General features: G+C 40.6%; 1 protein-coding gene, 2 non-coding genes and 1 pseudogene across 26 annotated transcripts; 2 read left to right on the forward strand and 2 right to left on the reverse strand.

The window, feature by feature from the left end:
- Positions 1 to 53118: 53118 nt before the first annotated feature.
- Positions 53119 to 481428, reverse strand: LTBP1 (latent transforming growth factor beta binding protein 1). Of its 24 annotated transcripts, none has more exons than XM_065891713.1 (34): positions 480959 to 481428; positions 479822 to 479892; positions 426011 to 426308; positions 332268 to 332437; positions 309073 to 309240; positions 262978 to 263202; positions 258788 to 259062; positions 234010 to 234112; positions 229663 to 229734; positions 207219 to 207341; positions 197963 to 198130; positions 194979 to 195047; positions 192788 to 192810; positions 188034 to 188133; positions 187119 to 187217; positions 178448 to 178573; positions 177113 to 177238; positions 176587 to 176709; positions 173010 to 173129; positions 153520 to 153642; positions 147318 to 147440; positions 144699 to 144821; positions 138150 to 138272; positions 132262 to 132387; positions 105177 to 105302; positions 101653 to 101796; positions 89489 to 89665; positions 88706 to 88792; positions 86455 to 86583; positions 85640 to 85780; positions 84475 to 84645; positions 61238 to 61360; positions 54806 to 54955; positions 53119 to 53651 (listed from the first exon to the last, which is right to left on the reverse strand). In XM_065891713.1, exons 1-34 carry the CDS (start codon positions 481426 to 481428, stop codon positions 53470 to 53472), a joined length of 4977 nt encoding a protein of 1658 aa, XP_065747785.1. In that variant the 3' UTR covers positions 53119 to 53469. The 24 variants fall into 24 exon arrangements, with proteins under 24 accessions (XP_065747785.1, XP_065747784.1, XP_065747794.1 ...); XM_065891712.1 differs by having other exon boundaries at positions 194979 to 195206; XM_065891722.1 differs by lacking the exons at positions 332268 to 332437; positions 426011 to 426308; positions 479822 to 479892; positions 480959 to 481428 and having other exon boundaries at positions 187119 to 187214; positions 309073 to 309295.
- LOC136134238 (GA-binding protein alpha chain pseudogene) lies at positions 189569 to 190928 on the reverse strand (annotated as a pseudogene).
- On the forward strand, positions 473769 to 473875 carry LOC136134275 (U6 spliceosomal RNA). The gene has a single exon (XR_010656556.1). It is a non-coding gene; the product is annotated as a U6 spliceosomal RNA (small nuclear RNA).
- A 4282-nt stretch (positions 481429 to 485710) lies between the features above and the next one.
- LOC136134305 (U5 spliceosomal RNA) lies at positions 485711 to 485826 on the forward strand. The gene has a single exon (XR_010656578.1). It is a non-coding gene; the product is annotated as a U5 spliceosomal RNA (small nuclear RNA).
- The last annotated feature ends 90890 nt before the right edge of the window (positions 485827 to 576716 follow it).

The raw sequence follows: 576716 nt of genomic DNA on the forward strand, positions 1-576716 counted from the left end.
TATTTTCCATTGTGGTTTATCATAGGAAACTGAATATTGTTCTCTGTGCTATACAGTAGGACCTTGTTTATTCATTCCATAGATAATAGCTTACATCTGCTAACCCCGACCTCCCACTCCACCCCTCCCCTAGCCCCCTCCCCCTTGTCAACCACAAGTCTGTTCTCTATGTCCATGAGTCTGTTTCTATTTCATAGATAGGTTCATTTGTGTCATATTTTAGAGTCCACATATAAGTGATATCACATGGTTTTTGTCTTTCTCTTTCTGACCTACTTCACGTAGTATGATAATCTCTAGTTGCATCCATGTTGCTGCAAATGGCATTATTTCATTCCTTTTTATGGCTGAGTAGTATTCCATTGTATATATGTAGCACATCTTCTTTATCCATTCCTCTGTTGATGGACATTTAGGTTGTTTCCATGTCTTGGCTATTGTTAATAGTGCTGCTATAAACATATGGCTGCATGTATCTTTTTGGATTGGAGTTTTGTCTGGATATATGCCCAGGAGTGGGATGGCTGGATCATATGGTAATTCTGTTTTTAGTTTTCTGAGGAACCTCCCTACTGTTTTCCATAGTGGCTGTACCAACTAACATTCCCACCAATGGTGTAGGAGGGTTCCCTTTTCTCCATATCCTCTCCAGCATTTGCTATTTATAGATTTTTTAAATGGTGGCCATTCTGACCAGTGTGGGTGGTACCTCATTGTAGTTTTGATTTGCATTTCTCTAATAATTAGTGATGTTGAGCATCTTTTCATGTGCCTATTGGCCATTTGCATTTCTTCTTTGGAGAAATGTCTACTTAGGTCTTCTGCCCATTTTTCAGTTGGGTTGTTTGTTTTCTTGTTGTTGAGTTGTATGGGTTGTTTGTATATTTCAGAGATTAAGCCCTTGTTGGGATCATCGTTTGCAAATATTTTCTCCCATTCTTTAGGTTGTCTTTTCATTTTGTTTATGGTTTCCTTTGCTGTGCAAAAGATTCTAAGTTTGATTAGGTCCCATTTGTTTCTATTTCTATTGCCTTGGGAGACTGACCTATGAAAACATTGATAGGATTTATGTCAGAGAGTGTTTTGCCTTATGTTCTCTTCTAGGAGTTTTATGGTGTCATGTCTTACGTTTAAGTCTTTAAGCCATTTTGAGTTTATTTTTGTGTATGTGTTCTAACTTCATTGATTTACATGTGGCTGTTCAGCTTTTCCAACACCACTTGCTGAAGAGACTGTCTTTTCTCCATTGTATATTCTTGCCTCCTTTGCTGAAGATTAATTGACCATAGGTGTTTGGGTTTATTTCTGGGCTCTCTATTCTGTTCCATTGATCCATATGTCTGTTTTTGTGCCAGTACCACTCTGTTTTGATTACTGTGGTTTTGTAGTATTGTCTGAAGTCTGGGAGGGTTATGCCTCCTGCTTTGTTCTTTTTCTTCAGAATTGCCACAATTCTGGGTCTTTAATGGTTCCATATGAATTTTAGGATTATTTTTTCTACTGTGAAAAATGTTATGGGTAATTTGTTAGAAATCACATTAAATCTGTAGATTGCTTTGGGTAGTATTGCCATTTTAACAATATTCATACTTCCAATCCAAGAGCATGGGATATCTTTCCATTTCTTTGAATCATCTTCAGTTTCCTTTATTAATGTTTTATAGTTCTCAGTGTATAAGTCTTTCACCTCTTTGGTCAGGTTTATTCCTACGTATTTTATTTTTGGGGGTGTGGTTTTGAAAGGTATTGTGTTTTTACACTCGTTTTCTGATATTTCATTGTTAGTGTAAAGAAATGAAACTGATTTCTGTATGTTAATCTTGTATCCTGCTACCTTGCTGAATTCGTTTATGAGTTCTAGTTTTTGTGTGGAGTCTTTAGGGTTTTCTATATAGAGTATCATGTCATCTGCATATAATGACAGTTTTACCTCTTTCATTCCAATTTGGATACCTTTTATTTTTCTCATCTGATTGCTGTGCTAGGGCTTCCAATACTATGTTAAATACAAGAAGTGAGAGTGGGTATCCTTGTCTTATTCCAGATTTTAGCAGGAAGGCTTTCAGCTTTTCACCATTGAATATTACATTGGCTGTGGGTTTGTCATAAATAGCTTTTATTATGTTGAGATGTGTTCCATCTATACCCACTTTGGTAAGAGTTTTTATCATGAATGGATGTTGAATTTTATCAAATGCTTTTTCTGCATCTATTGAGATGATCATGTGGTTTTTGTCTTTCATTTATGTGGTGTATCACATTGATTGATTGCATATGTTGAACCATCCTTGTGAATTTAGGATGAATCCCACTTGGTCATGGTGTACGATGTGTTTTACGTGTTGTTGGATTTGGTTTGCTAATACTTTGTTAAGAATTTTTGCATCTATATTCCTCAAAGATATTGGCCTGTAATTTTCTTTTTTGGTGGTGTCTTTGTCTGGTTTTGGTATAAGGGTTATTGTGGCTTCATAGAATGTCTTTGGGAGTGTTGCCTCCTCTTCAATTTTTTGGAAGAGTTTGAGAAGGATTGGTATTAGATGCTCCTATACTGGGTGCTCCTATATGTTAACGAGTGTGATATCTTCTTCTTGTATTGATCCTTTTATCATCATACTGTCCTTCTTTGTCTTTGTTTATGGACTTTGTTTTAAAGTCTGTTTTGTACTGCTACCCCCACTTTCTTGCCATTTCTAGAATGACAAGAAATATCTTTTTCCATTTCCTCACTTTCAATCTGTCTATGACTTTTGCCCTAATGTGGCTGTCTTGTAGGTAGCAGCATACTGTATGTTCTTTTCTGCCCATTTTTAAAATCGGGTTTCTTTTTTTCTTTTTTCTTTGATGTTGAGTTGTAGGACCTGTTTATGTATTTTATGTCTTTTGGATATTAACCCCTTATCGGTCATATAATTTATAAATATTTTCTCCCATTCAGGTTGTCTTTTCATTTTGTCAGTGGTTTCCTTTGCTGTGGAATTAAGTTTAATTTGGTCCCATTTATTTCTTTTGCCTTTATTTCCTTTGATTTAGGAGACAGATCCAAAAAATTTTGCTACTATTTATGTCAGAGTGTTCTATGTTTCCCTCTAGGAATGTTATGGTTTCTGATCTTCCATTTAGGTCTTTAATTCATTTTGAGTTTTTCGTTTTTTTTGAGAGATATTGGTATAATTTTTTTTTTATTGAGGTATAGTTGATTTACAATGTTGTATTAGTTTCAGGTGTACAGCAAAGTGGTTTATATATATATATATACACACACACACACACACACACACATACATATACACACATACGTATACACACACACACGTTCTGTTTTCAGATTCTTTTCCCATATAGGTTATTACAAAATACTGAGTATAGTTCCCTGTGCTATACAGTAGGTCCTTGTTGTTTATCTATTTTATATATAGTAATGTGTATATGTTACTCCCAAATCCTAATTTTTCCCTCCCAACCCACCTTTCCCCTTTGGTGACCAAAAGTTTGTTTTCTATGTCTGTGAGTATGTTTTTGTTTTGAAAATAAATTCATTTGTATCATTTTTTAGATTCCACATATAAGTGATATCATATATTTCTCTTTCTCTGTCTGACTTACTTAGTATGATAATTTCTAGGTCCATCCATATTGCTGCAAGTGGCATTATTTCATACTTCTTTATGGATGAGTAATATTCCATTGTGTATGTGTATGTGTGTATATATATATATATATATATATACACACCACATCTTCTTTACTAATTCATCTGTCAGTGGACATTTAGATTGCTTCCATGTCTTGGCTATTGTAAGTAGTGCTGCAGTGAACACTGAGGTGCATGTATCTGTTCAAAGTATGGGTTTCTGTGGATATATACCCAGGAGTGGAATTGCTGGGTCATATGGTAGCTCTATTTTTAGTTTTTTAAGGAACCTCTATACTGTTCTCCATAGTGGCTGTACCAATTTACATTCCCACCAACAGTGCAGGAAGATCCCCTTTTCTCCAGACTTTGTTTGGAGAAATCTGTGGTCTCCAGACTTTATTATCTGTAGATTTTGGATGATGGCCATTCTGACCAGTGTGAAGTGATACCTCACTGTAGTTTTGATTTGCATTTCTCTGATAATTAGCAACGTTGAGCATCTTTCATGTGCCTTTTGGCCATCTGTATGTCTTCTTTGGATAAATATCTATTCATATCTTCTGCCCTTTTTTTTTCTTTTTTGCGGTACACGGGCCTCTCACTGCTGTGGCCTCTCCTGTTGTGGAGCACAGGCTCCGGACGCGCAGGCTCAGCGGCCATGGCCCACGGACCCAGCCGTTCCTCGGCATGTGGGAACCTCCCAGACCGGGGCACGAACCCGCGTCCCCTGCATCGGCAGGCGGACTCAACCACTGCGCCACCAGGGAAGCCCTGCCCATTCTTTGATTGGGTTGTTTGTGCTTTTCTTTGATAATGAGCTGTATGAGATGTTTGTATACTTCAGGGATTAATCCCTTGTCAGTTGCATCATTTGCAAATCATATTTTCTCCCATTCTGAGTGTTGTCTTTTCATTTTCTTTATGGTTTCCTTTGCTATGTCAAAGCTTTTAAGTTTAATTAGGTCCCATTTGTTTATTTTTTATTTCCATTACTCTAGGAGACAGATCCAAAAAGATATTGCTGTGATTTATGTCAAAGGGTGTCTTGACTATGTTTTCTTCTAGGAGTTTTATAGTATCCAGCCTTACATTTAAGTTTTTAATCCATTTTGAGTTTATTTTTGTATATGGTGTTAGAGAATGTTCTAATTTCATTCTTTTACATGTAACTGTCCAGTTTTCCCAGCACCACTTACTGAAGAGACTGTCTTTTCTCTATTGTAAATTTTTTAAAACTTTATTTATTTCTGTTTTTCTGTCTTAATTACCAGCAGTATAGTGGTATTTAAAAAATAAAACAGCTTTATGGAGATATAATTCATATACTATAAAATTCACCCATTTAATGTGTACAATTCAGTGTTTTTTAGTATATTCACAGAGTTGTGCAATCAATTTTAGAACATTTTCATCATCCCCAGAAGAAACCCTAGACCCATTAGCAGTACTCCCTATTCCTACTTGCCCCCAGCCCCTGGTTCTACTTTTCTCCCTATGGATTTGCCTATTATAGATGTTTCATAAAAATGATATCATATAATGTATGACATTTTGTGACTTTTTTTTCCTTAGCATAATGTTTTCAAAATTCTCCCATGTTGTAGTATGTATTAGTACCTCATTTCTTTTTACTGCCTAAAATATCCCATTATTCCATTGTGTATTCTTGCCTCCATTGTCATAGATTAATTGACCATAAGTGAGTAGATTTATTTCTGGGCTCTCTATTTGGTTCCATTGATCTGTGTGTCTATTTTTGTGCCATGAACATACTGTTTTGATTACTGTAGCTTTGTACTATAGTCTGAAGTCAGGGAGCATGATTCCTCCAGCTCTGATTTTTCTCAAGATTGTTTTGGGTATTCAGGTTCTTTTGTGTTTCCATACAAATTTTAAAATTGTTTGTTCTAATTCTGTGAAAAATGCCATTGTTATTTTGATAGGGATTGCATTGAATCTGTAGATTGCTTTGGGTAGTATGTCATTTTAACAATATTGATTCTTGCAAGAACATGGTATATCTTTCCATCTGTTTGTGTTGTCTTCAATTTCCTTCATCAGTGTCTTATAGTTTTCCAAGTACAGATCTTTTGCCTCCTTAGGTAGGTTTATTCCTAGGTTATTTATTCTTTTTTGATGTGATGGTAAATGGGATTGTTTCCTTAATTTCTCTTTCGGATAGATTGTTGGTGGTGTATATAAATGCAGCAGTATATTAATTTTATATCCTGTAACTTTAGCAAATTCATTGAGCTCTAGTAGTTTTCTGGTGGTATTTCTAGGATTTTCTGTGTATAGAGTCATGTCATCTACAAACAGTTTTACTTCTTCCTTTCCAATTTGGCTTCCTTTTATTTCTTGTCTGATTGCTGTGGCTAGGACTTCCAATATTATATTAAATAAAAATGGCAGGAATGTACATCCTTGTCTTTTTCTTAATCTTAGAGGAAATGATTTCAGTTTTTCACTTTTGAGTATGATGTTTGCTGTGGGTTTGTCGTATATGGCCTTTATTTTTAAGTATGTTCCCTCTATGCTCACTTTCTGGAAAGTTATTTTATCATAAATGGATGTTGAATTTTGTCAAAAGCTTTTCCTGAATCTATTGAGATTATCATATGGTTTTTATTCTTTAATTTGTTTATTTGGTAAATCACATTGAGTTGCAAATATTGAAAAATCCTTGCATCACTGGGGTATATCCCACTTGATTATGGTGTATGATTCTTTTAATATATTGTTGGATTCAGTTTGCTAATATTCTTTTGAGGATTTTTGCATCTATGTTCATCAGTGTTCTTGGCCCATAATTTTGTTTCTGTGATATCCATCTGGTTTTGCTATCAGGGTAATGCTGACCTCATAGAATGAGTTTGGAAATGTTCCTGCTCTGCAGTTTGAGAAGGATAGATGTTAACTCTCCTCTAAGTGTTTGGTAGAATTCAAACATTTAGAAGCCATCTGGTCCGGGACTTTTGTTTGTTGGGAATTTTTAAATTATTGATTCAGTTTCATTACTGGTAATTTGTTCATATTTTCTGTTTCTTCCTATTTCAGTCTTGGGAGAGTGTACTTTTTAAAAATTTGTCCCCTTTTAAAGGTTGTCCATTTTATCAGCATGTAGTTGTTCATAGTAGTCTCTTATCCCTTGTATTTCTGTGGTGTCAGTTGTAACGTCTCCTTTTTAATTTCTTATTTCATTGATTTAGGCCTTCTCCCTTTTTTTTGTTTTTGATGAGTCTGGCTAAAGGTTTATCAATATTATCTTTTCAAAGAAACAGCTTTTATTTTCATTGATCTTTTCTATTGTTTTCTTTAGTCTCTATATTATTTATTTATGCACTGATCTTTATGATTTCTTTCTTCTACTAACTTTGGGTTTGTTTATTCTCCTCTAGTTCCTTTTAGGTGTAAGCTTAGGTTGTTTGAGATTTTTCTTGTTTCCTGAGGTAAGCTTATATTGCTATAAATTTCCCTCTTAGAACTACTGCTTTTGCTGCATTCTATAGGTTTTAGATTGTCCTGTTTCATTTTCATTTGTCTCTAGGTAATTTTTAATTTCCTCTTTGATTTCTTCAGTGATCCATTGGTTGTTTAGTGTCATATAGTTTAGCCTCCACATGTTTGGTTTTTTTGCAGTTTTTTTTCTCGTATTTGATTTCTAGTCTGATAGCGTTGTGGTTGGAAGAGATGGTTATGATTTCAAATTTACTGAGGCTTGTTTTGTGGCCTAGCATGTAAGCTATCCTGGAGAATGTTCCATGTGCCCTTGAAAAGAATGTGTAGTCTTCTGCTTTTGGATGGAATGCCCTGTATATATAGATATCAAGTATGTGTAGTCCAATCTGTCATTTAACACCAGTGATTCCTTATTTTTTTCCATCTGGATGATCTGTCCATTGATGTAAGTGGGGGGCTTAAAGTCCCCTAGTACTATTGTGTTACTGTCAATTTCTCCTTTTATGCCCATTAATATTTGACTTACATATTTAGGTGCTCCTGTATTGAGTGCACATATATTTGCAATTGTTATTTTTTCTTGGATTGAATCCTTGATCATTATGTAGTGTCTTTGTCTCTTGTAACAGTATTTATTTTAAAGTCAATTTTTGTATAAGTATTGCTACTCTGACTTTCTTTTGATTTCCATTTCCATGAAATACCTTTTTCCATCCCCTCACTTTCTTTTTTTTTTTTTTAAACATCTTTATTGGGGTATAATTGCTTTACAATGGCGTGTTAGTTTCTGCTTTATAACAAAGTGAATCAGCTATACATATACATATGTTCCCATATGTCTTCTCTCTTGCGTCTCCCTCCCTCCCACTCTCCCCATCCCACCCCTCCAGGCTGTCACAAAGCACCGAGCTAATATCCCTGTGCCTTGCGGCTGCTTCCCCCTAGCTATCTACCTTACTACGTTTGTTAGTGTGTATATGTCCATGACTCTCTCGCCCTGTCAAAACTCACCCTTCCCCCTCCCCATATCCTCAAGTCCGTTCTCCAGTAGGTCTGCGTCTTTATTCCTGTCTTACCCCAGGTTCTTCATGACAATTTTTTCCCTTAAATTCCATATATATGTGTTAGCATACGGTATTTGTCTTTTTCTTTCTGACTTACTTCACTCTGTATGACAGACTCTAGGTCTATCCATCTCATTACAAATAGCTCAATTTCATTTCTTTTTAAGGCTGAGTAATATTCCATTGTGTATATGTGCCACATCTTCTTTATCCATTTATCCGATGATGGGTGCTTAGGTTGTTTCCATCTCCGGGCTATTGTAAATAGAGCTGCAATGAACATTTTGGTACATGACTCTTTTTGAATTTTGGTTTTCTCAGGGTATATGCCCAGTAGTGGGATTGCTGGGTCATATGGTAATTCTATTTGTAGCTTTTTAAGGAACCTCCATACTGTTCTCCATAGTGGCTGAACCAATTCACATTCCCACCAGCAGTGCAAGAGTGTCCCCTTTTCTCCACACCCTCTCCAGCATTTATTGTTTCTAGATTTTTTGATGATGGCCATTCTGACTGGTGTGAGATGATATCTCATTGTAGTTTTGATTTGCATTTCTCTAATGATTAATGATGTTGAGCATTCTTTCATGTGTTTGTTGGCATTCTGTATATCTTCTTTGGAGAAATGTCTATTTAGCTCTTCTGCCCATTTTTGGATGGGGTTTTTTGTTTTTTTGTTATTGAGCTGCATGAGCTGCTTGTAAATTTTTGAGATTAATCCTTTGTCAGTTGCTTCATTTGCAAATGTTTTCTCCCATTCTGAGGGTTGTCTTTTGGTCTTGATTATGGTTTCCTTTGCTGTGCAAAAGCTTTGAAGTTTCATTAGGTCCCATTTGTTTATTTTTGTTTTTATTTCCATTACTCTAGGAGGTGGGTCAAAAAGGATCTTGCTGTGATTTATGTCATAGAGTGTTCTTCCTATGTTTTCCTCTAAGAGTTTGATAGTTTCTGGCCTTACATTTAGGTCTTTAATCCATTTTGAGCTTTTTTTTTTTTTTTTTTTTTTTGCTGTACGCGGGCCTCTCACCGTCGTGGCCTCTCCCACCGCGGAGCACAGGCTCCGGACGCGCAGGCCCAGCGGCCACGGCTCACGGGCCCAGCCGCTCCGCGGCACGCGGGATTCTCCCAGACCGGGGCACGAACCCGCGCCCCCCGCATCAGCAGGCGGACCCCCAACCACTGCACCACCAGGGAAGCCCTTGAGCTTATTTTTGTGTATGGTGTTAGGGAGTGATGTAATCTCATACTTTTACATGTACCTGTCCAGTTTTCCCAGCACCATTTATTGAAGAGGCTGTCCTTTCTCCACTGTACATTCCTGCCTCCTTTATCAAAGATAAGGTGTCCATATGTGCGTGGGTTTATCTCTGGGCTTTCTATCCTGTTCCACTGATCTATCTTTCTGTTTTTGTGCCAGTACCATACTGTCTTGATTACTGTTGCTTTGTAGTATAGTCTGAAGTCAGGGAGCCTGATTCCTCCAGCTCCTTTTTTCGTTCTCAAGATTGCTTTGGCTATTCGGGGTCTTTTGTGTTTCCATACAAATTGTGAAATTTTTTGTTCTAGTTCCGTGAAAAATGCCAGTGGTAGTTTGATAGGGATTGCATTGAATCTGTAGATTGCTTTGCATCCCCTCACTTTCAACCCCTGTGTGTCTTTTCATCTGAAATGAGTCTCTTGTAGGCAGAATAAATATGGGTCTTGTTTTTGTATCCATTCTGTCATTCTATTTCTTTTGATTGGAGCATGTAGTCCATTTACATTTAAGGTAATTATTGATATGTATGTTCTTATTTCCATTTTGTTAATCGTTTTGTGGTTGTTTTTGTTTTGTCTTTTATTGTCCTTCTTTTGTTCTCTTTTGATTTGATGACTATCTTCAGTGTTATGTTTGGATTCCTTTGTGTGTGTGTGTGTGTGTGTGTGTGTGTGTGTGTGTATACTACAGATTTTTGGTTTCTGGTTACCATGAGGTGTGTATATATGTATGTGTGTGTGTGTATATATACACACACACGATTGTTTTAAGTTGCTGATCTCTTAATTTCAAATGTAGTTTTTAAAACCCTGCATTCATACACTCCTCCACTCATGATTACTGTTTGTGATATGATCTTTTACAGCTAATTTTTTTGTGTATCCGTTAACTGCTTATTGTGGATATAAATGATTTTACTACTTTTGTCTTCTAACCTTCCTACTAGCTTTGTGCATGGATGATTTCCTACCTTTACTGTAGGTTTGCCTTTACCAGTGAGCTTTTTCATTTTGTAACTTTGTTTCTAGTTATGGTCTTTTTTTTTCCCCAACTAGAGAGGTTCCTTTTAACACTCTTTGTAAAGCTGGTTTAGTGGTGCTGAACTCTTTTAGCTTTTGCTTGTCTGTAAAGCTTTTGATTTCTCCACCAAATCTGCATGACAGCCTTGCTGGGTAGAGTATTCTTTGTTGTAGGTTTTTCCCTTTCATCACTTTAAATATATCATGTTACTCCCTTCTGACCTGCAGAATTTCTGCTGAAAAATCAGCTGATAGCCTTATGGGAGTTAACTTGTACGTTACTTTCCCTTGCTGCTTGTAGTATCCTCTCCTTATCTTTAATTTTTGTCATTTTAATTACAGTGTGCCTTGGTGTGTTCCTCTTTGGGTTAATGCTGTGTGGGACTCTCCGTGCTTCTTGGACTTGGATGATTTTTTTTCCTTTCCCAGGTTAGGGATATTTTCAGCCATTATGTCTTCAAATAGGTTCTCAGGCCCTTTCTCTCTCTCTTCTCCTCTGGGACCCCATAATGCAAATATTAGTGTGCTTGATGTTTTAATTTGCTAACTTTTGTTAAAAATTCTAATTCCTTGTTCTGTGCCTCCATTCTTCTCCTCTTTACAATCATTACCCTGAACTCTTTCTTGGGTAGATTGCTTATCTCCACTTCACTTAGTTCTTCTGGGGTTTTATCTTGTTCCTTTGTCTGAAACATGCTCCTCTGCTGCTTTGTTTTGTCTGAGTTGCCGTTTGTAGTTTTATGTATCTGTAGGTTAGTTACATTTCCTGACCTTGGAGAAGTGGCCTTCTGTAGGAGGTGTCCCATGTATCCCAGCAGCACACTCCCCTTTTGTCACTCAAGCTATATGTTATAGGGGTTCCCGCTCTGAGGGCTGCGTTGGTCCTTCTGTTGTGGTGGGCTGACTATGTGGGTGGTCTGGTAGGCTTGGTTTGTCCCTAGTCCATTTGGTTGCCAGGCCCTGCCTTCTGCAGAGGCTGCCAGCTGCAGGTTGTAGGTCCTGGTCATTAGGTGGCTGACTACAGAACCCTAGGAGGCCCTGGGGCTAGTGCTGGCTCACTGATGGGTAGAGTCAGGGTCCAGAAGACTCAGGGGCCATTGCCCTCCCACTGGTGGGTGAAGCCAGGTCCTGGGATTAATGACAGGCTACTGGCAGGCAGAGCTGTGTCCTGGGTTCTGGCTGCAGGGCACAGGGATCCCAGAGCTGGTGTCAGATTGCAGGTGAGTGAGGTTTATTTATGGCACAGTTGGATATGGGGTCCAGAGTGTCCCAAGTCCTGTGCTGGCCTGCTGGTGGGCAGGGCCGGGGTCTAGCTGGTCCTGGGGCAGGGTCTGGCCTTCTGTGGGCAGGCTGGGTTGGTAGGCTGCAAGATTGTGATTTTGTTGTATCCGGTGTCTGCTCCCTGGTGGGTGAGCCTTGTCCAGAAGCTAAGGCAGGCTTCCTGGAAGACGGGGCCAGTGCCTGCCTGTTGTTGGGTGGAACTGTGTCCTGGACCTCTGGGCAGGGCTGCATCTAGACGTGCCTGTGGGTTCAGGAAGCTTTTAGGCAGCCGGTCTGCTAATGGGCAAGGCTGTGTCCCCACCCAGTTAGTTGCTTGGCCTGAGGTATCCAGCATTGGTGCCTACCTACAGGCTATTGGGTGGGGCCAGGTCTTGGCACTAATGAGTTAGAGGGAGGATTTTGCATGTGGCACCTGCCAGTGCTAGGGTCCACATGGTAGAAGGAGCTCCTAAGAATGGCTGTGGCCAGGGTCTATACACCCAGGGTGAGCCACAGCCATGCCCCATTTCTCAGAGACTCTCCAAGACCAGCAGGTAGGTCTGGCCCAGGCTTCTATCAAATTACTGCTTTTGCCCTTGGTCCAGAGCATCTGAGGTTTTGTGTGTGCTTTTAAGAGTGAAGTCTCTATTTCCCCCAGCCCTTTGGGACTCCCGAAATTAAGCCCCCTTGGTCTTCAAAGCCAAACGCTCTTGGGGTTCATCTTCCTGGTGCAGGACTCTCAGGCTGGGGAGCCCAACGTTGAGCTTGGAATTCTCACTCCTGTTGGAGAACCTCTGCAATATAATTATTCTCCAGTCTGTGGGTCACCCAGCTGGGAGTATGAGACTTGATTATATTGCAAGTCCATCCCTCCTACCCTTGTTGTGGTTTCTTCTTTATGTCTTCAGCTGTAGAAAATCTCTTCTAGTAGCTTCCAGTCTTTTGCATTGATGGTTGTTCTGCACATAGTTGTAATTCTGGTGAGCTCAGGGGCTGTCTACAACACCTTGGCCTGAGCTCCCCCCTCTGCTTTTCTTATTAAAGAAAAGGGTGTATTGACCAGAAGTAAAGAATGTTCATGTTTTAAAATAAAGATTAAATGCCTCTCTTCCTGGGATGTCAGTGCTGGGACTCCTTTGATGAGACTCCTTTCCCAGGTGCCAAGGCCGTACTGACTCACTGTGTACATGCTGGGTTTTTCTGTTTTGTTTTTTTAAATCTTGACTGTATCCCTGACTTATTTGTTCTTTGTTCTGACAAGATACAAAACTGCTGAAATCATACTACTCCAGAGCAGTTTCTCAGAGTTAACAGAAGAGACAAGGCCTCAGGGGAAGCTCTGAGTGAACTGGGTTGGCTGACATTTTTTTTTTTAATGTGGCTTAAAGTTGGAAAGATTTGTACCATGTAATAAAACAAAACTGAAAGAAAGTGGGAAATTGTGTTTCTAAAGCTTACCAGCTCCCGGATAGGCAGCCACCCACTGAAATTCCAGCTGGTTTCTATAATTGTTATGGAGCCAATACTTGAAAATACTTTTCTAACCCTAAAACAGCTGGAGTAGAGCTCTTCTGACATTCCAAAACTCATTTTTGCCTGCACATTTAATGAAAGCTGGCTTGATGAAACACACTTTCAAAATTCTGTTCCTGAGAGAACAAAAGTATTCCAGAGAAAGCTTGAAATCGTAACTCTTAAGTCTTTGAAATGTAAACACAGACCACATTGCCTGAGACTATAACCTTGACTCAACTAGTAGAACCTAAAACTGAAGGGGAAAAAAATGAAAAGAGGCCTTTTAAAATTCAAGCAGGAAAACTGAGATCTCTCTCTCTGGATTTATGTATATCTGTTATAAATGTTTTTACCTCTGGATGATACGAAAGAGCTCTATTGAATTGACTTAAAAGTAAGCACTTACAAATCAAGTATTTCTAAATATAACAAAAACTAACCCAAAATTTTAAGGGATCATGTGATCTAGGATTATCTTTAATGAAAAACAATTTCAAGTTGTTTAATACAAACATGTCTTTAGAGTCATCAACATTAAGTACTTTTATTGTACCTAGGTTTACTAAAATGTCTATAAGCTCGTAAATTTGTCAACAAGAAATTGGTATGATATTTTTATAAGTAATAGAGTTAAATGGGATAAAAGTTCTTAGGTGAACTCTTTAAGAATGGTTATGTTTTATGGTATGCCTAGTTAAAAATTGTTTCTCCAGACTTTTGGTAACTTGAAACTTTAGTGTTTGCTAAATTAAGCTAGATGATAGGAATTCACTGAAGATTCAGATCATTTCTAATTAAGATAAAATACTGACAAATCAATGGCTAAGCAAGTCTAAGTTGTCCTACTTTGTCTTATTGGAGAGAAACTAAAGATGTTTGGGCTCATGTCTTGTACCACACTGAGAAAAGAAATTCTGTTCTGAGAAAATGTATGTTTCTGGAGGTTATGGAATATGTTCATAAGTTTGCCAATCAGGAAATGCTAGTATGAAAAACAATTTACAATTTCTTGCTTCTTGGGTTTTGCTAGAGATTAAGGTTTTTTTTTTTAAGGGTTAACAATTACATGTAGGGCTTCCCTGGTGGCGCAGTGGTTGAGAGTCCGCCTGCCAGTGCAGGGGACACGGGTTCCTGCCCCGGTCCAGGACGATCCTACATGCTGCGGAGCGGCTAGGCTTGTGAGCCATGGCCGCTGAGCCTGCGCGTCTGGAGCCTGTGCTCCGCAACGGGAGAGGCCACAACAGTGAGAGGCCCACGTACCGCAAAAAAAAAAAAAAATCACATGTAATTTTAAGCTACTAGAAATAATAAGGGAAATATTTCCATTTACTAGGAAAATAAGATGTGTGTTTTCAACAAAGGGTATGAAGAATGGAAATGCACTTTAAGGGAAAAGAAAGTGACTTTTTTTTTTTTTTGGTCCTGAAGCATCTCAGAGATTAATGAGTCTTCTTTGGTATGTTAAATTACATGGGAAGCATTGTCAAAAGGTAATATTAAGCCTTTCAATGCCAGTACAGTATGTACTATAAGTGCTCTAGAAATTATGTGAAATTCCTGGAAGTCTTATGTGTCCTGATATAAAGTGTTACCTGGTATCAAAACTGACGGTCACACTAAAGGGCCTGAACACAAGTATCAGGGAAATGCCCAGCTGACTTACATGCAAAGGCAACAACAACAGAATCTGTCAAGATTATGGCATGTATAAAGTTCATTCTGCTCCTGCAAAAAATTAACCCCTCATTGTCGGACTTTTCCTATCTTAATGTCCCTGTAACATGGCAACAGTCTGCTCCTAAATCAGAGAAACTAAGATGGGAAATCAGTAGCTGTGAATTAAACAATCAGTGTGCTACAGGAAACCCAAGGCAGCCACATAGCTCTTTCTAGCTCCCTGGCAAACCCCATTTTTTTGTATGATGGGTTAAAGCCTTCCCTTGCTGCAAGGCTGATGCCCTCACAATGACAAACTGTTAGATGTGTTTTCCACTTGGGGTATGTTACTCAGTCTCCGGTGATCAAGGCACCCAGTTCACTGGACAAATCATACAAGCCTTAACAAAAACCTCACAAACTTCTTGAAATTATCACTGTCACTATCACCCTCAGTCATCAGGCAAGGTCGACAGAACTAATGGAGAAACTGGACTCAAGCAGAAAAAGAATTAGTTTCATGGAATTGAATGAATTGATAAATAGGATAATTTTTATGACTTTTTTCTAAAATATTACTGGCCTTTAATCTTTGCCTTACAGATATAAGGGAACCTTTCCCTTTAAGCTAATTATGACTTACAGCAATTTAATAAGTTATACATTTATAAATAGAATTGAAGCATTTATCTTTATACCTGATCCTTCCAGAATTTGGAAACTCTTAGCTTCCCGAGAGCATTTCTAGGTAAATAAGAAAGGGCACTTTCTGACAGGTGTAAGAACCTCGAGAAGAGAGGAATCCACCTAAATCTGTAGGCATTGCAGGCAGAATTTAATGGCATGGCATTCCTGGTCTTGAGAGACCTTTTTTTAAAAGTTCAATTTGAGTTTCCTTAGGAAAAGTTCCAGGAAAGCCAAATTTAAAAGAGCCTATATGATCAATTACCCTTATGTAAATAATCAGACCAAGTTTATTGAAGCCAGATTTATTTTGCAAACAAATTAGTCTTAATTTGACTATTAGATAGAAATAAGGGTAATTTTAGAGAGAAATTTCAACAATACACCTTTGTAGATATTTCTAGTGTTACCATCTTTAAGGTTTGGTATTTTTTACCTTAAACTCACTTCCTAGAAGGCTCCTCATTACTATGTTACATTATTGTAAAGTTTAATTGAATTATTAAAAGGCTATTCTAAGTTTGTTTCTGAAGCTGATCTCGTAATCTACCTTTGGATGAAGATCAGATGCCCTGTGACTTATAACCAGGAGATCATGGAAACTGAAAAAGACATTTAAACGGCTCTCTCTAAGCTAGAGGCAAGAACCCTTATCAGGTACTCCTAACTAGCTCATGCACAATGAAACTGAAGTGAATGGACTCCTGAATTCATACTTCCCACTTCAAAAGAGCCTCTGCACTGGACTGGCCTATAGAGAGAATTGTGAAACTCAAACTCACCTTAAAACAACCATCAAGCCAGGACAAGAAGATGACAACAGTGGTAGACAGCTCACTCAAGAATCTGGACCAGGCCTGTAAGACCCACCCTATTAGCTCAGTTGAACTGTTTACCAAATATTTGTCTCCTTATGAAAATTGAAAATTATTGTTTTCACTTTTGTGCCAATGTTCAGGACAGAAAGAAAATTCTTTTGTGAAGTTGTCACAAAGTATAGCTACTGGGATAGAACCCTCATAATGCCTATTACAGACTCTTCAGATATTCCTAACATTACCACTTACCCAGACCAACCTCTCTCTGGCCTAATCTCTCAGGTTCAAATTCTTCAACATATTAATAGGTCCATTCTTTGTCTGATACTATCCTTAGTCATTAGAGACCAACCACAACTTACCCCAGGACCCCCTCGCTCTGTCCCTTATTTAATGGAAAAATGTCTTAGCGGGAAAAAAGAGTAATTAAGCCAGCAACTCCCATATGTTAAGTACCATGCAAAAGACTTTTGGAAACACTACAAGAGAAGAGATCCATAGTTGAATATTGTGTTGATGAAGCTTCCAAGTAATAAGGCTATCAATGAGAGCATTCTAGGAGGAATCGTTTGTGCTCCCCAGGTTTTGCCTTCATATGTGGTATTGGAATTGATCCACCTTTCCAAGGATGGGCATATACATGTTTTTAATAGCTGCGTAAATACAATGATGATGTTTATTGGGACATTATGTTACCCCATTGTCTGTACATAAGGAAATTATTAAACTTCTTTTTTCTCCTCATTGCAGAGTTGAGAGGTCCATGTTAACAGAATACAAACAGGTGGCAAAATGCTTTGGGGATCTTGGTTCTTAATGAATGAATACATGCAAACAGATGATCAGAAATCTGTCAGCCACCATTGGTCAAATAGCCGAAAAGATTACAAAAAGCATTGCAACACAACAGACATCCCTAAATTCCTTAGCCCATGTAATAATAGATACCAGGGTTGCCTTAGATTTTCTACTGGCTAAACAAGGAGTCATTTGTGCTATCGCTCAGACTATTTGTTGCACTTTTAATCAATACCCCTGGAGAAGTTGAGACGCGCCTAGAAAAACTTTCGCAAAAGGTGCAATGGGCTACAAAATGTAAAAAACAAAAAAACTTCTTTATAAAATGATCTGTTCAATTGGCTTCCATCAGGAATAGACAGGTTTTCTTTCAGATTTATTTTATATTGGAGTATAGTTGATTTAACACAACCAATGTTGTGTTAGTTTCAGGTGTACAGCAAAGTTATTTTGTTATATATATATACACACACACATATATACATATATAACTAAATCTTTTAGTTATATATATATAACAATCTTTTAGTTATATATATATAAAACTAAATCTTTTAGTTATATATAACTAAATCTTAGTTTATATATATAAAACTAAATCTTTTAGTTATATATATATAAAACTAAATCTTTTAGTTATATATATATAAAACTAAATCTTTTAGTTATATATATATAAAACTAAATCTTTTAGTTTTATATATACATAAAACTAAATCTTTTAGTTATATATATATATATAACGAAATCTTTTAGTTTTATATATATATAAAACTAAATCTTTTAGTTTTATATATATAAAGCGAAATCTTTTAGTTTTATATATATATATAAAACTAAATCTTTTAGTTATATATATATAAAACGAAATCTTAGTTTTATATATGTATATAAAACTAAATCTTTTAGTTATATATATATAAAATGAAATCTTTTAGTTTTATATATATATATAAAACTAAATCTTTTTGTTATATATATATAAAACTAAATCTTTTAGTTATATATATATAAAACTAAATCTTTTAGTTATATATATATAAAACTAAATCTTTTAGTTATATATATATATAAAGCTAAATCTTTTAGTTATATATATATATATAAAAACTAAATCATTTTCATATTCTTTTCCCATACAAGTTATTAGAGTTTTGAGTAGAGTTCTCTGTGCTATACAGTAGGTCTTTGTTGATTATCTCTCTTATATATAGTATTGTGTATATATTAATCCCAACCTCCTAATTTATCCCTCCTGCCCCCCACCTTTCCCCTTTGGTAACCATAAGTTTTCTGAGTCTGTTTCTCTTTTGTAAATAAGTTTATTTGTATCATTTTTTTAAACTTTCATATATAAGTGATATCATATGATATTTGTCTTTGACTTAATTCACTTAGTATGACAACCTCTAGGTCCATCCATGTTGTCACAAATGACATTATTTCATTTTTTATGGCCAAGTAATATTCCATTGTATATATGTACCACATCTTCTTTATCCATTCCTTTGTTGATGAACATTGAAGTTGCTTCCATGTCTTGGCTATTGTAAATAGTGCTGCAATGAACATTGGGGTGAATGGCTCTTTTCAAAGTATGGTTTTCTCCAGATATACGCCCGGGAGTGGGATTGCTAGATCACATGGTAGCTCTATTTTTAGTTTTTTAAGGAATCGCTATACATTCTCCCTAATGATTGTACGGATTTACTTTCCCGCCAACAGTGTAGGAGGGTTCCCTTTCCTCCACACCCTCTCAAGCATTTATGGTTTGTAGACTTTCTGTTGATGGCCATTCTGACTGGTGTGAGGTGATAAGTCATTGCAGTTTTGATTTGCATTTCTCTAAAAATTAGCATTGCTGGGCATCTTTTCATGTGCCTTTTGGCCATCTGTCTTCTATAGAGAAATGCCTACTTAGATCTGCCCATTTTTTGATGAGGTTGTTTTTTTTTTTTTTGTGGTATGCGGGCCTCTCACTGTTGTGGCTTCTCCCGTTGTGGAGCACAGGCTCCGGATGCGCAGGCTCAGCGGCCATGGCTCACAAGCCCAGCAGCTCCGCGGCATGGGGGATCTTCCCGGACTGGGGCACGAACCCATGTCCCCTGCATCGGCAGGCGGACTTGCAACCACTGCGCCACCAGGGAAGCCCGGTTGTTTATTTTTTGGTAGTGAACTGCATGAACTGCTTGTAAAATTTGGAGATTAATCCCTTGTTGGTCACATCATTTGTAAATATTTTCTCCCATTCTGTGGGTTGTATTTTTGTTTTGTTTATGGTTTCCTTTGCTGTGCAAAAGCTTTTATGTTTAATTAGGTCCCATTTGTTTATTTTTGTTTTTATTTTCATTACTCTAGGAGGTGGATCCAAGAAGATATTGCTTCAATTTATGTCAGAGTGTTCTGCCTATGTTTTCCTCTAAGAGTTTTACAGTATCCAGTCTTACATTTAGGTTTTTAATCCTTTTTGAGTTTATTTTCATGTATGGTGTTAGAAAATGTTTTAATTTCATTCCTTTACATGTAGCTGTCCAGTTTTCCCAGAACTAGTTATTGAAGAGACTGTCTTTTCTCCATTTTATATTCTTGCCTCCTTTGTCATAGGTTAATTGACCTTAGATGCATGGGTTTATTTCTGGGCTTTCTGTCCTGTTCCACTCATCTATGTCTGTCTTTGTGCCACTACCATACTGTTTTGATTACTGTAGCTTTATAGCATAGTCTGAAGTCAGGGCACATGATTCCTCCAGCTCTGTTTTTCTTTCTCAATATTGTTTGGCTATCCAAGGTCTTTTGTGTTTCCATACAAATTTTAAGACTTTTTTGTTCTAGATCTGCAAAAAATGCCATTGGTAATTTGATAGGTGTTGCATTGAATCTGTAGATTATCTTGGGTAGTATAGTCATTTTGACAATATTTATCCTTCCAATCCAAGAACATGGTACAATATATCTTTCCAACTGTTTGTGTTGTCTTTGATTTCTTTCATCAGCAGCTTGTAGTTTTCAGAGTACAGGCCTTTTGCCTCATTAGGTAATTTTATTCCCGGGTATTTTACTCTTTTTGATGTGGTGGTAAATGGGATTGTTTCCTTAATTTATCTTTCTTATCTTTTGTTGTTAGTGTATAGGAATGTAACAGATTTCTGTGTATTAATTTTTTTAACATTACTTTACAATGGTGTGTTAGTTTCTGCTTTATAACAAAGTGAATCAGTTATACATATGTTTCCATATCTCTTCCCTCTTGCGTCTCCCTCCTTCCCACCCTCCCTATCGCACCCCTCTAAGTGGTCACAAACCACCGAGCTGATCTCCCTGTGCTATGTGGCTGCTTCCCACTAGCTATCTATTTTTTGTGTATTAATTTTGTATCCTGCAAATTTACCAAATTCTCTGATGAGCTCTAGTAGTTTTCTGGCAGCATCTTTAGAATTTCGATGTATGGTATCATGTCATCTGCAAACAGTGACTCCAGTTTGGATTCCTTTTATTTCTTTTTCTTCTCTGATTGCCATGGCTAGGACTTCCATAACTATGTTGAATAGAAGTGGCAAGAGTGGACATCCTTTTCTTGTTCCTGATCAAGGAACAATAGACAGTCTTTTCCACTCTGCTTTGTAGATAGTTATCATTGTCACAGTACGTATTATTTTCCTAGCCATCAAACTACTCACGACATAGATCACTGCTTGCTTTAAGTCTACTGCTAAAAGCATATATACAATGTTTGTGTGACCATCAATGTAATTGATAAAATGTATAGCCTACAAAATATCCCCATTAGCATACCTCTGTGCTTATTCAGTGTACCTGATTAGTTCTCCCCCCGACCCCCAATGTAGATAAGTAGGCCAATCTCTTTCTCTCTCTCTCTCTCTCTCTCTCTCTCTCTCTCTCTCCCTCTCCCCCTCTCTCTCTCCCTCCCTCCCTCCCTCCCTCTCTCCCCCTCTCCCCCTCTCCCTCTCTCCCCCTCTCCCTCTTCTTCTCCCTCTCCCTCTCTCTCTATATATAAAAATATATAAATATACATATATAAATATATATATATATGTAAACCAATAAAAGAAGGCCTAGCACTGAGGACCATGAAGAACCCAGGGAAGGTGGCAACCACCCTGCAGTGAAGAACAAATATTTTGATCATCAGTGCTTTCTATTGAAAGACTTATGTTCAAAAGAGGGAAGTGATAGAAGATAGTTTCACATAGTGAGGAATAGGGGAGTCATTTTGGCTTATACATGATTTAATTTGAATTTTATACTAACTAAAACAGCCTATTTGTAGCCTATCAAACATTATACACCTGCTTTAATTAGTAAAGAAAAGGGTTCATTGACCATAAGTTAAAAAAATAAAGATTAAAATGCCTCCCTTTCTGGGATGCCAGTGCTGCTATTCCTTCAATGATTAGACTCCCTGCTCAGAGCCAAGTGCATACTGACTTGATGTGTACATGCTGGGGTTTTTTGTTTTTTGGGGTTTTTTTTGAAGGTTGTAGGAAGGTATCCTTGACTTGTTTGATGTTCTTTGTTCTGATAAGATATAAAATAGTGCTGAAAAGAACCATGCTTCTCCAGAGCAGTTCCTCAGAGTTATCTGAGAGGCTGCCTCCCAGGCTATAGTCCTCAGTTTGGCTCAAATAAAACTCTTCTATTACTATTATACATCTTTTACTGATTGTTTTCATTGTCAGAACTTTCACAAGGACAGAAACTTGCTCCCTAACAGAAGGGAAGTTCTAGCTAGGTTTGCAGTTCCCACTACCAAGAGACAATTATGGGGATTCCTGGGAATGACTGGGTTCTGCTGCATTTGGATACCCAACTTTGGATTCATAACAAAATCCCTTTGTGAAGCTCTTAACTGGACTGGGGGAATGCCATAAGGAATTCCAGGTTACCAAAGAAAAAGTGCCCTGGTTTTAGGTCTTCCAGATATCAGAAAGCTTTCTGACTTATTTATGAGACACAAGGAGTCAGAGTCAGACTCTGACTTGGAGTTCTAAGTCAGAACCTGGGCAGCATAAGGAGACCTGTTGCATATTTCTCAAAGCCAGTAGATAGAGTAACTAAGGGATGGCCAGTCTGCCTGTATACTCCCCTCACTGTGTACTCCCTCCCCTGGCTCCCTCACTAGAACAGAAGAGAGGATATAGGTTAACTTCAGGAAGATTGAGAAAATACTAGGATTATATTATTGGATAATCCTACTGTTACTCTGAAAGCAGTCTTTATCTTGATTCCTACCACTTTACGCCCGATGAATACTAAATTGCCTATGCATGATTGTATTCAGATAATTCAGATAATTGAACAGATCTATTCCAGCCATTCTGACCTGACAGACTGGCCATTGAAGGGCCCTTTTCCAGACCTTGAGATGTTCACAGATGGAGAAGCTTTATGGACCAGGGATGACGCAAGTCTGGGTAGATGGTAGTGATTCATCAAAAGGTACCTCCATACAGAAGGTGGAGCTTATAGCCCTGATGAGATCCCTCTATCTAGGTAAGGACAAAAGTAATTATTTTCACTGATTCCAAATATGCATTCTTGGTGGTCCATGCCCATGGGGCCATTTGGAGAAAGAGAGCCGTTAACTGCAGAGAAGAAGGAAATTAAACATGCTAAAGAAATTTTAAACTTATTAGAAGCTTTCATGGAGCCAAAAGAATTGCTATTGTCCACTGCCCGGGACATCAGAAATTGACTGCTTGAGGAAGGAATCTAGCAGATCATGTGGCAAAGCTAGCAGCCAGGACAAAAACACATAGATCCCTGATGTGAATTTGACAAGATGCTATCCAGAGTATTCTCCTGATAGACCTAGGTAGTACCAATGAATGCGGATTTGATTGGAGTCCTGGCCATTCTCAGGATGCTGACTATAGGTACACAAGGGTGGATTTATAATAGATGAGGCAAGGTCCTCATACACAAACAGCTTATGGAAGATGTAATAAACTACGTACACCAGAGTATGGTAGAGATGCCACCCTCCAGTGGATTCAGAAGTTCGTTATAGGGCTTCTCTGGTGGCGCAGTGGTTGAGAGTCCGCCTGCCGATGCAGGGGACACGGGTTCGTGCCCCGGTCCGAGAAGATCCCACATGCCGCGGAGCAGCTGGGTCCGTGAGCCATGGCTGCTGAGCCTGCACGTCTGGTGCCTGTGCTCCGGAACGGGAGAGGCCACAACAGTGAGAGGCCCGCGTACCGCAAAACAAACAAACAAACAAAAAAAGTTCGTTATAAGACCAAATATGCAAAGGACAATTCAAAAGGTGATACAGGTATGCATCGTATGTGCTAAAAATAATCCTAAAACTGGGCCACCTCCAATCGTCAAAGGAGTTCAGACTCTAGGTGCTGGACTCAGGCAAAGACTGTCAGGTTGATGTCAGTGTGATGCCAGGAGCCACTAGGAACCTTGGGTATTTAACAGTATTTGTGGACACTTTTGCTTGTTGGGGTAGAAGCATTTCCTTGCTGGTTTGAAAAAGCTTGTGAGGTTGTTAACACCCTACTGAAGGAAATAATTCCAAAGTTTGGGTTACCTGTACCCATTCAGAGCGACAATGGAGCGGGTCTTCATAGCAAGAATAACTCAAGTATCAGGAGCCTTCATCGGAAATTACATGCTTCTTTGTGACCCCAATCTACCGGAAAGAATGAAAAACATGAATCGTACTCTTAAAAATACTGTAGCTAAAATTTGTCAGACTAATCCTGGAATAAGGCTTTACCAGTTGCCCTGCTTCAAGTGAGGGTAGCCCATAAAAGCAGGCTCCAGTTGAGCCCCTATGAAATGTTGTATGGGAGACCCTTCTATGTTCCAGAAATGGTTTAGGAGATCTGGAAGGAACTCAAAGTAAGGAACTAGACGCTGTCAATTATGTACAATTATTGGGAGCTACTCTGATATAAATAAGTTTGCTTCTAGAAGGTTAATGTTTCCCACAGATGTTCCCCTCTGCCACTTCTGTCCTAGAAACTGGGTCCTGCTGAAATCTTGGAAGAATAAACATCCAGAAAACCAGCTTCATCCTTGCCGGGCTGGACCTTATGAAGTGCTACTCGTGATCCATTCTTGGTGAAGATGAAGGGAATTAAGCCATGGATCCATCACACTCAAGTTTAGCCAATCCTGCAGAGATAACGGAGACACCCATCGTATCTCTAGGAATGCAACAAGAAAGGGAAACCACACTGCAGAAGGGAACCGGGATTGAGATCAACCAAACCTTGGCTGATTTTTCACCCCTGATACTGGCTTTCCTGAGTGGAAAAGTGAAGCCCTAATGCTCTTAAATGCTTTCCAGGAGGAAGTTTCGAAAGAAATAGAGGTGAAGGGGATTGCTGCTGTGGTGACTTTGGTAAAGTAAAACTCTTTAGAAAGCAATCTAAATAACTTGTCATGTTACCAGAATGACTGTTCTTCTTTGTTATGCTTTCTTTTTGTTTCCAACCTCCCAGGCTTGGAAAGACAATTCAGTGATTAGGATTTCTCAGACTTTGGTCAAAGCAGCTAATTTCTAGCTGTTGGCTAAGTCATCCAGAACTTTTTTCTGTATTTAATCTTGTTGCCCTTTTGGTTGTGCCGTGATCAGCTTCTTGACTGTCCCTAACTTCACTGTGATTTATGATAGAAAGCCCTCAGATATAACATGCCAGGTTAGGTTAATCAGAGAATTTCCTGCCTCCTGCTTTTTCTTGACTAGGCCAAAATTGGGTCTTCTCCTCATATCCTCAGATTAAAAATGAAATGACCCTGGCATCTACCTCTGTCAAAGTTCTACTTGGTCAAAATACTGTATAGAAACTGTACTTATTTTTCGCAGCTTATGTCCCTTCCATATTTAACACCTAAGTGTTTCAGCCAAACTGATAGTGATCGAGACACTCTAATATGCAAAAAGGTAAAACATACTCTCAAGGGCCACCCACACCTCTGCTGATTTGCAAATTAAACGATTCCTTCTGGATGTAGCCTTACACCTATCCCTGGCTTGACCGTGTCCTAGACAAAATTCCTAAAAAGAAGAGCCTAAGTTTTAACAATTCGTCTGGCATTCTGGGTGCCCCCTCATGGTACACCTTTGTCTGCAGTTTTGATGATCAGTCTTGGGCCTGTGACTGCCTCAACATCTGGTGCATAGGTGGTATTTGTTTATTGGGCTACTTAGTCACTCCCTTTTCTATCCACAATCCAAATAAGACCCAACATTGGACAGTTCTTTAAAATTGTTCTCTAGAATAAAAAAGGCCACCTATTTCCCTGGATATCGAGAAGATAGGTTTTGGTACATATTCAGTAGAGCACTTTCACCATGGTGGGGAGTTGGATCACATGAGCGCATGATTAGAAACTTTTCAGCTACCTTACAGGGAATAAGCCAATGAAAGTGCCTTATCTATGACTAACCTATGGAAGGAAATGGACTCATAAGCCAAAGTAGTCCTAGATAACCATATAGCTCTAGATGTCGTACTGGCAGGACAGGGTGGGATTGGTGCTATTGCTAATACCTCTTGTTGTGAATATATTAATGCTCTGTTGAAAGAGAAACCCATATAGACAAAATTAGGCAACAGGCTACGTGGCTACAACAAGTATTCCCGGAATTACTGCATCCAGACTGATTTTTAGGACGAGTTTCCTGGATTCTCCAAGAGATTAGACCTATTCTTCAGGGACTATTAAGAAATGGGTTATCTATACGTCTCATCCTCTTATTTTGGTTTTTAGTTATAAATTGTGCTCTTAAATGCTGTACCAAGACTGTTAAGGTATAAAAATTCTAATTATGCAAAATGTTAACTTGAAACCAGGAACAAAAGGTTTTCCAATGAATGCTAACCATTGTTAGGTCTGCACTCCTTATCAACAAGAAGTACCCAGAGTGGTCATTGCCCCTCTTCCCTCAAGATTAAGGAATGATCAAAATATGCCAGGACTGAAACCAAGGGTAATCATTAGTTAAATCCACTTCACCTGTAACCTGCCTTTACTAATCAAGGTCATTTTAATTGTTCCTACAAAAGACTTGCATGTCCTCCAAGTGGCATGTAGCCTAAACAATAAGATGTTTCTCCAAATTGTTCTCAAGCAACTGCATCAGCTGTGTCTAGTTCAGCTGAGCTGGTTAAAACTGGATGGGACCACCAGCCCTTCAGCTGGGCATGTGTGTGTGCACCTGGCGACCTTTTGAATGTGCAGGTGCCTGTAGCTTCATGACACTGGCACGGAGTGATGATTATCGTACCTTTTTACAGTCACTGCTCCCTGTGCCTTTATCCTTCATCCCACAAATACCCTGAGCCCCTTGCCTTTGGGGAGACATATTTGACAGTTGTTCTGCAGTCTCCTTGCTTGGTTGCCTTGCAAATACATCCTTTCTTTGCTGCAAATCTCAGCATCTCAGTGTTTTGGACTGCTGTGGATCAGGCAAAATGAACCTGGGTCAGTAATGTATTCGGCGAAGGCAAGTCCGTGAGAGAAGTCTAGATGGACCTTTTGCCCGTGGCTCACGGGTCCCTTGCAGGAACTGAGAGCCTGTGGACAAGTCCGAGCACCTGCCTCATCCGTTAGTTCTGGGACTGTCCCTGGATTTCTCTGGTGGGTGCTGCTGACCTTCAATGCTTTGTTTAGTTTTGCAGCGGAGAAACAAGTTGTTTTGGGGTTTGGGTTTGGAAGACACCTTTTGGGTGAGTAACCTTGACAAAGAAACACACGTGTGCCTAGGTGGTCTTTGCAATCCTGACCAGATGGTGGGTTGGAGGCCAACCTGGTGGGATTTGGCAGACAGTAGAAAAGGTTACAGCTGCTGAGGTACTCACTATCTGTGTTAAAGGCCTGCGGCTCTGTTTTTTGGTCTTGTTTTGGTCTGTTTGGACATGTCTATTTATGTCTGAGCGTCTTTATTATTAAGAAGTGGCTACTGGAGATTGAGCTTCTTGGTGATTGTAGCAAGGACCCTTAGAAAGATTTCGTTGCTGTGACCCCCCTGAAAGAAAAGCCCCTTCAAAATGGGAAACATTAATTCTCTTTCCTTTTGCAGCCCTCTAGGCTGCATTCTCTAAAATTGGGGAACTTTCAGTTATGAATTTGGGGAAAAGAAAAAGATGGTATTTTTTGGTAACACTGTGTGGCAACCATATCGTTTATTTCAATTTTTTTTTTGTGGTATGTCGGCCTCTCACTGTTGTGACCTCTCCCGTTGCGGAGCACAGGCTCCGGATGCACAGGCTCAACGGCCATGGCTCACGGGCCCAGCCGCTCCGCGGCACGCGGGATCTTCCCGGACCGGGGCACAAACCCGTGTCCCCTGCATCGGCAGGCGGACTCTCAACCACTGCACCACCAGGGAAGGCCAACCATATCATTTAGATTCTGGAGCAAAATGGTCTGAAAATTAATCCTTAAATTACAATACAGTGTTTCAACTAGACTTATTTTGTAAATGGGAAGAAAAGTGGGATGAAATACCTTACGTAGAGTCTTGTGTTTATTGTAACAGAATAAACCTGTGCAAATAAAATAAGATTGTTCCAATAGGAAGGAAAGGCAAAGAAGCCTGTTTGGCTTGATTCTAATGAAAAGGAGGATGACTTGCTACTAATTCAGTTGAACACTGACTGCTCTCCCTCCACCTTTACGTGATGCTGCCACTGCTCCTTTGCTTCCAGCGCCTGAGCCACAGCCTCAGGCTTGCTCTGCCCACCAACCCAGCCCTTGTCTTTGAGGATGGAGAAATAGGAATGGTCTCCCCCTCTCACACCAGCCAGGGTACTCAATTTGGCCAGGGAGGTACCCTAACTCAGGTGGGACGATATCCATTAAGTCAAGTTCCCATTGGGGGTATGAATGCTGAGACTGGGCAGCTGGTGGGGTTGATCTGGGTCCACTCCCTGTTTTCAACTTCACATTTATTTTTTTTGTTGTTGCAACACACAACCCAACCTGGGCAGATGTTCAAAATGTATTAAGTACCCTCTTCACTTCAGAAGAATGTAGAATGCTGCTGGATAAAGCTAGGAAGGAGGTAGATGGGCTTCATACAGAAACCCCTGGCAACCCACTACTGGCTGCTGCAAGAGTAGCTATGCCAACAATGAGTCCTAATTGGGATGTAAATGGAGGGGAGAGGCCAAAACTTGACCATTATGGAGACTGCACTCTTGTGGGATTGTGAAGAGGGGCACCAAACAAAGAAGCCATAATAAAGTGCAGGAAGCAAAACAGAAAGCCTGAAAGAAGATCCTTCAGAATTTCTAGAAAGGGTCTTTAATGCCTGTAGGCAATATACAGATCTAGACCCTGAAGCCCAGAGAATTTACAGATGGTTAATGACTATTAGAGAGCCCCAGATACACAGAAGAACATGCAAAAGATGGAAGGGACTTTTGGACTGCCTGTGTCTCAACTTGTTAAAATTGTCTTCAAAATTTTTAATGGCAGGGACCAGGTTCAGGAGAAAAAGGAACAATAGAGAATGAAAGAGGCTGCTCTGCTGGCAGGTGCCTTGACAGTGATGAGCCAGAACAAATTGAAGACTCCCACAAGGAACTCAGCAAAAGGTAGGCTCTAAGCCCCCAACTTCAACTCAAACGGGATACCCGATAGTGAAACCCTGCCAATGTATATGTTGCGAGCAGGAGGAACACTGGAAAAGAGACTGTCTCCAGGTTCTCCATGCCTCAGACCACTGTGTTTTATTCTTTACCCCATAAATACTCAGAGCCCCTTGCATTCCAGGAGGTGGATTTGAGATTTGTTCTCCCATCTCCTTGCTTGGCTGTCTCTCTTTGCCACAAACCTGGGTGTCTCAGCATTTTGACTTGGTGAGAGTCAAGTAAAACGAACCTGGGTTGATAACATTTAGGGAAATCTGAGTCCTATGACTGTAAATATTTTGTCCTAAATTAGGAAGCTATTTTCCCTGAGAAATGTCTTATCAGATTGTAATTTATTCTTGTGCTTTGCAGATACCTTCTTACACTTTTTCTCATAGTTGCAATTACCCATTACTTTGATACTGATTCATGACAGCCATCTTTACTTTCTTCTTTTCTTTCCTCTCTTTAAAAAAAAAAATATTTTTTATATCAGAGTATATTTGATTTACAATGTTGTGTTAGTTTCAGGTGTACAGCAAAGTGATTTAGTTATACATACACATAAATCTGTTTTTTCAGATTCTTTTCCCATAAAGGTTATTACAGAGTATTGAATATACTCCCCTGTGCTGTACAGTAGGTCCTTGTTATTATCTATTTTATATTTAGTAGTGTGGATATGTTAATCCCAACCTCCTAATTTATCCCCCCACCACCTTTCCCCTTTGGTAACCATAAGTTTGTTTTCTAAGTCTGTGAGTTTGTTTCTGTTTTGTGAATGAGTTCATTTGTACCATTGTTCTTTAAGATTCCACATATAAGGAATATCATGTGATATTTGTCTTCCTCTGTATGGCTTACTTCACTTAGTATAATAATTTCTGGGTCCATCCATGTTGCTGCAAATGGCATTATTTCATTCTTTTTTATGGCTGAGTAATAATCCATTGAATATATGTGCCACATCTTCTTTATCCATTCATCTGTCAGTGGACATTTAGGTTGCTTCCATGTCTTCACTATTGTAAATAGTGCCGCAATGAACATTGGGGTGCATGTATCTTTCTGAAGTATGGTTTTCTCCAGATGTACACCCAGGAGTGGGATTGCTGGATCAGATGGTAGCTCTATTTTTAGTTTTTTAAGGAACCCCCATACTGTTCTCCATAGTGACTGTACCAATTTACATTTCCATCAACAGTGTAGGAGGGTCCCTTTTCTCCACACCCTCTCCAGTATTTATTGTTTGTAGACTTTTGGATGGCCATTCTGACCAGTGTGAGGTGATACCTCATTGTAGTTTTGATTTGCATTTCTCTAATAATTAGCAACGTTGAGCATCTTTTCATGTGCTTTTCGGCCACCTGTATGTCTTCTTTGGAGAAATGTCTATTTAGATCTTCTGCCCATTTTTTGATTGGGTTGTTTTTTTGATATTGAGCTGTATGAGATGTTTGTGTATTTTGGAGATTAATCCCTTGTCAGTTGCATCATTTGCAAATATTTTCTCCCATTCTGTGGGTTGTATTTTTGTTTTGTTTATGGTTTCCTTTGCTGTGCAAAGCTTTTAAGTTTAATTAGGTCTCATTTGTTTATTTTTCTTTTTATTTCCATTACTCTAAGAGGTGGATACAAAAAGATCTTGCTGCAATTTATGTCAGAGAGTGTTCTACCTATGTTTTCTTCTAAGAGTTTTATAGTATCTGATCTTACATTTAGGTCTCAAATCCATTTTGAGTTTATTTTTGTGTATGGTGTTAGGGAGTGTTCTAATTTCATTCTTTTACATGTAGCTGTCCAGTTTTCCCAGCACCGCTTATTGAAGAGACTGTCTTTTCTCCATTGACAGTCCATTGTATAGTCTTGCCTCCTTTGTTGTGGATTAATTGGCCATAGGTGTGTGGGTTTATTTCTGGGCTTTCTATCCTGTTCCATTGATCTATAAGTCTGTCTTTGTGCCAATACCATAGTGTCTTGATTACTGTAGCTTTATAGTATAGTCTGAAGCTGGGGGGCTGATTCCTCTAGCTCTGTTTTTCTTTCTTAAGATTGTTTTGGCTATTCATGGGTCTTTTGTGTTTCCATACAAATTTTAAGATTTTTTATTCTAGATCTGCAAAAAATGCCATTGGTAATTTGATAGGGATTGCATTGAATCTATCACCCTGGGTAGCATAGTCATTTTGACAATATTAATTCTTCCAACCCAAGAACACGGTATATCTTTCCATCTGTTGTGTCATCTTCAGTTTCTTCCATCAGCGACTTATAGTTTTTGGAGTACAGGTCTTTGGCCTCCTTAGGTAAGTTTATTCCTAGGTATTATTGTATTCTTCTTGATGCGATGGTAAATGTGATTGTTTCCTTAATTTCTCTTTCTAATCTTTTATTTTTAGTGTGTAGAAATGCAGCAAATTTCTGTGTATTAATTTTGTATCCTGCAACTTTACTGAATTCATTGATTAACCTTAGTAGTTTTCTGGTAGCATCTTTAGAATTTTCTATGTACATTATCATGTCATCTGCAAACAGTGACAGTTTTGATTCTTCTTTTCCAATTTGGATTCCTTTTCTTTCTTTTTCTTCTCTGATTGCTGTGGCTAGGACTTCCAAACCTACATTGAATAAAACTGGTGAGAGTGGACATCCTTGTCTTGCTACTGATCTTAGAGGAAAGGCTTTGTTTTTCACCACTGAGAATGATGTTAACTGTGGGTTTGTCATATATGGCCTTAACTATGTTGAGATAGGTTACCTCTAGGCCCACTTTCTGGAGAGGTTTTGTCATAAATCGGTGTTGGATTTTGTCAAAAGCTTTTTCTGCATTTATTGAGATGTTCATATGGTTTTTATTCTTCAGTTTCTTAATGTGGTGTATCACACTGATTGATTTGCAAATATTGAAGAATATTTGCATCCCTGTGATAAACCCCACTTGATCATGGTGTATGGTCCATAATGTATTGTTGGATTTAGTTTGCTAGTATTTTGTTGAGGATTTTTGCATCTATGTTCATCAGTGATATTGGCCTGTAATTTCCTTTTTGTGTGTGTGGTATCTTTGTCTGGTTTTGGTATCAGGGTGATAGTGGCCTCATAGAATGAGTTTGGGAGCATTCCTTCCTCTGCAGTTTTTTGAAATAGTTTGAGAAGGATAGGTGCTAACTCTTCTTTAAATGTTTGCTAGAATTCATATTTGACACCATCTTGTCCTGGACTTTTTTGGGGAGTTTTTAAATCACAGTTTCAATTTCAGTGCTTGTGATTGGCCTGTTCATATTTTCTATTTCTTCCTGGTACAGTTTTGGGAGAATTACACCTTTCTAAAAATTTGTCCAGTTCTTCTAGATTGTTCATTTTATTGGCATATAGTTGCTTGTGGTAGTCTTTTATGATCTTCTGTATTTCTGTGTTGTCCGTTGTAACTTCTCCTTTTTCATTTCTACTTTTATTGATTTGAGCCCTTTCCCTGTTTTTCTTGATGAGTCTGGCTAAAGGTTTATCAATTTTGTTTATCTTTTCAAAGAGCTAGCTTTTCGTTTCACTGATAGTTTCTATTCTTTTCTTCATCTGTATTTCATTTATTTCTCCTCTGATCTTTATGATTTCTTTCCTTCTGCTAACTTTGGGTTTTGTTTGTTCTTCTTTCTCTAGTTGCTTTAGGTGTAAGGTTAGGCTGTTTGAGATTTCTTTTTTCCTGAGGTAAGACTGAATTGCTATAAACTTCACTCTTAGAACTACTTTTGCTGTGTCCCATAGGTTTTGGATCTTCGTGTTTTTGTTTTCATTTATTCCTAGGAATTTTTTGATTTCCTCTTTGATTTCGTCAGTGATCCACTGGTTGTTTACTAGCATATTGTTTAGCCTCCCTGTGTTTGTTTTTTACAGTTTTTTTCCCCTTGTAGTTGATTTCTAATCTCATAGTGTTGTGGTCGAAAAGATGCTTGATACGATTTCAATTTTTTTAAATTTACCGATCCTTGATTTGTGACCCAAGGTGTGATCTATTCCTGAGACGGAAGTGTATTCTGCTGCTTTCAGATGGGATGCTCTATAAATATCAATTAAGTCCATCTGATCTAATGTGGCATTTAAGGCCTGTGTTTTCTTATTGATTTTCTGTCTGGATGATCTGCCCACTGATGTAAGTGGGGTGTTAAAGCCCCTCTCTATTATTGTGTTACTGTAAGTTTCTCCTTTTATGGCTGTTAGCATTTGCCTTATATATTGAGGTGCTCCTATGTTGGGTGTGTAAATATTTATAATTGTTATATCTTCTTCTTGATTGATTCCTTGATCATTATGTAGTGTCCTTCCTTGTCTCTTGTAATAGTCTTTATTTTAAAGTCTATTTTGTCTGACAGGAGTATTGCTACTCCAGCTTTCTTTTTTTTTTTTTTTTTTATGCGTTACGCGGGCCTCTCACTGTTGTGGCCTCTCCCGTTGCGGAGGACAGGCTCCGGACGCGCAGGCCCAGCGGCCATGGCCCACGGGCCCAGCCGCTCCGCGGCACGTGGGATCCTCCCAGACCGGGGCACGGACCCGCGTCCCCTGCATCGGCAGGCGGACTCTCAACCACTGCGCCACCAGGGAAGCCCTCCAGCTTTCTTTTGATTTCCATTTGCATGGGATACATTTTTCTATCCCCTCACTTTCAGTCTGTATGTGTCCCTAGATCTGAAGTGGGTCTCTTGTAGACAGCATATATATGGGTCTTGTTTTTCTATCCATTTAGCCAGTCTATGTCTTTTGGTTGGAGCATTTAATTCATTTACATTTAAGGTAATTATTGATATGTATGTTCTTATTGCCGTTTTGTTATTTTGGGATTGTTTTCATAGGTCTTTTTTCTTCCCTTCCTCTTTTGTTCTTTTCTCTTGTGATTTGATGACTGTCTTTAATGTGTGTTTGGATTCCTGTTTCTTCTTTGTGTGTATATCTATTGTAGATTTTTGGTTTGCAGTTACCATGAGATTTTGATATAGCAGTCTATACAGTAAGTCCCCTACAACCTTCAAGTTGAGAACTTTCAAAGATGCAAACGTGAGTTCATGTCTCCAGTCATGTAAGTTAGTTCACATGTCCGTTGTACATTGTCACATGCATGCATCCTCTACAAGTAGTTGTGCTTTTGTGTATTTTATAGTCCTAAAGCATTTGTTGTAAAGCTGGTTTGGTGGTGCTGAATTTTCTTAGCTTTTGCTTGTCTGTAAAAGTTTTAATTTCTCTGTCGAATCTGAATGAGATCCTTGCTGGGTAGAGTAATCTTGGTTGTAGGCTCTTCCCTTTCATCACCTTAAATATATCATGCCACTCCCTTCTGGCCTGCAGAGTTTCTGTTGAAAAATCAGCTAATAGCCTTATGGGGATTCCCTTGTATGTTATTTGTTGCTTTTCCCTTGCTGCTTTCAATATTTTCTCCTTGTCTTTAATTTTTGTCAGTTAGATTAATAAGTGTCATGGTTGTTCCTCCTTTGGTTTATCCTTTATGGGACTCTCTGTGCTTCCTGGACTTGGGTGACTATTTCCTTTCCCATGATAGGAAGTTTTCAGCTATTATTTCATCAAATATTTTTTCAGACCCTTTCTGTCTTCTCCTTCTGGGACCCTTGTAATGGGAATGTTGGTGTGATTAATGTTGTCCCAGAGGTCTCTTAAGCTGTCCTCATTTCTTTTCATTCTCTTTTCTTTATTCTGTTCTGTGGCAGTGATTTCCACCATTCTGTCTTCCAGCTCACTTATCCATTCTTCTGCTTCATGTATTCTGCTATTGATTCCTTCTAGTGTATTTTTCATTTCAGTTATTGTATTGTTCATCTGCTTGTCCTTTAAATTTTCTAGGTCTTTGTTAAACAGTTCTTGTATCTTCTCAATCTGTTTCTCCATTTTTTTTTTTCTGAGATCTTGGATCATCTTTAACTATCATAACTCTGAGTTCTTTTTCACGTAGATTGCATATCTCTGCTTCACTTTGTTGTTCTTCTGGAGTTTTTAATCTTGTTCTTTTGTCTGCAGTATATTCCTCTGCCATCTCATTTTGTCTAACTTTCTGTGTTTGTGGTCCCATACGCTTCAGGATTATAGTTCCTCTTTCTTCTGGTGTCTGCTCCCTGGTGCGTGAGGCTAGTCTGAGTCTTGTGCAGGCTTCCTGGTGGAAGGGACTGGTGCCTGCCCACTGGTGGGTGGAGCTGGATCTTGTCCCTCTGGTGGGCAGGGCCATGTCAACGGATGTGCTGGCTGTGGGCTCAGGAAAGCTTTAAGCTGCCTGTCTGCTGATGGGTGGGGATGTTTTCCTGCCCTGTTGGTTGTCTGGCCTGTGGTGTCCCAGCCCTGGAACCTTTGGGCTGTTGGGTGGAGTTAGGTCTTGGTGTCAAATTGGTGGCCTCCAGGACAGCTCAATCCAGTGAGTACTCAGTAACTCCACCACCAGTGCTCTTGTCCCCGCAGTGAGCCACAGCCACCCCCAGCTCCCCACGAGACCTTCCAAGACCAGCAGGTAGGTCTGTCCCAGGCTCCTATGAAGTCACTGCTTTTTCCCCTGGGTCCCAGTGTACATGAGACCTTGTGTGCACCCTCCAAGAGTGGTGCTTCTGTTCCCCCAGTCCTGTGGAGTTCCTGCTATCAAGCCCTGCTGGTCTTCAAAGCCAAATGCTCTCGGGGCTCCTCCTCCCGATACCAGACCCCCAGATCAGGGAGCCTGATGTGGGGCTCGGAACTCTCACTCCTGTGAGAGAACTGCGATATAATTATTTTCCAGTTTGTGGGTCACCCACCTGGCAGGTAAGGGATTTGATTGTATTGTAAATGTACCCCTCCTCCCCTACCATCTCATTGTGACTTCTTTGTCTTTGGAAGAATATCTTTTTTGGTAGGTTCCAGTCCTTTCTTGTTGGTGGTGGTTCAGCAGTTAGTTTTGGTTTTGGTGTCTTCATGAGTAGAGGTGAGCTCAGGTCCTTCTACTCTACCATCTTGTCCCAAAATTGACCAGAATCTTTACTTCCTTCTTGCCAAAGATTTGAGTAGTAAATCATAGGTGTTCTAGTACATATTTAAATCATTCTTATTTGAGAGTCGAAGAGATGATTAGAAAGTGTTTTAGTGCTGCACTTATTAGAGCAATTCATAAACCCATGGTTATGGTTTGTCCCCACAAGGAGGGGCATATGGCATTGACAGGCATCTTAAGTGTCTTCTTGTACTGTTGACCCAACTGAAATGTTCATGAACCTCAGTTTTTACATTTAGAGTTATTTTTGCCCATATGAGAACATTAAGATTTACCAGGAGAATTCAAATACATGTTAGAGTAAGAAAATTAGTCCTTTGTGTGTGAAAACACTAAAGCTAAACTATGGTATTCCTTTGAACCTATAAACATTTTTTTTTTTTAGAGACATGATGAAATCATGCAAAACAACATTGATACACTTAAGGGTTTGGTTTGCTCGATTTGTACTTAGTACTCATTTCAACAAATGTTGCAGAGTTGAAGAATGTAAATTCAAATTGCATAGGCTTAAATTGGATAGCCAGGTCTAGTTTTGGAACAATGTTTCATTTTTATGCCAAAAGCATAGAATGCTTTTACTAACTGCTAGCAGTTTACTAACTGCTAGTATTTTAAGGTACAGAGAACAGTTCTGTGGATGGACAGAGGAAGAGACCCCTTACTCAGGCAGCTGGAAAATACATATATTAGCATACTGGGTTAAATAAAATGGATGAGAAGGTACTTACTACATGCCTGTCTCTTCACGGCTAATAAATTAGGAGCACGGCCATAGAATCCCAAACTTGAGACTTGGAGGACAGTTTGGCATTAAAACTAAAATTGTGTAACTACTGAAAAGAGCTAAAAGAATCGTATATATTATAAAAACTTTTTTCCAGGTCTGTGAAACAAAACTTAACTTGAACTGTAACTTCTATTTTGTCTATGTATCTTCATTACATATATAGGCATCTCCTGCTTAATGTTAGTAACCTGTGAAAATTAAAGTTTCTGTGTGAAAATGCTAAAAGAATTTATGATTCACTGCAGCCAAAATCCCCCAACCACTTTCCTAGAAATACAATTAAAACACAATAAAATGATGCTGGAATGTAACATGCTTAAAACACCTCTTCTTGATCATCAGTGAGATTTCCTTAGTGTGCAGTAGTCTTTTCTGTTGTGATTGCTTACTCACATGGATTCCTTCTCTACAATTTGACACTTGCTTAATCTTATTTGTGACTCCATATCACTAGGAGAAAACAAGAGCTAGTTGGCCATGGGAAACACTGTGGAAATGCATTCAGGACCAGCACAGGAGCTAGTGGCTGGTCATACTAAATATGATGTGCCGGGCTTCTCAGTGTTAGTGATGTCCCAGTGCACATCCACTTGGTCAATAGTGTTTGTGCTCTTCAAACATCTATGATTCCAACTATTATATTTGGAATATAACTCAAGACTGTGCCAACATCATTCAAAATGCTGTATTGAATTGTGGGGATATGAATCTTTACTATATAAACATTAGTTGAAAAATGTTGAGATAGGTACATTCTATGATGCTGGGGTATTGTTTTAGCTTTCTAGTGCTACTGCAACAAATTACCACAAACTTAAGTGGCTTCAAACAACATACATTTGTTATCTTACAGTGGTATAGGTTAGAGGTTGACACAAGCTTCACTAGACTAAAATCAAGGTGTCCACAGTGTTGCATTCTGGAGGCGCTAGGCAAGAATAACCACACCTTGCCTTTTCCAGCTGATTGAGATTATCCACATTTCTTGGCTCCTGCTGTCTCCCCTTTTCTCCCATTTTTTTTTTTTTTGTGGTACGCGGGCCTCTCACTGTTGTGGCCTCTCCCGTTGTGGAGCACAGGCTCTGGATGCGCAGGCTCAGCGGCCATGGCTCATGGGCCCAGCCACTCCACGGCATGTGGGATCTTCCTGGACCAGGGCACGAACTCGTGTCCCCTGCATCAGCAGGCAGACTCTCAACCACTGTGCCACCAGGGAAGCCCCCTTTTCTCCATCTTTAAAGCCACCAGTGGCAGGCAGTCTCATATCGCATCTGACTTCTTCTGTAGTCACACATCCCCCTGACTCTCTTCTCCTGCTGCTTTTCCTTCCACTCTTGCAGTTACAGGGGGCCCATCTGGATAATTTCTATTTTAAAGCCAGCTGATTACCAACCTTAATTCCCCTTTGATATATACGGTAACATTCACAGGCTCTAGAGATTAGGACATGGACATTTTATCTATCTATCTATCTGAAGTATAATTGATTTACAATGTTGTGCTAATTTCTGCTGTACAGCAAAGTGACTCAGTTATACACATATATACATTCTTTTTTATATTCTTTTCCATTATGGTTTATCCCAGGAGATTGGATATGGTTCCTTGTGCTATACAGTAGGACCTTGTTGTTTATCCATTCTAAATATAATCGTTCACATCTACTAACCGCAAACTCCCAGTCCATCTCCCTCCCTACCTCTTTCCCCCTTGGCAACCACAAGTCTGTTCTCTATGTCTGTGAGTCTGTTTCTGTTTTGTAGATAGGTTCATTTGTGCCATATTTTAGATTCCACATATAAGTGATGTGATATATGGTATTTGTCTTTCTCTTTCTGAATTCACTTAGTATGATAATCTCTAGTTAAACCCATGTTGCTGCAAATGGCATTATTTCATTCTTTATAGCTGAGTAGTATTCCATTGTATATATGTACTACATCTTTATCTATTCCTCTGTTGATAGACATTTAGGTTGTTTCCATGTCTTGGCTATTGTGAACAGTGCTGCTATGAACATAGGGGTGCATGTATCTTTTTGAATTATAGTTTTGTCTGGATGTATGCCCAGGACTGGGATTGCTAGATCATATGGTAATTTTATTTTTAGTTTTCTGAGGAAGCTCCATACTGTTTTCCATAGTGGCTGTACCAACTTACATTCCCACCAACAGTGTAGGAAAGTTCCCTTTTCTCCACACCCTCTCCAGCATTTGTTATTTGTAGACTTTTTAACGATGGCCATTCTGGCTGCTATGAGATGGTACCTCATTGTAGTTTTGATTTGCATTTCCCCAATAATTAGTGATGTTGAGCATCTTTTCAGGTGTCTACTGGCCACCTGTATGTCTTCTGTGGAGAAATGTCTGTTTAGGTCTTTTGCCCATTTTTCAGTTGGGTTGTTTGTTTTTTGTTATTGAATTGTATGAGCTGTTTGTATATTTTGGAGATTAAGCCCTTTTTGATATCATTTGCAAATATTTTCTCCCATTTCGTAGGTTGTCTTTTCATTTTGTTCATGGTTTCCTATGCTGTGCAAAAGCTTTTATGTTTGATTAGGTCCCGTTATTTTAGTTTTGTTTTTACTTCTGTTACCTTAAGAGACTGACCTAAGAAGGCGTTGGTATGATTTATGTTAGAGAATGTTTTGCCCATGTTCTCTTCTAGAAGTTTTCATGGTGTCATGTCTTATGTTTGTCTTTAAGCCATTTTGAGTTTATTTTTGTGCATGGTGTCAGGGTGTGTTCTAACTTCATTGATTTACATCCAGCTGTCCAACTTTCCCAGCACCACTTGCTGAAGAGACTGTCTTTTTCCCATTTTATATTCTTGCCTCCTCTCTTGAAGATAAATTGACTGTAGGTATGTGGGTTTATTTCTGGGCTCTCTATTCTTTTCCATTGATCCGTATGTCTGTTTTTGTACCAATATCACACTGTTTTGATTACTTTAGCTTTGTAGTATTGTCTGAAGTCAGGGAGGGTTATGCCCCCTGCTTTGTCTTTTTTTCCTCAGGATTGCTTTGGCAATTCTGGGTCTTTTATGGTTCCATATACATTTTTGGATTATTTGTTCTAGTCCTGTGAAAAATGTCATAGCTAATTTGATAGGGATCACATTAAATCTGTAGATTGCTTTGAATAGTATGGGCATTTTAACAATATTAATTCTTCCAGTTGAAGATTATGGGATATCTTTCCATTTCTTTGAATCCTCTTTAATTTCCTTTATTAATGTTTTGTAGTTCTCAGCATATAAGTCTTTCATATATACATATATATATGTATGTATATATATTGGGTGTGATTTTAAGATGTTGTTTTACATTCCTTTTCTGATAGTTCATTGTTAGTATAGAGAAATGCAACTGATTTCTGAATGTTAATCTTGTATCCCGCTACTTTGCTGAATTCATTTATCAGTTCTAGTAGTTTTTGTTTGGAGTCCTTAGGGTTTTCTATATATAGTATCATGTCATCTGCAAATAGTGTCCGTTTTACCTCTTTCCTTCCAATTTGGATACCTTTTATTTCTTTTTCTTGTCTGATTGCTGTGGCTAGAACTTCCAATACTATATTGAAGAGAAGATGTGAGAATGGGCATCCTTGCCTTGTTCCAGATTTTAGCGGGAAGGCTTTCAGCTTTTCACCATTGAGTATTGTGTTGGCTGTAGGTTTGTCATAAATAGCTTTTACTATGTTGAGATATGTTCCATCTCTACCCACTTTGGTAAGAGTATTTATCATGAATGGATATTGAATTTTATCAAATTCTTTTTCTCCATCTGTTGAGATGATCATGTGGTTTTTGACTTTTCTTTTGTTAATATGGTGTATTACATTGATTTTTGTATGTCAAACCATCCTTGTGAACTTGGGATGAATCCTACTTGGTTGTGGTGTATGATCTTTTTTTATGTGTTGTTGGATGTGGTTTGCTAATATTTTGTTGAATTTTTGTATTTATATTCATCAAAGATATTGGCCTGTAATTTTCATTTTTGGTGGTATCTTTGACTGGTTTTGGTATCAGGGTGATGGTTGCTTCATAGAATGTCTTTGGGAGTGTTCCCTTCTCTTAATCTTTTGAAAGAGTTTGAGAAGGATCAGTATAAGTTCTTCTTTGTATGTTTCGTAGAAGTCACCTGTTAAACCATCTGGTCCTGGGCTTTTATTTATAGGGATTTAAAAAAATCTATTTCTTCTTGATTCAATTTTGGTGAGCTGTATGTTTCTAGAAAGTTGTCCATTTCTTCTCGGTTGTCAAATTTCTTGCCATATAATTGTTCATAGTATTCTCTTATTTTTTTTGTATTGCTGCAGTATCAGTTGAGATTTCTCCTTTTTCGTTTCTTATTTTGTTTATTTGGGTTCTCTCTCTATTCTTCTTGGTGAGCCTGGCAAGAGGTTTTTCAGTTTTGTTTACCCTTTCAAAGAACTAGCTCTTGGTTTTATTGATTTTTTTCCTATTTTTAAAATTTCTATTTTATTTATTTCCTCTCTGATCTTTATTATTTCCTTCCTTCTGCTGACTTTAGTTTTACTTGTTCTTCTTTTTCTAATTCTTCTTTTTTGAATTTTATTTGATTTTTATACAGCACATTCTTATTAGTTATCTATTTTATACATATTAGTGTATATATATCAATCTTTTTCTAATTCTTTTAGGTGGTAGTTTATGTTGTCTATTTGAGATTTTTCTTCTTTTTGAGGTGGGCATGTATCACTATGAACTTTCCTCTAAGAACCACTTTGCTACATCCCATAGATTTTGTATTGTTGTGTTTTCACTGTCATGTGTCTCAAGGTATTTTTTAATTTCCTTTTTGATTTCCTAATTGACCCAGTGGTTTTTAGTAGCATGTTGTTTTGTCTTTATGTAATCATTTTTTTCTCATTTCTTTTCCTGTGGTTGACTTCTAGTTTCATGCTGTTGTGATCAGAGAAGATGCTTGACACACTTTCTATAATAACTTTGTTGAGGTTAGTTTTGTGCCCTAGTATATGGTCAATCCTAGAGAATGTTCCATGTGCACTTGAAAAGAATCTGTATTCTGGTTTTTTTGGATGTAATGCCCTGAAAATATCAATTAAGTCTAACTGTTCTATTGTATCATTCAGGATCTCTGTTGCCATATTGACTTTCTGTCTAGAAGATCTGTGCATTGACGTGAATGTGGTGTTAAAGGCTCCTACTATTATTGTATTCCCATCAATGTCCCCCTTTCTGTCTGTTAGTATTTGTTTTATGTATTTGGGTGCTCCTGTGTCAGGTGTATATATGTTGATGAGTGTAAAATCCTCTTCTTGTATTGATCCTTTTATCATTATATAGTGACCTTCTTTATCTTTCTTTAGGGCATTTCTTTTAAAGTCTATTTTGTCTGATATGAGTATTATGACTCCTGGTTTCTTGTCATTTCCATTTGCATGAAACGTCTTTTTGTATCCCCTCACTTTCGATCTATGTGTGTTCTATCCCCTAAGGTGGGTCTCTCATAGGCAGCATATTGTACGTTCTTGTGTTTTTATCCAGTCTGCCACTCTGTCTTTTTTTTATCCCCCAGATTTCTACATCTTTTTGTTTTTTACATCTTTATTGGCGTATAATTGCTTTACAATGGTGTGTTAGTTTCTGCTTAATAACAAAGTGAATCAGTTATACATATACATATGAACCATATCTCTTCCCTCTTGGTCTCCCTCCCTCCCACCCTCCATATCCCACCCCTCTAGGTGGTCACAAAGCACTGAGCAGATCTCCCTGTGCTATGCGGCTGCTTCCCACTAGCTATCTATTTTACGTTCGGTAGTGTATATATGTCCATGCCACTCTCTCACTTGGTCCCAGCTTACCCTTCCCCCTCCCCATATCCTCAAGTCCATTCTCTAGTAGGTCTGTGTCTTTATTCCCTTCTTGCCCCTATGTTCTCCATGACACTTCTTTTTTTCTTAAATTCCATATATATGTGTTAGCATACGGTATTTGTCTTCCTCTTTCTGACTTAATTCACTCTGTATGACAGACTCTAGGTCCATCCACCTCATTACAAATAGCTCAATTTCGTTTCTTTTTATGGCTGAGTAATATTCCATTGTATATATGTGCCACATCTTCTTTATCCATTCATCCGATGATGGACACTTAGGTTGTTTCCATCTCCTGGCTATTGTAAATAGAGCTGCAATGAACACTTTGGTACATGACTCTTTTTGAATTATGGTTTTCTCAGGGTATATGCCCAGTAGTGGGATTGCTGGGTCATATGGTAGTTCTATTCGTAGTTTTTTAAGGAACCTCCATACTGTTCTCCATAGTGGCTGTACCAATTCACATTCCCACCAGCAGTGCAAGAGTGTTCCCTTTTCTCCACACCCTCTCCAGCATTTATTGTTTCTAGAATTTTGGATGATGGCCATTCTGACTGGTGTGAGATGATATCTCATTGTAGTTTTGATTTGCATTTCTCTAATAATTAATGATGTTGAGCATTCTTTCATGTGTTTGTTGGCAGTCTGTATATCTTCTTTGGAGAAATGTCTATTTAGGTCTTCTGCCCATTTTTGGATTGGGTAGTTTGATTTTTTGTTATTGAGCTGCATGAGCTGCTTGTAAATTTTGGAGATTAATCCTTTGTCAGTTGCTTTATTTGCAAATATTTTCTCCCATTCTGAGGGTTGTCTTTTGGTCTTGTTTATGGCTTCCTTTGCTGTACAAAAGCTTTGAAGTTTCATTATGTCCCATTTGTTTATTTTTGTTTTTATTTCCATTTCTCTAGGAGGTGGGTCAAAAAGGATCTTGCTGTGATTTATGTCATAGAGTGTTCTGCCTATGTTTCCCTCTAACAGTTTGATAGTTTCTGGCCTTACATTTAGGTCTTTAATCCATTTTGAGCTTATTTTTGTGTGTGGTGTTAGGGAGTGATCTAATCTCATACTTTTACATGTAGCTGTCCAGTTTTCCCAGCACCATTTATTGAAGAGGCTGTCCTTTCTCCACTGTACATTCCTGCCTCCTTTATCAAAGATAAGGTGACCATATGTGCGTGGGTTTATCTCTGGGCTTTCTATCCTGTTCCATTGATCTATCTGTCTGTTTTTGTGCCAGGACCATACTGTCTTGATTACTGTAGCTTTTTAGCTACAAAGTCAGGGAGCCTGATTCCTACAGCTCCTTTTTTCGTTCTCAAGATTGCTTTGGCTATTTGGGGTCTTTTTATTTCCATACAAATTGTGAAATTTTTTGTTCTAGTTCTGTGAAAAATGCCAGTGGTAGCTGGATAGGGATTGCATTGAATCTGTAGATTGCTTTGGGTAGTAGAGTCATTTTCACAATGTTGATTCTTCCAGTCCAAGAACATGGTATATGTATTTGTATCATCTTTAATTTCTTTCATCAGTGTCTTATAATTTTCTGCATATAGGTCTTTTGTCTACTTAGGTAGGTTTACTCCTAGATATTTTATTCTTTTTGTTGCAGTGGTAAATAGGAGTGTTTTCTTGATTTCATTTTCAGATTTTTTCATCATTAGTGTATAGGAATGCCAGAGATTTCTGTGCATTAATTTTGTATCCTGCTACTTTACCAAATTCATTGATTAGGTCTAGTAGTTTTCTGGTAGCATCTTTAGGATTCTCTCTATATAGTATCATGTCATCTGCAAACAGTGACAGCTTTACTTTTTCAGTTTAGATTCCTTTTATTTCCTTTTTTTCTCTCATTGCTGTGGCTGAAACTTCCAAAACTATGTTGAATAAGAGTGGTGAGAGTAGGCAACCTTGTCTTGTTCCTGATCTTAGTGGAAATGCTTTCAGTATTTCACCATTGAGGACGATGTTGGCTGTGGGTTTGTCATATATGGCCTTTATTATGTTGAGGAAAGTTCCCTCTATGCCTACTTTCTGGAGGGTTTTTATCATGAATGGGTGTTGAATTTTGTCGAAAGCTTTCTCTGCATCTATTGAGATGATCACATGGATTTTCCTCCTTCAGTTTGTTAATATGGTGTATCACGTTGATTGATTTGCGTATATTGAAGAATCCTTGAATTCTTGGAATAAACCCCACTTGATCATGGTGTATGATCCTTTCAATGTGCTGTTGGATTCTGTTTGCTAGTATTTTGTTGAGGATTTTTGCATCTATGTTCATCAGTGATATTGGCCTGTAGTTTTCTTTCTTTGTGACTTCCTTGTCTGGTTTTGGTATCAGGGTGATGGTGGCCTCGTAGAATGAGTTTGGGAGTGTTCCTCCCTCTGCTATATTTTGGAAGTTTTTGAGAAGGATAGGTGTTAGCTCTTCTCTAAATATTTGATAGAATTCGCCTGTGAATCCATCTGGTCCTGAACTTTTGTTTGTTGGAAGATTTTTAATCACATTTTCAATTTTAGTGCTTGTGATTGGTCTGTTTCATATTTTCTATTTCTTCCTGATTCAGCATTGGCAGGTTGTGCATTTCTAAGAATTTGTCCATTTCTTCCAGGTTGTCCATTTTATTGGCATAGAGTTGCTTGTAGTAATCTCTCATGATCTTTTGTATTTCTGCAGTGTCAGTTGTTGCTTCTCCTTTTTCATTTCTAATTCTATTGATTTGAGTCTTCTCCCTTTTTTTCTTGATGAGTCTGGCTAATGATTTATCAATTTTGTTTATCTTCTCAAAGAACCAGCTTTGAGTTTTATTGATCTTTGCTATCGTTTCCTTCATTTCTTTTTCATTTATTTCTGATCTGATCTTTATGATTTCTCTCCTTCTGCTAACTTGGGGGTTTTTTGCTCTCCTTTCTCTATTGCTTTAGGTGCAAGGTTAGGTTGTTTATTCGAGATGTTTCCTGTTTCTTAAGGTAGGATTGTATTGCTATAAACTTCCCTCTTAGAAGTGCTTTTGCTATATCCCATAGGTTTTGGGTCATCGTGTCTCCATTGTCATTTGTTTCCAGGTATTTTTTGATTTCCTCTTTGATTTCTTCAGTGATCACTTCGTTATTAAGTAGTGTATTGTTTAGCCTCCATGTGTTTGTATTTTTTACAGATCTTTTCCTGTAGTTGATATCTAGTCTCATAGCATTGTGGTCGGAAAAGATACTTGATACAATTTCAATTTTCTTAAATTTACCAAGGCTTGATTTGTGACCCAAGGTATGATCTATCCTGGAGAATGTTCTATGAGCACTTGAGAAAAATGTGTATTCTGTTGTTTTTGGATGGAATGTCCTATAAATATTAATTAAGCCCATCTTGTTTAATGTATCATTTAAAGCTTGTGTTTCCTTATTTATTTTCATTTTGGATGATCTGTCCAGTGGTGAAAGTGGGGTGTTAAAGTCCCCTACTATGAGTGTGTTCCTGTTGATTTCCCCTTTTATGGCTGTTAGTATTTGGCTTATGTATTGAGGTGCTCCTATGTTGGGTGCATAAATATTTACCATTGTTATATCTTCTTCTTGGATTGATCCCTTGATCATTATGGAGTGTCCTTCTTTGTCTCTTCTAATAGTCTTTATTTTCAAGTCTATTTTGTCTGATATGAGAATTGCTACTCCAGCTTTCTTTTGGTTTCCATTTGCATGGAATATCTTTTTCCATCCCCTCATTTTCAGTCTGTATGTGTCTCTAGGTCTGAAGTGGGTCTCTTGAAGACAGCATATATATGGGTCTTGTTTTTGTATCCATTCAGCCAGTCTGTGTCTTTTGGTGGGAGCATTTAATCCATTTACATTTAAGGTAATTATCAATATGTATGTTCCTATTCCCATTTTCTAAATTGTTTTGGGTTTGTTATTGTAGGCCTTTTACTTCTCTTGTGTTTCTTGCCTGGAGAAGATCCTTTAGCATTTGTTGTAAAGCTGGTTTGGTGGTGCTGAACTCTCTCAGCTTTTGCTTGTCTGTACAGATTTTAATTTCTCCTTGAAATCTGAATGAGATCCTTGCTGGGTCGAGTAACCTTGGTTTCAGGTTTTTCTCCTTCATCACTTTAAATATGTCCTGCCAGTCCCTTCTGGCTTGCAGAGTTTCTGATGAAAGATCAGCTGTTAACCTTATGGGGATTCCCTTGTGTGTTATTTGTTGTTTTTCCCTTGCTGCTTTTAATATGTTTTCTTTGTATTTAATTTTTGATAGTTTGATTAATATGTGTCTTGGCTTGTTTCTCCTTGGATTTATCCTGTTTGGGACTCTCTGTGCTTCCTGGACTTGATTCACTATTTCCTTTCCCATATTAGGGAAGTTTTCAACTATAATCTTTTCAAATATTTTCTCAGTCCCTTTCTTTTTCTCTTCTTCTTTTGGAACCCTTGTAATTCTAATGTTGGTGTGTTTAATGTTGTCCCAGAGGTTTCTGAGACTGTCCTCAGTTCTCTTCTTTCTTTTTTCTTTATTATGCTCTGCAGTAGTTATTTCCACTATTTTATCTTCTAGGTCACTTATCTGTTCTTCTGCATCAGTTATTCTGCTATTGATCCCTTCTAGAGTATTTTTAATTTCATTTATTGTGTTGCTCATCGTTGTTTGTTTCATCTTTAGTTCTTCTAGGTCCTTGTTAAATATTTCTTGCATTTTCTCTATTCTATTTCCAAGATTTTGGATCATCTTTACTATCATTATTCTGAATTCTTTTTCATGTAGACTGCCTATTTCCTCTTCATTTGTTAGGTCTGGTGGGTTTTTATCTTGCTCCTTCATCTGCTGTGTGTTTTTCTTTCTTCTCATTTTGCTTATCTTACTGTATTTGGGGTCTCCTTTTTGCAGGCTGTAGGTTCGTAGTTCCGTTGTTTTTGGTGTCTGTCCCCAGTGGCTGTAGTTGGTTCAGTGGGTTGTGTAGGCTTCCTGGTGGGGGGGACTAGTGCCTGTGTTCTGGTGGATGAGGATGGATCTTGTCTTCCTGATGGGCAGGTCCATGTCTGGTGGTGTGTTTTGGGGTGTCTGTGGACTTCTTATGACTTTAGGCAGCTTCTCTGCTAATGGGTGGGGTTGTGTTCCTGTCTTGCTAGCTGTTTGGCATAGGGTGTCCAGCACTGTAGCTTGCTGGTCATTGAGCGAAGCTGGGTGTTGTTGTTGAGATGGAGATCTCTGGGAGATTTTCGCCATTTGATATTACGTGGAGCTGGGAGGTCTCTTGTGGACCAGTGTCCTGAAGTTGGCTCTCCCACCTCAGAGGCACAGCACTAACTCCTGGCTGCAGCACCAAGAACCTTTCATCCACACGGCTCAGAATAAAAGGGAGAAAAAGTAGAAAGAAAGAGGATAAAATAAAATAAAGGTAAATAAAATAAAGTTATTAAAATAAAAACATAATTATTAAGAAAAAAAATCTTTTTAAATAAAAAGAAAAAAGAACGGATAGAACCCTAGGACAAATGATGAAAACAGAGCTATACAGACAAAATCTCACACAGAAGCATACACATACACACTCACAAAAAGAGGAAAGGGGGAAAAATAATAAATCTTGCTCTCAAAGTCCACCTCCTCAATTTGGGATAATTCGTTGTCAGTTCATGTATTCCACAGATGCAGGGTACATCAAGTTGATTGTGGAGATTTAATCTGCTGCTCCTGAGGCTGCTGGGAGAGATTTCCCTTTCTCTTCTTTGTTCGCACAGCTCCTGGGTTTCAGCTTTGGATTTGGCCCCACCTCTGCGTGTAGGTCGCCGGAGGGCGTCTGTTCTTCGCTCAGACAGGACAGGGTTAAAGGAGCTGCTGATTCGGGGGCTCCGGCTCACTCAGGCCGGGGGGAGGGAGGGGTACGGAGTGGGGGCGAGCCTGTGGCAGCAGAGGCTGGCGTGATGTTGCACCAGCCTGAGGCGCGCCGTGCGTTCTCCCAGGGAAGTTGTCCCTGGATCATGGGACCCTGGCTGTGGCGGGCTGCACAGTCTCCCCAGAAGGGAGGTGTGGATAGTGACCTGTGCTTGCACACAGGCTTCTTGGTGGTGGCAGCAGCAGCCTTAGTGTCTCATGCATGTCTCTGGGGTCCGCGCTGTTTACTGCGGCTCACACCCGTCTCTGGAACTCCTTTAAGCAGCGCTCTTAATCCCCTCTCCTTGCGCACCAGGAAACAAAGAGGGAAGAAAAAGTCTCTTGCCTCTTTGGCAGGTCCAAACTTTTCCCCGGACTCCGTCCCGGCTAGCTGTGGTGCACTAACCCCTTCAGGCTGTGTTCATGCCACCAGTCCTCTCCCTGCAATCCGACCGAAGTCAGAGCCTCAGCTCCCAGCCCAGCCCGCCCCGGTGGGTGAGCAGACAAGACTCTCGGGCTGGTGAGTGCTGGTCGGCACCAATCCTCTGTGGGGGAATCTCTCTGCTTTCCCCTCCGCACCCCTGTTGCTGTGCTCTCCTCCGTGGCTCCGAAGCTCCCCACTTCTGCCACCCGCAGTCTCCGCCCGCGAAGGGGCTTCGAGTGTGTGGAAGCCTTTCCTCCTTCACGGCTCCCTCCCAGTGGTGCAGGTCCCATCCCTATTCTTTTGTCTCTGTTTATTCTTTTTTCTTTTGCCCTACCCAGGTACGTGGGGGAGTTTCTTGCCTTTTGGGAGGTCTGAGGTCTTCTGCCAGCATTCAGTGGGTGTTCTCTAGGAGTTGTTCCACGTGTAGTTGTATTTCCAATGTATCTGTGGGGAGGAAGGTGATCTCCGCGTCTTACTCTTCTGCCATCTTCCCCCCCTCCCCCACTCTGTTTTGATTGGAGCATTCAGTCCATTGACATTTAAGGTAATTATTAATACATCTGTATTTATTGCCATTTTAAACCTTGTTTTCCAGTCGATTCTATGTTTCTTCTTTGTTTCTTTTTCTTTTTATGGTTTGATGTTCCTTTTATGTTTGTGTCCTCTTCTTTTTGGCTTTTATGAATCTATTGTATGTTATTGATTTGTGGTTACCCTGTTTTTCAGGTATGTTGACTCCTTCCTATAACTGCTTGCTTTAGACTGATAGTTTTAGAATAGACATTGTAAGAAGAAAAAACAAAATCTACATTTTCTTATTCTCCTTCCCCACATTTTGTGATCTTGATGTCCTTTTTTACATATTCATGTTTATCCTTTTGCTGTTCCTTACGTTTATCATTGCTTTCACAAATAGGTTAGTTTTTCTTTTTGATCTGTAAACCGGCTTAAGTGATTTAATTTCCAATTGTGATTCCCTCTTTCCTATATCTTCTTGCTTCTTTTCTATTTAGGGAAGACATTTGAATATTTCTTTTAAGATAGGTTTAGTATTGCTGTATTCTTTTAGTTTTTGCTTATCTGAGAAATTCTTTTTTTTTTAATTTACTTTTATGGCTGCGTCAGGTCTTAGTTGTGGCATGCGGGATCTTTCGTTGTGGTGCACGGGTTCTTCATTGCAGTGCACAGGCTTCTCTCTGGTTGTGGCTTGCAGGTTTTCTCTTCTCTAGTTGTGCTGCGCAGGCTCCAGAGAGCGTGGGCTCTGTAGTTCGCGGCATGTGGGCTCTCTAGTTGAGAGGTGTGAACTCATTAGTTATGGTGTGCAGGATTAATTGCCCCGCAGCATGTGGGATCTTAGTTTCCCAACCAGGGATCGGAACTTTGACCCCTGCATTGGAAGGCAGATTCTTTATACCACCAGGGAAGTCCCTTCTCTCCTCCTAAGTGATAATCTTGCAGGGTAGAGTATTCTAGGTTGCAGATTTTTCCCTTTCAAGACTTTGAATATATTTTGCCACTCCCTTCTGGCCTGCAGCATTTCTGTAGAGAAATCAGCTGATAGCCCTATAGGGGGTTCCCTTGTAATTAGCTTCTTTTCTTGCTGCCTTTAGAATCCTCTCTTTAACTTCTTCCAGTTTTATTATAATATGTCTTGGTGTAGGACTGTTTGGGTTCATCTTGTTTGGGACCCTCTGTGCTTCCTGTATCTGGATATCTATTTCCTTCTTTAGGTTTGAGAAGTTTTCAGCCATAATTTCTTCAAATACATTTTTAATCCCCCTTTCTCTTTCTTCTCTTTCTGAAATCCCTATTTTGCGTAGACTGGCAAGCTTTGTATTTTTTTACATTATATTGGTCACATTTATTATATTATTCCATAGGTCTCTTATATTGCTTTCATCTTTTTTCATTTGGCTGTCTCCTGTTCTGATTGGGTAATTTCCATCACTGTATTCTATCTTGCAGATCACTTATTCTTTCTTCTGCATTATGTACAGTAAGTCCCCTGCATACAAATGAGTTCTGTTCCATGAGTGCATTCATTAAGTCTCATTTGTTCATAAGTCCAACAAAGTTAGCCTAGGTACCCAACTAACACAATCAGCTATATAGTACTCTACTATAATAGGTTTATAATACTTTTCAAATAATACATAATGATGTATTTACAACTAATACATAAAAAATAAACACAAAAATAAAACATTTTTAATCTTACAGTACAGTACCTTGAGAAGTACAGTAGTACAGTACAAGAGCTGGTGTACAGGGGCTGGTGTTGAGTGAACAGGCAAGAAGAGTTACTGACTGGAGGAGGGAGAGGAGGTGGGAGATGGTAGGATCATCAGCAATAGGAGATGGAGGGCAAGCTGCAATTTCACTCACGCCTGACGTTGATGGAATGCATGTTCACATCTTGGAAAGTTCGCAACTTGAAGGTTCGTATGTAGGGGACTTAATGTATTCATCCTGCTATTCATTGCCTTGAGCTCAGCTTCTGTCTTGGCAAATGAATTTTCTAATTTTCCTTGGCTCCACCTTAATTTCGAGTTCCTTTTTACAGTAATCTGCATTTCTGTTGATAGCCTTTCTTAATTCCTTCAGTATTTTCATTACCTCCTTTTTGAACTCGGTGTCTGTTAGACTGAAGAGGTCTGTTTCATTGTTTGTTCCTTCAGGGGAATTCTCTTGGTCTTTTAAGTGGGAGTGGTTCCTCTGCTTCTTCATTTTGCTTATACTATATTTCTTACTCTATGAGTTGAGAAGAAACAATTATCTACTGTAATCTTGGAGGTCTGTTTATAAGCGGGAGTGTTCCTGTGTGGGTTGTGTGCGTTTAATATTTTTTTGGTGTGAGAGCTGCTTTTAATTTGGGTGTTTTTTTTCCTTACCGTGTGCTTGCCATTATCCCCTTGACAGGGGGTGTGCGGGTGCGTGGCCCGTGCAAGCTCCTGGGAAGGCAGGGACAGTGGTTGGTGCCTGGTCATAGGGCTCTCGGTGGTAGAGGACATGGACATTTTAGATGTACCATTCCTCCTATGGCAGATACTAAAATCCGAAAGCCTGTCTTACAAGAAAATGTTAAATGGGGATATTTTCTGCTGAGTATGCCTATCCATAGTTTGTTTTTGAAAACTCAGATGCTCTTATTAAAAATGATTCTGAGGGATTTCCCCAGTGGTCCAGTGGTTGGGACTTCGCCTTTCAATGCAGGGGGTGCGTGTTTGATCCCTGGTCGGGGAGCTGGGATCCCACATTCCTCACGGCCAAAAAGCCAAAACATGGAACAGACGCAATATTGTAACAAATTCAATAGAGACTTCGAAAATGGTCCACATCAAAAAAGTCTTAAAAAAAAAAAGATTCTGAAATTCAGGTTAAATAAGACAACTGTATGACTGTGGATTTGTATTAAGTAAGGCTTGGAACAGTGAAAGCTATTCTTCCTATGTTATGCATCTGTATTCATTTGCTAAAAGCTGCCAAAGTACCACAGACTGGGTGGCTTAAATTTATTTTTAATTCTGGAGGCTAGAAGTTCAAGATCGAGGTATTATAGAATTTTCTTCTTAGGCCTCTCTCCTTGGCTTGTAGATGGCTGTCGGCCCCCTGTGCCTTCCCAGGATCTTCCTGTTTATGTCCTAATTTCATATAAGAGCACCAGTCCTATTAGATTAGGGCCCACCCTGGTGACCTTCTTCAACCTTAATTAGCTCATCTAAAAATACAGTCATAGTCTGAGGTACTGAGGGGACATGACTCAACATGAATTCCAGGGACACAATTCCACCCATAACAGTATCTAACAAATGTAATAATTAACCTGTAAAAGACTCTACATTCATAGAAGACCATTGATAGAGTGGGGTGGTCAGGAACAACTTGTGTGCACATGGTCATTGACATTACTCGGATGTAGAAATTTTCTAAAAAAATGGTGATTTATTTTGCTTTAACATACAATGGTAAATATATTGGGATCATCAAGTTTTAAAATTTGCTGGTCCTGCTTTACACATTATAACAGTAATGTAAGCTCATTAGTTCTTCCATTTGTAGGAAAGGGATCCAATGAACACCTACCAGCAGCTTGGCTAAAAATGGACATTAAAATCAGATACCACATTGTAAATATAAAGTACTTTTCTCCACCGCATTGTAAATATAAAGTACTTTTCTCCAAAAGTTTTGAAACAATCACTGCCTGCTCCACAGGACAATTTGGATTTTAAAAATGTTCCAGACCAGGAATAAGCATAACCCTGTGTAAGAATACTTATAATAGTTTAAACAATATTTTATCAAAGGCTTTTGCACTTGACATTTGAAAGAAACAGTAGCCAAGGAACTGCATAACCAAAAAATGAAAATTATATAAAATATTTCCACCACTATTTAAATGCCAGATTTAATCAAGCAATAGTAAAAAATATCAAAACAAAAAACATAATAATACAACCTTCTGTTTAAAATAATAGCACTGTTCTGCCTCTTTTCCACTGAATTTTACATATGAACAGACTATATATACTGTTTTTTCAGAGAAATGTCCATTTGGTCTGTCACACAAGTCAGGCTCACACTGAATCCTTTCGCTTCTGAGGATATACAATTCCATGATGTTTCCATATTTCCAACATTCTGGGTCAAGTGAAATGTCTGAAGTATAATACATTTCTCTTTCTCCTTTACACAGTGCAGAGTATACAGGCTTAGGTTATGTAGCTTCACTTTTACTCCAGGTCACTGTCTTTTTCTAAATTCAAGGCAGTATTCAATGGAGTGCAGTAGTTTGGCTTGTCGGAAGGTACAAAGCCGGGCAGACACACACACTTATAGGAACCTTCGGTGTTGATACACTTGGCATTCTTGCAGAGAGACATCCGGTTGTTCAACTCATCACATTCGTTGACATCTGCAATAAGCCAAACCACGCAGGTTAGCAAGCTTCAACATTGCTCCGGGAGGAAATGCAATCTACACCCTACCTGAGGCATCCGGCCTGAACACTGCCTGGCTGTTCTGTGCTCTCCCCCCAGTAAACTGCAGTCTTTCCCATTATTGTTTTTCAATTACATGCAAGAGAAATACTACTTTCTAGATCTTAAAAAGGTGATTATCCAGGAGGTTCTAGAATTTCTTTCCCTGTTTGTTATTTAACACAACAGGGACCATTTTGTCAGCTTGACTTTTTATAGTCAAACCTTAAGAAAGCTGGAACAACCATCCTACTTCTAAATTCCTCTCTGCACATGCCGAAGAACTGTTAGGTTGTCAAGAGAAATAAAGAGAGCCTCTGAGCAGCCTCTCTAAAGGTTTAAGTTACTTTCTTAGATTTCTTTCCACAGGAAAGAAAGGCTCTATGCACTTGAAACACCTTTAATAACCCAGGTTACCTTTTTTTTTAGACGTACCTCAGATTGAGACTAACAAAATTGAAGTGGGGAAACTACACGACGGAGCAAAACGGCCACAAGAATAGAGGAAAAAAATGCTACAAGTCAAGGGTCATTTAGCAAGGAGGCCAACGGGCTCAGGAACACAGCCTCAATCACACGGTAAGGATAAACATATTTTTACTGTTCTCTTAAAAGTAAGAGGGAAGGCAAAGTGAGAGTTATGAAAAGAACTTTCTCTAAAATGGAAGTTGTATTTTCTTTTTCATCTATATTCCCCTCTTGCTGGTGTCAGGTATTCAGGGAAAACATTTGCTGCAGAGTCAAAAGCTCAATTTAAAAGAGTCAAACTAATTACCCCAAACTTTCTGGCCTTTCCTCCACAGGTATGTACCATTTATATGAACTCTTAAATATCAACTTTTAAAAAATTTGTGGTAAAATATATGGAACATAAAATTGACCATTTTTTTAACCATTTTTGAGCGGAGAGTCCAGTGGCATTAAGTACCTTCACATTTTTGTGTAATCGTCACCACTGTCCATCTCTAGAGCTTTTCTCATCTTCCCAAACTGAAACTCTGCAAATCTTAAAGGTACTAGATTGTCTGAGGTCCAGCCAAAGGGCATTCAGGAAAAGGTTAATTTCCCAACAAATACATATGATTCTTACCAACACAGGTCATCTTGGCCATATCCAAGTGATACCCATCAAAGCAATCGCAGGTGTAACCTTCCTGCACCCTGACACAGCGCCCGTTTTCACAGCCGTTGAGGATGCCACATTCTTCAGCCTGTAACTCCTCAAAGCTATTTAAAAAACCTGGAAGGGAAAGGACAGGAGGCAAGTTACAAATTTTCAACCTCTTACACCGTTTTTGAAAATGACATGAGGTTAAGGTTATGGTTCATCATACATACGTATTTCCAATTCCTTAAAGATACCATTAAAATTTAAGTGTACACGATATTAAGCAAACTATTACCAACCTTGTGTAGGTTGTACAGATTAGCCCCACATCTTGAATTCTGATGTTCTACACTAAAATCACATAAAACGATAACAGCAAGTAGGGTATTTTTTTGCCCTTAATTATTAAAATTTTTTGTCTAAGATTTTAAATTTCCTGAGTTCTCAGTGGGGTAAATGTCAGAACATCTTTCAGGATAGAACCGATGGAACTCACTATGAGAGTAGACATTTGCTAAGATGCACAGGCATTGGAGGCAGTGCTCTTTCATGGGGAGTTCCCAGGAGTGGAGAAAAGCCAGGCTGGCCTTGCCATGTGAGGTCTGTTTGCTCTGGCTTTGGAATGAGCCTTACAAAAGGGCTCTTGGGGGATCAAAGGATAAAGGCAGTAAAAGGGACTCACAACATCCTGATAAACGAGAAATACGTCATATTTCTGTTTAGAAAACCAAAATTCTTTTAAAGAAACAAGGAAGCTCTTGTTTGGCTCTTTTTTTTTAAGATATCTTTAAACTGATTCAGAGCTAGAGTTTAGTAGTACAAAAACAATGTAGCCAGGCATCAAGAATATTTTCCTCTGTTTCTAGAAAGTTGTAAATATAAATCCACAGTGACCCAAACACACTGTTGATGTGGGGGGGGGGTCTCATCCTCTCCCCCACCTTCTGAAGGCACCATGTATTTGCTTTTTTTTTTTTTTATAAATTTGCTTTTGGATGTGTTGGGTCTTCATTGCTGTGCAAGGTTTTCTGTAGTTGCAGCGAGTGTGGGCTACTCTTCGTTGCAGTGTGTGGGCTTCTCATTGCAGTGGCTTCTCTCATTGCAGAGCACAGGCTCTAGCACAGGCTTCAGCAGTTGTGGCTCACGGGCTCTAGAGCACAGGCTCAGTCATTGTGGTGCACAGGCTTAGTTGCTCTGCAGCATGTGGGATCTTCCTGGACCAGGGCTCGAACCTGTGTCCCCTGCATTCGCAGGCAGATTCTTAACCACTGCACCACCAGGGAAGCCCCACGTATTAGCTTTTAAGGGGAAAAAAAAATCAACCTAGGGTCAGAAGTCTGTATCTGGCCTTTGAAGTAATTCTCAGGTCGAACTGCAGGGGGCAGCAAAATATCATTTCTCATGCAGGGCTGTAAGGTCTAACAATGATTTTAAAAATTAAGTAATACATCTAAAAAGGAAAAAAAATACGACTGGGCATCAAGACTGTCAGCAGATCCTGAAGCCAGTTTGAGAAATATTGACAAGAAAGTCAACCTATGGAAATATTTCAAAGTCCAGGTAACACAGCAAAGTCCATTTTAACTAGTAAAATTATGTTTATTATAGAAGTTAAAACATGAAATTAAAATTTGAAACTCCTACACACGCATTAATCAGACTCCCCAAAATACTTCTACAGGACTCTAAAACAACAGCAGTCAGCAAACGACAGCCCGTGCTCTAAAGTGAGCCTGCTACCTATTTTTATAAATGAAGTTTACTGGAACACAGCCTCACCTATTTGCTAATATCTGTCTGTGGCTGCTTTCCTGATTCCAGAGCACAGTTGAGTAGCTGCAAAAGAGACTATATAGCCTCCAAAGCCTACAAATTTTACTATCTGGCCAGTTATAGAAAAAGTTGATCTCTTCTCTAGAAAATTCCAGTTTTAGAAATACTGCTCTAACTAAAGGTGACACCAGTCATTAGCCCAACTTTCAGCAGAGAGGCACAAGATGATGAATAATAAAGGTGGTGTGATTCAGCCTCTCTTTTACTATCTTACCTCATACGATTTTATGTCTTCAGTAGGGCCAGAGAGCCTTTGATCCTGGTCTAGGAAGGAGGAGCTATTTCTCTGCAACTTGTAAGAAATTTAAAGGCCGTTACATAGTCAAAGCTGGGGGTCTTCGAACTGCATCTGCAACTTCCTATGTTGCTAAACAGGAAATTGACCTGATACCAACATGCTTATTTCTTAACATTTGTAGTGAATTTTAAAAGTTTTAAAGCAATGACAGCTTAAAAAAAAACTACATAAGCCAGAACATTTCAACATTAAAATTCCTGGCATCTGAACTATAGTGCATTAGAGGCTGTACACACAAGCCATGGGATCGTGTCAGAGTTACATGTAGATTTACCCTGGTATTTTGGATTTATGGGGCAGGCAAACTGTACTTTCTTGCAACTTTAATATTTCTTCTCCCTTTTTTTTTAAAGTAAATGTTTACTGACCTATAAATATATACACAGAAGTGTAGAAATCATAAGTGCACAGGCTTATAGCTGTCAATGTATTTAAGCACATTTCTTGAAGTAGTGCATGATTATTTGTGGTTGATTAAAAGAAAACCTAAGGCAGGGGTCCCCAACCCCTGGGCTACGGACCAGTACTGGTCCATGGCCTGTTAGGAACTGGGCCGCACAGCAGGAGGTGAGCAGTGGGCAAGTGAGTGAAGCTTCATCTGCTGCTCCCCATTGCTCGCATTACTGCCTGAGCTCCACCTCCTGTTAGCATTATGGTGAGTTGTATAATTATTTCATTATTATTTCATTATATATTACAATGTAATAATAAAGTGCACAATGAATGTAATGAGCTTGAATCATCCTGCAACCCCCACCCCCCCATGTGTGGAAAAATTGTCTTCCACAAAACCAGTCCCTGGTGCCAAAAAGGTTGGGGACCGCTGATCTAAGGTGTTAGGATGGGGGTGGCTGGGAAAAGGGAACCAGGGGTCCTTCTGGATGCTGGCAATGCTCTAGATCCACTCAGGTCTAGAAGACCCAACCCAGCCGATTTAATAGAATGCTGTTTTCATGTAAATTTTAAAGCAGTTTTAATTTGGCTGGAGGATCAATATACTGCATACTTTAAAAAACAAAAGGAGGGAAGGGAAAGAGGAAAACACTCTTTGGCTCAGAACTGAAGTAGCTCCAGAGGCAGCCACAAAGTTTGTGTTGCTCCTCAGGACCCAGGTCACAGCTAGTTTGCTTTGTGCACAGGTGAAAGGTCCCAAAGAAAGAACAGCATTGCTGTATTTTATAATTTCAGCAGTGTCTCCAAAGTCCTAACCCCAACTACCTGGTCTGCAGGGATTCTGTCTTGAAAATCTGGAGCAGCTTCACTTGCTGCAATGAGGCACCCTCTGCAGGATGTGGAACAGGTACCTGGACTCCACTGCTCTAGTCCCATTCTTGAAGGCAGACAACCCATTACCTACTGATATTTCAATTTGTACCATCCCATTTTTCAGACTTCACATAATTAGTCTGTATTTGAAAGCTCTGATCTCTCCCACAGACATATTCAGCTTGTGTGGCTTCCTTATCCAGGACACTCTGGTTGTACATTTAGGCATTTACTTTCTAAATGGGAACAGGATTCACACATACACGCTCCACCTCCCATTTGAAAAGTCTGCTCACAAATCCAGGAAAAGCGTCACACATCATTTCTTACTTAATAAACCCCCTCACAAGTGACATCATTTCTTACTCAATAAACCCCCTCACAAGTGAATTCTAAAGATTAATCTCTGACCAGGAGAGCAATCATTTTATCTCCCATTCTAAGAGAATGGACTTGAGGACATGGGGAGGGGGAAGGATAAGCTGGGATGAAGCAAGAGAGAGGCATTGACATATATACACTACCAAATGTAAGTAGATAGCTAGTGGGAAGCAGCTGCATAGCACAGGATGATCAGCTCGGTGCTTTGTGACCACCTAGAGGGGTGGGATAGGGAGGGTGGGAGGGAGACGCAAGAGGGAAGAGATATGGGGGATATATGTATACGTATAGCTGATTCACTTTCTTATACAGCAGAAACTAACGACATTGTAAAGCAACTACAATAAAGATGTTTAAAAAAAAAGATCAACTCAGTACAGTTAATATTTACCATTTCCTTGTATGAAAAAAGACTACAATATAATAACCAAGCTATCAAGAAAACTGACCCTTAAATTAGGCCACCATTTCATGGGTAAAAAAATGATTTTGTCATGGAAATTGTAAGATTTTTCTTTAAAGAAAATAAACGTCCCAAAGCAATCTACAGATTCAATGCAATCCCTATCAAATTACCAATGGCATTTTTTTACAGAACTAGAACAAAAAATCTTAAAATTTGTATGGAGACACAAAAGACCCCGAATAGCCAAAGCAGTCTTGAGGGAAAAAAGCAGAGCTGGAGGAATCAGACTCCCTGACTTTGGACTATACTACACGGCTACAGTAATCAAGACAATATGGTGGTACTGGCTCAAAAACAAACATAGATCAATGGAACAAGATAGAAAGCCCAGAGGTAAACCCACGCACCTATGGTCAGCTAATCTATGACAAAGGAGGCAAGGATATACAAGACAGTCTCTTCAATAAGTGGTGCTGGGAAAACTGGACAGCTACATGTAAAAGAATGAAATTAGAACACTCCCAACACCACACACAAAAATAAACTCAAAATGGATTCGCGACCTAAATGTAAGACCAGATGCTATAAAACTCTTAGAGGAAAACATAGGAAGAACATTCTTTAACATAAATCACAGCAAGGTATTTTTTGATCCACTTCCTAGAGTAATGGAAATAAAAACAAAAATAAACAAATGGGACCTAATGAAACTTCAAAGCTTTTACACAGCAAAGGAAACCATAAGACAAAAAGACAACCCTCAGAATGGGAGAAAATATCTGCAAACGAAGCAACGGACAAAGGATTAATCTCCAAAATATATAAACAGCTAATGCAGCTCAATATTAAACAACCCAATCCAAAAATGGGCAGAAGACTTAAATAGACATTTCTCCAAAGAAGATATACAGACTGCGAACAAACATATGAAAGAATGCTCAACATCACTAATCATTAGAGAAATGCAAATCAAAACTACAATGAGATATCATCTCACACCAGTCAGAATGGCCATCATCAAAATATCTAGAAACAATAAATGCTGGAGAGGGTGTGGAGAAAAGGGAACCCTCTTGCACTGTTGGTGGGAATGTAAATTGGTACAGCCACTATGGAGAACAGTATGGAGGTTCCTTGAAAAACTAAAAATAGAATTACCATATGATCCAGCAATCCCACTACTCGGCATATACCCAGAGAAAACCATAATTCAAAAAGACACATGCACCCCAATGTTCACTGCAGCACTATTTACAATAGCCAGGTCATGGAAGCAACCTAAATGCCCACCGACAGACAAACGGATAAAGAAAATGTGGTACATATATACAATGGAATATTACTCAGCTATAAAAAGGAACGAAATTGGGTCATTTGTTGAGACGTGGATGGATCTAGAGACTGTCATACAGAGTGAAGTAAGTCAGAAAGAGAAAAATATTGTATATTAACGCATATATTTGGAACATAGAAAAATGGTACAGATGAACTGGTTTGCAGGGCAGAAACAGAGACACAGATGTAGAGAACAAATGTATGGACACCAAGGGGGGAAAGCGGTGGGGGTGGTGGTGTGATGCATGGGAGATTGGGATTGACATGTATACACTGATGTGTGTAAAATTGATGACTAATAAGAACCTGCTGTATAAAAAAATAAATAGGGCCTCCCTGGTGGCACAGTGGGTGGGAATCTGCCTGCCAATGCAGGGGACACGGGTTCGATCACTGGCCCATGGAAGATTCCCACATGCCGCGGAGCAACTAAGCCCATGTTCCACAACTACTGAGCCTGCACTCTAGAGCCCGTGCTCTGCAGCAGGAGAGGCCACGAGAATGAGAAGCCCGTGCACCAGTCGCTGCAACTAGAGAAAGCCTGTGCACAGAACAAAGACCCAACACAGCCAAAAATAAAAACAAATAAATAAATTTATAAAAGTAAATAAAATTCAAAAAAAAAATAAATAAAAGAAAATAAACGTAATAGCATTCCCACCAGTGAGACTCATAATCTGATCTGGTGGTTCTCAAACTTGAGTGTATGTAAGGCTTACTCAGAGGGCTGGTAAAGCCGATTGGTGGGTCTCACCCCAGTATCTGATTCAGCAGGTCTACAGCATAGCTCGCAAATTTGCATTTCTTACAAGCTTTCAGGGACTACATTTTGAGAACCACTGACTAAACTTCAGAACCACAATTTAGTTCCAAAGTAACTAAAAATGTTGCTTACGGTCCTGAATGAAGTAGGGATCAGCTTCGGGAGCGTACTGTTCACTGAAGTCGACCAAGGCATCCTGTCCATATGGCTGCCGGCGTCCCGTGACAGGGATGTTACACAGCTGGGCATAGTCATCTAAGAAGGAAATGACAATGAACGTGACACACCGTCGCTGTTTGCTCACACCTGGATGCACCCAGTCACCGCGTGCCCCATCTCCCACACACACCCCTGATCCTGAAACATCTCAATATTCTTTATGGGTGCTCTATTCATCCACATACAATTCATGCTGTACAGCATAATTAAGATTCTGAATAGCAGACCCAACACAGTAGCTGAACAGTTGGTAGAATGTGTCCCAGGAGAGTAAAGGACTGAGAAAATGAGCCATCGGAGACTGCTTCAAGCCTTTTGGAAGAACGGCTTTATCTGAACCCATCAGGTGTTTTCATCAAAACATTTAAAGCGTATAAAGTAGTCATTCATACAGAGATACACTTTTCCACTCAATAGAGAGAGAAAAAAAAAATGCATCTCTGGTGATCCAAAAACGAGACACAACCAAATGAAGATGCAACTAAATACCATTTGAATTTAGTACCTACTATTATACTTCTCTACTCAAGACCTGGTCCCTTATGAATAACATTATAGCAGTGATGATGATGATCTCATCATAACAGTAATAGTGACATAATGGTACTAGTAATAATAGCTAAGAGTTGTATAACGTTTGCTCTGTGCCAGATACTGTTTTAAGCACTTAATACACATTAATTCACTAAACTCTTTACACCACCCTATGAAAAGCTACTATTATCTCCATTTTACCAATGGGAAATAGAAGCATGGAGTGGCTAAATGACAACTGGTATGAGGCAGCGCCATACTTGAACTCAGTCATGCAGCTGAAGGGTGTACACTTAACATGCTTCCTCTCCTACATCTACCTTGCTCCTTTGTAATTCTTGTCTCTGGCTCTTCTGCACCTCAGCTAAATTCATCTGCAGTTACCACTTCTTGAGGCCACGTTCCCATTCCCACGGCCATCTGACTTAACTCCCCCTTTAGTCCTCCTCACAGGACCCACCTATAGCACATGGGATCTTGGTTCTCCACATGTTCAGCGATGATTGTGCTTTCAGTGCATTTCACGGCCTCAGGCTCTTACCCGTACTTTGGAGCAGAGTTATTTAGAAGGTCTAGAGAGGAAAGCTTTAGAAGAGATATCTTCATGCTCCAAACGCACATTTTATAGAAAATATACTGCCCGAGGATTCATCTAGCAGTTGGTGAAAATTCTGGGGCTACCTAGACTTCAACATCTCTGCCGGAACTGGGAGCTGCAGGTCAGCCGGCCCCAGGACTGGCTGGACACTCAGGGCAGCCACACTTGTCTGGACCACAGATTGAAGGAGTTTTCCTCTATTTTAGTTCCTTCTGTAACAAAACTAAAGAAAAGCACTGAGGCAAGTGTGTGAACTCTCAAGGCTTTCTTCCATCACCCTCCTCTTAAAGGAGTCAAAGGTGTGTGTGAGGTATGTGTGTGTGCGCGCATGTATGTACGTGCACACACCCGCACATTCTCCCCTAAAGTGCAGAACGGGAGCGTAAAAGCAGAAAAGACCCTGAACCCCTAGACAGGGTAGGATCATGGTTGCCCCTTCCTAAAATTCTTCTTGTGGGAAGCATTCCAGGAATGGCGCACACCCCCATCCCAGCCATCCCCGAGCACTTCCTCACGAAACCATTTCATGAGAAATATTAATTTCATTAAGGAAGTAGCTAAACCTGGAGAAAGACCGTTGACTCACAAAAATAAAGCTTCAAACAAAGAGAACACAAATGGTTGTCAGTTCTGCTTCAGGTCTGAAAGAGAAGAATTAAGGATTTCCCTGCAAAGGCAAGATCGCAAAAATGTTTACAAGTTTCACACACTGAGGTCATTTTCTCTCATGACTTTTTATATATATTTGTTGTACATCTGAAAGGGAGACAACATTTTGTATCCAGGCAACAGTTGTGATCAAGAGTGGATATTAAAAAAAATTAATTCATGCTCTTATTTTGCAAACCTAAGTCCAGAGATGGCTGAGCAGTATATGCTCCTCTTCAGCATCTCGCTCTCAAGTCCCGGGCCCGTGGCTTTTCCCCTAGACCACGCCTCTTCCACCAGGAAATGACCTGGTCTCCACCCTCCAAGCTCTCACCGTCTAACATCACAAAAGGAAGGGATCAAATGGGAGGGGAGTGGAGGAGGAATGGACTTCTGTTCCTGTGTGATGTTTAGGAACAGCTTCCTAGAAAAGGAACACTTGACCTGAAACTAAGTAGATGAGAAGGATTTACTTAATAGAAGATACTTGGGATTCTAAAAAGAGTTTACCCAAAGGCATCACAGAAGCAAACTGTAAGCTGTGTTTGGGGACTACCAAGTAGTTACTAAGAAAGGCTCTGGACGTGACCCAGGCCGTAAAGGGAAGCAGAGGAGAGTAATGGGCGGGGGACCCTCTGCGGTTTGCTGCATCTTCCTTCCCCTCCCTTCATCCCTGGACATGCATTTTTCTCAAGTTTCTAGAGCTTACTGTCCTTTGCTGCTTCACTTTATCTAATACGTTACCAATCCAAACGTCAAGATTTTTGGTCAGTTATCAAAACATCATTTCTATATTGAATGTACTCTCTTTTGTATTTGAAGATGTGCTACGGTCCCATCAACACCAAGACATGCATTTTGAGTTATTTTTCAGGGAGCATGATGGGTCTATCCTAATCCATCCATGCTGCCTCTCCCATTGCACACATCTGCTCTCATTCTTGGCCAGGGTCAAGGGTGAATGAGCACGGGGTAATGAAAAGAACATGGGCTTCGGAGGCAGAAGCCGGGGCTCAAGTCCTGACTGTACCACTTACTTTCCAGCTTAGCAACTGTGGGCAAGCCTCAGTTTTCACATCTGTCACATGGGGATAATTCCTGTTTGCCTCTCTGTTACTGGTGTATTAAAAAATGAGATGATGTTATGGAACTGTTCATAAATTTTGAAGCACCAAGGAAATGGAGGTTACAATTTTTTTTAAGGTAAAATCACTCATGTCCCTGCTGAACACCTGGAAATAAATGAGGATTTGCAAAGACGGTATCAGAATGATTGATATAACATAGTGTTAGCAAAACTTTAAACGTAGTTGTCAATGGGCAAAGACCTGTACAATAAATTAAGAGCAATGAAAGCACAGTCTCCAGATGTTTTTAGATATTGTTTCAAGATTTGAAATTTTTAAATAGATGGAGGAAAACTCCAACTCAGTAAACAGAGAAAGATGTCTTCATCTCAAAAATTATTGACTGCCTGGGCAAATTTAATCACTTGATCAGACAGTGATAAGGTATCAGCAACAACACATTATAACACCAGATCAACGAAACTCAAAATACAGGGGGAAAAACTGATGTTCAGCAGTTGTTAGTATATGCTCGACCCCTTTAGAAACGCCTTGAGTAGCCAGTAGGTTTCTCATCATCTTTTAAGGCAACAACTGGAATATCGTGGAGTTTTCTAGTGAATCCTGGGTAAGGCGTCTCCTCCAGGATCTGGACACATGCACCTTTCTAACATGTGCTGGATCTCTGAGCATCCCAAGCCACACCAGAGCTCACTGAGCTTGGCGGCGCTTGGCCTTGGTTATCCCTAGGGCTGGGTCACGGCTATAGTCCAGCTGGGGAGGCAGTGAGTTGTGGCTGGCTGAGGCTGTGGAGCTGGGAATAGCAGATCCCTGAACTGTTGCCACAGCTCCTGATGGCGGCCCATGAGAATCTCGTGGCTGCCACTTCATCCAGCTCAACATGTCGAGATGAACACATTTTTTGTCCCTAGAGTTTTTTTTCCTTCTGCAAGACACTCCTTACTTAAGCAAGTTGACAACAATTAAGCACCTAGTTGTCTGGGGCTTGGTGCAAAGGAAGAGCTCTGCTTAGCAGGGCTTGTACTTTGTGAGGCAAATGCCATTTCTGGGACAAAATGTGTCCGTCCAGGATCTAGCCAAATATGAATGTGAAATGAATAGGAAGTAGAAATATTCACACCTCAAAGTCCCCCCATTCATTGCACTCCTCACCTCTGCAGGCACAAATGCTAAGCTCTTGATCAAAGCTATGAAAGCCACACATGGGATGGTGTGGGCTGCCATCACTTACGTGGTCTAAACAAGATCCAGGCCATGGATTACGCTCAGTTCCCTGGCATGGCAGATTCACATGACAGATGGTACTGCTTTGATTTTAATACTAAATTGAAAAAAAAGTTTAAAAATTGCCCCCCTGGAGCCAAGGGGTCTGGGGCCCCCGCTGTCAGCAGCAATAGAAAGCACATTATCATATCCTGGCAGGAAATCTCCTTCCTTATGACAGACACATCTGTAGGGCTGGTCTGGACAGTCACACATCACAATGCCAGTCAGGCATGTGAGGAAACTGGGAGGTGAAGTCTGACTGAGGCAGATTAAATTCAGCTGCTTTTAGAAATGATGAAGAGGCTGCGTTTTGTTCTCCACACATCAGGGATGAAAAGCTAATGCTCTAAAGTTTGAAGTGCATGATTTTCCAAAAAAGGAGAAGGACCAATTCATATGCATAAGGAAAAATGGGTCATATTTTACTGAAACTTCTAGATCAGGTGTTTTTCCTACAGGCCTCCACATGTACTATTAATTGATGATGGTGTTTGGAAAACATACACACCAGGAAATGGAGGACGGAGACAGGGAGAACGGAACGAATATTTACCTGAGCGCATGCTGAGCCAGTAGTATAATTGACACTTTTCTTTGAAATTAGCGAAAGCTATGGAATTAGAAAAATGTTGACCATTTACAGAACATACCATCCAGTACTGATGACAGAAGAAGGAACGTAAGAGAGAGGATTCTACTGCTGATGCCACACCCTGTGGAACTGGACATGTGTTTAGGTGTCTGCCTGCTTATGCTTATTCTCAGAGAGTACACTCTTATCCACAGTGCCTGGTGAGCAGGCAGTAAACCTGCTTTCCTGATGTTAAAACTTGCTGAGTTGTGAGAGAAAATTAGGTATCTGAAAAAGCAGCAGTCCCCAACCTTTGTGGCACCAGGGACAGGTTTCGTGGAAGACAATTTTTCCACGGACTGGGGGGAGGTTCAGGTGGTGATGCGAGCGACGGGGAGCGGCAGATGAAGCTTCGCTCGCTCATCCGCCGCTCGCCTCCTGCTGTGCGGCCCGGTACCAGTCCGCGGCCTGGGGGTTGGGGACCCCTGCTAAAAAGAGAAGCACCCAGAGTCAAAAGCCCGGGGTTCTAGTCCTACTGCTTCCATCATCGGATGAATGGATAAAGAAGATGTGGCACATATATACCGTGGAATATTACTCAGCCATAAAAAGAAAGGAAATTGAGTTATTTGTAGTGAGGTGGATGGACCTAGAGTCTGTCATACAGAGTGAAGTAAGTGAGAAAGAGAAAAACAAACACCATATGCTAATACATATATATGGAATCTAAAAAAGAAAAAATGGTCATGGAGAACCTAGGGGCAAGATGGGAATAAAGACACAGACCTACTAGAGAATGGACTTGAGGATACAGGGAGGGGGAAGGGTAAGCTGGGAGGAAGTGAGAGAGTGGTACGGACATATATACACTACCAAACGTAAAATAGATAGCTAGTGGGAAGCAGCCACATAGCACGGGGAGATCAGCTCAGTGCTTTGTGACCACCTAGAGGGGTGGGATAGGGAGGGGTGGGGAGACACAGGAGGGAAGAGATACAGGGACATACGTATATGTATAACTGCTTCACTTTGTTATAAAGCAGAAACTAACACACCACTGTAAAGCAATTATACTCCAATAAAGGTGTAAAAATAAAAATAAAAATAAAAAGAGAAGCACCCAGAGTCAAAAGCCCGGGGTTCTAGTCCTACTGCTTCCTACCCTTCGGACTAGATACCTTCCTTTGAGCTGTGTCTGTTGAACAGGATTATGGTACTGTGCCTTAGCAGCATTACAGGCAGTGCATTGCTCCATTCAGTGATCGACTCACTCATCCAACCAGAGGCTGAGAATATTACAGGCAGTGTGGAGTTTGGGAGAGAGAGAGAGGAAGGATAAAATGACAGTACACTGACATGTGCAATAGTGCTTGAAGAAGAGGTAATGCCTAGAGTCAGCCAGGAAGAGCTGGGGAAGCCTTCACTTTGGAGATGAGCATCTACAGGAAGGGGGTCAGCCAGGTGAAGCAGAGGAGGGAAGGTAACTCAGAGTCATAGGCATATATAATAGATAAGAAAGTCTTAGGGAAATGAAAGGACCACATAAACGCTGCCTACTACCGATCCCTGCTAAAGAACAATCGAAAAAAGGAAAGTTAGCGAACATGCACTATTAAGCTCCTGTGTGCTAGGCACTGTGTACCTTTGCACACACTTTTCCCCTTAAATCTCAGAATCCTATGAAATAACTGTAATTAGCTCCTTTCGTTTCTGATAAGGAAGCCAAGGTTTATAGCATAACTGTCCTAGCTTAGTTGAAGGATTGACTCTGTTGGTCTATCTGCAAAACCATGCTCTTTCAATTCCACAGCTGCCCTTCTGAAACCCTTAGAAGAAAATTATTAAGTACATTCCCTAGACTGTAAGCATCAGGTAAGTACTCAGTTCAGCAATAAGCATTTCTGACTAAAATTCCAGGGAGAGTAATAACCGTGAATGCTGGTGAGCTCAGCCCCACCAGGGTCAGCTTTATCATTAGCAGGATTTATATTTATTGAATTTGCTCAATTTATTAGGTGGAAGAGATCAAATTGCTTAATGTTCAATTAAATTGTACTTGTCGAGGAGAGGGAAGTAATGAAGTCTAGTCTCGGCAGGGTTTACATTCTGTGGGACGCCTGTAAATGTTAATGCTCTAAGGAAACTCACAGGCTGTAGGCCAATCAAGTTCCCTCACCTCCAACCTTCACCTAATGCTGCCCCTTCCAAGTTCAGTCACTCCCAGCATTTTCCATCACGCTGCTGTTTATGTAGCCAGACTATAACCGGAGAGAGAGATTTGTTGGGTGTGAATGCCAAAACAATGGAGGTTCCATTTAGAAATCCATTTCTAAAACCTGGATTCAAAATTTATAGACTTGTAACAGCATTAAATTATGCCACACATAAAAACCTTAAAATAATGATTGATAACATGAATTTCTCAGGAAGGACTGCATGAAAGGTCTCCCCCATTTCTAAGTAAACAGGGCTTTAGAAATAAAACATTAAGTCTTGCATTCAGGCAATCTCAGAGGAAATTAGGAATGAAGTAACTTCTAATATTCGATAAGAGACAAGACTGGACAATGCAATGAACAGGCAAATAGGAGGAAAGTTCAACATGTTAATTTTCTAAGCTGACCTACTTCATATTTTTCCAACTGGAAGGACAGATAAACTGTTTCATTTCCTGCTTTCCTGCTCATTAAGTACTACTCTGAAGTGACAATCTGAGAAGTCAACAATTAGGTAAAATAGATATTATATGGAAGGAATACATTTTGTTTTTTCTATTATGTTTTTTGCATTAATCAAGTAAGAATTATTTTAAAATTTGAGCCACACATGTGCTTAAGATTAAAGAGAATGTTGTACAACATACGGAACATACACTAAATGCCACTGAATTATTCACTATAAAATGCTTAACTTTGTCATGTGAATTTAACCCCAATTAAAAAACAAGTCAAGAGAAACAAAAAAATGTATTCTTTAAAGTCTGGTATTCATCTAACCTTTCTACTTTTAATTGGTAAAATGAGAAAACAAGACTAGTTGATCTCTAAGGTCCTTTCTAGCTTACATATTCTACAATTCTAAGCAGACATTTTTACTATTAGGCTGCAAAATATTGGGAAGACAATCTGTCACTGAAACTTGTGGGCTATAATATGAGATAATCACCGCCAGATGGCGCTATTGTCTTCAGGTGATGCTCACACGGGTGTTCCCAGACGACTGACAATGGTGGAATTGAATGCACTGTAAGTAATCACGGACAGTCTAACCTCATTCATTTTCCTGCTGAGGAAACGGAGGTCCAGAGAAATTTAATGATATTTCAAAGGTCAAGTCAGGTTAAATTTTCAAAATATTGTTTTCTTTTAATAAAACTAAATTATTAAAATCTAAGGGTAAAAATAATTGTATCTTAAGTTTTGAAGCTGTTCAAAACTCTCGATGAATATTCAGAAGTATAGACCTCAAGTTTATTAAATAAAGATGTACTACTGGATCATCATTTGAAAAGCAAGTTCTAGGTAATTAATGCAATATTAAAGTACTGCTAAACATAATTAATAGATTATTCATAAATATGTATCCCATTTAATTATAGGAAATAAGCTAAAGCTGCAAAGCAAAACTGAACTGTTTTAAGATCTGTAACTCTGTTTTATGATTTGCTCATTTATTGCTATTTATCTTAACCTGAAGTAACTCCCTTCTTACCTTCCCCTCCGGATCTATTCAGAATCAGATACAGTCCTAGTAACTCCTCCCTCTGGCAATGACTTATTTGGCTACCTTGGTAGGCACTGAAAGATTATGATGTGAATGGTAACTTCTAGGGTTGAACAGTGCACAACCAACACAACTGTTCATAACAGCTCTGCTTGCCACTGAGACTTGAAGCTCAGAAGGAAGCATAAAAGAAGGCCTTGTTGTGCCTGGAAGCCTTCCAATGAGCTAATCTTTTGTAATTTGCTTCTTAAGACACTGGCTACTGATGTTGAGCAAAATAATTATCGTGCTAGTTTCTGCTCCTTGCAGATTTATGCCAACACGCTTCCTAAGCACTTCCTAGATGCATTCCTCACAGTCATAAGAGGTACAATCTGTCTGCTGCATGAAGGGAGAGGAGATAAAATTTCCCTCACCCTTCCTCTGCCAGGCATGCCTGCTCTAGCCATGAGGTCAGCATATAAAAGACATGGGCAGCCAGTGGCTTTTTTCCAGCCATAGTTGTCTTACAAAGTCAATTAGGAAAAGGTCAAAATAAATACAACATTATTTGATTTCAAAACCTCAAACACAGAACAGGGCTTTAAGCAATCACATACAGTGATATTTTTCATAGTCCCACTCAGCACAGTTCATTTTCTTAGAGTACATTTCAACTATCAATGAAGAGAAAAAAATCCTATCAGCAAAATTTCTTTAAAATACATGAAAGTAAAATTTCCACTAAAAAGAAAATCAACAACAAAAAGGCATTTCTAGAAAACTGAATGCCTAGTCATAATGTCTGATTTCAAGGTAGAAAGTTTAAACTGCTAAAAATTTGATTGCTTGTTAGTGAAAAATAAAAGTGCTGCTTTTTGTGATCTGATGGTTCATTTTACAGCATATCTTAATTTCTCTACTTTGGCTTTACATTAGAAAGATTCTAATAGATAGGCATGATTATAATAATAATGCAAGTTATTCTCCAGTCAGAATATTTTCAATAACAGAGCATGGCCAAATACCTTCTTAGCACTTCAATGTAGTATAGCTATTAAGAAAATAAGCCTTGAATAAAATTGATACCCCAACCCCCCGAATAGCCAAAGCAATCTTGAGAAAGAAAAAGAGTTGGAGGAATCAGGCTCCCTGACTTCAGACTATACTATAAAGCTACAGTAATCAAGACAGTATGGTACTGGCACAAAAACAGAAAGATAGATTAATGGAACAGGATAGAAAACCCAGAGATAAACCCATGCACATATGGTCACCTTATCTTTGATAAAGGAGGCAGGAATGTACAGTGGAGAAAGGACAGCCTCTTCAATAAGTGGTGCTGGGAAAACTGGACAGGTACATGTAAAAGTATGAGATTAGATCACTCCCTAACACCATACACAAAAATCAGCTCAAAATGGATTAAAGACCTAAATGTAAGGCCAGAAACTATCAAACTCTTAGAGGAAAACATAGGCAGAACACTCTATGACATAAATCACAGCAAGATCCTTTTTGACCCACCTCCTAGAAAATGGAAATAAAAACAAAAATAAACAAATGGGACCTAACGAAACTTCAAAGCTTTTGCGTAGCAAAGGAAACCATAAACAAGATGAAAAGACAACCCTCAGAATGGGAGAAAATATTTGCAAACGAAGCAACTGACAAAGGATTAATCTCCAAAATTTATAAGCAGCTCATGCAGCTCAATAATAAAAAAACAAACAACCCAATCCAAAAATGGGCAGAAGACCTAAATAGACATTTCTCCAAAGAAGATATACAGACTGCCAACAAACACATGAAAGAATGCTCAACAGCATTAATTATTAGAGAAATGCAAATCAAAACTATAATGAGATATCATCTCCCACCAGTCAGAATGGCCATCATCAAAAAATCTAGAAGCAATAAATGCTGGAGAGGGTGTGGAGAAAAGGGAACCCTCTTGCACTGCTGGTGGGAATGTAAACTGATATAGCCACTATGGAGAACAGTATGGAGGTTCCTTAAAAAACTACAAATAGAACTACCATATGACCCAGCAATCCCACTACTGGGCATATACCCTGAGAAAACCAAAATTCAAAAAGAGTCATGTACCAAAATGTTCACTGCCGCTCTATTTACAATAGCCCGGAGATGGAAACAACCTAAGTGTCCACTGACAGATGAATGGATAAAGAAGATGTGGCCCATATATACAATGGAATATTACTCAGCCATAAAAAGAAACGAAATTGAGCTATTTGTAATGAGGTGGATAGACCTAGAGTCTGTCATACAGAGTGAATTAAGTCAGAAAGAGAAAGACAAATACCGTATGCTAACACATATATATGGAATTTAAGAAAAAAAAATGTCATGAAGAACCTAGGAGTAAGACAGGAATAAAGACACAGACCTACTAGAGAATGGACTTGAGGATATGGGGAGGGGGAAGGGTAGGCTGTAACAAAGCGAGAGAGTGACATGGACATATATACACTACCAAACGTAAGGTAGATAGCTAGTGGGAAGCAGCCGCATAGCACCGGGAGATCAGCTCGGTGCTTTGTGACCGCCTGGAGGGGTGGGATAGGGAGGGTGGGAGGGAGGGAGAGACAAGAGGGAAGAGATATGGGAACATATGTGTATGTATAACTGATTCACTTTGTTATAAAGCAGAAACTAACACACCATTGTAAAGCAATTATACTCCAATAAAGATGTAATTAAAAAAACTTATTTCCAACAGCAACAAAAGTAAAAATAAAATTGATACCCCAAAGTCCAAATCGTACCCAAACTAAAATTTCAGAAGTGTTCTTATCACCAACTTTCCATCAAATTCCCCTCACATTTAGCTGTTCTATAATAGTTGTTGAGGCCACTGAGACAGCTTCAACCAGCGTGCTGGTCCTTCCCAGCTGGCATCCCAAACCCTCGCTGACTCACACCAACTCCAGGGAATTGGGTTTGGGAACTGCAGCCCAGTTCCAGGACACTCCTCCCAAGTTCTGTCACCAACAGCTTAGCAGGAAATGGAGTAAGTTTTCCCCTTTATGAGAGTTTTTTAAATTTTCCTTTTTAGCTTTCCTTACCCTGAGACAAATCATGTTTCCTAATATGACTGCAATATGATCATAACCTGAACATGGCTTACTTGCCCATTGCTTTCTCTTCCTTTAAAGCACCTGCCCCAAACAATGTTGTTTTAAGAATCCACATTTGGCTTCATTTCTAGTGTTCTTCCTCTCACGCAGTCCCTCTTTTTGTGCCTGGCCTTTGTATCATTCATTCCTGTTTATTCACTCCCTTCCACAAGTCCAATATCTCTTTCCTGGTTTTCCCTGACCTGCCATAAAAGCCCTGTCCAGCCGGGGGTCCTGATTGAGTGTTCAGGATCCCACCTCCTCCCTGCCCTTTTCCAGTGTATATCTGGGGAAGGAGAAGAACGACATTTCACTCCCAACTGAAAATAAAGACCTTTGCTTACGTGTGTGTTTGTACAGGATGGTAGTGGGAGCTGGAGAAGCTCTACAAATATTTTCTTTAACTGGTTCTCAACCTTTTTTTCAATCCCAGTTGTGATGGCTAATATCATGTGTCAACTAGGTTAGGCCACGGAGTGCCCAGATGAAGTTGGTCAAACATTATTTTGGGCGTTTCTGGATGGGGTTAACATTTACATTGATGGATCTGAGTAAATCAAATTACCCTCCATAATGTGAGTGGGCCTCCTTCAATGGGTTGATGGCTTGATTACAACAGAAAGACTGGCCCTCCTATGAGAAAGAGAATTCCACTGCCCACTGCCCAACTGCCTTTGGACTTCAGACTTCATCTACAAAACTGGCTCTTTCTGGCTGACGGCTTTTGACCTGGAACCTCGGCTTTCTTTGGGCCTCCACAACATCAGGCCACCCTAGAGATTTTGAATTTACCAGCTTCTATAATCACATGAGCCAATTCCTTAAAATGAATCAGTGACTCAATCGAACCCTGAATATTGCCCCAAACCTTCTTTACTGGGTCAGGGGAAGTTTGTCATTTGTGTGGTAGAGAATTTCAATTAAGGTGAGCACATACCTTTAGCAGAAGGTACCTGATTCTTGAGGGGAGTTATGTGTAGTTAGAGAAAAGCTTTTATTAATTTTATCTGCCCTATTATTCCCTTGAGAGTCACTGCAATGGAAGGTATTGCTTATAAAAACAGTACACATTAGGAACACGTGGGGTCCCCTGTTAACATGGAAACAATAGAATGTGCTCTGCATGTCACACATGGCTACTTAGACTCACACTGTGCGTATACACATCCCATGTCCTGGTCTTAATTCTCTAATAACTGGCAATCACACTCATGAATTTTTCTACCCAGTAACCTTAGCTGGCCTAAGATGATAATTCTGCTACACAGATAATGACATACATTAAGTTTAGAATATTAATACTTTACTGTGAAAGTTTTAGAGTAAGGGTTTTTTTTGTTGTTGTTATTTAATATGTCTATAATGTTTAAGAGAACCATATACTAGATAATCTGATGGGCCTTGTGATTTCAATTTGAAATATCTAGGATTTTATATTACATGAGAATTCACAGAACTCTATTAGGTCAGTAAGTATTTAGATTCATTAGGGAATTCAATTTGTTGCATTTTAAGTTTGATTTATTAGATTGATAAGAGCTGCTTAAATACCTAAGAAGAAAATGCTTATTAGGATTGGAGGCTGCCCTTTCAGGTATATAAAATGCATGAGATAAAATCAAATACATAAAATTTATAAATCAGAGGCCAAAGTGTTAGAGACTTAATTAACAGAGTTTTGATATAGAAATAACTCTCAAGGAAAGTTTAATCTGTTCCTTGAGCTATATAAACATTAATCACAAAATAAAACTTGATCTTATTTTATATAAAAATATTGGACTTATAAACAGAAGGACAAAATGTTTACGTTGAACTTAAATTCTTAGGTAAGTCCAGGTTTTAACATTGATAAATTGGATACACTGAATGTTCATTTAAAACCCAACCCTGAATGGTCTTTTCCAGGCACAAGGCCTCTCTCAGACGTTATATAATAACTCACACTGGTAGCCTGGGAGCCTCGAGGGGCACAGAAGCAGCAGGTTCTCTCAGCGGCTGCAGAGATTATCTGGCTCTGCATTAGTCCCCAAACTCTCACCTGCCCCTCATCGTCTTTGACTCTTGCTTACTTTCAAAGAGGCTTCTAGCACTGTATAGTGAGGTAACGATGGGGAATAATCATTAGCTCAACTCATATCCTGGAACAAGATTTGATCTATGATCATCGCTAACACCTACGAAGCATTTACTGTATGCCAAGCATCTAACATGTGTTAGCACATTTTTAACCCTCAGACAATCCTTAGGAAGATGTTGCTACTACCATTTTACAAGTGAGGAAACTAACGTAATGATCACATTTAATACCAAGGCTCTATGTGCATAATTCACTACTAAATTTTATTTTGCAATAAGCCTTTTATAGTGAGAAAAAAAGTACTTTCACCCTTTCCGGAAAAGTAAGGGGTAGCCTTCTAAATAAATACAAAGAATCTTTTCAATAAGAAACAATATAAATTGTTATATTCTCCTTACTTGTCCTTCCATATGGTATCCAATTCAGTCTAGTTCCATGGATACCAAGAATTCTGTCCCAAAGAACTGGACCACTTACCTCTGAGAGTATTCTCTCTGCATGTACAGTGTACACATACGGTGGCCACGCAATTTAGGAGGCCTTTTATGTCTTTCCAGTTTGGTTTACATTCTCCACTATAGCTTATTAATAGCTGCACTTGCTTTGATCATAATAATCAGGATCTATGATCACAATGATAAATGCTTTCATACTTAAAGAGTATTAATTACCATAACCTCAAAAGAGTTCTCAACTTCGCATATAGGAAACTGAAGCAACTCGCCCAGTGCAATTGACAGAAGCAGCGCCAAAAGCAGAACGAGATCCCTGGACTGCCCAAACCAAAGGCGGTGACCACTCACTGTGCTTCACATGTAGGATGTTCCAGAGTTATTATTAACATTCTTTGGAAACATAGTTCTTGGAAAAGCCTTTAAACTGTGACTGCTGAAAGGCCTTTTGCAACCACTGCCCAACTACAATATTTTTTCAAGTTTAGTCCATGAGTCAAATCCCTGTCTTCCTTCACACCTCCAAGGGTATTATGAAATTTCTTACACTCAGATCTTCGGGAACATGTAAGAGCCATGCACAGACAGGAAAGAAATCACTAGCTTAACTGTTCAAAGACAGATTCCAGATTCTTTCACTCTTGCAAAACCATATGAAAAGACGGGGTAGATAAGTTACTAGGAAGTATTAAAAAAAATAGTGTGTCACGGGAGATGATGAATTTATTACATATCTGTACATCTGAATGAGCAACGTTGAGGAATGAACTTCTAATTTAGCGGTACAACATAATTTTATATCATGTCAGTTCTACAGAATTTTACATTTCCTGTAAATACAGACCGTACGTCTGCTCCAAAATTTATTGCCTAGATGTTGCCTTGTAGGTGGTTCAAGTAAAAAAATGAAATGAAGGAATACGTAGATAATTTAACTGAAACTGAAGACAGGCAAACTATAAGTAATTTAGACTGCATTTCAGACACGGTTCTTACTAACTGTACCTTGCATATAATAGTTTACTAAATATGTTGTTATTTGACTTTTTAAAAAATAAGAATTAGACATAAATCTATATTATGATCTATAGGATTCTTTACTGACAGAATTGATTTCAAATTTTTCTTATGCTGTAATGATTATATTTTTCTTCCTGGCACTCAAGTACAAGGATAATCTCTATTCCCACAACCAGAGTTTTCTTATCAAATCTATCTATATATCTATATTTTTGAATTGCTCTGTCAGCAAAACTGAGAGGACTGATGCCTCCACATTTTGATCAACAGCAGTGTTTCACAAAAAATTTTAAGTATTTGCCAATTTCTTTTGTGGCACTTCAGTTTCCTCGGAGATTTTTTTTTTTTAACCCCACTGTGACCTTTCTATGCCTGACCTGCACCTAGTACTTCAGAGGTTAAAACACCTGTGGTGCAGTACACTGTATCAACCAAGAGGTGGCAATCTCTCAACGCACTAAGTCTCCCCTCAAAATTTCTTCTACGTTTTAGATCAAGACTTTATCAATTCTTTATGTTCAGTTTGTTCACAATAAGTCTAATTATTTTAATAATTTACTTAACAGAAGTCTAATTATTTTAGCAAGATAACCACAGACACTGGGATCCCTGGGTACTTTAGATTCCAGTGTTCAAATGTGTCTAATTTTCTTTCATTTGCAGGTCAATAGGTTTTTATTTCCACGAGATAATAGCACCCTACATATCTTGTAACCCATAGGTACATTTTTCCAGAAAATTTTGAGTTTATACTTTTAAGAGTAGCAATAAATAAAAACATTAAAAGTTCATTTTATCTATGTGCTAGGCATCACCAACAGTTTAATTCACTGAGGATTACTGACTTGCTTTAATCCATTAATTCATCAAGTATGTATTGTTATCTATTACGGCCACCGTGTGCTCGACTCTGATACAGAGTCTAAGTTGGCTAAGCTTACTGACTGGCTCTAAGGCTGTAGAGTTTCTCTCTAAGCACACAACGCATGAGGAAATTGAAAAAAAATCTCATCTTTAACTTTTCACTTTGTTACTTTTATATTCTAAGTGATACTATTTATCTAAGATGTGCTTTGAGACCTTGGGGAGATAGGGACTGGGGTAACACTAAAGTGGTTGATAGCACGGATGCCGAGATTTGAATCTGCCACTTCCTGGTATCTGACCACGGATGGTAATCTTGTGTGTCTCAGTTCCTCTCCCCCCAAAAGGAGGTAATTATATACTTACCTCATAGGATGGCTTGGAGAATTAAATATCTTAATTGATGGTAAGCCTCTTGAACGGTGCCTGGCATTGTGTTATACACATGTCAGCTACCATCATTTGTTACTCAGGTGGAGACCCAGAAAAACCAAGCTACATAAAACTCGTATTCAATAAACTCCAGATTTGAGGGTTCATGACTTCCTTCTAGCACAGCACTGAAAATTTCCAGAAAGATCAAACAATGACCACCCTTTCTCATTCAAAATATGGACACAGTGCTTTGTCTTTCCTGACTTGGTTTTTCGAATAGCTTTTTCTCTCAGAGGCTGGCCATGATATCATGATAAAGAACCCAAATTTGATGGTCCTCCCAAAGCAGTTCAGCCACTCCCCCAAACCAAGGGAAAAAAAAAATTTTTAAGAACAGGCAGGATTAGAGGGTATTGAGAGGGGCAGGAGAAGAAGAGGACGCTGGGGCAGGAATAAGAGAAACTCCAGGGCTTCCCTGGTGGCGCAGTGGTTAAGAGTCCGCCTGCCGATGCAGGGAACACGGGTTCGTGCCCCGGTCGGGGAAGATCCCACATGCCGCGGAGCGGCTGGGCCCGTGAGCCATGGCCGCTGAGCCTGCGCGTCCGGAGCCTGTGCTCCGCAACGGGAGAGGCCACAGCAGTGAGAGGCCCACGTACCACACACACACACACACACACACACACACACACACACACACAAAGAGAAACTCCAGAGGCTGAGGAGGGGGAGGATGTCAGGACACGACCACTTCAGCAAACTCACTGCCGGGCCGCCCTCAACCATCTGAAACCTCCTAATGCCTGGTGTCTGGCCTCCCAGACTTTAGCTGAGGATTGAAATGGGAGCCCCAAGCAGCTCCAGAAATGTACTGCATGGTACAACTAGGCAATTCTTCTCATGTAAAGTTACCCTGACACAATCCATCAGCCTCCACTCACTCACCCTGCATGTGGTACCAGTCTGCACCTGGTACCAATCTGCAAGTTGCCATCTAACTTCAGAGAACACTATTTCAGGAGCCACTCCTACCTCCTCCAACTACCAGTATTCTCAGACGCAGTTGCTGCCTTAGTGAGAATTAGTGCCCATAACCTATTGGACCAGAAGTGTGAAAGCCTGTTTGGGAGCCAAAGCTTTACTTTACACTGAACTTTAATGCTCAAAGCTGATGACAAGCACTGCGATTTATTACTTAAATTCCTCCAGCACTGTTTCCATCAGTAACTAATTGTTCCCCAAAGCAGTGCTGCACTCCTCGGGAAACTGGAAGGTTCAGTGCCTGACAGGCTGGAATTCATCCAGTGCTTTTATTAACAAATAGACAATATGGTCCTTTCTCAACTATCATGTATTCCTGAAGAGCAACATTTAAAAGGCTCAATGGCAGAATGAGCAAATCAGTTTTAAAGTTCACACGTTCTCTGCTTCCTCTACGAAAAATTAATAACGGCATTAAAGTCGGTTTTAACAAAATCTGGCTGAATGCTGCTACGTGTCTCTAGAACCTTGCTAGTGTGGTCTGAAGACCAGCAGCAGCATTGCATTGGGACTTAAGAATGCAGAATCCTGCCCACCCACCTCCACCTAGAAACCAGTATCTTTTATTTTTTTTAATAACATCACCAGGTAATTAACAGGCCCATTAATGTTTATGAAGCAGTGGTCTAGAAGAGAAAGTTTTATATGAGGACAATTATTTCTGCATTTGTCTATCCTTAATTTCTTAATTCATGTTCAGATGCTATTAAGTAAGTGTGTTTTTCATAAGAACCTTAGATTTCAGTTACATTTGAAAATGCATTTGATCTGACTCACCCGGCAGTAGTAGCATTAGGTGCTACAACCTTCTAAATGCTTACTACGTGTCAAGCGCTATGCTAAGTGTTCATGTATTAACTGATTCTTACAACAACCCTGTGAGGCAGGTGATATTAGTTTCTTGCGAGGAAACTAAGGCACAGAGAGACAGAGGAACAAGGCTGTGTAGATAGAAAGTTGCCAAACCAGGATTCCCACCCAGGCAACCTGGCTCCAGAGTCCATATGCTAACCCCTCTGCTCTGGGTCTTCTTGCTTGCTATACTCGGGCAGAAACATGCTCAACGGGAGACGGTTTGGCGTAGATATGACCAGAACATCAGGTACCAATCAAGGAAAGGCCAGCTAATCACAGGGCCTCTGGAAAAACTGCCTAACTTTGCCGTGGGCTTCTCCCTGGATTCAGGGTAGAGTATCCCTAAGTCTAGTTCAAGGCCCATAATTTCAGGAGTATAAAAGAAATACTCCTTCGGGGATGTCTAACTACTTCCTATACTCCAACAGAAACAGAATAGTGTTTTTCAATATGTGTTTCCTGGAACCCTGGGGTCTTTCACAGATACCTCGAGAGGCTAACTAGTTGTTCTCCCTACCGGTAGCTCCAGCATCTTTGATGTTAATGAATTTATATATATTGGAAGTTAAAATAATAATTCAGTTGACAAAAGACTACCTTTTTCTAAAAAAAGAAAAGACTGAAAATCACTGATTTTTGAGGATTTGGCTGACTGTAGACTAGTGATTCTTTTTGGAAAATTCCAGTACTGTGCATATATAAGCTAGAAAGAGTGCAGTAAAGATACTAAGCTTTTTTTTTTTTAATTTGGCACGTGGTACCACTATTTCCTCGTACCCCATACTTTCCTAAAAAATTAGACAGTATATACTTGTTCACATGGATTTGTTTGGATTTACATTTAAAATTTTGTTTTGTAAAGCCTCAGTTAAAAATAATTGATGCAATATTCTAAAATTCATTTCTAACACCAAAATAACTTGAATATTCCTTTAAAAACTTAGATTTGATTTGCAAAGGCAACTAGCTCATCAGATTTTCATTCAGTAAATACTTAATATCACAGCATCAGGACAGGGACAGAACAAAACGAAAATATATGCAGAACCTTTCAGAAAGAAGTTTCCAAAAAGCCAAATGTTGGGGTTGTGGACAGAATATGCACAACGCTCCTACAAATCAGCAAGAAAAAGACACACAAAGTCCAACCAAAGAAATGGGCAAAGGATATAATTCACTGACAAAGGAATACAAATCATCTATAAACAAGGAAAAGATGCTCCAATTCCCTAGAAATAGGGAGACGCATATAAGATACCCTTCTTACCCATATGATAACAATTTTAAAGGCTGAGAAGATCTAGTGGTAAAAGGGTATGAGGAAAAGGTATTTCAAACACTGTCAATGTGAGTGTAAATCTGTCCTGTATTTTTTGGAGAGTAATATAGTATAGTATTTTCCTTTGTAGGAATTTTCTTATCAAGACACTTCCACAGCTATATATAAGATACATATGTGAAGGTTCACTGCAGCATTGTTTATAATAGGAAAATCAAGACTGGGGAAGGGCAGGGGTTGGGGGAGACAGACAGCCCAAATGTCCAGTGCTGGAGGTGATTAAATAAACCATGGTACAGGCATACCTTGTTCTACTGTGCTTCGCTTTACTGTGTGTTTTTTTAATTTTTTTTAACAAATTGAAGGCTTGTGGCCGCCTTGCATCAAGCAAGTCTATTGCACCATATTTCCAACCACATTCGCTCACTGCCTGTCTGTGTCACATTTTGGAAATTCTCATAATATTTCAAACTTTACCACTATTACTATATTTGTTATGGTATTAGTGATCTTTGATGTTACTATTGTAATTGTTGTAGGGTGCCACAAACCCCACCTATATGAGACAGTAAACTTAACTGTTGAAACAAAGGATTTAGAATATTACATAAAACTAATTGAGAAAGCAGTAGCAGGGGTTGAGAGGACTGACTTGAATTCTGAAGGAAGTTCTACTCTAGGGAAAATGCTATTAAACAGCATTACATACCACAGAGAAATCGTTTGTCAAGGCAGAATCAACTGAGGTGCAAACTTCACTGTTGGCTGTTTTAAGAAATTACCACAGTCACCCCCATCCCCAGCAATCACCTCCCTGATCAGTCAGCAGCTACCAACAGCGAGGCAAGACCCTCCACCAACAAAAAGATGACTTGCTGAAACCTCAGGTGATGGTTAGCATTTTTTAGCAATACAGTATTTTTTACTGTCATGTATATTTTTTTAGACATAATGCTATTGCACACTTAACAGACATAAACATTGTACAGTGTAAGTTTAACTTTTATATGCCCTGGGAAACCAAAAAATTTGGGTGACCTGCTTTATTGCAATATTCACTTTATTGTGGTGGTCTGGAACTGAACCCATAATATCTCCAAGGTATGCCTGTACATCCATAAAAGAGTCTGTGCAGCCATTTAAAAGTTACCATCTTTCACCAGTTCTAAGATACCCTAGATTTCAAAATACATCCTGATATAACAGACACTAAAATGTGAAAAAATTGCTTGTGGCCATTAATAGATGTCATCAATTGTAAGATACCCCCAATTTCAGAGATGCTAACGAGTAAATCAAAAAACGTGTGTCTCAGATCGATGATATGGATTTCAGCTTTAAATATTCTCTTAAATATAAATTTATAATAACTAATATAGATTAAAAATATAACAATAATTAATGTATAGAAAAAAGACTTGGATAATTAAAACCGACTGTTAAGAGTGAACATCTTCAGAGGTACAAGCTATTAGGTATAAAATAAGTTATAAGGATATATTGTACAATATGGGGAATATAGCCAATATTTCACAATAACTATAAATGGAGTATAATGTTGAAAAATTGTGAATAATTACATTGTACACCTGTAACATATGGTACATCAACACTGTACTTCAATTAAAGAAAAAGAGTGAACACCTTCAAGGAGTGGAGTTCAGCTGTGATGGGGTAGATGGAGGGAGACATAACCTCTTTGATTACTTCTTTAGAAGAATGATATATTTTTTAAAAAAATTAAACAATATAGCACAGGGAGATCAGCTCAGTGCTTTGTGACCACCTGGAGGGGTGGGATAGGGAGGGTGGGAGGGAGGGAGACACAAGAGGGAAGAGATATGGGAACATATGTGTATGTATAACTGATTCACTTTGTTATAAAGCAGAAATTAACACACCACTGTAAAGCAATTATACTCCAATAAAGATGTAAAAAAAAGAGTAAAACATACATATAAAACATGCAAAAAAAAAAATTAAACAATAAAAACACTGCCTAAGTAGAAAGGTTTGAGGTATTCAAGCATCGTGAGAAGATGACTCAAGTCATATATATTATAGTCACTTCCTTAGGATTTCACCTTCTTCTCCTTGTGGCAATCGCCTCTCGGGACAGAGGCTATAGTGACACTAATAATATACCCCACTCCTTGTGTTCCTGCCCTATCTACAACCTCCCAGTTCTCACAACAACCCAACAAGACAGATGCCTCCATTAATGAGCTGCATTGGGTGAGGTTCTTTTTCCCCAAGTCACGCAGCTGCTGTGGGCAGCTCTGAATTCCAGATCCAGATTTTCTGGCCCCAGAACCCATCCTCTTTCCATTTCTGGGCTACTATCATTACCATCTATATCTTTAAGAGGTTGCTCTTCATCCTTTGCTGTTCCTTTTCCTTTTCTGGCATTTCAAATTACTTTCTTTTTTTGTGCTACATTGGTTTCAGTTACTTCCAAGCTAAAAAGCTAATTTATTATTAAATATCTTGAAGATTACATTCTAGTTAACTAACAATTAATGCAGTTCCTCTTTTCAAGCAATTCTTCCCCTCTTGGCCATTCTGAGAATCTGTTCATTATAAACTCTTTCACTTTATATCCACACAGTATTTTTCCAGCTTTAACAAATCGGTTCTACAGTCAAAGACAAAATGCTATACTGAACACTTTCAAGTGATTTCCTTTAACAGGCAGTAAGTAGCTGCAGCGTCAAGAAGAGAAATAAGCAATCAGCGCACAACCCAACAGTCACCAAGTAGCCCAGCCTGGGAGCCAAGAGTCAGCACCTTCCAGCCCTCCTCCCACACGAGGAGAGGGGAGGAAACTGAGAGCTTAGCCAGTCCCATTTTTTTCCCATTTGACCAAAGGTTTTAACCCCAGGTCTAAAACTTAAAAGTCAAGGAGATTTGTTCAAGTACATTTTACTTACTTTCTACTCTCTTCCTTTATGGTTCTAACCCTTCTGTGATCTCTCCCACAAAGAGGTTGACATAAAAACTTGGGCTTTGACCTATATTGTCTATATTAATACTTTTTGCTCTAAGTAGAAACTGTTAGAAATGAGAAGGACTGTAGGGAAAAAAAAAAAAAGAAGTATCAGGAAATATAAATTCTAAAGACCTATGCCTCCAACTGCTAAGATGCATTATATTTCTTTGGGTCATTTAGCATTCTTTGGGGAAATGGAATGAGGGTTTCAAAAATTAATGACAAGGGCTTCCCTGGTGGCGCAGTGGTTGAGAGTCCGCCTGCCGATGCAGGGGACGCGGGTTCGTGCCCCGGTCCGGGAAGATCCCACATGCCGCAGAGCGGCTGGGCCCGTGAGCCATGGCCGCTGGGCCTGCGCGTTCGGAGCCTGTGCTCCGCAACGGGAGAGACCACAGCGGTGAGAGGCCCGCGTACCGCAAAAAAAAAAAAAAAATTAATGACAAGGTCTGGATTGGAGGTAAACCAGGAGCCAGATGTTATGCAGTCCTGCTCTTCCACTCCCTAAACAGGCACGCGCGTGCACACACACACCCCTCTGATGAAGGCAAGCTATCAGGAGTGCAGGTGAAGATATATAAGTAAAAGAGGATTGTCAGGCTCCAAAGGATACTTCCAAAGGCCTGCAATAGAAGGAACTAGGTGAGGGCTCACCTGAATCTTTCATGGGGCAGAGGGCGCACTGCATACCCCAGGCCTCTCCATACAAACAGCAGCACTCAGTATATGTTGTCTGCTTGCCAACAAGAGGCCGGCTACACACATACTCATCACTCAGATGTTCCCAGCACAGATCTTGGTAGACATCGGTTTCTTCAATTTGTTCTGAAAGGGAAGACATGGTTCCATGACAATTGCACTGTTATTCCTATTTCATAAACACTGTGGTAGAAGCCAGCGAGTCTCAAAGTTTCCATCCCTATTTCTAAGAGTGACTTCCAAGCAAAAGTCTGAGGCCAGTCTGGGTCTTTCCATGGATCAAACCTCTGTCATCTCCAACTGGGTGTCACTCCAATCAGCTGAAATTCAACCTGCCCATCATGTTCCAATTAAATCCTTCCCTCTGTTGCCTCCATCATTACATAAAATCCTCCACTATCTTGCCTGTACTTCATAATCCCGACGGACTTCTTATTCTTCTGATCTTTGATGTTTCACATTTACTCGTCTGTCAAATCCTACCATTTCTTTCTACATAAAATTTTTGGGATTCATCCTTTTTCATCCATTTCATTTGCCGAAGCCCTGAACTAGTGACACTTCATCCTAGGGTCCTTAACGCGAACCTTTCTACTTTCCAATTGATTTCAACCAAAGCGGTCTCCTGAATGTGCTGATACATTGATCAATTAAGCCATTGATCAGACAGTGGCACATTACCTTCTCGGGGATGAACAAGGATTCCTACCGATGGACTTCAGAGCCCTCCACCAATCTGATGAATTCTGCCCTCTGCTCTGTCCAGCCTCACCTGTGTCCTCCAGTCCAGTCAAGCAAACCTAATTATTTTTCCCTCAACTTACATCTTCCTCAGTTGCCTTCAGTGGTTCAATGCGATCAACCCTCAGACACTGAACAGCTCTGCCATCTGCTCAGCCACTCCGTATTCTGTTGTCTATTAAATCAGTATGTGCAAGGTGTTAAATCTCCTACATATTGATGATACGCATCTTATTCTTTCTCTTAGCATCTCATTTTAATTATTTCAAAATACCCAAGGAATCAATTTTTAAATTTTCCAACAGCTCACATTTCAGTCAAAAGGAAAACCTTATGACATTTATTTGGACACAGACTTGCATCTCATATCCAAACATACCATGTGATTCAGTTGGTCGGATACATCTTTTTTCCGAAGCATCCAGGATCATTGGGTGGGTACAGAAGCAGTTATAAGAGCCTTCTGTATTAACGCACTGGCCATCGATACAACTGTTGGGGTCTTGACACTCATCTATATCTTAAGAGAAAAAAAATGAAAGAAAATCAGCAATCAGCTGCACCTCATCCACTTAACCACACTTAATACACTGCTAAATTTAGTCCAGATTCCAGGGGCTGCCACATTTTAATCAGCTACACGTCATCATCCAAAAGAGAACAGCTCCGACTATAAAAATGTTAAGTTGTATTGATTGGAAAAATAACACTGCCCTACAGCTGCTGACATTAAATAAGGAAAGAAAACATTTAAGAACAGGATACGCTTAGAAATTCAAGATAAAATGTCTCTTTATGACAGTTTTTAAATTATTTCCTTTTGCTATGTTTTTCTGCCTAGTGTATATGGTTTTCTGCTTAGGCATTAAAGTCTGGGTCAGTATTTAAAACTGACTTTCAGTGCATGGTATGAGTGATGAAACAGGAGGCTCCCCAGACCAAAAGAACACTTCAGTTATACCAGTGACCTGAAGTATAATTCTACATTGAATATTAACTCTTTGAAATCTATTCAAATAGTAGTATGAAGGGTTTTTATTTTCTTAAATATTGCTCAAGAAAAAGATCCATAAAACATTTACAGATCTTTTCAACACATGATTTAGATTCAAAGAAATTGCTTTTATATGTAGCATTACTTATTTTTCCCATGTATTTGCATAGCACATCACACTATATCCTCTTAAAACTTACCAAAGCACTGCAATTTGATGGGATCATAGTATGTCCCCTGCTTACAGTAGCATTCATAACCAGGCTGAGTGTTCAAACAGAAGCCATTTTTGCAGATTTCTTGTCCAAAAAGCAGGCATTCATCTGCATCTATGGGGGAAAAATGGAGAAATATTTAGAAAGAGGAGTTATTTGGGGATTTTCAGTTAAATAGAAGAGTCTAACCAATATTGGGCAAGTTAGATATTATAATATTTATATTACAAAGAGTCTTAAAAACACAGCAATATCAAATTCTTAAAGTTAGGACTAATTCACAGAGGTAGAAATATAATCAGGCTTCTCTGTTTAAGGAGCAATGCCCAAAACATTATCAGAGAAGGTATATTTGTAAACAGAGCTTCGGAGATGCTACCTCGTATCTGATGAAATAGTCTACGGGTTCCATAATGGCACCAGTAATATTCTCTGAAGAAAACAGCCTTTAAGACATGTGCCTTTCTATAAATGTGTATTTTGGCCCATTAACTAGTTGAGATGAAGAAAACTCCCACGAAGAGTTTGATGCAACTTGATGGAAGTCTTCTTTCTTGATAATGAGCTAATGAAAGCACAGTTGCTAAGAATGCTGGCAGACCCATTCCTCCACAGAATTTACAGAGCTTATTGTCCACAAACCTCAGTTTACTCAATGGTAAACTGGAGATAAGAGGAACATCGACCTGATAGGATTGAAAGGATTCAATGAGAAAATCCATGCAGAGGACTCGGTATACTCTCAAAAAGTGTGATCTATTGCTTTTGTGCAAGTATTATTAGCATCATTTCCAACATTTTAAAGCTAATGTCATCTAGTCCTCATTTAAAAAACTGGAGACTTCATAGATAAATTGCTCAAAGTTACACAGCTGGAAAATGGCAAAACCAAGTCGACAATATATGACTGTTTGAATCCGAGTCTAATATTCTTTCAACCATTTACAGCACTGCTAAGACAGGGTGAAGAGGAATTTATTTTTATTTTAAAAAAGAGGATGACTTTATGGTGAAATCAGGGCTCCACTTCATAGCACAAAGTGAAATTTAACTACATCTCTGAAAGAACATAGTATATGATATTTGCGAATTTGAAAACTGTTAAACACATTTTGCCAACTAACTCTTGTTATTTCACTGAATTAACTCATAGATGTACTTAAAAAAACACATAGAGAATTTCTTATCCAGCTGCTGAATTATACCATATTAGTAAAGCACTGGTTTGAAAAAATGGATAGACAATAAAAATGTTTTTAGTTTGTTTTCCAGCCACTTAACAGTTTTCAATATTAAACTGTAAAGAAAAAAAAATCACTTTGTATATAAAAGGTCATAATAGGGGCTTCCCTGGTGGCGCAGTGGTTGAGAGTCCGCCTGCCGATGCAGGGGACACAGGTTTGTGCCCCGGTCCGGGAAGATACCATATGCCGTGGAGTGGCTGGGCCCGTGAGCCATGGCCGCTGACCCTGTGCGTCTGGAGCCTGTGCTCCACAACGGGAGAGGCCACAACAGTGAGAGGCCCGCGTACCGCAAAAAAAAAAAAAAAAAAAAAAAAGGTCATAATATCTCTATCACTGAAATGTTAAAAGTTAGTGGTTAATGAGGAAGTACTCATATCTGTAGTTTAAATTTCACCAAAATTAAAAAGCTGCACATTTATGTTAGAATTACAGGCTAATAGCATTAAATATATAAAACACACATCTACTTTTGCTTTCTTCCTTTCCATTCCTTATTATTCATCTGTGGCCATTAGTAAATGGTCCTAGCAAAGTAGGCTGCTTTCTAAAAAGGCAAGAATCTTTGCTTTGTTGATGACCATTAAAGGCCAACATGATGATGGTCAAATTTATATTGGTTCTAACATGATTTCTAATATAATTCTACAATAAAAGAATGAATTTATTAAGTACAGAATTTTGTGTTAAGTACTTTTACATATGTTATCTCATTTAATGCTCATGACAACCTTTGAAACATTACTCCTATCTCAGAAGTGGAAACTCAGAATCTTAAGTGAAGTCCCACTGTCATACAGCCTTAAATGTTCTAGCGCCCAAGTCACGGTTCTCCCTAGAGTCCACTGGAGCCTTCTTCCAATGGTAGGATTCAAGGCTTTGTAATTAGTTCCCACGGCGGAAAAGAATTCTTCTTCTGTCTAACCCAAGCCACACGTTTACTTGAATGTCAAATATGCACACCCATTGCAAATTAGTTTCTGCTTGATTCTGACCTTTATAGTTCTCGCCATCAACGTCGTAAGAGGATTCTCCAGTGGGGACAAAACCTTTCCCTCTAGGACACATTTCAGTGAATTCAGCTGATTTCAGGAGAGATAAGGGGGAAATAAAGTTGAAAAAAAAAACCAACCAATATCTTCCATTAGTATGTTTTAAATTCAGTTTTGCTTTCTCAGACTCAGAGACTTTAAGGCAAATCTTGCCATCTAATTCAGACAAAAAAATTCAGTACAATCTCAAAAATTACAGACTAGGTGTAAATAAACGTAATGACTTCAGAAGTATAATTTACAAAAATCCTTGCTAGTTCACCCATATATTATTTACACATGTTTTAGCTATGGGTACTATGGTGTGTTATGACTTAGTTCTCCATTACTGTGGTCTCTAGTATTTTCAAATTTCAATAAGAATCCAAAATCCTAGCTTAAATATGCAAGCTCCAGTTAGGAATAATGCTGTGTCATTGTTAGCAAAAATGATTAGTTTTACCTTAAAAATGGAATCTTTCTGCCAAAATATTATATGGAATATCACTATAACAGCATATTCTGTGAGAAACAGAAGTTTAAGAATTCATACTGAAGTGGGATAAGGGTATGGGTCCAGCCCTGAATGAAACCCACTCTAAGGTAATCTCACTTCAATTTGACTATGGCAGGTACCAATAGATGTTACCATTTCAAGGCTTCAATAACCCAAATGAGAACATTCCAAGGCCCATGAACACCACACAAGAAATACCAGTATGAACACAGCACTTAGCTAATTCTTACCAGTTCCCAAGACCGGGCAGGGGAAAATCTCACAGTTATCTCCCCACCCAGCACCAGAGGTACAGCAGCATTCTTGTTTGGTGACATTGGGGGCCAGCACGTTGTCACAAAGACTGGCGTCGTTTAGATTATAGTAGCACTCTTTCTTTTCTTCTTTGGGTTGATCTACTTCTAAGTCTAAAAAGAGCAGAGAAAGTAAAAAAGAGTGTTGACAGGATACATCAGATCCACCTGTATCACAACAGAATTGAAAACACAGTGGTAAAAAAGATTGGACGTGCCAATGGCACTTCATTTACAGAAAGCTGCTTTACACTTTATGTTGGATTCTTCCACTTCAAGATAAAAATGCACGTGAATCCTGAATTTTGGTGGATTTCTAACCCACCCCAAGAGTGTAAGTCTGTCAAAATCATTTCCTTTTACCTTAACCAATTACTTTATTCTTGCAAATTTGGCTGTGAGTACAGTTTCCATATCTGCTTTCTTGCCAAACATAGGGTCATTCTTTACTGAGCTAGAACACCTACGTAAATCAGTGAAAATATTCGCCAACACTGGACCAGAGATATGGGGCCACACATAATATTTAACCCTTAGATGGTTATTGAGATAACCATGCCCCCCCAAATTTTCTCAACAGTACAAAGCAGAAGAAGACAAATAGAAAAACACTGCAGTAACCTGAGTCTATTAAAAAGAACCCTTTCATTACTAGAAATCTACTTATAGTGCTGCAAATATATGATTCTGAATGAAACAATAAGAGCCAGCTAATCCTCAGGGTAGAATTTCAAGGCTGGGTTCTAGTCCCAGCTCAAGTGTATCCTAAAGAATACATTGATATATTTCAACAGAGTCTGTTTAACCCTCTGTGATAAAAGTCAAGGTGATATGATAGAATACAAATGATAAGAACAACTCCACCTACTTTCAATTAATACTAAAAACGATTTAATTCCATCAGATTTGAAGTCTACAAACAAGTTTGTGCTTTTAAAAAATGATAAAAAAAACCTCTTCCCTACTAAATGCTATAGAGTTCAAATTACTGCCCATGATCCAGTTAGAATTTCTTATTTTAATTTTATGCTATGTCAGATAAACTGACTACTGCCGTCACAATTACTTAGATTAATACTAATGAAATATTTTCATTAGAACTGCTATCTACAGACTCTTAACCCAAAGAAACTATAGGGACAAGGGGATAACACTTGCCAGTAAGGATAAGACTTTAATCTCAATACCTACCTTTTAAAAAAAAGTTGGCAGATCATTATACTATGAGGAAAGTTTAATGATTTATTTTCATAATAGTTTCCTATGTATTTACTTTGGCAGGGTCAAACTGACTACGGAAACCTGATTAATATGTCATATAACAAAGGTATTCTTAAAAATGTAAATTCATAAAATTCTATCAGAAGAGCTACTGCCCTTTATTTCCCCGTATGGCAGTAAAAGCCAGCAAACAAAACTTCGACCTATATATTACTCCCAGAATGCAGAATATCAATGAGAATGTAAAGGATCCCTCTCACCCTTGGTTCTGGCTAATTCTCAGATTATTCTACCTTTGACAATTCAGCTTGGACTCTAACTTAGTCTTAATAGCTGATGACGAATTCAAACCTAGAATAAGTGTCCAGGAAAAAACTGAAATGCGGATTCCTATGCAGTTTATGAAGTGGTTTTAAATCATTTCCTTGTGTGTGAAATTGGATAAAACCTGCCACATCCCTCGTCTCAACTAGCTTTTCAAGTGTGCAGGGGACAGACATGTGCTTTGCCTGCTTTCATGGAATGGATCACCATCACCAGTTCATTCCCTTCAGGCGGGGCTCCAAGCTCTTACACAGGGTATTATTGAGGAAAATTAAGGGTAGGTATTTTAAATTAATATGAAATCAATCATGAACCCTGTAAAAAATTTTTATAAACTTTCTCCCAACATGTGTGAATAAACTGACAGACTATTACTATGGACAATTCCACTCATTTTATTCAGTTTGCCTAAAACACAGTTATTAACGAGTGCACTTAGAAATATAAATCAAGTCAGCAACACAACTAGAGTTTTGCCAATCAGGTTTACAGTCTATGTTAAAAGAGTGCTCAATAATTGTTTTTCTCTTTGTACAAAGTTGTAGCTATGTCACAGTTTTTATTACAATATGGAAACATTGTACAGTAACACTTCAATGAAGGCTGCTATATTCATAGGTAATTAGAGACCACAGGCTTCTGAGTCAAAAACTTCATATACATTTAAACACTATTTCTACCATGTTTTTTTATACTCACAGAAATAAAATAGTTTTTTCTTTTTTCTTTGGAAGGAAACTCAAAGGTGACTGCATAGGGAAATAATCAATATCACTGTATTATTCAGGTTCTACATTGGTTATTACAAGTTTTGCTCTTATTTTCTTTCCAAGCAGTTTGAAGCTTCAATGTTTACACAGCTGAAATTGAGGGTTAGTCAGGCCCTCATCCCTGTTTGGAAAGAGATGCAAATTCCTTTAAAAAAAAAACTGGTCCACAAAGGTCATTCTGTGAAAAGCTACAATTTCCTTATCTTCTTAACCTTTAAATAATTAACCGCCTAGAGCATTTTTCCACAGGGGGAACACTCCAATCAGTAAAGACATGTAATGTGATTTCTTTAAAAAATCTCTATGAGCTTGTCAATGTCGTTAGGGGAGGAATTTTTCTATCACAAAATAACTTTAAAAGATCAAGTCAAAAATTATAGAAGGTGCGAAGCTCAGAAAAGAATGAATTCTATTTTTCGGAAAGATTTTATGAATAAGGTTAGCCATACTTCGTATCTCATGCCATAGACTTCTAGGAAATATATTACTTCACCTCCAGTATTTTCAGATTTGATTTTTCAATATGTATTAAGAGGTTAGCTTAACATCTGTGTATAAAAAGCAATGTGTATATTTTAATCCCAGGGGTATGTATGGCTGGTGATAAGAAATGACTTTTTGGACCTCTCATGTGTGTGCCTTTTTTGAAGAAATTTTCAGATGCCTTTTCATGTGATACACAAAGTAACTCCATGAGCTAGACGGCACAGGTTATAGAGCATCCTCACTTTTTGGAGGAGAACATTTAGGTTGGGTCCAATGTCCAGTGCCTAATGCTTTCCCTAAACCTCTTCTGTGGGGCTCAGCTTAACATTTCAGCGAGCATGAGCTTGTTTTGCTTTGCCTTTGCCCAGGGGGCAGCAGACAATCCTGCTGATGTAGAGTTCAGTGACAAAGCAGCATGCAGCGTGACCCTCTTCCCTTGCTCTGAATATTTAAAGACAGGGTTTGAGCAGTAGGTACCACTGGTGAACTGCCCTTTCTAGAAGCTCTTCTCTCTTGCTTTGTCAGAAAGAAGAGGATGTGGGTGTGCACTTACAGGATTATTTTCTGCTTTAGTCTTTCCCTAAATATGTCTAATCTTAAGCTTGCTGTTGGAGTGGGGAGATCTGGAACATTTCTTTGGTTAGAGTGGACACAAACATTCTAAATGGCCCTTGCCTTTGCTTTCACTTTCCACTTGCAATATTTTGTGAAGGCCTTCAGATGCCAATCCCCTCCATATCCTTCTGAGACAGGATGATGACAGTGACCCAAAAGTCACATCACAAATACGTGTGAGTAAACAATGCCCCCAAATGAAACACCTGCCCTAGTCCTGAAAAAGATATCAATTTATAAAAGTCTGTGTCTGTAATAATGTTCAGCAAATGACTTTGAATAGGATTACTCAGTAAGCTTTCTCTTTATTTTAAAAATCACCACAGGCACTAATGTTTTAGTATATGTGCTGCCGAAGCGAGCACAGCACTAATGTTTTATACCAACTCATAATTTTATGAGAGAAAGCATTCCAGTGTAATAATCCAAAGGGAGTAAAAGAGAACTTGGAAATTCATTTTTTTCCCCTAGTTTTCTCATTCAAAGACTTGGAAGATGAGAAGTGTGTATGTGTTTTAAGTGGAATTTAAAAGAAAGCCATTGGTGAGTTTCAGAAAATAAGCACTGACAATAGGAATGGACTGAACATGAAGGGATGCAAATAAAAAGGAAGATCGTAGAAAGGTGGTAACTTCAGATAGTAAAAGACATGGAAGAAGTCAAAATAAAGTCTAGAAAGTGAAGTGCGAGAGCAAAAATACTTTCAAAGCAATGCCTATCCTTAAAGAGGTCAATCAGGTGGTCAGGTATGACAGTGCAAGGAAAGCAAGCTGGGTGTGTAAGCCACACTGTAAAGGGTCAGGGGGCAAGGCAATCCTGGAAGGCTGCCTGGAGGAGCTGACATTTTGAGTCAAGTTCTTGAAAAATAAACTTTAAAAAAATTGGCTAGAAAGTAAGGTGTGACAGAGGTGAGGAGGAGTAAAAAGTACAACTCTCCTTAGGTCTGTGTGGGTAGAGCGGGCAAGGGGAGAAGTGGTCTGTGGCAGGAGTCACAGAACTGATTTTGAGAACAAGAGAACAGGGCAGCGTTGCATTAACATGTGAACAAGATAGGTGTGTTTGTGACTTAGGTGCTGAGGCAGAGGACAATGCCAGTCTCTATTGGAAGAGAGTCGCCTCAGCCTTGCCAGGTGGAATGGAGGATATTTTTGGTTTCGCTTTTTCTGGTGAAGAAGTTAGAAGACACCGGGAGGAGGGAGCCTGGGATAGGAACAGGCTGGGGAGACGGTGAGAAGTGAAAGTCTCAATGATGGAAATATTATTAGAAACTGGAGAAGTCAGAAGAAAAGCGGGCAGACATCGGTGGAAGAAGAGACTCCTGAAGGCAGAAAAAAGCGGCCCAGAGAAAGAAAACCGGGAGACGCACACTGGGACGAGGTGCAACAGGCAGCACAGTCGGAAAGGAGATGACGTCACAGAAGCATGAGAGCGGTCACAACACCCGCACACGTGCATGGCGAGGCCCTGTGAGGACGACCTCAAGAATAAAGCCACATCTGCAGCGACATGTAAAATGTCTGGAAATGTTTAAAAGGAACTGTACAAACCATTCCTCTCCAGGCCTTATTGGTAGTGAATTCTAGGATACAAAATGCATTTCTAATGCAACAGTGTGGTGTCTCTTGTATTAAGAGGATAAAATGGTTTATGTACATGGTTTACTTAACTGATATGTCAGTTCATTCAAATATCAACACCTCTTTATTAAAAACTCATTTTAGATACTATACACAGCAAGCATAAAACTTCATGAAAATAAAAGCACCATTTGGTAGTAAACTCTTCTCACTCTTGTTTTTGAAGGTGGGAAGAAACCTGACTTTTTTTTTTTTTTAAATAACAAATGAGCATATCTTCCTCAGCCTTAGCTGAGGAGTAAGACCTCAGGAGTTTTATGGCATTTTACAATGTCATGTCATGTTTTATGGCATTTTACAATTCTAAATACTGTGGTTTCACTGTCTTTAATTTTTTTCCTACCAAAGGTCTTTTTTTTCCAATCAGAAATTATTTAAAAAAAATTCTTCCAAAGTTAATTTATTTTACAGGTTACCTAAACACATTAAAAAAAAAAAACACCGCACTGTGCCAAATATAATGGTTGAGTGATATTATATGTGGTCCCATGCCTTTAAAAAATATGTACATACACAAAACCCGTAGTGGACCTCTCCAGGAACAGAGAACAAGCACGCTGTTTAGGTTCAATTGTCAGAACCACGAGGATGATTTGCACAGTTTCCTCTGATAGCAGGGACCTGCTCTTTTTAAATTTTTTTCCTCTACTTGTAATTTAACCAAAGCACATAGGGGTACTGTCCCCTCTACCTAGAAGTGTGAATAGATCAATTAAGTGTGGTCCATGATATTTTTTTTTTTTTTTTTTTTGCCGTATGCGGGCCTCTCACTGTTGTGGCCTCTCCCGTTGCAGAGCACAGGCTCCGGATGCACAGGCTCAGCGGCCATGGCTCACGGGCCCAGCCGCTCCACGGCATGTGGGATCTTCCCGGACCGGGGCACGAACCCGCGTCCCCTGCATCAGCAAGCGGACTCTCAACCACTGTGCCACCAGGGAAACCCCCATGATACCTTTGATAAAATGAATAATTCTTACTCTGCAGAACGAGCTGGGAATGAGATGATGGGATACAGAAGGAACACATTCTCGAATGCGGAGAAGCCTATTACTCAATAGGCTACAGTGTCTGCTGTAGGTCAGGCACGATGCCTAGCAGTGAGCTGGGTGACAGACAATACAAAGAGGAATGAATGACTGAGGATAAAGGGTCCTGTTACCCTGCTGATGGATTTGGACTTCATGCTGGAGGCAGGAATGAGCAGCTGAAAGGGGTTTAAAACCAGATGTATGTTTCAAAAATGTCAATTGGCAGCAATGTGGAACAGGAACTGATGGGAGAGGCAGGGAGAGAAGTCAGAAGGCAAGTGCCACAGTCCAGGGAAGATAGGCTGAAGGACTGGCCCAGGGCAGTGGTAGCAGAGGAGCAGAGAGATTTGAAGGATACTGTTGAGGTAGAGATAGCAGAATGTTATGATGGCTTGGATGGATGGAGAGAAAAAGTAAAGTATGACTTCAGGATCTATAGTATGGCTGTTTGGCAATTAATGAGTGTACACAGGGAGAGTAACAGGTTGGAGAAGGAATGGTAATTAATTTGCTTTTGGATAATTTTAGGCAGAGATGCTTCCAAGACACCCTGGGAGGAAGGTCCAGTAACAGGCAGCTGGAAATAGGAGTGTGGCACTCAAGAGAGAGGTGGAGAGGCATAGACATTCACTTGGTCATCCACACCAAGTAAGTAATACTCCAGGTAAGTTGACTTGGAGAAGAGGATAAAATATCCCAGGAGAAGAATACAGAGTAAAAAGAGGGTTAACCATGCAACTCTCTGGGACGTTATTACTTAAGGAATGGCGAAAGAAAGAGTCAAGGATGAGACAGAAAAAGACCAGAGCAAGAGGTAGGAGGATACAGGGAAGAGTAATGTCCTGAAATCAAGAAAAGGGAAAGGGGGAGGGAAGATGAGAAACTACTGTCACAAGAGGAAAGAGTTTCACCCGGATGAAGGGTCTGAGGGCTCGATCTCAGTGCGTTGAGGATCAACTGGGAGACAGTTCAGTGGAGGTAGGGATGCCCCTTCAAAGAATCTGGAGGTCAGCATGGTCACAGAGATTATCCCTGGATGGTAACACAGCAGGGGATTTTCTTTTTTGATATATTTTTGTATTTGCCAATTTTCTAAGAATATGCATTGTTTCAATAACGAGAACAAAACAAAGAAATAAAGTGAAAAGGAAGCCAACTTTTAGAAGAATGTGCTGTCACGGGATCCTCAGCCTTGAGAAGTAGAATTAAGGGGAAAGACCTTGGAGTCGGGTTCCTGGGCCAGTTCTGCCAGTCGTTAGCAATATGGCCCTACGTATAACATTTAGAACTTCTCTCTGGGCCTCAGCTTCCTCACCTGGAAATAAAGTTGCTGGGCTGGAAAAACACTAGGGTGTTTTCTAGATGTAGAAGTCTAGGACTTAGCTTGCGATGTGAGAATAAGCTCTCAAATATATTAGAGAAAACTGATATTTAAGGAAACCCTATCATGAATTGTGTGAAGAACCATTATTGTATAATACAAATAATCTTTAATTTCTGATCTTGCTTATTTATAGATCTTTAATTTCTGATCGTTTATTTATAGATCTTTAATTTCTGATCTTGTTTATTTGCTTGTCTTAAAGTGAAGAACAATTATTACACAATGCAAATAATCAGCCTGATTTACATGTTTTATAATTTCTGATCTTGTTTACTTTGTTTTCTTAAAGCAAGGCACACCTGCATTAATTATAATATATATTTTTGTGTTCCTTTCATTATACCTTCTGTTTTAAAAATAAAATTCAGTTCTCACCACCACAGAGTCTCCCCTCTGTGCACCAATCAAGACAGAGAACAGCATTTTGTGTGTAAGGCTTGAAGGCTGCAGTTGCCAACACTAAATATTTACTGCTACCCTTAGAGTGCCCAAGGACATAAAATTTTTATTGAGTAATTATCACAGGCACTGAGGAAATAAAAGCATCAGGCTATATTTCATAGCCATACCCTCTTACAGGTGATGAGTGGTCTGATACGGACATTTTTTAGTTATTTCTGTTTCAGGTGCTTTTATGCAACGTATAGCAATGTAAATTAGTGGCCAAAGGACCAGGTAATGAAAACATTAGACCAGACCTAAAAAATTAGGTGGGAGCCAACAAGTATTTTAGAAATAAAAATCCTGGGACATTAAAGTTCAAAAGTACCTTCAAGGTCACCTGGGACAATGTCACGCTGGAAGTAGGAGCCCTTCTGCCAGCCAGTGAGTATCTCACCTGTTCTTGGACACCTCTAAGGAAACACCCACGATTTCGTGAGACAGGTATGTGCTGACTATCTCTAGCTATTGCAAAGTTCTTCTGCGTACTGATCTGAAACGTGCCTTGTTGACGTCCAGCCCCCGTTCTGTCCTCAGTAAGATACCACTTCAGATGATGACGCTACTGCTTCTTGTTGGAATGTCTGCTGTCCTGGGGAAATTTTAAAGCCGAGGAGATATTACAGCCTAGAGAGCAAATTTATCTTTCTTTTCCTAATTACCTTCCAGGAGGGATGAGATCTAAGCTGTTAGTCTATCATGTATATAATGAAATTAATTTGAATCCTATCTTGATAAAAACTTTAACTTCAATTTGGTACAAAATGTTTTGTTCTGTATAACAGCAGATTCTTTGACTGGAGTATGATACAAACTTTTAACTAGCCTCCACTTAACCACCTTGTTAGATGAACTAATGTTCTCCTGTCCTCTGAAAAACATCCTGGCTGATGCCCACAAGCAGGTGGAAGGCTCACAGCCAGCTGGCTGTTCTCAGGTGGGTCAGCATACTTCTGTACTGACGTGTTGAGCGGTATGCCAACGGAGACTCAGCTATGTTCATTCTCAAACACTCTGTGCCAATGTATTGATTATTGTAATTACATAATTAAATAGTATATAAACCAATAAAATATGAATGAGTAGAAGAGTTGTTTCTAGAACAAGTTAAACCTTTAGAAAGACTAAGGTTAAAAAAAGTAAGAAAGAAAAGAAAAGGTTATCAAACTAGGAATGGATAATACAACTGCAGAAAATCGAAAAAAAAAAAGTGAAAACCTAAAGTGACTTTGCACTTATTTACTCAGCAAAGGCCTTTAAATTCTTACTCCCTTTAAAGTGGGCAGTGTAGATAATGCATAATAGATATGGTTTATGCAAGACAAGCCCATACAGAATGCAAACGGATTTCCACCCGAAGACAGACCTTGGCTCTTCTTCGGAGACTGGGGAATAAATGTACATTACGTGCTTTAAGTTAAAACTTAAATATTTAAAAGATGTGTTATCTGTCTTTATGATTTCCAGTTTTAATCACCTTTTCCAAACAAGTGAGCTATGATGAAGTCTGATGAAGTGTCAGGGAGGGAAACTCTTGCTGCAGTTTATAGCCGATCTATCTCTCAGGATAGAGAATTGCTAAAATGAAGATGTTATCATAGACAATCTGAAGACTCCATACAATCAGTTCGCATTTGCCAAGAACCCTACAAATTGAGGTATGGTAGAAGTCAGAATTGCCAGGAACTATACAAGTTAATAAGCTTATCCAGTTACTAAGGCAGATTCTACTGACGTGGACCAATAAAACGACTGAGTGTGTACAATATTTGGCAGAAGCAGAGAACTATGGGGAAAATAAGCAAGAAGCTATTAAAGGATCAGATATAATGTTAAGCGGAAAGAGAAACTAACTATGTATTCACTGGCAGACAAGCTTTATGAAGCTGAGTATTCAAAATGCTGTTCTTTGCAAAAGTAGGAGAGTACTTAGTGAACTCTGACTGGAAGAACTTTCCAGAAAGAGTCAATGAGAGAACAAGGAGATAAAGAGAGCAAAAAGGCAAAGCAGGTGTTAAGGACTTGGTTACAGAAGAACTTAAAAAATAGGAGATGAGGAACAAGGCTTACAAAAAGAGCCACTGTAAAGTTTTAAGAAGTAGTTTACAGTGAGCTAATCCAGTTCATCAAAAATGGTTCAGATCGTCTCACGATCCTATTAAAGCATTATTTTTTTTATTTTTATTTTTTTTTGCGGTACGCGGGCCTCTCACCGCTGTGGCCTCTCCCGCCGTGGAGCACAGGCTCCGGATGCGCAGGCTCAGCGGCCATGGCTCACGGGCCCAGCCGCTCTGCGGCATGTGGGATCTTTCCGGACCGGGGCACGAACCCGCGTCCCCTGCATCGGCAAGCGGACCCCCAACCACTGCACCACCAGGGAAGCCCCTAAAGCATTATTAATCTCTACAAAAGACACGAGCAAACTTTAGGATCCCAGACATGTACCTTAATTGAAGCTGTGTGAACTGAACAAACCACTTCTTGACATTACTAAAACATTCCAGCAAAACTGTATTTATAGTTCAAAAAACCCACCATATCAGAAGAGGTCACAAAAGGAAGAGAAATAGATAACTCTTATGTGTTTGGATTTTAATAATTCATTTTAATACTTCATATAGTACTTAGTTATTAACAAATGGCTTTTATGTATATAATTTTTAAAAAAGGATAAAACTCTGTGAGGTAAAACTAACCTTTGTTTTATAGGCGAGAAAATTGAAACTCATAGATGTTGAATGATATGCCCAAGCTTACATAGCCGGAAAATAGCAGACCAGAACCCTGGTCATTCCAGTTTAAAGTATTACAAAAAGTTTGGAAAATAAAGGAAAAAACTAAAATTTCTATTAATTCTAATAATTATCTTTTTACATTGTCTTTCCTTCCCTCCCTCCACAGACTGTGATCACTGGAGTATCTTTTTTTTCACCTGACATTGTACAACATGCATCTATCATGACTACCTAACCTTCATATAGATGACTTAATGACTATACAATATTATATGTGAATTATTCCAGTCAAAATAATACTACGGGGAAGGTGCTACTCTATAGACCCAAAGACAAATAAGAGAAAGGCAGTTACTTCACCAGTCCTGTCACTGACCAGCCAGGTGTTTGATTTTTGGTTTGTTTTTTACCATTACAAGTAGAGCTAAAATGAAAAGTCCTTTCTTTATGGCTCGTGCGTTGCAGGGGTGGTCACTGAAGGAAGAGCAACCCTTCCCTCCAGAAACACTCTTTCCCGTCACAGTGTTTTTGAATTACTGTCTGTACATTTAATTCTGCACCATCACCTTTCTATATTTAATCATTGAGAAGAAAATGTGTGTGGATGAAAATATTGTTATATTTTATTCCCTACTGCTTGCAAAGATAATTATCTCACACAGAACAAGTGTACCCTATTGAGGAAGAGCGAAAGCTTTCTTAGAAGCATAGATTTCTTAGAAGCATAGATAAAATCAACTGGGATTGAGCAAGATAGTAACACAGTCTATGTTTCATTTTATTTGGGTCTCAAAGGACCATTTAGTCTCCTGCTTCCCTCAAAATACAACCATGCTTTAGCCACATGGCATAAACTAAAACGGTGATCTGGAAGTTGATGATGTATCTGGAAAAGCATCAGCTCTCCATTTCAATATGTGCCATGATGACACAGCCTCCATCAAATTTTAAACAAACACAATCATAGCCACTCTCTCGGCCAAATTCTGGGGGAAAAAAAGCAAAAAACACCTAAGAATTCCAAGTGGAAGGAAGTCTTTGTAGGTCCTGAGGGGCCTTTAAGTTGCTTTCAATTTAGAGAAGAGTCAAAATACGTTTCTCCAAGGGCCAAGAAAGAAGAATTATGCAACGTAATGAGATGTTGCCATATTAAAGCCGGGGCTGACGGTTCTGAGTTTTAGGCAATTCCCAGCCAATGTGCTCATCATTTTGGATCCTTCACCCTCCCCATGGCGTCTCCGGGTTGGAAAGCACATTAGAGGCCATGTAGCTCCAACAGTCATCACCCACATCCTAATTCCACTGATAAGGCAGGCTCGGAAAGAGCATGGAAGCTTCCAGAAACAGCACGGCGCCAAAATATTTGGTTATTTCTTCCTCACTCCCAGAGTGTTTGGCCCAAACCTGTGTAGGTACAGGTCCCTGAGAGAAGCCCTCCGTCCCGACACAGTGTCACTTACCTGCCGAGGCCCGGGAGCGGCACTGCCCAGTCATCGGGCTGTACTCCTGGTTTTCATCAACGCACACACACAGGAAGGACCCTTCTACATTTTCACAGAAGGCTTCACCACACACGCCACTGAGCAGCTCACATTCGTTCACATCTGGAAAAGGGAGCACAGATCAAGTCAGACGTGTTCCTCACTCCTGACAGCTCTTTGTTTTACCAGCTGTGCCAAGACTAGTGGTGTCTGCTGGAAACAAGGTGACCCCCTGGGAGCAATCAAACCCTTCAGCTATTTGGGGGGAGGGGCTCCCAGAGGCAGGGCTGAAAGCTTTGGTTTGTGTGAAAGGACCATGAAAACACAAAGCAAAGTTTCCAAACTCCGATCCTGGCTTTAAGGAACAACTCGGAATTGTACTGCAAGCATCGTAGGTACACTTTGTTTAATTTTCTCTTCCCTGACTTTTTGACATAATGAGGTCTTAAATAATATGACACTTCTCTCTCAGTTCTTAATTCAAGGAAAATTAGCAGCAGTGGCACGTCAGAAACTGCAGAATTCTTTAAGTGCATTTTTAGAAATTGTTTTAAATCTACTCAAATGTCTAAAACTATAGTTTCCTAGCAGCCAAAATGTCCATAACTTAACAACCAGAATTCAGGTTGTGTATCCCTTTGAGAACTGAAGGAACAACCCCTGTAAGTAGTTACTGGGCTATATTAATCATTCATGGGAAACAAACTGGTCCAGTAACTCCTCAGTGATTTCACGATGCCTTTAAAAATTCTGTTTGGTGTTCCACAGTGTCATTTCTATTTTGCCAGATATTTTTCTTTTGTACTTAAATATACTTAATTAAAACACTAAAAACTCACAGATAAGTCCATTTTATTTAAGTACATAGCCATAAAGAAAGGCTAAGTTTATGTTTGCCCTTGCCCAATACTACTTTTTACCCATTCTCCTCGGAAGAAATTTTATTAATGAGTGTCCAGTTAAACAAAGCACCTGACTTGGCATCTGAAATGCTCATGTATTTTATGCATTAAATGTGATTAAACATCTACAAACATCAGTTTTCATGAGCACACTCTGAGATGGTTTATACAAAGTTAAAAATTTGAGCAATTATCCAAATCATTCAGGAAAAAAAATACTATTTTCACCTGCTATTCCCAGTTAATTGGACAAAAAGTTTATGTCTCTTGACTTATTTGGATAATTACCTCGGTTTTCCATTTCACTTTGTATATAAACAGATATAAATCCAATGAGCTGAGTTTTGCTTATGAAAAGATATTATGACAAAGTAAAGCAGACAGTTTGTATATTTAATCAACCTGGACAGTCATAACTTAGACCAGAAAAATTGACTTTAGAAATTTGCCAGTTTGCATTTATCAATTTTAGGTAACTGTCAAATGGAATTTTCTACTTTCTAACTTGTAATATTTCCAAGGCCATTGAAGTCTCTCCTACCAGACTGTACATTCAATCAAAAAATATTTTCTAGTTTATTTCTATGGGTCAGACTGGGGAGACAATGATGATGAGTCAGGCAGGCCCAACTCCTGCCTGCAGGGAGCTTACTGTCCAGTCAGGGAAATTAATCATATACTCATACAGGCCAGGAGAAGTGCTGGGAATGAAAAGTACAGAGCACGATGACAGCATGCAACAGTGGACCTTAAGTGCAGGGGTGGGTTAGGGAAGTGATATAGGAGCCAAGCTCTACCTGAAGGATGCGTAGATAAGAAGGCTGGGCAGCCAGGGTCCAAAGCAGAGGGAAAAGTGTGGCCAAAGGCTACAACCCCAGAGGGCTGATTCATCTCTTAAACTCTATAGAACACCCAGAGTGGTGAGGTACATATAAGAGGTGTTCAGTTCATACTTTTCAAAGAGAGAAGAAACAGACAAATATAACGATATTTGTTGGGTTCATTAACATAACAAATATTCCTTCTATAAGGGTGGTATTTTATGGGTCAAAATGAAGCATCAACATGGGTTCGGTGTGCTCCTCTGACTGGTTAGAAATGAACATTAACCAGAGGCCCAGGAGCTATGTGGAGTCAGTGGTTTGACATCTGATACCCCATTAGGTAACAGTTAACATTTACTGAGCACCTACAACAGGCCCAACATTAGGCCCAGCAAGGAGAGAGAGACACACAAAATTCTCAATCACACGGAGCTTATTGCCTTGGAAAAGGCAGCTGCAGGCAGTACATACATGATTAAATTCTTGCAAAAAAGGTTGTAAGTACTATAATAGAATTTGTTCAAGGTTTTCCAGAAGCAGGAGAAGGGATCACAGCTCAGCTGGAGGGAGAAGTGGAGCAGGGATGGTATCTGGGAGGAGATGACCTCTAACTTCCAGCTTTAGGAACGCATGGGATGGATCTAGGCTCAGGGAAGGGGAGGCCAGGAGGATATTCCCAGCAGAAGGAGCAAACAACAGCCTAATAACTTCCCAGTTACGTGAACAACCATAAGCAGTTTTATGCTGCAGGAACGTAAATGGGGAGGAAGCAGGTGGTGAGGCTGAGAAGGTTAAGTGGGGGGCCAGACCACATAACCTATTAAGTCAAAATATTTAGTGAATAGCAGATGGTTTTTACCACTTGTTTTTTAGTGCAAAGGAGACTACAGCAGGAATTGGAACAAGTGTTAACGACAGTGTTAGCTTAAAGGCGGTTACTATTCAAGTGCTTTTATTGTTCAATTTCTAGATTTTGTGTTTCCAGTTTAATCTGGATGGGAAATGAACTGGTGCTTTAATTGCAAATTGCCAAACTAAAAAGTTAACTGACTCCTCGTCAAGTGTCATCTGCCATGTAACGACCAGAGGTTTCCTCCTTAATTAAGAATAAAGAAAAAGCCTTGTTATCGGTAAAGTTATGAAAAGAATACCCTCCTTCCCATTTAACTGCTCTAATTGCAAACGTTTCATAATGAATTTCACTTAAGGAAATCATGGCTGATCAGAACATGAACTATAAAGTATCTTCTTTTATGTGAGCATGTGCTGGACCATATTCTAGGACATCTGACGATATTCAAGATTCCTTCCAGCTCCGATGATCCCAGAAGAGATTGAAGAAATATGCTTGCACAACCCAAAGCATCATTTTACGGGTGTCATTCCTGGAAACAGAAACTCTTGCCAACACTTTTCCTTAAATGCACTTGCCTAAGGGAGGTGCATTTTGAAGACAGACAAGCTCCACCACACACCAGACTCTATTTCCTGTGCAGGAGGGACTGAAGCGTTCCGCATACCCAGCTAAGAGTTTAAACAGATGCTCTTTTTAATATACATTTAAACCCAAAGTTATGCTTCTCTATTTCTGAATGTCCCTAACCATTTCAGAAGCCACAGGATCTTTTTGCACATCTCCAAACCGTACGACAAGATCAAATTATGATGCAATTCTGCCCAATTATCTTGCTTCCATCTCTCCTGTGGTTGATGACTTTGATTTCTTTTCGATAGAGAGATATGAAACATGTCGGGAGAAAAAAGTCTAAAAACTCACCCACACACCCTTGCCCATCCTGTGGGGCCTGAAAGCCCTGATAACAGAGGCAGCGGAAGGAGCCAGCTGTATTGTCACAAAACCCGTGACTGTCACAGACAGTGTTGTTTACACATTCATCAATATCTGCAAAAAAGACATTGACCATGAGACACAAAACATAGACAGACAAACACCAGCTATTAATGGACAGAGGTGCTCAACACACCCCGATTAGTATGAGACGATCATGTTTATACAGAATGAGCTTCTAAAACATTTTACATATACATAAAATGTTTTGATGAACATATCTCATTAGACAAAATATTGGGTTCTATGAGAAAGAAAACATTTACTTTTCCTCAGGAAATGTTTTCAAACTGAAATGACTGCTGCAGTTGCCACGGTCAGTGTTTTCTAAATGTTTTCAACCCTTTATTTCCAAGGAGAGGAGATCCCTACAGCGGAAATATGTGAAAGTATTGTCACCTTTTGCGATTGCTGTAAATGCTAATAGTTCTATCTGGCGAATTGGGAGCTGAAAGCATTGGCCTGCCTGGGCAAAGGTTTATTCAACCCTAGAGATAAGCTTGGTCAAGTCTAAACAGCATTCCCATGAAGGGGGCTGGGAATGGGGGGTGGGATTAGGGGGAGAGGGGAAGGGGCAGAGGGAGAATTTGATCTGATAAGTTCAGCGGTGTAGCCAGCCAGTCCCAGTTATTCTAGAAAAAAGACTTTATTCACAAGAAACACTTTCCTGTCACCAAGTTATAGCCACTCAGGTCCTAAATGTCAGTGCTGCTCCAACTGATTAGCCAGTGGCCAACTTGTGAATTCACTTTGTTCTCTATAAACTTGATGATAGTAGTCCTGTGCTTTCTATCCCCTGTTAAAAAAGATGTTCTCATAAAAGTGATGTCTCGGGCTTCCCTGGTGGCGCAGTGGTTGAGAGTCCGCTGCCGATGCAGGGGACATGGGTTCGTGCCCCCGTCCGGGAAGATCCCACATGCCGCGGAGCGGCTGGGCCCGTGCGCCACGGCCGCTGAGCCTGCCCATCCGGAGCCTGTGCTCCGCAATGGGAGAGGCCACAACGGTGAGAGGCCCGCGTACCGAAAAAAAAAAAAGTGATGCCTCAGTGGTGAAGTTACAAGTGGACTTTTCAATACAGTTCTTCCTTACCCTCACAGCTACTCACTTTCCTCTCCACTCTCCCACCCCCATCACTCCCGTTCTCCTTGTTTATGGCCACACTGCACGTTCCACCCTCCAGGCTCCCTGTCCTCTCTGCCTCTGGACTACACAGGCCCCAAACACAAGTTTTTGGAGAAACAACCAAGAGAAAACGCAATTACGGCATCCAAATACATGTGAAGAAGATTTCACGTTTATGTTCAAATAAAGAAATAACAAACGATAAAGAAAATGACAAGTTAAATTGCACTCGACAGAATTTAGTTGGGTGGAGTTCATACTAATAAAGTTGAGTTTTCTCTTTCTAAAATTTTAAACACCAAGTCAAAAATTTTTCAAGAAGATAAAGAAGATGCATGCAATGATATTCAGCAGCTCTCTCACTTCTCTTCCTAATTGTCCAACACTATCAAGCATAACTTCAGAGACTGTCTCACTTCTGAATTGTAAAATATGAGTGACTACAAACTTTTCTTAATTTTCTCAACTCAAAACTGTGTCCGGGGCCCCTTCTCCATCCCTACCAGTCTCTTCTTCCTATAGTCCCACCTGCTCATCTTTCTTCTGCATCTTCGATCATTCCTCCCTGGCTCCTTCCCTCACTGCCTTCAAACATGTTAAAATCTCTTGGAAAAGCTTTCATTTTACCATGATGTCACCAACCTTGTTTTTCCATTCCTTCTATCATTGCAAAACATATCAAAAGAACTATCTACGTGCATTGCTTTTATCTCCTAATATACTTAACAGTAAAAAGGAAACAGTAAAAATACTAATAACATTAATAATATTAGTACATTTCTAGAATTACTATAATTTACAAAATAACATGTATAAAGTGCTTAGAACATTGCCTGGTATGTAAGGTAGGACGTGTACATGTTACCTACTATTATAACTATCATAATTATTACTCGTCCTCTTACTCCTCCCTTAATGACCTACAATCTGTCTTTCTAACTCTTTATCCCACGAAACCCTTTTGAGAAAAAACACCAATGGCCAACCTATCGTTAAGTTCAATGACCATTTCCCAGTCAATCATCATCACCCTAGACCTCCATGTCTGGTCAACATCTTCTCCTTGAACTCCCTTTTCACGACCCCAGGCAGAGTATTATTCTCGTTCTATCTTTAAACACTCTGGCTCACTCTCATCCTTTTCCAGCCTGAAGGTGGTGTCTGCCAGGGCTCAGCCCTCCCTGGGATCTGCTTCATCCTCAGCACTCCCTTCTTCTCTGTTCTCCACCCTTTCCACACTCTCCAGACTCCACAGGGCACAAATCCCCAGAACTTTGTCTCCAGTCAGGATCCTTCTTATTCTTGATCATTTCATCTTCTATCATCATCTCAAACTTACCAAGCCTAAAACCACATTCACTGTCTTCCTACTAAACCCGACTTGCTGACCTTCGTGAGCAATCCCTCTCACCTCTATCCTTCCTTTTTTGCCTCTTCATCTTACCTCAACTTCAATGGAAAAAGTCAATGAAATTATTTCACATCTTAAATAAATGAATCTCCCTTGCAGCATCCAACACAAAGACACTCAATAAATCTGCCCTGATGGATTTTCAATGTCAGCATCAGGCTGGGATCACAATTGATTTACTAATCACAACCATGAGAAGGGTAACTGCACTGTGTCATCAAGTCACTTCACACAGGCCACTGCTAATTTTAGACTTCCTGAAATGGGCACTTGTCGAAGAGATTACGTTATTCACTGAACCACGGGATTTAAGGGCTGGAAAGAAACTCAGAAGTGCTTTAATTACCACTTACGTACTGACGGTCTCCCAGTCTCTCTCAAGGGCTGGCCCTCTGTCCTTTAGAACCATTTATCTAATATCTATTGGACATGTTCATAGTAAGTGAACTTACTCACCACTTCTCCTGTATTCCCTTCTCCCGAGAACCCAACGCGTCACCCCAGCCATGAACCTTAGTGTCAATCCTTCCCTCTCTCCTTCTCCTCATGCCTCCCCAATCATACCCTCTTATCTTTCCTGATATCCCTCATACTCCTATTTGGTTTATCTCTGGTCTTGTCTGCCTCCCTCTAATCCATTCTCCACCAAACTGCAAACCTGCCAGGGACATTCCGTAGCTCTGAATATTCCACCTCTTCACGGCTAGAGAATACCAACCACTCTCCTTGGCAGAGCCCAGAGCCCCGAGCCCCCTTCATCGTCTGGCGTCTGGCTACATGTCTGGCCATGGTTCTTAGCTAACCTCCTTCCTAATTTATGCTCCAGTCCTATGAGGATATGCAGTAGAGTTCTTTGAAAACCCTGGAGTCTTTAATTTCTCACTGATTTTGTGCACATCTCTTCCTCCACTAGAAATTCTCCCCTCTGTCCGCTTTGCTCAGAAACTCTCCCTGGCCCTTGGTCAGCCCAAGAGACACCTCCTGTGTGGTCCCTCCTGTGTGGCAGATTTCAGGGACCCTTCTTTGTACTCCCAGAGTGTTTGGGGACATTACCGTGCTTATCAGGGCTACTTTTGGGGTTGGGGAACCTTCAACTAAACCTCACCAGCAACTTATTCCCTACGAAATGGGACAGTGGACAGCAAAGGAGGAGGAAGGGAAAGCAGTGCCTGGAAACCTGGTGGCTTTTCAGTCCAGATTCTGGAAGTAAAAGCTCTTGCTTTCCTTTTTATGAACTCTGTGCACTTACAGATGACGATTTCTTGTTAATGACTGCCAGCTCAGGGACTGAATAACTGACCTTAAGGTGAACAAATCCTGAGCCGGTTATGAATTACTGGGTGTCTTGCAGTCTCAGACTTACTGTAATAGTGATTAACAGAGAAAGTTTAGATGAGCAATATTTTGGATTTCAACGAATAGGAAAAATAGACTAGCTCTTCAACAACTAATATTTTATGAAAACGATATATTCTAACTTTCAGCAGGTTCATGTTTCAACAATGAGGTGAAGTAATAGCTTAATTAGAGGGTGTTTGTTTCACTTCTCTAATGACATATTTAAAAAAAAATATCATTTCATTAGAATTTTTTTTGATGACATGAACTCTCAGAGATTTTTTTCCATTGTTAGTCCTGTCTATAAATAGATTTATAAGAACTGCTACAACTAATATTAACTCTAAGAATAAAGCTAAATGTTAAGAGAATTTATTATTATGCTAGAATAAAAGCCTGATCAAGATGCAAACTTCATTAAATGGATGAGTAAAAGCTATCCCATTTTTGCTGAAGTTGAATTTTGAATATGAAACTAAATTTTGAATGATTCATATATCACAGATTTTCTTTTTGCTTAATTAAGGATGACTCTGTTAAATTACTAAAAGGATTTTGCTTGGGCATCTGTAAAAGCCATGCATGATATTATCTATCACCAGTCATACTGTCCACCAGGTAAGTGATACAGGAGTAACCGTCCAGAGATCTCTCAGCTGACAACCCAGATGAATTTGATACACTACTGTAAAAATTGATTTCTCATGCAAGTTTTTGTTAGTTATATTTTACTAAGCAAGGCAGATATAAATATTACCATTTCAATGGAAATGAATTCAAGAAAAAATTACACAGACCAAGGAAAGCAGATCACTGATGTGAATTTTCCAATAACAAGATAACCTAAATGTCAGAAAGAGAAGTAGAGCATAGTCCTGGATGAACGGAACTGCCAGGGGCTCATTTTTAAAGGAGCAATGTTGTCAATGACCAACAGGCCCACACTTTGAGGGTCTTAACCACTGTCCTACTTGGTAGATCAACTTTCCTTGTCCGTATGCTTTTTACTTAGTCCATTTTCTCAATGGACCAAAAGTTTTTCAAAACCTACTGACTGTTATTAGGGATTCTACATATAACAGCAGAACTCCAACCTTGTACCATGTCCTTCGATTCTCACTTAGGTAAAGTGAACTACGAAATAACATGAACGTATGGAGAGGAAACATGATTTTCTAAAAGGAGCTGGGGTCAAGTAAACTTTATTTACTAACTAAGAAATTACAACTGTGTTCAAAGACCTCAAACAATGAAATTCATAAAAAAAACTCAATGATTCCATTAGATGTTCTGTGTTATATGCAGAAAAGTCCATGTGCATGGGGAAAAGGAGTATTTGGGTATATTTTGTCAAATAAATGATGTGGTTTTCTTCTTTTCAGATATGCTCTTCAGTTTTTTGTTTTGTTTTGAATTAACAAGAGTCTTTCTCACTTTCTTAACATCTCCTACCTTTGTTTTCTTGCTTTTCCTTTTCCTTATTCTGAGCAAGACATATCCATCTATTCAAGGAAGGAGCTCTCTGACGAGCCTTCCTTCTGCTGCCAGGGCTCTCTAGAGAGGTGCATGATGGGAACGGGGTGTCATTTTTGATAAGGGATGACTCATAGGAAAATCCCCACAGCTCTTGGATGGTTGGTAAGAAAAAGCCTTCCTGTCATCAAAGCATTTTTATTATTTTTTTTAAAAAGATTTTTTGGATGCGGACCATTTTTAAAGTCTTTATTGAATTTGTTACAATATTGCTTCTGTTTTATGTTTTGGTTTTTTGGCTGTGAGGCATGTGGGATCTTAGTTCCCCAACCAGGGATTGAACCTGCACCCCCTGCATTGGAAGGCAAAGTCTTAACCACTGGACCACCAGGGAAGTCCCCATCAAAGCATTTTTAGATGAATGATAAGGTTTATCTTAATTCAAAGGGACTTTGAAGTTTATCCAGTTCAATCTCTTCATTTTAAGAACCAGAAGACTGAGGCCTAGAGAGGGGAAGTAACTTGCCTCAAGGTTACGCAGTCAACCAGTGGTACAACTGGCAAAGGAGCAGAGCTTAGTGAAGGAACAATCTTCAGAATCTAAGTTTGTGGCTGTATCCACCACATCTTCTTGCCTCCCACCATGGTTATAAAACTGAGAGGATGAGCAGAACTAACCCAATTGTGAGCCCATCAAGTACACTGGAGTGTGTCCACTATGAAGGTGCAAGTCAGAACACATACTCCTAGACTTACCACTTACTGACATACAGTTTAATCAAGTAACCTCCTCTTGTCCTTCAACAAGGCCTTGACATCAAGTATCATCATACCTGAAATCTAAAGATCTGAGGTTTTGTAGGTCCTGAAGACGCTATTTTTCTAGAAGACCCTTGCAAAGAAAGACCCATCAAGCACCAGGGATGTGTAACCCACAGAATGTCCCAGGACCATGTCCAGCATTGGTGCTCTTTGGATCTCTCCATGAGAAGGAATGACCCACTGTTTCAGCCCAAGGCTTCCTGCCCAATTGGAATTGTTTAAATGTTTGGCACTAGACTCTTAGGAGAATAGAGCCAAAGAAAGGGGGCTTACACTGGAAGGGATGTAGGGTTCCTGCTTCAGGAGAAATGCAGCCCTCAGACTCTTTACTGAATGGAACAGAAGCAGACCAGGAGACGGTAAATCCCAGCCAAGAAGTGGGACTGAACAATGTTAAACCGGCTGAATATCTGCCCAAAGGAATTTTTAAATGGCATGGCTATGGGCCCAAAAGAGATTAAGGTCTCTCTCACAGCATAGGAGAGAAGCCAGGATTAAACGGAAGATGAGCGCAGGCCTAAAGAAAAAAAATAAAGTTTAGCCAATAGGAAATTAAAAACTGGATTTGGAGACAGTCCAGACAACACAATAGGATATGGAAAGAGCCTTTTAAAAAAGGTCCACTGAGGTCTGGCAACGTCAACAAGGCTGAAGAATATGGGCCTTGTTATGGAAAATAACTTTGTTCTGGGAAATGGGGATGAGCCAGAAAACAGCAGAAGACGACATCCTTGTGCAGAGTTTGACTTCCATGCTGTTGCCTGACAGAGAAGTTGGGGAGAAAACCTGTGGACCTTGATGGTCACAAGTATGTTTTGAAAGCCAGTGGCCTAAGATCAGCAACGAGAAATGACAGATGTATAGCAAGTTATTTCAAATCCAACTTTCTAGCCCCAAATTCTGGAAAACAAGGCTGGCCAATGAGAGATCAATTTTTTTTTTTTCCAGCCTTGAAACTCACTACTTTAAAAGAGATTTACTTGAATTATTCTTTAAAAATTACCCAGAGCAGCCTCCCAAATGATATATGGGAATAGCTAGAAGTTCCCGAGAAACAAAACTTAAACTCTGCTCTGATTTTAATCAGTCATTACATGAATAACATACATTCACCAGCCACAGTTAAAGATAACCTAGTGGAAAACCACCCTAAAATCACAATCATTATAATCCCAAACTTATCCAAAGACACGGGACTCATCCTTGGTCACCTCCCCACATACAAGCATCCCACTCCTCTGATTTTCTCTCTTGTTCTATCTCCAACCTCTCCCCTCTTTTCCAACCTTACTGGGGGCCTCCTCATCTCTCATCGGAATTCCTGCAATGACATTCTACCGGGTTTTGTGCTCTCAGCCACTCACTGCCGCTCCAAACCCATCCTCCACAATGAGAGAATGATTAACCTATTGAAATAGTCCAACCAAATAATTCTTTGCTTAAAGCCTCTTCAGTTTTTCTCCAGGGATAACAGTATCAAGGCCCATGCCATGTGCCTTCTGGAGCTCATCCATACTCGCTTCTCAAATTATTTGCTTTCCTAGCTGGCCCCTCTGCCTCTGCATCTTCTACTGCCCTTTCCCCGTCTACTGGATCATTCCATCAGGATCAAACACTTCCTGCTATCATCTTAAAAAAAACAAAGAGCCTCAGGGCACAAAATCTCTTCAGCTAGAACCATATTTCTCACCCCCTTTAACAGTCAAGGTTCCAGACTTTCCTACATGTGCTGTGTCTACTCCATTAGTTCTCATTTGCTCCTGGGTGGCTCTCATATATCGTACTCCACCAAAATGGCTCTTGATAAGGTCATCATTTTGTAAAATCCAAAGGACTCTTGATTGTCACGTTAATAGATCTCTCAGTGGTGTTTAACACACTTGACAACTCTCCTCTTCTTAAAGCAGGCTCTTCCCTTAGATTCCATGGTCCTATATGCTCCAGGGTTTTCTCTTAATCCTCTAGCCACATTCCACAGTCCTTCTCTTTTACTTTACCCCTAGATGTGTTTTTCAGGGCTTAGTCCTAGGCCTTCTTTTCTTCTCATTGCATGGTCTCTCTTGATGGCCTCATCCATTCTAATAGCTTCAACGCCATCTATATCTGGGGACTTCCAGTTTGTATCTCCAGCATAGACTTCTCTTTCAAACACCAGATCTAACTTGATCCAATTGCTTGACTGTCATACCCACATGGACATCTCAAAGGCAACTCTAGTTCAATAACCCAAATCGTACTTCTGATGTTAAAATTTTTTTTTGCTTAATTTTTCACCATGTCAGCAAACAGTGCCACCAAATATCTAATTGTTACATTCAGAACCAGGGATCTATCTTCAGTATCCCTTTTCCTCCTTACCCTACATCCAAACCAGCACTATGTTCTAATCCAGTACCAGGTTCTCTCTCCAAACCATTTCTTGAGTCATTCGTTTCTCTCCATAATACTGTTACTACTCTAGCTTGAGCTACCAACATGCTTGGTCTGAACAACATCTGAGAAGACACCCTGAGTTTTCTCTTGCCCCTCTAATCCCATTTTCAAATGTCCCCGGGGCAATATACACTTCAAAAATATAGAGTATTGAATAGCATCAAACCTGAGAGTTTACTTTATATACCACCAAAAGAGAAAGAAAAAAGGCTCTGCAAATTCAAGTATTTCATACTGCTTATTTTTAGACAAATCACATCAACTGGAAGAAGCATTCCAATATTAAAGTATGAAAAAATATGCATCTTAGAAATGATGAAATATAGTATATCACTGTCCTGCTTAAAATCTATCAGTCTATTTCAATTATTCTTAGAATGATATTCAAACCCTTAATGTCTCCTGTGAGGCTTTGTACATTCCATCCCCAACTCTCCAGTCCATCCCTCGCTGTGTCTCCCTCCCTCTAAGTACCAGGCATTGGTCTTTTTCACCTCCCTGAATGCACCTAGTACTTTCCTACCTCAGCGCCTTTGCCCTTCCTACAACTCCACCTGGGGACGCTCCACACCACCTCCCTCTTCCATGGGGAACTCACTCCTCAGGGCTCAGCTCAAATGCCATTTCTTAAGAGACCCTTCAGGTGAAATAAGTGAGCTTTCCCTCCTCTTTCCTCTCATTGACTCTGTTTTTTCCCTTGCAGCAGCATAATGATCTGTGGTCATATGCTTTTTGAAACGTTTACTTGTGTATTTACTGCTTGCGCCCTGCAAGTGCAGTTCCTAGAAGGCAGAGATCATGTCTGTTTTGCTAATCACTGTATGTCCATAGCCTTGAACAAAGTCTGGCACATAATAGGTGTGTAATGGCAACATTAAACATAATACTGTTGAATACAAAAGCAAGCAAGCCTTCCACAAGCCAGCCTTTGCCTACCTCTTTAGCTATAGCTTATGTATCACTTTTTCCCCCATCACACATGTTCAACTGAAACTAATTTAATTGCTATGTCCCAAAATCCATGCCATATTTCATGTCTCAAAATCTTTGCTAGTGGCATCTGTTATGCCAGGACACCCTCCCCCCATCCCTTCCCCACAGATCTCAGGTCATATTTTTCACCTAGATAATGTTCCTCTACCCTCCAAGCTCTTCTAGTCTCAGCTGGAGCTTCTTAGAAGATTTTTGGACCCAACCTTGTGTTGAAAATGTGTCTACTCACACAGGCTCTTCCTAACCCTCACTAAACACTTACGAAGATCTTAGAACGATGGTATATCACATCATCACCAAAACACAAGGCTGAGCACTCACAGCCACAGCATGGGAGGAAGAACTACTGAAGCAATGGAGCTGAGCTAGAAAAACAGCTGGTAACCTAGCCATTTCCCATTCCATCCGAAAGCAACAGTCAAATTAAAGCTGTGCTGCAGACAGTTTAAAAAGTAGAATTTATAATGCAGGAACGTGTATTTGAAATTTTCAAATTCCAATTTAAAACGCTCTTCTAGAATGAAGAGAAAAGGACAAACTGATGGGCAAGAAAACATTCATTTTTATATCCCAGATGTATGAAAGAGTTAAATACAAAAAAAAACCTCACAAAGATAAAATACTATAAGAAATATAAATATACAATTGTTCACAACAGAACAGGGAAAACGGCCAAGTATAAAGCAATGAAAGAAATAACAGCACTATAAAATTAAAAGGCAAGTTAAAGAATGGGGAAAGCATTTGTAAAATATTGATCAGTGATTATTATCCTTAGTACACATAAATCAGTTAGAAAAACTTTACCTCAGGTAGGTAGGTAAAAAAAAATCTCACAGAAGAAAGGAGATAAATATAAAAGAGGTTAACCTAATATAAAATGCAAATTAAATATTATTTTCTTCTTATCAAATTAACAGAAAAATGTGAACATGAGTTTCTTTTTGGAGAGAATGTTAGGAGGTCTAGGAGGTCTAGACTAGGAGGTCTCATTGGGTTCTGGTGGAAGCAGAAACTGGTACAATATTTCTGGAAAGCAAGGAGCTCACATATGTTGTGAAGACCCATAAAGCTCCTAATATCCTTTGATCTTGTAATTAAATGTCTTAGAATCTACTCTAGGGACATGATCATTGATGAAAAGAAATGTTTATATACAAGTTTCTTCATAAAACATTTTTAACGGCAACAACAACACAGGACAGAGTCTATCTCCATAATTAGGAGCATATCTTTAAAAACGTATGGTACAATCATAATTCTAAGTGAAAAAGTAAAGATAAAAGCATATGATCTTATTAAAACACTTAAATACTGAAAACTTAAAAAAGAAATAGACCAAATAGCAACTGGTTGGTTGATAAATGATTTTTTTTCTCACTTCTTAACATTTTCTAAGTTTTTCAGATCGAGGACATATTACTCTTAAAATCAGAAAAATTATTTGTTTGCAGTCAACTATTTGAAGATATGAAAGTAAAAAATTATTCTACTTGAGTATATACCTAAGTATATTCTGCACTCTAACAGCAATGAATAAAACTGTACAGAAGTGGATAGACATTCATAAATATTCTAAAATATACTGAAAAACTTGTAACATTTAAATATTTCTTCAAATTGACAATTAAGAAAGCTGAATGTTTTACTTTAAAATAAACTGTTTTGCTTGAAATGATTTTAAAAAATTACTTAAGAGAAATGCTGCTCCTAATTATTAAGTTAGGAAATATTTTGTCAGGAAACCATAGCAATTTTCAACAATTACAGCTGCAACTGAAAATAATAAAGCAAACAAAAAAAATCCAAACAAAAAAACTTTAAGTGCTTTTTAATCTAACCAAGATTTTTTTCTTTTCATACAAAGCTGTGTTTGTTTAGTTTCAAAAACTCTGGAGACCCTGTCCAAAAGTACAATCTTCTGAACATGAATTCAGAGATTCTGTTGAATGAAAAATTAACACTTTGAACCTAATCCCTTCCTCAAACACAAATAGTACATTGCCAGTTGTAAATGCTTCTATCTGAAGATTGACTTTTCTACTGCTTACAGATAAGTATTGTATACAATTTCACTTTTTATTATGTGAAAATAGAATTTAGACCAAAACATTTTAGATCTCAAACTTAACTTTTGGTGCATTTTATTTTCCTTTAATTCACTATTCAGTTAAAAAATCATAGGAAAACATTCTTTCCAAAATATATATAAAAAAACAAGTTGGGGTGATATAATCAAAAATACTCTAAATGGTGGGGGTGGGGAAGAAAGGAAAAGGAACAAAGAGATGAGACAAATGGAAAACAGAATTAGGTACAGATTTGAACCTCTCAAATACCAGTAATTAAATGTATACAAACTAAATTCTCCAATTAAAAGACAAAGATTGTCAACATGAATTAGAAAAGAACTATTATATCCCTTTTACAAGAGAAAGACCGTTCAATATAAGAACACAGAAAGACAGGAAAAGATAAGTTGTGCAACAGCAAACGAAACCATAAACAAGACGAAAAGACAACCCTCAGAATAAGAGAAAATATTTGCAAATGAAGCAACTGACAAAGGATTAATCTCAAAAACTTACAAGCAGCTCATGCAGCTCAATATCAGAAAAGCAAACAACCCAATCCAAAAATGGTCAGAAGATCTAAACAGACATTTCTCCAAAGAACATATACAGATTGCCAACAAACACATGAAAGAATGCTCAACATCACTAATCATTAGAGAAATGAAAATCAAAACTACAATGAGGTATCACCTCACACCAGTCAGAATGGCCATCATCAAAAAGTCTACAAACAATAAATGCTGGAGAGGGTGTGGACATAAGGGAACCCTCTTACACTGTTGGTGGGAATGTAAATTGATACAGCCACTATGGAGAACAGTATGGAGGTTCCTTAAAAAACTACAAATAGAACTACCATACGACCCAGCAATCCCACTACTGGGCATATACCCTGAGAAAACCATAATTCAAAAAGAGTCATGTACCACAATGTTCATTGCAGCTCTATTTACAATAGCCAGGACATGGAAGCAACCTAAGTGTCCATCGACAGATGAATGGATAAAGAAGATGTGGCACATATATGGAATGGAATATTACTCAGCCATAAAAAGGAACGAAACAGAGTTATTTGTAGTGAGGTGGATGGACCTAGAGACTGTCATACAGAGTGAAGTCAGAAAGAGAAAAACAAATACCATATGCTAACACATATATATGGAATCTAAAAAAAAAAAAGGTTATGAAGAACCTAGGGGCAGGACGGGAATAAAGAGGCAGACTTACTAGAGAATGGACTTGAGGACATGGGGAGGGGGAAGGGTAAGCTGGGACAAAGTGAGAGAGTGGCATGGACATATATACACTACCAAATGTAAAATAGCTAGCTAGTGGGAAGCAGCAGCACAGCACAAGGAGATCAGCTCAGTGCTTTGTGACCACCCAGAGGGGTGGGATAGGGAGAGTGGGAGAGAGGGAGACACAAGAGGGAAGAGATATGGGGATATATGTATATGTATAGCTGATTCACTTTGTTATAAAGCAGAAACTAACACACCATTATAAAGCAATTATACTCCAGTAAAGATGTTAAAAAAAAAAGATAAATTGTGCAAAATTTAACTGAAAGCATATGTAGCTATATGAAAGATAAAGTAGATTTAAAGGTAAGATGCATTGATAGAGACAAATAGTGACATTTCAAAGGGATGAAAGGTTCAATCCACCAGGAAGATACAAAAATCTATATTTAATTCCTGTGTCAGAAAATATATAAAACAAAATCCAGAAAACTGAAACTAGAAACATAAATCTCCATAATAATGGAGATTATAAAATACTCCCTCAGAAAATTATGTAATAAGCAGGCAAAAAAAACAATAGGGATATAGATGATATGAACAACACAATTTACAAACTGATCCCAATCAATATACACAGGTCCAAATGCAGAATATACATTGCTTTCAAGTACACAAGGGATAGTTTCTAAAAGTGACCATATTCTGAGCCACAAAAAGCTTTAAGGATTGAAGTCATTGAAAGTATGTTTAGCTGACTAGAGATAGAAATTAATAACAAAAATATAAGTAAAAATCTCTAAATTTCTAGATATTAAACAAAACAACTCTAAATAGTTCATTGGTCAAAGAAAAAAGACAATGGACTTGAAATATTTTTATCTGAATAACAAAAAAACATCAGAACTTGTGAATGCAGTAAAGCCATTCTTAGACATAAATACATATATTAGAAAAGTTTGAGATCCAATGATCCAAGGATCAATCACAAGAAGTTAGAATTAAGGACAAATTAAACCCCAAGAAAGTAAAAAGTATAAAAGCAGAAATTAATATAATCGCAAACAAAGAAAACTTAACGAAAGAAAGTTGTTTCTTTGCAAAGACCAATACCCCCTAGGAAGACTGAGAGCAAAATAGTGAAAGCATAAATTACTAAAATAAAAAATGGAAGGCATTACTACACATTCTACCGACATTAGGAAGAGATAAGAAGATGATATTAAGAACAACTTTGTGCCAATGCACTAGAAATTTTACCTAAAGTGTATAGATTCCTTGAAAAACAAAAGTTACCAAAACTGACACGAAAAGTCAAAAAACAATGTTATTTTATCTTTTAAGTACATCTTAACTACAGTTTAAAAACTTTCATAACACACACCCCCCCAAAATAAAACAAAACCAAAAATTCCAGGCACAAATGACTTTACCTGTAAATTCTTCAAGGAATCCGAGGAAAAAGTAACACCAATTTAACACATACTTTTTTCAGAAAAACCGAAAGAAGGGATACTTTCAACTTATTTTATGAAACCAGAACCACCATGACTCCACAACTTTACCAGGACATTAAGAGGAAGGAAAATTTACATGAACACGGATGTAGATATTCTAAAAAAAATGTTATCAGTTTGCCTCTAGGGATATGTAAGAAGACTAATACATCATGACCAATGGGTTTATTGTAAGAATGCAAGGGTATTTTCACTAAAAAAAAAAATTAATATGGTTGGAATGCGCATGTGATGGTGACCACTAGAGCTACCATCTTGGACCATGATATGGAAACCACATGTCAAGGAGAGCAGAATAAAACAGATATTGTCTGGGTTCCAGTGCTGTACACTTGCATTCTGAACCCTCGATTACTTGTTCTTGAACAGCTACATAGAGAGAAACAAACTTTCATCTTGTTTAAACAAATCAGCCCATGTGATTCACATTAACAGAATAAAGGAGAAAATAATTTTTTTAATAGACACAGAGAAAGCATCTATTACAATTCAAAACCATTCATAATAAAGACTTAGCAAATCATAAATAAAAAAGAATTTCCTTATCTGATAAAGAGTACATATTAAAAACAAAAACAAAACTATGGCAAACACCATACTTAAATATTAAATGCTTTCCCTGCTGAGATCAGGAATGAGACAAAGAAGCTAGCTATCACAACCTTTATGTAGTAGAGGTCCTAGAAAGACTAAGAAAAGTATAATTATCAAAAGAAAATAAGTAAATAGTTTTTCATCTACAACATAATGGTTTATGTACAAAATCCAAAAGAATCTGCAGATAAACTACTAGAAATAACAAGTAAATTTAGTAAGGTAATAGATACAAGGTCAATGTACAAAAATCAAATGTAGCTCTATGCACTAGTAACAAACAATTATAAGGGTAAAAAAAAACCACTTTAAGTACCACTCACTACAGTACAAAAATATTAAAAACCTAGGCATAAGTCTAAAAATATTGTGTAAGACCTTACACAAAAAAGCTGCAATGAAACACCAAGATAAATGAAAGAAAACCTAAACAAATTGAGGGATATACCTTATTTATGGATTGGAAGACTCAATATTGTAAAATGTGAAATCTTCCCGAATTGACCTATTGAGTCAATGCAATTCCAAACAAAATCTCAGCAGAGTTTTTTTTGGTGAAAATTGATAAGCTGATTATAAAACTTATATAGAAATGAAAAGGGCCAAGAATAGGCCTGAAAATCTCAGTGGACAACAAAATATAACAATTTAGAATTTGCAGCACCATATATTTAAATTGATTATAAAGCCACTGTAATTAAGAGAGTATGCTATTGGAGCAAGGGTAGATAAGTAAACCTATGGATAGAATGAGGAAGAAATAGACCCATATATATTTGACCACATGCTTCATAACAGAGTTACCAGTGCAGATCAGTGGGGAAAGGCTGCTCTTCTCAAACAGCCACGACCCAAATGGACATAGGAAAAAAGTATTGAGTTGGCCAAAAAATTCATTCAGGTTTTTCCAGAAGATGGCGCCATAACCCAAACGAACTTTTTGGCCGACCCAATAAATCTTGACCTCTATTTCGCACCATATGCAAAAATCAATTTCATGGCAAGGACAGATTCCAAATGTAAAATATAAAATAAAGCTTTCAGAAGAAAATATAAAAGGTATCATAATGACTTCAGGGTTTGCAAAGATTATGGACACAATAAAGTACTGATCTCAAATGAAATAATGAAAACACTGGACTTCATTAAAATTAAGAACTTGGGTTCAACTGAAGTTACCATGGAGAGAATTGTTGTGTAGGGTACCTCCTTTTGAAGAGGTTTGTTATACAGAAGTAGACAAATGAAACAATTCTGAAAGAGCCAATATAAAGGTATGAAAAGTTGTTGCACATCAGTCCTCACAAGGGAAATGCAAATTGACACCACAGTGCGATACCATTACTCAGCATGGCTAACCTTTAAAAAGACTGACAATTCCAACTGTTGACAAGATGTGGCACTGGAAGTCTCAAACTTAACTGGTGGCAGTGTAAACCGGTAGTCTGAAAAACTGGCTGTATTTATGAAAATGAGACATACATATGTTCTATGACCTATAAATTACACTACCAGGTGATATCCAACAGAAATTAGTGATTACATCCACCAAAAGGTATGTTCAAGATTACTAAGGCTTTATTTACAACAGTCCCAAACTTGAAGAAGTCCAAATGGCCATCAACAGTAGAATGGATACATAATTGTAGTATATTCATACAATGAAATACTGTACAGCACTGAAGATGAAGTACTGCTACATATAACACAGGTGAAGTTTATAAGCATAATGTTGAATGAAATAAGCCAGACACAAATGAATACCTGCTACATAATTCCACTGATACAATGTTCAAAAACAGGCAAAACAAAGCCATGGTAATGAAGACAAAATAGTGGTTACTGCTGTGTATGGGTATTGGGCAGGGGGATGGGTAATAATCAGGAAGAAGCTTGAGAGAGCATTCAAGGGGCTCATTGCCAAGTGTGCTCACTCTGTAAAAGTTTATCAAAAGTACCCTTATGACTGATGCACTTTTCTTTATATATTTTAAGCAATTAAAAAAATTTACTTAAAAAAAAAGCCAATCCACGCTGTTGTATTTCCTGGTTAAAGACCATCTTACACATTCAAAAGCTCATTCTGTCTCCCTTTCTCCTTGCTAAGAGATATATACTTATTAGACTAAAATATTAAGGGACTCTAAGTAGCAATCCTGGTCACCACTCGCTACCTGTCCATTGTAAGCCATTCAAATACTCTGACACTTAAATTTCTTCCATATGCAAATGAAGTCGTTATTTTTCTGTTTTTGTTTTTTCTTAGGTAGGAATACAGGTGAAAATAAGAGAACCAATGTAACACAATACATCTTTTCTTAAAATTTTAACGTTTCTATGTGACCCACTGCAAGTCAAGGGAATCATTTGAATACTGTCCAGACTATGCTACTATTTTTTGTCTCGTAGAAGGTGATGGAAAATTACTATGGAATGAATTTTTAAATCATTTTCTTAGAATTATAACAGCATTGCTGTATGTTCAGAACAGACTGGAATCCTAATGTTCCAGGATATAGGGTTTTAGGAATCATGAATATTTAAACAGAAACATGTGATGTGCAAAGGGAGGTCATATTTGACTATTAAGCATTAATGATGATTGATCTGGATCAGTACAGCTCCCCAGGCCCTTACTGGCAACACTCCCTCCCACGTGCATCTGAACTGCTGAGAGTGGGTTCCTAGTTCTCTCTTTCTCTACCCCACATGCCCTTTCATAAGTTCAAAATTAATACAGCTAGTAAATATTCTTCTACATGAGGGTAAAATATAAAATTAATGAGTTTTTAAATTTTGTGGGTTTTTTTTAAGACCCCAAAAAGTCCTAAGAATTTTTCAAGTATTTAAATTATGTCCCTTCTCATTTCCATTTGGCTTTTGAAGAAAAGGAAGTGGAATAAATGTACAGAAGATTATCTCTATTATTCAAAATAAGGCCAAGGATGAAAATCCTCATGAATGAAACAATTTTAGGTCAACTGCGTTAGAAAAAACTTCAGAAGAGTGTTTTGGCTTTCACATTCCAAACCGTATTAACAAACTCATGCAGTGAAAGACTAAGAAAATGGGGAAAGTGGTCTGTCTCACTTCTCCTCAGGTTCTGTAGCTGCAAAGGGCATCTGTGTCATTAAACAGCTCTGAAAGCCCGCAGTTGGCACTGGGTACGGATCTTTCCCCTCAGAAAACGGAGACACAGGTGGAGGGAAGAGGCGCTGCCTGGGGAAGCCACTGCAAGCACCAGATGTTTGTTCAATTACGATAAAACCTCGGTATTATCGGTGAAAATCCAAAACTGAGTATCTGTGACATTTAAAGGAAAAACTCTAAGTTGAAAAGATAGTATATTTTTAATGAGACACCAAACACTTCTTCTTTTCACAAAAGCAAAACTTGTAAACACAATAAATCATCCATGCTTCTTTCTAGAGAAAGAGAAAGTGATTTCTGAACTTAAAAAGCCATTTTCTTCCTATTTCTTCCCACGATGGACTGAAAAAATGTTATATAAAAACTGGGAAACTGAATGAGAAGGATTTGAATTTGCCACAGAAAAAAACATTTCTAAAAATTTAAAGAGAAGAAACTGGATGAAAGCTTTTAAAAAACACTTTTCTACTCCCAAAGGTAAAGAATAATCCTCATTTACCATCATATAATGGAATATCACAAAAAGTGGAGTGTTTGAATAAATTCTCCATTTTGAATAAATTCCATGCCATTAAGAAAAAGTTCTTTAGATATTCGTGGAAAATATCCTGAACTCCAATTGCATATTTCTTCTGCCACAATTACTTGAAAAAGACACTCTGTGTGTTTTTACATTGTATCAGTTTTTAAAACGCAATGTTTTGTCTTATCAGGTCAATTTTTAACCGTTTGGATTATCTCTGCATTCATTTAATGGTTTTACATTTTAACACCTGAGCCTTTCTAAAAAATATCTCATTCTAACTTCAGAGTCATGCTGTACATTTTCCCTTCTCATATAGTGTCTCTTACACTAAGAGGTGCTGCCAGTGAGACTGGGAGAAAACGCTAAGCACAGGCCAACTACATCAAACCCCAGATTCATCTTTTTGACACTTGGGTCCCAGAGGTAATATGAGATCAGCCAAAAAAATTCCCCTTTTTTTTTCACTGTTCTACTTTTTCTCTTTCTATATTCAAACAGGAGGCCAAGAAAGATTAGTTATGAAACCACAGAAGACAGACAGTGTACCTCTAGAAATAACAGTGTCAATACTTAAAAGCAAAGAAGCATTTGCACGAGCCATCAGTTTACTGGCAATTGACACATCACACACTTAAAAACTTGAAATACCTCAGAGGTGAATGGGGAAAGTTAGTCACATGTAATGCTTAGGGAACACAAAAGGGGAGGAATTTAAAGCACATTATGTATAAACGAGTTACTGTACTGTATTCTACATAACTTTAATAAAATTGGGGGTTTAAAAATGGAAAAAATATAGTCGTTTATATCCAGACCTGGACTTAGAACTATCGACAATTTAATTCACAAACAATACAACTGTGTGTTGTATATTTCCTAAGCACAGATCGTATAAAAATAAATAGATGTTAAATGTCCCCTTCCTTTTAGGTGCCCACATATTAAGGGAAACACACAGCAATAACTAGAGTGCCCACGTAAGAAGTGCTAAAATACTAACAGTAATTCACATTCATCGAGCATGTTCTAGGGGCCGGGCTGCATTCTAAGTTGATACTTGCCAACACATATCGACATACTTACCTCTCCCAACAAACTCCACGTAGGGGCTGTATTTTATCCTCATCATGCAGTGGGGAACTGGGGCACGTGAGCATCTTACTCAAGTCCACACAGCTTGGAAGTGCTGGAGCAAGAGTTCAAGCCCACGTATACTCAGACCCCACAGCCTAACGTCTTAACCACTGCTGCACCAAATACTAAGCAGGGTGTGCTTTAGGGAATGAAATCCTCCAAAAAAAAAGGGAAACCTTCGCAGAAGTGCACAACACACTCAATTATGTCTGTTTCCTGACAGTCCAGGATGAGTTACAGACAGTTCATCATCCCTTCATTCGTTCACAAAGTATTTATTGGGCCCTAACTAATGGCACAAAGTAGTGAACAAAACAGATGAAGATTCCTGTCTTATCAGCCTTAGAGTCTAGCAGGGGGGTCGGACAATAAATAATAGATAAGACACAGAAGGAGAATAAAGTAGTTAAAAAAAAAAAAAACAGGGAACGGGAATGTTGGGGGTGAGTGAAGGTGAGAAAGGGTGGTTAGAAAAGGGCTTACTGACAGATGAATGGGTAAAGAAGATGTGGTACATATATACAATGGAATACTACTCAGCCATAAAAAGAACAAAAGAATGCCATTTGCACCAACATGGATGCAACTGGAGATTATCACACTAAGTGACGTAAGTCAGAAAGAGAAAGACAAATACCGCATGATACCACTTATATGTGGAATCAAACATATGACACAAATGAACCTGCCTATGAAAGAGAAATAGAATCAGGGACATAGAGAATAGACTGGTGGTTGCCTAGCAGGAGGAGGGTGGGAAAGGGATGGATTGGGAGTTTGGGATTAGCAGATACAAACTATTATATGTAGAATGGATAAACAACAAGGTCCTACTGTATAGCGCAGGGAACTATATTCAATATCCTGTGATAAACCATAATGGAAAAGAATATGAAAAAGAACGTATATATATATGTATAACCGAATCACTTTGCTGTACAGCAATAATTAACACAACACTGTAAGTCAACTATACTTAAAAAAAAATGAGAAAAAAAAGGGCCTACTGAGAAAGTGACGTTAAATAAAGACCTACAGTAGATGAGAGGTGACAATCTCTGCACTTATTAGTATAATAAATTTCTTTATAGTAAGCTGCTCATTGCAGCCAAAAGCATACCAATTAGTACTTAACCTACCCATAGGTTTGTCGTGAAGATTAAAAGAGAAAATGGGTACAACACGCTTAGCATAGTGCCTGGCTCCTAACAAGAACTCAGTGAATGCTGGCTATTACTGTTACTGCTGTTGTTTCAATAAAGTCATGAAATCAGACGTGTGAAGTATCTCCAGTCCACTCACACTGGGCGTCCAAGACAACCATATGATATTCTCTGTTAGATGCCTAAAAAGTAACTGATTCTGGAATCGATATATTAAGCATTACAATGTAGGTCTAAAGTATAAAAATATTATTCACAACAACCTTCCATGATCTCTCAAGAACTTGGGTTGTTGATGACATCAAAAGACCGGTCAAAGTAGACGCAGGAAGCTCTCGGTGCCCCAGACGTGAGCTGGGGGAGTGGGGGCCACAGTAGGAAGTGTGAGGGGCAGCCCACCTATCCACAGACTTCCCTTTCTGGGAGTTTCATGTCTATTTTTTTGGCTGCAAGGAAAAGTGTTTACTTCTTCTATAAACAGATGATTTTCCATAGCTCTGGGGTTTTAAAAGGTCAGCAGCGATAAAAGGCTTAGGAAGAGCTCTTGAATTTTTTTTGCTACCATTATGAATTTCTTTATAAAAATGTTCATATATGGAGGACAATCAAACAATGCATGGAAAATATGTATTCCAGGTCCAAAAGCAGCTTATTCCAGCAAGATTTCCTCAGCTCTCTCCCTAATGATTTGATCATCCATTTCATTCACTTCTGCAGAAGTACATTCACAGGAGGAGTGAGTGTGAAGAACAGTAGCCTTTACAGCAAGAGGCCACTTCCCTTCCTTACCTGGAATGTTGTCTGATCCTTTTTTACACAAGGGAGGGAAAGGATCCTGTTGTTAAGCTGAATTCCCTGTCTTGAGAAAAGCAACACTCCGGCTGTGTTCTCTTACTGGGCTTTTCAGTTTCCAACTCTAAAAGTACTAAAAAAAAAACCCTAAAAATCTTTGCGCCAAGCAGCCAGATGTAATATATTATTGTGTCAGGGTACTTCAATGTCCTACTTGGCTAAGTCATTTTCAAAAATATTTTCTCTTTGGTGATAGACATAAAGTTCTATCTCCATGCCACAAAACCACCAACTGCCTTGGAGTGTTGTCAACAATGGTTTTATACTTTCTTTCTACACTGTTCATAGAAAATGTACCTCAAAGTCTGAAAACAAAACCACACTAGCTCCCAGTTCGTTTTTATTTCTTTGATTTGGCAAAGGTTGCCTTTACTGTATTTTCTGGTTCCCAGCGAACACAAAATTGGCCTAAGAGTTTGGACCCAACTTCTTTTAATCTTTCTGATATCACTGTTCTCAGTCAACTTCAAGAAACTAGCCATCCTTACCACTTGCATTTGTTGTGTTTTCCCTTCCAAATGAATGAGTTAGCAAGAAGTGTTTTATAGTAGATATCTAAATAGGTTACAGGATTAGAGCCTTTACAGCTTGATTTGATTTGAGTGCTTTGGGATTCAGAGTTCAGCCTAGATGTTCTAAGAAGTCCCCTTCCAATCCTATAGTTCTCAATTTTTTTTTTTTTCAATTTTTAAATCAATATGAGTTGTTCTGAATATGAGAGAAGTTCCTGATCACGTACTCCATCGGCGGTATTATTTTGAAAAGTGAGAAATAAACAACAAAATTCAGGGGAGAAAAAGAGAGCAGTCGAATATAGACTTGAACTTAAAGGTTTTGATTTTTTGTTTTTTTCTGATGAAAAACAGGTAATGCTAGGAAGGCCTGATTTTTAAAAACAGCCTTTAAAGAGCAGTTTCAGGTTCACAGTAAAATTTCACAGAAAGTTTCCATATTCCCCTTGTTTTCCCAAAACCCTCCCCTAGCGTCACCCGCTGTCAACATCCCCCACCAGAGGGGTCCATTTGTTACAACTGATGAACCTACACTGACACAACATGATCACCCAAAGCCGATAATTCACATTAGGGTTTGCTCTTGGTGTTGTACTCTGATTTTTTATTCCCCTGTCTGGACAACAGAACTCATGTTGGTAATTGGAAAAAGGCCTTTAGCAGATAATCTCATGTCCTCTTGTCTATTTATTGACACGCTATTATCACTTAGCCAGGAGATGATCAGTTTGAAAAAGAAAGGCACTTAATATGGCTTTATCTGTTACTCAGACACTATTTTAGTATTACTTTCATTAACCCGTATTACAGAGGCAGAACAGCCCATTGTGACTACCCTAGTATGTATTGTACCAGCTTCCATTCTTCACTCTAGACCTCAGAACCCCATTACTCCACTCTTTTTCATGGGGTTTATCACTGTCTAGCATATTACATAGTTTGCTTATTAGTTTGTTGCCTCCAAGAAACTGGGGATCTTTTTTTGTTCACTGACACAGCCTCAGTTCCTAGAAGAGTGGCCAGTACATGGCACACACATAATAAATATTTGTCAAATGGATGAATGAATGAGGCTTCTTTCTAAAGGACAGGGCTTTAGGGAGCTATTTTGGTCACGGTTTGGAGGCCTAATTAGCCATGTCTAAGCAGGTTCCGTAAGTCACCAACACTCCCTCTGTGTTGCCAGGCTCCTCTGCGGTCCCTGCTAGACCAGTGTGCCCAGTCTATTATGTGAACAGACTAGAAAGCACAGTGGGGTCTAGAGATGCCCAATGTCCCCAATTCTACTTGTTGTCATACAAGGTCTCAGTCAACCTGGACACCCAACTGGGAGAGCACAGCCATTCCTGGCCAAGAGCAGCCTGCCCAGAGGCACGTGAATGGAGTGATGCCAAGTCAGAGACCAGGAGGCATTTCTCTATGGGAGTCAGGGGACAGACATGGTGACACTGAGGATACAGTCACAAGTTTCCCTATTCTTCTTCCCACTCACTCACATTCTTCTGAGGATGAAGAAACAAAACCCTGAGTCAGCTTATAAACGGGATGATACATATTTTTCCTAAGAATTAAAACGCTGCAATTAAAAAGTGGGGAAAAATAAAGGAGCCAAAGAAGTGTAACTTTTTAAAACAAATCGATAAGATAAATTGAAATATAAAACAGTGAGCTGAATGAAAGAAGAAAAAATTTCCTTTGTTTTCCTACACAAAATGAAAGCTCTGGCTATAGGGTGCAGGAGGTGGCAGGAAAAGATGAACTGCAGTTATGAGAAGAAAAGAAAGAATTACCGAGAACTACCGAGGTGGAAGTAAACCAGAAGGGTCCTGCTCCCCTGCACTTTCCTGACATCCACATGTAGGACTTGGGGGAAAAAACCCTGTGCATTATAAATTATATATGGCATGCCATACCCTGCACTTATTTATATCCATGAAGTATAACCAAGTTATATTATTTAACTACAACAACGTAATTTTCTATATGTACTATTTACTTATTGATCCCTGAATCCCTTCCTAGAATGCAGGCTCCATGTGGACAAGAACAGTGTGTGTCTTGCCCTCGGAACGGTTATGGTGCCTGGCACAAGACAGGCACTCTGTCACTGCTGAGGGAATGAATAAATAAATAAATAGCTGCTCACCCATCACTTCCTTCCCACGCCACTCAAACTTCAAATGACACTGTTGTTCTTCTTTATCTCACGTGGGAAAAACAAGATGCTTCTCCATCCTCTCCCACATTACGTGCTCCCAGAGCGGCACATACATAAGGGAAAGGAAGGAGCCAGTGGTGCTGTTTGTATTTCCAAAGAATCGGCCATGCTACTTGATACCTCAGACAGTTCATGTTGAAGAGTACACCTCTTCGTTGCGGTTCAATAACTGTGCAGAGAGGCTGACAACTCTCCAAGTCATAGGAAATCAGGGAAGGGCCCTCCTTCCCTCATCTGGGTGGGATTCCTTCAGCCCTGCTTAAAGCAGGGTATGCCAACCCTCACACATCCACGTGGCTTCAACTGCTTTAATTAGAAGTTCGGAAGTAAGCTGGCGGATGGGCATGAAATGAGGGTGCCAGCCACTTCTCGATGTTAATTCAAGTCCTATGCACATCACCTCCATAGTTAAATTCCCATCAAATGGACTAGCTTCATCCTACACCACTGCCAAAAGGTAGAATCAGGACATACTGCTACTGTCACAAGTTTCAGACTAAGTCCAACAACAGAAAATTTGGACCAGTTTAATATATTGGATTAAGACCACAAAAAATGAAAATCTTGCAAAGCTTATTCTAAAAAGAGATTAACATGCCTAATAATTAGGGAGCTTTCTAGTTATACTGCCACATATCAGCACAATATTCTAAATTATCTACTTTTTTTACTTTTGTAAAACTATCCAGATTCTGGAGTAAAAAATATGGAACAAGTGTCAAAGACAGCATACTAAAGTACAGTAATTTACAAAGCACTGGAAGTTTTCTCAAAACACATTTTAAAATTAAAATCTCTGCCAAGTAAATGACTAACAAAATTAGAACTGCAACTAAATTAGAGTGATTATGTAACTCTGGAGTTGCAGAAATCAGGATTTTAAAAGATACAGAATTAAAGACAAATTATAAAGTACAAAAGAAAAAATAAATGTGAATATGCTTATATTGGTATATTCTTCTGGAGCAATGGCTTTGACTGGTGAGCACTTGAGGTGACTTACATTTTTTCTGAATATAGTTTTTGCATGGCACAGCTACTGGCAGTTGTAACTGGGACCATTTTTCAGCAAAGGAAGCCCTTACTATCCATGTTTTAGAGCTAGCTGAAGAAGCAAACCTGCACCTTTCTAGAAGGCAGGGAAATGTGCCTTCTGCAAATTCGTTTCGTCCGTGACTCAGATGGGCTAGCACCCTATTCCCTCCACCAGAGGATACTGTGATTCCCCCAGAATGTATGCATTCGTGCCCTGTCTTTCTTAAGAGCTCTAAATATAAACTTAATTAAAACTCGAACGACTGAAACATGGAGTAAACCTCTCATGGCCATCTTTATGATGTTTTTCTCCATTTCCCCACTTTTGATCACTTTCAAACCCCTCAGAATCTGCTTGTTTAAACCCCACCCTGCACTATCTCTCTTTCACTTGAAACCAAATCTGGTATCAATGTTTTGTCTGCTCAGCAAGAGAGCAATTTCAACAATCTCCTGCTTTTTATAAGATCAGTTTATTCTTCCCAATATAATAATTAGTTTCAGATGAACCTGGTTGCCGTTCCTCGGCTTGATTCCACTGTGGTATGGGTAAGGAGAGCACACACTTCCTGCTGCACTATTTTTTAGAGCAAAGCATTTGGATCCTATCATAGGCCCAGAACAAAACCTTCGTACTTCTTTAAAACATAGCTGGGTTTTGATAACCTAGATTCACAAAGGGATGGATTAAAATTATGATTATAGGAATCTTCTCGGTTTACTTTTATAAAGGTTCAGATGAATTATTCCTCAATTTATCAAACTATAATAAGTCATCAAGATATAAATCTTATGAATATAACCAGTGCTGTATCCCTGCAAACATACAGAGGTTGCCAATGGGAAGCCCACAGTGTTATTTTAACATCTTACAAGTTAATTAGCTTTTAGGACATAATAAATACTGATAGATAAGAAAATATACTGGCTTAGAGCTAAGGATATTAGAGGAATAACTCTGGAAAATCTCTGCTGACAGTGGTGCAGAGAAAAAATCAAGCAAGGCATTTTTATAAACAGAATGATTCAGATGGTCTATATGAAGCATAATCAAAACTGGCGGAGTCTCGAGTTACATCAGGATGTTGCCCCCGTTTTCCTTTAGGTCTCCCATGTGCACCTAAAATCATCACCTCCCACACATTTTGACTTGTTAATTCAGTACCAGTAGTGGAATCACCTGTGAGTATTTTCACCATCATACTGGCCGTTTATCCTGTCTGTAAATCCCAGCCACCCCGAGCTGTGATTTCGGGTAGGGGTCATCTTGGTGCATACATGTTCTAAGGCCTTAAATCACGCGTGTCTTTCAGTGTCTCAGAGCCTTTGCCTATTAAAATAGAGAGTGATCTCCTCTCTGCTTTATCATGCAATAATTATGTGATGTCTTATGGTTTGTCTTACCTTCACATGTATGTCCATCTGCAGAGATTGAGAAACCCTGCTCGCAGACGCAGTGAAAAGAACCGTCTGTGTTTAGACACTCTCCATGAGGACCACAGAGTCCAGGCTGTTCACATTCATTAATATCTGGAATCGAGAAGAGTTCCACATACTTGAAAAAAATCTGTTTTGTTTTCTTACGATACCAGACATACAGGAAGAAAAATCTATTACAACATGGTCAGACACTTATTTGATGGCACAACTATACAGTCTGTACACACACCAGACCACAAGACAAGTTGGACTGTCAGCGGAGAGAAACTACTTAGGTTGAATCACAGGAACTAGCCAATGTTCAAACCATTTTCAACCTAAAAAAAAAAAGCAGTTTCATAGTGTCAACCCAAAGGTACCCTTTTTTTAAAAGACATATTGGAGGCTTGAGGGTCTACAATCAAATAAGTCCTCTGTGAAATATTCTTCAGTGTGAATACTGTGTTGTCCTTTGTCCTCTCGCACCACCATGCAAACAATTCTCCTGTGGCCTGTACGTCTCCCCATGTCCATTGCCTATCCATCCCTGGGACGTGAACTTCTTAAGGGCAAGGCTGGACGTGTCTTACAGTGTTTGGCTCAAAAATGGCACTTCTCAGATGTCTGAATATACAGGTGAAATAGACCACAATCTATATTTCACTGAAAATGGATACAAGAAATAAAGTACAAGAAAAAGGCCTTTTATACCAGGGAAAGTCTTAATATTGGCACAGCTCTGTGATGATGAAATTAGTGAATGAGCATCAGGCGCTATTTAATGTAGTACCCAATACAACCAAGAGTCAAAAAGTGGTAGCGACTATTACCATGAACAAATGATGCTGCAGTTGTGTTGACCATCTCATACTCTGCTTGCCCTCAATGAAGGACGATTATGCTCCCTGTAGCCAGGGTGATGACGCACTCCTAAACACTGCTAATGCCTGAAGTATTTGGTGTAAATGCAGTGTTCTTTCAAACTAATCCTAGTCATGCTGGCTAAGAGTGCCCACAGTGGACAACGTAAGGAATCATGGAGAATGGTTCACCTATTCACACTGGTGCTGACACATGCAACTGCCTAGGCGCACTGCATTTTAACTGCTGTTTGTCTCATCTGTGTCCCTCTTGCACTGACTGCTTCTTAAGGAGAACTGCATATTTTAACTCTGAGTCCCCAACTCCTAGCACAGCAAGTGAACAGTGTATTATGAATGTTTGCCCACCAAAAAATTTCAGTTTTGTTCATTCTCTAATAACTGAAGAGTGATTGATTGAGGCTCTCGTAGTTAATTGGGGGGTCATAAAAAGTATCACAGGTCCTTGGCACCATCCAGGCAGTAGCCCTACTAAGGTCATTTTCCTATCTTTCTGAAGTCTCCTAGGTCCTCCTCTTTATCTCTTGCTAAAGAGGTCCTCAACATATCCTCTTAAAAATACATCTTTAATTCAATTAAAAACTTTGGCTGAAGGCTTCCTATGAGAAGCCTGAGTAGGAAGGGGCCCTTGCCATTATGAAGCTCACAATGTAACAGGGGAGGCTTAATGGGAACATGGGAAAGGTACAGATGATGGGACCTTCCTAGTGACCTCTAGAACATGCTTAGCCACCAACCCGGCAGCTCACCTCCTTCAGAGAGTCATCCCTTTCCCCGTATCCAGGATCTCCTGGGGCTCTTCTTTTTGCCCTGTTGATCTCACTGTGTAATAGGAATTCCGGCAGTATTACTGATTTAGCCATCTCTGTATCAAGCCTGAACTTTTTACCCTTCCTTCTGCCATATATTTCAGGCTAACTGGCTTATCTACTGCTGAACCCAACTAAGAAATCAAATAGGAGTTACTCATTTTCTTAACAATTCTCCCATTCTTCTAATTGTCACTAAAATATTTCAAGGAAGAGCAACGAATCATTTCCTACTTTACTATTTCTCAACGTGATTACACTCCGTGAAATTCGTCACTTCTTTTATAAAATCTCTGGTATCCTCTGTTTCCTCTCTACCTACTGATAATACCTTAGGTTGTGATCTTTCTTGAACTCTGACCTTCTTTTACCCGTTAGCTCCATTCTTTCTTTCCAATCTGCTGCCTAGAATCTGTTGCCCTCTACCTGGGCAACAAAGTGCCATAAACTTCCACTGGCCTGGAGATCAAGTCCCAGGTCGATATCCATCTTGTAGAGCCCTAGAGGTTATCCGAGACCACCTCCTTATTTTATCTGTGACTCAATACGGCCCTATAAAAGCTGTCAGACTTTTGCAACTTTGCACGGGGAAGAATGGGCATAAACTTCTTGCTTAAAGAGAAGTCACTGATTAACAAATAATTGTCTAAAAAGTCTGATGACAGGAACTGAAGATGAATTCCCAGACTTTTTTTCCAGGAAACCACCAAGAAAGAACAACACAAATATCTGGAACCAGAGAAACATATGCATTCAATTTGGGTTGCACTTATTCAGGCATTTCTAAACTATGCTGCTAGTAACACTGCTGAAAGCCAGACTATATTTAAGTTGGGTTTCTTTCATAGGTCCAAGATTCCACAGAAATTCACAATTTGACACGTGTAAGTCAAAACGTGAAACTGAGTGTGTTCTGAAGATCAAATGTGTGCTGCCACATTCCTAAAGAGAGTAATTAACATAGAATTTCCATGCCGTCTGTAATGACATCCTTAACTTTGCTGGGGGAAGACATTCTTACACTTTCAATTGAAAATTCCTTCCTGAATATGGAACTATCTTCAGATTATTAGGTGAGGTTTAAAGTTTAGGCCTATCATGCATTATTATCCAACTATGTTCCACGGTTATTCACATTGTCATCAATTATGTTTTCAGCATTAAAACAAACTCTGAAATCTACACCCATGTACAGAATGCTGACACGATCAGGGGATTAGATAGAAGTAGCCTACTAACTTCAGGCAGAGCGAAGGATCACAAAGCTGCCTCCAGTGACGTGGCAAAGAGAGATGATTCAAAACAAGGTGAGTGCACATGGTATTATAGACAGACTTCTAATCAGAGAAGGTGGGTGATGGAGCATATTCACAGATAGTATTTTTTAAATGGTACTCTATCCCGCTTCAGGAATATTTTTCATTTGTTTGGATATCAGTTTTTCAAGCAGACATTAATTTATTCTGGAAATCAGGAATCATCAACGTGACTGAGAACAAAGTCAATTTAATAATGATTTATAGTCAATAAAATATCACGTTTGGAGCAGTCACATATGAGTTCCTATCAAATGACAAACACAGATTTAATATACGGAGAGAAGACAGTATAATTAATTAATCAGAGAGCTAAATGAATTTTATGCACTTTAACTCTAAAAGTGCATATAATTTGCAATATGAAATCATGGTCTCTTTATACAAGACTTGGTTTTACCTCTATTTGGTCAAAAGTTTGTGACAAGAGGAAACAGAAAAAATATTACTTCTAAGCCCAAATGTCTGTAATAAAAACAAGATTCAGGTGGTTTGGGGGGTATCTCTTGGCATTTTATATAAATCAAGATTTTATTAAGATGTAAAACAGCCCAAATGGAAATATTGTCACATAAATTTATTCAAACCTTTCTTCTCAACTACATTAAATCCAAGCACATTTAATTTCTGTATTGGAAATACTGAAAAATTTAAATTCACCTTGAAGGTAAATAAATATATGATATCAAATGAAGTACACACTGCAGTATATTTAAATCTTGGGATCAGTAAGGCAAAGGCCCATGTCTTTTGTATCTCAGAGACACAAAGCTGAGTGTAGATAATGATACACAGAGTATAATATTCACAACTAAGAGAATAGACACCATATTCTCTTTTAAGAATACTGTGATTTGGGACACGTGAGAGGGATATAATTTATGACAATCGAGAACAAAAAAGTCATACATGTCCAGTAGCAATGGATAAAAAATGACTCCAACAAGCTTTTATTTATATGTACTTTGGGATACACTACAGAGTTCCATAATGGCGGGGGAACAATGAGAAAAAAAAAAATTTATCCAGTATTAGAAATAAGTAAGAGTACAGGTAAGTTTGAGTTTTCAATGGGAAAAAAGGCATGGATTTATTTAGACTAATAATTATAGGAAAACTTGTGGGGCAGTTAGGGGTAGCTAAAAATGGTGGAACAAATGATCTAGACAATCTGATTTTTTAACCCCAGCATCAACAATAACTCAATGTGTTACACTGGGAAAAAAAAAAATTCACTGAATCTCATTGTCTTCCTTCCTTTGGCTATAAGTGTAACAATAACTGGTACGGTGATGTAGAGAAAATAGTGGGGAAAGATCTTGGGTTCAAATCTCAGCTCAATTACTTATTAGTGAGGAACATACTAATTAACTTCTCTGAGCTTCAGTTACTCATGCACAAAATGGATAAAAGAAAAGTTGCCTCTTCAATTCTTTACAAATTAAGTAAGGTAATTCAGCAACTGGCACATAGTAGGTGTTCAGTTAAAGCTGTGCTGTGATTGGTGCTGTGTTCTTATTAGTACCTTGTGTCCACTGTAGAGTCAGTCCTCCCTTACCCCCAAGGGATATATTTTATAAGACCTCCGGTGGATACCTGAAACCATGGATGGGCCTGAACCGTATATATACTACTTTTTTCTTATACATACATATAATAAAGTATAGTTGATAAATTAGGCACAGTAAGAGATTAACAACACTAACTAAAAATAGAATTATAACAGTATACTGTAATAAAAGTTATGTGAATGTAATTTCTCTCTCTTTCCATTATCTTATTGTACATATTTAATGCCTTTTTCATCTTAACTAAGGACTTATGCACTGTGGCCGTAACTTTTGCAGTTTGAGGGGTGACAACAAAGCTAGAACAAATTTCTTTTTCCCTCTTTGTCCTTACCATAGATCTTAGCAACCTCAACACATGATTTTTTTTCTTTCCTTAGTAAGTCAAGAACTTTCACCTCTTCATTTAAAAAAAAAAGCACCTTTATGGCTTCTTTTTGGTATATCCAAATTGCTGAATCACTACCCTTGTGCTCTGGAACTATTATTAGGTAAAATAAGAGTTACTGGAACACAGGAACTGTGATACCTCGACAGTGGATCTGACGACGGAGATGGCTACTAAGTGACTAACAGATGAGACACGTTGGACAAAGGGATGATTCATGCTCCGGGTGGGATGAAATGGGATGGAACGAGATTTCATTACACTACTGAGAACAGTGAGCAATTTAAAACTTGTGAATTGTTTCTGGAATTTCCCACCTAATATTTTCTGACTGCAGCTGGCTGTGGGTAACAAACTGCAGAAGGTGAACCACAGGTAAAGGGAGGAGGACTGCTCTTTAGGAGATTAAACATGATAGCCCTTTGAAAAAACATAAAATCCTGTCCTCTATAATTGTGACCAAAACATTAGTGGGGTTTTTGGGGGAGAGGAGAAGCTAGATACTGGATAAAAACAGGGATCAGGAAAAAAAAAAAAAAAAGCAGATACATATCAGCTACGGGACAAAATTAAATAGACCCATGAAGGAGATAAAAAAGCTAGAAGATAATTTAGAATCGAGTACCAAGGTTGGCCCATGGAAGGAACAGCAAAGTACAGGTGATCTCAGTTACCACAGAAGCACACAAAGCTAGGACACAGTTCCAAAACACATGAGTTTCAGTTAACATGGTGCAGTGCAAAGCGAGAACTTCCTGTACTTGATGTAGACTCAAGAAAAATATTATACAAATACAAATTGGCATAGCTCACTTACATATAAAGTGGTAAAACCGCAGACTATCATCAGGAAGCAACGCAGAACTGAACAATAATGTAAATTATAATTTAGAAGATGGAGAGAGAAGTACCTTGACATCCTTTATTGTCATTTAGCTGGAATCCATCCGGACAAGTACAATCATAGGACCCTTCAGTATTAATGCAGTCTCCTCCCTGGCAAACACTATTGTCCTCCAAGCACTCGTTGATATCTACAAGTCAATTTACAAAATTTAAAAGACAAAACGTATTTAGCAAAACATTTTCCTTATGTTTACACACCAGACTCACATGAATGAACGCTATTTTACATCTCTCATAACGCATGATTTTAAATGGATGACGGCTTACCTTTTAGAGTTTTTGAGAAATGAAATATTTTGAAAGGATTTTAGCTTTGCACAATAAACAAATTTTAACATCAAATAAAATCAATTCAAAGAGGAAAGTAAAGATTCTATAACAAACAGTAATTTACTTGGTTAAATTCTCCGTGATGATAGAGAATAAAATTATTCCTCAAATAAGAATATCTTGAGCATCTATTTATACAAGATCCTATATTATGCATTACAGGAAAGGTTTTTAAAGTACTTGGCATGCTCCCTGCCTCCAAAGGAAGATGATTGTACCAAAAAACCCAAATTATATTAATAAGAAAAAACACAAAAATATTGAGTTGCTTTATAAGTTCAAAATAATTTAACATAAGAACTGTCAAAAAAGATATTTGTCAAAAGACTAAAACCAACTTCCAGTGTCACATGAATTTAGAGAAGAGACACTACAGAGGTCAAAGGTGGCCTGGGTGACATAAGGAACTTACTTGGAGCCTTGACAGCAGGGTGGAAAGTGGCAGAGGCGGAAGAAGAGTTTTTGGTGGGCAAGGGAGTCAACAAAATCAAAAGTCACTTACTCAGCAGTTATCACAAACAGGTATAATGTTGCCTGGATTTTTTCTAACGTATGTACTTATAACGTATATGCAACTAAAAATGGTTTATGTAACCAATAATGGGTCTTGACTGTGAGCATGTAAGACAATTAATGACCCCCCCTTGCTGCATGAACTTGAGGCAGATCTTTCACTAGGGCTGTTTATTACCTCATTTACTCCTAGTCAGAGCTCATTATTCCTAACACACTCCATGAGCCCCGATTCTGTTGTATGTGTAGGATTCAAATTATTAGCACTGAAGAAACCTAAAGAACAAAACCTTCTTTGTTTTCTCAGAAATTTGGCATGTTATGGCATTTCTTGCTAATAATTATGATTGCTGCTAAAATACATGAGGAGGTCCAGGAAGAAGTGAATATGGAGACTGTTGCTGCCTTATTCTCCTCGCTGTCTGGTTGAAAATGTGGGCACAGGAATTAAATATTCCTCATAGAACCCAAGCAACTAATTAACTGCCTTCCGTACCATTCATGGGGCAGATAAAAGAGAAGCACCTTATAATTTCATTCTATCAAAATAAATTATTATGAGGTTCACCCATTTTTAAAGTGTTTCTGAATACTTGATCCTAAAATGTAAAACAATGCTGATGTGACTCCGTCACAACTAAAGTGATTTATCACTTCTTCTTTAGTGTGTTTCTCCAACTTCACTGAAGTGTAATTTACATAAAACGAACGTGTCTATGAGTCCAGTTCAATGAGTTTTGACAAATGTAGACACATTCTTGTGACCACCATCACAATCAAGGCACAGGCATTTCTGTATCAATTTATACCTGTAAGGATCCACTGCTGGATTCTTAACATCATTGCAAATGCAATGTTTTTTAAGGAATTAATGACACACCTTTGTAAGAATGTCATTCTGTAGTGACAAACATTAAGCCTGGTGACATTTTCCTTAGTCTCTTTTTCCAGTCTGACCTTAAAACCTCCATTCCTGTTAATCTAATGCCTTGGGTGTTATACTTTCTGTGAAAGAATCCGTAAAGGAACCATCATGCACAATTAAGAAAGATAACAGCACGGAGGACTAAGTGTCTCCTGCAAAGCCTGACTATGCCAACAAAGGTTTTATTCACTGATTAACTGACCTTTGGTAGATCAAGATTCCTAAAAGTGGAACCAAATTTAATTGAGAAAAGGTTTTTAGACATAACTTCTGTGAAAATAATTCTTAAGCCCCAACTCTCTGCTTATTTCATGATTTTGAAGTGGTTGAGCCAAATGGGGATATTCTAGTCTACTGTCTATGGATCTTTGCCATAAAACATGTACTAAAGGGGCTTCCCTGGTGGCACAGCAGTTAAGAATCCGCCTGCCAATGCAGGGGACACAGGTTCGAGCCCTGGTCTGGGAAGATCCCACATGCCATGGAGCAACTAAGCCCATGCGCCACAACTACGGAGCCTGCGCTCTAGAGCCCATGAGCCACAACTACTGAGCCCGCGTGCTGCAACTACTGAAGCCCACGTGCCTAGAGCCTGTGCTCTGCAACAAGAGAAGCCACCACAATAGAAGCCCGTGCACTGCAACGAAGAGTAGCCCCCGCTCGCCGCAACTAGAGAAAGCCTGCATGCAGCAACAAAGACCCAATGCAGCTAAAAAAAAAAAAACAAAAAACCCCCACAAAACACCATGTACTGAAGGAATAACCTGGACCAATCATTACCAAAAAGGCATAGGCATTTCCATTGCCCCAAAAGGTTACTTGTGCCCCTCTTCTGTTTGGCTTCTTCTGCTCAGCATAGCGCTTTTGAGAGTCATCCAGGTTGTCATGTGTATCAATAGCTCTCTCCTCATTACTGCTGAGTAGTGTTCTATTGTATGAATGCACCACGATTTGTTTACCCTTCACCTATAATGAGTATTTGGACTGTTTACAGTTTTGCTGTTATGAACGAAGTTTTGATAAACATTCATGTGTAAGTCTTTGTGTGAATATATGCTTTCATTTTCCTTGAGTAAATTCCTAGGAATAGAATGGCTGGGTCACATAGTAGGTTTCACTTTTGAAGTTTCTAATGTGGCTGTATCATGTTACATTCCCACCAGCAAGGTAAGAGAGTTCCAACTGTTCCATATTTATTCTAATAGCTCCACAGCCATTCTAACAGGTGTTGAGTTGGAGGTCCATTTTTAGATTTACCTTTCTTTCTTTGCTCTTTCGGAAATTGAGACAACAAAATAAGAAAAGGCACATCTGATCATTAGCATTATGTGAAAAATCTCAATTCAAAATAGAGCAAGTAGAATCCTGAGGATATGAATTTCAGGAACAACACTCTATTACCAATATACGTGCCTTAGCATAATGGAAATGTGTCAGCTTTGTTCACCCTATCCTAAAATAATTTTCATTCACTTTCCAAAATCTAAGAGAAATAATGTATATGAGAGTAAAAGGAAGCATTTAAAAAATGTTTATAAATAATTGTACAGATTTTAAAACCCAGTGCACTGTTAGAGCCTGGTTTAGTTTAAAAATTTTGCAAGATCTCTATCTTCAAAAGCAAAAAAAAGAGTAGGTGGAATATTAAGAGAGCCCGATGTGGGATTGTCTGACACCACCGACTAGGGTGATATGAAAGAGGAATTTCTTCTAGGAGTTGGCCATCAGGCTTTAAGGATAGCAACAGTCAGTCGTGGTCACCTCTCCACTGAGACTGCTTTGGCAGTCACCAAGGACCTCCACCTGGCTAGATGCCATGGTCAACTTTTGGTCCTCATCTTGCCTAGCAGCAATGTTTGACACAAGCTCATCACGCCCTCTTTGAAATGTTCTCTTGGATTCTGGTTTTGCTCCTTCACTTGCCACTTTTTCTCAATCCCCTCTGCTTGTTCCTTATCACCTCCTCACTTCTAAATAAATGAGGGACAAGGACTCAGTCTTTGGACAACTTCTCTCTTCTAGCTACATTCACTCCCTTGGTGATCCCATCCAACTTCACGGCTTTAAACGCTGTCTACATGCTGATGTATCCCAGCTCAGAACTCACCCCTGAATTCCAAACACATAGGTCCAATTGTCTTTCGGATATCTTCATGTGGATACCCACTGTAGGCAACACAAACTGAAAATGCCCAAGTCAAGCTCTTAATCTCCTCCACAAAGCCTTTTCATGGAACACTCCCCCAGAAATAATCAAATGCCATCATCTCAGGCTAACCTCTGCTTGCCTACTTATTTAAGACCATCAGTCTCCCTCCCTCCCTCCGCACCCCCCATGTACCCCACTTTAATTTTCCCCTTAACATTTACTGCCATTTAACAAACTATATAGTTTATTTATTTATCATTTTTATTGTTATCTCCCTCACTAAAATGTAAGCTCCACGAGGGCAGGACTTTTTGTCTGTTTGGTTTATTGCTGTACATCCTGTACCTAGAACAGTGCCTGGCACATCCTTGACCCTCAAATTTTTGTTGAATGAATGCATAAATGAATAAATGGATGACTCTGACTTGGAAAGAAATGTCAGAAGGTAAGAAATACTAGCACTTCTTCCCTTTTTCGATTTGGTCTGCAAAGAAATGACCAACAGAGAAGGGCCATAGGAAGACAGAGTAAATCATGAATCCTCTTCTCAGGCTTTGCAAGGGACTAGCACGGAGCAACCACAGCAAGGGGCTGGGGAAGGTGCCAAGGTAGGTATGGAAGCAGAGACTGTGCCTGGAGGGAAAACAAGTCAGAGAGGCAGAGCCTTTGAAGGCTGAGATGCCAAGATCTCTAATAACCAGGACAACTGAGGCCACCCAGAATCACAGACTGAGTGGCTACTGAGTGTGCTGGCATACGTTGCCCACAGAAATCAGCACAATGCCTGGGATTCTGACTCCACGAGAAGGCCAGCAGGACTGCAGGATAACGCTGCAAGAAAACAAGTCTCTGCCAGAGTTAGAAGAGGAAAATTACACATGTAAATAGAAATGCCAACAAGAAAGATGGCTCTTCCTCCCACAGCCGTGAAAGATAAGTGAGCCGTCACAGCTCAGTTAATTACGGCTGCATAAGACTGGGAAGGGTCAGAAACAGTGCTGGCTGGGAATTAGCAGGCTGAAGTGCTAATATCGTTTCAAAGGGAGCTCTGAATTAATTGACTGGACTCCAGTCCTATTTATAACCTAAGACACTAGGGAAATTAGTCCTGACTTGAAAAGAGTCTGATTATATACTTAAAAAGAAGCTTTCTAATGGAACATATATATTAATAATACCAAGGAAGCTGGGGAAACGTTTTTATTTGGCTTTTCTTGAAATGGATGGTTTTAGAATAAAAATATTGGACTTCTGGTGAAATGGTTACATATTAAAACAGCCAAAATAGAGGAACATGTCCTATAATAAGCACCCATTACCCAAGACTTAGTCAATGGCCTGGTTATCCTCTTGGCTAGGCCAGGAATTAGGGCAAAAAACATACTGGTGGTCAGTGTAGGTTTTCAGTGCCTTAGCATGTGCCCTACCACCTACTTACTTCTAGAATAGATTCTTCCATGACTGGCTCCCAGAAACACGACTGCCTCTTCCATCTTGCATTGCCACTATGTTGAATCATCAACATTTACCCATATGTTGGAGAGTTCCCCATCCATAGTTTTCAGACAACCAATTATTATTGTTATTATGACTTATCACTTGATCATTTGCCTATTTTTTCAATAGGTATGTTGATTACAACTTTTCACCGGTTGTATTAACCCTTTGAAAAACGTTGTTACCTTAGGATAAAATCCTAGAAGATGGCCCACTGATTCAACAATAATGTACATTTTAACACCTCTGAAACGGTACCAATTGCCCTCCAGACAGGTTGTGACTGTTTGAGCCAAGTTCTCTGGTCAGAAGAGAAGGATACAATACAGTTGATCTTTCCCAACCAATGGGACTGAAAAGTCCAAAAGTATCTGGGGCCACTGAAGTATGTGCCACAAAACCAATCACTGAAAAGCTCATTCTCTTCTATCAAAGGTGGGGTTCAGACCCTCAAGCAGACACCACCTCGCCATGTGAGGCAAACCCTGCCATGTTCACATTTCTGCTTTCATAACTGACAGGGTCTAAATGCAGCAAATCAGCAGATGAGTGGGAAAAACACACAGTGAACACAGAGAATTCACAAGTGACAGGCTGGTGACAGGCAGCTTCAGCAGCTCTGACCACCCAAAGGGGTTCTGAGCCAAGGCAGGTAGTGAAAGTGGTTAACAGCTCACAAATGCTATATACATGGGTTATCTTGAAGAAATATTTTATGTGAAAAGCTCAAAGTTGAATTAAAGTCTGGCTTTAGAAACTTTACATTTTTCTGGAAAATTAACTTGTCTTTACTTACTTGGATCATTGGTACCACTGGTCCTGCATCCCAGTGGATGCTATACAGAACTATACACCCAGGATAAACCATCCACAGCTGAGAAAAGTTAAACTGATTCTTTATTCATTTAGCTGGCATAATTCTTCTGGCATAACTGCTCTGAGTAGTGTAAGGAAAACCTTGATTCTATGCACTTCTTGGCACTATTTGTGTGACCATGGGGAAAATATCTTGCAGGGACCTCGTGTCCTCAACTGTGAAGTCCAAAGTATGGGGTCAAGGACAGAGGCCAGGATGATGTCCAGATTTCCCTGATCCTGATTCTCACATTTTATGATTCTGCAATCAAGAGCAATTCTCACCTTCACAATGGTCTCCAAGGGCGGACGCTCTGTAACCCTGGTCACAAACACAGCGGAAGGAGCCCTCCGTGTTCCTGCACTGCCCATTACTGCAGAGATGACGGTGCTGGCATTCATCAATATCTATGAGCAAGAGAGTAAAAAGAAACTTAGAAGTGGTGCTTTAAAAGTGAGTTTTTAATCATTCATGTAAGGGAGGTCTATAAACTATCTGGTTTCTAATTAATTTAGAATTTTCATTATGTGATTCAAACTGACCTCTAGTAAAAAGTCACTCATTAATATCCCTGTAGGGAAAACCAGATGAGCTTAAAATTTTAAGCAGTGAGCTAAGAATCTGTACATATTAATTCCACTGGTCACTGATGAGGGGCAAATACTTGGCTGTAATCTGGGAATCACAACGAAGCTTCTTGGAATTCCTTCTATAGGTTCAAGTTTAACACTCTGAGTTTAAAAGCACTAAGGCCTGTGATAGTCTAAAGCAGGGGTCAGCAAGCTACAGCCCACCACTGCCTATTATTATAAATAAATAAAGTTTTATTGGAAAATAGCACCACACATTCATATACTATCTGGCCCTTTACAGGAGAAGTTTGCTGACCCCCCTGATTGAAAAGTGTCATGGCGTGAAGGTCTTCAATTCTTTTTCAGTAATTTACCCTTTAGACCCCTAGCAATCAGGCTTCCACCTTCTCTCTCTCTCAGTGATTTTCTGGGCAAATCTAATGGTCCTTCAAATGGGCTCTCAGCCCATTTGATGCCTACATTGCTTCTGAATCTCTCTTGCTTGACACACACATCCTCTGCTTAGAGATGATTTGTTTTGTAACCGCAATCCTGAGCTCAGGCTCACACACGTGCCTGCATCATATCCACACATAAAAGGCATGATAATATACTGCATGTATTCCATCATTTACCTTCACCATCAGATCCTGACTTTCCTGAGGCAGGGCCTCTGTCTACCACATCTTTTTTGACTCCTTAGATGACCTAGTGTTTCAACAATCAGCAGGCACTTATTTCATGTTGTTTGCTGATCAACTTTATTCATCACATTTTGCATATGTGTATCTACTTCTGGCAATGTGATTCTGCAAGAGTTAACACCACAGGGACCCTACAGCACTGTTCTATCCTACTCTGCTTTATAGCATCATTCTGAGTATCCTGGCATTTAGCACCTAACATTGGTTTGCCCCTATGTCTAACCTGGTGGGTGATTCTCCTGTGTCTGACTTATCTCTAGGAGTGACATCACTGGCTCTTCAAAAGGAAGGACTATGAACACGACGGCCTTATTATGAGTGGACGTCTACCCTTATCACACACACTGTAAAGGTCAGGATTCATTAAATAAAGTATAAAAACTTTGAGAGGGACTAGAATCTAGAACAAATTACTTAATTTATGTGTGTATATGAGTGTGTTTGTGTGTGTTTGATCATTCTTCACCTCTAGATTAGGTATTGTAATGACTCTCTTTGTTCTAGAAAGGGATAATTGAAGAAGGTTATGATAATATTGGTAGATCCCTTTGTAGGACCACCATACATTGTCTCTTTTATAGCACTACCTCAGGAGACCTTTCTACGTATTAAATATCTAAAGTTTACATACAGACATGGATATGATTTGTTTCCCTATAATAAAACAACTGATCAAGTACAATGTGTATTCTTAAATAAATGATGTTTAAATGACATTTCTTTTCAGGAACTCTGGACACTTGCGCTTGTCACTGGTGATACCATAGTATTTTCAAGCTCAGGAAGCATATACATGTTGGGAAGTGAAGTACAGTTGACCCTTGAACAATGAGGGGGTTGGGGGGGCCACCACCACACAGCCAAAAATCTGCATTTAACCTGACAGTTGGTCTTCTGTCTCCACAGCTCTGCGTCTGAGGATTCAACCGACCACAGATCGTGTAGTGCTCTACTAAGTATTCACTGAAAAAACTCTGCGTATAAATGGACCCATGCAGTTCACACGTGTGTTGTTGAAGGGCCAATCTGTAATTCTGTATGAAGTTCAATGAAGAAAAATACTTTTTTTGAGTCTAAGGTCAACCCCAGTGAGGTCCAAAATCCTCACTATCACCTGTAGGAACAGGGTATATTTCACAAACTTTATCCCTGAGTATAAGGGGGATGCTATTTCAGTCTCCCTGAAAAGTCTTGTTTAGTGATTATTTTTTTTAAAGTAAGAATTTTAAAAAACTCAATGCATACAAAAACTAGATCATTGATATTCCAAAACATAATACCAGGCTGACATAATTCGCTTCTAAGTGTTAATCCTATTAGGTGAAACTTTCAAATGATTTTAATACAATTGATTTTCTGCAAGTAAGGAATTACACAGAGTAACCATTTTTCTTTCCAATAGTAATGCCCAGCCACTGACCACTAATACCTTAGTTTTCAAATTTAGACTTTTCCCATCCTGTTTCATCGACTTTCCTGACTTAAGTGTAAGTCCCTTGATTTCTGGCACAATAAAACAATCACGTAGGTAGCTTCTCAAAACCCACTCACTTTACTGAGTGCACATTTTTTTGTAGGCACGTGCCTTAGACTGCAATCACAGTAGTTCATGGTGCTACACTCCTACCTTCACACTGGTCTTTTGTTGCTGACAGCTGGTAGCCCTGCCCACAGGTACACCTGAAGGAACCCTCGGTGTTCTTGCACTGCCCGTTTATGCACAGATTCCCTTGCTGACATTCGTCAACATCTGTAAACACAATGACAATTGTTTACATTAGTTCTTATATCTAAACACCCCATTAGCTAAAGTTTGAGACTGTAAACCAAGCTGCTGCCCTCAAAGCCTTCCATTTCCAGGCTGGCCTTTTAAGGCATGAACCACAAGAGAAACTTTTTAATAAGCAGAAAAAAAGGCTCTGCCCTTTCCAATGCATTCTGGGGTTATTATCACAAAAATAATAGTACTTCTCCTAGGTGAGGCATTCTACATTTTAGTTTGAATCAGCCCACCGGTGTACCAGCCATCAACCTCAGTATGCTGAACTGTAGAAAAGAAATAATTACAAATAGATGATAAATTTATGATGAAGTAAAATTGTTTTCAATACAACATCAAGCTCTTTGCCATCTCTCTCTCTCTCATACTTTGGATATAGCACAAACACAATATGAAATATTTTAGAGTTGAAAAAAGAAAGAACCTCAGCACAAATGGCTACGAGGCAGTTTGCAGACCTGTAGAAGGCAGAAAAAAAGGCAGAATTAAAACTCTCCCAAGAATTTACAAAACAAAACCATAATGGAGGCAGTTATGGGAGGAAATAGAGATTTCTACTGTACTAGAAGAACCTGGAAAAGTATAAGGTCAAACAGTTGTGTTAAAGGACACTGAGCTCATTTTCAAAGTAACAAGGAAAGCCAAGAGGCATGATGTTTTGATGATAGATGTTGGAATGTCTAAGGAGAAAGTGATGAGTGAGGACTTTTTTTCAAATGCCTTGAATAAACATAGAGCTCTTGACTGAGAAAGAACATAATTCTTTATAAGTTTCCTAGTCGTGGACATGAATTTACACGAATGAAGAAAAGCCTGGCCTCCTCAATACCTTGAACACTTGTGGTAGAAGCAGCGCGTGTTTTCTAAACGCTTTTGTTTGGGTGTCAGGTTGGTCTGATCTAATTAGATAGTGCTGTCTTGCCTTCTCTATGAGGACACAGCCTCAGAATGTTCTGCTGAAGAGCTAGTCAGTTTGTAAGAGTTTATGATCGTTAAAATATGGAAGGACTGAGCTTCACCACCTCCACCACAGGTCTGCTGTGAGGATTAGTGGAGACAATGGATGAAAACACACCAGCCGGGTACTCAGGGTGGGAGAAAGGAGTCCTGATTTTAAAAGAGCAGAACTTGTTTTAAGGAAATCACATCCTAAAGATCAATGTCTGATTAGTGCTTCCTTCTGAAAATATCCTGTTACTTAAAACGCATCTACAAGGTTTTAAAAAATTTTTTTATCTAGCAGGTTCTTATTAGTTATCCATTTTATACATATTAGTGTACACATGTCAATCCCAACCTCCCAATTCATCCCACCACCACGCCCCTCTTCCACCACTTTCCCCCCTTGCATCCACAAGTTTTTGCCAGGAGAACTCAATTAACTGAACAGTCCTTTCCCTCAAGTATCACTGACAATTACCTGTTTCCTGAGCAAAGTTGCATTTCTTAACCTCTAGTGAGGCATTAACCTTTTGAATTTTATCTTCATGCAAGCAAGGTGTCAGGTTATGCTTCCTGAAAAAGCTCACATTGACTATTAATGTAATTGGAGTTCAGAAATTTGTTTCTGATTTAATTTCTTGCAGAAATTACTTGAGTTTACTAGAAACTTTTGTTTCACTTATTGTGAAGTTGATCCCTTTTGTTTACATATAATTCCTGGCTGCCAACTGCTGACTACCAATAGAGAAATTAAGTAAGAATTTTGTCTTACGAATGATTTTACACCTTTCCAGCATTCTCAGTCTACTAGCTTTTCAAGTGGTTGACAGCAAAGACGAGCCCACACCATGTTTTCTTTCAGCACATTCTATAAAATACTTGAGACGTCAGTTCAAGAATTTAAGACCAACAATAGCTCATGTAGCTGGTTGGATCTCACGTAATGTCTGACAACATTTTTAATGCTTTGGCCTCTTTTTGACTTTCTCAAAGAAGATGAAAAATTAAGCATTCCCATGTGAAGATGTTTGCAAGACTATACCCTCCATTCCAAGTACTGTCAGGATACACCAGACATCTTACATAAGTTACTCATTTATGTTGGGAAGACTGTCAGAAGTAATTCATTACAAGTAATGATACACATATTTGGAAAAACTCGAGGCAACTCTGTTATCTTGAATGAGGTGATCTTTGGGTCTTTAAAAGGACACAGGAACAGAGGCAGCATAATTCTACACATTAAAAAGCATTTTTTCTTTTCTGATGAGGGACAAAATTCCTATGACAGAAGAATACTTTCTAATAAAATAGGCATGCAGGACAAATGTCTTCTCTCTCTTGTGCCAAGAGATGAACAGAAAATATTATTCTTCACAAAAGGTATTTGGTTGTTTGGTTTTTTTAATCAATTTATTGTTTTATTTTTATTTTGGCTGCGTTGGGTCTGCTGCTACACGCAGGCTTTCTCTAGTTGCGGCGAGCAGGGGCTACTCTTCATTGCGGTGTGTGGGCTTCTCATTGTGGTGGCTTCTCTTTTCGCGGGGCACGGGCTCTAGGCGTGTGGGCTTCAGTAGTTGTGACTCTTGGGCTCTAGAGCGCAGGTTCATTAGTTGTGGCGTACGGGCTTAGGTGCTCTGTGGCATATGGGATCTTCCCGGATCAGGGCTCGAACCCGTGTCCCCTGCATTGGCAGGCAGATTATTAACCACTGTGCCACCAGGGAAGTCCCAAAAGGTATTTCTTTAAGGGACTTTTTGCCCATATTACTGTGATAAGTCCTGCTCAGAGTTAAAATAGAGACTATCTCTAGGGTATCTATACATTTAGTACATACAGCACTAAAATGTACAAAGAAATACAAAGATACAAATAAGTAATGGATTAATACACTAGATAATGTATTTACAACCTGAAAAGAGTTGTCAGTACATTGAGTGAGGTGAAGACACAGTCAATGCGGTGCTGTTTCCTCTGCCTGCTAAGGTTTTCTCCCCCCTGTATTCAATATTTTAAGACCAAGTTCAAATAGCGACACCTCTGCAAAGCCTTCCCAGAAGCATGCAATCTGAATTAGTCACACACTTCTTGGCTTCAGCAGAACTTTGTACATGCCTATTATTCGGTGAATAACAACATCTACCACAAAATGTCATGCTCTGCCCCTGCCTTATATCTCATTCTCCATGTATTATCTCTGATATCTCATTACCCTATATTATCTCATGCAATCCTCACATCAACCCTCACAGATGCCATCATTGTTACCTTCTTGCAGATGAGCAAGTAAGCCCTGGCGAAATGAGATAACTTATCCAAGCTAACACAGCTTCAGAGTATCACAGCTAGAATATGACATACTGCCTTTTAAAAGAAAAAAAAAAAAACGAAACTCCAGACTTATTTGGATTTCACCAGTTTTTCTATGCAGGTCCTCTTTCTGTTCCAGGATCCAATCCAGGGGAACACATTATATGCAGGTGTCTCATCTCTCCAGTCAGTCTTTCCTTGTTTTGACAACGTCAATTGCCTTGAGGATATGGGCCAGAATTCCACAGAATGTCCCCAATTTGGACTTGTCTGATGTTTTTCTCATGATTAAGACAGGGGTTACAGGTTTTTGGAAAGAATAGCACAGAGGTAAAGTGCTTTGGTCCTCACATAATGTCAGGAGTACATGACATTCACATGACATCACTGACAACTTAACTTTCATCACTTAGTACTTCACTGTCTCCAATTATCTGATGCAGGTTTGCATCTCTTCCAATGAGTAATAGTTCTTTGAGAGATTTCAGCCTCTTGGTAACATACGCAGTGGCTGGAACATGTTGGTTCCTTCATACACTTGAGAGGAAGGAAAGGAAGGATGAATAGAAGCTTCTGCAGCAGCCCAGCAGAGTGCCCCAGAGACTAGAAAATACGAGTGTTCCTAGGGGTGGCATCGGCTGATGGTGTGAATTCTCAGGTAGTAGGGAGACTGACTAGAGAGGAGCAGGCTCATCTGGGAGGGCAATGCCAAGAGGAAGACGGTGGTAATGAGTCATTCATCCAACATGTGTTTACTCTGGGCATTTTCCCTCTAGAGAGCCCAATCCTCGAATTTTAGGGATGACGTGATATCAGGAAACCTGAGATTATTTATCCAAGGTGGTATAGTGAATCCCTGGAAGAGCCAGGATTCAGGTCAGTAGTGAGGAAGAAGATCGGTGTGCAGGGCAGGATAATTATGAGCAAGTACTTGAGTCAAAATAAGCACAGAATATACCCAGGGCAGTTGTGACATCACTTGGATGGGACAGAGATTGCAAACTGAAGAAAGCAGTGGGGACAAATTTGGAATATGAAGTGCGGGCCGATTACAAGGGTTTTTATGAATAAGCAGATGAGAAGAAGCAGGCAGACTGGGAAGAGAAAGTAACATGACAGGCAATAAACCAGATACAGCAATCAAATAAAGATTAACAATGGCTTCTAATGCTGAGAACTTCAGCCACCATTAGTCCTGTATGTAAGGAAGATATAATACCTTGCAAGTGATTCTCATGTTTAACTTTTTCTGAGGAGATGCCCAGCTTAAGGAGTCAGAAGGAAAGCTGCGGATGTGGGAAAGGACCAGGAGAAAAGGGAGATGTGCCTACTTCATACACTCTCCTGGGAGTGGATAGTATTTTGCTGTATGGAAGGAGTAAGGCGGCAAATTCAGACGTCTGTGAATTCCCTACCGCCAGTGGAAGATGCTTCAATTCTTACAGGTCAGTAGCAGGGTAACTGTTTACTGCTTCCCTACCACAGTGATAAATTAACCACTACCCCTGATCCTTCACTTTCATTGAGACAGTAAAGAAAAATTTTTTTACTTATTTCCTCTTTCTCCCTTTGAAAGAGCATGCTTTTACGTATAAAAGTGATGGAAGATAGCAGAAGGGAAACAATCCATAGATTTAACCACAGAAAAAATGAAAACTTCTTAAAAAATTATTTAAAAAATTAGCAAAACCTTGGACAAATTACACTGATATTCTAAAGAAAACGGTATACGTTAAATATACACACTGTACATAGGTTTATATATATATATCCTATATATAAAGTGTTCATACACATTGACTTAAAAACTTGATTAATGGGAAAAGATATTAACAAATTTACAAAAGAGGAAATATAAATGTTTAACAGAGGTATGAAATAAGTGTTTAATAATTAGAAGTGTTTAGGAAATTAGCACATAAAATACATATTAAATATTTTAGAAGTAAAAGAAACACACATTTTAAAATTAGAAATTAGTGTTCTTCCACTTTAATAGTTAAACACAGAACATTTTGCCTGATTATTCCACTTTTATAAATAAGGAAGTTATCCGAAAATTCAGGCAAAGGTTTATTTTTTAAAGAGATGCCTGTTAGGTTTTATTTTTACATAATAATCAGAAGCTGGAAAAAGTATGTTGTTCAACACCTGAAGAACAGCAAGAAAATGGTGACACAGCGATGCACCGGGACATTACACTGCCTTTAAAACTAACGTTTGAAAAGAGTTATTAATGAAATGTAAAATGCTCATGACATACTATTAAATGACAAAAAAGTAGATAGAAAACTGTACACAGAACATAATGATATAAAATATCCATGAGATACGAATATCCACAAATGAGGTGGAAAGATTATTACTTTATCTTTTTTACCTTTCTGCATTTGCCATATTTCGTATAGCAGATGCATGTTTTTTAATAGCAATTGTATTGAAATAAAAATCACACACCACATAATTCATCTATGTAAAGTGTACAATTCAATAGTTTTTAGTATATTCACAGAGTTGTACAACTGCATGTCTTGTTTTTATAACTGGAAAAAACAAAATAGATCTGTGGTTTACAGATGTTCTCTAAAAAAACACTGTTTTCCTCTATGTAAACAGATAGGGTCTGTATTTAATCACCATGAGGAGTCACTTTCAAAGATGCCAACCAGAATGTGCTCCAAGAAGCTCAATCAAAATAAATGACAGGTAGTATGTTTCCCTTTTTGAAGGCTAGTTACTCTAATATGTTTTTAAGTGCAGTTCAAATAAAAATGAGACATCTGATCACAGTATTTACCTTTACAGTGCTTGTGGTCTGGAGTTGGGGTATAGCCCTTGTGGCATGAACACATGTAGGATCCTTCGAGGTTGGAGCAAGTACCATTTGTGCAGATATCTGGTTCCAGGCATTCATCCACATCTTAAAGAATGGGGTATAATGGAAAGAGGAAAAAAAGACAAAGAGGAAAAAAAGAAATAAAACATAAATAAAGTTGAATTTGGTTAGAAATAGTGGATCTTCTAAAGAGGGGCAGATTCTTTTTCTTTTTTTGGCCGCACCATGCGGCTTCTGGGATTTTTAGTTCCCCAACCAGGGATTGAACCCAGGCGCTCAGCAGTGACAGTGTGGAGTCCTAACCACTAGACCACCAGAGAATTCCCAAGAGGGGCAGGTTCTTTAAGATAAGCTTTCAAATTAGCGCTTAAGAGGAAGAGAAGCTCTGGTATGAGGTATGTGTATGATGGTTCCATGGCTTAATTTACTTTCTGCAAAGTAACTCAAAAAAGGAACCAAATATGCTCTACAAATAAACTCAATGGAAGGCTTGTTTTAGAGGGGAGGGAGGAAGAGAGGATATATGTAGAGCAACATCCCCTGCAAGGTAAAATATTCCAAAGAACCAAAGATGTGTGGAGGTCTAGTTAGGGAACTGATGAACTTCAGTAGAATGTCAGCGTTCACCGAAACAAGAGATATGACTCATGACCCACAAAAACCATGGGAAAGTTTTAACAGAAAGGTGAAAAAAAATCAGGCAAAACATTCTAAGATGGCACTGCATCAGTGATTAAAGAAGAAAACACAATCTAAGGGACAAACATAAGCCTACTGGGTAGTGTGAAGGTGGGGTATAGGCTGAAGAGGCAGATACAATAATAATATCTAATCTTTTTTTTTTAACATCTTTATTGGAGTATAATTGCTTTACGATGGTGTGTTAGTTTCTGCTTTATAACAAAATGAATCAGTTATACATATACATATATCCCCATATCTCTTCCCTCTTGCGTCTCCCTCCCACCCTCTCTATCCGCCCCCCTTTAGGTGGTCACAAAGCACCGAGCTGATCTCCTGTGCTATGCGGCTGCTTCCCACTAGCTATCAATTTTACATTTTTTTTTTTTAGATTCCATATATATGTGTTAGCATACAGTATTTGTTTTTCTCTTTCTGACTTACTTCACTCTGTATGACAGACTCTAGGTCCATCCACCTCACTAAAAGTAACTCAATTTCATTTCTTTTTATTTACAAGCAGCTCATGCAGTCCAATATCAAAAAAACAAACAGCCCAATCCAAAAATGGTCAGAAGACCTAAATAGACATTTCTCCAAAGAAGATATACAGACTGCCAACAAACACATGAAAGAATGCTCAACATCACTAATCATTAGAGAAATGCAAATCAAAACTACAATGAGTTATCACCTCACACCAGTCAGAATGGCCATCACCAAAAAATCTAGAAACAATAAATGCTGGAGAGGGTGTGGACATAAGGGAACCCTCTTGCACTGTTGGTGGGAATGTAAATTGATACAGCCACTATGGAGAACAGTATGGAGGTTCCTTAAAAAACTACAAATAGAACTACCATACGACCCAGCAATCCCACTATTGGGCATATACCCTGAGAAAACCATAATTCAAAAAGAGTCATGTACCACAGTGTTCATTGCAGCTCTATTTACAATAGCCCGGACATGGAAGCAACCTAAGTGTCCATCGACAGATGAATGGATAAAGAAGATGTGGCACATATATACAATGGAATAATAGCTAATCCTTATCAGGCACTTACTGTATGAAGGCACTGAAGGCTTTACACATATTCTCTCATTTAATGCTAACAAAATCCATATGGGTTAACCCTTCACAGAGGACGGAACTGAGATTTAAAGAAGTTCAAAGCTTGTCCAAGGCCACATGGTTAGAAACTGATGGCTCAGATTTGAACTCAGTCAGCCTAACTCCAAAGACCACCTTTTAAACTGTAAGATTCTGTCACAGGCAAAGTTAAGTCTAGAGATAGAAAAAGTCAAACAGAAAAAGCATGACTTCGTTTTTATGATTTGCTAACACAGCATTTATATCAATAATCATTATCTAAGTGTTCACTGATTTCATTCAAGAAACTTTCATTAAGCTCCTACTAGAATATTGTTAATTCAGAAAGAAAAATTTGAGTTCTGTGCCCCATTTGAATGCCCCTGGGTAAGTCCACTGTATATTTCAGAAAGAAGGTATATAACGTAGCATAAAAAATCAAAAATTTAAAGAGAAAAAACTTCAACCATAAAGTATCAAAAATATACACAGCATCACAATTTATACTTAATTTTACAGTGGGCTACAACTTAAATCAAAGTGTTTTATACATAAGGCAGACAATAAAAAGGAAAAGGCTCTTGATTGTATCCCTTTCATTTCACAATGCTTGCCACAAAAGCAATACAGCTTTCCACCTCAGTATTAACAGAGAATCACGAGCACATTAACAGAGACCTAGTTTTAAGTCAGCAATCATTCATTCGCACTGCATTTCATTAAAACTGTACTCTACCTTTTTCTTTTTTACAATGGAATTCAGAAGTAGAGTATTACCAAAATAAGGCACCGGGGATCTTGTGTGTGTCCACGTGTGTGTATGCCATATGCATACTGAAAACAGCCAAGTAATTGACACTGCCTAGGCGTTCTGCCTTGCTTTCACAACATCACTAATTATAGTAGAGTGACCCTATTCCATTACAAACGAAAATTGTAACACTTTCAGACTGACTCATTATCCATCCTTTCTTTGGTTGTGGGAGTCCACTTTTGTAAACACTGAAAGCAAACTACTTCAAAGAAGAAGCCAAACACTGGAGCCAAAATAAATAATGGGACAGAATGAACATAGACGCTGGGCATGGAAATTCCAACAGCAATGCAAAAATGTCACGTCTAGGATCTGGTTTGGTTTCAAAAATGTTAACAAGTTGAAAAACGTATCAATTGCTCTTTTTAATTTTTCATGCACCAGACAGTGTGATTTATAAGACTGCAGAGTATAACAGTAAAATGAATTTCTAAGACCATATTTTCTCTTAGAGTAAATTAACAGGCATTGCAGATTACCATTCAGGAGATACTTATAAAACGTCTATTTTACCAGGCTACTACCATGATTAACGATGAAGCAGAATGCTTTGAAATATCTAGGAGACCCTGGTGTGTTTATTCTTTACTTACTACAGTCATAATTGCATGGAACCGGAGAATCCTGTAGATAGAACAGTTTGAATAAGTACATGAGCTTAGTGGCACTTAGGCTCTTAAGGAGATAATGATATATAGTAAAATATCACTAAAAACGTACAAACCTCTAGCTATAAAATAAATGTCATGGTGATGTAATGTACAGCACGGTGACCATACTTAGTAACACTGTATTGCGTACTTGAAAGTTGCCGAGAGAATACAGTTGGCCCTTGAAGAACACGGGTTTGAACTGTATGCATCCAACTACACATGGATTTTTTTCAGCAGTAAATACTACAGTACTACATGATCCGTGGTTGGGAGAAACCGTGGACGCAGAGGGCCAACTATAAGTTATATGCAGATTTTCAGCTGCATGGAGGGTTGGCGCCCCTAACGCCCTCATTGGTAGAGGGTCAACTGTGGCTCTTAAAAGTCTTCATCACAAGAAAAAAAAAATTTGTAACCATGTACGGTGATGGATGTTAACTAGACTTATTATGGTGATCACGTTGCAATGTATACAAATATTGAATCATTTTGTACACCTGAAATGTAATGCTATCTCACAATTATACCTCAATTTAAGAAAAAAAAAGAATCTCTATACAGAAGGAAGGTGTCTAGAGTGGAGTCTCACTTGGTGGATGTAAAGGGAATGAAATAAACTCCGTGTTGTATCTTTAGCCAGACCTCTCTCCTTAACTGCTCATCACCACAGCTACGATCTTAGAAATTAATTTTACTGTTATATTCTGTTAGTTTACTGGGACATCTCTACTTGATGTCCCACAGTCCTCGTGGCCCAAACTGATCCTTTTCCTGCCTCCTCTTTAAGCTGTCTTTCATGTCAATATAGGCTACCACGACCCACTCAGATGTCCAAGTCAGAAACTTGGGAGTCATCCCTTCTAGATTCCTTACTCTCCCTCTTTCCCCACAATCAATTTACTACCAAGTCATGTAAATTCTACTTACCAAATCTCTCTCAAATACACCCAACTTTACTTCATTCCCTCCACTACCATTATCTCTCACCTGGGTTACTGGCATAATCTTTTGTTTCTCTATTTAAAGTTTTACCCTATCAAATCCATTGTCCAAATTGCAGCCACAGCAATATTTCTAAAATACAAATCTGACCAATGATGTTGTTCCTCTACTTTAAAAACTTCCAATCGTTTCCAGGGTTTTTCAATTCAGTCAAGGATTCAGTACAAACTTGTGGGGCCCTGAATGGTACTGACAGAAAGTCAGGCTCCCATAATCCCTACTTCTAACCCTTGGGAGGACCAATGCCATGGGAAACAAGGTGGTCTCTACCCACCCTACTATCTACCACCCAACACCCACAGCCCCTTTTACCCCAGCAGCAGAGGGAGATGGTTATGTCTCTGTTTTCTGTATTGGAGCTCAAAACTCATTTTAGGATTACAGTCTTATAGAAGAGTTGTATCACCCAAATTCTTACACGCATAATACATAATGAGTTCAAAAGGGAAACTGCCCATAGAAAAATGGGTCACAAATTCAAGAAAAACAATTTACCTATGGGCTTTGGGGACATAATTTGGCATATGCCATTCATGAATTAATTAAACCTCCCACAGTAAGGAAGTTGCCAGGAGTTTACTAGGTCAGCAATTTGTGGATGACTGTTAACGAGATTATGAATCCACCTCATTGTACTATCACCCGATCCAAATTAATCCTTCTCATCCACAATACTGTGAATGACTCTCACAAATGCCTGGTGAAAACTGGATATGCCACACCTACAGGATTTCCTGATTCCTCTATCATAAGAGGCAGTCAGAGGCATAATTTGTCCTTAATGAACCTGGCTGACTTTTATGATCATCACATCCTTTAAAAAATGTTTCACCTCATCATTGGAATCTTGCAGTCTACAGTTCTTTTTCAAGATCAACGTGAAGTTCAGTGGTCGTTAGTTCCCGAACTCCACCTTCTTTCCTCTTTGGGGGGAAATGAGGACATTAATCTCTCTCCAGGTCCTGGGCAGCTTTCCATTCTCCACAATTTCACAAAGATGATTCCCAGCTGGCCAGCAATCCCACCTGCAAATTCTCTCATTGCCTCGAGGGGTACTTCATCTGGGTCAGGAACCCTTTTGAAATTTCCCTTCCTAATATCCTGGGAACAAACCAGACAGCCCGAAGCCCCTCTGGGGCGGGCAGGACCTCTGAAGTTCTAAGGGTCCGCAGTGGCCACCTTCCCACAGGCCAGCCCGTGGCTGCACTGACCCCTTCCACTTCACCCACCTTGAGGTTGGTCAGAATAGGGTCCAGAGCAAGAGTTTACCTGCATTACTTCCTTTACTACCAAGGACATGAATCTGTCAACACGGTGAACCAGTCATTTTTCTGAAGCCATTCAACCTCATGTAATTCATTAGTGACCAAGAGACTTCAGTGAGTGAGCACCATTTGATATGGGAAGAAAACATCTTATTCTATCACCATGCTACATGAAAATACAGGATTACTCCCCACACAAACATTACATCAATTATCCCTCAACTATTCTTCACACAGTCTTTACATTGGGTTGGCCAAAAAGTTCATTCAGATTTTTCTGTAACATCTTATGGAAAAACCCAAATGAACTTTTTGGCCAAACAAATACTAAAGATGATGGAAGAACGTATTTGACAGAAAAGCGAGCATGGCGGAGAGACCTTCAAGATGGCGGAGTTGTAAGATGTGGAGATCACCTTTCTCCCCACAAATATATCAGAAATACAACTACATGTGGAACAACTCCTTCAGAACCACACTGAACGCTGGCAGAAGACCTCAGACTTCCCAAAAGGCAAGAAACTCTCCACATACCCGGGCAGGGAAAAAGAAAAAAGAAAAAAACAGAGACAAAAGAATAGGGACAGGACCTGCACCTCTGGGAGGGAGCTGTGAAGGAGGAAAGGTTTCCACACACTAGAAGCCCCTTCTTGGGCGGAGACTGCGGGTGGTGGAGTGGGGAAGCTTCGGAGCCATGGAGGAGAGAGCAGCAACAGGGGTGCGGAGGGCAAAGCGGAGAGATTCCCGCACAGAGGATCAGTGCCGACCAGCACTCACCAGCCCGAGAGCCTTGTCTGCTCACCAGCTGGGACGGGTGGGGTCTAGGAGCTGAGGTCAGATCCCAGGGAGAGGACTGGGGTTGGCTGTGTGAACACAGACTGAAGGGGGCAAGTGTGCCACAGCTAGCCTGGAGGGAGTCCGGTAAAAAGTCTGGAACTACCTAAGAGGCAAGAGACCATTGTTTCAGGGTGTGCGAGGAGAGCGGATTAAGAGCACTGCCTAAATGAGCTCTAGAGATGGGCGCGAGCCGCGGCTATCAGCGCACACACCAGAGAGATGGGCATGAAACGCTAAGGCTGCTGCTGCAGTCACCAAGAGGCCTGTGAGCGAGCACAGGTCACTATCCACACCTCCTTCCGGGGAGCCTGTGCAGCCCGCCACTGCCAGGGTCCCGTGATCCAGCGATGTCACATTGGCCTCTGCAGCCACAGGCTCACCTCGCATTCCATACCCCTCCATCGTCCTGGCCTGAGTGAGCCAGAGCCTCCTAATCAGCCACTCCTTTAACCCATCCTGTCTGAGCAAAGAATAGAAGCCCTCAGACGACCTACGCGCAGAGGCAGGGCCAAATCCAAAGCTGAACCCCAGGAGCTGTGTGAACAAAGAAGAGAAACGGAAATCTCTCCCAGCAGCCTCAGGAGCAGCAGATTAAACCTCCACAATCAACTTGATGTACCCTGCATCTCTGGAGTACCTGAATACATAACTAATCATCCCAAAATTCAGGCGGTGGACCTTGGGAGCAACTACAGTTGGGGTTTGCTTTCTGCATCTAATTTGCTTCTGGTTTTACGTTTATCTTAGTTTAGTATTTAGAGTTTATTATCATTGGTAGATTTGTTTATTGATTTGGTTGCTCTCTTCCTCTTTTTCAATATATATATTTCTTTCCTTTTTCTTTTTGTGACTGTGTGCTTCTTTGTGTGATTTTGTCTGTATAGCTTTGCTTTTACCATTTGTCCTAGGGTTCTGTCTGTCCGTTTTTGTGTTTCTTTGTTTTTTTAGAATAGTTTTTGTTATCATAGCTATTTGATAACAAAATAGCTATCATAGCTGTTTTATCATAGCTATTTGTTAGAATAGCTCTTGTTATCACTGGTGGATTTGTTTTTCGGTTTGGTTGCTCTCTTCTTTCTTACCTTTTTTTTCCTTTTATTACTTTTTATTTTTTTTTAATAAATTTATTTATTTATTTTTGGCTGTGTTGGGTCTTAGTTGCTGCGCGGGCTTTTCTCTAGTGGCAGTGAGTGGGGGCTACTCTTCATTGTCATACACGGGCTTCTCACTGTGGTGGCTTCTCTTGTTGTGGAGCATGGGCTCTAGGTACACAGGCTTCAGTAGTTGTGGCCTCTGGGCTCTACAGTGCAGGCTCAGTAGTTGTGGCGTACGGGCTTAGCTGCTCCGCACCATGTGGGATCTTCCCGGACCAGGGCACGAACCTGTGTCCCTTACATTGGCAGGTGGAGTCTCAACCACTGTGCCACCAGGGAAGCCTTATTACTTTTTACTTTTTAATAATTAAAAAAAATATTTTATTTCAATAACTTTATTTTATTTATTTTTTACTTTCTTTCTTTTTCTCTCCCTTTTGTTCTGAGTTGTGTAGCTGACAGAGTCTTGGTGCTCTGGCCAGGTGTCAGGCCTGTGCCTCTGAGGTGGGAGAGCTGAGTTCAGGACATTGGTCCAACGGAGACCTCCTGGCTCCACGTAATAACAAACGGCGAAAGCTCTCCCAGAGATCTCCATCTCAACACTAAGACCCTGCACCACTCAACGACCAGCAAGCTACAGTGCTGGACACCCTATGCCAAACAACTAGCAAGACAGGAACACAACCCCACTCATTAGCAGAGAGGCTACCTAAAATCATAATAAGGTCACAGACACCCCAAAATACACCACCAGATGCAGTCCTGCCCACCAGAAAGACAAGATCCAGCCTCATCCACCACAACACAGGCACCAGTCCCCTCCACCAGTAAGCCTACACAACCCACTGAACCAAACTTACCCACTGGGGGCAGACATCAAAAACAATGGGAACTACAAACCTTCAGCCTGCGAAAAGGAGACGCCAAACACAGTAAGTTAACCAAAATGAGAAGACAGAGAAACACACAGCAGATGAAGGAGCAAGGTAAAAACCCATCACACCAAACAGATGAGGAGGAAATAGTCAGTCTACCTGAAAAAGAATTCAGAGTAATGATAGTAAAGATGAACCAAAATCTTGGAAATAGAATGGAGAAAATACAAGAAACGTCTAACAAGAACCCAGAAGAACTAAGGAGCAAACAAACAATGATGAACAACACAAAAAATGACAGTAAAAATTCTCTAGTAAGAATCAATAACAGAATAACTGAGGCAGAAGAACTGATAAGTGACCTGCAAGATAAAACAGTGGAAATAACTACCACAGAGGAGAATAAAATATGATGAAAAGAACTGAGCACAGTCTCAGAGACCTCTGGGACAACAGTAAATGCACCAACATTAGAATTATAGGGATTCCAGAAGAAGAAGAGAAAAAGAAAGGGACTGAGAAAATATTTGAAGAGATTACAGTTGAAAACTTCCCTAATACGGGAAAGGAAATAGTCAGTCAAGTCTCGGAAGTGCAGAGAGTCCCATACAGGATAAAAGCAAGGAGAAACACGCCAAGACACATATTAAGCAAATTATCAAAAATTAAATACAAAGAAAAAATATTAAAAGCAACAAGGGAAAAACAGCAAATAACATAAAAGGAAACCCCCATAAGGTTAACAGCTGCTCTTTCAGCAGAAACTCTGCAAGCCAGAAGTGAGTGGCAGGACATATTTAAAGTGATGAAGGAGAAAAATCTTCAACCAAGATTACTCTACTCAGCAAGGATCTCATTCAGATTTGATGGAGAAATTAAAACCTTTACAAAAAGCAAAAGCTAACAGAATTCAGCACCACCAAACCAGCTTTACAACAAATGCTAAAGGAACTTCTCTAGGCAGGAGAGACAAGAGAAGGAAAAGACCTACAGTAATAAACCCAAAACAATTAATAAAATGGTAGTAGGAACATACATATCAATAATTACCTTAAATGTAAATGGATTAAATGCCTCAACTAAAAGACACAGGAGCACCTCAAAACATAAGGCAAATGCTAACAGCCATAAAAGGGGAAAGCGACAGTGACACAATCATAGTAGAGGACTTTAATATCCTACTTTCACCAATGGACAGATCATCCAAAATGAAAAGAAATAAGGAAACACAAGCTTTAAATGATACATTAAAAAAGATGGACTTAATTGATATTTATAGGACATTCCATCCAAAAACAACAGAATACTCATTCTTCTCAAGTGCTCATGGAACATTCTTCATGACAGATCATATCTTGGGTCACAAATCAAGCCTTGGTAAATTTAAGAAAACTGAAATCATACCAAGTATCTTTTCCAACCACAACGCTATGAGACTAGATATCAATTACAGGAAAAATCTGTAAGAAATACAAACACACGGAGGCTAAACAATACATTACTAAATAAACAAGAGATCACTGAAGAAATCAAAGCGGAAATCAAAATATTCCTACAAACAAATGACAATGAAAACACAATGATCCCAAACCTATGGGATGCAGCAAAAGCAGTTCTAAGAGGGAAGTTTATAGCAATACAATCCTACCTCAGGAAACAAGAAACACCTCAAATAAACAACCTATCTTTACACCTAAGGCAATTAGAGAAAGAAGAATAAAAAAACCCCCCAAGGTAGCAGAAGGAAAGAAATCATAAAGATCAGATCAGAAATAAATGAAAAAGAAATGAAGGAAACAATAGCAAAGATCAACAAAACTAAAAGTTGGTTCTTTGAGAAGATAAGAAAAATTGGTAAACCATTAGCCAGACTCATCAAGAAAAAAAGGGAGAAGACTCAAATCAATAGAATTAGAAATGAAAAAGGAGAAGTAAGAACTGACACTGCAGAAATACAAAGGATCATGATTACTACAAGCAACTATATGCCAATAAAATGGACAATCTGGAAGATATGGACAAATTCTTAGAAATGCACAACCTTCTGAGACTGAAGCAGAAAGAAACAAAATATAAACAGACCAATCACAAGCACTGAAATTGGGACTGTGATTAAAAATCTTCCAACAAACAAAAGCCCAGAACCAGATGCCTTCACAGGCAAATTCTATCAAACATTTAAAGAAGAGCTAACACTGATCATTCTCAAATTCTTCCAAAATATAGCAGAGGGAGGAAGTCTCCCAAACTCATTCTACGAGGCTACCATCACCCTGATACCAAAACCAGACAAAGATGTGACAAAGAAAGAAAACTACAGGCCAATATCACTGATGAACATGAATGCAAACATCCTCAACGAAATACTAGCAAACAGAATCCAACAGCCCATTAAAAGGATCATACACCATGATCAAGTGGGGTTTATCCCAGGAATGCAAGGATTCTTCAATACATTCAAATCGATCAAATTGATACACCATATAAACAAATTGAATAAAACCATATGATCATCTCAATAGATGCAGAAAAAGCTTTTGACAAAATACAACACCCATTTACGATAAAAACTCTCCAGAAAGTAGGTATAGAGGGAACTTACCTCAACATAATAAAGGGCATATATGACAAACCCATAGGCAACATCATTGTCAGTGGTGAAAAACAGAAAGCATTTCCTTTAAAATCAGGTACAAGGTTGCCTACTCTCACCACTATTATTCAACATACTTTTGGAAGTTTTAGCCACAGCAATCAGAGAAGAAAAAGAAATAAAAAGAATCCAAATCAGAAAAGAAGAAGTAAAGCTCTCACTGTTTGCAGACGACATGATACTATACATAGAGAATCCTAAAGATGCTACCAGAAAACTACTAGAGCTAATCAATGAATCCGGTAAAGCAACAGGATACAAAATTAATGCACAGAGATCTCTTGCATTCCTATACACTGATGATGAAAAATCTGAAAGAGAAATTAAGGGAACACTCCTATTTACCATTGCAACAAAAAGAATAAAATACCTCAGAATAAACCTACCTAAGGAGACAAAAGACCTGTATGCAGAAAACTATAAGACACTGATGAAAGAAATTAAAGATGATACAAACAGATGGAGAGATATACCATGTTCTTGGATTTGAAGAATTAACATTGTGAAAATGACTATACTACCCAAAGCGATCTACAGATTTAATGCAATCCCTATCAAACTAACAATGGCATTTTTCACAGAACTAGAACAAAAACTTTCACAATTTGTATGGAAACACAAAAAATTCCAAATAGCCTAAGCAATCTTGAGAAAGAAAAACGGAGCTGGAGGAATCAGCCTCTGTACTTCAGACTATACTACAAAGCTACAGTAATCAAGACAGTATGGTACTGGCACAAAAAGAGAAATATAGATCAATGGAACAGGATGGAAAGCCCAGAGATAAACCCACGCACATATGGTCACCTTACCTTTGATAAAGGATTCAAGAATATACAATGGAGAAAAGACAGTCTCTTCAATAAATGGTGATGGGCAAACTGAACAGCTACATGTAAAAGAATGAAATTAGAACACTCTCTAACACCATACACAAAAATAAACTCAAAATGGATTAAAGACCTAAATGTAAGGCCAGACACTATCAAACTCTTAGAGGAAGACGTAGCCAGAACACTCTACGAGATAAATCACAGCCAGATCCTTTTTGACCCACCTTCTAGAGAAATGCAAATAAAAACAAAAATAAACAAATGGGACCTAATGAAAGTTCAAAGCTTTTGCACAGCAAAGGAAACCATAAACAAGACGAAAAGACAACCCTCAGAATGGGAAAAAATATTTGCAAATGAAGCAACTACAAAGGATTAACCTCCCAAATTTACAAGCAGCTCATGTAGCTCAATATTAAAAAAACAAACAACCCAATCCAAAAATGGGCAGAAGACCTGAATAGACATTCCTCCAAAGAAGATATACAGATTGCTAACAAACACATGAAAGGATGCTCAACATCACTAATCATTAGAGAAATGCAATGAGGTATCACCTTACACCAGTCAGAATGGCCATCATCAAAATATCTACAAACAATAAATGCTGGAGAGGGTGTCGAGAAAAGGGAACCCTCTTGCACTGTTGGTGGGAATGTAAATTGATACAGCCACTATGGAGAACAGTATGGAGGTTCCTTAAAAAACTAAAAATAGAACTACCATATGATCCAGCAATCCCACTACTGGGCATATACCCCGAGAAAACCATAATTCAGAAAGAGGCATGTATCACAATGTTCATTGCAGCTCTATTTACAATAGCCAGGACATGGAAGCGACCTAAGTGTCCATCAACAGATGAATGATTAAAGAAGATGTGGCACATATATACAATGGAATATTACTCAGCCATAAAAAGAAACGAAATTGAGTTATTTGTAGTCAGGTGGACAGACCTAGAGTCTGTCATACAGAGTGAAGTAAGTCAGAAAGAGAAAAGCAAATACCGTATGCTAACACATATATATATGGAATCTAAAAAAAAAAAAAAAAAGGTCATGAAGAACCTAGGGGCAAGATAGGAATAAAGACACAGATCTACTAGAGAATGGACTTGAGGACACAGGGAGGGGGAAGGGTAAGCTGGGACAAAGTAAGAGAGTGGCATGGACATATATACACTACCAAACGTAAAATAGATAGCTATTGGGAAGCAGCCACATAGCGCAGGGAGATGAGCTCAGTGCTTTGTGACCATCTAGAGGGGTGGCATAGGGAGGGTGGGAGGGAGACGCAAGAGGGAGGAGATTTGGGGATACATGTATATGTATAGCTGATTCACTTTGTTATAAAACAGAAACTAACACACCATTGTAAAGCAATTATACTCCAATAAAAATGTTTAAAAAAAAAAAAGGAAGCATGGCAACATGAGAGACACATGCTGATTAGGCCAATGCAATGAAATCACCTCACCTGCACTTGAGGTACAGTAAATCCTCAGGATATCACCCCTCTGTCAATTCTGACGAAGTTAAAAATATGCAGTAGCAGAGCTGCCTACAAAAATAGGTTATATGTTCCTCAACGACTCATCACTGCTTTTCAGAATTGGAAAACAGTCAATGCTACGTACATCGCAGATGAAGACCCAAAGATGACCTCAGAAAATTAACCCACTATTCTGAGCAAATCACTAACCCTCTACCTCACCTTTCTAAAAGAACATTGTGTCTTTCAGAAAATCTCAACTGGGCTACCTATGGATTGGCCTGCCATCTCAGGCTCTAGAACCCCTGAGCCAGAACTATTGCTGCTTGTAAGGGACAATTCCAGTCCACATGAGTCTTTCCATTCTATGAACTTTTATTTTCCTTATTTATCTTAATTATATTGTTTTGTCCTCTAATTGTCTTGGGTGTACATGAGAGGTATATGAGACATTATATAAAACAAAACAATAGTAGCTTTGAAGCTAAGAGACCTGGGATCATGCCCTAGCTCTGCCATTTATTACCTATGACCAGGAACAAGCCCATTAACCTATTTGGGAAAATATTTATATATCTGTACTACAGGTATACTGTAAACTATGTAAAGAGAAATTGTTATTACAGTAACTAGTATTCCCACACAGGTATATTTCCTGCCTTCAGAAGTAGTTTGTTTTTTTCGATGAGATATAATTGACATTATAACATTACGTAAGTTAAGCAACAAGGATGTAATGTGCAACACGGAAATACAGCCATTATTTTGTAAAATCTTTAAATGGAGCATAATCTACAAAAATGTTGAATCATTACGTTGTCACCTGAAACTAATACAATATTGTAAATCAACTATACTTCAATAAAACGTAACACTGTGCAAGTTTAAGGGATGATTTGGTACACATATTGCAAAATGATCAATACTGTAGCATTACCAACACATCTATCATGTCTCAGAATTATTATTTCTTTCCTGGTGAAGACAATTAATATCCAGTCTCTTCGCAACTTTGAGGTTTATAATATAGTATTGTTGACTACAATCACTAAACTGTGCATTACATCTCCAGGGCTTACCTACTAGTTGCAAATGTGTGTTATCCTCTAATAACATCTCCCCAATTCCCCCACCCCCAGGCCCTTATACCATTCTACACTGTTTTGTTTTGCTTCTTTACAACTTCAAATCTTCTCTGGCATCTAGCAGACATATACGTAGGTAGGCACTCAATAACTACTTACTGACTGACTAGAAGATTCCTCTAGCATATAATGATTTAGGGACAAGGCTGATGTTTGCACATTTTATAATATCCACAAAAGGTAGACCGTGAGCTCAGCTGCCATCTGACATAAAAAGAATAATTGTAGGACTAAAGTCTTCAATTTATTTTAAGTTTATGAATTTTCATATATTCCATAAAGGTTAACAATGAGTCTTAAAATCTGAAAAGAAATGCTAAGGTGAAAAGAACTCCTAGAACAAGCTCTCCACGTTTATCCTGCAAGTTTTCTGCACCTGGTTTTGGCTAAGACTGTGGCTAACCAGTTGTCAAGTGGATTGAACAATACTAAGTTCGTCAAATACTGAAGACCTACTACATTCAGAACACTCAAACGGGAGTCACAAAGTCATCATTAACTTAACTACGGCCAACAAAGAAGGATCGCTTTGATTAAAATCTCAGAAATTTGTGTCCCCGTATCACATGGTTTGTTAGACTCAACTATAAGGCAAGGCGATAAACTCAAAAAAGGCTAGCTGCGCACATCTACCAGGTGACAGATAATATATATTGTGTCTATTGTGTAGACATTGTGAAGGTGAGCAAAGAAAGTGAAGCAAAAGAAAGAGGATGGCAGTACTGTAGAAGTGAAAACATTTGTTAGGGATGACCCTGCAAAGAAGCATTATGATTCTCAAGAAATATATTCCAGCAAAACAAAAGTGCTCAGAAGTTGAAAGGAAACTGTAAGATTGAGATAACTTAGATCCAAAAGAGAAAGCTCCTATGACAGTCAAAAACTATATGAAATGAGCTTAAAGAAAGCCAAAGAGAAGACAGTTATCCATAAAAATTTGACATATAACTTACTTTAACAGGTATCAGTTATTATTGCATTTCTTCTATTTCAGGACAAGGGAACTAAAACGGAGGTAATAGGGTTGGGGGAAGAAGGATTATAACATTTCTTGGGTCCTACCTTGTGTCAGACACCTTACTCAGTGCTTTATATCACATTTAATTCTAACAATAAACCCCATGAAGAAAGTATTTCAATACACGTTACAGATATTGAAACCAAGCTTCAGAGAGGTCACATAGCCCATAATCTGCCTAAATTCAGGGAAATATGATCTTTATATCACAGTTACTGAATGCACCTTTAAACAATTATACATTAGAGAATTTCCTTTGGGGGATGGCTCTAGTCAGGTCTGAATCAGGCTAGTACTTCAAGAGTCAAGCCTGTAAATTGAGGACTTGACACGTTAGCTTCCTTCAAGAAAGGTTCTGATTGAAAGCAGCCAGATGGAACTGGCCAGAACCCAGGGTGACGAAATAGTCCTAAAAGGTGGGGATCATGTGGGCAACAGCTCCAGGCTGAATGTGAGGTCCAAGGAATACAGTGTTAAAACGATGAAAGTGGCTCTCAAGAGAGCACAGAAATCCACAATTGGAAAGAAGAAGGTACATTAACAGAAGAGCCAACACGAGTTGCCAAAAAAGCATTAAGGGATAGAAATTTTGAAAGTGCACAATAAACTATTGAGAATGAAGGATCATATGCCCTGAACTAAACCCTAGGAAAAAGTATAAAACCCCAGACAGCACCTGCTGACATTTGACCTGTTTCTGCCCCAAACAATTTCTGTTCTAATTCATAAATCAAGGAGAAGCATCAATCAGTAAGATCCAGTTTACATGGCATGAATACAAAGAGGCCATTAATGGTTTCAGCAAGTTCACCATTTAGTCAGTGAAAGCAGCAGAAAGTGTAACTGGCATCGAATCCCTGCAGAACAAAAGGGTCAAAATGGCAATTCTTAATTCTTAATGAAACCATTTAATAGAAAAAAGAGCCAACTGGACATCAAGATCGAGTTTTTTTTTTTAAAAAAAAAAAAAACCATAAGCGTAATGCCAAAGAAAGTACTATTCTGTACAACACTGTACAAGTTTAATTATAATAACTTAAAAATATGCTGTGAGAGGACAGTGGTAGAAAAAGAAGGATACTAAGACTTACAGAACAGCCCAGCGAGGTAGGGATTATCATCTCTACAGATGACAACTAACAAATGTTCTGTGTAGGACTTTTCTCCCAACAGTGAGATTCAGGAATTTTTTTTTGGTCTTTAATGCCCTCATACATTAAAACTTGGGGGAAAATATCTCATCAATATACCCTGAATTGTCTGCACTAAAAGGACAGAGAAAGCCTCAAAACTAGTCACATTTAACTGTTAAGACACAGAAACAGTCGATTAGCAAGGAACATTTTGTAAACCATTTATCACTTGACGCCTTCTCTGACCTCCATAGAATCTCTAACACTCTCTATATCCCTTAGGCAGTTTTTTTTTTTCCTTCATGGCACTCATCACACCTGACATACCATATACTCTACTTTCTTACTTGTGAACTCTAGAGGCTAAGTGCAACGAAGGGAGGAAATTTATTTTGTTCACCCTCATCTCCCAGGGTCTAAAACAAAATGCCTGGCTCAAAGTATGAATACAGTATTGAACGATGAAAGTGGCAAATGAAGAAATGAATGTATGTCAGGTTGTGTTATCAATGAGCTCAACTCAAAGATGAGCTTAGGTAGGATTGCACCTTCTGAAAAGTATTTTAGAGTACCAGAAGTAGAAAGATACGACCTAAAATGTATAAAGGAACAAAACCAAAAAGATATGACTGGGTATTCACAAGCACTGTCAGAGTATTGCAGAAAAATCCAGTCCATTCATTGGCTCAATCTGAGCAGAAAGTACGTTGCAATATCTGCTTTTCATCACACTCAACTTTAACATTTACAGCTCAACTGCCATAAAAAACTAAGATGGAAAAATCCATTTTGGTACAATCTGCAATAGCCCACAGGAGAAATTTATAAGAACTGCAAGTTCAAGATGAGCAATGGATGGCACTGTAATTACATCACAGAGGAGAAGCTTGATTGACAGATGACATAGAACCTAAAACTCTACCCAAGGCAGAAGGAGAAAAGTACCCGGCCTACTTTTAATAGGAAATGTGTAACCTTAGTTAGCAATGCAAAGCCGAAAGTTATTGCTTGGCCAAGTGGCCAAGCGTGTGACTTGGGGTGAGTAACATGGTGACCTAATAGTTCTGCTTATGATTTTACTAATCTGGCTGGCAACATGATATTGCTGCTAAATGAGGTGCTCTGTTTCTGTCACTCAACTGGAGCAGCGTGGTCACAATCAGATTGATTACGCACATCTAGGTGTAAGAACTCATTTGTTATTATTCCCCAACCTAGATCCATGCATTTACATTGAAGAGCATCACTTTCCCATTTGGTCAGTCATGTTGCATTAGCAAATTCATGAATCAGGGCTGTGTTTATACCACGATTGTGAATTTTAGTTAGTTAAGGTAAAGTTCAGGCTCTGCTCTTGGATTACAATATGCATTGATATGTGAAAACGAGTACAAGAATGGAACCTTGATAGGCAACTATGAAATTTATGCCAAATGGAAAAATTAAAACCAAATGCACATTCTGACCAACACTGATAACATAAACAAATGCTTACGAAAACAAAAAATTTTCTTCTCCCCAAAGATCAACATCTTACAATTCCACTGATAGAGACCCTTGGGGATGGGCATGAGATTCAGGGCAGGGGGCCACCTGCAACTGGTAGAGGCTTAGCTCATGCTGCCAGGTGATGAGTCCAAAGCTTTGAAATGGGGAGTGCTTCCACCAAGCCTACCTATCCCACCTCCTCTAGAACACCCACGCATCTTCCCAGAGATGTAAGAATAAAGACCAACTTTTTTTTGTAGAACCAAGAGGGTCTGGCACGGTCTGCCCCCTCATCCTGCAGCAAATCTTCCCTTGTACTCTGGCCTTCAGCACACTAGCCTTTCAGCTTCTGGAACATGACCTGCTTCCTCCTTCCACGAGCCCCGTGCACATGTCAAATGTCCAAAATGATCTCCCTCCCATCCCCTACCCCAGTCAAACCCCGGGCCAAAGCTTAACTCAAGAATTTTCCTTGAGGCAACTCATTTTGTCATATGCTCTTGTAACATCAAAGAACCCTCCTTCCTAACACTTGGCTCATTTGTACATTTGCATTTACTTATGACATGTCTAGCTGAGTATCTGTCTCCTCAACTAGATAGTAAGTTCCATGAAGAAGGTACTTTTTTGGTCTCTCAGTGTATCCCAGCACTGAGTACAACTCTGGGTATAGATAGTGAGTTCTACTGCATTTGTGGAAGACAGGAAAGAAGGAAGGAAGGATGGAAAAGTTTAACTCACATTGTCAGAATGTGGCATGGAGCAGAAAAAGATCAGAAACACAAAGGCAAACCATTAACAGGGAAAGCTAACTAGAGCACAGGTAATTGGGACCAAAGCAGATTCATCACTTAGCTTCCTCAGTGCCTAAAGTAGGTACTCCATATTTGTTAAATACTTGAACGAATGAATGAATGAATGAATGAACATAAGGGGCATGGGCAATCAGTCCAGATTTCTCTTTCCACATTTGCAACTTGTGCTGCAAGTCTGTGTATATTTCCTGATTCTATGAGTCTATGGTAGCTTCTCATGCCTTTTCTCTCTTTTTAAGCATTTTGCTCTCCACTTGTCTCTCTCTGTGGCACTGATTATTTTATTTGGTTTTGGGTATTAATCACACCAGGGCTAACAATTTGTTTCAATCAGAATTATCTGTTCCATGTAAAATCTCACTTCCTTCATGTCAACTGAATTTCTTACTTTCTTCATGGTTAAAAGTTACTTAGAACTTTTCTCTGAATGACATGAGTTTGTTACATCCCTTTTTTTCTTTTTCCACTTTGAAAGACGCCTCACTTGGCATTATACCACTCTGTCAGAAAACAGGCCAGACAGACGAAACACAACTATAATAACACTCTAGTACCTACCAAGACACTGCCCATTCCAGCCTCGGAACCCTTCCGTGCAGGGAACACACTGGTAAGATCCAGGAGAATTCACACACTGCTCATCTGGACAAGTACTTGGAGTCAAACATTCATCAACATCTGAAAAAATAAAAAAGCTAGGTCACAGACATTTTATCAGAATACTAAAACACAAACTGACTCATATGATGAAGGGGAAAAGAGGCATGTTTTATCTACATTTTGGTGAGGAAAACAATAACTGAAAAAGTGACACACTGGGTCTGTACTTAAACACACAGTGAGAATGCATGGCCGAGTATACCACGCATACCATGCATGCAAACCTTTATGGCCCCAATTCTCCAACTGGCAGGCCCAGACCTCTCCACTCTGGGAATTGGCAGTTCTCTGGGGCCACTTTCTGGACATCAAACCTTTCAAGTAATAGCATGGCTTGCCAGAAAGAAGTACAAGAAATGGACATGAGAGTGAGGAAGCCATTTATCCACCTGGCTAGAGGTTCTCTCTGCAGACACTGGATGCCCTAGGGAAATCCTTGCTTTGGCTTCATGGCCCCCAAAACATCCTAGGTTTGAATAATTTAAAACATTGCATATGATAGGAATTCCTTGGAGGTGGAGAAAGAATATTAGGAGAGAATGAACTCATCAAATACTTCCAAGATTTTCCAGAAAATACAGTGAATGATCATAGGGTAATACATTCTGGTTTAAAATACACCTTACTTTTCACATTCACAGCTAACGAAAGTTATTAATCCTTGTTCTTTTCAATGTGAGGAGAAAAAAAAACCCTTAAATACAGATGGAACTGTGGCAGAGATACAAGAGCTTCAGGCTTTTTTAAGAGTAGTAAAACAATAAAATGGAGGAAAAGTAACATATAGGAGATGGTTCAACAGTTTTAAATGAGTAGTAACACCTTGGGTACCAACCCCAACAAAAATAGGTGTTTTTCTGGAGTTGAGTTTTGAATTCAAGTGAGTGGATTCAATGTCTAAGTGTCTCAATATGAGATGTATATAGGACCTCTAATCATACCTAAAATGTAAACAGATTTTTCAGGACATAAGCTAAAAAGTGAAAGAAATATATAATGAATACACTGAACATACATGGGTATTTGAGGTCATCATTCTGGTAAATTCTCAAAAATCATCTCTCATTATATATCACTAGACATGTGTGAAAAGATGCTTAAGGTAAAAGATGTTATTATAGAATAAGCACCAGGTCAGTGTTGTAATTTTTTTTTTCCTACCAGTGAAAAATTCTTGCCAATAGACAATGACACACAGTGTTTTTTTTTTTAGGTCAGATGTTCTGGGACTTCTTGTTCTACAAAAAGATGATGCTTGCCAGTTTCATTTCCCAAACAGCATCCTTCTCTGTATGGGATATTTTAAAAATGGAACTACAACTGCTAAGTCAGAGAGGGTCATTGAGATAGGCTGGTTTGATAAATAAGGTACAATGCTGAGAAACACAAGACAATATCCCTGCATTTCCTGTTGCTCTCACCTCTGTTTGCTTGTTCCCTCATCTGTAAATGAGGGACTACCGGCCTGGTAATACCTTCACAGAATAAAGTAAGGATGCATGAGATAACGTCTGTAAACTACAATAGACTCCTTGGAGACTGGCGCTGTCTGAAAGCAACTTTGTCAGTGACAGCTGAGAAAATCTTCAGTGAGCCAGAAGCCCGGGGACCTTTGGTTCTAGTCCATGATGAAATGAGAAAACAGCTACATTATTTGACTCCTTCATTTCAAGCCTTTTCATGGGGATAGAAGTATATAATTATTTACTCAGGGAATGCTGGTGATATTTCTGTTAAATAATTTCTATACACTGAATAGTCTCCTAACTGCTTTCCATTTATTTCCTTTATCTTCAAATTTCTTTTCTATTCCTTTCTACTGTCCATCCTTATGCTCTGGTAATTCCTAAATAGCTTATCTTCCTGTCCTGAGTCTGTGTGTAGAACTTGAGGATCCATATTCGACCTTCTGGAGGAGCATTGCTTTGCAAATAAATGCTTGTCAGACATACCCATGCCTTTTTTTTTTTTTTTAAACATTCCCACAATTACAGATGTTCTGAGAAGATCTATGCAAAAACAAAACGAGTCAGGGAAAGGGGAAGTTTAAGGAAACTAACACTTCTTGAGAACTAACAAGGTGACAGGCACCATACAACATTCTGCACCACCCATTTACTTACACAAGCCTGAAAGTTCACTGCATGGTTCCCATTTTACAGATGAAGAACTAAGTTTTGAAGGGGCTACGTACCTGGCTCCAAGTTAGACAGTTACTCAGTGCTCTCCCCATCCTCAAGCTACCTCCAGAGCAGAGGGAGAGTCCCCCGTAAGAGGAAAGTAGGGACACTTCACACCTGTGCTGTCCCATGGCCCTCAGCCGTCAGGAGAAGAGTTCATATCTGTGTTCCGATGGGAGCTGATCAGAGATGCAGTAACATAAAACGCTCCCCACTTCTCTCCAGATAACTCAGGGGCTGAGGCAAGGGGCCAGCAAGAAAGGCAGGTGCAGGCTGCCAAAAAACTGTCTAATGAGCTCTCCCTCCAGACCTGGTCATTAGAACCACGAAGAAAACCAACACGTAGGAGCCAAGAGACAGCTGAGAGCAGCCTGCCCCAACCGGCCCATCCCTCCCGAGTGCTGGAGGCCCAGCCACGTCTGAAAAGAGGCTCAATGTCAGGCAGCCGGGCAGGGAACCCCACAGAACCAGCACCATCCCTACAGACAGGATCCTCAAAAATGTGCCCAGAGACCCCTGCTCCTTCGCCCTCACATTTCTTTGGCAAGATTTAAGCAGAGGTTCAACATATTTCTTCACGAAAATAATTATTCAAAGCGTACCATGGTGGTTTCAAAAAGTACCTGTGTGACTTGGACACAGGCACGAGCAGAAATACTCAATGGTTAATCATTCTAATTTTGAAAAGTTAAAAACTTTTCAAAACATTTTTACAACGGGAGCAAATCCATTGCTGGGGTCAATACGAAAGAAATTTTATCTAGCACAGCTGGAATCTGACTTGGAGCTGGTCAGACAGCACTTCTGTAGACAGTCTGCAAGCAAGTCCCAGAACACATGCGAAAGAAAGAAGCTGAGACAAAGGAATGGAACAAGGCGAAAAGGTCGAAAACAAAAAGTCCACACTGGTGACACCTGCACCATGCCCCCAGATGAATGATGCAGACACTACAATGAAGTCTGGGTTTGTACTAAAATCCTCTGCAGTTAATTGTTCTAAAGTGATTTCACTCCACGTACCAGAGAAGGCAGATACTGAAATGAGTAATAAAGAGCATATGAAGGTGGAAAATGACCCAGACAGAGCCACTGAAGTAAGGCAAAGGGGCTGTGACCCCAGAAGGCAGCAAGAGCTTGGATGAGCTGGTATCCTGCACAGATCGGTGGTGAAGGAAAATTCGTACCAGGCCAGGTGCCCGCCAGCCCTGGGTTCCGGACCCAGCCCTGCATTTCACGGTCACGTGCACTCAGCACTTCAAAGGGGCGCAGGCTTCCCATCCTCTCATCAGACTCACCCTCGCAATGGCCTCTGGGGGTCATGCGGTACCCGCTGTCGCAGTATTCACACCGGAAGGCCCCCACGGTATTGACGCAGTGCCCTTCCCCACAGACGTCTGGCCTCAGGCACTCATCAACATCTACGCAAAGCAGAAAACGCTGTCGAGTTTTACTTCCCAAAACATAATTCCAAACCTCTCCCATCTCCCAGGTTAGTGCGATGTTAAGAATGAAACAACTGATTCCTAACATCTATCATCTCTTTGATTTGTTCCAAAAAATTGAGTGGTTTTGATTTACTCGAATCCAAAAGAAACATTTAACGCCTCTGGTTTTTGCAGACATTTGATACTATTCATTCAAAACTGTTGGGGGAAAAAATTCCATTTTTTAATCTTCCAGTATCTAGCAGATAACTATGTTGTAACAGGGGTTTAATAATAAATTTGGGGTTGTCTGAATAAGCCCTAGACTGATGGAACCTTAGGGGAGCTAGAAACCCGCATGTGGGAATTTATGCATCAGAAAGAACACTGTCATTACCTATGCAGTTAGTACCCTCCTCACTGGCCATGAACCCCGCTGGGCAAATACACAAGAAACTTCCCTCAGTGTTTTCACAGCGTCCCTGGGAGCAGAGGTGTTGGGCCTGAGCGCATTCATCAATATCTGTTAACAAAAAGACAGATAAAAGGATTAGTGTAGTCTAGCATGAAATTCTCAGTCTCTCTGTTCATGAAATACCAGCACACCAACCCCTGTGTCCCACAAACCTTTATAAGTGAGGAAAACAGTAAAAGGAGACACAATCAGTCTTCCTGAATACCTGAAGGGCTGTTACTGGGAAAAGGGAATACACATACGGTGTACTGCTTTGAAAGCTCAAGCTACAACCCTGACATAGGTGTTTCAAAGAGAAAGATTTTAGGTCACCACAAAAGGACCTGCCTGATAACTGGGGTCATGTCAGCACTGGAATTCACTGTGCAACTCCCAGGCCAGCTCAGCAGAGACAGTCAGAAATGTTGGGACAGGCACTCTTTCGCTGTGCACTTGGGTAAAGCGAGACTGAATCATCTCAACCGACTGCCCTTTTCAACTTTATGTGCTGGGGTTCTAAACATAATACATCTAATGTGTACAGATTCAAGAGAAAGAGCCATGTTACGGAGCAGGTGGATGCTCCCCTCACACCTCACCCCGCATATATACGCAAAACAAAATGGCAAAAGTCACATCTGCGTAATGGCATTTAGCATATTAAAGTGGGTTTAACTAGGTATATGCCTTTGTTGCTCTATATCTGCCTTATAACTCTTAGTGCTGAATTTTCTTTTTCTAAAAAAAAAGATATTAAATTTAGTGTTAACACATTAAAATGACTTACTTAACACTATTACACCCCTTTTAGAGATTCATTTTTTTCCCCAAAGAAGCATATATGAGATCCCTACTTCATAAATAGTTTTGTGTCAGCATATACTGATTTTCAATATAGAAATCCCTTTTAAAAATCAAATTTTATGAACTTAGATGAACATAATTCTTTACTGCAGAATATATGAATTTGTTTTGCTAAATATGTTTGTAGATAGCTATTTCTAGAACTCTTAATTTTATATTCTTTACCTGAAAGGCTTTGGGAAGTTATTCCACCTTTATGTAATTGTATTACACTTGGTAAGGTAGGTAGCATTGAACCAAGTGGTAAGAGCCTCCTAGGAGTTTACTGAACCTCTTTTTGAGTACCCTTAGCTCAGGGATAAAATTTAAAAAAAGTTAAACACAATAACATTTTCCCCATAATAAAAAAAATGTTCTTTATGTGCAAATATCTGATATTTAATAATCTCATCTACCAAAAGTGTCTCTTCTTACCAACACATTTCCTCTGCTGCTCACTGAACTTGTAGCCATCATAGCATATACAGGTATACCTCACCGGTAGGTTAATGCAGTGTCCTGCTCCACAGATATCAGGGTTCACAGTACATTCATTGATTTCTTTAAAAATAAAAAAATGTAGGGAAAAACAGATATAAACAAAGATTCCATTGCTACTTGCAAACCATTACTTGTGTTTCCTGATTACCTTATTGCCAGGTATGCAATTAGAAAACAAAATTTTATACTCTAAAATCAAGTATAAATTCATTTGATTACCGATGATCATCATTCCATAATTGATCAGTTAGTCCCAGCCAAGGTCATGAATAATTCTTAATGAAACAACTTCTAAGATGAACTGGAGAAGGTGGAAATTCAGAAAGAGGCCATGTTAAAACGTTATAGTCAATTGTGAATTTCCAAGATGGCCCATCAATGAGTTTCTATCCACTCCAGTTCATTTTGAATGATGGACCAATCACATGATTTCTCCTGATAAGAAATAGATGGTAACTTTCTATTTGTTAGCAGGCCAAATTCAAGTTCCAAAAACTATATTCAACCTCCTTCCAAATTTCTCATTAATTCTCCAGAAAGATTTACCACTTCTAATCAAAGCAGAACTTCTGGATGCAACTTACTCTTCATTTGCCAATTTCAACAGGAGCATATTTTATTTACACTAGTACAGAATCTTCTTCCAAATCTTCTCTGCTCAATTCCTCCCTCACTCTCCTCCTGATTCCTGCATGAGACTGGCTTCTTCTATGAAGCCTGAGAAGATGAGCCCCGAGTCCTCACTCCACCCATAGACAAGGCCGTGGTCAAGGCAAGGTGAGAGGAGCTCCCAGTGGGTGAAGGCCATCACGGCGTGTTTTATTACCAAGAGGACCTGAGGACTCAAAGGTGACCTGAGATGAATTACTCCAAGACAGTCTGTTGATTTCAATGATCTTTGTAAGAATGTATAATAGAATAGTGGGGGGCGGGGGGCACAGCTGGTGGTCAGAAGCCCAGCCTTGGAGGACAGTACAGGTACCAACCTCGCTGCCCTTTCTTAGCTCTGTAACAAAGAGCAAGTTACTTAAACAATCTAAGCCTCACTTTTCTGTCTGTGTAAATGAGAATTACCAGAGCACCAACTTCAGAGCGTGAAGTTCTAAAGAGTTAACCTAAATAATGCATGTAGCTCAATGCCTGGCACATTATATGTGCTCAATAAAAGTTAGCCATCATTGGGCTTCCCCGGTGGCGCAGTGGTTAAGAACCCGCCTGCCAATGCAGGGGACACAGGTTCGAGCCCTGGTCCGGGAAGATCCTACATGCCACGGAGTAACTAAGCCCGTGAGCCACAACTACGGAGCCCGCGTGCTGCAACTACTGAAGCCTGCACACCTAGATCCTTTGCTCCGCAACAAGAGAAGCCACCACAATGAGCACCCACGTCAACGAAGAGTAGCCCCCACTCACTGCAACTAGAGAAAGCCTGCGCGCAGCAACGAAGACCCAACGCAGCCAAAAATAAAAAAATAAATAAAAAAATTTAAAAGTTAGCCATTATTAACTGATTACTGTGGTTGTTCCTATTGAAGTCATTTAAGAATAGATAACAAAGAAACAGCACATTTATAATAACTACCTTGGGCTATTATCTCACTGTCATCACGAAGTAAACAACGCTTAAAACAGATGAGACCATGGATGAGCCCAAGTGGCCCAGTGGAGGAAGACGGGGCCTCAAGCATGACAAGCTAAATCACACCTTTGTTAGAGAAATCTATGGCTTGAAGGAAAAGAAAAACAGGCATGCTACTGCCACCGATAACCCACTGTGAATTCTGAAGAAAGATGTGAAAAACAGTGTTTTAACAAAAATTCCCTATGGAAATGACCTAAGTTGGGGTTGAGGTTGCTCTCCAAAACCCAAACCACATTCATTTTTCATCAAGTGTTATTCACTGTGCTGTGATTTTAAGACAACCGATGCAAGTCATTTGAAAAGTTGCTAGGGTTTATAAGGACGCATATGACTACAGAGCTGCAGTATTTTGCACCAAATCACTTGGATTATGAAAAAACCACACATTTACAAGTTACTTATACCTTTAGTGAGCCTATTTATGCTAATTCACTATCAGAAAAATAGATTGTTTATAGTCAGTATAATATCAAATTACAGAAAAAATAATCCAAAAGGCTAAAAAAACATGGGTGATTAACATGATTGCCTAGACTTAAGTGACTGATACTAACAACATAAAACAATGAATTATGATACATACGTAGCATAGATCATTATATAATCATTAACAGGATAGGATAATGCTTATTAAGAAAATATAGTTAGGTACAAATTATAATATAGGATATGATCTAAATTATTTTATACACAGAAAAGAAGACTGGAAGGAAATAAATCTTAAGTGTTACAATTATGGGGATTTGTATTGTCTATATTTTTCTGTATTTTTCAAAATTTCTACAATGAACAGGTATAATTACTTCTATAATCAGAAAAGTCTTTCTTAAAAAATTATTATTTTTATGTGCCACAAAAATCTGAAGGTAGAAAAGGTAATCTTCTCCAGGTTCTACTCCTAGACCCTCAGGTAAGCACTCCCTTCTCTGTTTCTAAGAATTCTTTAGTAGAATAGTGTGAGAAGCACATCTTTAACCAGCTATTCTTAATGTAGGTAGATGCCGTCTTTGAAAATTATTGGTATTTAGATTTCTTGATTTTCTTTGTAATTATTTCCATTATGTTCTTATCTGCCATTTTCTTAAAACAGAAAAGACATACTGATCAGATTTGCAAAAAGAAAAATTAGAAGATGACTTAATATACTAGGAACAAGAATTCAGAATTAAAAGGCTGTACATCTGGGGTTTTCAGGAAAGGCTTGATCAGTACTCATTGCCCCACCCCCAGCCCCACACATACCAATTTGTTGATTACCAAATATTTATTTGTCCTTTCAGGTATAGCTTTAGGATGGATTTTTTTACATGTGTGAACAAAAGTCTTCAAAAATATGTGATGCTTAATTCAGATGAGATACATTCCTATACCAGTGTGCCAATATTTAGATCTTTTCTTCTTAAGTCAGATCTAAGATAGGAGAAATGTTTAAGAATTTTAATTCCTTAGTCTTAAGAAATGAATAATAATAGCCTTTCCTTCCAATCTAGTATCTTAAATGGAAGCTATGAGGTTGAAATAGTTATGAGGAAAGCTTGAGGATTTTTAGTTGATTACCTCAGATTAAGTATATAAAGATGCAGCTTGAAAATGTTGATCCCAGTTGGTACTAACGTATGTAAGAAAATGTTACTCTGACACCACTAGAGGGTACTAAGAGATACATCAAAGGAACGAAGGGACATTTACTAACGTATACTTGATTTCTACACTGTTTGCCCCATTTTTTTTTTTAATATAGGAGTGATGAGTGTAACTTATCAGTTTGTCCTCAGAGATACCTTTTATCCATTTGCTAGGAGGATTCCACCCTTCTAAATTAAACAAAAAAAGAAAGCCATAACAACTTCGAAACACCTCTGCTTTCTCTTTACTACTCATCAAAAAATTTACCAGATTATAGTCAACAATACTGTATTATAAATTCCAGTGTTGCTAAGGATTAAATCTTAACTGTTCTCAACACACAAAAAGGAAAAGTATGTGACATGATAAAGGTGTTAGCTAATGCTTTTGTAGTAATCATAGGGCAATATACGAATGTATCAAACCAACACACTGTATACCTTAAACTTATATAATGTTATGTCAACCACGTCTCAAAAAAAAAAAGAACCAAAAAAACTGATCAATACTATTTTTAAGGTAAAAAGTAAATTACTGCTACTCCTATTTTAAAACTTTAAAAATATGTCTCCCACCACCTCTTCCCATGCTTTCCCTCCTTGTCTGTTACGCTTTCATTCTTCTTCGTCTTCTTTTTTTTTTTTTTTTTTTTTTTGCGGTACGCGGGCCTCTCACTGCTGTGGCCTCTCCCGTTGTGGAGCACAGGCTCCAGACACGCAGGCTCAGCGGCCATGGCTCACGGGCGCAGCCACTGCGCAGCATGTGGGATCCTCCCGGACCGGGGCACGAACCCGTGTCCCCTGCACCGGCAGGTGGACTCTCATCCACCGCACCGCCAGGGAAGCCCCGCTTTCATTCTTGATCACGTATAAGTTATACAGAAAGCCAAGTCCTGAGGGTATTGTCTTAAAACTGAAAAAAAGCTGCTGGCTTTCTCTGTGTTTTGTGGGGCACAGACATTATGCTTTACATTTTTCTAAGAGGTCACTCACACATGGGCTTGTGAGCCTCTTCCCATGGAAAGGATCAGTTCAGGTCAAAACATACATTTCTCTGTACATGCTGATAGCGTCAACACAAGCACTGGGAATATGGCAAAGCCTCGCACAGGAAGCACTAATTACTGGCCTCCCGGGCACTCTGCTTAATGATAATGCCTTCTCTTCTAAAGCATGTTTGGTTTCCCAGAGATCAAGAGACTGCTCCCACTGGACTCTTCCAGGTATCCTCCTTCATTACACCTATCACATTTCCCCGGGTTTGCAGGACCACCCTATGCTTTCCTACTACATGTGGCCCCTGAAACAGCTTCACCTGCACTGGGCCAAGGACCTTACTGTTTCTTTCCCGGGAGCCCGTTTAGAATTTGGAAGAAGAGCCATGACCAAAAGCCAGTGGAAAACCAAATGCTCTATTTATCCCGGCAAAAAGGCCAGTGGTGGATTTAAGAGTTTGGTGTCTTTATTTTTAAGAATTAAATGGAAAAGAGTTTTTGACAAAATATGAAAATGAGTATGCTGACCTATAGCTTTTTTCCTCATCATGTGATTACTCAAAATAAATAAATAAACAGACCTGGAAATATTAAAGCATGATGAGTTAACATGGAAAAAGTTCACCTTCCATTAGCGTACATAGTTTATTGAGGCTGTCATGATACTGGTAATATGCTTCAGGGACAAAGGTTTTTATAAAGTGGTCATTTCTGAGTTCTGGAAAAGATCCAATGAGCAAAATAGTTGTTATAATGTTTGGGCCATGATGATTACAAAGGTTTACACAAAGCAGTCATTGAAAGTCAAAGAATAATTTCTGGCTGGTCTGCAAGGGCCATGGAGAAAGTTTAGGAAGAGCTGGAGGAAGGCATCAAATGTCAACTCATGGAAAGGTTTACAGAAATGCCCTGGCTTCCTAACTGCCCCACAAAGAGCATAAACTGTCCCACAACAACTGAAGTAGATGTTTCCACTTTGTAAATACTCGCCAGAGAAATAAAGGTTTGATTTTCCAACCTATCCTTGAGCTATTAAGATACTATGCTAAATCAAGAATTTATATGCTGAAATGTATCATTTATTTGGAAACAGTATACCAATAATATTGCAAACCACCAACTGAGCTGCTGAGAGTGGAAAGTATCACACTTATTCCCTGCAAATATGTGGCTCACTTTATAATTATTGCAAGTCAAAGTGAGTCTGATGAAATCTGCAAAGGCTACTTCCAATCTCACCATCATAAAGATATCATCGTCGAGCAATGTGGAGCTTATTTTGTTTATTTTAGGCACCTACTTATTATTCTATTCCTTTCTTCAATGTATGGATGAAACTAAGAGTGACAAACATCTACCTCCTTTGTGTTCTAGGGGAAAACAAAACAAAACAAAACAAAAAAACCACTGCCTAATGTTACAGAAAGAAATGATCAGATTGCTCCTTCAATCTACATGTTTGGCTCTCTTATCAAAACCAATGGGAACATCTATATTTTGATTTCAATTAAATTTGATACAAAACAGTCCTCTTGTTCTAGTGTAGATTACAGATCATGTAGTATGGCTCCAAAAATTGCAAGCCATTTAAATTCAAAGACTATCTACAATGTTCTCCCCATGGATTGTTTTAGAAAGATTCTTTTACTATATGAAGTCAGAGCACCTACAAATGCTGCATGAAAATAAAATTTCAATGTCACTTGTTTCCTGGAAGGAAATATTTGTGCTTCAAACATGGGATAGCAGATGTTAGCCCTGTATCTCTGCCAAACTCAAATTAAGCTGTCTTCTAACAACTTCATATAGCACAGCTACTTTCATTTCTTTCAGTCAGCTCCGCAGTTCAGTTGAAGCTGAGTAACTGCTATTTATTATTCCTCACAGGCCTGCATTTAAATGATGAAACTACCTTTATCCAGCCAAACTTAACCTCTACAAAGCTAGTTTGCAAGAAGTCTGATGGTTGAAGTCAGCCATTGTTAAAAAGGCACAAAAGTATGTCTTCACATTGGAAAATGGAAACAGTACTTGAAAGAACTTTTGCACTGACAGACTGCAATTTTTCTTTTTAATGCTGATATAAACAATGAGAAGATCCTCCCTGACCAAGATGGTATATAACATGTTTGTATGCCTTGCACTGCATAGCAGAGTCTCTCATAGATGGGATTAATAAAGTGGGTAGACATACATGTGACTTCAGAACAGAGAATAACAATTTTAGCCACAGCCATTAAAAAAAAATCACTAGCATTTCACCATATCACTAGAAATATTTAGAATAGCTAACATTTCTATAACACTTTACTCGGCATTTATAGTAAAACCAAAGAGCAGTTGCCCTGCATTCACGTGGGAAGACCATGGCTCTGGGTGCAGCTGCACCTTGAGGGTATCCCTGAAGTAGGTGAAAACACACTGCTGGGTCCATGATGCGACTCTGCACTACTTAGTCAACTGCATTTCACCTTGGGGCAGGCGTGCTTTTTAAAAACACTTTCTAGTCTGCTGTATCAGTTCAAGTATCTAAGAGAAATTACATCCACAATTTTGAGAAAATGGGTAAAAGTTTTTGGTTTTTTAAAACATATAAAAGCTGTATGTATTTAAGGTGTGCAACTTGATATTTTAATATATATACATTGTGAAATGATCACCACAGTTCCATTAATTAACACATCTAGCCAAGCACATGTCTATTGGAAATGATGCATGTCATGTTTCTGAAGAGGTGAAATTCTAAGGGAGGCTGCAAACTCCTCTATTAGCTTCTCCTGCCAACCTCATTGCCAGCCTCATCCTGCAATGACATCAGGAACTTAAGCTGCTGTGATACATCTTAGTGATATTTTCTCTGATTATAATACTATATTTCCACACAAGAATATGTGGAATACACAAAAAATTCTAAAATGAAACAACACCCGAACGTCTCAGACCCCACCACAAAAAATAATCACTGCTAATACCTGGTGTATTTTCTTCTAGCATTTTCTCAATGTACATATGTCTTTTTTTTATATTTATATTCAATCATATATTTATATTCTCCTTCAGATTCTTTTCCATTATAGGTTATTACAAGATATTGAATATAGATCCCTGTGCTATACAGTAAATCCTTGTGTTTCTTTGTTTTTAAATTTTTATTGGAGTATAGCTGCTCTACAATGTTGTGTTAGTTTCTACTGTACAGCAAAGTGAATCAGCTATACATATTTGGTTTAATACACTGTATCCTTCATTTTTATATACTTCATCTTGTATTTAACAATATCTTGTGACCATTTTCTGAGAGATTTTAATAAAAATTCTTCAAAAATACTGTAATATTTGATGGTAGCATACTGTTTCAATGTAGACATAATTATCTATTTCCCTATAGTTAAATACTTAGGTTTTTTTTTCTATTTCTCTATTATACATGGTGCTGTGGTAAGCGTCCATTTATATAAACCATAACAACAGTTTGCAGGGACGTTATTTCCTTATACTAGTTATTTTAATATGGGATACTGACTTAAAAGTCTTGAAGATTTTTTAAAGTTCTTGATACATATTGCCAGTTTGTGCTTTCCAGAAAAGCTGAACTAGTTTACATTCCTTTCAGCTATGTGTGAGAGCCTCAATTTCACTCTAGTAAAAATTAAATACTAATTTGTTAAGAATAAAGAATTCTCATTTTAATTTGCATTTCTTTGACTACTTGTAAAGTTGAAATTTCCTATTACATATGTGTTTCTTGGTATGTTATCTATGAATTACCTGATTACATTATTTCCATTTTTCTATCAGCATTTTTATTGCTGATGTATAAGACCTCACTATACATTAAGGATATTAACTTTTAGGCGGTTGGTTACAAATTATGATAAATCTTTATAATTTGTCACTAATGATTAAAATAATATATGTTTACTATAAAGAATTTTAAAATATATAAAAATATATTGGAGAGCATAAATGTTATCCATGATCCTAACAACTGGGGATGGTTAAACACTGTGATGAACTTTTTCTGTTTGTAAACATTTAAAAAATAAAATTGGAACCACTGTGTTCTATATTTCTTAATATTTTGCCATAAGCATCTCCTTACAACATTAAATACTTTTAAAACATTTATAGCTATGTGATATTCCACTGCATATGTACCATAACTTGTTTAAACATATTCCTCCTTTAAACAGTATTTAGATTATTTCCAAATATTTGCTCTTATGACTAACTCTGCCATGAGCAATCTTGTGATAATGTGATACAGCTTTGACACTACATTTAAAATGAAGTTCATATCCACGTCTCCTCCACAGGCTCTGTGACATCAATACTGCACCTACCTGTTACTTGAGTAGGTGCAATGACTTGGCTGGCGCTTGATGTTGAAGCTTCAGGAGCTACTTCCACAGGCACAGGAGGTGATGTTTTTTCAATCACTACTACACGAGGAAGGAGGGAATAAAATGAAAATTAAAGGCTGTTATGTGCATTGAGATCCCATTTCAAAATGCAAGCATAATTTAATCTAACAACATACCACAGTAATTCTTGGATATAGGAACAGCTATGGGTCCCTAAAGCTCATGGTATTAGCCTGTAGCCCTGGTTTCAACATTTAGCAAGAAAATCTGAGAGCAATTTGGAAGCCAAGAAAAATGACCCTTCATCACATGATGAACCTCAATAATGTTCTAATAATATATACTACTCCTGACCACAGAAAATAGTGAAAAAATTTTATCATTATAATACTAATAATATAGTAGTCTCCCCTTATCTGAGGGGGATATGTTCCAAGACCTCCCCAGTGGATGTCTGAAACCGCAGATAGTATCAAACACTACATATACTATGTTTTTTCCTATACTAATGGGCAGGAAGCATATAGAGCATGGATACTGGACAAAGGGATGATTCACGTCCCAGGCAGGATGGAGCAGCACGCCGCGAGATTTCCTCATGCTACTCAGAACAATGCACAATTTAAAATGTATGAATTGTTTACTTCTGGAATTTTCCATTTAATATTTTTGGGCTGCAGCTGACCGCAGAAAGTGAAACCACGGATAAAGAAGGATTGACTGTACCATACTTATGCTAACATTATATGAGTATATTAATATACATAAGTGTACTTCACATTTCACTTAGGAACTCTCCTGATTAAAACTTTAAAACCAAAGACACAAAAAAATCCTCATCTTACTCTTTTATTCAGAGTACTCTTACAAACAGCACAAATCAACACAGGCTACCTGGAAACTGTGGATGCAGGTGAATAGTGGAAATGCCTGGAGAGAGCTGGGGCTGACTAGGCTCAAGTTTGGTTTTCTCTTGATCCAATGAAGGTATTTCCTAGATGGTTGTATTAAAAAGAAAAAAAGAAGAAAACAGAAAGTAGGAATTTTTAGTTTCCACATATTACTATTTTTATAAATTTTACTCTTAGAAAGGCAACAGATATCACAGGTACACAAAAACTTTGGCAATTGCTTGAAATTTAAAAAAATGAACCATTGCTGTGCTGCTACTATACTAAGCCCTTGAGTTTTCCCAGCAGTGCTGATATGTGCACACACCCTCACCCATTTCCCGGGGGGCCCAAAGCAAAAGGTCTCTTCAGATATTTTAAACGAATGCCTTGGCTCAGGGGCCCACATTTGGTCTGGAACAAGGCAAAACTGACCCCAGAGGAGAACTCCACCATCACCTCATTCACGTGTGGCTTCTGCCCAAATAAAATGACCAGTCACACTTTGCAGATTAAGTAATGGATACAGGTGTGCCATAACAAAGAACACAATACATTAAAATACAGTAAGCCGGTCAGTCATTACAGTAACTTTACAGCTCCACCTCTCAGAATACTGGTAGTCAAACAGCAACAGAAAAATAGGGACCTGGAGGAACACCTCACACATCCTGTTGACCACTCCTGTCCTCTGGGCCAGAAGCAAAGAAACAGACTGGCACCCAGGGCTCAGTTTTCCAGTTACAGCTCCTTAGGGCTCCTGCAGACTGAACAATCGGGCTAGGTAAGGATCTGAGACCTCACTCACACCACTGTGGGCCCAGAGCGCTCACATCACCACTCCTGGTTAAAGCACTCCTTGCTTTAATCACTGTCATCTTCCAGAAAGCTCACTCCCCTGGCCTCTGTTTCCCTTTTACCTTATCACCTTTTCCGTTTTTGATAAAATAGATATCCTGCCTGAGTATGTCATCAAAGACCCAATTGTGTAGGCATGAGTGCTTATATGGTTAACTCCATTTAGATATTCCACAAATTCCTCAAACCCATCCCTTCCCCAAAGCATCCAGGCTCTGATTCCACCTTCTTCATTTCTATTAACGCCACAGTCATTAACCTGTCCAGGTTTAAAGTCACTTTTTAGTACCCCCTCTTTCATTCCTCATTCCAAGCCCTGCTCATTTCCACTATTCCTTATATTTGTTCATCTTTTTCCACATCCATAGCCCCCATTACCCTCGTGTGCACTCACTCTCTCATTCTGTTTCCTGTGGTCATCTAATCGACCTCTCAAGCTTCCTCTTTCTCCCCATCTCAGTTAATCCTGCTGTGATGCGTCTTCTAGAAACATTGAGCACTTATTACTTTTTCCCACATTTCCCCCTTTTTTCCCACAAGAGTATGAAATACATATAAAAAAATCATACATCTGATTGTACAGTCTAGAAATAAAAGAAGATTCAAATTCAGTAATAAAGGTAAGAGCAATACTTGCTCTAACATTGAAGAAAGACCTTGGACTCCCAAAAGGTCCTGGGCTCAATTATCCTTTTCTGTTTGCAGAGACGCAGTAGCCAGGGCTACTGCTGTGACTGGCTGGGCAATTCCGTGGAGTTGCATCTTTGCAAGTTTCTTCTGTTCACATTCTGTGACCAAACGGTTCAACTCTGCTGCACTGTATCCAGTAAGAGTCTTCAGGTCACAGACAAACTTGTACACGAATCCCTTGCCTTGAACTTTACAAATCATGTCCCCATCATAATACCTTAATGCACGACTAAGTTTCTCATAGTTCATTGTAGGTTTATTTTTACGTTGTCCCCATTTTTCTGCAACCAGTTCGGGCTGATTTAGCTTAAATTCTCCTTCACCACCAACCCAAGAAATGTAGTCTCGAGCATCCTTGTCAGTAAGAAGTTCTAGCAAAAACTGCCACAGTTGGATTTGGCCGTCGCTTCCTGTTCTGTTCCCAGGTGAACGTCTATCTTCTCCTGAAATCCTTGGAGCTCTTTGTACTTTAGCTGCCTTTGCACTACTATTTATAGCTTAAATGGCTGTTGGTGTAGCAGACTGCACTGATGCTGGAATAATTTGCACAGGTTGATCAACTGTAGCTATCTCATTCATCTGTTGTTCTTGGCTTGCCAATACATATTTTCGAAGAAGTTCCAGATGACTCCAGAGAATTTCTTCCCGAGGAACCCGCTGAAAAAAATCTTCTTGGTTGAGACGAGAGTTCTCTTCTGGAAATATTCAGCGTAGTGAGGTCTATATCGGTCATGCTGAATTCCTTCATTACCCAAACCCCTCAATGCAGGACTTGGTCTATGCACCACTGTATGGGATCACAGGGTACCCCAAGACGTTCTTGCTTCTTCCTATAACCTTCCAGAGCAGCAGCCCATCTCTTCACTTGTTCTGAGGTTTCATCTGAAATGGTTGTAATGTGTTTTGTGCCATCGAGAGTTATCACTTGAGTTTCCTCAACAAGATGTGCTTCTGCTTCGGCACGGTGGGCATCTGGATCAATAACTACTTCAACTGTTTCTGCAGGTTTAACAATTTCCAGGATGTTTAGCTTTGGTTCAATTCCTTGGTAAGAAATTACCTGTACACTAAGCTGTACAGGTCCATCTGTCTTTACTCCTTGGTCAAATAAACTTTGTCCTGGATCCAGTTGGATATCTTGCAGGCAAATTTCACGAGCATCCAAAGAACACTGCAGTCTTGGTTCTAGTAGTTTCTTTAAATTGCCTATTGGCTCATTGATGTCTATGGTCTGGCTTACACATTCAGCTGGAGTGTAGGTTTGTTCAACAATGCTTTCTTCTGTGCACTCTGGTTTCTCTGTTCCATCAATCTCAATTTCTATCAGCTCCTCTGCTTCTCTTTTCGTCATGACTGAAGTATTTCAAAAGCTGACCCCTCCACTTCCTCCTCCTGCTTGGCTTCTGTCTCACCTAGAGCCGTCCGGTCGCCGACTGTCTCCGAGACGCTTCCTGTCCGGTGAGTCTCCTCCTCTTCTTAAGAATACAGACTAGCTTTTCTATTATCTATTAAAAGGTGACCCCAGTCAGTCTCAACTGCAGCCCACCCCCTGCAGCCCATGGTCAATGCTAGCAAGGAGCAGACCATGACCAGATGTGACTCCACTCCCGCAGCTTACAGACAGAATTCCACACCTGCCCCTCGACTCCCCGCCCCCAGCAGCATGGGGCGGCCGACTTCCTACTTCCTAACCAATGTCACTTCTCCACTTGACAAGTACGGTCCAGTTGAGGAGGAGGGTATTTCCCCACCGACTGCAACTGCAGTTTGGTGTTCCAAGCCTTCCAAAGCAGCGTCCCCCCCCCACCAAGTTCTCTTTCTAACGGAGTCTCCACTGCTCCCCTAACTGATCTCTTGCTGTCCCCTCCCTCCACTGCACCTATGCGCACGTAATTTCCCATCAAGGGACCACCCTGCTTTCTCTTCATCAATGTTTAATATCGTGAGACCTCTGCAAAAAGTCAAGACCGCAAAGCCTATGGCTGCATTTTCCCCACTGCCTCCTCTCCATATAAACTGCAGGAAAAGTACACAAGCAAATTCTCAGGCCCTCTTTCAGATCCTTTATGAGAGTTACCATAAACTCAATCATAAACAGAGGAGGACAAAATCAGATACGATGAGGTTGTCAGGGAGCTGGCTGGCCCACTCATGGGCTAAAGGATTCCTCCCACTCATCACCCAGAACGAAATTCAAAATCAACAAAATTGCAAACTACTGTACGTCACTGATCTTTGGAAATGCTACCCAAGAGCTGCAAATATGTATGTGAAATATGCATATCTGTTGTACTTCTTTTGGGGTCAATATAATGTAACATTTTTCCTTATTGGATGCTATCAGTCTAAAATCGTTCCTTTGTTCTGGATTCTTTCAGCACTTTTAACACTTACGTTATTCTATCCCCCTATTTATAAGCTAAAGAGTTAAAAAACTACCTATAATAATTCACGTAAGTATATGACCCATCTAAATCCTAATAATTACTGCATTCTTGCCAACTGAATGAACACTACACAAATGTATAAACATTTAATAATTACCTAATTTTCATGTTACCAATAAAGAAATATTCAGAAATATTCAATATTACATAAATAGGCCAGAGCTCCAGCAAATGCCAGTATTTTCTACTGATAAATCTCACAATTCATAGCCTTTTTCTGGCGCCAAAAAAAGATTAAAATTTCTCTAAAAGTTTAAAGAAGCAATATCCCAGCATTTGATTATAAATTTCAAGGGTAAGCTCTGCTCCTACTCCAATTTAACTCAAACATGCACGTCAAATATTAGCTGAACTAAGAAGTACATCACTCAGTATATATATGCACTCTGAGAATACACAATTACATAAACATGTCAGAACCTTTCTTTCCATAGATGGTCCAGGCCATGAACTGACTCCTTGAATTTCATTTAAGCCCCTGATTCCCATCAGTCCTATCATTTTTTTCTCCCTAGATTTAAGTTCCATGAGAACAAGGAGTTTTGTCTGATTTGTTCTCTACTGTTTTCCTAACATTCAGAGTAGTGCCAGTTATACAGTAGGTGCTCAATAAATATTTACTGAATGAATGCTATATTTCCTTAAACCAAATAATACATAATAGACATGTTACTGTATTTAAGTCTTAAAACATCACACATAATCTAGAAGAAAGTCATTCTGTAGGTAACAAAAGACGATTTGCAAACAATGAATAAATTACCTTCTCAGGAGGTACAGTTGCCACTAAAATCAAAAAAGAAAGAAGGACATTAGTACAATTTAAGACAGTCCACTACATAATATTTCATTTTCTAAAAAGCAACAAAAGTTCAGTATGTCTCCAACAGGATTAAGAATCAAACTAAATCAAATGCAGAATTATGGTCATCTACCATTTTGGAGAATTTTACACGACTGACAGGGGAAAAGTATCTGTGCTATGTCATTCCTCAATTACAGGAGATCAGGTAGCAGATGTGATGAAGTTCTTTCGAACTCACTTGCTAACTAAAAAAGTTAAAGGAGGCAACACTTCCTGGTACATTGTTTCATGCCTAATCTCAATTTTGTAGAACTTCCCACACCTTGGAAAACAAACATATTCATTATACTTATCCTTAACATAATAAATAATGTTTCAAATGCTTTCTGATGCCACTGTTGTTAAAAGAGAACACCCTATTTCAATAAGACACCAAAGAAAGGGTGCTGCATTCTTAGTGCGTAGTGATCTTTAATGAAGCCCTGTGAGCATTTTCAGGAAGATATGCTAACAAGATCATGAAAAAAATCACAAGCCAGCAAGATCCAATGAGAGATTAGCATCAGTATGTTGAACAAATCACAGGTTACACCATCATCGACATTATTATAGGGTGGTGGCAGGAGTGATTATGCCTTTCTATTTTGAAACACTTTTCAAAAATCATTATGTAGAATTAGTCCTTAAGCCTTAGATCAATAATCACAGGGATTTTTCTCATGAGTCAACGTCTCTATAAACATTAGTATAAAAGGTAGATGCATTAACTTGTAAAACCAATCAGGGCACCAGATTGTTACCACTGCTGCGATGTTCTTGTGGTTAGAAAAAGTCAACTAACCTTCTATCCTGTCTAACCCACCACCAAGAAACTCTTGAGGCAGAATCTGGACCACAGCCCATTTCCTCCCGCCTGTGCCAAGACGGAGAAGGTGCAAACATCTGGCCAAGTGCACAGGAGCAAACTGGCCAGCACTGTCAATTCTAGGTGAGGTCCTACCTCGTCTGCCTAACCAAGGAGAAATGCAGCAAGTGAGAGAGGGGAACAAAATAGGCTAGAACACACAGAGGTTCAGAGTCCTGAAAAGAGACCTCTCTTCCTTGCCAAGCTCCCAGCGCCTCACTAACCTGGGCACGTTCTCCCCTCACAAAACCCATAAATGGACACCCTGAATTCTGACCTAAGAATCAAGTGTGAAAGGCCAACAGGAGCTTTATTAAAGCCAATCCCTATTCCACACAAAGCTAAGATTTTTGTTCCTCCCATCTGGGGTGAGCACTTTTGTGGTGACAAAGATATTCAAAGTATTGGACATGCTGGTTTCTATGGAGAGACGGAGATAGATAAGCCCTCTTTCCGAACCAGAGAGTCAAAGCCCCTTGTCTCCAGTCTCCCTCTGGAGTAGCCGGCCTTAACCACTTCCTCGGAAAAATGTGCTCTTTGGTCATATCACATACTCTTTGTATGACATCTGCAAGTCAGTTGCTCTAAGTCTTGGTTTCTCAAAATGTAAATTAAAAGACTTCACTAGGTGATCTCCAAGATCTCTTTCATTGATCCTGTCTTTCTTCACTTTGCTTCCCCTTATCCCTGACTGCCTGTGAGACTCTGTTTCATGGACGCTCAGTTGACACTTTAACTTTTTAAAGTCTATGGATTCCAATTTTTAAAGTAAATACGTATTTATTAAATGGCCCTGTAGACACAGAAGTGAATTCAGGCTACTCCCTGAAAAATGTGAATCACTCTCCAGGAATAAACACCAAGAAAAAGTAGCTCCCAAACACAAGACAATGTCCTGAGACGACCGTGGAATACTGCCACCTGCTAGGTACATACTACTCCGCAGCAGTGGTTCTCAATCAGGGGTAATTCTGCCCTCAGGGGACACTTAGTGATACGTGGACACCTTTTTGGTTGTAGCAACTGGGAGGGGGAGGGTGCCACTGGCTTCTAGGGGTTAGAGGCCAAGGATGTTGCTAAACATACTACAATGCACAGAGCAGCCCCTCACATCAAAGAACTCTCCACCCCAAATTGTCAATAGTGCCGAGGCTGAAAACCCCTGTTCTAGAGGTTATAAGCAGGGAAACCAAAGCAAAGACCCACAGACAGATGGCTAGGTCCGCGATCCATTTCCACTCTCACCTTCTGGCTCTGCCGCTCCTGGCCCCTGTTCCCGGGAGAAGGTCAGGGCCTCCACTGGCTCTTCCTTGGCTGGGAGAGGTGGAGGATGAGTACTTTTAGCAACAGGTTGAGTGTTCTTTGGCTTGACAAATACAGGTCCTTTACCTACATGGTGATGGATTGGCCTGCGTCTATGAACGCCAGATACCGTATAACCCATTCCACCAGGACAGATTTCCTTAAAAGCAGCTAGATTTGGGATGGGAAAATATTCCTTTTAAAAATCTAAAAGTGCAAACTTATACAGAGGAAAACAGCATGATGAATATCTCTTAATAAATCATCACTAATATAGTTACATTTAAAAACTTCAAAAACAGATGCAAAATGCTTGAATTTCTGTCAAACTTGCATATTTACAGAAAAAACCCAACCCTTTCTTTGACTAAACATTTCTCCATCTGTTAATTCCTTATCCTACCCAATCAGAATTTTATATATATATATATATAGCATATAGAGAGCACATATTTTATATATATTAACATATGTCAGCTACAAATTAGGAGATAGCATACATATCATATTTTCTATTTAATATTCTATATCATATCATGTATTACACACATAAAATATATGTAATACATTAGATTTTTAGGTACAGAACATACTATATATATTATATATATCTCAGGGGGAGTGTAATATCAGCAAAAATCAGACTGTTCCCTCTTGCTTTGGTCTAATTTCACTAGTTATTAACCAGGAACTCAGTAACATCTAAGTTAAATGACTAGCAAGAAGATTGAAAAAGAAAAAGAAATCACTATTGAGGGAAATGAGGTGCTGAAATCATCCTAATTTGTTTCCAGTTGAAGAAACCAAAGGACTCAGCCAGGATGGAGGTTATCAGCTGATATGGGGAGGCTGGTTAAGAAGGATTGAAACAGGGCAAGTGGCTTTGAAGAGAGATTCTCAAGATGGTGAAAAGGAATCCAGCGAAATACACATGCTAAAGAGATGACGGGTAGAAATAAAGGAAAAAAGGACACGCCAAGTTAGAATGTAGGTATTTTCAAGGAGAGGGATGACAAGTGAGCAAAAGCCTGACCATGACCAACTGGTCGAATTATCCTGAGGGCTAGGAAATATTCTATGCACTGGAACTGCTATTCCCGCCAGGAAGGTGGTTTTGTATGCTTTAAAAAAAAAAAAAAAAAAAAAAAAAAGGTTGACTGGGGACCTGAGATTTGCTAGCCTCCATCGCATAATCGCCAGGAATGAGTCAAGGGGAAAGACAAGAGAGGCAAGGCAGTGTGTGGCCCGAGGAGGAACGATCCACCTAAACCCTTTGGTGTCAGCGCTGGAGGCAAGTTACCAAATGCAGACACCAAGGAGCTCATGGTCCACGTTTTTATTTCTACTTTTAAAACTGAAAGTAAAATAAGTCACTTTTCACTTCCACTGAACAAGAGATCTCCTCTTGATGTTCTGGACCTAAAATTAGCTCTCGGTAAAAATAAAACCCCCAAATACTCCTTAAAACATGCTAAAATTTGTTTTTCTAAGGATCACACATTAAATGGCAGAACCTCATTTTTATGTTTAACTATGAAATACAATTTTCATGTGGAAGAATAGATGTTTCTAGCAAAAATGTTTTTCTATCAAATATTTGAAGAATAAATGAACTAAACATTACTCTTATGAAAATCACCATACATCCAAAAACTGGTTAAGTGCCAAAATTTTATCTTTATATTATTTTCAAACTTAGTTACTGCACTTTATGGAAAAGTCTTCTGCTGTTACATTCACCGTCATGATTTATGCTTCATGTAACGGTTACAAAAGCTATCAAAATTGAACTTAAAGTGGGTCTGTGAATTATCAAGATCATGAATTTAACTGATTATTACTTTTTAATACTGAGAGGATCAGATCCCACAGGAGGATACTAGGGCCTTCTGGAGATGTGTCAAGTTACCCAGTAAACCAAACTACCATCAACATTATACCGTTTCTGCTTTACCAGTTCTTTCTGATCCTAGCCATCAACAAACATGGCTCACGATAGTTAAATTTATATTTAAAACTTGTCTGCAACAGTGCAAGTTATAGGCTTAAGACATTAAATGGCCCTGTGAGAGTTAATACACTTCCCTATGTGGGAAGCACCTTATGGAACAAGAAACTGAGTAGACTTTTTTTAGGCCTACCCCATGCCAGTGAAATTGGGGCCACTCCTTTTTTGATAATATCAGGCCCAGTATTTGCAGGCATATTTCTTTCTCTTCTCTTTAACTCTACTTGACCCTGCTTGAGAAGTTGGTGACTCCCTGGTATAAGCAAGGCACTTAGATAAATTTAGACTTTCAGGGCATTAGGCCATTATGTACTCAACTGAAGGATAAAGAATCATCACTTCTTAATATTCAGCCCCCACCCAGAAGTTCATGGGAGCTTTGGCAGGATCTGCCCTTGAGTTATTAATCTTCATAGCATAAATTCAATCAATTATATTCATAGTGAATATAATTTTCTCCATTTCCAACTGGAGAAATCAAGCACAATGTTCTTAACAGGACCTCAGAGGCACTTGTTCAATACATGAGTGAAAGAGTTAACCTGCACCAGGTCTAGTCGCTGTGCAGGCGGTGAGCAATCATCAGGAAAGTGCAAGTCCAACAGGGCCTTCTGGTCTCTCCACACTTTCAAACAACAGACTTAGGGCCCTAGAAGCTAGGGATAAAACGCAATGGCTTTTCTTAACATCCAAAAGAAAGTCTAATGTTACATACAAATGGGAAAAGCTCTTTGCATGTCATTTTTCCCACTGATTCAACCTCGTATGGTCATGGTTTTTATAAAAGGGATAAAAACACATCGCATTATTAATAACTAATTTTAAAGTCAGAAACCACAAATAACCCAAGCTGCCCAAATCATCCTGTGTGCTTGTGTGGCTGGGGATGAATGTGAGCGCACAGCGGGGCATGTCTTACCTGTGCCTGGAAGGGGACATTTCTCACAGTGTGGGCCCCAGGCCTTGCCCACACTACAACAGCAGAGCTGCTTGGTGAGATGAACAGACAGGGGGTGCATACACTGCCTTCCGGAACTGACAAGTCGGTAACAGGGCCCTTTCTCCTCAGAGATCACAGGGGTATCCGCTGAAGCAGAGAGATAAGGCCTGACGTCACCCAAGAAACGACAAAAACCAGTTCGACATTTCACATAATAGTAAAATGAACCTAAAAGTTTGGATTAGAAATCATACTTCAGAATAAATCTGTCCAGATGTAGGGCATTACCCTTCTTGATTTAGGGTCAGTTGACCAAATGAGTTTGCGAGTCAGGACATCAAACGTCTCTGTCTCTGTCTGGTCCCTTCTTCCATTTTAGTGAGTGTTGAAAATCAACTATGTGTGCGTGAGTGAGAACAAATAATTTCAACCAAAATAAACCTGCCCAAATAAACCTAACTATAAAACCTAATTGTCACAATCACTACCTCATTTGTTGTCCTGTATTTAGCCATAAGAGAGGTAGTTGTAGGGCAGAATTTGGTAAATAGCCAGGTATCATGGAAAATCAGGAACTGAACATAGTAGATACTACAAATCAGCAATCACTCTTCTTGCTTGGAGGACCGTGAGAGCCTGCAGGGCCCTGTCTGGTCTCATCCTAGGCTAGCGACCAGCAAATGGGAGGCAGAGGACAGCTTCTGACTGGAAATGCCACACAAGGCCCCCGGTCCAGCCAGACAGCACACCAGAGAAGGAACAGATGACATCCTCAACCCCTCAGGAAACATCGCAAAAGCACATCCGCCCACAGTCATCCAATACCTAAGTCCTCATTCTGATTCTTCTTCTATAAATTTAGTAGATGAGACTTCATTAATCTAACAGCTACTGGGCACATAGGGCAATTATGAGAATAAGAAAGACACGTCCCTGCCTTCACAAAGATCATTTTCTAGAGTAAATGTGCATGGAGAATGTTCTACAGAGCCAGTTCCAGGCCAAGTCCACACTGCTGAATAGACCAAGCTTGATGGTCACCTCTGTTCATTCCCCATGTCAACAAAAGCTCTTCTCTACTGCATCACTGTCCAAATGAGCTTTTCCCGATTTGCCTTTCCCTTACCCAACTCCTCTAGCACCTGGCACTTCCAAATCACCTTCCTTTCCCGCTCAGAGCTAAATTTGCATTCTCACAAAACGACTGACATCTCTGCTACAAGAAACAACCTGATTCAATGAAAGCACTACAGCACAGTGAAGAGAGCAAGGGTTTTTAGATCCAGACAGACCTGGGCTCACATAGTGTGTCCACCACTTGCCAGCAGTATAACCTAGGGAAGTCACCTTGACTGGCTGCAATGGTTTATGTGTCAACTTGACTGGGCCACGGAACCTAGATAGCTGGTCAAAGACAGGTCTGAAGGTTGATGTGAAGGTATTTTTCACATGAGATTAACATTTAAATTAGTAGATTTTGAGTCAAGCAGATGACTCTCCAGGATGTGGGTGTGCCGTATCCAAGCAGCTGAAGGCCTTAGGAGAAAAAGAGACTAATCTCCCCAGAGGAGGAAGGAATTTTGCCAGCAGACAGCCTTCAGACTCTGGCTGCAACATTAGCTGTTCCCAGGACCTCCAGGCTGCCAGCCTACCCTGCAGATTGGGGCTTGCCAACCTCCACATTCATGTGAGCCAATTCCCTAAAAATCCCTTCTCATCCACCCACGCTATTGGCTCCATTTCTCTGGAGAGAATGCTAACTCATACACTGGCTGAGCCTCAGTAACTCCCTCACTTATAGGTGACAAGCTCAATGTATAGACTCAAAATATCATATGCTAAACGTCTGGTTCAGAGTAGACACAAAATACACGTCAGCCTGCCTTATTAATAAAAGCAGGTATCTCCATCCTCTCAGGGGCATTTGTACACGACTTGATCACTGCTGTAGCGGTAGAATTTCAACAAAGTGAAAACAGTCGAAAAAAGGATATGGGTGAATTGGAGGGTGGAGCAGAGGATTGAGGGGAGCAGAGGAGACCTCCCTAAGGCTTCAAAACTTAGTTCCTCTAATAAGGCCAGGTTTGCCCAAGACTACTAAAAATGTGGTAAAAGGGAGAAGTTTGAGTCTTTTCCTCTCCCTCCTCCTACTCACTTTCTGGAGTCTGTGCAAGTCAGCTATGAAAGATTAAAGGTCACAGAAGAAAAGTAAAAGAAAATTTATGAGTATGGTTATTACCCCCAAAAGGATAAGTTTCTGGAATGACTGACCATCAATTATATAGCATATGGGTGTGTGTCTGTCTCTCTATATAAGTTGTATAATCTTAAGAACATATACATAGTTCTAGGATAATCAGCTCACCAAGGATTTTGCTCCAAAATTTCTTCTCCAACCAAAGTGTTTGGAATTCACAACACATATTTCCATAGAAACGACGTCAGGTCAACTCACAAGAGCCTATTTTACACGTGGTAGGGATTAATTATAACACTAATCGCATTAAGGTTAGTTCTAGATCCCAAGAACAAGGGCCATTTAAAGCAGGGCAGAGTTTCCCCAAACCCTGGACATTGGCAGACGGTGACACTGGCCCCTTGTGCTGACTTGTCCACACTCGCTCCCTGGTATCCACTTCGCCCTCATATCCAGGGTAGTGATACCACCTTAGGCACCATCCCTGTTACACTTACTCTGCTCCTCTATCCAAGGACTCTACTTTAGGGTAACATATCAGGCCTACCGCCCAGATTAACCCCAAACTCCAAATCAGCAATTCAGTTTTTAAGGGATTAGTATGTGTATTTGTGTATAAGTGAATTATAAGAGATTGCTTGTTCATTAAAGCAAGTCTCTGGTTGAGGCTCCATGCATGGCACACACACACACACAGAAAAAGCAAAATGTTAGGCATTTTATCATGTGGAGAATAACGACAGAAGTCGAGGAAGCTAATTCCTCCTAAACATCTTCTCCTGAAAGGTCTCTGTTTTATAGGTTTTTCTCCTTGCATCATTTCCTAACCCAGAGATTCTCCCTAAGTGCTAGGATACTGGTGTTTGTTTTTTTTTTCCACGACAGCTTCCAACGCACTTCAAGTGGGGGTCTTTAAGGGAATAAGAATCACTGGCTTACAGAATCATCCAAACTCAGCTGTTGGCGTGTCGGGGAACATCAGACCATGTTGTAGCTAAACACTGTGCTTCACCCCAAGTGCACATAATAATAAGCCATTAACTAATAAAAAAAAATCTGCTCCTTCAAAGATGGAAGAAATCCCAGGAGGAAGCCATTGGAAAGGTCTGGCTTACATGCCTAAATTATACTAATGCTCCTATGATTCAAATTTTCTTTGCTCTACAATTATGTGGATCAAAAAGTGTTAATTTATGCCTCCCTCAGATTTCTAACAGGATGTGCCCTTTAAAATGGCCTCTATTTTAATGTCTAAGCCACCTGTTATTCTTTTATCAAGTGACATATATGGCAATTCACTTATTTCATTAAACACCTCTAGCATTTTCACATTCAACATGATACATAAACCCAGGAACAAGATGCTACCTAGAATGATACATGATTGGTGTTTCTACTGTCTGAGTATCTTTAACCACAGACTGAAAGGCTGGTTGTAAAGGCTAATTCATTAGTATACTACATTTATTATTTAAAATATAATAAACGTGATTATATAGTCTATTGCATCATAAGGATTTACACTATACTAAAAAAAAAAGTCAATATTGCCCAAAGACTGCTAAAGAATTGGTAGAAATGGGAATGGGACAGAGCAATAAGGAGGAATTACAAAGCGTGCTGGTAGGTTCATATATGTAGGTACCCTGAAATATGGGTTTTGCAGATTGTATTTTTTGTAGGATGTGTTGCTAAGATTCAGGTGCACAGATTCAGGTACTCTATATAGAGGGAAAAACATTTCAGAAGCATAAACCCTACTAGAAATGCCACATCAGTCAAGAAAACAAATCTTTTGCTCCTGGTGACAGACATGGGAAAAATCTTCCAAAGAAATAAACATATAGCTCTATACCCAAGTATAGTACTGAATCTTCACCATATATATCCAATGCTGATGGTGATTACATAACAAACCACCGTGAGAAGGTAAGATGCTATGGTTCTCACATTTGGGTTCCCCAGTAATGTATTAACCAACTTAATTATAGGGTCGTACAACCAACTCTGATTAAACTTTCAAAGCCATGCTGCTCTTATCAATTCAAACATAAATGTAAATATTATTAAGCAGATATAAATTAACCTCGTACTTGGAACAAGTTGAAAAACAGAAGACTTGAGGAGACAGCATATAAGCTAGCCTCTCCTACTAGTTTGTTTTCACTCCCCCCTCCCCCAAACACCTCCAATATCCTTATTCACTTCTTGGATGAAATTCCACATTAGAGTTTCATGCCATTAAACCTTAAAGTCCCAATGGGATGAGTGCTGGGATGCAGGTGTGGGGAGCAAGTAACACTGTTAGAAGGAGTCTGAGAGATGAATTTCCTAGGGAAGTAAGAGCCCACAGGCACCCTTTTCAGGAAATGGGTTATTAAAAATAAATTCTGCGAGAACCAAAATTTAAAAAAAAACAATGATTCTGAGGCCACTGCAGAGTCAGACCAGCATTTTACAGTGAGACCAAATAGTGGCTCCGCTTAAATAGATGACTTGCTCCTGTCAATTTAGACCAGTTTCCTCTTCCTGATTAAAGGCTCAGCTTGTGGAGTGAGACAAATTGAGTTTCAAATTTGGGCTCTACCGCTTATAGGCTGTGGGACTTTTGGAAATATCCTTAAACTCTCTGTGCCTCAACTTCTTCATTTCTAAAATAGGAAGAACAACACTACAAGCCTCATAGAAATCTGGTAAGTATTATATTTGATAATCTGTATAAAGTACTCATCCCAGTGCCTGGCACTTAGTAAGTACACAGTAAAGATTACTACATTACTGTCACGGTTTTGGTTGTTACTGCTTTTACGCGGGAGCAAACAGTTGGCACAGATCTGTCTGTACGACCTCAAGGCCATGATGCTGTGAGACCACTAAGTGAGGAAAACTACGAGCCTAAGCTGAGACAGCCACAGAGGAGGTGGGAAGAAAGGAAAAGGTAGAAAATAGATTATGAAGATCTAATGACTTTCTTGGAGACCAAAGGAGATGACAGAGCCAGAGGTGACACAGAGGCTCCCAGCCTCATTTCTGGGGAGAACAACGTCACCATGGACAAAACCACCAAGTCAGGAAGGAAAGCCCATTTTTCTCTCTCTGCTAGAGAGATCTAGCAGTCATTTACCCAATCAGCTTTATAAAAAATAAAAAAAAAAAGATCTAGAACTATGAGATCCAATTTGTTAGACCCTAGCCACATACTACTACTTCGATAAAATTTAAATGAGATACAATTTAAATTCAATTCCTTAGTCACACCAGCCACTTGTGACTAGTCTATCACATCAGAAATGTTCTGTATCTGCACTGTCTATCATCACAGAAAGTTCTATTGGACAGCATTGATCTAGCCCAAAAGTCAGCAAATTTTCTCTGTGAAAGGCAAGATAAATATTTTAGGCTTTGGTCTCTTCCATTTGGTCTCTGTTTCAACTTCTCAGCTCTGCCATGGCAGTGTGAAAGCGGCCTTAGACAGTATATAAATGAACGGACATGGCTGTGTTCCAATAAAACTATTTACAAAAACAGACGGTGGGACAGATTTTGCCCACGGTCTATAATTTGCCAATCCCTGATCTAGAACCCTAAAGTTAGAGGCACAAAACCCAATTTTAAACCTCAAATGTCATTTACAAGCTATATGATCTTGAAAAGTTACTTAAACTCTCCTAGCTTCAGCTTCCTATTGTGTAAAATAATTCATATCTCATAAGGAAGCTGCAGAAACTAAAAAGAAATGATGTTCATGAATATGACTGGCTTTTCGAAGGGATGAGTTCGGCATCTCATGATTTCCAGAGTTAGCGCAGAAGCACATCTTCTCTCTAACCCTCTTTTTCTGTCAGTAAGCACCAAGTCCATTGGTCAAGAATATTATGAAACAGCAAATATGCAGGCTCAAAATTTTTTTTTTTTTTTTTTTGCGGTACGCGGGCCTCTCACTGTTGTGGCCTCTCCCGTTGCGGAGCACAGGCTCTGGACATGCAAGCTCAGTGGCCACGGCTCACTGGCCCAGCCGCTCCACGGCATGTGGGATCCTCCCGGACCCGGGCACGAACCCATGTCCCCTGCATCGGCAGGCGGACTCTCAACCACTGCGTCACCAGGGAAGCCCCTCAAAATTCTTTTACCTGGTCCCTTTGAACCTGTGGACACACCCTCCCCAGCATGCATCCTGGAGCTCTTGAATTTCTGAAGAAAATTAATTGCAGCTTAAAAAGTCAGAAAGCTTTCCTACTCCGACTGCACAGGTTATTATACTTTTCTTGGATTGGCTCTGAGAAATCCTGGAGTTTCACCATTCCCCACAGAGAGGTAGGAGCAAGTCTGGAGAATGCTACTGCAGCAACGCCCTGATCCACAGACACAGAGGTCGGAGAAAGCAAACGCCAGAACTCTCCTACTTTCTTCTTTCAGCTTGGCTAAGTCAAGGACAGGGCGCGGGCAAGGAGAGAAAGTGAAGTGGCTGCAACCTTTGGCTGCAGTCAAGGAATTCTGAGGGTGTTCACCTCAGCGTATTCGAGAACAGGGAGAGCTTCCCATTGCTCCTCAGCCACTGCCAAGTGCATTTCTTTGAGTTCACAGAGTCAGCCACACCTTTTATGGCCTGGATATGCCCTAAATTCATGCTGCCTGAGCAAACGTGGTCAATCTCCTCCATCTGCTTCCACAGTCTATCCAAGGCTGTTTTTATATCTTGCAAGAGCATTTACTCCAAATGACAGATAGCTTTGCTCAGTGCCTTTGTGTGTCTGTGTGCATGTCTGTGCATGCGTGTGTGCACATGTGTGATCCCCGGTCTCCTTCTGCTACTTCCCCCATGACTATCAAGGGTACCACCAACTTGCCAGTGCTTTTCCCCCCTACTTTGTAAGTATCATCTTCTCCCCTCATTCTTTCTCAAGACATTCCTTCTCTTCAGACTTCCCTATCAACTTCTCCAAAATATGGTTCACCCACAAATCAGACTGGATTGAACCACGTCACAAATCCTGAAAGACTTTACATCTCTCTATGATATTACATGTGGTAAATTCAGAGGAAAGAGAAATAAATCTGCCCACTCAATGCTGGTAAAGAGCCCAGGTTTTAACTTCAAACTCTAAACGGGAACATTTAACCAGCAACAAACATCTCCTAATACTTATCGTTTCAGCTGTTGTAGCTGAACCATAAAATTAAATTATTTATTTTTCAAATACGAATGGATGGTTGTTTAATAAGTTCAGTATTATCTGGGCAATGACAGGGAAAATAAATGCTAAGGAAAGTGTGTTTCAAAAATCTCATTGGCAGGTTTCTACAATCTTATTAAAACCTGGATGTCTGTCCTTAGCTCTAGACATCAGATCTAGTCAAACAAAACACTTTGCGACCAGTCCTCTAAGTGTACCTAATCTACAACATTCAATGTAGTCATTTTAACCAGACTACAAAGCAAATTATTTAAGGAAAAACAAATATTCACAACAAATTCTATACTCAAACTCTAAAAATGTTTTATGCTTAAATTATACAACTGTATTTACAATACTCTACTCATGTAATTCCAATCAGCCAGAAGTTATCCCTAAATTATCTGGATATTGTCAATGATGTCATTTTTGGCCTGAAATTTCCAAATCCTTGCATCAGTTTTCAAGTGTACCTTGTATGCAAGCATAATTTTACAGTCTAATTTTATCACCCGCCATAAAAAGCCCTATAATTAGGCGCCTGCCTGCTTTATGATCAGAACTGTCTGTGAAAGAACACGGAAGAACTTACGTGCAAAATTTCCTAATCTGTATTTGACAGGTTTCAAAGGAAAATAGTAGTAATTAGTAACAACGTTCCAAAACACTCAACAAACTCCTCTAAAAGTAATGAATGAGATTGCCATTTTAATTTTATTACATTTGTCTTTATTTCACCATGTCTATCCATCAGCTTAGGGCACAGAGTTAGAGATGCACAGTTAAAAGCAAACGATGGTACCTTCATGAAAAATATGTCTTGATGATATGACAAATTTAAAACTGGGGACCAGAAAGATACAACTTAACATATACCAATGCCACATTATAAAAACAGGTAAATAAAAACAAAAACCTAGCAAGACAAAAATTAATGCAGGATTGCTCTTAACATCTCGACAGTTTTCTGCCATACATTAGTTTAAAATGTTTAACCTTTAATTGTATGTGACTTTGAAAAATCTGTTGCATTTACCTACTTCGTAATAATGGACACAAGTACCTTAAAAATAAGGTAGTCTTAAAAAATTTTGTGTCTGAGCCCTTTACATCTAAAATGCACACATCTAATTGTCAGGTGATCTGTATTGATTACGCTGGATTAGGTTTTGTGGCAAGAGTGTCTTTTTGGAGAAACTACATTTTCTGTACCAATATTAGCACATAAGATTTGATGGATGATTTTTATCCTTAACAAGTTAAAAAAAAAATCTTAGACACAGATTTGTAAGGCAAAATTGTTTAACTTCAGGGACACATATCAGTGGTTTTTGAGGACAACAGAATAGAATATTTGAAATTAGAATTGAATAAAAAAATCTGAAACAGAGCCTTGCTAACTATTTCCCAGACTCTTCTAACCAAGAAAGTACAGTGAAGCCTCATTAAATCAGACAGAAGTGACTCAGAATTTGGACTAATTAAAGACAGAAGCTGGGACAAAGTTTCACTCCACCTAAATAATGCTTAAAATACTCATGAAGGAAAAATCTGTTTTCATGTCTTAGGTATGCTAATTTTAATTAACTGTTTCTTTGCATAATTCCTCTGTGTGCTTGTTCTCTACCTTAAGTTTAAGCTGTCATTTTTTTTCTGAACACAATAAAATGCATTTTTTAAATAAACAGATTTATTGTAGTATATCAGGCCGCCTCCTCCCTCCTGTCATTTTAATGACATTTCCCTGCATATTTACAGTACTCAGTTGACCGCTGAGTATTTACCTTCTTTTGGATACTTCCCCTTCCCCCCACCCCCCCCAATAAAACATGCAAAATAGTAATAAAAAGTGATCATTACTTACGAACGCAACTTGAAAAGGTAGGATCTGGCCCAAATCCTATTTTGCAGGTACATCTATAGCTGCCCATGGTATTCAAACACTCACCATTAGGGCACACACCCTGTAGTTGGCATTCATTAATATCTGCAGGAAAACAATTCTTTTAGAAAGAGAAGTCAAGTTCTATGGAACAGATTCTGGCTGTAAATTGCATTCCCTGTCTTCATCACTATAATACCTCTCGGTTATAGTAAGTAAGAGATGCGAGCAACTCTTAATGCAGCAGCAGTTTAATCAAATCAAACATTTACTGAACATCTACAATTTAGCAAATATTTACTATGCACCTACTATGTACCTGGTTCTATGCTAGATACTAGAGACTTACCAGTGAACAAAACTGACCAAAGATGCCAGCCTTCACAGAGCTTATATTTTAGTCTTAGTGCTTTTTAACTATTATAGGGCATACAGGCAAGGCGAAGACTCTCACCCTGGAGACACTTATAGTCTAGTTGTGCCTATAACTATGTAAAAATTAAAGAAGTGAAAATCGTTATCACAATCAGAAGAAAGGTCATAAACCTGAAGAAATTAAATTATGAAATTGCATGTATAGACAAATAAGAGCTACTAAAGGAAGGTGGAGGTAAGGGAGACTGCAGCATGGAGAAGGAGGTAAGACTTCATCAGGTGTTGAATTTGGGGAGAAGCCAGATGGATGGGCAGGAAGGGGTGAATGATCTACATGGGTGGACATCAGAGCATGAGTGACAGAGACTGGAGAAGGAAAGGGATCAGGAAATCATGAGTCAAACTGTTGGCTGGAAAAGAAGTTTCAGGAAGGTGAATAGTCGGAAAAAGAGCTGGTTAAAGCCAGGCTAGGTTTGGATGCAATTTTATTGAAAACAGGGAAATATATGAAAGGTCTGTGAGCAGGAGGAAGATATAATCAAGGGCGGGCTCTAGGGAAACACATCTGGCCAGCACATGGCTTGGTGAGATGAGATTAAAAGTCTGATCACTGAAGGAATAAGCAAGCATGAGACTGGTGACAAGCCAGGTTAGTGAGAATTATCAGGAAGAGAAGGAATGAAGTTTTGTTTTTTGTTTGTTTGTTTTTGAAGGGCAACTGACAGTGCATGGTGTTTGGTGTTTGGCCAACGTGGCACTAGAGAAGAAGAGGGTAAAAGATGCCCTTGAGGCTTCTAATATGAGCAAAGAGGAAAAGACACTATTGGTTTTGTAGAAAGTTCTGTGAAGGAAAAAGGCAGATGAAGAGAAAAGCTTTCCACATGAAAGAATGCTCAACATCACTAATCATTAGAGAAATGCAAATCAAAACTAGAGTGAGGTATCACCTCACACCAGTCAGAATGGCCATCATCAAAAAATCTACAAACAATAAATGCTGGAGAGGGTGTGGAGAAAAGGGAACCCTCTTGCACTGTGGGTGGGAATGTAAATTGATACAACCACTATGGAGAACAGGATGGAGGTTCCTTAAAAAACGAAAAATAGAACTACCATATGACCCAGCAATCCCACTACTGGGCATACACCCTGAGAAAACCATAATTCAAAAAGAGTCATGTACCACAATGTTCACTGCAGCACTATTTACAATAGCCCGGACATGGAAGCAACCTAAGGGTCCATCGACAGATGAATGGATAAAGAAGATGTGGCACATATATACAGTGGAATATTACTCAGCCATAAAAAGAAACGAAATTGAGTTATTTGTAGTGAGGTGGATGGACCTAGAGACTGTCATACAGAGTGAAGTCAGTCAGAAAGAGAAAAACAAATACCATACACTAACACCTATGTATGGAATCTAAAAAAAAAAAGAAAAATGGTTCTGAAGAACCTAGGGGCAGGACAGGAATAAAGATGCAGACGTAGAGAATGGACTTGAGGACACGGGGGGGCGAAGGGTAAGCTGAGACGAAGCGAGAGAGTGCCATTGACATATATACACTACCAAACGTAAAACAGATAGCTATTGGGAAGCAGCCACATAGCGCAGGGAGATCATCTCGGTGCTTTGTGACCACCTAGAGGGGTGGGATAGGGAGGGTGGGAGGGAGATGCAAGAGGGAGGAGATATGGGGACGTATGTATATGTATAGCTGATTCACTTTGTTATAAAGCAGAAACTAACACACCATTGTAAAGCAATTATACTCCAACAAAGATGTTAAAAAAAAAAAAAAAAAGAGGTAAGTTTTACACTAGAAGGTCACGCTGGGATACTCAAGTATTGTATAAATATCCAGCCACAGCAGCAGATTCAGGAATAAAGTGAAAGGAAAGCATCACTGGAAACAGAGCCTCAAGGTCATTTGCATGTGGTGATTGCTATGGTCTCAACGTTTTGGGCCCCCCACTCCACCGCCAGATTCATATGTTGAAATCCTAACCCTCCCCATAGGTGACGGTATTAGTAGGTGAGGCCCTTGCAGGGTGTTTCAGTCATGAGGGAAGAACCCTCCTGAATGGGATTAGTGCCTTATAAAAGGGGCTCCAGAGAGATCCCTAGTCCCTTCCACCATTTGAGGACACAATGGAGACATGTGTAACTGGAAGAGGGCCCTCACCAGAAGGTGACCATGCTGGTGCCTTGATCTGGGACTTACCCGCTTCCAGAGCTGCGAGCAATAAATACCTGCTCTTTTTAAGCTACCCAGTTGGTGGTATTTTGTTATAGCAGCCCAAATGGACTAAGACAGTGGCCCAAGGGGAAATCAAAATGATTTGGAAGAGGAGAGATGAAAATGTGGCAATTTTAAAAAAAAGATTATAGAGTCATTTGCAAAGGTAATTAAAAATAAACAGAATGTGACAAGTTAAAAGTAAAAAAGAATTAGTAGTCATCTATTTTATTCAGGGTGTCTTATGAAGCTTAACAGTTAACAGACTTGGCTTTTAGTGTTTCCACTTGAAATTATATTTACTTCTTTCAATCATTAATTCTAATAAAACTTCTATTAAGGATCCTAAAATGTTAATTTTCTACATTAAACTGAACGCCATGGTAGCAAAACATTACTAGCAGAATCGTCACATAAAAAGACAAATGCAGCCTGCAATAAATCACTATTTGCTTATATTTCATATTCTACGTAGCCAAAGATATCTACATGGACATATTGTACCCGACACGTGACAATATGACATTTTCAACGACATTCAAATGACAACCCATGTTTGTTGTGTAAATTCTACAGCATTCCAGCTTGCATGCAGCTGGAAACTGGTATAGCTAGATGACACCTGGACCAGCATATGGTCCAGCACCTGCCCATCTTACTCTTTTTTTTTATGTTTGGGGTAGGAGTTTATTAATTAATTAATTAATTTTTGCTGTGTTGGGTCTTCGTTTCTGTGCGAGGGCTTTCTCTAGTTATGGCAAGCGGGGGCCACTCTTCATTGCGGTGCGCAGGCCTCTCACTATCGCGGCCTCTCTTGTTGCGGAGCACAGGCTCCAGACGCGCAGGCTCAGTAGTTGTGGCTCATGGGCCTAGTTGCTCCACGGCATGTGGGATCCTCCCAGACCAGGGCTCGAACCTGTGTCCCCTGCATTAGCAGGCAGATTCTCAACCACTGTGCCACCAGGGAAGGCCCCCCATCTTACTCTTGATCAGAGTGTGTGTTGTATTATAATGCACATTTATGCACAGCATGTGATTGAAAATATCCCCCTATGACTCATTCTCTTTAAGAGAACCACCATGAAGGACCAGGAAGAGTGCCAAGTCCAGTTGGGGCTTACAGGGTACAAGCGAAGCCCCTATTGTATGTCCCCACTTAAACCTCAAATTTGGGTAACCAGCCAGTTGTGGTCAAAAAGGCTGGACCACTGTTTCCCCTCATGTTCCCACTAGGGTGTGATCATCAGCCTTCCTCTTTCTCTGAGGGGCTTTTACTCCTGTTCATTGACTGCACTATTACACCTTCTGTGTTTATGTCTTGGGACCCAGAATTTTCCCTTATCTGGAAGTTTCTATGACAGTACCATCTAGTCTCCCTGCTGGCTAACCTCCCTGTAGGTTAAGGTGGTGTCTGTCCCCCACAAAGCATAGATACCTGGTACACAACCACTGCCTTATGCTCTCTTCCAATGTCCCCTCTTTGATTCTCAACATTGCCCACGACTTTGACCATGATGCCATGGGAACGGAGGACAGAAATTAAGCCTTAAACAAAAACACTATGGCTAAAGACAGGAAGAAGTAGAGTGAAGAGGAATCATAAAATTTTCCCTTCCCTTTTCCTACCATCTCTATTCTAATCAGCTTGTGCCCCTAGCAATACCACTTCCCCTAATTTTGGCTCCAGAAACCCAGAAGCACGGACACACTCTCACAGCTTCCAGAAAAACTCCCATTTCCCTCAACCACCTCAATTTATTTTTATCATATTCTAGAAAATATCATAAATTAGAGATGAAATTTCCAAGATTTTTTCTTTTTAAAGTTACATCCAGCTAAGTATATCCATCTTAAGTGTACAACTATATGAGGTTTTTGCATATACATACATGTATACATACAAATAGATAAGTGTGTACACGTGTGTACGCACATACTGTATAACCACCACCCAGATCATGACTTAGAACATTCCCAGTGCCTCAGAAGGCACTTCATGTCCCTTCCCAGTCAACCTCTTTGCCCCCCCCAGGTAACTACTATCCTGATTCCCATCATGGTTGATTAGTCTTAGCTGTCCTTAAACTTCACAGGAAGGGAATCATAGTGTATATATTCTTTTGTCTGACTTTCCTACGCCTAAGAGATTCATCAATGTTGTTGCATACAATTCATCTTTCACTGCTCTGTTACATTTTACTGTGTGAGTACAAAGTTAATTTATCTGTTCTACTGTTGAGAGACATTTGGGGGGTTATTTCCAACCATGCACCTGTGAACATTCTTTTTTTTTTGCAGCATGCGGGCCTCTCACTGCCGTGGCCTCTCCCATTGCGGAGCACAGGCTCCGGACGCGCAGGCTCAGCAGCCATGGCTCACGGGCCCAGCCGCTCCGCGGCAGGTGGGATCTTCCCGGACCGGGGCACGAACCCGTGTCCCCTGCATCGGCAGGCGGACTCTCAACAACTGCGCCACCAGGGAAGCCCTGTGAACATTCTTATATGTATCTCTTTTGGTAGGCCTAGGCACTCAGGTCTCTTGGGTACATATCTAGGAGTAAAATTTCTGGGTCACTAAATAAGGCCCACGTTTACTTCAATAAACATTGTCAAACAGTTGTCCTAAGTGGTTATGTGTCAGTTTCCAGTACCAACTGCTCCACGTCCTCATCAAATTACTGTCGGTCTTTTTCATCTTAGTCATCGAGCGGGAGTGTAGTATTATCTCGTTGTGGTTTTGACCTGCATTTCCTTTTCGTATATTTAGTAGCCATTTAGATCTAAAAGCAATCTCTCCTACAGCGTAAATACCTATAGAGGGACGTGGTAGGTCAATAAGATTGCTTCCCTCTTAGCTGATTCTCAAAGTGGGCTACGCTTAGCTAGGGGACACTTTGGGTTGTTCCGAGGACTGGGGAACACTCACTGGGTGGACACTAGGGAACTGAACAAAGTGCGGTTAGTCTCCCTTGACAAAGAAAATTGTCAATAATGCCCTCACTGAAAAACTCACGCACAGGGGACGAAAATATGAGTTTATAAGTACAGAAGGGACCATCTTGAAGTAAAGTTGTCTGAGGAATGATGGAGTGGAGGTGAGTGCTTGCTCCATGAGGGGACTTGAAGGGCTGCATTCGCTCAACTCAGCCTCTATACTGTCTACATCTGGATGGTCTCCTGCTGTCTCTGAGACTGTGCTTTGGCCCGAGCAAGAAGCAAAACAGACTAGGTTCCCCAGATTGCTGAGCTCGGGGCTGTGTGTGGTTTGTGATCTGCAAGACTAGAATCCTAGCCTCACCATGTCTGACCGGGGCGCTAAGGTAATTCATCAGACTTAACTGTGACCTGCGGACCTGTCCCTGGAGACCGGGCACCCTACACATCTCTTTTAAGCAAGGCAGTTCCTTTACATCTGCTTCAAAAACCGAACTTCTAAGATGGCATTTGTAAAGAAAATTTGAAAATCACTGACATTATTTCTGTGAAAAATCATATTCCAGGTTTCAACAACTCACTCACAAATAAAACTTTAAAAAGCATTCCATTCATAAATTGTTCATTCCTAATATGCCAAGTCTGAAATCTAAAAATTGGATAGGAATTCCCTTATTTTTTGCCACTTCATTCTTCCATCCCCTGCTTCGTTCCTGAGAGGATTGTGGTGTGGCTAGATAGTTTATATCCTTTGTGTTTAAAGGAAAAGGCAAAAAACTTATGCCCCGTGTTGTTAAATTTAGAACCCCAGAAATTAATATGAAACATGAGCAATTATCTAAATGACTTTCTGAGGTAGTCAGGCTCTTTAAGACCTTTATAAATAAACTGAGGGAAATTAAAGATTCACACATGCATTAAGGGCAAAACACGGGTTGACCGAAAGTGTGCTCTCTGGATATGAGAAGTTTAAGGATTATGCTGAGAGGAGGCGTTATCGGGCCAAAGTTTAACAATTATACGAAACAAGATCGGCTAATTATGAATTATAGTTCTATGTAGGCTTCAATTCCTCAGGCTATTTTCTTATTTAAAATTAAATAAAACTTCTAACTTGATTATAATTTTTTATAAACTACTTATATTTGACAAAAATAATTGTTTCAGGAGTCTCGTATTTTACAGGATCAGCCAATCTCCTTTAATGTGTTCTGATTAAACTGAAAGTATTGTAGTACTTAGTTTAAAAAAACAAACCAATGGTAAACAAACGAATTTGTTCATTGTTTTCCCTCTGCAGACCACCAAATTTCTCTGGACAATTGTGGAATTCTATCCTTTGAAAGAATGGTGTAACCACTTGCATAGAACACAGCTTACTGAGTTCAAGAACAAGGTCAAGATGAATGGCAGAAGGAGCTGACTCAGAACCAGTCACCGCCACCACCCCCACCCCGCCCCGCATCTCCATCTGAGCTGCTGGGCTGGGGAGTCTAGAAGTTTGCCGAAGCAAAAGGGAAGGGAGAAACTCATACATCCCAGTGTATACCTTTAGAGTAGGCAAAATCTAGGGTGGAGGAACAGGGAGGCTACAGCTCATATGAAGATTTACATACTTCTCCATTCACTAAGGACATTTATAGAGTGTCTCTGCCCAGTACAGCCTACCATGAACCTCTGGCCATTTATCAAGTTCAATAATACAAAACTGGTCTTATAAATTTAAAATGGTTGAATATTGGCAGTGTCACATGGTTCAACCTAATACAAAAGAAACAGAAGGCTGGGCCATCTATTACCCAGATAGTATAAAAATACAGAGTAGTTGGGACATATGCATAACAAGAGACCCTCTTTTTTGGGGGGCGGGATACGTGGGCCTCTCACTGTTGTGGCCCCTCCCGTTGCAGAGCACAGGCTCCGGACGTGCAGGCTTAGCAGCCATGGCTCACAGGCCTAGCCGCTCCACGGCACGTGGGATCTTCCCGGACCGGGGCATGAACCCGTGTCCCCTGCATCGGCAGGCGGACTCCCAATCACTGCGCCACCAGGGAAGCCCAACAAGAGACTCTACACAACCTAATGTAACACAGCCTTAGCATTTCAGCATCAGAGGATGATAACAACAATCTAGTACTACGAGGCAAGGATCCTCCTCCTTTGTATTTGTACAGCACACCTTCTCTCACTGGAACTTTGTAACAATTTTGGACGGTGAGCAACACAACAGTTATTCACAGTTTTATAGAGATAACTTTGTCCAAGCTCTTATTTTTTAAAAGGGTTAAGGGAGAATGGGGAAATCTAATGGGAGAAATCTCTCATTAAGACCTAGTTTGGTAACTAGGATCCTAAATCATGTCACCTAAAGCAAGTCATTTGTTTTCTCTTGATCTCACTTTCCTCTCTTGCAACGCAGATAATCCCCAAGGTTGCTCCTAGCTTAAATATCCTGACTTCAAAACGATCTGCAAGTTGCCAGAGTTGAAAATGCCAAGGAATAAATAAACTATGACATTTACTGCATAATATATATCATGACTAGCGTAAGTACCCTGTGGGAAATAAACACACTTTTATGTATCTATGCTCCTACAGGAAAGTATGTATGTTTAACAAAGTGAGCACTAATTTACTGCCTTTTTAGTAACACAAGTTTATACAGGAAATGAGGCATGTCCAGTAACCAACAGGAGTTAGGTACCAGGTGAGAACAGTACATGCAGATCTTTACACTGTGTGAAAATATGAAGTGTTTTGGAGATTCTGGTTTTTGCTGATGGACAGCAATGCCATCACACAATTCAGCAATTTGACTTCCAGTTGAAAGCAGGAAAAAAAAACCACCTCTGAGGTAAATACTTTTCCTAGCCAGACAGACCATTTGGCTGTTTAACAGGGATCACTTAATTTAGATAAAGGAGGAGTTCACTCTCTAAGAGGACATATGTATTTCTTAAACTCCCCCACCCCGGGAAGCAGCTTCACACTGGGTACACACAGCCCTGGATACTTTTTTTTTTTTTTGGCTGTGTTGGGTCTTCGTTGCTGTGCGTGGGCTTTCTTTAGTTGCTTTGAGCGGGGGCTACTCTTGGTTTTGGTGCACGGGCTTCTCACTGCAGGGGCTTCTCTTGTTGCAGAGCATGGGCTCTAGGCACACAGGCTTCAGTAGTTGTGGCACACAGGCTCAGTAGTTGTGGCTCGTGGGCTGTAGAGCGCAGGCTCGGTCGTTGTGTCACACGGGCTTAGTTGCTCCGCAGCATGTGGGATCTTCCCGGACCAGGGCTCAAACCTGTGTCCCCTGCATTGGTAGGCGGATTCTTAACCACTGTGCCACCAGGCAGGCCCATGCTTGGATACTTTTATTTAAGGGAATCAATTCCTAGATCTTGAGCCTTCATGTGTTTCCTTCTCTAAAAGTGCTCTAACAACACACTTGCCAATCTCCTTTGCCCTCTCTCCTTTACTCAGTGTCTGCTTTCTCTTCAAGGCACCCTCTTGCCCATCTGGAATCTCTCTAGGTGCACTGCCCTACAATGTGAAATTATCAAAGGCACCAAACGAATAAACAATTCACAAATATATCCCTCCTGAGGGACACAGTCACAGGAAAAGGGACAAGTCTGATTTATTTCGTAAGAAAGTCTGGTTTTGCCAATTAGGTTAGACGGCAGACATCATTCATAGAGTAATGAGCCAATGCTGCTGCTGAAAATATGTTGAAAGCCCATATTTAATAAAACATGACAGAAATGAATCTACTGCACCCATTTAAGTTTTGATTAAAAAATGCAGATATTGGCTTAAAAATGTGTGAACACCTAAGTTTTTCAAAATTATTTTAGGAGATAAGGCAACAAAAAAATGTTAGAAGATCAACATTCAAGAGCAATTTTACCCAAGGTATTTTATACAAAACACAAGCTTTGTGAGACTTCTGCTAAAAGAAGAGTTCTGTGGCCGAATATGATTGAGAAACGCTACATATTCTATATACATTTGCACATGGAAGACCCCCCTGAGAAGTTCTTTGGCAAGGACTCGGTTTTCTCTGTTTAACTTGGTATTCTCCACACTTTTGGCCATGGAATCTTTTTTCACACACCACCTATTAACATCGAGCTGACCTAATGGTCTGTGGAGCACATTTTGTGAAATGTCGCTCTCTTGGGTCAGCCCCAGGAACTATCATATGGGTCTCTTTGTGATTGTATTTGTTTCAACCTAGGCCCTGCTGCAGCCATAGCCTCATGACCTGTAACTGTCCCACATTTATAAAATAATCATCTAGCATGGGGTGGATTCAATCACTGAACTCACTCAAAGGAAGTAAACCACTGTGGGAACAACTCCCTGCCTTCCAATCCTTCTGTCTGCAGGGTAACATGATAGAAGAATTATCAGAGCCCAGAGAACAGCCTGTATTTATTTCTCAATACATGTGTGCTACACATGGAAGATGCACATCTCTGCTGGTCTTGGATTTCCGACTATAATCTACAGACAGTACATTAATTTCTCCTTGAAACATTCATAGTAACATATCTATTATGGGCTTTCCCCATGACTCGTGATTCAACAGGCATCTTCCCATTGATTTTATAGCCCCAGAGACTAAGGTCAAAGAGCTATTGGAAAACACAATGTGCTAATGACTCACTTCACCACTGTCTTTCCTGAAGAAAAGTGAATAAAATAAGCAGACATTTCCTTTTTGAATCCTATCCCAGTGATAGGAGCACAGTAAGAGGACACACCAGAAAATGATTTTACAATGGATGGGAATGGGCCCCAAATGATTTTAAATGCTAAAATGATGCTCAGGTCCAAATCAAAACTTTAAATTCTTACCCAAAATATTGTGCCTATTTAGACTAGAAAAAGCAGCAGGAGTTCCAAGAGGATGTCTAGGCCAGTAAAGTAACACCTTCACATCAGTAAAACATATCAATTGCCTCTTGGTCATTGAGATTGCAAAACATGATTCAGCATCACAGTAAGTACCCCCCCAGTTTCTGGGATTAAATCACTAAATACAGCAGAGCACTGTGATGAATCTGATAGGTAAATAAAAAGAATTTTAAACATTTTAAGTACTTTGAATAACTTAATTATCAAGTCTGGTTGACTGCAGTCTTAGTTCACGCCTACTGACTTTCTACTATAATTTCCCAAATATATAGCAATAACAGTGGATTCTAAGTTTCATTTTCATACCCACATTAGTCTCCTATACATATTGCTTATTTCCTCCTGGAAAGAAAGAAATATCAGAGCAATAAATTCCCTTATGTTAATGGAACTGAAGGGAACTTTAGAGAAAACACTAACTGTAGCGAGTGTTGCATAAACTAAGAAGTCACAGAAGAACATGCTGAAGGAAGGGAAAAGTCACTGAAAAGCTTTTAAATGAAAACATCAGTGGATATTACGTCACTAGTCACAGTTCTGAATATTAAAGAAATGGTACTGGCCACATGCTGCTAAGTGAAAGAAGACAGACACGAAACACTTACTGGATAATCTGAAAGTTCTAAAAAGACAACTCATCTATGCTTATAATAGTCGGGACAGTGATTACTTCTGGAAAAGAGGGAGAAAGTAAAAATTGAGAAGGGACAGAGGGAGGATTCTGGGTGCAGGGGATCTTCTATTTCTTGACTTGAGTGATAAGTACACAGTTATGTTCACTTTGTGATATTCACTGAGCTAATTCCCTGTGATGTGTGCATTGTTCTATATATAGGTTACACTACTAATAAAAATTTAAATAGATAATAAACTGCATAATTTCTAATATTATCAGACTTTTTTCACCAACACTTTTTCAACATGGCCTCATAAGTTTAGACGTAAAGTGACCTCCCAGTAATACAAATAAAGATCTTCAAGGTGTTACAGACCGATTTCTAAAATTGCCGCAATTCTCTACCTCTTTTTGTATCCATGACCCTGTCTATGTGACTTTGTAACTTCTCCCACTAGCAAGTAGAGTCTATTTTCCCACTCCTTGAATGCAGGCTGGCCTGTGACTTCCTTCAGCCACCAGTTACAGCTGAAGTGACAGTGTGTCAATCCCAAGCCTAGGCCTGAAAAGCTTTAGATAAGACACCTTGTGGAAGATTGCTGAGCCATCCCTGCTGAAGCCATCCTGGACCATCCAGCCCCAGACAGCCATCAGCTGATCACAGACCCAAGACTGAGCCTGGCTGACATCACCCATACGCGGCCTGGGTCAGCAGAACTGTCCAGCTGCCCCCAGAAGCGTGAGAAACACACGATTGTTTTAGTAAAGTTACTGTTAACTTACAGGGGAAGGGAGAAGAGGTGATACAGAAGGGGAGTGCCTCAGGAGGACTGCTCAAAAGGAATGCAAGCTTAAACAAACAGCCTCTAGAGACCTCAACGTTCTGCTTGTTAAGGACTTCAGGATAAAACTTATAAGGTACAATGGCTTGCTAATAACAAGAGAGAAAAACACTTATTTTACCTACAAAGCAGACACATTTAAAACAAGAAAACTTGCTGTGAAAGTAAACAATGAAGTGTGGAGAACTCTGATTTCTAAACCAAGTTACTGAAAGCACCTAACAGGAGAGTCTGATCTAAAGAGTAAAAGAACCAGAGAGCATCTAATATCCCCCCCAGTGCTGCTGCTTTAAGCCATGGTTTCGCCACCTGTAACAAGCAGATGCAGTCGTTGTCAGGAATTACTGACATAAAAAGCATGATAAGAAGTACTACAAACTACTAAGTAAATGTTAGTAGCACAGAATGGGGAGAGGGAGCCCAGGCATCAGAGGTAGATGCTAGCACTCTCCAGGTATGCTATCTTCCATTACTTAATTTCTTTGAGCCTCAGGGCTCAGTTTCACTACAAGTTTAAAAAAACATAACACTATCTCACAGGGTTACTGTGAGAATTATGACATAGCTAAGCACCCAACCCAACGGCTCCACTAAATAGGCATTCAATAAACACTAGCAAAATACATAAACAGGTAGATAAGAAGATGTGTAGGCGATAATGACCAAAAAGGAAATTTATTGTATTAGAAAAGAGAAAGTTATCAAGTTTCTTATGCAAGTATTACCATAAGGAAAAAAGTAGCACATAAATAAAATCAACAGTAATTAGAGCAGCAGGTGGCCTAGCTAGTTCCACCTCAGGAGAAAGTCTGGAGAAAAGTTGGGTGAGAACCTAAGAATACTAGAGGAAGCAGTTGGGGTAGGTACAAAAGGGTTAAAGTGGGCTTGAGAGCAGAGAACTTAGCAAACTTAGACCTTTTATGGCACTTGCTGTGTCAGGATCACTGTCACTAAAAACATAGTTATGTCTACAGATCATCACTGTCTCCTTTGTTCCTTGTTACCATCACTGCAATAAGACCCAGAACAAGGTGAGTGGGCCTTGAAAGAGATGGGGAGACAGGGAGGAAGGGAGCATGGGAAAGAGAGAAAATGGGAGGGAGAGTCCAGAGCACTCACTACAGTCATCCCTTGATATCCCTGAGGGACTGGCTCCAGGACCCCCTCTCCTCATGAAGATCCCCAAATCTGTGGATGCTCAAGTCCTTTGCACCAAACGGCATAATACAGCCAGCCCTCCATATCTGCAGATGCAGAACCCACGAATGTGAAGGGCCGACTGTACTAATTTGAAGACATTTATATTAGCTCCGTGACAAGTTGGTCACAACCCAAAATCTTTGAAGCAAACCAAAAATGTCAATGGAGGAAAAAACAAAATTAACCAACTATATCAACTTCCCATGTATTTAAAATAAAACCTTGAAAGAAGCTCACACTCACTAGCCTTAGGCAGCATACCAGACAAACTTCAAATTCAGCCTGCCTCAACCCCCAGCATACCTCAACTGACTTACCCACCTCCACGGGTGCATGTTTTCCCATGCTCGTGTCTTAGTTCCTTTCAGCCCTAATAACTACCCTGCCCCATATATCACCGTCTTCCCCAAATTACAATTATTTGAAAGTAAAATTATTTTTCTACATACAAAACTCAGACAAAATTATTAAAACCAACAGGAGTTAGTTCCGAGATTGTTAAAAAAAAAATAACAATCTTGCTCATAGCCATATTCAATATAAAGTACCTGGGGAAAGCCTAAATGAAGAAAAACATACTACTTAACTGCCCTTTTTGTGTTTTCAAATTTGTAAAGAAAAGGCAATAAGGAAGGAGAGGAGGACACAGTCCGTGGGCTCTCTAAGCCTAGTGGGAAGGGAAACTGTACACCCTCTCTGAAGCCTAATGTGCACAGGATGAATGAAAGCTTGGGAACCAATAATGTCTCTTCTATACGTAATCATAGCTTCACGTGAAGGTTTATGTTCAAGTACACCCCTGACAGCATTATATATATATAAAGGAAAAAAAGAAACTAATCTGAAAATCCAACTTTAGGGGAATGGTTAAATGAATTATCCTATATCCATTAACTGGGATTCTATGTCAGCATTAAAATAATTTTTAGGACGTTATTTAATAATATCAGAAAGTGTTCATTATCTATTAAGTAAAAACACAGTTTTCACAAGTATCCATGAAATATAATCTCAAATTTATATACATGTATATGTATATATATACATATATATATGATTGGTAGAAAATATAACAAAATACATTTATTTGGTAATTTTTATTTTCTATACATTTCTCTAGTTCCTAAATATTAAACAATAGGTGTGAATTATTTTTATAAATAGGAAGGAAAGTGCTTTTTTCTTTTTAAAGGAATATGTTTTTAAATGCCATCTGTGATTTTCGAACTCAGTGGGAACTGTCCTCTGAAACTGCACAGTGTTTTTGGTCCGTTTCTTTTACAGCACTAACTACCTGCTGCCTTGATGTTTTAATTACATGTGAGACAGTGATTTTTGTAAGGGTAGGAATTGAGTTTTATTAATATATTTCTCAGTGTGCCCCCACTTAAATCGTCATTAAATATCCATAAAACAAATGAGTGAATGCACGGCAGATGGTGAATAGATTAATGTTGATGGGCTGCTTAATTACAATGGTTAAAAAGACTATCTGTGGATAACAATTAAATAATATGAAGTTTTCTGAAAAGCTTTTCTGTATTCTCAAGGAAAAGCAATTTATTATATTGAGATATATATATATATATATGTTAAAAACCACATTCTGATACTGATCTCTTAAAAAAAAAAAAAAACCTCAATCCTGATATGGATACTTTTTTTTTTAAAAAGTAACACAGTAAGTTCATGCTTTGGCATTCACCCCAGTTCCTAACATAAAGCAATTACAGATAAAATATCAAGGTCAAAAAACGAGGTCAACATCCCAGTAAACCTGAAATGGTATAGAAATACATGGTACCTGGTGGTCACTGAAGCTCTGGGTCTGCTGTCTAGAAAGCAGCAGGGGAAGCCAGGAGCTTAACACATTACTGACCAGGGGATTTTGGCAGAAACAAACGCCTGTGGCTGTAATATGTGTCTCCAGTCAAAAGTGGGTTTAACAACTGAGGATAACAAACTAAACCTATTTATGCAAAAACACTCCTCCCTCAGCAACTAAAATCCAGCTAAACTTTTCAGTTTGCTTAAAAAGTTAAATAAATACATTTTAAAAAATGAAAAAAGAACAGGTTAGCTATGAACAACAATGAGAAATTTTGGAACTGATAAATAATCTTAGAATTAAAAGTGTAACAGATGGGATAGAATCTAGATAGGCATAGTAAAGCAGCAATTAGAAAATTGGAAGACAGAACTGAGGTATTCATGCATAAGGCAGCAAAAAAGACAAGAGGATAAAAGCACAAAAGACGTGTTATAAGAGACACGAAAACCAGAGGCTCCAACACTTGTCTAAAAGGAGTTTCAGCTGAAAAACACGGTGGAGAAACAATATTTTAAGAGATAACAGCAGATCATTTTTCAAATTTGAGGAAAGACCTGAGTCTTCAGATGGACAACACAACACTCTGCCTACTGAGTAAAATCAAGATAAATCCAAATATAGACACACATCGTGGTAAAACTACAAAACATAAAGAATTCAGAGATGATCTCCAAAGAGAGAAACATTATCTACAAAGGAAGAAAGTATCAAAAAGAGGTCAGAAAGACACTGGTATAATGTAGGTCAAAAGTATTGTTGGAAAATAACTGTTATCCTAGAATTGTACACCTGACTAATCTTGTTACAGAGTGAGCTCAAAATAAAGATATTCTCAGACATGTAAAGTATATACTTCTCAGTGATCCTCATTTAAAGAGCTGTTAAGGGATGTGATCTCAAAATATAAATTAGCAAATAAAAATACAGGATACCCAGTTAAATTTGAATTTCAGATAAACTAATACTTTTAAAATACATGTCCCAAATTATCTGCTGTTTATCTGAAATTCAGATTTAACTGGGCATCCTATATTTTACCTGGCAATCCTACCACTAAAGAAAACATGAACCCACAAAGTAAGCAGAGGACACAAGAAACAATGCTGAGTGCAAAAACTGATACAGTGTCAGTAAATTCATTTAACTATTAACTGTATGAAAAAGACTATTTACATTAACCATACCTTTGAAGATAATTCTAAAATGGTAACTCTTCTCTAAGCCACAAATCCATTTTCTTTTAAATGTGCAAGAAGTTGTCATAATGGCCTTTGGACATTTCTATGTTAAAAGAAGTGTAAATCCAACAGCTGTTTTCCCAGCATGTATCACAAAGCCCGTTATATTACAAATGATACATGCAATATATTACAAATGATACATGCAATTAATCGTAAGAAACATAAGAAATTTGTCTTAAAATTAGGCATCACTTCATCTCATCCTACCTGTCTGTTTTAACCCAACACTATGCCATAGGCCACGTTCTTTTCTCCAGCCAAGTCAGTTTTCCTGAGGGTCTCTCCTGTACTTTCTAGTCCCCTCAAAGCACTCAAAGACCAGTGTTTCTCTATGTGTTCACCATACTCCATTCACAAGCAATCTTTTGATGATCATTAAGACGTCTGAAATGTAAGCTACAGTCCAGACAAGCTCTTCATAACCAAGAAGTTCCATGTACAGCTTCCTTATGTGGATTATTAACCAAGATTGGTGAGTTTCACTTAATGACAGAGATATGCCCCTGAAAAAAAAAGTGCATTATCTTTTCTATGGTCTGAATACAATTCAGTTTTAGATGCACTTCGGGGGACTTTCTATCAAAAAGGAGACCTGCGGTGAAAGTTTTAATAGAGTATTACTGTCTTAGTGTATCTGTGCTGTAAATTTATTTTATTAAAGCAGAATAACCAGTGTAATAAAATAATGCCAAAAGAAAGTTATGTGAACAGCTCTTTCATACTTGTTTTAACAGGCTCATCTGGAGGCAGCTGAAATTCAGCTAGATGGATGAGTGAACAAAGCAAATCACATCCTGCTGATTCAAACTGATTTAATTACACTAAATCCAAAGGGCAAGACCAATGTCTTATTCATCATTCATCACATATCCTCAGTCTGTAGCTCAGCAGTGCTCCACCAACTAATGTTTGTGGATTATGGAATATTTTTTAAAGATCTCAAAATTATTCTCGAAAAAGGAATACGCATACACTGGATTCTAAAAGTGTAGACGTCTTCTAGCTATGTATTTTGGCATTGCCCGCAGCACCTCTGCACATGCTAAAAATGTAGAAAACAGTAGATTGATTAATTTACAGTTATAAAATCAAACAGGTAAGTGATTTTAGCATATCAAGAGGTATTTGCTTTTAATAAAAGATTTCACTGAAAAGACTGGTCCCCAAGTAATTTCAGAACCCAATTCTAGTTTTAAAAGTTAGATTTACACCTAATTTTTAAGAACTCATTTATTTCATGGCAAAGTTATGGGCAAATGAGTAATCAAAATGCAGGGAAGAAGTATGAAAGTAGGAGTTCCTATGATCATTTCCATGAGGTACTACTTCATTTAATTCTAGTTCTACATCAAAACTTTAGAATAATAATCAAATGACAAAAGCTGCTCTAGATCCACCAGGAAATTTAATTGTATTGTTTGTTATGATAAAGGAAGCAAATTATAACAATTCCATAATGTTGAGTGTAGTGAGGCAAGGTTTTAGAGCTCCATGTGTTTATATGTAATAAATCATTCCTTTGAAAAGATAATTGTAGCACCACTAGAAAGGAGGGGGAAAAAACCCAACTTTTAGGGCAATTATTTGAAAGCTCCTCAAATTAACTTGTGAACAGTTGGTTCTTTGTTACGGAGTGGCCATTATGAAAAGTTGTTTCAGGATATTAATTCACTTAGTTGAAGGAAATAATGTAATTCTAGTTATTAATCACTTTAATTTTAAATGTGCTTTGTAAACTGAGAAGACATTAAACTCCAAGAACAATGTGGAATGCACAAGTAATTAGATGGTTAATGGGCTTTTTTTTGAAAAACTTCAGCATAAAATCAAAAGGCTTCAAGGCTCTAGGAAAATCCAAGTGTATATATGTAATGTGAGAAAGTTCTACCCAATTTTAGTGACCAATAATATCACCAAGGGAGTGAAATTAAGCCCTTCTCTCAAAAGCAATTTCAATAGATTCATATTATGTTAGGAGTCAATCTTCTCTGTAGTGTAATTTATCTGTGCCTTCTTGAGGCACCATGAAACAGAATTTTCTGATACTTCACTCCAGAATTCACGCCAAAAAGTACAACACTGTTTTGCAAATATCTTCCTGAGACAGACATAAGCCAGGATTTGGCGTTACTGAACATCAGTGCAACTGACTGAGGTGGAACCATTTGATATGCTCAGTACGAACAAAACTTGCTAAAGGTCACTCCATACCAGCCAAACCAGAAGAGGAAAAAACAAAAAAACCTCAAGGAATTATTTAAAGGATTCTCCATCTTATTTTGCTAAATGAGATGGCAAATGATTACTTGCAAATTTTCACTCCCACCTCTACAGTGGTATTTTTATGAATATGAAGTGTTAGAACCTTGAACCGGCCAGTTGAAGGAATATGTTAGATAACCATCCTTTCTTATTAAACAAAACCAAATTGACATTAATTGCTTTGACTTCTACTCATTCTCAAAACAGATGGCATACTGTACCTACGTTAGTAATACTTCACAGATATATACAAAATTGGTAAAAGAGGTCATACTGCAGACAGAAACAGAGGTGGCTTGGGAGTTTAATCCTAGCTGGGCCTCTTCTGTGTGAGCTTGGACACTCTCTGTCTCTCTGTTTCTAATTGGGATTCTTAAGGTCCAAATCCCACCCCACCCCGAGAAAATAAGTATATTCTTCATCATTTGACATTCAGAGAAATTAGGAGCACCTGACATTTCTGGAGAGTATCTAACAATTAGCCATGTAGGATTAGGATGGTGAAGGATAAATAAGGATCCTCCTCTTTCTACAGCTTAATGAAGCAACCAGATATGCCTGATCAAGGGGACACTTCAGGAAACTACATGTCTAAAAATTGTGCGACAGACCAAAAAGTAATTTCCCTCTTCTCATGCACAACCTCTGTCCTTGGTGACAGAGTAATACTGGCATCAGAGTACTGGAATGAACCTACAGAGTTATTTAACATTATGTACTGCATAGGATAGAAAGTCCCTGTAGCATCCCAAGCCAATAGTTATTAAGGATCTGTTGGATCACCTCTAAGTGCTGGAAGCTCAGTACTTCCAAAGGTGTTTCATTACAGTGATGGGGAACTCTAACCCACAGAAAAGGTTTGCTTGTAGTTGTTGTAAATATGCCTCCTTATAACTCCATTCTATTGACTTTGGCCTTTGAAGCAACTCATAAAAGTCTTGTTTTGTAGGAAAGTTGATCAAACATTTATTTAAAGCCATGTTTGTAAGGCAGCCATTATATTTCTCTTCAGTCTCAACTTCTCGAGGCTAAACACCCTCATGTTTAACACCAGGCCCTTCACAAGCCTGGCTGACCTTATTAGCCGAAAGATAATGAACACCAAATACCCAAACCCCAAATTCAGTCTGATTGGCATAGTACAAGGTCATTACTTCCAATGCCCCGCTCATTCTGCTTCTACTAACACATCCTCGTAATGGGCTAGGGCTCTTCATATGTATTTTTATCCAAATCTGTGAAACAACTTGGTTTATACTGTAGAATATACATTTAGCCATCTATTCATTCTTCCATCCATTTAATTCAACCTTCCATCCATATAATATGAACTTTTAATAATATCTTAAATTCTACTGATTCTTACATAATGTTAATTAACCCATTACTCCCATGTACCTAGCAGTACTACAGGTTTGCAGATGTTTCTCAAAAAGCACCCTGGGCAACCTCTCCTTTGCCAACATTCTTTCATCTAGGATGAGGGCTTATAATATTTGAAGGCAAAACTTTTTAAAGACATGGTATATCTATGTGCATTTCAAAAAAAAAGATTCTTTTTAAGTCAGTAAAAGCTCTACAAATCATAAAAGTTAAACAGACACAGTATTATAGAGACAATTTACTTGAGAAAATTCTCAGGTAATTAAGATATTCCTTTGACGTGAACCACTTTAATAGGGATTAATCTATATATTGTTAACATTACCTAAATCTACTCAGCCCTATAAACACATACTGGCCAAGAAGAGAGAGCCCGAAACCACAAGTCCAAGGACACGTGCTGTGTTTTGATATGGATTTTCGTTCAATAAGACTCTTGGAGTCTCTTTCAACATTTATTCCAAAGTACACTTAAGTTACTAACACCACCACCTTCATCCTAGATGTGTACTGGGAAATGAGCAGCATTAACTGGGCACCTCCCAAAGTAACTGAAACGAATTTGCTATCATATATGGATACTAAACTAGGCACTGGTAAACGTGAGTTACAACTTCAGCTCTATTTAGCCACAGGAAAGTCATTTAACCAGTCTGGGCTTGAATATCCTCACTTGTAAAGTATAGACACTGAACTGGATGATTTCTGAAGGTCCCTCGGCTGTATGTTTCCATATACATTGAACAAAAGCATTCAGGGCCATCAACAAACACATGAAAGGATGCTCACCATCACTAATGATTAGAGAAATGCAAATCAAAACTACAATGAGGTATCACCTCACACCAGTCAGAATGGCCATCATCAAAAAATCTACAAACAATTAATGCTGGAGAGGGTGTGGAGAAAAGGGAACCTTCTTGCACTGTTGGTGGGAATGTAAATTGATACAGCCACTATGGAGAACAGTATGGAGGTTCCTTAAAAAACTAAAAATAGAACTACCATACGACCCAGCAATCCCACTACTGGGCATATACACTGAGAAAACCATAATTCAAAAAGAGTCATGTACCACATGGGCTTCCCTGGTGGCGCAGTGGTTAAGAATCTGCCTGCCAATGCAGGGGACACGGGTTCAATCCCTGGCTCAGGAAGATCCCACATGCTGCGGAGCAACTAAGCCCGTGTGCTACAACTACTGAGCCTGCGCTCTAGAGCCCGCAAGCCACAACTACCGAGCCTGAGTGCCACAACTACTGAAGCCCGCGTACCTAGAGCCCATGTTCCACAACAAGAGAAGCCACCGCAATGAGAAGCCTGTGTACCGCAACTAAGAGCAGCCCCCACTCGTCGCAAATAGAGAAACCCACGTGCAGCAACGAACACCCAATGCAGCCAAAAATAAATAAATAAATTTATTTAAAAAAAACAAAACAAAAAAACCAAAACGAGTCATGTACCACAATGTTCATTGCAGCTCTATTTACAACAGCCAGGACATGGAAGCAACCTAAGTGTCCAGCAACAGATGAATGGATAAAGAAGATGTGGCACATATATACAATGGAAAATTACTCAGCCATAAAAAGAAACGAAATTGAGTTATTTGTAGTCAGGTGGACAGACCTAGAGACTGTCACACAGAGTGAAGTAAGTCAGAAACAGAAAAACAAATACCGTATGCTAACACATATATATGGAATCTAGAAAAAACCAAAATGGTTCTGAAGAACCTAGGGGCAGTACAGGAATAAAGATGCAGATGTAGAGAATGGACTTGAGGACACGGGGAGGGGGAAGGGTAAGCTGGGACGAAGTGAGAGAGTGGCATGGACATATATACACTACCAAACGTAAAATAGATAGCTAGTGGGAAGCAGCCGCATAGCACAGGGAGATCAGCTCGGTGTTTTGTGACCACCTAGAGGGGTGGGATAGGGAGAGTGGGAGGGAGACACAAGAGGGAGGAGATATGGGGATATATGTATATGTATAGCTGATTCACTTTGTTATAAAGCAGAAACTAATACACCATTGTAAAGCAATGATACTCCAATAAATACGTTAAAAAAAAAAAGCACTCAGGGCATTTCACATTTAACTACATAGTTTTACCCTATTGACTAAGAAATGTGTGTTTGCTCTGATATTTAATACCTGAATACTTCAAGGTAGCCAGAAATAGTCTGATGAAAGAAAAAAGGGGACTGTGCTGCCCAATCATATGTCAGTAAAGAAGTAGCGCTTCCAGGTCCATGTACGTGCTCACATGCACACACACCCACACGTGGACAGCAGGTGACTAGCGTGGAGCCCACAGAGGGCTCCATAATGTAATACCAACTCTCCTGGATTTCATCACAAATAGACAGGAGGGGGAAAAGTTCCATAAAGTTTAAATGGTAGTGAAGTAATTCTAGCAACCACACACTAAACTTCTATTTCGTAAACAGAGGGAGCAAGAGGTGGTTCTCTGCGTAACCTTCACATGCCGGGCTAGTGAACCAAGCATGGCAAAGCAACTCGGGTCTCGCAAAAGCCAAACAGCTGTTGAGCTCGTACACCAATGAAGTCAGTTAATCTTACCTTGACAAAAGGTGTTGTTAACCCGTTTATAACCTTGTAGGCATTCCATCATTTGATTATATCCATGATAAGCTGTAAAGAAGAAACAGTTATGTTACATGCTTAGTTTAAATTCTTACAACCCTAAACTACTATATGTGATAACCAAAGCCATATAAAGCATCAGTGATCTTATTTCTAAGATACCAACCCAAGGTATATGCATTTCTTTCACATTTTCCTTGTTTTTCAGTATACCTCATATTTTGCAACAGACATAAATCTCAATTAGTTGTCAATCTTGATTATGTTAGCTCAAAGAAACATAAGACTGTTCTATATTTTCTTCCAATTAGTGATTATTTATTACCAAAAAAAAAAAAAAAAGAATCAATTCCTCCCCAATGATTAACTGCAGGGAGTTGAATTTTCTTATAAATTCACAGAGGGTGACTATACATCCTGGTCTGCCTCATACAACCCTTGGTGATACCTTTGATCCAGCAAAGTTCATCAATAGCACTCCATTTCACTTTTAAAAGTGTCCCAGTTTAGACAATAAATTGTATGCTCGCCTCATTTACAGGCTCACATATTCCAGTGATGAGCTGATTCTTTATACCATGAAGCTGGGAAGAATAGAAGGTGAGGAGAGGAAGCTGTGAGAGGTGAAGGGCTGCTCTGATCAGTTGTATGGTTCATCAACTCAGAAAACTCATCAACAATACAAATGTCGCGGTCACCAATTTATCAACAAAATCCTAGTCACTGAAATTCTGACATCCTAACGTGATACCCGAGAACTCTCTGGCTTAAGTTCTGGGACCAAGTTGACCTAGGTTCAAATCTTGGCTCTGCCACCTTGGAAGACAAGCCTCCTGGGTTTCAAATGGAATTCTGTACAATGGGAGTATCCCCATCTACTGAGCAGGTCAGGGTTGTTGTGGAGTTTAGAGATAATTTATGCAAAATGCTTACTGCAATGCCTGACAAAAATAAGCCCAGATATCATTGTTTCCTGCAATAAGGTGTTATTTTATTAAGACAATGAGTAACAGAAGATGGGCTGTCATCAAAATAGGATGAATGGTCAAACCACTTCGAAGACCTGAACAAGGAGTAAAAAAAAAAAAAAAGAAAGTTGCAAGTAAAATGGAAATTTTCTTTGGAAAAATTAAATTATTTTGCTCCTAACACATGCTCTTTCTTCTCACCACTAGCGAACAGCGTGAGTATTTACTAGTGGCATTCGTCTCCTCTATTACTTCCTTTCTTTGCCGTATTTCTCCTGCCGGAAAATGGTTAAAGTGAGGAATCTGGAAATGTTGGGTTAAAAGAAAAAAGAGGTTGGTACGGGGGAGTCGCCCATTCAGGCTCTTGGCCACATGTCCAGTCTTATCCCATATAACAAGGACACCTTGTAGCAGGTTACCTACAGAGACTGTGCTATCTCTGGCTGTGAATTGTTCAAAGGCAAAAGAGAGATCATATCTTGTTTAAAAATTAACAGTCATCTACCTCAAGGCAGAAAGAGCTGGACCAGATGATCTTAAATTCCTCTTCCGTTTAGAATTTGATGCTAATTTTCTTCTAAAAATGTTTAAAGGACAAGCGACTTGTTCATACCAAGTACATTTTTAATAGAGTACAGACTTTCTAATGAAATTATCTGCAGATTTAAAATTACATTCTCACAGTAAGAACTGATCAACAGTGAAAGGTCCTTCTGTATGTGGCTAAACAAAAACTTCAAAACATTAAATAACAGCCACCTGAAAACTGAATTTTGAACTACTTTGAGTGGAAAAAAAAAAGGCATGGAACACAGAACCCTAGCGTCTAAAGCCAAGGAAAGTCCGCTCTTTACCAAAACGAGTATGATTTAGATTAGTACCAACCAAGGCAAGTTTGTTAAATGACACAGGAAGAATGTGACCCTGAGTGTGTTTCTTGGGAGTGAGTCACATCATAGGACGGCACAGAAGGAGAAAATGTCAAGATGTTAATAGTTTACTTCATTCATAATCTGCATTGCTCTTCGTGAAACAGAATCAATGTCTTCAATTTATACATTAGGCGAGCCCATATATGACCTTATTTTCATCAGCATTTAGTTAAAAGTGATAGCAACTGGGCTTCCCTGGTGGCGCAGTGGTTGAGAGTCCGCCTGCCAATGCGGGAGACGCGGGTTCGTGCCCCGGTCCGGGAGGATCCCGCGTGCCGCGGAGCGGCTGGGCCCGTGGGCCACGGCCGCTGGGCCTGCGCGTCCGGAGCCTGTGCTCCGCGACGGGAGAGGCCGCAGCGGTGAGAGGCCCGCGTACCGCAAAAAAAAAAAAAAAAAAAAGTGATAGCAACTTTGTACTTTCACATTCTACTTAAATTATCATATTAAGATATAAAACCATATAAAGCAGTGAATTTATCCCCAGATGATAAAATTCTAGATAGAAAATGATAGAAGGTCAGGAGTTAGGGATTAAAAAACAAAGCAAAACAGAAAAACACAACAGTATGATTCCCTTTACTCTTAACTTCTGTCCCTGTCTTGCAACGCTGGGATTTGGAAATAAGAGGAAAGAGAAAAAGCTAAATAAGCAAAAGATACACAGAGAAGGGGAGAAATGGAAAAGAAAAATAAGAGATAAAATGGAAAAAGTATTAGTGAATATAAATGTAGCCCCAAAACCAAGCTGTAAGAATTGGACTTCTTTCCTCAGCCCTTAGACTTAGCAGTGGGAAACATACCACCCATCACAATATTCCTGAAGACAAACTTACCCAAAAATGAAGGGAAGACATTTTTTAAAAGGCAATGCTTCTTCAACATTTTAAATATAGACTCGTTTCATGATCCGTAAGACTCCACAGCAAATGACAGAGCTGGAGTCAAACTCAGGTCTACCTAACTCTAAACTCCATGCTCTTGAAATCATACCAGATGTCCCCTAGATGTCCCTTCAGTCAGGTTGCCACAATAATTTTAGGCAGATGGATCTTTCAGTGAGGCAGGACCATCACACTCAACCCACTTGCTGGAAATTCACGTTGGTAATCATTACAGAAACTCAGAGAAAGTCCACTGGGGACAATGTCTCGGTACTGAATGTCTTTATTTACGTGGTTTTTTTCCCCCCCTATATGAAGAATTCATTAATTATCAGAAACTTTAGTAGGTGTTTCCAAAAATTATTCCTCTAAAGGAAGATAGGAGCAATTATCAAGAAAATAAGTGAAATTAACGTAGACATCAAAAGATTTAGAGAACATGTAAGTCTGAAAGACAAGGAAGAGAGACAATTTATTTAAAACAAATTATGATGGCGATGGAAGAACAGTATGTAAGACAGACCTATGGAGCAGTGATTCTAAAATGGCAGATTCTAGATTGAACAGGTTTAAAAGGCAGTTGAGAATATCAATCAAATCAACAGACGTTTAAAGAAGGGTAAATAAAACTTAGCCAATTGAAGCCAATGAGAAAATCCTTGCCGCATAAACTATTAAAAAAAACTATAAAAATCTTCAGTAACACAAAGCAAAAGATGATGAAGAGAAAAACATCACTTGCTTTCTTGGCAAAAACACGACGAATAAGAGGAAAAAAGCTCAACTTAAAACAAGTTACCTCTGGCCTTCTGAAAAGTATTAGAAAAATTGTGAAAAAAATAATAGAAAGATGTACATCTGGATTTATTCACTTCAACAGGTTCTGAACAACAAATTTTATAGACTAAATGCATGTGGGTGTCAACAGAGATTCATGTCACGAAAATGTGATAGTTTAACAGTAGCAACTAAGAGGAAAAGGAGAAAAGCACTGTGTCCTAGTGACTGTAAGTTTCTCTTTCACAAATCGGCAATCATTCATTTCTCCATTTTAGCTTTTCCTTTCAGTGAAATTTGAAAACCTATAGTGTAATAAAAACTACAAGAGAAGTCGTGGATATTAATAAAAATTTCATTTAAGGAATGTAATTTAAGAAACAGCAACTGCTCTGACTTTTTATAGGGTTTGGAAATTTAATTATCATTTTAAAAGAGATCTTATTTTTCTTTCACCTCAGAAAACAGAGCCTACTTATAGCACATCCCCTTTCTAAAGACTTTTTTTTTTTTTAAATAAGTAATCCGGCTGGACGAGGCAGCTGATAACTGTGTTTATCAGTTGCCTAATATTCAGTTGAATAAACAGAATCCATGTGAAAGCTTTCTCAGACTTGCAAGGTTTCTGAAAATGCAACTTATCACACTACGTTCTACAATTCAATACGATTTCTTTGAAGTCTAATGTCTCACCATTAAAACTGTAATCATAAGGAAACAGATACGTTACATTAACCTGCAAAGGAATGATGATACATCACTTACATGGCTTCTTGGGGCATTTCTGGCATTTATGAAAGCCCCAGGAGGTACCCACGGTTCCACAGCAGTCCTCCTGCTTTGAAAGGCCAGGAAGCGCTTTGCCACACTGCAATGATGAGGTGTGAAATACAAAGGTTAATTGAATGCAGGATGCCCAGCTCCAGAGCACTGCTGTGCTTCACAGCCACATTATAAAACAGTTCCCTTGTTATTGACACAGAACGGGGCGGGGTGGGGGGGTGTGCAGGGAGACCTCTAAAACCTCAGAACAAACACCAGCACACAATACCGCACTCAAGTAAACATGCATATTTCCAAGAGCTCCTTGGCATTTTTAGGGTCTTCAGAAAACCTGTCACTGTTCAGAGCGCTTTATAAAATTTAACTTTCCAATGTCATGTTTTCCTTAGTAAGAACCTCAAAACTTAAAAGATAAACTTTTTATAGATAACTAATAAGAACCTACTGTATAGTACAGGGAACTCTATTCAATACTCTGTAATGTTCTCTATGGAAACAGAATCTAAAAAAGAGTGGATATGTGTATATGTATAACTGACTCACTTTGCTGTACAGCAGAAACTAACACAACATTGTAATCAACTATACTCTGATTAAAAAATTAATTTAAAAAATTTTTTAAAAATTAATAAAAGATAAACTTTTAAAATTTGAGGTTTAATTGTCTGTTGAAATCTCTGCCGTGGACACTCAGGGAACAGGGCTGTAAGGGTGAGGCAGGTACAGAGACCTTGAGAATGTGGCACAGATCCCACCTAAAGAGGCCATTGGTCCTCCTGTAACACCAAGGCCTGGGCAGGGACAGGATATGATCACGGGCTGAGCCAGATCAGCTCTGGACAAAAGGCTCCAGGCATCCTGACCCAGGGAAGTCAGCCCAGCTAGGAAGGTGCTGGCAGGTTTAAGTCAGGCCAGCAGGCAGAAGAGCCAGGCGCAGAGGCCACCTGAGCAACACGAGTTGACAGATGTGAAGATCCATCTCACCTTGTGGTCAACCAAGGTCAGAAAAGGCTGAGAGGCAGGATCCTAAAGTCAGACCAACTCAGTGGGGTTGGGAAGGCTCTAGGACAACAGATTCTGCTCTGTGTACGGATTTGGAGGCCAGCTGTGCAGGAAGGGCCACCTGACTCTTCATCCCTATTGTGCAGGCTAAGCCCACGCCCCAGATCTAAGGGGTCCCTCTGCCTTCCTCTGCCTCAGTCTCTGTAAGATTCTCCAAATGGTTTCCAGAGTCATCCTTCCAAAGACCAGTCTGATCACATCACTCTGATTGAAAACCTTCAGCGACTCTCCACTGTCTGCAGACTGCAATCTCCCTAGCGTGATACATGGGACCTTCCTGTTCTCACCTTAGACAATCTTTCTCTCTGTCCCCTTCCACCTCTCTACATCCATTCTTCAGGCACACCAAAGGACTCCTTATCTTCTGTACAAACTGTCTTTCCAAAAGTTTCTCCTCTCTGGAACGCCCTTCCTTCTTCTTTTGCCTTGAGAAACTTTCTTTATCCCTTAATCCCCAGCCCTGCAGAACCCTCACCACAAAGCCTCCTCTCTCCTCAATTTCAGCAAGTTCCTCCAACCATCCCCTCTACTCCGGGGCACTTTCTACACAATTCCACTGCTTCCACTACGCATTTTAATTAAACACACAGATGTAGCTTATTTATATCCCAATACACAGTACACATTGCAAATAAACGCTCAATAAATGTGGAAGAAAGGAGCAAACAACCTGAGGAACTAGGAAACCAACAAACTAGTTGCCATCCACTCAAGCAAGCAGTGGTTCTGGGAAAAACCATGGAAATTAGTAAACTCGCCCAGGCTAGCAAGCAGAACTCAGGGACAAAAAGCTGGGGCAGGTGGTGACTCGAAGAAAGGCAGCAGTGAGTAGACACCAGTCACCTGGCAGGCCTCCAGGGACAGTGCTGCTTTCCCACCAGGTCTACCCATGCAGCATTCCCAACGAGGCTCTAAGTAACTACATGTCCCAATTGTAAAACAAAATGAGAGAAGGCTCAGCTCAGCTAATGAAGTTTTTGTTACATCATAGCTTTGAATTCCTTAGGTTTTTGTGGTTTTTAATGATTTCAACAGGATGTTGTATGCTCTCCAAAAACAGCGTACGATAAGCAGGAGGAGGGGAGGGGGGAAAGGGGAAGGGAGTGTGAACACTTGTACAAAATGGAGAACCTGAGGGAAGAAGAGCACACACTGGCTGGATTGAGGTAGTTCCCAGACTCCTTTACCTTAATCACAGAAGGCTTAAATCTGAAATATGAAGCACGGAAGAAAGAACAGTGCTCCAGGCATAAGACTGGAAACAAAATGATTATGTTAAGAACACAGAAGGGCTTCCCTGGTAGCATAATGGTTGAGAGTCCACCTGCCGATGCACGGGACACGGGTTCGTGCCCCAGTCTCGGAGGATCCCACATGCCGCAGAGCGACTGGGCCTGTGAACCATGGCCGCTGAGGCTGCGCGTCCGGAGCCTGTGCTCCGCAATGAGAGAGGCCACAACAGTGAGAGGCCAGAGGTGTCTACTGTTGCAGTCCACTGCCAAAATTTGCTTATGGTTTATTTCCAGTTTTATCAGTCAGACTGACATAAGACACCAGTGCACATCCCATGTAGTCCATTCTTGTCACAGACTCTCTAGGTTCTTCCTTTCACCAAGCAAAACTCTCAACACTCGCCGATTTTATATGCTCTAAATTTTAGTAGCAGTTAAAATCCAATTTTCACCTTGGATTCCGAGAATGTTTTATTTGGGAAGGCAAAAATAAATCATTTTTCCTGACCAGGCCTCCAAAAATGTACAAGGTTTTCATTACAGGATTCAGGCCGCTTTATCCCATGGCCTTGTTTTGCGGGTCCACCTCCAAGAGCAGCACAAGCCATCCAAATCGATTAAATAAATGGCAGCGTAGGTGGTACCATGACACTGTGTGTTCTTCTCAAAACTGGGTCTGCACAGTATGAGGACAGACTGCAAGGGATGAAACCAGGCTTATAACAAGGCACAAGGTTTCATGTACGCCCCTTTAGTTATTTAACAATGCAGAGACTTCAACGTGTAGCTAGAAACTCCACCTGAGATGTCTTTGTGGCCAGATGAGGGCTCTCACACAAGAGACTGCTCAGCACCACTACGTCTTACCTGGATGCAGGAAGCATCTAGAGTAAAAGAAGGCAGAGAAAGAATCTCCCCTCCACACCAAAAGGCCACATTGGAGACAACCACATTGAAAAGGACGTTAGAATCCGGGATGACCTTCTCTCAGAATGGAAGATTCTACTTCTCCATGAGACATTATCACATGGACACAGGCTGACTCTATTGAACCACATTTTTATTCCCAGATTAAAGTGATTTTTACAACTTAAAAATACAAACGAGAGAGGGCAGATAGCAGAATAAGAACTACAATCCTGCAGCCTGTGAAAAAAACCCACATTCACAGAAAGATACACAAGATGAAAAGGCAGAGGGCTATGTATCAGATGAAGTAACAAGATAAAACCCCAGAAAAACAACTAAATGAAGTGGAGATAGGCAACCTTCCAGAAAAAGAATTCAGAATAATGATAGTGAAGATGATCCAGGACCTCAGAAAAAGAATGGAGGAAAAGATGGAGAAGATGCAAGAAATGTTTAACAAAGACCTAGAAGAATTAAAGAACAAAAAAACACAGATGAACAATACAATAACTGAAACGAAAACTACACTAGAAGGAATCAATAGCAGAATGACTGAGGCAGAAGAATGGATAAGTGACCTGGAAGACAGAATGGTGGAATTCGCTGCTGCAGAACAGAATAACGAAAAAAGAATGAAAAGAAATGAAGACAGCCTAAGAGACCTCCGGGACAACATTAAATGCAACAACATTCACATTATAGGGGTCCCAGAAGGAGAAGAGAGAGAGAAAGGACCAGAGAAAATATTTGCAGAGATTATAGTGGAAAACTTCCCTAACATGGGAAAGGAAATAGCCACCCAAGTCCGGGAAGCGCAGAGTCCCATACAGGATAAACTCAAGGAGAAACACACCAAGACACATAGTAATCAAATTGCAAAAATTAAAGACAAGGAAAAATTACTGAAAGCAGCAAGGGAAAAACAACAAATAACATACAAGGGAACTCCCGTAAGGTTAACAACTGATTTCTCAGCAGAAACTCTACAAGCCAGAAGGGAGTAGCATGATATACTTAAAGTGATGAAAGGGAAGAACCTACAACCAAGATTACTCTACCCAGCATGGATCTCATTCAGATTCGATGGAGAAATCAAAACCTTTACAGACAAGCAAAAGCTAAGAGAATTCAGCACCACCAAACCAGCTCTACAACAAATGGTAAAGGAACTTCTCTAAGTGAGAAACACAAGAGAAGAAAAGGACCTACAAAAACAAAAACAAAACAATTAAGAAAATGGTCATAGGAACATACATATCGATAACTACCTTAAATGTGAATGGATTAAATGCTCAAACCAAAAGACACAGGCTTGCTGAATGGATACAAAAACAAGACCCATATGTATGCTGTCTACAAGAGACCCACTTCAGACCTAGGGACACATACAGACCGAAAGTGAGGGACTGGAAAAAGTTATTCCATGCAAATGAAAATCAAAGAAAGCTGGAGTAGCAATACTCATATCAGATAAAATAGACTTTAAAATAAAGAATGTTACAAGAGACAAGGAAGGACACTACATAATGATCAAGGGATCAATCCAAGAAAAAGATATAACAATTATAAATATATATGCCCCCAACATAGGAGCACTTCAATACATAAGGCAACTGCTAACAGCTGTAAAAGAGGAAATCGACAGTAACACAATAATAGTGGGGGACTTTAACACCTCAATTACACCTATGGACAGATCTCCAAAATGAAAATAAATAAGGAAACAGAAGCTTTAAATGACACAATAGACCAGATAGATTTAGTTGATATTTACAGGACATTCAATTCAAAAACAGCAGATTACACTTTCTTCTCAAGTGTGCACGGAACATTCTCCAGGAGAGATCACATCTTGGGTCATAAATCAAGCCTCAGTAAATTGAAGAAACTTGAAATCATATCAAGCATCTTTTCTGACCACAACGCTATGAGATTAGAAATGAATTACAGGGGAAAAAACATAAAACACACAAACACATGGAGGCTGAACACTACGTTACTAAATAACCAAGATATCACTGAAGAAATCAAAGAGAAAATAAAAAATACCTGGAGACAAATGACAATGAAAACAAGACAATCCAAAACCTATGGGATGCAGCAAAAGCAGTTCTAAGAGGGAATTTTATAGCTATACAAGCCTACCTTAAGAAACAAGAAAAATCTCAAATAAACAATCTAACCTTACACCTAAAGGAACTAGAGAAAGAAGAACAAACAAAACTCAAAGTTAGCAGAAGAAATCATAAAGATCAGAGCAGAAATAAATGACATAGAAACAAAGAAAACAATAGCAAAGATCAGTAAAACTAAAAGCTGGTTCTTTGAGAAGATAAACAGAATTGATAAACCATTAGCAAGACTCATCAAGAAAAAGAGGGAGAGGACTCAAGTCAATAAAATTAGAAATGAAAAAGGAGAAGTTACAACAGACACTGCAGAAATACAAAGCATCCTAAGAAACTACTACCAGCAAGTCTATGCAAATGAAATGGACAACCTGGAAGAAATGGCCAAATTCTTAGAAAGGTATAGCCTTCCAAGACTGAACCAGGAAGAAATAGAATATATGAACAATCCAATCACAAGTAATGAAATTGTGATTAAAAATCTTCCAGCAAACAAAAGTCCAGGACCAGATGGCTTCCCAGGCGAATTCTATCAAACATCTAGAGAAGAGCTAACACCCACCCTTCTCAAACTCTTCCAAAAAATTGCAGAGGAAGGAACACTCCCAAACTCATTCTACGAGGCCTCCATCACCCTGATACCAAAACCAGACAAAGATACTACAAAAAAAGGAAATTACAGACCAATATCACTGATAAACATAGATGCAAAAATCCTCAGCAAAATACTAGCAAACAGAATCCAACAACACATTAAAAGGATCATACACCATGATCAAGTGGGATTTATCCCAGGGATGCAAGGATTCTTCAATACATGCAAATCAATCAATGTAATACAACATATTAACAAACTGAAGAATAAAAACCATATGATCATCTCAATAGATGCAGAAAAAGCTTTTGACAAAATTCAACACCCATTTATGATAAAAACTCTCCAGAAAGTGGGCAGAGAGGGAACCTACCTCAACATAATAAAGGCCATATACAACAAACCCACAGCAAACATCATTCTCAATGGTGAAAAACTGAAAGCATTTCCCCTAAGATCAGGAACAAGACAAGGATGTCCACTCTCACCACTATTATTCAAAACAGTTTTGGAAGTCCTAGCCACAGCAATCAGAGAAGAAAAAGAAATAAAAGGAATACAGATTGGAAGAGAAGAAGTAAAACTGTCACTGTTTGCAGATGACATGATACTATACATAGAGAATCCTAAAGATGCCACCAGAAAACTACTAGAGCTAAACAATGAATTTGGTAAAGTTTCAGGATACAAAATTAATGCACAGAAATCTCTTGCATTCCTATACACTAATGAAGAAAAATCTGAAAGAGAAATTAAGGAAACACTCCCACTTACCACTGCAACAAAAAGAATAAAATATCTAGGAATAAACCTTCCTAGGGAGACAAAAGACCTGTTTGCAGAAAACTATAAGACACTGATGAAAGAACTTAAAGATGATACCAACAGATGGAGAGATATACCATGTTCTTGGATCGGAAGAATCAACATTATGAAAATGACTCTACTACCCAAAGCAATCTACAGATTCAATGCAATCCCTATCAAATTACCACTGGCATTTTTTACAGAACTAGAACGAAAAAATCTTAAAATTTGTATGGAGACACAAAAGACCCCGAATAGCCAAAGCAGTCTTGAGGGAAAAAAACGGAGCTGGAGGAATCAGACTCCCTGACTTCAGACTATACTACAAAGCTACAGTAATCAAGACAATATGGTAGTGGCACAAAAACAGAAACATAGATCAATGGAACAAGATCGAAAGCCTAGATGTAAACCCAGGCACCTACAGTCAACTAATCTATGACAGTTTAGGCAAGGATATACAATGGAGAAAAGACAGTCTCTTCAACAAGTGGTGCTGGGAAAACTGGACAGCTACATGTAAAAGAATGAAATCAGAACACTCCCTCACACCATACACAAAAATAAACTCAAAATGGATTAGAGACCTAAATGTAAGACCAGCCACTATAAAACTCCTAGAGTAAAACATAGGAAGAACACTCTTTGACATAAATCACAGCAAGATCTTTTTTGACCCACCTCCTAGAGTAAAGGAAATAAAAACAAAAATAAACAAATGGGACCTAATGAAACTTAGAAGCTTTTGCACAGCAAAGGAAACCATAAAGACGAAAAGACAACCCTCAGAATGCAAGAAAACATTTGCAGATGAATCAACGGACAAAGGATTAGTCTCCAAAATATATAAACAGCTCATGCAGCTCAATATTAAAGAAACAAACAACCCAATCCAAAAATGGGCAGAAGACTAAATAGACATTTCTCCAAAGAAGACATACAGATGGCCAAGAAGCACACGAAAAGCTGCTCAACATCACTAATTATTAGAGAAATGCAAATCAAAAGTACAATAAGGTATCATCTCACACCAGTTAGAATGGGCTTCATCAGAAAATCTACAGACAGCAAATGCTGGAGAGGGTATGGAGAAAATGGAACCTCTTGCATTGTTGGTGTGAATGTAAACTGATATAGCCACTATGGAGAACAGTATGGAGGTTCCTTTTAAAACTAAAAATAGAATTACCATATGATCCAGCAATCCCACTACTGGGCATATACCCTGAGAAAACCATAATTCAGAAAGACACATGCACTCCAATGTTCATTGCAGCCCTATTTACAATATCCAATAGCCAGGTCATGGAAGCAACCTAAATGCCCGTCGACAGATGAATGGATAAAGAAGGTGTGGCACATATATACAATGGAATATTACTCAGCCATGAAAAGGAACGAAATTGGGTCATTTTTAGAGATGTGGATGCATCTAGAGACTGTCATACAGAGTGAAGTAAGTCAGAAAGAGAAAAACAAATATCGTATATTAACGCATATATGTGGAACCTAAAAAAATGGTACAGGTGAACCGGTTTGCAGCGCAGAAATTGAGAAACAGATGTAGAGCACAAACATATGGACACCAAGCGGGGAAAGCAGTGGGAGGGTGGGGGGGTGATGAACTGGGAGATTGGGATTGACATGTATACCCTGATGTGTATAAAACTGATGACTAATAAGAACCTGCTGTATAATAAAATAAATAAAATAAAATGCAAAATTTTTAAAAACAAAAGAAACAAACAAAAAAAATACAAATGAATTTCTCCTATGTGAATCACTCACCACATTTTCAGAGAAAGCCTGTCTCTCATTGCAAGGCATATCTTATTAGAAATCCAGGAGAAATGTGCCAACTTTATAACCCAATATTTAGCTATTTCAAGTCAGAAAGAAAAATCTATCCTGTCCGTCGATCAATGTGATAAAGCTCCTCAAAAAGTTCCCACAACCTCTGGCTGCAGATAGGGGACACTCTAACCCCACATGTCCCTTCTAGGATTCAGCAAATGTATGACCCACCTAGAGTTGTCCAAACAGAACAAGGAAGGTTCTGGCAACCGGGTCCTGTGAGTATCAACTGAAGAAAGTAGAGATAATAAGACAGATGGCAGAGTTCAGATATGTTAAACAAACTTGTTGTTTGAAGTTAGCTGCATGGTGAAGGTATTAGCAGGACTAAAGGCTGCAAATCACAGGAAGAAAGGATTATGGAAGAGGTCAATATCTTTCCTGGGAATGGAGGCTGGAGGACCATCTCTCAGGAATGCTCAGGGTATGAAGTAGATGACTCTTAGGGTTTCTGCCAGGTCTAGGGTTCCATGCTCAGTATACACTGACAGGTTGCATTACTTGATTTAGGAAATGCAAATTACTACACACTAGAGAAACCCCAAGTACTTCTGTTGTTCTCACATCTCTACAGGACTGTGTCTGGGCAGACGCATTCCTACCCATCTCCTGTGTCTCACACCTCGTCCCTCAAATCAACATCACCAGAGATGCTCACCTCAGCCTGAGAGGTGAGGACTTATGCAAACTAGAGAGAAAAGGGAAAAACAAATAGAGCTACTCCAAGTCCTAATCACCATGATTCTTAGAAGACTGGGGGCATGAAAATAACCCGACCTTTCCTATCTGCATACCTGTATTAGCACTATATATCAGAAGGTAAGACTATCTAAAAATCATTACAATTACTCCATGAATGTTCATGGTTTGACTTCTGCAACAAAAAATTATTGCAATCAATGGTGTAAAAGCCTTTGTTAAACATTGTTAAGAATTAACAGACTGCAAGATACTGTACTCTTCTAAATCTTGACCTGACTGAGAACACTTATCTGGAGACTTACCTGAAAAACTTACCTCGCAAATCCTCAGTTTTAACATAGCACTTTCCTGATACTCAAAATAAAGCTGTGATGACAACTGGTTTTAGATCTCTCTATAAATATATAAGCTGGAATGATACGTTTCCAACTTATCATGGCTTATATTTCTTGTCAATTAAAATCTCACCACTGGAGCTGCTTCAGAGATGAACAATCGCTTGAAGAGACTGTAATAAACATTGGAGTGTAGTTTCAAGAGATTCAATTTCCATACCTTAAGATTACTGGTACCTATAATATCCTCATTTCAAGAATGTTTGCTACACTGGGCCAGTGGATCTTCTCCAAGGAAGATTCGGCCTTGGGGAGAAGGAAGGAGTACTGGATTGGAATCATTACAGCTGGATCTAAACCCCAGCTCTCTCTGATGAGATGTTCCACAGAGTATCCAGCCTCTCCTGACCAGTACTGAGACAATAGGACAGTAATCCCAACTTCAAAGGATTGTGGTGAGATCAAATGATGCATGTCCAAGCATGGTTGACCTTGCCCCATCAGCCCCTGTGCAGGGACTAAAAGAAGGTGATCTGTTGGGGTGTGTTCTGCACCAGGACATAGTGTTTGGTAAGCAGAGCATGGGCTGGATCTGCACCGTCCTCCTCAGCTTATATCTTGTGTGGGTGCAACCTAGCAAGTGGTACAGTGCTGGCCAATTTGTTAGGCTCTCAGGATACATTTCTTAAAAGGGTTCAGATATTTCAGTAGTAGAAGGGTCACTTCATGGAGATGGCCACCACGTCAAGGACCCACTACTTAAGACATTTAAAAATGTTAATAGTGAAGTACTCTTACAAATTATCCTTATCACATGTATGTAGCTCACTTTATTTTGTTATCAGGAACCATTATACACTGAAGTATAAAATACTTTGAGTTTGAATAAAGAACATTTTCTCAAAGAGATTAAGGCGCTAGAACCAAAGAAACAAATAAACAGAACCTAAAATGTTAAAGGAATACAGATTTTTAAAATGCTCCTAGAGATTGCACCAGAGTAAAACATGAAAGAAGAGAGGCTGATGCATTGCAACTCTTTCTTGCAAGAGTATGCAGAGCTGTGTTTAGGCAAGAACTGAAACGAGGCAGTGACTCAACGGCTGGACTGGGGAGAGAGATTCCAAAGGGATGGAGCAGCTTTAACTAAGCCCAATACCTAATACAACTGGAAGAGACCCCAGGGCGAGGGTGGGGGAAGGACAGAGGAAGGCAGGCCAAATGCAAAGGAACAGCAAGCCGGTGGGGAAAGTCAGAGAATGAGGTGGAGCTAAGCCATGGAGAATTCTCCCAATGTGGGCGTCAATCTGTAGCTGGATATCAAAATTAATCAGGAGACAGGGAAAAGCAAAGGTAACCATTCCTTTCCCCCAAAGTTTTGGATTGCTTCCAGTGAGATATCTGACATCTTTGAAGCAGTGTGGCAAACATGGAAATATTGATAAAGAGGAGGAAGAAGAGGAAGAAAAGAGTATGTTTTTATAAAAGTATAGTATTCTACATCTGGTACTTCCCCTCAAAAGTAAGTAAGAATTATCGGGATAGAGTACATCATTCATGGGGGGAAAAAGGGAAGAAATTATATTTAAGGTCAACATGATCAGTAACAGAGGACCAAAATATAAAATTGGATAATTATTAAAGGCCCGTTAGCTATACTTCTCCTCACATGACTAGCAGAAGGCGGTTTTTAAGTTCACCACAAATGATCTCTTTCCCAACAAATGCTGTCCCAGTAAGAGAGGTCCCAACACAAAACAAACTCCCAGGCATCTCCATGTTTGGCAGAATTAGTGCTTTATGACTGTGAAATTGACCTTCCCACACAATTCTACCCCGTGGGTCCAGTGAAAAGCAGTGTAAAGATGACCGTAACTGAATAAATGACAGGAGCATAGTCTTTGAAGTTGGACAAACGTGGGTCCAAATCCTCACTTTACCCATCATCACCTACATGGCCATGGGCAAAACTCTCAACCTCTCTCTGCCTATTTTCTCTATAAAATGGGACTAAAAATGTCCATTTTCACAGAGCTCTCAAAACTTAGACAATACATAGAGGCAGATTCTACGTGAGACAGCCACATGTCCAGACAGGCATGGCTCACAGTCAATATTAGACCCCTTCCTCTGGGCCCCTCATTTAAAAATCCAGGCTTATTTAACAAATGACAAAGTAATCTAACAGTTACTCAATATAATACAGTGTCCCAGATTCAACTTACAGAGAAAAGATGTATAAAAAAAAATAATAAGTTAGCTCTAGATATTTAAGAAGAAACACGATATTCTTAAGATTTTGCTAAAAATGTTCAGGTTTTCACAAAAGTGCTCTGACCGGTAGAAAATGGTCAGGGAGTAAATGCTGTGGAGAGTTTGTGATTATCTGGATTTCATTTTTATTCTACTCAATAAGGACAACATGGTATCACAATAAGTCAACCAGTTAATATCAATGTTCAAGCAGCAGATGATTTCACTTTGGGGACATCAAGATCCTTCTTGCCACATGCCATGTCTTGGTGCCAGAGGACCAAGACCATGAAGCCAAAATAGTGAAGCCTACTCTGCATTTACTCCCAAGCATACATGGTGCAATCACAAGACACCGCAGAACATGGAACTCCCTAAAACATGTCCCAGCGAATGTATCTGTTCTTTCACGTTCAGCTAGTATTATGGACTGAATGTTGGTGTGCCCCTCCATGCAAATTCACATCTAACCCCTAACAGGATGATATTAGGAGGTAAGACCTTTGGGAGGTAATTAGGTTTAGATGAGGTCATGAGGGTGGGGCCCTTGTGATAGGATTAGTGTCCTTAGAAGGAGAGGAAGACAGACCAGAGCCCGTTCTCTCTCTGCCATCTGAAGACAGTGACAAGGTGGCCATCTACAAACCAGGAAGAGAGCCCGACCAGGAACTGAATCTCTCAACATCTTGATCTTAGACTTCCAATCTCCAGAACTATGAGAATAAATTTTGGTTGTTTCAGCCTCCCAGTCTGTAGTATTTTTTATGGCAGCCCAAGCTGACTTATACAGACAGCAATGGTTTCTTGTGAATCCTCCACACCCAGGAGAAATGACCTAAGAGCCTGGATGGAACAGTAGAAACAATATTGGAGTAGGAAGCAGAAAGCCTCAGTCTTGGCCCTTACCTACCATAAACTCAAAACAAGACGTGAAGCAAATTTATTTATCTCTGGACTTTAGCTTCCTCACCAATCAAATTTTAAGGATAGACTAATTGCAAATATTCGTTGATGCACCTAGATTCTATGATTTTATGAAGACTCTAGAGCAGGGGTGAGGGTAACCTGTGAAGCTCCATGTTCCTTAAATGTTCCCTGCCTGCCAGGTTGATCCACTAGATTCCCTGCTGCCACATGCTTCCTAGTCCTAACATCATACCATGACCTGGACCAACTTGATCAGTGATGACCAGAATGGGCCTCCTCTTCTGGACCCTGCTTCATACCCTCTCCCTTTCCTGCTAGTCACTATTCACACAAAAAAGGCAGCTCTTTCTAAAAACAGTCACGGCTTTTAAATGGCTCCTTTCTAAATTATAAGAATTATAATGAATAGATGATTATCAATAGGCGAAATATCAGAAATTATTCAAGACAGTCATGGAGACACAGATTTTCCATGCCCTGAGCGATGACTCATTTTAAAGTCACATTATGGTTGATCAACCCACTCTGCACAGGTGTCCCATAAATTATTCCAAGTGTGCAACTGCCATGCTCACCTCTACCCCCACCCAGAAGCACCTTATTCCAATGTTCTGGCACAAAGCCTTGAGGTATTCTGGCAAACAGAAGCTACACCCTCAGTTCTATGAATCTGGTTGAGGAATGTGAATCCCATTTTTTGAAAATCTGGGATTTCTCATAAAAACCAGAACCAGGACCCTCATGGGGAAAGTTCTCCCTGTATGTAATGTAACAATTAATCCAAACTTCTGTCACAGGGCCTCTTTGTTTCTATTAATCTTTTCGCTGTGATATAAACACATCTCTACTTTGGCAAAATGACTTCTGCCCATCTTCCGAGCAAAACAGTCCTCCAGCCTGTGGACCAACTATGGCTCCAAATCAAACTAGAAAACCTCATGAGAACTCTTCAGCATCCATATACCAGAACATTAAACATGTTCATGTCTATGTGCCAATGAGAAAAAGGGTCCAAATCTCTGAACCCTATCACTAACGTAACTATAGCAACATATTTGATCAACTTGTTCTAAACGCCTGTTGTCATAAAGGAGAATATTGTACGATGGAGCACTGGCAGGGTAACAGGCATTGTCTCATAAGAAGAAGAGGAAAACGCTTAAATACTTCCAGATTTTCTAAAAGAACTTGTAAAAAATTTGCTTTGGCTTGAGCAGAACATTCTTTACAGGCAAGATTTTTTTTTGTTGTTTTTGTTTTGTTTTTTTAAAGTCCACCCAGCTTTCTTTTATTAGAGTAATTAAAACAATGTTAGGCATGTGGTGTATCTGATACAACCATAATCCTCTGATATTTCAGGGTATTGATTTTACAAAGTATCTACTGTGACTAGGGCATTAACTGTTGGAAATGTATCCACATTGATTTCTGACAGTGTATTTGTTTAAAGCCTGCTGAAGCCAAACCATGGGCTTCAAGGAATTCCAGACAACTACTTTAGTTTTATGAAACAGTATTTTTAAAGTTACACTAAGGCAAAAATGGTTTTAAAGTAACATAAAAGGAGAAAAAATTCTTAAGCATGCAACGTATGATTCTACTTGACATCTTTTCTAAATAAACGATCAAATTTGGGCTGCCTATTTTCTCCACCTCTACAATGATTTGAGTATTTCAACAGTCAAGTCTAGCAAGCTATGATGTATGTGTCTTGCTATTCTTAAATTGCAAAAAGAATTATGTTTTTTCATGATTATATCCCAACATAATTCCTGTTAGCCTTTCCTTGCAGCAAAACACAAATAACACCATAAATCCTAGTACTAGATGGTACAAACATGAAATTTATCCAAACTTCCATTACCAAGGATATTTCCTTTATAAAGTTAGACTCAAGATGAGGGAGGAAATAAAGACAGGCATGTAGGCATGGCATGGTTATTACTACAGCAATCAGATCACTCACAAATGATGAACATAAGGCCTATTCTCCCCAGTGCTTATTTCTAGAATTGTATTGAGAGAAATTCTTTCTATGAAGCTTCATTGTTTGTCAGTTTCATTTTTGTTTACATAGAGATACTGAAAGGAACAAAAACCCATTTGAGGCCTCATAACACTATGTCAGCTGTAACATGTGCCTCACTTGGTTAAGCTTTCAGTTTTTTGGTATCTCATCCAAGTACACAGAACTCAAAACTCATAATTACCTGTGGTTTGGTCACAAGTAGTATAGAAAAACTGAATGCCACAAGCCATATTAATAAGTTTCTTTAATTCCCTGGGAGCAGGGAACCATGTCTGTCTTGACCACTGCTCTGCCACTTGTGGTGGGAACATTTACTGCTCACCAAAGAACCACTTGCTTCCCCACATGCTCTGGTCCCTTACTGTTAGTCAGCTTGGGCTGCCATTACGAAACTCCAGAGACGGGGTGGCTTCAATAACATTTATTTTCTCTCCCAGTTCTGGAGCGTCAAAAACCAAAATCAAGGTGCTAGCATGGCCAGTTCTGGTGAGGACTCTCTTCCTGGCTTATAAGAGGCTGCCATCTTGCTATGTCCTCACATGAAGAGAGGGAGCTCTCTGGTATCTCTTATTACAAGAACACTAATCCTATCGTATCAGGGCCCCACCCTTATGACTTTAATCTTAATTACTTCCTTACAGACTATCTCCAATTACAGTCACATTGGGGGTTAAGACTTCTCTTGCTGTCAGAATTGAGAGGTCATGTATTCCATATAGCACAGCAGTAACATGGTGGAAACCACCAACAGCCTGAGTCCCTGAGAGATGTGTAGCACAGAGCCCCCCTGCTCACCTGTTAGACATATAGTGCATACAAAGTGTAAGCTTCTGTAATGTTTATTACTGCAGCAGAACCTAGCCTACACTGACTAATACTAATATACTTACTGACGACTCACCTGTGCCCAGTACTGAGCTCAGTCTGTAAGTGGCCCTGTCCTCATACAAAGCACAAGCTTGTGGGGAAGAGAAGAGAGGCACAAGATCGTCAACTTTAAAACAACTAAATTCAAAATGGTCTGATTGGATTCTACATGCAGTAAAAGGTCGGGAGGAGAGAGCAATGTGCACTAAAGGATTGAAATGCTTTTTAGAGGAGCAAACACTTGAGTCTCTGAAGTCGGGGTGGATTTGAAAGATCTTTCTAGGTACTGACTGTATTCGAGGTTTGTACAGTTTGCTTTGTCCACAGATCCTGTGCATATGTAAGTATCAGTGGCGTCTAAGATTGCAGAAAAGAAGAGAGACATCAAAATCATCACAGTCAGAGGACTGCATGACTAAAAGAGGCCTTGGTAGTCTTCTCAGCCAAACCAGTTATTTGAAAAATAAAGAAACCAAGGGCCAGAGATATGGTGAGTTTGCCAAAGTGGAAAAAGAGCTATTATTTGGAAATACCAACACAAGCTAGTCCCCTTACCTCTCTGAGCCTCAAGTTTCACTTAAGTAAATGGGAGACAAGAATACCTACTTTTCCTTGTTATGAGGTTGTTTTGAAGGTCAGGTAAGGCCATACATGTGAATGTTCACTATCAACTATTTTATAAAAACACACGGCCTTACTAAGATGCCTGCCCCAAAGCCACAGAGCCGTCAGACCATTTTCTCAACTCCATCAAAGCCTGCACACTCTAAGCCAGTCCTCTCCAAAGTGTCATCTTGAAAGCATTGCTGTCTTTGTTCAAAATATTTATAACTCCTCTGTCCGGATTTCAGAATTCTCTTCAGGGCTGAATACATGTTATTTTAAATGCCCTCAATGGTGGTATTGAGCCCACGAGAGGCTGAACTGAGCATCAGAAGCTTTCGGATTCACTGAGAATACATTAAATGGGTGAGCTGCAGAAAATCGAAGGCTAGTTTTCATGTGCAGCTTGTTAACCGGTTCTGAAACACTTCCTTCAAAACCAGTTTCCAAACTACACAACAGCAGTATCACTAGAGTAAATGCACAAGTCTCAAAGAGAGATCTTGTTGAAACAATATCCAATTGCATATATAAATTCTTTTTTTTTTTTTTTTTTTTTTGCAGTACGTGGGCCTCTCACTGCTGTGGTCTCTCCCGTCGTGGAGCACAGGCTCCGGACGCGCAGGCTCAGCGGCCATGGCTCACGGGCCCAGCCGCTCCGCGGCATGTGGGATCTTCCCGGACCGGGGCACGAACCCGTGTCCCCTGCATCGGCAGGCGGACTCTCAACCACTGCGCCACCAGGGAAGCCCTATAAATTCTTTGATATACAAAAGGAGAAAAAATGGAATGAGGATGAGAAAAAAAAAACAGTATTTATCATCATTGTGGGGGAAGGTGCGGGGCAGAGTTGGGGAATCCTTTTATTGTCTTTCAACAAAGGGTAATGTTGCTTTTTTCACTACAACTTTATGGGTCAGGTTCTGAAGAACTGTGTTGTTTTGTTTTTCAGCAAATCAGATGATTCCACTTCATTTTAGCAAATCTCAGTTCCAAGGGGTAATGCAGACAAAGCCAAGAAACAACATCAGATCCTAGAAATACCAGCTTTGACTCTTCACACATTTTTGTAACGTATAGAGCCTAAACCAGCCATCAGTTCAAGTCACGGGCTCTTAAAACCACTTCCAACGTGCTCAGAACTGTCATCTTCAAATGTAATGATCACAAAATCTTGCCACTTTGTCAACATCAGAAGTGACACAACATGCATCCACTCTGAACTGCCCCATGATTATTTTCAATGCCTACTCCTCTGAAAAAACAGGAGTTTAGTTAATAGGTATATATAAAGGCATTTTCACTGCCTTTATCATAAATAAAATGAAAAACATCTGAGCGGACCGAAGAATCGTAAACTTGCTTATCTATTAAACAGGTCAGGGTAAGTGAACACCTGAAGCTGACAGCCTCTTTGGTGCCCAGAGGACATCGGCCTGGGTAAAGACTCGATATTAGGCAGTAGGAAGGGTAATGTCTGGGTCATCACCCATTCTCTTAAGTACTCTACTTCAGTTCTAAGAATCTGTATTTTGATTATCCTAATGTCTCAGTCCTACATTCTCAATCCAAGTAAAACCAGCGGTTCTTCCCACCACTGGCAGAAGTCCAGTGACATGGAGACATGTTCTCTTTCATGTGCAGTGTGTTTCCCCTTTGGGTCTTATCCCTGTCTTTATTGATCTTTTCAACCCCAAGGAAGAGGGCCCCTGCACAAGGTCCATCTGGCAGAGGCAGTTGGAAAGACCAATCGACACTGCAGAGGTCCAAGACCTATCACTGCGATGCATGTGACACCTTCAGTGACACCCTCTGCTGTTGACACAGGTAAGGTTTGGCAAGGATGGCCATTTTACAGTTGCTGGGGACAACCAGACTCCCTAACAGTCAATTAAATATTTCTTAGATTATGCCAAAGGACTATTTGAGTAGGATACTGAAGTAAACCCCAGATGGCATAGGAAGTGCCTGGTGTTTATGACTTATTCCACCTGAAGGAGGCCAAACTTCAGTAAATGCAATCAGCACACCCCCACAGGGGTCTCTGCTCCTGGAGAAGGCAGATGTCTGGTGGCTCTGGCCCTGCCTTCCCTCATCACTGTCCAGCAGCCCCTCTGCAAGAAGGCCAAGTTCACCCGGAGGGCCCCGACCCCAAGAGCATGTGGCCTGGGGAAATGGGGAAGAGAAGAGAGCCACATACACACCTGTGCCCACTGTTGACCCAGCCTGGATGACTCAGTTCTCCTTCCCACATAAGGGATAACACAGATACAAGAGGCAAAGAGCCTCTGGTAAAATGTTTTATAGTTATTCTTTGTTTAGACTTCTCATCTATTTATGCAGTTTATGGACTCAATTTAGGGAATTAACCAGACTGAAAGTGTTACAACCAGGCTGGCATCATCCCCCCATCAGGATAAAATTGGTACTTCATCATAGCTTCAGGCCTCACCCCAGTAATGCTCATCATCAGGGCAGAGAAGAGTCTGAGGAAATCAAAGAAGAGGTTTCTAAGCAGAACTTCATGTCCTTGATCCCTTAATTGAGCACTAAATTCCTTTTCCATCACTGAGAAGAGATTTGCAAAGTCTGCAGCCCATATCTACAGCTACATCTCTACTTATCCATCTCTGTTTTTTTCTGCCGTGTGGAACTGACAGGCATCTGTTTCTCTACTTTCTCATTGGCTTCTGTGTGGAAGAAACCAGGAAATACTTTTCTTCAAAGTCCTGAGACTTTTTAAAAAAGTACTTCCAGCCATGTAGTTCAGTTACTTTTCCACTTCAGTGAGTTCACACTTTCCGGTTAATTTCTCCATGATGCTTATTTTTTTAAAGTTTTTTTAAACAAAAGCAAAGTGCATCTGCTTGGCCCTTCAGAATTGTGTGTGTGTGTGTGTGTGTATGCTCGTTCCAGTGTTAAGGTTTAGAGCTTGAGGATGTTATTGAATTTGTCTGCCAAAAGAGACCAATCTCCAATTAAAGAATCTTTTTCTCCGGTGGCCCATTCTGTTTCTATTCTTCCTGTCCAAAAAGAACTGTTAGAACAACTTCTGGAACCTCTAAGAGGATCCCAAGCTGTTCTCGTGTCATTTTAACTCAATTTTTGCCCCAGGGCTTAAAATTTATATGACCAGTAATTAAAGGAAAGAAAGGTTTTTCCAACGATATCAGGATTTCACATCAAGAAGTGGTCCTTTTCTTCCTAATCCACATAAAGCTTGTTTTCTTCTATAGAACATATATTAGAGAATTTAATCTTAGAGTGTTTCTTATGGTTTTGTAAATTAAACTGTATTTTTTTAATTGAAGTACAGTTGCTATACAATATTACATGTTACAGATATACAATATAGTGGTACACAACTTTTCAAGTTTATACTCCATTTATAGTTATTGTAAAATATTGTCTATGTTCGCCATGTTGTGCAGTATATCCTTATAGCTTACTTTATACCTTATAGTTTGTACGTCTTGTACCTATGGGCTTTTTTTTTTAATCATTATGGGGATTTTATGGTTGCCAACTATCAAAGTGGGTTTGTATGTTATTTGATTATCTTTATCCGTGCTAGAGTGCTGTACTAAAAATACCCTCTCTCTTCTGTTTACATCTACTTCAGGTTTTCGAGTATTTCTATCCTTATTTAACTCAGGTATTTATACATGGAATTTGCTGCTCTTTTGGCACTTGCAATCGGAAAGTCTTGAGGCACTTGAATTTTTGTCTCATCTTGTAACTCCTGTCTAATTAAGGGGCATGTTTCCACAATGAACAAAAAGCATATGATTTCACAAGGCAGCAATGGCACACCCAACATGGAAGCTGGACTCTGAACCCTACCTCTCACACAAGGTCTTTTCATACCATCTGACATCATTAGGTCACTGTAAACATTTATTTCCAGTAATTGGGCAATAAATAAAACATGTTTGAAACAACCAAACACTCAGATGCCAAATAAATCTCAAATTTAGTCACTGTTAAGAGAACCAGTTTAAAATAAAGGACACCCTTGCACAATGGAAAAAGTGTACACATTCGATGACCCTGTGATGCAAAAATAGATTTGAGGGGTATTTTTCTGAAATTTGGCCTCTCCCCAGAGATGAAAACTTGACTGGAAATGTTGAAGTTTTAAGCACATGAAAACATGAGATTATACTCCAAGTAGTTGGTAATTATAACCCCTAGAAATGTAATCCTAATTTGATCTATCTATACATTGAGCAAAATCTCAGAAATGTTTTCAAATATATATGGCATACCACTGTTTACTGCAGACAGCACAGATACTTATCTCTGCCAAAATTATGACTTTTCAGCTACTTCAAACTTGATTTACATTCAAGAAACCAATTCCTCTTAGCCACCCTGTACGATCTATTAGATTAATTTCTATTCTTCTAATACTTTAAAGTGAATTTAGTGATGCCTGTACCCAGCCTGATTCACACAGAAATCAACAGTTTATATAATCTTAAGAACAAGAAATTATTTTTAGGACTCTGAAAGATGAAACATCACTTTCTACAATAGGAAAGGTATTTCCCCCTTTATCTTGACACTTTCCATCAAGGTGAAAAACACTTTAGATATTTCCAATCCCATTATTCCTCCTCGTTCCACTTTATAATACAAGCCAAAACAATCTCTGTTCTTATTAATTTAACTATCATCACTAAGTCTAGTCACTGAGCACTGAGTTTTCTCCATTAATCCTCTCTCACTTCATCTCTAAAACAGCACTGGACTCCATGATTGATATTCAAGAATACCTGATTCTTGACATCACTCAAAGATGGAACTGGTTAAAACAAAGATGTAGCTACTCATCTTTACCTCACAGTCCTCCCCTCCAAGGGTCAGTTAATCAATCAGAGAGCGCATTGATCTGATTTCTGAAGCCAGGGAGTTCAGAATACTCTCCAACTCAGCACCATCTTTTCCTTCACAACAGCCCATAATCAAATCCTGATGCTGGATTCTTCACAAAAGCCTCTGCATTAATCTCTTCATCTTTAAATTTACTTCTTAGATTGGACCCTGATCATTTCACAATTGGACTAAGGCCAACTTCTCTTCCCTGACCTCCTCATGTCTACCAGCCCCACGTCCACTCCCGTCTCATTCAAAAGTTGAAACTTTTAAAATTTTCTAAAAGTTCATTAAATGTATTAAACTTAGAGCTTTTAAGTTCATCATAAAATTATTCTATTCATAAGTCTAGGAAATGTTCACATTTTCCTTCTTTTCCTCATAAGGAATTTTCAAATATGCTGAGATAATTCAAAGAATAATACAGTGATCACTTGCTTTCCCACCTCTCAGAGTCAACAATTTTTACAATTTTGTTATATTTGTGTATAAAAGGCATTTGAAAGTAAATTACAGACATCATGGCATTCCTCACTCAAGAATAAGGACACTACCCTACATACCTCTAACACCATTATCACACCTAAGAAAATAACAGTTCCAAAATACCATCTAATATCCAGTCCGTATTTAAGCTTCCTCAATTGTTCTTCAAATGTCTTTCAGAGCTGGGTTTTGATTTTTTTAAAACCAAGATATGATTAAGGCTCATATATTATATGCGCTATTGTCTCTCTTTAGTCTCTTTCTGAGGAAGTCAATCTTTATTTTTTAACGATATGAAGAAACCAAGCAATAATACCCTACATTATCATTCTTTCTGATGTGAGGGAGTATGATAGTTTTGGCTTGTTTCTTCACCCTCAGTATTCCCTATGAGCTGGAGGTTAGGTGTAAAGGATTGATTAGATTCAGCTCACACATTTTTGGCAAGAATACCTTTAAGGTGTTGCTCTACACTTCATACTGCATCCCATCAGGAGGCATATGATATCAGTTGTCCCCCTTTTAATGATTCTGAGTTTGATCACCTGATCAACGGGGCATCATGCGATTTTTACCTTGATACCAAATCTTTTACTTTGCCCTATGCCTCAGGTTTAAAAGGCTTCATATCTGTGCCAAAGCCTGCCAGGAACTCTAAACTAGTTTACTTCTCTGGTCTCTTCTGACACTTCCTCCTTACCTGTTTCTTGCAGTGTTCTCTCTCTTCTGTTTAATTTCTCCCCCACTTCTCTGTGAGCTTAGTTTCCTAACCAATCATCCATTTTCCTCCAACATCCAAGCAGTTCCTGAAATTCTATTCTATGAAGCTCCCATGAATTTAAATACACTGATCACAGTTCATGTTGGCTTTTCAACCTCAAGTTTACTACCTCATTTTTAGAATGTGCCACAGAAACAAGGTCTTTTTCTACTAAATTTGTTTTGTATATGACCTCTAATGGCAATACATAAACATAAGTGCTTACTGATGACTATGACATGAAGGTCCCAGTAGTTGTAATCTGTATCTAATAAGAGTTTTCTCACTGAGCAAAGCACTAGTGAGTATTTATGCAGTCGTTTCTGCCATTTATTTAAAATCCACCTGTACCTCCCTCTGTAACTATGTTTGCACACCAACCACAGCAAGAAGGCACAAATATTTCCAAACACCTTTGTAGGATACATCTTATATACTATTGACAATTTGCCAGTAATTTTTTTTTTTTAATGCTTGGATCATCCTAATTGCGCAAACTGGACAATCGTGGGCATTCAGCAATATTTCTCACCAACAAATATCTTCTGAGAATGTTTTCGCAAAACAGGTCTTATTTTGAAGCTGTGTATTAGTTACTACACATGCAAAATGAATTAAGTATTGAGATCACTGTCTGGATCATACAGACCAAAAGTCAGAGAAGTATCCAGATAAGACAAAAAAGTGTTCCACCGAGTTTGGATTATTTGGGTAACTCCACCAACTACCCAATTCATGTGGATTGTATAGTCCAGCTTAGGCCTAAAAGTAAATAATCTGTTTATATTCTTTCTAGTTAGCAATCATCTGCCTACGATTATATGTACAAGAATAACAAGTCTGTTGACATCTCATTTTCTTGCTTTTTACCATCTGTGTTCCAACTTGGAAACTAGGGAGAAGGATACTGGGCACAGAATTTTAAAAGGACCTGCTTTTTTCCTTTCTCATGACCAACCTAAGCTGAAATGACTAAACAATGCAAATGGCACCAAATTCATCCTCCTTCTCCAAGGCTTGTCTGGGGCAAACTGTGCAGCATGTGAGGTTTACTTCAGCCCCACTGCCCCTATAAAAACTTGCCCTTAACACAGTAATCCAGTCTTTACTTCTAAGCTAAATGTAAACTGATGATATTCCTTCTCCAAAAAGCATGTGTTTAAACCTGGTCTTCAATGAGGAAGGAAAAGGTCCCTCTTAAGTAGGCACTTCAGGCTCCGCAGGCAGACCAAGGTTGTGTGGGGCATCAAGCCTTCCCTGTCTTACTGAAGTTACATGACATAAGCAATCACCTGCTCTCTTTTTATGTTTGACTCTATCAATAGGTAAGTGTCTTCTAAGCTAGTAGTTGCATAGTTCTGTAACATTTGCAGAGCATGTCACATTACCTTGTCTAATCTTGACAAAGCCCCATATTCTTGTCTCCACTTTACAAATAAGGAAGCTGGCTCCCTGCCACCAAGTGCTGAGCCCATGGCTCTAACCAAGGTCTTATAACTCTACATGGCTGTTCTTTCCATTCTGGTCTACAAACCAATTTTACCTCTTCCCCTGGGCAAGGGGATGACCCAACCATGGACCTGCCCAGTATCTAAAAGTGTTCTCCAGGTTTCAAAAGCAAGAACGATTGATTCTACTACAAACAGATATTTCACTCACACACAAACACACACACAATTTTTTGAATATTCAGGTAACAGCAGGAATAATAAATAGATCTCGCCTATTTTTCTCACAGGGGGTTCAAACCATAATCAGGTGACAGGAGAAGAACCGTAGGACAAAGCTATGTCATTATCACGTAATTCCAAAGCAGGAAGCACCAAGTAACTGGGGTAGAGGAACCAGTAATTTTATGTTGCTTTTACTATGCACATTCAATGATGAGTTTTAAAGAGAAGTCAGCCTCTCTCTCACTTTACGATATATAGACCTAAAGTTACACATAAATCCAATGCTATTTAAAATGCACTTCAAACAACTCATGCGTTGCCATTCTAGTTATAAATTTGTATAAGAAAATAAAAGATGACAAATTATGGCAAACTTTTTCTGAAAAGGGCTTTGCAGACCATATTTTAGGCATTTCAGATCATATGACCTCATTGAAAGTATACCATCCTTCTGTCCATAGCATGAAAGCAGACATAGACAGTATGTAAATGATGGGTGTGGCTGTGTCCAATAAAGTTTTATTTACAGTAACAGGCCCACAGGTCAGTTTGCCAACCCCTTCTACAAAAAAACTTATTTCTACCAAGTCTGTCTTTCCTACTACAATGAGACTATACCTAGAACACATCACTAAAATGGGCTGGGCAGTGTGGCTCACCTGCGACCCAATAGTCTCCTGGAAGCACCGGCCAAGCTGCGTCTTAGCAGCCACCGGATACACGTGAGGAATGACTTGCTGGTGGGAGTATGAGGAATGGACCGTCTGAGTCTTCTGGACAGGAAGCCCTTGGTAAGAGACTTGGGACTGGCCTGGTTGAGCTTCTTTTACCTTCTGGCCTGTTGGGCCATCAACTCTTGAAACCTGATGTATCTGGACTGAGGCCTCAGGAGGGTGCTTCACATGGATATTGACTATGTTAGGAGGAAATTTCACTAAAACAGATTGGGAAGAAAACTTATCAGTCATAAATAATTAATACGCACATCAGGATGAAAGTAAATGTTCATGCTAGTCAGCATGAAACTAAGTTTTATACACACACATATACTTAAGTACCTATACATTATACCTGGGATAAGTACCTATACATTATACCTGGGATAAGTACCTATACATTATACCTGGGATAAGTACCTATACATTATACCTGGGATAAGTACCTATACATTATACCTGGGATAAGTACCTATACATTATACCTGGGATAAGTACCTATACATTATACCTGGGATAAGTAAGTACCTATACATTATACCTGGGATAAGTAAGTACCTATACATTATACCTGGGATAAGTACCTATACATTATACCTGGGATAAGTACCTATACATTATACCTGGGATAAGTACCTATACATTATACCCGGGATAAGTGCCTATACATTATACCTGGGATAAGTACCTATACATTATACCTGGGATAAGTACCTATACATTATACCTGGGATAAGTACCTATACATTATACCTGGGATAAGTACCTATACATTATACCTGGGATAAGTACCTATACATTATACCTGGGATAAGTACCTGTACATTATACCTGGGATAAGTACCTACACATTATACCTGGGATAAGTGCCTATACATTATACCCGGGATAAGTACCTATACATTATACCTGGGATAAGTACCTGTACATTATACCTGGGATAAGTGCCTATACATTATACCTGGGATAAGTACCTATACATTATACCTGGGATAAGTACCTATACATTATACCTGGGATAAGTACCTATACATTATACCTGGGATAAGTACCTGTACATTATACCTGGGATAAGTACCTATACATTATACCTGGGATAAGTACCTATACATTATACCCGGGATAAGTACCTGTACATTATACCTGGGATAAGTACCTATACATTATACCTGGGATAAGTACCTGTACATTATACCTGGGATAAGTACCTGTACATTATACCTGGGATAAGTACCTATACATTATACCTGGGATAAGTACCTATACATTATACCTGGGATAAGTACCTGTACATTATACCTGGGATAAGTACCTATACATTATACCTGGGATAAGTACCTATACATTATACCTGGGATAAGTGCCTATACATTATACCCGGGATAAGTACCTATACATTATACCTGGGATAAGTACCTATACATTATACCTGGGATAAGTACCTGTACATTATACCTGGGATAAGTACCTATACATTATACCTGGGATAAGTACCTATACATTATACCTGGGATAAGTACCTATACATTATACCTGGGATAAGTACCTGTACATTATACCTGGGATAAGTACCTACACATTATACCTGGGATAAGTGCCTATACATTATACCCGGGATAAGTACCTATACATTATACCTGGGATAAGTACCTATACATTATACCTGGGATAAGTACCTATACATTATACCTGGGATAAGTACCTGTACATTATACCTGGGATAAGTACCTATACATTATACCTGGGATAAGTACCTGTACGTTATACCTGGGATAAGTACCTATACGTTATACCTGGGATAAGTACCTATACGTTATACCTGGGATAAGTGCCTATACATTATACCTGGGATAAGTACCTATACATTATACCTGGGATAAGTACCTATACATTATACCTGGGATAAGTACCTATACATTATACCTGGGATAAGTACCTATACATTATACCTGGGATAAGTACCTATACATTATACCTGGGATAAGTACCTATACATTATACCTGGGATAAGTACCTATACATTATACCTGGGATAAGTACCTATACATTATACCTGGGATAAGTGCCTATACATTATACCTGGGATAAGTACCTATACATTATACCTGGGATAAGTACCTATACATTATACCTGGGATAAGTACCTATACATTATACCCGGGATAAGTACCTATACATTATACCTGGGATAAGTGCCTATACATTATACCTGGGATAAGTACCTATACATTATACCTGGGATAAGTACCTATACATTATACCTGGGATAAGTACCTATACATTATACCTGGGATAAGTACCTATACATTATACCTGGGATAAGTACCTATACATTATACCTGGGATAAGTGCCTATACATTATACCTGGGATAAGTACCTATACATTATACCTGGGATAAGTACCTATACATTATACCTGGGATAAGTACCTGTACATTATACCTGGGATAAGTACCTATACATTATACCTGGGATAAGTACCTATACATTATACCTGGGATAAGTACCTAGACATTATACCCGGGATAAGTACCTAGACATTATACCCGGGATAAGTACCTATACATTATACCTGGGATAAGTACCTATACATTATACCTGGGATAAGTACCTATACATTATACCTGGGATAAGTACCTGTACATTATACCTGGGATAAGTACCTATACATTATACCTGGGATAAGTACCTGTACATTATACCTGGGATAAGTACCTATACATTATACCTGGGATAAGTACCTGTACATTATACCTGGGATAAGTACCTGTACATTATACCTGGGATAAGTACCTATACATTATACCTGGGATAAGTACCTATACATTATACCTGGGATAGGTACCTATACATTATACCTGGGATAAGTACCTATACATTATACCTGGGATAAGTACCTATACATTATACCTGGGATAAGTACCTATACATTATACCCGGGATAAGTACCTGTACATTATACCTGGGATAAGTACCTACACATTATACCTGGGATAAGTACCTATACATTATACCTGGGATAAGTACCTATACATTATACCTGGGATAAGTACCTGTACATTATACCTGGGATAAGTACCTGTACATTATACCTGGGATAAGTGATACATTTTTAGTGTGTATCTATTTTTGCTGCACAGCCATTAAAAAACTCTTGAGAGTAAAAGGGGACACTCAGAAATGAATCCTGAATTTATATACTTTAAATAATAAAACTGCTTTTACAAAGAGAAATTTAAACTTCTCACAGTAACAGATCCATGAGACAAAAATTTTTTTCAGAGGAGTCATAAAACTACGAAATTTGTGCTACTTGTGGTCATACATTCTATCAAACAGGAGTAATAAAGACTCAAGAGTTTGATTATTTTTGAATTTCTCACAAAGTTTCCATCGTAGAGACTGTGGGATTTACAACACAATTTCACAAAGCATAGTTCTCTTACCCTTAAACCTGGTGTGTACATACTTTTGTGCTTCCTGTGACACACACAAAATACCAAAGTGTGATATTTTACATCTCTATTTTCTTTCTCTGCAGCTTTCACACAGAATTTCATCTTCTGATGCTAAGATTCAGGTTTTAAAGAATAAGAGCCAGTAACACTTCTCTGACTCCTTTTTTAAAAGTTGTGCATGTGTAAGAGGTGCCAGGTTGAAAAGAATGGATTAGTCATAGAATTTCTGAGCTCCAAGTGACCTAGTTTACCTTCCTCTATAGATGAATAAACTGAAGCCCAGGGAGGTGAGGTTACAGATTGTTTAGAACTAAAACCAAGAGCTCTTCGACTACAAAATAGACTTGGTGTTCATCAGCAGGTATTGTGTGATCTCCTAGCTTATTAATCCCATAAGGGCCAGAACACCATCTTGTTCATCTTTCCATTTCCCAGGACCTACCAGAACAGTGCCATGTATGTTTATCAGCTCTTGGTCCTGAATCACCAGAGAAAGATGGGCTCCATTTTCTTATTTCCTAGATACCATTCCCTACAGCCTAGAAAGCACTGGCATCATATACCTGGGCCCATATTCTGTTCCAATACCAGCCCTGCAGACACTTGGCTTCTGTATGGGTTTGGCATGTTAACAGAGTACTGATGAATGGGCAAAATCAAAATAATCAGCTTACCTTTGACTCCTTGCTGGCTGGTCATGGTCAGAGGCAAAGTATGTGTTGAGTGGACGACATGCGTTCCCAACGCCTTGCCTGACTGCTGGGAATGCTGATGAAGTTTAGGCATGCCAGCACCATGGACCGGAATCTGACAAAGCTTCCCTGTGAAATTTGGAGGGCACTGGCATTTGTCCCTTGAACTGCATTGGCCTCCATTCATACATGGAAGATGGCAAATTACTGTAAAGGAAAAGAGAAAATGTGGAGCGTGGTTAGTTTCTCAAATGCCAAGTAACAATCAACCAACAAAACTCCCCCAAAGCACAGCCATCATATTCCCAATGACTTTAGAAATGGTAAACAAAGGAGTATACACTATGACAAAAATACTTCCTTTTTTTTTTTTTTACTATCTTTTTCTTTCCACCTTAAGTAAGTCATTTAGCTCTCCAATTGCTTGTGGTTGTTCACCCACAATGGTGGCAAGAATTCATGGGAAAAAATATACATGTATATTTATACATATAATATATATATTACATATATTTATACATATAAAGCTACTTTATATATATAAAGTAGCCACTCAGGATATCTCTTGCATTCTATAATTACTGTGTTTTCCTATTTAATTACTAGTTTATTTACTGTCTCCCTAGATTATAAACTCTTTGGGGGAAAGGGATATGCCTAGTTTAATGACCTTTGTACCCTCAGCACCTAGAATAATGCCTGGCACACAGTGGACATTAAATATTTCCTCAAAGAATAAACAAAGGAGAGTGCTAAAAATAATATCTGTTGAGAATTTTCTCTACGTAAGACACTGAAATAAGTGCTACCCAGAATAAGGGAGAATAGTTTGAATCCTGCTTTACAGGAATTTGCAATCTCATTGGGATAACAAGACCACAGCGAAACCTAGAAGTAGCAGTGATTAATAGTTGGAAAGTTATTTAGAATACCAAAAGATAAAAGGACATGTTTGGGTGAAGAATTTTAAAAGGAGTTTTAAATCCTGGCTAAATTCAACTTCAGGCCAACCTATTTATCACGAATGAATTCTTCCTATCAGCCCTTGAATTGATCGGATTTCCAGCAGCTTAAAAAATAGCCCCTCGGGCTTCCCTGGTGGCGCAGTGGTTGAGAGTCCGCCTGCCGATGCAGGGGACGCGGGTTCGTGCCCCAGTCCGGGAGGGTCCCACATGCCGTGGAGCGGCTGGGCCCGTGAGCCATGGCCGCTGAGCCTGCGCATCCGGAGCCTCTGCTCCATAACGGGAGAGGCTACAACAGTGAGAGGCCCGCGTACCGCAAAAAAAAAAAAAAAAAAAAAAAAAAAAATAGCCCCTCAACTCCATTTTCTTCCAGCTTCTACTCTGCTTCAATCCTCTCCTCCATGACCAAACTTTCCAAAAGAATTGTCTGCTCACTTCTCCACTCACTACCAGCCAAAAACGTTGTGTTTCCCTTTCCCCACACCTCTCCTATGCTGAAACTCCTCTTACTCAGGTCACTAATGGTCTCCATGTTGCTAAATCCAATGGATGGATTTCAGTCTTCCCTTGGCTTCTGTGACATCTCAACCCATCTAGTTTGCTCTTTCCTCTTTGTTCACTGTGTCTTAATATTCTTTGCAGACTCCACTCTTTCCTCACCCTTGAAACACTGATGTGCTTCAAGATTTGGTCTTAAAATCTTCTGCTTTACTAACTCCATACATTCTGATTTCAGCCTATCATATGATGATGTCACCCAAAACTGTATTTCTTAGCCAAAGCTTTCTGCTGTGCTCCACACTGTCTACTACTGTTTATTTCCTGTAGATCTTCTACAGGCATCTCAAACTTACAATGTCCTAAACGGAACTTGATCATCTTCCCCTAACATCTCCATTCACTGAGAGACCCTTAACAGGAACCTGAGGGCTGCTCTATTCTTTCACCCACCCAAACATCCATCTCCAGGTCCTGCCTTCTAAACATTCATCAAATATTCCCACATCTTTCTCATCATAGAGATCCTGTTCTCTCTGAAACATCATTCCCTACAATCTAGCTACACTGACCTTGATTCAGTTCCTCAGTGGACAGGGCCTCTCACCCCTCCTTAAGCTTTACATACTCTGTGTCCTTGGCCTGGAACACTCTTTCCATATGTCCCCCGTCACCTACCTAACTCCTACTCACCTTCTGGATACTGCTTAAACCTCAGTTCCCTGGAAGCACTTCTAATTGCCCCTCATCTAGGTTTGGTGCTTCTCCTCTGTGCTTCCGTGGGCTCACATTCACTGCTCATCGTGCTGCTTGGCTTACTGCATTACAATCACCTAACTACTTTTCCGTACACCTCATTCAACTAGAGTGCTGTGAGGTCAGGGACTTTAATGTTTTACCTCTAGCATGTAGCTCAGCTTTTAGAAAAAAGGCTGCAGCTCAAAAAAAAAAAAAATACTAGATGAAAGAATGAACACATTTATGGCTACCACTTTGTCAAATACCATTCTACATACTACAGAAGAAAGTAAAAGCTAACTGGAACTACTAGGTGATATATGATAACTAAAAGTACAAATAAGTAACATTGGAAAATGTAAATTCTGTGGAACTCCAGTGAAAAGTCATTTCTGGGAAGTCAAAATAGACTTTACAGGAGAGCTCATTTGAGATAAGACTTTGAAGCTAGATAGGCTTCAGGAAAACAGTAAGGATTATATCCTAGGAGGATAGTGTGTAAGAAAGGGGGAGGTAGGCATATTTGGGAGATAACGAGAAAGTCTATCTTGTTGAAACCCCAGATTCCTGAGTGAAGGGGTCAGGTGATAAACTGGGAGATGTAGGCTTAAGTCAGACAGTGGATAAAGGGAAGCCCTAGCAAGTTATTTTGTAGACCCCCAAGGAGAAAATTTTCCAGGAAGATTACTCTTGTGATAGCATGTGGCATTAGCTGGAAAGGAGAGTGACCTAGGTGGAGCAGTCAGATAGGAGACTATTAAAATAACTGAAAGACAAGTTGAAAAATCCATGGATTAGGATGATGGCAACAAGAATTAAAAGAAACATGAAGTGGGCTTCCCTGGTGGCACAGTGGTTGAGAGTCCGCCTGCCGATGCAGGGGACACGGGTTTGTGCCCCGGTCCGGGAAGATCCCACATGCCGCGGAGCGGCTGGGCCCGTGAGCCACGGCCGCCGCGCCTGTGCGTCCGGAGCTTGTGCTCCGCAACGGGAGAGGCCACAACAGTGAGAGGCCCGCGTACCGCAAAAAAAAAAAAAAAAAAAAAGAAACATGAAGTAATATTATGATAGATGGGCAATCAGTACAGATAGGACACAGGAAATAAACAGCAAGCCAAAGAAGAGGGAAGACAGTGAAGGAGAAAGGAAACAGCTGGAAAAAATGACCAAGGTAAGCACCTAGAACTATGTCCAGGATCTCACTATGTGGCAGATGAAGTCAAAACTGCCCACGCTGGATAGGGTCTGGAATATGTTTCCACCAGTGTCTGATCCACACTGAGGTGCAGAGTAAGAAGAAGAGTCAAAGCTGACTCTGAGGTTGAGTCAAAGACTTTGTAACTCCCAGTTCAATTCTGAATTGAATTTCTAAATGACAGGTTGGCTACGCTGGATGGGTTCAGTGTGTAACAGGGAAGGACACAGGGAGCCTGGCCAAGATTTCACAATACTACAAATAATTTATAACTGGAATACAAGCACTCCTCACTATGTATGGTTCCAATATGCATGAATTTCAGTTAATGCAGTTTAGCTAAACAACTTCAATCCCCCAACAACAAGGTTTGAACTTCATTTGCCACAATATTAACTAGGTAACTGCATAAAGTACAAACTTCACTGCTAGCTCTTTGGTCCACAAACCACTACATAAATAACAGATGTGTACCATGATCAGTAATCAATCATGTCACTTCCTTCAGAGGCTGTTGGCGATTGATCCCAGCATATCTGTTATTCAATTCATGCACAGACAGCAAAGCAGGTAGTTGTGTTGCCTCCTCACTTTACATTGATAAACTCGCATGACATTTTACAGAAGTGTATAGTCAAAAGGGCCAACAGCAACAACAAAAAAGCACGGCAAAGAAATGAAAAGTGGTGACACTGGAAGTGAAATTGGAAAGTGGTTGTGATGTAGGATAAAGATGGTCCAAAGGAAATAACATTAAAGGAACTCACAGATATTCCACAACTTTTAAAGCATAATGGTAACATATTGGAACCTGATTCAAACTTGGGAAGGAGTATAACGGCTCACTAAGGCAAAGAAGAGATACTCCACATCATAAAGTATACGAGAAGAAAGCAAAAATGTTCTAACTACTCTTGTTAAGTTCTACTCGAAGAAAGAAAACACTTTAATTCTCAGTGTTTCTAACATTTTAAATTACAGGGCACTAGATAAATATCAGCTTTACCGTTTTTTTTTCCTTTCCCTATAAATACATCACCTACAGTAAAACAATTGTAATGTTTTGACAAAAAAAAATTTTAAGGTGATAGAACTAGTAATCTTCCCATTGATTATTAAGATTGTTTTGCAGTTACAGCTTGCATGGTTATTTTTATGGTCCTGCATCACCATGCAAAGAGGACTACCTTTAATCTTTATTAAAATAACTTCATCTATGTTATCTTTTTTTTTTTTTAACAAAGAAGCTGACTTCTATTTCTAATATCAATAGCAGATTTTGGAATCCAACATGAATTTAATTAGCTTTGTTCAAAACTATTTTTAAACCTCTGAGATAGCTTCCACACAAATATTTCAAGAACTGTACTAGTCTAAGTGGATACAGCAATAATCCCAGAAGAGAACTCCAATAACCCTGTTTCTCTCTGGTCATAAAGGAAACCGTTTCTGCTGACTTATTCCAACCAATAACAGGCCACTATTTATAACCATTTACGAATGAGAAATAAAATACCTATTCTCCTGTTCCAGCATTTTCACAAAATCTAAATTATAATTTAAAGTTCTTTGCCCCAGCTCACTCACTGTACATTGAGTTCTTTGTGGCAGGTGCTATTTTTAAAGTTAAATAGTCTTTTATGTCAAAGAAAACAAATTTAAAATCAACCTACAAAAGTTAAGTATTTAACTATGAATAGTTTCTTTCTGTTTCAAAAGTTCATGCCACTCTCAAGACATCACCTGGTGATATATAGTCTGTGCAGCCAGCGTTCTATAAAACTTTCTCAACATATGAAGAGGAAAAAGAATAAGTTATCTTTAAGGCTGGCTTGTGGAATGCTGGTTGTAAGTCTAGCTATGGCACATATATTTTAGAACATATAACTGGAAGGTGTAATGTAGAATGCTGGCTGAGAAATTCCATAACCTTGTCAGCTTGACATTTTGCTGGCCATCACCATAATTCACTACATTGCATCATACGGTCACCTGGGACCTACAGCAAATAACAAGAGGTATATGGGCCTTCAGCCTGTTATTCCAGAAAGTGGAATATCGTGACAACCACTCCAAGTATCTCATGGTACAACTATAAAAGGTCACAATGAGCAAAAGGATCCAGGCTGGAAGAAAAAGCTGGAGGCTTTAAATATGCCCAGCATTTCAGTGCATTCCACCATTCACAATGGTCTGTAAAACAACTTGCAGGACTCAAGAAACTGGGCTGACAGGATAATATTCACAGTCTATGCCACAAATGGGAACTTAGTTTTAAATGAATAGGTACTGACTTGGATACAAATATGGGAAAACTGAATTTTCTGCAGATTTGAGTTATAAAAAGCTAGACTCTCATTCTTCCCTGTTATCTTAGCTGACTATAAAAATATTTCAGCTGCTTGTCCCCAAAAGGCGCTCTAAGAATGTACTTGACTTTCCTACAGCAATACCCGGGGCCCCTCCACCCACCCCCTCGCTTTGTGTGCCAGCAGACAGACTGTTTCAAGTTATTGTGGCTAAGGCAGAACAGGGAAAACAAACCTCCATCTGAAGGAAAACTTACATCTGTCATTTCACAGAACAGACATACACATGATTTTGATTTGAATAGCTACTTCAACTTTCCCACTTGTCTCTGATTAGGAGAATAACGTTCCCTTAAAGGCTTTCAACATTTTGTTTGATGTCCCTTGCAGGGTGAAAAGAAAGCAATAACATTTTTAGAAAGTACAAGGTACCATTTTATTTCTCCCTCAAAATACCTACATCGCCCTCTTTTAAAGGGTACCCATAGATTCTATTCAGCCAGAAAGTAGGTTAAAAATGTAGCTATTTAAAGCTTTCAGATAACAACTATGTCAGATAATAATTAAATGCCACAGCAAACCACTGCTCATTTTAAGAACCTAACCCACTTTTTAAAAACCTGCATTTTTGCCTTTTAATTCAGTATGCATCATCCTGCCACACCAAAAAATAAAATTAAATAAATAAAGCAACTGAAGCCGAAAGCCAAGATGGAAGTCACGTTCCCTTGGAGCAACGACAGAGGAACTGAGGAGGCCTCGTCTTACACAGAAGCCAAGAAAGGAAGTACAGAGATTAGTAGGCATTTACGAATATCTAAGTTTGAGTATTTTTACTGAATGCACAGATGTATCATTGCTGTGCTCCAAAACTGCTTACAGCCAATTCTAACGTATACTGAGTCCCAGGCTGAACCAAGAAAACATTCAAGTAACACGCTGTCTGGAACAACCTGTCCAAGGAGGTGACATTTCACCTAAACCTAAAGGGAGAAGAATCCCATGATGTGACAGTTGGCAGAACAATGTTTGCAGAAGAAGAAATAATAGGAGCTAAGACCTTGAGGTGAGACATGGCTTAGAAAGGTCCAGAAACTGAAAGGAGGCTGATGCGGTGGGAATGTCAGAAGAGGAGAGCCAGTGAGAAAAGCTAGGTGGAGAGACAAAGCAGGGCCAGATTCCTGTTTCTTTCCACAAGGATATAGGGCTGCCTATAATACAGTAAACAGGAAAAATGTAAGTAAGTTAATACTTGGGACCAGGACAGATTATGAATCACAGGAGACAGAACCAGGGGAAGAGAAAGAACAAGGATAAGGGTAAGTAGAATCATCTATTGTATACACAAGAAATGTGCATTGTAAACCTGGCTTTGAGTTTCTGGACCTTAGCCAGATTGAACTTAAATTCTTGAAGGTTTAATTTAAGACCCAAATAGATAACGATTCTACAGATAAGAGGACTTTTTAAAAATTCTTTATATTGATTACATATGGGCATGATAATCGTAGTGGGTGGAACGGTGGTCTCCCAAAAGATACACCCATGTCCTGTGAATGTCCAGAATCTGAATATTACTTCATGTGGTAGATGGGTGAACACCACCTTACAATGCAAAACATATGCGATTAGAAATCCTGAGAGGAGGTACTTGTCCTGGATTATCCAGGTGACCTCTCATTTCAGTGAAAAGGTCCTTTTAATAGCGGGGGCCAGAGAGCTTTGACCGAAGAGGAAGAGACAATATGACTGAGGCAGAGATTGGAATGATGCAGCTAGAAGTCAAGGAGCACCAACAGCCATGAGAAGCGGGAAGAGGCAAGGAACAGACCCTCCTCTAGAGCCTCCAGAGGGAGCATGGCCCTGCCTACACCCTGATTTTGACTTTCTGGTCTCCAGAACCGTGAGAGAATACATCTCTATTGTTTTAAGCAAAAAAAAAAAAAAAAAAAAAAAAAGAAGAAGAAAAAGGTACAATAATACAATGTGTGTAACATTATGAGACTAATGCTCTTCATAGTACATGTAAAAGGGAAAAACAGAGTCTAAAGAAATCTTGGAGCAAAGAGAAAATGCTTCCACAAAAGCTAAAAATGCACCCACCATACTTTTTGCTGCCACAGACAATCTCTTTGTTTTACCTGCTCTGGAAATTAAGATGACCATTTTCATCCCATCCCCATCTATCAAATGCTCAAGTACACTGGACTAGAATTAAAGGAAATTCACATTTCAACAAATGCAATATCTCAACCTTAATACAAACAAAAATCCCACAAATCTAATTTTTAATGCTGGTGCACATTAGCGAATGCTTGGATAGCATGTTCTGTTTATAATCCAGGAGATAGGAAGCCCTACCACCCACACATGCATCAGAGCTTCCTATATGGGATAAGACCATTCATCATCTCAGCTTTGTTTATGGCTTTCTGCTCACTGACCATCAACCTCACCATAGCTGTGGGCTATCTAATTTGATCTAGTTTTATATTTTTCATAACATACGGAGCTTCCTATATCAAGCAAATCACAAAATTCCACTTTATATCCTCCATCCACAGAGGCTTGCTCTCAATAACTTGCAAACCCTGGGCTCTTTTACCCTTAGGAATAACACAGCAACATCTGCAGGCTGCAAAGTAAACACACCAGTCCCACACAACTTGGGGTAGGGGCAAATCATTTCATTCTGTGGATTACTGTGCCCTCCTCTGCAAAAGGGGGTGGTCCAATGACATAATCCACAGGTTTCTACAATTAAAGTTCTATTCCTTCAATTAAAGTTCTCAAAACGCTAACCAAGTTAGTAGAGTGAAATTCAGATTTCCTCATCTCATCTAATGAAACTGGCATGATATAAAATTTTTAAAAGGGACAAATACATATCCAGCCACTTGCAATTTACGTAGAAGGGAAAGGGTTAATCTGTTACATGGTGTGCTTTGTTTTTATTTTAATGTATAATCAGACACTGATTCAAACATAAGTTGCCTACTTCGTAACAACGCAGTTAATAAAATGCCCAGAGGTTTATGCAAAGCTGACTTCACTTGGGAGAATTATGTAAACATAATTGGGGAAATGATAGTGCTGTACACTAATGGACAGGGAGATAGGTTTCACAAAAATGATGACATGCTTCATCCTTAAAGACCATACCTTTTACAGTGGTATCACTGCAACTATCTTCAGGGACACGAAGTCATTTTAGCTACTGTAGCAGGGCATTTTCTTTAATGTCATTGCAAAATGCTTTCTCAAGAACCAAGTAATACCACTTAAGCTGTACACAATATTAACAATGAGTTTTAAAATGTACTGCACCGGAGGGAGGAACACTCCCAAACTCATTCTATGAGGCCACCACCACACTGATACCAAAACCAGACAAAGACGCTACGAAAAAAGAAAACTACAGGCCAATATCACTGATGAGCACAGATGCAAAAATCCTCAACAAAATACTAGCAAAGAGAATCCAACAGCACATTCAAAGGATCACAGTCAGGGTTGGAGGGAGGGAGACGCAAGAGTGAAGAGATATGGGGATATATGTATATGTATAGTTGATGCACTTTATATAAAGCTGTAACTAACACACAACTGTAAAGCAATTATACTCCAATAAAGATGTCAAAAAAAAAAAGGATGATATACCCTGGTCAAGTGGGGTTTATCCCAGGAATGCAAGGATTCTTCAATATATGCAAATCAATCAATGTGATACACCATATTAACAAATTTAAGGAGAAAAACCATATGATCACCTAAATAGATGCAGAAAAAGTTTCTGACAAAATTCAACACCCATTTATGATAAAACCCCTTCAGAAAGTAGGCACAGAGGGAACTTACCTCAACATAATAAAGGCCATATATGACAAACCCACAACCAACATCGTTCTCAATGGTGAAAAACTGAAAGCATTTCCTCTGAGATCAGGAACAAGACAAGGTTGCCCACTCTCACCACTATTATTCAACACACTTTTGGAAGTTTTAGCCAGAGCAATCAGAGAAAAAAAGAAATAAAAGGAATCCAAATCAGAAAAGAAGAAATAAAGCTGTCACTGTTTGCAGACGACATGATACTGTACATAGAGAATCCTAAAGATGCTACCAGAAAACTCCTAGAGATAATCAATGAATTTGGTAAAGTAGCAGGATACAAAATTAATGCACAGAAATCTCTTGCATTCCTATACACTAATGATGAAATATCTGAAAAGAGAAATTACGGAAACACTCCCATTTACCATTGCAACAAAAAGAATAAAATACCTAGGAATAAACCTTCCTAGGGAGACAAAAGACCTGTATACAGAAAACTATAAGACACTGATGAAAGAAATTAAAGATGATACAAACAAATGGAGAGATATACCATGTTCCTGGATTGGAAGAATCAACATTGTGAAAACGACTATACTACCCAAAGTAATCTACAGATTCAATGCAATCCCTATCAAACTACGACCGACATTTTTCACAGAACTAGAACAAAATATTTCATAATTTATATGGAAACACAAAAGACCCCGAATAGCCAAAGCAATCTTGAGAAAGAAAAACGGAGCTGGAGGAATCAGGCTCCCTGACTTCAGACTATACTACAAAGCTACAGTAATCAAGACAGTATGGTACCGGCAAAAAAACAGAAATATAGATCAATGGAACAGGATAGAAAGCCCAGAGACAAACCCATGCACATATGGTCACCTTATCTTTGATAAAGTAGGCAAGAATTTACAGTGGAGAAAAGACGGCCTCTTCAATAAGTGGTGCTGGGAAAACTGGACGGCTAGATGTAAAAGAATGCAATTAGAGCACTCCCTAACACCATACACAAAAATAAACTCAAAATAGATTAAAGACCTAAATGTAAGGCCAGGTAGTATAAAACTCTTAGAGGAAAACATAGGCAGAACACTCCATGACATAAATCACAGCAAGATCCTTTTTGACCCACCTCCTAGAGAAACGGAAATAAAACCAAAAATAAACAAATGGGACCAAATGAAACTTAGAAGCTTTTGCACAGCAAAGGAAACCATAAGCAGGACAAAAAGACAACCCTCAGAATGCAAGAAAATATTTGCAAATCAAGCAACTGATAAAGGATTAATCTCCAAAATTTACAAGCAGCTCATGCAGCTCAATATCAAAGAAAGAAGCAACCCAATCCAAAAATGGGCAGAAGACCTAAATAGACATTTCTCCAAAGAAGATATACAGATTGCCAACAAACACATGAAAGAATGCTCAACATCATTAATCATTAGAGAAATGCAAATCAAAACTACAATGAGGTATCACCTCACACCAGTCAGAATGGCCATCATCAAAAAATCTACAAACAATAAATGCTGGAGAGGGTGTGGAGAAAATGGAACCCTCTTGCACTGTTGGTGGGAACGTAAATTGATACAGTCACTATGGAGAACAGGATGGAGGTTCCTTAAAAAACTAAAAATAGAACTACCAAACGACCCAGCAATCCCACTACTGCGCATATACCCTGAGAAAACCATAATTCAAAGAGTCATGTACCACAATGTTCACTGCAGCTCTATTTACAATAGCCAGGACATGGAAGCAACCTAAGTGTCCTTCAACAGATGAATGGATAAAGAAGATGTGGCACATACATACAGTGGAATATTACTCAGCCATAAAAAGAAATGAAATTGAGTTATTTGTAGTGAGGTGGTTGGACCTAGAGTCTGTCATACAGAGTGAAGTAAGTCAGAAAGAGAAAAACAAATACCGTATGCTAACACATATATATGGAATCTAAAAATAAATAAATAAATAAAAGGTTCTGAAGAACCTAGGGGCAGGACAGGAATAAAGATGCAGATGTAGAGAATAGACTTGAGGACACGGGAAGGGGGAAGGGTAAGCTGGGACAAAGTGAGAGTGGCCTGGACATAAATACACTACCGTATGTAAAATACATAGCTAGTGGGAAGTAGCCGCATAGCGTGGGGACATCAGCTCGGTGCTTTGTGTCCACCTAAAAGGGTGCGATAGGGAGGGTGGGAGGGAGATGCAAGAGGGAGTAGATATGGGGATGTATGTATATGTACAGCTGATTCACTTTGTCATAAAGCAGAAACTAACGCACCATTGGAAAGCAATTATACTCCAATAAAGATGTTAAATCAAAAAATGTACTGCACCACTGTAATTTGCAAACTTGGTCTAGAGACCAAGTTCATTAATGATCTGCCTGTTATTTATTTATCCTGAACCTTCAGGATAGATTTACAGATTAATCTAAATTTAGAATTTTAAAATATTTGCCAAGTCAAAACCTTGACGTACATATCTAACTTGAGAACACAAAACTGCACTAAAACCTCCTATCTTGGTAGCCAGTACAAATTCTTGGAGTCCTTTCAAGTCAGGTCTAAATATGGCCTCCAATAAAGAAACTTTCCTCCAAAGAGAGGAAGATGCTGAATAGGAAGAATCCTAGAAGGATCTGCAAATGGGGTGGGGGGCATCTAATATAATTCCTGTGTCATTTATCAATCTGCCTTGTATTATAATTATTTTTTTGTTTCTCTTCCTCCTACTAGATTTTGGATACGGTAGGAAAGAATCCATGGTCTCAACTTTGTATCTCTCACATTTCTCATACAACAGCGTTTTGCAGACAAGAACTCAACATAAAAATGTTGCCATTAATTCCCTAAAAACTTGAGATGGAAAAACAATGCAGCATTTACCTCTTGTAACACACTCCTCATTTTTCTTCTGATGCTGTTTAACTTTAGCACACACAGATCTTCCTCAACTTACAAAGGGGTTACGTCCCAACAAACCCATCTTGAGATTGGTTGATGGGTTGAGAATATCAGTAGTCAAAAATGAATTTAATACACCTAACCTACCTAGCTTAGCTTTGCCTGCCTTAAACATGCTAAGAACACTTAGAGTTGAGCAACATGGTTTAATACAAAGCCTATTTTATAATAAAGTGTTGACTATCTCATCTAATTGATTGATTACTATACTGAAAGTGAATAACAGAATGGTTGCATGGGTACAGAGAAGGGTTGTGTGTATATTGGTTGTTTACCCTCGTGATGGTGTGGCTACTGGGAGCTGCACTGGCTGCCACTGACCAGCCTCATGAGAGAGATCCTACTGCCTGTAACTAGCCCAGGAAAAAATTAAAATTCAAAATCTAAAGTACAGTTTCTACCAAAGGCACATGGCTTCCACACCACTGTAAAGTAAGTCAAACCACTGTAAATTTGGGACCATCTGTACTAAAACAGTAGTCTTCAAACTATCCTCCAGAACACACTATAGTTTCCACAGAGGTGCTAAAAAGGACCTGCTAAATAACCTAATTCAATCACCTTATCCTACAGACAAAGAGTGAGTTACAGAGACTGTGTGTGCTTAGGATTCAGGGTCAGATTGTGACAGAAATGGATGTGAGACCACATTTTCCTAAACCCTGGTGCAGCGCTCTTTTCCACATAGCTCTTATGATGGAAGGACCTAGAGGTGTCCCTCAAGTCTCACCACATAGTCTTGTCCCAAGTCTTCCTTCCTTCTGCCACAGAAACATTTTTCATAATTAGTCACCAGATGTGCTAATGGAACCCTAACTTAGATGGAGGTTTGGCCAGTTACAGATGAGGTACACTCATGAACTCCTTCAGGGATCGAAATATATGAGTAGAAACTACCAAGCCGCCTTTTTTTTTTTTAAAGGAGGACACACAGACATGAGAGGAAGAGTAGGAGCAGGAGGAAATAAAAAAGGAATTGAACAACACTTGTTAGACGGCAGAGACAGAGAACATTTCCATCACTGCAGAAACTGCTATTCTGCTCTGCTGGTCTATCACTGTCCCCGTCAGTTCCAGTGAGGTGAGAAGTAAAGGCCAGAAGCTCAAAAAGTAGTGTTGGCTCATTCAGTGAACATTTATTCGATGTCCGCCATGGCCAAGCACTGTTCTAAGCCCTTAGCAAACGTCAAGAAACAAAGCAAGAGAAAACCTTTGACAAAATTCAACACCCACTTATGATAAAAACCCTTCAGAACGTAGGCACAGAGGGAACTTACCTCAACATAATAAAGGCCATATATGACAAACCCACAGCCAACATCATCCTCAATGGTGAAAAACTGAAAGCATTTCCACTAAGATCAGGAACAAGACAAGGTTGCCCACTCTCACCACTATTATTCAACACACTTTTGGAAGTTTTAACCACAGCAATCAGAGAAGAAGAAGAAATAAAAGGAATTCAATTCAGAAAAGAAGAAGTAAAGCTGTCACTGTTTGCAGATGACATGATACTATACATAGAGAATCCTAAAGATGCTACCAGAAAACTCCTAGAGCTAACCAATGAATTTGGTAAAGTAGCAGGATACAAAATTAATGCACAGAAATCTCTTGCATTCCTATACACTAGTGATGAAAAATCTGAAAGTGAAATTAAGAAAACAATCCCATTTACCACTGCAACAAAAAGAATAAATATCTAGGAATAAACCTACCTAAGGAGACAAAAGACCTGTATGCAGAAAATTATAAGACACTGATGAAAGAAATTAAGGATGATACAAACAGATGGAGAGATATACCATGTTCTTGGATTGGAAGAATCAACATTATGAAAACGACGATACTACCCAAAGCAATCTACAGATTCAATGCAATCCCTATCAAGCTACGACTGGCATTTTTCACAGAACTAGAACAAAAAATTTCACAATTTGTATGGAAACACAAAAGACCCCGAATAGCGAAAGCAATCTTGAGAAAGAAAAACGGAGCTGGAGGAATTAGGCTCCCTGACTTCAGACTATACTACAAAGCTACAGTAATCAAGACAGTATGGTACTGGCACTAAAACAGAAATATAGGCCAATGGAACAGGATAGAAAGCCCAGAGATAAACCCACGCACATATGGTCACATTATCTTTGATAAAGTAGGCAAGAATTTACAGTGGAGAAAAGACAGCCTCTTCAATAAGTGGTGCTGGGAAAACTGGACAGCTACATGCAATAGAATGAAATTAGAGCACTCCCTAACACCATACACAAAAATAAACTCAAAATAGATTAAAGACCTAAATGTAAGGCCAGACACTATTAAACTCTTAGAGGAAAACATAGGCAGAACACTCCATGACATAAATCACAGCAAGATCCTTTTTGACCCACCTCCTAGAGAAACGGAAATAAAAACAAAAATAAACAAATGGGACCTAATGAAACTTAGAAGCTTTTGCACAGCAAAGGAAACCATAAACAAGACAAAAAGACAACCATCAGAATGCAAGAAAATATCTGCAAATGAAGTAACTGACAAAGGATTAATCTCCAAAATTTACAAGCAGCTCATGCAGCTCAATATCAAAGAAAGAAAGAACCCAATCCAAAAAAGGGCAGAAGACCTAAACAAACATTTCTCCAAAGAAGATATACAGATTGCCAACAAACACATGAAAGAATGCTCAACATTATTAATCATTAGAGAAATGCAAATCAAAACTACAATGAGATATCGTCTCACACTGGTCAGAACGGCCATCATCAAAAAATCTACAAACAATAAATGCTGGAGAGGGTGTGGAGAAAATGGAACCCTCTTGCACTGTTGGTGGGAATGTAAATTGAGACAGCCACTATTCAGGACAGTATGGAGGTTCCTTAAAAAACTAAAAATAGAACTACCATACGACCCAGCAATCCCACTACTGGGCATATACCCTGAGAAAACCATAATTCAAAGAGTCATGTACCACAATGTTCACTGCAGCTCTATTTACAATAGCCAGGACATGGAAGCAACCTAAGTGTCCTTCAACAGATGAATGGATAAAGAAGATGTGGCACATACATACAATGGAATATTACTCAGCCATAAAAAGAAATGAAATTGAGTTATTTGTAGTGAGGTGGTTGGACCTAGAGTCTGTCATACAGAGTGAAGTAAGTCAGAAAGAGAAAAACAAATACCGTATGCTAACACATATATATGGACTCTAAAAGTAAATAAATAAATAAAAGGTTCTGAAGAACCTAGGGGCAGGACAGGAATAAAGACACAGACGTAGAGAATAGACTTGAGGACATGGGGAGGGGGAATGGTAAGCTGGGACAAAGTGAGAGTGGCCTGGACATATGTACACTACCAAATGTAAAACAGATAGCTAGTTGGAAGCAGCTGCACAGCATGGGGACATCAGCTCGGTGCTTTGTGTCCACCTAGAGGGGTGGGATAGGAAGGGTCGGAGGGAGATGCAAGAGAGGGTAGGTATGGGGATGTATGTATATGTACAGCTGATTCGCTTTGTTATAAAGCAGAAACTAACACACCACTGTAAAGCAATTATACTCCAATAAAGATGTTAAAAAAAAATGCAAACCAAGATAACCTGCCCTCCTGGCTCTTACCTTCTGTCATCTCATCATCTTTGTGAGACTCTGGGCATGAGAAGAATCTTGGTTTGGGGCCTAGGAGCTGGACGGCGTTCGATAAAGACTTGTTCTCTCAGTTCTACAGGCTACCAAACACCGCTCTGAACATGAAAAGAGGTCAGGCAGGGCACAGAGCTGGGTGTTCCGGGGAGGGACCTTCCACAGGGCAGGGCTGGGGCTCTCTCTCGGGGCTCCATCTGTAGTGGTCCCTGAAGGGTCTGGATAGGAAGACCTGGGCAGATGTTTTGTGGTGAAAGCTGCTCACCAGCACTGGGTGGGGAGTGGGAGAGTACCCTTGGGGATCCTCAGGCACTCTTGCAAGGGGTACAGTAGGGATGAAGGTTCTGTGTAAGTAGGCAAGGGTTTGGGGCTAGCATAACTTGGGTTTATCGTTATCATTATATTATCTATACCTGCAATGATAATGCCTAGAGAGGCATCCAGGTTACAGTCAGGATTACCACAGTTCACGTTTGCAGTCTTTTGTCCCTATATAGCCATGATACTGTTCCATGCTATAAGCTGCTACAGAGCCTGAAAAGCTACATAATATCCCATGAAGCTGACAGGTGGTAAATTACGGTCATTCCTCTATTATTTGTTTACATTGCCTGAATTTCTTTTTAACTACTGCAGGTGAGGCTGCAAGGAACATCCTCAAGCATGTAATTGTATCTTTCTTAGTAATTCTTTCCTCATGCTTTCAACTAACATTGGGCAATTGCTTAGTATGTAACAGGCAACGTGCTAGGTGATATCATCAACAAGAAAACCATATGAGCCAATTAAAGCAATGTAACCATCTTATCATGGGGAGGACAGGGAACATAGGCATTAAGAGCAAGGGCCTGGAAGCCGATCTCGAGGGGGTGCGAATCACAGTTTCACCGTTTCTTAGTGGTATGACCATGGACAAGTCATTGAACATTTCTCTGCCCCTCATTTCTTCACCTATAAAATGAGCATAAAAATTGTAACCCCTCATATGGTTGTTGTGTGGCTTGAATGAAGTCATATATTCAAAGCACTTAGTACTCAGCACACAGGAAGCACTCAGCAAATGTTAGCCATCTGCATAATCTCCCTGATTAGGATACAGTGGGAACATATAAAAGGGGAAAGCACACCAGTGCATTGGCAAGGAAGGGGTGTGAGTATCCTTATCACCAGTCAGGTCACTGACTGCATGTTGTTTCATTCACTACTCTGCTCCCGGTATCCAATGAAGAGACGTTGAATTGCTGAGTATATCAATAGATGAAGCTTCTAACAAGAGTTTATCAATTATTAACATCAAGAGCAGTATATGAACATATCCAAATTCACATCTTGTCAAAACTGGATTTTGTTCTTAAACATTACTACCACTTTAATAGCTTCAAAATAACTTCTAAGCTGTAATATTCTACCTGCAATCAGGTTAAACTATAACAACGTTGATTTCACACGTCTATTTACTAAAGATTTTTAATGGTTTTAATGTTTGTAACTTTGTTTTACTGTTTTTATTTCCTCTTGTTTGAACTATCTTTATATTTTACCTATCCCTTAGAATCGTAATGATATTAAAAATTACTTTAATGATGGTTTTTATGGATAATACAATTTAAGATTTTATTTGGCCTAATGATGAAAATACCTTTGCAAACATATTTCCTGTTCATTTTAGTTTAGTATGTTTGGATACAGATATTTTATTATTTCCATAGAATTAAGTTTATAGGTTCCTTTCTCTGTAATGTTCTGTTTCACTCCTTTAAAAGCTGCTACCCCTCCAAGTGTCTGATAAATAAGCTATTTCATACTCGCTCCTTAGATTCTTTCCATCTCTTTCTTGCTTATTTAACTTGTTCCATCTGGAATTTTTACCCAGTGTATAAATATGGGTTATCACTCATTTTGCTTCAAATTGCAATCTAAATGGCTTCACATTAGTTATTAAATAAAACTTCCTTTCCCATTTTTTAAAAAAGCTAAGTTATTTTGAATGGAAGTCTTCAAAAGGGGAAATCATAATGTGGTGGAAAAAAGAAAGAAAAAAGGGCAGTTTAGGGTGGAGTCAAGGATGGGAGGAGGAAGGAGAATGCAGGATAACAGAGCGGAGGCCCAGGACTAATACAAAAGCAGAGAAACATTCCCCGAGAGCCATGAAAGAAGAAACTCACTGGGTAATAAAATAAAATGGGGTCTGTAAAATTCAGTCAGATGCCAAAAGGGATAAATTCTGAGTAGACAATGTTTGGGAACCATTACTATAAACAAAAATCTGCATGGCCCGTCTACAGCTTCCTTTTATTCCCACCCTCCATGGATCATTACTCTTCCATGGCTCCCACCTAACTATGCCACCCTAGGCGAGCATATTTCTTTATCCTGGTCTTTTCTTTCTTTTAAAGAGCAGGGATCCCTTGCAGCATTCTCTTCCTGAGTAGTAAGCTGTCACTGAGGAGCATAAAGGAAGGTGACACTGGGATGCAGTGCAGGACGTCACAATCACCATGATTAGGAAAACATCCAACGCAAAGGATACAGAATATCCTGTGTAGCTGCTGATGGGACATGCATTTGAGCAAGGCAGCCACAGATCTTCCTAGATATCTGAACTAGAAAATCCTTAGGCAGGAAAACAGACTCCTAATGCCTTCTTTACGTACTTAAGAGTCCAGGCAGATAGTGACCTTAAAACCTCCATGTGACACAAAAATGCACATGGAAAACCAGTTCAGAAGCCTGTCTACACTGGTGGGTGAACTATCCCCAATACTGATGAATTTCAAAGTTTTACATATAGGTGACAGAATATACACATAGGTATAGACAGAGATTGCCTAAACTCACAATCAAAAGGGGCTGAACAACCACCTGACAACTGCTGTCACAATTAGGTATCAGTTTCTGCTTCAGTTAGTAAGAACTGATTTTTCACTTCTTTGCCTTTTAGACTCATACAGGCCTTAGTGAAAGAGTTGAAGTTGGAGGTAAAAGAGGGGTTTTTTACAAATACTAAAAATTCGTAAGACTGCATCACAAGTTTCAATTCTACAACCTGTTAGATTAAAAGAAAACCCTACCTCAGATTTCTCATCTGACATAGCATCCCATTTTTGGGTCTCATATCTAGGGGTAAAGAAGGATGAGACTGCCTGACGGGAATGAGAAGGTGATTTATGGATATGATCACACACTAGGATGGTAGTGAAGAGCTTCCCAAATAGTTTTTATTGGATCATTCCTTCTGAGATTCAGGCTCATTTGAGCTAAAAGCCAAATACATCAATTTCCTGCTTAACAATTTCAGAGATTCTCTGTATCATCAAAGGAAGACATCTAAACCCAATCGTGGCAGCAGCGCTCTTCTTTTTTTTTTTTTTTTTTTTTTTTTATCTTGCGATACGCGGGCCTCTCACTGTTGTGGCCTCTCCCGTTGCGGAGCACAGGCTCCGGACGCGCAGGCTCAGCGGCCATGGCTCACGGGCCCAGCCGCTCCACGGCATGTGGGAACTTCCCGGACCGCGGCACGAACCCGCGTCCCCTGCACCGGCAGGCGGACCCTCAACCACTGTGCCACCAGGGAAGCCCAGCAGGGCTCTTCCTCATCTAGTTCCTGCTACCTATCCAGCCTGGTTCCCCACCATTGTGGTCTTGTTCCCTTCAGTTCCAGTCATACCCAACCCTTGGTCTGTTCTGAGCACACCATGCTCCCTCACACACATGCGGTTCTATACAGGCTCTTTCCTCTCCTCCCGGCTCACCACCCCAACCCCTACTATGTCAACCCAAGCATCTGCCTACGCTTCACCTCATCACTAAGGTCTTTCCTGATGACGCCAGAGAAAAACTGATAGCTCCCACTTCTGCCACATAGTCTCAGAGCAATGTATTCATGTGCACCGCCAGCCCAGCACAGCCAGCATTCCACTATAATTGAGGGCACGTCTGACTTCTCTGAAAGGTCATGAGTGCCTGGAAGGGAGGAAACCTTGTCTTTGGGATCTTGCCTGTTTCAGCTGCCCAGCCCTAGAGCTTAACAAAATGCTAATCACATGGTGGGTACCCAGTACGTGTTTTTGAATGAACAAATGGAGCTTCTCACAAAACACTGCTTTTAAATTGTGGAGCCAGCTGAATGCCAAACTCCAGTTTGTCGTTTCCTTTCCAATTTCTTAATGTTGTCTTACCTTACCCCTAAATTGACAGTCAATACAATATTAGTTATTTGCTTTTACTGAGTCTCTCTGAATGATTCAACTGAATTTTCATAAAAACAACTCTTATTTTTTGATCAGCTTAAATACCATTTAATTTAATGATGTCATTTCCAGTCAGAAACAAAAGAATTGACCCTTGGAAGCCATATTATTCAGACATGGGAGGTATAATGTGTAGAATGAACTATCAGCTAGGAATATTCAGCATGCCATGGGCATCAGTCAGTGTATTTTTAAAGAGGAAGGGAGGGAACTGGTTCATATGCAAATTCAGCTACACGGAGGTCATTTTAGAAAGCTTCTGCTGCAGACAGCTTAAAATCACATGGCAGAACTTTCCAGAGTCAAATGCTAAAGCTATTCAAAGCCACGTGATTCATTACTGACTGTAAGATGAGCCAAGATGTCTTCTTCCATTTAACTTAAATGACTTGATATGTCAAGTTCAGGTTATTAAAATATGCCTATTCATTCCTCAGGGCTCCATATATACTTCCTGAATCTGGAACATTCCACTAAATCAAGACAATATGTATCAAAACTGACTTCCTAAAGATAATTCCTTTTAATCCCCAATATTGGCCCATGAATATGTTTCTAATTAACTCTCTTGAGATGTAGCTCAGACTCAGACTAAGTTGACTTTTGAAACATCCTAGTGTATACTCTAATACTCAGTTACCACAATAAAACAATCAGAGGTCTAGATTTTGCACAGGGTAAGAATCCGAGGCATGGAGCAAGAGTAAATTAAAACTACCATCATTAATCAGGACTAGAAAAATTTTCAAATCCCCCTGGCAAAGTTCCTAAATAAACCAAGTATCATCGGGGAAACTACCTGGGCATACGAAGAAGAATTTCAGAAACTTTTCCCTAGTATTCCTCCTGTTTCATTCTTCTTCCCTTTTATGGCCAGTCAGACAATGAAGTTAAGGAAAGTATATAAGGATATTTTAATTCAGAATTATAGGGCAATACAGTGATTGCTACTGATAAAAAATGAAGTCTTTTCATAAACTATAATCATTTCTCTGTAATTTTTACAAGCTAAAACATTTTACCAAATTGATTTCAACATGAAGTGGTATAATTTATCACATATTTGATCCAAACAATAAGAAAAAGCCTATACATTACTTAGAGAGATATGCATCTATCAATACTTTCAGAGTTAATGCTGTTCTGGAAAAGGCAGTTGCCACAACTGAACTGGCAACTTGAAAAAGCTGAAGAAGGGGAAAGAAGACAGCATTTTACACCTTTTATATCTATTAATACGTTCAATACCATCAGAGCTTGAACCCCAGCAACTTCAAATACATATTTTCACAAGCCATTTAGAGCAAAACATTTTCACTGCTTCACTTCTAAAATTCTATTCTCTTCATGGAACTTGACCACATGATTCACATTTTGTAGTCCATTACTTTTATCAGGAAAGAGACCCAACCAATAGATAATAATTAATAATAATAATACTTCCTGGATGTGATACAAGTTTCAAGTCTAGCGTGTCAGAAGGTCCACGTACTGGGAGACTAGACACCTGAGTTCCACCTCGTAGGTCTGCCTCATACAGCTAAACAACCCTCAGCAGTTCAGTTCAGCTCTCTGAAACTTGGTTCTCTAATTGGTAAAACAATAGCTCTAACTGATAGAAATTTTTTTCCCAGTGCTAAACTTTTACGGTCCTATAATCTATTAAATATGAAAGAATACTGCTTAGGAGCCACAAACATTGGAGCCTCGCTTCACCATCCCGACACACGCACATCGACTGTAACCAAGTTCTACTGATTCTCTCTCTCTAGTATGTCTGTTTATTTCTTCCTTTCCATTCCCCAATGCCTTTGTCCAAGTTCAGGCTATTGTATCCTGCACAGACTATGGCAAAGCCGTTTTGATAGCCTCCCCACCTCCTTTCTTACTTCTCTCCAATATGTTCTCTCCATACCCTGGCTAGAATGTACTGTCTGACACGTATACTTAATTAGCTCATTTCCCTATATCTATGGCTATCACCTAAAAAAAAAAAAAAATCCTATTTTCTCAGTGGAATTTGGGTAATAAGCCCATGGGCTGCCTCATGGGGTTTGCAGTGAGCGTCAAAGGCCTGGCTCATGGTAACAGTACATTAAACGCCAGGTGCTACCAGTCTTACCTCCACCATGTCCTGCCTTGGGCATTTCAGACCACAAAATTGATCTACCTGCATCCTGAAACACACCACTCTCTCTCCCCTGAATCCAAGCCAATGCACATGGCATGCCTCTGGCTAGATTCTGGAAGAATTCCTCTTCCCTCTTCTTCAGTTGCTGGGCCTCAGCCCCCCTCCATGTACCCCCCCTTCAGCGAGGCCTCCTGTGACCCTCCGTGAGGTTCAGGTGCTCCTGCCTTCCCTGCACCTGGGGTGCGCTGAGTAGGCGCCCAGTAAACGCCAGTGATTTGAAAGCACCTCAGTGGGGCCAACCCTTCAGCCTTCTGACAGAAGCCAGAAGATCCAAAGTTAAACTCTCTGGGTTTATACGGGGACCAAGTAAGAATGTTTTTCCCAATACAGCTTTGTATGTTCCGTTTTGTTCCAAATGACACCAAAATATGTACCATTTGAAGTGAAGTGATAGTTTTCAGCTAGCATTCCATGGTATTTTAGACTGCTTCCAATGCTTTTTCCACGAAATAGATAGCAGCAATCCTGGAAAGATTTTTCTGCTACCTTAGTCACAACCCTCAAATTGTCTTTAAAACTTTTCATATTACATCCAGAATACTTTAAAAGCCATATTTTGTATTCTTTCCGTCATTGTTAACGTACTGGCGTATTTCCAGTGTTAAGTGATAAAGCTCTTAAAGCTTCCTATTTCTTAGGTCTAAAATGAACATTATCTCACTCTCTTTACCAAAGCCCTTCTCTTTTGTCTGTATCTGGCAGGCCTCTTCTGGATTCTCCTTACAAAATTCAATTAATTGCTAGCTTACTTTGTTGTTCTTTTTTAAAAAAGCAAGAAAACTACAATAAAATTTCATAAATATTTCACTAATATTTCATTTTTGAATATGAAGTATCTATCACTGGGAGAGAAAGGCTATACATGTGGATAAACTTACAGCTTATTCATAATCTTTACGAGTGATTTATGATTAGATCTTCCAGCTGTTAGCACGCTGATCAACAGCCAAGCAGAGGAAAGATACTGAATCTTACTTGTCAAAAATACATGTACATGCCACGGAGCAACTAAGCCCGTGCACCACAACTACTGAAGCCCACGCACCTAGAGCCCGTGCTCTGCAACAGGAGAAGCCACCGCGAGGAGAAGCCCAGGCACCGCAACGAAGAGTAGCCCCCGCTCTCTGCAACTACAGAAAGCCCGTGCGCAGCAACGAAGACCCAACGCAGTCAATAAATAAATAAATAAAATTTAAAAAATAATAATAACAGCACCAATCCATAAAAGTTGGTGTTTAAAATATATATGTGTGTGTGTAATCAATGGGGTCTAGATTAGGAAAGCTTAAACTTGATTTGAAGGCTAGAACAGAATTTCTGCTTTCACCATTAGCAAAAAACCATAGAGTTCTTACTATTAAAATGGAAAATTCAGGTTTTCATCGTCCCGTACCCCAGGGAAAAAGGAAAAACCAGAGATTGATAGAATTTTCCAAGTAATTATTACATATATGATCACGATATCCAGTCAGAATTCCTAAAGCCAAGAAGAAAAATGATGATTAAGGAAGAACTCAGTTTGATTTTTAAGAGGTTATTTGGCCACTACCTTTATATAGGCTCACTTATTATGTATGAATCCACTGACACACATACAAACAAATGCAAGTCTACTAAACATTCACAATTGATAAGTGTCATCCTCTATTTCTAGTACCTTGAATTCAACACTTCAGCCACAAAAGGTAGATAAGAAAGACACTACTGTGTCCCTTCAAATTTGCTTTTCTGAGCCAAACAAGTTATTTATATCTGGCTGTCACTCTATCCTAAAAACGATGAGTCTAACAAGTTCCTCACCATGTGTTTTTCAGGCTCTTGTAAGGCAATCAAAGAACGCTAGCAAGCATGATCACTTTCACCAAGTCACTCCATTCCCATCTGAAAGAAGCAATTCAAAAGCCATGAAGGATCCAGGACAAAAGAAAAAAAAAAGAATTCCATGAGAACTGTCTAGAAGTACAGAAGACATTATTCAGTAACTAACCAAATGATTCAAAATTTATACAACTGATCATCAGTAAAGTTATCAACTGAATGTTTACTCCAAGATGCAGATTCTTTAATATGCCCCACATAAACCTGTTGAAAAGTTTCCACTTAATTTGTTAATAAATTAAAATATATTAACCCTTTACAGCTAATATATTTAATATATAAAAGTGATGGAAATAACATACCTATCTGAAAATGCTTTAATGCCACTCTTGACATTACTTATCCATATGAAAATATTTGTTCGCAGAAGGCAAGAACAATGAAGTTTCAATAAGGAAATGGCTACATGGCCTGTACACAAAGGAAAGGTACTAACAATTGTTGGACTTCTACTCTTTTACAGGGTACTATATTCACTATCCCAGCTACTCCTTCAAGCAACTCTGTGAATGACATAATTTTATACCAACTTATAGAAGAGTTAACAGATTCTGAGACATTTTGTTTTCTTCCCAAAATGGTAGAATCGATATTCAAAGTCTACCACGCTATCTATATCCAAAGTATGCATATTGTCCCAGCAGATTTTAGAAGGGCCAGGAGGGGATGAAAAGGCCCAGTCATTATTGCTATGACCAGTGGGCTGCCGCAAACACCCACGGAAGCAGCAGCTGCAGCGTAGGTGCTATACTCTCTCCTCCTCTATCTTTAACAAAAATTACTTGTCTACCATGGCTCTTGCTGGGCCTAGCAAGAGACTCTGAATCCTTCTCAACACACTACACTGGTCAGTCACAGGTAGAGTTGGGTAAAATCTACTTTCCATTCCAAAGTACTGCAATCATCAATAATGAGACAGAATAGTTGCTACTAATCACAAGGGCTAAACACCTCGTTGACAGTGTGCTTGTCTACAATACGTAGTTATTCTCAACAGTGATCAAAAAGCCTATTTCTATAGTAGGTCGACCCAATGTACTGAATTCCCATACTTTTCAATTTACTTTACTAATCATTATTAGAGGAACAACATAAAGATGTGGCGCCTCATCTGTAAAAGCTTAAAAGCTAGCTAGAGGAAACCAAACTTACACAGGCATTCAAGCTCTTGGGAGGGCCACCCAAGGATGCTGACACAATCAATCAAAATACTCCCTTGGAAGTAGTGTTGCCCTAACCACATGAATGACCCGCTCAAAAATAATTCCAAAGCACTTGGATTCCATTAATTTCAAGTTTCGCTATTCATCTACCAACAATTAAAAGGGGCCAGTCTCCTCAATACCCTAATAAATTTTCTCCATGTGGCTATAGAAATGGAAATTGTCCACAAGAGTTATTTTTACAATTGGATTCAGTATTACAGTTCTCTGGATCGAGTACTTTACCTAAATCTGCTAGGCCTCTGTTTTCTAATTAGTAAATGGGAATAATATACCTATTATTCTCAGGATGAAAAGAAATTTGATGTGAAAACATCTAAAGCTATGATGGGCACAGTGAAGGTACTCAATAAACAGGAGTTTTCCTTTCCTTCCAGCTCTGGACCAGATCTTTCCCCATGGTTTTACCCTGGGAATTTTCCCTCAATAATCCATCCAGTTATCACACAGGAAACTAAAGTGGCCTAAATTGGACCATAATCCAAGAGGCCGAGTCAGTAAGCAGCATCAGTAGGGGCCTTCAAACAAGCACGACCACTGGTGTTCCTATTTTTAAAGGTATTATTTAAAGACTTGAATCATCAGACACGATAAGATACAGATAAGGAACAGAAATTCTTTAACAACAGAACTAGTGATGTTACTTTTAAAAGGTGCTGGACAGGAAGTGCTGGCAGTGGTGGCTTTTTTGATAACTCAAACTCAACAACTTGGTTAAGTGGCAGCTGAACTGGCTGAGCCTTGATTTTACAGCAAGCACTCAAGTTTCAGAGGGACTATTATCATTAATTTAGCTGCAGCCTGGAGGGACCCATATTTTCTATTATTTTCTATAGGAATCCCTTGAGTCACAGGGCCACAGCGGCAGCAGGCTTGCTCCTCTCCGTGAAGACGAGCAGGGCTCAGTCAAGGCCAAGGGGAGGGAACCAATCTAAGTGCAGCTGTTGCTACTATGGCCGCAGCTCACCAGGCTGCAGCTTTGTTCCCTCACTCACAGAGGCACGCTCAGGGCCAGGATTAAGCAGCCCCTAAGCCCCCTGCATTCCCATCTCATTGCATTCTGTCTGGCCACGAGACAAAGCAGCACAAGAGACATTTTCATCTCACCTTAAATGAGCTCTCCAAACAAATGCATTTCCTGTCTCACTCTGTGATGTGCTAAACTAAAAATGTGTCATCATTCTGCAGAAAAGAGAAAAGGTACACGCTGTGTTTCTGCCATTTTGAAGAAGAGCAACCATCCTTTGTCTTCAGTTACCCAGCATTTAGGTGCGCTACGATGCATTTGAAGCATCAGGGTTACGGGCACCACCATACCTTTGTTATGACTCTACACTTCACCATGAATGCCTCTCTTTTCTCTCATTTTCTGTCGATTGAAAAAGACACTCTTAAGGGCTTGCTCAAATGCCACCTTCTCCAATAATAATGGCTTGGTCTCCCCGTCCAGAAAAAAAAAAAAAGAATCAGGGTTATAGAGTAGGAGAGAGAAAAGAAGAGGAGATAGGAAGGGAAGATGAATTGATTTCTGGTGTTTAAGAGTTACTGCCAGGGGACTTCAGTTTATATTTTAAATTCCAGGAAGTCGAAGTGTTCTGGGTAAAACGTGTGAATCACTGGAAAGAAATCTTTCAATTTCTGGCTAGAAGGTGTCTCCTTTGATAACCACAATGTCCATGAATCATCGGTACTTTATTACTCGACTTTCCCTAAATGAGCTAAGAAAATGTCACTCAGGATCCCTCTAGGAATTAGCTAGGGAAAAGCGTCTCAGACCTGAGCTCATCTGAAATTTCCTCTCTCCGTTTCTTCTCTGGGTTAATTCCAGAAAGTGGTAAAGAACTGGGGCATCCAGTCTTTACCAAGCCCTGCAGAAGGTGCTATGGGCGGAGAGTAGCCTTCTGTGGCTGGGACTGGAGGACCCACCTGCCAATGCCCCGGGATGTTCCTTCTGCATGACTACTTGTATTTTTAATTCTTAATCCCTGGATATCTGAATTTGGTATTCTACACATCACTCTATCTAAAGTTTACACAGCATAGTCTACTCATTCTTTTGTTGAGCAAAGGTTCATAGTGATTGAGGAATACTGTCTTATTTATGTTTTTTTGAGTATGGTCAGTCTATCTTTGCCCAATTATCCAGTGACTCTCACCCTCACCTTATTTGGGTGGGAATGGGCTGGGGAGGGAGTGGCTGGAGCAGAATCCCTCTCGGATACTCCACTCTTGTACATTCAAGCAGAGTTAGAAATCGCCACACAGGGGCAATGGCCAACAAGAGGCCACTTTACGAAATCTCCAGATATAATAACCTTACAAAAACAATCTCCTTTGGCAATGCAATGAGAATCACAAGGCAGGGTCTGAATCTGAGCTCTGCCACTAGCTGTGACCTTAAGGTCATCCCCTTCCCTCTCTGGGCCTCAATTTTCTGATGTGTAAAATGAAAAGGGTGAACGAGATGTTCTCTAAGCCACTCCCAGTGCTAAGGGTCTGGCATTCACTTCGCGAAACAAATCCCCACAGATTTCCAAGAAATTATGACCCCTCATGAGCACAAGATTATTTGGCACAATCATACGATCATAAATTTTGACTTTTCAGAAACACACTAACGGTAAATAACACCTGTGAAATGTCAGTTTCCTTCCTTCCTTGTTTACCGTCCTCACAGCTCTTCATTTCCATACATGTATTAGCCACGTGATAATTCTATCTGCACTAATGACATCTTAAACAAACCCAAACAATAATTCTCTGGAATCTAACACCTTTGATGTTTGACTTACAAAATTTTCAGCATCTGCAATTTTAAAGTTAAATTATATATTTCAAAGTCCAAGTATTTCAGGAGGGAGGGAAATCAACGTGTGCTTTCCAGGCACGCCCTGAGTCCAAATTTTAAAAATCTGCTCTTTAGTCACCAATGGAGTGACTATCAACTGTGTAAAAATCTGCCATTTGCAGAACTGTGAAGTGTTTACATTCTTTATGAAAACCCCAAATAGTAAATTAAATGGGATCAAAGTTCTTTGGATTCTCCTAAAGTTAAAGCCATATATAGGAGAAAATAATTTCTTTGTATTAGACTTGAAACTGCAGCTAAATGATGTAAGATTAAAGTACCAGGCAATGCCATTAATTTGTGACGTTTGGTCAATTTCAACGTACACAAGTTATTCAATATATATTGGTTACTTTTGTTAATGCCAATCTCTTATATGTTACAATATGTTTAAATATGTTCAGTGTTGTAGTTTAATGAATTGCATTTTGATGTAATCAAATGTATGTGGTATCATAATCAAGCAATTAATAAGAAAACTAACACCTGATTATATGGACATTGTTCTGACCATAAAGCATTTTTTTTTAAAAAAAACATGCTCCATATTTAACCCTCACAACAACTCTGTGGGTGGGTATTAATCCCTCCCGTTCCAGAGATGAGGAAAGTCAGATTCACACACGGATGTGACAGAGTTCAGGCCAAGACTGATGACTGAGTGAATGACTTGAGTCAGATGCAATTAACTGGAGTATTCTCAACCAGAGGTGACTTTGCCCACAGGAGCATTTGCCAACAACTGGAGACATTTTTAGTTGTCACAACCTGGGTGCAGGGTAGGGGTGGGAATGCTACTTGAATCTACTGTGTAGTAACCAGGATGCTGCTAAACATCCTACAATGCATAGGACAGTCCCTTGAAACAAAGAATTTTCCAGCCCAAATGGGAATAATGCTGAGGTTGATTGGGAGATGCAAATTAAGGTTCTAAATCCTAATTTCTCAGTATCAGGAATGTAAATGATTCGGCTTTTATAGCAGATGATTTGGTAAATATCTGTTAAAATTAAATCAGAACATACCCTTTGATGCAGCAATTTTGCTTCTAATAATTTATTCTCAGATAATCACACATGTGTACTAAGAATTTATTATTCACTGCAGTTTGGATGATAACAGAAGAAGTTGCAAAGGCAAATGCTGAACAATACAGTCTAGTTATTATAGTGTATGCCGGCATGGAATATTATGCAGCCATCAAAAAGAACAAGGCAGATTTGTTGGTGCCGATATGAATTGCCAGGTGAGCAAAGCACAGTGAAATATACTAAATAAAATATTCTAGCAGTTTCAAGGTTATATGCTCCCACGCTCAAATGCAAGAAGAATACTCAAGAAATGGGTAAGAGTATTTGCCCCTACAAAAGAGAACTTCATTTTCACTCTAGAGTAGGCCTTCTTGTGTCTTTTAAGTTTTGTACCATGTATTACATAATCAAAAAAGCTAATTATACATATTTTTTTTTAAGTAGATGCCATACAAATCGACTGTTTAAAAAATCTGCCTTCAGGTCTTTTAACTAATTTTAGTATGAGTCAAAAGACTCAGGAAAAAGAGGAACATTAAAGTGGGGCAAAACTGAAGACTAATAAAGAGATTCTTGACATCGGTACATAGGAACTCCGCTGAGTTCTGGGAAAACCACAGTGAGAATAGTATCCTGGTAGTGCAAAAATAAGGACCTGGCAGAGAGCTCCTCATGACACGGGCTGCAAATAAACACCCCGACCTCTCTCCCGCTCCACCCGCCCATCTCCTGAAGGAAAAGGGAGCTCACTGATGCCTTTAGGGGTGCAGAGCAGGCTGGATTTCCAGCACAGGCAACCATTAAACTCTGCATTTTGACTGCTGCAGAACACTTGTGCATCTGGCTTTTTCTTTAATTCCACAGGAAGAAAAAAATTCAAGGAGCTGTTAATCCAAGTAAATTGAGATAACCCGGGGAATTGGCAAGAGATAAATGAACTCAAACATGGGTCAGATAGAAAAGCTACCTCTTCAATTACAATAAAAACTATGTTCCTTAAGTTTAAAATTAGGTTTTGACTTTATCTTCCCTGTAAGGTGATTTAAACCCTTACAGCTCCTATTTTTAATCCTCAACCACACATTTGTTATAGTTTGCAGAAGGGGTCCAGCACATTCTAAGGCATGCAGGCCTTCATTTCAGTGCTCACCACCAAAAAGAAAGAGAAAAAAAATTAGCTCTTTATAAACTGAGTGGCTGAACCCACAGCAACTCCATCCTTGCATCTCACTCCATACAAGCTGTGCTTCCTTCAGGCCACCATGGAGGCATTCTGTTTCTGGCCAAACTCTTCTCAGCACTCTGATCTAAATGACTAGGCAAGAAAACTACAGAGTTATTTGTAAGTTTGTCAAATGCTTCAGGCCTCCAGTATTCTGATCAAGCTTGTCAGGCCGATGACACATCACCACACAATATATTACTAAACTTGTATAAAATCATCCTTTGATTTAAAGTGGAGAGTGGAGCCAAAAATGTACAAAAGGGAACACACTGTACATACTGGGAAATCGTAGTAAATATTTTCAGAATAAAACATACTAAAGATAGCTTAATTCCATTTACACTTCTAAAATCATTCTCCTAAAAGGGCTTTATATTAGATAGGATAATAGCATTTCAGGGCTGTAAAAGATCTTGAACATTTACTCCTTAAATTCCTCCTTTTCCAGATGAAAAACTTAAGATTTAAAAATGAGTCTTGTCCAAATGGCAGGACCAGGACTAGAACTCAGGTCTCCCAGAAGATTCACAATTAATATCAACTATAGATAACACTGTAATTAAACGCCTAACTTGCTAAGCGGAAATCCCAGTTTTTAAAAAATCTACCACAACAAACCAATTCAAAATTGGGCAAAGGACTAGAATAAATATTTCTCTAAAGAAGATATGCAAAAGGGTGATAAGCCCATGAGAAGAAGTTCAACATCATTAGTAATGAGGGAATCACAAATCAAAACCACAATGAGATGGACATATATACACTACCAAACGTAACATAGACAGCTATTGGGAAGCAGCCACATAGCACAGGGAGATCAGCTCGGTGCTTTGTGACCACCTAGAGGGGTGGGATAGGGAGGGTGGGAGGGAGGGAGACGTAAGAGGGAGGAGATATGGGAACATATGTATAACTGATTCACTTTGTTATAAAGCAGAAACTGACACACCATTGTAAAGCAATTATACTCCAATAAAGATGTTAAAAAAAACAAAACAGTATTAAGAATACTCATGGTAAATAAAAATTCGTAATGCCCCAAAATCTTACAGTTCAAATGAGAAAGTTTCTTCATCAATGCAGCCGTTCCAAAAATTTACATGACACCACCAATAAAGAGTTGTAAAGATGAACAATACTTTACATGTTGTCAATAATCAAGTATAATTTTTATCAACCCTGGTAAAGAAAGGACTTATGTTTCTCTGTAGAAAATGATATTGCAGAATTGTCACAAATCATGCAACCAAAATATAGGTTAAAAGGTATCACAGGGCTTCCCTGGTGGCGCAGTGGTTGAGAGTCCGCCTGCCGATGCAGGGGACACGGGTTCATGCCCCGGTCCGGTTCATGCCCCGGTCCGGGAAGATCCCACATGCCGCGGAGCGGCTGGGCCCGTGAGCCATGGCCGCTGAGCCTGCGCGTCCGGAGCCTGTGCTCCGCAACGGGTGAGGCCACAACAGTGAGGGGCCCGCGTACCGCAAAAAAAAACAACAAACAAAAACAAACAAACAAACAAAAAGGTATCACAGAGGTGTGTTGAGCATTTAAATAATAAAAAATAGCGTGTTATTTTTCTGGAAAAAAAACCCCACAATGAGATACTACTTCATACCCACTAGGATCCTATTACCAAAGGGGGGAAAAAAGGAAGTACTGGTGAGGACACAGAGAAATTAGAACCCTAGTGCGCTGCTGGTAGCAACGTGAAATGGTGCTGCCACTGTAGAAAACAGTTTAACAATTCCTCAAAAGTAAACAGAATTACCATATGATCCAGCAATTTCATTTCTAGATATAGACCTCAAAGAAATGAAAGCCGGGCTTCCAACAGCCCTTGTACACCCGTGTTCATAGCAGTTTTTTTCCACAGTAGATGGAAACAACTTAAATGTCCGCCAACAGATGAATGAACAAGCAAAAGGTAGCATATACATAAAACGAAGAATTATTCAGCTTAAAAAAGGAATTCTGACACACACCACAACATAGAGGAATCTTGAAAACATTACGCAAAGTGAAATAACCCAGACACAAAAAGACAAATGTTGTATGATTCCACTTATATGAAATACCTAGAAGAGGCAAATTTATAGAGACAGAAAATAGAACAGAGGTTATCAGGGACCAAGGAGGGAGAGGGATGGGGAGTTATTGTTGAATGGGTACTGAGTCTCTGCAAAAATGAAAAGTTCTGGAAATGGATAGTGGTCACGGCTGTACATCATTGTCAATGTACTCAATGCCCCTGGAGTATACACTTAAGAATGGTTAAAATGGTAAATGTTATCTTTTACCACAACTAAAGAAAAGATACAACAGAAAAGAATCAGCCACGTGAATTATATGTTTGGAGTCTTATGAAGATAAGCAATAACATGTATCACCGCCCTATTGACGGAATTAAGAACAGGCATTTCATTCAAGTGAAAAAGCACCAAAGAACCAACTGTGAAAATTCCAAGTTTCCCGGGCAAGATGACCAAAACATAACAGAAGGGCTTCCCTGGTGGCACAGCGGTTGGGAGTCCGCCTGCCGAGGCAGGGGACACGGGTTCGTGCCCCGGTCCGGGAGGATCCCACAGGCCGCGGAGCGGCTGGGCCCGTGAGCCATGGCCGCGGAGCCTGCGCGTCCGGAGCCTGTGCTCCGCAGCGGGAGAGGCCGCAGCAGTGAGAGGCCCGTGTACCGCAAAAAACAAACAAACAAAAAAAAACATAACAGAAAACTGCTATAAGAGGTTATAGGCAGGTGAAGGCAATGTCTTTACTCGCTCTCTAGTGCTCCTGATCTGTCCAAAAGTGAGCTCTTGAAAAAAGTGATATACACTTCATTGTCTAGCTAACCTAGAGTGTTTTGGCCATGGAAGTTTTTCTTTTTTCAACAAGTTAAATAATATGTCAGACTTTTAATGCTTGGATAGCTTTTTCTTTCAAACTTGGCAACACGACCCTTCAAAAGGCATGTGTAAAGACGTTTGGGTTAGAAATAACAAACCTGTACCCTCCCAAGGTGCTGTGTTTATTTGAACATGTGATGATGCTATCGTTCAAATAAACACACTTGGCTTTCTTTCCTTTCCCAATAGCCATAGCACAGACACTTCGCAAACGGGTATCCACAGTAGCAATGGTTAGTGTTGAAAAGTGGTTTCTATTATACAATCACTTCTGAGATGTGCTTTTTTAAAAAAATGCCTCCTGTGCTAAGTGTTCTCCCATTTGTTATTTCTTCAGTTTCTAAAGAATCCTCATAATAAAGGCCAATCAATCCTACTTGTTGAGTCATCCTGAGATATCCCAAACCATCTCGATCCTTGCACCCTCTAAAATCCAACGAGATCTCATATAAACAGTCAAATGCAAATCAAGCCTACAGAAGGCAGGGTCCAGTTTACTAGGGAACACACATATGAGGAGGGCTGAAGGAGCTGTCAGTTTGAGGCCCAGAATCATCACAAACAGAATACATTTGTGTCAAAATGCTGGAGGTTTTACCTAGAGAACTACCTGGAGATTTAGATTTAAGAGGGAGGGTTGTCCAGGGACCCGGACAAAACTACCAGGGTGTGGGTCCAAGATGTTGTCCAATGGGGAAAAAGGCGATGCTTACAGCAGAGCTTCTTAACTTTGGCACTGTTGACGTTTGGGGCCAATAATTCTTCGTTGTGGGGACTGTCCTATGCACTGTGGCTACTTAGTGGCATTTCTGGTCTCTACACACTACATGACAGGATACGCCCCCCTCCCAGTTTGGACAACCAAAATGTCGCGTAACCCTGTCAAATATCTCTCCTGGGAAGCCAAACTTCTCCTGGTGGAGAACCATTAGACAAACTCAACTTTCCCCTTCCTATCTGCATTATGGGTGCGAACCAGATATTTCAGAGGAAGAAAGGAAACTGAGGGAGCCCCCAGCTAAGGCTCTGCCTGCTGGATGTACCTAAAATAAGAGGATCTCAGAGACAAAGACACAGAACCCATGTGTCAGTAGATGACACTTGAAAGAGGAAGAGGCCACCCTGAAGGAAATACGGCGGGCTTTTGGTGGCACAAAGAAAGGGGAGTTTCAGCTCTACTGTCCCAACTAATAAATTCATGTTGACCATTGTCCATTAATTCAACTTCTCTACAGTGCTGAAAGTGCTCTCAAGCACCATGATCATAAGTCAAAATCGAGGCACTGTGGATAGGAAAGTTCAGAATAGAGACCTTACGTTATCAGAAAGGACAATGGCTTATGACAGGTTTAGTCAACTTGATATCATTCAAATGTATTTTCTCTTAAAGACTAGCCTAAAATACTTTCAAAATGCTTAATGCTGGGCTTCCCTGGTGGCGCAGTGGTTGAGAGTCCACCTGCTGATGCAGGGGACACGGGTTCAAGCCCTGGTCTGGGAAGATCCCACATGCCGCGGAGCAACTAGGCCCGTGAGCCACAACTACTGAGCCTGCGCGTCTGGAGCCTGTGCTCCGCAACAAGAGAGGCCGCGATAGTGAGAGGCCCGTGCACCGCGATGAAGAGTGGCCCCCGCTTGCCACAACTAGAGAAAGCCCTCGTACAGAAACGAAGACCCAACACAGCCATAAATTAATTAATTAATAAACTCCTACCCCCATCTTAAATAAATAAATAAATAAATTTTTAAAATGCTTAATGCTCCTAATGATTGTCCCACCTCCCCACCGTAAACATTTTTACACAGGTGAATCCACTCCTCCGTCCAGAGGCTTCATTAAGTCACCGCCAATCTCTAACAAAATGGACAATTGGCTACAATTCTGCTTCTGTGAGTGATGAAAACTCCCATTCGAAATGATCAAAAAGGACAAAAATGGCACACCCAGTGGGGACATGCAGAGCAAGACAGGCTGTAAAGACACCAGAGGCCTCCAACTTGAGCCCTGTCCACAGCTGCCTGGGATATGTCAGTTTGACTCAGCACTGACTTCTCATAAAGGCTTGTTATTTGTGAATGAAGATGAAAGGAACCATTCACCAGCCACCACCAAATGTTAGGTTTTCTTGTCTTAGATTTTGTCTTGAGGGAGGAGAGAACAGGACCTGATTTAAATCAGACCCTGACTTAGCCGCTGTGATTGCTGCATACCCAAATATTCAAACTCAGCCACCACTGGAGATCAGATTTCAAATAACCAGCTAAAATAGAGCCCAGAACTCTTGAATCCTAACCCAATTTCTAGGATAGACTATTAGGCAAATTGGGCACTATTAGTCCCTGGTGCAGTACGTTTCTAAGAGTTAATTTCCTTAAATGAGATCCCTCAGAATTCTAAGGTTTTCAAGTAACTGCCAGGTAGAAAGAAGAAATACTTCTTCTGGCAGAAAATGGTCTATAATATGATGGAGTTTGACAGAAGGGAAATGATAATTACTGTATGAACAGCAGAGTCAGGAGTCTTTTACCAAATAAGGTTATGATTTCTGCAATGAGTGTATTTCAATGAAAGAATATTTTCAGCCTGAAGAGCCTAGCTTCTTTTCCAAAAATGGTAGAATAAATTTTGTTTAATACTAATGCATCTATTTATCAAGTACACAACTTTGGCATGAACATTATTTTTTTCTTTTCCATACAGCATGATGGATTTCCAGGCACATTATAGGACTCTCAGATGTTTCTAATTACCCTGTGTGTACACCCAATAAAACAGCTGGCTTAAGATGTTACTAATACCACAAGAAGATCCAAAGGACTCATAAATCACCCTTCCTTTAGAAAGGGACAATGCAGTGGCAAAAAGTGACATATTTTAATCTTGCTAAATAGACTTAAGTATGTTCTAGTGCACTTTCCTAATTTGCCAGGAAAAGGGCAGTGGTCTGCTCTCCTCACTGCAAAGGATTTTAATGTCAAGTTTCCCTTTTACCTCTTCTAGGGAAAATTTGATGAAAATCAGGCTGAGTTTTTGTACTAGGAAAGCTTAGAAAGTCCCCATAATCCAGAACAAATTTTTATTGAATCTGATGGGCATCTGAAGTTTGGTCTCAGAGTGAAGAAATCTCTCATTACTGCATAAAGTTCTTTCTTTTTTTCCACCAAATCTTACAAAAAGCCAACATTGCAGTCATGCCAGTTTTTCAGTAATTATTGCATGAGTCTAAATTCAAGATAATGGAGTCAAGCAGTAAGCCATTCCTTAAACCCATACCCTTCAACTCGACAGAAAATTGAGTTTTAATAAGTGCATCAGTGAGAGCATTACATTAAATTGGCAATAGAAAGGCATCTGGCTCATCTCACTTTCTTTGTGATATAACTTTGGGAAATAAATCACAAACAAACTTCCTCACTAACTTCATCCTTCCCCATTTGGTAGTTATTTTATTTTCCTGGACTGCATAGGCTGAAGAGGACTGTGTGGCTGCCCTCAAAAACATTTTCACATCATCTGTGATGTTAGTTCCAAGAGGTTTTTCCAACAATATACAAATTCATTATTCCTCCTCCACTTGGAAAAATTATATATACCTGAATATGACAAGCTGGTACAAATGTTCGACTTTTAGGCAACAGATACAAAACTGAGCCCAACTCGTAAGCCAATAAATGCTGCAGGTATGTACTATGTCACATAAATATGACTTCAATATCTATTTTAAGTCCAGCAGCATCTTTAATTTGACTCCAACCTAGGAGTCCAGAGGTAAATGACACAAACGACGGCCAAGTGAACAGCACAAAGTAGGATCAAATGTTATAATCCTCCATCTCTGGGGATGCCCCATCTCTTCAAGATGATTACTTTTCCTCCTGACCATAGCTTTTGGTTCCAAAGCTTGCTACATTGCTTAAATGCTCTCACCCTTGCCAGCAGGCTTGGCAACATGCAAGAGCTTCCTGGGTAAGCAAACGAACCCCTCAGGGAGGTGGTACATGATCCGAGGCAGAGGTGGGCACAGTGCTAGTAGGTTGTCTCTGCCATGTGATGATGGTAACTGACAATACTTTGTGGGTAGTCTAACCCACCCAGAGCAAGCCTACATGTAAGTAAAGAGCCTTCCGTGCACTAGTGGAGTTGGTGCTAGTAGAGCGCCAACATGGAGGAGTAAGAAACAGCCTCCTGTGTCCTTGACGCTACTGTGCTATAGGGATCAGTAAACAAAGGAACCACCGTCTCTGTGTGACACAGGTAGCACACCCTATCCAAGAAAGGGAAGTACTCTCCCCCAGTTCACAGGAGGTAGGGTTTGCTAATTAAGAGCAGGATCAGTTATTTTCAGAAGTAGAGAAAGATCTTCAAGGCGATCCAAGGGACCCACGTACACCACCAGCCTGCTGCTTCTCGTGAGCCCCAGAACAGTTCTACAGGAAGGTCAAGGCATTATCGATTCATTTTACCAGCATGGAATCAAAGAGGTTCAATCACCAGCCCAGGGTCTTGGGACCAGTCAGTAATACACCTGAGCTAGACCACCGAGTGTCAATTGGCATGGTAATGACTAGAGGCAAAATAGGAAAGAAAAAAAAAAAAAAATAGCACAGACAGAAGTGTTTGAAATGGAACTTGAGGTTGATCCTTAAAAGACTGTCAGTATTTAGAGAGACGCAGCATGGGGAGCAGGAACGCCGTGCAGTGGGAAACTGTACTAAAGGTATGGAAATCTAACTGCACTTTGCCCTGAGTAGAAAGAACACTGCAGTCAGTGTTAAAAATGTAAAATCCAAACTCCAAGCACAGTGTTACAAAGGTGCCCTTTTTCATGCATCTTGCAGATACTGGAATGCGTTCTTTCCTGTGACCCCAAGCCCTGTAGAGACTTCTCAGATGATTATTCTGCTCCCGCGATTTCAGTTGCCCAAGAAGTCACGAAGAAGCTGTGCTGGGTAGGTGTGTACATGCCACCCTCACATGGGCACCTGCAGAGACAATGTACTCTGTCAACCAGAATGAGTTAAGCATCTCCCAAGTGAGGCACGACACCAGCGCTGGGGATAACAACGTGAAGCGGACAGGGCCCTGTCCCCCATCTGGAGTTCAGTGGAAGAAACAGGCATGGCAACAAGTAAGGGAAGTGAGGCCCTGTAGCCTGAGTGGTGCTTGGCTGACTCTTGCAGAAGCAGTGGGTGATGCCCAGGCAGACTGGGTGCGGGAGCACACCCCCCCAGGCAGAGGCATCAGTGTGAACAGAGGCACAGAAGGCTTGGAGCACTGGGGGACCTTGGCACCCCTAGAGGCTCAGTTTGGCAGAAGCAGAGAGAAAGGGGCACAGCCAGGGAGCCAGGCGGCAGCTGATCCTGGAGGGGCCCCGTGTGCTATGGTAAGCAGTCTGGAGTTTTCCAAAGATCATTCCACATGCTCAAGCTGACAGACTAGGAAAGAACACATGCTTTGTGACATTGTGTTGCAGACTCCAAGGAATTTTGAAAGGTCATTTATCCTAGGCTAGCCTAGCAAGACTCCTTTAAGAAGTCCCATCCACCCCCATGATACAGGCCAGACATAGCTTAAAAGCAGCAATCGATCACACATGACTTTCTCACAGAGCCAGCAGACTGCTGAACCCTCTTTTACCTAAGGTTTTTTTTTTTTAAACTGTTCTGACTACAGACATACTTTCTATACTACCCACTCTGATGCCCCTCACTTTCCCGGCTTCAGAAATCTTCATCTTCAATCAGATGAAGATTCCTGAAGCCGGGAAAGTGAGGGGCATCAGAAGATTTCTCCCAATTTTGGCTTTTAGGGTCAACCTACTGCTCTTCCTTGGTCCGACCAACCCCTGGAACTACCCTTCCATGAAGCTCCCTTCCACCCACTACCCTCCCCCTAACACACACACGCGTGCGCGTGCACGCCCTCATAAACAGAACGGATTTTATTTCCCTTACTTAAAAGCTCCAGCCCAAAATCATGTCATCCGTCTCATACAAAATAACGTTGAAGAAAGAAGTGACACAGCTTCTTTGGTAATTTGTTTCTACATCTAAGACCCTATCCTTTTTTAATTATAAATAACCAAGATTCCTTGTGCAATAATTCCAGGACCATTTTTCCACCCAGGGGACAAGATTTGCTTGGCTCTATCCTCTGTACATGAGGCTCTTTATCTAAAGCTATTATTAAATGTGATTCCCTGATACCATACACATCACTGAAACCTAACTCAAAATGACATTTGGAAGAGTATGAATAAATGCTTCTCACACCAGCCTTTGGAGAGGCTCTACAGTTGAAATAACAAACACAGTCACAGAGTTAGATTATTAAGTGTGTGATGCTCCCTCCACGAGTTCATCACTCACACTTCATTTAAGTCTCTGCTTACGTAGCATCTAACCAGAGAGCCCTTCCTAACATGCCCGAAAGTGATCCATACCTCCCACCAACACTCCCCATGATCTCCCCTCTCTCAACTTTTTATTTCTTCATGACATCTATCACTACCTGACATTATATCATATATAATGTTTCTGACAGTATATTTTTGATAGTATACATCTGACAGTAACGTACACCCTCTTGTAGTTTTTAAAAATTTTGGTCGAATACATGTGATGTAAAATTTACCATCTTAACCATTTCTAGGTGTACAGTTCAGTAGCGTTAAGTGTTATATATTCATATACTCTCTCGAATGTTACCTTCAAAACTGAAATTCGGTATTCATGAAATAATTCCTTATTTCCCCCCCTCCACCAACACCAGCAACTACCATTCTCTTTCTCTAAGAATCTGACTATTCTAGATATTTCATAAGTGGAATCACAGTATTTGTCTTCTCGTGACTGGCTCATTTCACTCAACGTAATGTCCTAAAGGTTCATATATTATTGATATATAGCCACGTGTTTTTAATATAGCAGGAGAGCAAGGACTTTGCCTATTTTATTCATTGCTATATATTCCTAAAGCTTAAACCAATCCCTGGCACATAGTAGGTGCTCAGTAAGTATACGTTAGATGAATAACGTTCCCAATACCTGCCTTTTAAGGGTGCTTCACAACTTAAATAAAGGCAGTGCTCTACATTATGACATTTACTCAGTATTAGAAGATAATTTTATGAGGCTAGATATATTTTGGAGTAGTTGCACAAGTTCGTAAGCACTCTAACTTGCCCAAATGAAAGGCAACCATCTTCTTAGTACTGTATTGGCTAATCTTTAAAAAACATAAAACCTGTACAATGTGTTAAGGGGAAAATATATGCACCAGTTCAAAGAGTGACATGTTGCCTTTCATTGGTTTCTGTGCTGGATAAACACCAAGGGATCCAAACAATGATAAGAAGGTGAAGGGCTCAGTGTCTGAACTAAGCCGCTCCGCAAAAAGTCTCAATGCTTCTCCCGACTGAGCAGTGATGCTGGTTTATTTAATGCCTCATTGAGAGTGAATTTTTTTCCATCCTTATGAGGAGAACCTACCTAATGAGTGTAGCATCAAGGACGCTTCCATTCCACCCCAAAACACTGTAGTATTGTATTGAGTTGGCTTTCTGACATACATGGGGAGATTCCCAGTGTAGGGCAGCAAAGGAACCTCACAATAGGTGAAAGCAGCTAGAGGTTGTCATCATTACTATGGGCTGTTCAGAGCTTATTTAGACTATTAGATCACCAGTTTCCTGCCTAAAAAACTGAGAAACCTTCCCTCTCTCTTTTTCAGAATGATAAATATCAATGTCCCCTTTTCAGAGAACTTCTTTAGTAAGTTCTGAAAGAGTAAAAGCCAAATTCCTAAGCTTGAAATTCAAGGTGCTCCACAGCCGTGCCCCAGCCTACCTTCCCAGACTTGCCATCCAGGATCACTGCCCTTCATGCTTTCACCAGTAAATGCAACTCCTCTCAGTTTCCACAAACCACCTGTGCCTGCATGTCTCCATGCCTCATTCAAATGGGTAAATTCTTCCTTCCCTTATCAACCTTACCTCTCCCTTCCCATCCATCTTTATTTTGGAACGTATCGTCGTGTCAAGTTGCACTGCCCCCATCAGTCTGCCGTCAGACAACCTACTACTATGAGCCAACATGTTTAGCAGCTGGGGAGAGCACAAAGAACTGAACAGAAAAGTCACATGCCATCCCTTCTCTCTCAAAGTATTCTTCCTCAGCTAGAAGTGGAATCTCCTCTTCTGAGGTCCTGCTATGAGCTTTCTACCTTTAATGAGGGTTATTTACATACACTCCTCATCTCCTCCTCAAAGCATAAGCTCTTCGAGGGCAGCTTTACGATTTTCTTGTCCTGGAAAATCTAGCACAATGTTGTCTACATAATCACTTAACACATGGTCATAGCAGGCAACACAGGAAGAGAAGAGGTTTTTAGACTCTGGAATAAGAAAACCTGACTTAAAGTCACCTTTGATCAAACCACTAAAGCCTTGGTACTCACATCTATAAAATATGGATATTACCATTTACCTCTCTCAGGGGAAGCAAGCACCAAATGAAATACCATGGGATCATAGTTTTTAAATTCTCAAATACTTTTTATCAGTATTCAATTGGTGCTAATGGAACGTGAGTCCCTCATAACTCCTCAGAGAAAGCAGCATCACATAAACCAAATGTCTTAGCTTTGCAATTGTGATTGCCTTTCAATCTCTCTCTCTCCAAGTAAGATATGCCAAGCAACAGTATTATTTTATTTGAAATATTCTACTTGTGGCAACAGAGAATTCCTATGTTTTTCTTATTAGAGAAAACTTATAACTCCATAAGCAACAACTTAGAAGTCCCAGGAGGTCATCTTCATTATACCCCCATGAAATGCAAAGAAGCCATGAAAACCGGGGATATGTTTCCATTTTGTAAAAAGGCAAAGGCAGGAAAGTGCAAGGAGGCAAAGGTCAGAATGCCACAACAAAAGTGGTATTTAGAGTTTGCTTTACAGAAAATTCCCCTTCATGTAAATATTCTGTTATATCATGTCAGTATCACATTCACAAAAATGAGTTTCTCTTAGAATCTCAGAGTACTTCCCTTGGACATCATCTTCATTCAGGCCTCGCTTTTAGAGTCACATTGAGTAGAAGTTAAGGTTATTTCTCCCACTGAACTCCCAGGAAAACAGAGTACATGCTTACTTGTCACAAGAAATGCACCTGCCTCTCACATCTGACCAGCCCAGACTCATAGTCACCATAGACCAGAAAGAAAAAACAGGAGCAGCACAAAAAAGGGAGGAAGGAACCTATGTCACCGCTGTGCCTACTAAACCCACCACCTACCTATTATCACCTGCATTGTGTGGATGAGTGACCTGAACCTGGAAAGGACAGTGAGCCAGGTAAGCACGACCAATGGATATGAAGAAGCCAGCATTCGAACCCAGGGCTATTTGACTCCCGGTTGCTAATTCTCTTTTATACCATCTGGCCTTCCCAGAAAACCCAACTCCCTCAGGTTCTTCCCTTACTTGTCCCTCCTACACATCACAGTCAGACCCCAGAGAGTTAAAGAGGACACAAGGAGACCTGGGCTCTAGCCCCAGCTAACTGAATTGCTGTGTAATGAAGGGAGACTCACTTAAGTCAGTGTACCTCTGTTTCCTTGTCCAAAAAAATGGTGACAATAATATCCATTCTACCTCTTTCCAAATAACTGGACATCACCATGGAAATGTTAAAAATTATTTCTGCTCTTCCGATCATCAAAGTGGATTATTTAATTAAGGTGCCGTAACTATGAAATCTACATGGTTTTCCCTGTATTATTTTGACTCCTTGGGGCAGGGGTCAGCAAAGGCTGGCACTAGCGTCAAATTCAGGCCACTGACTGTTTTTGTAATGCAGCCACACCCTTCCCGTACCTACCATCTCTGGCTGTTGTCACGATACCACACGGGGTTGAGTGCTTGTGACGCACACTGTATGGGCTGCAAAGTCTAAAATATTTACTATCTGGCCCCTTAAAGTTTACCAGTCCCCACCTTTTAGTAGCCTTAAATATCAGAGGCTAAAGAGTAGCTGACAAGTTACAATACATTTTGAATTGTCCTCAAACTACTATTTTCCATGTAACACATCTTATTTGTCAAAAGATTTAACATATTGTAAATATAGTGAGAAAAAATCAATCAGAAAACCACTTCCTGTAAGTAATAACATTATATTAAACCAGTAAATCCCCAGAAGATATCTTACATGCCTAAAAATGCATTTTGAAATTCTCTGTATTTCTAGAGAATCATAATCTCTAAATTCTACAAAATTACCATCTTCAGTAAAATAATTTTTAAAACTTGTCTGTCAGATTACCCTATATTTGAAGTACAGAAGAGAAATAGCTCAGGAAAGAAATGAAACAATTCCCATGATTTCCAATGTGAAACTATTCATTACTATGCCCTCTCCCTTTTACTATTATTTTTTTTAATTAAACTACTTTGCCAATCCTTTTGTGGCAGAGTTTTAGTGCCAGTTTTGAGATTTTTTGGTAAATAGTTGTGTCCCATTTTGTATTTTGAATAGGCTGTGTGTATCCTGTTCCTAAACATCTGCTCTAATGCCAGAGAGGAAAGTGTGCCGCATGTTTTAACAAGAAGACTTCCTCTGCTTCTCAAAGCCTTCAAATATTTAGTTTCGAAGTGAATACACTGTAAGCCAAAAAATTACCACCCACCCAATTACTCTGTCATTCCTACTGTAAAGGTTTATGAAAAATGCCAAAAGGAAGAGGAGCAGACATTATCGATGATGATGGAGGAAGAAAAGCAATGAGAGTAAGGAAGGCAAACAAGGAAAGTAAAAATGGGAATAAGCCATTTAGCCCATAATCATCTAATTGGGAATTGCTTTTTCTCTTCCTTGTCTACAGCCCTGTAAAACAGCTGAAAAACAATTTGGCTTATTACTGATAAAAAGTCCTAGGATTTTAGAGATGGACTGAATTTTAGACATCACTAAATATAAGCCACTTATTTTATGGATGAGAAACACTAAAGTCCAGAAATATTAACTGTCGCACCCTGTGGATTAGCTAGTTACTGGCAGGACCAGGACCAGAATCTAGTTTCCTGATCATCAGTTTAACACACTTCCCATTAGACTCAGCTCTCTGTCCTGCTAGAGCATACTGTGCCCTTTGGCACCTAACAGTTAAATTCTTTTAAAAAATATGCCTGAAGTACCCCTATCATAGCCAGGAAATTAACAATACCCCTTTAAATAGTATCTACGGGCACATGTTTTTTCCAAGTATAGACTATCGAGAGCAGTGCTATGACCTCAACAGAAACCAGAGTCACAGTAAAACAGTAGGATAATCAAAGAGCTAATAAGGACTTCGAACTGCCTCCTTGTATTTTGTCTTGATGGAAATCAGTTTGAAACAGACACCCCCCGCCACCTCCTAGACATATGCTCTCAAGACTAAACAGCAATATTCCATAAAAAGACCAGATCTAGCCAGTGTTATTATCTGTCTGACATTTGGGTTATTCTTGTGAGTAACTCATAAAGTATCGTGGGTGTCTGTGATTATTTGAGTACACATGGCAAACCATAATTGGTCAAAAAATAATAAAAGGCATTTTTCTGTGACAAAAATACCATATTGCGTGACAACATGGCAGTGTGACAGCATTCAGTGGTCCGCAATACTTTCTCCATTTACAAAGTAGTAAAAAAGAGACAAGAATTTAAAAGTAAAAAGCCTTTTTGCAGTAACTACCATAGTTCATATTTAAATTACAAAAGATTAAAAGGCTTTAAGTGCTGACAGTAATCCACTAGCATATCTTCTCCCAAATCCATGTCATATTTCAACTTATAATTTAGCCTTTTGATACACAGCAGAAACGTGGCAAAAGATGCAAGTCTGTATCCCTTTCTACAACTGAAATACAGATTTTTGACAATTTTTAGAAACTTTTTAGAACCTGGCTATTTATGACATAAAAGTTTAAATTTAATCACTACCATCTAAATTTTATAACATGAATCAAATCTAACATAAATTCTACTTATCACTGAGCAGATAAAATTTGAAATTGATCAATGCAAGCTGTACATTAGGGTCTTAATTTAAAGCCTCTTCCCTTCTGTCCTACTGATACCTCCCCATCATCACAAGGCTGTATACATGATAAACAATTAGGAGCAATACTCTCCTTGCCATCTCTCTCAGAAACCAAATACCAAGTTAAAAATTATTCCGAAAGTAATTTAAAGGATCTCATGAAAGCAGCATATGCGTACTCATAGACAGAAACCCATTCAAGCAGAGAGCAGTGTGAATGGAGGGGGTGTCTAAATGCTACAATCTCAAACTCTAGTCGGCAAGGACAGTTAGAACTCACCCACTCGGAAGTTCGTGGCTGTCAGGGTGTCGGCAGCGTGACCGTTCTCACTAATAAGAGTGGTGGTGTTCCCCTTCTCACAGCTGTTCTGACAGCTGCCCTTGGTGCAGGTCACTTTACAGATGCTCGGAGTAAAGACCACCTTGATGCGGCCAGTGTGGTTACTCACTAGGAGTGGAGGCAGGGAGAAAAAGAACAACAAACACATCAGCTTAGTATCCATGAACTTGCCTTGGAAGGTTAAAAAAAAAAAAAAAAAAAAAAAGGAAAAAGAGAAAGGAAAGGAGGGAGAGGGGGAAAGAGAGAGCCCACAACCCGACAGGTTAAGGAAAGAGGGAAGCCTTTAGTGCTCGCTGCTCTGTATCCAGTGGTGTCTCTGAAACAGGAGTAGGAAGCTTAGCAAACAGAACTCTGGGATGCACTCCAAAACCACATTTGAAGTCGAGTCACTGGAGTGGGATTACTAACCACAATGCTGCACTTTATTCACGGGCAGACAAAGAGCAGTACGGAGGGCACGACAGATGAAAGAGCCAGCCCTGACAGGCAGATGTAATGCACAGAGGTTGGCCGTGCACCTAGTGGTGAATAAACTCTTGTGTCCTCAACTTGCATACTTTCCCTGTTCCTCCACTTATTAAGTCACTATTTGCAGCCCGACCCCTGGAAATGTTTTAGGCATGCAGCATGTCTGAAAACATCTGTCTCAAATCTCCTGGCACTCCCAGCTGAAGTGATCAAACCCTGTGACGCAGCTGCAGGAGCCCAGTGCTTTTTCACAACTCCGGGCACTCCTTCTCCATATGAATTTATGCAACCTATATTTTGTTTTACTGTGAACAGGGTCCATCTAAGAAAAGGAGGCCAAGGCCCTGGGCTAAAGGATTGCCTCGGTTAAAATGCCACCCTGGAGCTCTCACTGCGGCTCCTCACAAGCCACCTAAAGGAGGTATTTCTTTCATTCATACAGCCCTCTTCTAAAAACCAGATGCTATCACCTGTTACACAGCAGGGGCAGCACAATATCACATAATGGACAGTCATCTTCAAGTCAGATCCTGGGTGGTAATCCTGGCTCAGCCATGCTACGACTCTGGACCTGTCATTTCACCTTTTCTCCAAAACATGAGAGAATTAGAAATGATGTTTTCCAGCCAGTTTTAATTTTCTATGTTTATCAGGGGTCAGCAAGCAATGGCCCTGGGATCAAATCAGGCCCACTGCCTGCTTTTGTAAATAAAGTTTTATTGGAACACAGCCACTCGTGCATTTACATACTGTCTACGGCTGCTTTTGTGCAGTAACAACAGAGTTGCAGAGAGAAGGGATGGCCTCAACCAGGACTGCCACTTGCAGCCAGGCCCCTATATAAACTCGGGCAAAGCACAATACAGAAACCCTATTTTGACATCCACATTTGTGAAATGCCCCCAGCCAGGTCCTTCCGCTTCCCAGGAGCCTAGGCAGAAAGCAAAAATGGTAGCAGCAGCTCAAGACAGCGGAAGAGACATGATTCATCTTTGAAGCTTTAAGGCTGATTGGAAGCAGTGCCCTTCCTGTGGTCACTGTTACTGCAGTGGGCAAAGGAAAGCCTGCCTTTGGGTCAGCCTATCTTCTACCATCCCCTGCCCAACAGAAGAGATTCTCCCCCTTTATACTGCTTTGGTTTGACCAGCATTGTGTTTTCAGAAAATCATCCAAGAAGCCTCTAAAGGCCCACAACAGAATAAAATGTGGTCAAGTCTGAGCTTGGAAACAAAAACCTTACCCAAAGGAGCCGCTAGAATTTCAAGGTTGGAATGGGACATCAAAGGTTTTCTGACAACTTTTATTTGAACATCTCTAGTGACGGGGAACTCATTACCTGCTAAGATGGCACATTCTAGTTATGGGCAGTCCCTAACAAGTGCTATTCTTAAGCTGAAGTTACGTCCTCACAGTCAGCTGCACCCATTCATCCTAATTCACCTCCCCACATTCTCACAATCTAATGCCTCTTCCACCTGACAGCCCTTCATCTCCTCACAGACATTACCACGGAAGCCAAGAAAGCTGACGTTACAAGGGACCTGAAGAGATCCACTTGGGTTGGCCCTCTCGCTTAAAAGAAAATGATTCTTCTGGAGCAGAGATACCCTCAGTTCTTTTCAAATGGTTTTCCAAGACTGTTTCTCATTCACCCGTGGTTCTAATGCAAGAGATCAAGACACATAGTCTGGTGTGTGAAGATATCCTAGTGGCCAACCAGGTCTTCCAGCCCCTTGCAAGACGGCATCCAGAAACTTTTTCCACAAACAGCCAAATAGTAAATATTTTAGAGCTGTAGGCCTAAAGGACTCTGTTGCAACTATTCAACTCTGCTGCGGTAGCAGGAAAGCAGGTTGTCAACAACAGTATGTCAATGAATGAGTGTGACTGTGTCCCAATAAAACTTTATTGAAAGACACAGTTTTCAAACCAGTACTTTAAATGTTTTCAGGACATTTAAAATTTCTCTAGGACTATACCTCATCAATTTTAAAAACTACAATGGAATGCTGATTCTACAACAGACAAAACTCACCTAGTTTGATTTTTTTTTTTTTTTTTTTTTTACAGTAGAAGAAAAAAAAAAATCAGCTTACTCTAAGTTGTCAGACCAAGCTTACAAATATCTTGAGAATACTGTGTGTGTGTAAGGGTGTGAAGCCCAAGAGAAAAAAGAGACAACATCGTCCCACTTCAAAAGAATATAAACTTCTTTGTTTTTTTCTGGCCCTTGGAACAATAATGAAGTTGGAAATGGTGTGCCAACTATTTTGTCTTCTCTGGCATTAACTCTCAGTACCAGCAGCTGCCATGCAGATGCTCATACCATCACCTAAATTATGCTCACTTCAGCGAACTGAGACATCCAAAGAAAGCAGGCCCTTAATCATTATGCCCATGTTACCTCCCAGCTATAGTAGTCACTTTATAGGCACTTGAGATTCTCTGGGCTTATTGTTTTAAAAAAAACTTAGTATGTTTCTTTGCCAAAAAAAATTCTTTTTGGCCTGGAATCATCTGTATTTTCAAGAGGCAGAGACAGTTTCATATGACTTAATTCTGATTTTTATAATGTTCACATCTTCTTGGAAGCAGAAAATACATTTTATTTCATATTTCCCCCCTCGTGTTTCATAAGCATTCTGCTATAAAGTAATCTAATTCTAAAAGAGACCCTTATACTCTCAGATGATCCTCTTGTGTCTACAGGAAGCATTTATAATACTTCTCCATTCTTATTAGTTAAGTTTTCCACAATCTCAAAATCGGCATTGAAAAACTTAACTGTTTGACACTAGACTGTCATCCATAGCTCTGAGAGGACCTCCGTAAACATTAAATGCATTAGATAATATTCTCTCCTTGTGTTCGCTCCTTTAAAATCATTTCCACTACTTTAAAATCATTTCCACATTATCTAGGGTATTGTGTAAAAGAGTTTAAGTTTTAAAGCACTCAAAACTAACATACAGTGCTCTGAGTTTCAAATTCCTCAATGTGACAAGCTGAAGACAATACTACTCATCTCTCAAGAGCTCAGTGGGACTTCAGTGACAGTGGCCTTTCCTACACAGGCCATTTGCTGTTTAAGAGGCATCTTCCTCAAATGCCTTGAATAAATTAATACCTAAGGACCCCTAGTGCCTTCTGTAAAGTAGGTAACCCAATAAATGTGGAACAAAGTGACTCAAACGATGACTGTACAACCCCACAGAGATCGGGGCGTACAGGATGCTGGAGGCCATTCTGGTCCAAGAGCCTTGCTTCACCAGTGATGAGAGTGAAGCCCACGGGTCAAATCAGTGGAAGAAGATCATCCCTAGCTGCACGCATTGGCTGATTAAGAATTACAAACCTGAGAAGCCAAAGTCAGACGAGTCAGGAGTTAACAGGGCAACTGTTGGCACAGTTTTCTTGCTTGGTCCCTCTGACAAAAACATGTGAGTTACCCTGTAGGTAAATCAGCCCCAGAAATGTCAACCAGGCACTTTCAAACTTTGGGTTTTAGAGTCCTTGGCTAGAAACAGATTGCCTGGAGCCACACAGCACCTCCACTGGGCCTCCTAGTCAGTCAGTCAAGACACTCAAAAGTCAACATCCCGTCTGCAGCTTCTGCCAGACCCTGTGTGCATTCATACCTCCAAGAAGAGGTGCTGGCACGTGGGTTAAAACAAACCACAGACATTCAGACTGAATGGCAAATGGGATGGAAGTGGAGCTGATACCCTCCCCAATATAAAAAGCTTTCATTTCTGCTTCCCAATCATTAACGACAGAGCAAAATTCAAAAATGTGAACACTGTTCTTGACAGATGGACTTCAGTCTAGCTGCCATCTTTCAGTCATTAAACTAGGATGTGACCAAAAGCAAAGGCAGCTAAAGAAATAAATATAACGAGTTCAAGACTCACATCAGAGGTCATGAACAAAGAGTCTCGCCTCTGCATTCAACCAGAATGCTGCGACAGCACTTCAGCATTCATCCGACTTCAACAAGGGGAGGCCAACCAGCGCCAGCAGTATCCTCTGCGAAGGAGAAGCATCCGGCCCTGTTGACTGAGTGGGACTTCGGAGCCGAGTCAATACCCAGGTCACGTGGGAGAAAAACTGAGCTAACAGCTCATTCTCCCATTTTGCAATCCATTGCCTGCCGGGAGGCCAAGAATTCTTTGAAGGACAAATCATAAACGTATTAAATAATGCTTAGAATAACAAGACTTGATCGTTCAGCTCTCCAGCCTTGCTGAACTCCTCCAGGACTCTTAAAATAATGCCCACAGAATACTCTGTTCCTCAAGGAAGGTGCTATGTAAATAGAAATCAGTATCAAATCGATTACTTCATCAGATTGCCCCAGTCATGGAAAATTCTCCAAGAGGGAAGGAAACTCAGAGATCTCTAGTTCTGCTGTGGGCACTTCCTCAGATAAGAATCTAGTGTTACTTTCCAGTACCACCTCTTGTAGCTTTTCCACATAGAACTAACTAAATGAAGAGGTAGAGAAAGAGTTGCTACGCAGGTGATATAAAGTAAAACATCTGTGCTTCCTCCTCCTTTCCATGTTCCCTTAATATTCACTGAAGGAAACGGTATCACTTACTCATCTCTTACAGATACATGTATGATTTCTTTCCATTTTTATACATGTAAAGAGACAGGCCTATAGTGAGGCAAAGAAGGCGAGTATATTAAATCATTTAATACAAGAATACGTTTCTGGATATATTCTGAGTTTTTTGAAGAATTGCTTAGTTCTCAAAAAGCAGGTACTAAACATAAGCCATGTTTAAAAATGTAACGACAGTCCCCAAAATATTCATTTGGCAGAAATGCAGCAGATGGTTAACTAGTTAACACTCAAGTATGACGTCACTTATTATTTCATGGAGAAAATAGAAGCTACGAAGCCAGGCCTACCAACTTACCTGGATCTATAGTTGTCCTGCCTCCTTCCCGATGAAGAAGGTGGTTCTACCTAAAGCCAACCCTTCCACTAAAGCAATGCATCCTCTTCCTCTCTTGCCGAAAGACTTCCTCCCCGTTCATTTCCATCAGCAGGCAAACCCGCTGTACTGCGCCCCATCTGTCGAAAACACCTCTCCTCTCATCGTCCCCATCCCACTCTCTTGCAGCTGTCACTCTATTTCCCAGCTCTCCTTAAAGAAAAACCCCTCCAAAGAGCTGCCCTACTGGCTGCCTCCACCACCTCCCCTCCCGTTCTCTCTTGAACCTGCCACAGCCAAGCTTTTGCTGTCAACCCTTCACCAAAGCTGCCCCTGTGAAGGTCACCACTGGCCCCCATGTTGCCAAAACCAACAGTACATCCTCTGGCTCCTTATGACTCAAACTTCCAGCCTATTTGACACAGAAGAACCACTCTGCTTCGTGCTACTCTTTCTTTACTCGGCTTCTAGGTTACCCTGTTCTCTCACGGTTCTCTCCTGCCTTGCTGGCCACTGCTCCTCATGACCCTGTCCAGGGGAAGCCCTAGAGCTCAGTCTTTGTAGCCTTTTCCTTTCCATACTGACTTCCCAGATGCTATTCTCCTGTCTTATCTCATGGATTTAGATACCATCTACAGATTTCTGTAGAGAAAATGTTTAACTCTAGCCTGGACCCCCTCGACCTTGTATATGTGCATATGAGTACTACAGATGTGTGTCCAAGAATCCAGCTGTCCAGCTGCTTATGAGACTTTGCTAGGTAGGTGTCTAAGGTCTAGTGGCTGTCCCAAGAAAACATTCAAAATTAAGCTTCGATCCCTCTCTGTATCCACATCCAAACCTGTTCCTTTTCAAGTCTTCCCCCATCTCTGAAAATGGCAAGTCTATTCTTGATCCTTTTTTGGTCATCTGAGACTCAATACAACAAGCAAACCCTGTTAACTCTATCTCCAGAGGGGACAATTTTTCACCACCTTCATGGCAAACACTGGTGCAATTCACTATCATCTTCTGTCTGGATTATTTCGACAGTCTCCCAGCTGGACTTCCTGCTACCAGCTTTGCCCTCCTACAGCTTTTTCCCACACGGCATTCAGTGCATCCTTTAATGTATGGCAGTCAGACCATGGCACTCCTCCCTTCAGTGGCTTCCCATCTCATTCCGAATACAAGCCAAAGGCCTCACAAGGGCCTACTGGGCTCTCAACAAGCTGTGAGCTCCCTGACCTTGTCTCTTACACGTGTTCCCGAAGCACTCCCTCTGGCCTCCTTGCTATTCCTCACATACTGGGCACACTCCTATCTCAGGGAACCTCCTGTTCCCTCTGCCTAGAATACTCTTCCCCAGATATACATGGCTTCCTCCCTCACCTTCAAGACTTCACCAGAACGTCACATGACCAGGAGGTTTTTCCCGACTACCTGGCATAAAACTGCAACATCCCACACCCATTGATCCCCTGTGTCCTGTTTTACGTTTCCTATTTATAAGTACGCTTTATAGATTTAGCATTGGATCACTGTCATAAAAACACAGGCTCCATGAGGGCGGGAATGTGTCTGGTCACTACTAAATACTCAACATGTGTCTCATAGCAAGTGCTCAAGAAATATCAAATGAATGAATAAACTTCACTGACAGAGAACTAAAGAAATAACATTTATCTAAGGGATAACTGTCAGTAATTTTTTAAAAAAAATAAAGAACACTTCTATGAAACCTTTAGCCTCAAAACATTTATTTTATGCTATATTTGTCAGAGAGAAATCTTTTAGTCATAAAAGCTTCAGATCAAGGGAAAGCACAAGCTGTTATTCAGGAAACCCTGCAATCATTACTAAACATTTTTCCCTAAAATCATTAAAACATTACCCAAAAGTGGCCATTACCAAAAAATTTTCAATTAAACATGCCAATGACAGAATAACTGAATAAACAGGAAACAAATTTCTCAAGCACTTTTTCAAAAGAAAAACAATTACTTGCTCCCAAAATTCCACAATGTATCATGCAAAAATCAAATTGACACATAAGGGAAAACTTCCACTAATTTTATAAATAAAACTGATGATGATGTCCAAGGATTTTAGTTTTTTAATATATTTCTGATTTACTTAGTATTCATTCCCTTTGTTAGGCTAAGAACAACTAGGAAATTAAAAACACTACTACCCAGATTCTTCGAGTCTGATGTGAATTGCCACTAAGCCATTAAATCCACCCAAAAAGAGAAATACACTTTGGTTCCCAGCTCAGGGAGACTGGGAGAGGGACTATCCAGAAGTCCAGCGATAAAGATGGCAGATTTCATCCCAAATTTCCACTTATTTTAGAAGTTGGGTCTCATTTCCCATTTCACTAATTTAATCTTTGCTTTAGCTTGACTCGAGATTTAAGGACTAGGATTTTCACCTAGAATCGCACGTTTTCTCAACTTCAACCTTGCCCTGCCAGCCAGAGTCCACTACCCCCATTAGGACTTTAAAAAGCACACCTTGAGACTATGGGATTGTTTTAATCTTTCCTTTTTCTCCCTGGAGTTTTCTCTCTTTAAATACCAAACCTAAGTTCTCTTCTCTAGAAATATAATAAAAGGTCCTATTTTTATCCCTGGAACAAAATCAAATACGTTTCAAGGTATAATATATTTTACAGTCAAGAGAAGCTAACTTTTACCCAATAAGTAGTTTACTCACCCAGCAGGATCTGACCCAGTATATTTGGGGAAAGAAAATATAGTTGGTAATAAAAGTAGAGAACTAGCAAAACAAACGGATGACTTTCTGACATTTTCATTTTCTGACCTTTTCTGTAAAATATGTTTCTTTAACATCACAGACCCTGAGGGGATTCAACCGACCAGGCATACTCCATGGGGTACCCTCCTCAGTTCTGGTGTCCTACAACTGCACCAGGCCACTGTCCCGTGGTGTTTTCTTCAACATGACTTTAAAAGCCCCCATCTAGAGCATGTGAAAATCTCTCCTCTGCTAATTCTTAGTACCAGAGAACCAGCCCCTCCAGAATGAACAGTGGTATTTGAGATGCTGTGATTGCAGAGTTGAAGAAACACAAGACTTAATGTGTTTTGTGTTTAAAAGTAATAAAGAACAACAGGAGGGAGCACAATATACTTTAAAAGTCATAAAGTAATAACTTTAAAAGTAATAAAGAATAACCTGAGGGAGCACAATATACCCACTTTCTCAATTCTGAATTGAGAGTATAATTCATGGCCTGGATCTAGAATCCTGACAATTGTGGCAAGCATACTTGGCGAGGGTTAAATAAGTTTGCCCAGGGATTTTTTAGAGGAGTTTTTCGGCATCATGGTTCAAGACGTTACTCTAAGAGTTCATCTCCCGAGGGACAGATACCATTGAAAAGACGCACTTTTTCACGTGAAAAGTCTCCACTTCCCTCAACCTATGTCAGCGTTCACCACAGCGTAACTCTCTAGCTTCCACACTGTGGCCAGGGCAGCGGAAGAGGCTTAAGAGAAGGACTTCACCACTGTCTCTGAATCAAAAGAACAAGTTGCAGGGCAGTAAACACTTACCTGTCTTCCATCTCTAACACTCATTCAATCTGGCCAGTTTGTGTGGGCTCCTTACAGAAGCAGTGGGCTAGACACGCTTCACATGATTCGAATTTTCTATCCCTTAATTTTAGAACAGAATTAAGTTTTATTTATCCCCACATTTGTTGTTTTTCCAAAAAGAAGTCAATGGAGGCACTTGTTATCAGTCTATCACTCACCATTTCCATAAATAACATGTTTGCTTGCACGTGGAGAAGCAAGTCTGACTAAAATGATCCACATCTACTGGGCTGCGTGTGTACCAAGGAACAAATTTCATGACTTACTCACAAGCTTGACAGAGTAGGGGCCATTCCCCATGAGGGTCCCCAATTATCTCTACTATATACTTGGAGAAATAGGATTCCATTTAGTCTATGTAATTGTTAAAACAAATATTTCCAACAAAATCAAACTCCTTCAAAGGAAATGAAGACTCTTGCCCACCTACATCCAATCTAGCCTCAACTTCAGCAACCACGCATACAGCCAGGGGATCAGCTGGGCAGAACTGTCCAACGATCCTCACTCACACGCCTGCTTCCTTCTCACGGTCTCCTCCCCCCCCACCCCCCCACCCAGAAAACCTTTCCTCCTTTCTCTCCACCTTTCATCCTTTCACTCCCATCCACGATTCTCACCAACCTAGGCACAGCCATACATTCCACTTTTTCTTGGCTCTTCGCACATACTTCTATTTATGTATGTTTCTCTCCTCCAACATTCCCTTGGCCTCAGTCAAGCCAAAGAAAACAGTTTGTATTCTCATCCTCCCTTGCTATTTTTAACCCATGTCCCACCTGGTGATTCTCCCTTTTTGGGAATGGGAAAGAGTATGTGATGAGAGGGGAGTGGCATGGGAAAGAACACAGTGGGAGGAAACGAACTCAGGCCGGGAATACAGGGGAAGACAGACAAAACAAAGGGCAGAGAAGTGACTTTAACTCCAACAGCTAATACCTGGAAGTCACAAAAACATTAACGGAGTTGAATGCCACCAACGTTCTACTATTTCCACAAGGGGCTTGGAAATTTCCCTCTTATATTAAAGGCAGACACAAGGAAGAAAACGACCTGTTACACTTTACGAAACCTAAATTTGCTTGAAAGAAAAAGTCAAAAGACAGGATAGAGAAGGAAACCAAAACCTACTGGGCCCTGGACAGGCATTCTGAGTTACTGGAGCTGCCAGGCCAGGAGTAGATACCGTGATGTGCCTCTGAGAGAGATCCCAGCTCTTTCATGTAGGTAATGAAAACCCAGTACAAACAAAATATTAGAAATGTGAATGCCTTGTATTTTGAGAAGCACTAAGGAAGCTGAACATAGGAATATTTGTGCAACTATCAAAACTCCTCCAAAGTTTGATGGATTCAACTGAAAGAAAAAACTGTTGACGCTATTAGTTATAATAGAAGAAAACTGGCATTTTTTAAAATCTCTAAAGTAATTTAGAATTATAGAATCAGATATATCTACGCTTGCAGAACACCAATTCTGTCAGTTCTTTTTTCCCCAGCACAAAATTCTCCCTGGCTCGGTTTTTAAATGACTCCATCAAATGGCCCCAGCTACTCTCCCCAAGGGATTACTGCCAAATTCAATAGATCTCACCATTAGGCAAGATTTCAGCCTAAATATTGCTTTTCTCAAAGTCGTCATATTATATCTAAATATGGTCCAGTATCATGTCATAAATAAAATTGAAAAATGATTAGTTGCCAATAAAAAATGAATTACTGATGTGTAATTACACATTTTAAGTTTTTCAGCTGTCAGCTAATTCTTTTTAGGTTACTCATTTTCAACTTTTCCCTTTTGACTCTCATCAAGTTAATGCCTCTCCTGTTGAACACTGATGGTTTTAAAACGTGTCCACAAATTCTTTGCTATGTCTTTCTTCAGGAGATGATGTCCAGTTCCCCTCCCCTTGAGCCCGGACTGGTCTTAGCGACTCGTGTCTAAAGAACAGAATAAAGCAGAGTGATAGTTTGTGACTTTGGAGACTAGATCATAAAAGGCACTGCACTGCAGTTCCCATCCTGCTCTCTTTCCTGGATCACTCATTCTGAGGGAAGCCAGCTCCCATGCTGTGAGAATACTTGAGGAGTCTATGGAGAGGCCCAGGCTACAAAGAACTGAAGCTTCCTGCCAATCACCATGTGATTGAGCAATCCTGAAAGCAGATCTTCCAGCCCCAGGCAAGCCTTCAGATGACTGCTGCCCTTCCCTGATACCCTGACTGAAACTTCATAAAAGAAACTGAGCCAGAACCAATCAGCTAAGGTAATTCCCAATTCCTGACCCACAGAAACTGTAAGATATTGCTTGTTGCTTTAAACCACTAAGGTTCGGAATGCTCGGTTACACGGCAATAGATAATATAAACACACACACCCTTCTCCACTTTTTTTTTTTTTTGCCTAGATTCTGAGAACAGAGAGTATATATGGGCCTTTCTAAATGTACAGAGCACTGTATGCGTGACTGATGGACTCATGAAACATGTACTGGGCGCTTACTAAGCTACAAAGCTCAAACACACACCATGGCCATGTAAGTTACACTCACAGCCGTTTCACAGACTAGGAAACTACAGAGACATTCATCAGACACTTGACCAAGGTCATTTTGTTAGGAAATGGTAGAAGCTGGGAGTTCAGTGCAAGCCCTGCTCTTTCATCAAAACCCCAGTGCCTCTCCCACACTTTTAATGAGCAGTACTTTGAAAATTACACGACACGAGGCACTTGGAAAGGTTGGGATGAAGGAGAGAAATGAAGATGGAGCACATATGGGAAGGTCAGGATGAAGGAGGGAAATTAACAGAGACGGAGCACAGACTACGTGTCTGGCAGCATGTTAGGTGTCACATGCCATCTCACTTCATTCTTACAACAAACAGTCTTATGGAATAAGTGTTAAGAGTTTTATTTGTCCAAGAAACGGACAGAGTGTTCAACAAGATGGGATACAGTGAAACCACTCTCTGGCTCCACCCTCCCAATCCTGCAGTCAAGAGTAGAACAAAGACATGCAGAATAAAGCCATCCAACCCATTACCTCACAAGGCTGTGGCAGGGGCCATATGAAATAATTTGTATGGATATGATTCATAAGCTGGTAAATATGCAAATTCAAGAGGTTCTCATTACATGCAGTCAGCTCTTAGAGGAAAAACTCAAATAAGCAGCAACACTTACTCCAAGATAAATGACAGAGCAGAACACACAAGAGCTTCTAAACATGGGGAAATCTCACCTCGAAATGTTTGCTTTTATGATCATAATTACTACTAAAAACTCTAGAAGAAAGTAAAATTCTACTGTGGACTTTGGTTCTGACACAATTTCCAGGTAAGATCTGATTGCTTCATTTTGTTTGAAAGCTATCGAAATGGATCTCAAACGGCAATAGGAACCCACTGATTAGAAAGGTTTATTTTGCATTTGGATTATTTTTGTTAAAAAAATTCTTCCCAGAAGCTCTATATTCAGATAATTTTTTAAATGTGTCATGGTCATTAAAGTCCTACATACAATAAAGTTGACAATTTTTTAAAATATAGTCAAATTTTGACTTTGGACTCACCTGAAAGTAACTTACACGAAGAGCTAAAGTAGCAATCTTTTCAATGAACAAGTTTTGTTTTGGCAATTTATACCTTGTTATATTTTTGCTTCCTAACAAATACATGCATAACACGTAGGGTAACAGTTTAAACAGTCAAAAAGCGTTCTAATGGGCTTCCCTGGCGGCGCAGTGGCTAAGAATCCACCTGCCAAGGAAGGGGACACGGGTTCAAGCCCTGGTCTGGGAAGATCCCACATGCCGCAGAGCAACGAAACCCGTGCGCCACAACTACTGAGCCTGCACTCTAGAGCCCGCGAGCCACAGCTACTGAGCCCATGTGCCACAACAACTGAAGCCTGCGCGCCTAGAGACCACGCTCTGCAACAAGAGAAGCCACTGCAATGAGAGGCCCACGCACCGCAACTAAAGAAAGCCCACGTGCAGCAACAAAGACCCAGTGCGGCCAAAAATTAAATAAATAAACTTATTTCAAAAAAAGAATAATAGGGCTTCCCTGGTGGCGCAGTGGTTGAGAGTCCGCCTGCCGATGCAGGGGACACGGGTTCGTACCCCGGTCTGGGAAGATCCCACATGCCGCGGAGCGGCTGGGCCTGTGAGCCATGGCCGCTGAGCCTGCGCGTCCGGAGCCTGTGCTCCGCAACGGGAGAGGCCACAACAGTGAGAGGTCCGCGTACCGCAAAAAAAAAAAAAAAAAAAAAAGAAGAAGAATGTACTAATATTACAATGTAACATATTGAATTAATGCATATGCAGCAATTAGCACTGTGGCTGGCATATGGTAAGTGCTAAACAGATGAGGAGAAAGACCAGGATTGAATCCACAGTGTCTTTGGAGAATATAAATGAGCCTATGTCCAAATTTCCTGATCTTCAGAGACATGAATATAATTTACAACACCAAGAGCAGGTTTCTAAAATATGTATTGTATGTTCTTGAGGTATATTAAGGTGTGGTTTGGAAACTGGGATCTCTGACAAGAGACATTATGAATCACTTTCTCTGCTAAGAGTATTTTTAAAACTCCTTTAAAAGAGGCCTCTAACTTCACTATATTTCCAGGTTCAAGACATGGCAGAGAATGTCTGCTATGAATTTATACACACTCCCCGCCCCCCGCTTTGTGGTTGCCTGAAAACCCATACCAAAAATAATGATGAACGAATAAAAGGTATAATGGGATTTCGGAAGTGTTACTGAAAGTGTTCCTATCCGCACTCACTAACAAACTCTAAACTGGACATTCTCCATTCCATATGAGCAAGAATCCCTGAGACCCAAGAATGCTTCTGTTAAAAATCCCAAGGGCTGCTCAGACATAAATGTGGTAACACATCAGGTCCTACTGAAACCAGGCCAGGCAGAACAATTCTTTAGGTGTTTCAGTAGTCGTGAGGAAATGACAGAACTGACCCATCCACTCCTCTATCCATCACAAGCCCACCCCAATGTTCGATGCTCTGAGATGTCAGGACAGGCAGCTGTTCGAGGGAAGGGTACGATGTCAGGACAGGCAGCTGTTAGAGGGAAGGCTACAAATAGAACATGTGTTAGCCAGAGTCTCTGTCCACAACACAATGTGAGGGGTGTATGTTATCTGGAGTGATGGAATGGTATAGTAAAGCTGTGTGAAGCAATAAGGGAGATAAGCCCCAAGAAGATCCAGGGATAGCCAGCCCTCATGGAGACTAAGGCACATTTCAGTAACTGCAGAGATGATGTTGAGAATCCACAGTACTTGTAGCACCCCATTATATGTTGCCCTGTCCCCAGTGCTTTTCAGAAAAGGCTGATGAACTTCATTCTTATACACAACATTAATGAGATAGAAAGCTTCTCTCTGGCTGCTTCTGCTGGTGTTTCACTTTTGTTACAGTTGTGTACTGCTTAGCTCTAACGTACAAACACCTTAAGAGAGATTCTGATTCATTTCATCAGTATCATTCCTGCTGGGGAAAGAGCGATCCTGAGATGCACCTGCAGCCGTTAAATGGTGATCATTAAAACAAGCAGCGCAGCTGCCTGGTGCGTGGGGTTCCAGACGTTGTTAATGGAGAGTGCTCAATCCCACATAAGAAGCCCAGAGGCCATCAACCAAAAGAAACTATGACTAACACCCTCTCACCTGCTCTATGATGCTTGCTTGCTTTCAGCAAAGCTTTCCAAATCCGTCTCTAGGATACAAGGGTTTTAAAATATCTATGATTTTTTTACAAGAGCAACCACTGCCTACCTAAAATGTTTTCATTTAGTTAAACTGGTATCTTGAGAGAAACTTGTGAAGCACAGTTAGGGCTACAAGAAAACTTTTTTAATGGATACTTGTTATATGGATACTATAAGGAGCTCCAAAAAAGTAAATTTTAAATAATACACATTTATGTATTTGATTGAATATATTTGTGTGTTTATGTGTATATACACATATTTCATTATTTAAAGTTTGCCTGCCAGAAGAATTACTCACATAGAACCATGTTGCAATTACCTTCTAGGGAAGAAAGGTTTTCCTCCTACTCCTGCCATGTATTAATTTCTACTACCTTCGTATGCGAGGAGCAAGGGAGAACAAGGACAGCTGGCTTTCAGCTTAAGTACAATTTCATAAGACGCTAATACTAAGTCAATATTGAAAAATAATGCACAACTAAAATTGTAGACGACACAAAAACTTCTTTAAGAAATGTCATACAAAAACACAAAGAAGGTACTGAGGTCTTTACCTCCACAAAGTGGGTACAGATTCACCACAAGGCCATCATTTTCAATGTTAAGAGGACCTTTCTATAAGGAGACTGACCCACAAGAAGACAAAGCATTCTACTTTAATTCCTTTTATAACACCTCATAAGCAGAACTTTTGTATCAAAAGTATCATTTCAACTCTAATGATGATTAATTTTCTAGAAGCTATTTTCCTATTTAGAAGAAAAAGCAAGTCACGCCCTCAGTTTCTGGTAAATAAATCCTAAGGCTGAGTAGGCACCATCTTTTTGCAAATTCAGGTTTTCTCTTACCAAAACGTTGCATTGTAGTTTCCCTCAGGCAAACCGTAAATTCATGTGTTTTATTTTTCCTTAGACATATCACAGTTTGGTCACAGAATATTCTGGAGCCACACAGTGTTTCTCAATATCTTGAACTCAGTCTCAACACCCAGAAATATCCTTGGATTGGCTTGTTATGAAATCTTGGGCCCTTTGGGTTTAAAGCCTCTTTCTCTGGCACGGAAAGCTGCCCACTGGGGAATTTAGGTTACATAATCCTCTCACTCTAGGTTTTCCTCCACTGTTTTCACATTGCTGGATAAGCTTCTTGGCAGCGTTTATAATCAGTCCATGCCTACCACTGCCCAGCTATCTTGAACTGTGCATGAGTAATCAGGCGATGAGAAGTTCACATCCACATACCTTCCGGGACTGGGATATGACCAAACAACCCCTGGATGAAATAAACCACCTGCCCTCGCCCCTCCAACTGAGGCACGGCGACCACAGCAAGACCACACATGGAACAACTTCTGTAATAGGTAATACTCTGTCCTTCAAAGGAACCCGAATTCCTAAGGACATCAAACTCAGCAAAACCCTGGTGTTCACCCACATCCACCAGAAGGCTTTTCTCAAGCAATTTTTATACCCAGTATGCAGATGCTCTGCTGTCTAGGCTTTTAAGGCCAACAAGGATTTTACCAGAAATTATTGAAGACTGGGAGATTTTCTTCTGGCCATCTTAGTGCTAAGATCCACATAGCCACATGGCTGGGGAACTGGCTCAATGTTCCTGATTCCCAAACAACACTGTGTGAGGATGACCAAGCAGCTCCAGGAACTTGCTGATTTTACAAGGGAAAAGGCACAGAGCTTTACTATGAACCCTTCCTCCAGGCAGTATGTTTTCACACCTAGTATCCTTTTTATTTTTTTCCCTTTTTTGGGGGGTACGCGGGCCTCTCACTGTTGTGGCCTCTCCCGTCGCGGAGCACAGGCTCCGGACGCGCAGGCTCAGTGGCCACGGCTCACGGGCCCAGCCGCTGCATGGCATACGGGATCCTCCCGGACCGAGGCACGAACCCGTGTCCCCTGCATCGGCAGGCGGACTCCCAACCACTGCGCCACCAGGGAAGCCCCCTAGTATCCTTTTCAAATGCTAAAGCGTTTGTTAGTTTGCATCAGCTTCATGTAAGATCGTTTCTGGCTGGTACAGCTTCCACTGTCACTTCGTACTTGTTGTATTGGTGTGGAGCCATTCCCTCGAGACACACTTACCTGCACATGACAAGCTCAGGGTAGTCTCCATGCAGGGAAGGATTCTGAGTGCTGAAGAATGTTAAGTCTACGGAATTCTCCTTCCTCCAAAGTGCCCAGTTTGTCCGTCTGCAAAGCTTTGCCCTAGTGGGGCTCCCAACCAATCAGGAACTAACAGAGAGGGCATCTCAGAGAACTGGGATTGCCAGCACACTTGATTTCCCCTTCCCTTTTCTCTCTTCACACGATCTTCCTATCACTAATATCTTAAACTTCAACACCCAAATGAGGTGAGGGTGGTCCTCAGGACCAGACTCTTCCTCACCTGCATTTTCCAACTGTTCTTCTTCTGGAGGTATCCATATTGCAAATTCATCCTGCACTTAAGAATCTCGTTCCAATTCTTCTCATCTGTACTTATTACACCTACATTTGCCTTCATCTAGTTGCCACTCCATGGTTTCTCCCTTTTGGCAAAGGCCCGGTAAGTGGAGGATGAATCTGGTCTTCCTTAAAGCCAACTTCCATCTATGGCGGGTGCTCTGAACTACACCACAGACTCCCTCCCTGTGAAGATTCTGTTACCAGCCCTGTGCATCGAGCCTTTAATGAGTATTCCTGCCCACCTACTTGAAATGGCTGGCATAAGCACAACAGCCTAAGCCAAACACTGCCTGCCTGTCCTTTAAACTTCAGATTTGTTTTGCTAAAGCAAAAATCTTGGATGTGTCCTCTAACCTTCTGCAGAACTACTCTCTTCTCTCAGGACAACCAGGAAGATGCCGTTTTAATGGTAACATCTTCGCTCTATCAGTCTGCAACCACAGAAAATCTGTACTCCAGACACATGAACTTTTTTTCCTGGGGAGATATAACACTTGCCATCAAACCCTGAGATACTTTCATGTCTTATGCTTCTTGGTGGCAGTGTGAACACAGCCTGAAGGCTAATGCTAGCACATTCAACCACAGTGTCGCTAAAAGAGGAAGGCTCGTGTGCCCAAAGGGCCCGTGCTCTTCAGAGTATGGGAACATGGACTGCGGTCAGGCCAGAACTGGGCTGCAGGGGTTTGGGCAGCAAAGTTGCTCAGTGGCCTCTTTGCCTCCCTCTCAGACCTAAGACCTGCTGAGGAGGGCTATTGTATCTTCAAATGGGGGAGCCAGGAATTCCAGTCAGCCCGTGACTCATGTGGGGGGGTGAGGGTGGGAGCAGAAGCTGAGTCGACTGGCCTGTTGCAAGGAATGGGAGGGGTCAGCACAGACCACAGGATCCAGGGCTAAGATGTTTCCTGGGGTCCCAGTGCAGGCACAATAAGGTTTTCTTCTGTCAGAAGCGGCCTAATGGGGCTGTGTATGTGTTTCCTGCACCATTATGGGTGTCTACCTAAGCAGAAAGCTTATGTTTAACAATTTAAGTAAAAATTAAAAGTGGGCTTCTCCTAACTTTTTATAACTGAACAGTATCATATTTTCTCAATGCCAATAATCAATCACTCTCTCATGTCTCTCAGCACATCAGGAGATAAATTAGCAACTCTTTTAAGAGTCTGACTTGTATCAATTTTAGAAACTTTAGGAAGGTAGTATATAAAAGATGGTGTCTGCCTTTCCTGAAATTTAAGATTTTGGCTTTGTTGAACCTGAAGTAAGATTTCAATAGACAACTTTAAAATATAATTAACCTTTTTAAAAGCTAAGTCCACCTTGAGAGGAAAACCACTGGAATTAGCAATGAGAAATCCAATTATAAAAGTTTACATTTCTAAAAATTTCCAAATATTAAACTGAGGTAATAGAAAAAAAAAGTGGAGCAGGTGAATATTCAAATCAGAGATTCTCCAATTTCTTAGCTCTAGGACTCTTTGCATAATGCCGCAAATCAGTAGTCTAGGGAACTTTTTCAGCTACCTCCTAAAGCTCTCCTTTATAAGTAACTCCACACTCTACCTTAGGAAGCTGTCCATTATTAACCCTGATGATAACAAAATCCTTCCACCATGGACCAAAACAGAAATGTTATTTTCTGGTTTTAATATCATCAAGCATCCCATGGTATTTTCAGCACAACAGCAGATAGTCTGGAATGGATACTTATTACCCTCAAGCAAGATCTTTTTCTAGTGCATTGTGTTGAAATAATCTCTTTAGGTGTGAGAGAGATATTTGGGTCTACTCCTGAGCAGTTACTAAGATAATCTGAACTGACTGCTTTTATAAGATTGCCTTTAAATGTTATCATCATGTCATTTCAACTTCCCTCCCTCTAGGTTAAAAACACTACTAAACCAACCACAACAGAATTCGGTTTACATAGTCAAATCTTTCCTACAAATTACTGAAGGAGGTACTGGATAAAGCAGATCCCCTCTACCCAACACCATTCTTAGCACTTCTGAGAGAACCAGTGACCTCCATGCCTTGAAATTTTTATAACTACTTATTTGGAAATAATTTTTAAGTATTTTTGTATTATTTTTAACATAACATGGCTTTACCATATTCACACTTTGTGCAACCATGATAACCATTTAATTCCAGAACACTTTCATCAGCCCAAAAGAAACTCCTTACCCATCAATGGTCACACCCCATTCCTGCTCTCCCCAGCCCCCAGCAACCACTAATCTACTATCTGTCTGCATGGATATTACATATAATTTGCCTGTTCTAGACATTTCATATAAAAATGGAATCATATGTGATCTGGATTCTTTTGTACCTGGACTCATTCAGTATGCTTTCAAGGTTCATTCACGTTGTGGCATGTATCATATTTCATTCCTTTTTGTGGCTGAACAGCCAATGGCAAAGATATACCACATTTTGTTTATCTGCTATCAGTTGATGGGCAGTTTGGTTGTTCTCACTTATTGGCTGTCGTGAATAACACTGCTATGAACATTTGTACATACGTTTTTGTGTACACACGTTTTCACTTCTCGTGAGTATATACTTAGGAGTGGAACTGCTGGGTCATAGAGTAACTCTATGTTTAACTTTTTGAGGAACTCATGGTGATTCATGCAATTCAGTCCAGCCGCATGGCCATTAATGGGTCAACCAGTGAAAATGTTATTTCCATCAGTATCAAAAGGCTTTCTATAAACAACCAGGAGTAACATCCATTACTTTCCCCAGCACTGTGTGGCATGTCACACTAACATTAAAGGAAACTAGACTTATCTAGCACAACTGGTTTCCTGGTAGTTCATGCTTTTCTGGCTGCCTCCAAACCAAGTAGAGCTACGTCTGAGAATCACCATGGGGAGGAGGGGGGGTTGCTGGGAACAGCGACACTGAAGAACAGTTGTTTACACACAGGGCCTCTAGAGCATCTTTTGGTTTAATTGTCCTGTTTGAGGCACCAGTCAATCAGGTCCAAAATCTATACATTTTCAGCAGATTGATTTTTTTCAATTGAAGCATGGCTGATTTACAATACTGTGTTAGTTTCAGGTATACAACATACTAATTCAGCATTTTTGCAGATTATATTCCATTATAGGTTATTACAAGACAATGGGTATAATTCCCTGTGTTATACGTATATCCTTGTTGCTTATGTATTTTACATATAGTAGTTTGTATCTATTAAACCCATACCCCTAATTTTTCCCCCCTCCTTCTGAGTCTGTTTCGTATATACATTCGTATTATCTTTTAGATTCCACGTATAGGTGATATTATACAGCATCTGTCTTTGCCCAACTTATTTTACTAAGCATAATATTCTCTAGGTCCGGGCTTCCCTGGTGGTGCAGTGGTTGAGAGTTCGCCTGCCGATGCAGGGGACGCGGGTTCGTGCCCCGGTCCGGGAGGATCCCACGTGCCGCGGAGCGGCTGGGCCCGTGAGCCATGGCCGCTGAGCCTGCGCGTCCGGAGCCTGTGCTCCGCGACGGGAGAGGCCACAGCAGTGAGAGGCCCGCGTACCGAAAACAACAACAACAACAAAATATTCTCTAGGTCCATCCACATTGCTGCAAATGGCAGTATTTCATTCTTTTTTATGGCTGAACAATATTCCATTGTTTATATACACACACCACATCTTAATCCAAACACCTGTTGATGGGCACTTGGTTTGCTTCCATATCTTGGCTATTGTAAGTAGTGCTGCACTGAACACTGGGGCACATGTATTTTTTCAAAGTAGTGTTTTCATTTTTTCCAGATACATACCCAAGAGTGGAACTGCTAGATCATACGGAGGAATTGCTAGATCTTATGGTTGCTCTATCTTGACTTTTTTGAGGAACCCCCATACTGTTTTCCACAGTGGTTGCACCAATTTATATTCCCATCCTCAGTGTACAAGGGTTCCCTTTTCTCCACATCCTCTCCGACACTTGTTATTTGTAGACTTTTTGATGATGGCCATTCTGACAGGTGTGCGGTGATACGTCATTGTAGTTTTGATTTGCATTTCTCTTATAGAGATGGTAAGCATCTTTTCATGTGCCTATTGGCCATCTGTATGTCTTCTTTGTAAAAATGTCTATTCAAGTCTTCTGCCCCTTTCTTGATTGGGTGGTTGTTTTTTTTTTTTGATACTGAGTTGTATGAGCTGTTTGTATATTTTAAATATTAACCCCTTGTCAGTCGCATCATTTGCAAATATTTTCTCCCATTCCATAGGTTGTCTTTTTAGTAGATTGAGAAACTAAGTCTCTAGATTACCAGTTGGCAAACTACAGCCCATGGGCCAAATCCAGCCAGCTACCTGACTTTTTTTTTTTTTTTAAACAACCTACTAGCTAAGAGTTCTTACATTTTTAAATGTCTACATTTTAAATAGTTATGTATGTACCTATATGTAACATCCACAATTTGTATCTTGGCTCCCAATGCCTAAAATATTTATTATCTGGTCCTTTAAGAAAAAATTTGCAGACCCTCGCTCTAGATGATACTCATGCAAATTAAACTAGTCTCCAGTCTTAATACCAGAGATTCCCAAACCATCTTTTCCTGACACCTCCATGAAATTCAGAATTCTTTTATCAGTATGATCATAAGCTTTCAAAAACTCTTCCCATCACATTCTAATTTTGGAGAGGTTCTATAAAATATGATCTATATAAAGCTTCAAGGAAATAGTAGTACCTCTTTAGATTTTTAGAGATTAGAAAAATATTATATACTTAGGGATATTTCTTGAGAACAGGCTATTAAGCACTGAAATCAAAGGAGCTTTAAAAACAAGATGATACGTCTATTGTTTTGCAAATAACTTGGAAGCTATCCTTTCTAAAGGGCAAGGAGATGATCTACACAATTTCTCCATTCTTCCCTCATCATCCCAATAAATGACCTCAGACTATTGCTCTGGGGTCCAGCCTCAAGTCCTGAGCACAATTTTCTCAAAAGATGAAAAGTGGGATGTACATACGCTATATTAGCTACTCTTTTTGTTAAGTGGCCAATGCCGGGATGTGGAGGTGTTCCCCAGGAATCAAGCCCATACAGACACAGGCTTCTGAAGTGCCAAACAGTAGTAAGAATTCTCTCTCAGCTCTCCACACTACTCTGGGTGGTGAAAGACAGTCCTTTTCAACCTCACAACTGGCATTCTCTTTCATTACTTATGGCGCAGGCCATCCGTCAACGTGAGACAGAGCAGGAAGCTGCTGGAAGGAGTGTGTGCATCCAGCTCTCCCCTTTGAACGGTCTGCCGCCTCACTGAAGAACGTTTTCTCCAGATGCTGCCAGCAGACACTCTGTAATATTTAACCCACAAATCATCACATTCCCCACCCTCTGAGCTGGGGCTTGTCCTTGAACCTCCCCCATAGCGAGATATTAACCAAGCTGGCCACTGATACAATAGCTCTTTACAAACTCAGTAAAACCTGCCACACCGTGGAACCGACATACTAAACACATTGCCCTCCTAACATGAAAACACCCACTGTAGGTAAATCTCGGAGGGTAATGCAGGACGCTGCACATATCTCACAAGGAATAAATCCTGGCTAGCTCACTAAGGAAAATATTTTATCAATGTAAACATACCGGCCATACAACTGTACAGAAAATTAGAGCAAGTATATCTTGGAAATGGAGGCATCTTGCAGAAACAGTATTACAGGCAAGTCACTTCAGATCCTGCAATGTCCAGGAAAACTGCCTTTCCTCTGAAGAAGGAAACCATATTGCTGTCTGGTTGTTTCAGGAGCCAGTATGGATTTTAAAAAAATGATTCTTGAATTTTATCTACTGTGACACGTTAAAGCCATCTACAGGGCGAAGTGTTTCCAAACCATGATACTGTAACTTAGAAAGATGGTTGACAGGACATACTCACACTGAAAAGGTGCTGCCACGTGATCGTGTCCAAATCTTAAAGGGAATGAACCTTCAGTAGACTGCTCTCCCGAAATCACCTTTTGAGCTGCAAAGTACTTGGGCTTGAGCACATATTCCTGGGCCTGGCCATGATGAATCATCACATTCTGTGAGGAAAGGGGTGTCACTCTGGAAAGAAACAAAGTAAGGATAAGGAAATTAATAACGGACTCTTAAAGTCAACTAAGAAGGAAGGAATAAGAAATCAGTTAAACTTAGAAAGGAGCATAAAAATTTCATGGAAGGCTAATTTTTTCCTTCAAATACTGTAGTCATGACATATTAAGAAATAATAACACCTTACCCTTGGAAACCTCCAGCATAAAGGAGACTCTGCCTGTCTAGTCAAGAAGCATAAGGACATACAGGTCGTCAACAGACGGAGTCTATCAAAGCACTGAAAGCACAGCTACCATGAGCCCTCATGCAACACACGCAAGTTATCTTTAAGACAAAAACATACATGAACAGGTATGTATATCAGGAAGGTATTAAACCTCTTTGAGCCTCACTTCCCTATTCTGTACCATGGAATATCTACTGCACAGGGCTAAGAACAAAATTCTTGTAAAAATCTGAACACAAAAACTGAAAAATATTTTATAATCTTTTGAAATATAAATTATGATGATGGGGAAAACCACACTCATAACATTGTAGTTAACAGTTATTTTAATATTTTATGCTGTATCTCAATGATTAAAACTGTACTATTTAGGTTAAGTGTTTCATAATTACTAGTCTCTAAGAATAAGAATAATAACTTATGACAATCTCATAATTTTGTCAATGACATGAGTCAAGACCTCTGAGGACTCCTGAACACGATTACTGTGTTTTCACCCTCCTGGTTGAACCCTTTTCTCTTCTATGACAGTTCTCTACTGCTGCATGTACTGTATACTTTAAAATAAGCCTTCATCAAGATTTAATCACTCCCTGAGGGACTGAATTGAAATCATTCACTAAGACAAACAATGTAGAATATAAAGAAGATATACCAACTAATTCTGGAAAATGCAAGCTTGCTATTAAAATTGTTGGAACAGACCACTTTAGCAGCAAACTGAGCCTCTGGAAGGAAACTTGCCCTCTGCTAGAATCTTGAATATTATTGACTGTGACACGTTAAAGCCATCTAAACCGAACAATATTTCCAAACTACCATACTATAACTGGGGTTTTGTGGCACCTTATTAGCATGAGTTTAGCCCAGTCAACCATCTTCCCAAAAGACTGGCCCTAGTGACGGACTATCTGAACAAGAGGAAGAAAAGACACCACGGGTGGTGAGCAAGAAAGATAAATCATCAAGCCACCAAAAACACCCACAGTGTCTCATCAAAAGCAGTAGCAGAATCTTGAATAAATCCAGCCTATTGGATTCATTCTGGTGGGGATGGATGAGGTATTTTGTGAGACAAGACAACCATTAGAGACAAATAGAAGAGGCTGGGATTAAGGGTGCTTCCCTCTTAGCCAGTCAGCGATCTAAACCTATTACTTTCAACCCTGTAGTCCCAGGAAAGCCTAGGAAAATACATCTTGCGCCTAGATTTTTCCAGACACAATGCCGTGGACGGGCATTCTCTTTGTCACTGGATGACTGACTTAAGTTACTAAAAGCCTAAAGCTTAACATTGTAAACACTTTTGTTTTGATGATATAAGTGTTGGTTTGAACTTTAAGTATGTTTGATTGGGATGAAGTAGAAAGTGAAACAGCTGGACACATCTCGCGGTGACTGATAAGAACCACAAGACTGCTCTGTCAGCCTTGTGGAAAGGGGAAGCCCTCCTTCTCATCTCAGGGGCAACTCGCTCCCCAGCTACACTGTCAACCCCGTCACTATACTACTGGGACCTGCTGAGAGAAGTACAGGCTGACTCCTGTTCAGAAGAGGACAGCCCGGCATTCCAAGAGACCTTGAAGCTGCTACAACTAATTCCTGCTCTGACCGCTGCCAGATAAGGGTGACCGTGGGCTCTGCCTTCTAGTTGAGGTCCTCCCTTTCTCTCCCCTCTGAATCACAGAAGTGAGAAGCAGTAAGAAACCGAGCTGAAAGCACATGTGTGTGTGGGCTCCTTTTCCCTAAACATAACAAAAAGGTGATGAACCAACAAGAGAGCTGTACCAGGTCTAGAACTTGAGTAACAAACCTCAGCCATCATTAACTAAAGGAAATGAGTAATAGTACTGGTAATGGTACCCACGTCTTACTATAACTATCCTACAAGCAACAAACACATTGCAAATATGAAACTACACAGAGCTGTGCTTCCTCGTCCTCCATCTCCTTCACTTTCCTCCAATTCGAGTAGGTAAATAAATACATGTGCTCGCAAAGACACACAGACATACACAGATGAATAGACAGGCCACTCTGTCTCGTGGCTTCATGCAGAAGCAAAGCCATAAGAAGTGACACCATGTGGGGCAAGTAGAGGCAACTGTCCACTCACTCATTCCACAAATAGAAATTAAGTGTAATCACCATCCTACTCTCTGTTCCTCACTTCCTGCTTCATGGTTGGCATCTACCTTTTCCTCTAATTTCACCCTTCACAATTATTTCCACTTTGGACCATCTCTCAGGCCTTACAAATATATATCCTCTTTAACTCTTCTTTTCCTTCTCTTTTACTCAAGTATATGTAGTGTTTCCTATCTCCCAGGGAAGAAGAAAAAAAATCTCCTTTCAGTTGGGATTTTCTCCTCTCTTCCCTCATCCCTTTACATAAAAAAAAAAAAAAAAAAAAAAAAAAAAGGCTTAACAATCGCTAGTGAAAATCAGATCTGTCATAGCACTATAAATAATTTTTTAAGGGAAAACCAAAATGTTTAAAGAAAATTAGATTAAAATGAAAACTCCAGGACCCCTGGTTCAAAATGGATTTGGGGGCACCCATATATTTTCCCTTCCTCCAAGGAAGCCCTAAAAGTTATAGGTAAGGAATAAAAAAAAGAAAAGAAATCCAGACTTGACATTTGGCTGTTATGCAATAGGACAGCCACACTAGTCATTAAAATATTGAAGTACTCTGTTCTGACAAACATCTACTGTCCCAAGCCCTTAGTGTTCCTCCCTCCCCCACTCCACTGGACTCCCCAGGATATCCACTCAGTCCCATAAGTAAGAATTTCACATTTGACAGAGCTGGAGACCTCAGGGTCTCAGCTCCAGCATCCTTTCTGATGTGTGGCACAGGTACTGACCAAGGATACTAAAAATGTTTCACAAAGCCCATTAACACATACAGGAAAAATTTCAACAAATCTGTAAGAGAGCAGGGCAGACTGAGAAATGTTGACTGTTGTAGCAGGAAGGAAGCCATACCTAAATATTTTAACTTCTTTTATCTCAATCTACAGTAAGAAGCACATTTTACATGGAGATCCAGTACACATCCATACATATTTTTTTAAATACAGCTAAGTATTACAAAATAGTATATTTATCCTTACTATGCAAAGGACACGAATATTCTCTCCTGTCACTTTTTAAAATGACAGTCTTGAACTACTACATTGATGTCATGACTTCCTGACTCCTAATGGGTCACAAAGTAGCTTAAGGACACTGGTCGAAAAAAATCGCACAGGCACAGAGGAAGCCGTCTTCCCAGGAGACCACAGACATGCTCTGGATACTCAAACCAAGTAAAGCACAGGGTGATAATGAGAAGTAGGGCTGAACACTGGTGTCGTCACTAAGAAGGCTACATATGAAGGCAGCTGTTCTCCCTGATTCTAGCAAAGAGAACATCCAAGGGTCAGGCTTCTACCCCCATCAGGGAAAAAATGAGTCTTCTTCTCTAAAAGAATGGAACTATGTAGTACAAAGCACAAAACTTACTCCCCCAGAGTAAGGCCCTCTCATTCTGGTGTTTGGAGATCCCCTAGCTTCAAGATTGGTTTCCCATATTTCCCCTAAAAGGAAGGTTGCCAGGCAACCAGGAGACAGGGAGCTCCAGGAGAATGATCCTAGGGAGAAAAGGGGGAGTCATGAGAATGGAAAACATGATTGAGATTTTGGAGAAACTTGACTATATATACGCAATTGACGGAATGGGAAAAGGGAGAATCCATTCCCATTTGATGCTAGGAACACACTCCTTCAGAAAGCACAGAGATGTTGGCTGTGGACACACAGAGGGAGCAACCCAAGCACCCTATACGGGGCTTTGCCTTGAGTGGAACACCCACAGACAATATTGCGAAGGCTGTAACTGCTAGAAACAACCCATGTGACCAACGTAGGTGATATAAATGTACATACCTGGCTGGAGGAGGTTGGAAAATTCTGGAAGAGGAAGAGGAGAAGTGAAGGGAAGATGAGGAGAGCCACTGCCCTCATCTTACAAACTGGAGGGTCATGAGAGAACATTCACAACCTTGAAAGATGAGGTTGACGGAGGAGGAAATAGAGGTTTAAATGTGTTGGCGGAGTATGCAGAGACAAACTCTTAATACCAAACAATGATGTTTGAGAGGCAGGGTGGGGAACGAGAGGTGAAATGAACGAGCTGAATCTTCATCTCCTACGGCAAGCAGTTTTTAGACAACATTTAAAGGGAATAAATCTAGAACTGGCCAGAGGTCACTACCAGAAGGAGTAATAGGACTTGAGGATTAAATTAAGGGTGGCAGGGAGCAAAAGGAAAAGGAGTCAAGTGATAATGAAGGTTTCCAGCCTGGTTGACTAGAAGGGTATTTTTGGTTCAAGTCCAAGAGGAAAAGTAAAGGCAAGGAGGTGTGCCGAGTTAAGGCAGTCAGAAAAAAAGGGCCAGTGTGTGAGGAAGATAATTACGTTAGTTTTAGAGATAGAAATGTGGGGTGGATCTCTGGGGAGCAGATACAGAAAGCCTCTGAGTTTAGGGACAGTGATGTTCCAAATTCTTCTAAGGCAAAAATGTTTCAGAAAAGCTATGAACCACACAGTCTTGGAGGCTAGTTGCACTTAAGTGGTGGGGACACAAAGAAAATCAAGAGGAGACAAAAACAAAACTAACATAGATACAGAAACGATAAGTGGAAGAAAGTTTCTAGGTGGAAAGGAGAGAGGACCATCTGAAAATTGCTGCAGAAAAGGCAGGGAAACAAGCAATTGGAAAATGCCACTGGGTTGGGTTGTAGGTCAACAGCCCCCTCAGCACTGCCACTTTACTAGTGACAGGAGTGGGACTGCATGGGGTGAAACACTTGATGGGTGCTCTACTGGTGACACTCGGAAAAGGAGAGAAGCAGGCCAGAAATCAGGGGTACAGCCAGCCATCTGAAGACTTGAATCTGTGTAAACCTCTGTATCTTTGTAACTAGAAAGGAAACAATTACATAAAACTTCTTTCCTTAAAAGAAGGGATTAGTTACACACTGTTCACACTTCTGCCTTCACAGTGGCAATTTTTGGCACGAGAATGGACTAAATTTTTCCATATTTCTACTAAATCCATTATTTGACCTGTAGAGCAGGTGGGAGGATCTGGCAACACCCAAGCCCCTTTCCACTTAAGGAAAGGGCTTTGGACCTCACAGAAGGGAGCCTCCAACAGGCCATAAAATGTTTCCCACAGAAGGTAGGTCAGACATGATCAAACCCTCTCCCCTATGATTAGGGCACTCAGGTTTATAATCAGGATGAAGAAAAACTGGGAGAGGAAACAGTGTTGCCACAGAGAAGTCACCTCCAGTCTTTCAGGGCCTGTTTCTCTTTACAAAATTCAACTGGTCATATGTGCCCTGGTTGTGTTTCAAGTAGCTTAGAAGCGTGGGTGAATGCTCCTCAAAGAACAGAATGCACCAAAGTAAATAAGAAATGCAAGCTGTGATTTGAGGGAGAAAGGCTCTTTCCTGCAAAGTTCAAGGACAATGTGCACAGAGACGGACAAAGAAAAACCTCCCTCTAGGAAGAGGTCGCTAGGCAGAGTAACACACACACACACACACACACACACACACACACACACAGAGGTAAGGGGAGACAAGTGTTTGTTTTCAGTAACCCCATTCATAGGAAATTATCTATCCAACCAAAAAAAATAAGGAGGTAAAAGGCTGCTGTTGAGGAGACTAAAGGACATCACAGACTTCCAGTAACAGAGTGAGGGCTGGAGCACGCCAGAACAAACAGAGAAAGTGAAACGAAACAAGCAAACACAGTCATGAGAACAGGAAGAAAGTAAAGGTTACACTGAAAATATCAATGTAGGGATAGACCAGTAAAAAGTCCTACACTGCAAATGAGATGAAAAAGACAAAAAATACTGAAAAAATAAAATTAAGGAAGATAGATATTGGGGGTTGGGGGGCATGTTGGAAAGACATGGAAATTAAGGGAGCTTTGGTGGTCATCATGAATAAACATGGTAAACTCAACCAAGTTGAACCGATTTTCTTTTACCAGTGGTTCTTAACTGGGGTGATTTGACTCCCAACCAGGGACATTTGGCAATATCTGAAGGCATCTGTAATTATCAGGACTTGGAGGTAAGGTGCTCACATCTAGTGGGTAGAAGCCAGGGATGCTACTAAATATCCTATGACATACAGGACAGTCCTTCATGAGAAAGACTTATCGGGCTAAAAGTGTCAACAGTTCTGAGGCTGAGAAACACTTCTGTAACCATGAGCTTTTATCACAAAACAGGTGTAATGAATACCTGAGTAAAGAGCCAGTGGCCTCCAGGAGTAGCAACGAAGATCTCCACAGAAATGATGCAGCCAGGAACACAGGCATTTAGATTCAACAATAAAGAAATTGATTAAAGAAAACCATACAACTTCCACCTGTGTCTTTTGGAAGCCCCATTAAGGCCACAGGAAGGTGGCCTTGTACTCAAGTTGTTTGGGTGGTTTGGGTGTAAGGAATGCTAGAATATCACTGAAAATGTAATGGGATGGCCAAGAAAATAATCACTTTTATTAGAACTCCTCAAAGGAACAGTATAGAATGTGGTTGGAGAAAACCCTTGAAGATAAACTGTTTAGCATGGGGCTGAGGGTGTGCCATAAAGACACGATGCAAAAATAAGATCTGGTCAGTCACTAAACCACTTTCTAAGGAAGGTGATTCCCATCCAAACCAAAGTATGGCTTTGGTTATGCCAACAAGGTCAGAAGCATTTGGGGCCAGACATGAATTGTCTGGGATAACAAGGGAGAAAGGCTCAGGGCTGCACCAACAATTCTCCACACTACTCTCACGGTCCTCACATTCTCCTCTGAAGACATCTGTCTGACCTCAAGTGCTGGCCTCTCAGAGGCACACTGTGCCCTGGAATAGCCCTGGTTAGAAGAGTCTTCTGCACCTGACTGCTACATGCGAACATTCAAGGAATTCTCCAGCCCTCTAATCCGAAGTTCCTAGGAGGGAGGGGACTATAATAAAAGAGCTGTAATGAAGAAGAGACTCTAAGAAGCACAGTGAGCAAGGCCTCCTCTCGGGAAGTTTAATAATCATAATGCGTGGGAGATTAGAAAAAAAATGAAGTGTAAATCAACTATACTCCAATAAAATTTTTTTTTAAAAATGAAGTGGACTGAAATTAAGTGCTTAAAAAATGTAAATGGTCTTAATGAAAAGTCAAAGACTGTCAGACTGAATAAAAACGCCCAGGTGTTGTATATGCTGCTTACAACAATTCCATTTTAAATATAAAGACACAAATAGGTTAAAAACAAAAGGATGAAAGAAGAGGTGACATGTTAACATGAGTCAGATAAAAGCTGCAGTGGCACTGTTAATAATAGGCAGAGTAGATTTCAGAGCAAAAAATATTATCAAGGATAAAAAGCATCATTTCATAAGGATAAGGGTCAATTCATCAAGAGGACATAAGAATCCTCAACAGTTGTGAACCTGTTAACAGAGCTTCAAAATACATGAAGCGAAAACCTAAAAAAAAAAAAAAAAGCCATGAGAAGCAGACAAAACTTTGTAGCTGTAACTGCAGGTTTAGTACCTTTCAATTGACAGAACAAGTAACCAGAAATCAGTAAGGATACAGAAGACTTGAACAACACTATCAGCTAGCTTAACCCAATTGACATTCATAGAACACTTTGGCCAAGGGCAGAGCACACGTTTCCCAAAGGCATACAAGATATTTACCAAGATAGAACACATTCTGGGCCATATAAAAAATTTCAGTAACTTTTAAAGGGTTTGGGCCATACAAATTATGTTCTTTGACCATAACAGAATTAAATTAGAAATCAATAACAGAAGTATCTTTAGAAAATGCTCCAAATACTTGTAAACTAAAAACCAAACTTCAAAATAACCAATGGATCAAAGACAAAATCAAAAGGGAAATAAAAATTATTTTGAACTGAATGAAAATGAAAACACAACCTATTCAAATTTGTGGGATGTTGCCAAACCACTACACCAAGGAGTAAATTTGTAATGCTAAATACCTATATTAGAAAAGAAGAAAGGTCTCAAATCAATGACCTCGGCTTCCAAATAAAAAAACCAGCAAAAAGGAAAATAAAAAGAAATGAAATAAAGACCAGAGCAGAAATATATTAATTTGGGGGTGGGGGGAAGTCAATAAAAGCTGTTTGAGAAGATCAGTAAAACTGATAAATCTCTGGCTAGACTGATAAAAAGAGAAAGAAGACAAGTTATCAATATTAGAAATGAGAGAAGTGACATCACTATAGGTCTAGAAGTTCAAAAGGTCTAATGAAGCAATTTGAAGAAGCCTCCATTAGCCAAAGAATAACTGTGATTGAGTTGAATCATTTGAAATATGTTTAAATGTATCCATTCATTAAAAAAACTAAGTCACCTCCGGAAGATGTTAATCAACTCATTATTTGAAAACTGGTCAATCAACAATTAGCACTACACCCTCATGTGACAGTAATTTTTTTTTTTTTTTTTTTTTTTTGCGGTACGCAGGCCTCTCACTGTTGTGGCCTCTCCCGTTGCGGAGCACAGGCTCCAGACGCGCAGGCCCAGAGGCCATGGCTCATGGGTCCAGCCGCTCCGCGGCATGTGGGATCTTCCCGGACCGGGGCACGAACCCGTGTCCCCTCCATCAGCAGGTGGACTCTCAACCACTGCACCACCAGGGAAGCCTGTGATGGTTAATTTTATGTTTCAACTTGGAGGGTGTTTTTGGATGAGATTAACATTTAACTTGGTGGACTCTGAGTAAGCAGATTGCCCTCCATCATGTGGGTGAACCTCATCTAATGAGTTGAAGGCCTGAGTAGAACAAAAAGACCAGCCTCCCTGACTAAGAGGGAATTGTGCAGTAGACTACCTTCTAACACTACCTGCACCACTGGTTAGGTTCTCCTGGATCTCTGCCTGTAGGCTCTACTTCAAATCTGGACTTGCCAGCCTCCATAATCACATGAGCCAACTTCTTAAAATAATCTCATTATATATGGTATATACACACACACACATATGCACACATGCAATTGGTTTTGTTTCTCTGAAAAAGCCCAACATATAACCCGCTACTCTCTCTATACAAACTGAACCTCAAGCAAACAACTGAGGAAAGATGGTTTGGAAAATTTTTCTAGCAGAAAAAGGATAGAATTAAAACACCATATTTGCTACCTCTATTGAAATGTAGTCAATAATCAATAACTGCTAACATCTCAAAAAGAGACAACACATGCCCCATGATGGAAGAGCACACTGCCACTTAGGAAGCAGTCCCATCAAAAAGCAAACCTGAATGTGATCAAGCATCTAGACCTACACACCACTTACAGCAAAGTGAACGGGCAGAGTCCATGTTAATTTCCCAGCAAAATCTACAGTTCAGTGAAGAGATTTCAAGGAAACAAAAAAAGAGGGTAGAGGGACTCACAGATCAAAATATTTAAGAAACAGAAACTGCCACGATAAATATTTTTTGATCCCCATTTGAACAAATAAGCTGTTAAAAACTTATGAAACATCTTGGGAAATTTACCTGGATTCTTAATGATAAATTTTATTAATTATCTTAGGTGGGATAAAGGTCTTGAGAGTATGTGTTAAGAGCCCTTATCTTTTAGGGATACTGAAATATATGCTAAATATTTACAGATTGACTTCAAAATAATCAGGGGGAAGAAGAGAAGTAGGCAGAGTATAAAAGAACACAATTGGCTCTGAATTGATAAGGATGGATACTTTGGAGTTTCTCCATACTATTTTCTCTGTTTTTATGTGTCTAAACCATTCTCTAAGAGTTTACAAACTACAAGTATATGAAATTGTTTAAAACCTGTATCAAATGAGATCATCTATTTACAAGTACTTTGAAAAGTAGGGAAAAAATCAGTAAAACTAGAAGAAAAAAGTTAAAAAGTAGAAAACATTACTTACATGTAAGGTGGCAATATTGCTTAGTATTCACAAAAAGAAAAAGAGAAAACAAATAGCAAGAGAGGAAAAAAGAATGAAAAGACAAAGAAATTCCAGCCATGCACATCCCCACTTTTCTTCTATTTCTAATTATCAAAGCTACAAGCTACAGACACTGTAAAACTCTTAGAGTAAAACATAGGAAGACCACTCTTTGACATAAATCACAGCAAGATCTTTCTTGACCCACCTCCTAGAGTAATGGAAATAAAAACAAAAATAAACAAATAGGACTTAATGAAACTTCAAAGCTTTTACACAGCAAAGGAAACTATAAACAAGACAAAAAGACAACCCTCAGAATGGGAGAAAATAGTTACAAACGAATCAATGAACAAAGGATTAATCTCCAAAATATATAAACAGCTCATGCTCTTTATATATTTGCAGCTCAATATTAAAAGAACAAACAACCCAATCCAAAAATGGGCAGAAGACCTAAATAGACATTTCTCCAAAGAAGACATACAGATGGCCAAGAAGCACATGAAAAGCTGTTCAACATCACTAATTATTAGAGAAATGCAAATCAAAACTACAATGAGGTATCACCTCACACCAGTTAGAGTGGGCATCATCAGAAAATCCACAAACAACAAATGCTGGAGAGGGTGTGGAGAAAAGGGAACCCTCTTGAACTGTTGGTGGGAATGTAAATTGATACAGCCACTATGGAGAACAGTATGGACGTTCCTTAAAAAACTAAAAACAGAACTACCATATGGTCCAGCAACCCCACTACTGGGCATATACCCAGAGAAAACCAAAATTCAAAAAGACACATGCACCCCAATGTTCATTGCAGCACTATTTACAATAGCCAGGTCATGGAAGCAACCTAAATGCCCACTGACAGACAAATGGATAAAGAAGATGTGGTACATATACACAATGGAATATTACTCAGCCATAAAAAGGAACGAAATTGGGTCATTTGTAGAGACGTGGATGGACCTAGAGACTGTCATACAGAGTGAAGTAAGTCAGAAAGAGAAAAACAAATAACGTATATTAAGGCATATATGTGGAATCTAGAAAAATGAACTGGTTTGCAAGGCAGAAATAGAGACACAGATGTAGAGAACAAACGTATGGACACCAAGGGGGGAAAGCGGGGGTGGGAGGGTGGTGGTGGTGGTGGTATGAATTGGGAGATTGGGATTGACATGTATACACTGATGTGTATAAAACAGATAATAAGAACCTACTGTATAAAAATTAATAAAATAAAATTTTTTTTAAAAGCTACAAGCTAATGAGGCAGATATCCTATCTGCAAAGGATGAGGTAACTGCTCAAAAGCTCTGAAAAGCACAGATGACTAAACTTATTCAGTTCAAGGTTTTTTTTTGTTTTTTTCAGTTCAAGGCTTTGATGATTTATTTAGCAAGTAACCATGGAAGGAAATATTGTTAATAACCAAAGTCCTTAGTTTTGTCAAAAATGAGTTACTATGTTTGGTTACTTGGGACAGCATCCCTGCACACAAATTTAAAAGGAATTGCAGCCATCTCCTATTTATCTAAACTAAGAGAGGCCAGGGTAAATCTAACTAAATACAATCTAAGAAAAATGCAAAATGTAAACAATAATTAAGGGCTTCTACCCTACTGAGGAAGTGACAACTGCAAAGCTTTTTCATCAAATTCTAGGAACCAGATCCTAACTCTACCACTTGCCGTGGGAAGGAAGGGGAGAATTATCTCCATTTCCTCACTGCAATATGAGAGTAATGATATCCACCTCACAAAGTTAATGTAAAGACAACATGAAGTGGGATTTGTTTTTTTAAAAACGATTCAGTTTTATTAATTAACATATATTAATTTCACACATAATCTAAATAAAGTCTTTTACAATTCATTGTGTGATCCTTGATCAAAATACAGATTACAAGCATAGAGAAACATTTTCATTCCTCTGACATAATGATCTGAGAATTGTGAGTTCTATGGTTTACAAAATGAAGCCTCATTATTTAGTAAACATGGAGGTACATTAATTATATGACTTTACCTATACTTTTCTTGGGTATCAGTGAGTTAAGTGTGTGAAAATACCTAGCACAATATCTGATGCACACACAAGGGTGTCAGATTCTTTTACTCCCCTCCACCAATAAGGAGGAGAACACAAATATAGGATTTCACCCCTCTGGTAACATTAGAATTCATATTCAGAGACTGCCCAAATGTATAGTTAAAAGCAATGTTTGTTTCAAACAATTTTTATTAAAAAAAATTCTGAAGTTATTTGCAAATATTGAGTTTGGAATTTACAGTCCCATTCAGCAACCCTGAGGTCAGTTATCTATATAGTTATACCTACAAGTGAGAGACCTCCACCAGTTTCCAACAGAGAGCCAAGGAACCTAGCACCACAGCCACTATGGAATATAGTCTGGCAGTTCCTCAAAAAGCTAAAGACATAATTACCATATGGTCCAGCAATTCCACTCCCATGTATATGACCAAAATGAACTGAAAACAGGGACTCGAACAGATACCTGTACACCAATGTTCACTGGAGCATCATGCATAACAGGTGAAACGTAGAAACAACCTAAGGTGTGCCCTTTGACAGACGAATGGATAAACAAAATGTGATATACACACAATGGAATATTACTCAACCATAAAAAGGAATGACGTTCTGATACATGCTACAACCTGGAAGAACCGTGAAAACACGATGTGAAGTGAAATAAGCCAGATGCAAAAGGACAAATTCTGTATGATTCTACTTAAATGAGGTGCCAAGAACAGGCAAATTTATAAAGACAGAGCAGAATGGAAAAATAGTGGGAGAGAGATGGGGAGTTATAGTTTAATAGGTACAGAGTTTCTGTTTGGGGTGATGAAAAAGTTTTGAAAACACAGTGGTGATGGTTGCACAACAGCATGAATGTAATTAATGCCAGTAACTTGTGTACTTAAAAAGGTTAAAATGGCCAAGGTTTACCACTATTAAAAAAAAAATCCTATGTAAAAAAGACCCCAGATCCCTACAACCAAACCCAAAACTAAACAAAATAGACAAAATAATAATTAAAAAACAGGGAAGGAAAGGGCAGGTTTCTTACCCTTCCTGGTCCCCATCCTTCAGTATTTCTGGATGATAAAACGTAAGGCTTATTCATCTCAGTCTATTCCAAATATGTTTTTGTCTCCTTTTAGCCAACTGTTGAAGATGCCAATTTTACAGTAATAATCAGGTATATGTTATATCCCCCACATTATCACTTCAGTTTCTTTCCCCTCCTGCTTTCTAACACTCTTCCCTTTGGTAGCTGCTCCTTATACCACATGATGAGATTTTAGCCTCTGCTGTTACATTCTCCAGTGACCCATGTCTTACAGCACGGCAAGGAATAAATGGCTGGTTGGCCAGATATGGGAAATAAATATCCACTTATCCGGGAAGCCTTTCATACCCAACTGCTCATTCTCCAAATTCTTCTCCCACAGCACTGTTAGAGCTATTGTATTTACATGAATTTTTAGTCAACTCTCCATCATGGACCCTAATGGCAGCTGAAAGGGACATTCACGGTTTCTGGTTTTGGATGTTAACTTTGTACACTCCTTCCTCATTACCTATAAACCCGGAAGAATGAAAAAGATAGTGGGAACCTGTCAGACAAGCTGTTCTTCTACAGTCTTCCCTCTTCCTAGCCAGCACCTTCCTTACACTGAGCTCTGAGACTGGCATCTAAAGAGTCAAGGATGGATACAATGGTACAAGGATCCAAGAGCTCACTTTTCCAGGACACGGCATCCACAGCACTCAAGATGGAGAAAGCATAAACACTGAATCAGATTTTGGAAATTCAAAGTGTACTTCTGCCTGTGCCACTGAATCTCGGAGAGCCGTGGATCAAATTCCTCTAAGTCTGTTCCCTCATTTATAAGGTGTAAGGCTCTGTGAGACGACCTCAAAAGTCCCCCAGCTCTGAAACTCAGTTATAAGCACATCAAGAACTGTAGCTCCAAAACTGTTCTCTAGTCACGTCAAAAAATATTTCATATGGGACACTATTTTTAATGTAGTATACATGTAAATATCTGTTCAAAGTGGGAAGAGAATCTCTTGGGGTTTTACTTCCCCACATTCAAGCTAACTAAAATTAAAAGGGGAAAGTTTTTTGATTTTTAAGGTGAATGCAATAAACTCTGTTTTTCCCAAATGGCCTTGTTTTTTTCTAATACAACTGCTGCTAAACTAGGTCACCTAAGTAATAAATATTGAAAGCATTTAACCAAATTCAAACATCTGTTCCATTCCTCTTTCAGGGTTTGATCCAGCTGAAATAAAATATCCACTGCCCTACAGGACCTGCAAGATCCACACTGCTGGAAATGTTGTTTTCTTAAAGCCAATATTACCTAATGAAAAAATATGGCCTATTTCAATAAGTCTGAGGCACAAGGAGGACAAAACTATGTGAGAGGCAGCAAAATGCGATCAAGTAAATCTTGCCCTGCTGGATGTTCCCACAGTAGGGCAACAGGGCTCATAACAAACCTTGCTTGGGTATGTGCCCAATGTGTCCCCTGCATGGTAGGTCTATCCAGAGAACATGGTGAAGGCAGTGCCTCTCCAGCTCCTGTATATACTAGGAGAACTTTGCTCTCAGGGCTGTTACCCTATTCTGCACTGGAATTTCTAAGCAAATAATTCATATTTGACTTTGGGAAAAATTACACTGACTTTAGAAAACAGAAATTGGTTTGTGCATAGAGATACCACAAATCGAGTTAATAATTAAATAAGAGATTAGAGAAGATACCTGCAATGCACGTGAAAAATATGGGTATGAGATACAAAGATCTCTTATAAATTAACAACAAAACAAATGGGTAACCCAATGGGAACAAAACCAAGTAAAAAAAATGGACAAAGGACATGAACATGCAATTCCCTGAAGAGAAAAATCCAGAAGACTGAGAAGATGCCCAGCCTCACCAGTAATGCAAACATAAAACCGCATTTCACACCCACTCTGCCAAGATTTTTTCAAATCACGAAAATGTGGGGAAAAAAGGATGGAACTATGGCTGACAGGGACATAAAGTGGGAGAAGAACAATACTCTTTGGCATCACTGGTGGAAATGTGAGTTCTAAGACCTTGGAAATCAATCTAGAAAACTTAAATTCAAGATAAAGCTATCCAATGACCTAGTAACTGCATCTTTTATAATTTAAAGAAATAAATCCCAGTACATAAGGATATATATTTAACATGTTTATTGAATCACTGTTTATAACAGCAAAAAAAGTTAAGAACACACTGGAAACAAGCTGAATGGCCAATAGAAGAATGGTTCAATAAATCAGCACATTTACAACATTGAATATTATGTAACCATTAAAAATGAGTTTTATCTATGTTGGAGGATTTTCTACAACCTATTTTAAGTTAGAAAATGAAGATGCAGAAACATTCATATACTATGTCCTTATTTATTAAGCAATAATAAATGACTGGATGGACATGGGAAACATAGCACAGCTTAGGCACTAGGTTATTAAGTTATCTATGAAGGGGAGTAGTATGGTTCAAGTGGGGAGGAATGATAGTAAAGGTAAAAAGCAAGATTGAATTTTAAAGCTGTCCATGATTTTTTTTAAAAGGCATATGATATTCCAGTTGTATAAAATTTTATTATACTCCATAAATAGAAATATAGACAGATGATCCGAAACAAAATAACTACAAGTACATCCCATTTTATTGTCACTGCAGTGCTCTTCAAACTAGATACAATCCTCAAAAGGTACAAAATATAATGCTGTGATCCAATAATACCAGAACTTTACTTTTGTTTCTTTGTATTTCTCTTCCTTTTTATCTTCTGTTTAGAATGTTTTATAACATTCATGATATATTAGCTCAATAGTTCATGGGCTACATATATAGGGTACATACTAAGACATTTTTGCTGATATCAGGGTACGATCCACAGGTCTGGAGAGCAGAGTGGATACATTTGAGCAGAATACTTTTTACACCAAGACTCCTTCAGGAAAGTTTTGATCACCTAGTTACCTATGGATTCTGTAGACTTATAATTCTAGATAACCTAGATTCTGGCATTGTTTCTACTAAGAGTTGGTTATCAGTGCCTTCCTCTTCCTTCCATCCCCACCCTTTCTATCCTATCAGAATTACTGTAAGAGAAGGATCTCTCAGAATTTATTTAAAATAATTCTACAGGGCTTCCCTGGTGGCGCAGTGGTTGGGAGTCCGCCTGCCGATGCAGGGGACGCGGGTTCGTGCCCCGGTCCGGGAGGATCCCACATGCCGTGGAGCGGCTGGGCCCGTGAGCCATGGCCGCTGAGCCTGCGCGTCCGGAGCCTGTGCTCCGCAACGGGAGAGGCCGCAGCAGTGAGAGGCCCGCGTACCGCAAAAAAAAAAAAAATAAAAAAAAAAAAATAATTCTACAAAAACTTTGTTTTCTCCTGCAACTACTTCCAGTCCCCTTAATGTGTGATTGATCTACACCCACTACCACCACACCACTTCCTTATCTCTTACAATCTGATTTTCATATCATCTAAGTTCTTTCTCCCAAACAATTCTGTGAGAATGATTTTATAAATGACCTACACATGGGTTTTTTTAGTTTTATTTATTTATTTATTTTTGCACTGAGAAGCCAGTGCACAGGCTTCTCATTGCAGGGGCTTCTCTTGTGGAGCACAGGCTCCAGGCGCGTGGGCTTCAGTAGCTGTAGCTCGTAGACTCAGTAGTTGTGACTTGCAGGCTCTAGAGCGCAGGCTCAGTGGTTGGGACACAAAAGCTTAGTGTGGCATGTGGGATCTTCGTGGACCAGGGCTCGAACCCGTGTCCCCTGCATTGGCAGGCAGATTCTTAACCACTGTGCCACCAGGGAAGCCCAACCTACATGTTTTTAAAAAACTAAAAACTACAAAGCACCATAAAATTCTTGTTCTTCTTGTAAGAACACTGACAGTTTCACAGATCTCACTATCCTTAATATCTCTACAGCACTCATAATATATTAAAATGTATGAATTTTACATCTACTTATGCTATAAACCCCACACTATTCCATCTGGTGTCATTTCCCTTAAGTATGAAGAACTTCCTTCAGAATTTCCTGTTGGGAAGATCTACAACAAATTGTCTCCATTTTCATTTCTCTGAAAATACTTTTATTTCACCTTTGCCTTTGAAGGATTTCTCTTTGGACATAAAATTTCAAATAGCTTGTTTCTTTAGCACATTAAAAATGTTCTACCACTTTACAACCTCCTTTGTTCCTGATGAGATGTGACCCATCATTTATATCATTGTTCTACTGTATGTAATTTATCTTTTAGCTCTGGCTGTTTTCAACGTTCTCATTGATTTTCAGCTGTTTTCTATGAAGTGCCTAGGTGTGATTTTCCTTGTATTCATCTTGAGGTTTGCTGACCTGCTTTCATCTTTAAGTTTGTTTTTCACCTAACCTGGGAAACCGTCAGCCATTATCTTTTCAAATATTTTTCCTGACACATTCTCTTATCTTCTGAGGTTACAATTACATATATACTATTTGATATTATCCTAACAGCTGATATTATCCTAACAGCACCAAGACACTTTTCCATTTTTCTTGAATCATTTATCTTTGTTCAAAATAGAATAACTGAACTTGAAGACAGCCTGATCAAAATTACCTTATCTTACTTCCATCTGGGTTTTTTGTTTTCTGTTTTTCTATTAAAATTTCCCATCTATTGTTGCATTATGACCATATTTTGGGCCTACAATATTTATAATATCTGCTTTTAAAGTCCTTGTGCACTAAATTCCAGCATCTCAGTCATCTTGGGGTTGTTTTCTATTGACAGTTTCTTCTCTTGACTATGAGTCATTTCCCTTTTCTTCATGTGGTTGGTATTATGGGAAGGCTATTATGAATATTATGTTGTAGAGACCATCTTTTTCTGAAGAATATTGATCAGTTACTTAGCTAGATTCAAACTCCAAATTGTTTCACTACGGTGTACAGTGGCTGGAACTACTCAGTTCTTTCAGCTTTCCAGCTGTTTCTTCTCATTGGGAACTTTAGAGTCTCTCCATGAATCAGCCAGGAATTTGGACAGAGTTTAATGTAAAATGTTGCGGGTTCCTCTTCTGTGACTCCCTCCGTCCCTGGATGTGTCTCCTCACTTTCCAGTCACTCTGGCAGCCACAAATGCCGTTCATCTCCCAACTCCTCCAGCCAGTAACTGCCACTTTCTGCTCCACATCTAGCCATCCCACTATGCACAGAGTGGGAATGCCACCAGGCAAAAACAGTATATGAACGTTAACTTTATCCAGTGCAATTCACATCTTTCAAGAATCAACTTCCCTCCAATTTCTGTCAGCTATCAGTTGCTCTCTGGTGGCTTCAAATATGGATTTTTATATCTTGTCCACCGTTTATAATTGTTATCTGCATCAAGGGTCCTCTGATAAAAGTATGCTGCTATTGGCATGACCAGAATAAGAAGTTCCCTGAAATGATATTTTAGAAACATGTTTTTCTTTCTCTTTTTTTTTTTTTTTTTTTTTGCGGTACGCAGGCCTCTCACTGTTGTGCCCTCTCCCATTGCGGAGCACAGGCTCCGGACGTGCAGGCTCAGCGGCCATGGCTCACGGGCCTAACCGCTCCGCGGCATGTGGGATCTTCCCGGACCGGGGCATGAACCCGTGTCCCCTGCATCAGTAGGCAGACTCTCAACCACTGCGCCACCAGGGAAGCCCTAGAAACATGTTTTTCTTTCATTTCATTTAACCTTCTTACGTCCTTAAAGACTAGAGACAGCAACATTTGCTTACACTAAACAAAAAACAGTATAAACTTGGAAATGATAACATCTTATTATGCATCTTTACATTTGGTAATGGAATTATTTCTAAAGTGCGGAAAAATATGTCCTGTTTAGAGAAACAGGTAGATGTAGGGCTTCCCCCACTGGAAGCGTTACCTTGCACATTAGCTCAGAAAGCCATGGGGGTTTATCATCACGTGCAAAGTAACTCATGAAAGTAACGTGTCTGCCAAGGCAAGGAGATCCCTCACGGTCTTGGCAACTGGGGGGTTTGTAGGATCTAACTCACTGAACAATAGGATAGCATCATTATGTGATACACACTGAGGACGGCAAGTCAATTAGAGTAAGCGGCTTTGTGTAGTTTCCCCAGACTTACTCTAAAACTCATGGGATAATGGTCTGGTATTCTACATTCTGCAGTGAGGCCAGTTATACCCTCATTGATGGAAAGCAGTGTTCAGACAGCTAAGAGACTGGACATGATTGAGTCCAATCACGTCACTCTACAGATGGGGAAACTGAGGGCCACAGGAATTCAGTAACTTATTCAAGACCAAAAAATTAAGTAACTGTCAACAATGGCAGAAACAAGACTAGAGCCAACTGCTTCCTCCTGCACCTCACACTATTTCTCTTACATATCGGAAAAAAAAATGAAATATAGGGCTTCCCTGGTGGCGCAATGGTTGAGAGTTAGCCTGCCGATGCAGGGGACATGGGTTCGTGCCCCGGTCCGGGAAGATTCCACATGCCGCGGAGCAGCTGGGCCCGTGAGCCATGGCCGCTGAGCCTGCGCGTCCGGAGCCTGTGCTCCACAATGGGATAGGCCACAACAGTGAGAGGCCCGTGTACCGCAAAAAAAAAAAAAAAAAAAAAAAAAAAAATTAAATATAAAAGGTACAAAATAGACCAAAGTATTAAGGAAGCAAAACACCTAAACTTTTTCCCCCTCACTGCTTAATAAGATTGGGCATTTAACCTTCTTGTGTCTTCAAAGACTAAAGACAGCAAAAAAAAAACGTATTCCAAAAGAGCAGTCCTTACAGAATAACAAAAATTATTCCCAATAGTTCACAAATATGATCAACTGTAAGAGCGCCACTGAAAGTTGCTTATTATTTTTTTTTTGCGGTACGCGGGCCTCTCACTGTTGTGGCCTCTCCCATTGCGGAGCACAGGCTCCGGACGCACAGGCTCAGCGGCCATGGCTCACGGGCCCAGCCGCTCTGCGGCATGTGGGATCCTCCCAGACCGGGGCACGAACCCCTGTTCCCTGCATCGGCAAGTGGACTCTCAACCACTGCGCCACCAGAGAAGCCCAAAAGTTGCTTATTATTAACTTACATTACTAACCTGCTACCTTTTTTGCCAGAACTCATTTGTCCTGTTAAATTCTCTTTTCAGGTCTTTCAGTTCCACATTAAACTTCAGTAAAATTCAGTTCCATATGGGACCCAGGAGATACTGAGTTCTATGCCCTAATTTGTTGAAGTGTTGAAAATAAAAAGACTGGTAACTTCCTCACTTCTGTGGGATTTTCTCATAAATGCCAAGGCAAGTCCTATGAGATCAGCATTGTCATTACTACTACCTTATATTACTATAATGTATAGAAACACTCTGCATGGAGTTCAATTAGCTGGCTTCTGATAGGGAACTTCACAGTCATTATTTCTCAACAAAAATAATTGCATTTTTAAACCAAAAAAACAAAAGTAATCTCTGTGTATATATACATTATACCAGTTGCCTAGATTCTTAAGAATGAAATCAAGAGAACAATTTGGAAACATTTACACTGGCAAACACAGAGCCCACTAAGGTAAAACATTTTTTAAAAAATATTTTGAGCAGGCCTATCTTAGCTGCCAAAAAAAAAAAAGAAAAAAGCCAAGAAACTGTTTCAAAATGCCTGTATTATTCTAACTGCTTCCCCTACCCCACCTCCCAGCTGTTTCCACCAGGCAGTAAATAAATCCCATCCGAGTCCCAGGGCAACAGGCTATCAGACTATCTGGGAGGCAGAACAGGGGCCCAAAATAAGGAGGGGGGCAGAGGGGCGAGCCAAGAACGTTTGCATTTAACCATCTTAACTGCTGTAAACCAAATATTTGATTTTGCTTACTTATTTCCCTTCAAAAATACATGCGAGTAAAACAAAGGTTTGATTCAAATGTATGAGGGACTGGTTAGAATGTTATGAATAAACTGCTCGTCTGCTGAAAGGTATGTTCCACTTGAGAGACTGTCTGCTGGAGTGAGTGGTGTAGGTACCACATGGTCCTGTAATACTTTGGGATGCCCGTGAGGTTGTCTCTTCCTCTTACCCCTTCAGTTTCCTACCTTCTACCTCTGACAGGAATGAAAGAACATACGTAAAACCTAAGTGACCGAAAACATCCCCGTGAAAGGAAGCAGCCCAGATCTCTGAAGCAGCCCCAGAAAGGTGGGTGGGATTCTTTCAACAGAGAACAGAGTTTACTGGCAGAAAACAAGGCCAGGAAAGGAGGTGGGGTGAAAAGAGGTTCAGAGCATTTAGGGTCATGGGAATGGGGACTCTGGAGGGTAGCTGCTATGTGCAGAGATCGACAGTAATGAGGAAAGAGGATTTCAAGTTTTTCTGTGGGACCCAACAGCTCCTCAAATGCTTTACCCATTAAGTGTTTAAACTACACTGGAGATAAATTACTGATGTTCCCTGTAAGGCTAAAACTCCACCTACAAAACATCTCTCCACTATTTACTCCTCCAAGAAAAACATATTCATCCATTGTTTGTATAATATAGATGAGAACACGGGGTAAAAAGTCAGAAGGAATAATCCAGAAGTCTTAAAGTCTGGAGCTGTCAGCACCTCTTTGATAGGAGCCTACGCCAAAATCCTCAATCTTTTTCTGTGTCAAAGCTCAGGTTGAAAGGTCTATGAATTTGACTAGTCCTAATACAGACTTATCTTCACAATAAATTTGCTAATTAAAAAGAACACAATGTTATAATGGCATGCCATACACTGTCAGAGACGGAGAGAACCCAGTAAAGAAGAGATCTTTTACGTGGTGTAACTGTAGATAGATGGGCTTTGTGTGAGGGGGATCTGAGTCCCACAAAACTGTGTGTTTTTAGCATATTCTTAAGAAGCCCGATTTAAAAAAAACTGGTGAAGAACTATGGAAATAGACTACCTACTACGTCAAGTCCCTAACATTACAGAGGAGAAACCTGAGATGCAAAAAAGGCCAACCTCTCTTCTCCAGTCCCACAGCTAGAGGGGGCCCACACCTGGAGCTGGGGGTGGGTAAGGACTTCCCTCCAGGGCAGCAGGGGATCCACCATCAGGGAGTGTCAGAATGAAGAATCATACTGAAAGTCAAAGTCCAAATGGCATCAAGGAACATTTGGAAAGCTTTCCCTGGAAAGGCTCCAGAAGCAGATTTCTGAAGCTGGAGTGGAGACTGGGAAATCCAGACCTGAGAGACACAAACAGGTGGAGACCCTTAGAACATGGGGCTTCCTTCTGGCAGCTCATCAGGCTCGAATACCTGCGGCTCTTTGTCACTCTTCTGTTGTTTTGCAGCTCTGCATTATGTTCAGGTAAAAGCAATACTTAGTTTCCACCTGTAAGGTTGCACAGGCAGCGTGCATTCCTTCAACTGACATTTATTAACTACCATGTGCCAGAGATGGAGATGAAAGATGGAGAAAAGATGAAGAAGTGGTGAAAAGGGCACAGGTGTTCACGTCAGACAGTCCTGCGTAGGAATCCCAGTTTTTCCACTCACTGGCTGATAACCTTAGGCAGCTGCTCAGTTTCCGCATCATTCAAACCAAGAGCACCTAGAACACATTTGGTCTCTATAATGACTAGCGTTAACACATTATCCGTCCAGAAGGAGCTCACAGACCCGAGAGAACTGGGCACAATTAACTAGTTACACTCCCATGGGACCCGAGTTCTATCAGGCATGCACCCAGCACCCACAGGAGAGACAATACCTCCCTCGTCACCGCCAACGGGAGTCACAAGTGCGTGCACACATGAACAAAAAGCGTAGTACAAACCTCAATTCATTTAGCTTCCTAGACGTGAAAACCCTGTAGAATGGCTTCCTCCCCAGAGATGTTGCCATCCTAGACCGTCGTCAGGCAGAACTAGAGGGTCATGGGGCCTGCAGAGGTCTGTCTAAACTCAAGCAGCCAAACCTGACTTGGGGAGCTTCTTCTCGGGTCACAGGTGTTACTGCAAGTCTCTACCCCCCGATTCTGCCCCAGCTGCTATCGAAAGGGAGGGAAAACTGACTTCACAAGGCAATCCTTTTAAAACCCCATTTCCTCCACCAGCAAGTGCCTTCCCTGTCCTTGCAGAACTTTAAGAAATGGTGTTGTATTATAGTTCACTGATGTCATCAGATCTCCCTCCATATTATCCCCCTCAAGGTACACCACCACCACCTAGCCCCCCTCCTTTGAAGACAGCAAAGGTCATTAAGCAGGTCTGGCCCCACCACCCTCTAGGTTATACAACCACGGACAAGTGGGAATTGTAAAAATAGCTATGCCTCATGGCATTGTGAGAGAATAAAACGAAAAGCATTTTCATCAATAAAATGAAAAGCATTTAGTGGGGTACCTGAAACAAACTAAAGTCCTAAGTATCATCAATTTTCACTACAAGAAGCTATACTTGAGACAGCACCCAGGAGTTGAAAACAAAGTCACAGCATGAAAGATTCAGCAACATCAGAGCCCCTCTGGGGAAACATCAGACCACCAAAGTCAATACCAAACGAATAACTGATGTGTCATGCAACATCCAGGAAAAGGAGTCAACTTTTAAGCCAACAATAATAAACACAAAATATGTCTTCTAAGTCTTTTCCACTCCATACAATTAACACAAACATGATACATCGCCCAATGTCTAATGAGAAAGGAAACAATGGAATTACCCAAATTTTCCAAATCTCTTCTCCTGCCTCAGAAATCCACAATATTCTTCCAGAGGAAGTAGAAATCTTATTTTCATGTCTTCAAAAAAATAAAAAACTTAACAGATTTAGAAAGCAGGCTAAGTGCCTACCAAGCAGATAATATCATCAAGTTTCATGCATTCATTAATCAACATTAGTAAACTGATCAAATTATTTTGGTCAAATGTACTTTGATCTAACTGACAAGTTAATAGTTCCAACCTTCTGTGGCAGTTGTAAGTCTCAAATAATAGTATTTGCTGAGCTCAGCAATGATTCATTAGATATATGTGTATTCTACTGTTTGGAAAGCAAATAACTTCTTAAGATACATAAGTATATTGATGAAAAGAATCCCTGATATTGACAGAATCTAAGAAAACTAACTTAGGTCAGGAACCGAAGTATCAAGAACTGAAAAAAAAATTCATTTGCTATATATTAACAGAATAATATCTCATCCAACTTAAGATATATATGGTGACACTTTTTAATTTGATCAATATTTTAATATTATAACTTTCATGAATGACTAGGACAGGGTTTTTCAACCTCAGCACTATTGATGCTTTGTACCAGATAATTCTTTTTTTTTTTTTTGCAGTAGGCGGGCCTCTCACTGTTGTGGCCTCTCCCGTTGCGGAGCATAGGCTCCAGACGTGCAGGCTCAGCGGCCATGGCTCAAGGGCCTAGCCGCTCCGCGGCATGTGGGATCCTCCCGGACCAGGACACGAACCCGTGTCCCCTGCATCGGCAGGTGGACTCTCAACCCTGCGCCACCAGGGAAGCCCACCAGATAATTCTTTATCGGGAGGCCTTGTCTTGGGCACTGGAGGATAATTTAGCACCATCCCTGGCCTATGGCCACAGATGCCACTACTATCCTCTCTAGTCCTGACAATCAACCATGTCTCCAGACATTACCAAATGTCCCATGGGGGGCCAAAAGCACCCTGGATGAGAACCACTGACTTAAGACATGACTGCTTCCTTCTCAGTTTTATCTGAAAAAAAACACTAATGAGAACAGAAAGCCACTGTTCTATGCTAGGTATTCTACACACATCATCTACCATCTCACAGCTGTATTTTGTTCCCATTAAAGAAAAACATGGTCAGAGCAGTCTTTCTAGCTCTGAAGCCCCAGCTTTGCCTGTTTTGTCATGCACTTACAGTATACATACTTAAATGATGTATTTAGATGACATATTCATATCACTATGATCATGATCAAGAAGCATACAAGCCCTCTCTTATTAAATTTACGGTTTCACTTACTAGTCATTACTAAAAACGTACCCTCGTTTCTTAAAGTCTTTATATACCCATTCATTAACTCACTCAACAAATACATATTAAGTCCCTATTTTGCACTGCTCTGGGCCAAGGGATTCAGTGATGAACAAAACTGACAATGCTTGCCTTCATGAAGCACAATCTAGTGAGACATTTCCAAGCAAAACACATGAAGACATCAGCACAGGCAAATCAACAATCTGCTTTAGCATTTTCTGCTTCAAAATCCTATCTCCAAGAAGGCACTGACTATTTAACAAAAGACTTCTACTGCATTATTCTATGCAAGGAAGACAACCACTTCAAACATTCTATCTGTAAAAAGTTTCTACACTTTATGTGCCTCGTGTTATCCAGGAATTTTATCAAAGTGAATGCCTGAAGACTGAAGTTTCCTATTTTAGTACCAAAAAGTCTAATTCTCTTAAACTATGTTTACATTTCAATGCACCAGACAAAAATCACTTCAAGCCCCTACACCATACAGTTACCCACAAGTCACGCCCAATTTTTGGAATTCTCTAATTTAAGACAGCAATCAGAACTGGATGGTATGACTTGTCAAGTAAACTCATTTCAATTTCTTCAAAGTGAAATGTACTTAGTGTTTAAACCGAAATAATAAAGGCCAAGCAAATTCTGTTTGGATAAACTCCACTGGCATTTTTTGAAAAAAATGACGTATTTGTGTCCAACTTTCCAAAAGATGGTTTGAGACAATGATATCATTTACATACTGCTTCCTCCCATGCTTGAAGTTGGGGACAGGGTGGAGTACGGGCTGGTAAGTGATCTGTAGGAAAGAATTAGAGATTTCTAACCTTGGGTCTAATACTGATGTACTATATGTTACCTCAATACCGTTATCCTAATAGAATGTATAACCTATTCCTTAAGATGATCTGAAGGAGGAAATGAAATCATTTTTAGAAGCCTCTGAAAGCATTAAAAGTGAAATATTAGGGTAAAGATAAATCAGTATCACATGAGATTGTCCAGAATTCCTTATGTCCAGAACCAATGTGATAGGAAACTTGGAGACTAAGGAAGGCTTCAAGAAGTACATCTAGTAGCTTCCAAGTGAGAGGATTAGAAGTATCATGGCAATTCATGATATGGCAAATCAGAAAATGAGGGGTTTTTAGTTCAAACAGTATCTAAAGGAAGCTGGTGAGCAACAGCTAAGAAGATGAAAGATCAGATCAACGCCTCCCTTTGAAGTAAAGACCACTCAGACTGTTAGACCTTCAACACAGCAGAGGAGTAAGACATGGAGATCACCTTCCTCCCCACAAATACATCAGAAATACATCTACATGTGGAACAACTCCTACTGAATGCTGGCAGAAGACCTCAGACTTCCCAAAAGGCAAGAAACTCCCCACGTACCTGGGTAGGGCAAAAGAAAAAAGAATAAACAGAGACAAAAGAGTAGGGACAGAACCTGCACCAGCGGGAGGGAGCCGTGAAGGAGGAAAAGTTTCCACACACTAGGAAGCCCCTTCACTGGAGGAGACGGGGGGTGGCAGGGGGGAAGCTTCAGAGCCACGGAGGAGAGCGCAGCAACAGGGGTGCAGAGGGCAAAGCAGAGAGATTCCTGCACAGAGGATTGGTGCCGACCGGCACTCACCTGAGAGGCTTGTCTGCTCACCCGCTGGGAAGGGTGGGGGCTGGGAGAGGACTGGGGTTGGATGTGTGAACACAGCCTGAAGGGGACTAGTTCCCCACAGCTAGCTGGGAGGGAGTCAGGGAAGAAGTTGGAAACTGCCTAAGAGGCAAGAGACCATTGTTTTGGGGTACGTGAGGAGAGGGGGTTCAGAGCACCACCTAAACGAGCTTCAGAGAAGGGGCGTGAGCCTTGGCTATCAGTGCAAACCCCAGAGACAGGCATGAAACTCCAAGGCTGCTGCTGCAGCCATCAAGAAGCCTGTGTGCAAGCACAGGTCACTATCCACACCTCCCGTGCTGGGAGCCTATGTAGCCCACCACTGCCAGGGTCCCGTGATCCTGGAACAACTTCCCCAGGAGAACACACGGACCACCTCAGGTTGCTGCAACATCACGCCAGCCTCTGTCACTGCAGGCTCACCCCATATTCTGTACCCATCCCTCCCCCTGGCCCAAGTGAGCCAGAGCCCCCTAAATCAGCTGCTCCTTTAACCCCCTCCTGTCTGGGTGAAGAACAGACGCCAGACAGCGACCTACACGCAGAGGCAAGGCCAAATCCAAAGCTCAGCCCCAAGAGCTGTGTGAACAAAGAAGAGAAAGGGCAATTTCTCCCAGCAGCCTCAGGAACAGCGGATTAAATCTCCACAATCAACTTGATGTACACTAGATCTCTGGAATACCTGAATAGACAACAAATCATCCCAAAATTGAGGCGGTGGACTTAGGGATCAACTGTAGACTTGGGGTTTGCTTTCTGCATCTAATTTGTTTCTGGTTTTATGTTTATCTTAGTTTAGTATTTAGAGTTTATTATCATTGGTACATTTGTTGATCTGGTTGCTCTTCTTTAATAAACATATTTTCTTTCTTTTTCTCTTTTTGTCAGTGTGTATGTGTATGCCTCTTTCTGTGATTTTCTCAATATAGCGTTGCTTTTCCCATTCGTCTAAGTGTTCTGCCTGTCCATTTTTTTGTTTTGTTTTTTGGGGTTTTTTTTAGTATAGTTTTTACCATTTGTTACCATTGGTGGATTAGTTTTTTGGTTTGGTTGCTCTTTCTTTTTTAATTACTTTTTAATTATTTATTTTTAATAATTTATTTTATTTCTTATTTTTATAACTTTATTTTCTTCCTTCCTTTCTTTCTTTCTTTCCTTCTTTCTTTCTTTCTCCCTTTTCTTCTGAGCCATGTGGCTGACAGGATCTTGGTGCTCTGGCCAGGTGTCAGGCCTAAGCCTCTGAGGTGGGAGACCCGAGTTCAGGACATTGGTCCATGAGAGACCTCCTGGCTCCAGGTAATATGAAATGGCAAAAGCTCTCCAGAGATTTCCATCTCAACGCTAAGACCCAGCTCCACTCAATGACAAGCAAGCTACAGTGCTGGACACCCTATGCCAAAAAACTAGCAAGACAGGAACACAACATCACCCATTCGCAGAGAGGCTGCCTAAAATCATAATAAGTTCACAGACACCACAAAACACACCACTGGATGCGGTCTTGCCCACCAGAAAGACAAGATCCAGCCTCATCCACCACAACACAGGCACCAGTCCCCTCCACCAGGAAGCCTACACAACCCACTGGACCAACCTTACCCACTGGGGGCAGACACCAAAAACAACGGGAATTACGAACCTTCAGCCTGCGAAAAGCAGACCCCAAACACAGTAAGTTAAGCAAAATGAGAAGACAGAGGAACACACAGAAGATGAAGGAGCAAGGTAAAAACCCACCAGACCAAACAAATGAAGAGGAAATAGGCAGCCTACCTGAAAAAGGATTCAGAGTAATGATAGTAAAGATGATCCAACATCTTGGAAATAGAATGGAGAAAATACAACAAACATTTAACAAGGACCCAGAAGAACTAAAGATCAAACAAACAATGATGAACAACACAATAAATGAAAGGAAAAATTCTCTGGAAGGAATCAAGAGCAGAATAACTGAGACAGAAGAACGGATAAGTGACCTGGAAGATAAAATAGTGCAAATAACGAATGCAGAGCAGAATAAAGAAAAAAAGAATGAAAAGAACTGAGGACAGTCTCAGAGACCTCTGGGGAAACGTTAAATGCACCAACATTCGAATTATACGGATCCCAGGAGAAGAGGAGAAAAAAAAAGGGACTGAGAAAGTATTTGAAGACCTTATAGTTTAAAACTTCCTTAATATGGGAAAGGAAATACTCAGTCAAGTCCAGGAAGTACAGAGAGTCCCATACAGGATAAATCCAGGGAGAAACACACCAAGACACATATTAATCAAACTATCAAAAATTAAATACAAAGAAGAAACATTAAAAGCAGCAAGGGAAAAACAAAAAATAACATACAAGGGAATCCCCATAAAATTACCAGCTGATCTTTCAGAAGAAACCCTGCAAGCCAGAAGGGAGGGGCAGGACATATTTAAAGTGATGAAAGGGAAAAACCTACAACCAAGATTATTCTACCCAGCAAGGATCTCATTCAGATTCGGCAGAGAAATTAAAACCTTTACAGACAAGCAAAAGCTAAGAGAATTCAGCACCACCAAACCAGCTTTACAACAAATGCTAAAGGAACTTCTCTAGGCAGGAAAGACAAGAGAAGGAAAAGACCTACAGTAACAAACCCAAAACAATTAAGAAAATGGTAACAGGAACATACATATCAGTAACTACTTTAAATGTAAATGGATTAAATGCTCCAACCAAAAGACATAGACTGGCTGAATGGATACAAAAACAAGACCCATATATGCTGTCTACAAAAGACCCACTTCAGACCTAGGGACACATACAGACTGAAAGTGAAGGGATGGAAAAAGGTATTCCATGCAAATAGAAATCAAAAGAAAGCTAGAGTAACCAATTCTCATATCAGACAAAATAGACTTTAAAATAAAGACTATTACAAGAGACAAAGAAGGACACTCTATAATGATCAAGGGATCAATCCAAGAAGAAGATATAACAATTGTAAATATTTATGCACCCAACATAGGAGCACCTCAATACATTAGGCAAATGCTAACAGCCATAAAAGGGGAAATCAACAGTAACACAATCATAGCAGGGGACTTTAACACCCCACTTTCACCAATGGACAGATCACCCAAAATGAAAATAAGGAAACACAAGCTTTAAATGATACATTAAACAAGATGGACTTAATTGATATTTATAGGACATTCCATCCAAAAACAAGAAAGAATACACTTCCTTCTCAAGTGCTCATGGAACACTCTCCAGGATAGATCATATCTTGGGTCACAAATCAAGCCTTGGTAAATTTAAGAAAACTGAAATCATATCAAGTATCTTTTCCAACCACAAAAAAGAGACTAGATATCAATTACAGGAAAAAAATCTGTAAAAAATACAAACACATGGAGATTAACAACACACTACTAAATAACCAAGAGATCACTGAAGAAATCAAAGAGGAAATCAAAAAATTCCTAGGAATGAATGACAATGAAAACACGACAACCCAAAACCTATGGGATGCAGCAAAAGCAGCTCTAACAGGGAAGTTTATAGCAATACAATCCTACCTCAAGAAACAAACAACCTAACCTTACACCTAAAGCCATCAGAGAAAGAACAAAACAACCCCAAAGTTAGCAGAAGGAAAGAAATAAAAGATCAGATCAGAAATAAATGAAAAAGAAATAAAGGAAAAGATAGCAAAGATCAATAAAACTGAAAGCTGGTTCTTTGAGAAAATAAACAAAATGGATAAACCATTAGCCAGACTCATCAAGAAAAAAAGGGAGAATACTCAAATCGACAGAATTAGAAATGAAAAAGGAGAAGTAACAACTGACACTGCAGAAATACAAAGGATCACGAGAAATTACTACAAGCAACTATATGCCAATAAAATGGACAACCTGGAAGAAATGGACAAATTCTTAGAAAAGCACAACCTTCCAAGACTGAACCAGGAAGAGATAGAAAATATAAGCAGACCAGTCACAAGCACTGAAATTGAAACTGTGATTAAAAATCTTCCAACAAACAAAAGCCCAGGACCAGATGGCTTCACAGGCAAATTCTATCAAACATTTAGAGAAGAGCTAACACCTATCCTTCTCAAACTCTTACAAAATATAGCAGAGGGAAGGACACTCCCAAACTCATTCTACGAGGCCACCACCTCCCGATACCAAAACCAGACAAAGATGTCACAAAAAAAGAAAACTACAGGCCAATATCACTGATGAACATAGATGCAAACATCCTCAACAAAATACTAGGAAACAGAATCCAACAGCACATTAAAAGGAACATACGCCATGATCAAGTGGGGTTTACCCCAGGAATGCAAGGATTCTTCAATATACATAAATCAATGTGATAAACCATATTAACAAACTGAAGGAGAAAAACAATATGATTATCTCAATGGATGCAGAAAAAGCTTTTCACAAAATTCAGCACCCATTTATGATAAAAACCCTCCAGAAAGTAGGCATAGAGGGAACTTTCCTCAACATAATAAAGGCCATATATGACAAACCCACAGCCAATCTCGTTCTCAATGGTGAAAAACTGAAACCATTTCCAGTAAGATCAGGAACAAGACAAGGTTGCCCACTCTCACCACTATTATTCAACACAGTTTTGTAAGTTTTAGCCACAGCAATCAGAGAAGAAAATAAATAAAAGGAATCCAAATCAGAAAATAAGAAGTAGGGCTTCCCTGGTGGTGCAGTGGTTGAGAGTCCGCCTGCCAATGCAGGGGACACGGGTTCGTGCCCCGGTCCGGGAAGGTCCCACATGCCACGGAGCGGCTGGACCTGTGAGCCATGGCCACTGAGCCTGTGCTTCCAGAGCCTGTGCTCTGCAATGGGAGAGGCCACAACAGTCAGAGGCCCACATACCGCAAAAAAAAAGAAAAAAGAAAAAAAGAAGTTGTCACTATTTGCAGATGACATGATACTATACATAGAGAATCCTAAAGATGCTACCAGAAAACTACTAGAGCTAATCAATGAATTTGGTAAAGTAACAGGATACAAAATCAATGCACAGAAATCTCTTGCATTCCTATACACTAATGATGAAAAATCTGAAAGAGAAATTAAGGAAACACTCCCATTTACCACTGCAATAAAAATACCTAGGAATAAACCTACCTAAGGAGACAAAAGATCTATATGCAGAAAACTGTAAGACACTGATGGAAGAAATTAAAGATGATATAAATAGATGGAGAGATATACCATGTTCTTGGATTGGAAGAATCAACATTGTGAAAATGACTATACTTCCCAAAACAATCTACAGATTCAGTGCAATCTCTATCAAACTATCAGTGGCATTTTTCACCAAACTAGAACAAAAAATTGCACAATTTGTATGGAAACACAGAAGACCCTGAATAGCCAAAGCAATGTTCTGGAAGAAAAATGGAGCTGGAGGAATCAGGCTCCCGGACTTCAGACTATACTACAAAGCTACAGTAATCAAGACAGTAGTGTACTGGCACAAAACCAGAAATATAGACCAATGGAACAGGATAGAAAGCCCAGAGATAAACCCACACACATATGGGTCACCTTATCTTTGATAAAGGAGGCAAGAATATAAAATGGAGAAAAGACAGACTCTTCAATAAGTGGTGCTGGGAAAACTGGACAGCTACATGTTAAAGAATGAAATGAGAACACTCCCTAACACCATACACAAAAGTAAACTCACAGTAGATGAAAGACCTAAATGTAAGGACAACACTATAAAACTCTTAGAGGAAAACATGGGCTGAACACTACGACATAATCACAAGATCCTTTTGACCTACCTCCTAGAGAAATGGAAATAAAAACAAAAATAAACAAATGGGACCTAATGAAACTTAAAAGCTTTTGCACAGCAAAGGAAACCATAAACAAGATGAAAAGACAATGGGAGAAAATATTCTCAAACACATCAATGGACAAAGGATTAATCTCCAAAATTTACAAGCAGCTCATGTAGCACAGTATCAAAAAAACAAACAACCCAATCCAAAAATGGGCAGAAGACCTAAATAGACATTTCTCCAAAGAAGCTGCAGCTCTATTTACAATAGTCAGGACATGGAAGCAACCTAAATGTCCATCAACAGATGGATGGATAGAGAAGATGTGGCACATATATACAATGGAATATTACTCAGCCATAAAAAGAAACGAAACTGAGCTATTTGTAGTGAGGTGGATGCACCTAGAGTCTGTCATACAGAGTGAAGTAATTCAGAAGAGAAAAACAAATACCATACGCTAACACATATATATGGAATCTAAAAAAAAAAATTGGTTCTGAAGAACGTAGGGGCAGGACAGGAATAAAGACACACATGTAGAGAATGGACTTGAGGACACGGAGGGGGGTAAGGGTAAGCTGGGACAAGGTTAGAGAGTGGCATGGACATATATACACTACCAAATGTAAAACAGATAGCTGGTGGGAAGCAGCCGCATAGCACAGGGAGATCAGCTCGGTGGTTTGTGACCACCTAGAGGGGTGGGATAGGGAGGGTGGGAGGGAGACACAAGAGGGAGGAGATATGGGGATATATGTATATGTATAGCTGATTCACTTTGTTATAAAGCAGAAACTAACACGCCATTGTAAAGCAATTATACTCCAATAAAGATATTAAAAAAAAAAAAATAGAAGGGGCTTCCCTGGTGGCGCAGTCGTTTAGAGTCCGCCTGCCGATGCAGGGGACACAGGTTCGTGCCACGGTCCGGGAAGATCCCACATGCCGCGGAGCGGCTGGGCCCGTGAGCCATGGCCGCTGAGCCTGTGCGTCTGGAGCCTGTGCTCCGCAACGGGAGAGGTCACAACAGTGAGAGGCCCGCGTACCGCAAAAGAAAAAAAAAAGTATGTCTATGAGAAAGTGTACAAACCAGTTAACTTTTGTTTGTTTTTTTGCGGGGTTTTTTGGCTGTACTGCACAGCTTGCGGGATCTTAGTTTCCCAACCAGGGACTGAACGTGGTTCATCGCAGTGAAAGCCCCAAATCCTAACCACTAGACCACCAGGGAACTCCCTAGTCAGTTTCTGTTTGCACCTGTAGAAGCTAAAACACCACACAAATATCCACAAGATGGGGATATTCTCCTACCAAAAAAAAAGAAAAAACAAACAAACAACCAAAGCGTTACTCTATTTTTCTTTGCCAGAAGTTAATAAAAGATGGAACGGGGCCGAACAAGTCAAGAATGCACAAACGATTCTGGCTGCTCAATCAACAGAAACTGTTCTCAATGTTTCTAATGAATTAATAGATACTAGTAAACGCTGTAAAGATAATTTTAGTGAAAATGAAAATTAAGCAAATGATTACGTCATTAGGCTTAGAGAAAGCCTATGTTGTACTACCCAGAAGTTGCGTGGCTGAACCCTCATGTTCCCTAGTCATAATAAAAAGATAAATAAGAAACCATACTGAAATCAAGGGCTTACTCAAAAAACTTCCGGGCCTATTGTATGTCACCGTTACCATCAGGTCATAACCCTGGGGGTTTCAATGCCAAGCTCTTTTTCCCATCAGCCTGCAGCCGCTGTCTCTTCCCAGGGGTCCCAACCGACTTCTGGACTTGGTGTAAGTCATTCCTGCTGCATACTGGGGTTCACCACTGCCTATGAACCCCAGTTCCACCACCTTGCAATTTCCATCAACTGCATACCCATCAGACAGCCCGAGCTGATATCTCCTTCTTGGTAATCTACCTGGTACCTCAGTTCCTCCTGAATAGACCTCTGTACTTCTTGCCCTCCCCTCACTCAAGAACTTCTCTGTACCTAAGTCCAAGTAGTCATACCCGACAACTTATGGATGGTCCCTTTCTGTGCTAATATAGTACTTGCTTCACAATGGGCTAATACGTGTTAAACATCTAGAACAATGCTTGTCGTATTAAAAAAGGCTAACAATTAGAGTTATTACTTGTGTTCCAACTCCTGGATTTTCAGTTCACCTGCTCGCACTCCGCTACTCCAAGATGGGCCATGCGTGGTGCTCTCTCCCCGCCTCACCATACCCTGTGGATCCCACATCCTGCTTGCCAGGCCAGCCTTCCTTCTGCAGTTATAGCTGAGCCAGTCACCACCCAAGACCCACCACACCTAGCAGCCAGGCCATGTCCACACAACATGGCACCCCGAAATTTAAAATGTGGTTTTTCAACCTAGTTACAGGATAGTTTGAATTCTGGTCCTGCCTCCTACTTACTTTTGATCTTATACAAGAGACTTCAGTTCTCTAATCCACAGTTTTCCATCTTTAAAATGAGGGTGCATAAGAATGAGAAAGAGTTGCTGTAAGATAGTGTAAACACACGCTTAACACACAATGAGTGCTCAACATAGCTGCTTTTCACATGATTCCTAAGACAAGGATGCACATGACACATTTGAGGGGAAAAAATATTATCAGGATTCAGAATGAGAATTCCACTTCCGGAAACCTGCCCTACAGAGGAGCTCTAGCGGGTATGCATGGATGTGCCTGGAGAGGGTGTTCAGTATCTTTCAGAACAGGGAGAGAGGATTTCATTAGCGTTTGGGCAATGTGTTAGTTTCCAAGGACTGCCATAAAATTACCACAAACTAAGGGACTTAAAACAGAAATTTATTCTCACTGTTACAAACACCACACGTCAAAAAAAAAAAATCAACGTGTTGGCAGGGCTGCACACCCACCAAAGACTCTAAGGGGGAATCCTTCCCTGACTCTTCCAGCTTCTGGGGGCTCCAGGCACTCCTTGGCCTTTGACTTCATATCCTTCCCAATTCTGCCTCTGTCTTTAGGTGGCCTTGTCTTCCTCTCCCTGTCTTTTCCTCTTCTGTCTTGTAAGGACACCTGCGATTGGATTTAGGGCCCACTTGGTTAATCGAGGATGATCTCATCTTAAAATCCTTAGACGAATTACATCTGCAAAGACTTTTTCCAAATGAGGTCACCTTCCCTGGTTCCAGAGATTAGAACATGGACTTATCTTTTGGAGGCCACCCTTCAACCCACTGAAGGCTGGAAACCAGGGACAGCTGAGGTGTTTATCACAGAGACCTGGTCAGATTGTGGAATGTGATGGAATACTCCCAGCTGCGGGAGGGGCTGGGCAGGACTGATCTGCTGAAGGCGGCACCTGAGGATGGTGTTGGCAAAGGTGTTTGTAGAACAATGTGTCAAGTGGTACAATTTAAATGGGAAAAAGGATATTCATGTTTTTTAAAACGTGTGCCTTTTTGTGCAAAGAATTTTTTTTAAAGCAGGAAGAAACAGGAAACTGGTGGCTTCTAGAGAGTGGGATACGGCAAGAAGGTGACCCTTACTTTTCATATTATATCCTTCAGAATAGTTTGAGTTACCTGCTTGCCTACAGGATATCCAAGAGAGTTCCCTAAATGCAGGTTGTTACTACTGCCCAGGATCTACCAGCAGTCCTGCACGAACTGCTACAGAAACAATGCGGATACAGACAGAAGCCTGGAGACACCCTCTCTGACAGCATCTTCCCAGCCCCCAGAGGCTTGCCTGCTTCACAGTTCCCTTCACAACCTGAAAGCCTCTCTCCTCCTGGTCTTGCCCTGAATATGTCTACCTGAATGATGTAGGTAATTGAACCAGACTTCAAATTTTAAAGCATAAATACCTATCTGGGTACACACACACAAATCTGATACATGTATGTGCCGCAAATATGGGATCATCAAGTTTCGCTGAGATGTTTTCCGTGTTTTTTAATCCTATAAAAGCCTTCTTTGTCTGCTATTTTCTGAAGAGTCACAAAGGATGCCTTGGAGATCCACAGCTCACCCTTTGAAAGGAAAAAGCATTTCTCGACCTCAGATTCCTCCACCCGTAATGCAAATTTAATTAACACTCAACTAGGCCTCCTCAAGTTAACGAACTATTAGCCATCGGTGAGCCCCTGATCCTCTTAGAGGAACTTCCTCTGTTAGAGCGTCAAATGGCCTTTCAGGTCAAAAAACCACTAGGAATTTAAGCTTTCTCCATTTCACAGTGCATCAGGAGGTCACAACAGAAAAAGAACATTTCCTTCTAAAAATGACCTTCTGGAACTTCCTCTTTCAGTGACTTGTTTCTTGACCTCAGAAGTTTTCCATTCAAATAGTGACATTCTGCAATTGCAACAGCCCTGCCTTAAGGGCACAGCCAGATAAGAGTTAATACAGCTTCTTTTTGAGAGTTCCAGGAACTAAACCCTTGAGTGAGGCCTGCAAGGCAGCAGCTATGCACTGTTAGGGAAACTCACTGAGGCACAGGAACTAACTACTGTGCATGCCTGCAGGGACCACAACAAGAGCCCTGCTCCCAGACCCTCCCACTGCTGTCAGGTGCGTCTTCCCAAAGCACAACCCTGACCGTGTGTCACTCCGGGCTTCCTGTTCATTGCCTCCCAAGTGGAGTCCAGATACACAGAGACAGAGACACAAAGAAATGGATAAATAAAGCTGCTTTCAAGGATTAATTTCTATGTCAGTTATTTGAAACAGAACACTTTCACAGAAAGTACGTTTTATAAATAAGACAAAATATGATGTAAATATATATTTTTAAAAGATTTTATATTAAAAATAGAAATGCATTTGAGTGTGTTTTGAACCCAGATATAAAAATAGCTTAGATTTAAGTAGATGATGGACAAACAGATAAAGACATGGAAATTTTAAATAGAACTTCTGGAATTTTTCAAAGGCTTAAAGAAACGAGGACATTGATTCTACCTCAAAATGTGATCTGCCTTAACATAGCAATATCATTTGTGTTATTTTCATTATCACTAGTGACAATTAGGGCTCTTTTTGGCCTACACTTGCAACACAGAAAGAAAGGGTATCAGGTCAAAAAGAACAGTATTACGTGGATTAAGAAGAACATGTTTTAAAAGGCAATCTATTGGGGAAGTAGCTGCAGTGCACGTAGTTAAAGAATTACAGGGGCTTCCCCGGTGGCGCAGTGGTTAAGAATCCTCCTGCCAATGCAGGAGACATGGGTTCAAGCCCTGGTCCGGGAATATCATACAACGCAGAGCAACTAAGCCTATGCACCACAACTACTGAGCCTGTGCTCTAGAGCCCGTGTGCCACAACTACTGAAGCCCACGTGCCTAGAGCCCGTGCTCCGCAACAAGAGAATGAGAAGCCCGCGCACCGCAACGAAGAGTAGCCCCCACTCACCGCAACTAGAGAAAGCCCACACGCAGCAACGAAGACCCAACACAGCCAAAATAAAATAAGTTTTTAAAAATATTTTTAAAGTAATAAAAAAATAAAAAAGAATTACATGTTGCATGGCACAGTCAAAAAAAGAAAAGGCAAAGGATCTTTACAGGCATTTTTCCAAAGAAGATATACAAATGGCCAATAAGCATGTGAAAAGATGATCAACATTATCCATCAAGGATATGCAAAGCAAAACAACACTGAGATACTATTTCACACCCACAAGGAGGGTTGCAATCAAAAAGGCAAATGATAACAAGTGTCGGCAAGGATGTGGAGAAAATGGAAACCTCACACACTGCTGGTGGGAATGTAAAATAATGCAGCCACTCTGGAAAACAATCTGGCAGTTCCTCAAAAGGTTAAACATAGAGTTACCCTATGACCCAGCAATTCCACTCCTCAGTCTATACCTAACAGAAATGAAAATATATGTTCATACAAAAATATGTACACAAATGTTCATACAAGCATTATTCATAAATGGTCAAAGAGTGGAAACAACCCAAATACCCATCAACTAAAATGTGGCACAGCCATACAATGGAATATCACTTGGCAATAAAAAAGAACGAAGTACTGATACATGGTACAACATGGCTGATTCTTTAAAGCATTAAGAATGAAAGCTAAGTGAAAGAAGTCTGTTACGAAGAATCACAAGGTGAATGAGTCCATTTACTTAAAATGTCCAGAATAGGCAGATCTATAGAGAAAAAGTACATTAGTGGTTGCCTAGGGCTGTCAGGATGGGGAGGTAAAAAGGGGAATAATTGCTAATGGGTGTGAGAGTTTTTTCAGGGTGACGCAATGTTCTAAAATTGATTGCAGCGTTATTTTTCTGGGTTTTGTGAGTTTATAGCATTTGTCGTCTTTTTAAAATTTATAATTTCTTGTGATTTGTTCTCATTCTAAATAAATAGTCTCTTCTGCAAAAATAAATAAATTTCATCCACAAAATCAAAAAAAAAAAAAAATTACAGAAACAAGGTTCCTAAGAAGCAAGAAAAGAGGTGACAGGGTAAAGTTGTAGATGCTGCAGTCCATATGACACACCCTAGGTGGCGCCATCGGTCTAGGATAGCCTGGTTGCCTTTCAGAGGGAGCCGGACTATACAACAGAGTGCAGACTGCAACTGGTCACTTCACGATATGGATCCTTTTTAAGTCAGTAACAGAAGTATGTCATAGTACATATATCTATCACAAGTTTCACTCTAAAGGTTCACATTTTATCACCCAGGAAAAGTGGAAATGCTTCTGGATAATGACTACTAATCTCTCATACATCCTATTAACACAGTATTTCTTAGTATTTGTTCTACATTAATTCTCCAAATTGCCTGACTTGCCAAGATATAGAATCAGTTTAATTAAAAGAATTACCACATTCCCACCTGTTGGTTTTGTCATTTTAGCGCAGTAACTGGAAACATCCAAAAAGCTTTCTTTATCCTTCATCTGTACTCCCATTTCATTGACTATGATAATTTCCATCCCATGTCCTGTGATTCTGGTTTACTGTTTCCTCCACTAGAATGTTTCAGCCCTGAGGACAGTCTCACTTATTTATCTTTGTATCTCCTGCACCTGACACAAATTAACTGCTCAATTAACGTTGAATAAATAGTGTTAAAACAGTCAGAATATAGGAGAAGACAAAATTAACAGGTAAAATGAAAACGTAATTATCCTATCTCAAGACCACAGGAAGGTAAAAACACAACCTTACTGAACTGACCATACATTAAGTCCAGTTTAGTGATGATTAACTACTTGCAAATTTCGACTTTTAAAAATAAGTACTAAAGGGCTTCCCTGGTGGCGCAGTGGTTGAGAGTCCGCCTGCCGATGCAGGGGACGAGGGTTCGTGCCCCGGTCTGGGAAGATCCCACATGCCGCGGAGCGGCTGGGCCTGTGAGCCATGGCCGCTGAGCCTGCGCGTCTGGAGCCTGTGTTCCACAACGGGAGAGGCCACAACGGTGAGAGGCCCGCATACCAAAAAAAAAAAAAAAAAAAAAAGTACTAAAGATTTTCATTAAAATTAACTCAAACTCACCTTTGATTAAACTGTGACTATAAAATCTGATTAGATTATAAACATTTTGTTTTCCTTTGAACTAAAAATAATTATCTACATAAAGATTTATTGCTCCCCCAATTTTTCTTCAAATAGTTATTTCCACAACTATGCATCCCACAGTAAATATACACGTACTCAAAGTGAGCTTGACCTTAACAACAGTGCTTCTGGTCACATCACTAGTATTCATCTTTCTCTCTAACAGCTTGGTTAATTTTAGGCAACTAATTGCTTCAAAATTCAGGTCTGCAGGCCTGTGTAAGTGTATGCTTCATTAAAACTCTGTTGACTGCCCTGCAGAGGTCAAAAATGCAGCCTTTCCACTTCCTTGAGAGAAAATGTTGGTTGTGTTCCCACCACTTAACATCAGTTATGTGACCAATTCCAAGTTCATGATGTTATGACAGGGGTTATCACATTTCATGATGAATGAACAGACTCAATCATCTCAAGTATCCAGTTACACATAAATGTCTCCAAAATGTATACATCTAGATGGGACCTTCCCAGTTCCACTTATTTGCAACTGCATACTGGGCATCTACACCCAAATGAACATCCTCCTGCAGGCAAACTCAGCTGCAAAACATCCAACAATGAATCATCAGCTTCACCTCCTTCTGGGTTCCCCTTAGCAGTGAACTGGTACCTCACTGCCCACATCCACCAAAAATCAGGTTTGAAAAGAATACACAATCTATCGGTATTACCTATATTACAGTTTCAACAGTTTTTAAACATTATCTCTGAGAGTAAAACTCAGGAATAACAATGCCTTCCTAAAACCAGATAAGCAAGCAGAAGAAACTCTGAATCACCCTTCATAATTCTTTGGGATACAAGCAAAGGTAAGCTCTAAAACAAGAACTTTCACCTAGCAATGCAGAAACATTCCAAGTGGGAAGAAGAATTGTGGCCTGGCCATTGGTTTGGGATTCTAATATGGGACATCCGCTTAAGCCAAATGATCTTCTTAAACTAGTCATGGCTGACTCTGCCCTCTTTCAAGACCGACAGCTTGCCCTCCCTGTGTAACAGGGAGCAATACACCTCCCTATCGCTACCAGTTCATCTCCACTGACAGAGCAGAGACACAAACAAATCTCTCCCAACTACCCATAGTCAAAATATACACAACCTCCACCATACGCTTGATACTCCTTTGTTTTTTTTTCACTGTTGGTGTACTGGCTTAGAGTACCAGTAATCATTTCAACAGCTCAGAGGTTTAATATGTTACCAAGAAATCAGAAAACTTTTAGTTGCCTAATTCTGCTCACTAAAAAGTCAATCGCTGAACATATATAATAACCTGAAAAAAAAAGGCCCAATGTCCAGCAAAATAAGCAGGTGTATATTAGAAAAAAACGACCTTTAGAAGGATTTGCTTCCTAAAGCAAATCACTTTAAAGCACCTGGAAATGACTTTTTATCAGAATACCATCCTATTCTAAGAAGTATGGCTTATATCACTCGCTTAGAGTATTAAGTTTAATAACCCCCATTGAATAAAACACAACACCTAATAAAATCAGTAAATTGGTAACAGGCAGCTGGATAACTTCAAAGTCAGATGTGGGTTCAAACACACATCAGACCATTTTAATGGTACAATTTTACAGTCCATCATTCTTGCGTCTTGCCAAGAAGGTGGGAAGGAATTTTTCATAAACGTAATTCCAGTATAATATTCATAGCTGAATAATGTCAATTTTTTGATGGGACCAAATGTTTTTTGCAGCCATCTCAGGATAATTTAAAGTTATACTAATAACTTTACTGCACTTCAAATTTTAAAGCTGAAAAATCACAAGGCAAGTTAATTAGTAAGAAATCAAAATATATACCTAATATTGACTTTTATTTCAGAAGTCAGCTCTCTCCAGCCCTTACCTGTTACTTGAAATTCTACTGCCTGAAAGAAATGGGAGACTAATGAGAAGAAAATGGTAGCTAAAAAATTTAAAACACCATTTTTTGCCCTTGGGTACATCAGACCTGATTTGCAGCCACGATTACTCTTGATCAATTCTTGTATGTTAATGAAGTACCAACTTATTTAAATATTTAGTTCAGGACAGCATATTGTATGTTAAATCTACTTTCTGAAGTCCTGTGAAGTCAAGTATAATTGATGTCTCAACTGCCAGCTGCAGATCACCTGCATCTTGACTTCAGACCACTAGCTCACTATAGGAATAAAAGGTGCACTCCACTACTTCTTGACCACCAAGAAATGATGGAAAAAGCGGCAACAACTTATCTATTGCCGTACGACTTACCAAGTACTTTCACATATCTTGCTTGGCTCACAACATTGAACTCAGCAAAAATGGACAACTGATGTTTTGGAGCAAATTTGGAGACTGAATCAGATTTAATGATTTCAAAACTTCCAAAACCACTAAATTAAAAAGGCGACATAAAGAAAAAAGAAATGTAAAGTCCACTTCCTCAAAAAGCTTGGCAATTCTCCTAATACCCTGACTTTGGCACAACAGGAAAACTTAGAAAAAGGGAGTGATTTCTTGTTTGAACGCAATACTGAAAAGGAACACAAAATTGATTCAACTCCCACTGGTTATTTCTGAGATTCTCGAAGCATAAGCGCACAGCAGTACTTCACGGTTAAGGAATAATCTGTTGAGATGTATCTGATACACAGAAAAACCACCATGACACCAGTCAATGATTAAATCAAGAATGAGGAAAGACTAGTGATTAGAGCTTTTCTGCCTGGTGAAACTATTTCTCTAATTTCTTCCTCCTACCTCTGTGCACTTTCCCATCTGCCATTCTCTTCTCAACCCACTGCAATCAGAGAATACCTCATCTCTCCACAACCACTCCCCTGGCCAGTACCAACAAGGCACATCATCGCCAATTCCAACGCCATTTTTAGTCGTCATGTTGCCCCCTCTGTGTGGACACTAGTGCCGATCACTAAATGTCTCTGAATCACCAATCTTTGGACACATAATAAGAGTACATGTCCTCACTCCCTTTGAGGTGAGGCAGGCCCTATGATATCACTTATGCCAATGAAATGTGAAAGGAAAGAACATGGGCTGAAATTTTGAAAGCTAATGCCTGGGTCTCCCTAACTTTTCCCCTCTGCCATGGCAACAAGCAATGTGTCAGATAGTGAAAATTACCCAAGTTCTGTCAGCTTAGTTCCCTAATTACCTCAATAGACATGGCCCAGGGGTGATTAAGTAACACAGAGCCCAAAGCAACCTATGATGGGTATTTGCATGAACCAGAAATAAATGTGTTACTTTTAAGTCCCTCAGATGAGTTGAGTTATATCATAATCTAGCCTATGCTTGAAATCTTTCCTCCTTTCCATTAGCTTGTGGGACCACACTCTTCTTCTCTTGCCTTTACCACTGTTATTGGCCCTGCTCCAAAACCCACTAGTCAGCTCATCTCTTGGATGCTGTGCTAGGCAGTCTCAAAGATGGCCCCCAATGACCCCCACCTCCTGGTATTCAGGCTCTTGTGTAATTCCTTCCCCTTGAGAGGGGGCAGACAGCGAATCATTTCAAGTCAATACAGCCAAAGTGATAGGATGTCACTTCTGATACTAATTTGGCTTCTATCTTGCTCACTCTGAAGGAAGTCAGCTAGTTACCAAGTTGTGAGATGCCGTAAGGAGAGGCCCAGTCATGAAACAGGAAGGAGGCCTTAAGCCAACAGCCAGCAAGGAACCAAGACCTATCCAAAACCACCCGAGTGACCTTGGAAGCAGATCCTGCCCCGTCAATCCTTCAGACAAGACCATGGCTTCGACCAACAGTTTGACTACAGCCTTACAAGGTTTTGAAACAGAGGTACCCAGTGAAGCTGCACCTGGAAACCTGACCTACAAAAAGGGAGATAACATGTTTATTGTTTTAAATCACTAAATAATGACAGCATCATTTGGGATAATTTTGTTACCTAACAATAGATAACTAACGCAGATTGAGGCATTTCTTTTTCCCCTACTCTCTATATAGGTAGGGCAATTTTACTCTTTTCTGTGGTATTAACTTCACAATGATCACTCCTGAATCTCTATTTTAAGCACTGACCCCTTTCAAATGCCCTACTACATATTTCTGCCTGAAGGTCCACACATCTCTTCAACCTCCGCAACTGATACCTCCTCCACTCAACTGCTTTCTGTCCCTCGTAATCCATACGTCAAATGATGTCCAAGCCTTCCCCTTAGCACCCCAGCCAGAAACCTAAGAATCAGCCTGGACCGTCCCTCTCCCTTACCTCCTATATCCAATTACCAAGCTTTACCAATTTAGTTCAGGAGCACAATACCTCCTTCCCAGGCATCTCCCTCTGCACCCCAATCTCTCACACTAATAGTCCTAGTCACTGTGACCTCTCTCAACAGCAAAGACTACATCCCTCTCCTGCTAACAATATTTCAAAGGTCTGAGATATGAAACTCCTGTCTCCGAGCCTGGAACCCAAAGCCTCTGATGATGAGCCTGGTCTTCTAACATTCCCACCAACTTCACGATCAAGTAACATTCGCAGTCCTCCCAACTCGGCCTGCTCTGTCACGCTTCTGGTCCTGTGCACCCCTGCACCCTGTTTCCTCTTAGCTCACACACTCACCTGCCCCAGGCTGCTGAGTGAACTCCTACCCAGCCTTCAAAACTACTCAGGCTTTACTTCTTCTCTAAAGCCTTTCCTGATAACCTCCCAAGAGTAAATTATTCCTCTACTCACCTATCACTGTGCTTAGCAGATTGTACTCTAGTTATCGTTTTATATGCCTCTCTCCCTCTTTTGAGTCTCTCACCCGAGAACCTCTAGCATCTAGCACAGATCCCAGTCCACAATAGGATATAACAGTGTATTCGGCAGAATTTTATTAGATAGCCTAGGAACACTCCTCAGTGTTCAACTCAAGAGTGGTTTGCGAATCAAAAGGATCAAAAATATAAGAAACCACCTTCAACCTTCGTAAAAACCCGAAATCCCAACCCTGTGCTCAGGCACCCCTCTGCCGCCTCTTTTGCTATTATCCCTAAGCTTCTGTCCCATCCTGTCCTCTGCCCCCAGAGTCTTTCCAAAAATTTCACTCAATGTGATGTTCCACCTGCCAGAGCACAGAACAATTCAGATGTTTCTCTTAAGGCAAAAAAAAAGAAAAAAATATTTCTCCCTTTTCAGTATTTTTAAAACCTGCACACAAAGTCATGCTTAAGATATGTTAAGGACACCTAAAATAAGGTGTATTAACCACTCAGTCTTTGCTCCTGTTACCTAGCTAGTTCTTAAAGTAATTCCTAACAGGCAGGTGGGACTACAGGCAGAGGTCCTCAACTTTGGCCGTAAGGAATTTTGGCAAAATATTCACTCCTCGGGCTCTACCCAGACCTGTTGAACCCACCGTGGAAGTACAGTCCAATCAGGTATATTTAAATAAGAGTCCACAGGTGTTTCTGATGCATAGCAAGGATGTGAGCCATTGCTTTATAGCATCTCTCATTCAACCTAGTAATTAGATAATGAGGGGAAACCCAGAGAAACGAACTGTCTGTGTCAAGATCTTAGAGCTACTGGCCAGCCCAGAGTTCTGATCTGGTTCCCCGACCACTATACAGGTGTAATTCCCCCAAACCATACTGCCTTTGCTACTGGGGCCTGCTGCGAGCTAACACCACAAGGGAGACACAGGAGGAAGGTACAGCCCTGCCTTCAAGGATCTGCTTGCAAGAAATCTATAAATTAGGAGTGAAGGAGCCAGCTGGAACATGTTTCTTCCATGAGCTGTAAGAATAAACCGAAGACTGGAACAGAGGCTCTGCTTCTTGTAAATTAGGTGTGGTCCTCAGGCTCTGGGGAAGTTCCCAATGCAGGCTAGCAAGTCTAGGCATTCTCTTGGCACAAAACTACTCAACGGTGAAGAGGTATCCACTTAGGTGGGGAACTGGGCAGGCATCAATTAAAGGGCCTCTTTAAGCAAATCCCAGCCACACTTGAAGTGAGCATCTGTGGCCACCAGCCACAGCTAGCCACCCACCGCCTAAAACAAGCTAAGAGGTTCCATCTTCCCAGACAGGCACGCCGCCCCAGTTTATTTTAGCCTTCACTTAGGGCCATCGTCATCTTGCCGTGGCCCTAAGCAAACGATCCTTGTCAGGGCAATAACCAAAGCCAGACAGAGAAATGACAAACTATTCCAACCAACTTTTCAAAGAGAGGGGAAAAAAAAAGATATTTCTGAGTTTATTTTTTGTGGGCAGCTGGAAAAAAAAATAAATCTACCAAATACCAACACTTCTCCAAAAGTTTTCTTGCCAGGACCATGATGACTGGTGTTAAGAATGCAAGTTTCCGGCAGAGAGAATATGACACATCACTGAGTCAAAGGCAGGTCCAGCCCCGGCTGAAAATCTTTGTCAGAACTGGGTTATGCTTTCACCATAAGAAGTTTAAAATGAGAGCGAAGGTGAAGTCCCATCAATGACTCATTTTCCCACACGCTACGCTCACCTTTCAATATGATCAATAGACCAAGTTTTCCATGACCTTCCTTTGGGTTGCAAGCTGTTTCCGGCATTTTGGAGGGTAGTGGCTCAGATTCTGAGGATGTCTCCAGCACTGTGCCGACCTATTGCCCACCAGGAACCCAGAGCAATTAAGACTGCACAAAACAGTAACGACAGTAAAAATTTGTGGACAAGAAAGAGGGAACTAAGAGGCAAACGGTGCAAGTACACTGTATCCATTCTTCTCCAACTTTTAAGAGAAGACTGGTCTATAAGCTGACGCCTGTGCTGCGGGAACCTAAAGCTATGACACTTGAGAATAATCAGTCCTGATCCAGGACTTCCAGACTATTGCCCGTGTGCATATATGTGCGCACTCTCACACACACGCTCCCTCCCTCTCCCTGGGTTTCAAGGGCAGCAGAATCACAGTTACCTGCTTCCTCTTCCCTCTTCTCCCCAGGGAAGCCTAAGGAAACAGCAGGAACTCTGGGGCAAGCAGTTGCGACTTTCTAGGAGGTGACACCATCCTCCAGCCCAAAAGGGACTGTCCAGAGCGAGTGGCAGCCATGGGTGCTGACCCACGGAGGTTGGGAGCTGCGGGCTTAGAGGGGTGCTTCCATCAACAGGAGGAGGAGGAAGAGCCCTCGGTGGACTGGCAGAAGGGAATCAGTGCACAGAGCCCGCAGCCTCCTTCCCCTCCTCAGTTCAAACGGTCAGAAACCAGGCCTTGAGTGGGGCCATCCTCCCAGGGCAGCAGGGATACCTCACAAGTAAACAGGGAGAAGGATCCATCTTGAACCATCCTGTTCTGCGCTCTGCCCTGAACACAGTTCAAAGGCAAGAGTAAAATTTAAGTTATCATAGCTTCTAGAGCAAAACGACCTCAGCCTCAAAATTTCCTTCACATTGGTTTCTGAAATAGATCTTTCTCAGAACAGAAAACCATTCATTCCCTGTATATGGACAGTTAGAAAAAGTGAACACTGATAATAAATCACAGGTTAGCAAACATTTTCGAATAAAGGCCATAGAGTAAATATTTGAGCCTATGAGCCAAGAAGTAATAAAGGATATTATACCTAAACAACAAAAGAAAACCTCCCACAAATTTGACAAAACTTGAAAAATATAGGACAATTATTTGTAATATAAACCTCCTAATGTGAAGAATATCCTGTTTGGGGGATGACAATTTGCTTAACTGGGGTTCAAGTCAGTGCCCCTTATCAAAATCAACTGTGAACGTTAATCTGTCAATGCTTATCTGTAATGCAATTCTACACATTTCATCTCTGAAATGTCTTTTCACGCTTACGGGCAATACCAAATACTTATATCCATGAGCAGAGGGTTTCAGTTAAGTATATTCATCATTTGGGTGGCGTTTAAGAAATTCGGTTAAATGCTTCTCTTGATATTTTCTTTTTAGTATGTCATTAGATTGCAGATTTTTCACTTCCGATTGAAATTAGGTGGAAGTTCCTGATTTTCAGTTAAATGGATTTTGAAATATGGAAACTTCCTTTGTCCTTGCATTGAGGTCTGAAAAGCAGTACTGGTACTTAGTTTAAGAAAATGTATTTGCTACAACCTTGTTTGGGAACAGAGATCTCTTCATTTTTGACAGCACAGGAAATACATAAAGCAGCCTGACGTTACTAGTGAGACGACAACCAGTATTGTTTGACTAAATGACAACTTCAATATTAAGTTTCACCTATAAGTGTTGTTTTGCCTTGTAGTTTTATGTTGAATTCACCATCAACTCTTCAGTGAAAGCTTAACGTCCAAAGCCACTCAATGTTCAATAATGGTGGCTAAAGGCAATTCTTCCTTTTAAGAATTTTCGCCTCAGCCTGGGCTTAAAGATTTTTGCGAAGAACACACACACACTTGTAGCACTATCAGGCCATCAAACTCTTTGTGCTGTAAGGCAAATAAGGATATACAGGTTCTGTTTGACAAAAATTCATAGTTGTCCAACATGAACCTAAGAGAACAAATGAAGGTTACTAGCATCACTTGTTCAACAGCACAAGACAAATTCAAGTATCTGCAAAGTCCTGGTGATGAAAACAGCGAAAGGCTTTAAATACCTTACATTTCCACGAGCTTTGTAGATTTATCCAACCAAGGCTTTTTCTGCTTTACACGTACTTGGTTGGCCAAAAACTTTGTTCTGGTTTTCCAAAACATCAAGACCCGAACGAACTTTTTAGCCAACCCAATGTTTTTATCATCATCGATCCTAAACCACCTTAGCAGATTCCACTTCACACTGTACTGAATTCATATTCTCTTGATTTTTCTTTGAAAATCTTACGTTCTACACAGACTATTCAAAGAGGCTAACTTTTCTGTCACTTCTAACTCTGTGCTGACCCCTCAGGAAAACAGCAACTGAGTGGTACCGGTACTATTTGTCAACTCATCAGGAGCCAAGGAAAACCAGCCCAAAGCCATTTGCCTTGTTAATTAGCTGCTGACATTGAGCCCAAAGTCCTCAACTCCTTTAGCAACAGTTCTCTCCTCAAGACTAATAGTTTGAACGATTTTGTTCTCTCTGAACACATTTCTTCAGCTGCTGCAAGAAAACATGTTTTCATTAACTCACCGTCAAACAGCTTTTCTGGCTTGGCTAACACAAGCCACTTGGAAACTTACACTGGCTGCACCTCATTTTCAGTTTTGATTTTTGGGAAGAAACTGCTGTTATGAGATAATTGGTTTTAAGTTTTCCCATCTTTCACTGTCACATTCCTGTGAGTTGGGCATATTGTAATGAGTGCTTAATCTGCTGATGGAGATGTATATTCTTTTAGGGCAGTTATCTTGTCGGCATGTAATAAATAAGATGCTTTGCCGTCTCACCAGTAATAAAGTAACCTACACTCCACTGGGCCTTTAAAGCACACCACTCACAGCCCGCTTTTCTCCTCTCTCCTTGTTTTGACATCAAGAATATGCACTGATAAATAAAGTGTCACTGTAAAGCAATACACATGGCAGTGAACACTGCTGAGTGAGACCTTTATCACTGATTTGCAGTGCACAGAGCGGCAGTGCTAGGTGACAAGGGTGCTCTACACAGCCTCTGTCACAACTCCTCAACTTTGCTGTTGCAGCGAGAAAGCAGCTATAGACAATATATAAACAAACGAGCATGCTGTGCTCCAGGAACACTTTACTTCTGGCAAACCTCGTGAAACTTGAGTTTCATAAATTTTTACATTGTATGTCATAAAACGTTACTCTTTTGATTTCAGTCAGTTTAAAATGAAAAAACATTCTTAAAGGCAGTACAAAAACAGGAACTAGCCATTGATTTACACCGATGGATTTGGAGCCATCAGCAAGGTTACGTCATCATCATACTCTTACCCTTTCCATCTGAGGAAGGTGGACAGAAAGGAGAGTGCCACTGGGTCCATGAGGGAGTAGACATAATGACAATAGAGAATGAAGAAAAGAGGGGGATTAGAGATGCCACAGATAAACCTTGTCCATTTCATAGTTTTGCTCAGGTCTAGTCAATTTGCCTTCAGAGAAATTTCGAATGACGAGATCCCTGATGCTTGATTACAGGTCTGGTTGTTATTACAGTAACCACCACCACCTATGGACTAACCACCACCATCTATGGACTAACCACCACTACCTATGGACTAACCACCACCATCTATGGACTAACATCCCAGGCAATGACCTTGGAGTTTTACATTTAAATCCTCTCTATACAGTTATGACATTGGTGATATTATTCCCCAATGAGAAAACTAAAGTTCAGACAGGTCACATGATTTCCCACCAGTCCTACTACTGGTAAATAGCAGAGCACAAGTATGAACTCTGTGGCCTGATCCTTAACCCTGCTGTGGACAGCCTGAGTAGGGCACCTGGGCTGTCAGGGAAGGGAGCTCAAGGAAAGAGCAAATGAGGCCAGGAAAAAAAAAAAAAAAAAAAAATCAGTCCTTTAGCAAAGAATGGCCCCTCTAACTAGGAAAGTCATTATCTTTGACCAAAACTGAGGCTTACTAGGGGCAGACATGGTTCAAAGAAGAGAGGGATTCGGTTCTCATCAAGCCAGCCACATCCTGTGAAAGCAGGTATAGAACAGCACAGCCTCGTCACCTCCTCCTGGTAAGAAAGGCAAGTGTGTAGGTCCCATGCAGAGGCACCTGTCTTTGGATGAGCATGGTTTCCATCCCTCCTGGGTGACTGCTCCAGGGTCATGGGCAGTAGAAGAGGGAGGGGAAAGTGTTTATCCAACTTGACTCCTCCCCCATCCCATTCCTGGCCTCTTCCATCTTCCTTAACAGACTGGCCTGGGAACCTGCCAATAAGATAAAGATGAGTACCCAAATCTCCCCAGTAGCTCCACCTGGATGGATGAAGGAAGACTTGGTTAGAATGCTAGAACTTATTAAGGAAAATTATCATAGGTCATTAATACCTTAATGTTAGTTTTCTAAACTTTTTTCAAATTTCTAGCTGCCCTAGGTACTTAGAAAAGAGAAATATTAATGGTTGCGGGGAGAGAGAACAGGTTGGGCAAGTACATAAAAAGGTGCAATTTGATCTAGTTTGATGTATGCTTCGAAAAAGAAGTAGGATTTGGAGAGACAGAAGGAACACATGACAACATGCCAAGGAAGAAAACTGCCCTAAGTCAGAATGAGGCTAAGCGTTAGGGTCACAGATGGAATGTATGAAAAATGATGCTGGAGAAACAAAGTGGGCTTAAGGCAGTCAGAGTAACATGAATTTAAGACTACAGGAACTATGGCCCCAAAAAGTGAGGAAATATTTCAGAACAAGGTCTGGGGAGCTATCAAATGTAGCATCTGTAAAAGACATAGATCCCGTTGAAGGGGTTAGAATCAGAGAAACCAGAAAAAACCTATAGTGGTAGTTAGGAGAAACATTGTCTCTCTTGCTTCTGCAAGTCTTCTATCAGCTTTTGTTCTGGATGATTTTTTCAAGGATTCTGGACAGCCCACAGACTTGGAAGACAATGCCTCCCTCTGGGGCAAAGGGCTGATTTGTTTTCTGTCCAGGAAAATGAAAAGAACATCTCCCTCTGGGGCAAAGGGCTGATTTGTTTTCTGTCCAGGAAAATGAAAAGAACATCTCCCTCTGGAGCAAAGATGAGGCAAGGTTTGCTAGAGCTTCTTGTAGAGAATGGGATTTTCTGAGCTCAGGGTTCCCTGCCTGTGACACAAACCAACTAAGTCAGTAGCATCCACCTGCGCATTTCCCAGTAGGACTTAGGGGCTATGAGGAATCAATGTGAACATGAAAGTACGGCCACCTGCTAGGCTGTGAATAATAAAGTCCTCTGTCTGACTTAGGATTCTTGTGTCTTCCATCAGCATCCATGAAACTGTGGGAGGGTAACTTGTCATCGGGATAAAATCGCAAACTCCTCAGTTCTTGAAAAACCACCACCAGACTGGTGTCTCAGTGTAGCAGATTTGCAAGATACAGGTCAACCAGTATAAATCAAATGTTTTTCTATATATTAGCAGCAGCTCGTTAGAAAATTCTATTTAAAACTTTATTCCATTTACAGAGTAAAAAAGCATACAACACTTAGGAAAACATTTAACAGAAGATATTTTAAAACGCCAATCTGAAAATTATAAAACATAATGTAGAAACATACCATGTTCATGAATTGGAAGAATAAATATTACTAAGGTGTCAATTATTCCAAATTGATCTATAGCAACAGTTTTCTATCTCTGTTCTCAGGGCTCCTTTGACACTTTAAAAATAACTGAACATCCCAAAAAGCTTCAATTTATGTGGGTTATATAAATTTTACCACTTAAAATGAAAAAAATATTTTAAATGATCACTCATTAAATGCTAACATATTATAAAAATTCATTCTTCCTAAAATAAATTTTAAGTGAAAATATTTGCATTGTTTTACATTTCTGCAAATATTTTTAATATTTAACGTAATATAAGATAGCTGGATTTTCCTACCTGCTTCTGTATCTAATCTATTACAATATCCCATATTACATAGCCTCTGGAAAACTCATTGTAAACTCCTGAGAGAATAGGAGCAAGAAAGCAAATAATGCCTTAGTATTATGAAAACAGTTTTGATCTGGTAAATGTCAGGGTTTCCAGATTCAAGACAATGCAAACTGTAACCCCACTGGGCTTTAAAAAATAAATATGGCAAGCTGATTCTATCATTTATATGGAAATACAAAGGGCCTACAAACATCAAAAAACAGTTCGGAAAATGAACAAATCTGGAAGATTTACAGAATTTGATTTTAAGACTTACTTTCAAAACTATAGTATTCAAGACAGCATGGTTCTAGCATAAGGAGATCAACAAATAGATCAACAGAATAGGCTAATAATTACCACAAAGCAGCAGAGATATAGTCGATTGATTTTTTATTAAAAGGTGCCAAAACATTCCAAAAGGGGAAAAGAGCCTTCTCAAAAAATAATGCTGGAACTAGACAACAGTATGAGAAAAAAAAAAAAAAAAAATGAGCCTGGATCCTTACCTCACACTACACACAACTCAAAAGTTAATCACAAACCGAAATGTAAAAGTTAAAACTATAAAGCTTCTAGAAGAAATCACAGGAAAATATCTTTCTAACTTGGGGATAGGGAAAGATTTCTTAAATAGCACACAGAAATCAACCATATAAAAACAGATGAATTAGACTTCAAAATAACTCCTGCTCAAAGACATTTTGAAAATGAACAGGCTAGCCACAGATGGGAAGAAAAAATGCAGTGTATGTGTGACAAAAGACTGATATCCAAGATATGTAAAGAATTACAACTCAATAAGGGAAAAACCCAGTAAACAAATGGGCAAAATATTTAACAGACATTTCACTAAGGAAAATATACAGGTAGCCAATGTGTGCACTAAAAACCATTCACCATCATTAGTCATCAAGGAAATGCAAATGAAAAACACAGTGAGATACCACGATACACTCCTAAGGAAGATAAATATTCAAAAGACTGACAATATCATATGTTGGCACAGATATGGAGCAACCAGAACTCTCTCATCCACTCTTAGTGGGAGAGTCAAATAGTAAAATCACTTTAGAAGAAGGTCTGACAGTTACTTACCAACCTAACCAAACACCTACCTTACCACACAGCAATTCCACTCTTAGGTGTTTACCCAACAGAAGTGAAAGCATATGTCCACGCAAAGACTAGAAACAATCCCTTGGTATTCAACAGATGAATGGATAAACAAACTGGTGGATTATACAAAGGAATACTACTCAACAATGAAAAGGAATGAACTACTTATTCAGATGATAGTATGAATGAATCTCAAAAACAATACAGAGAGGAAAAGAAGCCTTATAAAAAAGGTATACACTGCATGTATGATTCCATTTATACAAAGTCTTAGAATAGGGAAAACTAATAATGAAAAGAGCAGAAGAGCAGTTTTCTCTGGGGTAGAAAGTAGGATTAAGTAGGAAAAGGCATGAAGAGACCTCCTACGTAACATGTATACATTTCTCAAAATTCAAAGGGCACATGTAAGAACTGTGCTTTTCAGTGCATGTAAAATTTACATTTAAGTGTAAGCAAGTATTGACCTCTACATAGTGATATGTATGCTAAAGCATTTACAGGTAAAAACATACTGATGATGTAGCCTCTTAGTCTGAAAAGCATCAAGAAACCAGGATGGATTGATGGATGAACACTGTAGTTCCAAGGTAGAAAAACCACTATGAGATTTGTTAGGAAAATGAAATTTTTCATAAATATAGACTAAATTATACTCCATAACCACTTTGGGGAATAATTAGGGACAAAGTAATCAAAGTGAAAGGAACATGCCAACCCAAACTAGTAGTTCCTCCATCTCAGTACCAGGCAAAAAGCCCCTTGTTATTGTTATATGATCTAATATAATCAAGTACTTGGCTACAATTCATTTTCAGTTTTCATTTGTTCAACTGTCTCCAAGAGCCGTTTCAGAAAAAAATCATAAAAATATCATTTTTATTTTTAAAAAAGCTGCCACACACAATAAAATTCCAGCTGCTGTAAAACATGAATTTTTAAAAAATATAAACACTATATTTTAACTTGAAAACCAGAAGCCTTTCTGACCTCCTAACTTTCCTTTGAAAATGAAAATAATCCTCCCTCTGATCACTTTGCTATTGAAGACCACAAATATTTCAGTCTTATCCATCAGAAACACATTTCCACACAAAAAATTGAATTTTAAATTCAGTGCTACAAATGGCATGTAAAAGTTCCCTCCCCTCTCTGCCCCACCCCTGCATACATCACAGTCACACACACACACAGACCCTCAAGATCATTTACACACAAGCCCAAGTTAAAATGTAAACCTTAATGGCAAAATAATTGTGCCATTATACTTATTGCTTAAATAATCCCAATAAGAAGCAAAAGCAACACGTTACTAAAATCCACTTACCCTGAATGCATTTATTCCTACAGATATTAGAATTAAATATCTGTGTGTGTTCTAGGACTAGTGAACTTTAAAAGGGCTAACTCAAAAGAAAAGAGATCCGTATTACCATTGTCATTTAGCCATCCACATTTATTTCCTCTCAACCTGCTTTTCACAGTTTCAGAAACCCAAATTCTCAACCCATCATGCACCAGCCTGTAAACTAACTTAAATAATACCTGGTTTTAGAACTTGAACAGTAGAAGGGTAAAGCATGTGGGAGTGAAAGTCTGCAGTTTAAAAATAGGCCTATGTGCACAGTCCAAAGTCAGCTTGCAAGAGAGGAACTATGAAAAATTTCTAATACTGCCTGAACCAACATCTAGAAGAAGTTGGATCTCTTTTTCCAAACTTCTCTTGCCTATTTTCTTTTTTAAAGAACTGAATGAAAGGCCAGTCTGCCTGCCAGAAGTCTAGGAATAGACTGTCTTCATATTTGCCATAGACGTATCTGAAGTCTTGAAGGCACTTCTCCATTTTTCAGGGATGTGTCTGATTTATATTCAGAAATTCACACCATTTTCCTCTGTCTCGGTGAAAAAGCTTTTACGCTCTTATTTTATTGCCTCCAAGTTAGTTTCAAAAATCCACTATAATTATATGCTGAACGAAAAACATTCTCCCCTCCTGCAAAATCATCTTACGATTTCCTTACCTATCTGGTATATGAACATGTGAATACCCCTAACTGAATGTATCCCTGTACCTTTCCCACCTCTTTAGACCCAGACTTCCTAACCACAAGCCTCTCAAATCTGAAGGCTAAGAGTGAGAGTGTTTGGCTCAGCTGTTTTAGTCCTATAGAGGTTCTCTGTCTTACATCTAGATTTTTCAGTTCAACCGGTACACTGGGCACTGTGGCCCTAGCAAGTCTAAACAAAAAAAGGAGTCCCTTTAAGGTGTTTGAAATTAGATCCCAAGGCTCACTTGAGGTTTCCACATTCATTCTTTTGATTTATGGGTCTCATTACTGGGGATGGCTGAAATAGCTCTCTTCTTTCTCTCCACCAGTGGCTTCAAAGCACTGTACGCTTGGTTACCCAAGTACATTAAAACTAATTTAAATCATCTTAAGCACCAGTGTGCTCAACAAACCAGAAAAGACCCTGGAATCCAAAATATATGGTCACATTTTATACTTAACAGGACACAAAGTAGCAAATCCATCAACATAATGGTATGGCTTGTTATGGGCACAGGCAAGACATTTCTTAAACATTGTACTACCTAATTCTGCCTTTTAAAGATGAAATTCACATCATCCTTCAGCTCCTGAAAGGCAAACTTAAATTAATGATGATCACTTATAAGGATAACTCCAAGTGACCAGTGAAGGTGTATGGCTGTGAGAAGATAAATGCCTGTATTTGTGTAAACCACAGGTAAAATTAACAAGCTGGCAACATTTTCCATCTTCTCCTTGAAGCATTGTCATTTCAATGCACAGGTCATGTCACTTCCTGAGCTTAAAAGGAAATGCTTTTTCTCCTGCTACACTTACATGAAACTGACATTCTCAACATCAAATAAAAATAGGAACAATTGAATTACTACCAGTTAAACAGTTTCTGGAATCAGAAGTATAACCAAAACACTTGACACTGCTTTTCTGTGCTAAAAATCATATCAAAATACGAAATTCAATAAAAATTGCTTCTTAATGTGCTATTAATAAATTATCAACTTGAAATGCAGATATGCAAAACTGATCTTGTGTATTTATTATACAGCAACTATGCATGATTCCATATCTAGAAAAAGATTCCAGAACATTCACATTTTTGAAAAAAATGCTTGATTTAATGGGAAGAACTAGGTTTAAAAGTTATTCAAGTCATTTTATTTCTGGCTTTGCTTAGGCAAATCACACTTTGGAAGATTTAGTTTCTCATCTGTAATGGAGGTAGGTTAAGTTCATTTCCAATTTCATCTAGGCCTCTAAGAATCTATAATCAATGGTCTTTTGCAGGCATTAATCTCTTTCAAATAATAGCTTTTAATGCTAAATATAATTCCATTACTAAATTCTTACTACTTTCATAAATATTGGCAAATTTCTATATACTTCCTTGTAGATAGTTATTACTGGTCTCCAAGAACTTTAGAAACACCGTAAAACACTTCTCATTTAACAGTTACCACTTTGAGGAAGTGGAGAAGTCCAGGTATACCGAGGCCAAAGTAACTAGAATCCAAAGATAGAAACATTTCTAGGTTTCTAACTCTTTACCTAGGAATCAAGTTGAAAGAGCTCCCAATGGCCAAAGGTGGGATAATTTGAACAAAATAATGATCATATAACCGGAAGAATAAAATGAGGCTAAATTAACATAAATAAATGATTGAATAACCAAGTGGGGAAGAAGGGACAGACCCTTGATTTACAAATAACGTATGAAGATATGTCCCTGCTCCCTTCCCCCTCCAGAGAGACAGCTTAATTCCCCTTTCCTTGAGTGTGGATGGCATTCAGTGATTTGCCTCCAAAGCACAGAGTATGAAATGTGGAAACAATTATACAGTGGAAGAATCTGGCAGACAATACCTTAACCAAGTGGTCAAGATAAATATCACCAGTGATAATTCAAGTTCCTTTCTCAAACACTCTCATACGATGTGATGAAAAAGGCACTTTACCTTTGCAGTATTCTTCTCCCAAACCCATAATCCTAGTCTAGTCATAAGAAAGCACTGATAAACCCAAATTTACAGACATCCTACAAAATACTTTCAAAAGTGTCCAGGGAAGACTGAAAAACTGTCGATTACAGGAGATTAAGGAGACATGACAACTGAGTGTGAAGTGTTATCCTGTCCTGGAACAGAAAAAGGACATTAATGGAAAAACTAGTGCAGTCAGAATGAAATCTATACAGTCTGTAACACTACACCAATGTGAGTTTTAGTTTTCACAAATGTACCATCATTGTACAAAATGTAACATTAGAAGAAACTAGGTAAAGATAGGGGAACTCCCACTATTATCCTTGCAAGTTTCCTGAAAAACTAAAGTTATTCCAACTACAGTTTATTAATATTAATAAATCAAGATGTTCTTTAAACATTTAGAGTCAAATGTTTTACATGGTGACTCAAACTCCATGAAAACTCACTGAATTAAAAAGATGCCAATATGGGACTTCCCTGGTGGTCCAGTGGGTAAGACCCCATGCTCCCAATGCAGGGGGTCCAGGTTTGATCCCTGGTCAGGGAACTAGATCCCACATGCATGCCGCAACTAAGAAGTCCGCGTGCTGCAACTAAGACCCGGCACAGCCAAAATAAATAAATATATTTTTTAAAAATATGCCAATAATCCAAGGAATTTTGAAATATGCTGAATAAAATAAACATCTTAACACCTCAAAGATATTCCCTAAAGAAAATTTTGAGATACATTCATTGCTTTAAAGCACTGTTCCATGATAACTCACGATTTTATGCAATTATAAAGTAAGAAAAGCCTCCCAGTTTCCATAAAGGAAAACTCTCCCCAATGCCAGAGATATCTACTAGGTACTTGGACTTCCTCACCTTTAACTCCAGTTCTGAACTATAAAGGGAGGACTGAGAAAGGAATGCAGAAAATTGTCAAGTCAATGACCTCATGGAGAAAGTATCTTCCTGAAAGTCAAATAAGGGAGAACACTGAGACTGAACCTCGTGTGTAATCTGAGATTTCCCACAACACAAGGAGTCTGTCATTTGCGCCCTAGTCAGACATCTGCTTAGGCGATGCACTGAGTGATCTGTGCCCCCTTCCCTGCCTGTCTGCACAGGTGAGAAAAGTGGAGAACCCAGCGAATGGAGAGGTGAGCTGTGAAACGAACAGCCTGCCCTTCTGTCAACTGTAGGGCAAAGAAGAGTGACCATCCCATGAGTTAAGTGGACAATCACAAAATGAGCAGGGCGGTGACAACGTTCTGTGTTTGCCCTAGTGTTTTCTTCTTCCTGGGCACCTAGAGGGACTACATTTCCCAGCCTTCCTTGAAGTTAGGTCAGGACCTTGTAAGTTCTCCCCAATGGACACGTGAGTGGAAATAACTCTCTAATTCTAGTTATAGGCAAGTAAGAGTGGGTGTGAGATAACAATATACTAAACTGAATGAGTTGTACACTTTAAAACTGGTGAATTGTGTGGCATGTTAATACTATCTTTAAAAGGATGTTACGGGGTGGGGGGGGAACACGTGGGTATGAGTCTCTAAGCTCTCTCTCCTGAACTCAGAGTTGGAAGCAAAGAACTACAGATGAGGGGCTGCAGCGTGGAAGCAACTGGGCCTTTGATTCACTACTGGAGAAGAGCCAGCATGGTGAGCCCCGAGTGCCACATTGGACTATGACATGAATGTGTTAAGCTACTGAGATTGTATTTGTTATTACAGCGAAACTTGGTCTATCCTCATTAATGTAAAGATAGCTTAAGCTTCCTTGCTTAGTATCCTACTAAAGGTGCTTACTCATAGATACCACCAATGGACACTCATTCCTTACCCATCCCTCCACCCTGCCCCAAACCTCAGAGGACTGAAAGTAGACCATGCACCACTTCCTTCTTCCATCAACCTAGCCCCAACTCTCAACAGAGACTGAAAGAGAAGGAGAATTTTTTAGTCTAGTTTGGGATTGGAGTTTTAAAACTGAAAGAGACCCAAAAATCATGGACTCTGACCAAGATGGTAGATTTTAACAAAGCATAGTTCTAAAATGGCAATTATGAAAAATAAAACCATTTATTGTTAAAGGCTCCTTGATAAACGTATTTCCCTTAGCATCTCAGTCTCTGCTTTGTCCTGTATCTTGGCTCTACGTGTTTTTCTTTCAGACAATATAAGTTTATTGTCGATAAAAAGCATGGTTGCCAAATAGTAAATCGGGTCCCTAGACTCACACGTAATACCAGACACTGACTATTTGGGTTTTCCTAAAACACATTTCTCCTAGATTTCAATAAAGGAGTTTCTTTGTTTTGTCCAGCATGTTCCCATTCAGTTTTGGATAGAAAATGTTTAAATGTGTCTAGAGAACCTAGTTTAATCTTAGCTAGATACGAACATTAAAAATGGTTCACAATTTAATGAACATTGGCAGACACCTCTTTCAAAGAATCAGTGCGCCATTCAAAATGTTTTCACCTAAAGCTTTCCAAATACCACACATGCGTATATTTGGCCATCAGTAAAATTTGGATTATGAGCGCTCATGGGTATTTCCCATAACAACGGTCATATGACATGGCCTTCCACTGGAGAGCCAGAAAGCTGCCTTGGTCCTGGCTGAAGTGTCATGGCTCTGGACAAAAAAACACATGGAATGCCACATGAGCTTGTCCGCCTGAGGCACAGGCATGAGACCAGGCTGAAACCCTAAAAGTCAACGACTATAAAACTGGACTGAGATATGCAAAGCTGACTCCCAGCTTCACACACATCTGTTTAAAATTCAAACAGCTTGTGCAAACCATGGATCGGTATTCCAATAAAACTGCAAAGGCCTGTATTCATTTAAAAAGAAAATGAACGTATGTGCCCATGTCTTTGGGTTCAACATTTCCTGGGGAGAGTTGACAGGCCTACTAGGACTGAGATGCTTGTAAGCCTAGCAGAATGAACAAGGTGTGGGAACAGAAATCAGCCGGCTTTTGATTAGAAATCACCAGCATCCCCGGGCCCATGACACACTATGCAGGAGGCCAAGGCTGCAGACCCCCAGCAGCTTCACACAGATCATAAAACTTGGCGACACCAGCTCTGGGAACCCAAGAGTAGCCCTAAGTGCAAGTGAGCCATCACAAACAAAACCCTGCTCTGAGGCAACGCTGATATATTGACAGGTACATCCAGAGAATTCTCAATTTCGGCAAAAGCAGCACCACCATAGTTGGGATGAAGGCGGTTACCTACCTGCTTTCACAGCACTTTCCCTGCCTTAACTCACTGAACTTCACAGTAAGACTGAAGTGACCGTGCTCATCTTCTGGCTGAAGAAACTTCATCAAAAGGTTCAATAACTTGCCCAGATTATAAAGCTAGGATGAGGCAAAGGAAAAACCTGACCCCAAGAGTTCTAAATCCAGAGCTTTTTCCCCTAGACCAAAGCTCTCATACCCCACTTTTAGGACATTCAGGTGACAACATAGGTTCAAAGATATCTGCATGATCTTATACATAGAATAACTCCTATTCTTTGAGTGGCTGTCAAAAGGTAAGTAGTAGCATCTCGGTCTCTGTCTGGAAAAAACTGATTCCAGAAACAGTACACAACTCACCTATATGTTGGCTATCAAAATGTGTAAGTCAGTTAATGATTATATATTCTTTAAAAATATATAGGGGGCTTCCCTGGTGGCGCAGTGGTTGAGAGTCTGCCTGCCGATGCAGGGGACGCGGGTTTGTGTCCCGGTCTGGGAAGATCCCACATGCCGCAGAGCGGCTGGGCCCGTGAGCCATGGCCGCTGAGCCTGCACGTCCGGAGCCTGTGCTCCACAACGGGAGAGGCCACAACAGTGAGAGGCCCGCGTATCGCAAAAAAAAAAAAAAAAAAAATATATATATATAGGACTCCAATTTTTTTTTTTAATGGTGGTAGTTGAGGATCCTGAATCCATGAGGTTAGATGATCTCCTCTTCTAGCTTCGCAGTAAGGTTTCTGATTGTGTTTGTTTTAAAGCTGCATTAACTCGGTCTATCAAGCCCTCGAAATGGGGCTAGTTCAAACTGAGATGAAAAGTGTAAAACTACACACTGGTTTTCAAGACTTAACGTAGAAAAGCTGCTGTAAGATCTCATTCTCTATTGATTACATGAAATAAAGTTTTAGCTATATGGGGTTACACAAAGTGTATTACTGAACAATTTCATCTTTTTGCTTTTTAATGTGGCTACTAGGAAACTTAAAATTACATACGTGGCTCGCATCATATTACTAGCGAACAGTGCTATCCTGAAGGCAGAATTCGCCATCAAAACTGTCGCTACCAGAGAGATGGCATTAACAGGCCTCGCAGAACCTCTGCAAGGCTTTCCCTCCTTCCCTCCCAGCTGCCAGAGCCTCGCCAGCAGGGCACAGCCCTGCTTCCTTCAGTAAAAGACCCCCTCCTTCTCCACAGTCCAGCCCACACCTCCCGGACTCTCAGGTAAGCGGTGGCCCCACTCAATCTATGGGGCACGGCCTTCTCTCCTTCCTCTTCCCCCTCTCCTGTCATTGCTGCCACCTTTCCCAGTGCAGGAAAGACTGAGGGGTGTTTCAGGGATTTTTCAGTCTCTGAGACCAGGATGATTTTGTAAATAAGTTCCAGCACATTTCCTTTTGTATGCCAATGGCCTACCAACTTTTATGATCATGTACCACATCAGAAATAAAGTTTAGCCTAACCCCCAATATATGGTTATTTACAAATTATATACATATTTACTGCATTAATATGTACATTATATATCAAATACAAATTTGGAAAGCTGAGATAAAGATGAAGTTAAGAATTTAAAAAACGATTTTGCTTTATCTTTTTTGTTCTCACCAAAAACATTTCAGTGACTGCAACGTGACCATCTGCTTCATTTTTGTTTTGTTTTGGGTTTTTTTTTTGGTACGCAGGCCTCTCACTGTTGTGGCGTCTCCCGTTGCGGAGCACACGCTCCGGACGCGCAGGCTCAGCGGCCATGGCTCAAGGGCCTAGCCGCTCCGCGGCATGTGGGATCTTCCCGGACTGGGGCACGAACCTGCGTCCTCTGCATCGGCAGGAGGACGCTCAACCACTGTGCCACCAGGGAAGCCCCATTTTTGTTTTTTTTAAATCTTGGTTTAACACTTTTCCGATAGAGCAACTCAAAGGTCTAAGTTCAGTGTATTTCAACATTCAGCTTCAAGGTCTGGTTTAGCTAAAACAGACACCTGACAAAGACAGACCCAGAAAGAAACGTGCTTCCAAAAACCTCATGTTTCAGTCTCATACACTAATTACTCAAAGGCTTTAAAAAAAATTAAAATTAGTAGCTTTCTTTTTTCCCGTCACTCGATTTGTCTTGCAAACTAATTGGAAGATGTTTTAATTCAGTTTGAAAACCTTTGGAAGATTTTGGTTTGTTTCCAAGGGTTAAGTGTGCAGATATGAGTTTTATACATAAACACAACTACCGTTTTGACCAATGAAAATCACCTAACAATGGAAGTATTTCCATATACTTATTTTATCAATGTTCTTTCCACAATTAAGTATTTGCAGGGCAATAATACCATAGCCATGTACTACGTAAAAGGCCAGCAATTTTGAAATGCCCGTCCCTGCAAGAAAAATTCTTAACCCACATTACATTCAACAACTCTCCTTTAAGTAATTTGCTCCAGTTACCAATTGTGGTACAAAAGATTACAATGATCACCACCACATATCGTTATAAAGTACGGTAAGATTTTTTTTTTTTTGGCCTTTTAAAATGGTATAATCTGTAAATCTTTTCAGTTGGGTAGAGATAAACTTCTATCAAGGAAGTCAGCCCACCTGTGGGCAGAATGTACACTCTTCCCTTGAAATGCTCAGGATGCACGCCCTGCCACTGACCTTCCGGCATTTGGACCACATGAAGGCATCAGGGTCAGTCTGTACACTGCTTATCAGTGAAGTTTAATTCCTATTTTTAGATACAAGTATGTATAAGTAGAATGTCTACTTTTTTTTCTTGCATCCTAATGGAAAGTCTTACACAAGTGAGGTACTCGCACCTCAGACCTTGGAAAGAGCTGTTGTAGATATCACTGTGCCAGGCAAACATTTAACTGCTGCAACCACTTCTAACCCAGCTTGTTTTGCTCTTCTAGTAGAGGCCAACAACACTGTTCTCCGGAAGAAACCTGGAGCATCTGTACTGCACTCCCAGAATCCCATCATGGTTCTGGTTCTGTCTTTCCTGCCAGTACTTGCCTGCACTGTAAGGAATGGGTTCAATTATGGTCATACACCTCCTCGTACTAAATAAACGCTCTTAGCCTCTTTCCACCAAGACAATTCCACCTGAAATCCTCAGCTTCCAAACTCCTGATGGCCCTTTTGTTCTCTTTACAAGAGACCTCTGGAATCTACCACTCCAGAACGGTGCCAGGTAACAGCACTACAGATCTTACCTTATTCAGAGCCACAGTGCTGGGTTTATAACCACATAGGTTTTTTTTAAGTTGTTTCCTTTAACAGCTCTATTTAATAAGAGGTCCAAGCGCTTTTCCTTTGGAACATTTAAAAACATCTTCTAGAAAACAAGGTATAAATAAATACTGTGAACATGGAGTCTGAGTCAGAATCATCTGACCTTAACCCCCTTTTCGTCTCTACAACACATGACCCCCCAACCAGGTTTTCCCAAAATGTCGTTTCATTTATGTCATATTCTCAACCTTGCTTGCATCTGATTCCCCTAATAGGAATACTCCACGTGAAACAGGCTCAGACCATTTTCTCCCTAAATTTCCTCCCCTGAGCAAGTGCTTACACATTTTCCCCCAACTAAAATGCCATTTCCTCTACTTTCAGCCTCTTGAATACCACCCATCCATCCAGCTGTGGCTAAAACCTGCCACCCAGCCTACCGCTCTCCTCCTAACACAATCCCTTAGGCTTCATGCTCTGCTTGTAGACCCCTTGTCTTCTCAAAAAGATCGTAATGTACACTGTCTTGTCTTCTCCAATATATAGCATGGTACAGTGCATAAGTTAGGGTCACCCTATAAGTTGGGTTGATTTTTTATTAAACACAAAAATATAGTTTGTGTAATTACAGCTATATAACCAGGAACACACATTATCTGGAGTACTTCTTTTATTAAGTTAAAAAAAGTTTTCTTGGCCAATTGTTAATTATGTTGGGAAGAGAATCAAAGCTGCCTATACAAGAGCTAAAAAGAATCTGGGCTCAATCCCACTACTTGAATGTACACCTAATTTCATCTGACGCAGGCCTTCCTGCCATAAGGTTTTCAAGTTGACACACAGAATGTCTGCTGTGCCATCACTATAGTGAATTTGCCAAGCACACCCTCTAGGGCAGTGCTTCACAGCTATTTGGGGATCAGAGGCCTCTTTGAGGCTGAGGAAAGCTATGTAACCATCCCCATAAAAATACTCATACACAAAAGTGTATGACAATGCCAAGGGAAAGGGGGGGGGTCAGATGCCCCAAAGGCCTTGAACCCCAGTAAAAGTAGAAGAAGCCGCCTGGTTGGTTCTCCCAATGCCAAAGGGCCTGCAAGTCAGGTGACAGAAAGGGAGAGTTTTAGCTGTACAGACTCCTTCCCAGACATTTTTATGTAATAAGCCAAATAATAAATTGGTGGGGTTTTTTTTAAGGAAAAACAATTACCAGTATAGATGTTGAAACTACATACATCATGTCAATATCGAGGCATAGATTAAGGCATTCTTACCCTTCCTCGAAGTATTGGATACCTGCTTAGATGACTCCCGGGTTACAGAAATAATTTGAGGTCACCACCCAGTGGTATCGACCTCCCACTGGCCTTGCCTCATCCAGTACTGGGCTGAAAAGGATGAGCATCTAACAGCCTCCCTGCATTTCTTCTTGTTGTCGTGCAATTGCTTTTCTCATCAGAGTAAACCATCCCTTTGGCATTTCTAACCCTCCCAGCTTCCACTGGCAACTGAACAAATCCCTGTTTTCCTTTTTAGACTGAAGATCAAAGCCCCTCCTGTGCTTTCTGGCTTTTTTCTCTCTCTCCCTTTTCTCTGTCTTCCTGTTTCAAAACCACATTGAGGAAAAGCACACATTAAATGTCATCCTCACCACTTGTGCTCCAGTCAGGATCAAAGTCCATTTCAGTTTTCCTTGGCAATCACTCCTAGGTCATCTTCTTTGAAGCACTTTATAAACTATTTATATCAAAAGCCACTGAAAACCTAATGAACAAATCCTTGAAAAGGAAGTTCTGTTCAAGATCAGTCATATCGATAATAAGAAAGCCAATAACCCAATTAAAAAACATGGGGGAAAGATCCAAACAGACATTTCACCAAAGAAGATATATGAATGGCAAGTAAGCATACGAAAAACTGCTCAACATTTTTCTTTAGGAAAATTCACATTAAAACCAAAATAAGCAACCGCTATACTCCTATTTAAAAGGCACCAAGAAAAACTGACACTACCAAGTGCTGGTGAGGATGAGAAGCTACTGGAACTCACACTGCTGCTAGGAATACAAAACAGTAGAGTCACTGGAAAATAGTTTGTCAGCTTCTTATACAACTAAACATCCCCTTACCAAATGACCCTCATCCAGCTAACATAGTCAAAAAGATGCAAATAGATGCGCCTGGCACAAATTTCTATCATTGTATTTATCACATGGCACTATACTTCTCTCTGTGTGCTTGCATATATAGTCAGCCCTCCATATCCAAGGGTTCCACAACTGTGGTGTCAACCAACCACGGATGGATCAGCAGAGGGTCGACTGTACTATAACATCTTACATAAGGGGCTTGAGTATCCGAAGATTCTGGTCCTGGGACCAATCCCAGGGAAGTCTGAGGGATGACTGTATACATATATGCCTTCCAGTAAACTGTGGATTCCTTATGGGGAACCATCCTGTCTTATATATCTTTTTATCCCCCTGCTTATGTCTTAACACAAAGCTCGGTACCTGAGTGTTCACTGTTTGCTGAATAAATAAAAGAATGAATGATATTTACCACGTGCTCCATTCCAGACAAGGCACTGGGACTACAGCCAATGGAAAAGATGTGGTCTCTGTCTTTAGAGAGCCATACAGCTAGAGAAACAGACTTGACCAGAAGAAATGGTGAACCCAAGACCGCAAATGACTGACCACTAGTTGTGTTAAGTGACGTGGTAGTAAAGAGTCCTCCGTCATTCTTTGGGGTCAGACAGGCTTGGGTTCAAGGTCTGATTCTGGCTGACTAGCTGTCACTTTGGCAGGTTACTAGATGTTTCTGAAACAAATTTTCCTGATGTGCAAGAAGAGGGTGTTAATGATGGGGTTGTTGAAGGGCAGCCTGACAGTCAGCTAGTAGATATCAATACGGTGCTACCATCATAAAACTGTTGAAATTCTTTCTTCCACAGCAGATGGCAAATAGGTGCTGTCCTGAGCCTCCCGAGTGCCGTTCCCCCCATGAAACTTCCCCAAGACCTCTCTATAATTCACTGCCAAAGGCATAACCTCCAGGACAGCAGGTGACCTTGGGGACTCTGCCTGCCCCACACCACAGCTGGCTCTGTTCCAATTGCTCTGTACCTATGTTGTACAACAATGATTTAAACGACACCCGTTATGAGATCACGCATGCAAAACGCCAGATGTGTTGTAAACATTGTTCCCTATAAATGTTGGCTACTGAGAAAGTTCAAGGGAGGCTCTTAGGAATTGAATCATGCCCTACAATTCAAGGGGGATTTGATGAAGAAAACACAAGTGCAAAGCTGAAAAAGATGATGAGGGATGAGGGGTGGGATGAGAAGGAAGTAACAGACTGGGAGAGGAGACTGGGCCAGGAGGAGGGGGGACATGGGCTAGAAACTAATGAAAAGTAAGGTTGAGCAAGTAGTAGATGGGTCCATATCACAGAAGGCTCTGAAATGGGTTTAGGTTGGATGGAGCAGGAAGTGGTAAGTCACTCTTCTTTCAACTCCCAAAGCACCTGCAGCAAAACCTCTCCCATTACCTTTACCACAATGACACATTATTCTCTGTATGTACATATGCCTTCCACTGAACTGGGAGCTCCTTAACTGCAAGGAAGGGACTCTAATCACCACTGTGTTGGGAGAAGCGCTCTCCGGAGCTGGAGTCCACAATACGTACTGCTCCAAACACCTGGGTCCACACCTATCCTCAGATCCCCTGTGAACGCCCTCTAACTGACAGGCTTCCATCCCCCTGCCTGCAGATCCTCATTAGCTACTGAAAGGACGATTATCACCTTAGTAAGTACTCATGATCACAAATCCAAAGCTTATCCTTCAAGTAACCCTTGCTCATTTTCTTCCACGCCAGGGGATGAAGCCTCTATGAGTCTCTGTCCTCTGGTACCCACCATACTACCCACTACAGTACCTGGCCCTTGCCAGCCACTCCCAGACTCCAAAACCTGCCCCATCAGATCTCTGCTCTCTCCTCGATTCCTAGCCTACACTCCAGGATTCTACACCTAGCCTCCTTCCTCATCCTGTTTTCAGTCCCAATGTAAATCGCACACAAAACCAAGCTTTCATACCTGAAGCCTCAACTTTAAGCAACCATTCTCAGCCTTTCCTCCGCCCAGGAGCTGCCTCTCCAAACCTGTTATCACCCTGCATTTGACAAGGACATACTAAACGGATGGTTAGCAAATTCCAACTTGGATTCCTGAAACAGAAACAATGTGGGGCAAAAAACCAAAAATAGAATTTCACTCACTCCCTCAATTTAATTTAATTGCCCATGATTATATTATTATAGCCCCCCACAAATGTAATATGTAATTTCTCAATGATTTAGACAAGTCTGAGATTAGAATTGGTCAGCCAAAAATATACTTGATCTCAATTTTGGCTAGAAAAGATGTTTAACTTGGTGTCCTGGTATATTTGGCAATGCTCTTCAGGCTGCCAAGTTACAGGTGGTCATTGCAAGGGATGAGTCTAAAACAGCACTAAAGCTTATGACTTGAGACCCAAGAAGTAGCACACTCAAGACCGACACAATATTATTTTCATTTATAGCTATACAGCTACACTAATTCAGGCATATTAACGTGTGTATCGATGGGCCTTCGACTCTCCCTTGTAAGAGCGGCTATGTTTTTCCTCCTGTCAGATGCCACTGGCGTAGAAGAAATAACTACGTGTCTGCTCTTTTCCTACCCCCAGATTACTAGCCCGCTCCTCCTCCCGCCCTGCGTAATAATAAACAGCACTTCAATTTTCCTTCATCAAACCCTGAAAGAGAAGAGAGGGATTATAACACACAAAAGCCAATTCAACCTCTGAATACACTCATCAGTACTCCAAAAGTACATGTCTGTGAGCGCTTAAGAACGCCCAAATGAAACTGTTGAACAAAATGAAGCAACAGGAGATGAGGCTTAACTAGGCTGGGGACAAAAAGACAAAGGGCAGGAAATGGAGGCCCAGCCCAGAGCACAGGTGTCCCCGTCAGGGTGCCAAGGGGCAGACGGGAGGGGGGGGGGCTGCCCCAGAGGAGCCTGCAGGTCCCTCAGGCTCACTGTCTGCTTGGTTGGATGAGTTCCCTCCCCTCCCAAAAAAGGGAGGTTTTCATAAGACTTCTCATGCTATAAACGACAAGAATGCATGAATCACTCCAAAGACCTAGAGTATACTTATTCAACTGTGAGATGAGCTGCTTGCAGCACAGGGAAATTTAGGTTTATCCTCCAAATATTAGGTTTCTGATTTCTCAGAAGAGAAGCTCTTTAAACTAAATTAACTCGGATCACTACTTCTGGCAGAACAGAGGGTTAGATGTCTAGAGAAAATCTGCCAGAATCGAACAACTAAAATTGCTGGACAAAATACCAAACTATGGGTGAGCTGGCAGCAGAGTAAGAGACTCTCAGAGGCCAGACACAACCTGAGAGCATGAATCCAGGGAAATGAGTTGGCACCACAAGAGGTATTTGCCCTGAAGGGGTATCTGCCATTTCTGGATGTCTAGATTATGGGTTTTAATGTGCTGTATGGGGCACAGGCACAAACCCAGTAACCAGAAGAGGTAAGAGGTCCATGTGAGACCAAACGGCAACACTTTCAGTAGCTGACCCAAGAAAGCCACCTTATAGAAAGGCTACACAGATATGTGCCCATCTCAGCTTGGGCTTTGGGTATACATGAAGTTACAGTAACAAAAATAATCTGGGGTGAGAATTGCTAATTATAGATCTACCTTTGGGCAGTTTCAGCAGCCAAATTAAAAAATACCTGAAAAAGAGGGAAGGAAAAAAAAAGGACAAAAACTTGAGTGACCAGAACAATGGCAACTCAAATTTAAATGTGGGTCGAGATGAGTAGTGCCCCAGGAACTTGTTAAAAGCAAACATAAACGCCCACTGTAGGAACATATCTTAAAATGAGATCTGGAGGAATTCTAGAAATAAAATTCCAGTGAATATCTACTCATAATCAGAAATCACAAAATGTACAAGGAAATAAGCCACAATCAGCACAAAAATCAAACTGCAGTCTCAGTCCAGTAACAACTGAGATTATTACACATATTCTGTATCTTATGATTCCGGTCTATTGAATATGCATAAATAAAGATGCCATTGAAATTATGACTAGCTGATTAAAGACTTAATATAGTAAGAATAGGGAGAGGTGAAAAAAACTGAAATATAACTTTTAGATTTAAAAAAGATGTAACATTTGGAATGGGTAACCCCAAAGATGACGGCAGGTATAGCAGAGCTCAACAGAGAATTAGTAAACTGGAAGAAACTGCTCCATATGCAGCACAGAGAGACAAGGAAGAATATGAGAGAGAAATTAAGAGACTGAGAAAGTTTAAGAGTTGTCTAACCACACCTATAAAATGAGAGCTGGGGAGAGGAAATAGTCAAAGAAAAAAATGACTAAGACTCTTCCAAAAGGAAAGAACATGAGTCCTCACATCCCAATAAATCCCAAGATAAATTTTTAAAATCTAAAAAGAATCGAGAGATTACCTATGAAGGAACAAGAATCAAACCATCAGCTGATTTATCAACAATTAACAAGGGAAGCCAGAAGACCAGGGAACAATGGCTTCGAATTGCTTACAAAATAGCCGTCAAGCTACAACTGCACACCCAGAAAAATTCAATGAAATCAAGACCCTCGCCACAGGAATTTCTGGAAGTGGCATTTCAAGAAAAATTTTCCCAAAGAGACTGTGTAAAACGCAAGTAGGAATGGTGAGCAACAACAAAAAAAGGGTCAAAATGTGGTAAGATCTAAATAAGTATTAACTGTATAAAGCAACGATAACATTTAATTTGTAGGATTAAAGTTTTTTTAATTCAAATGTTGAAAAATAACAGCCCAGACCTCTGGAAGGAGTGATCCAAGTATAATATAAGCATCCCAGGGCTTATACTGCTTGGTAGGAGGGTAAAAATACTAAATACCTTCGCCTTTGTTAATTTAAATATACGTGTTTATTTGGGGTAAATATCTAGGCTAATCACTAAGAATGGAAATGGCGTATATCATCCAAAGTACTAGGGGTGCGGGGGAGGAACAGCAGAAAAAGAGACAATCCAAAAAGGAGAACCAAAAAAAAGACCAAAAAATCAAGTACAAATAGTAAGTACAAAATGACAATAAAAATTAGATCACCTTACATGGAAAATACCCAAATAGTTTTATAAATGAATCCTACCAAACATCCAATCTTATACAAAATTTTCTCAAGAAAGGACTGAGGAGGAACACCCTCCCCCCATCTCATTCTATTATGCTAACATCACTTTAATACCAAAATCATATCAAAACAGTGTGAGAAAGCACCAGTCCCACTCATGAATACAGATACAAACTCAGAGCACTGAAAGATTAAAAAAGACATCATGGCCAAGTGAAGTTTATTATACGAATGCAAGGTTGTTCCAACATTACCAAATCTTTTAATATAATTCCCCACATTAAAGATAAAAGGAAACCATATGATCAAATCAAATGATCCAATTCAACATCTGTAACAGATACTCTTGGCATTCTAGCAATACAAGGGATCTCCTTTAACTTGATAAAGGCTAATTACAAAAAAAACCTATAGCAAATGTAGTGCTCGACAATTAATGGCTAAAAGAACTCTCCTTGAAAGAAGGAACCAAGCCCACTATCACTACTTCTGCCTCACAATGAGCTGGCAGCCCCAGCCAATGCAGTAAGGCATAAAACTTACAGATGTGAAGGTTAGAAAAATAATCTCTCTCCAAGATATACTTCTATATAGAAAACCTAAAAGAATCAGACAACGTACCAGAATTAGGTGAGCTGAGCAAAGTTTCAGTGTACAAAAAACATGCAACCTCATTTCTACAAGAAAGCATGTTTGAAAATGAAATTTTAGGAAAAATTCCATTACTACAGCACCCGGGAATATTAGGTCAATAGATCTTACAAAAGATGTGCAAGAACCTCATGAAGACAGTTATAAAAACATGTTAAAAGACATGAAAGATCTAAATAAATGGAGGGACATATTTATGGATAAGAAGAGTCAATATCAAAAAGATGTGCATTCATCTCAAAATGTTATACTGATTCAATGCAATAATCAAAAGTCCAGGCAAGTTTCTAGAAAAAAGTGTGACAAGTAGATTGTATAGTTATATGGAAATGCAGCTGAACAAAGAGGGAGGAACTGCCTACCAAGACTTACTATGCAATTATAGTACTTAAGGTATTGACTCGAGGATAGAGACCAACATAACAGGATAGAAAATCCAGAAACAGACTTACATATATTTAGAAATTTGCATATGACAAATATGGTATCACAGTTCGGGGGTAGGGGGTAGGGGGTAGAGGTGGGGTTTGTCAATAAATAGCACTAAGCCAGTAAGTTACCCATATGTAAAATAAATATTATAAAATCACACCATACCCAAAAATCAATTCCAGGTGCACTAAACAAATGTGAATGGAAAAGCTTTTAGAAAAGTATCTTAGAGCAATGAGAGGGAAGGATTTCTTAAACAAGATAATTTATAAAGGAAAACACTGATCAATTTAACTACTCCATACAAGTTGTTTTAAACTCTTGTGATGAGAGATATCTGTAAAAAATAGTCATTTCATATGGTAGAGTGTGTGAAAAAACTTTTTAAAACAAAAAGTTTTGCAAAACAAAACTTACCCTTAAAGACAAGTGGTGGGCTTCCCTGGTGGCGCAGTGGTTGGGAGTCTGCCTGCCGATTCAGGGGACGCGGGTTCGTGCCCCGGTCCGGGAAGATCCCACATGCCGCGAAGCGGCTGGGCCCATGAGCCATGGCCACTGAGCCTGCACGTCTGGAGCCTGTGCTCCGCAGCGGGAGAGGCCGCAGCGGTGAGAGGCCCGTGTACCGCAAGTTAAAAAAAAAAAAAAGACAAGTGGAACACTTGGATGTTTCCTTATTCCATTCTATAAAAACTTAATATCTGACAGAAGACTCACACAAAAGTGCTCCTCACAAAACTGCTGGAACAGCAAAACGCTGGAAGCAACCTAAATGCCCATCACCAAGAGAACGTAGGTATATTCACGTAATGGAATACTATCAAAAGGAAGAATAAATGAATGCCAGCTATGAAGCATCAGGGTTATCAGTGGCTCTCAAAGAGCGGCCCCGAGACCAACAGCATCAGCATCACCTGCAAGGTTGTTAACCAGGCCTCCTCCCAAGACCTACTGAATAAGTCAGTCTACAGTGGGGCCCAGCAAGCCGTGGTTTTAAAAGGCCTTCAGGTGAATCTGATAGACTCAAGTTTGAGAGCCACTGTTACAAAGGGCAGAAGAGCTACTCTCAGAAGAATACAAACAATATACTTATTTTATACTTTTAATATAAGTCCAAAAATTGGCTACTGAATTAACAGTGTTCAGAAGAACCAAATCACATGGTAAAGCTATAATAAAAAAAGGAGAGAGAGAGAGAGAGAGAGAGAGAGGGAGGGATAGAGGGGGAGAGAGAGGGAGAGAGAGGGAGAGAGAGGGAGAGAGAGGGAGAGAGAGGGAGAGAGAAGCAGGGAATGATTCATACAAATCACGCATGGGAGGAGCCACATAGAGTGCCTCTACGATAACGGTAGTGTTTTACCCAGTTAGGCAGTGGGTATGAGCACTTTGGTTTTTCGTTATTACCCTTTAAACTCCGTAATAAACTATTTTGTAAATATGATTTCTAATACAAAAATGCAGAGCTGGAATAGGAAAAAAGTTTGAGAACATAAACAATTATGAACATAAAATATAGCCCATATGAACTCAATTCTAACAAAAGGCCTAGAAAACTATTTAAGTAAATAGCAGGTGTTGGATATTTATAGACTATTAAATGTTTACAGTGATTCATAGCCTTCTTCATTCTATTCTCCTGAATTTTTCACAATGCACAGAACAATCCAAAAAGAAATATTTCTTACAGAAAGTATAAACAAAGAGTCTATAATCTGGTGCCCACTTCACCATCACTCCCATCTTTAAGCTTAATCTTTTTTCCAGACTTGAAATTCAAATCCTCACTAAGCACACAGTATAGCCTAAGGGAAGATAATGGTTTTCAATTCTGGTCTTAACATGTATTTTTCTTCTCCAATTTTCCAAAAAAATACTTTCATGGAAATCTGTTCAGTTCTGTTTAATTACTTCTCACACCTCCATATCAAGGTATCTAGCCAATAAGAAGTGATTTTTTAAAGTGAAACCAAAAGAAAACCCCAAAGATTACATATGTAAGATTTACTATTAGGTAAAACTGTACAATAAAAAGTCTTATAAATCATACAGGGACTGCCCTAAGAAACTCATTTGTTTCTAATTTATTTTCTCCATTAGCAATGTGTTGCTAAAAATCACGAGAGAATAAAGCATCCCTCATATGAATTAATTCCTATCCATTTGGAACATGGGAACCCAAAGGCCGGCTTCAGCATCCAAAGAAAGGCAATTATGCACGATGAGCAAAGGAGGTGGTTTAAGGTCGCACTGCCAAGAAACGACACATTCCAGTGGATTCAAACCACCCTCTTAAAATTTTGGCATTCTATGGTATAAAAATAAAACCCAAGTTCATTGAAAAGCAAAGCTTGCCACCTGCTGCCCAATGGCATAATCATAAAAGTTCAACTTGTGTCCATATGTTTCGACTCGAATCCTTTTATGAATCGATTGGTATAGATGTTTGCATTTTCTGTATTCATCATTACGTCTTTTTTTTTTAAGAATGCCAGCCCCCGTTTTTAACTAAATGCTATTTCAAACCCTTTACAAAATCAGCTATAACCAGTGTTATAACCAGCCTAAAACAAAAGCAAAAACCCAACTTCCAAACTATCATACATGTTGTGTATATAATAAATCGACCAAACTGCAGTTGTGTTTATTATAGTATCCAGACCAGGGAAGAATTCCTTTGAAAACGTGCCAGCATTGTCCCGGGCTTCCATGGCCTGTCATCATTCTAGAGGATGTGGGATACTAAATCCATTTTCTGATCCAGGCAGACTTTAAAATCCAAATATTAATAGTTTAACTGAAGTTTATATACATTTATATTACAAAGTTTTAGGTAGCAACCCCGCCAACCAAAAAGAAAAGACTCACCTCCGAGATTTCACCAGTGCTTTGTCAGCGCTAAACATTTAAACTCTTAAGTATCTTAATTGTATTAATTTTGGCAAGCATTTTCATAGGTTAAAATACTTTCACTATTTTTTCATTTGAATTTATCCTAAGAAAATCTGAGAAGGAAAACCATTTAGCCTTTTTTTTCCCTTAAACAAAGACAACAAACCTTCCAATTTTGCCTTATCCTTCTAACTCCATAGATTTGTGTATCCAGGCCCCTCATCCCCTCAAAGAAGAGAAAAAAAAAAAAAAAGAATACAAAGCACTCTTAGGAAGAAAGTGAAACTTTGAATTTAGGGAAAAAATACCGTCTGAGAGAAAGACAGATGTCTTGAAAACCTGTCACAAGCCGGATCAACAGAGGAAAAGTGCAAGCGTTCCTCCACATGCTCGCCTTGCGCCCAGGAAGCTGGGCAGGTGGAATTCTTGGGAGCTTTATGAGAAGCAGCCTCATCACACCACATGGATAACACTTGAGGCCCCTTTGAAATACACCTTTAAAGGCTTTTGCCTGCGGAACTTGTCCATATGCAAAATAGCACCAACGCTCGTTGTAGTTTTTTACTCGTCTGGGAACTACTTTAAAGCAGACAATAAAAAATAATTCATTTTCAAGATAGATGGCACCATAATGTTGCACTATTTTCTAGTGTGCATTTTTTCCTAAACACTAGAGGCAGCGTCTCCATACAAAAGGAAGCCCATCCAGCTGAAGCCAGTTAGCATTCAGATTCTGCTCTTCCTGGGAAATATCACAAACACGAAGTGCCCCTCTTCTTTTCTGTGGCTGGCTTACCCTATTCTTCAAAAACTCTAAAGGAGCTATCAACTCATGCACTACTGTTGCTCAGTGTTTCCAGTCGGGCAAAAATCTCTTTTCTCATTCTTATTTAATTGTCCACACCTGCAGCGGTTTGAGTTTGAAAGGCTAGTTAGGGGTTAGTGAGATCTTCCCACAGTACTGTCTACAAGTCAGAAGGATGTCTGGCATGATATTACAGCAGGCTAATCATCTAATTAACTGATTTCAGGCCTGTTAAAACCAGAACTGGACTTTCATGGAACAGGTCAAATATTTGATTTAATATCAATAGAGGGAATGGCACTGCAGATGCTTTCTCCCATAAAAATATAGCTCTTTACTGAAAAACAAATAAAAATTTAACTCCTCATTCTAGAAATACTAGAAAGGGAGGCGAGAAACATAACAGATATGGATTATTCACTGAAATTGAAGAATCTTTAGTTTAGCCACTAACACAGTACCTGGTACATAGTAAGTACTCAATAAAAATACTTGAGATTCAAAGTCCCAAATCATTTCCTTTGGTTTCTTGCCAAAGAATTCCTAATGGACCTTGGACCAAATCCTTCCTTTTTTAAAGACCATCCTTTGAACATGAAGATGATATACATAAGTTTTTTTTTTTAAAGAAGCACAGTATTTCCTTTCTGCGTTTGGAAAGTATTTCTGATTCTGTGAAAGACAACACTACTGTTACTATCAAGTAGCATGTTGCTGGACTGATTACTTCACTAAGTAAATCATATAACCTTTCCTAGCAACCCTAGGCCCTAACAACTAAATTAAACAGCAAAGGTAAGTCACTTCTGAGACAAAACTGCATTATTTATTATTTATTGCACAATAAATAATAATGCAATTGTTTCAGACTTTAATTCTTTTTATTACATTATTTTAAATAATAATAACTAATGAGACCAACTAGAAACTAGATAATGCGATCCAACTAGAAAGATATTGAGCCTATCAACATGTAGGTTGTTACACAGACCTGTGTGTGTGTGTGTGTGTGTGCACATGTGCGTACGCGCGTGTGCACACACGACTATCCAAGGCTCCTTTCCAGCTCATCAGTAAAGACATCATGGAAGATGTGGGACTTCAGCCCTAGTGGAGGAGGCATATAGGTGAGTTGATCACTCCTATAGCATAGCATGAAAACCACAGAGAAGATGCACAGATGCCGGAAGGGGCAAAAATAACGTGAACGGCAAAAGCTGCCAACCAACAAACGTAAAGGTAGGAAACTGAAGTCTGAGGAACATTTGAAAAAGTAAAAAGGGACCTTGATTTTTGTATACAACATGATGAAATGTCCCCAAATACGTTCTGAAGTGTTAGCTTGATCAACACAAAAGAAAATAGAATCTGGTTCTGATTACAGGTGGGTGGATTTAAATCCAGGGATAAAGTGGAGTAAGGAGAAGGAAGCTTTCAAAGACAGTCCCGCATTTTCCCATTCCTCAGGTGGATGGTCATGTATCATTTGATTTAACATATCTAGAGAGAGAGAAACATACATATACTTCCTTAGCCTGGATCCAAAGGAACTGTTTTCTTGACCTGTAGTCTGTATTCCTTCTGTTTTACAGAAAATCAGATTTGCTCTCAGGAAGTTACTATGAGGGGTAGGTAGCCTGCAAAGCCGGCTCCTTCAGGCATTGCTTTCTCTAATCTGCCCATCAACCCCTGGGCCTCCCCTCAAATGTTCACAGCACCCTACCTGACCTGGCTTCCCACAGGTGAGTCATATGTTTCTTTAGTGATGTCTCTCATGTCTCAACACTCAAAGATCCTCTCCCCGATTGTCAGGGCTTTCCATAATCAGAATCTACCCACCCATCTCATTTCCTACTCTTCTTCAATGCCCCCTCATGAGATTAATCTCCCACCTGTCCTACGGAAACAGGAGACTCATTCCCACCGTGTCTTCTATCTTGTTACTGCCTTTACTTAAAGGCCAGCTTCTCCTTCACTTTTCTAAGTCCTCCAGATTCTAGTATGTTTTCCCTTACTCCTGTCCCCACCGATAGCCCCTTTCCTGATTCTTCGCTTGAATTTATAAATTACCAGTCAGCTGGGTATTATCCTGTATTATTAACTATTTATCAGGCATTTTAGCCTGATCCCTCCAACTGGAGTGCCTAGAACATTACCTGGCACGTGGCTGGCACTCAATAAACATCTGTCTACAGACTAAATGAATCAACTATAGTAAATTAAAATTTTGGATTGTGGAGGTGAGGAGAACAGAGCTTGTAACTTCATTAAGGTGAGCCTGGGTTAAGGCAACCAGTTCAAAATGCCTGAGAACGATTTAGGCTTGGAAAGTTGTAGATGGTTCAGGAGAACCTAAAGATGTCTGCCTGTGTCAATCCACAAGCCTCTTATAGGAGAGAAGAATTATGAAATAAATGACCCAATGAGTCATAGATTGTATTCTTGTCCTCATGTGCAAGTGGGATTTTTCAGAAATCCAATTTAAGAAGTTTCTTCCAAATGGGGATATAAAAAGATTCAATAAATACTAATAATATTCTTTGCATACAACGGCTTCCCCCTCTGAGAGTTCTTGAAATGTTTAACAAAGGGATCTTTAATATGAGGAGAGCTCTTACAAATTAAAAAATAAATAATTATAACAGCATGAAATATAAATTACATGTAATTTAAATGAGGCAAAGAATGTAAATAGATTATCCACATAAAAATACAGAGGGCTAATAAACGTGGAAAATGTTCTACCTCAATTTAAAAAAACTAAGAACAAATTAAAATTATTCCGTGAGCATGTGATATCATACTTCATAGGAATATTCAAAACCTCTAAGACTTTACAGACTATAATTTATCAAAGTCTTATTTGACAGTGACCACACTTACTCTGTTCAAAATATTAAGGATCTGAAGCAATCTAATAAACATGTCATTGACTAACATATTTACTTCCACATAAAAATCACATTAAATTAATACAAAACAATATTGCAGCAAAGAAATTAATCAAGGAGATTGCAAAGTGTTTCAACCTTGAGTAAAATATTTCTAATATACACACACTAAATTTTCCTACTATTTAGATTCCCAGGTCCCCTTTCAAGACATTAAGCCAATTAAGTTGTGAAATGCTTGCCTCATACCTGGAAATGAGTTTCTTAAGAATTTTTTTTTTTTATTCCTTCAAATAGCTTACTTAAACCAGGAGGAGCCACAGGAATGGAAGAGAAACAGAAAGAGAGAGAAAGAGTTCCACAAAGGGTCAAGGAGGAAAAGGGTTATTTATGCCCAGGGAATGAGAAATGGAAAAGAGAGTGATTCCTTTCAAATTTCTTTTCTCAAAGTAAAGCACATCCTAATCTCCTCAAAATGTCCATGTCATCTTCCTGTTTGAGTTAAGAACATCCTTCCTAGAAATATAATTAGGAAGGATTAGCTGCTGCATAAAGAGGCTTTGAACAAATTAAGAAAGAATGATGTCTCACTTTAGGTTCTGTCCATCAAATCTCCAAATACTGGGACTTGGCAAAACACCAACATCAGGCAAAAAAAAAAAAAAAGGCGGTGCTTTAAAGCAATAAAAGTGATACCCATGGCAATAAAGCCCTAAAATGAGAATTTTAAAACATAATTTCTGTATCTGTGGCAGAGATACTAATTTTTAAAGATTTAGGACAGCTTCTACATTGGTAACTTACTATAATGAACTGTCACATTTTCTTCATGAAACAGAATACATTTTGACTGAATCTTGATTGTTTTGAAAATAAACATCTTTTTGTCAAACAAGAGTGGTTTATTTGAGAATTCATGCAATGACTAAAATTTTTCACTCCTCCACCCTTTCTTTTTTTTTTTTGCGGTACGCGGGCCTCTCACTGTTGGGGACTCTCCGGACGCGCAGGCTCAGCGGCCATGGCTCACGGGCCCAGCCGCTCTGCGGCACGTGGGATCTTCCCGGACCAGGGCACGAACCCGTGTCCCCTACATCGGCAGGCAGACTCTCAACCACTGTGCCACGAGGGAATCCCAATTTTTTTTTCTTTTCTTTTTTTTGTTTTCCCTCCACCCTTTTAATTTATATTTTTGGGCTTCAAAATTACTATGCAATTTTTTATTATTATGGTAAAAGAATCAGACCATGGCATATAAAAGATAGCAAGGACTAAGAACATGGACTAAGAGGTCAGGTTCAAGTCACAGCTCTGCTGCTACCTTACCGTGTGACTCTGGGTAAGGTATTTGCCCCTTTAAGCAATAAAACTTTATGATCTGTGGTGGTTGAAAATTCTGGATGATGAAAAAAAAATCTGTATCTAATACATTTTTGTTCTATTTTCTGCTATGCTCAAATAACTTTCAAAAAAGACAAGTACACAAGACGAATCCTATTCAAAGATATTGATAAAATACTTCTTCTGTTTTTTGGTTAAGGGCTATAACTCCATGAATCACAGCACTCTGGAATCATGAACTCTAAGTGAAAAATAACTGAAGTCTGTCTGAATGTCCTTGTATGCTTTCTATGAGACTTGAGGCCAATCTTGTGTCAAGGTTCAAATCAACTAATATTTAATTAAATACTCATGAGTATTAGGAAATTCGAGCTCATAAACTGGCTTTATAGTGTCAGTTTCAGTAATTTTCCCAAGAGACTGGCTGCCTGGGCTCTGCTGTCACTTTCTTGTTTGTTAATGTGCCTTGTGTCTATGACAGGCATTCTAGGAAGTGTAAGGAGCAAGGAGATTTGGCACTGCAACGTCAAGAAGATAATATCCAGAGAACTAAGTGGAATCTAATCAATTCAAGTTCCTATAACATTCAGAGACATACAGAAAGCAAGTCCCATCATCACCTAGAGGTACCACAGAAGAATGGGATGGATGCAAGGCTGAACTACTGTCCTGTAATAGTGAGCGGGATGACTGAGTGAACTTGTGCCTACTCTGATCAGCGATTTATTGAACTTGTCTCTTCTGATTACTTTGGGGAAATGGAGGCAGCTTAGAAGATGGGTTAATATCCACATTCCTGTGTGATCAGACTTTCCGATTCAGAGCAGTCATATCATCACCTACATTTTTCCGTTCACCAAATAAGCACTGTGCTTGGTACAGTAAATCACAGAAATTGAAATGAATGCTGTGAAGGGAGGAGGTGAGGAGATACGGTGCTAGGAAAGCATCTTTCAGGGAGTAAGGGGGGTAGCAGGGAATGCTTTCCCTAGGAAACGGAGACCAGTGGAACAAGCAGGTGTTAACAGGGAAGACGAACATGTACGGCACATGTAGCTGCAGACAGAGAAAATGTGTCAGGAAGGAGCTGGGCAGACTCGAGGAGCTGCCTGTGACATGGTGACAGGCTGGGCAAGGGGAGACCATGGAGTCCCATCCCCTAGGATGCACTGAGAAGCCAGTGAGGCACTTATGCAGAGCAGGACAAGACTCACATTTTGAAAAGATCCCTCTAGTTTGAACTAAGCTTCATAAAGTCCCCAGCACCTGGCATACAGGGGACAGTCAGACCCTTTCTGCTCCACTCATGGAAAAGCCCCCCAAACTCTAATGGGTACAGGAACAATCTCCAATCCAATTTAATTTCACCCAGTCTTGCTGGTTCCTCCTGCCTAAATGCGTGAACATCTTGTTCAAAAACTGCAGTCCTGAAAAATGACAGATATTTTTTCCTGGATTAGCAAATTGAGGCTTTCTCTTCTCCACAGTGTTTAAGTAGACCTTCTTTCCACTTACAAGTTCTTGTCTCTGGACCCCTAGGATCAGCTATTTCTGCTAGGTCATCTCTAGTATGATTAACAGATAAATAGGTAAAAACTATACTCAACCTTGAAAACCTCAGTGAAGATATACTAACTGTAGGCATATTTACCACACAAGTTATTTAACTCAAATTTTTATTTCCTATTTGTGCATATTTTGTATTATGTGAGGTGTACTTGTCACCTCCCTCACACAGCACTCACGTCTTTATAGGTTCTTTATCCTAATCCCAGGCAACTCCAGGGCAGAGAACTGCTATAAAAATTTAGTCTTATAATTTAGTCTTCACTTTTCTCAAACATAAACAAATACCTAAGCCAAGGAAAACAAGGAAAGAGGATTTAGTGCAACCCCAGAGGCACCTTGGAAGGATTCACAGGCAGTATCTATGGAATGCCAAACATATCCAAATGTAAAGAGGAATCTTTACTTTAATCTGCATAACACCCATAGTCAGGCCCTAAAAATCATTCTCATGCTTGGCATCAACCATGCAGGCCAGGCTAAAGCTCATGGATTCCATGTGTCAGCCAAACTGTGTTCTGCTCCAATTACTTATCAGTGGCTTTGTGTGTGTTTCAATCCCAGTTCTACGGTCCGTTCACAGCAAGTGCTCTGACAACTAATTAATTCAACTTTCAGTGCACAGATTTATTTCATCATATAAGAATAATCACATGGGAAATACTTTATCAGACTCGACGGCCCCAGTCTAACTGTTGAAGGGAGGGATACTCCTAGCCCTCTCCCCACTCCTCCCCACGCCTGTCCACCCCCCTTCCTCACTGCCCCACCTCCCAAGAGAGTTGCAATCAGAGTCCACAGGCCACTCTGTCTAGTGGGTGGGGCCATTATATGTCAAAAGTGGTGTTGACTTTTCAACCCCTAGTTCCATGAGGCGAAGGGCATGAGGAGAGCCAGCCCCTCCTGATGCCTGGCCATGTCTGGCCTATTGATCTCTTGGTTTCCCCCCTTCCATCCACCACAAGTGTCTGAGTGTGCTGGTCCCAAGATTTCAGAGAACACTGGGGGTCATTTTTAGACCTTAAATCTACGTGAAGTGTTTAAACCTAACAATGGTAAGAGTCATAAGGGCTGTGTCTGCTCTTCACTGAAGGGGACTGTGCCGACTATTCATCAATACTCTCCCTTCTGATTAGAGCTCACCCGTGAGTAGCAGAGAAGACCGCCAGGACAGGACCGGGTCCCTGGTAAAAGTCTGTGGTAGCCAGAATAACAGCCCCCCCAAAGATGTCCACATCCTACTCCCCAGAAGCTCTGACTATGCTAGGTTATGGAGCAAAAGGAAATTAAAGTTGCAGACGGAATTAAAGCTGCTAATCAGCTTACCCTGCAATGGAGAAATTACCTCGGACTACTCGAGTGGGTCCAAGGTCAGTACAAGTGTCCTTAAAAGTAGAAGAGGGACGCAGAAGAAAGAACCAGAGACTGGCAGTGAGACGGACGCAGCCCGAGATTATCAGCTTTGACAATGGAGAAGGGGCCACGAGACACAGAATGCAGGCAACCTCTAGAAGCTGGAAAGGGCAAGGAAACAGGCTCTCCCCTTGAGCCTTCAGAAGGAAGGCAGCCCTGCCAACATCATCATTTTAGCCCAGTGAGACCCATTTCAGACTTCGGACCCCAGAATTATGAGAACAAACGTGCACTGTTTGAAGTCACTAAATTTGTGGTCATTTGTTACAGCAGTGATAGGAAACTAATGAGAATGCCATCAAAGTAAGAGGCAGGATACAGACAGAGGTTAACTTCACAGGCTGCCTAAATTTGAATCTTGACCCTACACTTATTAGTTGAGTGCATTTGGGCAATTTTTTTTTTGCGGTACGCGGGCCTCTCACTGCTGTGGCCTCTCCCATTGCAGAGCACAGGCTCCGGACGTGCAGGCTCAGCAGCCATGGCTCACGGGCCCAGCCACTCCGCGGCATGTGGGATCTTCCCGGACCGGGGCACGAACCCGTGTCCCCTGCATCGGCAGGCGGACTCTCAACCACTGCGCCACCAGGGAAGCCCTTGGGCAAATTATTTAACCCTGTGCACCTGAATTGCTTCATCATATGAAATGGGGATAATAACAATAATGATAAATATCTATCTCACATTCCTTTGAGAGCGTTAAATGAGATAATACTCAAGAAGTAATTAAAACTGTGCCTGGCGCAGAATAAACACTCAGTAAATATTAACTATTATTATTTCTATACTGCACCAAGCACCATCCTGATATCTAGCAATTAAATTGGAGAGCAAACTCTCCCAGCACTTACCCTTTTCAATCACAGACTTTGAGTTTCCACATAATTCCTTATATACCTCTGTCCAGAACTTAAACCCAGTCAGATACTGGTTGTATCTCAAAACCACGCTTGGCCAAGACTTCCTTGTGCGACCCAGTAAGGTGCAGACAGCATGGAGTACAAAGTGACCTCCCCGACTCTTCCCCTGCCTCTCCACCCCAACTCCACAGTCCACTCTTCCTGACAAGTCCTGCTCAGGAGGAAAAAGTTCCTTGCTTCCAGCTCCTCAGACACTCTGTCACCCCATCCCTTCTCTCATGTGCCTGTTTCTCTCAAAGAGCCAACAGATACCAACATGATCAAACTTCACACAACGGATTGTCAAGTCCGTCTCAAACCCTGACATTGTTGTAACTAGTTGGGCTTGTTTTTCTGGTGACTTAGATTCACAAAGGTCTTTTTCTGGAATTTGCACATATACCTATGCACACGGCATTCTTCGTAGGAGCCAACAACTGGAAAAATTCCAAACATCCATCAAGAGCAGAACAAATGATAAGTCGCAGTATACTCCTATGATGGAATCATCTCTGGAATGTAAATGTGAACTGCAGCCGCCACACATAATTACGTAGATGAATCTCAGACATGATGGTGAGTGAAAATATACACGCCGTATGATTCATTTCTATATAGTTCAAAACAGACAGAACTGATCTCTGGTGTTAGAAGTCAAGATAGTGGCTCCCTTTAGGGAAAAGATAAAGGGCAAATCTAGGAAAAAGGGGGTTTTGTGGTGCTGGCAACGTTCTACTCATTGACGTGGATGGTAGTTCCATGTATGTGCATAATCACCAGGCGTGTGCACTTTTGATTTCTCTACTCTTCTCTACTCTTCTGTATATAATTTCAATTTAACTCCTACTTTAAAAAAAAGTTTAGGGGACTTCCCTGGTGGTCTAGTGGTTAAAACTCTGCGCTTCCAATGCAGCGGGTGTGGGTTCAATCCCTGGTCGGGGAACTAAGATCCCACATGCCGTGCGGTGTGCGGCCAAAAAATAAATAAATTGGCTTTTAGAAAGTTAGACTAATGACAAATTGAATTAAAGTCTATTTCTAAAAAAAAAAGTTTACAAAGCATGCACATAAAACGATAAAAATCAGTCATCGGTTCACATTTTTAGTTCCCATAGCATCCATAAAGTGTCATGAACGCTAAAATCCCCAGATTGAGTTCCTTTTCTTCAACTTTCTACCACTTTGCCTTTTTTTTTCCCCCACATCATAAAGTAAGGCTCAAAACCTTCATCTTACAGACCTGTTGGGCAAATACAACAAGGAAGGCAGAGCACTGTGCGAAAGTACAGGGCTTTACGAAGGCAAATGGTATTATTCCAAGAGAATAAGGTCCCTCCTGCACTACCGGTATTCAGGAAACAATCCTTGGACAGGGACGTAGGCATTCATATTTTTTTCTCCAGGAAAAACTCAACAAAAATGTATTAAACGTTTATTGTAGCCCCTCTGTGTACCTAGGTAGTGCAGTAAGCATGATGACAATGGTTAAGTATAGGAAGCACAGAAGAAAAACATGGGGGAGGGCCAGCAGAGTGGGGGGGTCAACACTAAGCAAGGGCCCCCCACAGTCTGAGAGATCATTTGGGGAAACCGTCTATTCAAGTACTGACCATTTCCTTGGCTACTTTAATAAATTCAGACAAGGTCGCAACCTCAGCTATTAGTGCACGAAAAGCTTGAAACGTCTCCCTAAAATTGCACCTGTTGGTGTAGTTTTATAACGAGTTTTTTTTTCCCTTTAGGAGTAGTGTGAGAGAGTCCAAGTAAAGCAAATGAGCTTACATTTGTTGTTGCCGTTAATCTGGAGAGCAGAATACTTCAAGGAACATTCCACGAAGTCTCCCATCCTTGTACATATCATAGCATATAGTTTTTTTAAGGCTCAAACAACCACAGGGACAGGAAGCTAAGAACTGGAAAGAGATAAAGGACAGTGTAGCACCCTCTTCTCCCTGGCACAGACATCACTCGCCACTGCTTCCTATCAACCGACCCGTGGTAAATGTTAAGTACGCATTTCTCGAGACCTTTGAAAGTGGAACCCGTTATCTCAATGTGGATTTTAAAGGGCCCTCCCCTATAGCTAGAAAATATCTGGTGTAGTATAAGCTCACTTGATAAACAGAGAACATATTTGAATTATGCCTGTCTTAAAAGAGACCATTTTCTAACTTGCTTCTTTTCTCTTTACCCCATCCCTGAGGAGACGATGACAGAAAAGACATCAATGACATTAGGTAAGTACAGGCCCCCTCCACTGGTTTGAGACAGGAAAAAACTATTTTTTCCAGAGAAACTAACCACCATCCTTTGAAACATAAAATGATGAAAATAGCCATCACCAGGGAAGAAAAAAGACTGGAAACATGTGAGCTCTTGAGATAGATTTGACATCCACATCCTGAGTGAAACCAGACTTCCTCCTCAAGCTCAAAGAGCGGTGACTGGGCACATTGTGTCCTGCAAAAGTGCCTCCTCCTTACACAGTACAGATAACAGCTCCCCATTTGGCAAAGCAGTGGTCATTTGCACCTACATTCTCTAAACAAGCAGAAGACATCAGCAGCTGAAGAATGTCCCTTACGACCTCTGCCTCATGGGTCCATGGTCAGTGCCTGTAACACCCATCATGATTAACAAGGATAAAGACAGACATTTCACACAAGTTGAAACAGCCTCACTGAGCAGCGCTGGGGACTGAAAACAAATTCTTGTGGGAAACTTCAACATACATGTGAAAAATGATACTGACAGGTGATGAAAAAGCTCTGGAAAACTGAACAGTTTTGATTTTTGCTCCTCTGTGGAGCTCCTGGCCACAACATATAAGCATTAACACCTTTTTACATATAGGACTAAAGACAGACACTGGGGGTGCACCTGTGACCTAACAGCAGCAATTCTTCGCTGAATACGTGGAGAGCTATACATGAACAACATCTACAGGATGCAATTATGAAAGTAACCTGAAGTGTTAATATGGACTTTCTAAGGAATGCAGTATTATCAAGGGACATAGAAGTTCAAAGAATGAGAAAAGTGACGACCAAAGTTTGTATACAGGAAGATGAGGCATCATTTGGTCTTTTCTTTAGCTCATGGAGGATCCATGATGTGGCCCGGAAAACTGGAAAAAGGAACGCCATAATAATAAACTTCCACGGAAAGAATGAATGGAAGTACCAACTACAGCAATGACTACTGCCAGAATGCCCTGACCAAGGTCCTTCCAAACCAGTACCTGACCAAGTGGCCAGGCATGTACCACTGATACCCACTTGCTTTTAGTCCCTGCTGGGGAACAGAGGATGATCTTGGCTATTCATCTATAAAGCTCTGTCAGAAATCATGCATTCACCAAACATCAACCATCATCAAAGACCGTGGAGATCCACGATATTACCAAGAAATATTGGAAGACAGTAGGACAGAAAGACCTCCACGCCCTCCCTTTCGCCCACAGTCCCATGCCTGGGTAGTACCTGATTCTCTCTTTCTTTGCCTCCCACATTTGAGTAAGCAGCAAGATCTTTCATTAACAACACCTCCCGAGCTCATGTCCTTCCTCTAGGTTACCAGCACCACTACCCCCGTTACAGAGCCACCCTCCAATTACCACTAGTTCTAATCCATTTTAGACGCTGCAGTCAGATTAATCTCCCAAGGCAGAAGAAAAATTGTAGCAGCCTTCCTCCTTGAAACTTTCTCTTCTTTGTTACTCTTCATTACAGAAAATTTCAAAAATACATAAAGGTAGAGAGAATTGTGTAAGAATTGTGTGCCTATCATCCAGCTTCAATAATTAGCCCCTCATGGCCAATCTTGTTACCACCATACCTCAACCCACTGGATAATTGCAATCAAAGCTCAGACATCATACAATGTCATCTGTAAATACTTTAATATTATTCCCCTTCCTTACATAACTACAAGGTCATCAGCACAGCCCCCAAAATCAACAATCATTCCTTTATATCATCAAATTTCCAAATCAATGTCAGCATGTTCATGGTTGTCCTATCATCATTATCTTTTTTCTTTTATTTACAGTGTGCTTGCATCAGGAGAAACATAATTTAAATATTGTGATTGGTTAATATGTTTCTTAAACCTCTTTTACAACACCTTTATTGGAGTATAATTGCTTTACAATGGTGTGTTAGTTTCTGCTTTATAACAAAGTGAATCAGCTATACATATACATATATCCCCATATCCCCTCCCTCTTGCATCTCCCTCCCACCCTCCCTATCCCACCCCTCTAGGTGGTCACAAAGCACCAAGCTGTTCTCCCTGTGCTATGCGGCCACTTCCCACTAGCTATTGGTTTTACATTTGGTAGTGTATATATGTCCATGCCACTCTCTCACTTTGTCCCAGCTTACCCTTCCCCCTCCCCACGTCCTCAGGTCCATTCTCTAGTAGGTCTGCGTCTTTATTCCCATCCTGCCCCTAGGTGCTTCATGACTTTTTTTTTTTTTTTTTGATTCCATATATATGTGTTAGCATACGGTATTTTTCTCTTCCTGACTTACTTCACTCTGTATGACAGACTCTAGGTCCAACCACCTCACTACAAATAACTCAATTTCATTTCTTTTTATGGCTGAGTAATATTCCATTGTATATATGTGCCACATCTTCTTTATCCATTCATCTGTCGATGGACACTTAGGTTGCTTCCATGTCCTGGCTATTGTAAATAGAGCTGTAATGAACATTGTGGTTTAAACCTCTTTTAAGCTATAGGTTCCCCCTTCGTTACTTTTTCTATTTTGTCTTGTTGGGTCTTTTTGGAATTGTTTTGTTGAAATCTTAGTCTTTAACTTGGTTCTTAACCAACCTTTAAAAACTTTCATCACCACTAGTCTTCATTTATATAAAGTTCCATTCAAATCATATCTAAATGTGGTCATTTTCAAATATGTTCACAAATTCTTTGATATTTCTCTCTTCAAACAATGCAGCTTATTAACTACAGTCCCTCTGAGAGTGGACTCAACTTAGTGACTCACTTCTAATGAGCAGAATAAGGCAGAGGTAAAGGTGTGTCATTTTCAAGACTCAGAAGGCCCTGTGGCTTGAGGATCACTTGCTCAGGGAGAAGTCAGCAGCCATGTCGTGAGGATGCTCAGGCAGCTCTGCAGAGAGGTCCACGGGGAAAGGAAGTGAAGCCTTCTGCCAATAGCCATGGCAGTGAGTCACCTTGGCAGTAGGTTCTCTGGCCCCAGTCGAGCCACCCCTGCTGACTGCAACCTCATGAGAGACTCTGAGCCAGAGCTTCCAGCTAAGCACCTCCTGGATTCCTGACCCACGGAGACTGTCAGGCAATAAATTTTTATTGTTTTAGGCTGCCAAGTTTGTGGGGACCTATTACACATCAGTAGATAACTAATAAAGCAGTCTTTCTGGTGTCACATCATTGCTTTTCCTAGAAATGCTCTTCTCCAGTTCTTTGTGGTCAAGTTTAACCATCTTTTCAAGCTCACAGATAACACTCTCCAGAGCCGTCCCTAGTCCTCCACATCCCCAATGCTCCAAAATCTATAAACAATTGCTCCCTCCTTTGATTTTTCTAGAGAACTTTGTATCTGGTTCTAAGTCAAACTGTCTAAAACCAATGTGGCCAAAGTAAAACCAATTCATCCAACCCCCACCTGCCTAAAATGTGTAGTTTTAACATTACAGTTTTACTAAAGTCGCTATTCCTCAAACAGCCCAGGCAGGCTCCCGCTGGGGCCTCTGCCCTAACCCCACACTTCTCCATGATTCACACCTTCACCTCCTCCGGGCCTTTGCTTAAATGTCACCTTCTCAGCAGAACCTTCCCTGAAAGCCTATTTAAAACCACCAGGGCCCTCACTCCTTCCCATCCCACACCCACCCTGCACTCCCTGTCCATTACTGCAGTTTTATTTTCTCCACAGCACTTACCACAATCTAACATATGTTTTAATTACACCACTCATCAATCGTCTCCCCCCCTTCTAGACTGTAGGCTCCAGGAAGGCAGACATTATGTTTAGTTTTCAGTGCTACATCCTGAGCCCCTAGAACAACGCATGGTACATAGCATGTGCTCAATAAAAACCTGAATAAACGATCAAGACTGCAGCATTTCATATGCCACACAATGGATGCAACACTAACTACACATTTTGATATTTTAGGTGCCTTTATGTCTACAAGCATTTTAAGAAGGCTTAATTAATTTCCTCCTTCACTAAACAAAAACCAAACCAAACCTGAAACACCCTAAAGTAGGCAATATTACAAATAGGTAACTTAAGAACTGTTACATTTCTCAAAAGTAGCCAAAATGGTCCTATCATATGTGCCTCCTTGACAGTTTAAATTTCAGGTGATCGGGTCATTACCTAGATTCATCAGTGGGCCAGCTGTACCCCTTCCTTTGTACCCCTCTCAAGTGATAGCTCATCTATCGTTTCAAAATCTCCTTAAGAGCAGAACTGGATCTTGTACATCTTAATACTCCCTGCAGTACCCAGATAACAGGGCAACTGACAAAAGTTTATTAGGAAAACATCAGAATTGTTAGCATCTTGGGCCATCTCTTCTCCTCACCCCAAAGCATACAGTAGGCACGCCCATAAACACATGCCTATAACAATGCGATCGTAAAAACCATCTTTATTCAGCAGATGAGGTCTCTGAAGCAAATTATCTAATAACTTTTATTTTCCCAAAGCCAAGTTGGAGCTGAAACCTTAGCCTCCCCCTTGACTCACAACATTCTTGTCTAAATTACACTGCTGCTACCAAAAAACGAAAAAAGGGGGAGGGGGGAAAAGGTTGTTCCTTTATCTGACATCTGACATATGGTTCTCACTAACAATCCATATATATACATCATAGAGGGTCAAATTCTAACAGGGGATGGTGATATTCAAGATAAATAATGTCGCTTGTAAATGACTTCACAGCTTATGTAAGTAATAATGCTAGAAAAAAATAACTGCAATGCACGGTAATCTGACTCTTGATTGCCAAGGCATAGCTCAACACAGAATTGTTCTTTGTTTTTAAGAACCAGAACAATGCAGGAAGAGAGATGTCTAGCTATGATATAATCAATGCTTTATATTATTTCAAAGACACATGTTCTGACACAAAAAAAACACTACTATCCCTTAGAGAAGGGGTCAGCAAACTACACTTCAAGGGCCAAAGCTGGCCCACACAGGCTGTTTCTGTATGGCCCATAAGCTAAGAATGATTTTTACATTTTTAAATGGTTGAGAAAAAAAATCAAAAGAATAATATTGCGTGCCATGAAATTGATATGAAACTCAAATTTCAACATCCATCAATAAAGTTTTATTAGAGCACTCACACTCATTCACTTAAGCATTATCTATGGCTGCTTTTGTGCTAAGGACGGCAGAATTGAGAAGCTGCAACAGAAACCATATGTCCCACAAAGCTACAAATAGTTACTATCTGGCCCTTTACAGAGAAAGTCTGCCACCCTTTACACTTCAGGGCATGGATGCTGGAGCCTGGCTGCCTCCATTTAAAGCCTGATATGTATTCTCCTTATTCTGCCTCTATTTAAATCCTAACACTTATTATTCACTTATTAACTGTGGACCCTGAATACATTACTTTAGCACTCTGCACCTCAGTTTCCTCATCTGTAAAATGGGGTTTGTAATGCCACCTACCTGATGGGGTATCACTGTGAGTTATAAATGAACAATCATACAAAGCGTGTGAAACAGTACCCGGCATGCAGTAAGCAGTTACTAAGTACTGGCTATAACTACAATTCCTTCTTCTTGAGGGCTGCAGGATGTGTTTTCCAGTTGAAATGGTAGCAAAGTGCTTAGATTCCAGCACAGCCTCCCAAATCTCTTTATCATGGTAGAATTGAAGAATGAGGCAAGGAGAAATGAGGGAAAAAATGAAAAAAAGAAAGAAAAGGACTGAGGAGGGAACAAGAGAAAGGAAAAAGTTATCAGGACCCCACTCATCAGGGACAGTAGGTGGCCTACTCAAAGGGGAAGTATAAATTAGGATAATTTCATCTGTAGTAACAGATTAAATAACTTCTGTGGGCTGACGGGATACTAATCACCAGGTGGAAGCTATCCCGGGGGGTTGGTGGGGAAAGCATTCAAAATTCCAAGCAAGTGACTTACAGATGAACTGCTGGGTCATTTTTAAGTTGAGAACTTCCTGTATTTTACATTCCTAGACAAATGACAAGTGATAGCTGCAGTAATTCTGCATCTTGTTATCCATGTAGAGTAGCTAATTAAAAGGAAACAATTTGTGTAAGGACCCTGTCCTTACAGAGTTCTCATTTTGTTCAGAATAGCACTTACTTCCTAACGCTAAGAAAAAAAACCATGCTCCTATAAATAAAACACAAGCTCATTCACCAAAAATGGACCTGCATGGCCAACTGGGAGGAAAACATGGTGTTTAATAGAAGATACACTTAACCTGCTACCAAGGTGGAGAAATTCTCTTTCCCAGGACTCACTTTCACTTGAATACCTTCTCTGTGGAAAGATGAGTTCCGACCTTTTCCATGTACCTTTAAAAATCACACTCACTGTTTCTCCTTTTCAATTATGACTTCAAAAACTTTAAAGCATCCCCCACCTCGAAAAAAGAGAATTGTTTAACTCACAACTCCACCATAACCAAACAACTACCTTTATTATTCCCTTCCAACCTTGATCCCCTTAATCCTCACTACTGCTTTGCTTAATGCTTATGGTAAATCTTCCCTGCAGAGGCTAAACACACATATCGAGTATTTTTAAGACACTTGATGTGTAAACATAACATGTAAAACCTTAAGAAAAGGAAAGAAGGACATTACTATCCAAGTGATTTCTGCAAATTGTGCAGGAAAAGAAGAGTGATTTAAAGCAATGCATCCAAGAGAGAACTTAAGATGCTCCTGAGCTGGAGGCAAGTTCAAAACACTCACTGAGAATGTATCTGCTGTGAGAGTCCCACTGAAGGCTTCGGCTTGAGGGTCAAGGTCATCTGGGCCACAGGACTGACTCTTGGTAGAGTGTCTGCCTTCTTAGATGAAGTGTGCTTTGCTGCTTGCTCAGGAGGGACCCAGGAGGAAGCAGCCACAGGACTCTGCCCTCCAAACACTGGTGACGAGGTGTCCTGGGCAGCTGTTGTCTCACAGGCTTTGCCCTTGGTCCCTGGTTTACACACACAGAGTTGAGGCCGGAGACACATCCCTCCATTCTGACATGGAGGAACACAGCTTGCTGCAGAAAGAAATAGAAGACACACTTTGAAGAAAAGCATTGTAGACTTTACTAATTCTTCCAAAGGCTTACCAGTAGCATCGGGCTATCCCTCAATAAAACAAAATGATGATGATGTTGATGATGATGACGATAATAGATAATATTTATTAACGGCTTCCTATGTGCCAGGCATTATTCTAATAGATATCGACAAATTTAACTCCCCAGCAACTGTTTTAAGTAGATATTTTATTTTGCTCATTTTACTGACGAAGAAAGAGGCACTGGGGTTATATAATTTGCCAAAGGTCACACAATCATTAGTAAATAGAAGAGTTGGGATTTGAATTCAAGTGAACTGGCTCCAAAGTCATCATTCTTAACCGCTTTACTATAGCTGCCACTCAGAAATGCATCCGAAATACAGGGAAATAAAAGAAAGTATTCTGCCCTTTTTTTTTAAGTTGTGTTCTGTGGCTTAAGTTTAAATTTTAGGTATCCAAACAACATTTGGCAAAACACAAAAGCCCAATTCCAAACCCAAACCCCCAAAAGTGTTACAGCCTTCATCTTGCATAAGCTATCAGAGCTTGGAGTGACTGTTTCAGAAATCTAGTCCCACCTACCTTTTTTTTTTTTTTTTTTGAGAGAAAAACCAAGGGCAGAAAGCTTGAGAGTCAACCTTTATGTGTGTGTATATATATATATATATATATATATATACACACACACACACACATATATACGTATATATATATGCATAGATTGTTTTCTTTTTTTAAGCAAGTACATCCCTAATCTTATAACAAAAGGCAACCAAAAAGAAACAACCTCTTTATCTCCTATTAACTAGGATGCATGTACTTTGAATCACCAGACTTGCGGTCAAGCAGTTGTAAAGTTAGCAGAGCTATGGGTCACGGGTAGGGTGAGTGGATTTTATCATAGGCAAGGTCCCCTGGGAGTTTAGATGTTACTGACTTAAATTTTATGAACATCATAGGCCTATGGACATGATTCCTTTCTTTATTTGTCCAAATTAATTTATTTAAATGAACCATTTGCTATCAGCCCACCTTTGACTTAAACTCTTTGTCCTGAGGCAGATCCTAGTACTAAATCTCCCATAAAATTCAGCACAAGGTTCAGTCAGTCTACAAACAATCACGAAATAGATGAGGAATATGAACCAGAGGAGGCTCAGTTATGGAGGAACCAAATGACCAAGACTTAAAAGCCCTGAAACCTACTGATTTTCTATAAACAAGAGAAGATACTTTTCCTATCTCCCTACAATTCCTATTAATTACAGCAAATAATGATAACAAATGGCTGTCAAGTGTCAGAATACTAGGCTGACAAATTTTCTAAAAATTGGAAGGATTCTTGGGAGAAAAAAAATAAAAGGAAAGAAAAATGCAGCCAGCTCCTGAGGTGACCTTGGGGTAAGTTACTTAAGCTTGGCCTCTGCACCTGTACAAGTCCAAGGGCAGGGGGGAGAGCAGTAGCTGCTTGTTCTAAAATGGTCCCTGAGGGCTCTTTCCATATTAGGCTTCTAAAATTCAAAGTCAAAAACTATGCAATTCTAAAGTTCACGATTCTAATTTATCAGCGTTTTCCTGGCCGAGTGATGAACATTAGGTCCCTACTCGGCCACGGTTATTTATGGAATGTCACAGGAATGGAAATGGGCTCCACCCAGAGAGAACAGAAGTGGCCACAAGCGAGGACTGGATGGGGCTTTCAAAGCTGAGACTCTGCCAGAGATCACCACCCCCCCCCCCAGGCACTTTCATGTATACATTCTCTTCATGCTTTCAATTAGAAACATGTTTCAGTTTAACATCTGAGAATGATTTCCACTTCTCCTCCCTCCCAAGGTGTACTGCAAATGTCTACAAATCTACCAGGAAGGCTGCACCGAGCGGCTCACAAAAGCTGGTACCTAGACGGAAGCCAAGCACGGAAATCTTCCCCAAACCACCGAGAATATTCAACAAGGGCCTATCTTGAGGAGGACGTGGATGGGTTAGAAGGATAACAGGGTAGCGATTTTCTTTTAACTTTTCAAATTTTGCACGTCGTAGGGTGAGGGGAGTGGGGAAAGAATAATTAAGGAAAAAAATAAATTTAAACTCACACAGAAAAGAACATAACAGTACGACTACATACAATAACACCCTTTCACACTAAGTCTGAAAAGACAATAAGGAGAATGATTAGACAATTTCCTCTTCCCCCTTCCCCATTGGGCTCCAACAGCAGCCTCCTGGAGCACGCAGACAGGAGGGGCTGGCTTAAACTGGGGGCAGGGACAGATTCCCTAATTGCCAAGACAAGCCCCTCCCCTGACACGAAAAGCAAAACTCACGTTCTGCAACCACATTTTGTCAGGCCCTTTTTCGTGTGATATTTGGACCTTGTGCAATAGCGGTTCCCACGTGTCAACTTCTCAAACTGTGGTGCTTGGACCAGCAGCAGTATCACCTGGAAGCACTTTAGAAATGCACGTTCTCAGGCTGCCCCTGGCCTGCTAAATCCCAAACTGGAGCCCAGCAATCTGACCGCCCTCCAGGTGAGTCTGATTCTCACTCAAGTTTGAGAACCACTGACACAGGATTTGGAAATTGGCAGCCTTCCACCAAAGTTTTTTGAGAACTTGCATTTTTATCACTGCAAGTTTGGTATTTTCACACTACAGTGGCTTTTATGTTACTGAATTCTTGCCGTGACAGATGTGTTTGTCTTATGTTGCCCTTCTGTTTTTAATGCAAAAAATTAAGTTTTTTCCATGTGACCAAATTCTCAAGATAATTATGGGTCCCTTCCAAAAGTTTATACATTTGTCACCATCTACTTCATGGCCAATGTAAAAATTTGTAGGCATTTATGAGAAAACTGTTATTCTTTTTTTTTAATTGAAGTATAGTTGACTTACAGTATTACATTGGTTTCGGGTGTCAGCTAGATATTTAGTATATTTACAGATTACTCCATGAAAAGTTATTATAAGATAAGGGCTATAATTCCCTGTGCTATACAATATATCCTTGTTGCTTATCTATTTCATACATACTAGTTTATATCTGTTAAGCCCATACCCCTAATTTGTCCCTCCCCCCTTCCTTCTCCCCTTTGGTAACCACTAGTTTGTTTTCTGTGACTCTGTTTCTGGAGAAAACTGTTATTCTAACCGAGGTTCTGAACCATGTGGAATATTTTAACACTTACAGAAGTTCTTTAAAATGTTTTCCACCAGTTCATTCTGCATTTGCCTGGCCAGCTGTGGTTGAACACAATGAGTAGACACTACATCAAGATCTTATCAGTGGGACTTCCCTGGTGGCACAGTGGTTAAGAATCCACCTGCCAATGCAGGGGACGTGGGTTCAAGCCCTGGTCCGGAAAGATCCCACATGCCGCGGAGCAACAAAGCCCATGTACCACAACTACTGAGCCTGTGCTCTAGAGCCCACGAGCCACAACTACTGAGCCTGCACCTTAAAGCCCACGAACCACAACTACTGAGCCCATGTGCCACAACTACTGAAGCCCACGCGCCTAGAGCCCGTGCTCCACAACAAAAGAAGCCACCGCAATGAGAAGCCCACACACTGCAAGGAAGAGTAGCCCCCGCTCGCCGCAACTAGAGAAAGCCTGTGCACAGCAAAGAAGACCCAACGAAGCCAAAAAAAAACAAATTAATTAATTACTTAAAACAAAATTTTTTTTTTTAATTAGAAAAAAGATCTTAGCGGTGGTCTGGGCAGTGGTTCTCAGGCTTTGCAGCACATTAGAATCACCTGGGGAGCTTTTAAAAACTCTCAAAACCCAGGCCTAACTCCAGGCTGATTGAATCGGAATATCTGGGGGAAGGGGCTCATACATCAGTTTTAGTTTTGTTTTTCAGTTTTTTAACTCTCTAGGTGATTGCAATATGCAGCCAAACTTGAGAGCCAGTAGGTAAGGGAACAAAATCCTACAAGACTTGCTGGCAGACTAATCTTCCCTAAGTGCAGCTTTTAATTTTTTTCTCTCTGTTTAAAAATTTGCAACACATTTTAGCTGCCCTTGAGATACATTCAAGACCCTCTACATCTGGATCCCAACCGCCCCTTTCCACCCTCAGTGCCCCCTGGTCCATCCCTGCAAAAGTTCACCCCTTCTTGCCTCTGCACACCCGGTGCCCTGTCCTGAAACACAGGCCGGCCCCTCAAGCTCTTGCTCATCTGAAAGCTCCTCCTTCTCTGTGAAGTCCTTCCCAAACGCCCACCCCGACCTCCTGCGCCATTTTCATCATTCACTTCACATTTCACATGTACTGTCACATACATTAATCATCTTTTAACAAAGTTCTTTTATTTCCCAACTAGAATATAAGCCGTGAGGTCAGTTATAATTGGCTAACACAAAACTCTGTACCCAAGGACAGGAGCCTGAACCTCATCTTGGTTGACTGATGTCAAAGTACTGCCATTTCTTTCCAGGAATGTTGGGATTGGGCTTCCCTGGTGGCACAGTGGTTGGGAGTCCGCCTGCCGATGCAGGGGATGCGGGTTCGTGCCCCGGTCTGGGAGGGTCTCACGTGCCGTGGAGCGGCTGGGCCCCGTGGGCCATGGCCGCTGGGCCTGCGCGTCCAGAGCCTGTGCTCCGCAATGGGAGAGGCCGCAACGGTGGGAAGCCCGTGTACCGCAAAAAAAAAAAAAAAAAGAATGTTGGGATTTAAGGACATCTATAAAGGGAAGATAATAAGTGGGCTCTTCATCATCGGATGAATGGATAAAGAAGATGTGGCCCATATATACAATGGAATATTACTCAGCCATAAAGAGAAACGAAATTGAGCTATTTGTAATGAGGTGGATAGACCTAGAGTCTGTCATACAGAGTGAAGTAAGTCAGAAAGAAAAAGACAAATACTGTATGCTAACACATATATATGGAATTTAAGAAGAAAAAAAAATGTCATGAAGAACCTCGGGGTAAGACAGGAATAAAGACACAGACCTACTAGAGAACGGACTTGAGGATATGGGGAGGGGGAAGGGTGAGCTGTGACAGGGCGAGAGAGAGTCATGGACATATATACACTAACAAACGTAAGGTAGATAGCTGGGGGGAAGCAGCAGCATAGCACAGCGAGATCAGCTCGGTGCTTTGTGACCCCAGGCGGGATAGGGAGGGTGGGAGGGAGGGAGAAGCAAGAGGGAAGAGATACGGGAACATATGTATAACTGATTCACTTTGTTATAAAGCAGAAACTAACACGCCATTGTAAAGCAATTATACCCCAATAAAGATGTTAAAAAAATAATAATAAGTGGGCTCCTAATCCATTACATAATAACAACTACGTCTCTGGATTTGGTTTGCCAGTTGTTCAAACAGTCTCCAATCTTTCAAAGATGTTTTTAGATCAAAATTAATATTTAAATTAATTTGTACTCTGCTCATGTACATGGTCTGCAGTGGCATTTAGCAGTATGCTGTTAAACAGTTTCAGAAGCCCAGATCCAACCTGTTCTAAAAGAACTTTGAAGGGTAGGGGCACTCAGAAACAAACTGGTTGTGGATCCACAGAAGAGAACATCACAATGGGCTGATAGGAGCAGTTACAAGGTACTAAACCTCCAGTACAAAAGCGCATTAAGGGAATTAGCCTAAGATATTCAGGTGCAGTAGGAAAAGAAGCTTCTGAGAGATACTCAGTTTGTGAAAAGGAACCAGAAGTTGGGGGGAGCCCACCATTCATTAAGTTGATAATCCTGTAAGATGACTTCTCCTCGAGATAAGCACAGTGAATTAACCCTCTACCCCGTCCCCCATTCCAAACACAGAACAATCATTTTTAAGATTGTTTTCATGTTAAAGAAACGGATTTCCATGATGGAAACAGGTGGCCATGATGGAATAACTGTTACCAAACAAGGCTTTTTTTCCATAAACAACTAGGAAACTGGATGAAAGCTATAAGACAACTGTTGTTAGATACCAGACAACTGGCAAGACAGGACTGTGAATCCTAAGAGAAGAGGGGAGCCCTAGGATCACCCCAACCACCTGCAGGAAGCACTCGGCAAATCACTGCACAGAGAGGGAGCCCACGTACAGCGTGATGGAGGCTGAGTGGCCGGACTCTGCAGGGCAGAGTCCTAGAGAGGAGAGACCTGCACACACAGATAGCCCAGAGATCTGCAGAGGGCCCCGCACACACAGATAGCCCAGAGATCTGCACAGGCATAGGGTGCAACAAACTACCCAGGACCTGTAAGCTGCAACTTCCCAGTCCTGACCCGCCAGAGTCAGGACATCCAGTACAGACCCCAGAATTAAACTCCCTTTAAGAGTAAAACCTCAATATCAAAATCAGGCAAGAACTGTACACAGAAGAAAACTCTGATACAAATCACAGTTAAGAATATAGATGCACAATTCCTAAATAAAATATTATTAAATCAAATACAATGGTATTTCCAAAACAGAAAAGCAAGCCAAATTAATTCCAGAAATATAAGGATGGTTTTAAATGTCAGCAAATCTATCCATGGAATTCCGCATGTTAAAAAATTGAAGGAGGGCTTCCCTGGTGGCGTAGTGGTTGAGAGTCCGTCTGCCGATGCGGGGGACGCGGGTTTGTGCCCCGGTCCGGGAGGATTCCACATGCTGCGGAGCGGCTGGGCCCGTGAGCCGTGGCCGCCGAGCCTGCGCGTCCGGAGCCTGTGCTCCGCAACGGGAGAGGCCACAACAGTGAGAGGCCCACGTCCCGCAAAAAAAAAAAAAAATTAAATGAGAACTTGTCTCGATGAATACACAAAATTTTCCCATAAAATTCATCACTTATTCATAGTAACAAACAAAAACTGTTAGCCAACTAGGAATACAAAGGGATTTCCTTGTTCTGGTAAACAGTAACTACAGCAAATCCCACACACAAAGAGTGTACCAAAACCTACAGCAAATACTATGAGGAAACTGTAGAGGCGTTCCTATCAAAGCTGGAAACAAGTTTAAACGCCCACAATAACCTCTACCGTTGATGTTATATTGTAAGTCCCAGCCAAGCTGGCAAAACAAGAAAAAGAAAAGGTCTAAGGAGTAGGAAGGGAGAAACAAATGTATCATTATTTTAGTTTACCTATGTGTCTATGTAGATAATCCAAAAGATTCTACAAACTACCATAACTGATAAGAATGTGGTACCAGTTCAGAAACAGAAAACAGATGAATGAAATTTAACAAAAAGCTTAGAAATAGACTCAAATACAAATGGAGACTTGCAACATGATGGAGAAGGTATAACAAATCTACAGAAGAACAATGGGCTAAAAAACTGGGGTTGGAAAAGAAAGAGCCAACCATCTAAAAGAATCAAAACTAGATCCCTACCCTACCCCACTTAAGAATACACAGGGCTTCCCTGGTGGTGCAGTGGTTGAGAGTCCACCTGCCGGTGCAGGGGACGCGGGTTCGTGCCCCGGAGCAGCTGGGCCCGCGGGCCATGGCCGCTGAGCCTGCGCGTCCTGAGCCTGTGCTCCGCAACGGGAGGGGCCGCAACAGTGAGAGGCCCGTGTACCGCAAATAAGTAGATTAATTTTAAAAAAGAATATACATACCAGATCTTTAAAATTTTTAAGAGGAAATGTGACAGAATATCTTCATGGTTTGGGGGAAGAAAGAATTTCTCAAATGTGAAACAGTAAGTAAAAATCCAAAAGAACTGATGAACTTGACCAAAACAAAATTTAAAAGATACCATACAAAACACTGAAACACAAATGATAAAAAGACGACAACCTGCAATATATTTAACAAAGGATTAGTAACCAGATGTATCAAGTATTCCTAAAAATCAACAGGAAAAAAATGGACAAAGGACATGAATCGGCTATTCGCAGATGATGAAATGTGAAATAATGTGAGAAGATATTCAACCTCTCCAATTATCAGAGAACTGCAAATCAAAACAACATTGAGATGCAATTCTACACCCAAGACACTGGCAATAAGTCTGTTACCATCAAGTGTTAGCAAAGATATAGGGAAATGGGAACTCTTATATACTGCTCATGAGGGTAATTTGATACTCACCTCTGTGAAAAGCAATATGGCAATATTTAGTAAGGTTATAATGTGAAAACCCTAATACCCAGCAATATCACTTCTAGGCTGTCATGCGCTCAAGCAGACATATACAGGAATGTTCATTGCCCACCAATTATAGTAGGAAAATAGTGGCACTGATAGGTGAATTGATAAACTGTGGTATTTCATATAATGTAATAGTATACAGCAGTTAAAATCATGATCTAGATCTATATACTAAGCAACATGGATGAATCTTTTGAAAATAACATTGACTGAAGAAAGTAAATTATAGGATGCTACTTTATAATACTGTTCTTTATATAATAACTGTCCATGTAATTTTTCAATACATAAAGCAATACTCATTGTTCTTATGGATACATAGGAAATCAACAAAAGCATAAAAATATGTACTGGAGTCACACTAAATTCATGACAGTGACACCTCAGGGAAGGAAGCAGAACAATTCTAGAGAAGGAAATGGGTCACTTTATTGGAATTTTTTTTCTTTAAAAAAAAAAAGATGGGTAGAAAGTATGACAACAACAGGTTAGACCTGTATTCACTGTGGGTAGTAGATACATAGGTGCTGACTATGGTAGCCTTTTTACTTTTCTGTATACCTTTCAATTTAAAAAAGTTTTTTTAAATAAGCCAACAAAAGGCAATTGAGAATTGAAGACAGTTAAACCTGACCCTTAATGCCCCAAACAATACTCTCAGATTTCTTCCACATTTGAATCCTATGCCAATTTAACAAGCTGATCCTAACGTTCTTTAAAAGTTCAGTGACTGTATTTTTAGGAAGTATCCCATGCCCTGAAGCTTAGTCTCTATTGCTCTTATTTCCAAAAAAGTAACTCTTGATTATATTTAAAACTCGTCCCAGCCCACACAGGGCAAACAGAGTGACTCTCTGCCCCTTGCCTTTCTCTCCAAACAAGTTGCAGCATGTCGACCGCATGTGTCCCAGGGAGAAATGTGAGTCTAACTGTGTCTTCTGTGATCAGAGACAGCAGGTGAGAAATTGCTTTGCTGTGTGTGTCTTCACAGTAATTCCCAGCTGCCCTTTGAAGTCATTCAACAACACTAAGTGATATCAGATCACAAGAAACATAGCATGAGGTCACAGTTTCATCTACCTCTCACTCTGTATGCTCCTTGTACCAAACCCAAATAAAATGCTGCACTTTCATTGCAAATGTCTCTGGGTCCGCTTCCTCCAAAATCCCTAAGGAGCAAAAAAATTGTAGTATAACACCCCAATGCCTTTTCTATCCAGCCTTGTGAAATAATGAAGAATTCCACGAAAACGAATGTTCTAGACAGGTGAACCACGCACCAACACATTTAATAACTCGCAGGTTTTGATCGTTATGAACATCTCTACGAAAAACCTCAGATGTGCGTGTGCTTTCACTGTTCTCTCCCCTCCAAGCCAGGCTCTCTCCCTACCCTTTCTACGCCGTTTCCTTTTCTGATCTACTCTCAAGTGACAGTTTAACCAAGCAGAGAGTCAGATGGTTGAGCACAGCACAAATTACATGGGATACAAGTCACAAAAGTTGTGTGCAGAATCTCATGGCTTTATGAGGAGTTTACTGCCTTTATGTCAAGGACTGCACCCTCAGCTGCCTGATTCCCCAGGAGCTGTGTTCTGCAAGGTGGAAGTTCTGGAAGCCTGAGCTCAGCAGGGGTAGCTTGTTACCATGTGATTTAATTTAAAATAGATGGTCAGCTGAGGCCAAACACACTCCTCCCAACGCCATGGGTAACTGAAATCACTCACGGAGTATAATATAATTAAGTCATAAGTCATGTAATGAAAAACTACCAGCAGTTTTTCTGGGTTCTGTTTCTGGTCTTATTACTGCTGTTTTATTAAGTTTGTTTTTTTTTTTAAGTCAGTGAAAAAGGAAACAAAGTTACAGATCTACAGTTTAGACTATGTAAATATTTAATTTAAAATAGCAAAAGAAAAACCAGAAATTTTTCAGAAAATGCTATTATATAGAAAGAACTGATCAAAGTTGTCTTTAACAAATTAAGACCAAAATCGAAAAAAATGAAAAAAGGCCAGAAACAGACAATTAAGACAAAAGAAAATACAATTAGTAAATAAACCTGTGGTATAATGTCTAAATTAAGTCATCAAAGGAAATGCAAACTAAAACAAGGAGGTACACTATTATGGCTGTTTTTTAAAAGGCATGTAAGAGTATTAATACAACATGTCACAAAGGTGGTAGTAAAATGATACAAGCCTTTTAGAAAGCAGTTTAACAATATGTTTCAGGCTGTTTCAGTAGCCTCATTTCTAGAAATTCACCCTAAGAAAATAGTTTAAAAAAGGAAATAACTATACACATACATATGTCCAGCTGTCCACAGCAGTGTTATTTATACCAATGAAAATGCAAAAGCAGCATATAGATTGAGTAAAATATGTCATTACAGCCTTTCAAAATTAGAATTATAAAGTGATACTATAAATTTTTAAATGTCAATACTATTAATGTGAATAAAAACACAAGGTTATATTGCTATCAGTCAGCCATTCATTAAGTACCTTCTCTAATAATAGTATCATTTTATTTTGTGCACTAATGCTAGCACGTATGTATAATAAACACAAGTTTCTGACAAATCTTGGGTTTTACAGACTAAACTATTATGCACATATAAAGTATGATTATAAATGATACCTTTATAGCTCATTGGAAAGAAGACCATATATTTCTAAATAATAAATCTTTAATCTCTGTTTTAGTACCAGCATAATATTTCTCCATTCATTATTCAAACATTGAGTCCCTCCCTCTTATATACTAGCACTGTGCCAAGCACTGTAGATAAAAAGATGGAGAAGACAAATTTCCTGCTCTCATGAAGATCACAGTCCAGTAGGGAAGACAGACAAGTATATATAAAAAAAAAACATCACCATACAGTATGTGTTAGAATAATAAAGGTATAGAAGAAATGAGGAAGGAAGGGCCCTAAGTGGGCAATCAACAAATATTTTGAATTATTATATTCAAGGGACCAAAAAGGATACAAAGAATTCTCAGTATGGTTTGTTTCCTTGAGGCAATATAAAATTCTCCCTGCCCAAGCTCACCTACTGATGGCAGTGGGCAGTGGAGTGAGATGAAGCTGGACTCTGGAGTCACACAGACCTGAGTTTGAACCCTCCCCCCAGCCCCAGCTGTGTGGCCTAGGGCCAGTTCCAAGTCTGACCTGTGCCTCAGTCCCTCACTCAAAAAAATCCCGAGTGACAATTCTGCACTCCATTTTGCACCAGGCACTGTCACATGCCCTGTGACTAGAACTGTAGAGGAGAAAACACTATCTCTGCCCCGTGGAGCCCAGCCAGCAGACCAACAGCAACAGTGATTATAATTATTACAAGCATTCTGGAAGGGGAAGACGGTGTGTGGCGGGGAGGCCATCCCTAGGGGACTCGGGGTATTAGAACTTGAGATCATGAACTTACTATGAGATCTGAAAGCTGAGAAAAATAAATAACTCCTATGCCCAGTCCCAGAGTGCAGGGCCAAATGTTAGTGGTGAAACTCGCCACAAAGCTGTCAAGAAGCAAAATGCAAATTGACTCTACTGATTCCAGAATGACTTTTCGTAAGAGACCAAGTTCAGGGGAACAGGGAAGGAATTACCATATATTCTTAAATGTATGTGTCCAGAACGCTGATCTAGTACGATTTAATGTAACCAGCAGAGACATTACCCTGTAAATCAGGAACAAAACCCTGATGCCCATCATCACCACTGGAACTTAACACCGTTCTGGTCAACTCAATACTGTATGCGAGAGGCGTGCACCAAGCCAGCTCCGGCACTGCCAAGGCGAGTGTCCACGGGTAGGGACTATCTACAAAGCAATCGGCCGTATTTAAGATTAAGCCCTAAGAACACTCATGCCGTTTGTATTTTATCATTCCTAATCTAGGAAATTTTATATTCAAATCTGTTCACTGCAGTATTACAGTCAATATGGTGGTTAAAAAAAAAAAGAAATATCTTACCCATAAAACAAAGAATAGATAAAAATCATGAAATCTGATTACATCATCAAAAATGATGTTTTAAAAACATTTTTAATGACATGGGATAATGCTTATGTAATGCCAAGATAAAAAAAAAACACACACACAAAAAAACCCTCGAGTCAGAGTCCCTGGTCCCCTCCTGGCTGCTAAGGTGGGCCTTGTCCCTTCTCGACCAAGAGCAGCGCTGGGTCAGTCCCTCCTCCCTCACCACCTTCTTCCCTAGGCTGAGCCGTCACCCCAGCAGCCTCCTTCCGACCTCACCATCAACCTTCTCAGTCTCCCTCCGGCTCCACTTTCCCTTCCTGATCTCTCAATGTTGACATTTCCCAGGGCTTGCTTGGTCCTTGGACCCTTCTGATGACCTCATTTAGTCACGCGGCTTTGATTTCCACGCAAACTGTGCTCCAGTTCGGATCTCAAACCCTGTCCTCCTATTGTGAGCTCCAGGTCTCCACATCCAATCACCTCCTCAACAGCTCCGAGCGGCCGTCTAACAGGAGCTCAAATCTAGCACACCTTGATTCCCCTCCTCCCACCAACCCCCAGCTCCTCCTCAGCATTCAGCTCCTTAAAAGGCTCCACTGTTTGCAAAGTTGCTCACCAAGTGTATTAGTTAGCTAGTGCTCCCGTATCAAAGCACCGCAAACTTCACGGCTTAGATAACAGAAAGTCACCGTCTCACAGTCTGGAGGCTGGAAGTCTGAAATCAAGGTGTGGGAGGGGACGGTTTCTTCTGAAGGCTGTCCTATTGCTCTTTCCAAACTTCTAGTGGCCTCGGGAATTCCTTGGCTTGTAGAAGCTCTCTTCACATGTCTTCCCTCTATGCATGTCTCACCACCTGTCCTCAAACCCTTCTCCAGGCCACCCTGTCCCCTGCAATCTATTCTCACCAGGGCAGCCAGAGGGATTCTGTTAGAACCAAAGTCAGATCACATTGCTCTTCTGCACTAAACCCTCCAAAGGCTTCCAACTCACTCAGTGAAATGCAAAGCCCTTATTTTTACAGCCTGCAAGTCTCCACCACCTCTCCCATGTCACTTCCTAGCATGTCTTGAGCACCATACTCTTGTCTCACTGGCTTCCTTGCTAGTCCCTGGGCAGAACACGCCTGCTTCCACTGCAGGGCCCTTGCACTGGCTATTCCTCCGCCTGTAACATTCTTCCCTAGATATTCACGGGCTCCCTTTCTCACATCACTCAGCCTCCCTTGTGACTGTCCACTCCGAAACAGCAATCTCTGGGCCTTGATCAGTCTGCCTCATTTTTCTTTAAAGCACTTATCCTTAACCCAACATTATATTATTTATCTATTCATCGTCTGTTTCTCCCACTAAAATATCAGCTCCTCAGGCAGAAAGACGATTTTGATAGCTGCTTTTTCCCTTGGGTTCAGAATAACGTCTGGCTCAAAGAAGATAACTGCTGAATGAATGAACACATGAAGGAAGGCTGGAAGAAAAATCTACTAATGCTAGCATGAATTATATACCCATGAGTGGTGAAATTACACAAGTTATTAAGTTGTTGCTTATACCATATTATACTTTCCATATTTTCCACAATGGCCTATTTTTACTTTCATAGCATGGCAAAAATCAACAATACTTTACTGAAAAGAGATGTTCATTCACTTAATGGCAAGTTTAAACATATTTAAATTTTTAAGGGGTGTAAGTCCTACCATCTAAATAATATGGGAGACAGAGTACCATACACTAGACTTTATGATAACTGTACTATATTGGAACACTGAATAGTTTTACTTTGAAACTTATTCTTAACATACTGTGATTGGGTAATATGTCTTGCACTATTATTTACATGTTTAATCTGTTAGAAAAGCTGACTTCTTTTATTTTTGTCAACCAAAAATGTTTTTGAAAATCAGAGCAATAAAAGATAAACATTATTAGGCCAAAATGACTGCCAACTTGAGAATCAAGTATCTGAAACTTGGATTACAATAAAGGGAAAAAAAGACTAAGACAGAAAACATAACTTTACTCTGATTAGGGAGCGTCACCTAGTGGTAAAGAGCCTACTGAAGCCAGGCAGCCCAAACCAAGCCCGGCTCAGACACTGACTAGCTGTGTGCCCTTGGGTATTTTTTTTTCCATCTCAGTTTTCCCATCTGTAAAATGGGAGTGATAAAAAGAAGAGGGTTTCTGTATGGATTAAGTGAATGCATATATGCAAAGCACTAGGATAGGGCCTGCTTCACAGTAGGATTTGACAGGTGTCAGCTATTATTATTATTCCACACATCAAATTCGTCCCATACGTGCCCCAAAATAGCCTTTAAGGAAGCTTTTGAGAAGCAGGTCACATCTATATCTGGGATAGAATTTTACTTCTACCACTGGAATTTTAAACTTATCCAAGACAGCTTTTCACACTGAATCAAACATAATAAGCTAACTTTTTTCCTTTCTTTCCCACATTTAATCATCCAGAATAAAGCTGTGGGTGGCAAAAAAGTGACAGAGAGCATCATTAGTCCAAAATAAAATATTATATGGTTGTTCTCATGCTCAAGACTCGTATTTCGAAACAAATTCTCTTAACTGAAAAAAGAATAATAGCTACATGAATGAGACAGAGCCTTTAAAAATTACCCTTCATTTTGACAGCATTCCTTTAGGTAAATTAAGAGTATTATGTGACCAAGGATGGGAATACCCTGGAAGAGATATAATCCAGGCCGTGCAAAGCCTTTCCTTGCTAAAATAAAAACACTTGCAAATGTCACTGCTGCCTGAGATCAATGTAGAACACAAACATTCGACGGACTGTGGACACAGCCCCAGCTACAGGGATCACAATAATTGGGCTCTAAAACCCAAGATGGGAGCAACAATTGAAGCCTCACTGTGAAATATAAGGCCATGCCTCTAAACGGAAGGAAGAAGCACAGCAGATGATGCCATTTGCAAACACGTAGCCCTCTGACTACTAGCTCTATTATTGTGAAATGTGATATAACCATTTTCAGAACTGAAGCTGAAATAGAACTAAGAACTTCAAGGGCCCATCAGCAAGCAGTTGAAAGGAATAAGCAAAGCTCTGTTTTCAAAACTTTAATATAAAAAATTAAAATTGTTTAAATAGCTTTTCTTATTTCTGACATCCTTCAGAATAGAGAAATTATTTTAGTAAACATTGTGAATGTAAAATGCTCCTTTTATCCATATACTGGGCCTATCTTTCATATGCATTTAAATTGTTTTTTTTACTGAGTCAATCTCTCAGGTCCCTTCTATAATATCTGATCATTTCAGAAGTGAAAAAAAAAAAAGTGTAATCAGCAAATAAACAGAAATTTAAAAATTATTAGGAGGAAAATTAACAAGAATGATCTTTCTGTTAAAGTTGTCAATTTTAAAATAAACCAACTATTTCCATTTAAAACATGATGCCAAAAGTGTTAAGTAATGGATGATGTCGACACAGGGTGTTACTATTCCCAACTTCTTAATGTTTTTGTGTTTTCCAAGAAAATAAAGCATATAAATTTTAAAAGATTTAATTCAAGTAATTGCTTTCATTGTTCAAAATATGCCATGAATAACCTACTTATTTTAGTAGTTATTTTATTTGTTTGTTTTCTTACAAAGTAGAACTGCTAAATTTCCTGCTAATCAGTTCGGGGAAAACATAAGTAAGAGAAAGAAAGTACAGAAACTTTACACAATTCTTGAAGTAGAGATTTTAGTAAACTGTGAAAAATACAATAATCACAAATGTCTCACAACTGCCTGTTTAACAGACTGATATGCAGTCACTGTTCTCAAGCCACAATCCCCCAAAGATCATGTATTCCAGGTACCCATTTTTTTCCTTAGATTTATTCCCATTATTTGGTCATCACCAGCTCACACCATGATTAGGGGCAGGCTTCTGTGGAGTGAGAATGATGAAGAAAGACAACTGTGGTTCTTTGTGGTAGCTAGTCTCTAAAGATGGTCCCAAATCCACCCCCATGCTGCTCCTCCCATCAAAAGGTGGACCTTATGTCCCTCCCCCTTGAATCTGAGCTGGGTCTAGGACTATTCTACCAAAGAAATGCAGAAGTGCCCTGCTGAGAACCTCCAAGCCCAGGCCTGAAAAGCCAGGAAGCAATACTTCCTCCCTCTTGGAACCCAGCTGCCATGTTAAGGGGAAGCCCAATCAACCATAGGAAGGGGCCCATATGGAAGAGAACTGAGGCCCTCAACCAACAGCCCCTGCTGAGCTCCCAATCAACAACAGCCAGTGTCATCTTGCCAGCCATGTGAGTGTTCTAGCTGATGCCACGTGGTACAGAGACAGGCCATCCCTGCTGAGCCCTGCCAAATTGCAAAATCATGAGTAAATAAATGACGGTGTTTGTTTTAAGCCACTAAGTGTTAGGATAATTTGTCTCACAGGAATAGATATAAATAGAAACAATGTTCCTGAAGAAGAGTCATCATCTCTCATTCCAGGGCTTCTGCTAATTCTAATTCTACCATGCTAAATTATCCTGCATTACGCACTTACAGACTGTGGTTGTGTAATCAAGTCTTCAAAATAAAAATGAGCATAGAACCTCCTGAATCATATGAAGCAGGGAGAAGACCCAGCACAGGCCTCTGTATCTATGCATTTTCAAGCACTGAATATGATCAAAGACAAAGACAGCTTTCCAACAATTTCCTGGCCAAGTTACCAAGTACAGAAAAATACTCATCTTTGATAACAGTAGCCACAACTGAGTACTATTATTACAAATTTTGTTACACATACTTTACCACAACTTTTAAGATAATGTAATACACACCAAAAAAAAAAAACCCACACACTGTACACTTTAAATGGGTGAATTACATGGTATGTGAATTATATCTCAATAAAGAAGCGCCTTCCATAAGGTGCTACACACTGCATACAGCCCAGGTTATCTTTGAACAGCTCTATCTTAAAAAGACTTTTCCTGATATTGTGTAAAAATTTGCCTGCCCACAGCTTTCATTCACCAACTCCCCTTTCCGTAGTATTTGAAGAAAGCCCTACCGTCCTGCCCATGGCTTCTTCTCTCCTGACTCAAAGATACCCATTCCAGCAGCTCCTTCTCAGGTCAGCACTGTGCCACCTCCATCACCTGGCTGCACAGCTCTGAGTATATTCCAGCAGCTCCCGGTATTGGAGAAGACCATGAGCTTTGGAGTCAGAATGCCTAGGTTTAAATCTGAGTTCCATCACTTACTAGCCACATGAAGCTTCAATTTCAACATGTGTAAAATGGGAGTAGGGGAAGGAAGGCTCACCTTTGGGAAGCAGCGAGGCAGGGAGTGAAATCAGGGCCTGAGATGACGACCACCTGTAGTCAAAATGACTCTTGCAAATCTACTTAGTAGGGGCAATACACTATCTCTCAAATGTCTTTCTGCATTTAACAAGGCACCATTTCTTTGTTTAAACACCATCTCTCCCCCTCTGCCAAGCACATGTAGTAATTCAAGCTCATTAAGTGCATGAATGATGCAACTTCACTAGAACAGAACCCACCTCAATGTTAATAAGCAAGGAGCAACAGGGTCTGGAACCCAGGAAGCCCACCAAAACGACCAGCTTCTATCATTCTATCTATTGCGATTCCAGGGAGGGGAGGACAAAATCTAACGTGATGTTTCCAAAGCGGTCAGCCCAGCCAACATGGGACAGAGCAGACCTACAAGTGGGACAGTGATGGGAACGGTTTTTTGAAATGTCATGCCAGCACCTCGTTTTCTGTTTCTGATTATCTTCCACTTCCTTCAGTTGGCAGGTTAGAGAGATCTGGAACATCTACCCCCAAGAGTACTGTGCAGAAGAGACTCGGTCCTGCCCTTCCAGGACATTCCCGCCCGGTGCCCATCAGTTCACACTCACCTACGAGTACTCATCCTGACTCTCAGCCCCTGACCCAGCCTCACGGGCAGAAAAGGGAAGAGTGGTTCTACCTGACGCCACCCCAGCAAACATTAAACACACATTTTCCTTTCACCATCCCACAGACGCCCGCCCCATCAACTGCACAAATGTAATTACCTTCTTAACTAAACTTCTGCACTTGTTCACAAGTAGTTAATGGAGTCATACAGGTATACTGTTGAAAACTGAAATTAAATATATTCCACCACAGAGCTGAACCACTACAGAGGTTAAAAAGCACAAGGGCTATTTTTTAATGTCACAATAATTATAGTCATCTGCCTGATCAAAACGTCAGATGGTAGGGGGAATCCAGGCAGATTTCCCGCCAGTGACTGGTGATACCTCCCACCCAGGCAGCAGGGTCCATGATCCTGTGTCTGCTTGGCCACTGGAAGGACATCGCTCTCTGACTTGCCACCATGCCCAGCTCTACGCAAGAGTGTGGGACTGCAAGAAGGGGAGTCCTTAAGAATACCGTTTAATACCGGACACTTCTGTCCTATGACGCCTCAGAAGGGAAAAAATATTGCCTTTCTGATAACCAGTGTTTGGAGATGGCCAGCCACACTCTCGCCTGACCAAGCCCTGGGCAACGAGAAGCCACTGGCAGATCCCTGTCACCTCCGGCAGGGTCCGGGGGATGAGTGACAAGGGGAACACACTTGCAATGCTCCTTTCAGCAGAACCATACGGTAAAGGGCTGTCAGCCTAGCAGGTGAGCCCAGAAAAACCTACTGAGGACACAAAGGACTGAGCCATCATCTGAATGCACAGAGTTCTTCATGCCACTTACCATTTACTCTTCAAGCAAGACATTTTCTCTCATCATCCTTCTTAACGCTGAAGGAAGGGCGACCCAATGAGAAAAATCTCTTTAGCAGGTGAACTGAGCCCCAGGTGCATCAAAGTTATTTAATCTTAAGGCAGTGGTTCTAAGTGTGGTCCCTCGACAAGCGGCATCACCTGGGATCTTACCAGACAGGCAAGTTCTCATGTCCTACCTCAGACACGCAAGCCAGCAATCTGTGCTTTAACAAGCACTCCAGGTGATTCCAATGCATGAAAAATTTTGTGAGCTACAGTCAAATTTGAGAGTCACTGTCTCAAGGTGCTGGAATCTATGCAAAGAGCATTTCTGGGGTAACCAGCATTCATTAGCTGTTAAGTATCAATAGTTTGGGACTTGGGGCAAAAGGCAGAGTCAGGCAATCCAATAATATGAGTGGAGTCAGGGTCATTCAGGACAATAAACACCATGGGCAGCTCAGGGATTGACAAGTCCAAGTGTCCAAGTGACAGGAAGGATGGGTGATCTGTCCTGAACTGTGGCTTGAGAGGTGAGAACCCTGTCAGCTTCAGGGAGGTCCTGTACCACTGGAGAGCCATGACTCGTCTTCATCATTTTATAAAAAACACAGTTCTCTCTTCAAATGCAATTTTACGCTAAAACTTAATATATGAAACAGACAAAGCAGGGATGAGTGACTGAGCACCCTCCCCACCCTGTTTCTCCTCTTACCTCTCCCCCTTTGCAGCCCCTGATATACTTCAGTGGAATCCTGAGGGTTTCTGAGAGCACAGGTCGAAAAGCATGGGATCCTTATCAAACAAGCTGATTCTGGAGCCTCACCAGACAGAGTGAATAAGAAGAGCTGGGGATGGGGCCTAGAGACCTTCAGTTTCTCCAGGCAATCCTGATATCAGCCAGCTCACAGCCTTTGAGCAGTGCTTGTCTCAGAGCAGGGCCTGGACTTTTACATCAGAATCATCTGGGGGGGCCTGTTAACGCTGCATATTTTCCTGGGCCCTTCCCAAGCCCTGCTAAGGCTGGTTCTCAGGAGTAGAGCCCAGGAAGCTGCAATGGAAGGCGGTTCTTAACGTGCATCAGGTATAAGCGGCATTGTGGTGTACTGACTGTTCACCTTCACCACCCCCTCGCCTCAATCTCATGTTCTCAGTCTCTCACTCTCTCACCTGAAAATATAAAGAGAACTTATCCCTCCTGATCTTCTTGAGGCAGGGAGTCCTCTTGGCCGGTCCCGGAGCCTTGACTCCCAGAGCCTGGATGTCGAGTCACGCTCTGAGATGCTGGAGGAGCAGGAATGAGGCATGTCTTGGGGCCTGGACTCCTTTTCAGTCTCATCCCTTACGTGCCAGAACAGGATCGCTGACAACCAGGCACCAACACTCAGGCCAGTGGGTCTCAACGTGGTTTGCATGATTAGAATCACGTGAGGAACGTTAAAAAACAAGGCACCTAGGCGCCACCCAACCCCACAGATCCTGCCTTAATTGCCTTGGGTGGGAGCAGGGGGATTTTTTAAAGGCCTCTCGGATTATAATGCACAACCAGGGAAGAAAATCACAGCCTAGGGCAGACCTGTGCAAACGCGAATATGCATAGATCTTGTTACAATGAATATCTGGTTCAGAGGGTAGAGGTGGGGCCTGAGGCCCTGCATTTCCAACAGCCTCCCAGGTGCTGCTGCCGTGCCAGTCCGCGGATCACATTCTGAGCAGTAAGGATCTTGTGGTTCTCAAACTTCTGAATCACCTGGAGGGCTTGTTAAAATACAGATGACTGGGTCCACCCCAACAGTTTTTAATTCAATATGCCTGCGGTAGGACCCTAAAATGTGCATTTCTAACGAGTTCTCAGGGGATGCTTGGTTGACGATCCAGTGACCACACTTTGAGAACCAGGAAGGCCGTGGTTTTCAAATATGAGTGTACATTAGAACAGTTTGGGGAGTTTTCAGAAACACAGATGACCAGGCTTAATGCAGATGATTCCTAGGCCTGGGGAGGAGCCCAAGAATTACAGCTCTGCAAGCTTCTCAAGGGACTCCCGTCATCCTCTAGGCCAGGGACCATATTCAGGTCTAGAATTTGCATCCCACAAATGCAATAACGTATCAGGTACTGATAGCAAGCTTTACGGGAAACAGAGTCTGAACATCATAAACGTACTTTATAATGCGTCACCACCGCACCCGTAAGACACTCCCATAAACCAGGACCTAAGGAAGACGGAAGAAGGCCACGTGGAACTAAACAAGTTCCAGATCACTGCTGGTTTCCTGGGAGACTTTTCTTGAGGTTCCAAACCTAACCCATGGGCTTAAAGAGGAAGACAACGCCAAGAAGCTTTTCTCGGAACAATATCTATATGCCTGGGGGAAAGTAATGTAGCAGGGTAATCGCTCAGGTGTTAGACTCAGAAGACTCAGGGTAGCACTCGGACTAAGCTCTAAAATGGGGGAAATGATACCTCACTTGAAGGCTGTTGAGGACAGGAAATAATGTACATAATGTACTTAGCAGAGGGCTGTCACTCAGTAAAAGCACAGATACATGACAGTTCTGACAGTTGAGCCATAAAGTCTCAAAGCTGGAAGGAACCTTGATGTTTAGCTTTCAGCCAATAAAGGAAACTCAAAGACCATTAGCACAGCATCACTTAGATGTGCAGTATCTCAGGCCCACCCCAGACCTTCTGGATCAGACTCTGCATTTTAATATGACCTCCAGGAGATTCCTATGCACCACTGCCCTACAGTAGTAACCCTACCAGCTACGGAGTACAGCAGTGGTTCTCAGCCCTGCTGAGTTGGAATCATCTGGGGGCTTAAAAAAAAAATATTCATGGATATTCATGGAAAGCCCTACCCCCAGAAAGTCTGATTCAACTGGTTTGGGAGGTAGCCTGAGAACTGAGATTTTTTTAATCTTCTTAAGGCAGCAAAGGTTGACAGCCACTAGTACAGAATAAGTGTACAGGCTCTGGGGTCAGGGCATTGCAATAATCACTCAGGTTGGCCTTTCCCACAGTCCAGCTCTAAGCCCTGTAGCCAGATGGTCCCTGAATGACCCCCTACACACACACATGCACACATACACATACTCCTAGTAGAAGACCCCTTCTGTCTGGGCCACTGGTGTGAACGCAGCCCAGAGGTCCTGGCCTGGGATGAGTGCACCACTTGAAGCGGCAGGAACGCGCAGCATCAAGCCTTGGGCTCTGCCTCCGATAAGCTGTGTGACCCTGGCCCAGCCACAACGCTCTAGGCCTCGGCTTCCTCATCCATTACACAAGGGGTTAGGCCAGGTGGTCCTGGGTCCCTCCAGCATCACCCTTCTTGGGTTACCTGGGGTCACAGTGCCAGGAAGAGGCACTCACAAAAGACTAGGTCGTGTTTTCACCTCACGGTCTTCAATAGAACAAAAAAGGCAGCCCTCTTCCCACTGCGCACTCAGTGCAGTTCTGTGATGGACATTCCTGCAGTCTCTCAGTGATTAGCCTGCAAACTGAAATTGAACAATAGGCTTTCTCTGAATGTCTTCTAAGTATAGACACATTCTCTGCGTGAGCTGAGGATTTCCTGAAGGGTTTTTCTTAGGAAACTAACAGACCTAAATAATAGATGGTGTTTGGTTTGTACTTGCATACATGAGTGTGACTGTGTGTGTGTGTGTGTGTGTGTGTGTGTGTGTAAAAACAATGTGGCGATTGTGTTGGGTTTTTTCCCTGAGAACTCTAAGACGTCAGGAACCATTCGTCAGCCTGTCTCCGCCAATTCTCCTCTCACTGCGCCTCTTGAGTTCATTCCTTTCTTTGCTTTTAAGTGAGCCCCTTTTTGGTTCTGGCTCCCCCTGCAACACATCCAAGGCTGGCCTGCGCGCTGGGTGCAACCGGGGCTCCCTGCCGCCCGCCCGAGTGCCCTGCGCGCTCCCTTGGGGGCAGGGAGACTCCCCTCACTGAGTTTTCCCACCTCACAGCCCACCCCTCAGGCCCAGCCTCTCGCTCTCCCTGCAGGACCTGCAGGCTTCTCCACGTCAACACGCCCAACCCTGGACCCCCTCCTGCCTCCCCTCCCTCTCCACAAAAACCTGAGGTGACCACCTCTCTCCCCTCTTCCTCCTGCCCCAACATTAAACCTGATTCCACCTCCTGGATCAATGTCTCTGGCCCTCTTTTCCATTCCCCACTGCACCACTGTCGTTTACACCTTCCTTTCTTTCCTGGGGCACCACCTCTGAAGTGGCCTGTTTTCCTCAACAAATCACCCTGCACTCCCCACAGCAGGATCTGCTCCGCTCTCTGGCTTGTCTAAGCCTATCAAATGCAGAGATAGCAACAGCTGTTGTTTATCAAGCCTCTGCTCTGTGCCAGGCAGGGCGCTGGCTTCTTCATTTACCTGTCCTGCAACCCTTACAATGCGCACAGATCTCCATTTTCAGACCAGGAAGCTGAGGCTCCGTGACAACACCTGGATTCCAATCCACTGAAATCATGATGCTGCTGGACAAATAACTGAGGCGGGGAATCCAGCCTCTGGGAGCTCTTGGCTCAGCCTACCACGTGGTCCTTATCACCTTCCCTTCCTCCACAAGCATCCTGTAAGCTGAGCAAATCCCCACCTTAGGGACACAACTCATGCTTCCCACCCCCAGGCTTGGTTCCTGTTGATCTCTCTGCCCAGAATGCCCTTCTCCCAGTCTCAGCCTGCAAAAGCATCCTACCCAACTACCTCAATTTCCTCTGCACGTTGCTCTGCAACTTCTCTAATGCAGCCAGGTTTGATACAGACCTCTCTCCTTCGGACCCCACGGAATTTGGTTTCCCTCTTATACCAATCCGTGTGCTTTTCTGATCCACTTCACACTGCAGCATACTCCTGGGTGGCAGGAACCAACTTATCTTTGTGTCCCTACATCTTCCACCCTAGCATGGAGAGTGCCTCGTGTATAAATGATCCTCGACAAATACTTGCCGAATTGAGCAGATGTTGTAAGACGCTGTCAAGGAGAAGCACGCTGAGAAAACGCAAGAGTCAGAAATTACATGTCATCATCCTACCTCTACCAATATTTTAAAGAATTCCTTATGTCCGTGAGGACTCTTTTTGTCACCTACAAGTAGTGACTAACAATACTAGCAAATGAATGAAAGTTATAATGAAGCATATTTAAGTTCTACAAAGTCAATTTAATTTTTCACAATTGTTTAAAAAAAAAAAAGGTTGGTCATGGAGAATTGAGCTTGTTGTCTCTAGAAGGATTTAAGCAGAGGCTAAGTGTCCTGCGGAAGAGGTGTCTGGAGGATTCCTGGGCTGGAGTGGGGATGGGGTAGCTGGATTAGAGGTCTGGTTTTCTAGATCATTTCCAGTAGGATCCCAGCCACCCCCCTTCCCGTTGTCAGGACACCCGCTGAAGATGACAGGCATGATGTGTCATGTACAACAACTGAAAACACTTCCCTGAAACCTACCCCATGTCTCTTTGCCAAGCATCAATGTGTCACTTATCCCTGAAGTTCTGTAACATGAAAAAGTCAAAGCAGCCAATGAGTTCATCCTCTGATCCCAAAACCTTGTTTTGATCATGAAAGTCTACGTGACTTTTACACGCTTTCCAAACCCACCAAAAGCCAGCTTCGTGTTTAGATAGCTCAAGTGGCGATTATTCTGCAAACTTCACTGAAAAGTTAAATTATACAACCATGAGTCGAGAAAAAAAAATTCATTAGAATCACAAAAGTTCATTTGCAAGTAATAATGATAGTGTGCAAAGAACCAAAAAGCATGGTTAATGCAATTCTGGACACCTGAGGTCCATGTAAAAATGATTTGGCAGGAGGAGACCTTCAAGATGGCAGAGGAGTAAGACGTAGAGATCACCTTCCTCCCCACAAATACATCAGAAATACATCTACACGTTGAACTGCTCCTATAGAATACCCACTGATAGCTGACAGAAGACCTCAGACCTCCCCAAAGGCAAGAAACCCCCCCACGTACCTGGGTAGGACAAAAGAAAAAAGAATAAACAGAGACAAAAGAATAGGGACAGGGCCTGCACCAGTGGGAGGGAGTTGTGAAGGAGGAAAGGTTTCCACACACCCGGAAGCCCCTTCGCGGGCGGAGACTGCGGGTGGCGGAGGGGGGCAGCTTCAGAGCCGCGGAGGAGAGCAAGCAACAGGGGTGCAGAGGGCAAACCAGAGAGATTCCAACACAGAGGACCGGTGCCGACCGGCACTCACCAGCCCAAGAGCCTTGTCTGCTCACCCGCCGGGGCGAGCGGGGGCTGAGAGCTGAGGCTCGGGCTTCGGTCGGATTGCAGGGAGAGGGCTGGGGTTGGCACCGTGAACACAGCCGGCAGGGGGTTAGTGTGCCACGGCTAGCCGGGACGGAGTCTGGGGAAAAGTCTGGAGCTGCCGAAGAGGCAACAGACTTTTTCTTGCCTCTGTTTCCTGATGCGCGAGGAGAGGGGATTCAGAGTGCTGCTTAAAGGAGCTCCAGAGACGGGCGTGAGCCGCGGCTGTCAGTGCGGACCCCAGAGACGGGCATGAGACGCTAAGGTGGCTGCTGCTGCCGCCACCAAGAGGCCTGTATGCGAGCACAGGTCACTATCCACAGCCCCCTTCCGGGAGCCTGTGCAGCCCGCCAGTGCCAGGGTCCCGGGATCCAGGGACAACTTCCCCGGGAGAATGCACGGCGCGCCTAAGGCTCGTGCAACGTCACGCCAGCCTCTGACGCAGCAGGCTCGCCCCGCACTCCGTGCCCCTCCCTCCCCCAGGCCTGAGTGAGCCAGAACCCCCAATTCAGCAGCTCCTTTAACCCACTCCTGTCTGAGTGAAGAACAGACGCCCTCCGGCAACCTACACGCAGAAGCGGGTCCAAATCCAAAGCTGAACTCCGGGAGCTGTGCGAACAAAGAAGAGAAATGGAAATCTCTCCCAGCAGCCTCAGGAGCAGCTGGATAAACTCTCCACAATCAACTTGATGTACCCTGCATCTGTGGAATACCTGAATAGACAACGAATCATCCCAGAATTGAGGCAGAGGACTTTGTGTGATTTTGTCTGTATAGCTTCGCTTTTACCATTTGTCCAAGGGTTCTGTCTATCCATTTATTTTTTTTTTAGCATAGCTTTTAGCACCTGTGGATTGGTGGATTTCTTTTTTGGTTTGCTTACTCTCTTCTTTCTTTCTTTCTTTTTTTTTCTTTTTTTATGACTTTGTAATTTTTTTATTTTTAATAATTTTTTTCTTTATTTTAATAACTTCATTTTATTTTATTTTTTCTTTCTTTCTTTTTTTCTCCCTTTTCTTCTGAGCCATGTGGCTGACAATGTCTTGGTGCTCTGGCTGGGTGTCAGGCCTGTGCCTCTGAGGCGGGAGAGCCAAGTTCAGGACATTGGTCCACCAGAGACCTCCCAGCTCCCTGTAACATCAAACGGCAAAAGCTCTCCCAGAGATCTCCATCTGAACGCTAAGACCCAGCTCCACTCAATGACCAGCAAGCTACAGTGCTGGACACCCTATGCCAAAGTAGCATGACAGGAACACAACCCCACCCATTAGTAGAGAGGCTGCCTAAAATCATAAGGTCACAGACACCCCAAAACACACCACCAGATGCAGTCCTGCCCCCCAGAAAGACAAGATCCAGCCTCATCCACCAGAGCACAGGCACCAGTCCCCTCCACCAGGAAGCCTACACAAACCACTGAACCAATCTTAGCCACTGGTGGCAGACACCAAAAACAACAGGAACTACAAACTTGCAGCCTGCGAAAAGGAGACCCCAAACACAGAAAGGTAGGCAAAATGAAAAGACAGAGAAACACACAGTAGATGAAGGAGCAAAGTAAAAACCCATCAGACCAAACAAATGAAGAAGAAATAGGCATTCTACCTGGAAAAGAATTCAGAGTAATGATAGTAAAGATGATACAGAATCTTAGAAATAGAATGGAGAAAATACCAGAAACGTTTAACAAGGACTTAGAAGAACTAAAGAGCAATCAAACAATGATGAACACCACAATAAATGAAATGAAAAATTCTCAAAAAGGAATCAAGAGCAGAATAACTGAGGCAGAAGAACAGATAAGTGACCTGGAAGGTAAAATAGTGGAAATAACTACTGCAGAGCAGAATAAAGAAAAAAGAATGAAAAGAATTGAGGACAGTCTCAGAGACCTCTGGGACAAAATTAAACACACCAACATTCAAATTATAGGGGTCCCAGAAAAAGAAGAGAAAAAGAAAGGTACAGAAAATATTTGAAGAGAATATAGTTGAAAACTTCCCTAATATGGGAAAGGAAATAGTCAATCAAGTCCAGGAAGTACAGAGAGTCCCATACAGAATAAATCCAAGGAGAAACACACCAAGACACATATTAATCAAACTATCAAAAATTAAATACAATGAAACAATACTAAAGGCAGAAAGGGAAGAACAACAAATAACATACAAGGGAATCCCCATAAGGTTAACAGCTGATATTTCAGCAGAAGCTCTGCAAGCCACAAGGGAGTGGCAGGACATATTTAAAGTGAGGAAAGGGAAAAACCTACATCCAAGATTACTCTATGCAGCAAGGATCTCATTCAGATTTCAAGGAGAAATTAAAACCTTTACAGACAAGCAAAAGCTAAGAGAATTCAGCACCAGCAAACAAGCTCTACAACAAATGCTAAAGGAACTTCTCTAAGTGGGAAACATAAGAGAAGGAAAAGACCTACAATAACAAACCCAAGACAATTAAGAAAATGGTAATAGGAACATACATATCAATAACTACCTTAAATGTAAATGGATTAAAAGGTCCCACCAAAAGACACAGACTGGCTGAATGGATACAAAAACAAGACCCATATATATGCTGTCTATAAGAGACCCACTTCAGACCTAGGGACACATACAGACTGAAAATGAGGGGATGGAAAAAGATATTCCATGGAAATGGAAATCAAAAGAAAGCTGGAGTAGCAATTCTCATATCAGACAAAACAGACTTGAAAATAAAGACTATTACAATAGACAAAGAAGGACACTACATAAAGATCAAAAGATCAATCCAAGAAAAAGATATAAAAATTGTAAATATTTATGCACCCAACATAGGAGAACCTCAATACATAAGGCAAATACTAACAGCCATAAAAGGGGAAATCAACAGTAACACAATCATAGTAGGGGACTTTAACACCCCACTTTCACCACTGGACAGATCAAAATGAGAAATACATAAGGAAACCCAAAATGAAAATAAATAAGGAAACACAAGCTTTAAATGATACATTAAACAAGATGGACTTAATTGATATTTATAGCACATTCCATCCAAAAACAACACAATACACATTTTTCTCAAGTGCTCATGGAACATTCTCCAGGATAGATCATATCTTGGGTCACAAATCAAGCCTTGGTAAATTTAAGAGAACAGAAATCATATCAAGTATCTGTTCTGACCACAACGCTGTGAGACTAGATATGAATTACAGGAAAAATCTGTAAAAAATACAAACACATGGAGGCTAAACAATACACTACTAAATAACCAAGAGATCACTGAAAAAATCAAAGCGGAAATCAAGAAGTACCTAGAAACAAATGACAATGAAAACACGATGACCCAAAACCTATGGGATGCAGCAAAAGCAGTTCTAAGATGGAAGTTTATAGCAAAACAATCCTACCTCAAGAAACAAGAAACATGTGAAATAAACAACCTAAGCTTACACCTAAAGCAATTAGAGAAAGAAGAACAAAAAACCCCAAAGTTAGCAGAAGGAAAGGAATCATAAAGATCAGATCAGAAATAAATGAAAAAGAAATGAAGGAAACAATAGCAAAGATCAATAACACTAAAAGCTGGTTGTTTGAGAAGATAAACAAAATTGATAAACCATTAGCCAGACTCATCAAGAAAAAAAGGGAGAAGGCTCAAATCAATAGAATTAGAAATGAAAAAGAATAACAGACACTGCAGAAATACAAAGGATTATGAGAGATTACTACTAGCAACTCTATGCCAATAAAATGGACAACTTGGAAGAAATGGACAAATTCTTAGAAAAGCACAACCTTTCGAGACTGAACCAGGAAGAAAAAGAAAATATGAACAGACCAATCACAAGCACTGAAATTGAAACTGTGATTAAAAATCTTCCAACAAACATAAGCCCAGGACCAGATGGCTTCACAGGCAAATTCTATCAAACATTTCGAGAAGAGCTAACACCTATCCTTCTCAAACTCTTCCAAAATATAGCAGAGGGAGGAACACTCCCAAACTCGTTCTACAAGGCCACCATCACCCTGATACCAAAACCAGACAAAGATGTCACAGAAAAAGAAGACTACAGGCCAATATCAGCGATGAACATAGATGCAACAATCCTCAACAAAATACGAGCAAACAGAATCCAACAGCACATTAAAAGGATCATACACCATGATCAAGTGGGGTTTATCCCAGGAATGCAAGGATACTTCAATATACACAAATCAGTCAATGTGATACACCATATTAACAAACTGAAGGATAAAAACCATATGATCATCTCATAGATGCAGAAAAAGCTTTCAACAAAATTCAATACCCATTTATGATAAAGACCCTCCAGAAAGTAGGCATAGAGGGAACTTACCTCAACATAATAAAGGCCATACTTGACAAACCCACAGCCAATATCATTCCCAATGGTGAAAAACTGAAACCATTTCCAGTAAGATCAGGAACAAGACAAGGTTGCCCACTCTCACCACTATTATTCAACCCAGTTTTGGAAGTTTTAGCCACAGCAATTAGAGAAGAAAAAGAAATAAAAGGAAGCCAAATTGGAAAAGAAGAAGTACAGCTGCCACTGTTTGCAGATGACATGATACTATACATAAAGAATCCTAAAGACACTACCAGAAAACTACTAGAGCTAATCAGTGAATTTGGTAAAGTAGCACGATAGAAAATTAATGCACAGAAGTCTCTTGCATTCCTATACACTAATGATGAAAATCTGAGAGAGAAATTAAGGAAACACTCCCGTTTTCCATGGCAACAAAAATAATAAAATACCTAGGAATAAACCTATCTAAGGAGACAAAAGACCTGTATGCAGAAAACTATAAGACACTGATGAAAGAAACTGAAAATGATACAAACATATGGAGAGATATACCATGGCCTTGGATTGGAAGAATCAACATTGTGAAAATGAGTATACTACCCAAAGCAATCTACAGATTCAATGCAATCCTTATCAAACTACCAATGCCATAGTTTTGTTCTAGTTCTAGTTTTCACAGAACTAGAACAAAAAATTTCACAATTTGTATGGAAACACAAAAGACCCCGAATAGCCAAAGCAAACTTGAGAAAGAAAAACGGAGCTCCAGGAATCAGGCTCCCTGATTTCAGACTATACTACAAAGCTACAATAATCAAGACAGTATGGTACTGGTACAAAAACAGAAATATAGATCAATGGAACAGGATAGAAAGCCCAGAGATAAACCCACGTACATATGGTCACCTTATTTTTGACAAAGGAGGCAAGAATATACAATGGAGAAAAGACAGCCTCTTCAATAAGTGGTGCTGGGAAAACTGGACAGCTACATGTAAAAGAATGAAATTAGAACACTCGCTAACACCATACACAAAAATAAACTCACAATGGATGAAGACCTAAATGTAAGGACAGACACTATAAAACTCTTAGAGGAAAGCATAGGCAGAACACTCTGACATAAATCACAGCAAGATCCTTTTTGACCCACCTCCTAGAGAAATGGAAATAAAAATAAACAAATGGGACCTAATGAAACTTAAAAGGTTTTGCACAGCCAAGGAAATCATAAACAAGACGAAAAGACAACCCTCAGAATGGGAGAAAATATTTGCAAATGAAGCAACTGACAAAGGATTAATCTCCAAAATTTACAAGAAGCTCATGCAGCTCAATATCAAAAAAACAAACAACCCAATCGAAAAATGGGTAGAAGACCTAAATAGACATGTCTCCAAAGAAGATATACAGACTGCCAACAAACACATGAAAGAATGCTCAACATCACTAATCATTAGAGAAATATAAATCAAGACTATAGTGAGGTATCACCTCACACCAGTGGCCATCATCAGAATGGCCATCATCAAACCATCTACAAACACTAAATGCTGGAGAGGGTGTGCAGAAAAGGGAACCCCTTGCACTGTTGGTGGAAATGTAAATTGATACAGCCACTATGGAGAACAATATGGACGTTCCTTAAAAAACTAAAAACAAAATTACCATACGATCCAGCAACCCCACTACTGGGCATATACCCAGAGAAAACCAAAATTCAAAGAGACACATGCACCCCAGTGTTCATTACAGCACTATTTACAATAGCCAAGTCATGGAAGCAACCTAAATGCCCACTGACAGACGAATGGATAAAGCAGATGTGGCACATATACACAATGGAATATTACTCAGCCTTAAAAAGGAACGAAATTGAGTTATTTGTAGTGAGGTGGATGGACCTAGAGTCTGTCATACAGAGTGAAGTAAGTCAGAAAGATAAAAACAAACACCGTATCCTAACACATATATGGAGTCTAAAAAAAAAAAGGTTATGAAGAACCTAGGGACAGGACAGGAATAAAGAGGCAGACGTAGAGAATGAACTCGAGGACACGGGGATGGGGAAGGGTAAGCTGGGACGAAGTGAGAGAGTGGCATCGACTTATATATACTACCAAATTAAAATAGATAGCTGGTGGGAAGCAGCTGCATAACACAGGGAGATCAGCTCCGCGCTCTGTGACCACCTAGAGGGGTGGGATAGGGAGGAGATATGGGGATATATGCATATGTATAGGTGATTCACTTTGTTATACAGCAGAAACTAACCCAACATTGTAATGCAATTATACTCTAGTAAAGATGTTTAAAAAAAAAAAAAAGTGTTGGCTTGCAGAAACACACCGTTGTAAAGCAATTATACTCCAGTAAAGATGTTTTTAAAAAAACGTGTTGGCTTAAACTCTCTATAGTTACATGTATTTTTGTGGGCAAATATATAAAAAGAAAGGTAAGCAAGTATGAGATCATATTTTGTTTTGTAACTTTGAGTAACAAGTTCTGTGATAGGAGATAAAAAGCCAAATGAGTAACAAATTCAAGCAAAAGAAAATAAGCACTCTCTTAAGTCAAAGTTTTGTCATCATACTTACAAAAATCTGCCACAGCTATCTTTATTAACTGCGTAATCCTACTTGGAGCCAGGGGTAGTAGCTATTATAATCTTTGAAAGTAAACTGTTTATCTGTGAGCAATGAACTGTCCACCGTGAGCAATGAACAAATGCCGGCGCTTCCCGAGAGAAAGGATGCCCCTCAACCGCCTTACACAGTTAAAGAGGTGACTAATCTCTTCGTGGAAAACTCTGACATTCACCTTCCTCTACGTGGCACGCAAAAGCTTAGTTAATTTGTCTCAGATGAAAACGCTGCACAGCCAGGTAGAATCCTAATACCAACCTGAGTCATAAAAATGACTAAGGGAACGTTCGGACTTTTCCCCCCACAGCTGCTTTGCAGTGCTGTGCTATGAATCAGACAAGGTATCTGAAGAACCCTCCCCCACACACGTTCATTTATTTAGCAGTTTATAAAACAGTCATCAAAGACGGTATTCAAGAAACCTAGACGAAAAGCACCCAAATTCATGAAAATGTGGTTAGTGACTCAGATACCAGTCTTCATGTAAACAATATAAGCAAATAGTAAAGAATAATGAGTCCAAACCGACAGTGTGAAGCTTTGGGAAACTCACTCCATGTGTTTCTAATTGAGATTTTTAAACTGGAACTCCCTTAGAACTTGATGGAAAAGTTACTCATACTAAACTCACACTAAAAAATATTTTTTTTACCTCCTCTATAGTTTGTCTCCATATGATCTGATAAAAATAGTCATCACTGGGTTGAAATCTGAAAATTAAATGTGAGCTCTAGAAGCACTTCAGGCTGGCAGAACACCCAGAGATCATGATAATACCCAGGAGACCTGAAGAGATTGTAAGCTAATTGGCCTGAAAACTCTGCAAACTGCATAGACACAGAATATCGGTGGGCATAATAAGAACCGGATCAAGCAGCTCCCCAAATGGTAACATGCAGGACTTACACTTGGTTATTACTAGTCCTGCTTGGAAATTAACAATAGCTAACACTTAACCTACTGCTAGGTGAATGGTTTTTAACAAGGGTTCCCACATTTTCATTTTGCACTGAGCGCTGCAGATTATGTAGCCAATTTGGTCCTGTTACGACCATGCAAACCCTTAGATCCAGCAAGACCTAAAGCCAGCATCAACCTTAGGCCTCCCAGTTACCTGGCAATAAAGAGCCTCTTTTCCTTCGGCCAGTCTGTGTAACTTCCACTTAGGACCACAGGGTCCTGCTTAACCCTGCCTCAGAGTCCACCCTCTCTCGCACCACACCCTGCAGACGCCCACTCCACTTGGCTCCAGCTGCTTCTGCTTTATCCTCCAGTCAATCGATGCGCTCACCAACATCATCCTAAAAGTCCTAGCTGATCCCCTGCCCCGAGAGTCTAGACTTCCCTCAGAAATATAGATGAATCAAATTCAGTCTTCTGTGTGTATAAGACTCAATTGTGCCAACAGGGTCAGAAAGATGTGAAAGATTCATTCATTCAAAATTTTTATTTTATTTTATTTTATTTTTGCAGTACGCGGGCCTCTCACTGTTGTGGCCTCTCCCGTTGCGGAGCACAGGCCCCAGACGCGCAGGCTCAGCGGCCATGGCTCACGGGCCCAGGCGCTCCGCAGCATGTGGGATCTTCCCGGACCGGGGCACAAACCCGTGTCCCCTGCATCGGCAGGCGGACTCCTAACCACTGCGCCCCCAGGGAAGCCCCCAAAATATTTTTTGAGTGTCTACCATGTACTCGGCACAAGAATAGGAAAGAAACCTTCCGGCACCTGCAACTGATAGCAGAAAACACCCTCAGAAGGTTTCAAATTATCTGTGACCTTCCTTCAGGAATAGATGGGCAGAGAATCTTAAAGGTGTGGGAAAGGGAAAAAAGCTGATCAAAAGCCAGATATGGAAGGGATGGAAAAGGGAACACTCTGGTCTTCCCTGCTGTTTCCAGAAGAAACCAAGAAGTGCCCCTGGAGGGTTACACAGGGCACCATCCACCCCTGAATGTCCACATTCTCACCCCTCAACATCCCCAGACCTGCCTACAGGACCTCTGCCACCCCACTGGGGCCTGGAGCCTAGAGGAGAAGAGAATTTGATTTCCATTCTCACATCCTGGCCCCACAGGCCCACAAATCAAGCCCACTCTACAGGTACACCTGAGTTAAAACAGGCCAGAGAAACTGCTCTCCTGTTTTTGAAAAACAATCAGGAAAGGAGATTTCATAAGATCACAAGATCAGAGAAGCCCTTCAAAGCCATGTGTTACACCACCAAGCTGAGTGATCAGGAGAGATGAAGGGGAACCTGAAATGTGTTCAGATCCAAAAAAAGAGGCTTGGCCAAAAGCACTTGTAATATCAGCACTATTATGAGATGATCACCGGCCATAAAGCAGAAGCCAACAGTCTTGTGCTTGTCCAGGTACACACTGGAAAGAAGAGACACAATGGTCCTCTTTGGACTGACATATTTAGGAACTCAGAGCTGTGGGTGAGGCCATCCTGTTATGGACACCACCTTGTAGCATGGTAGGTACCTTCTGTAAACAGCATCCTTGGAAGGGGTCCTTAGAGGACCTCATTTGAGTGCCCTCAGCTAAAGGCTAAAAACATAGCAAATGTAAGCTGCTGTCTTTATTACCCACAAGTCCCCCTCAATAAGAAAAAAAAAATTGGCTTAGAAGAAAATTATTCAGGACTATTTTGACAATCTGGTTTTATGATTCAGTGATCCAATATAGGACTTGAATGAAAGATTATCAGAGGATGCTTCGGAGCCCTTATGATTTGTAATTTTATTGTTTTTAAAATAAAATGTTATGCTGTCCACTTTGGCCATAGAGCTTACCCCTTTAATCTATGAGGGTGACTTATTCATCTACTGCAATGGTATTCTTCCTCTTCAATAAAGACTTATGGTTAAAGCAAATCCAAACCCTCCAAAAGTGAAAACCCCTTTTCCAGCCAAACTGTAAAGTCAGCACCATCCATTACCTGAACAAGAGGTTTTCCCACCAACAGACTCCCCAAGTCCAGGTTCTCTCTAATCTCAAAAGCCATTTCAAACAATTTCTACTCTAATATTCCCCCAAGGGAGAGCAACGTCCTTCCCTCAAAGCCCCACTACTCCAGACTGGGAGCTACTTGAAGGTATAACCATGTTTTATTCATGTTTGCATTTCCAGTGCTGGGCAAGTGGATGACACATAGAACGTGTTCACTAGGTGCTCGTTAGATGACTTGGGGCTGGGCTGCTCTTCCGGCACCTGCACATTCTTCCTTGTATCAATTTTCTAGTGGTACCTAACAAAGTATCACCATTTCCAAGGCTTAGAACAATACACATTTATCATCTCACAGTTTCTATAAGTGAGTGGTCTGGGCACAGATGAACCCAGTCCTCTGCTTCAGGACCTAGTTCTTCACAAGGCTATAATCAAGGTGTCAGTGGGCTGCAGTCTCATCTGAGGCTCAAGTGGGGAAGAATCTACTTCCAAGACCATTCAGGTTTTTGGCAGACTTCATTTCCTTGTGTCTGTCGGACTGAGCACCCCAGGTTCATACTGGCTACCAGCTAGAGACAGCCCACAGCTTCCTGCCACATGGTCCTCTGCATAGGCAAGCCACAAGCCCAGCAGGGCAGCATACTTTTTCCAAGCCAGCAGGAAGTCCCTCACTCCAGTTGGCTAAGATGGGGTCATATATAACACAACAAAGTCAAGGAAATGACATTCCGTCACCTTTCGCATATTCTATTGACTTGAAGCAAGTCACAGGTTCTTCTCACACTCAAGAGGAGGGAATTATACAAGGGTGTCACCCATCAGGGGTTATCTTAGGGTGTGTCTGCCACACTCCTAGTATTATGTCATCTTGTCCTTTCTAGACTGTCAGCTCCACAGAGCAGGGTCTTCTTAGCCCACAACACAAGGCCTTCTATATAGTAGGTAATTTATAAGAAGTTTAGTGAATTAAAATGAAAGGTTAATAAGCAAATGTGGGATATAGGCCTCTAAGGACATATACAGAGAGATAACTCAGCTATAAAAATGTTAACAGTTGTTTAAAAAAAAAGTGTTTCCCTGGTGGCGCAGTGGTTGAGAGTCTGCCTGCCGATGCAGGGGACATGGGTTCGTGCCCTGGTCCGGGAGGATCCCACATGCCGTGGAGTGGCTGGGCCCATGAGCCGTGGCCGCTGAGCCTGCGCTTCCAGAGCCTCTGCACCGCAGCAGGAGAGGCCACAACACTGAGAGGCCCGCGTACCGCAAAAAAAAAAAAAAAAAAAGTGTTTACCCATACTAAGAAGGAGTGAAAACTAATTTTTTTTAAATTCATATTTTAAGCCATTCCTGAAATTTGGGTCTTTTCAAAATTTTAGCACCATTTTCTAGTATTATGGCCTTGTCTACATGGTATTCAAACATTTGAATGTTTTATCCAAAGTAACATGTAGGTATTTGGAAATAACTACATGTTTGTGAAGAAAAGATAAAATATTTACTTTTAACCATATATAACTATTACCACAGTAACTGATGATTTAAATAAGCTACCTTCCCCCCCAAAAAAACTTTCTACTTGGAGAAGAAATAAATATTTTTTAAAAACCTAATTTTTCTTCCATATGCAGATAAAGTGTTTTTGCATTCATTATTTTGCAGGAAAAAAAAAAAAGATATGTGATGGGGAAAAACAGTCCCTATTTCACAGGACAAGCAAAGCAACTCCTCATTCACTCTTTTTCTACAAAGGTTCCTAGTCTTATTATAGGCAATTCTTTTCCTAAATACATATCTCAAAAGTGTGTGTCATTGCTGAAATTCTCAACTGGTCAGTTTCCAAAGATCTGATGCATTCCTCCAGTGACTTCCAGGAATGAGTCAGCAGGACCCCAAGGAATGGCCAAGCAACTCTGCCTTGTCCATTCTCCGCCTGAACTTCCTCATCTTCACACAAGAAAGCTTTGTCCCTGCCAATGCCGAGGGCATGTTCTGGACCACAGCTTGCTCCTAAACTATCTTGGAAACGAGTCACAGCACCTGCCTCCAAAACAAGATGTCACATTCACTCCTGTTCCTTTTATTTATTGTGTAATACCTTTCTCATCATTCCTTGCCTGTGACATCTTTTATTTCAGTATACCCACTTTAAGCCCAGGGTCCTCAAGCTTCCATGTGGATCAGTCGGCTGGGTGCTTGTGAAAACGAGGGTCACCCCTGGGGGTTCCACTGTGGTAGGTCTGGGGTGGGGCCCCATAACCTGCATTTCTTTTTATTTAACTGAAGTATACTCGATTTACAATGTTGTGTTAGTTTCTGGTGTACAGCAAAGTTTTTCAGTATGTGTGTGTGTGTGTGTGTATATATATATATATATATTCCTTTTCATATTCTTTTCCATTATGGTTTATTAGAGGACATTGAATACAGTTCCCTGTGCTATATAGTAGAACCTTGTGATTTATCTATTGATATTTTATATATAGTGTTTGTATCTGCCAATCCCAAACTCCTAATTTATCCCTTCCCTACCCTCTTTCCTCTTTGGTAACCGTAAGTTTGTTTTCTATGTCTGTGAGTCTGTTTCTGTCTCCTAAATAAGTTCATTCCCACAACTTGCATTTCTTATACATCCCACAGGGGGTTGTGAGACAGAGGGGATCCATGCACCACACAAAGCTGATAACTGCAGCTCTGAAGAACATGAAGAAGTGATTTCAGCATTGTCCACAGTAAAGAACAGAACTAGGAAGGCCCAAAGGTACAAAACCCACGTTCACTGGATGGCAAAACGTCTTCTCCAAGTCTCCTCAGTCACTGTGCAGAACAGACTGTGTGTCAATGTGCACGGCTGCATCTGCTCAGGTCCAGAATTCCCACCTGAGACAAGGGAATCGCTCCGTTCCGTTGGGAAGGGGAGAAAACACACGCTTCTAGTCCCCAAGGCCTGGAGCCCAAAGGAGCCAATTTCCCTGTACTCCTTCTCCCCCTTGGATGATCAAGGAGGGGTGCAGGGGGGACACAGAAAGGGAGGAGGAGATGGGTTTAGCGAGAGTAGTGGTTCTCAAACCACAACTATAACGGCACCTCCTGGAGGGCACGTTAAAACACAGAGTGCTGGGCCCCAACCTCAGAGTTTCTGCTTCAGCGAGTCCAGGGTGGGGCCTGAGAATCTGCATTTCTAATGAGTTCCCAGGCGATGCTGCTGCCCCTGGTCCAGGGACCATGCTTTGAGAATCCCTAGGTCTATGAAGTGCCACTCAAGCAGTCTGTATTATAGGAAGGAATGGGGCAATTTTACCAGAGAAAGAGCGTCTAGCACTCAACATTGAGCATTAAAAACTGTCACCCAGGGAGGTTTGTTGCAATATACATTCTCTCATAACAAAAGGAACAGCTTACTGACATAATCTCGGTAGCCACTGAGTTAAATGAATTTCAGCTGGTCTTTCCCTCAAAACAAATGTGACTTGTAATGCTTATTAATCAAGCAACTAAGGGTCTATTGTATATGCAGAACCACTGGGTAGGCCAGCTTCCCAAAGGATACAAAGTAAAACAATAACAGGGTCCCTGACTTTAATTTATCATCTGTATTATTTCACCTCCAATTACTGAGAAATTTCGGACTAAAAACATAACCTTTTCACTATCAAAATAAGAAAGAAACGGAGCTTTCTCAAAAGAAGAAATCTTCGTCTTTGCCTCACTCTACTTTTAGGAGAATAAAGCGAATCACTCGTGCATGTGGACGGGGAATTAACGTGGAGATTTAGGTATTTTTGCTTATTTTCCAGCCAACTTCCAGGATGTGCCCCCAGAGACCATAAATGGGATGATCAATGTAAAGGTGTGATACACAAGATCTATGCCCCCCAAAACTTACTGAAATACATTAAGCATTCTAATTTTCTTTTATATATATATATATATATTTAAATATTTATTTATTTGGCTGCACCAGGTCTTAGTTGCATCACGCGGCATCTTCATTGCCGCGTGGAGGATCTTTAGTTGCAGCATGTGGGCTCTTAGTTGCGGCATGCATGCGGGATCCAGTTCCCTGACCAGGGATCAAACCCAGGCCCCCTGCATTGGGAGTGCGGAGTCTTAACTGCTAGATCACCAGGGAAGTCCCAAGCATTCTAATTTTCAAGAAAAGAAGTATAATAACACATTATAGAAAAAAAATTTTCACCAACAATTGAAAAGTTTTCACAAAACAGACAGAAAAACTTTATTAATAATATCACCTTATGTTTATAGGGCTCTCCTGTGAAGCTTGTTCATGAGCCTCATTTTGTCTGATCTTAACTGCAGAGGGTGGTATTAACCTCATTTACAAATAGGAACAAAATCTCCCAGCAGAGGCTACCTTTGCACCTATCTCGGGCTCACCCCACCAACAATAAGTTGCATGGGGCAGAGGCATCGAAGAAAACTTCAGAACAGAATTCAAATGTATTCCAAAAATTTTACACTCTTACTTTAAACACATCCTAACTGCTCTCTGTGAATTTTCTACAAGCACAAGATTGGCATTTTTATGTTTAAAGTTTTTTTTAAAGGATTTAACGTTTTATTTTTTATTTAGTACCATGTGAAGATCCCCCCTAGTTTGCTTTTCAACATAGCAGTGACCAGAGACTTTTATTTTTTTCTTTTTTTGATCCTCAAACTTCCATCCTAAGTCTTGGCCTCATAGCTCTGGTGAGAGTGTCACCTTCTGCCAGAGCTCAGCAAAGGCACAGAGGTCCAATCAGCATGGGGCTGGTCTGGCGATCTGGGTACAATGCAGGAAGTTAGACTGCAACAGTAATTTGTGTGTGGCCTTGGGTACTTCACTACTCTATATGCAGCTTTCTCATCAATAAAAATTAACAATAGGGGGCTTCCCGGGTGGCGCAGTGGTTGAGGGTCCGCCTGCCGATGCATGGGGCACGGGTTCGTGCCCCGGTCCAGGAGGATCCCACATGCCGTGGAGCGGCTGGGCCCGTGGGCCATGGCTGCTGAGCCTGCGCGTCCGGAGCCTGTGCTCCATGACAGGAGAGGCCATAGCAGTGAGAGGCCCGCGTACCGTAAAAAAAAAAAAAAATTAACAATAAAGGTGATTCAACTTTCTATTTAAAACATTATTTTTCAATTAACATTCAGAAATCTGTTGCATGTCTTTACACTAACAATGAAATATCAGAAAGGGAGAGTAATAAAGCAACCCCTTTTAAAATCACATCCAAAAAAAAAAATACTTAGGAATAAACCTAAGTAGGTGAAAGACTTATACATTAAGAACAATGAAACATTGAATTGGAAGAATTAGTACACTTAAAATGGCCATACTGCCCAAAGCAATCTACAGATTTAATGCAATCCCTTATCAAATACCTATGACATTTTTCACAGAACTAGAACAAATAATCCTAAAACTTATATGGAACCATGAAAGACCCAGAACTGCAAAGTAATCCAGAAGAAAGAGAACAAAGCTGGAGGCATACCCCTCCCAGACTTCAGACAATACTACAAAGCTACAGTAATCAAAACAGCATGGTACTGGCACAAAAACTGACGTATGGATCAATGGAACAGAATAGAAAGCCCAGAAATAAAACCACACACGTACAGTCAATTAATCTTTGACAAAAGAGACAATAATATACAATGGACAAGAATATACAATGAAGAAAAGACAGTCTCTTCAGCAAGTGGTGTTGGGAAAACTGGACAGCTGCATGTAAATCAATGAAGTTAGAATACACCCTCACACCATACACAAAAATAAACTCAAAATGGCTTAAAGACTTAAATATAAGACATGACACCATAAAACTCCTAGAAAAGAACATACACAAAACATTCTCTGACATAAATCCTAGCAATGTTTTCTTAGGTCAGTCTCCCAAGGCAATAGAAAGAAAGGCAAAAATAAACAAATGGGACCTAATCAAACTTATAAGCTTTTGCACAGCAAAGGAAACCATAAACAAAATGAAAAGACAACCTATGGAATGGGAGAAAATATTTGTAAACAATGTGACCAACAAGGGCTTAATTTCCAAGATGTACAAACAGCTCACACAACTCAACAAAAACAACAACAACCCAATCAAAAAATAGGCAGAAGACCTAAATAGACATTTCCCCAAAGAAGACATACAGATGGCCAATAGGCATATGAAAAGATGTTCAACATCACTAATTATTAGAGACATGCAAATCAAAACTGCAATGAGGTATTACCTCACACCAGTTGGAATGGGCATCATCAGAAAATCTACAAATAACAAATGCTGGACAGGGTGTGGAGAAAACACCTACACTGTCGGTGAGAATGTAAATTGGTGCAGCCACTATGGAAAACAGTATGGAGGTTTCTTTAAAAACCAAAAATAGAGTTGCCATATGATCCAGCAATCCCACTCCTGGCCATATATCTAGGGAAAACTATAATTTGAAAAGAAACATGAACCCCAATGTTTATAGCAACACTATTTACAATAGCCAAGACATGGAAGCAACCTAAATGTCCATCAATGGATGAATGGATAAAGAAGATGTGGCATATATATACAAGGAATACTACTCAGCCATAAAAAAGAATGAAATAATGCCATTTGCAGCAACATGGATGGACCTAGAGACTGTCATACTAAGTGAATTAAGTCCACTTACTTACTTCCACTTTATACGTGGAATCTAAAATATGATGCAAATGAACTTATTTACAAAACAGAAACAGACTCACAGACATAGAAAAGTAGTGCTGATAAATACCAAATCCTGTATTGTGTTTATTCATTAATAATAAAATCTACTTGCATTTGTAAGCTGTAAGTCCCCTATTTATGGCTTTCCACAGCCTACAAGACCTGACTGGCGATCCAGCCCTGTCTCCCTTATCACCTATTACTCTAGCCTATACTAACAACCCAATGAAACTCACTTCTGGGTCCCTGTACAGGGCCAGGCGTATTCCCACCCCAGGGCCTTTGTTCTAGCTGTTCCCTTGTCCAAAAAGGCTCTTCCACCAGACCCTTTCATATCACATAGGTCTCATAAACCACTTCCTTACAGTGACCTTTCCTTACTCCATCCCCCTTCCCCCGGCCCCCATCACTCTCTGTCCTCTCGCCCTGTTTTATTTTCTTCATAGAAAATAAATCTTAACACCTTCTGTGTGCCAGTACCTAGCACACAGGGACTCAGTGGAAGTACAACAAATGAATTCATTCATCCATTTAACCATTCACTCATTCATTCCTTCCATAAAAGTCTATGTGCTTACTAGGTCCGAGGATAAAAAGATGGTTATGGTATTGATCACTACCCTCACAGACAGAGCTCACATCAAGCCGGGAAGCACACACCCACAAGTGCACACACACAAGAGTGATACAATGTGAAAAATGTGTAAAATAGCTAGCTAGTGGGAACCCGCTGTATAGCACAGGAAGCTCAGCTTGGTGCTCTGTGGTGACCCAGATGGGTGGGATTTGGGGCGGGGAGGGGGTAGGTCCAAGAGGGAGGAGATATATGTATACATATGGCTGATTCACTTCATGTACAGCACAAACTAACACAACATTGTGAAGCAATTATACCCCAATTAAAAAAAAAAAAAGTTAAGACAGAAGAGGATTTGTATGCCCAATATTCACAAGAATGACTTGAATTAGGTTGGGTGATGAATGGCCCTATCCCCATTCATTTCATTCAGCTTGAAAAAAAATCTTCGGAGTTAACTAATTGATCTGCTTGAAACTTCACAGCTAATGGCAGAGACGGAAGCACTCCTACTTTTGAACCAATGTAGCAACTGATTCATCAAGGTGAAGTGGTACCTCTTAGCTGATTTAAATGGCTTTTACAATGAAACATGTTGAAGATGCTAATTGTTAACTGCCCACGTGATATGGTGTTAAATGTAACACATATGGGTGAAAGGATAGAGATTCTACTCTTATTTTATAGTAACAATGATAAACTGAAGTTCCTGCAAGATTGAAAGGGAGACTGGAATTGTTTGGTAATCCTATAAGAAATACAAACATTTTAAAGTCTACAAAGACAAAGGATCCTTATTATTATATATTCCTTATTTTATGATCCTCTTTTCCTCCAGTGGCTTTTTGCTGGTTACATCTTCTTTCCCCTGTGAAGATTCTCCCTTAATTCATTACCAAAATATACTTCTGAAGGTTTCCCTCCAACCATTTAGTTCTCACCTTTAAATAACTGATGAGTAAATGGACCACATCAACTTCAGTTAAAAACACCTCCCTCCAGGGACTTCCCTGGTGGCACAGTGGTTGAGAATCCACCTGCCAATGCAGGGGACACGGGTTCGAGCCCTGATGCGGGAAGATCCCACATGCCGTGGAACAACTAAGCCCGTGCACCACAACTACCGAGCCTGTGCTCTAGAGCCCGCGAGCCACAACTACTGAGCCCAAGTGCCACAACTACTGAAGCCCACGCGCCTAGAGCCCGTGTTGCGCAACAAGAGAAGCCACCGCAATGAGAAGCCCACACGCCGCAACGAAGAGTAGCCCCCACTCGCCACAACTAGAGAAAGCCCGCATGCAGCAACGAAGACCCAATGCAGCCAAAAATAAATAAATAAAACAAATTTTTTTAAAAAAACAAACCTTCCTCCAATTTGTCTTCCCATCTACTGACCAAACTCATCCTTCCTCTGGTCCAGCAGAACCAAGAGCATGTATTAAAAAACCAGCCCATCCATCTCCTAATTTACAAAACACGACATTTCGCAAACTGTTTACTTAGGTCCATGCCAACAATATTACTCAAATGTAGTGGAGTGAAAAAACCACAGGGAATAGTGTAGTTGGCCAAGAGAAGTATTCGGGGATCTAAAATTACAGGGAAAATCATACAACATTCATTTTACTTAGTCCCAAATCTCTATCAGATGATGTTTAGCTGAAAGATTCTAAAATTGGCAGTGAGAAAGGAAAAGCTGTCTTAAAGTTTGGGCCATGCCAGGGTAGCCTTCAGAGAAGTAGGAGGAAATGGAATAAGGTGGTGTGTCCTTGAAAAGCTGTCATAATAAGCAGTGTCTGTCAGGCAAGGGATAAGCACACAGAAAAAAATAGTAGAAAGAGAACCAAAGGAGAATTATTGCCCAAAGGTGAGAGGAAACAAAAAAGGAAGTAGAATTCTTTAGGTAGAATTTAGAGGATAGTATTTACAACACAGCAAAATCAGAGATGCTGGTTGAATTCAATTCTACTCGATTCAGTTAGCATTTGTACTATGGCAAGGAACAGAGCCTGGGTACTTAAAATGACACAAAGAAAATCCTGCAGGACTTCGCTGGTGGCACAGTGGTTAAGAATCCGCCTGCCGATGAATGGACCAACACAGGTTGGATCCCTGGTCTGGGAAGATCCCACATCCCGTGGACAAATAAGCCCATGTAGCACAACTACTGAAGCCTGCGCACCCTAGAGCCCGAGCTCCGCCAGGAAGAGTAGCCTCCGCTCTCCGCAACTAGAGAAAGCCTGTGTGCAGCAATGAAGACCCAACACAGCCAAAAATAAATAAATTTATTTTTAAAAAGTGTTTTTTAAAAAAAAGAAAGAAAATGCTGCTCTCCAGGAGCTCCACATTGATGGGGAGGCAGATGCTCCTCTCCCCTGGTCCAGCCATACCCGGAGCAAAGTAAGAGTGAAAACAGAGTGCTCCCAGAGAGGGGAAGAGAGAGCCATGATTTTCACCAGGAGAAACACCAAGAGGGGTGTGTAAAAAGCTGAGGCGCCCAGGAGGGAGAGGGTCTAAGCAAGCAAACAGGAACCCCTGAGAGCTCACATCTGTCAAATACTGTTGTGCGGGGGGCAGGGGGACAGCTGCTCTCCAAGAACTCTTTGTATATTACTTCATGCGGTCCCCCAACAAGCCTCTGAATGATGGCACAAACCATCATCACACCTGTCCTGTGAATGGGGTAACTTAGCCTTGCCCCAGCTCTCACAGTCCAAGGTCACATAGTGAGGATGTGTTGACAAAGTGTTAACATCAAGTTAGGTGCCTTGTATTCTAACTCCAAAGACTGAACTTCTAACCATGGACCTGTACTGCCTCTAGTTCACGGCAAGCAAAACTGAGGCCTAGTAAGGACAGAGAGAAAGAGAAGGAAAGCAAGAAAGGCGGGTCAGGTGGGACAGTAACAGGTAGCATTTCCTTCTTGTAACCACATTGTCTTGGGTCTAAATGACACCGTGCACACAGATTCTTGGTGCCCAATGGACTGTGCTTACATGAAATGTTCAATCCTTAATAATAAGCTAGGCAAATTAATAGGTGCACGTGAGCTTATACAAATACAGCTCTGATGTATTTTTCCATAGGTACCAAAACAACCACTTTGTGTCACACCAACAAATTATGTACTATTTTCTCTCCCCTAGGAAGATAGGAAACTTCATTAGTAAAACATGCAGTTAGAGCAAGATAACCCTGGTGGCACAGTGGTTAAGAATCCACCTGCCAGTGCAAGGGACACGGGTTCGATCCCTTGTCCCAGAAGATCCCACATGTCACGGAGCAACTAAGCCTGTGTGCCACAACTACTGAGCCTATGCTCTAGAGTACGCGCACTGCAACTACTGAGCCCGCATGCCACAACTACTGAAGCCTGCGCACCCAGAGCCCGTACTCCACCAACAGAAGCCACCACAATGAGAAGCCTGTGCACCGCCATGAAGAGTAGCCCCCGCTCGCCACAACTAGAGAAAGCCCGTGTGCAGCAATGAAGACCCAACACAGCCAAAAAAAAAAAAAAAAAGAGCAAGGTAAGACCATAGTTTCTCCCTTATCTGTAAATTATTGTGCTTAATATCACATCAGGGTGGTTTTAAAAACACGAGCAGCTGGATGTATTATTTCCTGCATTTTTGTGTATTTAAAATATTTTATAACTAAAAATAAAATATTTAGTGGAAAAAGCGCCCAATGTGTTCCAAAGTGTTTCAACCTTTTTTAAAACCACTTTATTTAACCACCTATGTATCATTAACAATTTTGCAAGTGTCCAACTCTTGTAAAAATATATGTATTTATCATTCAACTAACAAAAGAAAAACTGGGTGTAATAACCCTGTATGCAGCCATCTTCGTACATACTATTTAAAACTGACCTAAAGCAATGTTTAGAGGGCTCCCGCCTTGACAAGTTTCTAAACTGCTAAGTGTTAGGCTTGGCCTTCAGATTCCCACACAAAGTGTCATAAATATTGCCCAGGACAGGGTTCCTTCCGGATCACTGTTTCTCAAAAGGTGGGCCACCTCCATCAGCATCACCTGATGTGCTCATTAAATAAAAATCCCAGAGACTCTGATTCAAGAAAGCAGTTTAACAAACTCCTCCAGCGACCAGCTGCACATTCATGTTTAAGAGGCACCACAGAATTTCTTTAAAGCAGAACAAGTGGAAATGCCCAGAGGTATAACCAAAATCACCAGTGGCCAGTTCCTCACATTTTCTGCTCCCTGAAGCAGCCAGAGCTCCTGAATTAGGGAAGAAGCCGCATCAGATCCACAGTCACAGACTATGTGGGAGGAGCGCAACTGAGCCTCTGCCCACCCATCCTGGGGTCATTGCTAGGGAATCCCTGACTGCCTCAGGGGTGGCCCAGCTCTGAGCAGCCCACTTCTCAAGCCCACGTGCAGAGCATCTATGGCCTTCTATCATGAGTTGAATGGTCCCCCCCTCCCACAAAGAAAGCTGTGTTGGATTCCTGATCCCTGGTACCTTAGTTTGTGACCTTATTTGGAGACAGGGTCTTTACAGAGGTAACCAAGTTAAAAATGAGGTCATTATGGTGAGCTCTAATCTGATATGACGGGTGTCCTTATAAAAAGGGGAAATTTGGACACAAAGATAGACATGCCTAGAGGGGAAATGAGGTGAAGAAACACAAGGAGAAGACAGCCTTCTGCTAGCCAGGGAGAGAGGCCTGGAACAGATCTTCCCTCACAAGGAACCAACCCTCACGACACCCTGATTTTGGACTTCTAGCCTCCAGAACTCTGAGACAATACATTTCTGTTGTTCTAAGCCACCCAGTTTGCGGTACTTTGTTACAGGCTTGGGAGATCACACAGCGAACAGAGGCAGTGAAAGCCAGTCCAAAGCAGGGATGTCAGGAGAGTCGAAGACCAAGACCTCAAGAGAGATGCTGCCACACCGGACGTCCAGGAAGCCTAGGGCAGTAGAAAGAACAATAAACCAAGAGCCACAGAGCTGGGGTGGCGTCTGAGCCCTGTCCCCCGTTTAAAAAGGGGCTAATAAATCATGGCTGCCTGGTCTACACTCCCAGGGTGTGAAGGTCAAGAAAATGCTCTCCAGTGCTAGCTTCTGCAGCACATATACTAATATTAGAAAGATACAGAGAAGTTTAGCATGACCCCTGCACAAGGATGACATGCAAATTCATGAAGCATTCCTTTTTTTTTTTTTTTTTTTTAAAGTAAAAGAAAGAAAGCAAACGCCCTTCACAGGCTCCAAGGCACTGCACAGATTACCCTCCCCTCATTAGCAGCTTCTCAGCCCCTGCTCTGATCCTGGTCAGTGTTACAAGAGTGGTGACACCGCCCTGGCACTCCTAGTTGCCCTGTTCATTGCTAGCAAGAACTTGGAAGCAAAATCTGCATTTTAGGAAAACTTATTTGAGCTCCCAAACATGTGTGAGTATGTTTGGAATATCCAAGACAACAAATAACAGGCTCAGAAACAGCAGACTCCTGTGGTGGCCAAAGGTCCTTTGAACAAGGCAGGCTTCCTAAGGGCCAAGGGTTCAATGGGCAAAGAAACACTTCACTAAAGCAGGCCGGGCAGGGGTGGGAGGGCGGGGTGTTCAGGTTGGCCCAGGGGCTGCAGGGTTTCACAATGAAGGTTTAAGTATGATCGCAGCCCAGGATTTATGGCTCCTAAATGTTTGTTTTAACCAGTGCTGAGAACACATATTTGACCCAGTGTGAACTTGACCTCTGGGTCCTTCTCCCTTCACCGGGCGGTCTGTGCCACACGACAAGATTTTCCAGCCGACCCTCCCACCCCTGCTCCCAGCACTGGGGCCGGGGCGGTGCTCCCAGCAGCTGCCACAATAAACCTCACTGTGGATCTATTGGCGAAGCAGCTGTCAATGGCCAGAGCGGGCAGACGAAAGCCGTGTGATCACTCCGGGCCCAACTCCCGAGCTCAGCTAGCACAACGCCAAGCCAAGAGGGACAGGAGATGGCCTGAAAGGCCTCTGTCACCTGCAACTCCAGCCACACCCCACACTCATGGACGATGCCCTCGACTGCAGCAACTCTAAGCACCAAGGGTATACGTGACTATGTCTCTTCTGTATGTAATTAAGGAAAATGTCTAGGGTTGGCTTTTGGGGTTTTTTTCCCCCAAAGCACTGTGGGCTGAATGCCAGTGGAAAAGCAATGGAATATCGATTTTCTGTTTCTTGCTAAGGAGAGAACAAGTCATTTGATGTGCTATGAGTTAAGTGAGTAAAAACAGACCCCGCACTCTCTACAGCTGGCTGTGTTTCTCCTCTATTCATAGACCCTGGCACATGGTAAAAGCTAAACAGATATCCGTTAAAGAAATGAAAGAACCATCCATGCATTTAGGGAGGGCCTGCCATGTGCCAGGCTCCCGATTTGGATTCAGATCTGCCATCTTTCCTGTTCCATCCACCTCATCCTGCCAACCCGGCCTCACCCTCATCTCCCCTTTATTCTTTTGTGTTGTCTGTTCCCAGGTCCAGTCTCCTCTTTAAAGCTGAGCCCACTGGTAATGTCTCTCTCTGGCCTGCACTTACCCTGAGAGGGGCACAAAAAGATTAGAACAACCAAGAGGGGGTGGGTTCAGTTTAGACAGAGGGAACAAAATGTAAAAATGGGGATAGGCAAAAAAAAGTTAACACCCTCCCAATAAATGTGAACCCCTTGGAAAGGGAACAGATGCAATGCCTTCTCCTTTGCCCAAAATGGACATCGCTATCAGCAGTCATTCCACATTAATAACTAAAATGCCGTATCTCGAGCTGTGATTTCAATTCCTAGAGACACACATACAGAGGGTGTCTGGAGAAGAAGCATTAACATGCAACTGGGCATCTCTATGTAGAGACTGGGTGGCTAAAGCCCTCGGGGCTGCCATTGCGGACACCCACATCCATTCTCTCTGCCCGTGTGGGTCTGCTGCCGTTTGTTTCACATCTCTCTGATTGGCAATTTCAGGTTCGCTAAATCTTCAGTCTTCAGAAGCATTTGCCTATGGCCTATTTAAATTAAGTTTCAATCAACTAAAAACAATCCAGTCTGCCTCGCAGGGGCACCCTGTTTTCCTCACAGGATTAAGCAAACTGAACAACAGAAACACATCCCAACTCTTATGCAGAAATATTTTTTGTATCAACTGGAAAACAGTCTCTACAAACTGAAATTCTTCAGCTAAACCCTTGCAATTATCCTCAAAATAGAACTGACAATTACAAGGCATCCTTGCTGTTGATTTAAATTTAATGTGCAGATTTAAATGTGCATACACATTGTATGATAACTACTGCCTTTTTTTAATTTGAAGTATACTTGTTTTACAAGGCTGTGTTAATTATGTATATGACGATTATCGTAATAAGGAAATTCATGTTGACGTGCCATTGGTTTTTGTATTTGTTAAGTGTAATAAACCATATCCAAGTGCAATTGTTCAATCTCAGCATAATAAGGAAGTGAGAGAGGAAAGAGACCACAGATCAATTTCTTTTGCAGTCTAAATTTCACTAGTATTTACCAAAGTAGTTGTAGTCACAAAAATTGGTGTCAGAATTTTTTCCATTCAATTTATGAATACCTTAGGGGAGTATTTTCCATCTAAACAGCAAGCTTTACACAAAGAGAACTAGAGACACACAAATAATCTAATATTTAGTCTCTTTCAAAGTTCTTTTAAAATAAATCATTCTGGGATACAGAACAACCCAGCCTACTTTATTTCTTTTTTCTCAGTAATCAAAGCCAGGCAGGATGGAAGTGACTGGCTTTTTCATTTATCCCTTTTTTTATTCATCTCTATTGAGGTATAATTGACAAATAAAAATTGTATATATTTAAAGTGTATAACAATGTTTTGATATACGCACACATTGTAAAATAAGCACCACAGTCAACCTAATAAACATACCCATCACCACACAGTTAACGTGTGTGTGTGTGTGTGTGTGTGTGTGTGTGTGGTGGGAACACTCTAAGATCTACCCTCTGAAGAAATTTCAAGTATATAACACAGTACTGTTAATTATAGTCACACCGCTGTATATTAGATCTCCAGAACTTATTCATCCTGAGGGACTGAAACTTAGTACCCCTTGACCAATATCTCCCTATTTCCCCCTCCCCCAGCCCTAAACTACTTTAAAGCTGTAATACAAAAAGGGATCCACATGTACATTCTTTGAAAGGAAGATGACGACAATAGCTGGAGAAACATACATAGGGAAAAACGAAAACCAAATAATAGACAAATGAGACAGGATTTACTTGGCTTGATTCAATAATAAACTCTAAGACTCCTTCTGGTTTCATCAAGGCTTTCACATCCATCATTCTATTTCACCTTGATACCTGTAACAATCCTAGAAAGTAGTCAAATTTGGGGGTTTTTTTGTTTTGTTTTTTTGGCCACACCGTCCAGCATGTGGGATCTTAGTTCCCCAACCAGAGATCAAACCCACACCCCCTGCAGTGGAAACGTGGAGTCTTATCCACTGGACCGCCAGGGAAGTCCCAGTAGTCAAGTTTTTAGCACAGTCATTTCAGGATGGGAAAATATAAGGGTCAGAGAGGTCAAATGAATTCCCCAAGGCCACACAGCTAGTGAACACTCGAGGGTTTAAACTCAGGTTTCCTGAACCCAAGGCCAGGGGTCTTTTCTGGTGTCACACTGCTTAGCCATGGACACAAGTTTTGCCGCATCAGTGGTAACCCCAGTTGTCCCATGTGAAGGTATAAGGCTCCCTCATCTCCCTGGCTCTGCACAGGTAGACAAACACAAGACCCCCCATTGAAACATATCCATCTAGCGTATATTACTTTGGATTGAGCACTGACCTAACCCAGCATCATTTTTAAAAACACAACTGTTCTTGAAAGAACTTGTGATTTAAGCTTCCACCATTTGGGCCTGAATTAATTTGTCAGATCGGGCAGCACTGGAAGGCTAATGTTACACTGATTGCTTAGGTCCCGGTGCTGTCCAAGGGCTACCTTCTAGAAGCTGGAAGGATAACTTAAACCAAAGCCGGAAGCATTTGTTATTGGTATCACGAGAGTAAGCCAACGGAGCAACTTCCTCTGGAACACCGTATACAGTAACCGTGCAACCCTAACTTTCCTGACGGGTAGCCTTTTGCAGCCTTTCTCTTTCTGGGTCACCAGAGGGCACACTTGTGCCCTTGCCTCCCTCATCTGGAGAAGCAGGAAGCCATGAGGTGATTCCTCAAGGTCGGATGTTCTCCTTCTAGAGCATCTTCTTTGGACCTGCAAATCCTCAGACAACCTAAGAGTGGGGTACTACTCTCTCTTCAGAGAGGGCACTCAACGGCATCATTTGCCAAGTAAACTTCTCTGAAAGTCTTAACACATTCTCTCTAATGGGCGTCAAGGAGCACTCACCATCACCTATAACAACCTGCTCTGTATCTTTAATCTTTACACAGCAATACCCCACTTTGCACAGCAATGCTGCTGTCCTGGGTGAGCTGTCTGCACATAACAGGCAAACAACATCATAGCAGGAGTTACCGAAGGGAGGAGAGGGTATGTAATTGGACCCAAGCAATTGTAAATTCAGGAAAATGCTGGTGCGCTATTGTCAAGTGTAATCTAAGAAGATGTGAAGAATTACGACAATCTAAAATGCCTGGGGCTTCCCCGGTGGCACAGTGGTTAAGAATCCGCCTCCGTGGTCCGGGAAGATCCCACGTGCCGCAGAGCAACTAAGCCCGTGCACCACAACTACTGAGCCTGCACTCTAGAGCCCACGAGCCACAACTACTGAGCCCGCATGCCACGACTACTGAAGCCCGCGCACCTAGAGCCTGTGCTCCGCAACAAGAGAAGCCCACGCACCGCAACGAAGAGTAGCCCCCGCTCGTCGCAACTAGAGAAAGCATTCGAGCAGCAACAAAGACCCAACACAGCCAAAAATAAATAAATAAAATAAATTTAAAATTAAAAATGAAATGCCTACAACCCTGAGTATTTCTGATCTAGCGGTTTGAGTTCAATATCAAGGAGGCTGATTAGTGAGTTCATGTCTGCCACTACTCCTTGATCACAGCCAAATCATAACCCACCTGGACACTGCTTTTTATAAAACTAAAGCCACTATGCCAAAGTCCTGTTTCTTTCAAGGATTGAAGGCATCTTCCAACAAGCAAGTTCACCAGAATGACTGTAATAGAAATGACCATAATAGAAAAAATTTTAAATTAATTCACCAGCATTTAAAAATCCAAACCGTATACAAGACAAATTGCTAAATTTTACTTATTACACTGAACACCAAAAAGCAGCTAAAATTTTGAACGATTCTAATCCACATGTTTATGGTTCAAACTCTATGCAGAGAACACATAAGAATGCTTAACTATTTCTGAATGGAAGTAAGAATTCTTTATGTCCAGGTAGCACCAGACAGAATCAACTCGTCAAGAGGACCCTCAAAGAATATTTTACCTTAATCCTTAATTTCACAATGCAGAGGGGAGTATTTTCTGATGTTCTCAAATCTATATGCATCATTAATACATGTTTCAAAACACTCCTAAGCCTGTGTATTAGCTGGAGAAGCAATGCAGGAAAACCCACTTGTCAGTTCTGAAGAACAGTAGAGTGGTTACCTCCTAGGAAACAGGCCACAAGGACGGCAGATTCTGAGTGCTGTTTTCAGAAAGCTTTAACACTACTGATGCTTTATTCCAGAGCAGAGCGTCCTACTTCCCATTCCCCTCCTACCATCAACTTAAAGAATGTTTTTCATTTGTCGATATCCATGGTTAAATTAATTGTACTGGTTCTGCCATATGGCACATCCTCCAATGGGAATTTCTTTTCCTAGCCCCTGATTCACGGTGGTAACAGAGTAATTAGTACCACGGTTGGGCGCAAGGGAATCTTGGATGCACTGCACGGTTTTGTACAATGAATCGCTGCCGGCCTTGATACCATCATTACCCTGGCCCAGCCCCTCCTGGGTGGTGATGAAGGCTTCAGATAACGGGGTAGACTGCATCACGGACATTGCATAGCCTCTTCAAGTGACCCCTGTGGGATGTCCCATGTGGACAGACCCACTTCACCTACTGTGCAGGGCTGCTGTGAACATGGAAACTTACGTTTGGTGCATCTCTGGGAGCCAGGGGCCTTACTCCAGCCATGGCAGCACTGCCCTCCACAGACATTGACCCTGAAACAAACAAAGCAAGACCCCTGAGTCCAGTAGTAGCAACACTCCCTTCCAGAGAACCCAAGCTTCCAGGGTGCTCCTGCAAGCCCAGCTTCCTGCTTCCACATTCCTCTGGCTTCGAAGCAGGGACCCAGGATGTCCAACCCAAAGCTGCCCAAGCAGAAGGGTAAGGACAGTGTATCAGGGAAGGATGGGAGAACCAAAACCTGCGTAACCTAGAACTATACAGGAGGGGAGAACAAGGTCCAGATAAACGGTTTTCTTAACTCCAAAGGTAAAGGAGAGCCAAATGTATTTTGTGTATTATCTGCACCCACGTTTTAAATTGAATCTGAGTTTCAGAGAGAGGCATCCAAACGGGAGTGAAATCACAACTCTTGGAACCACCCCTGAAGAAAACAACAACAACAAACAAGCAAAACAAGTCTTCCCCCACACTCTCAACCTGTGATTAATGAGGAGGAGGGGCAAGGAGGACGTTTATGAACGCCCAGTAACAGAAACTATCCAACCGAAACTCCTGTCAATGCTAAGACACGCCGCCCCAGGAAAACAGACCCCACAGGTGCAGGGAAGCCAAGCTCACAATTAGTAGGATGCTGAAAATTCCAGGTCACAAAACAGGAAGTGGATCTTTACAGGCAGCCCTCCTCCAAACTTTTTTTTTTTTTCCATTAGCTCGAAAAAAAAATTAAACTGAGCTGCAAAGAGAAGTTTAATTGATGCTGAGGGATTAAGCTGTAGTGACTTCATGTTTACGCCCATCTTCTAGGAGCAGTTTGGTTCGCGCACAGGAGGTTACGCCCCAGGCAGAAATGCCTTTTGTGTTTACCCGCAGCTCAGTAACAATGCGATCGGAGTTTATCCTCAGTCAGAGTTCCCCGGCTTCCCCGCACTCCGCTCTTCCCGCCGCGCTGCAAGCGAGGCAGGCAGAGGCGGGCGGGGAGGAGACAACCCACCGACGGCGCACTACGCCCACGGCCGCCGCTGGGCTCCGAGGAGCAGCGACTCCCCGGGTCCCCGCGCGGGCGGCGCGCGCGAGGAAGGAGGGAGGGTGTGGGCTTACCCCTGCAGCTGCTGCTTCTGGTGAACCTGCAGCCTCGAGCCCCCGCCGCTCTGGGTCTCCCGCGGCACTTTGGAGCGCACCGCTTGCCTGCCTTGTTTGGCGAACGGGGCGGCCGCCGGGTGACCGCCAGGCTTGGGGTGGAGCTGCCCGCCGGAGCCCCCGGGACGCGCCGGCTCCGGCGGTGGCGGTGGCGGCGGCCGGAGCCCCTGCAGGGCCGCGCCGCCGGGCGGGCTGGGGCGCCGAGTCCGCTCCGAGGGGGCCCCGGCGCCCGCCGAGCTACGGCTGTACCTGGCGTTGAGCGCGACGTTGAAGGTCCGCGGGCGCTGGGGCCCGCCCAGGGGCAAGGCGCCCGCCGCCAGGCCGGGGCCCGGGCGCACCACGTACGTGATCCTCCGCACCCGGCAGTGCACCGAGGACGCGAGCAACCCTGCCCAGAGCAGGAGCCCCCACCTGAGCCAGGCCCCCGCCATCGCGGGCCCCAGCCGGCGCCCCCGGCCCCCGCCCCCGGCCGCGCCGCTCGCCCGGTGCGGCCGCCCACGCGCACTCAGGCTCCCCCGAGAACAACCGGGAGCCCGGGAAAGGCGGGGAGGAGGAAAACTCGGTTGCAGGAGAGGAAGTTCTGCGGGCTGCTGAACGGCCCCAGACCCCAGCCGAAAGCGGCGGGGAGGAGGGGGCGGGGTGGGGGTGGGGAACGCGGGGCCCGGGAGGGGAGGGGCGAGGGGCGCGGGCCGCGCAAGGTGAGGGTCCGCTCGCCCCGCCGCCGGCGCAGGGGCTGCCGCGCCCGGGACCCGGCGAGAGTGGGCGAGGGCGGGTGTGAGCGCGCGGGACGCTCAGCCGCAGCCCGGGCTGCAAAGTCTTTAAAAAGTTTCTCTCGCCGTGGAACCGAGTGTCAGATCTGAACAGCCAATCTCCGGCAGACGTGACGTCAGGCAGTAAATCCTAATTGGGGAAAGCGTGAGATGAGCCCGAGAACACGCCGCCACCCTCCACATCCACATCGATTGTTCCTATGGGTCGGCAAGGCAGAGGTCCCCGCTCCTCGATCCCGTCTCCCGGGAAAGGACAAAGGACTCGGCAAAGTCACTGAACAGTCCTTTCCTTCTAGAAGCCCCACAGGACTCATTTGATACTGTCTGGAAGGCATTTCCAGTCATTTTCTTATCCGTGTTTGCTCGGATACTTGCTGCGGGTATTGGATTAAAATACTAGATCGGGCCCCAGAAAGGACTGCTCGGGGTGCGCGAAGTGTCCATCGAAAGTGTTTAGATGGTTCCCTTTGGGATTGTAAACTCCGCGTGACTGTTTCTGAGTGTGCAGCTTCTGGTACCCTACTCCTCTTGGCATGTACCAGGGTGGGCAGCAGGGGGCGCCCGCGTAGACTGGGAAAACCGCAACAGGAATCGACCCCGCAGGCAGCCCTGCTCCTGGTGAAAAGGCCTCTATGACAGGAATACAGGCCTCTATGACAGGACTTAGGATCCATGACAACGCCAAGCCATTATCAGTCTCTTTTTAAAGTCAGATCAGTTCCCTGGACCCCTATCCGAAAGGAAAGGATCACTCACTGGAGATGACACAAAATCACATTAAGGGAGATGCAGAATGTCCCAGGGGACAGAGTCCCTGGGGTCAGGGTGCTTTTGGGTGGAAACCATGAAATAGTAACATATTTACTTCTAGCATTTGAATTTAAAACGGTGTCTCCAGCAGCATTCACGCTTTTATTACATGAATGCAATAGAAAACCCCGCATTGGCTAGTGGACAGTTGGTAGCAGGTGACAATGGTTTAAGAAGAATTAATAGAAAATGATTTAAAGTTGAAGAAACTTAATCCCTTAATCTATTTTTTCTGTACATTGGAGAAAGACCTCCAATATTTGATTTGGCAGGAGAGGGTCTCAGTCCATCTGCCTGACCACCAGTTTCATGTGAGAACACACTCTGAGAGCCAGGCACAGAATAAACAGCATTTGACCAGAGGGAGAGACCTCAGTTCAGTCCTAACACTGCTGCTAAGTAGCTGAAAGACCACAGGCCGTTCACCTCTCCTCTCTGAACCTTGACTTCCTCCTCTATAATCCAACAGAGAAGTTGGATTAAAAATTCCTCCCAGCCCTAAGAGTCTGTGGCTCTAAGAACATCCCTGTGGACAAGATGAGTGAGGTCACTCAAGGTCAGTCTCTGAGCCAGGCCAAAAGGAACCAGCTGAGAAGACTGAGGAAGGCAGGTGGGTGAAGAAACTGCCTCCCAGCCTGGGATTCTGTAGAAAGGACAGAGCACAAGCTAATAAATATTCACCAAGTGCTACTCTGAGGCAAGCAGAGAGGCTGACCCTTTGCAGAAACAAAGTATCACAGGCACAACCTTTTTGTTCTGGAGAAACTTCCTATCTGGTTAGAGAGAAAAAATGTAAATAAACAAAAGCTTTTTAAAAAGATAAATAAAGCAACAGTTTGAGATAATAACCGAACTCTCCCAAGGCAGTATCTGATTTGTGAGAGGCCAATGTCACTGTACAACCCACAATTCTTTGTCATCTCATGGAAAATTCACAACATGTAGGGAAAACATTTCCTACCCGCAGCTCAAATCAGTGTACAGAGATTTTCTCTCTCAGGTAGGGATTATGAGCAACAGTTGAAGTGGATGGGGGCAGGGGGTGTCTACAAGCAATAACTCCATGCTGAAGAGCCTAGGCTGGAAAGAAGACGTGTCAGACAGGTGAAAGCTCAGGAAATAGTGATGGACAGCATGACAAAAGGACCAGACTGCAGTCTATGGTGGCGGGTGAGCTCTTCTTGTTAGGCACTGCAGGACTCACATGGACGGCATACATCAAAGCCTGTTTCGGTCAATGAGAGGCAGCTGCCCGCAGAGGGCAGAGCCTGGACAGGGATCCAGAGGGCTGGGCTGGAGCAGTGTGGCTGCTTCACTTCCCACGGGAACTTGAGCAAGTCATTTCACCTGAGAGCCTGTTTCCAGAGGGCCTGGAGATCAACCCAAGGTCCTCACATCTGGGGACAGCAATGAGCTCAACCACGCTCTATGACTCTGCAGAAAAAAAATGTTTAAAAAGATACAACGCAATCTTTCTTTCTCTTCACCCACAGCAAAGCAGAGGTGGGTATCTCACCCCAGTCTTCAACCTGATTACGACCTGCCTTATGACAGATTTGGATATGTTACAATCAGATAATCTCTGAAATGTAACCACAGGAAGAATCTCTAGTGTAAATGTTAATCTCATCCGTGAATGATCCATATACATTTGTATGCATGTGTGTTTATATACAACCATTAATGTGGTAATATACACATAAGCAAGCAGCCCCACTCTAGTTGAGAAACTCCAGCAAAGTCATAGCTTTTCCACATTAGTCTCTTGCTATCTACATAACTAGTAAGATAATCCTTGAAAAATGTGTTGTGCAACCTATGTACTATCATATGAGATGGTCACTCATCTAAAACACTGAACTCGCTATTAATCTGAAAATGAAAGCCCAGTTTCTGTCAGGCATGGGGACCAGCCTTTGCCAAGTTTAGACCCTGTTTAATGCCAAGACCCCTAGGTTTCAAGGTCCATTTATATTGGCAGTACACAACTTCCTGGTTCAAGACACAAGTCTTTAAAGATCTCATAAAACTTCTTGGACTTCAGATGGTTTTTACAAAACAATACTCAGATGAGCTAAGTGTAAATGAATCAGAAAAAAGGATTATATTTCCCATAAAAACTCATGGGTTTGAGGATTAGGGGAAGAAAGGAAGGCTGGCAAATGCCAAACTTTTTAAAGCACTTTGAAACCATTAGTCAAATTCTAAATGCAGCCAGTATCCCTCATCCTTACATTTTATGAGTTTTGTAATTGAAAATCTTTTCCCACATTTAAGATCAGCTACAAATCAACTTTTGTGGCTGCCTACGATCAGAATCCCTTCCACCCATCTTTTCTTCCAGCCAAGGATTTCATGAAGCCCCTCTTAGTTCTAATTTCATCAAGAAATTCTTAGAAAGAGAGGGAAGAAGAGACAGAGAGAAATAGGAATTCAGTGAGTTGTAGACAAAAGGGAGAGAAAGGAGAGTAAAAGCAAGAGAGAGAGGGAGATTGAGGAATGGAAAAGAAAGGGACGGGAAAACAGGAGAGAAAGTGTGAAGACAAAAAGAGAAGGGGATGCAGTGGAAGGAGGGACAAAAAGAGGTGGGTGGAGAGGGAAGCTAGGAAGAGGATGGATTGGAGAAGTGCAAAATGAAGGAGAAATCAATGAATGAGAAGAGGAGGAAACAGGTAGGAGGAGGGGAAAAGGAAACATAGGGAGAGAAGAATTATACCCGGCATCCACGGGCTAATCTCCTCAGGCTGCTCACCAGGATCCTGGCAGCCATTTCTGAACCTCGGTGGGTTCTCACCTGAACATTAGCTTGTCCAGGTTTGGGCTAGAATTAAACCTGTGACCTTGGAAGGTGCTAGCATGGTGTCTGGCTGGCTGCCCTACACCACATGCGAAGCGGGAGGCACAGGACGTCCCGTGTTCTCTCACACAAGCTGGTGGCCAAAGACCGCAGCTTCAGCTCGAGATGCCTGCAAGTAGGTACTACATTTACTCTTGTGGTCCTCTCCCTTGTTCTTTCGACCATTTCATCGAAAGAGCAGAGATGAAGGAGATTAGAAATGTGTGAGTTCCTCCACGTTTAACTCAGCTTCCATGAAAAATCACACGGAGCTTTACCAATGAAGAAGTAAAGCTGATACTCTGGTTTCTCTTCAGATCGTATAAATCTTTCGCCTTTTACTAAAGATTTCCGTGGAGAGGAACAATTCTGAGTTTTTACCCAATTTTTTGAGGTCTTGCGTTTGCAAGGCCAATTTAAAAAAAGAAAAAAAAAAAAAGAAGCTGAGACTCAACCCATGGAGGTATCAGTGTTTCTGCCAAGATGTGTCAGCAAGATGGAGACAGAGCTGATGCGCAGAGAAAGATGAGGTGCCCCTGGAACTGAGCAACAAGTGGAACCAAGGTTTACACCAGTGCTTTCCTTCCCTTTAAAGCTTCAGGTCTGAAATCCAAGCATCCTTAGTTGTCACTCAACAGATGTTTGTTGACCCTAGGGCCCCCAGCTAGCCTACGTAAACCCATACAGCAAAATCAAAACAAACTTCCATTTCAGGTTGAGAAGTTTAAATAATGCCTGGCTGGATTGCAATCCAAAGTTGCCCCGGGCCAGCGAGTGCCTTTGTGCTGACCCTGAGTGCCTGGCCATGGCAATACAGACCCTGTCCACGTGGAGTCTAATGAGGTAAACAGACCTGGAACAAGTAATTACATGTGTGGTGAGTATTGAAAAAAGGACTGTGGGAAATGAAACCCATAAAAGGAAAAGTGTCAGGGTTATGGACTAGCTTTCTACAAATTTTGAAGAGCCCATCCACAAAAAGAAACTCACCAAAAGTAAAGTTTTATGTACACTAAATTTCCCTTTCTGATTATTTTGGTCCTTTCTTACTTACCTTGAGTATAATCAAGGATACGTATCACACAGTGGCAGCTGCCAATGAAACGCCTCTCTGTCTTCAGGGAACAAAAATCTGTTCATTAATTTACTTTCATTGAGGCTTTTCATACCCATTTAATCAAATTTTTGAATATTAAACATGAAACTACATAATAATTAAGTAGCTATCAATACAATTTTATTTATACTTTTCATTCACTTCCTCCAAACTTCACTGGGTCATTGGCTGGTCAACATTCAAGAGGGCACAAAGGAAATGTGTTCTTTGTCCCAAAGGGTCTGCATCTTGGAAAATACTTGGATGTACACTGAACTGAGATGCCCTTCAACTCTATGAAATACATGCCTTTTGATCACAAAACAGCCTCCAGTGAAATGCAGTTCACTTTGGTGTCTCAGTTATAAACACTCTGACCTTCCATTCAGTCAGTGGACATTTACCTAGTTTCCCTGCTTAAATTTAAGTTCAAAGATGCCCAGACACCTGCAAGGTTGGTTGAGTGCCTGGTAGGCAAGCAGAGTAACGCTCTCTTCCCTCAAATGCAGGTACTGACAAGTCATGATCCAATTTGAAGAGGAACCTTCTGCTTTGTGTCAGCCCCTATGCTTCCCGGGTTGTGGAGTTGAGGGAATTGCTTCTTTGTGTAAATTTCAGGACACTAGTCATTGTTATTTCTCTTGTCTACATTAGAATTTTCACCCAATGGCACAAGTATGTGACGCTGCCTGCGTTTAACCCTTGATTCTAATTATTTTTTTCCAAAAATCTTCTCTCTGCCTCCCATAAAATTGATTAAAATATCATACAGTGAATAAAGCAGCCTAGAAAAAAGAAGAAAATGAGGGAAGTTACTGTACCACCTCTACATATCAATTCCTAGACAGCCTGTCTGGTCTTCTAAGACCCAAGGCCCTTCAAAGATTGCTTCCTTCTCACTCTTTTAACCTCATCTTGGGCTACTCTCCCAAATGAACCTCTGTTCCAGCTACATTTATCTACCCATTTTTCTTCTTTCTCTTTGAAAGAAAAAAAAAAAAAGGCTGGCCAGCCACTAATCTGCAAAAAAAGGACACCCATATTCCTGCCTCTAGTCTCACCTTACATCATTCTCCTGACATACCATCATCTCTTCACCTAAGTCCTACTCCTCCTTCAAAATAGAATTCAAGATCCTTTACTTCCATGAAGCTCTTTGGACCACCCTAAACCTCAGTTTACTCTCTCTTCCTAAGTCTTATAGCATTTCTCATCCATCTCTGGCATTAAGCACCGAATACATGCTTGGTAGTAGACACAGAATACTTTTGCAGCTGAAGACTTTTTTTCTTCTTGGTCTTACTAAGATAAACCAGAACTAAGGCAAGTCATGGTTAATAATAGTTGAGGTTTGGTTACAATGACAACGGATGACAAAGTGACTTGTCTTTAGCTCTTTGAAGGCAGGGTTCTGCTGAACAATGGGGTTTGCCCAAATTTCCCCCCAAACCTAAATTAAGTTGAATCAAGCAGTGGCTCTCTGTAGGAAAAAAAAAAGTTTTCTCCCTCTGAACTGACAGTTTGAAAAGTTCTGTAGAAAGAATTTTGTCGTATTTCTGTCTGAAAACTGTTAACGTTCCCAGTAATACCATTAAAGTAGTGAAGGCTTTTATAGCATCTCTTTTTTGTTGCCCTCTCAACTTACCCTGTTATGGGAGGCCAGGACATACTGAGAATGGATCTAGTAAAAATCCACATAATATGGATGAACTGAGCAATATACAGAAGTAAGTCACACCACCAAAGAAACACTAGCTCCACCAGGAGAGGCCTGGCTTTCTAAACAGTGAGGGGAGATCAGTAAAACCAGCCCAGTCTCTGTTGATTCCTCTAGGTTTCCTGGTTTTAAAGCCCAAGCTACTGCTGAGAGGGATCAGGTTACATTTGCCAGCTGCTCCAGAACTTTCCACTTAACCCTTTTCAATCCACAACCTGGATGTTACACTTCCATTTCACTTCGAAAAGCATCTTCCATCTTTATATTTCCCCCCATGTTTTCTTCCCAACATACAAGTACCCGGCCAACCCTCAATGCCACCCCACCCCCATGAAGCTACCTGACTTCCAGGCCTCCACCTCATCACTAGAGGCCTGTGTTGAGGGCAGACACCTTGTGTATCATGTTCCCAGTGCCTAACACAGTTTGCAAATCATAGTAAATGTTTGTTGTAAGTAAATGCATGGTGTTTGTTGAGTGAATGACTATCCTTTTGGACACCTAACTGCTATGAGCAGTCCACGACAAAAAACCTCCAAATATCTTTCCTTCTTTTTTTTTTGGCTGTGTTGGGTCTTCATTGCTGTGCACGGGCTTTCTCTAGGTGTGACGAGCGGGGGCTACTCTTTGTTGCGGTGTGCGGGCTTCTCATTGGGTGGCTCCTCTTATTGTGAAGCACAGGCTCTAGGCACGTGGGCTTCAGCGGTTACAGCACGGAGGCTCAGTAGTTGCAGCACGTGGGCCCTAGAGAGCTCAGGCTTCAGTAGTTGAGGCACATGGGCTCAGTAGTTGTGGTGCACGGGCTCCAGAGCACATAGGCTCAGTGGTTGTGGCTTTCAGGTTCTAGAGAGCAGGCTCAGTAGTTGTGGCGCACGGGCCTAATTGCTCCACTGCATGTGGGATCTTCCCAGACCAGGGCTGGAACCCGTGTCCCCTGCATTGGCAGGTAGATTCTTAACCACTGCGCCACCAGGGAAGTCCCTATCTTGTCTTCATCATAAGCAAAAAACGTTGCCCAAGATCCCTAAGTTGTCAGGGGTCTGGAGACTGATTCATTCATTCATTCACAGATTCATTTATTCATTCACTAGCCATTTTTGAGAGCCAATTGTTTTCTTTTTTTTTTTTTTTACCACGCCACACAGCTTGCAGTATCTTAGTTCCCTGACCAGGGATGGAACCTGCGCCCTCGGCAGTGAAAGCACAGAGTCCTAACCACTGGACCACCAGGGAATTCCCCCAATTGTTTTCTAATTAACTAAGAATGGAGAATGGGTTTTAGAAATTTTTGCTTAGGGATCTAATAGGCCTGAATAGATGCAAGGATTCTCTCTGAAAGCTGGGGAAGTTTTCTTTAGAAGGCATGGGATAAAGAGATGGATAAATGGAATCTCTTCCCACAGTCCTCTTGTAGCTAATTGCTAGAAAAATCATTGACGGAAAATCTATGAGCACGTAGAACAGCATCTGTAGGATGTAAGGACATGATCCTGGATATTTTCTTGCCGGGAAGGAGTAGAATATATGGTTAAGAGCACAAACTTTGGTGTCAAACAACCTGGGCTCAGTTCTTAGCTCAGCTCCTGAGTTTGCGAGTAAACTTGTGTGCCTCGGCCTATGTTCTGGATGAATCTGGGAAGAAGCTGACTGGGCATTAAGGAACTAAGTTCTTGAATCCCCCTCAAACAAGCACTTTTATGAGGGAATGTTCTTGGGTTACTCAGTTCTGCCCTGGGAACCGCTTAGATAATCTCAGCCTTAGATCTGTCAAGGCTGCTTTTTTTTTTTTTTAATCACTGTATGGTTCAGCACACAGAATAATTTCTTAGTGATCATGAAGGGTTTCCTGATAGCCTGCTCAGCCTCTACACACTTACTGCCCTAACTCTTCCAGGAGCCATTTCTGGGAACATGGAGCTTCCTCCAGGGGTTTTAGAGTCAAAGACACCAACAACTGATGAGTGTTCTGTGAGATTAAGAGCAGAGCTGGGAGAGGAGACCTTAATTTTACAAAGGGAGATGGTGGGAGGAAGGGAAGGGAAGAGAATCATTCATGTTCATTTGCTGAGCACTCATAAAGACCCATAAATGGCACAGGGGGTTTCTGCACCTGCCATCACTGAAGGGGGCCACGCGATAGACATTTACCTTTGTAACCAAAAAATGGCATTCCATGATTTAACAAACCATGCACCTCTTGAAGCTTCTTATCTGTGAAATGGGAATAATACCTAACACAAGGTTTAGCAAGCTTTTCTGAATAGGGACAGACAGTACGTATTTTCAACTTTACACACCACACTGTCTCTGTTACAACTACTCACTTTTGCCATTGTAGCATGAAAGTTGCCTAGACAATACAGAAATGAATGGGCAGATTTGGTCCGCAGGCCATAGCTTGCCGTCATCTGGTCTAATCCCCTGGGCTAATATGTCGGGTGTTAAGAGGATTAAATAAGCTAATCCAAGCAACATATTCTTGTACAGCATGCAGCAGATCAGCACTCAATAACTATTTGCTATTATCATTGCTCCGATTTTAGACTCTCCCGTGTGTGTGCACTACCGTTGCTCACCCTAGTGAATGAGGTAGTCCTCAGGTCTCCCTGGGAGATGTTCCTAGCCCTCCCCATCTTGGGCATATGGAGGGTGTCACAGATTGGGTTCTCTGGGAAGGACCCTGAGATGGAGTTTAGTGTATAGGATGTTTATTTTAGGACTGTCCTTGGGAGTAATCCTGTAGAAAGAAGGAGAAGGAAGAAGGACTGGGCAGAAGGAGAAGTCGAGTTTGCCCAACAGCAGACTGAGCCGAACCCACGAGGATCTCTGAAGCTAAAATGGCCATTCAAGTTGTCCCGCACTGGGTCAGAGTGGCTGGGCCTTGGTGCCCCACCTGGAGCAGTCACTGGATGTGGGGTGCCCTGGGAAGGGGGGCAGCTCTGCAACGCACGCACTCCTGGAGGGGCTGACAGGGGGGCACTGTCTGCTGACAGCATGCCCAGCAACTGGGGTGACAGGGGCGGGAGGGGAAGACGTGACCCATTCTGACCATGAATGGTGCACAGAAATAACACGTGGCATTTGCAAACCAAGCATTTAATTGTTGCTGCAAGACCCTCCAGAGCTCCTTCCCTCTGGTAACCAGCAATTTCAAGATGGTGGCTGCTCCATCAGCCCGGGTCCCAGAGGGACAACAGGGAAGAGAGTTTCCTATCAATTGTACTGGAAACCTAATGTGAGCAAGACTGAAATCTGAGTTCTTTAAAGCCACTGAGATTTTTAAGTTGTTTGTTGCTGCAGTATTGTTAGCTTTCTATTATGAGTCCTCAGCTGCTGCACTGGATGTATTTGAAGGTTTTGAAGTGAAGACACACCTGATAATCTTACAAAATCAGGGAACTGGTTTGACACCACCATCCTCATTGCCAGCATCATCATAGCTAACACCAGCATTTACATGAATTTTCTAATTTCATGCTCATAACAACCTATGTGTAACACAGCTATTATTACCCTCATTTTAGAGATTAGGAAACTTACGCTTATAGACGTTTATTAATTTGCATGAGGCCAGGGGTCTGCAAACTATAACTGGCAGGCCAGATCCAGCTCACTGCCTGTTTTTGTAAATAAAGTTTTATTGGAACACAGCCATGCCCATTCATTACACAGTATGTAATTATGGCTGCTTTCATGATACTGTGGCAGAGTTGAGTAGTTGCATATGGCCTGCAAAGCTGAAAATACTTACCATCTGGCCCTTTTCAGAAAACGTTTGCCCACTCTCCCTCTCTCCCCACACTCTACACAAGGCCTGGTTCCAAACTCCAGAGATGCAGCTCATAATTCAGATATAAGTAAATACTAGGTAGGCTTGGAGCCTGCAGGGGTATTATAAAACTTTCCCATTTCCATTATCCTAACTGTACATTTTTTAATTTAAAATTTTCATGACATTTATTTCCAGCATTATGACAGACTCCCTATCACGAAAATCCTCCTCTAAAAAAAAAACCTGTAAAATTCTGAATAAAATGAATAGCTGACTCGGCAAAAAATTAAGGTAAATACTCAGGGGCTAAAAATGAAGTAGAAGCCAGAAGCCAGATTTAGCATGGTAAATGCTCACTCAAGCAGGTAGTGGACCCCTAATGGCATTTGCCACTGTTGGGGGGGCAGGACATGACAAGGCAGGAGCGTGTCAGCACAGAGACTTTGGAATGAGTCCCTGAAGGCCCAAATTTCCAGTGAAAGAATGGACTGGAAAATATGTGCCCTGCAAAAGGAGACATCAAAAAAATTCTGTGTCTCAGCTCTGATTTGGGTTGCAAGGGAAGAAAAGGTAGCCACCTGCCAACCAGAAGAAATAACCATACCCCAGACTTGAAGCCTGGGGTTCAAATTCACTCTACTTGCCTATTCTGAAACGATTTTAAACCAAAGAAACTAATTTAAAATAGTCCTAGATTTTTAGCTCCCTAGGCACTTGGGCAAAGTAAACACAAATAAAGGGAATATTCTCTCAAGTTGCCTCCTAAAATTCTCACAGATAATGCCCCAACAAAAATGAGCTCACAGTGAAAAATCACAAGACCACTCACTGAGCTAGACATCATGGGACAGAGCAGAAACATCAAATAGCAGAATCAGACACACAATTTCTTTAGCAGAGTTATCCCATGTAGCAGGACTTGACAAATTTTTTCTCTAAAGGCCCAGGTAGTATATATTTTAGGCTTTGCAAGCTATGCAGTCAGTATCAAAAAGATTCAACTTTACCATTCTACAGTGAAAGCAGACACAAGCAGTATGTAAATTAATGGGCTTAGCTGTGTTCCAATAAACCTTTTTTACAAAAATAAGGAGTGTGTTGGACTTCCCTGGTGGTCCAGTGATTAAGAATCCACCTTCCGACACAGGGGATGTGGGTTCGATCCCTGGTCGGGGAACTAAGATCCCACATGCCGCAGGGCAACTAAGTCCGCGCACCACAACTAGAGAGAAGCCCGCGCACCGCAAGGAAGAGCCCACGTGCCACAACTAAGACCCGATGCAGCCAAATTAATTAATTAATTAAATACAAAATTTTTTGTGTGCTAGATTTGGCTGGCAGGCCATAGTTTGTAAAGTAAGTATGTTTTCAATATTTAAAGAATTCAGTATATGAACAAGGAATGAAATACTATCATTAATATCCAGGCAGATTCTTAACTTCTGCAAGTAAAAGGTATAGTTGAAATCTTAGGATTCAACATATGAGTTAACTAGCAGATTAGAACAACTGAAAAGCATAATTAGCAAGTTGAAAGTTGGATATGACAAAACTACTTAGAATATAGTACAAAGAGATAGAGGAGGAAAATATGAAAGAGAGGTTAGTAGACATGAAGTTTGAGTGAGGAGTTCTAACATTCATCTAATCAGAGTTCCAGAAGGAGTGAGTAGAAAGAATGGGAGAAACATAATAGTCAAGAATTTTCACAGATACTAATATTTAGGAACTACAAAATATTCCAAACAATACTTACACCCAAACTCATCCTGGTGAAATTGCAGAACATGTAAGACAAATTGAATGGCTTAAAAGCTGTCCCCCTCCACACCAAAAGACAGCTTACCTGCCTTATATCTGATTTCTTATGAACAACAGCAGATATCAAAATACTGTAAGATGATGTCTTCAAAGTGCTGGAAGGACATAATTGTCGATCTATAATCGTATATCCAACAAAATTTAAATAATGAGGATGAAATAGAGATGTTTTATACAAACAAAAGCTAAGATAATTTATTATCAACAGATCCTCTTTAGATTTAAAATACAGAAGAAATAAAGGAACTTCTTAAAAATATATACTATAGGAAGAAGGAAAAGCACCACAGAAGAGAGATTTGAGATTTAAGAAGGATGGTAACCAGATGAGCAAAGAAAGTGCATTTATCACGTGGATAAATCTAAATAAACATCAACACTAATACATCTAATTTGTGAAGTAAAAAAAAATTGGGGGAGAGGGCACATAGAGGTAATATTCTGTCTCTTAAAATAGTAGGTACAAAAAAATAGGTACATAAGTATTCATGAGTGTGTGTGTGTGTGTGTGTGTGTGCTTTTTTTCTTTTCTATATATGATAGGTTTTGCAAAACATTTTTAATAGAAGTAAAATACTGGGTAACAATAGCCTATAAGCTGAAAGAGTTAAAGCCCTCTAAGTTTTAGGAAGACATTTCCCATTGCCATAATTAAAAACTCTAACCATTAAAAATTTAGAAAGATAATCTATAAATTTCAAACTACTAGAGGAGCAAAAAAAGTGAAATAAGTAAAGAAGTTTACAGGACAAATAGAAAGCATGAAAAAGATAGTAAAAATAAATTGAAATATATCAATGATCACAAAAAATAATGAATTAAACTTGCCAGTTAAAAGTTCATTTTTTTGAAATCCAGCTTTATTCTTCTTATAAGAAACACTTAAAACATAAGCACACCAAATGTTTGAGGGTAAGATAACCCAAAAAGCTCTATAAGGCAGATTAATTTTTCCAGCAAACAAAAATACATTCTATTTGCTTTCTGGAGTAGCCTTTCAATCCACATACAAAGTGATGTGTTATAATAAAGCAAAAAGAAAAGCTGAATATGAAGAGAGAAATGAGAGATGACCTGGGTTCAAAATTAATATCCTCTGACAAACCTAAAAACATGGAAAAATAGTTCCCCTTTTGCTATACCTGTGGAATTCAAGCAAGCATGGGTAGAAACTTGGGGCTTAATAGTGAGCCAAAAATAAATACAATTTATCATTATTGCAATTTTGGTCAAATTTCTTGACTTAAAAATGGAGTTTACAAAATAATCAGATAACATTTCAAAATAACTTGCATTTTGAGACAAAGGATGGTGAAATCACTTTTCATTGTATTAATGAGACATTCATTTAAACATAAGGATTCTAGGGGAAAATATATCAGAAATCATTTTGAAGTACGAGTGGATTTGAAGAGTCAGGGACAAAAAATTATGTATAAAGGTGGATGATTGCTGCATTAAAATAGAGAAAGATTAGAAAGAACCTAAATAAATAACACAGGAATGGATAAAGTGTAACGCATGTGTAGAATGAAATGTTTTTATAGATATTTTAGTGACATGAGGAAATACCTATGATATAATTAGTAAACAAAATAATATATGAAACTGTAAATACAAAATGATCACAAACATTTAAATGTAGTAAAATGTGTCTAGAAACAGGATTAGGAAGAAAAACAAAAGAATAGTAAGAAAAAGGGAAATGAATAATTTGTATTTTCTACTTTGTATTCTATTTTCCAAGTTTTTGCAATGAGAACTTTTATAATCAGATAGTAGCATAATTTTATATTATATCTTTAATATTTTGTTAGTTTATATATATTATGGCCCAGAATCTCTGTGAATGAAATAGTACGGGGAAAGTGAATTCTGGAAAGAGACAACGGGGCAAGCCTTTAAGAGAACGTCTTAAGAGACAGGAACAGTGCTGTATTTCTAATTAGTGTGTAACTCGATATAAAGCAGCTTCCTGACATTTTTTCTTCTTAAATTCCATATATATGTGTTAGCATACGGTATTTGTCTTTCTCTTTCTGACTTACTTCACTCTGTATGACAGACTCTAGGTCTATCCACCTCATTATAAATAGCTCAATTTTGTTTCTTTTTATGGCTGAGTAATATTCCATTGTATACATGTGCCACATCTCCTTTATCCATTCATCTGATGATAGACACTTAGGTTGTCATGAAGAACCTAGGGGTAAGACAGGAATAAAGACATAGACCTACTAGAGAATGGACTTGAGGATATGGGGAGGGGAAGGGTAAGCTGTGACAAAGCGCGAGAGAGGCATGGACATATATACACCACCAAACTTAAGGTACATAGCTCGTGGGAAGCAGATGCATAGCACAGGGAGATCAGCTTGGTGCTTTGTGACCACCTGGAGGGGTGGGATAGGAGGGTGGGAGGGAGGGAGACGCAAGAGGGAAGAGATATGGGAACATATGTATAACTGATTCACTTTGTTATAAAGCAGAAACTAACACACCATTGTAAAGCAATTATACTCCAATAAAGATGTAAAAAAAAAAAAGCATTTTCCTCTCTTAAAAGTTTCAAGAATGTGCAACAAAGCCACTCCCAGCGGTTGCTACGGCTACGAGGTAAAGCTGACTGGGCCAGCGTTCACTTTCCCCCAGGTGAGGCAGGAGAAAGAAGGTCGGGCTCGGCGAGTGCGACAAATGCCCCCTTTGGGCCTCTGCCTTGTCTCCTTTCCCATCGGTCCCTCTTTCCTCGCTGCCCCCTTTGCCACCTCTCCTCTCTACGTCTTAGCCTCCAGTGCAGTCAGCATCATCAGACCCAGCTCTTCCTGCCCGCCCGCATCCTCCACCCTCCAGCCACCACCTCCCTTTTTGCTGGGCTTCCATAGGGTGCTGCACTCTTCCAGCACCTCCAACACCGCAAGCTGTGGGAGGCGGGCGTCTTTTCCCACTGTACCCTTGATGCCCAGGACCTGCCCATGGTGGGTGACCAATAAATATTTGTTGACTGAATGAATGAATGAACGAACGGAGGCCCATTCTCAGTCTTTACTGGGGGTTCCTCTTCATCTACTCATCCTTAAGTACAGTCATTCTTCAAGATTCCATGCTCAATTGCTTTTTCTTTTCCTTCTTTATGTTTCCCCTGGACGATCTCTCCTCCTTTTGTTTTAGCTAACATGCATATGAAAATGAGCCCAACTTTTCAACTCAACTTCATCTTTTTTCCTCATCTGTATTTCCAACTGCTTTCAGCTGGACCTACAGACACTTCTTATTCTCATCCATAACGCATCATCTTCCTCTCAGTCATGCTTCCACCTTGAGCTCCAACTCACTTAACATCACCACCATCCCCTCAACATTCCAGATGTAAGCTCAGAGAAGCCTTTTACTCTGCTCCAACCCTCCCTGATGAGTCTCTATTGAATTGTGTCCCTCTTTTCTATTCCATTCCCACTGCCCGAGTTCCACTTCTCACCAACATCATCACCAAACCCTGTGGGGTTTCCTTACTTTGAATCTGCACCTCTCATGGCTGCTGGATTTATTTTCCAAACCATACAACTCATCATATTCCCATTTTGCTCAAAAACAACTGATGTTTCCCATTGCCTTCAGAATAAAACCCAAGCACACAAAGGCTCCTCTCCGTCTTCATGGGAGATGAAGTCCTGCCACCTCCATGACTGCTCACATTTCTCCACCTGCCTGGATGCCATTCTCCCACTACTCTGCCTCTCGAATTGCTCAGCCCCCTGCAAAGTCCATATCAAGTGTCATCTTCTCTGAGAAGCCTTTTCCCAAATCTTCAGTCAGGATTAAGGGCACTCTTCTCTGTGGTCGGATAACCTCTCCATTATGCCTCCATAAGAGCACAGCTCAAGGTTGCGGGCTGCAGGTGGGTGGACAGAGGAAGACAGTTAAGGAGCCCTAGAGAACCTGAGCACGAGGGAAGGGAGGTCTCCCTCCTAGAGTGAGCCCAGGTCTTTAACGTTGAAACTCCTCCTCCTTCCACTTTACCACAACTAAATAATTCATGCCCTACCTCATTTCCTCACTGAACAAGGTCTGTTCCATCTTCTACCTTTAAAAAGGTCAAAGTTAAATTCTGGTCCATTCCTCCTTCCTCCCTCCTCTTTCCATGCGTGGTTATAGGGCAGAATCATGAAACGGAAGGAAGGTTCACTGACTCCAAGAAAAAGTCACTGCCATAGGCAACTAAAGCAACAGAATATTCTCTTTAGAAAAATAATTTTGGCAGAACCTGGCTGTTTTCTGCAGACATTTTAAGCAACCAAAACAAGGGTTGGGATTTGTATTTCCGAACAAGTGAAAGCTGCCTGTTTAGCTCATGCTTCCCCCTACTCTCTAGGAAGTGGAAATTTTACAACAGAAGTAATTCCCTTCATCTTTCCATCCTCTTCACAGTGCAACCCCCGACCTTTGGAGCCTCCACCTCGAGCCAGAGGTAGACAACTAAATAGGAAAAAGATATGCAAACCTTAGGAAACAAAGAGTTTGTCATACGAAGCGTTACATTCAAGCCATTGTCTCAAATGTTTTGGATAACTCTCGTTTTTAGTTTAGGAAAGAAAATCTGAAACAGAACAATTACATCACAAATGGAACATTTATATAGTCACTGGGATAGAAAAACGTTCGGCGAAGGAAAAGGCTGCATGATTTCAATGAGATCCAGGTGGGATAGCCCTTTCAGCAAATGTCTACACACCAGCCCGTAAAAATGATGGAAAAGGCACAAGACAAGAATAAAAGCAACGGAGTGCCAGGTGCTCATCCAACTAAACTCACATCCTCTCTGAGCTTGTCCTTTCCAGCTGCTCCTTCCATCTTCTCCCTTCCTCCCAAGGGCTTGAATCTCTCTCATGCCTTCTGGGGTCTTCTGCTCATTTTCCTCCTCTCTTCCCTCACCAGGGAACCAAATTCTCTCCTGACCCAGGGCTGCAGAGGGCAACAGGGTGAACAAAATTACCAATGTCACCAGTAATAGTAACAACAACTTTGGAAGCCCTCGCTAAGCATCAAGTGCTGGGTTGGGTGCTTTGCGTGGATTATCTCATTTAGTCATGACAACCCTAAATGGTAAGTTCTATAATTGTTCCCATTTTATAGCTGGGGAAAATGAGGCTTAGGTTAAGTATCTTGCCCCACATCACACAGCTAGTTAGTGGCAGAACCAGCTCTCAAACATAACCTGATTCCAAAGTTAATCACCCTAACCAACAGAGTTCCTGGAGGAACACCTTTCCATACACAAGAGTATTAGCCAAAAAAGACTAGGGAAGTCATAGGGAAAGTCTTCTGAAGGGATGAAGGAGAATGGGAATCAAGGGTGAGAAGAATGGGACAATCTGGAGAAATGAATGGAATACTACAGGTGGTACCTCATACCTAATCCTTAGTTGAAAATGAGAGAAACTCATCAGGGAAAACCCTTACCTGCTAAAAGATTTCTGACTTTGATTCACAGAGGACGGGATGTAAAGAAAGAGAACTTGGAATGTTAACATAAGCATGACCATTCTCATGCAGGTGAGATGAGTCACCTGCCTGAAATGCAGCAGGAAAAGGAAGCAGCAGGTTCAAAAGAAGCAGGAAGAAATAGCCTTATATATGAAAAAGAGACGCAAAAGATGCCACGGTCCTGTGGCTTCCAGAAAGCCACTCAGGAAGAGTGGAAGCAGGATAGAATTACAGGAGGAATACAAACAAGGGTCCTTCAGGGGTGAGCCTCTACCATGGATGGCCCAAGCAGGGATAAGGCTTTCTGAAGGCAGACCACATAACTACAAGCGAGCAATCACGGGGATGGGGACTTGAGCTATCTTTATGTCTGCTGGAATTCACAGTTTGCTAAAATAGAGTTGCTTATAAAAATTTTTAACATTCCTAGCTAACAATTTCAGCTCTCAGACAGAAGGAGGAACTACCATTCTGGATATAATTTTAACCAATGAGAAAGAACTGGTTTCCGTACAGAAATTACAGGGACCTTGGGAGAACATGACCATGTCTTTTGGGAGTCTATAATAGCAAGGAAGGGGAGGGTTACATACATTCTAAGGCAACGTAATAATGAAGAATTCCAGTGAAAAGGAAAAGTAAACTCGTAAGCCAGCGTGGCCACACAGAAAACTTTCTCATGAACTCATATTTTTTAAAGGACCAGTTCATGAGGGACATACAGTCAAGAACCAATACAAAAAATGATGGTTTTCAGGAAGGCTAAAGCCTCAGCTAATGGGAAATCTAAGAAACACAAGTGATTGAAAAGGTCTTCCATGAAAAATTCAGTTCAGAGAGAGAGAATGGGCTGGGAGAGGAGGAAGGAAGGGAGGGATGGAGGGAGAGAAAGGAGGAAAGGAGGAAGGGAGAGAACATAAAATGAACATAAAAAAAGAAAGGAAGAAGGAGGAAGAGAATGAGGAAGAGGAGAACAAGGAAGTGACACATCCAGGAAGAAAGTGTCATGTTAACAGGCAACTAAATGTCCAAGTTGCCAAATACTCAAATTCTGTCTTCTGAAGCAAGGAGAATAGATTTTGAATTCTAATTGTACAGCAAAGGAGACCATGAAAAGAGGAAAGTGGAGTCCACAATAATTTAGGGAATAAGAAAAATCTAGGCATACAGATTATTTCAAACCTCCAGATCCAGACAAATTATATTACAGAGTACAAAAAGAATTTGCAGATATAATCTCATAGCAGTCAGTTTGAGAAATCATAAAGAAAGGGAAAGATGCCAGAAACCCTGGGAAATGTTCTGTTTTGCAATATATTGGGGGAAAAAACAACAGATCCTGAAAACTAAAGATCCATAAGCTGGATATGATTCTCATCAAAGAAGGTGAGTCCTACTGGACCCTGTGGTGGTCAGAACACATCTGCTTTTTCAATGAGGGATGTTGTGAAACTGGTATCTTCCAACAAAGAATGAACACTGATGAGAAAGTTGGAAGCCATGCCCGACAAGGGAAGGTTCAGAGGTGTGTATAGCACAGAAATCAGATGACTAAGAAGGGCATCAAAGATTTGAAATGTCTGTATAAAAAGCCGTAGAGTCATTTTATGTTGCCTTCAAAAACAGAACTAGAATCAACAGTATAAATTTTAAATACGCAGATTTTTCTTTAATATTTGAAAGTATTTTCTGTTCATTCATTCAACAAGTGTTTATTGAGCACCTACTTTTTCTCCTTTTTTGGCTACACTACGCGGCTTGTGGGATTTTAGTTTCCTGACCAGGGATCATACCCAGACCGTCCGCAGTGACAGCGTGGAGCCCTAACCACTGGACCGCCAGGGAATTCCCTTGAGCACCTACTTTGTGCCAGATACTGTGCTAAGCACTGAGGATACATGATAAATACGGTTCCCACCTTCATTGGACTTAGTCTTGTGAAGGAAAACAATAAACAAGTAAACAAGGAACATAATCACAGATTATAGCAAAGCCCGGAAGGAAGGAACAGGGGAAAGAGAGAATAACAGTGAGTATCTATCTAAAGATGGTTTCAGGGAAAACTTTTCTGAGGAGATGCCATTTGTGCTGGGACCTATATGATGGCAAGGGTAGAGTTGTGTGAACACTTTGGGGCAAAGAGAACAGCAAGTGCAAAGGCCCTGAGACTGGAAGAGCTTGACTTCTTCCCAGAACTGAAAGGAGCCGGGAAAGTAAACCTGGTGAGCAAGAGAGGGGAAGATGGGAGGTTGTGAGATAAGGCTGAAGAGACAGACAGGAATCAGGGACCAAGATGTTGCCATCCTAAGGAATGTGGAATGTGTGCCAAGAGGTATGGGAAGCCGTTGAACGCTTTGAGCAGGAAAGTCACACGATCTGATTGATGTGTGTGTTTTGATAGTTATTCCAGCTGCTCTGTGGTAAATGGACCCGTGTGGGGCTGGGGGGATGCAGGGAGAGTGTTTAGGAGGCTACTGTAGTATTCAGATGAGGCTGAAGTGTGCATTGAGGGTGTGTAGTCAAGTTGGAGAGAAGTTCATTTGAATTTTTTTTTGAAGTAACATAGAATTTACTGACAAATTGAATACGGAATTTGAGGGATGGGGGAAAATGGCTAGAATGATATATAACTTGACTTGGGTGGCAGGCAGTGAATGGCCACCTGAGTGGACCCTGCAAAATGGGACCTGGAACTGGGCTGGCAGGATGGACTGGAAAGACTGAGGTTGCATTTGATTCAGTGATGACAACAGAACTCAAGAAAACACATGTCAAGCACCCATTTCATGCTGTGGGTCTACCAAAAGCTCCAGAAAAGAGGCTTTTGGTTTGGCACAATTCTTAAACTGCAAACGGTTATAAACTTTATCACAAGCATGTTTCTATGGAAACTCACAGTGCTCCCAGTGAAAACAACAAGAAGATTAGCAAAGTTGCATATATACTTTGTTATATGTATATTATAAATACATTTTATATTATTATATATACTATATATTGTATATACATATGACTTATAAAATTGCAGTCCCTTGCTCATAGCTTAAAATAGAGAAGGCACTCGTGCTTTCAGTGCACATAATATACATTAACACCCAACAGACACAAATACCACAAATTTTACTAAAGACAGCACAGCATTCTCATCTTGCTAAGTCACCAGGAGAAACTCTCTCTTATAAAGAGAAGTTTTTGAAATTTAAGACTTAAGTCTTTCTCATATCAGAATAGATCAGCCAAATGAATCCTCTCATCAATATTGGGTGCTAACGGCCATACACATGAGAATATAACTGTGGCAAAAGAGTTCTTTGCTGGAATATGTCAATCTTTAAAAGATAACCAGGCCTAAACCACAGATAACCGTTGAGACTAGATCTGTTGTGTTGTCAGCCATCTATGTCACATCTGTCTGGCATCAATCAAACATCAGGCTTTAAACTCCAGATCACAAACAGCGTGACCTCAGCCACACTACTCAAGCTATCCATAGTTAGGCCACCTAAAATACTGATGGAATGAAGTTTATGTGGGAACCTAACCCTGGGTCCTTTTCTCAACATTAAATTCATTTGACATTTAATGTTCTTTGTTGGAAAGGAAAAAGAGAGAGGAGGAAAACACAAGGGGCAATGCTGGCCAGCAGGTGTGATTTTGCCTGTTTCTTATTCAAGGGCCTAGGCTTGTGGTTTCAACACCTAATGGGGTGTTTTGTCTAACTGTCTGAGCTATAACATGTGTTGTCCCACAAACAATTTGTCACACCATGAGAGGTGCATATATGGGGACAGAGATAGCTCATGCCATATGGCAAAAGGCGAGACTCTTGTCAATTATCATCCTCGGCGGCAGGTGATTTCTTAGACTGTACGTCATGATCTCGTCAGAACTCTGTGTCTATTGAGTCCTGGGTGATAACCTTGACCAGGAAAAGTCAGCCAGGGAGACGTGGCTGTTAAAAGCCACAACGTATAAATGGCTAAAGAGCTTTCACACAGTAGCAACTTTTGGATGGTTCTTTGGAGAAAACAATGTTTGAAAAAGACAGATTTTACTACCAGATGCTGGTTTTGGCATAGATAACCTTAATGAGGTTAAGGATAGGTCTTAAAAATATCAACTTTTGATTTTTTTTCCATTTGACATTTGTTTTATCCAGCTGTACTAGTGAAACGTCTTTGTAGAAAAGTACACAATTTAAAAGATAACGGAGTCAGCCAGTTGAATGAAACCTTGCAAACAATGCCGCGTCAATTAAGCATGCTCCCACAAGAAGGAGTCAACGCAGTCAGGAGTGGGCATGCGGGGGAGCTTCTCTTTTTATAAATCATCCTACTGGCATTCTGCTCATCTTTATCCAAAACAATAATAATTTTGAGCTTTTGCATAAATGTGAGAGAGAAGCCCTGGCAGAAATCTGTACCTGAAACCTGGTGAAGCAGTGGACGGCAGAAAAGAGAGGGCTGGCGTGTGGAGTGGCAAGTTGAGAAACTCTGAAAAATAATCAAAAAGAGATTTAGAGAATAGCAATAGGGAAAGACAGAAGAAAAACAGCTTGGGCCCCTCTGGGAACTCTCTTTTCCTGAGTCATAAAACCCTTCTGGTTTCCCCTAGTCTGGAATCACTGTCCACAACACTAGAAACAGTATGTTCTTATTTTCCGTTTTGAAAAGACAAACAACCACGAAAACAATTTTAGGGTAATTTTAGTGCAGGAGAGAGAAAATTTTCTTTGCACCAAATTAATTAGAATATTGGGGAAAGGGACAAATGCTAGGAGGAAGGGCGCCAGCAGTGACAAATGTTGCCAGGAGTCCCACCCCACGACTGGCTTTCAGTCACGACCGCCGATGCCCCAGCCTCAGTGAAGAGTGGTGAAGAATAGGCCTGCTTTAGAGTTGATTCAATTGAGCAGATCTGTATTGAATATTTATGACAGTCTTCCTGCAGATTCAGAGAATTACGTGGCCTAGGCAGATTTTCTAAGGCAGTGCCGACACTTTGATCTTCTAGGGGCTCTGACATCTGTTCTTGTCGTCTGCACATTTGTATGTTTCTAGCAAAGCTCAGAGCAAGACCAAAGAACAGCAATCTGAGGCCCCAAAACTTGTCCAAAACAAACAGAGTGGAGATTTACACTTATTGAGATAATAGCATTGCACTAATGCAAGCCAAGAGGCCATCGGCCCATTTGGATTATAAAATATTCTATGTGCTGCGGAACAGACAATATTGTTTTAGAAATGAATCCTAAGTTACCCCAGCCTTGCTGGCCCTTGAGTGCAGTATTATGGCCCAAGTTATGATGGCTCTTAGCCCCCATATGGAACTTTAGCCATCACCTCCTAAAAGGTTAACAAAAGGGTGCTGGGGTGGCAGAGCCCCATGGCTCAGGAACAAGCCCACCCTCACTCACTGGCTCAAGTCTCAGGCCACTGTGAGGTGCTGATGCTTATGAAGAGAGCCCACCCTGCAAGGCCTGGCTCGCCTCTGCAGTGACATCTCTGAGCCCCCGGGATGCCAGAGCTAGTCCACGGATCAGGGAGGCTAGCGTGGCCCACGTTCCAAATCTCGTAGACTGGGCCGAGAAGCCACTTGTTGCTTGACTCCAAGCTCTCAAGCTCTTTCATGTACACAGCTCCTGCAGCTTCTGTCCTGAGCACTCTCATGTGGGATGTGCTTCCCAGCTTGCCAGCCCACCCATTTTGCTCTCTCCCAGCACCCTCTGGCTCTCACAGGCCTTTCCACTTGTGAGCCCTTCAGTAACCCAGGGAATTGGCTGCTGGTGGAATTTCAAGTACCATAGCAAGTTACTGAGAAAGGGGATGGTGTGGGGGAGGTAGGGGAGGCCTATTCCCCTCTCCAGTCCCACTCTGGGAGGAGTCGTCTTCTCCACGGGAGCACTCCCCTCCCAGATTCTTGCAAGATGATGGCTCACTCTGGGTAAGACTCATTGGCTTCAAGTGGATAAGCACTTAGTTTATAAGCAATAGTTTGTTGAAAAAACTATTTTTCCCCCATTGAGTAGTCTTGACACATGGGTTGAAAAACAATTGGCCATAGATGTATGGGTTTTTTTCTGGACTCTTTGGATTCCATTGGTCCACATGTTTATCCTATGCCCGTATTATTGGGTTGGCCAAAAAGTGCCTTCAGTTTTTAAGTAAAAATAAAAGACATTTTTCATTTTCACCATGAACTTTATTGAACAACATATTCACCGTTTTGTTCCCTTATCTTCTGCCATTTTTCAGGCAACTTCATAATTCCATCTTCCCAAAACTTTTTATCTTTCTGAGCAAAGAACTGTTCCAGGTGCCTTTTACAGTCTTCCAGGGAATCGAAATTTTTTCCATTAAGAACTTCCCAGCCAAGCTGTAACAGTTTTTGCCTGGTCATCAAAGAAACATGCAGTCTTGCGTTATCCTGATGGAAGATTATGCGTTTTCTGGTGACTAATTCCAGACACTTTTTGTCGCGTGCTGCTCTCAGTTGGTCTAACTGGGAGCAGTATTTGTTGGAATTAATTGTTTGGTTTTCTGGAAGGAGAACACCAATCCCACCATGTACACATCACCTTCTTTGGATGAAGACCAGCCTTTGGTGTGGTTGGTGGTGGTTCATTTCGCTTGCCCCACGATCTCTTCCATTCCACATTATTGTACAGTATCCACTTTTCATCGCCCACCACAATTTGTTTTAAAAATGGAACGTTTTCATTACGTTTAAATAGAGAATCGCATGCGGAAATATGGTCAAGAAGGTTTTTTCCCCTTAACTTATGTGGAATCCAAACATCAAAGCGATTAACATAACCAAGTTGGTGCAAATGATTTTCAGCATTTGATTTGGATATTTTGAGGATGTCGGCTATCTTTCACATGGTATAACGTTGATTGTTCTCAGTTATTGTTTCGATTTGATGGCTATCAACTTCAGCTGGTCTACCCGACCATGGAGCATGGTCCAGAGAGAAATCTCCAGCGTGAAACTTCACAAACCACTTTTGACACGTTCGATCAGTCACAGCACCTTCTCTACACACCGCACAAATCTTTTTTTTGCGTTTTTACCTTCCTTGAAATAATAAAGCATAATATGCTGAAAATGTTGCTTTTTCCTTCCACCTTCACTATTAAAATGGCTACACAAAAGTTCACCAATTCTGATAAGTTTTTTTTAAATGCACGATGATATGACAGCTGTCACAATACAATCTAACAAAATTGTTTCGAATGAAGTTAAAGACAACTAAGCGCTACTAGAGCCATCTTATGGAAAAAACCAACCGGCCCTTCTGGCCAACCCAATACGCTATCTTGATTACTGTAGCTTTGTAGTAAGTTTTGAAATGGGAAATATGAGTCTCTAACTTTGTTCTTTTTCAAGGTTGCTCTGGCTATTCTAGATTAAAAATGTTTCCTACACTTTCCATCCATGCTGTGAAACTGTGTTCTCTCTCTGAGATGCCCCATACAGAGAACTAAAGAGAGCAAACAATGTCAAAATAGCTTTACCTTTATACTCTCTTTTCTCTGACTTGGTTAAACTATTTCATTTTAAAATACAAAAAGATCTTTCTCCTTCTCTCTCTACATTTCACTCCACTATCTCCATGGACTTGTACCGTATTTCTCTATTTGTAAAACCCAGAATCCATGTCCATATAAACATGGGAAAAGGCACCTATATCCCCTTTCTGCCAATGTCATATTTCCTGGGCAAATTCTGAGATGATTCTAAAAGGCTAGAGTCCCTAGAGTCTTATATTTCACATGAAGAGCAAGTTTAGTTTAGGGACCAATTATTTCCATTTGGGGTTAAAATCCTTAAGACGTTTAACTCTTTCTAGAGAATTAAAACAAATAGCGTACGTACAGCAGTTACAAAGTGAGAACAAGAAGAAAATCTATTTTAAGAGTCAGAGGCAATGTACCTTTCTGGAAAAAAAAATGCTGTCTCTTTTCTATTTGAAATCAAACAGAAATAAATTTCTTAAACTATCTACCCATCACAGACAAAACGTTGTGTGGTCATAGACCCTGGAAACAATTGTGTATTTGAATAGGTGCTTAGAAGAATATGAAGATATAGAAATGTGTGTTTCACTCCATGAACTGATTTTGCAGTCAATACTCCAGTGGTTTTTGTTTCTGATGAATACATGTCACTAAACTAAATTTAACAAGGGTTTTCAAGAGGGCTACAGAAAAGCATAAGGCAGCATAGATGGGCTGCTGTAGGGGCACAAGAAGCACCAGCAGCTCACCGAAAAGTTATAAGTTTAACAGCTATATTGGGGGCAATAGATTTGGTTCTAAGGGCCTTTTCTGCTTTAATTGGCTTTCTAAGAATGTGCCAGAAGGTCCTCAGCAGCCACACAAGAGCAGAACACCAGCCCAGGCAAACCTGCTACCTCAACTACTCCCTAAATCCTTCCATCCTAGACAGCAGGACTTCTCCCCCATAAAAGGAAGAAATCAAACTCTGGATGCAAGGCCTGTATTTAAAGAGGCACGGACTCTGGGCAACTATGAATCCTTTATCCCTTTTATCCTCCATAACAGAAACAGCTCTGAAGAAATTCTCAGAGATGAAAATAATTTCGGCTGAGGACCTTCAATTGGTAGTGACTGGATGTGTTCAGCTTGACAGAAAACATTCGGAGATACGGCAAATCTATAAACCCGTAACTGTGTGGGATAATTGCATGAGATAAAAAGTAGCACAGCTTTAATTTAGAAATACATTCTTCAAGCACCAAGCCAAGTGCAAATAGCAGAGAGTAGCATGAGATAGGGAGTTTAGTATTATTACCTAATCCTTGAAAGTGGGGAAAAAAAAAAAAGGCAACAATGTTATAGTTGCAACCCCAGTTGCAAGGTTAGGACTCATTTAGAGAAAGAAAGAAGTATATTATTAGATTCTGTTTCATAGGATATCTAATAATACAGCAAACACTGGGATCAAATTTTATGACAAATAATGCTGACCATGAGAAGCAGCGGGTGTTTGGGGTGTGTCTAATTACTGAACTACTCTGGAGTAGCCGAGAGGTCAGTAGAAGTCCTGACCATGTACTGTCTCACAGTAGCTGTGTAGACCTTGGGTTTGCTGCTCTGGGTCCACGTAAACTTTTCTGCCTGATTTTTTTTTTCGAGATCCTCTTTCTTCCTCCCAGCTTTGACCACACCACAGGGCTTCCTTCTAGTGGGGGGTGGATTTCCCTCAGAGGTGGGAGCCGCTCCATCCTTAGTCCTCTCCCCTCCTCTGCTTCAGCCTGAACTTCACCCATGAAAATTTTCTTCAGGATCCTACCTTTCTTCATCCTTTAGAAAACCACACTCCTGGAGACAAGGTGAAAGGCGCACGACTCCCTGAAAACCATTCTGCTTGGGAATGGCTTTCGACTGAGGATGGCAGTCGCTACGGGACCCAGAATAGCAGAGTATTCTTCATCTCCACAGGGGAACATCAGCCTGAAACGGACTAACACTACAGGAAGGTTTTAAGTTCAACATAAACCAAGAGCATCCTAACAACAACCACAGATCTGCTCTAATATTTCACAGAGAAGATTCTAGAACTTCTCCCCAAACCATTGACATATGGTAAAGGGGCCTATGAGGTTTAGCTACAGGTCTGTTAAAACACATGGAAGGTCCAGAGCTATGCTGTCCAATACCATAGCCATGCCACCTGTGGCTGGTGAACACTTGAAATGTGTCCAGGGTCACTGAGGGACTGAATTTTAAATTTTATATAATTTCAAGTAAATCAAATTTTAAATTTTAAAATGGAACGTGGTATAAAATCTTTTTCTGTTAGACACAACTTTATTGTTTCAGTTGGACTACACTTGATTTTAACTGTTAGATCATGGAAGATATTAGCGTCAGAGTGCATGTCAGCACATATATTAATACTAGTCTATATTAATAATTTTTAACACATCAGTTACATATTGAAATGATAAGATTTTTGATATATTGGGCTAAATAAAATATATTGTTAAAATTAATTTCATCTCTTTCTTAATATGACTACTAGAAAGTTTTACCATATATATGTGGCTTGCATTATAATTGGATAGAGCTTGTCTATAGGACAAGTGAGGTCTTCGAATACATAACGACAAAGCTGTGGCAGATCCGGGAAGGAGAGGGGATTGGCAGTGGGTTACAATGCCATTATTTCTTCGGTTTTTATCCAAGGATAATTTCTTTCAAATGGGGAAATGGAAAATGTTTAAAGTTTGCATTTTTTATTGTGTAACATTAATGTTTAAAACTTTTCATATGTTGCCAACTGGCCCTCTGCCCCTAAAATAAATTCTTAAGCTAGGGAATAGAAGGACTTTGTGTACAATGGTCCAGGGTAGGACTGTCTGACCTAAAGCCCCAGACTCTTGGGAGAACTTGGAGCTATTGCAAAGAGTCCACAAATCCATGTGGGCCAAGCAGTGTCTGTAGATTGAATAAATAACCTCTGGCCTATACTGGCACTACAGTCTTTCAAAAGTGTAGGCGATGCCATGCTTAATAAAATACAAATTCACTTTAACATGTTACCAAATTCATAGCAGTTAAGGGGTTATCATATATTCTCTCAGTCAAAAGACTCTAAAGTCAGCTATGCACACCTGAAGCGTTGGGTCTTTGCTAGCTCATTTGGTGCCTTTGTGCAAATTAGAGCAAGGCAAACCAGGGATTTCAGCCCCAGCTCATCCCCAAGGGTGTGACCTGCGCAACAATACACTGCAGTCCTGATATATTTTGATATTCAAAAAGTTCTTCGAACTGAAAAGGCTAAATTTGAATCCTGGAGAATGCTGTGGACAAAATATGTTGCCCCCCATTTCAGTAAACAATGAATTTTTTTTTTTTTGCATCCATGCTTCTTTTTCTTTTTTCTTCAGAAGGCATATGAAAGGAAAAGTATCAAAGTATCAGTAATGCACTGATCTCCACAGCAAATCATGAGACACACTGTATCTTGCAGATGAATATAAGGTGATTTAAGTATGATAAAGACATAACAGAGAGTGAATACTCTTCAAAAGCACGAAAACGTCAATGGCCCAAGAGAGGGAGAAGACCTCTAAAGCATACTGCAAATTATTATTATTTTTTAACATCTTTATTGGAGTATAATTCCTTTGCAATGGTGTGTTAGTTTCTGCTGTATATCAAAGTGAATCAGCTGTACATATACATATATCCCCATATCTCCTCCCTCTTGTGTCTCCCTCCCACCCTCCCTATCCCACCCCTCTAGGTGGAGACAAAACATCGAGCTGATCTCCCTGTGCTATGCAACTGCTTCCCACTAGCTATTTTGCATTTGGTAGAGTATATATGTCAATGCCACTCTCACTTCATCCCAGCTTACCCTCCCTCCTCCCTGTGTCCTCAAGTCCATTCTCTATGTCCACATCTTTTTGTGTGTGTGATTTTAAAATTTTTTTATTTTTTTGAATTTTATTTTATATTTTTATACAGCAGGTTCTTATTAGTTATCCATTTTATACATATTAGTGTATATATGTCAACCCCAATCTCCCAATTCATCACACCACCACGTTCCCCGCCACTTTCCAGCCTTGGTGTCCATACGTTTGTTCTCTACATTTGTGTCTCTATTTCTGCCCTGCATACAGGTTCATCTGTACCATTTTTCTAGGTTCCACATGTATGCGTTAATATACGATATTTGTTTTTCTCTTTCTGACTTACTTCACTCTCCATGACAGTCTCTAGATCCATCCACATCTCTACAAATGACTCAATTCCGTTCCTATTTATGGCTGAGGAATATTCCATTGTATATATGTACCACATCTTCTTTATCCATTTGTCTATGGATGGGCATTTAGGTTGCTTCCATGACCTGGCTATTGTAAATAGTGCTGCAATGAACTCTGGAGTGCATGTGTCTTTTTGAATTATGGTTTTCTCTGGGTAATGCCCAGTAGTGCGGTTGCTGGGTCATATGGTAATTTTAATTTTTTAAGGAACCTCCATTCTGTTCTCCATAGTGGCTGTTTCAATTTACATTCTTACCAACAGTGCATGAAGGTACCCTTTTCTCCACACCCTCTCCAGCATTTGTTGTTTGTAGATTTTCTGATGACGCCCATTCTAACTGGTGTGAGGTGATACCTCATTGTAGTTTTGATTTGCATTTCTCTAATAATTAGTGATGTTGAACAGCTTTTCATGTGCTTCTTGGCCATCTGTATGTCTTCTTAGGAGGAATGTCTATTTAGGTCTTCTGCCCATTTTTTGATTGGGTTGTTTGTTTTTTTAATATTGAGCTGCATGAGCTGTTTATATATTTTGGAGATCAATCCTTTGTCCGTTGATGCGTTTGCAAATATTTTCTCCCATTGTGAGGGTTGTCTTTTCCTCTTGTTTGTAGTTTCCTTTGCTTTGCAAAAGATTTTAAGTTCCACTAGGTCCCATTTGTTTATTTTTGTTTTTATTTCCATTACTCTAGGAGGTGAATCAAAAAAGATCTTGCAGTGATTTATGTCAAAGAGTGTTCTTACTATGTTTTCCTCTAAGAGTTTTATAGTATCCGGTTCACATTTAGGTCTCTAATCCATTTTGAGTTTATTTTTGTGTATGGTGTTAGGGAATGTTCTAATTTCATTCTTTTAAATGTAGCTGTCCAGTTTTCCCAGCACCAATTATTGAAGAGACTGCCTTTTCTCCATTGTATATCCTTGCTTCCTTTGTCATAGATTAGTTGACCATAGGTGTGTGGGTTTATCTCCGGGCTTTCTATCCTGTTCCACTGATCTATATTTCTATTTTTGTGCCAGTACCATCTTGTCTTGATTACTGTAGCTTTGTACTGTAGTCTGAAGTCAGGGAGTCTGATTCCTCCAGCTCTGTTTTATTTCCCTCAAGACTGCTTTGGCTATTCGGGGTCATTTATGTCTCCATTAAAATTTTAATATTTTTTGTTCTAGTTCTGTAAAAAATGCCATTGGTAATTTGACAGGGATTGTGTTGAATCTTTAGATTGCTTAGGATAGTATAGTCATTTTCACAATATTGATTCTTCCAATCCAAGAACATGGTATATCTCTCCATCTGTTGGTATCATCTTTAATTTCTTTTATCAGTGTCTTATAGTTTTCTGCATACAGGCCTTTTGTCTCCCTAGGTAGGTTTATTCCTAGGTATTTTATTGTTTTTGTTGCAATGGTAAATGGGAGTGTTGCCCTAATTTCTCTGTCAGATTTTTCATTAGTGTATAGGAATGCAAGAGATTTCTGTGCATTTATTTTGTATCCTGCAACTTTACCAAATTCATTGATTAGCTCTAGCAGTTTTCTGGTGGCATCTTTAGGATTATCTATGTATAGTATCATGTCATCTGCAAACAGTGACAGTTTTACTTCTTCTTTTCCAATTTGTATTCCTTTTATTTCTTTTTCTGCTCTGATTGCCGTGGCTAGGACTTCCAAAACTATGTTGAACAACAGTGGTGAGAGTGGACATCCTTGTCTTGTTCCTGATCTTAGAGGAAATGCTTCCAGTTTTTCACCACTGAGAATGATGTTTGCTGTGGGTTTGTCATATATGGCCTATATTATGTTGAGGTAGATTCCCTCTATGCCCACTTTCTGGAGAGTTTTTATCATAAATAGGTGTTGAATTTTGTCAAAAGCTTTTTCTTCATCTATTTAGATGATCATATGGTTTTTATTCTTCAATTTGTTAATATGGTGTATCACATTGATTGATTTGCGTATATTGAAGAATCCTTGCATCCCTGGGATAACTCCCACTTGATCATGGTGTATGATCCTTTTAATGTGCTGTTGGATTCTGTTTGCTAGTATTTTGCTGAGGATTTTTGCATCTATATTCATCAGTGATATTGGTCTGTAATTTTCTTTTTTTGTAGTGTCTTTGTCTCGTTTTGGTATCAGGGTGATGGTGGCCTTGTAGAATGAGTTTGGGAGTGTTTCTTCCTCTGCAATTTTTGGAAGAGCTTGAGAAGGATGGGTGTTAGCTCTTCTCTAAATGTTTGATAGAATTCACCTGTGAAGCCATCTGGTCCTGAACTTTTGTTTGTTGGAAGACTTTTAATCACAGTTTCAATTTCATTACTTGTGATTGGTCTGTTCATGTTTTCTATTTCTTCCTGATTCAGTCTTGGAAGGTTATACTTTTCTAAGAATTTGTCCACTTCTTCCAGGTTGTCCATTTCATTGGCATAGAGTTGCTTGTAGTAGTCTCTTAGGATGCTTTGTATTTCTGCAGTGTCTGTTGTAACTTCTCCTTTTTCATTTCCAATTTTATTGATTTGAGTCCTCTCCCTGTCTTTCTTGATGAGTTTGGCTAATGGTTTACCAATTTTGTTTATCTTCTCAAAGAACCAGCTTTTAGTTTTATTGAGCTTTGCTATTGTTTTCTTTGTTTCTATTTCATTTATTTCTGTTCTGATCTTTATGATTTCTATCCTTCTACTAACTTTGGGTTTTGCTTGTTCTTCTTTCTCTAGTTCCTTTAGGTGTAAGGTTAGATTGTTTATTTGAGATTTTTCTTGTTTCTTGAGGTAGGCTTGTATTGCTGTAAACTTCCCTCTTAGAACTGCTTTTGCTGCATCCCATAGGTTTTGGATCGTCGTGTTTTCATTGTCATTTGTCTCTAGGTATTTTCTGATTTCATCTTTGATTTCTTCAGTGATCTCTTGGTTATTTAGTAATGTATGGTTTAACCTCCATGTGTTTGTGTTTTTTACGTTTTTTCCCCTGTAATTGATTTCTAATCTCATAGCGTTGTGGCCAGAAAAGATGCTTGATATGATTTCAATTTTCTTAATTTTACTGATGCTTGATTTGTGACCCAAGATGTGATATATCCTGGAGAATGTTCTGTGTGCACTTGAGAAGAAAGTGTAATCTGCTGTTTTGGGATGGAATGGCCTATAAATATCAATTAAATCTATCTGGTCTATTGTGTCATTAAAAGCTTGTGGTTCCTTGTTAATTTTCTGTCTGGATGATCTGTCCATTGGTGTAAGTGAGGTGTTAAAGTCCCCCACTATTATTGTGTTACTGTTGATATCCTCTTTTATAGCTGTTAGCAGTTGTCTTACGTACTGAGGTGCTCCTATGTTGGGCACATATATATTTATAATTGTTATATCTTCTTGGATTGATCCCTTGATCATTATGTAGTGTCCTTCCTTGTCTCTTGTAGCATTCTTTTTTCATTATTATTATTATTTTTTGCGGTACGTGGGCCTCCCACTGTTGTGGCCTCTCCCGTTGCAGAGCACACGCTCCGGACGCGCAGGCCCAGTGGCCACGGTTCACGGGCCCAGCTGCTCCGTGGCATGTGGGATCCTCCCGGACCAGGGCATGAACCCGCGTCCCCTGCAACGGCAGGCAGACTCTCAACCACTGCGCCACCAGGGAAGCCCTGTCTCTTGTAATATTCTTATTTTAAAGTCTATGTTATCTGATATGAGTATTGCTACTCCAGCTCTCTTTTGATTTCCATTTGCCTGGAATATCTTTTCCCATCCCCTCACTTTCAGTCTCTATGTGTCCCTAGGTATGAAGTGGGTCTTTTGTAGACAGCATATATATGGGTCTTGCTTTTGTATCCATTCAGCAGGCCTGTGTGTTTTGGTTGGAGCATTTAATCCATTCACGCTTAAGGTAATTATCGATATGTATGCTCCTATTACCATTTTCTTAATTATTATGGGTTTGTTTTTGTAGGTCCTTTTCTTCTCTGTGTTTCCCACTTAGAGAAGTTCCTTTAGCATTTGTTGTAGAGCTGGTTTGGTGGTGCTGAATTCCCTTAGCTTTTGCTTGTCTGTAAAGCTTTTGATTTCTCTGTCGAATCTGAATGAGATCCTTGCTGGGTAGAGTAATCTTGGTTGTAGGTTTTTCCCTTTCATCAATCATGCCACTCACTTCTGGCTTGTAGAGTTTCTGCTGAGAAATCAGCTGTTAACGTTATGGGAGTTCCCTTGTATGTTATTTGTCATTTTTCCCTTGTTGCTTTCAATAATTTTTGTCTTTAATTTTTGTCAATTTGATTACTATGTGTCTCGGCGTGTTTCTCCTTGGGTTTATACTGCCTGGGACTGTCTGCGCTTTCTGAACTTGGGTGGCTATTTCTTTTCCCATGTTAGGGAAGTTTTTGACTATAATCTCTTCAAATATTTTCTCAGGTCCTTTCTCTCTCTCTTCTCCTTCTGGGACCCCTATAATGCAAATGTTGTTCTGTTTATTGTTGTCCCAGAGGTCTCTTAGGCTATCATCATTTCTTTCCATTCTTTTTTCTTTATTCTGTTCTGCGGCAGTGAATTCCACCTGTCTCCCAGATCACTTATCCATTTTTCTGCCTCAGTTATTCTGCTATTGATTGCTTCTAGTGTATTTTTCATTTCAGTTATTGTATTGTTTATCTCTGTTTGTTTGTTCTTTAATTCTTCTAGGTCTTTGTTAAACATTTCTTGCGTCTTCTCCATCTTTGCCTCCATTCTTTATCCAAGGTCCTGGATCATCTTCACTATCATTATTCTGAATTCTTTTTCTGGAATGTTGCCTATCTCCACTTCATTTACTTGTTTTCCTGAGGTTTTATCTCGTTCCTTCATCTGGTACATAGCCCTCTGCCCTTTCACCTTGTCTATCTTTCTGTAAATGTCGTTTTTGTTCCACAGGCTGCAGGATTGTAGTTCTTCTTGCTTCTTCTGTCTGCCCTCTGGTGGATGAGGCTGTTTAAGCAGCTTGTGCAAGTTTCCTGATGGGAGGGACTGGTGATGGGTAGAGCTGGCTGGTGCTCTGGTGGACAGAGCTCAGTAAAACTTTAATCCTCTTGTCTGCTGATGGGTGATGCTGGGTTCCCTCCCTGTTGGTTGTTTGGCCTGAGGCGACCTAATACTGGAGACTACCCGGCTCTTTGGTGGGTCTAAAGGGGTGGACTCTGGGAAGGCTCATGCCAAGGAGTACTTCCCAGAACTTCTGCTGCCAGTGTCCTTGCCCTCACGGTGCACCACAGCCACCCCCCACCTCTGCAGGAGAACCTTCAACACTAGCAGTAGGTCTGGTTTAGTCTGGTTTAGCAAGGGGTAATTGCTCCTTCCCCTGGGTCCCGATGCACACACTACTTTGTGTGTGCCCTCTGTTTCCCCCAGTCCTGTCAAAGTCCTGCAATCAAATCCCACTAGCCTTCAAAGTGATTCTCTAGGAATTCCTCCTCCTGTTGCCAGACCCCCTGGTTGAAAAGCCTGAGGTGGGGCTCAGAACCTTCATTTCAGTGCGTGGACTTCTGTGGACATTTATTCTCCAGTTTGTGAGTCACCCACCAGCAGTTATGGGCTTTGATTTTATTGTGATTGTGTCCTTCCTACCATCTCATTGTGGCTTCTCCTTTGTCTTTGGATGTGGGCTATCTTTTTTGGTGAGTTCCAGTCTCTTCCTGTTGATGACTGTTCAGCAGTTAGCTGTGATTCTGGTGCTCTCGCAAGAGGGAGTGAGCGCACGTCTTTCTACTCCGCCATCTTGAACCAATCACTACATCTGCGTCTTTATTCCTGTCTTGTCCCTACATTCTTCAGAACTTTTGTTTTTTTTTTTTAGATTCCATATATACGTGTCAGCATACGGTATTTGTTTTTCTCTTTCTGACTTACTTCACTCTGTATGACAGAATCTAGGTCCATCCACCTCACTACAAATAATTCAATTTTGTTTCTTTTTATGGCTGAGTAATATTCCATTGTATATATGTGCCACATCTTCTTTATCCATTCATCTGTTGATGGACACTGTTGATATGATTTCAATTTTCAAGGTACTTTTGTTACCAATTTGTTTCAAGGTACTTTTGTTACCAATTTGTTTCCATGTCCTGGCTATTGTAAACAGAGCTGCAATGAACATTGTGGGGTACATGTCTCTTCTTGCATTGTGGTTTTCTCAGGGTATATGCCCAGTAGTGGGATTGCTGGGTCGTATGGTAGTTCTATTTTTAGTTTTTTAAGGAACCTCCATACTGTTCCCCATAGTGGCTGTATCAATTTACATTCCCACCAACAGTGCAAGAGGGTTCCCTGTTCTCCACACCCTCTCCAGCATTTATTTAAACAATGAATGTTGCCCAGCATCAAGCCATCAGCCACTGTAGCTGCCCCAGTGTTGTGCCCTGAGGGGATTTTAGGATGGAGAAAAACAGAATACTGGCCCTAGAAGGTTAAGATGCTTCTTGAACAAAAAATTCCAATAAGCCCGGACTCTTGCATCTTCCCATACATAGAAAAGCACTAAAATCATTATCTTGAGATGTCTGGTTTTTGTGATTAGCAGTAATCTTTTGATGTTTGACTACATTTTTTTTTTTTTTTCCAGCAAAAACTCCTCTGTATCCTGGCTCCTCCCTTACCTCTTTGGAACTGTCCCTCAGAGCTATCTGAGAGGCTGTCTCCTGGGCTATAGTCCTCAGTAAGTTCCCTAAATAAAACATAACTCTCAACTTTAGGTCAAGTGTGTTTCTATTGTTGTTGTTCTTGTTTTTATACCCAACGACTATCAAGTAAGATATGATGCTCCACTTCCCAGGAGCCCTGCCCTTGTCATGGTCATGAGTCAGTGTCTCTGCTTTAGACCTGGAGCCTGCTGAGGTATGCTCCTGTGTTCTCAGCCAGGTCTCAGGGCTAGGGTGGGCCCACCATTGGCACTCACATCATCTATCCTCACAGGGACTGCAAACAGGAGGCAGTGGTCCCATGGCCCCAAAGGTTCTGGAACGAGCAAAGTTAAGTTGGAAGGAAGTTGGAATCAGGATCCTCTGACCTTTAATCTAGGAATTCATAGTGTAGAGAAAAATATGCTATTTCTTCAAAATGTGTTAGAATTTATTTAAATTTAGAACAGGGTTTCTCAACCTCCGCACTCCTGACATGTTGATAATTCTTTGTCATGGAGCTGTCCTGTGCACTGTAGGATGTTTAGCAGAGTCTCTGGCCTGTACCCCCTAGATGCCAATAGCATGCCTCTCCCAGTTGCAACAATCAAAACGTCTCCAGACATTGCCAAGTATACCCTAAAAGGTAAAAATGCCCTAGTTGAGAATCACTGACTTAGAATATCAAAACATTTGTGGCATTAGCTTATTTTCACAACTTACATATTATAGCCGTGAGTATATGGATTTCAGAATCCAACATATCTGGAATCAAATCCCGGCCCACACATTACTAGCTGTGTGACCTGGAGAAAGTAACTTAACATCTCTGCTCCTCAATTTTCTCACCTGTAAAATGGAGCAATAACTGGGCTGTTCTCATAGAGCTGTTGTGAGGATTAATAAGACAAACCTCTTAATAGGTGAGATAAATATCAGCTAGCGCACTCCCCAGCCCCCTTTTGTACTGCTCTAATACCTGATATTTATGGATTTAGTCTCATGTCAAGGCTGCCTCTGGTCTTTGAGTTAGTGTGGGAACTGAGAACCCCCAAAGTCCAAGTACCAGGGTTCAAACTCCAGGTGCAGTCTGGAATGCACTGCTAAACCTCTGAAACCACAGTTTTTCATCTATTTTTAAAGAGAGAGATAATGAAAGACTCTTCCTTGCAGGGCTGTTGTGGGAATGAAATGACATATTCAGAGGCTGAGCTTATTAACCATTATTAGGTGCTGCAAGGCTGCACGTGAATGCAGGGAAAAGTAAAGAGAGATGTTTTATAAAATTCTGAGAAAATCCTAGTTTTTCTCAACCTTCCTCCCCTACTGCTGCCCCACCTCACCCCACCCCACCCTGGGTAAATTTTCTGGAACCCCAAAGCCCTCATACCTCATCTTGTGAACACCTAAGGGGTCATAGAAGTTCCTCCTGGCTACCTCTTGGGGATCCTCTTCCTGTTCCTGGAGGCTCTCCTCAGTCTCCCTGGGCTGTGCTGTTCCCAGGTCCACTCCGACGACCCCCAGGCTCTTACTGTGGTGAAGCCAGACTTTTCTTCATGCCACGATCGTGCTGAAGTGGACGCAATGCTCTTCCCGGCGTTGCAGTCTGTCATCTGGCCACAGATTCTCTGCCGAGTCTCAATTACCTCACCTGCAAAACGGGGCAATTCAAGTACCCTCTTCTCCAGGAAGCCTCACCTCCTTCAGGAATGCTCCTCATTCCTGCTATGCTGGGCATTTCTCTAGCCTTGTAATTCTACCTCCCTTTAAAATAAACCTGTTTCCTTTTCTAAACCATGAACTCCCTCAAGTCAAGGACTATGTCCTATTCATATTTATATTCCATAATGTAATTCCTGCCACAAGGCAGATCCTCAATAAACATTTGTTGAATGAATGAGTGGGAGAGAGTAGGACATATGATCACACTCGAAACTCTAAGTGGGACAGGCTGGGGTTTGCTTCCCTTCTCACTCTTCTCTTGCCTTCACTTCCCAGATATTTGCTGGGAAAATATCTTTTGTAAGATGAAGCAGAGACTGATGCTCGGTTAGCAGAGTAACTCATGGATGCTATGCTGTGAAAAGTGGTTAACGTTTCAAGATAAGTGTGATTTGAGTTGGGGGGTTTGGTTTCTCTGGGGAAAACCTAAAGAATCTACTGCTGCCCCTTCAGACTGAAAGCACTCAGCTGAGGGGGCCCTGGGAAGGGCGGTCCAAGGGCAGAGGGGACTGTGGGTGTGCAAGGAAATCCTAGTTAGCCTCCAGGGTGGGCTCCAATATGGACAGGCAGTGCCCTGATGGGAAAGGAAGCAAGAATCTGTATCATCCTCTGGGTTCCGAGTCTTCAAAAGCAGCTATAAGATTTTCTTTCTGGAAATCACCATACCTGGAGCCTCCCACCGTCACTGCCAACAAAATAACTTGACTTAATTAAGAGGGTACATTAAGAAAATGGACAGAGTTGATATTATGGTTTACCTGCTGTGGTTCAGAACTACGAGGCTGTCCTTGTGGGTTATCCATAGAGTGAAGGTTTGATTGACACTCTCCAATCTGGGAGACCACAGTTCCAGCCCTATTGGCACAATTTACAGCCAGGTCAAAACTCAGATGACTGGGTCCCCGTTTCCTCCCAATTTGCAAAAATGAGAAGTTTTATACTTCACTGTGGGTCAACTAGATGGACTAAAGCATCACGTTGTTGCTCTCATGGCAAGGATGCAGAATAAGAAACTGATCCTAACAAGAACCCTGCCAATAATTTGCAGCGTGACCCTTTCTAAGTCACAACTTTCCCAGACTTCAATGTTCTGACCTGTTCAGTGGAACTATTACTACTAGTTATACTGAGTCCTCAGGGATGTTGTAGAGATAAAATGAGACATTAGATTAAAAAACATGTCAAAATGGTTAGGTGCTGTGCGCATTCAAGGTACTTTTGTTACCAATTTGTTAAATAACTAATACCAATTTGTTCAATAACTGAGTCAAATTCTCTTCATTCAATGGACTGCATATTAAGTGTGGAATTGCAGCAGTTGCTGGAGTGTTATTGGACAGCCAAGGGCGGTGGGCAAGAGAAAGGAATATGAAAACAAGAAAGATGTGCTCCATGGCCTTGAGGATCTCCCTGTGTCCCAGGAGGGATAAAAGCACACACAGCAATAAATCTCAGGTGGAATGTGTTAAATACCAAAGAAAACAAACAAAGCATTTCTGGGGAACATCTTTCTTCTCACCATGCAGATCACCGTCGTTCACAACCAGCAAACACTGACCTCTTGGGAAGCCAGAGGAGGTAGTGGATTTGGGGTGGCAAGCTCTCTTTGCTACAGTTTTTTCTTCTGATGTAAATCAAATCCAAATTTAGACTAGTTGAGCAAGACGATTTTGCAGCTGTTTGGGCAACATTATGGCCAGAAGGTCTGATTCAAAAAATTTTTTAAAAATGTTTAAAACCTGTTTGGCAAAAGCAGAGGTGAAAGTCAACAGCAGCAAGCTCCTCACAGACGCACGAGGTGCTACACAAGTAACTTTCAGCGATGTTTTCCAGGCTGGACCCAAGCATACACCTGCATAACAGAAAAACAGAGAACGTGTTCAAAGGCTGGGAGCCGAAGGGAACAAAGAAGGGCCTTTTGGGAGAACTGCAGCAGCTGCTTGCAAAATAGCCTTTCCTCTGAGCCCCAGGGAAGACAGGAATGAAAGTTCAGCTCATCTGCTCCACTACTTGGCGCTCTCTTGGCCTCAAGGGTATCCACAGTCCTCGGGACTAACTCAGGGCTTCAGCGGAGACCAGTGAAGTGAGAGGTGGAGAAGACTCCCCATTATCCTGCCACAAATCCTTTCACGTCCCAGTCATTTTAGATAGGGGGCTTCTCACCATTTCCTGCTGATCAAAAGGTGACTCCAGGCTCAGACATCTTGGTCAGAAATTTTGTTCCCTAAGTTTTTCCCTGAGTTTTCCTTCGCTTGGTTTCACTTTTCAATTTCCATCTAGTCCCCAGAGGCTGCCCTAAACCATGCTCCTTCTCGGGCGTGCTCAGGACTATTTACGGGTGGAAGTCTTATGCATCCCTTAATTGTCTGTCAGTCAAGCTATTAACAGGGACTGATACATCATAAATGTCAACTGTGGGCCATTCATAAAACTGAACACGTATATAGTCCTTTCCCGCATTCCGTCAGTTATTTTAAGGAAACACTCTTTTGTTCTAAAGTACTGTACCAGCTGGGACCCAGCCTTCCACATAGCTTTGGAAGCGTGTCCTTTGGGCCTGTGTTACTCTCTTCCTCACTCTCATGTACTCTGCCTATTCCAGAAAGCTTGCTTCTAGAAAACTGATAGTGAAAGCATCTAGAAAAGTGACAGTGGTTGCACATACGCACCAAACCCCCCAGACTTTTAATTCAGATTGAAAGAAAGAGCCTCTATTTTTGGTGTATTAGTTTCCTATGGTTACTGTAACAAGTTATCACAAACCTGGTGGCTGAAGGGTCAGAACCTAAAATCAGTTCACTGGGCCAAAATCAAGGTGTCCGTCAGACTGCACTCCCTCTGGAGGCTCTAGGGGAGAATCCTTTTCCTTGCCTTTTCCAGTTTCTAGAGCTGCATTCTTTGGCTTGTGGTCCCTTGTTCCATCTTCAAAGCCAGCAGTGCCACATCATAGTTCAAGGTCATATTTCCTTCCTCTACTGAGTCAAATCTCTCTGTGTTTCCCTCTTATAAGGGTGCTCGTGATAGCATATAGACGCCACCCTGGTAATCCAGGATAAATTCCTCATCTCAGTCTCCTCAACTGGATCATATCTGCAAAGTCTCTTTTCACACAAAAGGTAACTTTCATAAATTTCAGAGATTAGGACCGAGATATCTTTGGAGGCCATTATTCAGCCTACCACATTGGCAAATGCATTTGCTATGTATCTGAAATGCTGTTCAAGAAAGGTGCTGCTTCCCTGGGTTCCTGCTGCATATTACAAATCCGGGATAACCCACTATTTTGTAACTGAGAAAAAAGGAGTAAAAATCTAAGCATAATCAGGGCAGAAAGCCCTTCAGTGTTGATTACAGTAGGGCCTCACTAAAAACAAAACAAAGAAACGAAAACCTCCATTTAAGCATACCAGGGGTCTAGGTTTGCAGGCACCACGAGAAGAACTTGGAACAGTCTCACAAGCAAAGATCACACTCCAGGCTCACTCCTAACACGTGCAAGCCCAGTGCAAAAGTACAAGTGGAAGCCCCCCACATAGCATGTGTCTAGAATATTAAAAAATACAAATCAAGATTACATTAAGTAAAATGTGTTCTCTCCTCCTACATTGTCCAATAGAGCTTCACAATGACATGAAAGCCATACTTGAATTTAGGAAATTTGGCCTTCCCATGTTTTGTCAGGAAACCCTGAGGGGGCGTGTAGAGAGATCGCCACAGCCTCCAGCGCCTTCTCTTCTCACCTCCCACAAGCACTTTGAGGGGCTCACATCACCTGCGGACACTCCAACCCACACCTCCTAAGCTCCATCCCCACTTCCCCATAAAAAGCTGCCCATTGGCTGCCCCCAGGCCCAGGGTCATTTCCTCAGCAGGATTACCTGCCCTTAGATGAGCAAACAGAGAAAGAGGACTGTGCAGGCCCTGGCTTTGGGTCATTTGTGCAGGGAAGTCAGGGTTACAGATACCCAGCTCATGAACTGGGACCATGCTTCTCTGGGCAAGAGCTATTTTTTGTCGTGTTTTTAAAATGTCCTCTCCACTACGGATCAATACTTTTATAAAATGCAACTTAAATGTTTGAGAAGTGTCAAACTGCTATAGAAAGCACTGAACACTGACTCTTATTTAGCTCATCGTGGACCAGTAGCAAACAGACCACACTGTGCATACCACTGGATGAGAAGACGAACATAGGTGTTCTACGCTGCATCTCAAATCACCACAAACTTAGTGGCTTACAACAACAGATATTTATTATCTGGAGTTTCCAGGGGTCAAGAGTCCAGGCATGGTTTACCTTGGTCTTCTGCTCCGGGTCTCACCAGGCTGCAATCGAGGTATTAGCCAGAGCTGGGGTCTCATCCGGGGCTCAGGGTCCTCTTCCAAGGTCACTGGCTGTCGGCAGAATTCCATTCCTTGTGGCTGCAGAACTATTAGCAACTTGCTTCTTTAAGGCCGGTAGGAGAATCTCTCTTGTCAGGAAAGGCTCAGTCCCCCTTTTAAAGAACTGGACCTAATCAAATGAGGCCGAACAGGAACAATCTCTCTTTCGATTAGCTTACAGTCAACTGACCAGGAACTATAAGGATCTCTTCCAAATGCCTTTTCCATATAACATAATCTGATCACAGGAGTGACATCCATTATATTATTAGGTCCCACCACAGGGAGACGGGAAGATACAGGGGGTGGGAATCGTAGGTGGCATCTTAGAATTCTTCCTACCACAGTGGACTGAAGATGGTTACATCCTGTGGCCCTGTGGACTCTTCGTTTCAGGGTGAGAGGAAGGCCAGAGAATGACCTTTGGAAGCTCAGGGCCTGGGGCAGAGGCCCCTCACCCCCGAGAGGTACTGCATGCCCCATCATAGCTTAGGATTAGAACTATGTCAACATTCCCTTCAGAAAGCCCAGACTCCAATGCTGAAAGACTCTCCTCCATTCATTTGCTTTCCTGCCAATAATTCTTGCCTCCCCCTCACCTTAGTAGTGCTTATGGACAGACAGGTTTTTCACAGCTGTATTAAATCCATATTTTGTAATTCTGGAGTTACCAACATTTGCTTGCTTGGAGATTGACATATTATCAGTAAACACCAGAAAGCTCCAATTCCCTTTCTATCTGGAGCTGAGAGTTCATCTGGGCTCCTTGTTTACATAACTGTGCATTCCTAGAAATTACTGCAGGCTCAGCCTAGGAACATCATTCTGATTCAACGCATGGGAATACTGCTATACAGCCCATGAGATTCTAATGCAAAATGACTGATTTATAAACAAGCTAACAGAAAGTTATACATGCAAGTGAGTTTTGACCTTCAATAGAGTATCCTCAGAAGACCATACTCTAGTACTAATGAGACTGCCATTGCACAAATCATTTTTTGGAATTCCTCTTTGGGAAGAACCTTCAAACACCTGTGGCATACTCTATTTAATAACCCAGTGGTGACAAATCTTCACCTATTGATAGTGAATTTAATTGGGGGAAGAGTCATGTCATTCAGATCCAAAGGTCATGATCAATTAATTTATAGGTAATCTAACTGAATTAAGAAAACAAGGTACATATAAAAGTGCTTTTCCCAAGTTGCTCAAAATGTAAATGTACTCCCATTTAGTAGCATGTACAATGACCAAATAATTGCAAATAAGATCACAGCCTACCAGAGTGACCATCTTGAAGAATAACATAACAATTAGTGCGTTATAGGTTATGAAGGGGGCTATCACATACATACCTATGAAATAGAAAGTGGAAATATTTTTATGACTAATTACCATTAAATTAAAGAAGCTGAGGTGCACAGCATGTGTTTTCACAAGATCTCACAGCTGGTAAATGACAGAGCCATCAAGCACAGGTCTTCAAACCCCCAAATCCAGGGGTCTTACCATGAGACCAGGAAGGACAATTATATAGCACTTGTGTTCCCACCCTCCCCACCCAGGTTCAGGGCAGACTTTACAGTAGATCAAGGTACTGTTTTCTGCTGAGCAAGATTCAGCCTCAGAATCCCCAACATAGCTATTTAAGGAACCAAACCAGTGAAGTTGGGGTACTCAACTAATTTGTCCTTTTGCATTATACCATGTTGAAGAGGACAGCACTCATTTGAATGCACAATTTCCGGTATGTTTGTTTAAAAATTAGAGTTCTTATGTACCTGAATGTTCATTGCAGCACTGTTTACAATAGCCAAGACATGGAAGCAACCTAAATGTCCACTGACAGATGAATGGATAAAGAAGATGTGGTACATATATACAATGGGATATTACTCAGCCATTAAAAAGAACGAAATAATGCCATTTGCAGCAACATGGATGGACCTGAGATGTCATACTAAGTGAAGTAAGTCAGACAGAGAAAGACAAATATGATATCACTTATATGCAGAACCTTACAAAATGATACAAATGAACTTATTTACAAGACAGAAACAGACCCACAGACTTAGAGAACAAACTTATGATTACCGGGGGGAAGGGTTGGGGGAGGGATAGATCGGAAGGTTGGGATTGACATGTACACATTGCTATATTTAAAACAGACAACCAACAAGGACCTACCGTATAGCACAGGGAACTCTGCTCAATATTTTGTAATAACCTAAATGGGAAAAGAACTTTAAAATGAATAGATATATATATATATGTATAACTGAACCACTTTGCTGTACACCTGAAATTAACATTGTTAATCAACTATACTTCAATATAAAATAAAAATTGAAAAAAAATTAGAGTCCTTACTTATTATTAGAGCCACATAATATGTCAGTTAATTCTTTGGTTCTTAGTATTTATTCCAGACCATGAAACCTAAGGATTGATTGGGACATAGAAAAGCTAGGCATTCTCCATAGTTACTACTCCTCTTCAGAGATCCTCTAAAGAGTTATACAAGCCTGCCTAAACAAACAGACACATCTCTGAAGATATTCTTGTTTCCCTAAGCTAATTATGTCTCCAGTTGGTTCACTAAAGAGCCACGGCCCAACATGGAATCCATAGCATACAAAATGGCATAACTACCTGGCCTTTGGAATTTTAGGCCGTGACTGTTTCTACGTACACGTTTGTTTAAATTGTTTGGACTTCCCTGGTGGCGCAGTGGTTAAGAATTCACCTGCCAATGCAGGGGACACAGGTTCGAGCCCTGGTCCAGGAAGATCCCACATGCTGCAGAGCAACTAAGCCCGTGCACCGCAACTATTGAGCCTGCACTCTAGAGCCCATGCTCCACAACAAGAGAAGCCACTGCAATGAGAAGCCCGCGCACCGCAATGAACAGTAGCCCCCGCTCAGTGCAACTAGAGAAAGCCTGTGCACAGCAACAAAGAGCCAACGCAGCCAAAAATAATAAATAAATAGGTATTTAAAAAAAATTAAGACCGCCACATTGTTTAGTAGAAAGAAAAAAGTTATAGAACTTATAGAAGTTTAGATAACATCAACGACAAACCAAATTCCTATAAATTGAAGATTCTGCTCCTAAATAACTAGCTGGTCAAAGAGGAAATGAAAACCACAATCACAACGTATTTAGAAAATAAAGAAAATGAGAAAATTGCATTTACAAATTTAGGCATACAGACTTAAATCCTGTTAAGAGACAGATTGAAAGGCACACTGTTTCCACTTTTAGAGTAAGAATGAGCAGTGACCTATGGAGCACAGCATCATTTTCACTTGACTTTGCTGGTTGTTTTATCCCAGAAGTCAGAAAACAGTAACTGAAGGTGGGTGTGTCCTCCTCAAGAATTGGGGGTGATCTACTTACAATTATTCCTTTCTTACTTTTGTAGCACCTCCATCTTTCCAACCTCAGCTGTCCTCAGTGGTAGCTGGTTCCAGCACCTCCTCATTAAGAAGAGTCAGCACAGGGAACTATATTCAATATCTTGTAATAACCTATTGAAAAAAAGTGTGTGTGTGTGTGTGTATCTGAATCACTCTGTTGTATACCTGAAACTAACACAATATTGTAAATCAATTACACTTCAAAAAAAAAAAAAAAAAAAGAAGAAGAGTCAGCTCCTGGGACTCCCTAGTGAATATGAACTTGTCCAGCAAGACTGGTGCAAAAAAGACCACAAAACACCGTTGTGTTCAGAGCTGCTGCAAAATAATGCCAACACGGAGAAGAGGACAAATCCAGAAAGCCACAGAGAAGTGGAACCAGCGCCCTGGTGTGGCCTGAGTGGAGCATGCCTACTTTAGGACTTGTTATGCAAGATAATGAATCCCCTCATGGCTCAAGCCATCCTGAATTGGGTCCGAGGTTTCTTGAAGCTAAAAGCACCCTCACCAACACAGCATCCCAAAGCCTCTTTGTTACTGAGAACATGTACGCCTGGGAATCTTTGCTATAAACCATCCTATTTCCCAGAGGTACTAGCCAAGGAATTCTTCCACAAATCAATGAAATTCTCAGTCTTTGTGGTCAAATGCCCTCTGTCTACCCTCTTCTTTTCCTTAGCTTTATCCCCTTAGACATCTACTCAAAGACACTCGGTACACTGAAATCACTCTAGCAATACCAAAAGCTACGTGTTGCTGATTGGAGACACTAGAAGAGAAACAATGCTGTGAACTAAAGCATGTTTCCTAGTGTTATTGAATAACACAAAAATAGGACCCACTTAGCCATATACCCCCACTGCGTAATTCATCATCTGGTTGCTTTGGGAGTGCCAAAGTGCTTTGGGGGGCTTTCTGAGCACTTCTTTCCTTTCCATTCCTTTCCTTGATTGCTTTCAAAAGAACCAAAACCAAACAAAGCATGTTAATTACTAAGGGGTATTCATTATTTTGTTCAAAGCCTCCAAGCTCGAAAGAATCAGAACGATTTATTTTCTGAATTCACTTACCAGTTTCCAAACCAGCCAACATAGGGACAATCTTTAGTACTTGTTGAAATTGTTCTTTCACTGTAAGCTGTACTGCCCCTGAAGCAATGGGATGAATGCAACAATGAAGTCTTTTTCAAAAGATGTGCATATAAGATTGCTTGGGAGTTTGGAAGCAACTTTATTCTAGGGAGCCCAGTAAATTCCAAATTAACATAAAGGTGAAATTTTCCTTGCCTACCCCAGAAGGATAATGCCCCCTGCTTTGTCAATTCTATAAATTGTATATATTCATTTTTGTCCTAGTAGATCCAGAAAAGTATAGAGAGTACTAAAACCAACATCCATATAGTAGCCATAATGATTTAACAAACGCTAACATTTTGCCATATTTCTGTCAAAACCAATTATAATGATGGATATCCCTACTTGACTCATGAAGTAAATTAAGCCAAGAGTCCCATTTCCATTTTTCTCTTTAAGGGACATTTACAATGAAACCTTTCAATTCTGAGCCTTTGCAACCATGATTTCAAAACAGAAGAGACATGGGTTCAGAAATAGACCATAAATATTCCAAATGGGACTTCAGCAGGGTTTCACTGCTACCTAGAGATGGGCTATTGCCAGTGAGGGAGTCTGCAGGGGATATTAACATGGGACATTTAGGAGAGATTAAACGTTCTGTAAACACCCAAATGGCTAGATCTGATGATCAGGAGCTTCGGGGAGCTTCGAGTCTAAAGTTACTCAGGTCTATGCTTTGTTGATTTCCTTTAACACATACATACTCCGAGATTTCATTTTACAAGCATCTTCATTTGACGTAACATCCATACACAATCTGAATTGCAGAAGTTTAGAAACTAAACTCCTATCTGTCCCCCTATTTAGTTAACACAGATAGTCACATCTAACCATTTTGAGTCTTGAATGACTTTCCTTTCTTCCATATATGAACATAATAAACTTCTCCTCGGCTCCCACACCAGCCATATAGTCCTGCTGAAATTTCTTTTCAGAGCATGTATAGGTTTTTGTAGCTCTTTCCTGGTTTACAACCATCCCAGAATAAAAGCAGAGTTCAAAAAAGGGTTAAACACAGTAAGTTGACAACTACAGACATACCTAACAAGAACTGTCTCAGTGATAATCTACATCCCCAGGCAGGAAGAAAGCAAACAGCTGCTTACTGATCTCACTTTAAAGCAAAAGCATGCAGTTTTCCCTCTTTAACACTAAAGTCTCATAACTTGAAGAAGCTTAAAAAATTAGAAATCCAGTTCTGGAAATAGACAGGGATGATGGTTACACAACACTGTGAAAGTACTTAATGCCACTGAATTGTACACTTAAAAAATTATTAAAATGATAAATGTTATGTTCTACTACAACAAATTTTTAAAATTAGAAATTATAAAATAAATAATAGTTGAAAAATACATCAAATGAAATTGTAAAAAAACTAACCTTTTATCATGACTTTTGGGCAAACAGAAAGACTTTTAGAGTTGACAAGATACAAATCTAGGTAGAATTTACAAGTACTACGTGTACCTCTATTTCTGAAACACTCTGTGGATTGAGGTCCACTCGTGCTTTTCCCTTCCTAAACCAGAAAAAGAACAGGCTATCTGATGATTAAAACTATAACAGATTCCAAATTTGAAATATGGTTTTACTCTGCTTCTGGATAGGACCCTCTCTTCTGTTTTCTCCTATCTGGACTCTCTAGTCACAGGCATCTGATCACCCAAGTCCACATAGCATTATTTGATATTTTTAAAAATTCAATTTTAATCTGTGTTAGGTCATACTTATATACTTTGATATGCTTTTTTACTTTGATGTGTTTGCTCTACAATGTGTTGATCAGGTTACTGTGAAAAAGCCCTAACAAAGTAATATAAAAATTTTGTTAGACATTCAGCGTCTGTTTCCCAAAATCCACTAGTAAAGGACTCAAAAAAGGTAAAAAGGTGATCCACCTCATTTTATTATAATGTTTCATCACCTGGGAAATGTGTGCCTTATATGCCCCCAAAATATCTGACTACAACCAAACAGAAAAACAAGCCATTAGAACTTATCTCTGACATGGCCTTAGTTTACAACCAGCCAGTATATGATGAAAGTTTATTCTCCTTTTCCACATAAGTTATTTTTCCAATCGAAAATTGTTGCCAGCTGTTGTGACCCAGATGTGTTGGCAGCCCATGCTATGAAGGACCATTTTACAGGTGATGAAGCCCTCAGACAATAAAGTTTACACAACTTGTATACAGCTGGTCTTGAATACAACTTTGGACTTCTAACACCACCTCCTCAAAAAAAGACAAGAAAAAGAGCAGCGATTTCCTGACACTTCACTTGGGGCACAGTTAAAAGGGGATTTCAGTGCTGTAGGCTCGCATTTATGTACGCCCCGGGCTTATGAAGCAAGAGTAAGATAAATTACCCAGTTTTCCCCCGCCCCTTGAGAACTCAGCCTGCTTTAACTGGAAATCACTCTGGACCGGTAAGAAAATGATCAGAAATTGTCCCTAGGATTTAGCTTCCAGGAGAGGTAAGTCATGATGTCTGAATGAGCCCGAGTTGCCTTGCATCTTTTAGTTTTACATTATCCCATTCCAGACTGCACCAACTTCATTCTCCTTCTCATTTAAACAAAAGGTCATTTTTATTACATACAAGTTGCTTGTAAAATTAGTCCTAGATTACCCTTCATGGGGAGGGTATAGGAAAACCAAAGCAAGGGATGATAATCTGGTTGACTAACTTTCAGGTTTTCCTAGGACAGCCTCAGGCAATTTAACATATATCAGGTGCTTCATTTTTTTTTAAACATCTTTATTAGTGTATAATTGCTTTACAATGGTGTGTTAGTCTCTGCTGTATAACGAAGTGAATCAGCTATACATATACATACATCCCCATATCTCCTCCCTCTGGCATCTCCCTCCCACCCTCCCTACCCTACCCCTCTAGGTAGACATAGAGCACCGAGCTGATCTCGCTGTGCTATGCGGTTGCTTCCCACTAGCTATCTATTTTACATTTGGTAGTGTATATATGTCCACGCCACTCTCTGAATTCCTCCCAGCATACCCTTCCCCCTCTGCGTGTCATCAAGTCCGTTCTCTATGTCTGCGTGTTTATTCCTGTACTGCCCCTAGGTTCTTCAGAAAATGTTTTATTTTCTCTTTAGATTCCATATATATCTGTTAGCATACGGTATTTTTCACTTTGTGACTTACTTCACTCTCTATGACAGTCTCTAGGCCCATGCACCTCACTACAAATAAATCAATTTCACTTCTTTTTATGGCTAATATTCCATTGTATCTATGTGCCACATCTTCTTTATCCATTCCTCTCTCAATGGACACTTAGGTTGATTCCATGTCCTGGCTATTGTAAATAGAGCTGCAATGTACATATCTCTTCTTGAATTATAGTTTTCATAGAGCATATGCCCAGTAGTGGGATTGCTGGGTCATATGGTAGTTCTATTTTTAGTTGTTTTTTTTTTTTTTTTGGTGGTACGCGGGCCTCTCACTGTTGTGGCCTCTCCCGCTGCAGAGCACAGGCTCTGGATGCGCAGGCTCAGCGGCCATAGCTCACGGGCCCAGCCGCTCCGCGGCATGTGGGATCCTCCCGGACCGGGGCACGAACCCGTGTCCCCTGCATCAGCAGGCGGACTCTCAAACACTGCGCCACCAGGGAAGCCCTGGTTTGCTTTTTTAATTCAGCTTTTGAGCTTGAATCTTTTAGAAAGATACAATTATTGAAAACCAAGCTGACAAACAGGCAGGAACAGCTACATAATTTCTGGGGCCCAGTGCAAGATGAAAATGCAGAATCCCTTGGTAAAAAATAAAGAATTTCAAGATGGCGACAGTGGGTCCATAAACAGAGTGTGGAGCCTTTCTAAGCACTGCACGGAAGTCACAAGCCCACAAAGCCAGCCCTGTGAACAGGAAGGCATTGAAATATATCTTGCAAAGAGGGGGATGGGTACCATGAGCCCTCTAATGAAGTATAAGATTTAATTTTGAAACTCTATAATTGTGCCCGGGATGATCTCAACCTGTGAGAGGAATATTTTGATGGAGCTCCTATTTTTATTTGGATAAATTTAGCTTCTGTCCTAGAACAGGATGTAATTGAGAAGGCATACAATCTTGAATCCTCTAAATTTGGGGAACCATTCAAAAGAATCACAAACAGACACAACTTACTTGACAAGCTGTGTCATTAAAATAGTTGTCAAAAAAAAGGTACTCTGAATAGAGGACAAAATTACCTGAGAAAATATTTGGACTGAATTATTTCTACATTTCAAAATTTTTTTAAATTAGAATTAAGAATAGCCTTTATTTAGCAGAATTGCTCTTGGCTTACCAGGTACTTCATCACTGGTAAAGAGTATTTTCTCAATGAAATATATAGTGCTCTGTAGAGAAGTCAATTGAAGTAACAGCATTTTCAAATTTATTAAACTTAAAATGCAGGGAATTTTGTGGAAAAAGTTAAAAAGTATAAAACTATTGAAAACTATATTCTGCAGAAGAATATGATGACAGATAGGCAAAGAAATTGATTAAACTACCTAAGTACCTAACAAGAATAATTATTCTGCTTAAATATTTTTTAATGGAGACCTTAAAGATGGTGGAAGAGTAAGACATGGAGATCACCTTCCTCCCCACAGATACATCAGAAATACATCTACATGTGGAACAACTCCTACAGAACACCTACTGAATGCTGGCAGAAGACCTCAGACTTCCCAAAAGGCAAGAAATTCCCCATGTACCTGGGTAGGGCAAAAGAAAAAAAAAAAAACAGAGAAAAAAGAATAGGGACAGGACCTGCACCAGTGGGAGGGAGCTGTGAAGGAGGAATAGTTTCCACACACCAGGAAGGCCCTTTGTGGGCGGAGACGTGGTGGGGGGTAGTGGGAGGGAAGCTTAGGAGCCACAGAGGAGAGCACAGCAACAGGGGTGCAGAGGGCAAAGTGGAGAGATTCCCACAGGGTGGATCAGTGCTGACCAGCACTCACCAGCCTGAGAGGCTTGTCTGTTCACCTGCCAGGGTGGGTGGGGGCTGGGAGCTGAGGCTCCAGCTTCACAGGTCAGATCCCAGGGAGAGGACTGGCGTTGGCGGCATGAACACAGCCTGAAGTGGGCTAGTGCACCACAGCTAGCTGGGAGGGAGTCCAGAAAAAAGTCTGGAACTGCCGAAGAGGCAAGAAACATTGTTTCGGGGTGCAAGAGGAGAGAGAATTCACAGCACCGCCTAAACGAGCTCCAGAGACAGGCGCAAGCCACAGCTATCAGCGTGGACACTAGAGATGAGCATGAAACACTAAGGCTACTGCGGTAGCCACCAAAAAGCCTGTGTGCAAGCACAGGTCACTATCCACACCTCCCGTCCCGGGGGCCTGTGCACACCGCCACTGTCAGGGTCCCGTGATCCAGGGACAACTTCCCCAGGAGAACGCACGGCGCCTCAGGCTGTGGCAACGTCATGCTGGCCTCTGCCGTCACAGGCTCGCTCCACATTCCATACCCCTCCCTCTCCGTGGCCTGAGTGAGCCAGAGCCCTTAATCAGCTGCTACTTTAACCCCGTCCTGTCTGAGCAAAGAACAGACGACCTCAGGCCACCTACATGCAGAGGCAGGGCCAAATCCAAAGCTGAACCCCGGGAACTGTGCAAACAAAGAAGAGAAAGGGAAATTTCTCCCAGCAGCCTCAGAAGCAGCAGATTAAATCTCCACAATCAATTTGATGTACCCTGCATCTGTGGAATACCTGATTAGACAACGAATCATCCCAAAATTGAGGCAGTGGACTTTGTATGATTTTGTCGGTATAGCTTTGCTTTTACCATTTGTCCTAGGGTTCTGTCTGTCCGTTTTCGGTTTCTTTGTTTGTTTGCTTTTTTAGTATAGTTCTTTAGCACTTATTGTCATTGCTGGATTTATTTTTTGGTTTGGTTCCTCTCTTCTTTCTTTCCTTCTTTTTTTAAATTACTTTTTAATTTTTTCTTCATTTTTAATAACTTTTATTCTAATAACTATTTTATTTTATATTTTTTTCTCTCTGTCTTTATTTATTCTCTCTTTTCTTCTGAGCCATGTGGCTGACAGGGTCTTGGTGCTCCAGCCAGGTGTCAGGCCTGTGTCTCTAGGTGACAGAGCCAAATTCAAGACACTGGTCCACCAGAGACCTCCTGGCTCCATGTAATATCAAATGGCGAAAGCTCTCCCAGAGATCTCCATCTCAATGCTAAGACCCAGCTCCACCCAACGACCAGCAAGCTACAGTGCCGGACACCCTATGCCAAACAACTAGAAAGACGGGAACACAACACAACCCATTAGCAGACAGGCTGCCTAAAATCATATTAAGGTCACAAACACCCCAAAACACACCACCAGATGTGGTCCTGCCCACCAGAAAGACAAGATCCACCCTCATCCATCAGAACACAGGCACCAGTCTCCTCCACCAGGAAGCCTACACAACCCACTGAACCAACCTCACCCACAGGGGGCAGACACCAAAAGCAATGGGAACTATGAACCTGCATCCTGCAAAAAGGATACCCCAAACACAGAAAGTTAAGCAAAATGAGAAGGCAGAGAAACACACAGCAGATGAAGGAGCAAGGTAAAAACCCACCAGACCAAACAAATGAAGAGGAAATAGGCAGTCTACCTGAAAAAGAATTCAGAGTAATGACAGTAAAGATGATCCAAAATTGTGGAAATAGAATGGAGAAAATACAAAAAACGTTTAACAAGGACCTAGAAGTATTAAAGAACAAACAAACAATGATGAACAACACACAATGATATTAAAAATTCTCTAGAAGGAATCAATAGCAGAATAACTGAGGCAGAAGAATGGATAAGCTACCTGGAAGACAAAATAGTGGAAACAACTACTGCAGAGCAGAATAAAGAAAAAAGAATGAAAAGAATTGAGGACAGTCTCAGAGACCTCTGAGAGAACATTAAATGCACCAACATTTGAATTATAGGGGACCCAGAAGAAGAAGAGAAAAAGAAAGGGACTGAGAAAATATTTGAAGAGATTATAGTTGAAAACTTCCTTCATATGGTAAAGAAAAGAGTCAATAAAGTCCAGGAAACAGAGAGAGTCCCATACAGGATAAATCCAAGGAGAAACACACCAAGACACATATTAATAAAACTATGAAAAATTAAATACAAAGAAAAAATATGAAAAGCCTTAAGGGAAAAATAACAAAGAAGGGAATCCCTCAAGGCTAACAGCTGATCTTTCAGCAGAAACTCTGCAAGCCAGAAGGAAGTGGCAGGACATATTTAAAGTGATGAAAGGGAAAAACCTACAACCAAGATTACTCTACCCAGCAAAGATCTCATTGAGATTCAATGGAGAAATTAAAACCTTTACAGACAAGCAAAAGCTAAGAGAATTCAGCACCGCCAAACCAGCTTTACAACAAATGCTATAGGAACTGCTCTAGTCAGGAAACACAAGAGAAGGAAAAGTCCTACGATGCCAAACCCAAAACAGTTAAGAAAATGGTAAGAGGAACATACATATTGATAACTACCTTAAATGTAAATGGATTAAATGCTCCCATGAAAAGACAGAGACTGGGTGAATGGATACAACAACAAGACCAGTATATATGCTGTCTACAAGAGATACACTTCAGACCTAGGGACATGTACAGACCGAAAGTAATGGGATGGAAAAAGATATTCCATGCAAATGGAAATCAAAAGAAAGCTGGAGTAGCAATTCTCATATCAGACAAAATAGACTTGAAAATAAAGACTATTAGAAGAGACAAAGAAGGACACGACAAAATGCTCAAGGGATCAATCCAAGAAGAAAATATAACAATTGTAAATATCTATGCCCCCAACATAGGAGCACCTCAATAAATAAGGCAAATGCTAACAGCCATAAAAGGGGAAATCAACAGTAACACAATCATAGTAGGGGACTTTAACACCCCACTTTCACCAATGGACAAATCATCCAAAATGAAAATAAATAAGGAAACACAAGCTTAAATGATACATTAAACAAGATGGACTTAATTGATATTTATAGGACATTCCATCCAAAAACAACAGAATACACTTTGTTTTCAAGTGCTCATGGAACGTTCCACAGGATAGACCATACCCTGGGTCACAAATCAAACCTTGGTAAATTTAAGAAAACTGAAATCTTATCAAGTATCTTTTCCAACCACAACGCTATGAAACTGGATATTAATTACAGGAAAAAATCTGTGAAACACACAAACACGTGGAGGCTAAACAATATACTACTAAATAACCAAGAGATCACTGAAGAAATCAAAAAGGAAATCAAAAAACACCTAGAAACAAATGACAGTGAAAACATAATGACCCAAAACCTATGGGATGCAGCAAAATCAGTTCTAAGAGGGAAGTTTATAGCAATACAATCCTACCTTAAGAAACAAGAAACATGTCAAATAAACAACCTAAGCTTACACCTAAAGCAAGTAGAAAGAACGAAACACCCCCAAAATTAGGAGAAGGAGAGAAATCATAAAGATCAGACCAGAAATAAGTGAAAAAGAAATGAAGGAAATGATAGATCAATAAAACTAAAAGCAAAGATCAATAAAACTAAAAGTTGGAAAAAGAAAAAATAATAACCAAAAAAACAACTAAAAGTTGGTTCTTTGAGAAGATAAACAAAATTCATTAACCATTAGCCAGACTCATTAAGATAAAAAGGGAGAAGGCTCAAATCAATAGAATTAGAAATGAAACAGAAGAAGTAACAACTGACACTGCAGAAATACAAAGGATCATGAGAGATTACTACAAGCAACTATATGCAAATAAAATGGACAACCTGGAAGAAATGGACAAATTGTTAGAAAAGCACAACGTTCCGAGACTAAACCAGGAAGAAAGAGAAAATATAAACAGAACAATCACAAGCACTGAAACGGAAACTGTGATTAAAAAATCTTCCAACAAACAATAGCTCAGGAGCAGGTGGCTTCACAGGCAAATTCTATCAAACATTTAGAGAAGAGCTAACACCTATCTTTCACAAACTCGTCCAAAATATAGCTGAGGGAGGAACACTCCCAATCTACGAGGCCACCATCACCCTGATACCAAAACCAGACAAAGATGTCACAAAGAAAGAAAACTACAGGCCAATATTACTTATGAACATAGATGCAAAAATCCTCAACAAAATACTAGCAAACAGAATCCAACAGCACATTAAAAGGATCATACACCATAATCAAGTGGGGTTTATCCCAGGAATGCAAGGAGTCTTCAATATATGTAAATCAATCAATGTGATACACCATATTAACAAACTGAAGGAGAGAAACCATATGATCATCTCATAGATTCAGAAAAAGCTTTCGTCAAAATTCAACACCCATTTGTGATAAAACCCCTCCAGAAAGCAGGCATAGAGGGACCTTACCTCAACATAATAAAGGCCATACATGACATACCCACAAGCCAACATCGTTCAGAATGGTGAAAGACTGAAACCGTTTCCTCTAAGATCAGGAAACAAGGTTGTCCACTCTCACCACTATTATTCAACATATTTTTGGAAGTTTTAGCCACAGCAATCAGAGAAGAAAAAGAAATAAAAGGAATCCAAATCGGAAAAGAAAAAATAAAGCTGCCACTGTTTGCAGATGACATGATACTATACATAGAGTATCCTACAGATGCTACCAGAAAACTACAAGAGCTAATCAATGAATCTGGTAAAGTAGGAGGATACAAAATTAATGCACAGAAATCTCTTGCATTCCTATACACTAATGATGAAAAATCTGAAAGAGAAATTAAGGAAACACTCCCATCTACTGTGGCAACAAAAAGAATAAAATACCTCGGAATAAACCTACCTAAGGAGACAAAAGACCTGTATGCAGAAAACTATGAGACACTGATGAAAGAAATTAAAGATGATACAAACAGATGGAGAGATATACCATGTTCTTGGATTGGAAGAATCAACATTGTGAAAATGACTCTACTACCCAAAGCAATCTACAGATTCAGTGCAATCCCTATCAAACTACCAATGGCATTTTTCACAGAACTAGAACAAAAAATTTCACAATTTGTATGGAAACACAAAGGACCTCGAATAGCCAAAGCAATCTTGAGAAAGAAAAACAGAGCTGGAGGAATCAGGCTCCCATACTTTAAACTATACTAGAAAGCTACAGTAATCATGACAGTATGGTACTGGCACAAAAACAGAAATATAGATCAATAGAACACCCAGAGATAAACCCATGCACATATGGCCACCTTTTTGATAAAGGAGGCAAGAGTATACAATGGAGAAAAGACAGCCTCTTCAAGAAGTGGTGCTCGGTAAACTGGACAGCTACATGTAAAAGAATGAAATTAGAACAATCCCTAACACCATACACAAAAATAAACTCATAATGGATGAAAGACCTAACTGTAAGGCCAGACACTATCAAACTCTTAGAGGAAAACATAGGCAGAACACTCTATGACACAAATCACAGCAAGATCCTTTTTGACCCACCTCCTAGAGAAATGGAAATACAAACAAAAATAAACACATGGGACCTAATGAAAATTAAAAGCTTTTCCACAGTAAAGGAAACCATAAACAAGATGAAAAGACAACCCTCATAATGGGAAAAAATATTTGCAAATGAAGCAACTGACAAAGGATTAATCTCCAAAATATACAAGCAGCTCATGCAGCTCAATGGAGAAGACCTAAATAGACGTTTCTCCAAAGAAGATATACAGATTGCCAACAAACCCATGAAAGATGCTCAACATCACTAATCATTAGAGAAATGCAAATCAAAACTACAATGAGGTTATCACCTCACACCAGTCAGAATGGCCATCATCAAAAAATCTACAAACAATAAATGCTGGAGAGGGTGTGGAGAAAAGGGAACCCTCTTGCACTGTTGGTGGGAAGGTAAATTGATACAGCCACTATGGAGAACATTATGAAGGTTCCTTAAAAAACTAAAAATAGGGTTTCCCTAGTGGCGCAGTGGTTGAGAGTCCGCCTGCCGATACTGGGGACATGGGTTTGTGCCCCGGTCCAGAAAGATCCCACATGCCGCGGAGCAGCTAGGCCCGTGAGCCATGGCCGCTGAGCCTGCGCGTCCGGAGCCCATGCTCCGCGACAGGAGAGGCCACAACAGTGAGAGGCCCACGTACTTAAAAAAAAAAAAAAAAAAAAAATTACACATAGAACTACCATACGACCTAGCAATCCCACTACTGGGCATATACCCTGAGAAAACCATAATTCAAAAAGAGTCATGTACCAAAATGTTCATTGCAGCTCTATTTACAATAGCCAGGACATGGAAGCAACCTAAGTGTCCATCAACAGATGAATGGATAAAGAAGATGTGGCACATATATACAATGGAATATTACTCAGCCATAAAAGGAAACGAAATTGAGTTATTTGTAGTGAGGTGGATGGACCTAGAGTCTGTCATGCATAGTGAAGTCAGAAAGAGAAAAACAAATACCGTATGCTAACACATATATACGGAATCTAAGAAAAAAAAACAAAAGTTCTGAAGAACGTAGGGACAAGACAGGAATAAAGACACAGACGTAGAGAATGGACTTGAGAACACAGGGAGGGGGAAGGGTAAGCTGGGACGAAGTGAGAGAGTGGCATGGACATATACACACTACCAAATGTAAAACAGATAGCTAGTGGGAAGCAGCCGCATAGCACAGGGAGATCAGCTCAGTGCTTTGTAACCACTTAGAGGGGTGGGATAGGGAGGGTGGGAGGGAGACGCAGGAGGGAGGAGATATGGGATTATATGTATAGCTGATTCACTTTGTTATAAAGCAGAAACTAACACACCATTATAAAGCAACTGTACTCCAATAAAGGTGTTAAAAAATATATCAAGAAAAATATTTTTTAATGACCACATCATCAACATTAAGAAAGTTTTCAAATTGTCTTTAATGTACAGAGATAGATGTTTAATTTCTTCAAAGGAATTTTACAATTGAACATAGCTCCTGAATAGAACCATTTTATTGGTCTACCAATATAAGACAACAATTTGTGGGTCAGGTAGTAAATCTTTCAGAAAAAGTTATCATTCTAATTGTTTTATACCCCTTTCTGCTGTCAAGGTATCTTGATTTGGATGACATATGGTTATCCTAGTAATGATAATACTGGCCACCGTTTATTAAGCACTTGGGGTGAGCCTGATGCTTTGCAGGCATGAGCTCATCAGACCTGTAAAACAGGCCTGTAAGAGGCAGCACTGGATCAACCAATTTAACCACTGAGGAAACTGTGCCTTAAGGTGGTTTGGCCACTTCTCCAAGGTCACATAGCTGGGAGAGGAGCTGAGCCCAGGCCTCCTCTGACTCCCAGACGAGTGTGAACCATCCATTAGATGAGTTCACCACAGATTCTGATTTTAAAAGGACACTTGCCCAAGGAAGTTTCCAGGCACGAACCCAAGATCTCTGATGTAACAGCCAAAAACCCTGCTGCCTCTAAGGATGACTAATCTGTGGTGTTGATCACTGCTGCTTGACTCATATTGTCACTTTCTGGCAGTTAATAAGGTAACAGAAAACTCCATTCAGTCCCCAACATTTATTTATTTAACATCTTTATTGGAGTATAATTGCTTTACAATGGTGTGTTAGTTTCTGCTGTATAACAAAGTGAATCAGCTATACATATACATATATCCCCATATCCCCTCCCGTTTGCATCTCCCTCCCACCCTCCCTATCCCACCCTCCCTATCCCACCCTCCCTATCCCACCTCTCTAGGTGGTCACAAAGCACCGAGCTGATCTCCCTGTGCTATGCAGCTGCTTCCCACTAGCTATCTACCTTACGTTTGGTAGTGTATATATGTCCATGCCACTCCCTCACTTTGTCACAGCTCACCCTTCCCCGTCCCCATATCCTCAAGTCCATGCTTTAGTAGGTCTGTATCTTTATTCCTGTCTTACCCCTAGGTTCTTTATGACCTTTTTTTTTTTCTTAGATTCCATATATATGTGTTAGCATACGGTATTTGTTTTTCTCTTTCTGACTTACTTCACTCTGTATGACAGACTCTAGGTCTATCCACCTCACTACAAATAACTCAATTTCGTTTCTTTTTATGGCTGAGTAATATTCCATTGCATATATGTGCCACATCTTCTTTATCCATTCATCTGTTGATGGACACTTAGCTTGCCTTAGAAAACTACAAATAGAACTACCATACGACCCAGCAATCCCACTACTGGGCATATACCCTGAGAAAACCATAATTCAAAAAGAGTCATGTACCAAAATGTTCATTGCAGCTCTATTTACAATAGCCAGGACATGGAAGCAACCCAACATTTATTAATTACCAACTCTATCCGTGCAAGGCCCTGTGGAGACACAAAGGGAATGTGATCTGGCTCCTTCCCCCCAGACCTTTCCCTCGAGTGAGGAGGAAAGGGGGAACATGTGTGATTTAAGACCGCTGGGGTGACGTGCTTTCACCTCCCTTCATCCTGCAAGGGCGCTCCCCTGGCAGAGTTTCATCCTTTGGCCTACCAGGGCAGTGACCTATCCCCCTCTGTCCTCCCATCCTGAGAAGGCCACGGCTGTCTGTATGTCTGGAGAGAGACAGAGTACTGGAGGACAGTGACCAGTGGGGTTGAGTTTAACCCTTCCCAGCTCTGAAGAGTATGAGGGCTTGTACCCTTGTCACAGATGTGGAAGTTTCTAGGTCAATCTCTACTACGTGTTAGTGCAGACACCTCCCCCAAATACTGAGCATGGATGTTTGAAAAAGGCAGAAAGTGTGTATCAAGCTTTCTGGCAGAAAAATCTCCTTAATTTATGAAAATTCTTCTTGCTATCATTTCATTATAATTGTGTACAATGGACCTGTATCTTTATTTATAAACAAATAAAGTCGAATAGTTGCTTGGATAACTGGCCAAAGAAATTTATTCCAGAGACTTAACAAGTCAGGAGCACTTATTTCAACTGTTCACCCCAAAACTCAGGATGTTGCCCAGAACAGGTGTGCTTCAACATATATGATCTTTACCTTCTGAAAGGAGACACGATACCATAATATTTATAGACCAAACTACAGTAATCTAGTTTAGGTATGGATCATCAGGATCTTAATCCACATCCTCTGAGTAATCAGAGCAATACTGTGCTTCTTAGGTTGGTACTTTCAAAATTCCACTATTTATTCTATCTCTGAGTAGCTGTTCATGGGGAGAAGGCACAAAGTGGGATCCTTTGAGTGGGAGACTCAGTACCTCCTCTTTGGTGTCCTCCACCGGCCTTAGCTCAGTGTCAGCCTTCCAGTAGGTTTCCAGCTATTACTAAACAAACACAACTACTGATAATGTCACTGATACCAACTTGTCCTTGGCACACTGAGAAGGGCTTTCTTGAAAAGTTATTATTAAAAGTCTGCCTCCAAATCTCTCTTCAGGGGCAGGATAGTACAAGATGGAGTTCTTTTATGGCGCTGGCAAAGAGAATTTTAGGAAATTCCCTTTAGCAGCTATAAGGAAGAGTAGAATCCGTTGCCTTTTTTTTTTTCCTTTCTCCCAAAATAGCAATTCCTGAAGACATAAACAGATCCCCTTCAATGGCCTAACACAGAAAAGGAAACAGCTTTTTCTAGGGCTATCAAGCCATTCACATTTGCCTGCGTTTGATGTGGTTCACACGTGGGGCGGATGAGAAACCTATCAATGTCTCTGCTTTTGATGTCCCCCTTCCTCAGAGCCGTAATAGTAATAGTGAGCACAGTAAATGCTGTGATAGCACTGATCAGATTCCCCGGCAGTGCAGAGGCTCACAGCTGAGTCTGTCCTCAGGCCTTACCCTTGGTTGCAGGGAGCCACCCTGCCCAGAGTTACACCCCTCCCTCAGAGCAGCCCCATACAGCAACTGGTCGATGCAGGGGTACAAAGGCCTAGACAGCTCTAAAGGGCCATCGCAGCTCCCGGCAGGACCATCTGATGCCTCCTGTTGCAATTGCATCATAGTTCACCTTCTCCTTCTGCCCAGTCTTGTGTCCCAACTAGCTCATAAGTGTGGATCCCTTGAGTGCTCCCTGTCAACAACCTGCATGCAGATCTCCATCTCTCTGCTTCCTGGATAACCAGACCTAAGACACTGACCACAACAGGGTGCCTGTGACGGACGTGTTAGGCACTTCATATACTTTGTATCTAGCCTGTGCAGCATCTCTACCAAGTGGGTTTTATTACTTTCATTCTGTAGGTTATAAAACCAAGGCTCAGAGAGGTTATGTTCCTTCCCTAAAATCACACAGCAAGTGAGCCACAGGTCAATGTTTATAGCCAGGCTTTCAAGCTTAAATACCACATAATTTACTACATTCATGGCCCTATGCTTGGTGCTAGTGTTTCCAATCAGAGATATTTTTATGAACTGTAATTTTCATTAAAATAAAAACTGTATTTTAAAGGTGAATAGAGTATAACTATAAAGGAGTAGCACAAAGGAGTTTCTTTGTGGCAACAGAATAAGTAAGGTGTGTAGTTTAGTGACAATAGCACAAATGTCAGTTTCTCAGTATTCATAATGGACTATGATTAGGTAAAACATTATCACTGGGGGAAGCTGGGTGACGGGTATAGAGTAACTTACTCACTGTACTATTTTTGCACCTAGTTTTGATTATAGAATTATTTCCAAATAATGTTAAAATTTTTCTAAAGCAAATAAAGGAATGCGACATAAGAGATTCTGATGTCCTAAGAGAAATATTCCTCAAAAGGGACTTTAAAAGGTATCTCACAATAATTGCTAAGGAGTAATATTAATCAGTTATCAATAAGAACGTAATTTAAATTTTTCTATGATTCACTGAGGGTCGAGTCAGCCCTCCAGGGGCCAGCTTCCCTGCACTCAGCTGGCTTTAGCCTCCCACCATGAGAATCCAAATCCCTCCTGGACCCCTGAACAAAGGGATCACAGCACCACCAGCATTGTCCCCGCAAGGAGTCATCCACGGGCAGGTGTCCTGGGGTCAGCCCAGCCCCTCCCGGGGTGAACTAGTCCATCACATCTATGGTGGCACTGAGATGTTAAGGATGAAGTACAAGTCAGTAGATGGAGGAAGACGATGAGTGGGATGGAATTAGTATTGGGAGGAGATGGGGAGGCGCCTGTAAAGAACCAGACGTAATATGCTGGCCAAGTCCCATTTGTTAATATGTCCTCCCATCTCACCAGAAAAGTCTTTAAGTAGCAGGAAGCTGTCATGCTTGTGGTGGCACTGACATGTTTTCTAAAATTCCCATTTTTACTTGAAGTTCAGATTTTATCTTTGGCCACACATACTGACTGATATTCTCCTTGATATGACAGGCTCTCTTTATGCATTTTCAAGAAAATGTCTGCCAGACACCCAAGTCTGAATAACCACCGTCTGCCTGTCATTTGTTCCTTCAAGTTAAAATGGTATTCCATGGAAAAAACAGCTAATTCAGCTTGTAAGTCATTCGTACAAGTGCTTTTCCTTGAGACAGCCATCCTACTTCTGTGTACTTAAGAAATGCTTTATGCATACTTCCTATTTGGTATCTCAGAAATTTAAAAGTACATGCATTCAAGGGTCAAAAATTAACAAATTTTCCTCCCTAATCAAAGGCATTCTTAAGTGAAACTGGCTTTTTTTTCTTTTTAACTAGCACATGATGGTGAAAGATCCAATGTCCAGTAGTACAGTTTGGTGTCACTGCCTCGATTTATGATAAGCAGCCTCGGTTTCACTCACTGTTGCTTTTGTACCATCAGTGCAAGTGACCCCAAAGTAGGAAAGGGAGATAGTGTCTTAGGGGGACTCCCCAGGGTTTGCAGACCACACTTTGAGAGCTATTGTAGCGTGATGGTCGGGGCAGCGATGGGGATGGTGTTTTATTACAAACAAAGTAGGTACTCTGGTCCTTTTGGGCTGAGACATGCAAGAGGGATGGAAATTTTGTGTGAGAATCAAAGGAGGATGATAGATTAGGCAAAGGGAACAGCACGTGCAAAGGCACAGCAGGCGTGTGGCACACAGAACCTCGGAGAACTCAGTGTTCACACTGCAGGCAACTCACAGCTCTTACACCTTTAGAGTTCATAATCCAAGAATAAAAACCCACCTATTAGCATTTAACATACGTCTGGTGTGGTTCTAAGCATTCACTTAATCTTGGAAACAACTCTATGGCATTGATGCTATTATTATTATTTACTTTTACAGAAGAGGAAATGAAGACGTTAAATAACTCACAGCAGATTCCACAGCTAGTAAATGACACAGCCAGAATGGAGCACAGATGGCCTGACTCCAGGGTCGGCTATGACAGACCACTTCTCATGGGGAAGACAGATACTATCTTCCAGTCTGGGAAATCCCAATTGACAGACCCAGGCCACATGTCCATCCCTGGGACCAATGCTGTGAGGGACATACACCCACCTCCTCCGGGGATGTCTCCAATCATGAAGGACACAACACAACGGACACTAGACAGCACTGAGAAGGAATGATCTACAACGTGTCTTCCTAACAGAATGCTGGACAAAGGCAGACCCCAAAGAATACATCCTGTGTGATTCCAGTTATATAAAGTTCAAAAACGAGCCAAATAATTCTGTGGTGTTATAAACCAGGATTGGGCTCACCCTCTGGGGGTGGTTAGTGACTAGCCTGAGGCGGGAGAGGGGGGCGTGGCATGTGGAGAGGATGGTAATGCTGTTTCTTGATTGGTTCCATCCACTTCATAACAATTCATTAAGCCACACACTTGTGCACCTTTCAGTGAGTTTATTTTTCACTTTTATGAACTGTTAAATTTCTATTAAGTCTTTAGTGTACAGAAAATTAGAACTGGGTGGAAAAAAAAGATCCACAAAGAAATTTATTTAGCCAGGGTGGCGAATGGACTTCTTAGGATGAATAAAGGATTTATGCCCCAAATCCTAAAGGGTCCCTGGAATAATAGTGAAAACCTAAGGATGAAGGGGCATCGTGTTTCAAATGGTTTTAACGAACGTTTGTTCACGTTTCACTCATTAGCATTATAAAGCCAAAGCAAGGGTCCAGGACACAGAAGCGTCCTGTGCAGGTGCCAGCTTTTTCCAATTAGGCCACAACTGCAAGGGCTCACGGGCTCCACTCCTTCACTACCAGCTTGGGGGTGGGTGGGCCTTGGCTGGCTGGCCGGGCAGAGGTGTGGAACGCCCTAGCTCCCTGTAGCTGTCACTTTCCTGTGAGCTTCGCTGCGTTTTCTAAGTGGTAGATGGGCTCTCAACCCAGGCTCCCTCCTTGAGTAGATGTATCTCACACTTCCTTCAATGTTATTTGAAATTTCAAAATTAATTAAATATTATGACAAAAAACAAAGCAAAGTCACAGGACAAAGTGCTGCTTTGTATTCATGCTGCCTGTGCAGCCTCCACAAAGCCCCAGAGTGTGCACTCCACCCTCCTCACCACTCCCCTCACCCCTTTGAGAAGCCTCGCTTTATAAATTACAAGCCTTTTCATTTCCTCCAAGGTTTTTGACGAGAGGTTTGGGGATGCGGCCACCAGGTGGACGCCATGCGTTTACGAGCTCACGGTCTGGCTTCCCAGAGGGATGAGGGACTAAAGAAGCAGATGAACCTACTTTGTTTCTAATAAAACCACAACTCATTACTTATTGAATAAGCAGCACTTCACGGTAATAGCTAATATTTATTGGATGCTTCCCATGTACACACAGTGTGAAAGAGCTCCCTGTGCATCTCATCACTCCATTCTTCCCACAACCCCAGGAGGCAGGGGAGCATCACCATCTCTGATTTATGGCCGGAAAAACCCAGGCTCACGAGGACTACATGACCTGCCCAAGGTCTAACAACAAGGAAGACAAGGATTTGAAACGTAGATCCCAGTCAAGCTGGCCCCAATGTGAATGCCTGACGGGCAGGCCATGTATGTATGGCAAACTGGAATTTGAACCCTTTTTGTTCAACTCCAGAAGTTCCATGTGTGCACCTCTAATTATTAGAGTAACTGATGATTACTTGGGCCCAAGTGCTGATCAGTGGGTGAACATGACACCTAAGGACCCCCCCAACCAGAAGGAACTGACTTCAAGAGAGGGGGAGACCAGCTAGGTGACCCCTGATCCCAGTTCTATCCCAGGACCTCGACTGTCTGGGGATGAACTGTGTTGGGGATCCTTATGGTGGGGCCTCTGAAGTGGGGCCTCTGTCTGGGCTTGGATATTAAGGACCCAGATGAGTGAAAATCACATGGCTGCAGCACCATTGGGCCCAGGCCTGGGGGGGAACCATCTACTACCCCCCATCACCACCCCTGAGAAGCGGCTGTTGTGCAGCAGGGGCTCACAGGCACACTATGCAAAGCCACAGGCTTCTGCAAAAATCCCATATGACAGCAAGGCTGATCCCCCAGCTCCCAGCCTCCAGGATGGTGCTCTGGCCAGTCAGCACTGGGCCTGGGCTGTGCACAGGGACCACAAGCCCCACGGTCCATAGCAGTGCCCAGCCCTTCTGCAGGCTCACTGGGTCCGGCTGGAGCTCTGACTTCGGAGATGAGACCAGAAGGCTGTCCCAGGAGAGGAAAGAAGGATGTACTTACACGGCCCAAGTTAGTGAATGGTGGCTCAGAATACTACTAACTTGATTATTAAGAGAAATATGACCTTCTCTGTGGCCTAAGATAATGAAGGGGGATAAACAGTGACCCCATATTTATAAGTGGATCACTCAAAATGCATTAATGGACACATGAACGCCCTCATCCAGCTCCAGGAGAAGAAGCTTGAAGCCAGCTCTTCTGATTCACACAGAGGCCAGGGGTCTCTGCCGCTCGAGGGTTGTCACGAAGCTGCAGCTGGTCTCCCCATAAATGAAGAGCCTCACACTGTAACAGGGACCAAGGCGGCAGCATCCCTCAGTGCCATGGGGCCCACCCTAAACGTGGCAGAGCCTGCTCCCCTGCTGGGGCACTGGCCCACCCCAGCCCCTCCCAAGCTGCAACCTGACTTCAGAACACTGGGTCAGGATGCATTCAAGGATCTGTCATCTCTGGACAGTCCTCTTCCTTCCTTCTAGTCCTTTGGATCTCAGAGAAGGGAGCCTTCTGGAACAAAGGAGGGATCCCCTCCCTGAACCCAGGGCAGCCACGTGCATTGTCTTAAAGGGTCGCTCACAGCCAAGTGGAGTCTCCTTTGTGACCTCTCCACTCAGAACACCAGTTCACACACGCTCCTGAGAAGAGGGCTAGTTTTGCATGGGTCAAGTTAGAACCAAAAGGCAAACACAATTTTGCCACGTGCCAGCTTCCTGACACACTGAAACTGAGATTTTAAAGAAATGAACACACTAAGAAACAACTGAGTCACTTTCTCAGATTTTCAGCCATTATAAATCATGGCCTAAAACTAACAAGTGTGTCTTTCTAGCTCCTTGCTACTCAGAGTGGTCCCTGGGCCAACAGCATGGGCTTCAGGTGGGCACCTGTTGGAAATGCAGGATCTCAGGCCCCACCCAGACCTACACATTCAGTATCCACCTTTTTACAAGATCCCAAGTGGTTTGTGTACACATTAAATCCTGAGAAGTGCTGCTCTGACTCGCCCAGAGGCTTTTTTCTCCTGGTCAGAGTATTTTGCCAGACTGCGGCCACGCACACTGTCAGATGTCAGAACGCATCCTGCCACCCCACATGGCCGCAGATCTCCACAGATAATCCTTTGCCTCTTGCATGGGAGGCTGACCATTTCCTGCACCCCATGAAGGTGCGCCCACTTTCCTAGCTCCCTGTGTTCCTCTCGTTCCCCCCGTGCCTCCCCTGCCCACCCCCATTCTATCATGATGTCATATCGGCCTTCTGATCACAGCCCCCCCCTGCCCGCCTGAACGTTCAGCTTCACCCCACCCTCACTGCCTACTACATGGTGTCCAGTCTCCCTGGCCTGAGCTTTACGGGTGGGTTTATCATGCCCTCTTCCTCTCACTACACTCCCCCCACGCCCTGAACTCCTCCCCCTTCTTTGCACATTGCTGCTGCCTGCCTTCAATACCCTCCACCACACCTCTGCTAATCCAAAACCTCCGTGTCCCTCACACTGGCTAAAACACTTCTGGGTGGCCTTTCCAGCACAACACAATCTTCTCTGAGCCACCCAGTGAGTTTCTTCTCACCCCTGTCCCTTTCCACCTTCTATTTAGAGTTACTGACATACACGCCTCCCATCCCGCGACACGTGAACAATTTAAAGCAGGGATCCTGCCTTATTCATCATTGCTTCTAACGAAGATGTCAACACACAGCTGAAGTGATCAGACAGTCAAACCTCAAATGTGGAACACATAATTCAACCCCCCTTTGTTTTCCCAATCTGTATACTTATAAGGAATCTCAACTATTATGACCATATTTAAGATACCGTTAACAAATTGTCTTTATGGGAAATATCAAAATTTCTTTAAATGGGGCTATCTTGGAAAATCTAGATTATCCGATTCCTGATTAGACATTCAATAAATGGTTGTTGAAAAATGAATGAATGAGAACAGATTATTTTCCCTCAGTAAAGTGATGTGTTCATCCTTAGGTCTCCAGTCTGGGTAAGCTACACAGTGAATTTTGAGATGAGACAAGCATATAGTTTAACTAATGGCCTGATGAAAGCAGGAATTAAGAGAAGTTTCTCCCTCAAGGACCCATGTGACATCACTGTGAAGTAACGAGGCTGATCCCTGCGGGGCTGGTGGAATCACCTTGTCGCTGTGTGGTCACACACATTCCCATCAGACCTCAGGATTGAATGCGCTGACTACAGACTCCTTTTCCCAGACTGAATAAAGCGCTGCCAACATCTAAGCTGCCGCTGAAAACTAGGGCAATTTACAGGCAGTGGAGTGAGTTCCTATGGATGAAGGAGTAAGATTCAGCTGCTGGGGGAGTGGGGATGGAGCAGATGCCGGGAATGCAACCACAGAGCTCTCTATTTCTGGCTACATTTGCCTTTGCAACTTAAAAGTGATAATATTTTACCATGACCCTGTAGAAGAAACTTTTGTGTTGGGGTTCCATGGCATAGAGTTACCTATATAAGGGGAAAGGAGGCTTCTAGACTGGCCTAAAGCAGAAATAGCTGGGGTTCAGGTCTCTTCCCTTGGAACTAAGCTGAGGCTGGTTCCTGACCTGGAGAAATGGCTGAGATGGATCACTGTCCGTGTCTTGTAAATATTTCAGAGCATGGGGCTGCCTGATCAGCTTGAACACTCCTGTGGAAAACTCAGAAAACCACAATTGGCCCACAAGTGTTAGCAGACAAAAATATCAGATTTCAAAGTCACTAAAATCTTAATAAAATAATGAAGTGGAAAGTATTGGCTCTATCCATTTTTTTTTCCTCAAAAGACGATTCTTAAGATGCTAACTTCTCTTTTTAAACAAAGTCATAAAGCTTTAGCCTTATCTTAGGAGAAGATCTCCTGGAAAGAGGCAATAAACAAAACGCCTTCAATATTTTGTCATTGGAAATTCAGCTAGAAAAGCAAAACTCAAGCAGTTTTAGTGTTTGGTCACTGAATAGACTCTGGTTTTGATTATAAACACCAGAGTTTCTAGATGCCAAATGTATCCAGAGCTGGGGCTGAGCACCTTCGCAGAGTTTGCTTTCAGAAGCAGAGAGGAGTGAACCTGGGTGCATATCCTACCTGTAACCAGCTACCAGCAAATAGAGGTTCTGCTTAATTAGTGAGTAATTGTTTCCATTAAAACCTTAATGGCATTCAAATCAGCTAAATTAACAGCTAGAGAAACAGCCACAACTAAATTACATTCCACTGTTTCCAATTAAGTTGGAAGGCTTGGGTGCGGTAACCACTAACATTATAAATGAGGAGTCTTTGCCAAAAATGAACTCCTTCAGTTTTTCTCGGACCATTAACAGCCTGGGCTAATAGAATTAGCTCACTGAATGTGTGCAGGAGAACGGAGTTAAGCAAGCCATTTAAAAGCATTAATTTATTCATGGAAGCATTTCACGCCAAAGGCTGTGCTAGGTACAGGTAGGACTTGAAATGTGAGGCTCAGATGGGAAACCACCACGTAAGAGGAAAGCAACGTCTCTTGTTTACAGTTTCCATTCCCAATACACTTAAGGAATCAGTGGCCTTCTGAAATCAGAGAAAAACTATCAGACTGGCTAATCACATTGAACCCTCTGGCTCCTCTGCCGTTGCTGGTAGCTTGGGGTTACTGAGGTCAAAATAACTATGATGTCAATATTTATACAGCAGTTTTCAAAGATTCGTATATCCTCCAGTCTCTAAGAGAAGCATGATATTTAGGGAAAAGTTTAGAATCTTTGTAGTAATTGTAGCTTGGACATCCATTAGGAGGCTGCCAGCAGACTTAACTGCAAACCTAATTCGTGATTTTAGGGGCTCTGTGAAGTCTCTGATGCTCACAAACCCATTACCTTCCTGCTGGTATGTGTCCAAAACCGTACTATTATAGATTCATGGCTTTGCACTGAGATTCCTATTTAAGATCCTCTGCTGGAGAGACACTTGGCTATCACTATCTGCAAAGGACTTAAGCACGCCTGGTACTGTGGAAATTTAAAGAGTGAGGTAAGTTTTGGGCTCTGATCTTGGCATCCAGCTTATCCACCCATCCTTCCGTAAAGTTCCTTTCTTTCTACTTTGAGTCTCAAGGCTTTGAAATATCTCCTTTTATCACATTAAAGATCACATCTCTCAAGTCCTTGGTTTGTACTAAGGTGTAAATGACTGAAACCAATTTAGTGTGTAACTTCTTCAAGGGACTTTTGCATTTACTGAGATTCAAAGCCTGAACATAGAAAAAGCTCCAGCAAAAGGAGTTTCTGGAAGCAGCCAGCTACATGCTGAAAATCGTCTGCTCTTTTGTTCTACACGCAGATTTTGCAAATGGTATATTTTGCAAGGTATATTATTATTACTAATTCAATCTCTTTACTTGTTATAGGTCTATTCAGATTTTCTCTTTCTATTTGAATCAGTTTGATAAATTCCTGCCTAGGAATTTATTCATCTATTTAATTATTGTTATACAGTTGTTCATAGTATTTCTTTATAAGTGTTTTTATTTATATAAGGTTGATAGTAACAACCCTTCTTTAATTCCTGATTTTATTAATTTTGCTTTTCTCTTTTTTCTTTGGTCAGTCTAGCTAAAAGTTTGTCCATTTTGTTGATCTTTGCAAAGAGCCAGCTTTGGGGTTTGTTGATTTTCTTTATTATTTTCTATTTCATTAATTCCCACTCTAGTCCTTATCATTTTCTTCCCTCTGTTTGCTTTAGATGTAGCTTGCTTCCACCCCACCCCCACCCCCGGTGTTTCCCCCCCCACACCTGGTGTTTTAAGGTGGAATGTTAAGTTAATTATTTGAGATTTTTCTTTTTATTTATTTATTTTTGGCTGCGTTGGGTCTTCGTTGCTGCACACAGCCTTTCTCTAGTTGTGGCGAGTGGGGGCTACTCTTCACTGCGGTGCACGGGCTTCTCATTGCGGTGGCTCTTGCTGCGGAGCACAGACTCTAGGCGCGCGGACTTCAGTAGTTGTGGCACGCGGGCTCAGTAGTTGTGGCTCATGGGCTTAGTGGCTCCGCGGCATGTGGGATCTTCCTGGACCAGGGCTCAAACCCGTGTCTCCTGCATTGGCAGAAGGATTCTTAACCACTGCGCACCAGGGAAGTCCCTCTTTTTTTTAATATAGGCATTTATAGCTATAATTTTCCCTATAGGCACTACCACTACATCTCTTAGCTGCATCTCTTAGGTTTTGCTATGTTGTGTTTTCATTTTCATTCATCTCAAAGTATTCTCTAATTTCCCTTGTGATTTCTTTTTGACCCACTGGTTATTTAGGGGTGTGTTGTTTAATTTTCATACATTTGTGAATTTCCCAAGTTTCTTTCTGTTACTGATTTCTAAATTCATTCCATTGTTGTATGATTTCAGTCCATTTGAACCTATTGTTTTATGGTCTAGCATGTGCTCTATTCTGGAGAATATTCCATGTGCACTTGAAAAGAATGCATTATTTTTTAGGTGGAGTATTCTAGAGATGTATGTGAAATCTAATAAGTTTATAATGTAGTTCAGGTTTTCTATTTCCACAGTGGTTTTCTGTCTAATTGTTCTGGCCCATGGTTTGATTTAATCAATAGAAGCTGTGATGGTTAGTTTTATAAAACAATTTGACTAGACCTCAGTGTGCCCAGATAATTGGAAAAATGTCATGATGAATGGATAAAGAATATGTGGTACATATATACAATGGAATATTACTCAACCATTAAAAAGAATGCAATAATGCCATTTGCAGCAACATGGAGCTGGAGACTATCACACTAAGTGAAGTAAGTCAGAGAAAGACAAATACAATATCACTTACATGTGGAATCTAACAAAAAAATGATACAAATGTACTTATTTACAAAACAGAAACAGACTCACAGACATAGAAAACAAACTTATGGTTACCAAAGGGGAAGTGGGGGAGGGGGAGGATAAATTGGGCGTTTTGGATTGTCATATACACACCACTATATTTAAAATAGATAACCTACTGTATAGCACAGGAAACTCTGCTCAATATTCTGTAATAACCTAACTGGGAAAAGAACTTGAAAAAGAATAGATATATGTGTATGTATAACCGAATCACTTTGCTGTGCACCTGAAACTAACACAACACTGCAAATCAACTATAGTCCAATAAAAAATAAAAAAAACCCCGTTATTCTGGGTGTGTGAGGGTGTTTCATAATGAGATTAACATTTGAATTAGTAGACTGAGTAAAGCAAATTGCCCTCCCGAATGTGGGTGAGACTCATCCACTTAATAGAAGACCTGAATGGAACAAAAAGGCTGAACAGGGACTTCCCTGGTAGCGCAGTGGTTAAGAATCCGTCTGCCAATGCAGGGGACATGGGTTCGAGCCCTGGTCCAGGAAGATCCCACATGCCACGGAGCAACTAAGCCCGTGCACCACAACTACTGAGCCTGCGCTCTAGAGCCCGCGAGCCACAACTACTGAGCCCGTGTGCCACAACTACTGAAGCCCGCGCACCTAGAAGCCCGTACTCCACAACAAAAAAAGCCACCACAATGAGAAGCCCATGCACCGCAATGAAGAGTAGCCCCCGCTCACTGCAACTAGAGAAAGCCTGCGCACAGCAATGAAGAGCCAACACAGCCAAAAGTAAATAAATTAATAATAATAATAAAAGGCTGAACAAAAAGAGAGAATTCCTTCTGCCTGTTTGAGCTGCAACATTGGTCTTTTCCTGTCTTTGGACTCAAACTGAAACACTGGCTCTTTTGGGGTCTTGATCTTGCCAACTTTTGGACTGGAACATAGATGACCAGCTCTCCTGGTTCTCAGTCTTTTGGACTCAGACTAGAACTACATCATCGGCTCTCCTGGGTTGCCAGCTTGTCGACTACAGATCTTGGGACTTCTTGGGCTCCATAATCACATAAACCAATTCCTTCTAATAAGTCTCTATATTTAAATATATATATACCCTATTGGTTCAGTTTCTCTGGAGAACCCTGACTAATACAGAAGTGACATTCTCAACCAAAGGTTGAGACAGCCTGGCAGTTTTCCCTCTTGCACTTTTAGGAGTCCTGAGATACCATATAAAAAATCCGGCTAGTTTGCTGGAGAGACCACAAGGGAAGAAGAGGCCCTGACATCAAACAGAGAGTGAGAGAGGCCCAGATATGATGGTGGACCAGTTGAGCCTCCAGATGACTCTGGCTATAGACAGCATCTAATAGAAACCACATGAGACATTCCAAGTGAAACTAGCAGAAACTGCCTAGCTGAGTCCAGTCAACACACAGAATCATGAGAGATAATGAAAGTTATACAAAAAGAGACAACCAAGAAAAAAAAAAAAAACCATCACAAATGACCGTTATAATTGTTGTAGCCACATTTACCGAGCTTTTTGCTCTTTACTGCTTGTATCTCAGACTTTCCATTTAGAATAATTTTCCTTTTCTGTTGGTGGCAAACTACTCTTTTTACCTAAAAATATCTTTATTTTACCATCATTCTTGAAGAATATTTTCACTGGGTACAGAATTCTAGGATGGCAGTTGTTTCTTTCAATACATTATAGGTATCATTTCACTGTTTTCCGGCTTCCATTGTTTCCATTGAGTCAAGCGTCACTTATTAATAAGTAATCTGTTTTTCTCTAGCTTCTTTTAAAACTTCCCATTTGTTTTTTATTTTCTTTAGTTCTGTTGATGTGTTTCATGTGAATTGATTGTTGTTATTGCTTTCTCTTGCTTCATTTGTTTATTCATCTTATTACTTACACTTTTTATTTTTTTTATTTTTGCAGTACGCGGGCCTCTCACTGTTGTGGCCTCTCCCGTTGCGGAGCACAGGCTCCAGACGCACAGGGTCAGCGGCCATGGCTCACGGGCCTAGCCACTCCACGGCATGTGGGATCTTCCCGGACCGGGGCACGAACCCACGTCCCCTGCATCGGCAGGCGGACTCTCAACCACTGCGCCACCAGGGAAGCCCCACTTACATTATTTATTATTAATATTTATGTATCTTACTTAGGATTTATTTGCCTTCTTGACTCTCCTACTCTTTTTAGGACCTATTCTCTGTTAAACCTTCTTGCTTTAGCCTGTGTAGTAATGAACACAGTGTGTTATTGGCAGAGAAATAAAATAGACCAATGGAACAGAATGGAAAGCCAGAAGTAAACTCGTAATTTTATGAACAGTTGAAATATAATTGAAGTGATAGAGCAGAACAGTGGGGAAAGGATGGATTTTACAATAAATAATACCAGGGAAACTGGATATCCATATAGGAAAAAAATAAATTTGGAGACTCACATCACACACAATTCCAGATAGTCCTAAGGAAACTTTTAGAAGATAATAAAGGAGAATATCTTCTCATTGTGTTAAATTAGGAAGCATAAAATTTGTTTCATTTGAGGTGATGCTAACTTTTTATTCACTTGGATAATATCTGGTGTCTAGCAGATCACTTAATTATAAAGATATCTTAATTTTTTTAAAAAGATTTTTAAAACTATGGCTGAACAATTGTGTGTCCCATGTATATAATTTTTAAAAATACAAATAGAGGGGCCATTTTTTATTTTCCTGCCCAGCACCTATTCCCCTTCCTGGTAACGGATGCCTGAATGCTTTTAGAGAACCTCCCGCCTCAGACCCTGTATTTCGGTGGAGCTGACTCTACCCTCACTTCCTGGGGTGGGCATCGTTTCCTTCTGGCCCACAGTTATAAATTCAGAGGTGGGAATGTGACCCAAGTCAAGTTAATCAGATATGTATTTTTTAATTTTAACAAACTCTTATGTAGTGTTTACAATATGCTTGGCCCTGTTCTAAACACATTACAAATATTAACACATTTCGCATGTGTAATCCTGTGGAAAAGCATAGGCTACCATCAACCACTGTACTGATAAGGGAGCTATCGTACAGAGAGGATAAGTAATTCAGCCCTGGTCATACAGCTGGTAAGGGACAGAGCTGGGATGTGAACCTGGGCAATCTGGGGGGAGAGTCCATGCTCTTAACCACTATCCAACATGCCTGTTTTATTTGAGCACTTAGAAAGGAGGCATCCTCTCTTCCACTGGACATGAGCTGCGGGGTTGAAACTTTGGTGTAGACAATGCAGGTAACGGCAGCCATCTTACCACCAGGCGGTTAAAGACTACCTGAGAATGGGGTCAACACAGAGAGAAACTAGGTCCTGATGACCTCACCAAGTCCCTGGTTGCAGTGTGCATGAACATCTACCCCTGGACTTCGTAGTTCCATGATCTTCCCCAGCAGCCATATGGATGCACATAGATACATTTCCTCTCCATAAACAATCTTAGTGGGGTTTTCTATAACTTGCAACCAAAAGTCTTGCTCCTAATAGAACTAGTAAAGGACTTGAGTTATTTTGAAATTATTCTGATTGAATAAACTGTATTCTATGTAATTGTGGCTTAACTCCAGGACTGAACCACGTAAGGCATGGCTTTAAAAGCATTAAAATAACGTTACAAGCACCTGCTCAAGACATACATTGGCTTTAATCCCAATGGAAAAAGTCCTACGAGGTAAATGCCTGTCTTAGACGTTGAGATGGACATTCGCATGTAGGAAGCTTCTTTGGGGAGTGCTCTCTGAAGCAACACCTGTTAGGGAGTGAGGAGACAGGACGAGGCAGAGGGAGAGGCTGAACACTGAGGAAGTCACAAAAAAAGGCCACAGCAGATCCCATGGGAATTACAGAGCTGGGACACATTCAAGATTGCCTTGAGCTGAGGTAAGAGTGCTGGGCCTTTGAACCCCTGAATCAGCCCAGGCCACTCTGGGAGAGATATAACTTTGGTCCCTTGGCCATGGCAACACCTGGAAGGGACTTGGCAGTGAGGGATCAGCCCCTGATACCCTTAGTAGTTGGGGGAATGAATGCCTTAGTCGGGAAGGGTGATCTGAATGGTGCACTACATCCTCCGTTACAGCTCTGACTCCATCAGTCCTTAGTCATTACTGTCCTTATTTTACAACCTGGATTCAAGTCCTAGTCTTTCTGGCTCCAAAGTCCTGTCGTGTCCACTGCACATCCCTGTTACCACCACTGTCAGGCTGGTGATGCATTCTGGGAAAGCTAAGACCCTGCTTCTGTGTCCGGCTTCAAGGGCAAACATGCTTCCATCACACTCACAGCTGGAGTTCATCACTGGAAGATATATTCTACCAAGTAAAAAGATGTAATTACTGACAAATACTACTACCTCTCACCATTTCCCAGGTAGCCTATTAAGAAAAGGTTCATGTTGGGTAGAAATTTACAGACAAAACGATGAGGGCAAAACACTTCATGGGAATCTTTCTAGCCATACCAAGCACAAATAAACAGAAAATGTTTGTACACTTTGCCAACTAGCTCAGACAGAATTTAAGGAGGAAAAGTTATTAGTTAAGGTTGAAAGGAAATTGGCAAGAAATGTGTATGACCTGAGGCATCTTGGCTCAAGAGCAGCACTGAATGTCCTTAACGATTAGCATGCTTACGCTACAGAATGACTGTTTCCCCCACTCTTCCCAGCCCTACCCAGACATTTTTTCCTACTTCTCTCTCTTTTCTCCGCCCCTGCTCACACATCCTTAGAATCTGGCATCTTGATAGGTACCATGCTGGATATCTATGGTGTGTCTGCTCAGTCCTTCTTCCTGAGATCTGCTCCTCCCTTCACTCCAACCAGGGAGAGGTGGGCTGCCTGCCTTCAGAGGTGTGCACCTGACCTTGCCCTTCTCTGGAGTATTTTGGCCTGGGACCAAAGAAAGAGAGGCAGTTCTCTTTTAACAGTGAAGAGTGAGACGCAAAGCCAGGCCTCTTGGTGACTGTTTTCTTCTGTGAGAAAGGAAGAGGTGAAATAGGGTGTTGGTGGCACGCCATTCCCTGGTTCCAGGGGCCCCCAGACCAACCACAAACTTGCCCCATTGGAGATTGGTTATATGAGCCCTACGTCTGCCCCTTTGTCCAAGCTAGTCAGAGTTGGGTTTCCGTCCTCACAGTCCTAATACATCATAGACTCATAAAAATAGGTAGACCTTTGAGAGGATATCCAACACAGCCCTCTCCCTCCAGGCAAAAGTATCCTTAAAATAACAAAGGTGGCTACCATACTTAAGACTCTCCATGGAAAGAAACTCCACTTTTTCTTTCATATCCTTTAAATTACGTATTTCCTTATTTGTCTCTTATCTACATGTCTTTCAATCTTCCTCTCTAGAATGGATCCCTGATTCTCTATCAATCACCTGAGGTCACCAGGTAGGCTCAGGAAGAACCACTGAAACCTGACAGGCCCTTGTTTGCATGGATCATGGAGGGTGAATCTGTTCCTCGGTTTCCGTCCACACAACTCTCACGGTCTTCCCTTAGAAGATGCTCTTATTCAGTGCCTACGCTGCCCAAGATAGAACCTCATGGGAGCCAGGCAATAAAATCATTTAATTAGCTGACAATAGAAAACAGGCACTGTTTGTATCATCAACCTTCTTTTACTTAAACACAGCAATTTCATTGTCCTGTGGCTTTCTTCCCAATATGTTTAAACATTCTGCATAAGACCTAATTCCATCCCTTCTTTTCATGTTGATTTTTTTTCCACCTTCTTGGAATCTCTTTAGATACTTTAATCTTTCTCGGAATGTAGAGTCCAAACCCCAAAATGATGTGTGGTGAAGCCTTGAGCAGTGGCAAGGGGAGCAGGGAGTTATTTTTCAACTGCTGTATGAAGTTATTATGCCAGGCCATTAATATATCCGAGGATCAAGTTTGAATTTAAAATAACATGGTGACCTTTCCCTCTACTCCCCTAGGACTTTCAGAGTCAAAACATGTGCCCTGCAATCCCTGACAATCTCTCAGGAGATGAGTCCCAACTTGTTCATAAAATGGACATCACAGCCATGAGTTCATATCCAGTACAGCACTCATGTCTCTCATGCTATGACAAGTGATTGGTCTAGTATATTCCTCTAGAGGCCCACTAAAAGCCCAGGGCTCCTCAGGGCTTTTGATTTTTAAGGAGATGTTCTGGGAGCTTCTGACAGGTTCCTCATTCTTTGGGGACTAGCCAGAGTTGGAACAGACCTGTTTAAGCAGCTGTGATCCCAGGAACGTTAGTTCATAATTTCCATCCGGTTGAGCATTTTTGATACATCTTTGAGTATTCTTTCTGTGCCAAGACCAGGCCCTTCCCTGCTTCAGGAAAGGAAGGTTTGGGCACATGAAAGAGATGTAGGTGTCCACAATCCTTCCGTCAGTTGCACCCTTACTGGTTTCCTCCACCCATAGGGGTGAGGGGGCTCACAGCTGTCAAGAAGCTAAAGACAGTTCAGCCAGGAAGGCTGGGAGTAGACTTTGGCTTAGGCAGCAATGTGATTAGGTCCTATAACTATAGGACCTAATTCTGGTAAAAGTAGTCAGCAGAGAATCAGGGGTGGTTTGTTTGTTTGGTCCAACAAGCTACTAGCAGGTTAAAAATGACTGAGGCATGTGTGTATTTGACCGCCATTAACAAACCTACAACAACAAACTCCTTTAGGGACACAGGAAAAGAACAGTGGGATCAGTGCCAGTCTCAAACTCCCAAACATTTCTAGTCCAGAACGGAGAGGAGAAATGAAATCTATTTTAGGGGCTTTGTCAATGACCTTTTAAAAAAGTAATACGTTTGATTTCCCACTTCGATTATTTATCTAAAGAGAACCTAGGTAGGTGTGGTAGCACAGTAGCCCAGAAGACTGTGTGGCATGCTGGGCTCTGGGAATTGAGAACTCCCTCTTCCTCACTCTGACCTCTGCTACTGCTGCCGCCAAGGTCTAGGAACCTTCATCATTTATTACGTGAGTTCTCTATAATTGGAAACACTTTGGAGGAAACTTTTCCACACTTAGAAAGTCATTAACCCTGAGTCTCTAATATGTACGTTCTTCCATGCCCTTACTTTATGCACTGAAAGCCTTATTCTCCAGAGTGTTCATTTTGGCTGTAGTGGAACTAGGGAGACACAGGGACAGTCCCCCTTCCCCAGGGTTCTGGTCCCTGGGGTGGGGACGGTGCTGAAATGCAGACCTAAGAGAGTTTCTTAAGTTCTGCTGCAAGTGGCACACTCTGCCCCTCTTGGAGGGCAGGATGGAGATGAGGGATGGGCTGCTTTTTCAAGGGTCTCCAGAGGCAGACCAGCCAGGCGCCAGACCCACTCCACCATGCACGAGCCGTGTGATCCCCAGCAAGTAGGTTAGCGCTCTGTGCCTCCAGCTCTTCACCTGTCAAATGCGGGAAACAGCGCTGGCGTGTATGGGCTGTCCAGAGGACTAAATGCGTTAGCACGCATGAAATGTCTACTGCTTGCTCCCTGTGAGTGCCCAGCTCAGTGGAGTCATCGATTACATTTTTTTTTAGAGATACGGAAACATGTTAGAGAAGTCAGGGACTTGGTCAAGGCTCCACAAGGATTAGGTGACAAAACCGAGCATGAAACTTCAATCTCTTCTGAGTCTGGGTCCTTTATGACATAATATACATGTATGTGTGGGAGAGAGAGATGAGATCTCCCCCACTGAACTCTCTACTTGAACATATTTACAGTAGAATAAATAGTTCAGCACCTGGATGTGCCCTGGACCTCGTCTTGGTCAGCGGGTAGAGTCACGGGGAGCTGCCAGGCCTGGCTTCATCCAGAGCTGTGCTGCTCAAGCTGGAACTGCACAGGAATGCCCTGGGCTCTTGTTAACATGCAGATTTTGATTCAGGTGGGTGGAGTGGGGTCAGCAACTCTGCATTTCTAACAAGTTTCCTTTTTTTTGTTTTTGTTTTTTTGGCCGCACCATGCAGCATGTGGGATCTTAGTGCCCCAACCAGGGATTGAACCCGTGCCCCCTGAAGTGGAAGCGGAGAGTCTTAACCACTGGACCGCCAGGGAAGTTTCCAAGTAGGGCCGGTGCTGCTTCTCTGGGAACCACACTGCAGCAATGTTTTTGAAAATGTTGGCCAGCAAATCTGCTTTATCCTGCACCTTCCTGCTGCTGTCTCTTTGGTTACACAAGCTGCCTCCAGTCTCCCCTCACATCCTGAGTCTGAAACTCTGGGTCCGTCTACGTTGCTCCCCAAAGCACCAGAGCTCCTGAGGCCAATTCCCCCGCTGCAGTACGGCTGGGTCCACCCGGGAGGGCTGAGTCCCAGAGTTCCCGTCAACAGCCCCAACCTGGGGGCACTCTGCGCAGACACCGTGGGGACTGCTGCGGATCCACGTGGTCTGAGACACCTCTGGGGCACCCTCGTGTTTATGGATTCCAAAGAAAACGAATTTTCACTGTGGGGCTGAGCACTGGGGGTGGCAGGGAGCGCGGGGGCTGTGGAAGGTGCCTGGTGAAGGGGTCAGCTGCCTCTCCCCAACAGGCCCCGGGGGCGCTGGACCCGTCCATTCGAGAACGTCTGCAGCCCTCATGTCCCCTCTCCCACCCACAGCAATACAAATCATGAGCCTCCCAAGTTTTCCGTCCGGTGCCACCTGGAAGCCCATCCCTCAGACAGGACACCCTTCAGGACATAAAGAGGAAGTGACATCTGACACCCTCTGTGGAAATTCCAGGTCGTGGTCAGAGAGTGTGAGAGACACACTGAGAAGTATGAGTGTTGCCATCTGGAGTGTTTGCTCACGGGAGTGGAACAATCCCAGGCGCCCAAACACCAGACAGAATGGAAAATTCTATCTTAAAAAGGTCTTTCACTGTGAGTTTTCCATGACGTGACCAGCTTTTCACTCAGTTGTTTTTCCCGGCAGATACCAGGTAGGTTTCGACAAAACCGGAAGTGTGGGGAGTGACACCCTAGGAATTAGGACTTTCTCTTTCCTCCCCTCTTCAGGACACACTCTTATTTCCACAGCAGGCAGTATTAGCGGCGAGTTTGCCACTATTTTCACCACTTTAGAACTAGCTCCTTCTCTGCTGGGGATTTTCCATGGTGATATAAATCTCTAGGCCTCATACTAGCAAAGTATATTAATTGCTACCTCAGTTAGAACAAGTGAACTCTGGAAATTCCCACGGCCTTGGCCAAGACCTTAATGGGGTGGGTTTTTTTATGTTCTGGATTCTCTTCTTTCCATGCCAGCCAAAAGCAGGCTTCCCTGGCACAGCACAACACCCCTTCAAAATATAAACCCTCTGGATTGGAGGCCTCTGTTAAGCCTGCCTATTTAGGCCCTGAACCTAGCAGGAGAAGATGCAATGCATAAAAATAAACAGAGCAGGAATGTCATTTATTAAGTGACACCTGCCAGTGTTGGGGAAACTTCCGGTTATCAGATATCTGAGAATGAGGTCAGGTCTGGTCTCTCCAGCTCTTGTGATCAGGACACTGACTCAGAACCAGAAATCTGACCGCTGGGCAGTGCCTGCCAGAGTAGGAAAAGTACAGCCAGGAATCAAACTTGGACTCCATGTCAGGTATGGCCCTCCTAGATGTGCGACCCCTCTGAGCCATTATTTCTTCAAAATGGGGATAATGCACCTGCCTACCTATCCTCATGGGATTATAGGGAGAGGAAGATAACATATTTAAAAGTGATTTGAGGGACTTCCCTGGTGGCCCAGTGGTTAAAGACTTTGCCTTCCCATGCAGGGGGTGCGGGTTCAATCCCTGGCTGGGGAGCTAAGATCCCACATGCCTTGTGGCCAAAAAACCAAAACATAAAACGGAAGGAATATTGTAACAAATTCAATAAAGACTTTAAAAATGGTCCACATTAAAAAAAAGTGATTTGAAAGCCATAAAGTGTTATTCCATGCATAAAACCTGGGCTTACTGTGAAGGTTAAATGCGAACATTCACAGCACACACACCACACAGAGGTGTTTAACAACTGGCTTTCTAGAAAGGGAAATGTCAGTGATTTTTATCATTTGCCGACTTCCACTGCATAAATAATACCTCCATGGCTGATTTCAAAGTATCAGCGTGATGTCACTGCGTATCAAGTTGAGAAATGTGCATAATTGACTCCTGTGAGCTGAGCTGAGCCGCTCAAGCACACCACTGTTTACTTATCTTACCCCCTCTTATGTGAGGCCCTTAGCGTGGCACCTGAAAAGAAGGGACGCTGACCTCCTCCTCCAGGTCATATTCACTCACTAGGTGGGGAAATGGCAGACCGGTCCAGTTGCCGGAGTCAGAAACGTTGGCTGGTGTGTGCTTTAAAGTTCTGGGGAGATTCTCACACAGCCAGGATTGGGAAAGCAGCAACTGCCTGCAGCTCCTTGGGGGCTGGACCACGTCCCACTTCTGTTTGTATCCCCGCTTCCAGAACAGGGCCTGACCCACTGGATGCTTCCCTAAACGACGGGATGGCAGCTCATTAACTGTAGCTAAAATGATCCAGAAAGGGGTCAGACCCACGGAGATGTGAGCGGAGAGGGCCCTGGCCTGCTGCATTTGCAGCCTGACCCACTGGATACTTCCCTAAACGATGGGATGGCAGCTCATTAACTGTAGCTAAAATGATCCAGAAAGGGGTCAGACCCACAGAGATGTGAGCGGAGAGGGCCCTGGCCTGCTGCATATGCACTGCTGGCATTCTCGCTACTCCTCCGTGTGCTGTCCCTGCTGACCTGTGCTGCTTCTTCAAGCGCCACCCATGAGCCCCCAAACCCACCACCCATCCTGGTTCTGCTGCTTCCCCTCTGGGTCCTGTGGCGCCTGCGTCCACTTACTCCCCTGCTCCAAGTTTAGTTATCCCCTCAGGACCCTCAGGTCCCAGGGCACCCTTCTTTCTCCCTGTACTGAGAGCCACAAGGCCAGATGCTTTAAACTCAAGACAAGGAGTGGAGGCAGTGAGCGCATGCGTGTCTGTCTCCGCTGCCTCCCCCGCTTCTCTGCCGCCCGGCTTGGCTTCTTCCAGCTCTGTCCCTAGGACAGCGTCCATCCAGAACAGAACCTCAGTAAATATTATCTGAATAAAGAGAAATAATTCATGGGGACAGGACTACAGGAAGGGAGGAGAGGAAGGCATTCCAGGTGAATTAATTACTGCAGGAAAGACCTAAAGTAATTGGTGCTTTCTTGGCCTGAGTACAATAGCAAAGGAAAATTGACTTTTAAGCCAAAAACGTTCACATCTCCATCCATCGCTGAAGATATGTCCCACCCATTTTTATGTTCTGTCTCAACCCTGCATGCCAACATAAACTACCAACTCCTTTGGCTTTCTCAAGTAACCTGGAGAAAAATGAGATGGAGTTCTCCAAGAATGGAACAAAAATTTCCACATCACCTGTTTTAGGTACAAATACAATGGCCAAATTTTCTTAACTCCAACAGAAAAGGTATAACTCTTGCACTTACCAGGAGAAGAGAACAGCCTACTTGTAACCAGGGTCACCGTATAAAAATCCAGCCTTGAAAGCTACAGTCAATGGTCCTGATGGCTGAGTTCCTGATCTGAAAGTTAAATGTTCTTATACACTCAGAACATGTGTGACACCCTGCTTTAAAGTAAACAAGGGAGGGCTTCCCTGGTGGCACAGTGGTTAAGAATCCGCCTGCCAATTCAGGGAACACGGGTTCGAGCCCTGGTCTGGGGAGATCCCACATGCCGCAGAGCAACGAAGCCCATAAGCCACAACTACTGAGCCCGTGTGCCACAACTACTGAAGCCCATGCACCTAGAGTCCATGCTCCAGAACAAGAGGAGCCACGACAATGAGAAGCCTGTGCACCGCAAGGAAAAGTAGCCCCAGCTTGCCGCAACTAGAGAAAGCCCACATGCAGCAACAAAGACCCAACGCAGCCAAAAATAAATACATAAAATAAAAATTTAAAAGAAAAGGAAAACAAGGGAGAGAATTAGTATTTATTAAGCACCAAATACAGCCTTTATGAAGACACCGTGCTCAGCACAGAATACCAATCCACACACAGCCCTGTGAAGTGTACTTTTTACCCCATTTTAGAGATGAGGTAAACACGCCCAAGGACACAGAATAAATGCGCGGCAGAGTCAAAACTACCACAGGGTCTCCCTGGCTGCAGCCATGGACACAGATTCCAGATTTAGTTGCTGCTGTCACTTTTCCATAGGTTCTCCAGAATGAATCCCAGGAGAAGAGTCATCAAGAGCACAGAAGGAGGCACGCCCTCCTCCTTTTCCTTCCTTCCACTGCCCTTCATGGAAGCCAAGCACGAGGAGAGAAAGGAAGGCGGAGCAGTGTTTAAGGCAGGGGGCGTGTGATCAGTGACCAGACAGAAACTCTTAAGCTCACAGCTATTAGGTCTTTACATTTATGGCCTCAAGACACTGAGAGGAATGATGTTAGCTCTTTAAAAAAAAAAAAAAAAAGATTAGACACAAGAAATGATTGCTTAAATTAAAATGGAAGGTTCCTCTACTGGCAATTCATCATGCAGTCCTTGGAGTCTCTCAGTGTCCGTTAATCAGTCCCTCACCTGACCTCTGACCCCATCACCCCCAGCTAAAGTCCTGGACGGGAGGGAGTGTGTCTCATTCATCTTAGAACTATTAGGACCTAGCGGACAGAGTTGTTGGCAGACAGTAAGTGTTAAAAAAACAAGTCTGACTGGGAGTTGAGCAGGAGTCGGATAGGCAGAGAAAAGGAAGGGAGTGTTTCCAGAGAAGGGACAACACAGGCTGGAGGTGACAGAGCATTGCGATTTGGGCGTCTCTGGTAATTTAGTGTGATTAAAACAAAAAGCTGTATGTATGGGGGCGCGGAAGGAAATGGCATGAATTGGGAGATTGGGATTGACATATATACACTACTATGTATAAAACAGATAACTAATGAGAACCTAAAAAAGAGGGGATATATGTATACATAAAATTGATTCACTTTGCTGTACAGCAGAAACTAACACAACATTGTAAAGCAACTATACTCCGATAAAAATTAATTCAAAAAAAAAGAAAAAGAAAAAAAAGTCTGTTGAATTTGGACTAGTTTTTTCTACCTTTAATCCCAGAGTAAGCTTTTGGCATCTTTCAGCTAACTCGCGTCCTTGGCCTGCCTCCTCTAGACTATGACTCCTCCCCAACTCTTGCTTGTGTTCTCCATGTATAACAGGGTTTTAGCGCTCACAGAATTGTAGCAAGAGGATCTCTTATGTTCTGGGTCAGACTATACATCCTTTAGGGCAGGAACAGTTTTGTACCCTAAGCACCTAGCATAGTGCCTGACACACAGGAAATGCTTATTAAACATCCATTAAGTAGGACTGACTCTGGCAAAGGTTGGTGAAAAGGTGAGTCTCTAACATCTGAAATCTTTAAATACAGTCTCTGCAACGTCAGCAGAAAGTCCCAGGAGGACAAGGGTCAGGTCAAACTAGTTACCAAACATGGCTTGAAACACAGTATAGATGGCTTTGTTTCTAACAGTAGGGTCTGTGTATTTTTAGGAGTTGAGAATCCATTCAGAGCATCGTGATTTGAAACCATTCTGGCATCACCTGTGAGTAAACCAGGGGAATGAATGACTATTTAGCATGATAAACTCACAGCCTGACCAAGAAAAAAGCCAGCACGTGGCATCCACTGTGAGTTCCAAATGGGCAGCGGCGCTGTAGGTACATGACGAGGCTGCTACCAAACCTCCTGCCCAAATCCCAGCGTTACAGAAAGCCAGAGCCCGAAGGTGGGGCACCCATTTCTCTACTGCAGCACTTCTTAGAAACTTTCGTCATCTGATGTCCATGGGGACTCTTCCTGAAGGGACAGGGCACACCTTGTTTCCCAAACTCCTTGGGCCACGTGGTACTTCTCTAGTAGAACTTCTGGGTAGTGCTGCACCACATGTGGATATGCCCTGCATTACATTCAATGCCACAAACATCGAGTCACCCCCTCCTCCCTGTGCCGAGGTGATGTTCTGGGTGTGGGAAGGGCCACACGGAGAATGATGGACAGTCTCTCCCCTTGTGGAGTTTTTGGTCTCACGTGGGAGATGAGAGAAGGAGGAATCAGAGAAGAGGCAGAGGTCAAACCGGGATGAAGGTCGGCACATGACAGGTTTCCAAGCAAGGCCAAAAGCAGTGTGAGGGCACAATGGGGGAGACAGAGCCCCTGGCTCAGGGGTGGCCATGGGATCAGGGAGACACCTCATGGAAGAGGTGGGCCGTCCACTGGCAGACATGAGATGGTGGGCGGAGGGGAGAGTGCTATGAAGGGCAGGGGGAGACACACACGGGGAGGGACAGGCCCCAGCGTGGGGAGGGGGCAGGGAGTGGTGTCACGGAGAGAAAGCCTGGGAAGGAGGTTTGTGCTCACATTACGAATGCCACAAAGAGTCTGTATTTCGTGGAGAACTCTGGAAGCTCTTTAAGCGGGGGATGGGGGGGTGACATAACTAGAGCCACATTTTAGACCACAGAGCCCTCCTGATGCTTACCCTTATACCATCTGTTAGTTCACACATAACTCTCTAAGGAGATGACTGATCCCAACACAGTATCATATACAGTGAAAGCATACTGAGTTTAATTCGTGCCAGTCTACCGTCTTAGAAATAACAGTGGAGAAGTTTTCCAAAGAAGTTCTATTTTGTAATTATTAGGAATTTTAAGGATTTATGTTATGGAAAGAAAGGTGACAGGTGAAATCTACTGTGTTAGTTACCTATTGCTATTTAACAGATTGCTAGGGTAAACCTAGCAACTTAAAGCACACATTTATTATCTCACAATTTTCGGGACACAGGAGGCCAGGGCCAGCTGAGGCAGATCCTATACTTCAGGGTCTCTCACCAAACCAAAATCAAGGAGTTGGCCAGGACTAGGGTCTTATCTAAAGGCTCACCTGAGGAAGGACCTGCTTCCAAGCACAAGTAATTTTTGGCAGAATTCAGTTTCTTGAAGGTTGCTGGACTGAAGGGCTGCCTCAGATCCTTGCTTCCTTTAGGGCTTGGCGGACTACTGGCCCGAGGCCACCCTCAGTTCCTGACCACCTGGGCCTCTCCAACAGGCAGGTCCATTTTATCAAAGCCAGCAAGGGAGAAGGTCTGCCTGTAAGATAGAAGTCACTGTCTTATGTAACCTAATCTAGGAAGTGACATCAAGCTGCCTATATAGGTCACTAACTTCCTAGCCCAGATTAAACTTATGAGAAACTCATAACGTTTTAATAATTATATTCTAAATGAACCTATAGAACTTGGGATCAGTGCGGGAAGCATATATCTTGGTGGAATGTTACAATCAAGGAGAAATAACTGTGTCAATCACTTTTCCTGGCAAGTCAGAACCCTATTGTAAGAACAGTCTTGGAGCAGGGAAAGTGGTCCCCCTTACCTCAGTGGGCCCCTCTCCCTGGCCAGCTGTGACTCTGTCCTCAGGACGAAGCTCGGCCAGTCTGCTTTCATTCAAGTCCTCAGACTTGCACAGGCGTTGGGAAAGGAAAGACGCTCTTTTGTTCTGTGCAGATGAAATAAGATACTCTTCATTCTGTCTGGTCTGGTTCATATGCCTTCCTAGGATTGCCTCTTTCACTTGAAGAATGTACCAGCTACATTCCTGAAGATGAGAAACCAAATGTTGTCAGGGCTGATTTGTGATTCTTGTGATTCTCAGAGGAGGAAAGGAAAGACGGAGACGGTTTATCTGAATGCATGTAACAATCAGAGAAGGACTGTAGGATTGGCTGGCTCAGGAGATGGCTAATAAAACACAGTGTCTTTGATCTGTAGGTCGCCAGTTTATTTAGGGCTGCCCTGAGAAATTCCCTTGAAATATGTTTTTGGAATTCTTCCAGAAAAGCTAAAAATCTTAGGGTTCTCTTTTTCTTTTCTTTTTTTTTTTGTGGTGTGCTGGGTTTTGATTTATCATTCCCTATGAAGTTATGGGTGAGATTTCACCTTTATTTGTTCAAAAGCCATCCAGGCACACATAAATGCTCTCCCTGAAGGTGGCAGTGTAGGGATCCTGCCAAATATGACCATCAGGATTCCCAGTACAACTTCAAGGGAAATCGCCACCCCAGCCAGAGCTGTCGAGTGGAGGGTCTCGAGGCCTTGCTACTCAACTTGGCCATCAGACAACAACAGGAACTTTTTCCATCAGACTACGGAGCCCAGAGGAAATGCCACAGGGTATTAAACATGTCAACACCATGCTTTTCAAGAAGAAATGTGAGAAGCTGGCTTTGGTCACCAAGATGGCCACATTCTATCAATGAGTCAGAGCTGGCCAGGTTCCCTTAGGTTAGTACCCTGCTACTTAGCCAGGCAGCAATGTGGAAAGCACAGGATGTAAACTATGTTAGACAAAAGAAATAGAGACTTTAGAGTATACTGTAAAATTATCCACATTTTGGTCTTAGGGTAAAACCACCTTTGAGTTAGTTGTAAAATGTTTTGTTTAAGGTGTTTGAGAGGCTGGGGTGGGTGGATGGAGAGTTAAAGTTACATGGGGTTAAGTTTGGGTTTGTGATGCTAAATTTTACCTCAAAAAGAAGTATGCTTTCTCAAAGTCAGTTTTATGATTTGCAAGTAAAAGGAGTCAGGTCTCCTCAAAAAGACGGAAAGGCCAAAGAGGTAGAAAAGTGCAAAGATCCGGAGGGGAAAGCAGACACCCAGATTCACATTAAGCCTGACTGTTCTGTTTCTAATATTTTAAAGTTTTTTACTATGAACTGTAACACACATTCATAAAAATATATAGAACAAAAACGTATAACTCAATGATTTGGCAAAAGAATCACGTTAACCGTGACCTAAGTTGATAAATGATACTGCCAACTCCCCAGGAGCCCTCCGTACACCTTCCCAGCCATCACCCCTGTGTACCCACAGGGGTAACCACCGTCCGGTCTTTTGTGGTAATCACTTCCTTGCATTCCTTTACAGTTTTGACACCCATGCCTGCATCATTAAGTATTATAATTTCAGCTGCTTTTCTTTTTTTAAATAAATTTATTTTTGGCTGTGTTGGGTCTTCACTGCTGCACGGGCTTTCTCTAGTTGCGGTGAGCAGGGGCTACTCTTCATTGAGGTGTGTGGGCTTCTCACTGCGGTGATTTCTCTTGTTGCGGGGCATGAGCTCTAGGCACACAGGTTTCAGTAGTTGGGGCATGCGGGCTCAGTAGTTGTGGCTCGCGGGCTTAGCTGCTCCACGGCATGTGGGATCTTCCTGGACCAGGGCTCACGGCATGTGGGATCTTACTGGACCAGGGCTCAGGGCCCGTGTCCCCTGCACTGGCAGGCGGATTCTTAACCACTGCGCCACCAGGTAAGTCCTCAGATGCTTTTTGAACTTTATATTATGTACGTGGAAACATGCAGCATGCATTTTTTTCATGTCTGGCTTCCTTTGCTCGACATGTTTTAGAGATTCGCTCATGTTGTTGCTGTGGTGCAGCTATAATAAGTTCTTTTTCACTGATGCGTACTATTCCATTGCGTGGCTATCCCCCCATGCGTGTATACCTTTTACTGTTGGTGGATATTTGGAGGCTATTATGGATAATGCTGCTATAAACATTCCTGAATGAGAGTTTTGGTGCACGTGTGTATGCACTTGTATTGTGCATGTGTGTTCACCTAGGAGTAAACTTGTTGGATCCTAGCATGTGTATGTCTTCAGTTAGTAGACACTGCTCAACTGTTTTCCAGAATATCTGTATCAGTTTATACTCTGATCAGCAATGTTTAAGAGCATCTGTTACTCCACACCCTCACCAACACTAGGTATGCGCAGTCACTTCAGTATTAGCCCTTCTGTTGGGTATGTGGTCGTCTCATTGTGACTTCAATTTGCATTTGATCACTGAGTCTCTGATGACTGAGTCTGAGCATATTTCTGGAATTTATTGGCCATTTGGTTATCCTCATTTGTGAAATACTCAGTTTTTTTAGTTGGGTTGGTTTTTTCTTATTATGGTTTTTATTTATTTATTTTTAATATTCTGAATACACATCCTTTCCAATTATATGTATTGCAAATATCTACTCCCACCTTTTAGCTTCGATTCCCCTTGTCATGTCTTTTGATGAACAGAAGCTCCTAATTTTAACGTAGTTCAATACATTTTTTTAAATGTGCTTTTTTGTTTCTCATTAACAAAATCTTTAGCTCCCCCAATGTCATGAAAATATTCTCCTATATTATCTTCTAGAAGCACTATTGTTTCACATTTAGGTCTACTCACTTACAATTGATTCTTAATGTATGGTGTGAGGTAGGAGGGTCAAGAGTAACTTTTTTCTATATAGATATCTAAATACCTGGCGCCATTTATTGAAAAGATTATCTTTTCTCCACTCTTTTGCAATGCCACCTTTGTCATAAATCAAGTGTCTGTATATGTATATTTCTGGACTGTATGTTCTGCTTCATTGGTCTATTTGTCCTTGCACCAATATTCCACTGTCTTAATGACTGGTGCTTTATAATAAATCAATATCTGGTACTGTAAGTCTTCAACTTCGTTCTTCAAGATTGTTTTGGCATTCTCAGTGCTTGACTTTCCATATACATTTTAAAATTAAAATTTTATTTTCTACCAAAAAATCTATGGGAATTTTGATTAAGACTATTTTCAAAATCTATAGATCAATTTGGGGAGAAACAACATCTTTACTATATTGAGTTTCTAATTCATGAATATAGTATCTCCTACCACTTATTTAGTTAGGACTTTAAAAATTTCTCTGAAAATGTTTTAGTTTTCTGTTGAGGTATTTGCCATCTTTAAAAAGATTAATTCCTAAGTATTTGATTTTATGCTACTACAAATGGTATCAGTTTTTTCTTTTCAAAATCCCTGAAGGTTGTGTAAATGCGTAAATTGAGAAGTTGAGTTTTAAATCTATATGGAAATTCTGAATTTGAGAATAATTTTCATCAATTCTGAAGAATTTTCATTTATAAACTCTTCAAATGCCTCTTTCCCATTCTCTTTAATATTCTTCTGAAATTTTGATTAGAAACATCCTTCTGGAAATCTGTCCTCCATGTGTCCTAAATTCTCTTTCATTTTTCTCCCTTCTGATCTGAATGTGCTGCGTTATGTCCAGAGCTATCCTTTTCTTCACAAATTCTCTTCAGCTCTGTCTAATCTGCCATTTTAACTCAGCGGTTCTCAAAAGAGGGTGATTTTATCCTTCAGGAGACGCTTAGCAGTGTGTGGAAACATTTTTGGTTGTCACAACTGGGAGGGGCATACTACTGGCATCTAGAGGATAGATGCCAAAGATGCTAGTCAGCATCCTACAATGCACAGGACAGCCCCCTACAAGAAAGAATTATCCAGCATAAATGTTGAAAACGTCAGGTTGAGAAACGCTGGTTTAACCTATCTACTGAATTTCTCATTTCAATTATCACAGTTCTCATTTCCCAAAGTTTAATATGGTTCTTCTTAAATCTTTCTGAAACTTTCTGATAGTCTTCTGAGTTCAAAGTTGATTTCCCCTTTTATTTCTTTAAACATAAAGAAATGTACTTTTTGTATACTCTGTAATTCCAACATCTGTGGTCTTTCTCAATCTTATTCTGTTGCTGTTTCAACTGATTCTTACCCATGGTGCATTTCTGATTATTTTTCTTCCAGTTTTATTGAGATATAACTGACACACAGCACTGTATAAGTTGAAGGTGTACAGCACAATGATTTGACTTACATACATCATGAAATGATGACCACAATAAGTTTAGTAAGCATCCATCATCTCATATAGATACAAAATTAAATAGAAAAAGACTTTTTCCTTGTGGTAAGAACTTCTAGGATTTACTATCTTAACCACTTTCATATATAACATATAGCAGTGTTAATAATATTTATCATTTTGTACATTACATCCCTAGTACTTATCTTTTTTTTAAAATTTATTTATTATTTTTGGCTGCATTGGGTCTTCGTTGCTGCATGCAGGCTTCTCATTGTGGTGGCTTCTCTTGTGGAGCATGGGCTCTAGGAGTGCAGGCTTCAGTAGTTGTGGCACATGGGCTCAGCAGTTGTGGCTCACAGGCTCTAGAGCGTAGGCTCAGTAGTTGTGGTGCACGGGCTTAGTTGCTCTGCGGCATGTGGGATCTTCCAAGATCAGGGCTCAAACCTGAGTCCCCTGCATTGGCAGGCAGATTCTTAACCACTGTGCCATCAGGGAAGCCCCTAGTACTTATCTTATAACTAGAAGTTAGTACCTTCCGACTGGCTGCATCCAGTTCCCCCTCCCCCCACCACCCACCACTGGTAACCACAGTCTGATCTCTTTTTCTGTAAGTTTGTTTGTTTTTGAAGTATAATTGACCACAACACTGTTAATTCCTGTTACACAAGGTAGTGATTCAGTATTTCTATACATTTCAAAACGATCACCATGATAGGTCTAGTTATGTCACCAAAGATATTACATAGTTACTGACTACCTCCCCACTTATTTCACTTAGCATGATACCCTCTAAGTCCATCCATGAAATGGTAAGATTTCCTTCTTTTTTATGGCTAAGTCATATTCCGTTGTATATTTATACCACATCTCCTTTATTCATTCATCTATTGATGGGCACTAGGCTGCTTCCGTATCTTGGTTATTGTAAATAATGCTGCAATGAGCATAGGGGTGCATATATCTTTTCAAATTAGTGTTTTCATTTCCTTCAAATACCAGGAGTGGAATTGCTGGATCATATGGTAGTTCTATTTCTGGTTTTTTGAGGAAACTCCATACTATTTTCCATAGTGGCTGCACCAATTTACATTCCCAGCAACAGCGTACAAGGGCTCCCTTCTCGCCACACTGTCGCCAACGTGTGTTATTTGTGGTCTTTGTGGTCACGATATCTCACCGTGATTTTGATTTGCATTTCTGTGATTAGTATGTTGAGCATCTTTTCATGTACCTCTCTTCTCTGGAAAAATGTCTAGTCAGATCCTCTGCCTATTTTTTTCTATAAATTTATTTATTTTTGGCTGCATTGGGTCTTCGTTGCTGCATGTGGGCTTTCTCTGGTTGCAGTGAGCGGGGGCTACTCTTCGTTGCAGTGCGCGAGCCTCTCATTGCGGTGGCTTCTCCTGCTGCGGAGCATGGGCTCTAGGCATGCGGCCTTCAGTAGTTGTGGCACGTGGGCTTAGCTGCTCCGAGGCATGTGGGATCTTCCTGGACCAGGGCTCGAACCCGTGTCCTCTACATTGGCAGGAGGATTCTCCACCAGGGAAGTCCCCCTCTGCCCATTTTTAAATTGGGATTTATTTTTATGTTGAATTATATGAGTTCTTTATACATCTTGGATATTAATCCCTTATTGGATATCATTTACATATTTGCATTTCTTACTTTTTATTGTGAATACTGATTCCTTAGAACCTTATTGGAATAATGCATTGAGGTCTGTGTTCAAAATGCATGCCTCCAAAGAGGTTTATTTTATCACAAATATCTGGTGGCACATCAATCTGGGTGGGCCAGATATAATTTTTGTCTTTAGGCCCACACAGGGAGTATGAATTCCAATATTAAGCAGCCTTGCTGTTAGGAATTATCAGAGGATTTTCAGAGAAGAGATTCTTCATTTTCTTTCCCCCTTAACCCAGAGCCAAGTCTGAGACAGATAAATATTCCATCAATGTCCCTCTATGGAGTGAGTTTTTGTTGTAACTGTTGTTACACTTTTCATGGAGGATGGTCCCGGATACAGAGGATCCCTGAGCCAATCTTCTTACTCAAATGGATCCTAGGTTTTGTCCCATGTCTCCAAGCATGCTCAGCCCATTAATACCTAAGTTTACCCCCCAGGAATCAGTAGATGCTTTCAGAGCACACAGCCCCTTTAGCATTTATTTACTTCTCGATTCATGCTTTATGACCACCAAGAATTTCCCTATTTCCCCACCAATTCAGCCATCCCTTTAAAAGGAATTTTTAAATAAATGTTTTATCCAGTATGTTCAGTTCTTTTAAGTATGGGTTTCTCTGGATGTCTAATCATATTGTTGGCAACTAACACTGATATTTATTTTACTATATTTTGTTCCAAATGTACATTACTTAATAGCTGTAGTAATTAATAATACTACATAATTATTAATACTAGTAATACTAAATAATTATTCATAATAGAAGTAACAATACTTTATATATATAGAGAGAGAGACCTTTAGCATTCAGTGCTTTTCTTTTCATTTAATCCTTACCATCAGTCTGTTACGAAGCAATACAGGAATTATTTTCATTTTCTAAAGCTTAATTATGTTCAGCAATCCCCAAACACAGGCAAGTATCAGAATCATCTTTGGAGCTTTAAAAAAACACATTTGCTCAGGGCTAGGGGACCTAAATCTCCTAGGTTTGAATCTAGGATTTTTTTGTTTCCTGTGTTTTGGTTTTTGTAAAATTCTTCAGGTGGTTCTGATTCACAGCCCTGGTTAAACATTCACCATGCTTAAAAAGATCCACTGGACAACTCACTGAACACAGCTAGGGCTTGAATCCAAGAATTCTGCCTCTAATTAATTACTCCCCCCTCCCCTCTCTGAACTGATTTTGAAACTAATTAACGTACTGATGATGCTGGACTCAGATGGAAATTAAAATGTCAGTTTTATTATTTTGATGTGTTATCACATTTGGGCCTCCTGATACTTCTCCTGAAGTTTAGTTCTTGGATTGATCCATAAAGGAAGAGTCTGGGACTAC

The sequence above is a fragment of the Phocoena phocoena genome, chromosome 14, assembly GCF_963924675.1.
Source record: "Phocoena phocoena chromosome 14, mPhoPho1.1, whole genome shotgun sequence".
In the NCBI taxonomy this organism is placed as follows: domain Eukaryota; kingdom Metazoa; phylum Chordata; class Mammalia; order Artiodactyla; family Phocoenidae; genus Phocoena; species Phocoena phocoena.

Excerpts from the sequence above, each read along its gene's own strand:
- LTBP1 (XM_065891712.1), bottom strand. The coding sequence starts at position 481,428 with ATGGCGGGGGCCTGGCTCAGGTGGGGGCTCCTGCTCTGGGCAGGGTTG. Across the intron at positions 188,134-192,787 it reads CAACTGTACCTCCTGAGAAG|GAAATACCTTCATTGGATCA; the intron begins GTAATTTATTCA and ends ACAACCATCTAG. Across the intron at positions 105,303-132,261 it reads AGATGGACATACATGTGAAG|ATATTGATGAATGTGTAAAC; the intron begins GTAAGACAAACC and ends TCTTTTTTGCAG.